At 37.0% G+C, this 442,500-nt stretch overlaps 10 protein-coding genes and 2 long non-coding RNA genes across 28 annotated transcripts in view; 4 read left to right on the top strand and 8 right to left on the bottom strand.

Moving 5' to 3' along the window:
• Window positions 1-93,788, bottom strand: part of LOC140155604 (dynein axonemal heavy chain 2-like) — a 106,859-nt gene extending 13,071 nt beyond the window's left edge. The window contains 72 exon segments of the mRNA XM_072178517.1: window positions 7,246-7,336; window positions 8,762-8,876; window positions 9,354-9,454; window positions 14,124-14,209; window positions 14,636-14,762; window positions 15,328-15,527; window positions 16,989-17,133; window positions 17,809-17,908; window positions 17,911-18,090; window positions 18,721-18,938; window positions 20,108-20,256; window positions 20,432-20,557; window positions 21,807-21,971; window positions 22,693-22,862; window positions 23,803-23,919; window positions 29,465-29,606; window positions 30,024-30,140; window positions 30,584-30,794; window positions 31,297-31,436; window positions 32,075-32,207; window positions 32,772-33,072; window positions 34,254-34,421; window positions 35,204-35,359; window positions 36,079-36,209; window positions 43,563-43,837; window positions 44,646-44,750; window positions 45,114-45,280; window positions 46,231-46,487; window positions 47,696-47,940; window positions 49,444-49,602; window positions 50,224-50,364; window positions 50,932-50,990; window positions 50,993-51,067; window positions 51,731-51,848; window positions 52,257-52,475; window positions 52,745-52,870; window positions 53,480-53,632; window positions 55,142-55,269; window positions 55,614-55,794; window positions 56,439-56,628; window positions 59,193-59,485; window positions 59,793-59,903; window positions 60,534-60,659; window positions 61,153-61,469; window positions 62,010-62,148; window positions 63,654-63,834; window positions 64,178-64,521; window positions 65,405-65,566; window positions 66,846-67,009; window positions 67,736-67,910; window positions 68,566-68,722; window positions 73,697-73,897; window positions 74,286-74,381; window positions 75,025-75,140; window positions 75,782-75,910; window positions 76,835-77,005; window positions 77,540-77,779; window positions 78,833-78,989; window positions 79,568-79,714; window positions 84,136-84,350; window positions 84,982-85,164; window positions 85,576-85,705; window positions 86,227-86,432; window positions 86,865-86,972; window positions 87,626-87,763; window positions 88,101-88,292; window positions 88,946-89,184; window positions 90,102-90,266; window positions 90,718-91,087; window positions 91,789-91,865; window positions 92,650-92,819; window positions 93,717-93,788. Of these exon segments, the coding sequence (XP_072034618.1) occupies window positions 7,246-7,336; window positions 8,762-8,876; window positions 9,354-9,454; window positions 14,124-14,209; window positions 14,636-14,762; window positions 15,328-15,527; window positions 16,989-17,133; window positions 17,809-17,908; window positions 17,911-18,090; window positions 18,721-18,938; window positions 20,108-20,256; window positions 20,432-20,557; window positions 21,807-21,971; window positions 22,693-22,862; window positions 23,803-23,919; window positions 29,465-29,606; window positions 30,024-30,140; window positions 30,584-30,794; window positions 31,297-31,436; window positions 32,075-32,207; window positions 32,772-33,072; window positions 34,254-34,421; window positions 35,204-35,359; window positions 36,079-36,209; window positions 43,563-43,837; window positions 44,646-44,750; window positions 45,114-45,280; window positions 46,231-46,487; window positions 47,696-47,940; window positions 49,444-49,602; window positions 50,224-50,364; window positions 50,932-50,990; window positions 50,993-51,067; window positions 51,731-51,848; window positions 52,257-52,475; window positions 52,745-52,870; window positions 53,480-53,632; window positions 55,142-55,269; window positions 55,614-55,794; window positions 56,439-56,628; window positions 59,193-59,485; window positions 59,793-59,903; window positions 60,534-60,659; window positions 61,153-61,469; window positions 62,010-62,148; window positions 63,654-63,834; window positions 64,178-64,521; window positions 65,405-65,566; window positions 66,846-67,009; window positions 67,736-67,910; window positions 68,566-68,722; window positions 73,697-73,897; window positions 74,286-74,381; window positions 75,025-75,140; window positions 75,782-75,910; window positions 76,835-77,005; window positions 77,540-77,779; window positions 78,833-78,989; window positions 79,568-79,714; window positions 84,136-84,350; window positions 84,982-85,164; window positions 85,576-85,705; window positions 86,227-86,432; window positions 86,865-86,972; window positions 87,626-87,763; window positions 88,101-88,292; window positions 88,946-89,184; window positions 90,102-90,266; window positions 90,718-91,087; window positions 91,789-91,865; window positions 92,650-92,794 (11,781 nt within the window). The 5' untranslated portion in view covers window positions 92,795-92,819; window positions 93,717-93,788.
• A 14,175-nt stretch (window positions 93,789-107,963) lies between these two features.
• LOC140155603 (uncharacterized) lies at window positions 107,964-110,843 on the top strand. Its single transcript, XR_011859406.1, has 2 exons — window positions 107,964-108,218; window positions 109,790-110,843. It is a non-coding gene; the product is annotated as an uncharacterized lncRNA (long non-coding RNA).
• An 8,115-nt stretch (window positions 110,844-118,958) lies between these two features.
• On the top strand, window positions 118,959-176,517 carry LOC140155602 (anosmin-1-like). 2 transcript variants are annotated; one of them, XM_072178515.1, is made up of 15 exons: window positions 118,959-119,195; window positions 140,895-140,954; window positions 157,329-157,391; window positions 158,861-159,077; window positions 160,099-160,286; window positions 161,348-161,474; window positions 162,864-163,069; window positions 163,444-163,588; window positions 166,816-166,962; window positions 167,459-167,553; window positions 168,222-168,275; window positions 171,290-171,461; window positions 172,234-172,463; window positions 173,033-173,177; window positions 173,863-176,517. In XM_072178515.1, exons 1-15 carry the CDS (start codon window positions 119,079-119,081, stop codon window positions 174,075-174,077), a joined length of 2,181 nt encoding a protein of 726 aa, XP_072034616.1. In that variant the 5' UTR covers window positions 118,959-119,078; the 3' UTR covers window positions 174,078-176,517. The 2 variants fall into 2 exon arrangements, with proteins under 2 accessions (XP_072034616.1, XP_072034617.1); XM_072178516.1 differs by lacking the exon at window positions 168,222-168,275.
• Window positions 176,518-201,051: 24,534 nt separating this feature from the next.
• On the bottom strand, window positions 201,052-213,691 carry LOC140155597 (unconventional myosin-VIIa-like). Its single transcript, XM_072178500.1, has 9 exons — window positions 213,545-213,691; window positions 212,304-212,568; window positions 211,643-211,757; window positions 209,927-210,010; window positions 208,157-208,467; window positions 206,634-206,756; window positions 205,566-205,649; window positions 204,532-204,651; window positions 201,052-203,637 (listed from the first exon to the last, which is right to left on the bottom strand). Exons 2-9 carry the CDS (start codon window positions 212,535-212,537, stop codon window positions 203,566-203,568), a joined length of 1,143 nt encoding a protein of 380 aa, XP_072034601.1. The 5' UTR covers window positions 212,538-212,568; window positions 213,545-213,691; the 3' UTR covers window positions 201,052-203,565.
• LOC140155599 (uncharacterized) lies at window positions 205,981-342,007 on the bottom strand. Of its 2 annotated transcripts, XR_011859400.1 has the most exons (7): window positions 341,091-342,007; window positions 340,663-340,759; window positions 339,998-340,026; window positions 339,515-339,578; window positions 337,951-338,194; window positions 336,361-337,248; window positions 205,981-205,991 (listed from the first exon to the last, which is right to left on the bottom strand). XR_011859400.1 is itself a non-coding variant. In XM_072178512.1 (6 exons), the coding sequence occupies exons 1-6, from the start codon at window positions 341,418-341,420 to the stop codon at window positions 337,008-337,010; spliced, it is 1,005 nt and encodes a 334-aa protein (XP_072034613.1). In that variant the 5' UTR covers window positions 341,421-342,007; the 3' UTR covers window positions 335,791-337,007. The 2 variants fall into 2 exon arrangements, 1 of the variants encoding a protein (XP_072034613.1); XM_072178512.1 differs by lacking the exon at window positions 205,981-205,991 and having other exon boundaries at window positions 335,791-337,248.
• Window positions 215,225-225,550, bottom strand: LOC140154601 (unconventional myosin-VIIa-like). Its single transcript, XM_072177169.1, has 3 exons — window positions 225,243-225,550; window positions 224,572-224,613; window positions 215,225-215,405 (listed from the first exon to the last, which is right to left on the bottom strand). Exons 1-3 carry the CDS (start codon window positions 225,368-225,370, stop codon window positions 215,225-215,227), a joined length of 351 nt encoding a protein of 116 aa, XP_072033270.1. The 5' UTR covers window positions 225,371-225,550.
• Window positions 237,111-267,741, bottom strand: LOC140155593 (kelch-like protein 15). Of its 2 annotated transcripts, none has more exons than XM_072178496.1 (3): window positions 267,110-267,741; window positions 239,844-240,101; window positions 237,111-238,696 (listed from the first exon to the last, which is right to left on the bottom strand). In XM_072178496.1, exons 1-3 carry the CDS (start codon window positions 267,710-267,712, stop codon window positions 237,635-237,637), a joined length of 1,923 nt encoding a protein of 640 aa, XP_072034597.1. In that variant the 5' UTR covers window positions 267,713-267,741; the 3' UTR covers window positions 237,111-237,634. The 2 variants fall into 2 exon arrangements, with proteins under 2 accessions (XP_072034597.1, XP_072034598.1); XM_072178497.1 differs by lacking the exon at window positions 267,110-267,741 and adding an exon at window positions 241,406-242,131.
• On the top strand, window positions 272,629-323,863 carry LOC140155591 (gamma-tubulin complex component 3 homolog). Its single transcript, XM_072178494.1, is given in 26 exon segments — window positions 272,629-272,715; window positions 281,051-281,174; window positions 282,112-282,160; window positions 282,720-282,781; window positions 283,192-283,259; window positions 283,703-283,780; window positions 284,652-284,820; window positions 285,432-285,492; window positions 288,071-288,261; window positions 289,204-289,319; window positions 291,167-291,292; window positions 291,879-291,947; window positions 292,481-292,613; window positions 296,498-296,664; window positions 298,266-298,376; window positions 299,413-299,527; window positions 300,375-300,502; window positions 301,301-301,365; window positions 306,894-307,029; window positions 308,721-308,846; window positions 308,848-308,926; window positions 309,469-309,557; window positions 316,624-316,755; window positions 317,684-317,824; window positions 319,613-319,732; window positions 322,304-323,863. Coding segments are annotated over 25 exon segments (2,784 nt in total). The 5' UTR covers window positions 272,629-272,715; window positions 281,051-281,077; the 3' UTR covers window positions 322,460-323,863.
• LOC140155592 (uncharacterized) lies at window positions 323,936-333,055 on the bottom strand. The gene is made up of 5 exons (XM_072178495.1): window positions 332,424-333,055; window positions 329,721-329,808; window positions 328,617-328,688; window positions 327,951-328,191; window positions 323,936-327,542 (listed from the first exon to the last, which is right to left on the bottom strand). Exons 1-5 carry the CDS (start codon window positions 332,766-332,768, stop codon window positions 327,281-327,283), a joined length of 1,008 nt encoding a protein of 335 aa, XP_072034596.1. The 5' UTR covers window positions 332,769-333,055; the 3' UTR covers window positions 323,936-327,280.
• On the top strand, window positions 341,130-412,439 carry LOC140155601 (uncharacterized). Of its 5 annotated transcripts, none has more exons than XR_011859402.1 (6): window positions 341,130-341,233; window positions 400,724-400,797; window positions 406,886-406,952; window positions 408,402-408,555; window positions 409,975-410,010; window positions 411,554-412,439. It is a non-coding gene; the product is annotated as an uncharacterized lncRNA (long non-coding RNA). The 5 variants fall into 5 exon arrangements; XR_011859403.1 differs by lacking the exon at window positions 341,130-341,233 and adding an exon at window positions 348,284-348,708; XR_011859404.1 differs by lacking the exon at window positions 341,130-341,233 and adding an exon at window positions 357,257-357,524.
• LOC140155598 (uncharacterized) lies at window positions 369,524-406,235 on the bottom strand. 10 transcript variants are annotated; one of them, XM_072178508.1, is made up of 14 exons: window positions 405,329-406,235; window positions 403,517-403,633; window positions 401,066-401,110; window positions 400,704-400,787; window positions 397,141-397,382; window positions 396,754-396,799; window positions 393,859-393,882; window positions 391,960-391,986; window positions 390,695-390,748; window positions 386,413-386,522; window positions 384,280-384,343; window positions 383,269-383,312; window positions 377,627-377,755; window positions 370,389-372,019 (listed from the first exon to the last, which is right to left on the bottom strand). In XM_072178508.1, exons 5-14 carry the CDS (start codon window positions 397,378-397,380, stop codon window positions 371,783-371,785), a joined length of 975 nt encoding a protein of 324 aa, XP_072034609.1. In that variant the 5' UTR covers window positions 397,381-397,382; window positions 400,704-400,787; window positions 401,066-401,110; window positions 403,517-403,633; window positions 405,329-406,235; the 3' UTR covers window positions 370,389-371,782. The 10 variants fall into 10 exon arrangements, with proteins under 10 accessions (XP_072034607.1, XP_072034609.1, XP_072034608.1 ...); XM_072178507.1 differs by having other exon boundaries at window positions 401,075-401,110; XM_072178509.1 differs by having other exon boundaries at window positions 403,571-403,633.
• A 4,050-nt stretch (window positions 412,440-416,489) lies between the features above and the next one.
• On the bottom strand, window positions 416,490-430,361 carry LOC140154278 (melatonin receptor type 1B-B-like). Its single transcript, XM_072176864.1, has 3 exons — window positions 430,217-430,361; window positions 426,295-426,508; window positions 416,490-417,421 (listed from the first exon to the last, which is right to left on the bottom strand). The coding sequence occupies exons 1-3, from the start codon at window positions 430,307-430,309 to the stop codon at window positions 416,589-416,591; spliced, it is 1,140 nt and encodes a 379-aa protein (XP_072032965.1). The 5' UTR covers window positions 430,310-430,361; the 3' UTR covers window positions 416,490-416,588.
• Window positions 430,362-442,500: the final 12,139 nt, after the last annotated feature.

Raw genomic sequence — 442,500 nt, 5'->3', positions numbered from 1 at the left:
TCTTTTCTGTTAACATAATTAAATCAGGAAAGATTTTGGTTAAGGTTCTCTGGTGTGGAATGAGGGTTTGCTTGAAACCCCTGTTTTAGGCCTAAATTGGGCAAGATCATGTACTGTCTTGGGGGTACTGCACACAGTGAGTGGGAAACTACTCTAGCAGCAAATGTGTTGACAGTGGACATCCCTATTTGTATTTATAATGATGTCCATGTTCATGTTTGACAGGGACATCCATATTTATATTATTTTATAATGATATCCATCTTCATGTTTGACAGTGGACATCCCTATTTATATTTATAATGATATCATGTCCATGTTTGACAGGGGACATCCCTATTTATATTTATAATGATATCCATGTTCATGTTTGACAGGGGACATCCCTATTTATATTATTTGATAATGATATCCATGTGTTTGACAGTGGACACCCCTTTTTATATTTATAATGATATACATGTTCATGTTTGACAGTGGACATCCCTAATTATATTATTTTATAATGATATTCACCTAACTCCGTGCGTTGGAGGAGATGTGATAAATTGGGGATGAGACTGTCAGTTGGACCTGTCACTTTTCATAATACACATTCATGCTTATTAGGACAATAGCTAATTTTCTTTTTCTTTCCTACAGATAATGTCATGCCGAAACGCAAACAAGGAAGTTCAGCAAAGAAAGACGCAAACAAGGAAGTTCAGCAAAGAAAGTCAGCAGCAAGCGTCCGCTCTAATGGCGATAGCGGCGCAGTTAATAACACGCCACCAAATGCTATAAATCCATCAGAAATCACAGGGCAGGCGTCGTCCTCGCCTGGTGAGCTAGGGGTGGTAGTACTGGGGGAAGTACTTGGACTGAAAGCGGCCCGCGACTGCCCGGGTTTAGGGCTGATCAGGCACTTCTCCCACAGAAGGCTGATCTCCCATAGGGGAGAATGCAGCAAGGCGGATCCTATGCCGTTTTGACACAGCTATCAAACATGCACGAAATCAGGATATACCCCACTCATGATATCGGGAACCATTGTATGCGCCAAGAGTGAGTCAATGCAACAGGGGCTCGTTAATTCATTCTTATGAATCTGCACTGGCTTCCCGTGACGTGAAAGAATTGTATTTAAAACTCTTCTTCTCACATGGAAAGGTTTAAACAGCATTGCTCCTTCTTACATCACGGACCTTCTTGTTCCATACACACCTGCACGCACTCTTAGATCGTCAGACAAATGTCTATTAAAAATTCCACGATCTAATTATTCTCTGGGAGACCGTGCTTTTTCTGCTGTTGCACCAAAACTTTGGAACTCGCTTCCCTATAATCTGAGACAATCAATTTCTGTTGATCAGTTCAAATCTGGACTCAAGACTTTCTTATTCAATACTGCGTATAATGTCCGTGTTTGATTTATCATGCTTTTATACTGCTCTGTATTTTTGCTTCACACGTATTAATGATTCTTTGGTTTCATGTTGATGGTATTTTGTATGAAATTGTATTGAGCCAACAATTTGGATAGCTGATTTGCGCCTTGGATTAGATTTAATTTTCTAGATAAATGGCGCATTATAAATGCTTTATTATTATTATTATTATTATTATTATTATTATTATTATTATTATTATTATTATTATTATTATTATTATTATTATTCACCATAAGGAGAGCGATCGAGTTCTTTTTGCTAGTTCAAAGGTCTTCTTTTATTAGCTCTCATGGTTTCGCCCTTGCAGGGTTGGTGGCATGATTCTAGTTGCACTTAATCCGGATTCGCGCACCTCTCGAATCCACGGTTGGTTCCTTCGGGAACAAATAGGGGTTGGGAAAAACTTTTAAGCTTTTAGGGACTATTGTGATTTGCTACAAATTGTTATATTTAGTCGTCCGTGTAGTATGGCGACAGCATAAACATTGTGTAAGTACATGTTGAAAGTATATGTTTTTCTTCGTTCGCCTGTGTATCACGGTGACAGTTGGTAATTCAGAATTTAAAGGTGCTCTTGTGTTTAACATTGCACAGATAGCCAGTGTATATTCGGCTTTGTGTTTTATGTGTTTTTATTCAGTATTATTGAGCCATAAAATTATTCCGTGGTCATTCCGCACAAAAGTTTGGTTGTTTTGTGTCTTTCTTTGTCGTCGATATCCGGGGCTAAGTACAATTAGCGAAACTTCGTTTTTGTTAATTGCTATTAGTCCCGTATCGCTCGACGATGAGGGCGTGTGCATTGGCGGCCGTTGACGCCACATTTTGACTCGGAATAGTTTTGATGGCCATTCTTTCAAATGAAAACCCACCCTACCCGCCCTTGTTTCGCTTTGGGGATAAAAGGTGGTGGGGCCGTTGAGGGCTTACTTTTTGGAGCCTGAGCGGTTTTTTCTGATTATTTGCGTTGCTGGGGACGCGCCCCTTCGGGAACAAATAGGGGTTGGGAAAAAACTTTTAAGCTTTTAGGGACTATTGTGATTTGCTACAAATTGTTATATTTAGTCGTCCGTGTAGTATGGCGACAGCATAAACATTGTGTAAGTACATGTTGAAAGTATATGTTTTTCTTCGTTCGCCTGTGTATCACGGTGACAGTTGGTAATTCAGAATTTAAAGGTGCTCTTGTGTTTAACATTGCACAGATAGCCAGTGTATATTCGGCTTTGTGTTTTATGTGTTTTTATTCAGTATTATTGAGCCATAAAATTATTCCGTGGTCATTCCGCACAAAAGTTTGGTTGTTTTGTGTCTTTCTTTGTCGTCGATATCCGGGGCTAATAAAAATTACAGTTCAACTATTCACTTGGGGAAATGTCATTTATTTTTTGCTTTCATTTTTTTCATACACAATCTTGCCACCAAGATTTTTCTTAAACAGAATTTTATGTAGAATCAAAATATCATGGGTGTCATTTTTTTAAAACTGTTCTTGGGTGTTTTTTTGGCAGTTTTTGGCAACTATCATATTTTTTAATAATTCATATGTTTTCAGCCCAATTTCCATTTTATTTGCTGTATAATATGAACTAATGTGTGCTGAATATTTTTTTAATAAAAATTAATGGTCAAATATTATCCCAGAAGAAATTTGGACAGACACTTTGATCAAATTGGGTGATTGTAGGTGTTTTTGAGTGTTTTTGGGTGTTTTTTGGGTGCAATTTATAATGTATATATATATAGAGTGTTTTCAAATGTGAAAAGATAACAAGTTTGTCACTATTCGCTGTAGAAGTGACGTCATAATCGGATTAACTACCATAGCAATAGATATATACAATTTTTGACTATATCGCCCTGCACTACAAGCAGGTTGCTCTCATCACCTGTGTATATCTGCATTCATAGATTTAATGTAATACTGCTCTTTTCCAAAAATACAAATCTTACAGGTGCGAGTGATCAGCATGATATGAATATTCTATAGAGTTACGGTCCAGGTCTTTCCCTGTTCTTTGACATCTATGGTTCAATGCATAGGTACCACGTAAACTTTGTACAGTGCAGGGCGATATATTCAACAATTGTATTCATCTGTTGCTATGGTAGTCTTACGTCACTTACAGCGAATGCATGTACTTTTTGATACAAAAACTCGAGCGTAGGGCCTACTAGTGGCCTTTTGATAATGACAATGTGCCACCTATCCTAGCAGGTTGTTTGGGTCACAAGTAACATATTTATACATATTTACAAATATCCAGATGCAGCAGAAGGCGGCCATCTTGTTTTTCAAACTGGCGCCCATTTTGAAAAATATTTTTCAAACTGCCCCTTCCCAATGTGGTTTTATTGGTACAGTAGCATTTGTTTTAGGCTTGTTGTATTAGTTTTATCATGTTGGCATGCAGTAGCACCAATATTGATGATTTTCAAATTCAAAATGGCCACCAAAATCAATTTATTTCCTTCAATCATGCAATGAGCCTACATCAAGCTGGTAAAATAGGAGATTGGACATGTGCCATGAATATTAAAATAATAACACACACAAATCCGATACTAAATGCACCCCCCCCCCATGTTAAAATGACATAGAAATGTTTTCTTGGCCCATATGTGTATCCTTTAAACAAACAAGAACAAAAACAGTTGGTGGTGCTAGTTTGGGCTGCTGGCTGTATCAATACATCCATAAGCCCATGGCAGCAGGGGAGGGGGTTCTTCAAATATTTTGTATGGAGATGAGCCACCCAGATTTTCGGATGCTGACTTTTCTATACCTTCTTTTTGAAAAAGCACCCAAATTTGCCCTAATTGGGTGCACTCAAGGGCACTTTTTGTCCAAATGTGCCCAGTTGGTTGCATTGGTCTCCACTGAAAACCCACCCATCGATATATCAATATTGCTAAAAATATGTATCCCCAAACCATGGCAACTTCCTGTAGGCCTACACCTTCAAACAGGAAAAAAAATTAGGGGTATTGAGAACTGCAGGGTAAAGGGTACCGTGTGGTCCCACAAATGGGTTATGGGTCCTAGGGGATGGACTTATATAGGGTTTCTAGGAATGGAGTTAGGGATACCAGGGATGGGATAAAGAGTACCAGAGACAACATTAGGTATATCAAGGATGGGGTTAGAAATACCAAGGACATGTTTAGGGTGACCATGGAAGAAGGTTAGGTGTACCAATGATAGGGTCCCCCGAGACAACAGTTTATGGGTCCAGGTGAAGGGATTGGGGGTTCCAGGGATCATTAGGGGTATCAACAATGGGGTTTGGGGTATCAAGGAACAGGGTTAGGGTTAGGGGTTCCGGAGACGGGAGTTAGGGGTTCCCGGAATGGGGAGAGCCCCATGGTCAGTGTTAGGGGACCTAGGGATAGGGTTAGGGGACTGGGGATAGAGTTAAGTGCCTCAGGGTTTGGATAATGGGTACCAGGGACAGAGGATGGGACTAGTGGTACTGAGGACTGTGCAGGGTAAAGGGTACAACGGGTTATGGGTCCCGGTGAAGGGGTTAGGATTTCAGGGATGACCAGTGATGGGTTCCAGGAATAGGGTTAGAGGTCACATGGTCATGTTTGAGGTCCCAGGGATAAGATGAGGTACTGGGGATTGAGTTAGGGTTCCCAGGGTTGGGGTACTGGGTACCATGCAGGAACGGGGTAAGGGGTACCGGGCACAGGGTAAGGGGAACCGTATGTGGGGTTACAGGTGCCGAAGATGGGATTAGGGGTCTGTCTAGTCTCGGGGACAGACTTTTTAGGTTTTAGGAATGGAGTTAAAGGTCCCGTAGTAGGTTTAAGGGATCCCGGGATAGGGTTAGGGGTACTGGGGATGGAGTTTGGGGGTTCCAGGTTTGGCGTTAGGAGTCCCAGGGATGGCATTAGGGGTACTGAGGACTGTACAAGGGTACTGGAGTAAGAGACGTAGGGTACTAAGGATGTGGTTAGCAGTGGCGTAGGGTCATAGGGGCAGGGGGGGGACGTGCCCCAAGCGATCTCAAAAGTTAGAAAATCCCATAGGAAAATTGCTGGAAAATGGCTTGTGCCCCTGATCGAAAAATGGCTTGTGCCCCCAAATCAGACCCGGTGCCCCCCAATCATGGTCGGTGCCCCCCCCCCCAATATGATGACTCACGCTACGTCACTGGTGGTTAGGGTGCCAAGGATGGGGTTATGGGCTAGCTGGCCCGAGTACATGCATGGGCCATTGGGTCCATGGATGGGTCTAGGAGTCCCAGGGATGGGTAGGGGCACTGGCCAGGGATGGGGGATAGATGTACCAAAAATACACGGTTATGAGAACCGAAGAGGATATGGGCAGGAGCATTCGGTACTTGTAATGGGACACATGTTATGGGGTACATGATCAGGTATCAGAGTACGATGTACGTTTAGCAGGGTACAGGGTTATGAGGTACCGAGTCAGGGGTATTGGGTAAATGGGTACAGATTAGGATTACGGGTTAGGGTATGGGTATGCGCTGGCCCAGAGTACATCAAACTTAGCGGGAACATAATTATCATTATCATATCCTGAGGAGAGGGATGAAGACATTTAAGGTGGAATAAGGTTACAGATCTTAAATTCGGGACCTATTTTATAACAAAATGTCATCGTAGAAAGTGAATTCCTAATTATTGGTGAGCATTTGAATGTGGGTGTGGGGTAGTGTGGTGTGTATTTGCAGTGTATTATGGAGTTTGTGTATGTGTTGGTATATTAATTAACATGTTACTTGCTTAAACTTATATATTTTACAATGCTCATTATAATGTTTGGAGGAAATAAGTTGAATTTGGCGGTCATTTTGAATTTTTGGAGGCCATTTTGAATATCAAAGTCGTCAATGTTAGTGCATACGACTACGTCATAAATAATATCCTAAGCTTAAAACAAATGCTACTGTACCAATAAATTCACAATAGGAAGGGTCAGTTACATTGGGAATGTATTGCCAAAATGGGCGCCGTTTTGAAAAATAAGATGGCCACCAACTGCTGCATCTGGATTTTTGTAGACATGTATAAATAATGTTACTTGGGACCTAAACAACATTAGGATAGGTGACACATTGTCATCAAAAAAAGGCCACGGGATTTAGTTTGCCAAAGCAACTTTCCGCCCCCAATCACCCATCAAAAATGCAAAAAAATAAAATACGCCCAAAAAACACCCAAAAATTTAAACATTTGAACACATTTATTCAATATTTGAGGTAGTTCATATTAAAATGTATTTAAAGTTTGGAATGATAATATAAAAGCCTTTAAATGCAATATATGACTTAAATAAGTTGATTTTTATGCCATAATATATGCCAGATACTGAAAATCAGAATTAAGCCCAAAATCCGCCTTAAAAACACCCAAGAACAGCTTTAAAAAATGACACCCATGATTTTTGGAATCCTCACAAAATTTTGATTCAGAAAAACCTAATTTGCAAGATTGTGTATGAAAGTTTTGAAAAAACACAATTCCCCATATATATTTCATTTTTATCAATTCTGAACTTGCAAATAGGCAATTCTTACACTGTTATAAATTGAAACAAGATAGTGAAGGCAACAGAGACAAAGTTATGAGTGATTCTCAAACTTTAAAAACAAAGAAACACATAAGAATGTATTAACAACTCAAAATCAATATCAGCATCATATATATTCTTGCTGCACAGCTTCACTATCAGGGTGATGGAAATATGTACTAACATGGCCTATATACCTTATTTTCATGCCTTGCTTTCTTTTCAACTTTCAATTGATTTTTACTTGGAAGGAAAAACCTAAATGATACTTACTACACCAGGAGAAAGTACAAAAATGAGAGGTGTCTTTGTACTAGAATCATCCAACACTTGCTTCATGTCCAACACAGGCGGTTCAACAAATCTAACAGCAAAAATTCAAAACAAAAAAATGTGGTTTGTTTCCAATTTGCTTCCATTATGATCAACATTTAGTGTTCATTTTCCAGATCGCATTGTGTGTATGTGGCTTGATCTGACCCTCTTAATGTTAAAAAAAAAAAAGAATTTAAAATCTGTGTTACTATGTAATTGTCCAGAACAAAAATTTTGGAAATCGATCAATCTTGCTCATCAAGTTAAAATTTTATTTCATTTTGGCGGCCAACTTTCTTTTGTATACCAAGTGTTTTCCCCATCTTATTTTGTGCATGTATTACTGATATTGGACTGGTCCCTAAAGCGACAAAATAATTGTGGTCTGGTCAGTCATACCATTAATATAAAACATACACAAGAGGCCGCCGACTGAGTTGTTCTACACCAAAATCAATGATATTATATGCTCTATGAGACAATAAGATGCATGAAAGAATCAGCTGAAAATAATACCATTATTATTGAATCAGCTGAAAACAATATCGTTATTATTGAAAAATGAAAACAATACCGTTATTACCATTATTATTGTTAAACTGTTATTCAAAATAAGATATTCTAAATATTAATATAAAGATGATTATGAAATTACCTTAAAGGTGGGTAACCTGATTGACAATCTCATCCCCCCACTTTACCTCATCAAAATGCTGATTTTAGTATCAGATGAAAGCTCATATTTTTCTCATAAACATATTGAAATTGGGCGTCCCAAATCGGTATATTTCCGAAGAAATCATTAAAAAACTGTCGAATTAGTCTCAAATATGGTATACCACATTTGAGACTAATTAGGCAGTTTTTTGATGATATCTTCGGAAATACACCGAGTTGGAACTTCTAATTTCAATATGTTTATGAGAAAAATACGGCCTTTCACTTGAAATCAATAGATTACATGATCATGATGATTATTATTAATAAAAACACTGTAGACTACCAATATTACGCTGTATAAATGTCGGTAATTCCATTAGGAATTAGTCACATTTACAAAAAACATTTACATGTCTTATTGCATGAGTGGTTGAAAGGGATGACATTTTATGTTATACGTAAGTTTTAAAGATTTTGATTTTCCAAATTATATCAGGTCACCTTCCTTTAAATCTTAATCGGTCTAGTCCATTTGACTTTGTGCAAATGTGATTGGTTAAAGCAGCACATATGGATCTGCTTGTCATCGCATGCACTGCTATACTATGATATCTCATATAACAGTACAAGGAATCAATGTTTCAGAATCTCTAATACCAGGGGAAGAATTTTCAGAATCAACTTGATTCTAACAAATATGTTAAACAGAATCTTTTCAAATATTGATTTGCAGATTCTCAACAAAATCATAGACATAAATACATAATTAAAAGAGAGGTGAAAAATCTGAGTGAGAGTTTATACAACTACTTACTTAGATCCCAGGTTGTTGACAATAAATGATGTAGCACAGTATGAGACTCTGTCTGGTCTCAGTGATCTCACAATCAACATACGCTGTAACTCATTGCATGCATTATCCCATTCACCTAGGATGAAACAGAGAAAGCGACCGTTTAGAAAATGGTCATTATTTGAACATGCATGTTTCAAAATTAATTTTATTTCCTGTAATTCTTGTGTATCAGGCGTACGGCAAATAAGCTGCACGACTCCCAAATGCTAAGTGCCAACCCTAGATGTGGATACTGATATATTGTCATGATTTTGTCATGGTGACAATTACTAGATTGCTATAAACCACCCTTTCTCCTCTGTTGAATGATGCAGATATATGTCATTTTTTTATAGTGCAAAACAGTTTTGCCATTGTAGCTGCATGTGCTTGGCGCCTCACACAAAAGTAGTTTCTTAGTTATATGGGATGCTTTATAGTAATCTTGAGATTTGTCCCAGGGATTCCTCCCTGTAAAAGTCCTTTTGAAAAAAACAACAAGAAGCAAGCATTAGCTAACAATCAAAACACTAAAAATGTGATGACATGATGCACATGTGAATGGACTTACCAGGTAGTGGAGCGGTCTCTGGTTCTGGGCTAGTGTACCAAATATGCCAATCTCTTGGATACTGCTCAAATGACTGTACTAAACCATGGAAATTAGCAAGCCTGTAAGATAAACAGCAATGTATGCATGACATTGGATTCATACAACTCTTGCTCTGTGTAACTAATCAAGATAATGTATATGAGCAGGGGTGTGTGGGGGTGGGGTGTGTGTATGTTGTGTACAATGGTGGGATGGGTGTTTATGTAGTGTACAGGGTTGGGGTGGGTGTGTATGTTGTGTACAGGAGCAGGATGGTGTGTATGTTGTGTATTCACAGTTGCTAGATGTTTCTAGATGTAAAACGCCATAAGAAAGTGTTATAGCTAATTATTACAGTCCGAACTTGGACAGTAAACCCCATCCATTGTAAGTCAAAATAAACTCAAATATGTGTATCCACTGTAGGATAGTAAAACCTCTTATCATATTTTTAACATCATTGTTTGCCAGTGATTGCACATAGGGTATATGTACAGAGGTTGAAGGTAAGGGTGTGTATGTTGTATGTGTGTGAAGGGTGTTCTGTTACATTAAATATTAACGATATGATAAGTTATTTTACAGTTATATGTTAATACTGTGCTAGTGCATAAATGCTTTGACAAGTGTGTAATGTTAATAAATTGTGAAATATCAGACCGCAACCTATATATCCTCTTGCCATAATCAATACTTTAAAAAACTCAAAAGCAGAAAAAAATCAATCAATTACACACATGCACAAATATGCACCCCAACATACACCCCCACACCCCAGTGTGTATGACTTTTCAACCATGGAGTTTCACCCACATTCTAACGTCTAACCTCGGCATTTTACACAACTATAAATAAGTACATAATCAACTTAATGTGAAGGTCTATATTTCACAAAATGAGGGGTGTTATACCCCCTCCAAGGCTCAAAAAACACTGTTTTAGAAGCTATATCCAGCCAAGGAGCTCCACTGTTGCAGTAAGGCTCCACAGTTGGTATGTGTATAATATGCACAACTCCAGTTTGAAAGCAGATACAAACACACACCACCATATACCCACCCAACACCAACACCCCCGACACACAAACACACCTCAACATACATATGCTCCTATGTACATTTTTCTGGCGCAAATCACAGTGTCACTCCACAGTATATCAACATACTGTGGATATTTTCCACCAATTTTGTGTGGAATTTGTACAAGTCTTTCCCATTTTTCTCCTTATATGTAGTCAAAAAAAGCAAACTTGCCCAATTATAACTAGAACAGCATACCAAACATATTATTGTATAACAGATTATCAAATCAATGCAATTAATATCACAGCAAGTCATGGTTCAGCTTCTACCACCAAATAAAAGAAAAACAAAATTAAGCTACAGCAATTGAATTATCCAAGTCCTTTTTGCATCTAAATCTTTTTAGCACACTAAATACCACTATTATGTATATGTGACCGTACAGCACGAATGAGCCGTAAATGTCCTCAATTGTATTCTGAGTTACAGTGTAAAATGGGCATGAAGGTCATATTCATAGGTATTTCAATTTGGTGCTACGTGTATCTCATTAAATGAGGTACACGTAGCACCCAATTGAGGTACCTATGAATACGACCTTCATGCCCATTTTACACTGTAACTCAGAATACAATTGAGGACATTTACGGCTCATTCGTGCTAATACGGTCACATATAGCATTGGGCTATTCAGGTGAGATTCATACAACCCCTATGGAAGACATGACCTTAATATCCCACAGAAGAGGTGTAGATTTCAAATGGAGGCACACATTTAGGTACCCTAATTTGAAATTCACACTCCCTGTGTGGAAGATTAAGATCATACCTTCCAAAGGGTGTACGGATTTCCATTGGAATAGTCCATTTAGATGGAGAGTATAGTCCATTGGCTGTTATGCTGGTATTGACAAGGCCAATGTCAACATAATGTAATATGTACCCTTTTTTATAACTAAAACATGAAATTTAAATTAAGACTTGAGTGGTTAGCTATTACTTATTCAAAATAAGTCGAAAGATAAAAAAAAACACTCTCTCAAAATATTTAGATGTGCTTGGTTAGGACACAATGGTAACCTGTATTTAAGTGATCTCTACCACTTTTTCCCTCCTTTTTTTTGTTTCAGAAAGTATGTATATGTAAAATGCACTGATTTATTTTAAAGTTTATGTCATTTGAGTCAGTTGCATTACACAATTGTAGCATAATTCTAAAACAAAATTGTATCCTTTATTTTAGTTAAGTGCATGGTGTATTCAATTTTGGTGATCATAGGGCCAAATTCTGGGTCAGATTCCAGAACAGAGTTAGGATGGATAATAGCATCATTGGGTACAAAAGGCATATTATAGAAAATCCCTATCAATATTATGCAAATCAAAATTCTACTCATCACTAAATTACTACAATAACATCAAAATTTCAATTCATACAATTGCCACTTCACTTGAGTTACAAAATTCACAAACTAAACCTATTATGCACAATACCAAATCTCTTTAAAATACTAAACCATAGCTGAATTAATAAACCAGTCATTAGCAACACATCATTGTTTTTTGACCAATAAAATTGCTCGTTCTTTCCAATGTAACAAGATACAATCCTGCTCATTGGTCAAATCTCAATCACTTATTGGTAGTAACCAGAATATTAGATCAGCTTATCAACCTGCCAATCCTACCTACATCAACAACAATACCTTGCTATTGACCATTCATAAAATCATACTTACTTACTGTTAACCATGTCAAAATTGATGATAAAGAGGTAAAAATAAGTGGGAGAAATGATGAAAGTGATGATAATGAATTACAATGGTAGTGATGATGAATTGGAATGGAACACATCTGTGAGTGATATAATGGGTGCAAGCCATGTATATACGTACCGTCTAGAATGTGAAAGATGTTGGGGTGGAAACCATATCATATGAAATGAATGTTAATTAATGAAAAGTATCCTCACAAAATGTCTATTAGGGGAAAATGTTCTGTCAGAATTGCTCAGCTCATACTGGTGTAGCACAAGAATTTTCATATGTGAGGTTCTGAAAATGACAGTGCACATGAAGTGCTAGTTTGTTGACAATTTTCCATAATACATGGATAAGATATAATGCATGATAAGAGGTCCATGTACAACTGTTTAGTCAATGCAGTACTTGCAAAAGTAATGCACAGATGTGATGCAGATTTTAATAATACATCAATCAATACAACAACTACAGTAATTTCAAATAAACTGTGGGTATTGCGGAATGTACCTGTCACACACATGTAGGATACAAATCATACACCATTTAAAATAGCATACTGCACAGTTGTCCATGCATGTATTGTTATTGCAGAGATACAAGCCTAAGGAGTATTCCACAATTGCTACAATTTATTTAAAGGACTGCATAGATAGTCTTTTGAAAGAATGAATATAAAGTAATACCATACTAAAAGAATAGAGTTGAACCATTATAAAATATGTAAGCTCATCAGCAGCAGAAATCATAATGACAAGATCAAGGGTGGATCCAGGGGGCCTGGCTTCCTTCTTCAAAAAAATAGGGGGAAAGTGCTTTTTAAGAAGATACTGACAAAATTTTGGGGAAAATTTCCAACTCCAAGGGGACCCCAGAATGACCGATAGAGTCGTATTTGTCATAAAAATTGGGTGAATTAAGCGAACTGGTACATTTTTCAGGAGTGGCCCTGGACAAGCTTCTCAATCCAATCTTGAACACTATAATTTTCAAGAATTAATCAATCAATTTTGGCTATTGCTTTTGCACTTGTGTATCTTTTATCATATTAAGTACAAAACTAACACATGTAACATTGAAATAGAACATGTGTCATCTTATAATTTCATAAATCTGAAGAAGAAAATAGTCAAACAGATATACAAAACATATTATGATTATGAATGAAGAATATTAATCTAGAACATCTAATGACAATAATGCAGGTGTAAACTTGATTCAAGATCTGAATGAATGATAATGTTGTCAGAAAAGTAGGTGAGGGTGAGCTTTCTTCATGGAACAGTACTGGTATATGATCAAGGATCCGGTGAAATCTTACATTCTATAAAACAATGATAGTAACTTGATAACTAGCAGATCTGTAAAATTTAGCTGTGCAAACCCAAACTAATTACTGCACTGATTTGAAGTAATAACATCCTCAAACGATTCATTATATAGTGCAGACTTGAGACTTAATTTTGGCTATACCAGACAACTTTAATATTTTCTATTCATTTATTAATGATGCTTGTGCAGCCAGACCCACTGCGAGCATTCATCTTTTACTCTCAATGTGTATATTAATGAGAACACAAGATTATTGTAGTGGCCACTAGTCGATGTTAGATGGCAACACTAGTTTTCAACAATTCACAAGCCTGTCATTTTGTCAGGTTCATATATGCACAGTGCATACCAGCTTGTTGTCTACTATACCAAAGAAGATACAATTGATTCAAATTGATTGGTAACTGCTTGTTTTTAGATTAGAAAATGAGTCTTAGGGGTTATCTTAGAAAGAGAGTCTAGGTAGAGTATAACAGTGGGGTACGGATAACAAATATTGAAATTACAACATTTGAAATCAAATTCTGCTTTCAAATCCAATATGTCAGAGCCCAATAATACACAGGATATGCATTACTCTGTCTGCATATTTTGTAGATGACAGGCATAGTACCTGGGCCAGTCTGTATACTTACTTGTCAAGTTCAGTAACATTATCCCAGGATGTGTCAGCCAACCAGTTAGAACATGGGTTGTCCATTTGCTCTTCACGATCCAAAACCTATGACAAATAAATAGCATGTAGATTAGCTGAATTATCCTGCAGAATTATTATGACCTATAATATTATGACCCTACATATGATGTATTACAGTAATACGTAAATGAGCTATACTATAAGCAAGGCTTTGTACATAAAAAACCTAGATATTCTATTTCTAGTTTTCCTTACCATCATGTGGTAAACAAAAACACAATAACCAGTCACACATCTGCAACAGCGCATTTGATGAGCCTGCGGCATGATATGATTGCTCACACTAATCATATACCATGTTGCTCTTACTTAACAAATTGCCAGAAATAGATTGGTTGAATAGGTTTTGATGGTCATGTATGATCTGTAAAAAAAAAAAAAAAATCCTCCTGGAAAAGTCTATTGCCTACAAGCCTGGACTACAAATTTACAAGAGATTCTAACACTTACCACTCCACCTCTGAGGAAGAAGTTGTATTCATCCATGTTGAGTTTCCCTGATGCTTCCAAGATCTTAGCACACATTTGGAAGGAGAATAGCAGCTTGTGCTTCTCAAACAGTCCACGGCAAGTGTACCTGAAAGAAGAAGTAAAGGATATACTCTGATAACTCTTGACAACAGTAAATATGGGGTTCAGCAACCTATTCAAAACAACAACACCAAACCTTTTCACCTTGGCAAGGCAGTGACATCAGTACCATATCATTGGGCGTAGCTTCAAAATGCTGGCATACATACGTACACATTTAAAGACGTTGCATAGATGCGCGCACAAAACAGCCGCCACAGCGTGCTCGCCAAGATGAAAAATAGTAAAGTTTACATTACAATCAACCAAAATAGATCTTGATACATGAATTCAAATTTAGACTTCTTTAGTTAGAACACTTGTTAGATCTGGAGATATAAAGAAACTGTTCTTTTATGATACTTACAAAAAGCATGATAATGTTTTCAATAAAACAGTGAAAACTGTATGAGCTAAGCTAACTCATAATAGATATTATCAACATTCTGTCTATTTCTCTAACATGTATTCTGATTGGCTACTCAATTCCAGGAGTGTATTATATACCTCAAATAAATGTTATGACTAAATGATTAACTCTTAAGTTTGACAATGATACTACCATGACTGACCTGTATACAGCATAGGTGTGGTATTCATTGAGATTAAGAATCCTTGACTCAAGCTGTGGGCTACGTTGACTTTTATCTATAGACATATTGAACAGATCAATGTACGCATCCAATGAAAACTGATACATAGGATCTATACGACCCATGTCATTCAACACAAAGAACAGGATGGCAGCACGTTGAGCACATGGTCGATAACCCTGCAATGAGAAGACATTTTGTGAATGAAAAACAAGTAGTTCACTGTGCAATAGAATATTTGACAATTTGTAAGAATTCAATATGCAATTACTTGTGATTTTTGTGATCATAACAAAAATGAAATTAACACTAGTATATAAAATAACAATATAAAAACTTTTAAAAATAACACACAAGGTGCTATTTTGTATTTTCCATGAAATGAACAATAAGATATCAATATTGAATTTAAAAATAACACAAGGTCAAATTTTGTATTTTTTCCATGAAATGAACAATAAGATATCAATATTGAATTTAAAAATAACACAAGGTGCTATTTGGTATTTTTTCCATGAAATGAACAATAAGATATCAATATTGAATTTAAAAATAACACAAGGTGCTATTTGGTATTTTTTCCATGAAATGAATAATAAGATATCAATATTGAATTTAAAAATAACACAAGGTGCTATTTGGTATTTTTTCCATGAAATGAACAATAAGATATCAATATTGAATTTAAAAATAACACAAGGTGCTATTTGGTATTTTTTCCATGAAATGAACAATAAGATATCAATATTGAATTTAAAAATAACACAAGGTGCTATTTGGTATTTTTTCCATGAAATGAACAATAAGATATCAATATTGAATTTAAAAATAACACAAGGTCAAATTTTGTATTTTTCCATGAAATGAACAATAAGATATCAATATTGAATTTAAAAATAACACAAGGTGCTATTTGGTATTTTTTCCATGAAATGAACAATAAGATATCAATATTGAATTTAAAAATAACACAAGGTCAAATAAATTTTGTATTTTTCCCATGAAATGAACACTAGTATTTAAAATATTAATATTGACTTTTAAAAATAACGAAAGGTGATATTTGTATTTTTGCCATGAAATTGCAGGGGCACTATTATAATTCTACTTTTTAAAATGACAATCACTGGATTGGGAAAATATTAACTGTTTGAGTTTGACCAAAGTAGTGCAGAGTGAAACTTATTAAGCAATTATACAACTTAATTCCTCAATAAAGTCTTGGCACTAATTATATGAAGGATGTGACCCAGTTATGGAAAAGCACTCTTTAAAGGAGAATTTCGTGATCCTAGCAGCCTCTTTTTATGACATTTGTCAGTAGATATCCACAAAAAAAGCTTATTCCTAAAATTTCAGTTGATTCCGATTTTGTGTTTGCGAGTTATGCATGATTATGTGTATTACACTGCTCCATAGACAATGTGTTGTAATTTCGTTCTGGTATACCAGAACGAAATTCAAAGTTCTTAATCTTTGCTAAACTAATTAATCGGCAAGAAATTTTTGGTACGTAAACATTATGATTGTAGCCAGAGGTTTCCAGTGATATAAAAATCTCAACTTTTTCTGAGAAAAGTGGGGGGGGGGGATGATGCTGTGGATCACAAAATGCACTCTTAATTACTGATGAAACTTACTTCACGTGCAGCGTCAATCTTTGCCTCTGTCTGTTCTGATACTATAAGTTGTTCTGTTACTTCTTCTGATGTCTTCTTAGAAGTTTGCAAGGTGTTTACAAGCTGTTCATCATCCAATAAAGATCCTTGTGCTTCATTCAATAGTCTGAACAACAAAACATGGGGGTAATGTAAGTAATTATATCACACTTGAAAATGGTGGATACTGCATCACAAGATATCAAATATTCCTACTACTTCCCATATATTTCACGGCAGGGAACAAGTTTCCAAAACAAATTATTATTACTCTCCGATGTTGGCACAACAAGGAAATAGATAATTTTTATAGCAACTTTTATTTCCTACATTTGAAAGACTTGGGAAGGTTGCATGAAGCATGTCATTAACCCTAACAGTACCAAACATCAAAAAACCTCAATTCACAAAGCATCAGTCATATGGGCACGGAAAGATTGGCCGGCCAAGGTAGACCCCTGTGGCAAGGTATGGCTGTGTAAGCGAATGGCACCTGAGGGGTCCCTGGTTCAAAACTACACCTGAGAAAGTAAGTTTTCTCTTCTTCTTTCTTCCTTCCTTCCCCCCACCAAAATATGCATAAGGCGTTTGGGTTAATAACACTTTAATTTTCCTCCTATATGAGTAAGTCTAGCACTCGAGGCATCCCTGGTTCAAAACCGCACCCGAGAAAATAAGTTTTCTCTTCTTTTTTGTTTCTTCCTTGATTCTTTCCTTCCCCCTCGCCAAAATAGGCTTGGGACATAAGGGTTAAAGAAATCCCACTTGTGGAGCAAACTATCTGCAAACTTTCTAATTTTACCTGAGAATTTCATCTTCAAGCTCTGCTAGTTTGTTCTTTCCTGCAGCAATGTTCATGACAAGGCTATCTTTCTGCTCCTCCAGCTCAGGTCTTTCTTTCGCACCACAATACCCAGCAACTGTGCCTCCAGGCCCACCTCTTTGACAGCAAAGTTGGTAATGGTAGTCTTTGTTGAAATCTCTGGTGTGTAATGCGGGTTACCCAGTTTGGTGGTGATGTAGAACTTGAAGTCTGGGTTGTAGTCTAGCTCTTTGTCACCAAGGCGGATCATGAATCGACCACCTGCAGAATCGAATACCAGAAACAGGTAACTACAGTATACTCATATTTAATATTTTAAAAAGTTCCATAAATTAGGGCCTAAAGAAAATGCTTTTGGAAAGCGATGGGCAATCGCTGAATTTTGCGATGCATCGCCCGTCGCTTTTGCATTTATACTTATCACGGCGATAGCGATTGCAGACGACAATTAAAATATTCTAAATGCCACAAAATACATTTTTAAAACATCAGTTGCTGTCAATAATTATTGCTTTGAATTAATTTATCACCAAAAGTTAATAATCGAGAAAGGTAAATTAATTAGCAAAATAATAGATCCAGTTGGTTGTATATGATTGGTTGACCCATTCACGTGTCAAGCGATATTGCTGGGAAGTTGAGATTTCTTTAACTTGCAAAAGCGACATCGTTTTTGCCTCAGCGATTTGAATCGATTGATCGGCTTGACGCTCTGGAAATGTAAGTAAACATTGAGCATGCGTGAGAATTGCTTTTCTGCAAAAGCGATCAAGTATAAATTCAGCTTAACACAATGAATTTAAAAATATGTTTCATACTAAGTGGTAATTTACATTGCCTAAATCCAACATAAAATTAAAAACAAAATATCTATGAAAGTTGTCAACTTACCCACTTTGATGATTGATTTATTGAGGATTGGTGCAAGTGAAGGATCAAGTTCTTCTTGCACATTTTGTAGCAAGACTGGGAAGCCATATTGGATAGCATTCTCTAGCGTACGCAAGTAGTCATGTTGTTGTAAATCTATCACTTTTAGGCCACGCTTTCCCTCCATGTTACGAATCCATTTGATGGCTTGACATTGTGGATCAATCATCAATGGCCACCTGAAACATACAATCCACAGATTAATAAAAGCACAGTGAGATCAATTATGTGTCCTTTGAGCAACCTCACTCATATAAGCATACACAGAGTGTTCAACTTGTCAATGTTTATGCACTGGCTTGCTTCCCTAGATCGGCGTTCTGAATCGGTAAAGTGTTAGACTCTGGTGCATTGGTGTGTGATGATGCGAGTTTGAATCCCGGCGCAGTCTGTTTGATCTGGAATAATTGAGCTAAATAGAAATTCTCTTAGGCAAGAACTACAGGTTTTGTCGGAGAAGAACGTCAGTTGTTAAAATTTTGAAAGTGTCCAGAGCGTAAACATGGAAGTGGGGTTCTGATTGGCTGAATCAATCGTCTGGCAATCATAACAACAGACCGATAATCTGATTGGGCGATTGTGCGTCAAAATGTTTGTCAGCGCCCTTGAAGGGAACACAGAGCTCCGCATATGTCGCTCATTAACAGGGGTCTCGCATCAATCTGAGCAAGGAACTGCCGCTCTTCTCTGAAACCCAGTGTAACTGCTTAATTGTCCTGGTTACCCATACAAGATCTTGGGGAGCTAATCCAGGCTGCAATGGTTTATTGTGGTATATATAGAGTGTGCCCTTCTCAGCGGTAAGTCCTTTATTGTTGCTAAATGGTTTGTGGTATGTCTTGGGCCACAGTTAGCAAATTCCTGTAAAGTATGTTGAGGCTTGTGCATTTGTGCCTGTGCATAGCGCGCTACAAACACTGCACTTTTTTCCCTAGGTTGCCAACACGTTGGACGTTGCAAACTTATGTAATATTTGAGAATAAAATTTTAAAAACAAGAATACACAAATATAACAAAAAATTATCTGTGATTGAAAAGTTACAGTTGGGTGGAGGAAAGCATTTTTTTCTTCTGAAATTTGGAGAATGATTCGTGGGTCAGAATATTTTAGGGGCAATATTGATTTTGAGATATAGCCAGACAAAGAAAATATTTCCTTTTAGTTTCCTTTTGTTTTGGAAACTCTTTAATTGCTCATATCTTTGGAACTGGTTGTTCAATTTCAATGGGGTTTTCTGCAAAATATAGCTTTGTAAATGCTTTTTACTATCCTATAAGAAACTGAAAATTTAATATTTCTGAGTTCCGACTGATTTTGCTTGATCGCATCACATATGTTATGGCTTACCTGTTTCCTCTGGTCACAATGACACCATTCTCTGTCGAGAATGAGTCACTTGGCAAACCCTGTAAGTTCCAATCACGCACAACGGTAGGTTTGGACATGAAGGTAGAAAAGGCAAAATCTGGACTACATGGTACACCAAGCTTCTTCACCTGCAAGGAAACAACAAAAGAAATATGAACAAATGAATGGATAAATCAATTAATTAATGAATTATCTAATACATCAACAACAACGTAATTAACTGATACAAAAATAACTAAGCTAGTACGTAACTAGGTACTCAGCAAGCTGATTGTTCCGTAGAGGTAATTAAACATTTCTTACATCTTTGAGCCAGACTTCTTTGACAAGATGATCTCTGTATTCAGATAGGAATGGACCCATGTATGACATGAAAGCAGCAGCAACCAAGCAATCACCAACTAAGAATACCATGTTCTCTTCCAAATCCTGAAATCAAACAAATAGTAATGATACTAAAACAAAATTCAAATCTACATCTTCACAATAATAACGGTTTCAATAACATTAATTATAATAAGTACATGTACAAGCAAATAGCCACAACAATACAATCATTTTTCATTTTGGCAAAAATGTAAAATACAAAAAAAAACCCACATAACCCTACTAGCCAGATTAACCCACATTTTGCATTTTGGGGGATTTTTATATATAATTTTAGCTGTATAAAAGTAAAAACAGCAAAATTGTGCCAAGGTGGGTTGAATTTGACTGAAATTGTTTGAAAAAAGTTCAGAAATTGTTCAAAATATGTTTGCAAAAATTGTTCAGGGTTGATTTTTTAGAGTCATTTATTCCCTTCCACACACACAAAAAAAGACAAGATCCCGACTGATCGACCCTACTTAAGTCTGTCCACCCCAAGAACAGGTATTTTTTTAATTGTTTCAGGGATTTATTATCACTAGAAACTGACTAAAGAATTGAGAATACATCCATATCCCCAAAGATAAGTACGTTTCATATAATAACCTGTGTTACATTTAAATATATGGAGGAAATTTACAATTTTTGGTTAGAATATATGTCATGAATAAATAGTGATAGTCTTTAGTTAGGCATAGGATAAAAATTAGGATTTCAGGTGAAGGAAGTTTTAAATGCAAATGACATACTAAAACTATCTTTCACTTGCTCAGAATACCATGAACCCACTGTCTTGATGCAAATTATAGGATCCACAACTTATAAGTTCCCCCTAATACTTTTTAAAATAAGTCAAAAAATGTTTTACGAAATGTAAAGATGTAAAAAGGTATGTATAGCCCTATTTGTTTTACACATGTGAACCAATTTATAGCGTCACACATCATTGCGTTCAGTCACAATGGCTAGTTGTGTAAGAAAAGAGGCCGTTTTAAAACTTGCACCCGAGTCCAGAGCAATCAGTTTTTCTTTAACAAACACATGAATAGACCTGGCCTACTGTATTGTTTGAGAGCTGACTCCTATGGACTCAGATGCAACTTTTAACACTATTTAAAACGGTATCTTTTTTTACATAATGAACCATTGTGACTGAACGCAATGACGTGTGACGCTATAATTTGGTCCATATGTGTCAAACAAATAAGGCTACCCATACCTTTTTACACTTTTACATTTCGTTAAATATTTTCCGATTTATTGAAAAAATATTTTTTTGGGAACCATAAGTTGTGGACCCTATACTTACCTGTACATTGATCTCCCATCTATCCCTCTCCCCTGCCAATCCAGACACAAGTTTTCCCGCTCTTTCCAATTTGATTTCCATCTGCTCTGCCTTGACTCGCAACTCTTCCTTTTCAGCAAGTTTCTCATCGTATTGCTTTTTAAGTAGGTCCATTCTGTCTGTCACCTGTGAAAGGAAATGAGAATAAATATGCTATGATCATGCACTAGAACACAAAACCTGATACACAACGGCTCAAGGGCTACATTTGGGTGAAGATCAAACATTCACTGTTTGTCGATTATCATTTCACAAATTGCAACTCTTACTATCTACGTTAAAATCAAATATGGCCTTTCATCTTCAATCAGGTATATAATCTCCTTGTCTACCATGCTGCTTGTCTCGAGTTTTGAAACATTTGTAACAAAGAAAATTAAGCTCCTTTTACTACATTACTTATTATCTTGTCTTAATAACAACATGTAGCCTATTTCTTTCAATTCATTGAGTGAAAGATAACACGTATTCTCAAACAATTATTATCACCATTTTTAGCAGTTTGGTGTTTCTCACTCCCTTACGTTGCCACAAGTTTTTATTCCATACAGTGGCAGTGTAAGGGAGGTAGCATCACTCTAAACTGTTTCTTTGCACCCCCCCCAGTTTGCACCCCAAGTCAGGACAAAAATCACACACAATCCCTATTATTTTAGGCCATAATTGCCCAAATTTAGGACAATTGTCTAATTTTTGCCCCCACCCCCATTTCACTTTGCACTCCCCCCCCCAATCTGGTGCCATCACTTATTCTATAATTCCTGCAAAAGAAAGTAAATATTCAATTCTATCACAATTTTGATACATGATGCATTGAAATAATCAATATCCTTGATTGATTTCTCACCTCTTTGAGTTTGGCCTTTGCTTCAGCTAGAATGCCTTGTTTTTCTGCCAGTGTTGATAGGGCATTATTCAGCCTTTGTTTCTTGGGTTCTACTACTCTGAAGATACGGCCATACACCTCCATAGCACGCACCCACATACACAGAGACTTGGCAGCACTTGACACACGACCTGCACATCAAAATAACAAGTCATAATGGTTATGATGTAGGAAGACTCAGGATTTATTTTTGTTCCAGTTATGCATGCACTATCACTGCTCAACTATATGCTAATTACAACAGAAAAGAACTGTTCTACCCCACCCAATGTCTTACAAGTAAAACTGAAGACAAAATTAACAAGTGCTAGTGTAAACTACAGATAATTTTTTTGTTGTTAGAATGTGTCAGCACAGAAATCAAGCCAAGGCTAATGTTTGGCCAGGATTAAGGGTAAAATTTGAATTCATACCACATCCAGAGTATTCGTTGGTTGAACTTTGCACTTTCTGACATTGTTTATATGAATATCATGCACAATTTGCATTGTAATTCAAAATCAAATTTGCCTACTTTACTAGAGGTTTTTGGTCACAAAGTGTGCTACAATTAAAGCAAAATTGCCAATCAATAAATCAGTGCCACTGCACCAATAAACAATGTTATGCTGAAAGTATGTATGTCTATTTAATGCAATTTGGAAACTGATTTCAGTGAAATAATATTTCTCAGCCAGGAAAAAAATAGAAAGAGTGGTTTTTGATTTGAAGCAAATATAGAGCTAAATGTTAGAAAATCAGAATCTCTTTAAGCTGCAATTCCGGTCAAAATTGTTCGAACACTTTAACATGAGTGCTGCAAATATGCCTCCCATTCTCCCGATCAATGTTGGTAGTTGTTTATTTGGCCATGCACCCTTAGAGACATCCAACATTGATTGGTGGGGAAGGGGGAGGGTTGTAGTTAGTAGGAACAGGTTCAAACTTTACACCAAAGAAAGCTAAATTTCAGTATTTTAAGTATAACTAAAATACCGGTCAAAACAATCAAACTTTTACACAAGTGTTCGAACGACTTATGGCCGGGATTGTGGGTGTCATTTATATCTGCATGAATTTATTAAAACTTACCAATAATATCAGGCATGAAGTCTGGCTGGGCACAATACTGTCCAATACGCTTCAAAACTCTGTCAGACATATTGTCTTTATCAAACTCAACAAGATCCTTGATGAAATTCTGATTACCTGAAAGCCGCAAATATGCAAATAGAGATGAATATATGAATATTAATAATAGAATCCATAAATCTTTACAGCCATGTATTAGCTACCATATTGTTCCTATTAATAAGCACCCATGAGCCATGACATTTATGGGCATTTATCAGGGACTAATTTATAGTGTATGTTTTTACCTTTATAAAAGCTGTTTCAAGTGACAATGGCACCAACGACAATACCAGCAATAGCTAAATACTATATACCTTAAGGGTAGATGAGGTATTGTTGGACGAAGCAACCAAAAAAAAATTGATTTTCATTATCTAGATCAATATATTATTGAAAATTAACACCTTGATGTTTTGCAAAAGTTCATTCTACAAATCGTATATTTTGCAAACTTGCTTAATTTATTGTTGTTAATGAGTTATGTACGTTTTACAAAAGTGTTGTTGTTTCAGCCCTCTTTACAACGTAACTCAAGAACCGCAGCACCTATAAAAGTATATCTGTGATATTTTAATTCTTCTACACGCTCGCTATGAATTGAGCAATGCAGTTTTTGCCAAAGCGCACTACCATTCGTAAGATGCTGTGAACTACCAAATCACAACAGTTTAAAATAATTAATAACTTTAAGGCCGGTGTCGACAGGTCCTCTGTCGGAATCCTGTCGACAAAGTGAATTATGTCAACATATCGACAGAACTTCGTCCATGGCAACATAGTGCTAAGGCAATGGCCCAGTAAAACTTTGTCAGGCAAGCTCATTTTCACTCAAAATATTGGCCATTTCCAATGTATTTTCAACAAAATGCAATACCAAATTTTATCTTTTACCTACTATTTCGCCAATTTGTCATGTTATTTGCCTTCAGGGGGCATACTTTTGACAGTATTATGCCTTGTTTTCTGGTGTAAATTGTACACTTCATCGCTACATGCTCGCTATGAAGACGGCCATCTTGGAAATTTGCTGAAATTGCCGACGGTGTTTCTAGATATTTTTAGGTTAAATTTTTTTTAATATTCCTAAAATCATGAAAAAAAAGTCCTGGTATTTTTTCGGAACCCAAATTTATGTCGACACTCTGTCGACGTCAAGATACGAAATATGTCGACATCAAAAAACGGTGCCGACACCGGCCCTAATATACCTACAATTGTATTTTTATCCAGCAATAGCTAAATACTTGACAATGGCAGCAATGACAATACCAGCAATAGCTATATACTATATAAAATTGTATTTTTATGCTGGAAATATTTTGAGGTGGGCGTTTAATAGAGACTGGGTGCTTATTAGGAACAATATGGTATGTATGTCCATGAATAGCCATGTATAGCTATGTAAAGTATGTATGGCCAATATCCATGAATAGCTATGTGTGGTCATGTATAACTATGTGTGGTCATGTAAAGCCATGCATGGTCATGTATAGCCATGCATGGTCATGTATAGCAGGGCAATTCCATGTTAAAATGACATTTTTTCAAAAATATGAACTTTGCAATTGGCAATGATTGATGATATATTTTGATTATACACCCTTTAAAGTTAACAAAATAGAAATTTTCAAATGAATATCAGCTGCAGTATTTTTTTTTCATTGATTTGAAGGATTTAATGTATTTTCCTACATTTTGTTAATAGCAGATAGTCAAAAGTAATTAATTTTTTTTCTTTTTTTTATATGGAACAAAAACAATTCTTTTTTGTGATAGTGTTGTTTGATACATAATTTGTCAAAATAAAAATAAAAAATTAGGAAGCTGTGTTGGTAATGGTCAGGATGGAGCGGCAAGTTGTATAATGTTAAGCATGTAACGCGAGTCACAAAAAGAACAACTTTTTAATGCAGTAAAAAATCTAAAGGGTTATAAATGTTCCCTTTCATTTTCCTCCTGGTTTGGGTCATAACTCATAATTATTTCATAAGGTTTTTGGTTTGCTACAATTGTACCACCAGAGACAGACTATTCAAAATGGTAACGCGAGTCACAATGTAACGCGAGTCACGATATTGTAATGCGAGTCACACATATTATACAGCTCTATATACAGTAGGGCTAGAAAATAATCCATAAATAATCACTAAAACTTCTCCCTCCTAATTTTACCCTCCCCAGGACTCGTAATTATTGTACATCACTTAACAAATTGCAGGACTGGAAACCGTTTTTGTCCCCATCTGTGAATTCAAATTCACAATTTGACTTTCCATTATAAACACCCATTATAAACACCCACTACCACCATTCCACCCCAGTTTCTCCACCTAACCCCAGAACAGAAGAACATGTTTAAAGTTGAACCTCACAATATAAATTAAATAGAGCATGTTTAGAGCTTTCAAATTGGGCTGTGTTATCAAATAGTGAGTGTAACAGTCACGTAACGTAACGCGAGTCACACACTAAGTTGGCCATTTTAAAAATACCAAACTCAAATGTACTTAATGTTTGCTTCTGTAGTATAGCTGCAGTAAAAGGTAATTACCTAGTGGTATCAACTTTTGTGTGCAGCTTCTTGTTTGAGGAGAAATATTGAAAAAGTAAAAGCTCAATTTGGAAGGGGTAATTTTTGTAACCAAAATCACAACCACATTTTTGCCAATAAATGTTACATCGTTTCATAGAGTTATTCACAAATTACAAGTTTACGTGATTTGATACATGTAAAGAGAAGACGAATAAATCACGTCTGAGGAATGTGTTCCACATTGATCAGCGGCAGCCTTTTATATTTTGCTACTAGGGGCTCTGGAATAAGCAGACCTCCCCTCTCAGCCTGCCATAAATTGCTTGATCCTCTTCTCGGCCTGCCAAAAATCCTTACCCCTCTTTGCACATCACGGAAAATTTTTAGGAACCCATTTTGCAAACGTTAAATGGTCTATATCAGTTTTGCATATATACACCAGGCACAAAAAGAAACTCGTCAGTTATAGTCACCCTTGCTGTTCAACAACTTGATAATTTTGCATTATTCTGAAATATACATTTTGTTAGTTGGATTTTGCTTTCTCGTTTGACATCCTGTTCATGAAACCTCCAAACCCCCAAAATCGAAAGTTGCAATTTTAACGATTCAATTGTGCCTGTTACACTGTGTGCTTTATTGATTGGCCCGTGGTGCTTGTGTACAACACAATGATGCATCCCATTGAAAATCGTTGAAATTGCAACTTTTAATTTTGGGGTTTGAGAGTTTGGAGGCGCATGTCGTGGTCAATTCTTGTTCAATTTTTACGAACAGGGTGTCAAGTGAGAAAGCAAAGTCCAATTAACAAAATGTATATTTCAGAATAATCCAAAATGATCAGGTTGTTGAACAGCAAGGATGACTATAACTGACAAGTTTCTTTTTGTGCCTGGTGTATATGAATGTTTCCATACAGTTTTTCAATGCATTTTATGTAATAAATGTATATGAAAATTGTATTCTTATTCAAATTGCCAGTTTTTTTAATTTCCATCATTAGCCCCCATTACCACCACCCCACCACACCACCACCCCACCCCAGAGGGGAGGGTCCTTTTTAATGCTGAATTACAGTATTTTTATAGTGCTAAAGTAAAACTGACCACAATGGAAATGAAATTGAGCGTGTTTAAAGCTTTCAAAGTGGGACCATGTAATCAAAATAGTGAGCGTAACGCGAGTCACGTAACGCCAGTCACGCACCAATTTAGCTAAAGTTGGCCATTTTAAAAATACCAATCTCAAATATACTTGGTGTTTGTTTCTGTAATACAGCTGAGATATAAGGTAATTACTTAGTGGTATCAACTTTTGCCTGCAGCTGTTTGTTTGAGGAGAAATATTGAACAAGTAAAAGCCTAATTTTGAAGGTGTAATTTTTCGTAACGCGAGTCACAATCACATTTTTGCTAATAAATGTTTCATCTAGTTATTTACAAAATTAAAGTTTATGTGATTTGATACATTGGTTCAGTAAGTACATGTGGAGAGAAGATGAATAAACCAACTCCTTGTTCAATTGTATTTATATGACATTGAATGTGCTGATTTTATCAAAAATGTAACGCGAGTAACATGGAATTGCCCAGCAATGTATGACCATGCATAGCTATATATAGGCATGTGTGGTCATGTATAGCCATGCATGGTCATGTATAGGCTTGCATAGCTATGTATGGCCATGTATATAGCCACATATAGCTATGTATAGGCATGTATGGTCATTTCTAGCCATGCATAACCATGTATGGTCATGTATAGCCATGCATAGCTATGTATGGCCATGTATAGCTACGTATAGCAATGTATAGACATATATGGTCATGTATAACCATGCATATGCATGTATGGTCAAGCATAGCCATGTATAGCCATGTATTGGTATTTATGGTCATGTATAATCATGTATGGTCATGAATAGCTATGTATGATCATGTGTAGCCATGAATAGCTATGTATGGTCATGCATAGCCACGTAGAGGCATGTATGATCACATATATGCATGCATCGTTGTGTATGGTCATGTATACATGTATAGGCATGTATAGCCATGCATAGCTATGTATGGTTATGTATAGCCATGCATACCTATGCATGGCCATGTATGGCCATGTATGGTCATGTATAGCCATGCATAGCCATGTATAGCTATGTATAGGCATGTATGGTCTTGTATAGCCATGTATAAGCTTGTATGGTCATGTATAGCCATCCATGGTCATGTATAGGCATGTACTATGTATGGCCATATATAGCTATGTATAGACATGTATGGCTATGTATAGGCATATATAGCTATGTATAGGCATGTATAGCTATATTTGCATGTGTATAATGACATTTGCAATTGTATGCATGAATATGTATGAATTCATGAATATGTAATTAGATATATGTGACATGATCAAGGGGAATGAGTCACATGTTGACCCTGGTCGAAAATGAGTTTTACATAATTGCTTCTAAAGAGGACATGTAGAGCTTTCAGAAACTGAAAACCCCATGTTGATACAACTTTTCTTTGCGAAGTTACATCAACTTATTCATCCCTGAAAAACAATATAAAACAAAAGAACTATGACACTTTCTTTGCCAATATCTCTAAATCAATATTAGCGACATCTGACTCATTCCCCTGGATCATGTCACATATACATATTTATAATAAAATGGTGTAACCAAATGGAATTCTTATAAGTCATATAGAACACCTACCCTTTTTTCCATTGGAGTCCATGGTCACCAACCCTGAGATAGATTGGGACAATCAGGGTTTAACACTACTCTTTTTTAAACTAACTACGAAATACATGCATGTACAGGCATGGCTTTCTGTAATGGGACCAACTACTTAACATCCCCTCCATGGGACAAACAGAGTACTCTCATGGTTCATTTACCCAATTTAGACATAGCCCTTTATCTTAGCCTTTTGCCAATCATTCCAAGAACAGAGAACAATAAGTGATCTGTGACCTCAGCACATGCTAAAAAAAGGGTGCTGAAGACACACACACGTGCAGGCTTAAATGTTGGTTACAGTCTGCAATCTGAATGCAAGAAAGTTGACATTGTCATCTTACCCAGTTGTCGTTTAGCTTCTGCCCAGGTAGGTTCACATCCCTTGAGTATCATGACAGCTTCCATGACCTTCTCAACCAATGCTGGTGGTCGACCATAAGACTTGATTTCTCCAATGTCTTTCTTGTTCAAAGATTCCAAAGCCTAAGAGACGAATCAAGACAAATGATGGCTTTAATATTCAATATTCAGAATCTAAACTATGAACTCTTTTGAATTTGAAACATATGTAAATGGGCTTTTCCAGTTTAAATTCATACACCCCCAAATGAAGACATGACCTTTTAGCACACAATCTTATTTGCTATCTTCAGAATGCCTTCTTTCTGTTCTACCCTTGAATTTTTGAAAATTAATCATAGAACAAGTCTAATCTTAAACTTACAGGCAAACTGTTCGATAATTATGTGAAACAAATGATTAAGTTGTTCAACAAAAAATGTCTAGGTATCTTTTGAAACTTTTGAAATCAAGTATAAAAGGACAAGTATATCATAGACCTTTGGACTACTTGCGGGCTCTTGCAGTGACCAAATTTGTGCAGATTTTGGCAAGACTAACCTTAACAGCCTCTGCCAATGCAGGCATAGCCTCAGCCAAGTCTTCCTTTGCAGCATCAGCCATTATCTTACAGCGTGACTCCTCTTCTCCAATCTTCTCGCTACGAGCTTGCACAGACTGAAAATATATGAGCAAAATACATGTTTAGAAATATTGAAGCTGGAAGAAATACTTTACTATAAACTTACTTTATTAGGCGAGATGCATTATAAAATTTAACTGATTGTATGAAAAAACAAGCAAAACAAACAAATCCCCCTGGCAAGTTTTAATCCTGAACATGCTTTTTGAGATTTACACACATTTTACATAAATTTTACACATTCATTTTTATAATATTTTTATGGCAGGTAACATATCAACCTCGTACTTTTATCATGGATAAAAAACCACTTTAAATGATGCATCTTCAGGTTACTGGCAGCCCATTGCAACTACTTTTAAACTGGGGACGGTCCCCAGTTATGTCCAACCCAAGTTGGAATGTGAGGTTTCAAGTGTGTGTCCCCACTTGCCGTAAATGACCACACATGCAAACACACCCATATCCATAGATTTACCTTTTGTTGTTCATCTGCTTCCCGTTTCTGTTGTACAATGACTACAAGATACTCCTCACACTGCTTCTGGAACTGTGCAACTTTAGTTTTAGCTTCCTCTAATTCAACAGACATCACTTCCACTTTGGCACGAGTATCATCAATCTTGTACAGACCATTCTTCAATTTGTTAGCAGCATCACCAAGCTCCTTACGTTTCTCATAGAGTAAACTGTTGATGATAAATTCATTAATTTAAACACCTTAATTCACAAAACTGAAAAATCCATCTACAACATACAATCTGTAAGGGAACAACCCAAAAGATTGATGACATCATATAAATGAAAAGTTTAAGGGGGTAAACATTTTGAGTGTGGTAAGTAGATGTAATTCTCGTGCAGCAAACCGTTGGTAGCTGATTAATGTTTTATTCATTCATTGGAATTTCTTGAGAGAACTGATTATAAGTAGAAATTTACTCTACAAATTTTAATCACTGTATAGGCCTATAATATAAAAGAGCCAGTTTACGTATCATATAAATTTTGAAAATGTAATGGGTGTCATTATCAAGTCAGCTCACATGAAGTAAGCATCTGTCAAATCCAAAATCACACATAAATTAGTATAAAACCACATTAAATTGGACAAATATCTGCTACAGTATGTACAAGATTTGAAATCTGAAAAACCTCTTCTAAAAAAATATATAGGAATAATACGATACTCACGTCTTATATCCTGTAACAAGTTCCAGGTAATTTGTTGGTGTGACATAATTGTGTCGTTTCAGCTCTAGCAGCATCTGTCTGGAGCTGTCTACAACAGAGCGATGCATGGTGCAAAACAACTGTGCAACATTGGGCTTGATCTAGGGAACAACAAGTGGATATGATCAAGAATAATTAGATAATGTAAATTTCATGCAAAACTTACATTGTTTGAAAAGAGATGAAATCACAGAAAAGAACAAAAATACCAAAAGAGAAAAAGACTCAAATGTACATACAGTCCAACCTGTCTTATCCGGATCACTTTATACGGATCTATCAGTTATCTGGCCAAATCTATATTCTGAAGGAAAACATTTTCAATGGCATGACACCTTAGCTTCATGCTCTGTGTTATTATACTCAAATACTATCTTTTCAATGTTATTACCCAATAGATTCTCTTGTTGCCCCAATTATAACACTTTGGATATTCAATGCAGAATCACACGCTATTCACTAATCCTGCCATCATGTCCGGATAGAAGAGGTCGCAATATAGAAAGAAATAGATAAGTAGGGAGAAAGAGAACAAGAGCTGGGAATGAGAAGGATGGAAAGAGACAGAGGGGAGAGAGAGAGAAAGAACAAGGGATGGGTATAGAGAGGAAAATAGTAAGACAGCAGTAGTGAGGGAGAATAAGACAGAGAGCAAGAGGGGAGGGAGAGAGAGAAAAATAGGAAACATACATAAATGCACATGCACATATTTTATTGCCATCTCCTTCGTCATACTAACCTCCTCACTCTCCCCAAGGTTCACACTTTCCAGGTATTTTTCTGCTACTTCAATCAAAGCTTCTTTGGGCCACTCAGTAAACCAATCAATAGTTGTGCAGTTTACAAATGCTGGGTACATACGCAATCGATTCCTGACAAAAGCAAGACAAGGAGGGAAAATATTAATGTCTAACAAGATTACTTTGGATTTGATCATGTTTACAAATTGACTTGTTTTTAATCAAGTCTTGGCAAATTTATGATAGTTATTATCAAATGAACTTGAGACCTCTAGTCTTTGTTTGGTTTATAATTGGCGAAAATGATTGTTTCTTGTTACTTCATGGGTCAATAAAGCTCAACTAATGCTTGCATAAATTCGCATTTAAGTATACGCCAGTCACACATAATGACATTACTAGCACAGGTGTTCACCCAACTGCCGGCACACCATTCTAATGATTCTACATCAATCCACAATGTTTTGAGTCTTTGCCAATTATAAGCTAAACAAAGTATAGTCCAGTATCAACAGAAATAGATTAAGAAAAATCTGGATTCAACAACATATTTGTTCAGTCTCAAGCATGGAGGAAAATTTATTTATTTCTCGGAATGCATTCCGAATCCCCGTTTGTGCATAACTAGGTGCAATTTGAAATGCTTCAGGATGTAAATCCCTGATTGTATCAAAGTCATTTGATCACAACACCTACCTGAATGGATCACCTACAGGACTCATACACAGCACAACATGGAGGTTAGAGCGTACTCTTTCAATGAAATATCCAAACATGCTCTCCGGTGTCTCACTGACGCCATCTTTCTTGGCTTCGTCTGTCAGAGCATTACGTACTTCTTCAAACTCTTCTGGTTTGTAGAGATTAGGAACCTCACCACTACTCAAGATGTTGCTGATATCTTCAAGGAATGACTCATCTACAACTTGAGTGTCATTGAACAAGAAGATTGTGGGTTTGTTCTCTACACCAGCTTGGAAATACAGCCGTTTCAAATCTGAAAACAGGGAAGTAAGTATCCTGTTATCTTTCACATGAACAATAAAATTTGTTTTCAACACAAAATTATTATAGATTTTCTTACTCATAATTCAAGTATTAAATAAAATATTGAGTCTATTTTGTTATATCCTTTCAGAAATTGATATTCATTTTAACTCAAATACTTCTATCAAAACAATTGACACACACATACTCCGTTATGCCTAAAATATTGATAATAAAAAATGATTAATTCAGCGGCTCCTAACTTTGTTTGCAACATAACCACATTTCTATAAAGTCTAGACTTTTTCTCCATGTTTAAATTGTGTTGAATATCCTACATTTATTCTTGGGTAGTCAAGCCCCATAAAATATTTAGAGAATAAAGGTATTGTTTTTAGCTGCTGTCGTGCATCTATCGTCTCATATAACATGCGGCATCATCATCTTCAGCGTAAAACAACTCGGCAGATTCTTAAACACAATTCAAATAAATATATTTATCATAAATATACCAAATTTTAATCAAATTAAATCCTACATTTTACAAGGAATTACCTAGGGCTTAGAATCAATCAGTCCGGTTGTTGCTATGCACCTCCGATTGGTTCAAATAGCGCATATGAGTATCGCGTTGATACACGCGCTAAAGTGTGTGATACCGTGTCATATCACATGGGAAGAGCCAATAAGATTGCAACAACATTCTCAAGTGTTTAAGAATTAAGTTTATGACCCAAGTGGAGTTGCAACAACCACTGGCTGAGAACCCTTGGGAGTAAATAAATGAGAAAATCTAGCATAAAGCCACAATTTCTCCGCGATATGGAAAAACGGAAAAATTCACAGAATTTGGGGTTTGTTCACGGAAATTTGAAAATGCCACAAAATAGTAAAAAACTGTGTAAAATGTCTAACTTTTGTGTTGATTTGCACAATAAAACAAAGAAAAGTGATTATTTAGCAGTAATCAACCATTAAACAATTCATTCTAGCATTAATTCTAGGCCTACGATGCAAGATTCTGCCCATACTACAGTAAAAGGTAAGACAAAAACACTTTTAAAACATGTTTGTTTGAACTTTTCAGTGCTTTATAGTGGAAAACGGAAAATCACAGAAATCGTCCAATTGTAACACAGATTTTAAATTTTGTAGCACAGAGAAATCGTGGCTTTAATCTAGCATGCTTACCATCTCTAAACTCTGTTTTTCTGTAGTGCCTAGTGACTTCAATCTGGAATGTAGAATATTCACATATAGAGACAGCTAGCCTGGCTAAACTCTGTCTTCCACTGCCTCCTATTCCCACCAGTAGCATGTTACCACGAGGTTGACCAATCACACGGATCACCCGAGACACTGCAAAAAAGTATACCAAATCACAAACATATTCACAAAATGTAGCTGCATAATTCCACTTCTACACGCAACAAAAAGTGGCACTCATTTAGATTTGAATATAAATAATTTCAAGGGGAAATATAAACAATGGATGTGTATGTGGTGTATCTTTTGATTTGTTCCCTTAGGCCAATAAAAAATAATTTTTTACAGTCCTCCACAACTTTTCTGGGGTAGGAGTGGTTGATCTCATTGTCAAATCTGCATATTGAACTTACTAATAAGATAACTTATAAGATGTGAACAAGAATATATCACTTTTACATCACTTCATTCAATGTTTTGAACAAATTTAGAAGTATGATCTATTAAATATTTCTTTAATCATATTTGAAAATGAAAACATTTCTGAAAAACAAACAAACAAAAATGACCCTTTTTCAGGAATTCCAAAATTAGGGTAGGTATTCTCTTTTCTAATTAAAAAAAGGGGGGGAAAAGCATTTTTGTATAGATTTCAAAATTTGGTGCAGGCAGTGGAGGAAAACCAAACAATTTTTCTTTTAGCTTAAAGATGAAGCTCCGCTTTTGGTCTACTCTAAGTTCCTTATGAAATTAGCCAAGGTTAAAATAATCCATGATATTTCTGTTCTGTCTGTCATCAAAGTAACGGGTGTAAGTCAGTTCTTCTGTGGTAAACTGGCCAAGCGGGGCTTCCTGTTTAAATGTATATTTTCCATGGGGTATATGGATTTTAACTGGAATAGCTACAGGAACCCAGTTATTTAGTCTGTACTGACCATGTTCAATGGCATCTCTGAAGAGCACCAGATCCATTGAAATGACTCCTGGTGAATTGTTGTAATCTTCTAGTGCATCCTCCATGAACCTCTTCAGGGCTGTAAAATCTTGTAGATCCTCATAGATAGGGACATCACCCTGGGTCATGTAATCACCTGAAACAAATTGTTGATGGTATAATTTGTTAACAAGAGAAAAGAACAGTTTAACCCACCCCAATGTTACAACTAAAACTTGCACATGCCGATGTGTACACCCTGTTTAGCATGTGAAACCCGGGAATCAGAAGCACTTGGTCATGTAATGCAATTTTTCTTTTTCACTGATCGAGGTGCCACTATTACATGGTGTTTCAATCAGCCAATACAATCAGGAAGCGACTCTATGCACTGCAGCAGTATATGCCCTATATCAGCAAAAGTGTGCAAAAAATTCCAATAAATGGGTGTAATTTGTCAATAGCTCATGAGAAAAGAAATTCAAATCAGGTTTTTTTAAATCTATGTTTTTAACCAATAAACTGAGTCACTTGAAACACCTTGTTTTTTACCAATAAACAAAGTCACTTGAAAAACGCTTCTTTTTGCTCGATAAACTTTGTTTTTCACTTGACAAAGGTAGTTTTTTGATTGAAAAACTTATTTTTTGGTGATAAACCGGTTATATCCGGTTGTGGTGCAATTCACTTGCCATACTTGTGTGCCTCATTTATATTTACATGGTACATATGCTCATGGCATATTTGCCATCAAGTGCAATTTGTGAACAAATTTGTGACATCAAGTTTATTTAATTTAAAGTGCAATTTGTGTAGGAGAGGAGATGTTTACATACAATCCGACTAATAATAACTAGTCATGAAAAGTATACCTACCAAATATGGGTGGCTGTTTGTTTGGACAAATGTTGTGGAAGGTCTGCTCAAACAATGTACCCAGCTTATCACTTAACAAGTTCACAAAAGTATCCATGTCAGTGTCATCAATCAGACGATCAGAAAACACCCTAATAATAAAATAACAAGAGAAATTTATATGTCAAGATATTTCACCATTAATTCATCTGCTTAAAATACTGTAGATTAATTTCACTATTGCGTGCTAGCAGGAAAACAATAAAAACAGCAACATGAATAATTCATACTCTTTACAAGAACAAGGTGGTTCTCAAATCCGTAAGTCTTGCCTGTATTTGCAATTATCATCCTGGTCCGACAATGTCAGTTTCTTTACCAGTATGAAGATCACACTGCCATCAAATATCTAACATACTGGATTGAACACTTATGATTCATGATAACCTTGAAATGACCTTGATAAATTTTGATCATTTCTACCAGGTTATTTTAAAAAATCTAACAAAATTTACTTTACTTAGATGACTTTGGGACTTTAAAAATGGATACAAAATGCTGCTTATTTCCACCAAGTTTCCACCAAGTTTCATTAACATTTCCCTTTAAATTTCAGGGCACAAAATGCTGATTGTTTCCAGCATGTTCAAAGCAAATCCAATAATTTTTACTAATATGACCTCAAATGACCCTAATGATCTTGAAATGGCCTTGAAGTGTCTCAAAGTTGCTGCGTGCATAAGTAAAATTGTGCACATAGTCCTCTTTGAAAATCAAGAAATTTGTTTTTCTATGTTTTTTCTTCTTCTTCTTTTTAACAAAAAGGCGAAAATAAAACTCAAATTTCATATTTGATCATAAGTTTCTGATTTTTGCTGCAAATTTTGGACACAAAAATAACAAAAAAGAAAAATAATAGTTTGTAGGAGTGACTTTATTTTGGCTACTATTCGGGAGGACGAGTTAAGCGCAGCGGTGGTTCCCTCGCTTTGCACCACTGAGGTCCCGGGTTCAAGCCCGGCACGTCCAAGGACTCATGTGCACTTGGTTTATCCCGATTCCATGCTCGCTCTAGCAGGTTTTCTCCGGGATCTCCGGTTTCCTCCTGTATCGCAAAAATCGGTGATTAGTTGTTTGGTTATCAGTCAAAACTTTCTTCACCCAATGGAATTTGGGGAGCTGCACAGATAATTGGTGGATGTTACAATCTAAATGCGGATAGGTGTGCGCCGTTCGACAGCAACCTAGTTGATGCGATCTGATTGTGATGATTCACCATTGCAGCAAAATTACAGCGCTTTAAGTCCTCTAAGATCTGGAGAAAGGCGCTTTATAAATCCAAAAAAATTTAATTTATTCCAACATTTGTAACATTGGATACTTTTGCACAAAATGCTTGTCCGAAATCCTGTACTGACATATAAAAAATAATAATAATAAAGATTAAAAAAAATACAATAAAGAAACCTAACATTCCGCATTAGGTTTTCAATTTCTCACAAGCTTTGAGATACAGGATTTAATTAAGATGGCCTAACTAGGAAACAACAAGAAAATGAAATCTAACATCTTGAGATCAAGTGCAGATATATTAAATTGTGAGTTCTACATTATACCAATGCCCTGAATATAAACAAGACAGTGAAATAGAACATAGAACTGGCTATGAGTGGTCGGCTGATACTGATCATAGATAGCACAGTGGACTTTTTGTGCTATTTATGGCTAGATCTTTTTCCACTTTGTAAAGAAAACCTTTTATCTTACTCCTCCTAAATTACTTCACTTCACAATAGCTAATCAAGGACACTTTAAACCATGCTAAATGGGTTTTTTGTGTGTGTGAAAAACAAGCTAAAATGTCAAACTGATTTATAATACAATTAAACAATGCTGCTGTTAGTGCACTCTGGCATTGGGACAGAGGACAACAGTTTTGCTGATTGTTTGCAACTTTGCGATGCATATGCCGGCAGATATCTTCTGACACACAAGTTTCATCATGTCTGAACTAAGGAATCAAATCTAGATACTTTTTTATGCAATGCAGATATACGACAGCTTTTGATGGGAATCAAGCAATCAAATCAAGATATGTGACAGCTTTTGATGGGAATCAAGCTATCAAATCAAGATATACGACAGCTTTTGATGGGAATCAAGCAATCAAATCCAGATATGTGACAGCTTTTGATGGGAATCAAGCAATCAAATCAAGATATGTGACTCTTTTTGATGCGACTCAAGCAATCAAATCAAGATATGTGACTGTTTTTGATGTGGCTCAAGCAATCAAATCAAGAAATGCGACTCCTTTTGATGTGACTCAAGCAATCAAATTAAGATATGTGACTGTTTTTGATGTGACTCAAGCAATCAAATAAAGATATGTGACAGCTTTTGATGGGGATGGGAATCAAGCAATCAAATCAAGATATGTGACAGTTTTTGATGTGAATCAAGCAATGAAATCAAGATATGTACCAGTTTTTGATGTGAATCGAGTAATCAAATCAAGATTTTTTATGTGACGGTTTTTGAAGTGAATCGAGCAATCAAATCAAGATATGTGACAATTTTTGATGTGACTCAAGGAATCAATTTTAGATTTTAGAATGCATGGTTTTAGTGAAGTCTGAATACAGGAAAAAAACTGCATTATATTTACACACAAACATGAGTTCCAGTTTGAATCCCAGTACCATAGTTGCTATATGGTACGGTGTTGTTGGTATCATTGGAATACCAGGGAACATCTTGATACTAATGACTCTTTATACCTCTAGAGCCAGGATGAAATCAACACAGATCATTATATTTTGGCTCGCAATAGCGGATCTCTTTGGTTGCATCCAGTTGCCTCTTCGATATTATCTAATGCAAGAAACAGTTATAAGTGGTAAACTTGTGTCTGTGATGCAGTGTGCATCCTCTTTAGGGGTGACTTTATACCTCACCCACTGGGAATTGTTCCTACTTGCTTTGGCAGCTTTTGAACGATATAAATCAGTAAAAACTTTGGATCGAAATGAGCGTGGCAGTAGACAGCGAGCATTTAAGTTGGTTTTTGTCTGTACACTTACAGCCATTATCCTTACCATTGCAATCACAGTCATGCAAATTATACAAAGTAACAATAAGAAAATATTGTGTGTTTTTGATTCAAAATATATGACGCTGGAGCAGAAAATGGTTTCTTCCATCCCCGCTATAGCGTTTATTGTATTTTTAGTGATTGTCTACGCTAAAATCATAGTTGTGTTACAAAAGAGAATAACACCAGATCCAAATCAATCTGCTGGACACGGCCAGGATCTAAATCAGTCCCAAACGTATAAGACCTTCCATGTGCAGCAGAGCACAGACAATGCCGTCCCAAGAGAACATGTTAACACAATCAGTAGTACTTTGGAAGGAAAGGGAACAAACTGCGAACAGAGAGATACTGGTACTGGTTCATTTCATCTTGATTTCACAGATCTTACTGGAAACTTAGACACTGACAGAAAGCTTCAAATTCAAAGGCTTAATAACATGCAATCATCAACTTATCATTGTGGAAGATACATCAACAACTGGCTTCAAATTCCCGGTGTGGCTTCAGACAACAGATTTGATGATATTGAGATCAATGATTATGAATCCACATCTAATCGGCCATGTAGCACAGTGCCATCTTCATGTTTCCCTACTGATGATAGCATGACACCACAAATTCCTGAACAAGTGTCGTCTTCATATCTCCCTACTGATGATAGAGCGACACCACAAATTCCTGAACTAGTTACAGAGCCACAGAAATGGTCAAAATACTGCCTGTTTGGAAAAGTTACATTAATGTTGTTCATAGCAAGCTTGATGTGTGTTATCACATTTGGAATGATTTTTATATCACCTTTTCTCGGTTCAAAATGTTTTGCAATTTTTCATCAGCTTTTCATCATCAATTACGCTATGAACCCCTTTGTATATAGCATTGTAAATGAAAGATTTAGAAAAAATTGCGTAGCATTTCTGAAAAAGGTAGGATCATGTTGTGGCAACTCTGAAGAATGACTATTGGAGATTTTCAGATGGTGTGGTAAATTATTTACACAAATGACACATAATGTGGACTTTAGGTCCATTCAGGGATTTGCTGAACCATAACACCCTAACATTCATCTAAATTCAGATTTGTGTATTTTTGGAACAAGTATAGATGTGCTACTGAAGCGGGCAAACATGTAAGCAATGTGATCAAGACAAAAGGAAGGTAGAATAAAAGTACGCTTCTACTTTTATTATTGCACTTTTTAGCGGCGAAACCAGCTCAAGCAGTACCTGTGTTTTTTTGGTAGTAACAAACGCTTGGTAAAACACTGCACAAACTTTGAGATGTACACTGTGTGCGATGAATGCAGTAAGGACATTTTACCTCCATAGACGGTCACAGGGGAATTGAAAATTTGTTGCCAAGGAATTTTGCCAGGCTCTGGTTATTATGTGTTTTGTGCATGCTTTACGCAATGGCTATGAAAGTTTGCTTGTGTATTTATTTATGTTATCGTGATGGCTGCAGTCGCATACTGCTCATATCGGTAAGTCTGTATGCACCCTATCATCAAATTGAGTAGAGAAAGCTGGTAGAATGCATTCATGCAGGAATAAATTGCATGGAAGGAAGAAAGAAAAAGAGACAAAAAATTTAGACAGTAGACACAGAGGATAGCAATTTACACTTTCAGAGCGAGTTATTTACATGTTTTATGCAATAGACATGAGACATTGTGGTCAAACTGGCCTATATATAATTGTTGATTGTTTGGTGGTGTATATAGTTAGACAAAATATTTTGCTTAGAAAATCATCCACTTCAGTACACTTGTACAATTTAGTATATACTGGCTTGTATATAGTTTTCTTTACTTTGAACAATGGTTTGGTATTGTGTATCAGAATACTTTATAGGAATATTGATGTGAATTTAAAATGTGAGATAAAAGTAAATAATTGTGGAAAATCTGGGTTTGATAAATAATTGGCTTGTGACAATTTGTATATATAATAATAGTAAAAAAAAAAAAGAATCCACATAGATGCACATGCATGCATGAAAGGCAAGCAAGAAAAATAGAAAAAGAAAAAAAAAGAATTGGCCATTTCAGCTTTGAGACATAGGTTTTTTATGTTTAGACTTATAGCTTAATTAACTTAATAAATGAAGCCTAAAATAGGTGTGAATTGGGATATTGCAGTACTGCATCACTTCATTCATGTTTTAAAGCAGATTAGAAGTGTAAAGAAACTGTTTAAAAATCTCTTCAAGATTTCAAAATGTCAGAAAGAATGAAAAAACATTTCTGGAATCTTCAAAAATAAGGTTGGTATTCTTTTGTACAGTAAAAACTTTTTTTTCAGATTGTCAAGATTAGGGTTAGGACTCAGTCGCCGGATGAACCAAACAATTTTTTTTGGCCTAAGCATGTATGTAAGCACACCACAAACACACCCCACACCACCATAAGCACTGTGTGTCAACCAGAGACAATTATTGACAAAACTGGGGACAAAAACACATTTTACCGCCTATCTGTGGACTTTTTACCAGTTTTTGTTTCACAACCTAATCCGTACCTTACAACCCCAATGGAGGTCCCCAATTGTAAACATATCATTTACAAACAGGCAAAACTATTTCGAATTTTATGCCAAAAATTAAAAAATTCAAATATGACCCCAGGCCTTGCCGTTTAGATTTTAAAGGCAGGAGCATGATTCGCTAGTATGATGCTAGGCAAGTGGTCAAATCTGTCTCCAGTATGAATAATGCTTGGCAAATGTACTGTATCCACTGGCTGCGGAAGCTGTAAGGGGGCGGGGCGAGCATAATTTGTGCCAGTTTGACTGGTAAAATTTTTCCTATTTTGGCCCAACACACTGTGTTTTTCCGACTACAAAGGAAGATGCAGATGCCAATTATTCCTTAGAATAGTTCTTCTTAGAATGTTTTTCGAAGTGTGCAAAAGTTTTCAATTTTTCTATTTTGGCCCAAAGCACTGTTTTTCCGACTACAAAGGAAGATGCAGAAGTCAATTATTGTATTTGTCTTGGAATTTTTTTTCGAAGCACATAAAGTTTGCAATTTGTCCTATTTTGGCTCAAAACAATTTTTCCAGCTAAAAAGGAAGATGCAGGGGACAATTATTGCTTTTTCTTCTTAGAAGTTTCTTGGGAGATGTCGCCTGTGATTGTATCCAATCCAGGTTTCAACCTTCCAGCATTTGAAATGTTTTGATTAGTACTCGCCATATGATAAATATTATTTGGTCAACTTTAAATGTATATTTTTGTTTTATTAAAGCCTTTTGCTTGTGTAAGTTTTTGTAAGCCTGTTGCAAAACTGCAAGAAATATTTGTAATAACTTGAGAAAGGCCTCAATGACTCATAACAGCCCATTGAAAAAACACAACAACAAAACAACAAAGACAACCAACTAACACAATCATACATAATTTGTTTACTAGTGCTTTTAGTTTTCTACATACAATGGTTTTAAATAATTGCTTTGTTCTCGTATTTGATCAGATTAAGTCTAGAAACTGTTCAAACATACAATAAAGTTTTTTTTAAATGGCATTTTAACCTGATTTTAATCAACACACAGTTCATCAACTTAGCCTCTTTCATGAGGAATGTCAGTTAAACATTGCCACTCAGCCTTACAAAAACTTCGATGATTTTTCTGTTAAAATCAGCAATAAAACTGGAATAAAACTACAGAATAAAACTGCAACGTTTAGCCGCTGAAAAATACTGAATTTAATTTGTAAAGCTTGCATACGCACACAGGTTCCAAACATGACGAATTTTACGCGTTCTCGCGTAACGCGTAGTCTTGCCCGCGTTCGCGTATACGCTATAGTAAAAGTGTGTATTAATCACGGATTAACAACGGTTGGCTCCTGTACAAAGGTATAGGAGGAGTTGTTGAAACCAATATGAAACACAATATGCACAGTTGACACCCTCTTTCATTCTCATGGATTGAGGCTAATTTTTTTCATGGAACTGATCGAATATATTGAAAAGTACTATTTAGTGTCTATGGTGAGTGAAAAATCGCTCGGGGTAGAAATCAAGTTTGGGCGAGCGGTGGCGAGCCAGAGCCCGCGACCCTATTTTTTTAGGGTCGGTCGCAAAGGGCAATAAAAAATTTTTTTAGGCCTTGCACAGTGACACAATATCTATTACAATTTAGAAACTTAGAGCAAACATCCAGGCTGTTGAGCAGGATGTCAGGCATCAATGATGACATTTTGAACTCTATGAGATTAACTGTAATATTGCCTTGATCAGCTCATTAGTTCAGGAGTATAAGATTTATCTGAGTGGCGACAACTGTGTACCAGTCCTCGGTTGTCATCAAGTCAGCATTTGGTGTGAAAAACACATAAAAATATCTGAATACATACACACCCCCACACACATGCAAATACAAACATAAGAGAAAAGGGCATAATACCTGAAACACTCATGGATCCATAGCCTGGTCATGCTAGCCTTGGTATCATGGAAATCTTTGTGCGATCGAAGCAGCCCTTGAAAAACCTTAGAGATATCTCTCAAATTGAAGAGATAGTGGATCTTGGCAGGTGTTGGCAGAAAGCGTTGTACAATAGCTGTGTACAGCTCTAGGGTAGCTGTAGTCATGATGTCACCTACGGGTTTCACATCTTCCTCAAAGTCCTGAAGCTTCTGGTTGATCATGGTCCCAAAGATGCGTATAATTTGGGAATCCTGTAAGATAATAACAGCAAGGTTATGCATCACTTGACCTTCAACATGAAAAATTAAAAAGGAATAAATCAATTAATCATTCATTCAGTCAGTCAGTCAGTCAACCACTTAGTCACTCACTCACTCCCTCAGTCAGTCAGTCAGTCAGTTGCTCACTCACTCAGTCCAGCTGGATATCTTGATCCAAGCATGTCACTTGTAACTGTGACCTAGTTAATTGCTATTGTAAATGCTCTAACATGGTCACTTTTCTTTAAAAATGTAGAAAAAAAAAAAGTAGATATTTATATAGCGCTTTATGCCGTAAACAGCCTCAAAGCACTTTACATTTATTCCGCCATCATTTTAGAATATGTCGAACCATGTTTGCTGCCTACAAATGACCTTGAGGGTTCATCAGTACAACGACTGTGACTACCCCTAACAGCTTCCCATTGCACCTGGGTGGGGTGAGGCAAGCGAGGCAAAGCGCCTTGCCCAAGGGCGCAACACAGTGGTGGGACGGGGACTCGAACCCACGCACGTCGAGCAAGCTCTCGGATTATGAGTCCAAGGCCGTAACCACTGAGCCACCGTGTCCTTAACAAGAGAAACAATTGCTCATACTCAATATCACATTTGTGTAACATAATTTGTTTATTGTATGCTACGTGTATGGTCAGAATGCATGGATTGGGTCAGCTTATCTGTTAAATGTCAAGTGTTTTAACACTTATGTTGTGCCCTTGCTGGCGACCCTGCTTGTTGGTCCCCATTTGATGTTATTGTTAACTGCCAAATGTATAATATACAAATAAATATTACTTACACTTGGGAATGTCATGTTGATGAGGTTGAATCTACTCTGTAATCGTTTGGATATGTGTGTCCTACCACCTCCTGGTGGACCCATAGCAGCCATCAATTGCATACCCTGTATATAAACATTGTAAAGGCTGTTAATTTATAATCAATATCCAGACCAATGTAGACTATTTACAACAATTTTTCATGCATTTTTTTCATGCACATCATTTTCATATCATGATATGCACAAGTTAATCAAGTATACATGTTTCTTTATCCCCAAATAATCATGCATGCAAATCTAACTATACATATTTCAATCATAATTATTTAAGATATAATTTATCAGTCAGACTACTGTGATCATTGAAAAAAACTTGTACAGGATACATTTTAACATAAATATAAACCAAAAGCACATACATACACTCCTCCCACCCACCCCAACACACCCCTAGCCCCCCCACACACACACACTAGTTGAACTGACCTTGATGTACTTAGTAGTTTGTTTGAGTCTATCATACCAGAAGCCATAGTCAATCCACAGTTTGATCAACTCAAGCGGTGGTTGTGAACCAAATGTATCTTTGGCTGGCATATTGAAATCATCCATCAATGTTAACAGTTTCTTACCACCAACAGGGACATAGATTCCTAAATTGCAAAAACAGAAAGCAGTTTGGTCAATTTTGTACAGTTTCAACAATTTTGCCATTGTAACATATTTTCAAATTCACATTTTACCCCTTGTTTAGCTACTATGATCAACTTGTAAAAAAGGAGGTAGAGTTGAGTGACCCCCATATTGAATATTCAATCTACCCAATCGTGAAGCCCCTATGGCCAAGTAATTACGGTGCAGGTTTCACAAACCTGCACCGTAATAATAACCTGGGTTTGGTTATCAGGTGGGATATTTCTTGTTTCCTCCTTTGGAAATATGTTACAATGTCAAAACTGTCGTAATCTCTTGACATGTGTCAATTCCTTGTAGAGAGTAAACTTTGGAATCTGGTCTATTTGTCTGTTTGTGTTTATTTGTATAGGCTACATGGTTTAGTGGATTAAACAGGCTTTATGACTGTACATGTTTTTGCCTATCATTTCTACTATTTGATTGTTAACTCAAGTTCAACATATATGAAGCTCATCCTGCATGTGGTATAAGTTATGTTTGAAGAGATTAAGTGTATTACAGTATCACAGTGCATTAGGGTGTATGCAGTGCTATGATTACAAGATGCATTCAGATATAGGCTGCTAAAAGTTTGTGGATTAATGTAACTCTAGTAGATAAATTTGTAAGTGGGAAGAAAAATTGAAACATTTGAAAGACATATTGTTTAAATTTAGTATATGAACTCTGCATATGAAAATTGTAATCAAAGCATATCGTAAAACAATTTGTTTTGATATTGTATATAAAGTGAATAATACATTGGAAACCCTAATAAACCTGTCAACAGCATAATGTATGCAACCAGCCTGGCAGTTCAAGTGAGCAAATTGTAATTCTTTATTCTGATTTACTCATAGAATAGTTGCCTGTGTTGGTAGTTTCCCCCACCACCACCTTTTGGTTATGTCTTTGACTGTAAGCATACCTTTAGTCCTCTTCTCTACTCTGCTTTCAATAATCTCTTGTACATTGTTGGATGTAGTCTGAGCAGACATATTGATAGTCAACACACTGTACTTTGATGAGTCCAGTTTACTGCATACATTCTGAGCTATGGAGGTTTTACCAGTTCCAACTGGGCCTACTAGGAGTACTGGATGTACGTTGCTGATCAACGCATCCACTATGTAATTATAACGTACCGTATCAACGGTAGGCACCACTATTTTGTAGAATGGTGCGCTGAAATGTATCAAGATAAAACGTGTGAATGAGTAACAAATATGCTTCTTGAGAAAATTCTGATTCTTGTTTAAAGGTCCGTGACCCGATCGACAGCATCATCCCCCCGATTTTTCTCATTGTTGATGAGTTTTGGTATCATTTAATAGATTATATTTTTCTCATTACCATCCTGAAATTTGACGATCCAATTTGATGTATTTTTGGAGAAATCAAGAAACAAACAGGCTATACTGGTAGCCACCTTCGACATTCTGGGTAGGAAAAAATGATTCCGTGAATAAGAGCCGTTTTACTACCATGCCAATTCGCATTTGAGCGGAAATAGGTCGGAAATAATGAGGCGCTATAATGATAAGCGCTTAAAACTAAAATAAAAGAAATACATAAGGGATGAAATAAATACAAAACAAGACCATATCTTGTTGAGTATGATCGAGGAATATGAAAAAAAATATGAGAAAAATGTCCCCACTATAAAATTAATTAATTAATTAATTAAAAATATTATAAAAAAACCCATTTTTTCATTAAAACAAATCCTAAAATAAAAGATAAGTGTAAAATGTACGTGATGATAATATACAAAATTGAAAGGAAATGTATCAGGGTCAAATTGAAATAAAAAGAATGAGATATTTTGTCACAAGAATGATGGAGCGTAGTGGTATGGCGAAGCACTCGACGGGAGTGTTGTTTCTGGATGCCGGACCACAATGCAATTCATGCGTACCAACGTATTGGCTTACTAATTGTGCTAATTATTCACTTTTACGCTGAAAATTTTCTCGTTTTCTCACATAGATGCATAAAGGGGACAATATTTGAAAATGTATGTAAGTTTGAAGACAATCCATATCCTAAACTGATAGGGTTACCCCCCTTTAAGTTAGTGATATATCGTTTATACAAACAACTCGGCTTCGCCTAAAACAAAGAGGTGAATTTATTAAAAATAATGATGTCGCTCGTGTTATATGAGACGATAGATGCACTCCAGCGGCTAAAAGCAATACCTTTATTCTCTAATTGTTCAACCCTTAATAGATAAATATGATGTGTTTGCTAATGTACAGGCCTTAAAGTCCTACCTAAAAGGACGTATAACAATATGAGCAGCACACTTGGCATAGATGCTGTATGTGCCTCCTAACTTCATATATTGCCAATCTATTTCAATTCACACCAGGTAACTTTGTCAGACTTACTTTGCAGGATATCTCCATCCACTGCGCAGTTTTCCCTCCCAATGTGCCCAGTTCTTGTTCTTAGCATCCACATAGTACTCATACACTGTGTCTTTGTTTGGGAATGTTCCTTCAATCTCACGGATGTAGTTATCCAGTTTCTTGCGTCCTTCCTCGTCAACAGACCCACAGACGGACCAGATCATACAGAATAGGAACCACAGCTCTATCATACGCTCAAAATTCTCTTGGTCATTAGGGTTGACCTACACAGAAGAATGAAATTGAAATATTTCTTAGATATAAACAAAAATATTAAAGCACTAACTCCTGGAAGAACTATTCAGGCTCCTACAGCTAGATTGTTTCAAAATTCAAGGACAAATATATAGTTCTTATCAAAAATAAGATATTATAGAGTGCCTACAATTTTTAAGGACTATTGAGGATCATTTACAAGCCTAGACTATGCCATAGTCGAATTTTATTAAAATATGTTATTATTAGTCATGATGAACCCATTTCGTTGAACTCAAAATTATACTGATGTTTATTAAAATTAAAGTATTCAATAGTAAAATGGTCATAAAGAGTTAAAAATATCAGATTATTAGTGACAATAAAAGTAATTGAATGCAACACTATCTTGCATAATTATAATGGCTCACTTTAATACTGGAAAATTCTGATTTTGGAATCTACCAGTTTATTGATAGCGAACCCCGAAAATCCGACTATGGACTTTGAATTTTAAGCAGAACTTTACCCCGGACTTTGCTCTCTAAAAGCACACTGTCAAGCATACTTGTTTATCAGTCCATTAACCACAAGTACTAAGCATGGTATAGTACAAGACGCGCTAGATGTTTGATGAGAGATTAACTTTCGCGTCAACACAAAAGCGCCGCAAATACCAAAGATAGTTATGTACGGTGTAGTTAATGGTAATGGCGCGGGCCCGGAAGATTTAAACCATAGCGAGATATGGGCGACCAATCACAAAGGCAGATCCATTTAAAGATGCATTACATCATGGCCAATTTTAGTTAGGCCAGAAATTGGCCTAACTCTCCATAGAGTCCCGTGTTAAAAATCTTAACCGCAAGCTAAAGTCAGTAGTCCACTTGGGAAGCTAACAAACTGAATAGATCAGATACAGATGTGAAAATCTATCAGTTGCACACAAATCAATATAAATCAGAGTTTTATGCTTAAATGTAATAGCCAGAGTATGCAAAATGGGCAAGTGGACTACAGAGAAGTCTATTACAAGCCTTGTTAAGGTGTTTTGAAAGCAACTTCAAGTACTTGTTGTGGGTGTTGTTTGTAACTTGCAAATACTTCTGCTCTACTTTATTTAATCACACCTGAATTGAAGACCAACAATCATTCTGTCCACCATCACTGTCAAAATATTCCTAATGGTCAGCCAATATTGCTCCAAAAAGACCACTGATACCAGTGGCTGGATTTTTTAGTTTTGTGTCTACATCAACAATTTGATGAAAATTTGACTCTCTACCTGGTGGCCCAAAGTGCATATTCGGATGGTGGATCAAACAAATATTGGCAAAGCACTATGCACCTTAAAATGTGTTTAGCTAAAGGAATATAATAAAACACTTCACTACTATAACAATCGTTCTTCAAGTAGATATTTGACACAGATAACACACAGTACACAACTATGAGCTTTCCTGTGTTAACTGGAAGTTACTATAAATGAAATGTATAATATCAAGCCAACCATTACAGCTGGCCTACCTTACCCCATTCTTTTCTGTTGCCACTGCATCAAACAGTTTGCACAGTGACACCACTCCATTGAGTTCTGGTATTGGGACCAGTTCAGTACAATTGTGTTTCTTGAAGTCAACAATCTTCACAAAGTATTTATCATACTGGTGCTGCAGGATATCTCTCATTTCCTATAATGAAAGAAACAAGAAAAATGATCTTTATTTCTACAACAAAATCCTCACTTCAGACATATGTTCCATCCAGCTCTGTAACATGACAATCTCCAGAGTTGTGTGGACTGCCTCAAGATTATCTCAGCACAGACAATGATTTTTACAAAAACAAATTTGAAGAATTTTATATTTTTTTATTAATATGTACATACATATGTGTCCTCTTATTTCATGAAAAATACATTTAGTTTACTTTACTCTATATCCCTCTATTTTTGAATACCCTAGAAGCTACCACCCTGCACAACACTACTTTTATCATACTTATTATGTTGTAGCACCAACAAACATGATTCAAAACATAAACAATGATTGGCTTGCAAGCATGTAGCATCACATCACTAACTTTTAAAACACCCCAACTTGTATTTTTGAAAATTCAGCATTATCATGTTTTCTTCAATACCATGCATCGACATTTTGATTCTCTTTATAAAATACATGTACATATAATATAATACTATATATTTCCTTACCTTTTGATTATTAATAAACTAGGAAAACATTATAATAACTACTTGTAGTGATCATAATTTTTGTAAGCATAAAATTGTTCCTGAGTAAATCATTACCAACCTTGTTGGGTTTTGTATCTAGCCAAGATGATACATATGGTTGCCATCCCAAATCAGCATAGTCAGTATACACCATACCACAACGACTCACAGTAGCTGGAGAGGCTACGGCTAAATCTTCTGTTTCAAATAGAAGGGTCACCTGTCATGGAACAAAATGAAAAAGATGCTAACTATAATATTCATTTACATCTACTTTTGTTTTTGTAAGACCTTAGATTATCATGCAACTTGAAAGTAATATATGTCATAATTTACCATGTGTAGTCATATGAAAAGATTTGTAACTATGTCAATAAGAAACTTGAATTGCAATAGCAAGTTTCCAAAAAACAATTATTGTTCACCAGCTGACAAGTAAAATTTCACATACACCTGACTACTAACAGGCAAGGCAGGAGAACTGCTATCCATATTACCCTTTAATATGTTAAACACACTTTTCAGCCCCAGCTGCATAGTTATGACCCATTTCTGGAAATATGTATTTCTGTTTGGCAGAAAAAAAGTTTCTAGCTTATATCTACAGGTGGATAGGCCAAACAATTTTTTAAACACCCACAAACAGAACCTCTCCCAACACACCCACACACACATATTCTCAAATAAAATTTATTTTCAAAAGATAATTCCTTTTTTTTAATATTTCCAATATGATGTGATCACAAAAACAAATATCTCTCTTCATCAATCAAATGTGTATTATTACCTGGTCTGGCATAGCAATACGTTCACCATTGATAAGAGTCAAGACTTTGTTGTCGTCATGACAGAGTTCATGCTCTCAATCCACAGTGTGTCTACAGGTGCATCAAATAACAACCACTTCTCATCTGGCTTATCATCTGCAATAGAATGCATAACATATACATATATCAAATAACTGCATAGTTATTGAAACAAAATCACAATACTAAACAAACACTGTGGGCTTGGTGCTCTTTTGTTTCCTTAGTAAATTAAGCTATGCGAAATGCTTTTTTATACTGTGTTTTTAGCCTACTAAAAACAAAGAAATAAAAATCTTGTAATAAAAGGCCCAACGTGTAGGTCTATAGTTTGATCAGCTCTTAAAAGGCGGGAAATGTAAGGCTTTTACCACTACGCCGAAAAGTAGACCCAAGTGCTATTAGTTGGCCTGTTTGGCCTATGTTTTGTGTGTTAAAGAAAGTAGACAAAGTATAGGACTTGAATTAATAATTTGTGATGCTTCTGGTGAGATGTCACAAGACAAGAAAATTAAATATTTTGATATTAATCCGTGATGTTATAAGGCCCGCCGATTACGAGCTGATCAAAGTATACACGCTAGAATGGTTATAAACCACTCTTCTCGTAATATGTTAAGGCGTGCCAAGTGATGAGCTTGCTCTTACTCATCATCTAATCACATGATTTGAAACCACCAAATCATGCAACAGTGACATGTTCTCACTGACACACTACAGCATACTATAAATTTCTCTCCTTGCCATACATATTTGTCCATTCATTGGTGTTCAACTAACCTGCACATGTTTGTCTCATGACACTAGACAATACACCATCAGTCCATTCATTGGTGTTCAGATCAAACTCTCCATACAGTTCACCAAGTGATACAGCCTTGGGGTTGATGGGAAACTCCTAATTATATTTTTTAAAAAGAAAGAAAGATTTCAAATCAACAGCCCATAGAACAGTACAGATAGTAAATTTTTCACTCATAATATCTAAACGGAATACAGGCCTAAAATTTCACTGGAATTATGAGAAAAATATGAGCTTTCCTCTTATTCCAAAATTTCCATTTTGATAGGATAATGCATTGTCATACATGGGGATTAAAATAATGTAAATCCAGCAGTTACTGACAAATGCCTTGAAATCAAATGAGGAGTGGCCTTGGACATGTAATCCAAAGCGATTGTTGTTGCCATAACGCATTACACACAGAATGCAAACAACTAACCCAGTATCTGAGCACATGGCAAAATAATCCATATACACTATATATGAATATTTTAATATCATTTCTTTAAAACAGGTTCTTACTTTGACGAGATTGTAGCTGTCATCTCCTTCTTTCTTGAGACGTGATAGAGTTGATTGTAACACCTTCCAGCTCACTGTCTTGCCACTGCCTGTCTTTCCAACTATCATGACAGAATGTCTGGAATTCTTGGTCTCAAATAACTGAATCACTTTGAGGATAGATGATGAGATGGTTTGGTAACCTGCCTTCTTCAGCTCATCCTCTATTACTGCTTTCATCTGGAGAAAATACATAAAGTATATCCATTAAAATTGTGTGATTTTCAGGATTTTAAAAATGTTTTTAATCTTTCTGCTGTATAATGTACAATGCCAATCAAAACATGTATTACATTTTCTGACATGTACATGCATTGTCAAAATATATGATACGAGCCATGCAAGACAAAAACACAGTTACTTTTTAGACAGATTGGATGACTTGACACCTGTAAAAGGTGTACGAAACCAATCAAGATTTTTACTGCCATGTAAAGCCTCTTTCTTACCTTTCCATAATCAATAATAGGCGTGTCAATACCAGGGAAGAGATCAGCCACAATGCCATTGAATAGAGGTAAATCAAAGGTTGTCATCTTTGGCACATTCATGTCCTTCATAGCTAGCAGCAATACCTAAACAAGCAAAACATCATTAACTTGAATTATTATTGAACATATTTATAACCAATTTATAGCTACAAAAGCACACAATCTACTTTTGAGTGTTTAACCTTTCAACAGGTAAACACAATTTTTGAACATATTTTGAAATATATTAATGTTTAAAGATTAAATTCGAATTATTACTTAAACTCATTCACACTTAAGAGAAGAGGTGTTGATCATGACTATTCTGTTATTATATGGTTCTGTTGAGTGAACTCCAAACGTGGGTGTCTTCCTTGTTTGATCCCCATTGCATCATATGTTTAATTATTATGACATCAGCCCACTTGAGCTTCAATTATCATTATCTTGGGTCTGCAACCTTTATTTGTGATTCTTGCATATATTCATTGTGTCTTGCATTGTCTTACACCCTGCCAAGGTTAAGCATTTAGACCATCAATTTATATATTTTATTTGACCGCTACAACACTAAAAAGAGGTATATCAAGACTAGTAAAGATGTGGTTGGGCTGTGTGAGCACTGGAATGGGGGACCTTGAGTCCTGGCTCAATTCCCACTGGTTCTGAATTTTTTGCTTTTTCAAATTATAAAATGTCTGTCTGCATTTTTACCTCTTCATCAGGCATCTGTGGGAAAGCTCTCTTCTTTCTGCCAGCATAACGTAATACAGATGTCAACGCACGCAAACCAAAGTCATAATGATCTTGCTTAGATAACTGTTGTACTGCAAGGGAGTATAGTGTATGCACCTTCTTGGCTAGAACCTGTACAAATACAAAATAGAATAAGAATAATTATTATGATATATTACTAATGATGATAAATAAACAGACTTACGCCAGAGTATTATTGTGGTAGTAAAGATTATTTAGAACCGGCTAGACCACCCTTGTCATACCCCTCTTAATTATTTTGAGAACGGTGTATTATACCAGAGGGCTGACAGTAAATTTCGCTGATCCCTCCTGTTCTTTTCTATGTCAATTTAACACATGATTCCCGCTGTTGTTTTGGTTCCACTTTAGCACCCCCCGGTACACGCATGGAGGTCGCCATTTGAGGTTTTAGCACCCACTTTAGCACCCGGCTACCATGACTACGCGTTCAGCATCGCGTACTGTACGCGTTCCCAACTGTCAATCATTGGGGGTCAATCACCTTGAGCTTGACAACGATATCTGAATAGACTATCGCCAAGTCTTACGTGTACGCGCGAAATTTAGGTTAATTTTCGTGATTGAAACAGTATAATTCTTGTATAAATCTTGGCCCGGATAGCGGGATTGTTGGTTGATTTAATGCATTTGATAAATTAAGTTCATGGATGCGCTAAAAAATATAATTAAAAGTATTAAAAAAGCTGTTCAACATTTGAAAAAAATGCATTGTAGCAGGCTTGAAAAAGTCTAACCGTGGATGCAGCAAGCCGCGATTTTACAGGTAATTTTCATGACTTGAACGCGGAGCACGAACGCGATATAGCCGGTAGAAATCGCGGTGGTGTTCCAGGCCTACGCCATGGCAGGGTAATGGCGGCTTCCATACATTTATTACTTTCATAACGAGCTGTCATATCCCAATTTGCTTTATCTCTGATTATACTCATGTAACAAAGTGCAGCTTGTGTGTGGCATATCTTGATACCTAGCTATAGAGAAAAAAACACTCCATGTATACTTCACAACAAGTCTGCAATATCAATGCCATGACATTAAAGCCAATTTTTTTACCACCTCAAGAATGCAAAATCTTACCATGAAAAGAATGTCTGGTTTCAAGCAACATTTTTATATATTTGATAATTCAGTGTCTTGAGCGTTATTGTAACAAATCCACCATTCAGTAATTTTGAGTATAAATTGGGATTAACACAATAATATGGGCACGTTGTTGGAAGAAAATATCTGATTTTAGATCTGATCTACATTAAATATGGCTGGTTTTAGACATTATAACACAGACGAGAGAGATACAGATGTGCAATCAGTTTAAATCTCAGCATCACCCGATAATGAGGGCCGATTGTTCCATGAAATGGGACAGACGAGATTGCTATGCAATTACCACATATTTTCACGGTCTACCACGTAATCGCAAAAGCATGCAATGCTCTATCGCGTATTCACAAAGACACGCAGCGCTGGCGTGATTGTTAGACATAGCACGATCGAACAATCAGCCCTCATGAATATGTGAGAACTCACATCATACAATACATGGGGACTTCTCGTCTGTGCATTATAACTTGAATACAAGTTTCATCATTAACTTACCCTGGTATTGCTGAATCCTTCACCAAATAGGATAATTTCAGCAATGTATCCTGAGTCTGGAACAACCATTGAGATGGGACGGAACATGGATTTCAAGTTATCAGGAAGCTCAGTACGCCCAGCATAACCTGCATGATACAAAAGAGACAAATATTATGGTCATAAAGAATGTTATGCTTTTATTTAGAAAAATACAAGGCTGTAAGAAATTTCTTCATTTTGCAGTAAAAGGCGATGAAATTGTCTTATTCCCAAAATTGACAAAGTGTATGCTATTTGGATGAAGAAAAATACCAACTTTCACAAAATGTGAATATTGAAAATATTTTCAAAATGAAATACAAAAGTTCATTATTTTGATTTCTTTTGTGTTTGAATATTATACCTGGAAGGGGTAAAATACTGTTTTCTTCCTAAAATTAGAAAAACATCAAGTCAGATACGAATGTTAGTAATCGTTTTTGCACCTTACCTGGATTCATGGTGATGAAGATACCACAAGACCATACCAGGTTGATTTCTCTTCCTTCAAACACAAATCGTGATGAGCCTGCAGCTAGAGCTGATAGGATAGACAGAATCTGTTGGGCTACCACTGACAATACTTCAATGTTGATACGATTGAACTCATCAAAACATCCCCAAGCACCAGTCTGGACAGTGATAGGAAAAAAGTGCATGTAGTTTCCGCAAAATATATTCATATAGGCTGAGTTTGTTTGTTTCATTTCTTCTAAACCTGGGACACTCAATTAATATCATCTATTGTTCCATATTTTAGTGATCTATTTGAGGAGATTCATATGGTTTCTATAAAACTGCACTATACTGGAATTGTTTTGTTTTTTTAACTTTATTAAATTGAAGAGCACAAGTTATGCCATAATCAGTTGAAATTATAATACTGCCAGACTTAATGACCAATCATGATTGAAAAAAGTAATCACACAATGATTTTGAATGCAACAATCATTTTTACATTTACATTACTCTTACATTTCTTCTCTTATAAACAACAACCTGGGTTTTCACTTTTTGACCTCAACCTTACCCAATCAAGCTCTAACAGGAAAAAGCAGGCAATGAGCTTCTGGATTTGTATACAATAATCTTGGAATATTGACCAAATAGACAGTTTAATAATAATTGTGAATTTAAGGTTTTGGGGAAAAAAAAACCAAAAAACACTAGAAAGCCTATGAGCAAAGTAATTACCTCAATTGGATTTTCACAGATTTTCATGCTTAAATTTGTCACTGAAAAAAAAAAAATTCCAAAACTTTCATTTGTTACCTACCTGAGCTAAACCACTGAACATCCTTCCCATGGATTTGTAATCTAAGCCTTCTGAGCAGTTGACAACAATGACATAGTTGCCTAGAGCCTTGCCTAAATCCTTGGTGGTTTCTGTCTTGCCAGTACCTGCTGGTCCTTTGGGTGAACCACCACGATGCAAATGCAAAGCTGTAGTCAGTGTCATGTAACATCTGTGAATATGCAAAGTCACAACAAGTTATGACAAAATGTGGAGAGAAAATGTCATAAAGAGGACAGAGAACAGATTAATGGTCAAGGAGTCAATAGGTATATATTTGAAATATAATCAAGGACAGAAATTGCTGTCAATATTATACTCCTAATTAGATTCTGTATAGCAAATGTCAACCATGCTAGTAGAGTAATGATATTTCCACTATATGTCTTCACTGGAGCTCTTCAGGAGTATATTTGTTTTACATTGGCAAAGTGGAATGTCGTAAACATCAATCTTTTAAACCAGGATTGCATATGAATACCTGAGTGGAAGAAGGGCCCAACTCCAATTTTTTACAACAATGAGTTAGACCCAGCATTTTATTGCCAGCAGATTGTTCTTCCTTGTGTGTGAAAGATGAGCCAAAATCAACTCTTTAATAGTCTTTCAAGTACACTTAATCATGGTTTTCATGGAAGAAAGGCCCAACTCCATGGAGTTGGGCAATTCTTCCACAAATATTGGGTTAAACAGGAATTTTGTACATCCATGAAATCTGCTTTTTACTACAATAAACTTTCTTGACATGCTTCTACTTGTGCAATTAATGGATAATTACCAAATTTCTATTCTATTTATAACACATCTGCTTCTGAAACTGGCACTTGCAGTATATTAGTGTGAAGAAGGGCCCAACTCCAGTTCAGTATTAAGACCTGTATCGTTGCCATGGAAACATCATATTTAATTTTGAATGTATGTAATATTGTATATTCATGTATTAAAGGTCCACTGAAGATGAAAACATTCTGCCTATAAAACTTTTCCAAATATTAAGTTTTTCCTTAATATCTCAAAAACAGTTTTGATGGAGTTGGGCCCTTCTTCCACTCAGGTATTCATATGTATGACATCTTTATTTGAACTATTATGCATTTATGTCTTTTTTATGCATTTTTCCAAACAAGAGGGAAGTAACTGCAAAGTGATTTAAGTATACATTTTTAGAATGGCAATAACTTGATCAACTCATTTGTGAGGTCAAATTTGGGCCAAAATGCTCATTTTTGGAAAAAATCCTTAAAAAAATGGTGTTTTTTTTTTCAAATTAATTTTTAAAAACTAGATAAAAATATCTAGGACCTGTTATTTTAATTTTTTGAATTTTGACCAACTTTGAGAAATTTGCACCAAAATTGGTCAAAAAATGCTAAATTTTCAAAAAAAATCATAAAAAAGCCTGACTTTCGCCCAAATTTCCAATATTATTTTGGGATTTTCTCCAAAAATGAGCATTTTAGCCCAAATTTGACTTCACAGGTGAATTCATCAAGTCATTGCCATTCTAAAATGTATACTTTTATATTCTTTAGAACAATAATTTAGCACTTATGAGGCCCAAAAGTGTCCGTAATTCCAGGGTTAAAACCACCCTTAAAAGGACAAAAATGTAAGTTAGAAGGCCAGGTGTCCTGAACTCGCCACCCGAAAAAGGTGGTGATGTTGCTTTTTTCCAAAGTCAACTCAAATTAAATGATGATATCTCTGCCAAGCAAAAAGTTATTGTCATGCTTGTGGTCTCATTTTATTGCTAAATAAAATGCACTTTCAACCCTGTAAAAAGAAATTCTTTAGCCTTTTTAATACTGACACTGTGCTTCATAGAATTCAGAATGGGCAGGGTGGTGGAGGTGGGGGATGTGGTACACACAAACTCTATGGGATTGATATTTTTAGTGCATAATCTGCTTCTGTAAAGGCTGTAAATTGGATTTTAACTATATTTAGCATCTAAAAGACTCCTGACCTTACAGCTAAACAATTATACTAATTGTTTTTAATCATTTATGATTGGTTTAGTCTAGAAAATACAAGCTTTTCCACACAAAACTACCTGTTTTCATATTAAACACTGTTGTAAGTAATGCGGATGTCTTCAAAATCTAAAAGTTACTGTAAAATTTTAATTACTTATCCTATCATAGTCAAAGTATAGATTTTCTGAAGGGAAAGAAATCTAAATATGGACTTATTTTTTCTGTATGGGTTAGGGGCAAAATGTTTCAGTTCAAAATATGTTGAATTGTAAAAAAAATTAACATACTTTGGGACACCCTGTATTCCGAGATTACCAAACAGCTGTGATTTTGGTTTCTTCCAAAGTTAGTAGGCTCCCCCTGTCCTCTAACCAAATGAATGTTGTTTACTTCCAGTTTATTACTGCAAGTTGGTAATAAGCAATGCATTAAGTATCCCATTTTTTATCCGAATCTTTTTTTCCACACTGTATAACTTGAGGGTCATCCTGTATAATGAGTTGAAAGGTGTATATTTGAATTGCTTATGCCTTCAGCTTTTCGAAAATGTATACTTTTGCTAGTTTAGGGTTAATAATTGTGGAGATAATCTAATTAGAAACTCGATTGGTGTAAAAATTCATAATATTTGTAATGTAACGCTAAGGGTGGCGAGTTCAGGACACACAGCCAGGTTGAGTTTGAAAAGAACAAACAATGATAATTTGCTCTTTTAATCACTGTCTGTTATGCTAAATCAACTGTTTACTATGCTACAAACCTGTCAGTAAGTGGCGTGATGACAAGACGACCAGAGTTTCCCAGATACTCATAACCATACTGAAACTGTGTATTAGTTTGCCTCACTACACAGTCATCTATCTCTTTGTCCCAGTACACACGTAACTGCATGAGCCATTCAAAGGCAGTCACATCATTCACTCCAGATTTGATTAGTTTCTCTATCACATCTCGGGCGTGCACTTCCATGGTAACCAGAGCAACCACTTTGGCACGCAGCATTTTAGAAAGATTCCCACGCACCATCTCAGAGAACTTGTTCAACATGGAAATCTATTGGTGGAGAAAAATAAGAAAGTATTTGCTAGTAAACAAGAAAAGATACAACTATTTTTTAATAGTACATTTTTAATAGTAAATCTTTCAAGTTTCTAAATCTTTTAAGTTTCTAACTTCCACAATTTGGTGGGGGGGATGTATTTTTGATATAACATTGACATTGACATTTTTGATATAACATTGACATTGGCTTGTTAACTACTGACTCGCTGTAAATGAGTAAAATGGTGGAGGCAGATTAAACAGGTTTTTACTTTTATTTATTTATTTACTATCAAGATCAATTAGTGCTATAACTGACCTGTTTCTTCTTCATACTCTTGAGTGCCTTCTTATCTCCTCTCTCCTTTGTTGTTGCCAATGCCTTGGTCACATCAGCTGTCCACTGCATTTGACTTGAGGTAATCAGCATCTAGGGTCAATCAACATTTGGTAGACTTATTAGGCAACAAAAAATAACTAATGTGTTATTTTCTTTTCCCCACATTAAAAAAAAATTGCAGCATACTTTATTGCATTTCATTGTTTCATAATTCATTTGTGAAATATAGAAACTGTAGCATCTAAACCCATATTTTTAAAATATATTTCTCATCGACTTTGTAGATGCAGAAAATAACACTTACATGTAATTAAATTTCATTAATTGATATTTAGTATTTGATGCATATTTCACTCTAAACCCTGACACGCACACCCACATCGCATCTTAGTTCTTTGTAAAAACAAATGGGGATGTGCCAGCAGTTCCACACAGACTTTTAGATGCTGAATTATACCTACTTTTTGCAGTTTTTGCCACATAACAGCATATCAATATTTCACAAAAAGTACCCAAATTTCTCCAAATTGGGTGCTGACACATGACTCATCCTGCCATAAGGTTTCTCCTTCGTACAACTCTATAAGCGTACTACTAACCATCCAACGTGTATCATTTTGAACAAGGTCCGGTACACATGCTTGACATCCCACACAAATACTATGCAATGACAATGCTTATAAATAATTTGACATTTTAGTTTATGGATCCATAACTCACCTGTCCAGGCCATTCTTTGACCCATTTATCTCTCTTGCTGAGACTCTTCTTTAATGCCACCTTACATTGCTTCAGAACATCCTTCAGTGTCCACCTCATGGTACGTTCAATGTCACATAACCAGGCCTGCAAGAATTGAAGAAGAAATAACTTACTGAAATTTGGTTTTTCTTTTCAAACAAAATTACATGTAAGCTGAAACTAAAACATACTTTGACATTCAATATATTACATGTGCAAACACAATGCATTGCCAAGTAGGACTGTTTTATTAAAAGATCTTCTTTATACTATATCCACTTAATTTTCCAATTTTATTCTATTTTTGAAAACCACACTCCCCCTCCATTTCTTTACAATAAAATATGCTTCCATTTCTTTACCCTAAACTATTAAAGTTTTTCTTTCTTTATTTATTTTAAAATTGTGTCCACCTTGAAAATTGTGATTTATAAATCTGGAGGGAACTGACATACTATAAGAAATCAGAAATAATAAGCAACTCTCCAGAACTGGTTGTGATGAACAACCCACTCAATATTTCTGGTCTCGATCTCATCCAACTGTGCTACACAAAACTATAGTGTATATAGTTGGTGAAACTGTATGAATGTTTTACCTCAACAGGCCCTTCCAGTAACACTGGATGTCCAAACTCCACACACTCCCCATCAGCAGAGAACATAGCAGTAGCCTCAAACTTCTGTGTTATCCCCATCTTATGCATCTTCAGAGTCTTGATGTTATCAAAACACTTCTTGAGATGTGGTTGAACAGCTTCGGGATTCTTAGATTGGCCGAGTATCTCCAGCAAGTCGTCGTTGGACAGAAAGTAGAATCTGGGAAAGATCTGACGCTTGGTTTCCAGGTACATGTCAAGGGACTTCTGAATCTCTTCAAGTTTACCATTCATTTCATTGAGTGTTTCCAGCAAACCTGAACATTGAGAATGTAAATATGAAATTATATTATATAAACTAAACATTGCTCAGTCTAAAGATATGGAGAAAAAATTAGATGGTCCTTCCTGTAAAAGAGTATATTGGCTAAGCTTCACTGTTGCAAAGGTTTGCAAATGTATCATGATATATTGCCACAACACATTACACCACGCAGAAGGCAAAAAGAAAGCATGTTAAACCAAAGTTTACTGGGAGCATGGAGGAATAACACTATTTTGTGATCCATGAGCAACATTTAAACATGGCATTGTCTGGACTCTATAATTCATTCATTCATTTTATTTTCATCATCATCAGTATATAATTCAGCATAACAGAGATAAGCAATGTGGAAAATAATGATGTGATGAGGTAGATGCATTACAAAGCCAAAGACCTGAAAGACAATGCATCACCTTTACATTGAATAATATATAAGCTTAGATATTTACACAAGAAAAACCTCTTTGAGCTATCTTCAGAGAAAGAATATCTATTTACAAAAACCACTTGCAAAAGATGCAAGTATTCTGACCTTCATGATGGGTTCCTCTAAGAGCATTGCTGTCTTTGTTGAGTCTCTGCATGATGATTTTCCAGTTTGCATTGACAGCATCAAACTCTGCTGACTCACGAGGCAACTGTTTCCTGATGTCTTCACCAAGGAAGATGTTCTGGCAGAGGGGTAATTGACAAATAACAATGATGAGTGGTTATGTGACATACACAAATTTTATTGCAAATAATTCACAAAATTTTACTGAAAATTGAAATTTGATACTATTAGAAATGCAAGTAAATAAAATAAACCAAACAGAAGAAAAATCTAGAAAGTTGTTACTGTATAGTCAGCATACAATATTGGCCTTTTTTACCAAAATATAGTTATTTCCAGAGATGCCACTGGGTTATGACAAAAAAATCTGAAATTTGCGAGCGTAGGGAGCGGGCGATCAAGTCTCGCCCCCACGGCCGAGGGTCCAGGGGCCAGCTTAAGGGCCCCTGGTGGGGATCCAGGGGCAAAGCCCGATGGGGGTCGAGGGGTGAAGCCCCCAAGCCAGAGGGTTTCTACACATTTTACACTGCAGGAGACACCATTTCTGAGGGTAAAATTACATTCAAATGGATTAAAAAATAAAGTTATTTTGAGAAAACAAGCCTAGATAGCAGTATTGAAGACTATCTATTATACATGTAATATTCTTCAAGGCTTGTTTTCTCAAAATTATACCATAAAATATGCAAATTAGGTACCTAAGCCCAGGCAATTTTAGCAGAATTAGCACCCCAAAAGGCCATTTTTAACATAAAACCAGTTTTAGACTTTTTGAAAAAATGCTTCCTTCATCCCAAAAAGTGGTTTTAAATGTTCAGTTTCCTATACTTTTGTACATGAGAGACATTTTCCAAAGTATTTTTTGGCCTAATAACATGGCCTACATGGCTGAAATGGATATATATAATGCGGAATATAAAAACGATGATTCATCAAATTTTTGACCTCACCCTATTTTTTTGTTAACTTTTCAAAAAATATTTTTGGCCAAAAAAGCAAGTTATATGCCCTAAATTACTTGTTATTTAATGCTGGAAACCATAGAAATACTGCTACTTAAAAATTGCCAATTTATGTTTACAAAGTTGGATAAAGTTGTACATTTTAATTACTTTTACTTCTACTGAACAGCTAGCAATGTATACTAATTCAATGTGTTCCTGACTGTGTCATAGAAGCAAAAGTAATCAAAATGTACAACTTTATCCAACTTTGTAAAAATAAAATTGGCAATTTTTTTTTTGAAGTAGCAGTATTTCTATGGTTTCCAACATTAAATAACAAGTAATTTAGGGCATATTGCTTTTTTGGCCAAAAATATTTTTGAACATTAAAAGAAAATCTGATTTTTTTTGGAAAAATACAAAAAAATCGGAATTCCGATTTAAATCGGAAGAGTGGCATCTCTGTATTTCACAGATAGAGAAAAAAGGATATTACAGTCCAAATTTCTTTTAACATTCTATAATATTGATCACCAGACTGATGGTGTATATTTGTTCAATTACCACCTTATGACAAAATATTCACACAAATGCTAAAGATGTTTCCTGAACAAAGAGACAAATTTTATTTTGCTTCTTATTACACAGACTGCTATTTGCCACTGAAAAGTTCATTTACCTCCAAGTACATCCATTGTCTCTGCACAGTCAATGTCATCTCAGTGACTTCCAAGATATGTGACAGTGTACGCTCCCAGTAATCCACTTCCTTCTCAAATGCTTTGACAAAACGAGATGCTTTCATCGTAGACAGTGTCACCTGGTTGTCTTCCAGACACTGGAAGACTTCATCTGTAGCTCTGGAATACATCACATATTTAAAACATATTTACTGTATTTGTTTCATTAACTACCCATAAGTACACACATATTGAGTTTTCATGGTGCCAAAACAAAAACACAAAACCAAAAAAAAAGGTGTAGATTTGTAACTTGGCTTTAGGTTCAGGGCTCTCCAAATCCGCCTAAAAAGAAATTACCACCCCCCAAAATTAAAGATTTTTCCACAGATGTCAAGAAAAAACACATTTGGAGCCAATACATGTGACTTGCACCGTAAATAATGCAATTGTGTATTTGTAGCAGCCTTATACCTATACCACACATCACTGGTGTTATCAATATCCCCATTCAAGATCTTACCTCAGTCTGAAATGTCCCCTGTCCTTATATGGTGCTATATCTAGCTCTGTCACATCCCATGTTGCCTTGATTCCAGCAATAGCTTGTTCTATAGCCAATTCCTTACTTGCTGCTCCCGATATCTCAGACACCTTCTCTGCATACTGGTCAAAACCTAGATCAATGATCTTTTCCAGGGTGAAGTCTTCCGCTTCATGATCAAAAGTCTTCTGCAGCGCTTCCTGCAGTTGAGACCAATGACGCTCCCTCATGGCATGGTTGTGAAGATCAGTGATCAGTGGCATCGTACGACGGAATTGATCTACACGGGTTTTGGAATGTTCCACTATCTCCCACTGCTTTTCCTGTTGGAAAAATGACAATGAATTTTTCAACGATAAATGCTAATACAAATGTCATATACACCAGCCACTTGAGATGCCAAAATATTGATATGTTTTCATCTGCATCAGATTACTTTTTTACTAATGTGTTGCAAGGTGTTACAACCTGTTGCAGAGATTTCAACATTAACATCCAGAAAATAGGGAGGATTCAAACAAAAAATAGGGAGGTTTTCAAAATTACATGCAACTTCAATGGCATATAACTTGTCAGAAATAGGGATGTTGCCAAATTTGGGTGTCAAAATGGACAAAAATGTTTCCAAAAATAGGGAGCCTCCCTCTAAAATAGGGAGGTTTGGCATCTCTGCTGTTGCCATGTACCAAAATATCATTGGCATTGGCCCTCCCTCTTTGGCTATTCTGCTCATGTTCATAAAAGCAATTGTACAAATATGTTTTGGAAAAAATAAAGTTAAGGTGGAAAGAAAAAGAGTAAGGTACACCAACTTGACGTGAGTGTACAAGTAAAATACAGGCTATACAGTACGTACGCAGGGGGGGGGGGTGTAAAGGTGTACTATGTTATATCTGTTGTTTGGAAAAACAAACCAACATGTGTGTTTGGCAGGAGTGGGGGTCTAACAAAGGGGATTTCTTTTCAGAAAATGTAAGTGGATTTTATGTAACTATAAAACCATAGTCTAACATAGACAGAATGGTTGTGCAAGAGCCATGGCAACCCCCTCTAACACCCCACCCATCTGCAAAACATGTTATACAGAGATGTCTAGTCCAAATGCCAAAGAAAAAAAGATGAGCACACTCGCCTCCAGCACTGCTTCAGCATAACCTTCTTTATTCAATTTCAAGAATTTAAGGTATGAATAAAAATCTCACATACCTTAAGATCTCTGTTGAGTTTGTTGAGTTTCTTGAACAGTGACCCAGCTCCCATCTCCATGTCTGTAGTAACCAATTCAGAAAACTTGCCAACTTTCCATGTATTCCACAATCCTTCCCATTCCTGGGTTAGCTTCCACACTGCTTCTATAGATTCCAAATCCTGTAGTAATGAACACAATCAAGGGTGTTTAATTTCCTTTATGATTGATAGATACGTTTCTTCAGGTGCATTATTGTCTCTATCAGTGATCCCCATGAAACTGTAAATATTTGAAATTTGTATGACAAGCTTCACCAAATGAAAGTTATTATACTTAGTTCTGTGGGTTGATAGGATGAACAAATTTTAATCTTTCCCCAGAGCAGCTAGCGCACATAAACATTGAAAAAAAAACCCAGTACATCTGCGCCCAATTCCAACCGGCGACCCTCGTAATAGTAGCATGATGCTCTAACCAACTGAGCCACAGAGGCACGCCGGAGAAAAGAGCAGAAGATATAAATCTATAAATATTAGGTTATTAGGTTCAAATGACTTAGACTTGTGCCAATTTGGTGAAATACTCCACCAAAGTTAGTATAACTGTAATTCTGATTACATCATTGGCTACAGTGTTGTAGACTTTGCTCAATCTACCAAGATTGCACTCATTTGGATATTGATATGCTACAGAAAAAATGTAAGTGGACCTTTGAAGAATGCCAGTGCACATTTGACATTCATGCTTGACGGTGTCTCTCCAGTAACATTAAAGTGCAGTATCTGCTGCGGTAATTACTAGCATATATAATGTATTTTACTTCGGGAGCAATAAAAATAAAAAGATAGTATATACTGCTTTGAAAGCAAACTTAAGGGAAGGGGTATGAGCGTTTGGACAGTATTTATTGTGGGACATTAGAGCACATCAGACATATCAATTGCATTCTGAATACGAAGAATGTCCTTCTGATATCAAATAATTTTGATTTTTGAAATTATGCAATGTAATACACATTTTATGGCAAATCATTAAAATTGATATTTTTGATATTTAACAGTACTTGAAGTAAACTTTATAAATCTGATGATTTATACTTAAAGTGTATATAGGTGGGATGAAAAGCCAACGATCAATTGAAAATTTTGACCTTTCGTATTGAAGATATGGATTTTTTTTCCCAAAACACCAAAAAAAATAGGTCTTTTTGGGAAAAAATCCATATCTTCAATATAAAAGGTCAAAATTTTCAATTGATCGTCGGCTTTTCCTCCCAGCTACATACACTTAAGACATGCTTCGTATTCAGAATGCAATTTGATACGTCTGAGGTGCTCTCATGTCCCACAAAAAATACTGTCGAAACACCATAAACGCTCATTCTAGATCCCTTAATAAAAAACCTGCATATCACTTGCAAATACTTCATTATTACATGAGAGGGCAGGGGTGTCTTACCTTCTCCATTTGCTGTATCTCTTTAGAAGGTGGCTGATCTATCTTGAAGATATTCAAACCTCGTCTCAATGTGGCTTCCTGTTGTTTCAATGCTATCAGTTGTTCCTGTACACCAGCTATGCCCTCTATAGCTTCCTCACATGTGATGCTGCTGCTAAACGGACCTATAACAAATCAAGAATGATGTATACGAGTGGATATTCATACGTAGTGGTAGATAAAATGAATTAAAGTTTTAACTTCAACACTACACTATTTTGATGATATCACCTGGAGCGTTTTCACTGAGTCCGACAAGCGTCTTCAGCAGATGGTGATGCTGCTGATGATATCTTGTCTACTAGTGGGATATTCCAGGTGAGACAAGATATCAAAACATCTAGTGTAGTGTTGAAGTTAAAACTTTAATTCAAGAATGATGTAGTAATGTAGCAAACTATACAAGTGACATTGTAAGAAATGGCAGCCGATGTTTTAAATGACTAATGTATTTAAATAATCTCACTCCATGATGAAATATACAAATGATAAGCTGACGTCTGTTAGTTATATCTGCTTAATTTGAAGGTGAATGCATAACTATTGTTATCTTTGAATGTTGCTTTGTCCACATATGGCAATTAAATTGAAAAAAGAGACAACCACATAAAGTGGAGAAAGATGTATATTGTAGGAATACATTGTGTCCCAGAATGAGTACCCATCCATCCCTGTCAAAGTTTTCATTGTATTTTTTAAAACCAACATGATTTAGATAATAATAAGAAAAGTAATTTTTATGTGCATGTTCAAACCATTTTGAAGTACTAGAAACTTGACACAACCTATAACGACCTCCGAACCTTTCCAATTGCAAAGCTTTGCCAAATTGATCTGTTAGTAATCCTTACCTTTTGTGGTGAAATCCTCCAGAAGTGTTTGTACAGCTTTCTTGAATTCCTCTGAAGAGTGAATTAAACCTGTCTTGAATTTTTCTTTGTACTTTTTGAGCATGACATCGCTATCGATAAGACACTGCTGGAATGCCAACCACTCGTTGGACAAATCATCGAGCATCGCACGTACCTGCAGGTATGTTAATGATCACAAATATATCAAATGAGGTAGAATCAAAGAGTACCGACTCTGCCATGTTTGGGTATTACTCATGGAGACAACTTAATGTACCTCCGCATTATTTTGCTATGCGCCCCACAAACTTTGTGCTTGTTTGCATTCTGCATGTAACATGTTGTGTCAACTTTTTAGACGCAAATTATCATTCAATTTCAGGCTGTTACCGATAAATACCAAAGTTACATCAACTACCTTCCATGAGGGACAAACCAAGATGGCGGATATACCATAGCATTATGTATGGGACAATTTTGAGTTGATAATCTTTGGGTATAATATCTTTGGAAATTGTACATAAATTGAAGTAGTACCAACAAGGTCAGACTAAATAAAGAGTCCAGACTCAGGAAAGCTAAATGCATAACAAATGATAGGCATCAACTAGAATATGAGACTTCTCATCTTTTGCAACCACTGTATTTAAATAAAATACAGAGATTAATCACTACAGATACATTTATATGGCTCATAGTTGGGTAAACGTGGATTTCTCATACCAAATTCATGCCCTTCCTCAAATCCCCTTTGCCACCCCATGTTCCTTTGGGAAAATAGCCAAGGCCACTGCTGCTAATCTAGCAGCTTAGAAAATTAGCAGACCTACCTCAGGTGGTATAGGCACATCATACTTTTCCAGAATGGCAAACTGGTCATGAAGTGGTTGGAATCTGGCTTCAATCTTGGACAGATCATTCTGTAACTGTTCTAGAAGTGACAAACTGTCTCCTAACTCATCTAATGTCTGAGGTGGATGGCTTAATCTATACAAAGAAGACAAAATACACCCAAAAATAGTTGGTATACACTAATCCTACCAACATCCATATGGTCATGAAGAGACAGTCATAACTGGCTTCCACACCTGTATCATTCCAGAATCCATCTATGATACCAAGAATTACATACAACATACCACAATATATGTGACAAAAGGGGATTGAGTCACATGTCAGCAATTTTCAATTAGAGGTTTTTTACATCATTTTCTGGCAGTTTATAAATGCTACATTTTGATGTAAACCCCATCAAAATCGGACATCTGGTTACCAAGTTATGAGCAATTTATCAATGGCTGTAAACAATATAAAACAAAATAATTTGAACACTGTTTTTGCCAATATCTCAAAAACAATATTAGCGAGATCCGACTGATTCCTCTTGATCATGTCACATATTTACAGGTGTATATGTCCAGACACCTGAACCTGACAGTGATCAAAAGGCTGGGATGGGAAGCCCCAAGCCATGGCTACCAGTAAAGTGTTAAAGCCATATTATAACATTATCATACAAAATAGATTAGCATTTCTTTGCCATAAAATGTTAGCTTTTACTATCAGATATACCCCCTTTTATTTTTGAGCCGAGCAACTACGGCGAAGCAAAGAAAATTGGAATTTACTACCAGCGCACATGTCGCCAATAGGCCCTACGTACCACTCCTTCGGTCATGTTGTGGTGCGACCCTTTGTTGTGTATATCATCGTCCCGCATGCCGTGTACGTACTGCGTGTTATGAACACCGTGTATGTGTTCCGACTAATAATTCCATCGTAATAATAAAGCGCCGGTTCCGGCGTTTTATTCAAAATCTCGGAATTTGACAAAACTGCAGCACCTAGAGTCTTGATTTTTGCAGGGTATATTGGTTTAATAAAGTACAATTTAATCGTGTAAAAAAGGAATTTTAAAAATTCAGTGAGGGCATCTTCCTCAGCAAATGTTATAATATGGCTTTAATGTGCCAAATTGGATTGCTGTATGTAGTTAGAAACTTACTAACAAGTGCACATGAAAAATCTCTCAACATACTACAAACACTGTTGCTGATCACCGAGTCATTTGATAACTAGTAAGTTTTCTTCAAATTGGTTTGGACAAAAGAAAAACTCTCTTAATTACCTTTTCAAATCACCAATGAAGTAAAAATTAGATTTTTTCAATATAAAATCCTTCATCAACATCTTTCTTCAAGACCAAGGTGGTGGACGCGAATGCCAAAGATCTTTTTCGTACCATTAGCAATCTTCTCAATGGATCAACCAAACCCCTCCCTGTTCATGATTCTACCGAAGCATTGTGTAACAAGTTTGCATTTTTCTTCAAGGAAAAAAATTGACAAAATCCAGGATGAGTTGGGGAAGTTGGTGCTCCCACTGAGTTAGATAGTAGCTTTTTAGACACAACAACTCATAGATTGCACGTTTTTGAGCCTATTTCTATGGATGAGATCGAAACGGTGATTAAACGCCTCACAAATAAAACATGTGCTCTTGATCAGCTACCAACATGGCTACTGAAACAAAATCTGCCTGTTGTTATGCCTACAATAACCCGCATTGTAAATATGTCTCTTGAATCTGGTAATTTCCCTGATTTACTTAATTACTCCTATATTAAAGAAGCCTACTCTGGACCAAAACATATTTAAGAACTATAGGCCTGTTTCCAATATACCGTTTATTGCCAAAGTGATCGAGAGTGTTGTGGCATCCAAGTTTAAAGACTATTTGAGTTGCCATAGACTGAATGAATCTATGCAGTCTGCCTATCGCAAAGGGCATAGCACAGAGACAGCACTGCTGAAAGTTCATGGTGATGTCCTGCGTGAGCTTGATGACAACAAAATGGTGCTCTTAGTTATGCTGGATCTCACAGCAGCATTTGATACGATCGATCACAACACTCTTTTTCACAGACTAGAAACAGCTCTTGGAGTTACAGGTCCACCTCTTGCTTGGTTCCGGTCATACATGTTAAATAGATACAGTCGGGTCTCTATTGATGGCCAATGCTCTAGTGACATCCCTTTAGACTGCGGAGTGCCTCAGGGTTCCATAATGGGGCCTCTGATATTTACAACATACATTCTTCCCCTTGGTAATATATTACGCAGTCACAATTTATTGTACCATATCTATGCCGATGACACTCAAATCTATATATCGTATGATCCCAGGAACCAAGCAGAATGTCTTAGTTCACTCACTTGTATTGAGAGGTGTATAACAGATATTCAAAATTGGATGACATCAAACAAATTGAAATTAAACATGGAGAAAACTGAGTTTCTGATCATTGGATCACCTCACAATTTAAGATCTCATCCTGATCTCACCCTTAATGTTGGTACTGCTGAGATTAAACCTACAAATTCCGTCCACAATCTGGGTGTTATCATGGATTCGGATGGGTCAATGACCAGCCAGGTGGGGGGATTGTGCCGCACTCTTAACTACCAGCTAAGAAACATTGGCGAATCAGGAAATATTTAGATGAGGACACTTGCCATCATATTATCAGGGCTCTTGTTCTATCTCGCCTTGACTACGGAAATTCATTGCTTGCAGGCATCACCAATGCGCAATTTGACAAACTTCAGCGTATTCAAAACAAAGCTGTGCGACTGATTTGCGGTGTTAAGAGACGTGAACACATATCTCCCTACCTGGCGTGGCTTCATTGGCTACCTGTCCGCCAATGTGTTAATTTTAAGTTGCTTGTGTATATGTATCAATCTTTGAATGGCTCACTACCAACATACATCTCCTCCGATATTACTTTTAAATACAACAGTCAAAGCATTTCACATCATTACCTCCGTTCATCCGTTGATCATACTAGGCTCCACATTCCCAAAACCCATCGTTCAACAGGTGACAGAGCCTTTTCCGTTATTAGGCCCCGGCTATGGAACATGCTTCCTCTCTCCATCACAGAAGCTGTTTCCTTATTGTTTTCAAAAACTTTTAAAACACATCTTTTATGTAATTGTAATTTGTAATTATTTCCTTATGTATTTTTTTTTTTTTTTCATTCCAGCCTTGGCTGTAGTTTGTAAAGGCGCTTTGACCTTTAATTAGATAATATGCGCGGTATAAATTGTATATGTATGTATGTATCAAAATATTCCAAGTAATAGTTATTTAATGCTAGTTAATCTTAAAGAGAATGAAAAGTGTCATTTATGTCAAATTAAAGAAACAATTGATCACATGTTCTGGGAATGTCATCAAATAAATTCTTTTTGGAAGGAGATAGAGACATAGTTAAATTGAAAGATAGAGATTCGAATACATATATGTTACAAAAATATAATTTTGGTTCAAAGTGCTAAACTATGTTATTTTGAGTAAGGTATTACTTTAGAAACAGGTTTTCATATGGGAAACCATACATCACCACTTATTTAAAGTAAACAAATTGAAGAAGGAAAATCTTGTTTTCAGAGAAAAAATAAAATGAACATCTTACATATGAAATGGGACGGTTTTGTCTACGAAAGTAATGTAAAAACATGGTAAATATATGTAAATATAATATATTATTGTCTTTCTCGTGTACCCACGGACAAACAAAGTATTTAAATGAATTTAAAAATATGCACAATATTGTACTAGGCCTATATTATGTTGTAAGAGATGTTTTTGTATTTGTGTTGTGTGTGTTGCTCTTATTCTTTCTATCTTTTATTTTCTTTCTTCTCAAGTTTTTTGTCTTTTGTCCTGTTTGAACACAAAATAAATAAATTAAAAAAAAAAAAAAAAAAAATGCTGGAACATAGCGGACAAATTTAAATTACTAAACGAATATCAATGACACAAATATGAAATATAATGACATTAAAATGAATTTCAATTACCGATCAAGTTGATTTCCGGTTTCTGCGAGCGCGATTTTTGGGACAAATTTAAAATGTGTTTTCTGCTTATACCAATGACCAAAGTGCAAAAGTAACTGAGAAAATCTCTTTTTTGTTGATGCCATTTTATCACTTCCGAATGTTTGCCTTGCAAATGGATGCTCCTCAGGCTTAATCAGAATGGATGAGGAAACACATGCAGTAAGGGTTTGAGCCTGCTTTTTTACAAACTGGTTTTGTTATTGGGCGAGATGTGGTACGCCACACTCGCCCTATATTCGCTTGGTTTATGATCTACTTTTCACATGCAGTATTGCAGAAAATATTTGTGCTGTTTCAAACACCTGCAAACATTACGATATGTAAAATAATGTTCTAATTCCAAAATGTAATTTCAAAGTTAATGAAGTTTGAGACATGTGATAAGCTGGTGTAGACTTGCTGGTACTTTTAGGCTTACCATTTCTAAAATTAAATTTAAAATTCGCTTGGTTTATGATCTATTTTTCACATGCAGTGTTGCAGAAAATATTTGTACTGGTTATAACACCTGCAAACATTATGATATGTAAAATATGTAAAATAATGTTCTAATTCCAAAATGTAATTTCAAAGTTAACAAATTTTTGGTAAGCTGGTGTAGATTGGTTGGTAGGCCTACTTTAGATCTATGCCTACAATTTTGACTTTGGAGCATCATATCCATCATTTCGCTAACTGACTCATGGAGAAACATCGCTGTAGTAGCTGCAAATAAAATAATTTATTTGGTGATCCTGATTTTGTAACTACATATCAATTTGTAAGCGCTCTTTAGCAAAGTCATAGTTCATTGAATTAACAACCGTATGACAAAACAGGCGAAAATAGTAACTTTTTGCACAAGATTTACAATTTAAAGAGAATTGGCCATTGCTCATCCCACCGAAATCAGAGTCTCCCGTCAAAATTGAGAGAGTTGTCATCTCTGATGTATGTGTCCCCAACATGCATGTCCCAACACACGTACATGTGGAAAAGAAAGGAAACATCATGTGCCTGCTTGTGCTGAATGGAATGCTATTCTTATATTTATTCCATCGTGTCAACTTACTTCTCTTGATTGTCTTTCAGGAATTTGTGTAGATCTCTGAGTTGTTGTCCTGCCATCTCAGCCAAGAGAGTAGTAAACTTATTCTGCCACTCATTGCAATGACTCAGAAGGGCAAATTTGAGTGGAGAACAATCCAAGAGTACAAACTGGATATTGAGTACTGTTTCTTCCTTCTGCACATTATTGGCAACTTCTGTGTACCTGTATGTAAAAGCAATGGGAAAAGGTGGTCATCAATATGGTGACTTGGACCCTGTTTATATTATGAATAAGTTGCAATTCGAAATTGACCCAAAAAAAAATCAATTTCTACAGAAGATTATTATAGATTTCAATCAGTGGAAATTGACAGTCTTCACAGTAGACAAAATGAAAGATGCAAATAATTTGACCAACTGTTTAGACTAGCGAAAAACACAATTCCAAAGTGACTATGTTGAATCATTCTTCTCATCTACATTTCATAGCAAACTTTGAAGTTCCAATTGAGTAGGAAATGTGCATTTATTCATTAATTACACAATACTTGGCACTGCATTGTGCACCCTGTTGAACACACACTAATGTATAGTTCGGTTCATTCACTTACCTTGCAATGTCAGCATCAAAAGACGACACAGGAGGATTTAAACGTTGATAACGACGGATAAATGCATCCTTGTTGATCTCCCAAATCTCACGATAGCTACAGGAAAATATTTAACAAGAATATCTGTTAATATCTGTACAATCTGTTGGTAGGATTTGTGCCCTCTACAACAAATACAACCTGACTCCATGGGACAAACCTAATCTATTTTTCTTATCACCTCTTAAATTATGGATGGTTCAAAAGGAAACAGCTACGGATCCAAGATCAAAACACATATTACCTGTATACAGATACCCACAACCTATCAAGAACTATATAGGTCCATTATGTTGGGAATTCCCATGAAGTATTGCAGGGGGAAATGTAGGGAATTCCAATGTCATCAGGAGGGGTAAATAATTCTGGAATGACCAAAAATGTGATCCAATTTAAGACAATCTAATCTATCAACTACAGTTACCAGCTCATTCCTAGTTATCAACCTAAATTCCTATTATAATCAAATGTAGCAAACCTTTGACGAGCGCGACTACCGTGATGTTGCAAATGCGGAGCTAAACAACGCGTACGGCGCAAAGTTCATTCATAAATTTCCACTTGGCAACAACAGATTGCCTCAGCAGCCAATCAGAGACAAGTGCGTCCAGCGCAGTAAATACGCGATGTATACTTAAAATACGCGCTCGTCAAAGGTTTACTGCATTTGACTATAAACTTCCCATTATGTGCCACATACTTGTCCCATGTGCTGAGATAGTTGACAAGGTGCTGTGCATTATGTTGCATTCCTGCCTCTATACTTTTCTGAATCTTTTTGGTTTCTTCATCTTTGTCGATAACAACATGAATTGGCTGTGAAATATAAAAAAATACAACACAAATGATAATCAATAAGCTTGTAGTCAATTCATAACATATTCTTACAAGAGAACATGATGAAGAGTTCAGGTAAAAAACACGATATAGGCCAAGTGCTGTCTTGTGGTATTTTTCAGGAATATCATATTCCTGCTGAATCCATGTAGAACCAACTAGCCATGGGTGATATCGCACCATACAATGATATCGGGATATAATTTTCAAAATTGCGTTGCAATATTTTTTAAGCTTTCAACGATGTGCCTACGATGTATAGCATTCAATATGGCGACTGAAATTATCTCCCAGTAATGTATTGCGCGACCCCGAAAGTGACAAATTCAACATGGCGACTTACATACATATGGTGGGATTGCATGTTTTGGAGCAAAACTTAACTTATTTGACTGTATATATAAGTAAATTTGTTAGAATCTGAAATAAAATTTGTGTAAAGCATACTTTTATGTCCTACCGTAAGTAATTTCATTTCAATTGAGCGCTTTTAGAAGGTCAAGTATTCTGTGCTCAAGTTGCTATGGAAAAGCGATATGGAAATCACTGGCGATGCCCATGCTTAAAACCAACACCTTTAAAGGAATATGTGCGAGCACAAATTTAAAGAATAAACATACCTCTTTGTTGGATCGTTTTCTTGTGAGCAGATCTGGTAGTCTCTGGAATACTGAGATGGCTGCAGTCAGATGAGTGCTAGTATTCATCACTATTGTTGCAAGCTTCTTCAGAGTTGGTGAAAACTCATGCTATATGGATGAAAATGATCAAGCAAACTTGTATGAAACATGTACTAATACTGAAATACTGTAAACATTGGCAGTGTATCACTTCCATCTTTGCTCGAGATTATTGAATATGTTTTATCTTTAGGATGATGGCAGTGATTAGTTAGCTCAATCAGTAAGATGTTAGAATCTGGTGCATTTGTGTTTGGCGATGCAAGTCCAAGCCTGGTGCCCATGTTTATTCTCGTGAAATAATTGAGAAAATTGAAATTCCCTAGACAAGGAACTACTTGTTTATAGTCTCGATTACCCATACAAGAACTAAGAGAGCCGATTCTGGCTGCAATGGTTTATTGTATATATACCGCAAACATTCGCCTAATGGTGCTATGGGCTCCCTTGACAAAAATGGAATTTAGAAACAAACTTAAAGTGCCCTCCTATAAAAAATTCCCCAGCAAATAAGGGCACATACCCTTTATTCTTCTTGGGATTTTTAGAGGAGGGAGCTCTCTATTTGTACATGAAATTTACCCCAAGGCAAAGGAGCCCAGGTGTGCCATTAGGCGAATGTTCACGGTATAGGGCATGCACTTCTTAGCTGCAAGTCACAGATTGTTGCCAAATGGTTTATATGGTGTGACTTGGGCCACAGTATTCAGCAAATTCTTGTAAAGTGTGCTAAGGCTAGTGGGTTTACTCATGTTTGTAGCACACTCATTACGCTTCTTTTTTAAAAGTAAATAACATTATTAGGGACTATAGATGCACTATACTTTAGAAGGTCCAAGAACCTCAAATGATGTACTTAAAGTTCATGAGAGCTGCTGGTTTAGGATATGAATAAACCATGAAATATACAAAGTAAAGCAGTTTTGTAATTTCATGGGACCTGGAGTACATTTCATTATTTGTTTGTCCTTTTTTATCCACCTCTGTCCCTACCTTGTCTCCTTCTAACATGACTTTCACCCTAAATAGCGGATTGGGCATAGTCTTGCCATCTCCATTGATTGCACGAGACAACTCCTGTAATGACCACTTCACATTGAGTCGGAAAGCTTCTTCTACCATACGATCCATCTTTTCTGTGTACCGATGCCAGTGGTTCTGAACCTGATCAAATATCAAAGCAAACATTTTGTAAACAAGAGGCGCTAACAAGCAAAATTAATCAATTTTATAAGGTTACAATTATTATAGTTTTATCATTGTAACATATTTCCATGGAGGAAATAGAAAAAAGTGAACACACCCTGGAATTGAACCCAGGACATCAGGTTTGTAAGACCTGCATATTAATCACTTGGCTAAGGTAGCTTCATAATTAGGCAGCTGGTGGATTTGACATATAAGCGGTCATTTAACCCCCTAACTCCTGGTAAGTTGCCCATAGTAGAAAATGGCATAAATAAGAGATAAATGTGCCAATCCTCACATCGCTGTACAGGTAAATAACAAGGAAAAGTGGAGGCTTAAACACTAGAATTTTATAATATCTTAACCTTACAAAATGTGTCCATTCCAGTCGAGTTAACAAATTTCAGAAACCTATGATGCAAATTTGAGGGTCTTATTTGTAAAATGGAAAAAGACAGAGTTTGGTAATTATATAATGGTGAATTTTGGTCTTTGACATTATATCCATACCTCTTGGCCATCTGTTCTGAATACTTCATAAGTCCTCTTCATAATGTTGACTATCTCTTCATGGATGATCTGCAGATGTTTTTGAGCATTGTTACGATGCCTCTGCTGATCCTCTTCAAACTCCAGGTCTTCATAGACCTTCTTCCCATCAATCTTCACCAGCAGGGTCTCGCTGATACGCTTGCAGTCACGAGAGATTGTCAGATTGGCTATTTTGTAATCATCTACTATTGATTGCACCTGATAATGAGAAATTACAAAATGCATGATTTGAGAATAACTCCTTTTCAGTTATGGATTAGGGTTAAGGTTAGGTTTTAGGATTAATGTTAGGTTTAAGGGTTAGAGTTAAGGTTAGGATTAAGGCTAGGATTTAGGGAAGGATTGGGGTTAAGGTTTATGTTTAGAGTTATCTTTAGGATAAAGATTATAGACAGATAAGAGATTAGTGTTAGAATTATAGTTGGGGTTGTGACCAATATTCAAAAGATGCTCTAAACGTGTTACAATTTTGGAATGTTTCTACATTTCAGTAATAATATAGTTCATATTTGATCAAATATTCAGCTGGTGTGATTTAAGGTTTGAAAAATAAAAACAAGTGTTTGTTAATAATAGAGAGTGGTTTGTGGTTCATTTTTAGACAAACTAGTGGTAGTCACATACAACAATTCTTATCACATGTTTTACTCTTTTTTCGAATACGTGAATTGATCAAGCTATTGAATCTTCATAACATTGTCATCAATTTGCTTGATTGGAGGTCAAAATTATTTCACATTGCTGAATATGTGATGCGATCAAGCAAAATCAGTTGGAACTCGAAAATATTAAATTTTCAGTTTCTTATAGGATAATGAAAAGCATAAACAAAATTGGATTTTGCTGAAAACCCAGTTGAAATTGAAAAAAAAAACAGTCCCAAAGCAAAGAGCAATTAAAGAGTTTCCAAAACAACAGGAAACAAAGGAAATATTTCCTTTGTTTGGCTGTATCTCAAAATCAAGTTCCATCTAATTCTGCTTGATCGTATCACATATCGTCAGCCTGCTATGCTAATTGCCTAAGTCATTTTTACATGTTTCTCATTTGCAATTTTGATTTTCAGAGTAATTAAATTGCAAATGATAAACATGTAAAAATGACTAAGGCAATTAGCATAGCAGGCTGACGATATGAAACAGACAAAACATTGAATGCTTCTCAGGCCATGATTCAAAATCTATTGCCGCAACAAATTACTCATTTTAGTTGATCGAAAAATGAATGTGTAGACAAAAATGTGCACTGTACCTTGCTTGAATGCAGTCTGCATTCTCCAATGAAGAAGTCTGATATCCCTTTGGAAGCCCAGGTCAGTTTGGTCAGTCCAGGGTGAATCTTCTTGTCCAGTTGTCTTATACGTTCTCTAAACAGACCTCTCTCCTCCAGTGACAAAGCTGCTATTATTCTATGGTGTGTAAGCAAATAGGACATGATTAGTATTTATTTAATTACTTGAACAATTTGGAATAAGCACTGAACTTAATAGTATACCTAATTCTGTTATTCACCCACAACAGCGATACTTAGTGTTTTGTAGAGAGCCATAAAAAATAAATATCACATTCCATTTAAAGTTTTGTTTGGCATAATTCTCTAACTCTTACTCTAACAGTGACACTCTCAAACACCCCAGGTGAGGTCAAACAAAGAGCAAAAGTTATCATGTACCTTACACTCCCTGCATTTAGAGTTTTAAGGTTACAGTTAGATTAGGGTTACAGTAAGATGGCTCAATGAAGCATCCTCTGTAACATGACAAGAGTAGCATTGATTCTCTTTGAGAAAGTGGAAATCACAACATACATTGTGTGTGTGTTTATGACCATTTATTTTCAACCATTAAATATATACAGGTAGCATGGTTGTGCAACAGTATGTGCAGACGGTATAACCATATCAAAATTTCACTTTTTATGATATAGAGTCATAATATATTTTTGATTCTGGCAATGAAATAATGTTTCAGAGGAAGATGATACTTACCTATTGTAGTCTCTGACCACTAACAGGACGTTTTCCCTGAGATTACGTAGTTCTTCTCGCTTCTGATACACTTCTGTTGCATAGTGAGGAATCTCAAACATGAGTTTCTCCCAGTAATGAATCTCATTAAACATCTTGAGCAAAGACCTAAATGAGTAATAATCAATGAACATAAACAGGTATGTTGAAAATCATCAAGTATGTTATTAATAGATACCAACAATTGATACAAAGCTGAGGCACCATCATAATTTATGCACAAAGAAGCAAAGCAGGAATTTACATTTAGTTGATGCCAACTTTTACACTCATTGCATCCATTTGTTTGATATAATATCCCTTTCTTTTAATTTCCAATAGTCACATTTCATGTTCTTCAAAAAGCACACAAAACACTCAAGAACAAAAACATCTTTTTTTACCTTAGTTCCACATTTCAAAATTCCTCCACCTACCCTTACATTAATATTGACAAGTACAAACGTAAAACATCTTTTGAATAATTATTATGTATCACAGAGCAGTCTGAAAGACTGCTTTTGTTTTGGTGTGGGGGAACACTAAGAAGACCAACTCTGTATTCACAGGTGGCATGCATGGTCATTCTAAAATACAAACTACACAAACTCTTGAAACCATCCCAATGATTACATTTCAAAGAGGCTTTCAAATATCTTCCAAGGAACACACTGCCTTAATTTGAGTTGACCCCCTGAGGGAGTGTCATTCTGTCATTCATTAAGAGATGTTTTGATAAGGTGAAGATGCAATGAAGATGTAGTGTTAATATCAATAAAAAATGTTTGCTAATTTTATTGCAGGGGCTCAAATTTGTCCATCTTTTGGCAGGAACTCTTGGACAATCACAGGTACATACAGGATCACATTGGGCAGGAACATACTCGAATGCATTCTAGCCACAATACAACTTACAGGCCAGTTTAAAATCTGAACTGAACAACCTACACACAATAAGCAAATAATATATTTCATATCACTCATACATAAATTCTAGACAGTTCTGTTCATTGTGGTTAATTACCATTTTATCATTTTTACCATCAGCCTCTCCATGTGATAGTTTTTACCATCATAGTGCTGCTTTGTAGTGCGCCTGCCCTGCGCCAAGCCGTGCGCTGACTCTTAGACTCGCTGATTTAGTTATGGGGTGGACCCCAAAATGCAAAATATATCACCGCAAAAAATGGTGTTATGTTGATGAAAAAATGTATTTCCTACCTTAAATAGTATTTCAAGAATAGAATTTATGTACGAGTGATAAAAAACAAATATTAACTGTCTTAAATTGAAAGATGTATTGTTCCATTCCACTCGCCGTTCCGGCTCGTGGAATGGAATAATCCATCTTTCACCTTGTGATTATATTTGGACCATCACACTCATAGACAGTTAATATTTGTATAATGATAAACCAATCAATCAATCAACAATCAATCAAAATAATAATACTTTAAGAATCGCAAATCAAGGTTTTCTGCTGGCTTAGTTTCACAGTTGCATATGGCATGATTACACAAATATAAGGCAAAAAAATTGTATGTCTCAAAGCTGCCATGTACATTTATTTCAGAAAAATTGGTCAATTTTTGTTTTTGACAATTTGTTTGGTTTTTACAAAAATATTGGTAAAAGCAAGAATTGTGTGATTAAGGGCTGGGGTATGAACGTTTGGACAGTATTTATTTTGGGACATCAGAGCACATCAGACATATCGAATTGCATTCTGAATACGAAGAATGTCATTCTGATATCAAATAAGTTTGATTTTTTTGAAATTCGCAATTTAATACACATTTTATGGCAAATCATTAAAAATTGATATTTTTGATATTTAACAGTACTTGAAGTAAACTTTATAATTCTGATGATTTATACTTAAAGTGTATGTAGGTGGGATGAAAAGCCGACGATCAATTGAAAATTTTGACCTTTACATATTGAAGATATGGATTTTTTTTCCCAAAACACCAAAAAAAATTAGGTCTTTTGGGGAAAAAATCCATATCTTCAATATGAAAGGTCAAAATTTTCAATTGACCGTCGGCTTTTCCTCCTGCTACATACACTTTAAGAATATGTCATTAGATTTATATAATTTACATCGAGGACTGTTATATATCAAAAATTTGAAAAATATCAAATTTTTATAATTTGTCATAAAATTTGTATTATATTGTGATTTTCAAAAAATGAAAATTATTTGATATCAGAAAGACATGCTTCGTATTCAGAATGCAATTCGATAGGTCCGAGGTGTTCTCATGTCCCACAAAAAATACTGTCGAAACACAATAAACGCTCATTTTAGATCCCTTAACAATATAAAAATTAGTGAAAATATTTCATTATGTATATAATATAAGATTTTGACTCAGTTTGAGCAGTTTGAGTCGGTGGACGGGGGAAGGGGGAAAAAACTGCATAGGATTTTAAAATCTTCACAAGCTTTGAGACATACAATAAGTACAATTACACAAAATATACATAACAAACAACAAATGTTGAATTTATTCTTTTCATTACTGTAACAGTATCTGGACAGATGGAAATACAAGGAACTGAAAATAAAAAATACTGTTTGGTTAGTTGGTATGGGTGCTGTTATATATATGACAGCTCATGGCTAGGTACAATGGTATTAAATCAAATCCAAATAAAAGACACCTGCTATTATACATATGTACACATGTATGCATGGTGGGGTCACTATTCATGGTATGAACATGTGAGGTGATCAAGCTAAATGAGTCATTTGCTGCTGCAATGTTCAGAAAGGCAGCTGAAAAGTGTAACAGTGTTTTGGGCACTGCCAGCTAAATGATCAGACTCTATGAACTATTTTAATTGATTACAAAGAGGGTTGTATCATATATTGAGCCAATCAGAGATATGATAAGAATAGTCAGCAGGGCTGAAGGAGATTGAGCTTGCTGAGAGCTCTAAAAGCTATATTTTGATTGGTTACTCAGATGATTATATCTTGTAATTAACCAATCTGAGGCACTTTAAGAAAGGTGGTAGTTCTCAGCGGGTTAATTCATTACTGAATGAAACATTAAAACATTTTCAGCCAAACAAACCTACATCCAATTTTGATAGCATTTTCAGCATAACCCACTCCAGGTAAATAAGCACAAGTATATTGAAGGTAGGTTACCTGATAGACAGCCTCACCTCTTCCCCCAACCCTTTTACACCATCCAAATTGATATTTTACCATCAGAAGAAGCCAACAGTACATATTGTCACTTCTAATATCCAAATTGCTGGTGCAATTAAGGGCTGGGGTATGAACGTTTGGACAGTATTTATTTTGGGACATCAGAGCACATCAGACATATCGAATTGCATGCTGAATACGAAGAATGTCATTCTGATATCAAATAATTTTGATTTTTTGAAATTCGCAATTTAATACAGATTTTATGGCAAATCATTAAAAATTGATATTTTTGATATTTAACAGTACTTGAAGTAAACTTTATAAATCTGATGATTTATACTTAAAGTGTATGTAGGTGGGATGAAAAGCCGACGATCAATTGAAAATTGTGACCTTTAGTATTGAAGATATGGATTTTTTTCCCAAAACACCAAAAAAAAATTAGGTCTTTTTGGGAAAAAATCCATATCTTCAATATGAAAGGTCAAAATTTTCAATTGACCGTCACTTCTCCTCCTGCTACATACACTTTAAGAATATATCATTAGATTTATATAATTTACTGAGGACTGTTATATATCAAAAATTTGAAAAATATCAAATTTTATAATTTGTCATAAAATTTGTATTATATTGTGATTTTCAAAAATGAAAATTATTTGATATCAGAAAGACATGCTTCGTATTCAGAATGCAATTCGATAGGTCCGAGGTGCTCTCATGTCCCACAAAAAAACTGTCGAAGCATAATAAACGCTCATTTTCGATCCCTTAACCTCAACAAAATTTTGGAATGAGAATGTTTGGGTGACAGGCTTCCATGCAAGGTATAAAACATCAGGTGGATCACCTGCACACCTTCAAATGGAAGAACTGAAATCAGCATTATGGCACAAATGACTCAATTTGCTTGATCACATCACAAATAAGCAATAATCTATTGGATATAACACTAGCACACATAACTCTCTTGTAGTTCAGATACTTTACCAATTCTTGTTATGCCCATATTCAGGATCACCACTGTTAAATTAATAAGTACACAGCTTATATTTAATACCAATAGAATTACAATGTAAACACTTTGGATAATTATCACTCATGCTTCAGACCAGATATCATTTCAAATAGTCTGCATTGTTAATGTAACCAATGTACATGTATTAACATCAAAGGACCTGTTATTAGTGCTTATAAATAAAACAAGATTTTACTGCAAAAATGCAATTACTAACGTGTTGTTCATTTGTGTGTTTGAAATTGGTAGTAAAAACAAACCTTAGTTTTTAACACTTATGCCTGTTTCTTGTGTGTGTGTGGTTTTTTTCACGATTGTGTGGGGTGTGTTGGTGGGGTGTGTGTACATGCGTACCATGTCACCTACCTGTCAAAATTCATGTCCAGCATGGCTGATTTTTCTTGACTGCGACACAAGAGTGGCGTTTCAAGTAGCTTAACACAATCCTTATCAACTGTTGTTGTCCACTCATTGAAAGTCTTCCTTATGAATTCATCAAGCGCAGTGCTAAGCTGAGTGTATTGGGAACGGGTCTCTGCTCCACTTCCGATATTTGGAAGGAAGTATGCTTCATCCAATATCTATCAGAAATAAGTCAAATTCCAAAATGTTATGATACTATTAAACTGGATGGCCACATTGTGTAATATAGCCTAAAAGATGTACCATATATAAAATAGTATTTAACTAATTTAGCAAGCTTTCAATGAACAACAATTGCTTTTTGTTACTGTACGATTCTGTCGGTCCGAGTGTTGCCATTATTTGGCTATTTTGTGGCTACTCCTCAGCCTCCCTCCGACACTCAAGTGAAAAACTGATTTTGCAGTGAATGGAAAAGTTAACAGAATTTGAAACAGCAGCCTAATCTTTTCATGAACAAGTTCTAACTTGTAACATATAGTCCAAATTGATATTCTCCCAATTTCTGCTCAAGAAAATGTAATTTCCCTATACACTCCAATGCAAAGTTTTAATATGGATCTGGAGAGTAAGATTGATAAATGGAGCAATAGATTGGATGTACGACCGACAGAACAGATCATTATATACAAAATACATGATCAACTAAATGGAATAGCATCAAAATGTTAAGATATAAGAAATGCCCTCTTGATTCCTGCCAGATGAATTTCAATGAAATAATCGATTTTGATTCCGGCAAACCATGACAAAATTGAGCCCTACTAAGCATAACCTTATACACATTACCTCCATAGTCCTATCAATGCGATGTTTGAGTGATCGTGCCCACTGTGACTGACCCGCATATTTAGGTGCCAGCGGCCCGCCACTTGAAGTCTTCCTTGTCAGCTCTTTCTTGACCGAGTTTAGTTCATCGTTGAATAGGGAGTAGACCTCAACAGTCTTCTTGTCAATGGTTCTCCTTATTGCCTGTAATTATATTGATTCGGAAAACAGGTGTTATAAAATATGTGGCAAAACCAGTTTAGATATTGATATAAAGATTGGAAAAGCCTTAAAATGACACCATATGTATACCTTTAAATATATTATGCAACATATCAATGGTTCTTTGGATATTAATGTCATTGCAATTCTGAGAGATAAAGCAATGAATTTTTCCGATTACACAGATTGACTTTACTTAGTGCTCACCGTACATTTGGTCTGACAAATTGGACTATTACATTTAAAATCCATACACTATGACCTTAATCTTCCACACAAGGAGTGTGAATTTTAAATTGGTGGTGACTGTATTCAATGTGGTAATTACATTCCCTAAAGCTAGAAGCTAGTCAAAATCTCAGTTAGTGTATGTGATCCACTATTCAAGCTTACCTCTCTAGATGAGAGATGTTGGAAAGCATCCAGCAATTCTACTCCTTGTTCAACGGTGGTGACTGTCTCAAATGCTGTGGTGATCACATTCTGCATCATCACTTCCAAATCCTTGATGCCAGCACGGAATCTACAACACAAAATCATGCAAACTATTAGTTGAAAAAGTCAGAGAAATTTTAAATTATGGCTGCACCCTCAACCATAATCCTATAAACCCAAACCACAATCCATTAATCCTAACTCTAATCCTAACCTAAAACCTAAGCCTCAACCGTAACCCAGTTACTTATCCTAATCCTACTCTCTGTAGTCTTGCATAGAAGCAAAATCATAGCACAAGGCCCCAAGCCTAAGTTTAATGAAATTCTCAGATCAGTCATTGCTGATCAGTCAGATAAACTGCAAATATGGGATAACCTTATTCTCTGCAAATAGCATGACACTCTATTCGCCGATCACACAGTCATCTCAAAGGTGCAGGATTTATATCATGGTGAACCTTTTCTGGGTAAACTGAGAGTCACATGTTCAAACTCGACAAAAAGTCCTTACAATTGGATATATAATTTTAAATGCACACTGCAACTTTTGTCCACAAAAGGGGACATTTTTGTGGATATAGCAGAGCACATTGCTTGATCTGTATACCTATTGTAATCATCATGCCATGTTGTTGCTTTCACATCCAAGATTGTCTTCTTCACATCTCGTAAGATCTGTATATTCTTGTCAAAAGCGCCCTCTATCTCAAGGAGACTTCTGGTGACTTCAGGTCCACGCTGCCCAGCAAAGCAAGGCAAAGGAGTCTTGTTGCCTTCTTCCATGCGAGCAAAATGCATCTGACACTCGCAAACCTGATCATGAAGAAAAAGCAAATATCATACCATTACCATTTATTATTATTTAGTAATCATCATCAGCAAGTTTGCTATATGCATACCATCATCAACTTATTTGTACCATCATTAACTTTGTCAAATATTTGCAACATTATCATCTTCTTATGCTAAAGTAAAACACATTGATTGTTTCCTGTAGGTGGTCAAAAACCAAGTTGCAAGGTGTCTTTGTTTTAAATTGTTTATTTTTATGTCAGGATTTGTAGTAAAAATATCTTTTTTGTTTAAATTAAAAGTTTTTGTTTTCTCAAATAACAAATTGGGAAATTCAGTACAATTATGCAATTCCAGTTGAAATCCATACATCCCCTATGTAAGCCATGGCCTTAATCATCCACATGAAATGATTTTATCAGCCTTATTAAAATAGAAGCAGATATAACATACCTCTAGTAAATCTCTACATCGCTGAACAAATGCATCCACCTGTGCAAAGATGCTAGTCTGATCTAACACCCAACCAGTCGTTGAAAACCTGTGGTGCATCTGGCGAATCTAGAAACCAAACCAACACCAATTAACTACAATACATTCACTCCATACAGCAACCTATGCCATTCATTCATGTATAATCATTATTTTTGCTCCCTATTTTTACCTGTATTTCAATTTCATACAGCTTCCTTGTTGGCCTGACTGGATCATCTCATATCACATATTGTCATGTGTACCAGCTACATTGGACTTGATTACGCAGGTATATCTATAAATATCTACAGAAATTCTGAACAGGTTTCCCTAGTTTTTAGATGAGACAAAAGGGAGCCAGAAATTTTAATGATTGTGTTGTCACATTTTTGTACCATAACAGATGTGGAAATAGGAGTATAAACTGACCATTAGATACCAGTTGTAGTCCTACTGTATATGGCATATTGGATGGCCTAGGGGAAAGTTAGCCCATATTTGCAAGACTATCCTTGCCTTCAAGGTGAAACAAACCTACTCATGTTACCCTCTGGCCATGGGCTGGCCTGGTGTCAGATCTTACCCAGTGAAAGATGACATTCCAATATGCACCTTTAATGATCAAATTGTCTGATCAAAACAGTTCAATTAGACTTATCTAAGGCCTTTGATACGATACATCATAGTATTTTACACTACAGATTCGGAATTAAGTAATAAGATACAAGAAAAGCACTTACCAGTGTGTAGGTTTCTCTCCATGACTTGCAGCATTCTATACTCTCATTCAAACTCTGTATAGAAGACTTGACACAGCCATCAAACAGTTTATCAAGGGAGATTTCAGCACAACATCTCTTGATGATTTCATTGCTCACCTGATAAAATCATAACAACATTAAAAATGAGAATAAATGCTGTATCATCACAATTTGATAGGTTTTTTTAAATTTCTTCTTTATCCTAGGTCTATATTCAAAGAGAAATTAAGGTCCCTCTGTTCATCTATATGACACAGCAATTAGGTAATGTGACCCATCGATGGGTCAAATCACAACAAAAGTCAGACAACAAATGATAGACTTTAATGTTCCTCTTCTGTTAATTGGAGGGAGTTGTTTAATTTATTATGCGTATTCCCTATGCTGGTAATTAACAAATCAGATACTGTATTAAAGTGAATTTTTATGTGAGAGAGTCAGAGTGTTAACTTACCTTCCTAAACAACCCAGTCAGTCTCTCTCTGCTCTTGTAATGGTCAGAGTTGACCCATATCATACGGATTTTGTTGATGAGTGCAGGTAACATAGCTGGTATATCTGCTGGTTTGGCTTCAGCCAATTGTTGGCATTGTTCTTTTAGTGTATTCAGAAATCTCAGATTACTCTGAGCTTGTGCTGAGCCATCCTTTAAGACAAATTAAATGATAGCAAAATTAAATGCAGTTGGAAATTATCTTTTTCAACCTATGATTTGCCATGTCATGTAGCAACCATCTGCATATTAACTTTGAAAAATGAAATTAATTTATAAAAAAAAGGGTTTTTGGGATGTACAGACAAACTATTTTCTGGGCCTAGTCATATTGCTTTTTCTGTGATGAACTCAGGTTTTTGCTGAAAAACATGTTTTAAATATCAATTTTATTGCTTCATAACAATGAAACATACTTTTTACCACATTAATGAGAATTTTAATGCTCAGAACATCTGGAATATGTAATCAAATAAACCAACCAATTCATACTAACTTATCTAAGTGGGTGACGGATCCATTTCCTGACAATCAACCTGGCCCTGGACAGGTGGCTGAGTACATGTGTGCTGCATGGGACAGGAGCAGGCTATGATGGGGTTACAGGGGTATCACCCCTTTATTTTTATACAGATACCTCACAAGTTTTGATAAGTTCATCATTAAAAAAAACATTTCAAAAATATTTTTTCCATTTCTGGAGTTAATTTTATAGTTCCATTTCATGGCTACATCCATGTAGACTTGGTTTTTGGGAGACCAACTTCACCCATCTCCTCTGAATTTGATGAAGCCTAACATCTTACCTGGATAGATTTAGAGAGTTTCTTGAAAGGCCCCACATAGGAAGATTTGGAGAGTTCTAGTATGGCTTGTACCCTCGTTACACCTGGTTTTTGTAGCTGCTCACTAATTCCAGATAAATCTGTACACCTGTTATGCCAGAACTCAATTTCTTCCAATGGGCCGGCATTTTCTGATGTCTCTATCGCATCTTGCGAGGCTAACACTTCCTTGATTTGTCTTGTCCAATGAACCATTGCAGCTAAAATGAAATCAAACATGTAATCTTTGAGTTATCAGGATATAAAATATTTGTAAATGATACAGGTTGTTGTTCTTGTTGTTTTCTTTATTCATCTAAATAAATGAGAGACTAAGCAATGATTTTATGATCATGGGATATTAGCATTTAGATGTGTTGAATTGCCTAAAATGGAAGTTCAATAGCAAAAAGAAAAAGAAAGTATACCACATTAGATTATCTACAAGAGCTTTGAGACCAAGGATTAATTTGCTTGGGCATTATACTGAAATGCACTACAATGACTACATGCAAAAACTTTTGTAACACTCATAGGCATGAAAATTACAAACTATGGTGCCAATCATTGTTCCATTTGGGCTTTTGTCAAAAAATTGCAGAAGTACACTTTTAAATCCCAAAAGTAACAATCCAATATTGCGGATTTGCCATACTGTGACATATGAGGCTATACAGAGTCAGAGCTCTTCTGGTCAAATTTCTTTGCTTATGACACATTTCTGCACCATACTTTTCCCCCTATATCCCATCATGCAGGGTACCATACACTGTACTCTCATCACCAGGCACGAGATAATATATGCGACACATAAAGTCTGACATTTGAAGAGATTGCGGTCATGAAAATATTGCAAGCGGTACCCTGGAATAGTGAATGATAATAGAGTAAAAGGTCTATGCGGTATGTATATAATATTAATAAAACTATAGGAAAATTACTTAATTTGTGTATATCGTGGAACATACTCTCTGCGTGGCTGTGTGTAGTAAGCTGTTGTACGCAGATAACCTTGCAATATGGACGCGTACAGTACCACTGTACGCTCGTGTATTAGCATGATTAGTCGCGGAGTAACAAGCGTAGTTGAATGTTCCACGATGTACACAAATTTAATAATTTTTCTATAGTAACCTACTTTCAAGTCTTTGCACTAGCTCCTTGTCTTTGGCAGCCTTCTCTGGTGGTATACCCAATCCTTCATTGGGAATGTACAGTACTGTATGACCTTGCATTTTGTAGTGGGTGTCAGTAATACTGGCCATGAAGCGATGAAGTTGTGCTGAAAAGTCATTTTTAATACCTGAGAGTGACATGGTTAAGGAATGCAAAATGGTGTACCATAGACACATTGAATTACATGTACCCATTTTGAGGTTATTGACTACACTACAATTTATTCTGTATTGTGTTGGTGCGCCTTACATGCAAGCCGTGCATGGCTGTTAATTCTTTACTCTACCAAAGACCTACATATTAAATTCTACAGACTAAATATATTTTCCAGTCTTTTAATTTCCCATTTCTGAATTTAAATGCAAAAAACAAGAAAATTGAATCCTCAAAACAATTCCTGCTGTACAGTACCATTTGAATGGATGTAATTTTTGGAAAAACATTGCGAGAAAATACACACAAAAAACAAATTAACCACAGTATAACAAATAAAATAAATAATTAATTAATTTCAAAGATACTGCATGAAATAATCATGTATAACTCATACAACATATAACATGAATATCAAAGGATACTATCAGGCCACGATGTGTTGTCGAAAAACAAAGGGGCATAAATACTCTGCATTAAACGCAACAAGCTCTCAATATGGCCGCTTCTCACCGTGCCATACTGCACCTCCATATCAATGTTCTCAGAAGTGATTATAACACCTTCCCTTTTGATAAAAAAGCATAGTTCTTCTACTGGTTGTGGTGCAATGGAATAATCTACCACCAAACCCATTTGTGGGTCAACAAAGACTATCATAAGGCGTGGACGTACAGCGGCGCCATCTCTTTGATCACCAGAGGTGAAGAAATCCTCAATGGTTTGGTCATGTTCAGGTTTCCACATCTCTGGTTGGAGACCGCTTAGAACGGCACGTTCTTTCACATACTGTTTCTGTAAATATGGTTAAAGGAAATGTATCAATTTGTTTCAACTGTTTGGTACATTAGATTAGTTATGCACTATTAATTACATTTAAACTTTACCATATAGGCAAAATATCTAATACTTGATTCATGAGAGGATGTACCTTCTGCATCAGTGTAATTTTTGGGGAATAACAAGATCGCGCGACCTACATGATGGAACCTTGACCTTATCTAGCAACTACCGTATTTAAAAACCATGATTGGTCAATTCTCAAAAGCTGTGTTTGCGCTGTAAAAGTGTGGTCTTTGCACAGTACACTCGACACAAATATCTCTGCCTATCCAAATTGGCTCTCATGATCGAGAATGAGATATTTTGCCTATAAGATAACTGCAGAATGAACAGTTAGCCAAATAATTTGATCCATTATGTAGGGGAGAAGCATTGCGAAAGTCATCTGATTGAGGGGCACCTGGCCTGATGAAGGGACATCAGCCATATTTTGGCAATGTTTAATGGAATTTTTCAAATATTTACTTTGTTTAGGGGACACATGACAGGTGACCCATGCCCCAATGATTATATATGCTCCGGGTATGGGGGAGCAAAGGAGCCATGAGCACATAGGTATTGATTCAAATAAGTAACTCTGGATTTCACAATTTAACACCAGATTTTGTTCATAAATTTTAAGTGATAAGTGAGATTGGGTTTATTTGACCTACCACATCCAGTGGTGTTTTCTCTCCTCCTTCAGGTACTGATTCGCCATTGAGCTGGTCCTCATGATCTGAAGCTTCTCCTAAAACGTCAGTGTACGATTAAAATAAGATTGAGATTGAATGTATGATGACATAATATGTTATGTTCAAAATCAATATAAATATATGTATACACAGATCAGCTATGAGCTGGTACCCAAGGTTTCACGCCTACGGCAAACAGAAATGTATAGAGCACTCTGAACTGGTACATGTGTATGTAACTTTTACAATTTATGTTCAAAATCAATAGTTTGTAATGGCAAATTTCCAATGGGGTCTTTCCTATCATTTTTTTCTCAACTAAAGATTTCACTATTTTTCCTTTCTATTTTGTTTTTTGCTTTATTAAATTGTCTTTTTACTTCTACTAGTCAGTCACAGCATCACCATCAGGTCAAATAATTACATTTGTACAGACGGAATCATGTGGCGCACCATCATGCGCTAGATTACAAATAAACTGAATTAATAAAATAAAATTCACCTCGGTCTAGAGATATCTTTCCATTCCATTTAATTTAATGATTCCATAATTTTATACTTTATATCTCCTGTTGTATTTTGAAATCATATCTTTATATTATTTTGTATCCATGAGTATATATTCTACATGTAATTTTATATTTGTGTATGAATATTTTGCTGTGAAACCTAGTCAATTCAATCAATCAAAATCTATCAATAGTATCATATCATGTTTCGTTTTCTGTGTGTAAGGATTTATGAACTTTTTTTTTTACAAACAAGTTTCTTCACAATGAGACGTTGGAGAATGTAAGTAAAATTATAGTGGTACATGTTTAAGGCTTTTACAAGACTTACTTGATTTTGAAGGGTCTGGGCTTGCATTATTATTTTCATTCTCATTTGTTTCTCCATTGACTAGTGGTTGTTCTTCCTGCCCTTCATTTGGCATATCTGTTTCAACACTGCTTTCTGCTGCATCCATCTTGTACTGTTGGTGCATTTAATTGAACAAGAAGACCATAAACCTGGAGTAGGTAACACATGAAAGACAACTGTTTATTCTGTAAAATTTTAACCATGTAACACAAATTACACCACCTTATGACATGCCACCACTACAGTGTAGTGTGTCATTATTTTTTGAGAAAAATGCAATTTAGTCACAAATTTATCAAGTGGTGTAGTACCACCTTAAACTGGAGGCTTGCGAGGGTGGACTAGTTTTTGTTTAGAGCAGGGTCTTGCAATAGAGATGACTTGATTCTTGAATTTGAACTTAGAGTTAACAGTTAAGGGGTCTGGTTGCGAAACAGTTGACTGCTGAAAGCTTGTTCCATGTCAAGTTAATGGTGCGCGGAATGTCGGAAAGAATGAGTTCGCATACATGTCTGTAGATCGAGTCGGGATTACAACTGGTAATAAAGCATGAGAGTATAGTAGAGTAGTGCGCTCAGCCTCTGTGAGACTGTGACTGTGACAGTGACAGGCACAACGCCGCAAGCCAACAACAACGCCTCTTAGTCTTACTAGCGATGTTAATCCGACCTAGTACAAGCCTCAGCACACTTTACAACTACCATGACTACTGACTATAATGTAAGATAGTAAATGTAAAACTGTATTTAAAAGCATCTCAAGCTAGAGCTACCTCTCGATAGCCAACACACATGCACAGGCATGACAGGGTTCTATTTCAAGACTGAGGAATTCGTCACCTCCGCCTCATCATTTGAAAAACACTCACTCATGCACTGGCACTGCGACGCGACTGTCTGTGCCTGTGGGGCAAGCGACCCGGTAAGCTTCATGTCTAAACTACGCACAAACTGCCAGTCTCACGCAACCTTCAACGTGCATCGTACAATAAAAATAAATTTTATAATATCCACTAATTTAAAAATTAATTAAATAAAGTTACATACCACGACAGAGTTCACTTTTTTCTCATGTTAGTTCTGTACTTATTTGCCTAATTGATTGAACTTGTTGACGATCACTGACGATTGCCTTGACAACAAAAGAGTTTTCAAATAAATATATCTTACGGTATATGCAAACTTCCTATACCTCCCAAGCAATGTGTGCTGGATTATAAAGTACTTAGGCTATTTATTGGGTGAATAACAGGCGAATAACCAGGGTAGGCATGACACGAGTAAATAACATTATTCAATTTTATGAAAATCACAATTGGTTCTTTGAGAGCTCTTCTTTAGGCCCAAATTGTTTTGTTTGTCCTCGTCCGCCCGACCGTGTACCCTGGTCCCGACCGTTTTTGTTTGTTTGTTTTATTTTTTTATTTTTGAATTTTTTCAAACAAAAAAACAAAAAAAAAATTTAAAGTTTTTTATTTTTTCGGTTTTGTAGTGTCCCTTGACCTAGACCTAAATGCTAGGATCATTCATGTTTTGTATTTTTAAGGTTACACGAAGAAACGTATAAAAAACGTATAAAAGACGTATAAAGTTGTTCTCTAAAACCGCGTTTTCTCAGCAATCCGTCGCAGTGAGTCAAATGTTGGTGCATGGATGTATCTTTACATTATTTTTGTGTGTTTATAAAAAATTTTAGAATCCGTTTGAAAATCCTTCGTTTAAATCATTTTTACGCACCATGTTCACAAGATCAAAAACACGTTCCATGCAGTTTTTTCAAATGTTCGCTCCGTATAAAACCACGCCGAGTGATTGTTTTCTCCTTTTTGTATTGTACTACAAATCGATTAAAGAAATAATGTTGCCATGGGGAAGAACCAAATACAGTACCGATCAAATTTAAAAAGCCCGTTTTTGGGGAACATTTTCGAGAATCTTGTCTGAGAAAAAACTGTTTTGTGAAATTATCGATATCTTGATAACGGGGCGTTAAGGGGGTACTACACCCCTGGCCAATTTTGAGCAGGGGGGGCCGGCCAAGATTGGCTGAATTTTGACCTTGTCATTGGTTTTACACGTAAACACAAAAATGTCTCAAATTATTCCAAAACTGTACGTATGTTATTAAGCACTATTTTATCAGTCTAAATCCGTTGAGGTTCGCCAGTGAACCTCATTGTAAGTACTGTTTTTTGAATGGTTTGTATGAATAACGCACGGTATATTTATGATATATACCTAAAATTTCCCCCATTGTGTATCACGGTTCGCTTGGTCTAATGGTAACGGGTCTCGCCTGCGGTGCATAGGGTCCCGAGATCGAGTCCCGCTCATTCCCTGAGAAATATATTTTGTGCATTTTTTTTCTGTAAACACAACTCAGCACGGGGCGTCCAATGTCCAGGCAGTGTTGCCGTCATATTGTCTGTTTTGTTTACGATATTGGCTGTTGCCACAGTGAATAATGTAGTCCACCATCGTCTGATTTTGAGCCTATTTTTGCATTTTTCTCAAAAATTATAGCAGATTGGTGACAAGTTAGATATGTATATTATAGGGGCAAGGACTACAACTACTGCACTGAAAATTTTATTTCAGCACAGACAACAGTTGTGGAGTTACAGTCAAAAATGAGGGAAAACCAATATTTGATCAATAAATCAATAACTACTCGTCTTGAGTACCTGAAATTCCAGTGTAGTAACTGGATTCCTTGCCCCTATAATATGTATAATTTTTGTTACCAGTGTTTTATTAGTTTTGAGAAAACTGCAAAAGTAGTCATAAATTTATCAAGGGGTGTAGTACCCCCTTAATTTAGACATCTGAATACCTACATTATTTCTCAATATTCTGCCAATTGCTATCCCATTTGTTTTTCACTCCAAATTGAAGCTAGTATTGCAAAAAACAAGGTTTTTCCTCCATCAGTTCGTTCAAAATTTCAGCGCCGACATGCGTGTTTATTCTAAGAGCCTGGAGCCATTGTGCGGACGCGATTGTAATCAAGTAATTACATCAAATTATAGTTACATATCCGCTTCGAGAATAAGAAATTGCGTAAGCTGATGTATGGTCCAGTGGATAGAGCGTTGGACTGGGAATCTGTTATGAACCATTTTTGTGGGTTCGAGTCCCCATGTGGCTGAATTATCTTTCCTTTTTTCTCTCTTTTCTCATTTTTACTTCCTTTCTTTCCTCTTTTCTTTCTCTTTTTCTTTTTTCATTTTTTTTTCATTTCTTTCTTTCTTTCTTTCCTTTCTTTTTCTTTCTTAATTTCTTTTTCGTTTTTTTTCTTTATCTCTCTCTCTTTTTTTCTCTTTTTCACTATTTCTTTATTCTTTCTTGCTCCTTTCTTTTTAGTTTTATTTGATTGATTCGCTGACTGCAGTGAATCGTGATTGATTGTGTTTCACTTTATATAATTCAGAAATTTGTAGGCCTGCTAAGTCTGTCTTTTTGAATATTCTTCCCAAATTCGATTTGCAAATAATTGCTTTTTGATATTGTTGTTGATGTTATTGTTGTTATTGTTATTGTGACACTACCCTATTACATTGTAATCAGGGGAATAGCATCATTGATTTATTTCATCAAAGATATCAAGGCTATAAATTCAAAATCAACACATTTTCCAGGGCGTAGCTTGACGAAGTGCCCCAATCAATTTTAAAATTTATAAAATCCTTATGAAAATTGCCAAAAATGGCTTGTACCCCTCCCCGGCATCCGACCCGGCATGTCGCCCCTCATGTAGGCCCCTAACCCCCCGCCCGCCCCCGACTCACGAGCTCCGGGCACGAGCTAAGCCAAGTTTCATGTCTTGACCGTGGATCAATATTCTATTGTAAGTAGGCCTACGTCCCAGTACGCTTGTTCATTTTCTGCATGGCTGTTTCTGTTATGAACTTACGCCCCTCTGAAATCAGGCGCATGAAAAACTCTCGGCTAACCTTAATATGAAAATTGATAATTTGTATTCATGTCATAGTCTATTAATGATTTCAAAATGCATTGAATTTGAATGCATTTTGAAATCATTAATAGAGTATGACATGAATACAAAGTATCAATTTTCATATTAAAAAATACAAAACATCTTGAAATTTTTTTTTTTTTTTTTTAGATCAACCATGAATGATCCTAGCGTTTAGGTCTAGGTCCAGGGACACTACAAAACCGAAAAAATAAAAAACTTTTTTTTTTTTTTTTGCAATTTCGGGTACCTGGTTACCCGCCCGAAAAATGCGCCGGGTACCCGGGTACAAAATTACCCGAAAATGGCAGGCCTATGCAGAACCATCTCAAGAGTTAAACCAGTGAAGTGCTGTGTGTTTGGACTTATTTACCAGTCTTGTCAGTTGTCAGTTTCAAGTACAATATCTGTAAAAAAAAAAAAAAATCCGACCTACCGACCCAACTATATTTCATAAGCCTTTATGGACAAACAAACAATTTTTTTTTTGGCCTTATAGAACAAAAATGAAAAAAAAGGCCAAAAAAATTCTTCAGCCAATAACATGGTAGGCCTACTTTGTAGAACCTTAAGCTTGAAGACCTTTAAGAAAGAGGGTTCTAAGTAGAACAGAAAATTCTTTAGCCAAGAAAATGATTTTTACTAAAAACTGAGGGTTATCACTAGGCGCGGCCTACTTTCACCGTAATTTAACTTTGTGATGAGTCCCTGAAAGTCCCCATGCTTATTTAAATCTTCAAGGTTTGTTATAGAACTTTTGAGGTTCTTTTATATAACTTTTGCTTAGGGTGCTGTTCTGTATAACTATACGGGATTGTTCCTTACAAATTGAATATTTTCTTTTTTTAATATAATCATAAAAATATTTTGGAAATGACTCAAATTAATGTGAAATGCTATTATTGTTCTTTTTATATAGCAAGACAAATACATCATTCAGCATGATTTTTGACGAATTAATTTTTAACAGTGAAATATGGATGGGCTTTATTTTTGACAAGTCCAGTTTATTATAATATATTGTTCATGAATAATTTATGCAAATTAAAGTTTTCAGGTACGAGGCATGGTAGGGCCTATACATACACACACAAGATGCTATGATCCGCACGGTTGCGTTTGGTAAATTTTAATTTGCATAATTAATTGGACACTGCATATTTATAATTATAATGCCTGCCAAAAATAAAGATTTTTTTGAAAAGTTGTTGCTAACTTCTTGGTTTCTTATCATATTTTGACAGACCATATGCCGATCGAATGTGTTCAATTAAATAAAAGTCTTAAATCAGGAGGGCATGGACTTTCGCATGGACAGATGTACAACTTTTTTAATATAGGGCCTACGCCCCGGGCCTACGCCTAGGTAGGGGTGTGATTTTCGGGTAATTTTGTGCCCGGGTACCCGGCGCATTTTTCGGGCAGGTAACCGGGTACCCGAAATTGCAAAAAAAAAAAAAAATTTAAAAAAAAAAAAAAAAAAATTTAAATTTTTTTTTTCAAAGTTTTTTCGGTTTTGTAGATCTCTGGACCTAGACCTAAATGCTAGGATCATGGTTGACCTAAAAAAAAATAAAAAAATTGAATTTTGCACATTGTTTTGTAATTTTAAAATGCATTCAAATTGAATGCATTTTTCATGATATCATTAATAGAGTATGACATGAAAACTATGTATCAATTTTATATTAAAATTACAAAACAATGTGCAAAATTCAATTTTTTTTTTTTTTTTTATCATGATCCTAGCATTTAGGTCTAGGTCCAGAGACACTTTTTTTTAAAAATAATTTTTTTTTTTTTTTTTTTTTAATTTCAGGTACCCGGGCAGGGAATTTCCTGCCCGGGTAATAGGATTATCGGGCGGGACTCGAATTCCCGGGACTCACTCACACCCTTACGCCTAGGTACCGGTATTAAATGTCACGCCAAAAGCTGGAAAATAGGCCTAAGTAAAATCTCACGCATCGTCAAAATAATTTGTTGTCGGGAAATTTGTTGCCCGGGGGGTTCTTCGAAAAATTTTGTACGGGGTGTGCCACGCAGACTTTCGGATGCTGACTTTCTCTATATACCTACTTTTTGCTGTTTTTGCTACCCATCAGTATACCAATTTTCAAGAAAAAGCACCCAAAAAGCACCCAAATTTGCCATAATTGGGCGCTTTAATGGCATTTTTGCCCAAATGCGCCCAATTGGGCGCATTGGTATCCACTGAAAACCCACCCATCGATATACCAAAATCGCTGAAAAGGTACCCCAAAACCGTGGCACATCCCCGTATACCTTCAACCAGGAAGAACCCCCCCCCCCCCGGGGATTTGTTGTTGGCGGGAAATGTTAGGCTTTTATCACTGCGCCGAAAAGTAGACATGTTAAGAGTGATAGGCCTATTAGTTGACCTGTCTGGTCTATATTTTGTGTGTTAACAGGTTGGTCTGAACCCTGGAATTATGGAAACTTTCGGGCCTCATAAAAAATTCTTGGGCCAAAAATTTTTTTTTATTAATTTTTAAAAACTAGATAAAAATATCTAGGAGCCGTTTTTTCATTATTTGAATTTCGACCAACTTTCGAAATTGTGCACCAAAAATGGTCAAAAAATGCTGAATTTTCAAAAAATCATTTTCGCCCAAATTTCAAATATTTTTGGTGAAGTTGGTCAAAAATAAAAAAAACCGCTCCTAGATATTTGTATCTAGTTTTTAAAAATTAATCAAAAAAAAAAATTTTGGACCAAGAATTGTTTTGGTAGGATGTACGGTACGAAAAAAACAGTTTTTTGGGATTTTGGGCCAAAAATTAGCATTTTGGCCCAAATTTGACCTCACACATGAACTTATCAAGTCTTTGCCATTCTAAATATGTATACTTATATACTTTTTTAGACCAACAATTTAGCAGTTATGAGGCCCGAAAGTTTCCATAATTCCAGGGTTCAGACCAACCTTAAAGAAAGTAGACAAAGTATAGGACTTCAAGTAAAATTTGTGATGCTTCTCATGGAGATGCCATGAAAAACAAGTTAAGTTAAAAATAACATTTTCATATTAATCCGCGATGTTATAAGGCCCGCCGATTACGAGCTGATCAAAGTAGGCCCTATAGTCCCGGCAAATCCCGGTGCACCTCTCTCTCACGCCAAGCAATTCCAAAAAGTTGACAGCCCTGACTAGAGTGTAGGCTATATGAAAAAGTTGAAGCCAAATAGGCCTACACGGTGATTTGAAAGATCCTCCTGATGAGCAATTTGCATTTGACTTTTAATTTCATTATTTTCTAAAAAACAGAATAAGGCCTTTAAGAAATGTAGCCTAGGTGAATTGTTTTTTCCTCTTGCCCGTCTTCTTGTCCGCTTGTCCAAAACGCAGTTGTCCGACCGTTCTCCCAATTCCGATGATTTTTACAGTAAATAGATAAAAACTTGATATGATGTTTAATAGTCATCGAGATCTATATACTTGTGTTTCTTTTAAATTTGTCCGATCACTTCAATGTTTGAACTGTTTTAGAAGAAGATTGTTAAAAGATCGATCGCAGCTTCATTGGAAAATAATTGCGCAATTTGCTGAAAAATCAAAAGTTGTCGAACGAAACAAGTGACTGAAATTTGAATGCTGCTCAAAACTTACAAAAACCAGAAAATGACTTTTAAAAATATAGGCCTACTAGTTTCCACACAGTCAATAAAGAATGTAAGAACTGGGGTTTAAAAAAATTAAATTATAAATAACTTTCAATTATTATTAACACTTCATTGGCATGCCGTCGTGATATCCACAGCGGTTTTCCACTTTTCAAGCCCAGTACTGGGCCAGTGTTGGGCAAGATCTAGCGGCACGGATTGAGCTATAAAAAAAGCCCCAATACTAGGCCGGCAAAAGTGACACTTTTATTGGGCCAATTCTAGCGTACTCGCAATTGCCCAGTTCAAGCCACAAGTACTGGCCCAGTTCTAGTAGTACCACGGGCTGTCCCTAAAGTTGCCTGAAATTAAAATTATTTTCATGGGACGCCGTGAGTTTGGTTATCATGTTTATTGGATTTATTCTCGGAACCAGTACTATTTACCCAAAAAGCTAATATTTAGCAGTATGAAGAAGCAGTATTATAGACGTGTGAACTGGTTTGTGAGTTTGGCACAGCTTTAACTACTGAGTGAAGTTCAACACCGTGGTGTTTTATGCGGTAAGTAAATCATGACATGAAATGAGTATGATAAGCCTCAGTATGCATGTCATTGTATGCATGTATCAATACTATCATTGTATCAATGTATGCATGGCATGCATAGTCACTGTAGTATACCATGGCTAAGCCTAGCGCTTTTTGATTGTTTTATTTTTGTTTCAATTTCTCTGACCAGTGGGTATGTCACCGTATAAATATCATCATGATCATTAAGCTTAATCATTGTCAGGTAGGCCTAACGTATTATTCAGATTTCCTTTTACAAATTAAGCGTACTGCTAGCTGTCCAGCGCATTTGCACATGGTCCAATGCACACGCTTGACGTCGTGCACATATATGCGATGGTTAATTTGTAAAAGGTAATGTGAATATTACTTTAGTGATCATCAGTGACAGTGGCGTGCGCAAAGAAGGGGGTTGGGGCCATGCCCCACACTTTTGTTGGTCATTGGGAGAAAAATGTTTAAAACGTCAAAATTTGCTGCTAAACAGACTCCATTCGGGAACTTAACAACCTGCCCCCCACTTTCAATGTGCTGGCCACGCCACTGGTCATCATAGGAAGATGGGAGAAATTTTGTCCCCGGGAATTGTTTGCACAAACCATGACTGGGCCGCTATTTAAAACGCTATACTGGCAAAAAAGTGCCAAAGAACTACATGTAGTGTAGGCCTACCATTCTACTATCTTTGTTCAACTTATTTGACTCACGAGTAACATTTTGATAGAGACTGGGGAGTGCGCGCATTTGTGAGCACAGTGCATTTTTTTTATGTCGAGCATATCTAGGCATTAAACCATGTTAGGCCCTTTCGCACTTGATTATTAGTTTCCTGTTTACCGCCTGCGTCCAAAATTGAAAATCTCAAAATAATTAATTATTTTATTTTTATTTCTAATTTTCTGCTTTAAAATAACTTTCAACTACTTCTACTTGCCATTTTCTGACTTTAATAATATCAACAATAATGATGAATAAACAAGGAGTACAACTCCACCTTCACTTATTTATAAAATCAAATATTGTTGTGAAATAATTAAATGCCCGCTCTAGTCAAAACAAATCAATAGTTGCTTGTAATAGTTCAAACTAAATAAAGAAAATAAATGATAATTAATAATTAATAATTAAAAGTCACCTCGTCCCTTTTTCAAAATCTTTAACAGGAAACTAATAATCAAGTGCGAAGGGCCTTAACAGCTGAAATCTGGGCGATAACGCTGACGAAACTTCGACCAGGCACAATTAGTGACCTGGTGAACGAAGGGGGCTGCCGTGGATAGCTGGTCTGGGGTTTTTGCAGGACAGTCAAGTGTAGCCAACAATCGGGCTTATTACCCTGATTGGAACCGACTGTAACAATTAAGGTCTTTTGTCATTGGTCATCTGCCCTGCCATTACCAGATGAGCCACGGGAAGAGCAGAATTATTTTTTTTTGTCCTGCGAGGAATTGAACCCGGGACCTCTTGCACAAAGTGTGCTTTATGTATATTGTGTGACTGACACATGCTTTTATGAATTTATACAAGTGTAAATTGTGACTTGTAGCCAACAATCGGGCTTATTACCCTGATTGGAACCGACTGTAACAAGTTCTTTGTCCGGGTCATCTGCCCTGCCATTACCAGGTGAGCCACGGGAAGAGCGGAATTAATTTTTTTTTGTCCTGTGGGGAATTGAACCCGAGACATCTTGCACAAAGTGTGCTTTGCGTATTGCGTGACTGACACATGCTTTTATGAATTTATGCGAGTGTAAATTGGAAAACAAAAAACAATATTAAATTTCCTAAAATTGTAAAATGTTGCTAATTAAAACAGGGTTTAATTAAATCGAATATGAATGAGAATAAACAATATGATATAAACCCAAGGTAGGGGGTCACTGTCATCAAAAGCATTGACTCTGATTGGGATAAAATTGATGTTTTGGTTCTTGCCCTCTCCCTCCTGGCCTCATCAGTTTCTGGGGTTTGTCAGATTTTTTTTTCTTTTCTCAAAACATTAATTTTATACGACCTTTACAAGCCTTGGGCCATTTGATTTGAGCACTTCAGGCTACAAAAAGTTGGGGGTCAACAACAACAAAAAATATTTCCGTCAGTACATTCACAGGTTTGGGGTGCCAATTTGTATCCTTTCCCCTGCGCACCACAAGCCCGGACTATAGCACACAGGCACTTAACAATGAGTGAAGCTTATCACAGGTAGGCAGGCTCACATCACACACTATAGGTGGCACTATTCGTCCATAGGGAAGTGGAATGTGCCTGTACGGTCCAAAAATGGCTTTACTGTGGGGCTCAATGCATGAATGGAAAAAATCACTAAAAATTAATATATTTTGACAACCAAAACCTAAATGACTTTGACTTACTTTGGTACTGGCATAATACTGGATTCATAAACTATCACATAGTGCAATATATGATCCACCAACTCGACACTTTCGTTAAAGCGCCAAAAGCAATTTGTGTGTAAATCAAGACCATCCAAAACAGCTTTCTTACAGTAAAGAATAGGAGATCGTCTGGGGTCACATACAGTAGTGTACATTGTACATGTGCCTACTGTCACAATTTCACACACAAAATTTTGGGCAATTTGGTGATGCTATTTTTGTCTGTAACTTCAAAACAGGGCTGTCAACTCTCACGCATTGGCCGTGAGTCTCACGCATTGGGTCACTTTCTCACGGTCTCACGCCAAGGTAGTATAATCTCACGCCTGAAAGTAAATCTCACGCAAAAAGCTGAAAATTGAGTAAAATCTCACGCATCGCCATGAAAAAATTGTTGTTGCTACCCCCCGCTTTTCACATTTTCGAGTGCCATGGCTTAAATAATCATGGGTCAAAATGAACATTGAAGCAGGGCTGTCAACTTTTTGGAATTGCTTGGCGTGAGACAGAGTCGTGCCGGATTTGACGACCGATGATCATTTTGTACCATGATTATTTGAGCCACGGCGCTTCGAGAATGTGAAAAGCGGGGAGGGTAGGAGCAACAAATTATTCATGACGATGCGTGAGATTTTACTCATTTTCCAGCTTTTTATGCGTGAGATTTACTACCAAGGCGTGAGATTATACTACCTTGGCGTGAGACCGTGAGAAAGTGACCCAATGCGTGAGACTCACGGCCAATGCGTGAGAGTTGACAGCCCTGCATTGAAGTCGGCAAATCCCGGTACGCCTCACAGTGTCATCGACCCTATATCTTCATGGCAGGAATCGCCATGGTAGGTTAAATCCACAGCCACGATTAGCCATTTGGTTCAAACCTTTAAAGCTCTTTTTAAACTAATAATTAGTCGAGGGACATAACTAAGGCTACTCACAATAGCCGGGTAATCGATCTTGGTTGTGCGTGATTAAGCTTGTATACCCCATTGAGGTCAATGGTCATCGACTTTTATACTGCCTACAGTGAGTGCAGCTGTACTACACGCTGCACGCTGTAGTCCATAACAGGACCAACGCAATATAAAATGGTCAAATTTTGAGTTCAAAGCGCACGGCCAATTTTCAAAGCGCATTCTAGCGACTATCATATCTGTTCAACACGTATTTCCAAGTTTATGAGACCAAATCTGGTTTCTTGAGAAAAAAATCATGACGGAGATATTCATCATTTTCTAACCCGGTATCAGAAGATTTTCGTCTGATATCAAAATCGTGCATAGCAATTCACGTGTATCGATCCCGTGTATTCATTTTAGTGTCCTTCTGCACCAAATAATTATTAGCCAGGCGGTGTCGGTGTGCGCCTCTGTCTCACGCAAAGCAATTCCTAATAGTGGTCAGCCCTGCTTCAAAAGTATATGCACTAGAAACATCATTGACCCCTTATTGTTTAGGTAATTTGATTCTCTTTCAAATGAAAGAACTTTCAGCTAAAAATATTAAACTTCCAAAATTTTATGAACATCCCTATCACAGGCATGAGACTGCACTTTCCTAAAAAAAACTAAAAATGCAAGTGAAATTGGGCAAAAAGTACCCAAAAGCTGCGCCACTGCACTATAATCATGTCAAAAAGTAAATTTTAACCTAGGGAGTGTTCAGAAATACTCTGGTGGGGGGCTGGAAAATATGTATACTATGATCAGCTCTTAATAGGCGGGAATTATTCGGTTTTTGTTACTGCGCGAGTCAATAAAGTTCCAACTTACGCACACGTAAATTCACAAAAGCATGCGTCTTAACGCAAAGCGCAGTTCGCGTAACTGCTGCGCCCAGCTGTGTGTACGCCGTTCTATATCAAATTATCAATCCACGATGTTATGAGTATAGGGGGGTCATAAAATTTTAGGAGTTCTGAATAGGGGGGTTAAAAAGTTTTGGGTGTATATGAACAGGTGGGGTTAAAATTTTTTCGGTACGTAGGAGGGGGTAAAAAACTTCGCGCGCTGGGGGTTGCGCGTGCAAATGTTCCAGTATTGAACCACAACAAAAGTGCATTTGATCCAGTGTTAAAAATTGCCTGGCCTCCAGACTTGTACCTGAGTCCAGCTCATCCGAGTCCAAGCTGAGTCAAGTCCACTTGTACCGGGTATCTAAGTCCGAATCCTTTTGTGCCCGAGTCCGGATTGGAGTCCAAGTATAAGTCCGAGTCCAACAAAAATAAGCACCAAGTCCAGCTCAAGTCTGGACTCGGTCAGAGTCCATGCCATTTTTTTTGGGGGGGGAGGGGGTCATTACTGACATTGCTTAGTAGGAGCCTATTTGTATAAAGATGGGTCGTTTGGTGTAAAAAAATTGGGTATAAAATTTTGAAAGAAGGGGGTCAATTTGTATCATATTTTGAAAAAATGGTTCATAATTTCAAAAAATGGAGCAAAATTTAATATTTTGTTTCTAATTTAAAAATTTTGAAGATAAAATTGTACAAAAAGAAGGTCATTGGTCAAAGATCACTACACCACACCACATATTGCTCTCCTATACAAACCCACCCTACCAAACCCCACCCCACCCCATCAACCAACCATACATATTTCTCTTCAAAGACACATACATATGAACAGGTAACTCCTGAAGGTAAAAACTACATGTATCAGACCACCTGTATCAGAAAGCAGTCAGGTGGGGTATTTATGCAGTGTGTGGGTGCGGGTGTGACACACAGCTACACACTGCATGTATTGTCAACTCACAACTTGCAGTGTCCCTATAGGTTGTGTGCAGCATACATGTAAATGAAGGGCAATGTATTCAAATATTATAAAAAAATATCATCATCATCATCATCATCATCATCATCATCATCATCATCATCATCATCATCATCATCATCATCATCATCATCATCATCATCATCATCATCATCATCATCATCATCATCATCATCATCATCATCATCATCATCATCATCATCATCATCATCATCATAACTGAAAGTTACCTTTTCAGAAATATTTGGCTGTGTGATATAAATTATAAACATCTCAAAATTGGACAAATGTCCCAGACAAATGTGCAGTGAGTAGTGAGCACACAGACACCCTAGCCCTCAGGGATGAGTACCAATTTACTGGGTGGGAGCTGAGATGTATCTGGCCCAGTCTCTCTAAAAACAAAACCGGTATGTATTTGCAACTGCAATTTCTTTTTTCGTCTGTGCCACTGTGCTACGCCCCTGTATTTTGGGCTAAATTGGTCTAAGATTTTTGCGTGCTTCGCGCAACAAAAATTCCCAGTAAAACCAGAACAAAATATACTCGTCCCCGACCCCCACCTAAATCATAATGTTTCCGTCGCCACTGATTCCAATCATAAATGTATAGTTTATTAATACTGGGTTCAGTGGGTTGAATAAACATACTTATGCTACTTTAATTTGAAACATTTCCTCAATTCCACATACCAATGAAATGAGTACTATTTCATTGCACATGAATACAAATTTTAGCATCATTAAATCCATTAATATGTTTCCTCTGCCATTTGATGTAGAATGGTACATTATGATGGGGGGGGTTAAAATAGTTTTGAACCTATATGAGGGGGGGGGTCAAAAAGTTTTAGGTCCATTAAGAGGGGGTCAAAAGTTGTGGGTTCGGCAGTGAGGGGGATAAAAAATTTTCGACATGAAAAGAATATTTTCCAGCCCCCCCACCAAAGTATTTCTGAACACTTCCCTATAAAGGATCCACAGGCTGTAAGATTCCACTGCCCCTATTAAATACATGATAAAAGGCTACCGTACCAAAAACTTTCATAATTTTGTAAAAACCTTAACAATTTTATGTTAAAAAGTATTTAGAGAGAACTTACAATGTGTGAAAATTTGAAGACCCAATTTTGAAAAAACCTTATTTCCCAGGGAAAGATCTGAGAGCAGGCCACACCATGACCAGATGATTAAACTAAGCCATGCAGTATGTATTTCTCAAACACTATCCATAGTTTGTTCTTATTCGCCCATTGCACGGTTCTGCCATTCATGCAAGGAGAGCCTCGATCTGGCAGCATGCATGAATGGGAATTGAACCAGTCATATAACATTGCGTAAAGTTACGTAATACTTCCTTTCATGTCTATTGCCAGTTCAAGGTTCTCCTCGCATATGGCGGAACCGTGCAATAGGCGAATTGAACATGTTGAATGGGTTCTATGGATGGAGGAGGCATGGACTCCAACATGTTTCTTTGCATCTGGGCCAGTGATTTATGACAAAAACTGTATCCTCAGGCAATACTGAATTTTGTGCTTGCTATTTTGTTGCAATTTTTGCCCAAGTCACTTGTGTGGGTGTGCATGCATATTTTCCTCATCATGTTCATTTGCTATTTTTAAATGATTAATTTCAGGCGGCTTAAATTTATACATGTACATCTCTTGTCTTTTATTTTCTGGGGTATTAACTAATAAGGGTCTGGTTTTTGTTTTATTATTCAGGTGCAGATCACAGAAGATCACAGAAGATCACCTACAAATACTCTTTCTTTGTGAGGACAATTCCAACTTGAACAGGCTACCTCATGGAAGCAGTTGCAGCACCATCTGTCAACGTTTTCCAGGCCATAGCTCTGCCAGCAGTGAGGGTCTTGCAGCCTACTGCTACTCACCAAGTCATCTAAATCAGCTCTCCAGTTCTTTTTACTTGCACCGCTTTGTTGTTCTGCACTCTGCACATTTACATGTATGAGCATCATCACCTTACTCCTTGGATAAGCTTCGCTTTGTTAGGAGAACAGCACTTGAAGACTTGTATTACATGTTTTCTGCATATTGATCATCATTAAATACATGTAAATTGATGTAATGCTGCAATACATAAAGGCACCCTGGTGGAAGGTGTCAGAAGTCACAACTGACAGAAATTTATGCAATGAAATTGCTATTTTGACCAGACTAATAACAGAACAAAATTAATGTAAGTGTGAATCGCTGAATTACTGTAAGTCGCAATGTATGGTTTTAAATGAATTTCTTTTTCAAACCTGATTTGTTTTGCATATATTTGTTTGCACATGTCCCATCTTAATGAAATCCAGCCAAGTTCATCAATTGTGCCTGAAGGACAACAGAGCAATTTAAAGATATTAAATCTCCTACAAAACACCACAGTTAAGCAGTAAGTGGGTAAGATAGTAAACTTGTGGATTTGCTGACCAAATTCATTTGCCCGGTACCGTAATTTAATTGTTCTGGGACACCCTGTACATCTACATGTATGTATTTTTTCAAAATGCATTGCTAGAATTGGTATGGTACCCTTCTTTGGTAGCAAATTATCCACCCTCTTTTCTGTCATGGACTAGTAAAGGTGGGTGACTAGATTGCCAGCCTCATCCCGGGCCTCATCCCCCCCACTTAATTGGTATCCCATTAATATGCAGATTTTGTTATCAGGTGAAATCTCATATTTTCTCATAACCCCAGTGAAATTTTAGGACTGAGATAGATAGTTGAGGCAGTATGAACAAAAACATGGTAGTTGAGTGGTTATAACCCCAGAAACAGGGCGCAAATTTGCCTGCCCTTTTTAGATCGGCCGAAGGAGAGGACCTTATGGCATCATGAGCACAGCATTTTTATACAGTTAGTTTGAAATTGGGTGGAGTTAAAAATGGGTCCAGAGCATAAAATCTCAAAACAGCGCCCTCTCCCAAGGGACGGATAACCTTGTGGACAGTTCGCTATGGTCACGAAATTTACAGGGTAGAATTATGTTGATCCACCCTTACTGTGTGCTATTAGGCAACAATTCCTATAGAGGCCGCCAGCGTGACGTCATATGCCGCCATCTTGTGGGTACCCACTGCGATGATCGTTCGATCTCCATGCGTGAACAGCAAAATCACCGTGTCGATGCGTGATAACAGCTGCGTGGCAAGCTGCGCCCTGCGAGTAGTGTCCGACGCATGATCACGCGTATCATTTGTACCCACAAGATGGCGAAAGGCTGACGGCCTCTATTGAAACTCCTTCATAGTTAGGGAACCCCTCAAACAAGATGTACTGTTCTATGAACAACTGGAATACAGATAATTCTAGAATCCAAATCACTGGAGCAAATTTGGAATAAGAATGTTTGGGTGACGTGCCTCAATGTGAGGTAGAAAACAAAAAGTGTTACACTTGGACCACAATCTGGTCACACACCCTCAAGATTTTTAATGATGTTGATTTCAAAATATCATTGAACAACAAGGTTTAAAATAGTCAGGGTTGTTGTCTACTGAAGATAACAGTATGCTTGAAATATCATTAGTGAGTAGTGTAATGTAACAAATAAGATGGACTGTAAAAATAATACATAGGATTGAAAGTGCAGCCTGGGAAGTGCAGGGATTTTAAGAACATTTTACACTATAACTTGACAGGCTTCAGCTGTGGATAACAAAATAACTTCACAGGCTTCTGCTGTGGATAATAATAATGAAATTGTCCAACAGCTCTGTTTATAACTTTTGTATCAATATTGTTATTTTGTTGTTTCAGAAAGGACCATCAGAAAGTACCATGACTTGATCAACAGCATTGACAGTGCCATGGTGGCAGTGAAAGTAGTCGATTGGGATCACTGAAAATCAACATCATGGAGACCTCGCGTCTTCCACTGTAACTCTTGTTAAAATGCTCGGACTCTACATATTCTTAGCCTTCACTATGATAGGAAAGCATGCCTTTCAGACCAATTGCAGCTACCAACCAGGCTGGACTGCCTTGGACACTTGAACACAAAGTGGAAATATACTACCTTTATTTCCAAGCAAGTAAATGTGAAGCTGGGAAATGTGGAAAATAGACTTTTAAACTCAAAAAATTTCAGAAAACTGACACAATCAGTATCATGACTTCCAATTGGTGGAGAATCAGGAAAGCAATCACTTTATTGCACAAATATTCTCACAGGATAGATTAGCAGAATATAATAAGATGGTTGAAAATCCTCAGTAATGCTATGAAACATTTTTAATTCTGGATTGTGAGGGTAACAGATTATCTGATTAAGAAATAAAGGGTAAATCCGTCACTGGGGGGGAAAAGTCTCATGTACTTTTGGCCATTGAACATATGAATAAAGCCTTGTAGGTGTAGACTTTATATTGAAGAGTTTGCTTCATCCATGTTCAAGGGCCAAAGTACATGCAGGAAAAAAGTCATATTTACATTTGGCCCTTGAACATGGATAAAGCCTTGTAGGTGTAGACTTTATATTGAAGGGTTTGCTTCATCCATATTCAGGGGCCAAATGTACATATAAAAAAAAATATTACTACCCTAAAATCAGAAAGGTTCTACATGAAATAAACTTGAGACTGAAAAGAAGCATGATCATTTATTATGCACCAAACATGAAGGTACATTTTTTATACATTTATGTCACTCTAGGATTTATGACACCTAATGATGATATTAATGGTTCAATCCTAAATACTGAAGGTCAAATCTATTAAAAAGCAGATTTAAGATAAGATGTGAAAATTGCAATTTTGTTCAAACCTAATACAAGGTTGATTTTTAAATTTCAATTATATTTGAAATAACTGCACTTCATTGAGCGAGTCTCAGTCTCCATTATTTTTTTAGGCCAAGTAAAATAACATGTATATTGACCCCTCCCTCATCCATTTTTGGCAATTTGTTCAAGCTAGTGGTAGTAATACCGTCAAAAATATCAGGGCCTCCACATTGTTATGTGTTGACAAAGCCTTTGCAATTGAAATTTTACACAGAAATGAATAGTAAATTTGTAACAAACTGAATAATAAGTTCTGCTTCCAGACGATATACATGTTATTTATTTTACTTGGCCTTAATATGTAATCTTCCAGCCAGGACTTATCAGGCAAATATAATAACCCTGGAATTACGGGCTATTGGGCTATATGATTGCAAATTGTTTTTAAAAATTAATGCCTTTTTTAAATAAAAATTTGGGCCAAAAAAAACCTGTTTATATTTGGGGGGGGGGGATTTTCTCCAAAAATTAGTATTTTTGCCCAAATTTGATCTCACAGATGAATCCATCAAGTTATGAGGATGCGGCCCAAAAATGTTCATAATTCCTGGGTTAAAACCACCATTAACTCTTTCAATGACATTGTAAAAAACAAAAAGGGGGTTCGAGGCTTATTTGGGGATTTTTGTAATGGGATGTACCACACTTTCAGATGCTGATTCTACCTACTTCTTGCTGTTTTACCACCCCATCAGTATACTAGTAACACTTTTCATAAGAAAAAACACCCAAAAAGTACCCACATTGCCCTAATTGCCTTGGGCGCTTTTAGGGGCACTTGTGGTGGGGTCTCCCCCGTCAGTCCAAAACACCGTCAAACCGAACCCCTGTCAGTCCGAAAGTCATTTCAGAAAGAAACACATTTTGCATAATTTCAGAAAAGGAACTTTTTTTTTTTGTTTTCATTTCAGAAAAAGACTACTTTTTATAAAGACATCATTTCAGAAAAAGGCGACTTTTTAAAAGGATGTCATTTCAGTAAAGGCGATTTTTTAAAAAGATGTCATTTGAGAAAAGGTTTTATTCAGAAAAAAAATATATTTAAAGACATTTCAAAAATTGGTGACTTTTTATATAAAAAGAAGTCATTTCAGAAAAAAGTGACCCTTTTTAAAGACGTCATTCCAGAAAAAAAGGTGGTTTTAAAAGACATTATTTTAGACTAAAGGTTGGTCTGAACCCTGGAATTATGGAAACTTTCGGGCCTCATAACTTCTAAATTGTTGGTCTAAAGTATATAAAAGTATACATATTTAGAATGGCAAAGACTTGATAAGTTCATCTGTGAGGTAAAATTGGTCTGAACCCTGGAATTATGGAAACTTTCAGGCCTCATAACTTCTAAATTGTTGGTCTAAAGTATATAAAAGTATACATATCTAGAATGGCAAAGACTTGATAAGTTCATCTGTGAGGTCAAATTTGGGCCAAAATGGCATTTTTGCCCAAAATCTAAAATAACGGTTTTGGCCCACTTCTTTTTAGGTGCATCGTAACAAAAAATACTTGGGCCAAATTTTTTTTATTAATTTTTAAAACTAGATAAAAATATCTAGGACACGCTTTTTTATTTTTTGAATTTCACCAATTTACGCCAAAAATATTTGAAATTTGGGCCAAAATCTGGCTTTTTTATGATTTTTTTGAAAAATCAGCATTTTTTGACCATTTTTGGTGCAAATTTCTCAAAGTTGGTCGAAATAAAAAAAAAAATAAAAAAATGCGTCCTAGATATTTTTTGTCTAGTCTTTAAAAATTAATAAAAAAAAATTTGGCCCAAGAATTTTTTTGTTACGATGCACGAAAAAGAAGTGGACCAAAAACGTTATTTTTGGGATTTTGGGCCAAAAAATGCCATTTTGGCCCAAATTTGACCTCACAGATGAACTTATCAAGTGCAAAGTTGGTTTGGTTGACAATGATAAATGTGTCTTTTGTAAAACAGAGAAGGAAACCATTGTACATCTTTTTGCTAGTTGTAATATTGTGAACTCTTTCTGGCAAAGTATTCAGACTTATTTTGATTTCATACCTGAGTTCGATGAATTTAGTAAAGTATTTGGTTTACTGGATACAAATGTTAATTACTGGGCAGCAGGCCCGTACGCAGGATTTTTTTTGTGGGGGGGTGCTGATCTTGAAAAAGTGGACTTTTTCCAAGGGGGGCGAATTTTGTGAAAAGTGGACTTTTCCCTCAAATTTGGACCTTTTTTGACCAAAAAAACGTAAAAAACATGATTTTTTTGCTCGCTACGCTCACAAATTCTTAAATTTTGGGACTTTTTGTATACTTTTGCAAATTTGGGGAGGTGCGGTCGCACCCCCCGCACCCCCCCTGCGTACGGGCCTGCTGGGCAGGTATTAATCAAATTATGCTCATTGCTAGAAGATATATTTACAAGTGTAGATGTGAGCAGTCTAAGCTATCTTTTAATGGTTTCAAAAATATTGTTGTTGATACCTTGAAGCTTGAACATTTTTGTGCACAAAGAAAATTTAAGTTGGATTTACATTTTAAAAAGTGGATCCCTTTCTCAGCTTGTTGTAATGCATTATATCTGGGATATCTCAGTTTGCCCTTATTGCATTTTATGTATACGGTTGAGGTGGTGCTGCACCCCTGGCCAATTTGATGCCTATTTTTGCATTTTTCTACAAATTTGTTGAGAGGAATGCAAGGATGGTCACGGTTTTGTCAGAGGGTGTGGTACCGCCTTAAATCCTTTATTCCATAAAAGTGTACTAGAATTTGTTTGTTGAAAATTCATATTAATTTCATGACCCCATTTATATGCTTGTCTGGAACTTGTTGTGATGCATTATATCTTGGATATTTTTATTGTATTGTATATTATGTATACCGTTAAGATGGTACTGCACCCCTGGCTAATTTTGTGCCTATTTTTGCATTTTTTCTCCAAATTTGTTGAGAGGAATGCAAGGATGGTCACGGGTTTGTAAGGGGGTGTGGTGCCGACTTAAATCCTTAACTCCATAAAAGTGTACTGGAATCGAATATTGTATTGTTTTATATTACCCCTGGAACTTATCTGTATTGTATATTCTTTTTGTATATTTTTTTTTGTGCTTGTATTATTATTGTACTGTTTTTATTTGCAACGCATGAAATGATTTAAATAAAAGCCCGATTTCGGGCATGAAATACAAAAAAAAATGAACTTATCAAGTCTTTGCCATTCTAGATATGTATACTTTTATATACTTTAGACCAACAATTTAGAAGTTATGAGGCCTGAAAGTTTCCATATTTCCAGGGTTCAGACCAACCTTAAAAAAAGACATCATTTCAGAAAAAGGCGACTTTTTCAAAAAGAGACGTCATTTGAGAAAAAAGGTTGACTTTTTAAAAGATGTCATTTGAGAAGAAAGGCTACATTTTATAAAAAAAGATGTCATTTCATAAAAAGGCGATTTTTTTTTTTAAATACGCCATTTTAGAAAAGGCAACTTTTTTGGAAAGATGTCATTTTTAAAAAGACGCTCATTTCAGAAAAAGGTGACCTTTTAAAAGATGTGATTTCAGAAAAAGCAACCTTTTTTTAAAGACATTTTAGAAAAAAGGTGACTTTTTAAAAAGATGTCATTTGAGAAAAAGGCTACTTTTTATTTTAAAAGATGTCATTTCAGAAATAGCGACTTTTTTAAAGACATTTTAGAAAAAGGCGGCTATTTTAAAGACATTTCAGAAAAAAGGGACCCTTTTTAAAAAGACATTTCAGAAAAAGGTAACTTTTTAAAAAGATGTCATTTGAGAAAAAGGCTACTTTTTATTTTAAAAGATGTCATTTCAGAAAAAGGCGACTTTTTAAAAGACATTTCAGAAAAAGGCAGCTGTTTTAAAAAGACATTTCAGTAAAAAGCGACTTTTTTTTTCAAAAGACATTTCAGAAAAAAATGTTTTTAGGGAAAAGCGACTTTAAAAAGACGCTATTTCAGGAAAAGGCGACTTTTTTTAAAAAGATGTCATTTCAGAAAAAGCGACCTTTTAAAGACATTTCAGAAAAAGGTGACTTTTAAAAGATGTCATTTGAAAAAAAGGCTACTTTTTATTTTAAAAGATGTCATTTGAAAAAAGGCTACTTTTTATTTTAAAAGATGTCATTTCAGAAAAAGGCATCTTTTTTAAAGACATTTTAGAAAAAGGCGGCTATTTCAAAAGACATTTCAGACCTACGCGACTTTTTAAAAAGACATTTCAGAAAAAAATGACTTTTAAAGACGCTATTTCAGGAAAAAAACAACTTTTTAAAGACGCGTCATTTCAGAAAAAGGTGACTTTTTAAAAGACATTTCAGAAAAAGGCAGCTGTTTTAAAAAGAAATTTCGTAAAAGACATTTCGGAAAAAAATGTGACTTTTTATAAAGACGCCATTTCAGAAAAATGCGACTTTTTAAAGACATCATTTTAGGGAAAAGGCGACTTTTCTAAAAAGACGTCATTTAAAAAGATGTCATTTCAGAAAAAGCGACCTTTTTAAAGACGTCATTTCAGAAAAAGCGACCTTTTTAAAGACATTTCAGAAAAAAGGTGACCTTTTTTAAAAAGATGTCATTTGAAAAAAAGGCTACTTTGTATTTTAAAAGATGTCATTTGAAAAAAAGGCTACTTTTTATTTTAAAAGATGTCATTTCAGAAAAAGGTAACTTTTTAAAAGACATTTCAGAAAAAGGCGGCTGTTTAAAAAAAAAGACATTTCGAAAAAACGCGACTTTTTAAAAAGACATTTCAGAAAAAATGACTTTTTAAAGACGCTATTTCAGGAAAAAACAACTTTTTAAAGACGCTATTTCAGAAAAAGGTGACTTTTTAAAAGACCTCATTTCAGAAAAGAGGCTTTTTAAAGACGCTATTTCCGATTTTTTGACGCATATCAGAAAAAGCGACTTTTTTAAAAAGACGCTCATTTCAGAAAAAATTTGACTTTTTTAAAGACGCTATGTCAGGAAAGAAAGCAGACATTTCAGAAAGGCGACTTTTTATAAAGACGCCATTTCAGAAAAAATGTCACTTTTAAAGATGTCATTTTAGGGAAAAGGCGACTTTTTAAAAAGATGTCATTTCAGAAAAGAAGAAACTTTTAAAAAAGACGCTCATTTCAGAAAAAGGCGACTTTTTTTAAAAAGACGCTATTTCAGAAAAAGGAGACTTTAGTAAAAAGACGTCATATCAGAAAAAAGTGATTTGTTCAAAGATATTCTTATAAAATGCGACTTTTTAAAGACGTTATTTCAGGAAAAGGCATTTTTTTAAAGACATTTCAGAAAAAGGCGACTTTTTTAAAGATGTCGTTTCAGAAAACAAAAAAGCAAGACTTCCTTTTCGGCAGAACCCCAAAAGTCCGAAACCATGTCAGTCCGAAACCCCGCTAAACACAGGGGCTAAACAAAAACGACTTAGATGAAAAAAAAAAAGATGGCATTTTAGAAAAAAGGTTAGGCCTACTTTTACGTATTTTTAGAAAAAAGCAACCTTTTCAATTAAAAAACGACTTTTAGTCAAAATTATTTGTTGTCGGAACCTCATCAGTCTAAAACCCCACATCGTTTTTGTAAAAAAAAAATTATAAAGACTTTAGTTCTAGAAAAAGGCTTAACATTGACAAAAAAGAGATAGTGAAATTTCCGATTCACACCTTTAAAATATGGCCTAGCCTAAAATGGATTTTTAATTTACAAATAGGCCTATGGCCTAGCTCTAAAATTGCCTTGCACTTGCTTTTTCACTGAGAAAGAATACTGATCGAAACCGTTAAACTAATAGGCCTAGGCCTAAGGCTAAGCTGATCCAAATAAATTGCATTTCGGCTACACACAAGGCATGTAGGCCTACCGTATCATTTTTTGAAGGCCGTTACAATTTACAACTCTCATTGTACTGATTCCTAATATTTAGGCCTACTCAAACTTTCAAAAATAGGGTGTTACATAATTTATACAGTACAAGTTGAGACATGTAGTCTTGTAGACGTAGGGCTGGTATTCGTGCATTTGCTATGCCTATGCGTATGCATGAGGCTTGGCAAAGCCAGGCTTGTTTTTAATATAAATTGCTTTAAAAAAAGTTGCCATTTATATTATACGAAGGCTCAGCATCGGGGCCTATAATTCATATCCACAACGAGGAAGTGCCGAAGTTCTAATATTATTTAAAAGCCTAAAAACTGGCTTCAAAACCAGACGCGTGAACATGGTGAAACGGGTGAAAAAACTCAAAACATAATTGATTGGGAACTGTTTCGCTAGTATGAGCGCGTCACCCACAAGTACTTGGCCAGATCTGGTGAAATAATTACTGGGCCAGTCAAAGTCGGCTAGCACTTGGCACTGATCCGGCACAATTGCGAGCCATATACGTAGCGCGCTAGTAGTTGCCCAGTACTAGCCGACTTTGTCTTGCCCAGTGCTAGCGCTGACTTATTCTAGCCCAGTACTGGTGCTAGTACTGGGCGAGCGATAAAGCGGCTTATTACTGGCCCAGTACTGGTAGAAGTTAGCTGTATACCCCTGGTAAAGTGATGGCCTGGCTATGGCAAAAAACAGTGTTTATGGTGTTGCTGAATTGATGCGCCCAACTAGCGCCCAATTGGTGCATAGAAAGTTTCTGCTCTCACAAACCATGCAAACGCTGCACAGGTGAACTGCTGTAACAAATATTGTACCAAAGCTTACCAATAGATAGACTACCAATATTTAGACTTACATTTCTATATTCATGTCATGATTAAGATTTAGAGATGATGAAAGATGCTGTTTTATCTTATATAAAATAACGACTGAAGAAATAAAACAGAACATGAAAATATTGATACAGCACCTTTTCATGCTTTTGGCATTCTTCCTCATAAATTGATGCTCACATCCTTCCTCATATAATTGATTGTAGATATTGGACAGCGGTTCTAGTCATAGATATCCTTTTCCATCTCATTAAAGAAATGAATAAGTAAGTAGGTAGGTAGGTAGGTAGGTAGGTAGGTAGGTAGGTAGGTAGGTAGGTAGGTAGGTAGGTAGGTAGGTAGGTAGTAAGTAAGTAAGTAGTAAGTAAGTAAGTAAGTAAGTAAGTAAGTAAGTAAGTAAGTAAGTAAGTAAGTAAGTAAGTAAGTAAGTAAGTAAATAAATAAATAAATAAATAAATAAATAAATAAATAAATAAATAAATAAATAAATAAATAAATAAATAAATAAATAAATAGGACTGAAATTAAATTGCCCATAAAATACATGATTGTGGTTAGCACCATACCCATGTCTGTTCCAATACTTACATTTAGAATGTAAGGAGAGAATGGTCCAAGACTGTGAAACAAGTTTTGGTCAGCAGCCTATTGTTACACAACCGATAATTATAAAAATAGTGATTTTGCATGGTTTAATTTAAGTAAGAAAGAAAGAAAAATTGGGCAACTCCTTCTTTAAAAAAATAAAATAACAAAACACGTGTCATGATTTCCTACATAGGTGGCCTGAAAAAGTGTGAATTGCGTGTTTATTGTTTTTATTTGCAAGACTTTAATATGTATATGTATAATACAGGTGAAATAATGCCTCAATTTCAAATTACTTTTATCTTTCTCTGAAATAAGTGCAGAGTAGTAGGCCTACTAGATGTGAAAGTTGATAGTTATTTTCACAGGATATTCAGTGATTTCATTACTGCTTGTAAAGAAATTGCAAGCTCAGTTATAGTGGCGGCGCTACGGGGGGAGGGCATTTCTACTTTTTGCGGCAATTTTGTGCAAAATTTGTCGATTCCCCCCCAAATTCACTTTTTCCCCATGCCCCCCCCCTCCAAAAAAAAAATCCTGGTGCCGCCACTGGCTACGAGACCAATGAGAAAAACATACAAATTGTCATAATTTTTTGCTATATTTTTAAAACGGTTTTTTTTTCTGGATTTCTCAAATTAAAAAAATGAAATGCGGTAAAATTGCTCCCCAAAACGAAATTCCCACATTAAACATACTTTTTTTAGCCTGGACTGCAAAAGTATTTAAATGCTAAATATATTTTTCAAATATATTTTTGCTGCAATTCCTGACCGCCCAATTGGGTGACTATAATACACCCAAATACTAGCATTTTTCGCCTTTTGAACTGGCAACCTCACATCAAGCCTCCCAATCCGATATGCTAACTTGTCTATCCCTGGACTCGGTAAATCAATGGATAATGGATGCAAGGTGCAGATCGTTACCAAACTTTTTCAACATGTTCAAGGGGGAATTGGAATAATAATTTGCTAAAATGGCACGTCCCGGACCGGTATTAATATTGTGTATTTTATTAGGAACTTTGTCTTTGTCTTATGGGAGTATAAGTTTGGTTGCGCAGTGCCGAGCGCAGTGTTTCACAGATTTTCACGTGAGTATTTTCTATGTTGCTGATCAGATTTTGTACTGTATTTCAATGGTAGTGTGGTGAGTTGCTGTACACAGTGCAGTGCAGTGCATGAGTGAAGAATATCATCATCATGCATGCATGCATGATACGGTAGCTAATTCACGATTTAAATGGTAATGCTATTACAAATGCATAGAATGTGTACTATTCATTGCACAATCATTTTTGCAACTACAATGTATGAATTTATTTGGTAATGATTAAAATGTGAAATTATTGTCTGTGATTGACAATGTCACAAAATGACATGAAATGTGAACTACATACAAACTATTGTAACACAGCACTGTCCATACAAATGTATATACACTGTACACACAGAGAAATACGGCAGTTAAATGTATTTTGCTCTGAATGATTGACGCGAGCGCCTATTATAAATTAGCGACGTACTTGGAGCTTTGTGTTCCCTTGACTTGACATACGAGGAGCTTCAAGAGTGCCGCTCTGCGCTGTCCGGCCCACTGACGTCCCATGCAACTAATTTGTTGCTTTCAACAAGGATCCTTTTATGTGTTAACTTGCTCAAGAAATCTAGCCACAAATTTGGACGCCGATAGCTTCACATTCGAGGCTAGAGACGCATCCATCAATATAACTTTCATCCAAATTTCAACGTTAAGGGGGTACTACACCCCTGCCCTGGCCAATTTTGTGCATTGGTGACAAGTAAGATATGTGTATTTATAGGGCAAGGACTACAACTAATGCACTGAAAATTCAGCAACTCCATGCAAGTAGTTATTGATTTATTTATCAAATATTGGTTTTCCCTCATTTTTGACTGTAACTCCACAACTGTTGTCTGTGTTGAAATAAAATTTCCAGTGCAGTAGTTGTAGTTCTTGCCCCTATAATGTACATATCTTACTTGTCACCAATGCGCTATAATTTTTTAGAAAAATGCAAAAATAGGCACAAAATTGGGCAGGGGTGTAGCTGTAGTTAGTCCTGCCAGCAAGACTTCAGTCTTTATTTATAAACATAATGACATCTAGGTATGACGAGTTACAGTTACTGGAACTAGGGTGTAGTAGGCCTACCCCCTTAACACAAAAAATAACATTAGTTGCAAAAAATGTCAACGCTGTCCGACCGATAAACAATAGCAACATACTCTAGTCTAGGCTAGCATCGAATGCGTAACTATCTTGTGCAAATTCAAAGCTAGAGTTCTCGAGTAAGCGTTAACCATTGCGTACATGTGCGGTATGCCTTACTCGAGAACTCTAGCTTCGAATTTGCACACGATAGTTACGCATTCGATGCTAGCCTCGAAGCTACAATGTAGAGTGCTTTGCTATGGTTTTTCGGCCGGACTGTGCGGTTATTTTGGTAATGTTGAAACTTGGATGAAAGTTATTTTGATGAGTCAACTGTATCTTTTGAGCAAGATTTGCCTATTTTGGGCAGTCTCAAATTTTGCTGAAGTGTAATTTTAGCAACATTTTTTATGCAATCGTGATCGGCTGTGTTTACTAGCTTCTGAACTTCCATTGCTTTACACGGTGTCATACTTCAGCAAATCCGACTACATTTTGAATGCTACGGTCTCTAGCCTAGAATGTGAAGCTATCGGTGAGCAAATTCTTGGCTAGACTTCTCGAGCAAAGTATTCCATGTCACCATGAATAATCAAAACCCTAACACGATGCCCGATGTGGAAAATAATTAAACAATATATATGAATAATGAATTTAAGTCACCTCATCATAATTTGGAAAAAATATGTGACAGGAAACTCAACATCATCTAATTAGGCACATTCAAAGATTGTGTGTGGTTGGTCGACTGAAATGTTTACAATGAAGACATACTTATATGGACTCGGTTGGATGTGTTGAGAGTATACTCTGTCACTGGAATACCAAAGTGCATTACAATTTAGACTTCAGCTACAATAGACTTACGCTACAAAAACATGCAAATGAATATAAACAACAACAATGTTATGAAACAGGAAATAATGTGATTTGAGGAGTTCTTTGAACCTGTTTAGGGTGGGTGTCTCACGAATATGCTGTGGAAGAGTACATGTACTAGTATTCCATATCCGTGGTCCAGCAACATGGAAAGCCTGATCCCCTTGGCAGAAGTTAGTATACGGAATGTGAAGTTTAGTTGTATCAAGAGAAGAATGTAAACAAATGATGTCTGGTGTTAATTGTCATTTATATGAAGGGGTGTCTTTTGTCAATGTATTAATTGAGGATCTGGTGAATAAAAGATGCGATCAGTAAAGCATTTAAAATAGGCTACATCATAACAGCATACATACATTTAAGTTTTCCAGGCCTCGAAATAAGGAGGGCCCAAGGCCAGGGCTGAAGTTTTCACATTTTGTGCAAGGAATGGGTTTCAAGGTGACAAAAATATTGATGGGTCCAATGCCATCAAAAGAATCAACATATTCTGATTGTTTTTGCTCAAGGCAGGCAGATGCTGAGAATTCTGACAATCGGAATACACCAATTCTTGTGCACAGTGTCCGAAATAAGGAAAATATGGAGGTTATCCTGAGGATAACTAAAGCATAAATTCTGCTTGTCCTCAATACATTTTGATTGTCCCCAAAATGTGTCATACTTTTGGAGGTAAAATAAAGTGATTGTCCAGGGGATAAGTACATAGCTCAATATGGTTGTCCCCAGTGATTTTAGACAAGAGGACAAGAGGATAAGTGCTTATTTCGAACACTGCTTGTGCACAATGTGACAAGTGAAGAAGCCTCATTTTTATGAATATTTTCCTCTTATTAGTACCGATCCTTGATACATTGAAGAAAAAAAACATTGATCGATCGAGGCAGTCAGAAAAATAGTACAATGGAGAAGGTAAACTCTCAGTCCATCATGATTGAATAAGAAGAAATGCAACACAGGATTTGCAAACTGCAATATTGCACTAATCATTTGTAAAAACCTACATGTACAGGTGTGTTGTGAAAGTACCCAGTAAACTTAGATTTGATGTGTGTACTTTTTTGTTTGCAAATTGTACTGCATTGTGCCGATAACTCATGTGCGAAAACCTTTGCGACACTCAAGCTTAAGGAGCAATTATCGTACAGGCTTTTGCCAATAAATGCCAGAGATGTACGGTACACTACATGTATATATTTTGACTCCGTCTCAATTCTGAGTCGGTTGTGGTTCTCTTGGGTCTACATGTAATTACTCTAATCTCTTTAGTTTTGCACCAAATCTATGCCTACACTTTTCAGTGCTGTCCCTTGCTCAGCTTACTGAAAATGTTCATTCTAAGGTCCGACTGGTTTACAAAATTATTTTAGTTTGCCACAGTAAAACAAAAAAAGGTCATCACAACATCAGTAGCATCAAAATCAGGAGCATCGAAAAAGGCATCTGACAGATGTCTAAACAAATAACCACAGTGCGAGAGTTTTGTTTCAACTGGACTAGAATTTATGGATTTTGGTTTTTGAGCTCATTTTATACATTGATTATTGGTAAAACAATTTGTATGTACATGTGTGTATACAAGCTATAACAATTGATGTCTTCTGAAAATGAGTATAGCTGATTTGCTTCAAACAAAAGGTATTTCCGGTCCCAGATATATTGATTGGAGTACTCTTCATGATCAATTGACATACCGTAAAACATGATCAAAACACATTCAGAAAAACACCTGTCAATCCACCAAAATCATGAGCATTTTTTTAATGAAGAGCAGCTCAATTTCAAATAATATTTTGGAATGGAAGAGAATTATTGAGTCTGGTTTGGGTACAAGTAGAATTTTTGGTTGTCCGGTGACTAGATATTTCTTCTGAGCAAACGAACAGCCACTGTAGCTTGGGCTTACTTGTGGCATAGACAAGTTGCGCACCCAGAGCAAGTAAATGAGGAAGTAAAAAATTTAAGAGGAAAAAGGTAAAAACTCTTTTGCGCTTTTCTTGTTCCAAAAATGACAAGGCGTAAATATAATACGTTCCAGCTATGGTGACACCTTGTGAAGTCACGCTGGATAAATTCCAATCACTAGTATTAGAAGTGCTTGTGGGTGTAAATGCAATGGAACAAATAAACATTTAATCAATACAGCATTGATTTGCTAAGAATTGAACAGGGTACCTTCTCATCACTCTAATATACATTATATACCTCTTTGAAAGTGACAGGTGTCATCGAAATTGGAACAGGACATAATTTTGTGTCTGTCATTGTAAGGAAGGTTAAAATGGCAAATTTCAAAATTTAACAGTTGAAATTGGCAAAGTGGAAAAAATTAAAGGTACATACATGTACAGTCATGCCGGAGCAATGCTCATGTGCCAAAGTGGCTTTTAGTGCCCATCTCTCTTCCCTCAAATTGGCTTTTGGTCCGGACATCTGTGAAATAACTTGTGGTAGTGGTGGGGGTTGGCCAGGGGTGGATTTGCCAATCTTCCCACACAATTGGTCTGTTTTATCTTCCCAACACTATATAGCTGGTACTTATTTATACACCTGGTGTCCAATAGGGCACAACACAAAAACATCACCACCGGGCCGGGGTCCGAACCCACAATCTCCCGATTATGAGTCTCAGATGGGTCAGCCCATACCACTAGTCTATCATGCCCTTTACTTGGATAAAACTTAAAAGTGTGCTCTTTTTAGTTTCATAATTGTCATTGCTGAATCTGGCAGGCCTGCTTAAACTTCTACTGGAAATTTTATCACAAGAAGTGTGCATTATGCGGTATGGTAAAAACTTCTGTGTTACATGTATACACAGTGCATTAAATTACACCATGCACAAAAAAGTATGGCTACCGGTAGGTACTGAAAGAAAAATTGTGAGTTGTGTAAGATTGAATCATTGAGGACACAGCTTTAGAACTGGCAAGCTTTGAACAAACTGTATCTTTAGAGATGTACTCTCTCCCCTGCTCTCTCTTGTTGGATCACGTTGGATCTATTGCATGGTTTTTAGCAGAGTCTGTGAATACTGCACACGGCAAGCAACACAATGTATACCCATCTTTTGTGCTGGAAAGAAAAGGCTGACCCCTAGCTTTCACTGCAATTTCACTGCCAGGGCTTTTCCCATTCATTGCTCTAAAAAGTATAAAGGAATGTGCAGAAAGGTTTGCTTTAATAGGTGCACTGGCTGAGCCGCTCAGTATCCAAGCACTTGGTTCATTGACATAGTGTGTATTCAATGTGTGTGTACACCGGTTATTTTAACCAGCAATGCAAACCTGGGCTCACTTTAATTTGAATGTGAAATCATTCAAATCAAGTTTAAAATGGTTATTTTAGAACTCTGTATCTACCACAGAACTAATTTGTTGTCATATAAAATCATATATGATTGAGTAGTCTGTGCTCCAGATCACGTACCTATTATTATCCAAAGGGAGCTACTGGCTACTATAGCTTCGGTTTGAGGTGACAAAGCTGTGGGATGGGGTTTTTTTTTTTGGGGGGGGTTCAGATGTCTTCATATCCCGTCCACCCCATCTCTGCTCATATAAAATTGCTGATCCCAATCAATTTTGATTTGTGTTACTGTCAACAATTGTAAGTTCTCAGTGCAGTGTTAGTTTAAAGTGGTAATCTTGGCGTCCTGATGGCCAAAACTGCCATCGGATGACCAGAAATTCACTGCTGGTTATCCGTCAAATGCCCATACTCTTTTCACCATATTAGTATTATAATTACATGAAACATTGGCCTAGATGCCAGCTCACCCAATCAACTGATACCATTTGGCGCTTCTCAGTTTGCGAATGCTGATAGTGAGTTCATGCTCTAAGTGCAAAAGAAATCTTGCTTCCCAGTTTGTGCTAGATGCTTGCAATAAATATCAAGCCTAGTATAATAGCTTATAATGAGGTTTCCAAATTTGATTTCCAAATTTGGCATACGTGTGCAATGGAAGAGAATGCAGGATTTTTTGGCAGGTCGAGAATTGTAGGAAACAATTTTTGGCCTGCTGAGTTGACTCCTACATTGTACATGTAGATTGTGCTGGCTTTGCTTGCAGTATATTACCAAGACCAAGGTTTGCAAATTGGGTTCCCAAAATTTTAGCATAGATGTGCAAAGGAGGGGGAAACATGAAGAGGGGGCAAGCAATTTTTGGCTGGCTGAGATGAGTTGGGTTGGGTAAGCTTGGCAGGTCATTTTGAAATGTATCTATCCCCCAAACAGATAATTATTGTACACTGCACAGCCCCTTCACCAAACCCTCAAACTATCTCTGGTACTGATGAGCCTAGCCTAAGGTCTGACAGCATTAAGGTGAAGGTCTGACAACAGACCTCGACAGCAGATGTTAATGACCTTGAATAAGATAGATTAAAATTATATCAATTATATCAATTAACTTAAATAATCAATATTAATGGAAATTGGCCAATTTTTGAGCAGCTTGTTTGTTTGGATAATTTGGGGAAGACAATATCAGGACATACGTATATCAACACTAAAACTAACTACATCATAGATTGGGAATTTATATTATCATTTGGCATTATGTAAAATCTATTTATTTGTTTTATTCATTGATTGATTAATTGATTTGAATGATCAATAGTCAATACTATCAATTTATTTATACATTATTTTATCTGAAACTCAAATACATTGTTACATGTATACAAAAATACAGACCCTGAAACAAATGACAGGTAACTTGCGGGGGAAAATGATTTCAGTTTAATAACAGTTAAGAAGGGTTTAAAAAATCAATATATTGGCCACTCAATATCGATAAAACTCGATAAATCGATTTTGCTCAATGAATATCTTCTACATTCATCCATAAATTTCCCATACCTATGCCATTTGGACTCGCAAATGCACCAGCCACCTTCCAGCGACTAATGGAGCGCTATGCCATTTGGACTCACAAATGCACCAGCCACCTTTCAGCAACTTATGGAGCGCTTTGCCATTTGGACTCTCAAATGTGCCAGCCACTTTCCAGTGAATTATGAAGCGCTATGCCATTTGGAGTCACAAATGTACCAGCCACCTTCCAGTGACTTAGCTCAATTTCAGTCTTTTTTCCGATTTTTTGATACTTTCAGAAAATGATATCGGCGATCTCAATATTATTAGATAGTCGATTTATTGATTAAATTATTATCCATATATCGATGGTCCTTAATAACAATAAGAATAACAGACTCCAAGTTTATACCAGGGTTATACTCGTCACTTACTCATACATGCAGTTATTGAATTTGAAATGTAGGCCTTTATTGGATAAAAAAACTGTTCTGGAAAAACTTGTAGTTGGCATCTACATTTGGTTACTTTGCTCCTGGTGGCATGCACCATGCAATGAAGTCAGAATTACATCAAACTTGGTGTTTTAAAGGCATTTGCAGGTGGTTATTGATAAGTATTTTCTAATATCTATACATTTGCCCACTATGAAATACATAGCATCACAATTTAATTTTAGCGCACATTTTCGATATTATTTTAAAGGCTCAATTTCCTACATGCATGCATACATGTAATCACTCAATAGGTTAAGCTCAAAGGAAGTATTTTGACAAATACTGGATGGGCAATTAATAATATCACATTTTGCTTTTTGTAAAGTCGCTGGGTGAGCGCTTATAGGGGCATGGGCAGTTATCGGAACAATTATGGTATAGCAACTAAGAATAGTGATTCCCTCCGGCACATAACAGGTAACCCCTCTCTTTTAAGTGGAGGCTCCGTGCAGATACACACTTGGATCCTGATGGGACCAGGCTTGAACAAAATTCTGTAAAGCCAGTTTAAAAAGCCTATCATGCTGGCCGATATGAAGGAAAAGAAAGAAACAGAATTTAAGATAAAGAACAGGGAAAATAAGGCACTCCAAACAAATGAACAATGTTACTGTCAGCCTTTGGGCCAAGAAAGAGGACATGTTTTAATCCAATCTCAAACGCCTACATTAATGTAGTTTTAAACTGAACCATAATCCTTGTCCTAAAATATTTACTCTAATCCTCATCCTGATATTTTGAAGAGTGGAGACGGGTATCAAGTATTTCCCAGCAAATTCATAAAGCTGGCATACAAGTAGGCTTCAAAAAGTTGCCTATCCCTGGCATAGTCTATGGTTTGATGATCTGTGGCGACCATGTACTGGCTATTTCTGAATCTGATCAGCCATTGGAAGTGTTTCCAATCAGCAAATTTCCTGTATTAGTCTGATATAGTCTCCAATTAAATTTCACATGTTTTTGACAATTTTCCTTAGCTATACTTGATTGAGCTGGAACTTGTACCTTGTCCCACATTGAAGAACATAATTAGTCTAACCATTTCACACACATATAGAACCAGATTTTGTTTTCTTTCCTAGGGAAGAAAGTTTGGCTTAAAATACTGGGACAAATTTGACCAAAATTTGATGTACATAGATCTTCCTCTTCCTTTGTTTCTGTTTCAGTCCAACATTATCCTCATTTTGCCCTATTTTGGCATGAATATTGCATATTTGTGCTTGCTTCATTTGTATTTGTCCGGACCTGTGAAGTCGGAGCTGGTCAGCGGAATTCATTGTAATTTTGTCATTGAGTTACTAATTTTGCCCTGTACACCACTAAATAGGAACAGATTTTTGCCCCTTCCCTCTGACCAAATAGGCTGCTGGCTGGCTATATGCTTTCATTCCTGAACATTAATACCGAAACATGCTGGGTGGTGATGATGATGATGAAGATGATGAAGATGATGATGATCTAGTTGATGGGTAACATAGCGAATTGAAGTGGGTAGATACATGTATGGTGACCTGTGCTGTGGCGTCTGCATGCTTAGAAGAAACATGCTGTGATTCAGATCCACTTTAAATGTCCTAGAGCCTGTCTGTTATACACAGAGACCTGCATTGTATATATTGTGTATGGAGAGACAAGAGGGCCAATATTATGTCAAGTTAAATTAGTGATGCCTTGACGCGCCCAAAAAATTCCGGTGTCATCAAAGCACAGCCAGGCACTGACCAAAGGAGCTCAAAGGCACTTAACAACATGGGACTATCAGTTAGATAAAGTTCACCAAGATTCTCTCACATGCATTTTCAGTATCACATTTTTTGCCCTTAAGAATTCACACATAAATATAGGGCTTTGTAAGTGTACAATGTAGCTGCACTGTTCCATTCAAAATAAGGGATCTCCGTTGTTGAAGCATGAAGGTCAGGTTGAAAGGTCAATTTGCAGGGTGCTTAGTTTGAGGGCATTTTTGCACTTAAGTTACTAACTTGTCATTGTCACACAGCTGTACTTTATATGTAGTACATTAACCTCAGAGCAACAGAACATGCACAATTTTAAACCCGAAATCCAGATACTTTTGTAGAATTTCATATTTTCTGATTTATCCCCGTTTTCAATTGATTTCATGGTGATGAACAAGTACATTGTACATATGTGTCACAGAAAGTTATCTACTGAAGCACACATAATGACAAGGACTTGTAAGTTATATGGTTATAGTGCAAGGTTGAGGCTTTTGCAGTCATGGAGAAGGGAGAACGGCTAGGACAATATAATAATATGGTACAGGTTCTCTTGTTATAATAATTAGATTATGTTTACATGTTGTGCACATTTTAAAACAGGCATGTGGGAAGCTGCTGGGTTTCATCAATGTTTTCAACCCCGGTTTCTACACAAAACATTAGGCCTGGAGATCTTAGGTTCTGAAAACGCAATATGGAAATCCACGTTATTGGATTTCTGATTGCCATTCCTCCAATAACATTTTCCAGTGTTCAAAGTGGAAATCAAAATTATAATTGACATATTTGTAATTTATAGCTCATTGTGAGCCTTTATATTATAGAGTAATTTTAATATGACTTAATGATGCTTTTTTGATAGCAACTTTATGAAGTAGCACTCGAAATGTAACCCTAGACTTGGCGCAGAATTTGATAGCAATTAAATCTAAATCGAATTTCAATTTTTCTGTAGTGTAAAAAAAAAAATGTAACAGAGGGTACTGGCAGTATCAGGAAGACAAAACTGGCTCAGTCCTTTGCACGCACAGTGGCTTTAAAATATGACTGGGTTAAATTGGTTAGTGTCAGATCGGCACGGAACCATTGCTCAACAAGACAACATACAGACTTCTGCAGTCACGCTCACAAATTTACAAGTATGTGAGCTCACACCAACACACACGTGAACTTAGTTGCATCTATAAAATAAACCTGTAAATTGTCTTCCATTATAAAGCTAGAAGAAAGTGGATAATTTAAAGTCTGTCAGAGATTGTAGCTCATCCAATATCAAGGCCAGAATTGGCGATTATCCAGCACATTCACTTTGCGGGGGCTGTCACTTAAATTGCAACGTGGTGTTGAATTAACTTTTTGAAGTAAAAAGGTCTTTCAGAAACCTTTTGTGTGGAGTAAATGAATGGATTCCAGATGCGAATACAGATTGCAACTGTTACCATTATACATTAGGGAAGTTCATTATATGAAGTTACAGGTCTCTTTACCTTTTCCATTTTGTTGTATTCAAACCAATTCAGTAGTTGGGTAAAATGAGAAATGGATTGTGCAAGTGCTGTGGAAGTCTGCTGTTGCTAAATTGAGTTGCATTTCTGCTGGGGATAATTGTTCAAATTGAATTTTGTAGACTTGGCTTAATCAGTTCCAAAAAAGAATAGAATTTTATATTTGTCGCAGAATGCAATGTTAAAAATCATGGGCACGGTAAACATTTTCAGCTTGTTGTAGCTCTCAGCACCACTATGTGACTTTCACAGCTTCAGATCTGTTTTTTTATTATTTTTAAGCACATGGATGACTCAAATCTTCATGAATCTTAACTGATCTGAATTCTGTAACCTTAGGCCCCAAAACAAAATTTTGTATTGTCTTCATCCGACCGCCCTTAATCCGGAAACAAGTTGTTACTGTACAATCCGGCGGAATACCGTCCCTAATTTTGCAAATTCCAGAATAAGATTTTGTTTTCTTGACATCCTGAAAAGTTTTTTTTAGACCTGTTATCGATTGTTGTATGTGTCGTATTATCGTCGATTTTGGCCCTAAATCCGACACTTCAAAAGAAATTGTCCTTTTTCGACACTTTACGACACTCATCAAAAAAGAAAAAAATGAAATTTCCATGCTATTTTGTCCAAATAAGCTTACCGTACGATCATGTTTTCATCAGAAAGTCGAAAATTACCCCCCGAAGTTGACCCGAACCCGGAAGTAGAATGAACCAGGAAGTGTGTTTACACCGGAAGTCTGTGATCGTAATTCATATCGGTGTGATTTTAAGCTTATCTATTGACTTTTTCAGCATTTTTTTTATCTCATTACGAGTTTCGACACGTGTCGATTGTCGTATTTTTTCCCCGACACTGTGTTGAATTAGAAATCATGTGTCGATAACAGGTCTAGTTTTTTTAAAACAAGCTGACATAGAGAAATATCCCAATTTAAGCCCATGGGGATACATGTTTTGGCTATATGCCTTTAAAAATATTATAAATATCCAACTGACTGACAATACCCCTTGGAAGGGAGCTATAGAGGATTTTATATTCTTTTACCTTGCAGCATGTACATGTAGACCTGGTAGTGACATTTGTTAGAAGGTATATTCATGCAATGCCCTTTTAAAATGAGAGCACAGGGATAAGCAATGTCAAAAATGGTTTCCTTGCCCAGGCCAGCCAGGCAATAATGATAATTACTAAATCATGATGACAATGACCTCAAGTGCACTTTTGGAAATTTTCATGAATCATTTACAGTGACTGCATATTGCAGGGTTCAATTATTTTAAAAACAAAAGTTCTTTTTGTACTCTCCTGTCAATGTTATGTATGTTGTAGTCGACCTGATTAAGTAATCTTTTGGAAGGAGGCACTTGTTGCTACCTGTGTGATATTCAGGCTCTTGAGCTATTCGCCAGCGAAGTGGTTACGTAACTCCCTGGTAACTGGATCACACACTTTTTGGAATTGGTAGTACATGCCATAGACTTTGTGTTGCGAGCATTTCGATCGTGGTGCAGAACTCAAAAGCGTGATCCAGTTGGCATGGTGATAATCGGATAACATGTAACACTTCGCTGGAGAATTTTTAAATAATGCTGCAATTAAATAGAGGTTCTGCATACTTTTATCGATTGACTTCAAAGAAAGGATTTGAACTAGCATCCCTGGCCGTATTGCAGTCTATTCAATAAACTGTTGGGATCAACCTATATGTATGGTACTCAGTAGACCCTCTATGTATATTTCCTGTAGAATAAACTGGCATATATGTTTTAAATATTGGTACGCTTCTATTGAGCAGAGTTGTACATTCGGTAAATACAGAGCATTTATGCAAACTGTAGAATGGTCGAAACTAATTTATAGGCATATCCTAATTGTTTGATTCAATTTCATGTGGAAATGAAGTGAAGGTACAAGTGTTATCAGAGAGACGGGAGTCCATGCTGCGCTTGTAGAAACCAAGCTTTTAAAAAAGAATTCAATTTAAAAGCAATTCTACGGTGTACCATGAGGGACATGAAAACTTCAATCAGGTTTATGCAAACTTCAATCAGTTTTTGCAAACTTCAATCAGTTTTTGCAGACTCAGTACACCGGTCGATCTTACCGTTTCCGATGTTGATTAAGATACTTCTTGCATCGATCCCGAGATGCGGAAAAAACCAATAGTCATTTTGTCCCACATAAATGAATAAATAACAAAAACCCCGATCCCCGAGTGGACTCACCCATTCGGTGACGTCACACACGATAATCACCCTTATCCTCCTTGGTTTCTAGATGAGATAGACGTGTGGATTTTTCTTTACCAACGCTAAGTATCATTACTGAACCAAAGGATCTAGATATACAGTTTGTTTGTTACACTGAGGTAAAAACCAACCAGTATAGTCGCTAGGGAGATAGTTTTGACGACATTTTTCGGCGAGAAAAGTGAAAAAAACGATCCAAAACCTTAGCTTGTATGGGTGTTTCCGTTCATATCACGGGACACACGTTTTCAAAATGGCCGCCCTTAGGGCGCCATTTTATTTTTGTTCTCACGTAAAACAACTATAGCAGACTAGTAAGTTACAATAGATGTTTGTACAGTACTGTGTATACATGTATGGTGAGTGATTATCGCTATGTTTATGGTGTGCTCTATCGTTATATCTTTCAGTACGCTGGCGTCTGATGACGAGTTACTGCTAAGAGTTCGGTGGGTTTCGAAGGACCAGCCTGACAAATCTTCCCCAAAAGGTTTTCAGTTTTTCATCCCTTTGTATATATATTTTTATATCATACCACTACATCAGCGTCAGCCACTGTGCGTGTGGGTCTGTTTATTGGGCTTGAGCTTGTGTTCGGGGGGGTAGTGCTGTACGCTCCCCGATTACTACAATGTCTAGGCCTTGTCAATCATGCCCTTCCCTTGTGGCAGAGTGGGACCCGCATCCACTCTGCTACACCCACAGGGACTGCTCTAAATCAAATAAGTGTGCTTCCTTTTGCATAGGCTTATCGGACATCCACTTCGAGGATTTAGAAAGTAGCGCTCGTTTAGGTCTTCGACACAGACAGAAGACGAAGACTAAGAAACAGAAGCCTACAGGTAAGCTGGATATGGTAGGTACTAGCGCGGCCGGCAAGGGCCACGCTAAGGTAACCTCTGGGGCTCCGGTCCCGGGCAAGCAGGCGGACCCTCCGGGGACTGCTAGCGAGCCCGAAGGCCTAGCAGCCAGCGAAAGCACTGACTTAACGTCTAAGCTAGTAGCAGGCAGCAGGGCGGTACTTGCCCTAACAGGCGAGTACCAGTCTACCAGTGAGATCTCTAGCGAGCTTCTTGCAGGTGGACACCCGTCTATTGCTGGCGATAACGGCGGGTCTAGCACCCGCGAAGTAGCCGGCGACGGACAGTATGCCAAGGGTACCCGGGCTTGCCTGGGTTGAATCTAGCATACAGCGTGCAGCGGACTTGCCTCGGCCGGTCTGTAGCACGCAGCGTGCCAGTGGAACCCGGGCTTGCCTGGGTTGATCCACGACACGCAGCACGCTTTCGTTCCCGCAAGGGTCGAATGAAAACGCGTGCATGGGTTTAGCAGAGACGATACCGGGCTAACGCTTCAGGTGTAGTCTTAGCAGAACCAACTGGGGTTGTCACACGGCAGCGTTCCATGGTGGGACCGCCGAGTGATTCCCTGGGCCTTGGAATGGCTGCCGGCTGTCCTCCGGGACTGGCTAGCGGCTATACCGGGGATTGGGCTCGCAGTCTCTCACGGGACAGCGACCCAAGTGCAAACAGTGGCAGCTACCGAGACGAGCTACGGCTTGACTTCAGTGGTAGCCACTATGCACGCGCCCATAGCTGCCGTGGTGGTCCGCCACACACAGCGACCTTGGGCGAGGCTCAAGAGGTTAGGGTAGGTAGTTTGAACAGCCTGGCTGATCAACAACCCACTTATGTCCTCGAGAGCCAGCAGAGCGTGGGTGATCCATTACAGTCAATGGGTCAATTACCCTCTTATGATCGATCACTATCTATTCAGCGGAGCATGGCTCCATTGATTGATACTGCCTATTCAGGTAGCGAGGTGACTGATCGAGGGTATACACGCCAGCTACCCGTGATACTAGGCAAGCTCCTTTTAGCCAAGGGACAGCCAGTATAGCGGGGTAGGCATACACACGGCTTGATCCTCTAGCGGGGAACGCTGTGAGGCATGGGTACAGTGGTACGCAGCCGGGAGCCCTACCGGGCACCTACGCTACAACCACGCAGGTACCGCAGTACTGGTCCTGGTTACCACAGTCTCTGTGGCAACAGGGGGGGGGGAGGCGGTACTGGTACTGCCGTTCCATGGGGTTTCCCTGGTGGCGGATCCTTTCAGGGTCAGCTACCAACAGGGTATGCCCTGTGGTATCCGCCGCAGGGTGGTTTCTTCCACGGTCTAGCACCGTGGCAAGTGCCGCCTAGCGTTGGGCAAGCAGTACCACCAGTTGTGACCCAACCCGGGCGGCGCGTGGCACACCCTGATACAGCTCAGGGTAGGCCGCACACTGCTATGGCTAGGGCGACAGCAGCGAGAGCGTCACGGATCCCGGGTGCTATAGCTAGCATCTCGGGTCTAGCGGGAGTACTCCCTCTTCTGCTGGTGTTCAGTTGGCTAGCCACACGGTGGCGACACCTCCCTGTCCACCTTCAGATGCCCGTCGTCAGATCTCTTCCTCATCAGAGAGTGAGTCAGAGTCTGAAGGCGAGGGAAAGGAGTCGGAAGATGAAACCAGTAGCGACTCACAGTCTGATGAGACTGTGCAGCTAGCTTCAGGTATCCTTCCCCGCTTCCCGTGAGGAACTCGCTAGCAATGGTCTGCCTCACGGACACCGCTGAGGTGATGAGCCGTGTGGCCCAAGGTTTGGGCCTGGCTTTCTCTCAGGAGGAGTCCGTTCAGGAGGACCAGGGCATCTTTTTCAGTAGGATGCCCAGCTAAGCGGCCCACAAGGGTCGCCCCGCACTTGCATTCCCGGCGGACCTCAAGGGTAGGTTTCGTGGGCTGTCAGGCTCGCTGGAGCTTCGACGCCGCGTGCTTGCACGCTTCCACTGCGTGTTTCGCAGGAGGACTACTGAAACCTACCTCAGGGTCCCTGACATGGATCCAGACGTTGCCAGGCGCCTGCCGCTCGCGGGCAAGGCGCACGGGTCGTTCTCCCCCCAGTGGGAGGAGGAGCTAAAGCTCATCGATAAGCGAGCACGCCGCTTATCAGAGTCTCTAGCGTCGCTACCACGCTTGCCGAGCACATCGGTAGGAAGGTAGGGAACGACCACGGGGCAACGTCGGGAACTCTTCCGCGAGGTTAATCTGTTAGCGGTGCTAACAGCTAACCTCAACGAGAGTTCTATGGGCCTAGCCCATAGGATGTCATCTCGCCGCCGGGAGAATGCCTGTCTGTCCCTCCAGTCAACTTACGGCTCCGACTTTGCTGAAGCAATGAAGAAGTCAGACTCGGTGGGACAGGGGCTACTCTTTGGACAGGCCTTTTATGCTACGGTGGAGGACCGGGCGAAAAAGGCCACCAATGAGAGCACTCTGAAGAAGTCAGAGGCTGCCCTGACCAAGGGGAAGGGCAGTAAGGCGAAGAAGAAGCACAAGAAGAAGAAGTCTTCTAAGCGTTCTTCAGCGCCAGCTCCGGCTTCAGCAGGGACGCGCACCACAGACTACACCCGAGCCGAGGCTACTCCAGCACCTCCCAAAAAATCTGGGAAGCGCAAGAGTAGTGCTGGATCAGTATGGCAAGCCCCTAAGAAGAGCCGTTCTTCTAAGGGTGGCAAACCAGATCGGTCCTGAGGGCACGGCGGTCGACAGTCCATGCCGGCAGGCCTTGGACTTCCACAGGGATTCCCCTGTGGGCGGCCGCTGTGCATTACGCCCAGAGATGGCATGCCATCTCACCGGCGCCTGGGTATTGTCAGTGGTCAGTGGGGGTTACAGACTGGAATTTACCAGCCACCCCTCGTGCGCCTGCACGATTCAGAGGTCCACGGTAGTGCCGCCAGACGGCCCCCAGCGTCGGGCACTACTGTCAGAGGTCACTCAGCTTCTCACGAAGCAAGCGATTGTCCCGGTCTACCCCCCTTTCACCAAGGGGTTTTGGAGCACTTTTTTCTGGCTCCAAAGAAGACCGGCGACTGAGGCCCATTCTGAACCTCAAGCCGTTGAACGAGTTCATCAGGCCCAAGAGGTTCAGAATGGAGACTCTCGCTTCGGTGCTAGCCTGCCCCATCAAGGGTATGTGGGCGGCATCGCTAGATCTCTCGGACGCATATCTGCATGTTCGATCGCACCTCAAGATCAGAGGTTTCTACGCTTCAAGGTACAGGGTCAAACTTACCAGTTTCGATGCCTGCCATTCGCTTGTCCACCTCCCCAGAGTGTTTACACTCCTGGTCAGGGCGGTGGCAGCGTACCTGAAGCGCAGGGGAGTCAACATGTGTTGCTACCTGGACGATTGGTTCATTTACGGACGCACCCCACTGGAGACACAGTGTCTCGTGGAGTTAGTAGTCCGTACGGTGCGGGACCTGGGATTTCTGATCAACGCCAAGAAATCCAATCTGGTCCCGACGCAGACACCACTATTCTTAGGGGCCCAGATCAACCTCAAGGAGGGGATCGCGGCGCCCTCACCCGAGAGGGTGACGAACATGGCGAGGTGTGCCCGACTCTTGGCGAGTCAGAGGGAGCACCCGCTGTGGCATGGATGAAGGTTTTGGGCCTTATGGCCAGTATGGTAGACCTCGTGCACTGCTGCCGCTTTCACATGAGGCCTATACAACTACACCTTCTAGCCTTTTACAGGCCCAGTCGTCACCCAATATCCCTCGCGGTTCGATGTCGGGAGATCGCGCGAGAGAACTCTGGTGGTGGACCCATCAGCCCAATTTGACTCAAGGTGTCAGGTTCCCTGCACCAGCGGTGCGCCACGTAGTGACGACCGACGCAGCGTCAAAACTGGGCTGGGGGCCACATCCACGAGGACTCAGTCTCGGGCCTATGGTCGGCCACGGAGACGGAGTTCCATATCAACCTTCTCGAACTTTGGGCAGTGGAGAGATCTCTCCAGCATTTCGAGAAGGTGATCGTGGGATCTCATATCGTTGTCCAAACGGACAACACAACCGTGGTGGCCTACCTCAACAGACAAGGGGGCACAAGGTCACCACAGTTGTGCCTGCACGCACTACGCCTGATAGGGTGGTGCAAGACCAGGCAGATTACGTTGAGAGCGATGCACATAGCGGGAGTCACCAACATCCTCGCGGACGATCTGTCACGAGGAAAGGTGTCGGGACCTACAGAATGGTCCCTTGCTCCGCAGGTCGCCCAGACGATCTTCGAGGTGATGTACCACCCCCCGAGAGATTTGTTCGCATCTCATCGCAATCATCAGCTGCCGGTGTACTGCTCGAGGGTCGCAGACCCACAGGCATTCGCCGTGGACGCTCTGTCCGTAGACTGGGGAGGAATGACTGCTTACGCTTTCCCCCCGATCTCACTACTCGCAAGGGTGGTGACCAAGATCGGGAGGGAGGATTGCAACGTCATTCTGATAGCACCGTTCTGGCCGAAACACCTGTGGTTTCGACCGATGGTGGATCTACTAGCGGCACAGCCGCGAGTACTCCCCGAGTTACCAAATCTACTCCGGATGCCCGGAGGAGAGGTACCAAGTCTACCACTAGAGCACCTGCAGTTAGCTGCATGGCCCTTATCAGGGAACGTCGGCGGAGGGAGGCTTTTCATCAGAAGCTGCTTCTCTCATCGCCGGGGTAGAGCGAGTCTACCCTCCGTGCACGTATAGTCAGCGTTTGGCTCCCTACTACGCATGGTGCGATGAGAGAAATACATCTCCCACTAGAGCCTCTGTGCCTCTAGTGGCAGATTTTCTGACAGAAAAGTTCAGGTCAGGACTTCAGCAGGCAACGATAGCCAACTATAAGTCAGCCATTCTCTCGATTCATCGGGGATTTGAAGACGGGTCGACTATCAATTCAGATGGGTCCCTAAGTCTTCTTCTCGACGGTATGTTCAACGGCGCCCGCCGAAAGGAAGGTGGTCCCTCCATGGGACCTCAACACAGTCTTGGAGTATATTAAGGGTCCCCTTTTGAGCCCCTGTCAAAAGCGACCCTTCGTCGCCACTCTTAAGGCGCCTTTCTTCTGGCGTTGGCTTCGGGACGGCGCTGCTCAGAGTTGCACGCAGTCTCAAGTCAGCCTCCGTGTTACTAACAACGGAGCGACGCTGTTTCTTCGCCTGGATTTCCTTGCAAAAAATGAGCGAAGTACATTCCGACACTCGCCCCTCTTCCTCCCCAGTATCGGGCAGGGTTCGCCAATAGCCGAAGACAGGTTGTGGTGCCCGGTGAGGGCGCTACAGCACTACCTTGGCCGAACACAAACCTTAAGAGGGGCTCATGACCGCTTATTTATCACTCACGCAGAACCGCACGGTCCAGCCGCTAAACAGACTCTGGCACGGTGGCTGGTCCAGGTGTTGGTGGACTCGGGGCGGCAAAAGACGCCGCCCCAAGGCCCACTCAACCAGATCTATCTCATCTTCGTGGGCCTACCATAGGGGGTCCCCATAGAAGAGATTTGTCAGGCTGTGTCTTGGAAGAACCCGTCGTCCTTTTCCACGGTTTACTACAAAAACGTAAACCAACGACCAGGCGATAAGTTCTCCAGGGCTATTCTGCGGAGATAATATGGTGGTGGGGTATCAGGTGTTTTGCGGACAATCAGAATTCCAACATGGTAAGAACCAGTGTTTCTATTCTTAACCACTGAACTTTCAGTTCAGGGGTTTTTTGTCTGTTCACGTAGTCTCTCTGTTTCCCGGCCGTGAGGGGGGGAAATAGTTTGACCTCGCGATTACCATGCTACCCACTCTCCCGATCCTTATCAGATGCTGGCCAATCTTGTACCTCCATCCGTCGGTTACTTGCTAGATCGATCTTTCAGATGTTGATGCAAGAAGTATCTTAATCAACATCGGAAGCGGTAAGATCGACCGGTGTACTGAGTCTAGTCCCAAACAAAAATGTTTGGTAGACTCATAACCGTGCGATCTTACCTTTCCGATGTTGATTATCCCGACCCCGCCGCCCCCTACAAGTTTGGCGGTAGGGGCTGCCCAAGTCGGATAAGGGGTGATTATCGTGTGGTACGTCACCGAATGGGTGAGTCCACTCGGGGATCGGGGTTTTTGTTATTTATTCATTTATGTGGGACAAAATGACTATTGGTTTTTCCGCATCTCGGGATCGATGCAAGAAGTATCTTAATCAACATCGGAAAGGTAAGATCGCACCGGTTATGAGTCTACCAAACATTTTTGTTTGGGACTAAACTACTTCAACCAGTTTTTGCAAACTTCAATCAGTTTCTGCAAACTTAAAAACTGATTGAAGTTTGCAAAAACCTGATTGAAGTTTTCATGTCCCTCATGGTACACCGTACAATTCATTTTCATATTTAAAATAAAATATAAACACACATTTATTCAACTGTAAGAATGATTTTAATATGGGCACTTTTTGACCAGCACATTAAATTTCTCTAAAAATTATAAAATTACAGTACTTAACTTGGTGCTAAAATACTGTAAATTACTAAATTTAGCCTCACCAGCCTTATGCACATTGTAGGCTTATAAATGTGGACACACAAGAAGCCTGCATGGAAAAGGCCTTCATCAAGTTTTTTTTCCTTTCACAATTTTGTGCCTATATTCTCGCCGAGAATTGAAGACAATCCATGGCCAACCAGTCTCAATTTGCCTCCAAAATGTACATGTAATCTTATGACCCTACAACAGCACAATACGAAAGATAAAATATACCAAAGAAGAGCAGATTCCTAGCATTTCAAGAACGGTCTTGTATTAATTAGCTCAAATCCTGGGCATTGTGACAAAAGCAATCCTGACACTAATGCCCAGATGCTAATACCTAAGTATACTGGATTAGGTATACTAATCATCTTTGCTGTATTCAATTTTGGTTGGCCACATGATTCAGCAAATGCTAGCCAGTTTCTTTCTTTCTTTTCACTAATCCATAATCTTTTTCTATCTGCAATCTGCATGGAATTTGTTAAGAGGTGGCCTAGAAATTTTCTAGATGCATGTTCTAATCTAAGTACATGTAGACATGTACATGTATGTATGATGTAATGACGAAATGCATGATAGAGATTCCCTCTTTTCATTTAAAAAGTTGTACATTTATTGGTCAGTGTATGGAAGAATCATGTTTGGCATCTGAACATGTCACAGAGGGTTTGTGAATGTTAGTGCTGAGCGCACATGTTATTAGCAGAACATGCAGATCACAAAAATAAGCATTCACCTGAAATTTCAGTTTGCCGGACACATGACATAACAATCTGTACACTATGTAGAGCAGCATGCAAAAATGCTCAAGTCCCAACTTTTTGAAATGCATAGATTTTTGAAATGTCAAGCAACCAAGTGCGTTATGATATAATGTTGCAAATTTCAGGATGCAGAGCATCATAATTAGCACGATTAGTGCCTCTGTGCTGGACTTTTCTATTAAACTAAATCCAAGGAGGAAATAATTATTAGGTCATGGATGAAAAATTTGATGGTGAGCTCTCCTGATTCATGAGCAAATTCAGCAGTGGGCTCTGTCATTGGATTTTGATTTTGAATTTGAGTGTTAATGGAAGATATTATGAAACAATTCAAATGAGTAAAAACAATGTTATTGCAAACCATAATTATTGTCGCAAGAGCACTAGACTATCCTGCATGTACATGTAAGTGCAAAGAAAATTTACATCACTGTATGATAATCTTGAATTCTGCTGACAATCTGCACATTTAAGTAATTTAATGGTACATGTCGGAACATTTGTTCTTATTTCTTATTTCTATCATGAATTATTCTTCAATTTTTTATTTAATTTTTAATGACAATTTTCAGTTTTCGCTTTCAAAACATAGTATAAGCACCACCTCGAATGTGATGTACATATGATGTTACATAAAAGTAATCTTCATGTAATGAAGTGCATGTACTTATCATCACTGATCGTATATTGCTATTCTTTTTTGAACCAATGAATTGGCTAACTTTCTTTTTATCTGCCTCTTTTTACAGATACCATACGGAAATTTAACTAAGTCATCTTTATGTTTAGAAGCAAATAACTGTTCTTCGGTAAGTAGCCTCAAGTTCCCATTAAGGCGGGTTAAATGGGAGCAGAATCTAGCAATGTTTGCACTCAAATATTAAGATAAATAAAGCTGCCACACAAGAGGAATGGTATTGGTTCTATTTGTCATCATACCGTAGAATTCCGTCTAGAAGCATATATGCCTCTAAACGAGTTTTTTTTTTAACGAAAGATATGAAAGGCCAATACCCTTCTCAAAAACATTGCAATAGATTGGTCTTACAAATATACATGTTTGTACAGCCGCCTTTATCAGTAATATAGTTGTTCAAACTCCAAATAATGTTTTTGTTGAGAGTGTCTGCCTCTTATCTCTTGTGTCAAAAAAACCTCGTTTAGAGGCATATATATGCTTGTAGACGGAATTTTACGGTATTGTGACATCAAAATCGATCATTGCCCGGTCAACTGGTTCATGCTATGTCACTATCTGTGTTCGGAACTACAATCAGAATGATCACAACACAAAGCCAATTGGTTGCGTATGACATTCACTACGACAGCGAATAAAAGAGATCCCAAGGCTTGACATAATTAGGGGTGTCATTTCCACCCATGTGCATGATTTTTCTTGTGTGGTGAAAAATGCCCAAAGTTTTTTGATATTTTTGTGGCAAGACCTATATGAAAATATATATGTGATTAATTGGCTGTCCAGAATCTATAATATCAATGTATTAATAATAAATTTGGAAAGATATGGTTCCTGCTATCTCACTCACCTTACGGAAACTATGAGCATGTCATCACTTACATGTATGCTGGTTTCTTTCTGCCGCTTGTCGCTCAGCAGCGTGACACTTCATCAGGCCGCTTGTACTTTTCTGCAAACGGAGCGGCACACCATTTTGGGCAAAGTGGTGGAGTGATCGATACATCGGCTTGCCACTGGTCACCACAGCGTTTCTGGTGCGAATGCGCAGTGAAGCAAAATCACTGTCAGAGCGGCAAAGCAGCAAGCGGCAGGAAAGTATGAAACTAGCAGCACTCCCATAGTAAGAGAATAATTTATCACTCCAAAAATTATCCGATCAGGATTGCCAAACTCGGCCCAAAATTTATGTTGTAAAGCATTTGGGGTATTTTGTTTATTTTTATACTCATTATACTGCCATTATAAATAGCTGATTGTATGTTTGTTTGTTTGTTTGTTTATTTATTTGTTTGTATGTTTGTTTCTTTATTTGTTTCCTATTATTAATAGGATTTTTTGATACACAACTGGATCACCCCACTTTTCTAAAAAAAAAGGTTGAGATTTTTATACCATCGGAAACCTGGCTACAAATAGTTTCTTGCAGATATACAATGTATTCGCTAATTTTTGCTTGGGAAAAATATTGTCAAATCTGTTCTTGCGATGTTCTGTTTAACAAAATTACAACACAGTAGCCTATGGAGCCTATGTAATACACAAAATCATGCATAATTCACAATCAAAGCAAAATCAGAATAACTGAAAGCTTGTTTCATTGAGATTTATTGAAACATACCATAAAAATAGAATGCTACAAATTGCTAGAATCACAAAATACTAGATTCATTATTAACTTTTAAAAAACTACTTTAAAAATGACTTATTTCAATACTTTGAAGTTGAAACTATTTACTTACTTATTTCACTAAGACACTTTGACTTAGATTTATATTAAGGTTTTAACCTTCAATTGTTAGGTCCCTGCAACAACCAGTAAAACGTTGCTGTAGTGTATTGCTATTTAAGTGGAATTTCTAATACATTTACTCTCTGATAATTCTTGAAACAAAATTAATGGAACCCTGGATGATTGAAGATCTAAATGCCACCGATTGACACATATAATTCAGCATGTTTGCATATAGAAATGAATACAAACGACATAAATATGCTGGTACTAGATGTAAAATGAAATACATTGTAGCCCTAGAAGTGTGTTGCAATATCCATAAGGTTTTAGCGCTGTTTATGTGATTTCATTTTACGTTTAATATAATTTGTTACGTTTACATACGTGTATGTGTTTTCCATCTCATGATGACAAAGTACATTTATTGTAATTACAGCATTCATTATTGCATTCTGCATGTAAGGAATTGTCCTTCTGATATCAAATAATTCGGATTTTTTTTTAAATTTGCGATATAATACAAATTTTATGGCAAAATATTAAAAATTGATTTTTTAAATTTTTTTGATATTTAACAGTCCTCAAAGTGCCAAAATCTGAAAATATGTGACATTTTACCCCTAAAAACGTTTAAGTAATCAAGAATCTTGACTGTTTTCACCCCTAAATATTTTTTTCACACATTTGTCCGGCAAACGTAAGTCAAAGCTTGAACGCTGTCTTAAGGTGTATAGCTGGGAGAAGAGCCGACCATCAATTGAAAATTTTGACCTTTCGTATGGAAGATATACATTTTTTTACCAAAAGCACCTAAAAATTGTAGGTCTTTTGGGGATATGAAATTTGATGAGCACAATGCACATATTTATTAATGAGTTAAAGAGGAACACAATGTTTTTGCATTGTCTTTTTTAAAGACAGTTCTTGTTAAAACTCAGTGCGAGACCAATGTTTTCAGAATAGTCTTCCTGAGTATGCAGAGTGGTGAAAAAGGTAGGCCTATACATGTAGGTAAGCACCGGAGAAAATGGGATTATGGTATTCACAGCCGCAATTGCTGGTGTGTTTTTTTGGTGCAATTGCGTTTGATTTTTTTATTTTTTTTTATTAGTTTTCCTCAGTGAAAAAGAAAAACTGATGTGAAAAAGGAAACTTAAAAATCTGGAAAAATGTATTTGTGCATTTAATTATCCTGCTTCACATTTAATTTTAGAAACCATATTCAAGTAAATTATGTGCTGTATAATCACTCAGAATATTCTAACTTTACATTGGTCACTCATACTTCCATGCATTTTCAACAAGGCAATGATTTAATTAAAAATATCCACTAGGGAATTTTCTAGAGTTTGGAACACCCACAGATCCTGGAAAGATCCAGGATCTGTGACTGGTTCTTTCCAGGATCGGTGGTGTACCAAATTTCCCCCTTCAAAAACTGCCGAAATTTGGCAAATGTACTGTCATGCACCAGTTCTTGTGACTTTTTGTAAGAATGAAAAAAATATCTTATTTTCGCTTTGCCACACTAGACTCAGAGTGAAGTGAACACTGTCCTTATATAATTGGATTAAAATAAACTGGACCATCCCCCTAGATTCAACCAAATAGTTTACATGTAACAAGCAATTATTACACATGATAACCACCATAGAGTAGTTACTATTTTAGTTATGGTTTGTATTCAGTTATTGCATGTGTGCATGCGTGTGTGATCTCGTTTTTTGGCTTTTTTATTCACCAAATGGGAATCCCAAAGTAGCTAATTTTGCAAATGGGTGTAACCACCATAATGGTTGTCCAAAGCCATGGGTCTTTTGTGCGGACAAAAAGGTTTTTGGTTGGCTTTGTGCTATTCAACTCGTGTGTATCCAGTTGAGAAATACGCAACAATCAGGCCAGAGCCGAGGTAGAAATAGGCAAGCATGTTGCGGTTTGAGAGTAAGACCGACGAAGCATGAAGTTCAAAGTTTCATTCACAATATTCAAAGTGTCTGACTTGCTATAAAGTGGTCATTTTCACGAGGTGTTTATTTTCAGGTTTTTTGGAGGTTAGATCAGGAATTTTATAACATGTGAATATGAAATTTTATCATATAATAACATTGTTAAGGCACAAATTTTATGAAAATAAATTTACGCAAAATGGCCCCTTCGTCAGAAATTGCGAAAAAATCTTCATGAAAAAATAACCACTTCGCCTATGCAACAGTTTGCTTGCTTTATTAATTGAGCCACCTCGATACACATCTGCTAGCGAGCCTCAACTTAGAAGGAAACTAATTCAGTAGCCCTATACCATTAGGGTGCTTATTTCTTTTGAGAAAGGACTCTGTCATTTCATTAATTTCAATACATTTTGTAAAAAGAATGTACCTTCATTTTACAATCACGAATAGCCCAGACTATATTAAATGGTCTATGCCCAAATTCAAGGCACAAACTATTTGTGGTTTTGAGTGTGTATAAAAGATGATGATGAATTCGTAATATTTGGAACCATTAGTAGAATACTAAAACTTACAAAATCAGTGAACCTTTAAAGGTCATGATTTGAAAAGAACTTCCATTATTTCTACAACAGATTTCTGTGTAATCTGTCGATAAGTAATGTGGTCTATTTCAATGGAGTGCATTTTTTTCTCTTTTCAAAGTCCCTATTTAATTTTTAAGGTATAATTGGGTTGAAGAGCACATAACCCTAAAACACAACAAATGACCCTGGTGCTGACCAATTACAGCATATAAAAGATGTACTCCATATCAGCTGTAACAAGAAATGTCTTTAAAAAAAGCAAACATCATGGATGAAGTTCATGTTTCATAATATTTACATTGACAAGTACTTGGAATGCTAGTAATTGTTGTGTGTGGCACATGTATAACTAAACAAGTGTAATTTGAAGGCTGTTGTATACCCCATTTTCGCAGCATTGCATGATGCTGCAGTGTTCATTCCCAGTTTCTTTCCATCACACCATCCCACAATGAAACTGAAATATGGGGGGGGGGGGGGCTACTCCATGTGATGATGTATCACTCCCGTTAAGAAGGTGTTCCTGTAGGCCCCAGCATGATAGCTCATGTTCGGGAAGGTCACCGATAACCCAACTTTGATTCCCGATAGCCAATCTGAAGCAAACAGCGCTGCGATATCGCAAAGCAAAGTGAAGAAGTTTAACAAATTTCAACTTCTTTGCTTTGCTATGCAATGAGAACTTCGGTAATTCCTTTTTACACAAAATTAGGGTTAGGGTTAAGATTATTCTTAAGGTTAGGCTTAGGATTAGCAGACATTAAATATTTATATGAAGTATTGACCAGAACTTCACACTCACAGAGGTATCTCAAAATGGCTGCGATGAAACTTGAATGCAGTATGTACATCATGCTTAAGAGTTTAGGAAAAAGTGCTTTAATTTGATTATAAGGGACATGGAACCAAATGCATAAGATGTTACATGTAGATGTGCCACAATTTCGGCCAAAACTTTTTGGTAACCTTGTGGTAAGCTAATCCCCTAAAAGAAGTCACCCGCTTGTAGTTGCTTGGTTGCAGTAACCTGTCCATCCTTCACATCAGGTGATGTACACATGTGGCCCTTTATGTACCTTGTCTGGTCGGATTCTTCTCAAAAGGTTGAGCACACTAACTAATCAGTTGAGCTATTTGCAATTGCCTGTAAGCTTTCAACCAAATGGTTCATGTGCTAAAGTATAGGTAGTTTAAGTGTTGCTTTTAAGATGTTGCCTCATAACTAAGTAAACAGGTGAAATAGACAAGTAGTTTACTCTTGAGCCTGTTGAAACTCCTCAACAAACTTTCTCCAGTGTTTACTCAGCACAATACAAGGTGCAAAATGCATAGATCTACCTTGGATCGGATTATGCACTTGCACATCTAAGCACTTACACATATATTATCCAATAGATTTTAAATAGGACCCTCATTTTGATCCTGCGCTGCTATATAATTACATCACCTATAATTTGACACCTTTTAGGTAGTATAGATGCACACCTGTTTTTACAATGAGTTTTCTCATGCATCTCAGTTTTGTTCTCATTCAAATTTGTATCATTGTAAAATTAATCAAAAGTTGCCAGCTTAATGTACCTTCTGAAAATTAAAAATTATGCAACCGGGAATTTTACCTGTTAACTAGTTTACAAAAAATTGAAAGGAATGGTTGCACTCCTGAAAAAACTGCAACTCGTGATCACAAGATCCCAGGTTCGAACCCTAGTAGTGTAACTGAGTTGAGCACATTTAATATCAGGCTCTGGGATCATATAATCCTCGAAATTTGTGATTATGCTTTGCAGTTATAAAAGGACTGTAACCATGCCTTTTCAATTTTCTTGAAAATAGTTTTAAGGTAATTTGCTCAGGTAATTTTTGAAAACAATTTTTGAATCAGGGTATGTCAGGGGTAATGTAGCCTCTCAGTATTAAATAGAGCGTGTAATAAGCTCAATGTTAACTTCAAATGGGATATGATAATGATTGATTGTATTCATTCCTGTCTGGCCTAGTTATCAGTTGGTACAAATTTTGACCTATATTTTAAACACATTCACTTGAATGATTCAGTGGATTCAGATGAAGTTACCATAGATTCCACCTAATTAACACCGGGGTGCTTCATTTTAAATCAGTCATTTTTGAAGGACTCTTATTAAAATCATTATAAATAGGAATTTACATGCATGCATAAACATTCAAAAATACAGTTGGATTTGTGTATCTGAAGTAAAAATCATCGTAATCGTACTGGAAAGTTGAAATGTGGGAAGTGATTTGAAAGATTCATGTATTTGATGAGTACACGTACATTGAATAGGGCACTTAGACAGTTGCCAGGACTTTTGTCCTGGCTTTTGTCACTTAAAAGGTTATGTAGGGGTACTTCAATTAGGGTATATGATTGCTAATTAGGTTGAATACATTACCTGATTTAAGTATGAACATAACTGCCTGTCTAGCTCGGAATCAGATATTTAAAAAACAAATGCACTGTCAATCTCGGCCATCAAGTTCTGTCCTAAAAGGTATGGACTAGAATCTAAAGATTTTATTTCAGTCTTGGTTCAAATACCAAATTTATACAAACATGACAAGTGTTTGTATTCATGTTCATTCGACCAGAGATTCTACTAATTAAAAAAAAATTACATGTAGAATCTTAATTAATCGCTTGGTTAAGGTCATGTTAGGTCAGTGCTTACAAGTTGGTTATTTAATTCACTCATTTTGCTTGCTCAGACCCTCCAATATAATTTGATTGAGGGTCACATTTTCCTTGCAATAATGTTTGTAAAATGGTTGCAGTATGGCTAGGCTAGGTTAACTAAAATTAAAAGTACATTGTATGCAAGACATGTTTTCAACAAGTGTGGCAAGGATCCAAATAATATGAATAAGCTTAATTATTAAACAGAATTACATAAATTTGCCATTTCTTGAGGGGGTGGGGTTAGCATTTCGTAACTTTTGCTCTATGCAATATAGGGCATAATATTTTACTGATTTAATTTAAAACTTAAATATCTATTGATTTAATTATAAAATAATTGTTCATGATTCATCTTGAGCAATCTGTCAGTTGCTTCAGCATGCAATTTATTTTGTCTCTATTAGCAGTTTGAAGGCTTTTCTTCAATGTAACTAAATTTTCAGGGATTCCTCTCATTATCAATTGATGCGATTAAATATGTACAATCTAAATACCTTGGCAGAATAAAACTGACCTTTCTGTATTGCATTTACATTTAAATCCTTGTAGTTAATGGTTGATCCACAAAGCGTAAGAATGTCCGAACAAAATGGATAACCTTTTATCTGAGAAAAGTGAGAAAACCACTCGTACTAAAAGAAAATGATGCTAATTCCATGAATTTCTTTGCCTCTGTTACATTCTTTTTGTTTCACAAATTTGCAGTGGTTGTGCTTTCATATAGCCCTTATCTGAGTAAGGGGGTTCTAATTTAATTGGCATTTTGTAATTAAATTGGGACCTAAGGTCTAGACAGCCTTTCCATATGTGTCTATGTTAGGTTCCTATAGGATATTGTTACCTTTGCCGAGTACCCAGGTCAGTGGTCAGGTATAGGTAGTATTCGCATGGTGTACACAAATTCAGATTGATCTAAATCTGCAGTAGTCTTGCAGTACCCATACTCTACTTCATCTCAGAGACTGATACTGTTCAATATGTGAAAAGCATACAGTCTTTAGGGGCGCACCATTAGAATTCTAGGGGGAGAGGTTGAAGTTTTTTGAAGCAAAAACTCTTTGCCCACTATTGCTGAACATGATCAAAATACAATTTACCTTACAATAAATGATGTATTTAAAAAAAATGCATATAGTACTAATAGGCCATATGCTTTCATCTTCAGTAGACAGCTAAAAACCTCCATCTTGTCTGTGCAGTCAAAGTATCCCATATAATTTCTCAACTTCAAATGCATCAGTGCTTGCAGGGGGTGCTTTTGTGTGGGCGGGGAGGGAGGGTTATGTGTGTATGAAGGGTGTGTGTACACTGTACAGGTGTAGGAGTCTTGGTTTGGGTGTAGTATGAATTTGTTGGGATGTGCGAACATATTATTATTAAGACAACCAAAAATAAAAAATGAAGGCAGTAAAAAAATCAATTTGCTGCTGAAAAAAATCCACCAGACGCAAACTTCCATGCCTGTCCTTAAAAATGTTACGCCCCATATGCGGAGAACCAATTTATAATTTGGTTCACCTCAAGTTTGGTAGTGATGTCAATGCTTCTTCGCGGTTGCTCATGTATGCGTGCGTGCACACTTAGGGCGTTTAATTTTACGCGCACGATTTGATACTACGGCACAAGATATACGCACATACGTCACTACCAAACTTGAGATGAACCAAATTATATAGCTATAGTATTAGGTGTGTGTGTACATAGGTTTCAACCGGGGGTTCAAAAAAGCTTAAAATTACTGAAAAGTAGAAAATTTTGCTCCTTTTTTTTTGTATTTTTCGCATTTCAAATATTTCATAAGCAGCTACCATGAAATTAGTAAAACTTGAATTTAACCAATCTCAATTTCAGCAGCCTAGATTAATCCAGATTTGAATGAGGCGTGTAGATGGACACATTATCGGGTTGTGTGGACTTGTAGCAGCATTCACTCACTCAGCTAAAGGAATTCATGTTTGTAGTTAGCGGTAGATGCTGTCAGTAGAAAAAGTGCAGGGAGTGTTGAAGGGGGAGAGGCACCAAAGGTCTTAAGGGGTCATTGCTGGGGATTTTGTTCCTTGTCAGGGTAGGGTTCACTATAAATGCTGTAAAAATAATTTGCAAATGGGCACTAGGTCTTTAACAAATTTGTACAATGTAGGCCCTTCACTCATCTTCATAGAAAATGATCATTATTCCAGGCCTGAACTGCATGTACAAAGGTTGTCCTTTTGATACAAAACATCAAAAACTAATTAGTACAAAGCATTAGTAAAATTAGTTATTTTTAAAAATGTATGAATTTTGGAATCTTATGAAAGAAGGGTTTTAATCAAGTAGGCCTACTAGCATAGTAATTGATTTGATTATTGTGTTCAAACTTTTCAAATGTACAGTTAAATACTGAATATGGGTTTGGGACGGACCATTTAACTTGGGTGGCAGTTGAGGTCAGGGAAAAGTGGTGTTTTTCAGCTGCAAATTTGTTTTTATTTACACTAGGTATTGATCAGGTGTTAAATTGTTTTTTAATTTTCCTGCATTATTGTATACACAGTTAGGTGGGTCAAGTTGGTTTTTCAGTGATAGTGGCAATTTTTTTGGTGCTCACAGACTAGAGTGGGTGAAGGTTTCTTTTTCATTTTGAAAAACTCCCCACCCTCGGAGGGCAAATGCTGCATGCATCCCTTTAAGGTTGCTCATACTTCAACTTTGATTTTGTTTTCTAATTATGTAATTCTCTTTTCCCAATGTTTCCAATAAAATAAATACCACATTTTCAAGATAATACTTCCCATTTCATTCTTTCTGCAAAATCTATCCAGAGTTTTCCCCTTTTCTTCTCCATGATAAGCCGGAAACGATTCTATTTTAGTGCGAGCGATATTGACTTTATTACCTTGGTTTCGGCATTGTTGGTGGAATGAAGTTGACTTTTTTTCGTGACTGAGATGATTGGGCAGGCAGTGATGGATATTTGGCCTGTAGGCAAACGGCATTGTTACAGTAGCATGCATTGTTCCCAGTACTTTGCTGACACCATTTGCACTCTCCCTTTTTCAAAGCACAGCAGGATTCAATATCTGCAACTATATATTTGTACATGAAGGTCAATATCAGGGCTAATTAAAAGAGTGGAGAGTTGAAATATCAGATAACTTATTCACTTTCCTGTTTTCATCAGGACAATGGCTTATCTTGCAATGGCATTGTCAAAGGCCATGGTCAGGTCTTTTGTATAGGGCCTAATGATTAAAGGGGCTTGCACAGATTTCAGGGTGCATGATTTTTAGAATGGCCATATTTTGACATGGTGTGATACATTCCTAATTTGACGTGAAATAGCAAATAAAAGTTACAGTGAGCAAGTTTTTTTAACAAAATAGCAGTTATGAAAATGATCAGGAGATCATTTTTCATCAGCTATACGCATACATTTAAGGTATTTTAGTCGGTGATAAGGTTTTGGTCACATCTGTGATAGGGTTTGGGCTGTGATAGAGTTTATGTTGATACTGTTGTTACAAAATCAATATGCTTGAGAATATTCTTGATACTGTGTTGTTACAAAGTCAGTGTGCTCCAGATATGTCCCCACTTTGCTAGATACAAATTCATACTCCCATATTTCCCAAACCAAACCAAGTCCCGTTCTTCTTTGCAAGAGCACTGAGGTGTAAACCCCTGTCTAATAAAGCATTTGGCCCCTTTTATAGAGGTTGTAGAATGTAGATCCATTCTATCATAGTAAAAAATCTGTTTTAAACAGGGAAAGTCCCCGATTACAGATGTAGGCGCTTAGATTAATTAGATTATGCGCGGTATAAATTGTATATATATGTATGTATCCCCTGTAATGTCCCCATATGATACAATTTACAAATGCACCCCCCACACACACACACACATGTAGCACTTCCGGACCAGTTCCTGTTTTAGTTGCCGACACGCACGCAACCTGCCTGCTACCTGTTCATTGCCACCGTTTGACTCATTCATTTTCCGTTAAAATTGAATGGGTTTTCAATTATGGGGCCCTATTGTAACTGAGTAGGTGGAATTAACAATAGACAGGCTGTTCTGTCTCGGGCTGGTTGGCAAGCTAGCTCGGTGAGTGCTTATTGCTATGCCATATCTATCTATCTATGCCAAACCGGTGACAATGGATGACAATAAGGACGTTACAGAAGATAAGATTTACTTTGAATGTTTGGCTTGTTGCTATAGAAAAATACTTCGGAAATCTGCCCAATAAAACAATCTGTCGCAATGGCAGTGAGGTTTACTGTAACAATATTTGGAATGTGTACTGAACAGTACAATAAACCAGCGGAATCATTTATCAGGTTGATGTCAGCTTTGTTCGACTAAATAGTAAATTTTACCTGAAAAGTGGTGAAAAGGATTTTTTTAAATTTAAATTGACAATATACCAGCTTCGAACTACTTTCAAATTCAATGTAGCCTTTAGCTACAAGTGACATGGATTCAGATAAAAAAAGACCAAATTGCTAAAATGTTAGTACAAAATGGGACAGTAAATGTCGAAATATATTAGTGAAAATTAACCCTTAATTGTTAAAAATGTTGACGACACTGTGTTAAAATTTGACCCTTTTTCAGCATTTTTGTTAAATTCAAATGGGTAGCATTTTTGTATTCCAGTGACCCTGGGGGTCGCGCCAATGTTATATGAGATTAATAGATACACTACAGTGAGGCTAAAAACAATACTTTTATTAAATTCAAATAACGGTATGTGTACCTGCTATGTATCGTTATGTTAAAGCTCAACTTTGCTGGAGATGTAGTATGAAACCAGTTTACTATAAATGTGAAAAGATTCTCCTAATGTAATCATGTCATTGAGACCATTATAACGCTAGATGGGCTAAGTGAATACGCTGCAAGAGGTTATTGTTGATGGTACCAGTTTACTGGGCATGTATGAGAATGTATAGAATGAACACCCTAGTGAGTTCTGAAAGAGATAATTGCAAGTAAATTACATCTCCTCCGTTGCCTATCTTCTCTGATTGCTACCACGCCGAGAGCATGAAACATGGTGAGCTAAAGTACAACGACACTGTGCTCGCACAATGTTATCCTCAATAGGATGGTCGTTTGTTGTAACGGCTGTTGTCGTTTATTTACACGAGGAGCCTCATCTGCCCTTAGGAGCTGTTCTTATTAGCGGATCGTTTCAAGAGCCAATTTACACCAATCATGTTCTTTTTTGGTATAAATACTTCAATTTGGTATATTTTAAACAAGTGACGAGAAGCATTGAATTTGATTATTGAATTTTAGACATTTCTCGTTATTGTTAATGATGTTATTTACTAGATTGCTGCTGTTGTTAATGTTTTAAACTCATCTTCGTATATCACTCATTTGTTCATCGCACACAATATTAAAACACATTTTACATTAAGAGAGAGGGGAAATGGAATTGTATTATCTGGAGACAGACTTGGTGATCTCATCCATAACCAATATACGGGCCTAGGCCCCACATCCCCCATAGAGAAAAGTGCTAGATTTTGTTAATTCTTTCTTTAAACACTCTATATTGTTGTGTTTTTAGAAAAAATTCAACTACGTATACATCCCATGTTTGCATTTTGCTTCTTGGTATTGAACAATTCATTTGATTGTCATCAATAGGTACTTTGGAATTGGGAGTTTACAACATTTCTTTTTCTTCAAGTGATGCTTAATTATTTGACATTATTGTGACATTACTTGATGAAATAAGGTAGTGTGATGACTAAAACCAGAAATTACATTTGAGTTGTGTATGAAGTATGCAAAATGTAAAAATCTTATTTTCCCTATGGGGGATGTGACAGTGGGACCATCAGCAAAATGCTTACAGAACTCAGTGGTAACTGATTTGTGCCTTTTAGAATGCTGACACATTTTGGCAACCAAAAAAAATGATCTTAGAAATCACCAAAAAAAAAAAAAAACCCATTCCCCAATGTCTTAAAACCTAGGTTAGTCTTGTAGGTGAGGTTTTTTTTGCGTTACCTTAGATTTGTTTCATTTTGAAGAAACAAGTGAAGATGATCAGGCTTACACATTGTACACTGAAACTTGCAAGGATAGAAACACTCAAACATTACAAACTACATAGAGCTCAAGATCAAATGATGCTTTATTGTTAAAATATAAATATGCAGGGGACAGAAGAACCACAAATCACACACCAGCACAATTTGCATGCAAAAAAAAAAGTGTTTACAACTTTTCTTAAAATTTCAAACATTTTGGCTACAATTGCAAGAAAAATTGTGAAAAAATTACCCATCCATATGATAACACCAAAATTGGCCTAGAGATACCAAATGGTTGAAAATGTTACCCATGTTTGTGGCACATCTGTGCTTGGTCATTTGTACTCTGTAAGCCCCCTCCCCTCCCCTGGATAAATACATACTTTATTAAACCAATGGATCTTTCCTTTTTTTAAAGGATGACTCCGGCAATGATAACATTACGCCTTATAATATGTTAGAAAAACAATTACCAAGCACGAATCACATGGTTTTATTTAAAACAAACTCATATTGACCATAAAAAGAAATAAAAACAGCTGGCTCTCAACACACGCTATTCAAAATGCCTGCGCCGAAGATTGTCTAGTGAAATGACATCATGGTTACTTACAGCTCAATTGTTGTCAGCCTTCATTGTATTACTAGGACGTCATTGCACTGGACAATTTCGGCGCCCGGGAATTTGAATATTGCGTGTTGAGAGACGACTGTATTAATTCCTTTTTATGGTCAATATGAATTTTGTTTCAAATAAAACCATGTGATTTGTGCTTGAAATTAATTTTCTATCATATTAGGCATAAAGTTGTGATTGACGTATCATCCTTTAAATCAACCAGGATGATTCCAGCATTCTAGGTCTTGGTAAAGCCTTTGCTGGAATTCACACAAAAAACCCTTTAAAATCCTTGCACTATAATAACCCCTCGCTTCATTTTTCAATTGATTGTCTGCCTTTGTTTTATATGAGTAAAAGTTAAATATGTGAAGATGAATCAGCACATCATCATAAGAAAGTTTTATAACTTATGTATTGCTGTGGTTTCAAAAGAAATTAAATGGATAAAATCATTCACAGTTTGTACATGTGTATGCTAAAGAAGATACAAGCACATGGAATCCCAAACTTTCAACTGTATAACATTTTCTAGGACATGTATTACTTCCATGGACAATTATGGTAATTTGTAGGTTTCAAAAGGCCAGAAATATTCTGAATGCACCATTAATAATAATGGATGTCTTCAGTGCACTAAATTCTGTAACATATTTCATAAGATAAGCTGATTAAATAGAAATCTGTTAATGCATGGACATAGACGTTTTCGTACTTCAGAAATGTTTATGATAAATCAAAGGTGTACATCCACAGGAATGTTGTTAATTCTTTGAATTAGACTTGCTAGATACAAGACACATTCCCTCAAAACTGTTAAATTAATCTAAATGTAAATCATATGTTGGGATTCTTACCTAAAAGAACAACTGTGAAGTTAGACAACATTGAAAATTAGATTAAGGTGAATTTGTACTGGTGTTAGTCCTATTGGAAATGCATTGTGTTGCATACACTGTGAAGTGGCATTGAGTCCAATATACAGTAGAAAGCATTTGTATTGTTAAGAATTGAAGGATAATAGGACATGAAGTAAGAAAATTCCCTAACCCTTGGCTGCGGTTTGCATGCCAGGTAACCTGAGCGTACAGTGATATTCAATTTATATACCAAATTTCTGTTGGTATGGGAGAGTTATCAGAGTGGTGTAAAACAGGGTTGTTACCCTATAATCATGAAGATACAGGCCACCCTAAGTTCTAACATGAAATATTTCAAATTGTAAATGATAATATTGCATTATTATGTCAGTGCTGGCATGGTTAGGGTTAATCTGGAGAGCTTTTCATTGCATTAATACTTAGCATATGAAAGAGACCCCCAAAAAGAAACAGTTTCTGCCTGGGTGCACTGAGTTAATAATATTAGACCAATATGTACTGTATAGTGCATTGGATTGACAGCATGCACAGTTGCCAACTTGCAATTTGTAAGCCCAATTTGGGAGACATTTGAAGATTTTCGCCACAACTACCATTTCTTGTCCATAAAACAAATGGTTAAGACAAAAGTTTGAGTAACTTTTCAACATTGGTTCCTGAGACTGTCATTCTCAGTCCCATAGAAATCAATGGTTAAGAGAAAAATTGAACAACTTTTCAACATTGACACCCGCAACTTCTGGTAGTTTCCTGTCCCATAGAAACCAATAGTTAAGAGACAAATTGGGCGACTTTTCTATGATTTGGCCCAAAATTTGGGCTGAAATTTTGTGGCAACCCTGACAAGCAAGTAACCAGCCTGCTCCCGCTGGCTGGCCAGTCTGCTACACATGGCACCCAAAATCACACAAAAATTTCACACAAAATCAATTAAAAATTGTAAAATAGAAACTTTTTTTCCAAATTGATAATTGAATTTATGTTTGTGTGTAATCAACACAGTTTTACACATGACTTTCATATTGAAGGGAAATAACATGAATTTTATTAAATCATTAAGCCTATTTATAGAAAAAAATTTTAAACAAATTTAATTGTAAGTTGCAACATATAAAGTAGAGTAATTGTAAGAAATCACTTATACACTTGTAGAAAATCACTTATGATCACATATTTGTCAAATTGATTTTTAATACTTTATTTGGATTCCTCATTCAACAATTACATTCCCAGAATCTAATTCAGTCACAAAATCAATTCCAAGTTACCAATATAAACTAACGTTCCTTGCAAGTGTTATTGGAGTTAAATACCGATGATGTAAAACTTTCAATAAATTGCGGTTATTGCCTGGGTAATAATGATTTTTACTGCAGTTAGTCAATGAATTTGGTCAATATTGAAAGGCTGTTAGCTTATGTAATTACTTATGATTATATTGTCAGTGATCAACTCCATCTTGCACAAGAATTTTAACTCCATCTTGCACAAGAATTATAACTCCATCTTGCACAAGAATTTTAACATTCCTTGAGATTGAGATTTATATTATTTAGGGTATGGTTTGGAAATGCTATGTACATGTAAGTCCAAATATACATGTGTGTGTAGAAAATGGAAATGTCATAGCTTGTTTTAAACAATTCTATGAGAATTGCCAATGCGTCGGGGCATGGGGATATTTAAAGACAAACCTTAAAACATAAAAGGGGCCCCATGATGGATTCTGATCATGTTACATTGACCTAATTAGGGCCCTAGGTGCTTAAAAAAAGTAAAATTTCAACTGGAGGGGATGCTAAATAATTACCAATTGAAAAAGTGAAACTGGGACATTTATCATGATGTAGTTCAGGAAAATACCAATAATAAGTTATAATAACTACTGGAACAAATGTTACATTATATTGCCTATGGATGATGATTGAATATTCACATTATTTACTTAATTCTTGTTCTGTTTTCTTTCTTTCCAGTGTATAATACCATGTTCATCGCCATATTATAAATCAAAAGAACATTGTAGGAGTCAATGCCAGGTAAGATGAAATATTTCAACTTCAACCAAAAAATTAAGAATTTGCCCCACTAATTGCTATCTAACATGCCTAACCTAAGAAATACAGCAAACTTTTATCTTAAAGAGGAAACCCCACCAGAGCAGTTTTTCTGGGGTGAACCAAACCTGCATGGTTATCAAATTAATCAGTGACAAGGTTATCTCTGAATTTGACAGGTGCTAATTAAGCAATAAGATTAAAACATCAATTAGCACCTGTCAAATTCAGAGATAACTTGTCACTGATTAATTTGATAACCAGGCAGGTTTGGTTCACCCCAAAGAACTGCTCTGGCGGGGTTCCTCTTTAATCCCAATTCAACCATAACCTTATCCTATCCTATCCTATCCTATATTATCCTATCCTATTCTATCCTATCCTTATAAACTGTACAACTAAGCTAAGCCTTAACCATAACCCTATTACCATATTTTTTGGCATCTAATCTTAACCCTAACTAACCTTCACCTTAATTAATTTTTATAAACTTGAAGCACCATCTATCCAGAGGTAGTCTGGCCCGATGCTCAGTTATTTGTATTTAAATCCTAATTCTATTACTCTTACGACCCATTATCCAAAATCGCCCACAAAATAGTCAAGCACCGTAACACATTCTACGCACAGCATTACGCTTGGTTACGCGTGCAATATTTCCGCGATACGCGCTGTAACACTACGCGTACGCGCTTCACCTTGAAGTAAACAACTTAAAATATTTGTGCCAAAAATGATATTTTCACTAAAATCGCACTATTTTCTGGTAATAGAATAGAAATAAAGGGTGCAGCATTATCCTTTACACGCGAATAATGTGTCCTCACCCATTATTTACGTTTTTACTCCCTCGGACACATTATTTGGGTGTAAAGGATAATGCATTACCCTTTATTTCTTAAATATAACCCTATTCCTATCTTTAAGCTAAACCCAAACCCACATCTTACCACATAATAAATTAACTTTGAAACGGTATTAACAGCTCCTGATCACAACATCTTATCTGAACCGGAACCTGAATTTATGCACTGAATTTGCCAGTGTCAAGACTTCATTTCAGGGATTACAGAGCTTACAGAATAAAGCTGTTAAAACATCCCTTAATAAAGACATTACTAGGCTAATTATGTGCAGATATTGCATGAAGGAAGAAGCTGACTTTGGTATAATGAAATATTGTAAGGATCGATCTCGCTGTTTCAATTTCGATTTTAAACATTTCTTCCAAATGTCCCCCAAAGAAGGTGTCATATTTGTAGGATTGTTTAAAAAAGTATAAATGTGTAGAGAAATTGCTGCTTGTGACATGGCCATGTTGTGTGTATCATGAAAATGTGACACATGCCCTTTGTACATGTAGTACTGAATTGAAAATAGTTTCACAGATTTGTGTATAGCATTACAAATTTATATTAAAATCGTTTTATTTGGTATCTTTTTATTTTCAGACTGCATTCAATGAAACAATTTGTCATAACACATGTGATTATCTCAAGTTTAATAGCAAATCCAAGAAAGGTGAATGTCCACGACTTGAGGACATCAGCGGCTTTGCAAAGGCATGTGCTTTAACGTGTTCTGATGATAGTCAGTGTGGGCATAAATTAAAATGTTGTTCTAATGGCTGCGGTAGGACCTGCCAAGAGCCTGTTATTAATAAAAAATGTAAGTATTATTTTTGTAACTATCCAGAATAAGTTGTATACTGCAATATTACAGTTTTTGTAGAAGCTCTTGTTACCTGACACCTTGTTGAATGGTTCCATATTTCAAAGTGATGCACTAAAACAGACATGTTTGTTGTGATAGAGTAGATAACACGCAACTTGTTTTTGTCATTCCCTATTGTATTACATGTCTGAAACCGTAATCATCTGAACGTGATGACATTTCACGATAAAGTTATCCGGAGTGTTGTTATTGTTACAAAAGATATGAACATCTTGGCTAGACTAAAAGTAATCAGAAATGATAAGAGTAGGATAATGACATTTCCATATTGCAAAAGTTTTGTTATTCCTGCTGAGTATTTTGTTGTGTGTGTTAACACTGTAAAATGTATGAAAATGAATTATAATTCAATTAAGAATACTGAAGATTATGGGGGTAAAAACATACCTAAACCATACCAAAAACCAAAAGGAAATCGTTGGTGTGATTTCAAGGTTTTGTGGTTGTGCTATTCCAGTTGAAATCCATACACCCCCTGTGGAAGACGTTGCCTTAATCTCCCATGCAGGGGATGTATATTTCAAATGGAGTCACCCATTCCCCATTTGAAATTCACACTCCTGTGGAAGATTCAGGTCATGTCTGGCATATGGGATGTATGTATTTCAACTGGAATAGCCCAAAATCCACCCATGATCAGTTGTGACCACAGTGCCAGATTGTTGTTAAGTCAAAAGAGAAAAGAACATGACTCTCTGTTTATGCCAAATTTGAATGTAGCATAGAGGTGGTTCCCTGGATCATTTTACAATGAAACCTAACTTTATAAACAGATCTAATATAGATATTCATGTGTGGTCTTCACCCTTAGACCCTCAGTAATCAGTTTAATAACTTCAATTTAAAAGGTATTCTCCTTTGGCTTAAATGGGATCAGATAGTGTCATAAATGGTTAAACAGTGTACTGAAATGTTTTACCATCTGTGTGTTGTTTGTGTTTGCTTCTATCGGCAGTATATCCCTCCAAGATCCGTAACCCAGCTTCTGTTACCGAAAATCCAGATGGTAGATCGATTACCATTGAGTGGACGATGAGGAAGATGGTATCCGAAAATGAGACGGTACTCTATGTTATACAGGGCAGGAATAGCACAGGACAGCACCCTAATAGACATATGAGTGATTGGATCGATATGGATATTGTAAGTAAACACTAGTGATTATGATAAATGGCAATTGATATGGATTGGTGCTTGTCCTGACAGAAACTGCAATCTTTCTCAGGGACTAAAAGGCAATCACTCATTTACTTGACAGGGACTTTGACAATCAATTCTACTTAGAAAGATAATGCACCATGTATTAAATTATTAATTAGAGAAAATGAACAAGCAGATTTTTGAATCTGTGAACAATATTCATTGTTATGATTTGGTTGGAGAGGACAAGAAACATATGGATCAACAGGGTTCTCACAGACTCTGGAAAAGTCAAGAAATTGTAAAGATTGACAAAAAATCATGTCATGACATTTTGATTTCGGTCATGCAAATTTCAGAGATGAGTCAAAAGTCATAGATTTTTATTTTAACATGGTCTTAGGATTAAGAAATTAAATGTCAGTAATCATGGCAAAGTGAGAATGCAAATGTGTTAAAATGGTTTTAAAAGAGGAGAGAGAAAAGAAAACAATGTTTGCAGAAAAGTGGAAAGCAAGGTTTGGCTCAACACTATGTCTTTGAAAAGTCATGGAATTTTAACATTGAAAGTCCATAGGAATGTTGAATTTCAATCATGTTAAATATGTGTAAACTTTTCTTAATAATTACTAACAGTAGCATTGTTTAAAAGTAACACCACTATCTTTAAATTGTAAGAGCTGAAATATAAGATGTTTCTTTAAAATATTCAATAAACTCCCAAGTAGAACTCACATTTCAGTAGTATATTTATAGCTGTGAGGTGTGGTTCCAAATGTGAAAACATCAATTTTGTTTTACACCATGCGATATAAGTCGGGATATAATGACAGTTCTAATTAATTTGATCGAAATTAAAAAGTCTTTGGTGCATTGCATATCCATATCCTTCATAATGATAGGAGATGGGAAAATCTGTCAGAAAAGGATTTGCTCCACCAATTATCACCATCAAACCTGTATATCAAATTTTTTCAATATATCATCCTCTAACTTCCTTGTTCTTGTTCATCCTTATCTTATTAACTGATGCAATTATTATGTATTATTCTTATTATTGCAAGGTGGAGGATATGTATTATATGACAGCTTTAGGCCTTGGCAGGTATTACAGTTTCCGCATAGCAGCTGTCAATGAAAATGGCTCACTGGGCTTTGGGCAGCCGACACCACCATTCAGGCTATCTACAGGTATGTGAGATTATATGACAGGAATTATGTGACATGCCATATGGACTGCTTTGGAGCACACAAATGCTAACTGCATTAGCTGCTTGGTGTACAAAAGGGATAACTGCTAAGGTTAAACAGGCGGTTCACTACTTAGTGCTCCAGGCAGCTATTGCATTTAGTCTTTGTGTGCTCCAAGTAGTGGATGGGGTGTGATTTGATCCAACGAGGCTGATGGCAACAATGGAGAAATATAGATACAGGCAAAAATAGGAAGCAAAAAGCAATAAAATACATTAGATAATAGGAATTGTGAAACGTCATACCTTAACAGCTAAGTATGCTAGGGATAATAGATTGTTGCATATTGCACACTTGGCTACTGTTCAAGTTGATGATAACTCAATCTTCACAATTTCGTCCACAGATCTAATTGAATTGGAACATGTCATTTATCAAAATATCAAAAAGTTTTAACAGTGTGAAAGTGTTTTCATGGTTATTACCACGGTGCAACTAGCACCAGGTTCACATCACGGAATGTTACTTTGAAAACATCTCTGTACACAGTTATAGATTCTTTATTTGGATGTTTGGCATAGGGTTCAGATTTGAGTCAGGTGTATGCTTATGACATGGTTTAGCATCAGGGTTAAGGGTAGGGATAAGTAGTAGGTACAACAACTACAGGAAATTGATTCCTTACAAAATTAGTACAACCAGGGTTGTGACTATGCCGGTCGGCGCCGGTCAGAAGTACCCGCCACTAGCAATTGCCAATCGGCACTCAATCAAAATAGCTTCCTTCCGACCGGCAGAAAATTGCAAATATTGTATGATTATGTACAGAATTTAGTAAAAATCACAATTCTAGGCTAAAATCTGGTATTCTTCACATCCACATTCACTTAAAACTACAATTTGCAGCGACATACACCGCCACAGTAATATTCACTCAATGGGTCACAGCAGCCATTGTTGTATTGAGTTTGTTCAATAGGTGGCGCACCAACCCATGTCTCAGACAGGTGTTTCCTTGTAAGTAAATTACCAGGCACTAAATTTAGGCTGCTCACAACCCTGAGTACAACAGTTGCGAATATGACTGATGTGTGTTGTACATGCATTAGACTACCACATTTGTATGTCACTCACTGAGGGCAATATAGTGTACCTCCACATTTAAAACATGTGCTTGTTTGCACTCTAATGCATTGTTCCAAGCTTCAAGATGCACAAGTCGCACATTATCATTCAATTTCGGACTTTGCTGGTAAATGCCAGAGGTACACTATATATGTATCCATGCGTGACAAACCAATATGGTGGATTTACCACAGTTTTACATATGGGATAATTCTGAATGCAGATTCTTTGGCATCTCATATTTTTTGATTGTTTTTCCCTCAGCTCTATCAGCCCCATCGGCTCCTTTGAACCTCAGGGAAGGGAAAGCAGTAGTAGTTGGCGACAATATCAATATTGCCATCGTATGGGATCCTCCTAAAAATGCTGACACAGAGCTGTTAAGATACAGAATATTCTACAGTGAGAGGAGAGCATCTGTGTCACCATTCTTGTATGGTATAGAGGAACATAGGCACAATGTGCCCAAAGTAAGTGTTATTCTCTATAGATTACATCTGAGTACAATGTCAAGACATATTACCTTGAATTTTATGGAATAATGTAAAAAGGTTCACTCTAAAAGAAGTGCTTTCAACTATGCAGGTAAAGGCACTTGTATTCCCTCCAAGGCTTTTATGACCTCTTTGGTGCGGTATGAAGACAAACTGGGAAAATCCGCACATTTTGCTTAGAATTGTAAATCCCCAGTGAAAATCCCCCTGATTTTTGTATTTTGGCTGTGGGTCATTTGCCCCCTCCCCTCCTTGGTACTGTTACTGCAAGTGTAAGACTGTGAATAGATTTTATTTTTGAAAACGACATAGACTCATCCAATCAACACTTTATTTTCATTTTATAACAGAACCAGCATTACTATGACTTGACCAATTTACATCAGGGCATGAGGTATTTTATTCAGGTGCAAGCAATGGTACAATCGGGTGATAAGATTTTACGAAGCGAAAGAGCTTCTCTCTACATTGACACTATGGAAGTCCATCCGAGAGGTAGGTCAAGATTATATCATCAAACAAAATGCGGTAGACCACATTGAGCCTTAATTTACTATCATAAATGCAGCATTTACTGAAAAGATTGAAGAGCCATCCATGTTTTATTTATTTACTATTACTCTATTCTGGATAGCTCTTTCAATCAATGCAACTGATCTGCCTTGCATCACCACCAATGATACATGTTGCTACAAAGCGATACAAGATAAGGAAAAGCAGAAAAACAAAATAAAACAGTGGTTTTTATGATATAACGAGTGTCCCTTAATGTACAATTGCTTGATCATATCACTTAATGCATTTAAGATGCTGCCATTCTCTCATTTATAATGGATCTCTCTTGTATATCCATGTCTGAATAATTGAATATATATATACATTAAGCCTCATCCATTACTTCATTATCTTTTGAATATTGCATGCTAGATTCAATACAAAGATGGATTACAGGTACATAAATCTGTCAAATGTGTGTGCAATAATGGAATACAACACAAAAGGGGAAAAGAAAGTAGTAGTCCTAGTGAAAATGATTGTATTATACATGCACATCAGTTCTTTCAAGTAAAAAAACAGTATCTGTTAAAATTAACATGCGAAAAACTGTGGTTTGTAGTGTCTGTAAAGAAGTAACATAGCACATGCTGTGGGTTGACTTGGGTGTAGTTCTCTTTTAATCAGTTTGGTTACAAAGTAAAAGGGTGTATGTTCAAGTCAATAACACGGCAGATACTGTCGTTTGTAACGAAAGGTAGATATTTGTCATGTTTTTGAATCGGGATGCAATGCATCCAAAGTAAACCAAAGTATCTGTTAGTACTTGACAAAGCAGATAACTGTGTTTTTACTTTGCAGGGCAAACTTAAACATCCGCTTGTAGGCAAGGTTGACCCTTAACTACCTGCCCAAAATGCCAGTGTCAGATAACTTGCTGTGGGTAGAGGAAATTTGTAAACTTATCTGACTAGTGGTAGTAACTTGACAGTCCAAGTCTGCACTCAAAATATTGGTGCCTGGCAATGTTGCTGCTTATAAAATATGCTCATGTTTAACAGTTACCAAGTATGTCATTAAAATCATTGGACATTCAGTGCCATTTTTTTCAGTAAATGACAAGGGTAATTTTGCTGGTCAGTTGAAGTATTTGCCAGGCTGATAACTGTATATTTTATGTTACCTGCCAAACAGATGAGAGGCAATTAAATTATTAAGGGTCAGCTCTGGTTACAATCAAATTGTGGTTTTTTTCTTTATTTCATTCCAAATTGCAGTGAAGTTTATGTGTGACTATCCACCACAACTGAGCCCGGATGTCGCCAGTGCCACTATTGAGATATGCTCCATTGAAATAACAATAAACAATAGGAAACAAAGGATTTATTGACTGTTTTATTGATTTTTCACTATTTAAATGTCAAGTACTATAGACATGATATACATCATTTTAAAGCTAATTTCAAGCAGAATATTTTGGTTGAATATCTCAAAAATGATGATTGGCGACTTCAGGGCTCAGTTGTGCTGGATGGTCACATATATCTTTATCTTATGCACAGCACAATTGATTGCTTGTAATTCCATCTACTGTATTTGATCCATTAATCGCCCAGGGCACCTAACAAAGTTATATTGGGTGGATGCTTATTTTATTTATAATTGCGTACATGAACAAATAGTCATCCATCGCCAACTGATAGTATTTAGTTGGTACACATTCAAAAAAATGGGCCGTTTAATGGACCACAATACACACTAAATATTTCCACACATAAGTATTGAAATTAAAATTTCATTGTGATTGAGTCAAGCATATGCCATTGAAAGTACACAGTAGTAATTATAGTAGAATAATATCAAGAAAACAAAAATGTGTGTGCAACACAATAAAGGTTTGAAAATGCATATTAACTGTGCAACTTACACAATTAAGCCGCAATTCACAAATATTTAATAAGCATTATTAAAGTAAATAAACTACCCACTGCTTGAGCAAATAACATATTACAATTTATGAAATGAAAGGTTGGAACAGTGAGAAATCAAAGAGATACTGTTGAACCGATGAGAAAATGAGAGATTTGAGCTGCATTCAATATGGCCTCATTCCTTTGACAAGATCCAATGGCCCATGTATAACAGTCACAGCTCACAAATCAACCTCATGTTTTGGGTATGAGTTTGTTTACCTATTATATACAAAATGCAAAGGTCACTCTCTAACTGTACAAACATATTGGGGTTAAGGAACTGTGTCCTTCAGATGGGGTTGCTTGAGATACTATAAAGTGGAAAGTATTTTTCATGCTTTGTCAAGTTTCAATTATTTCACTTGTTTTTAAATTTGTGATTGTTAGCTTGCTTACATTGACCTATACTCAAAAGGAATAATTTGGTGTCTTGTTATTTTGACTGTACCTGCTTGGAACACGAAGAGCATGAAAATAAATTTAGAGTGAAAATTTCCATTTTGACTGTACGTGACAGCAGAATGTAATATGTCAACATGGTTAAACATATAGTGAAGCTTGTTTGAACTTGGCAAGGAAAACCTGTTCAATTTGCTTGAGGAAACAGGGTACACACTACAGAACCTGCTGGTCCTTTGATCAAAATGTTTAATTTTTGGCTGCTGATTTGGACCTTTTGTCTAGCATAAATGCTACAATTAACAAGAGTTGGCTGTCATTTTGATTAACACACAACATTTTGTGCAACCAGTGGCACTTATTATTTGATTAAATTTGAAGAATTGCCAACATCATCCAAAATGGCTAATAGAACCTTTAACAATGTCAATTTTGAATTTTACTTGTATATTATAGGATCCCCAGGTGCATATATATTTCATTTTAAGGGAGTGGGGCACTTATTGCGAAGTCCAATAAGATGGTCCAAGTTGACCCTAGTTTACTGTCAAGGCCCCATTTTACACAAGTCCAGGACCAAATGTCTTGCCCTGTCATACACACTTAACATGGATAATATCACTCAGTAATAAGCTAACCTCTACACTAGATGATTACAGGAAGGATTTGCATATCAAAACTGCATACTAAATTACTGTATTTTTTACACAGATGAACTTGCACCATGTAATCAGTGATAAACTCATATCTGTTGTGATGTGTTATACTAAACAAACACCATGATCTAATGTTGAACAATGAACATTCAAGTTGTTACTCAACATAAAACTATTTATTTCCTTTCTGCATTTTCAGATTCTCCTCCAGGTCCCAGTCCTTGGGATGTTCCGTTTGATCCCCAGAATGAACTATTCCCAAGCCCTCCCAGGGATGTGGAACCTGAAGATCCGTATTGGGAAGACAGCGTCTTGAAAGCTAAGATACGATGGAGAAAACCAAAAGGTAGGTATCGGGAGACAATGCTAACTTAAGTTTTGGCACTCATTCCCTAATAATGCATATGTGGTTTGACACTCTTGACAGGCCTGGCTTTCAAGCCCGTCACATATTCATCAGAGTACATAATTTATTTTAAGTAAATGGCTCAGATGTATTTACTATGGCATCAGCAATCTATTGATTATTATGTATTAGTTGCGTTACACATGTATGCCTCTCCAACAGTTGACAACTGGTTGAAGGAGAAAGGTGATGGTTTCAATCAGGAAAGTTAGAATATGCCATCATAACTTCCAATGTGAGAAATGGGTCAGGAATGTGTTAGTGATATACCAGTTGCATATTGCACAGTTATTGGTTGTTAAGTGTGCATTTATGATCCTAAAAATTACTGCTGGTAAATCTTAAATCTCCATGATATTTAAAATATAAAATGATTCATTAGTTTTTGTTCATAATTATCACTACATTACCATAACATTTGATGTTCAATCAACAGGTCAAGAAGATGGCGTAAACAGGTTCACCATTCATTGGCGGCCTGATTCCTGCTTGCAAGACCAGCAGAACTCAATATTAGAAGCATCGACACATGTAAGTAACTTATATGGTGAAAAACATAACTCAAAAAGTGCCTTTGTTTGGTGTATGATGCCTGACCAACACTGTTATGTGGATTGCAAACTCTGGCAGTTCAATTTCTTATATAGGTCATAGAGGGAATCGGTTTTGATTCTCACTAAAAAAATGCTGACCAAAAATGAACAGATTTGCACAAACTTTCTGCTGTAGAATAGTAATGTGTTGAGGAGAATCACTGCTTATTCATGCCAGCAAAGCTGTTTACATAAATAATTGTATTGGTAAATTATTGGTTTATCTTAGATAAAACTAGTATAATGTAATTAGCCATACTGAACATAATTTTATATTATTATGCTACATTTTGATATGAACTCCACCTAAATAGATTTGATGTTCTCTTGATGAGACACTTTTTGCGCTAATAAAATGATAAAATGTCAAATAGGGCACCCCGTTTTTCCCATTTTTAGTCTTTCTAAGATCAATCTTTTAATCTTATCTTACATTATTGATCAATCTTACATTTGTAGAAATCTCAGTTAGAGAAAATGACGTAAGAAATTAACTCACAATAAGCGTACAGGTTATGTTTTTTCTCATGTGTGTATATTACTTTATAAGCAATGTTCTTACATCCTTCCTCACTTCTCATTCACGCATCCCTTGCCCGTCAAAAGGGCTGGGACATTAGTATGTTGCCTCCATACGAAACTAAAGGAGCTACTGCCGACGTAAGTTTTTATGTAACAAGTGTGCATGTTTCTCCTGCTCATAATTGATATGTGCATGTTTTTCATTTTGTTTAATGATTTCCTGTAATGCTATGAGACGTATGTCTCGATGCATGTTTGATCAGCGCAAAAATTGCATGTGATAATAATGTCATCAGAAACCCTTGTGTACCCTACCATGTCCGTGTATTTGGCGTATGTTTTCAAGATTTGCAGTGTTGTTTTTTCAGGAATTGTGCACATGTATTTGCTGTGCTGCACTAATGTGTACATTTGTTTTAGTAGAAGCAACTTTAGAATGAAGCCTCTTTTGTTGAGTTTGAAAATTTGTTATAATTGTCTTTACTTGTGATTTTAATGAGATAAAGCATGCTCAACCCGGTTATTTTCTTCGGTGGTGTTTGCGAGTGAACATGTTTACAAATTACTTATGACAAGAGGGTTAACTTGTGTTTGTTTGTGTGACTAATGTACTGATAGATTATAATTAAGCATGACTATTGAAAGAAATCCTGCAGCCATTAGAGATAATATATTGCATCACTGGGTTACATTTTAAATTTACAATAGTCTGGTCTGTTGGTTGCATATTCTTGTGTCAGAGATGCAACCCATTGTTTGGATACAACAAACCCGTAATTATCCAGGAAACTGCACCAAATGAACTGCTGAAGTGAAGTTATATGGTAGCAGATAACATGGTCACATTAGGATTAGGGTTAGGAGTCAGTTTAGGGTTTGGTTTTTGGCAAAGGATAGGATTATGGTTCGGATTCAAAGATTAAGGGATTGGATTATGGGTAGGGGTGGTGACTACTATTCAGAAGTGGCTCCCAAAGAGAGTACATTTTCACAAGCAGGAGCATGTCATTGAATTGATGGTAGCTCATAAGCTCTGTAAGAGATTGAGTAGGTGATGGTTTTGATGACTCAGTCTGGTTGCTTGATACTTGGTATAGAAATAAAAGGTAATGGTTCATACCTGCAATCACAGGCTCTAGTACTCATCTCTCTTTCCAAGCGTTGAGACCTGACATTTCATTATAATATACTGTAGGGGGGTTTGCCACATCTTCCGCACCGTGGATCTGTTAAGCAGGTACCCATTTATATACTTTAGTGGAGAGAGGCAGTAGAGGAGAGGAGCCTTGCCAAAGTGCACAACAAGATGGTATCACCCGGGCCCAAGCCCACAACCTCTCGATCATGTGTCCAAGTCCTATACAGCTAAACCACAGTGTCCACTCATGCAGGAGGCAAATGAGCTGATAGCATCCTATAGCTCCATATCATTGGGCTATTACTGTTGAAATCTATATGCCCCTTATGGACGATATGACCTTAATCTCCTACACAGGAGTGTACATTTCAAATGGAGTTGCCCATTCTGGTAGCCCCATTTGAAATTTACACTCCCTGTGTGCAAGATTAAGGTCATATCTTCCTTAGGGGGTGTATGAATTTCAACTGGAATAGCCCATTCAAGATAATTAACCTTTCACAACCATAATGGAATAGCTAGCTACTTCCCAGTCATTAAAAGTCAATTGGGCTGAATTTGCTTCAGCATGATGTTAACCTTACTGACTTACATCTAATCCTAGTATCCCAATGACTTGCATGATAAAAAAAAATAATGGCATGTTGCAATGTTTACTATGTTTACTATCATCAGAAGCATGATCAATAATAGTAGTTGGAAAACAAAAAAATCTGGTACTGAAACTGACTTGATTTATATTATACTGTAGTGAACAATACTCAAAGATAATGCTGAGGAACTGAAAAAAGACCTTGAGTTTGTTTGGCTTATAATTGGCAAAAATTGTTTTTTGTTACTGCACTTGTCAACTTACGCACGTGTAATTTCACATTTAGTGCACGACAGAGCATAGGTGCTGTGCCCAATCTATATCAATACTTGATGTCATGAATCTTACTTTGTCCCCAATTATAAGCCACACAAACTTGAGTGCAATATTATTTTTTATTTAATAGTTGGAATGCACAAGGATGACTGAGAGTTGCTGTCCAGGCATGACTAATATTACTGTGTTAAAGTGAAGTTCTAAGATTAGATTTTAAGCAATGAACACACTGTATAATTTACTAAAACATTTGCAAAGTCTTATATGTATAGGGCAAGCAGCAACTATTATACTTACAAAATTCCTTTTAAGCCATGTCCTAACTTGGCATGCATGCGCCATCAAACATGTGACCTTGTTCAAAATTATAGTAGTACTGTTGTATACTAGTTTTGAAAAGGAATTCTGCATTATTATTTTTATTTGAGCTCACTTCACCTCATACTGTATTCTGTAGGCTATGAATAACAATCCCTGACAAATCAATGAAACATACATATAGGTCTCTATGGTTGATCTGTGAGAAGTGGATACAAATTTAGTATGCAATATGAATATGATGAGCTTGTTCACATAAATGATCCAAAGAACCTTATTCAATTTTGGCATCCATGTAGCTGGATGTTGTTTGGGAAGAATGCAGACAATGCATTAGTTTATAAATGTCTTCTGCATGCCTTAAACATCAGCCTACAATTTGCCTTTTATATATGAAGTGTCAGAAATGTTTGAGGTCATAAGTCAGGTAAATATCATATTTAACCTTTTAGAAAGCCATGCTAGATGGTCTTATCATCAACCAAGATGTCTTGGATACCATACACTGAAAAGATTTGATTAAAACTTAACTGGACAGTAAAACTTGTTCTTAAAGACCATCGAGGTTGTGCGTGAAATTATTGATTGGCTCCAAACAAAGGATTTAAACCGATGTCCTTCACCGATTCAATCAAATGTTGTCATCAACCTATTTGATCGTAGTGTATTTGTTATGTTTTTGTTGAATGCATTTGAGTAGTCCGCCATATTTACGGTATGATACGTCATATGCACAACCTCTATTAATAAGCACATGACTCCACTTCAAAATGGCATATATTACTGGGCATAATTTTCTTATACGTCGTTACATTTATATTTTGACAGGACACATTCTTTGATATCTATGATTTACGGTTTGATTGTCAATACATGGTGAGTGTGGTAGCCGTATCGGACAGCACGCACACCAGCCCAGCAGCAACCATTCATTTTTACACACCGCCCTGTACAGAAGTCATCGTATTGGGCAGTGAAAGACCCATTTGTCCCACACCAGGTAAGTTTGTGATGTGGGTTCTCATCACTTTTTATAATTGATTTTTCATATTGTGGAATTTCGAGAGGAGTGCAGGGAGAGGTGTAGACTGAATCCTGTGAATTGTGTATGTTATTTGTGTTATGCTTCTTAGTGATGACTGAAAAACTTAACAGTCAATTTGTTTTGGACTCATGACAATATTTACACAACTTTGTATAGACGCGTGCCCTACCATGCCGTTGTGGCAGAATCGCGCTCTGGGTGTTCTAAGATATGTGATCAAAAACAAATGCAGTTGAATGGTTAATTTGGTCACATCTGTGCAGTCTCAGACCAGCAGATACTGGTAGGAAGTTTGACAATTTTTTCAATTTAATACATAATTTTACAGTTGTCAACCCAGAATATTGATGACTGAGGAAGTCAAGTCTTGGAGAGGTGGTCCACAGTTGTTCGCATAGTTGTACACATTAGAAAATATTCAAATATCAGGAACTACAAAACCTACTGTATGGAGAATTTGTAGCATATTTTGGCCTTCAGTTATGTTATGGAGGGGGGGTTACAAATTTGATTGTATATAGTATTTAAAAGAGTGTACAAAAAATGTAAGTAAAAGAATGTAATATGTTTGTTCCCTTCCAATTTTGTTTCATATGGTGAGGGAGGGTCATGCTTGTAGGTCTTCATCTAACTTCTGGTTGTTTCCTTGCTTGAATTGTATTTCTATTGATTGATTTGTTGATTCATTTATTGATTCATGGATTGATTGATTTTTGTTTTTCTTCAGTTCCTGACCTGCCCAGTTTGCCACAAAATGTTTCATACTACTTCATATTATCAGAGCTAAACATCACAGCCCAGTTCAGATGGAAAGCGCCATCTAGCTCACTCCATCCCATCACAGGGTATAACATCATCTGGGCAGAGCCACGCCCTGAGCCACCTGATGTCCATGTGTTTGGCCAGGGATTTCCTATCATTGATATGGAGACGAGGCACTCAAAAAGACTCAAACATGTAAGTTGTAGTGTATACAGATAAATGGTGCATACCCTGCTCCTATGTAGCTGAATAGTGTCTTGATTGTAAATAATAAACAGTCCGATTTGGTGTTGGTCTGACAAAGGTAAAGGCACTGGCACTTGTAGTATAATATAAATAGCGTTGCTGGTCTGATGTAGTATTCTGACCAGTAGTACCTTTGTTGAAGCATACACCTAAAAAAAAGGCTCCTTTAGATCCCTGAATATGAACCATAGTGCGAGTTACGGGGTCTGTTGGCCTGCCAATATTTTGTGAGTAGGTAGAATTTTTGCTCATGGGTGTCATTATGTTGTGTGTAAAATATGATGCCTTTGTAATATATCATGACAGAATGATGCTTTGAGATCTTTTATATTATCAATTTCAACATATGGAGGAGAAGTTATTTTACATCGTAGTTATTACTCACATTGAAAAGAATTAAACACTGAAAATGCTAGTATGGTTTTAGAAACGGGCTATGGTAAAATTTTCTCAAGTTGTCCGATTGTTTTTATGTGTAATAATTTATCCAAATGGCTTTGATTTGATATCTTTTGCAGAATGAATTGAGTTACAGTTTATCTCCGTTGAAGTCGGGAACGCAATATGTTGTACAGCTGTGGGCTTATTCAAGTATAGGAGGAGGAGCCATGTATACACAAGTTATTACAACACCAAAAATTAAAAGTAATCCAGTTATGCCAGGTAAGTTTCTATAACTTGAAATCTAACACTTGTCTGGTGCAAAGAACATGTACTGGGCTGAGTGTCTTTTTTTAAACTGAAAGATGTTGAGGCAGAGCAGACAGGGAAGCAGGGGGCTCTGAATGGCCTTGGTCTTACCCATGTTGAAATTTAGTTGTGTGCTTATGATTGAATTACCATGCAATTATTGTGAGATTCATTAGTCAGAAATTTGGTTGTATGAATGCAATGTGGCATTTTAGAGGCACACATAATTCTATACATCTGCTACATCCCATAACCCCTGTGTACATGTTGTCATAGTTAAGTGGTTGGAACGAGGGCGTTTGCCACGCTGTGTTCATGCAATTGCCATTTTGAGTAGTGTTAAATTTATGGAATTGTCCAAATCTGTATCTACACATGATAACATTTGAAGCATGTGCTTTTACATGCAAGCAACATTACGATAAATATCCAAATTTTGTTGCGTAAAGTTGGACTTGTTGCTTTTTTTTATCACAAGTAATCACTAATACTAACCCCTCTTTAAAAACATAGTTTCCAATTAGATGAACTTTCTAATTCCCCTGGAGATAAACTGTATCACCCAATGACAAATCATGTTTGGCATTAAGATACTAAAACAATTACATCCATTTGTCTCAACAATAACAAACTTCTTTCCTTTCAATCACTTTTGCAGATTTGAATTCGCAAAGTTGGACACTGCCACCCAGACCAGAGGACAATCGTGTTGTTAGCAAAACAGAGACTTTATCTCCTGCCCCGAACAGGACGGGTAAAAAGGGACAGCATGTAGAAAATGGCGGAAATTGCGCCTGCTCAAATCACTTGCCAATGTTGTCACTTTTATCAGTTTCCCTTGTTGCTATCACAGTCATTTTGTTCTGTAGATAGTAATATACCATGCAGTAGACCTAGTTCACCCTCTCCCTTTTACATAAAAAAACAATGCTGAAATTTTATATTTATTATTATTATTATTGTCACTATTATTATTATACGTGTTGTAAAAAGTAATTTAAAATTCTATGTGAGACAGAGTTTTATTATTACATTGTATGTACGTAGTGTTGATTGAGACACTTGTAAAACAGGCTGATTGGTTATTATAAGTTGCCAGCGTATTATGTTTTATTAATGTTTTGTTAACCCCATGAGAACTACCTGCCAATTGGTCAAAAAGAAGTTTTCATTATCAATTGGACCAATCAGCAACATTGTTAAAATAATTTCACCACACAAAAAAATTGGGGTGAATTATTTGTAAAGCTCCATTCTGATTGGTGATTAAAGTAAAGATATCATGTAATTGACCAATCAGAGAGAATGTTAGATCGGCAGGTAGTGCTCAGGGGGTTAAATCATTGTGGCTTTGTATTTCTGCAGGTGATAAGTATTTATCGTCATGTTTTCAAACTATGTTACATTTCTTATATTATTTTTAAATGTATGTATGTAAACAAAAGAGTAATTATTTTTGTTGTATATTATGTGTTGTTTAGGCTAATGGCTTTTTCATATTAGCCTATTTATATTATGAAGATATATGTTAAACGTTGTCATTCAGGTATGTTTATTGTCTATAAGTATGCAGGTAGATTGTGTCACAGTAAAAGTTACTACATAAGTGGTTGTTTTCGCGTACAGAATTTGCGATTTCTGACAAAGGCAACATTTGTGCATGTTTATATTTTTCTGGAAATTCATGCCTTAACAATGTTATTATATGACAAAACGTCCTATTTTGGTGTTGATAAATTATCGACCTAACCTCTGTCCGCAAAATGTGCAAAAATGAAACTTTCGCGAAAATTACCACTTACGGCAACATGTAACCTTATCCTGAAACACTGCCTTTATGTGAGTGAGGTGGGGGTGTGTTTGTATGAGATGCGCTGGTGTGTTGGGGTGCGTTTGTAAAACATGTGAAACAGGAATACATTTGCATTCCATCCCGATAAACTGGTGATGTGCCTGTGAACAGGGATATCACTGTTTTTTCTATGCTTGAGGGTGGTAAAGGCATTAGACATTATGATGAGTGAGATCCCCTATTGCATAGTACAGAATCAGACAATATACACATATCTGATTCCAAACTATCTAACTGGGGATACACACACATGATTTTTTCCAGCAAAGTGGGGACATATCCGCACATGCATAGCAACATAGCATAGTCGCGTTTGGATAGTCCCAGGTGGATGACTACACACAGATGTCCCCGATTCACAAGTTTTACAAGTAGCGGTATGTATGTGTGTGTGTATGTGCACACTTTTGTAAACATCTGCAAACAAGTAGGGATTCTCATGTGAAATAATTTTGAAATTGGGTCAAGAATGTTGGGACTGTCAAGAAATTGGGCTGTGTTCCATTAAAGGTGTGGAACACATGTTATTAGATAGTGTTGCGTTTTATAATTGGCCTCATTTGTGGACATATTAACTTTTGACTGTACGACATGAACACTGTATTAAATCTTGGAATGGTTAAAAAAAATTGTAAAGGGTAAAATATTCATAATCTTTTATTTCTAAATTTGTAATAATTCTGTTACAGTGCGTGGAGGCTGTTTATGTACATTTGAAAATGGCCCAAATGACATAACAAAACAGTACTGGGATTATTTGTAATAAATTATGGGCTATTCCAATTGAAATCCATACACCCCCTATGGAAGACATGACCTTAATCTTTCACACATTTTGACTCCATTGGAAATCTACCCTCCCTGTGTGGAAGATTAAGGTCATTTCTGGCATAGGGGGTATGGATTTCAACTGGAATAGCCCAGTGTAAAACTGACTCAAAAACATTACTTAACAAAGTTGATAAAATTCTGAAGAGGTCTGACTTTAAGTTTCCAAACTGCCAGCAGTAAATAACAAGGCTGAATTTGTTTATATTTTTGTTTTAGGCTGTTTATTCAAAAGTACTTTCTTACTTCGATAATTTTAAGGGAAACATTATTCTACAAGTTGTTTATTTTTGTAATAGTTAAAATTTGGTTCTTGAGACTACCCTTAACAATTATTGTTTCATTAGGAGTTGGGTGCGGACCAAAGAGATAGAAAAGGAGAATCAGGATTCAATGTCACGTTTATTAAGCGTGGGGGAATAATTGATGGTATTCATGTCTTGCCCTGAGTTGAGTGCATTTGAAACTAATCACTGTTTGTGTGTGACTTGCAGACTGTAGGTACAACTTGATTGACATTTGAAACTAATCACTACTTGTGTGTGACTTGCAGACTGTAGGTACACCCCGATTGGAGTTGGTAAGACCCAGAATACCCCAGTTATTCTCTCTTGTAGCTAACAGCGCTATTATACAGGGAGTTGGATTCTCCTTTTTTGTTTCTTTGTTGCCAACAAATATTATGCATATGTATTTATTTCACTGTTACCTTTCCCATGATAAGCAGGGACATTTTTCCAATTATATTTGGCAGAGCTCTGACGTATATTCTGATCAGCTCATAATCAGCGGGACTTATAACATTGTGGATTGATATAAAGTGGGACACACTGATGGGCGCAGCACCTACGTGAACTGTGCTTTACATATTGCATAATTGACCCGCGTTATTGTTAATTTACGCAGGCATAAGTTGCGACTTTATTCACTCGCACAGTAACAAAACCAAATAATTCTCGCCTACTATGAGCTGATCATAGTATAGTAGTCCAAGGGTCCAGGGTTTGAAAGTATGAATTTGGTACATTTTACTTTCTCTAACTGTCTTGTATGTTGCACTTTGGCATATTGTTGGTCTAACATGTAACATTTTTATGAGTGAAAACCTCTTATTTTACATGAATTTCAATGTCAGTCCAATCGCATGCATTATATTTAATGAAGATTCAAATTTCTGTAAAAGAGGTATTTTTTGAACTATGAATTTGTGCTGGAACAATTTCAAACATTTTAGATTGCTTTTAATTTCATAAGTTTTCTACAAACAGTTTTACGCTATAAAAAGGGTCAACAAAACCTTGTTTTTTTATTAGAATGCTACAATCCCTGATGATGATAATAATTATTGTAATTAATTGTTATCATTTGTAATACTTGTCTGAATGAATATGTATTATTTTTCAAGAATGTTATGAATACAAAGAGTGTGCAGTTTGCCATATTACTATTGTTTTAAGTTGTGTAAATTATGTAAATGAAAGTGTTATTGAAACACTGAAGCTAGCTCAGGGAAACATGTGGACAATTTTGTCCATGTTGGTAGTTTCAGATACAAGGTGGCCTGTTTTTGGAGGGATGTTACCGTCCTTTATGAAGTTCAACAGGGTCTAATGTCACAAAGATAATGGTTAGCTAAATTTGGCCTCTGCCCCAATTCTAACCAAATTCATTGATCCTAGCCATGCCAGATTCAACCATATTGACCAGGTCTGAGAAGGATTTTGGTATTTCAAGTAGAAGTTTTATGATTTATCAAAATCTTTTTTGTTTTCAGCTGGAGTTAAAACAAACTAAAACAGTCAAAAATTTTCAGCTGGATTGAACATAGGTATATGTACAACTTGAATTGAGATCGCAATGTTATCTGTCAGAGAGGGAGGACCTATGATTAGTTACAAGTCTTTGTGAAGTAGGCCATTGTTTGGCACGTAAATTTCAACAACATTGAGGGCGCCCCAAGATTATAGTGCTTTTATTGTAGTGCAGTCAGTGATGTCGGCAGTTTGAGGCAACATCCATGCATATGTGTGTATACTAGCGCTTTGAGAGAATGCTTGCAAAATTGAGCTGTGTACTGACAAAACTAACTACACTCTCGAGAAAAACACTATATATGTTATTTATTGGACATTACAAAGACACCAACCAAATCCAGAAAGTCACAAAATTTTCCAAGTATTAATTGATTAAAAACATATTAGTGTGGGCATTATTTTGAAAGTTATTTTATAAGGCAACAAGAAAGCAAACTGTTCTACGGGGCCAACCAACCCAGATTTCTTTTAGCTGTATTCAGTCAAAATTGGCCAGTTTTTGGTCAAAATGGATTGATTTTGATTTCATTAAATTTTCAAAATGTGTTTGCAAAATATTTTATAGATTTCTCAAGCTTTCTGTGACTTTTTAGGGTAATTTAGGTTCTTCCAAAAAAATAGAAATCTGGACCGACTGACTCTACTTAGCAAGTCTATCCAGCTGTAGAGCATGGTGGGGTCACCCAAGTCCTGATTGTTGGGACTGAAGTTACAACTTGATATTAGGTCCAATAAATAACTTTTTAAAGTGTGAAAAGAGGATTATTTTGTTTTTATATCTCAGTTTATTTTATATGAAAATAAGTAGACCAAAATTAAGACGAATAAAATCATTATATTTTATTCCTGTGCTGTTTTTAATCACAGTCTTAGTAACAAAAGATCATCCATCATTTCAAATCTGTCAATTATACTTCCAGGTCGGACCAAAATAAAGGATAAATATTTTGAAAAATTCTGTGATTTTCTGGATTAAGGAGTAGCAAAGACAAGATTTCATCAACGATTTACTTTTTGTTTTTGCTTATAACTCATAATACAATAACTATAACTAGGATATGTTAAATTGATTGTGTAGTAATATGTTTAAGAAATAATACAAGTTTTCTTGATTTTCTTTTGTGGTGATATATTACAACAACAAAAAAACATTTTATAATTACAGATAATGATTATCACAAATACTATGTAGACATCATGGCATGTTGAAATAATACTCTTGTATGTACATATATAAACAAATGCAGCTGCTGTTTTTTTGCAAGATGATATTATTGCCTTTATATGAATGAGCAGGTCTGGGGTAGAATAAGACTGGCATAAATTTGAACAGATTCAAGATGATGCATAGTTTATGTGAACGTTGACTGGACGACATTACCTAGTGATGAGCCATTCACTCCTGATTACATAACTGACCAAATTAGTATGACGTTTGTGATCTGTACCTGTACCCAAAAACACTCTTGGTAAAAATATGTACCCAGTAGTGTGATATGTGTACCTACCTGTGACAGCTAGTATCTAGTTAACTATGATACCTACTTCTGCTTGATGTAAACAATTTGGAAGCCTTTATTCTTTTGAAATAACATATTCTGGCTGATAAATAGAATAAATTCCTATAAGAATATAGGTTTGTTAATTTTTCCCCCCAAATCTTTAACTGATACGGCCAAAATTAGCTGATTTTGAAGCTGACAATGTGCTTGGCTCATCACGTCGCCTAACTGCCAGAAACTTTGAGTGCCTTGATGGATAAATACTGCCATGGTTGACACTGCTTGAAATACTGCCATATCTATAACAACTTGAACAGACCTGTATAGTGGATGCAAAGTCATTGAGGGGAACAAATAGAGCAACTTATCATGGAATGACTTCATTTGTCTTGATCGTATAACTCATGAACATTATTATTATAAAATATACAGTACAGCATGCCTGTCTTCACAGTAAATTGCTGTCTCAAAATTCTCACCTGTGGACATACACAACTAAGGCATATTTAAGGAAATGAAATGTAATTTGTACATCGATAGTATATTTTGCATGGGTGTATTAAATTATGATGATATGAATATGAGCATGTTTGTAAGCTCACACATTGTGAGGCAAATTGTATGTAAAGAATGCCTCAATTAGGTAATACCAGATTGGGATATTCCAGCTGAAATCCATACACATCTTATCGAAGACTTAACCTTAATCTCCCACACAGGGGGTCTAGATTTCAAATGGAGTAGACATTCAGGTAACCCCATTTGAAATGCACTCCTTGTGTGGCAGATTGCGATCATATCTTCCATAGAGGGTGTATGGATTTTATTTGGAATAACCCATTGACTCTTTTTCTGGTTTTATATCTGTGGTCAAATACATTGCCCTTTGTTGAAAAATGGAATGTTCCATTTCATTCACTTATTGCCTCATGAAATGGAATAGTTTATCTTTCAATTGAGGGGTGGTCTATTTGCACCATTGCATGTATAGGCAGGTAATATTTAATATGTAATATGATGATCATGTATATCATATTGTGATGGTGTCATGGTAAAGTGTGCTGTATTCAATTCACTTTGCAAGTTGTCACATTGTCTTTAAATGCATACATTATCATTTTTGTCAATGTGATTATTTCTTGTAATTTTAATTTTAATAATAATTTGGTATACTCTTTCATGTTAAAAAAATTAAATTGAGGATTGAGCTAAAATCCCATTCAGTGGAAAGATGAATACCCCCCTCCACCCCAATATTGAGGAAAAGTTATGGTTATGTATTTACAGGGTCTTGTTGACAGCCAGCAAAATAACATTTGGAAATATCAGGAAGTAATTTCTTTACCCAGACTTTGTTTACATGAAATGTGGGTTTGTTTGTTTTTATCCAGAGGCAAAAAAAATCATCTCAAGTTAAACTGGTACTTGGAAAAATCTTTTCTTGGGCAAGATACAATCAATGTTTTAATTAAGTTCAAAGCAAGTCAGAAAGACAACAAGGTTATATGTAAGCAAGGCATTTAAATAAAAGTGCCTTATATATTTGATTTAACTTGCATTGCATTTTCCCTTTTTTAAGATGGGGAGGGATAGGATTAGCTTTACTAGTTGAATCTATACGGATTCATTAATCTTATGGTTTGTTTCCGGGATGCAAATCAATGAACAATTCTCAGGTCTGTTTGGCACGCAGTGACAAACTTTGCAAGCCTAATTTGTGTTCTTTGTTTTGAATATTTGCCTGATTTTGGCACAAAATTGTGGCTCTTTATTGCCCCAAAGTCCCTGTAAGTTAGAAAGTTGTGGCGACCAATATCACTGAAGGCATTTCAAGGGCCAACTGGTATGCATCCAAGGTTTTTTCATACGTTTTAATTGTTTTTATACAAATTTTGACAATCTCCTCAAATATCTTGCTAGTAAATCACTGTTCAGTGAGAGAATTTTATCGCTAAAAGTGAGGAGCTTGCCAGATTCAGTCTATTTTAATTTGAAACAGTGAATTTGAAGTTACCAATGGTAATTTTTGCATATTTAAATGTTGTTTAACCCCATAGGCACTTCCAGCCCTATTATCGGCATCTTCTGTATCTAAGAACTATTTTAATTGGTTACAAAGAGGACTCTATCATGTATTGAGCCAATCAGAGACATGGTAATAGAAGTCAGTAAGGCTGAAGGGAATAGGCTACCAGCTCTGCTTTGATTGGTTTACTGAGATGATAATTATCATGTAATTAGCCAATCAGGGGCACTGTAAAATAAGGCAATAGTGCCAATGAGGTTAAAGATATTGTATTGTAAATCCAGTCTGTGTAGCTGTTGTCCAACAACACATGAAACCTTACAGAACTTGAGTATACATGTGCTGTCTACCTTGTATGGAACAAATTAGTGAATATTTTATTCAATTTTTGTTTGTTTGAATTTTATTCTACATTTTAATCTCCTAATTTGTTTCAATTTTGTCCATGTCAGTATAGTTGTGTATGAATAACAGTAAATGGACATTTGATTGAAAATTGTTGGTTGCAAACAGTGTGATAGCTAGTGATTGCTATTGTTGTCATGAGGTTAGATGCCCCTCAATAAATAGGTATTTGGAAGAAAAAAATGATGTGACTACAAGTGTTACAATTCAATGGTTGAATGCATGGTTGTTATAATAGCAAATCAGTTATGACCTTCTTGCATGCAACCAATGAGTTAAAATAGCTGCTTTCTGGTCTGATTTCACATAGATTTTCAATACATTGTAAGTGTTCCTTTCAGGTTTAATTAGCTGCCTTGTATCAAAAAGTATTTCTATTTAATGATCAGGTTCTTATTTACATGTGCTCAGACCTTTGCAATTAAAGCGTAATGTAACCTATATACATTTATTTTTGGTTGAAATGCTAAGCTGGGTTTCTATGTAATTTACAAATTTGCATTCAGGCTTGGTGTGTAATCATAAGGCAGCTATTATTATTAGGATTCAATCTTGAGAATGCCCTGTGTCTAAATCAATGCAAATTGATGAGGGGGTTCACAAGACATAAGGCAGCTATTGTTATTAGGATTCAATCTTGAGAATGCCCTGTGTCTAAATCAATGCAAATTGATGAGGGGGTTCACAAGACATCTTTGCTCACTTACAATGGGTTGTAGGATTTAGGAAATCAGCCCAGGTAATCAGACAGCCAAGTAACATTTTTGCAGTCAATTTGTAAAACCATCATGTTTATGGATATAAATGCTTTAAAAGCATTGTGTGTATTATTCAATCATTGGTTATACATGGAATATCCCATTATTGTACAATATTGTAAATACAGAGAGAAAGTTGTGATTTTATTGTATAACTGGTCAGACTTTCACTGTATACCAGCAAAACTTGAATGGAATTGAGTCAAATATGCATTGGTATATTGCACCAAGTGTTTTTATTATTGTGCTATTCCTGTTACAATCCATACACCCCCTGTGGAAGACATGATCTTAATCTCCCACAGGAACTGTGCAGATTTTAAATTGATCTACCCATTTAGGTAACTCCATTTGAAATGGTCACTCCCTGTGTGGAATATTAAGGTCATGTTTTCCATAGAGGGTGTATGGATTTCAACTTGAATAGCCCACTGTAGGGACCAATATTTGACATCTAAACAAAGCCTGTGGTTCAAGATACAGATGCATAGCTTATAGCATGGTTTGCTATACAATGTCATGTCTGACCAGAAAAAAATAATGTTGAATTCTTTAACTACTCTTTAACTTGCACTCAAGGAAATGTTTCCTTTATTTGTACTACTGTTCAAACAATAAAAAGAAATTGACTTTTTGCACATGAAATTATGCAGTTTGTATTGTTGTTTTATCCTGGAATGTTCATTATGTATAATTTGCTACTACTAATGATGATGCGCCTACGCGAGGCATTCTCAAATAGATTCTGTATCTTGAAACAATTGCCGCCCACAAAATTTGCACAAATAGGGCATACCACCAATTAATTTTGGTTATAATGAAGTTGAATAACGGTCTTAAATTTATCTTTCAAATAATTTTATGTTGAAATGCATGTGAAGCGCGTGAACATTTTGACTTTCATCGCTCTCATCAAAATACAATCAAAATTTGATCAATAAATGCATATCTCATCTGCTCATGCTAATAATACTAAATTCATGGCAATGCAATAATCATGTTCATCTGTCATGCCAAGTGGGTGTGATCATCAGTGACTAGGTGTTTCTGTGCTGAATTGGGCAGTTCTGTTTGAAACCACACTCCCACTGGAAGATTTAGGGATTCTAACCAAACCAAATTCAACATTTTCAGCAAGGGGTGGAGGACTCAACTTAAATTTGGGTAGGGATGAGCTGGCACTGAGTGCCTAACTTAGGAAACTGAGAACTGTTTTTGGGCAAAATAGGGGCTTCTGAACTGAAATTTCAGCATATATGCTTATGAGCTAAATTATAGGCTGTGGAGCTAAGAAATTCCAAATTGTTCCAAATTTACTCTAAAAAGCTACAATTGGTAGGGTTTGAGGCTAAAGATCTGGAACATGATTTCCAAATGTGGGTCTTTGGAAATGCCAGGGAGCCTGAAAAATGACTCTTGATCGCCGCCACATACCTGTACCATTAGCATGTGAATTTCCTCCCCCTTCCAGATTTTCATCCATAAAAAGTGTAAAATTAGGTGTTAAATTTGGTCTTAGTTTTAGGCCAAATTGGGGCAAAATGCAACTGGATTTGATCAAGAACAATTTTTGGCTAAAATTTCACATAAAACTAGCAAAAAATTCCAGCTGGATTGACCATAAAGTGCAACTAGAATTGAGATGGCAGTGAAATCTACCACAGACATGACAGGGTGTGTGGATTTTAACTGGAATAGCCCATTATGGTAGATGCCAAGTGATTTCTACACATCAGTCGTAAACCTTTTGCATCCACTCGGGATATGATTTTATGTTCTAGCTGCATGCGCATTAGCGAACTGTTAGGAAATATCTTCAATATATCTTCTTAAGTTCATAGTCATATAGATTTAAACCAGCATCTTCATGCATTTTGTATTTTATCATTTATATAAACTAGCCGACTTAAATAACTGAAACGGGAAGTGGTATTGTGAAGAACTTTAATTTGCAGAACTGTAGCTGAAAGCCTGAAAACCAAATAAATGAACTTTTTCTGAATTGATTGTTCAACATCGTTTGAATGAGAGAGCAAATTTCACCATGAATTCCTCAACAAATACCAACGTTTGTATTGGAGAAATTATCATCAACCTAACTGATCCAACTTTAGCCATGGAAAGACTTTTTTCTACTACTGATACAGTTTTCTTCACTTATGTATTGCCAATAGTATGTGCTTTTGGTATATTTGCAAATACCATGTTTCTGATGTCTGTCGTGACAGTTCCATCAATGCGAAGTAGCTTAACTGCTTTTATGAGTAATGTGGCCATTGCTGACATTTTCTTTCTAGCAGGTGTACGTGTATGTATGTGGCAATCTTTAGATTATTGGACCTTGGAAGACTTTTATCTAAAGTTTTCAAATATAGCTTGCTATATTGTACTAATAGCTACAAATATCCCCTACTCGGTATCACTGGGTTTTGTCACACTGATTGCTGCAGAAAGATACCTGGCAATTTGCTCACCAATTGAACACCGGATGATGAAAGGCAAAAAACATACTTTTAAGATGATAATTGCAGTATGGTTGGTTGGCATTACACTCAGTATAGTATATACAGTTGGATATAAATTGCATCCCATGTGTGTCATTTGGCCTTCAGATGAATCATTCTCACATCTACCTGTTTATGATGCATTTTGCCGGTCATATTCTATATATTCACAAGTAATTGCAATGTGTTTATTTTTTGTTTGTTTCTTGATCAACTTTATTATTTCAGTTAAAATCATATCAATTTTGAAGAGCCGTAAGCTTGCAAATAATCATGAACAAATGCAACAAGTTCACAATCAAGTCACTCGAACTTTGGTTTTGAACAACATCGTCTTTTTTCTTTGTCATTTGCCAATTCAATTTGAATATTTGGATGAAATACTTGAAGAAGTGACTAACATTGACTTTTTAAATGCAACCCAAAGCCGAGTATTTTACATCGTAGGATATATGTTTCTTCTGCTGAACTCTTGTATCAACTCAATCCTCTATGTTTCTTGCTGTCAGAAATATCGTCATGCAATGCGCGATGTCATCAAAAATATTGGCTGTTATTGCTGCAGGGTTTTCTCCCGGCAGGACCAAGACTGGCGAGGTTAGTAAAATAAGTGGACATTTAATTCCAAGATAATAAATATTCTGCGTAAATTGAAAAAAAATTGAAAAATATATATAATAAGTTACAGTAACAGTTGCTACTGGTAGTTGCCAGAAAATTCAGCTAGTAAATCACTGTTCAATGAGAGAATTTTATCGCTAAAAGTGAGGAGCTTGCCCAGATTCAGTCAATTTTAATTTGAAACAGTGAATTTGAAAATATATGTCAAAAATGATATGTATCAAAAATGTGTCAAATAAAATGTATTTAAATTGGAACCCTCATTTGATAAACTTTTATGTATCAAAATTGAATTAAAACTGTTAGCATTGTGATTCTTATCTTTTCATTTCATACACATTTTATACATATCAAAAGTATATTAAATGCTAAGATAATGTATCAAAAATGTATCAAATAAGTTGGGTGTATCAACTCAAATTTCTCGGCCATACTGCGTCTTGAAGAAGATGAGCCTGTGAAAGAATATGCCCTTTATATTCCACCACATGGGAAGAGGAAACAGGGATGGCCGCACACACTGTACTTACAGTATGTCCAGCACCTCCTGGGAGATACTGAAGGGATGCTGCAGCCAAACAAAATTGTTTTGCTTGCCCAAGATCGCAATAGTTGGAGAAAGCTTGTAGTCGCCTGCTCCGCAGCCGACTGATGATGATGGGTGTATTAAATGTATCAAATGGAACATATCAAAACTGTATCAAATGAAATGTATCAAAACAGCGTTCCAATTGTTATCCTTTCATTTCATACATATTTATTACATAATTATATCAAAAGTGTATCAAATAGGTCACTGTATCAAACCAGTGTTCCAATTCTAATCCTTTTATGTATCAAAATCGTATTGAAACTGTATCATATTTAGCGTTGAAATACTTATCCTTTCATTTCATACACATTTCATATTTCAAAAGTGTATCAAATGCTAAGATAATGTATCAAATTCAAATAGAAGATATCAAAACTGTATAAAATGAAATCTATTAACCCTAACAAGGAACATGCTTTTATGCTATCGGAAGGCAGAGAAGGAACGAAAAAGGAGAGAAGATGAACAAAGATTTCACTTGGCACCCCCGGGAATTGACCCTGGGACCCGTCGGGTGCCATGCACACAATCACTGACCTCATGCCACGGGGGAGTTGCTTGCCCAGCCAGCGATTTGGTTGGCATATATGTGACTTAGGGTGATTGTGCAATGGCATCATCACATGGAATGCATGCATGCGCAGCGGTTTTCCTTGTAAGATAAGATTTATATTTGTTAGGGTTATTTATATATAGGCCTTATAATGGAAAATTCGTCTTAATTAAAACAGCATTCCAATTCTTATCCTTTCATTTCATACATATTTGATACATAATTCAAAAGTGTATCAAATGTGTCACTGTAATCGCAAGATCCCCTGGATGATGCCCCCGGTACTGCTCAATGCTGCCATTAATATTTTCAACATGTTTAGAATGTTGCAAGGATCATTCTAGTTGAATGTGAGCTCGATTGGACCAATTTCAAAATTTGACCTTTGACCCCTTAACTTTGACCTTTAGGGTAATAAATATTTTAAACATGTTAAGAATCTTAAAGATTATTCCTCTTGACTTTCCCCCATCACCCCCGGCCATCACCAAGCAGCTCAATGCACTTCCCCTATCAACGTTCAAAATGCAATAGGACAAATGTGTGAGAAAGTATTGCAAAAAGCATAACCTAACCAAAATGGAACATACGATACACACATACATACATACGGAATGCACTATAGAAAAATTATCCTCCATGGCTAAAGCCAGGGCAGGTGGTGGGCGCCGTGCATTCTCTACATTCAGTAATTTCCATCGTCAACCGTGTAACTGAATGGGATTATTTTGAAATTTTAAAACGCTTGAAATATTACAAACAAATAGGCCTATGTTAATTAATAATATAAATACAAGCTAAACCCATTGGGGTTTGATAATGAACCCCACAAAACTAACAGAGTATATGGAAAATGCCATACGGCCGAGCGGTTTTGCCGGCTCTCTCCGACCATCATGCCACCTGAGCCAGGGGGGATAGAATGAGACACAATATCCACTAGAGCTGCTGTGGTTCAAGAGCCACAAATGTAGGTGGTGGCTTCCGATGTTGATGACCTCTGCATGACATTTGACCCCAACCATTAACAAGGTGATTCTTGAACCACAAGTCTTGCTTGCTTTCGCGACCGCCTGCATTCGCGATTAATTTTGGTAGCAGAAGTGAATGAACCTGCAACAATCTATGATGATTTGACCCCAAATTACCCCAAAAGTTCAATTTGATACATTTTTGATACACAACAAAAAGTCAGTTATGAAAGTCCAATTTGATACACTTTTGATATATATACCTCTAGGGGGAGTGTGGCCTAGCGGTTAAGGCATTGGACTATGAATCCAAGGGTCGAGGGTTCGAATCCCAGGTCGGCCTAAGCTCGGCTGGCTCTTTGTGTCCTTGAGCAAGGCACTTCACTCTACTTGCTTAATGCTTTGGAGGGCACTTTAAGCCATCAGTCCTGTGTACATGTATTTCTGACATTAATGCAGTGTGCACGTTAAAGAACGTCACAGCCTATTCGAAAAGAGCAGGGGATCATCCCGGTACTGTTGACTGTATTTCAAAAATACACTCATCTACTCTAGGTTCCAGAGTAAAAAATAAGTACAGCTTGTCTGTATGCAGTGCGATAATACTCATACATATTGATACACTGTAGGCAATCAGAATTTGACTAAGTCCAATTTGATACACTTTTGATATACACTTTTGATATACATCTAGCCACCAAAAATGAACTAAGTGCAATTTGTTACACTTTACATACACTAAAAAACAGGCAAAGTCCAATTTAATACACTTTTGATACACTGTAGGCAGTTAGAATTTGACTAAGTCCAATTTGATACACTTTTGATATACATTGCTGATATGCATATAGCCATCAAAAATGAAAAAGTTCAATTTGATACACTTTAGCTTTACATACACTAAAAAACAGACAAAGTCCAATTTAATACCCTTTTGATATACTGCATGTAGCCAGTATTTGACTAAGTCCAATTTGATACACCACAAGCAGTGCCAAAATTAACTAATTTCAAATTTGATACACTTTTGATATATTTTTGATACAGTTAGGTGGTATTTGATACAGTTTTGATACCCTCTATTTTCAGTTGATACATTTTCAATACACTCTTTGTATATCAAAACTGTATTAAATTGCTATTTGATATCGTTTCATTTCGTCGACGGGTCCTTAAAGAACTTTAGCAATATTACCCTCGATTAGAGAAAAGCGAGGGTAATTAATTTTGTTTCATTGGTTTCATTTTCTGATATTGGATTTCATAATTTGATCTTATATACCTCAACACCTGCTATTGTTTGACCTTTTGTATGTCAACACATTCCTGGAGGTCAGCTGGGCAGGGGAGTGAGTTTCAGGGCTGGAATTGCCAGAGGGCATATAGTATGGTGACCCAAGTGAAGTCCAGCTGGTTAGGATGACAGATTGACCACTGTGTTCTAAGGACTAACTTTCATGCTCATGGCAATTGCCATGGTGATTGGCTGTCAAAGCTGAAAACATTTGAAGAAAGCATGGATTCAAAAGTTTTAAGGATATGTACATGAAATGTTAAGGCGATATAATACCCTGATTTTCATCAGTAGCCATCTTCTTTTTTTTGTTGCAAATTTATGAAGTATATAAATATGTTCATCATCTCATGTCCTGAACTTATAAAATATCTCTACATACAAAGTGGTTTTAAACCATTTTAGAAAATCATTTTAGCCCTATATATTTTTTTTTTGTTTACTGTATCCTGGTAACTGAGATGTGTGTTTCATAACAAACCATAATTTATTCTATTGAACATGTCCAAGTAGAGTACATGAATAGAATACATTAAATCCTTTGTTATACTATCTATAGAAATGTACTCACTGATTATAACACTGAATAAATTAAATAGGCCTAATCTCTTCCACATAGACAATTTAATACTACGTACACCATGTATGTATCGTCTATAATGTGTTGTTAGGAAAAGAGATTAAAAAAGGCTATAAGGTCATCAAAGGTCAGGTTATAGGTCAATTGGTTCAGGTCAAATTCAGGCATCAATTTTGAATACATGTGATAGTCTGTGATATCATACATGTCATAATGAGGCATCAATTTGGATATTTTGTCTGTTACTGGATATATAATGGAAATGTGTGAGGTGGATATACTAAAATACCTTGGGATGTAAATGGTGAGTACAATTTAGATTGCCTTGTTGAGATGGATTGGGCAAATAAATATAAAATAGTTACCAAAATCACAAAAAATGAAGCTTACGGAAAACTACCTAATATGGTGGTATAGGTGACAAAAATACAATCTTTTTCAACATTGCTGTAGTGTGGTTGTGGTAACCTGTTACCTATGGCTTAATTAAGTTTCAGTGACATAGTGTCGCAAGTTCAAAATACAAAATATAGCTCAACATTGAAAATAGAAGCATTTTAACCGGTTCGTTTTTTGATAGTTGTGGAGCACCAAGTTCATGAAGTCATAAAAGAAATCAGGGCCACTTATTCCCATTTTACATATCAACATTATTTCCCTAATGTGTTAGCAACACATATCCAAAATTTTAACGAAATCCATTGATAGTAAGCTTTCCAAAATGAAGTGAATTTAAAACATCAATGATGTACCACTTTTTGGCTTATACCATTAGAAGCATACTGATGCCACCAATTGAACGAGAAGATTTGCCCCTTCATTTTGAATACCACTTTGTCCAATTTCTTTTTCTCATTTCTTCACAAAATGCAAAAAAAAAAAAAAAAAATGCAATGGGTGTAGTACCCCCTTAATACACTTTGATACACTTTTAATACACTTCTTGCTGTATAGAATTTCTGCTAAGGACCGTAATCATAGCGCAGTGCAGTCCTTTCAATCAAATGTTGCCATCAACCTATTTGATCGTAGTGCATTTGTTGTGTTGCAGTAGATTGCAATCATGATCTTGTTGAATGCATTTGAGTTGTCTGCCATATTTACGGTATGATGCATCACATGCACAACCTCTATTAATGGTTTGGTATACAATGTCATGTCTGACCAGAAAAAAATAATGTTGAATTCTTTAACTACTCTTTAACTTGCACTCAAGGAAATGTTTCCTTTATTTGTACTACTGTTCAAACAATAAAAAGAAATTGACTTTTTGCACATGAAATTATGCAGTTTGTATTGTTGTTTTATCCTGGAATGTTCATTATGTATAATTTTCTACTGCTACTTTCACATTGAGATAGTTGTATAGGCCCCTACATTAATGATCCGCATATGCCAGGCATTCTCAAATAGATTCTGTGAAGTGCCACATTATAAAATGAAATGACATAAAGTGCCATTAACCTAATGGAGCGTAGCGTCTCATGAGTGAGGTCCAGTGTCCCTCCTTAGGCAGTGGCATAGCTAGGGGTTGTGGTGCCCAGGGCTAAGGATACATAATGCCCCCAATTCTTGAAACAATTGTGTGTGGAGCCTGCAAAATTTGCCAAAATAGGGCATACAACTAATTAAGATTGGGTTTAATGAAGTTAATAAATAATTTAATGTTGAAATGTGTTTGAAGTGCGTGAACATTTTGACTTTCATCGCTTGGAGGGGGTGCTGAATTAGTCAATTCAGTGCCCCCCCCCCTAAGGATGGCGCTCAGGGCACTTGCCCCCCCTAGCTACGTCACTGTCCTTAGGGCCCCCTGAGGTTTGGGCTATTGAAAATAGTATAGGAGGGATCTCCTGGTATGTTTTTCTTCATGTTTTCAACTATTTCAAGACAGATAAACATACTTTGAAAAACTTTATATTTCCAAATTTTCATTTAAATCAAAGGGTGCCGCTTGTCAATCAGGAACCCGCAGTGTGCCACTTTGCAGCGCTATTTGTGGATGCCTGGTCTATGCTGTTGCTTAAAACAAAAAATAGCAAGACGTCAAGTGATGACATCACAGGTCTACCTGCAAAGCCTTATGGGATTTCCCGTAAAGGTAAATTGAAGTTGGATGATGTTGGAAGACAGTTCTGAGATGACAAAGGGACAGGCCTTTAGTTCAATTCCACAACCATTCTTTCCTTTCACCTATCTTATTGTATTGTCATGCAAAATGTCTTGTGGAGGACAAGAATGTTATTAAAATAAGGATGACTGTCATGAGTGATATCGGGTTGCATACCCTCTATCATGTCTATTGTACTTTTATGGTCAGGCCATTAATTATTCCCTGGTCTGGCTGATTTCCGAGGATTTTTTTGCCCAATCAATTCTCATTATTTTAGATGATGAGAATGTCAATCACTGTTTAATTGTAATTCCTGTTTAAAACCACACTCCCACTGAAAGATTTTGGGATTCCAACCAAATACAACATTTTCATCGGAGGGGGCACTCCTTAGTGTAGTTAATCATATAAAAATATATGAAACTCCTCCTTAAGTTAATGAATTTAGGGAACTGAGAACTGATTTTCAGGCAAAATATGAACTGATATTCGACGTATTTTGTGGTCTAGTGAACCATGGGCTACATCTAGCTGCATAGCTGGATTTGCGAACTGTGGAGCTACAAAATTCCAAATTGTGCCAAAGAGCTACAATTAGTCAGGTTTGAGGCTAAAGATCTGGATCGTGATTTCCAAATATGGGTCTTTGGAAATGCTGGAGAGCCTGAAAACTGGACCCTTGACCGCTGTCACATACCTATACCACCTTAGCATGTGAGTGCCCCCTATGGATTTTCATCCACAAAAGTGGAAAATTGGATGATAATAGAATTTCAAACAAAATGGCCTTTAATTTCAGGCCAAATTGGGGCAAAATGCAACTGGATTTGATCAAGAACAATTTTTGGTTAAAATTCCACATAAAACTAGCAAAAAATTCCAGCTGGATTGACCATAAAGTGCAACTAGAATTGAAATGGCAGTAAGTTCTACCGCAGGCATGACAGGGTGTGTGAATTTTAAATGGAATGGCCCATTATGGTACATGCCAAGTGATTTCTACACATATCACCATAATGGTCAACTGCAGATCCGTTGGATAATGATTTTTCAATGGGAAATTAAATTTGCTGCTTGGATGATGTCACAATGAGGTTAGCATTTATTCCGTATTGAAAAGCGTATTCTGACGGATCTGCACTCAACCGGCCTCTCACTGTTTTAGCTGCATAGCTTGACTATAGCTAACTATTGGGAAACATCTACATATATATGTATCTTCATATAGCCATAGTCAAAGCAGCATCTTCATTTTATCATTTATATAAACTTTGGTTATCACAGATAGTTGAGTGAAAAACAGAAGTTTCATATTGATGTCTCAAAAAACTTGATTTGTAGAATTGCTGAAAGCCTAAAACACAAATAAATGAACTTTTTCTGAATTTATTGTTCAACAAAAATTTCATCATGAATTCCTCAACAAATACCAACGTTTGTATTGGAGCAGCTTGGATCATCAACCTAACTGATCCAACTTTAGCCATGGAAAAACTTTCCTCTATACTGATACGTGCAGTTTTCTTCACATATGTATTGCCAATAGTGTGTGCTTTTGGTATATTTGCAAATACCATGTTTCTGGTGTCTGTAGTGACAGTTCCATCAATGCGGAGTAGCTTGACTGCTTTTATGAGTAATGTGGCCATTGCTGACATTTTCTTTCTAGCATGTATATGTATGTGGCAATCTTTAGATTATTGGACCTTAGAAGTTTTAAGGGATTATCTAAAGTATTCAGATATAGCTTGCTATGTTGTACTAATAGCTACAAATATCCCCTACTCGGTATCACTGGGTTTTGTCACACTGATTGCTGCAGAAAGATACCTGGCAGTTTGCTCACCAATTAAACAGTGGCTAATGAAAAGAAAAAAAACATACTTTTAAGATGATAATTGCAGTATGGTTGGTTGGCATTACACTCAGTATAGTACATGGAGTTGGATATGAATTGCATCTAATATGTGTCATTTGGCCTTCAGATGAATCATTCTCACATATATCTGTTTATGACGCATATTGCTGGCCATATTCTATATATTCACAAGTATTTGCAATATCTTTATTTTATGTTTGTTTCCTGATCAACTCCATTATCTCAGTTAAAATCATATCAGCTTTGAAGAACCGTAAGCTTGCAAATAAGCATGGACAAATGCAACAAGTTCACAATCAAGTCACTCGAACTTTGGTTTTGAACAACATTGTCTTTTTTCTTTGCAATTTGCCAATTCAATTTCAATATTTGGATGAAATATTAGAAAAAGTGACTGACATTGACTTTTTAAATGCAGCCCAAAGCCGAGTATTTTACATCGTAGGATATATGTGTCTTCTGCTGAACTCTTGTATCAACTCAATCCTCTATGTTTCTTGCTGTCAGAAATATCGCCATGCAATGCGCGATGTCATCAAAAATATTGGCTGTTATTGCTGCAGGCTTTTCTCCCGGCAGGACCAAGACTGGCAAGGTTAGTAAAATAAGTGGACATTACAAGATAATAACTAGAGCGATAACCGCACCATAGCTGAACCATGTGGCTTCGGCAGTATATTGTGGTAGGCCTATACCACTGTCATCATTGCATTTAAATTTCAGCTCAATTGAAGCATTTTGAAAACTTGACATTTGACCCCTTTATTGCCCCTTAATGACCTTAAATGAATTTTAAAATATTTTAAACATGTTTAGAATGTCATAAGGATCATTGCATTTAAATTTCAGCTCAATCGGAGCATTTTGGAAAACTTTACCTTTTACCCCTTTATGACCCCTTAATGACCTTAAATGAATCTTAAAATATTTTAAACATGTTTAGAATGTCATAAGGATCATTGCATATAAATTTCAGCTCAATTGGAGCATTTTGAAAAACTTGATCTTTGACCCCTTTATGACCCCTTAATGACCTTAAATGAATTTTAAAATATTTTTAAATGTTTACAATGTCATAAGGATCATTGCATTTAAATTTCAGCTCAATTGGAGCATTTTGAAAACCTTGACCTTTGACCCCTTTATAATAATAAATAATAATATGGAAATTTATAATGCCCCCTTAATGACCTTAAATACATTTTTAAATGTTTTAAACATGTTTAGAATGTCGTAAGGATCATTGCACTTAAATTTGAGCTCAATCGGAGCATTTTCGGTTAAAATGACCTTTTTTGACCCCTGTGACCCCAGGATGACCTCTGACGTTTGGAAATATTTTTATTATATTCTTTATGTTTTCCTCTTTCATATGACACCACTCATGGGGTCATACCTTCGTGGCATTTAGAGATATGTCCATTTCAGACCAAATGGTTAGTCAGTTAGTAAGCTAGTAAGTAAGCTAGTAAGTAAGCTAGTAAGTAAGCTAGTAACATTCACTCATATAGGCTGATACCATTTCATGGTTCAGCAAAAATATAAAGTTAATATTAGTTACATTTGTAAATCAAGGGGCCTACCGTGTATCAAAATATTTAAAAATGCTATCAACGATTTATGTAGCACTGGGTCAAACTTATAGGGGCATATTGTGTTCCACAGCCTCATCCCCCCACTTTTCTCAAAAATGGTTAATATTTTTATACCAATTTAATTTGTTTAGCAAAAATATCATTGAATTATGTTCTGGTATATACCAGAACAAAATTACAACACATTATCTATTATCTGAATCGCAGCTGGGTGAATTCAAAATACAAACAAATTAAACAAGAAAAAAGCAATATCAAAACGCAAATACTATGAAACAACTAAATCAGGCAAATCAAACAATATGTGCAATGTAAAGCTTAAGGGATCTGGCATGAGCGTTTTAAGCGTTTCGGCAGTATTTTTCGTGGGACATGAGAGCACATCAGACATATCGAATTACATTCTGAATACGAAGAATGTCTTTCTGATATCAAATAATTTTCATATTTTGAAATTCACGATATATTACAAATTTTTGACAAATTATTAAAATTTGATATTTTTCACATTTTTGATATATAACAGTCCTCAAAGTAATTTTTTATAAATCTAATGATATATTCTTGAAGTGTATGTAGCTGGGAGGAAAAGCCGACGATCAATCAAAATTTTTGGCCTTTCATATTGAAGATATGGATTTTTTTCCCCAAAAGACCTAATTTTTTTGTGTTTTGGGAAAAAAATCCATATCTTCAATACAAAAGGTCAAAATGTTCAATTGATCGTCGGCTTTTCATCCCACCTACATACACTTTAAGTAAAAATCATCAGATTTATAAAGTTTACTTTAGTACTGTTAAATATCAAAAATATCAATTTTAATGATTTGCCATAAAATGTGTATTACATTGCTAATTTCAAAAATCAAAATTATTTGATATCAGAAGGACATTCTTCGATTTTAGAATGCAATTCGATATGTCTGATGTGCTCGAATGTCCCACAATAAATACTGTCCAAACGTTCATACCCCATCCCTTAAGCAATATCATTCAGAGATAAAACAAGAAAAAAGTAATATCAAAATGCAGGGAGCCAAATTGCAGAAATAAAGATATAATTAAAATTCGAAAAGCAACGCCAGTTCATAGAGTTAAATAAAGACATCAAGGCTCTTATGAATCAATAAAAGCAATTTTGAACAGATGTGTTTTGAAGTGTGCAAGAGATGCATGAAGATGATTTAGGGTCATTATTCGGTAAGGTGCATATTTGAAGGTTTGGAAAATACACATTTCAAAATAATTTTTTTACAGATTAAGAAAGAGATACGTCTCCAGTGTAGTAAAAAAGTGTTTGGCTCAATCTTTATTAGCAACTTGATGTATTTTTTTGGCTTTTTCTGCAGCTAATGTCATCTCCGTCACCGTCATCATCTCCATTACAAATGCACAGAAGTTCAACTGATACCAATAATGTGTCACACATTGAACATTTGTTTTTTACTACAGAGGAAAGGAGTATAACCAAGATTATGCAACATATTACATTTCCATTTAACCAGTTTTAAGGTCAAAGCAGGGCATTATCTGTAGAGTGCAGGGTGGTTAGGGTTAAGTAAGCCTATATTGAATTTGATAGTGGTTACTTAAACAAGGGTCAAAACTGAATTATGCTTCAGTATATCATATTCACCCAAATAATACTAGCTTTTACTTCATGCATAAAATGTCACAATGCCCACTTAGATGCAGGTGCTGATATACACAATTTCTAAATAAAATTATTATCAAAACCAACACAAATTTTCTTATTATTTTCTTTATATTTGACTGGTTATTTTTGCCTATAACTCAAATTGAGAAAAATGGTTATATATCCACATATAAATTTAAATATAAATATAAATGGATATGCATCTCAACTCTTCATAATATAATAACACAAAATGACAAGTCCAATGACCTGTGTTTATTATCATCTCATCTATCTTTATTATAATGATGTATATTAATATGTAGTGGTAAATATAAATAAAAAGCAAAATTAAACTTCTATGGTACTGGGGTTGACAGGAGCAAAAGACACCAGATTGACTAAGAAATGTAAAGGTGTTAGAGAGGGAATCAAAGAACATCCCCATAGGGTCGAAGGAATCCATATTAGAACTAAAAGACCCAGACTGAACTGTGACAAAGGATTAAACCTTGACCCTGTCTTAGACAACCTCCAACCCCCCCCGAATCAAGGGAGCATCAAAACATCTTCTTGATTGACTTCATCTATTCACCTGTGACGTTATCGGAGGTATCTCAACAAGCAACAACAAATCTTTAGAGCAATAACATCAAATGCTACAGTGAGTGTCCAAATATGAAGCTATTTGAGTAGCACAGCAGTTTAATTCTGCTTTTTATTTATCTTTATTATGTATGTACACTGAATCACATTGTAAAGAGCAGCTCAATTCATTTAAGATATCTACCTACTACATTGTGTAAATGTGAGCTCTCTCAAAGTCAGAGTTCAATGATGCTCTTACCCATGATTGAATACCAAGTCTTAAAAAGTTACATCAATGTAAATTATTTGAAATTAATGTTTTCAAGAGAATTAGACAAATTTACCTTTTTATGACCAGTGTTAGAAATAAGACACATTAAACATGCTTAACATTTTAAAGATTGTAATGATCCACTGCTCCACATTTGTAACACTTTCTATGACCAAAGACTTGTAAACCTGGCTTGCAAATCATCCATAGGTAGTGCCAAATAGCAGGGAAGGGTTGCCATTGAGTCAGCATTGAGTTTAACTTTGGTAATAAACTTTTACAGGTCTGCAGGATAGCATATTAGTAGACCCACCGTGATTTTGTTTTGGACCTGAGTGCCCACATTATTTCTAACACTGTTTCTGACATTTTGTTACTATATACATTTGTACTGGCCTTAACATCCCAGAAGTGTCCCACATGTAAGATATAAATTGCCAAATCTTATGAAATGCCTCATATCCAGCAATAATATCGAGCGCTCAGAACCAGAAACCTGTAATTCACAATGAGCGTGTTTATAGTGGGAGCAGATGTGCGGTACATTCCGGTATAATTTCTATCCGGTCAGAAATTATCCCACTATAAACACTAGCAGTATAATGTATGTACGGTACATCGATATCCTTCTCAACCGAAGGATATTGCCGCGAGATATTTGCACTATAAACACACCAGTATAAATTGTGTGCGGTATTACCGGAAGTAGGAGCTTCTTCATGATGCGTAGGATGCGCACAGGACATTCGGAACGATTCTCACCCGCAAGAGTTATCCATACAGAAGCTACATGTTCACCCCCATGATCATATTGTTGAATGGGCTGTTTATAGCTTGCGCCATAATATTTACACATTCCCCGTGTGACCTTGGGGTCATTGCAAATGTACGATAATGTTAGTTGGTATATAATTTATGCGGTAACTGTGTCTCACTATAAACAGCAAGGGTATCGGTACATATACAAGGATTATCGTATATGGGACTATACGGTATACTCAAAATGCGGTATATTCACTATAAACACGCTCTATGACCAGCTCTCAGAAAATGAGCATAAAGTTGGCTCCTTGCTTTGGTCTTCAAAAATCAATATTTCCTCCAAAATGTTTTTTGTTTGCTATTGAATTTTGTCATGATTTATGGACTGCATCTTCTATAGTGCCCTGGCGACTCATTTTGAGGGAGCCCTGCGAGTTGAGGCTTTCTGGCTCTCAACCACTGACCTCTATACATGGACAGCAGGCGGTGACCGAAAAAGTGAAACCACTTGGCCGCCATATTGGAGAGGAAAAAAAAAAAATTTCACCTCACTGATGAGTAAAAGAAAGTTTTCCTTTTTTTGCCCATGAGGCGAGGTCTGAGAAATAACTAATACTTATAGGCCTATCAGAGGTATATATTAAAATTGAAATTAAAAATTAAAATTGAAAAAAAAAATCGCTACCAAAGGCGGCGTAAAAGAAAACATTAGCTCAAATCATCCTCCTGAAGATATGCAAATACATTCGTGTACAAAGAATCAATACCACTTTAACAGGTGATTGGTACTGTATTCACTGACCTCAGCCATATTGGAGAGGACAAAAACCGATAATCAGTGGTTTCAATCAGCGACTATCCTATTACCATGATTACGTGCGAACCCTCTGTCCATGTATAGAGGTCAGTGCTCTCAACCCTCGATATATTGCAGGAATTAAATTCATGATGACAAGACCATGCAAGTACTGTATTCCACTTAAAGACCCATTCAGTGATCCCATCGCAATTGTAAAAAAATTTAAATTGTTTATAAATTGCTTAAAAGTAAAGGATACATCATTCAAATTGTCATTTGGTATTTTTGAAATGACAAATTTGACAAAAGATGAAGAAAACAGCAGTATTGACAAAGTTGAATCCCCATTCAAATACATGTAGCTTTAAGATACTGTCAGTATCTAAATTACAGATTTGTGTAAAATGTCTTATTTTGTATTTAAAAATACACAGCTTTTGGCTGAACCACTCGCAGGCTATGTTCGCACATCTATGACAATAACAAAGGTACCAAAATCTGAATTTTGATCATTTTTACAATCGTCTGAATGAGCAAATCACTGAATAGGCCTTTAATTAGCACCCATAGCAAGTCGAGTCATTTTCAGAGGGCGCTTATTAAAATTATGACATGAAAGTTACATTAATTATCCTAACCTGGAAGTTTAGGAGGTATAATTTTAGTTGTACAGGTGCATTGAAAAGGTACTTACACAGAAATTAGACAAAAATTCTGAAAGGGTGCTTATTAGGGGAGGGGTGCTAATTAGGTCGAATATAGTACTACATCATATGTGACCTGCTACCACGAAATGAACGTAGAGTCGCAAGTTGGTAGTTTTGAGATGTCCTGGCTGCTGTGTTGGTGTTCATTGTTTCACACACACCTGTTCAAGCCAATAGTATGTCTGTATGTCCATTGGGTCATTCACAAAGTACATACTTGGCTTGTACAGGTGGACGACAACTAAAGAACACCAGCAGCCAGGATGCCTTGAAACTACCAACTTGTGACTTAACACTCATTTTGTGGTAGCTGGTCACATATGCTTTGATTTCTGATTCAATGTTGTTATCATGCAAATATTGTCTGGCAATTACTTATTCAATTACCTGTGTTGGGTCAACCTGACTGATCATAATTAATTCTCAATCAAATTTTTTTTAAGTTTAGCTGGTCAGAAGTTGATTTTATATAATTGACAAATTGAAGATATTAATGTTACACTGGTCCACATTAATGTGACACTTTTAAGGCCTCAGAATTGTAAATCATTAATAGGATAGCATTTTAGTGAGAACCTGCCTGATTTCCAACACTGGGTGTGGGTAAAATCAACCTAGATTAGCAAGTGATGAATTTATTCACTTATGTATTGTGTCCTAATTATGTAAATTTCAATGGTCTATCCCAATGCAGTCCTAGAACAAAGCCAAATATAGAAATAAGACATTTGACCATAGACAGTGCACGATCTGAGGTTACTGTTCCGAACCCAGGCTACTTTTTGTACATTACAATGCATACAGCCCATAATATGGCCCTCTATAACAATGCGCATACAGTACGAAATAAAGCGTAGTATCAATATGTTAATCCAGAGAAGATGTGGTTAATCATAGCCTCAGATTAAGCATGTTATGTTTGACCATAGTTGTAGAGCAGCATGTAGTGATGGGAAACTGTACACACAAGCTGAAATCCTCTTGGATTTGGATATTTTTTGACCATATCTATTTGACAAGTTTTGGAATTTTGACCATGTCCATTTAAAAATTAAACAACCAGAAAGTTCTACTCCATTAAGTCTTAAAAGTCGGATGAAGCACCTAGCTCGGTCCAGCATTGCAGATGACAACAGCTCTAGTTTACTACCGGGGGTCACTTTCGCATACCAAAGTGGTAATGCATGCTCGTCCCCAAAAACGTCGAAAAAGGGTTGATTTTTGGCATTGTGGCGTTGTCGACGTTTTTAGAAAAAAGGGTGCTTTTCAGGTAAAGTTTCGACTTTTAGGGTATATTTTTTCAACTTCAGTGGTTTTTTTTTAGAATTTACGCCATTTAGGGGTCCATTTTAGTTTCTTATGCTGAATTGCACCATATTTTAGGGGTACGATTTACAGAGCCTGACGCCAATAAGGGGTGAAATTTTTCCACACTGATACGCCATTTAGGATCCATTTTTGAGGGGCTGGGACAAGCATGCATACCACTTTGTTATGCGAGTGATCCCCCCGGGGTTTACTATTGATTTACTATTGAAACATAAACAGCCGATGGTCCATATACAAATACAACATGTTTTGAGGGGAAGAAGTCAAAACTACTGGTCCCGAGGTGTTGGATGACTTCCCGACGCATCACCGGAGGGAAGTAGTCAAATCATCCAACACCAAGGGACCAGTAGTTTTGAATACTTCCCCGAAATGGAACATGTTGTATTTGCTGTATATAAAGCAAAATATTAAGCTTATTTACCATGCCGGCCGGCACGTTGACTGGTGTGTGTTTTGACTTTTGTTTACGATTTTACCCTGATAGTGAAAATATTTATGAGGTATAATAAAACAAATACGTCATGTTCCATTTTCGTGGGGAAGTATTCAAAACAGCTGGTCCCTCGGTGTTGGATGATTTGACTATAAGCTTCCCTCCGTTGACGCGTCGGGAAGTCATCCAAGACCTCGGGAGTAGCTGTTGAAAGCAAAACACGCATCCTATAGCATTCCACATGCATACGATGCTATGAATTACGCACAACTCAAAAAATGAAACCAATTACACTGGGTAATGTTGTTGTACTAAGTAGCTGGTCGCTACATGGTCAGAGCTTCTGCAAAGTACACATATACATAGACACAATGCCAAGCATGTAACCAATGTCGAAGAATTGACTATAGCAAGAATAGAATCGATTACTATGTTTAAGTGTTGGCAATTTGCAACTTCCCTTGTGCAATGAATCACAGCTGCTCAATGCTGCGATCTTCTCTTATTTTACACTATTTACAACAAATTCTGGTTTTCACATGTAACAAAGGCAATGTGCTTTTATTAGTAACACTTATCATAATGGTTGCTAAAAATTCTATCATATACAATTACAAGCAATTTACATACTAATATTCTAACCTCTGGTGAAATGTTTAATAGAGGCCGTCAGCCTTTTCCACGGGATCCGCCATCTTGTGGGTACTGCCATGCTGCATGTCATGCGTTAGACATTACGCGGAAGTTGCAGCGCGTGACGCACTTCTTCAGTCAAGTGTCAACTCGGTGATCTTAGTAACAAGGCACTCCGTACCCACAAGATGGCGGCGTTGACGTCATAATGACTACCTCTATTTGGTTTTTCTTTGCTTTCTCTGTTTCTGACTAGAATCAAACTTTCAATACGACGTAAAGTGTTTGACAAAATTTCATTTTGCCAAAACATTAATATAATTATTATCTCATAAACTATCATACAGAAATGCGTTTTTTTTCTTTCAATAGTTCTTCAAATATGCCAGGGAAAAATAAAGTTTGTACTGGAGCAATGGGCTATATTCCAGTTCAAATCCATACACCCCCATGGAAGATGTTATCTAAATATTTCACACAGAGAGTGCAAATTTCAAAATAGCTATAAATAGGCACTTGCATATCGTGGGCTTAAAACCAGCACCATCTTTATCCACAATTACATATTACTCATCAGTTTAGGCAACACATTGATGGTTAATTCTACCCTCCATAATAAATGCAACAGTGACTTTGGGGTATATGCATGGTCACTTAAACAGTTAGTTAGATGCACATGACCATGCATATACCCCAAAGTCAGTTACATTTATTATGGAGGGCAGAATTGTGGATAAAGATGGTTCTCCATATGCAAGTACCCATTTATTATACACCTGGGTGGAGAGAGATACTGTAAACGTTCGCCTAATGGCGATATGGGCTCCCTTGACATAATTGGAATTTTAGACACAAACTAAAAGTGCCATAAAACTCCCACCAGCAAATAAGGGCACATACCCTTAATTCATCTTGGGATTTTAGAGGATGGAGCTCTCTATTTGCACATGAAATTTACCCCAAGGCAAAGGAGCCCAGGTGCGCCATACGGTGAATGTTTACGGCAATAAAGGTAAAGGGCCTTGTCTAGGTACAAAACACAATAGCACCACCAGGTTTTGTATTACTAACCTAAGTAGTACCTTTAACATATTTCTTTAGAAAAGCCTTTTTGAAAAAAGTCAATTGTTGATCTTAAAAGTATACTTTTTATTTACATTTTTGTGCCCCCTCCCCCGATAAACACAGTTTGAGTCAAGTTATTCTTATTTATACATACGTAAGATTCTTTTCACCCACATAAAAATCCTCAACCAATCTTGGTTAATCCATGCCTATGGTAGAGTCGTATACATTATACTGATGTTGATGGTTCATTATAGCTCTGCTGGCTCACGTGGTGTTTCTATCTCCTTGTATGATACTATCAAGTCAGCTACCTTGTAACCCTGCCGACAGAAAACAACACAAAATCTCTCAAATAGAATCAATTGTCAGCACTGCAATTAAAGCTTCCTTGGAAAGTCACCTCAGTCTAGGGTACTCAATAATATTGTATGTATAGGTAACAGTTATAGACCCCAACATTACATGCTATTAAGTATTCAAATTCTTGAACTATTATGTAGTCTGGCTGTATGGGGTGTGTAACAAACAACTCGGTGGTTATCAAGCTTGTAAATTATGGTGCGACATACACGTCAAAAAGTCCATTCTTGGTTTTGTTATCCTGAAATGTGCCCAAAAAGTCACAATTTGTAAGAAAAATTCAAATAGGATACAATTTATGGAGTAAAAATGTTCAAAAAAGACCCAAAAGGCCATGTTTTGAAATTCCTGCCCCAATAAAATAATTCTGTTCAAACAATAACAAAAAAACAACAACACAAAACACTGTTTTACAGGCCCAACCGACCCAGATTTGCATTTTGGGAGAATTTTTTATTAACTTTCTAAAATCTTGTCAAATCAGCCATTTTTGGCCACAATTTATTGATTAGATGGAAAAGTTTGATGATTACAAAAAAATCATGAATTTTTCCCAGATTTTTTAAAGCTTTCAGTGATTAACCTACTTGGAAAGTCTGTTTGCCTATAAAATGGGGTTTTGTTGCCTTATGGGCCTAAACCATTTTTCACCCTGATGTGCCAGTGACCTCAGTGTGCATTTCATTAGGCGCAGTTTCAAGTAGCTAGCGGACGCTCAAAGCGCTAGCGTATGTACACACATGCTTACAGACGCTGCATAGATGTGCGTGTGAAACAGCTGCCTCAATGCATTGACATTACTGCCCCATCAGGGTGAAAAATATTATAGAACTTTGTTTGTGACTATGACTTACCAGTTCTGTTTCAAATCTAAGTGCGCTTTTCTTTGGGTCTCCTTTGACAGCAATCTCAAAGAATCCTTGGTCACCCCTACACTTCAGAATTTGAGAGAATGGGTAGTTCTTGACTATCTCCTAAAAAAGAAATTATGACAATTGGTATCAGGCACATTGTTTATATATCATTGTTACTTAATTTTCTCCAGTGATTTAGATGTTCTACTTGAGAAGCAAAAATGTGCCATCACAGTGGCCCATAGAACAGAATATGACTGTGGGGATGGTCAACACCAATGAAAGTACAAATTCTTTGTTCATATCACCTAAATGAAATATATTCCAGCCCTAAAATGTCACTGGGCTTATGAGAAAAATATGAGCTTTGATGGGGTAATCGCCTAATCAGGTCACACACATGACCTTTTGTTACATGAGAAACCAGTTATCAACTCAATAAATTGATACAAAGGGCATTGGCTCTTATTAGAGTTGCTCCTTTGTTTTGCTTAAACATTTCCCTATAATTTCACATACTCAAGGCCATATATACACAGGAGAATGAGCATGAAAAGAGTCTATCACAGGACTATTTGGTGCAAACTAAATATCACATTAGTGTACTCACGGAATATAATGATATTCATAGCTGAAACTTTCATCTCATGCTGTAGAGTATGATTTTCTATACTCAACATATTCAAAGGTCATACACACATACACACACATATCAAGGTTAAATAAATGTGTCTTGATAAATGTGTATGTTGAGACTGAGGGATATGCACAACACAGATTCTCAATTAGTTCCCCAAAGCAGGGTCTTCACAGCTGCATTCCTAAAAATCCAACAAAATTTGGAAAAAGTGCATCATAGGGGGCATGGGCACTGCAGCAAGCGTAACACTGGGGTCTTATAAGCGGTAGAGGAGCTGGTCACATACTCATACCACCCAACACCCCGGCCCCAACCCCTCCACAGAGTGGGTCATCCTAGTGTTGTTGCCACTATAATTACATAATAAAATATCTGTATATCTGTGAGTTCTTACTCTGGTTTCAGGATCAATAAAGTTCAGCCCATTCTTGTTCAGTGCACCCAGGAGTGTCTGCGGTAATGAAGGGAAGGCTTTTTGCTGTCAAAAGAAACAGTAAAAGAAACACAACAAAATTGAGTGAAGTCTTAATTAAAGGATATTAGAAAACTTTCCTAAGCGTGCATCAAAAAATACAAACCATTCAAATATTTTTGTGGGCTTTTGCTTTTTTTACTTCTTTTATATGGATCTCTCTTTTATCTGGCTATAATTTTACAAAGCAAACACGCTTTTATCTGTTCATTTCTATCCTTTGTTTTCTGCAGCCCTGTTTAGAGCTTAAATGTGATGCGATCAAGAAAGTGAGTCATTTGTCACTCTGTATTCAGTCTATAATACCAAATTTATTAATTTGTTTTAAACAATTCATTGATGTTAGCACTGGGTAGTAGCCATTACTGCCAGTAGACAGGAAGTCTACAAAGTTTACCTCAATGCTGTGGGTGGTCTTCCTGTGCTTTTGACTGGACAGCAGTAACCTTGGCCAATTTTTAGACCAAAATTTTGGATTTTTCAGATTTCAGCATAACAAGACTATCCGTCGATGGATTTTTATTTCCGTTGGTAAATATTTTTAAATCAAGTTTTTCATAACATATTAAAAAGGCAGAGACCCCTGCTGTATAATAAATTAGCTAGCCAGACATCAAAATAGCCTACATCGTAAATCTCAATAAATTTCTTCATCTTGACCACAGTGAAACCTCTTTGAGAGATGAAAAGGTGGTCTATGTTTGTCAAAAAAATCATCCCATAGATTAAAAAAATTAAAGTAAAAAAAAAAATCTAAAAAATACATTCCGCATTTGGTTTTTAACTTGGGAAGGGCTTTGAGCTATGAGATGAATTATTAAAATAAGATGGCCTAATAGCCATGGATCACCATGGATACATGGTTTCATCTAATGCTGTATTATGGAATGGGCAGTTGTTGGTGGTCTAGATAGTAGTTTGTCTGGGGTTGGACTGTATCTGTGAGTTGATCACTGCATGTTATTTCTTGATAAGAGTTTTGCAATTCACCTTGACATCCACAAATGCTGAACCAAATGCCGGCCACTGAAATATGATATTGAGGAACTCTGCCTTGGCTTCGCTGGACGTTTTCTCTCCATCATTGTTGTCCCTGTAGGCTGCAAAAATTTGCTAGAAGACAAAACAAATGAAATCATCTTAGCAAACAGGTCAATCTTGTTGCACTTATTTGACATTACAGGCAAGTTTTATGTTGCCACATTAAATTTCCACATTAAAGGCAACAGGGTTAGGATAAGTTTAGATTAGGATCAAGCAGGCCCATTCGCAGGATTTCATTTGGGGGGTGCTGATTATGAAAAAGTGGAATTTTTTTCCAGGGGGGGGGGCAATTTTGTGAAAAGTGGACTTTCTTCCCAAAATATGGACCTTTTTTGTCCAAAAAAGCATAAATAACCTAATTTTTTGGCTCGCTACGCTCCCAAATTCTGAAATTTTGGGACTTTTTGTATACTTTTCCAATTTGGGGGGGGCGGGGGATCAGTGAATGTAGGGCTATTAGCTGCTATTAAGTATTATAAATACTAAAGATGTTGTGGGCTCATTATTAGCTGAAATTAGAACCTTATTGATGAGGTGAGAGCAATGCTGATAAACAAAGATATTGGTCCATTGATACACACAGTGAACAGCTAGTACACAACTATACTGCTTCAACCTAAAAGTACGAACCAAATCTGTGGCATCGGGATTGATGCTTTGCGTCACACGCACTGAGTGTTAAAAATGTTACACATAATTTGCTTGGTGCAAATACAAATTGCGCCGCAGTTGGCGCACCAAAGAAGCATTCACACACACATTGCACTGAAATAATTATTCTCATACCTCCAGTTTCAGAGGTCTTTCAAAAGTTTCAAAAGCAAATGCCTTTAAGCAAAACATAATGCGAGTGCATACTACCAGGCAAAGAACAATGAAAACTGCCGACCACATATTTGGTATGATGTCATCTCTAGGGCATTGTATGTAGTTACTGATTCCAACTAGAGTCTTCTCCCATTTTTGCTCTTGGGCCAAAAACATAGATTGTTTGCTTGTCCATAGATCCCTTTCAGAAGTTGGGACGGTCGGTCGGGAAAACCTTTTTTCTTCTGTCTGTTTTTTTCAGGTACATGTACCAAAGGTAAAATGTGAACTACTTGTTTGTATGTTAACACTCACTTTAATCATGCTGATCACAGAAATTCACACCAAAGACAAATTCAAACCTACATGTACTTTATTTGAGATGTATATTGTCTTAAATATTGCATTTTTAAGCCCAACAATGTTTTACTTGCTAAGGATGACAATATGAAATATCAGAACCATCGGCCAGGTACGACTGGATACAGTAAACATGCAGTAAGTGGTATTTTACAACATTTTCCAATTATATCATCAGTTTTTCAGACGAAAAAATGTTCATGAAATTGCAAAAAAAAATTTTTTCAAAATTAAAAGTTCTATGGTCGGGCGACTTCCGAGATGGTCGATTGGATGAGAACAAGCAAGGCTTACAAACATACCTTTTTCCATTCTTTCTCCAACATATTCCCATACTTGTCTCTTGGTATCAGCTCATTCAGTGGTGGCATATTGGTCTCTGAAACTTCACCAAACTTCTTGTTATCCGCAACCTTTGCTCGACATATCAATCCCGCCATCCTGGTAGCGTCCTCTTTGGTTGATTTGTGCCAGCCACGGAGGAATTTGGGTACTTCTTGATGGTAGTGGAAGATTGCATCCGCTTTAGGGTCATGACCGGGGACCATTTTAGACCAGGTCTTCCTCATGAAGATCAAGGCTACCATTTGGTAGATTTCATCTGGGTCCGTTTCTGAAATTGAACATCGTAAAGTATTACTATTTATGGTGCATACATGTGATGCAATATCTTGCAATATACATATAAGACGTTCTATGCTCAAATCTAATTTGAAATATAATGATCTGGTCACATTTTGAAAGAATTTGTCAAATTCTGAAAGAATTAGTCAAATTATTTCTGAAAGAATTGGTCAAATTTTGAAAGAATTGGTCAAATTATTTCTGAAAAATTTTGTCAAATTCTTTTTTATTTATCAGCAATTATTTTTAAAGTAATAATGACAGAGGAACCATATTAACATATTTGACAAAATGTCTATTAATTGAGCAAGAACATTAGATGATATTAAATGATAAAATTAACTGATGATTTCATCAAAACTATTATGTTCCAATGTGGCTGATGTGCCTATCTTGGAAAGATGTCTTATATGCAAGAAAATGTCTTTACATATAGTACATGATGTTTGATGCTGCAAGTACCCCCCGGGGGTGCCAGTTGAACCGTCAATGAAGTCATCACCGACCAAAATTTCGCGGTAAAAGGGTATCTTTTAAGCATAGGCCACGTCCGAGCGGGACGCTAAAAGGGTCTCAATTTTGGTGTTTTCTGGAAAAAGGGTACCTTTTTTACAATAGATATGTCGGCGTTTTGGGTTCATGTAAAATCAAAGTCCAGCATTTGACGTCAGCCGCTGTTTTCGCTCCTGATTGTAAACAACTTCTTACTTCCGGGTCTGTAAGTGTAATATATTAGTCTTGTGCCCGGTCTTGTACCATGATTAAAACTTCGGTGATGTTTGTGCATGCTGCCGAGCGGGCTGCGTGAGACGGGCGTAGTAAGACTACGAATTTTGTACAAGGTACAGATACTGTGTAATCGGAATGGATTACGACATACGCTTGACTGCTGAACCAGATATGACAGGAACCATGCCTTTTGGAAATCGTGAAGTGACATTTGCCATCGCTGTTTGTCACCCCCGCAAAACCGAAGTTAAACGGGGGAAAAAAGTGCTTTATATTTCAGATTTCAGAGCAATTTTGTGTTAAGGATGATATTCCAGGCTATTTCATATTATAACAGAAATTGTATGTAAAGGGATTGGAAATACACTAGGTAAATATATTGCTTTCTACCTTCGTCAGTGAAAAGGGTCATTGGGACATGTAAGGTCAGTGATATGGGTACCTTTGTTTGCACCATGGCTGTGGTCAGTGATTTGGGTATCCTTTTTTCATAGCAGGTCAGTGGTAAGGGTTACCTTTCAGCCCTTGGGCATGTCAGTGTTTTGGGTGAAAAATAAAAGTGTCTGGTCAGTGATGACAACATGCAATGGTATATGAGTGGCACCCCCGGGAAGTACCCTCCTCCTTCCCCAACCACCTGAGAAATCTTACCTGTTCTTGGTGGCTTGGATTGCAGTGCCAGGTACCCTCCTCCCTCCCCAGTACCTGAGAAGTCTTACCTGTTCTTGGCGGCTTGGATTGCAGTGCCAGGTGATCATGACGCATGTAATCATAAAAGAACATGTCTGGAGGCAAATTGACCACTGAATTCAAAGACATATAGGAAAAGTGTTAATAACAGAGCAGTAAATAAAGCTAAATAACATGCAATTCCAGATGATATCTATATACACTCCCAATGGAAGACATTACCTCCTTTCTCAAACAGGGGTGTATATTTCAAATGGAGTCACCTATTTAAGCAACTGCATTTGAAATTCACTCTCCCTGTGTGGAAGATTGAGGTCTTGTTTTCCATAGGAGGGTGTATGGATTTCATCTGGAATAGCGCACTTCACTGGTTAGTCCCATGTTAAAACTATGGGTTAGGTAGGGTTAGGTTGAGGTGCCGGCAGGTTGGCCGGGGGCTAATAATTCAACTTGGTGTCCTATGATAGGCTCAAAGATCATCCCACACCACCTGCCTTGTGCTCATTATAGAGGTTCAGTTTTCTGTGTGCAGTGGAAGTAGATGTGGTTAATTTTGTTTCTTGCTCTTTTAATTACTCTAAAATTATCCGCATTCATTTCCACCACCCATGGAAAACTTGACTTTGTAGCTATATGATGATGTGGGGTATACCTACAATCATGGCGGGAATCAGTACCACACCAACAAGTGTTGGTGTTAAAAGCATACAATCGCCAGAGCTGAATATGTGATAGTTCCACATTATCTTTGTATTATAGTTGCAAATGCACATTCAGCTTACACTCTCCCCTTGGCCATCCCCCATTTTTCAATGTTGGGAGACAGTAATGTAGAAATTATGATGATGTTGTCCAAATCAACATTGCAATAGGGGAGCAATTATATTGGTCAATTAATGCTTTGGTGTGCCAACCTTTTTCACCAGGATTGTCTGCTTAATGCAACATATTTCATCTAAATTTCGTTTTTGTCTCATACCTCAGAATGTTGTATGAGCTTCATATTGCACACGATTTTGGGAGTAGATAATATCTGTTTGAATCATAATAAAATTGTAGATAAAGAAATTGGTTTATTTAGGGAGTGGTCATTGAACTGCATGATTTACTGTTATATCAGAAATAGACAATTCTATCAAGTTGCTGCTACACACAGGTTTTATACTGTATGTTTCATCCATTTTCCAATTAAGTCATTTTCACATGGATTGGTGTATGTGTACTATGAATTATTAAGATGCCAAAATAATGCAAAATACAATGTAAAAAGACTTCTCAATAACCATACATCTCTAAAGATAGCACACACAAAATTTAAACATTATTGAATGATGTCAAAATAGGGTGAAGTTTAACTATTTGGCCTACAATAATACAAAGGATCAGGAGAACAAAAATAATAATCATAACAAAGCCAACAAAAGGATTTGAACCTGATCCAATAGCATATTGTTTACGAGTCAGCGCTTTTACCACTGAGCTACGGAGAAGTGTATGAAAAAAATCCATTTGTAATTTATTAATGTTAATTTAAATTATGCAATGCACATACATCTCAAATACACATAATTTGATCGGTTTGCCATAATTATATATGTTGGCAATGTATTCTGGGTTATGAAAATGAACTTGGAAGCGCTTTGAAAGCATACAACCCAATAATCAAATGCAACAATTTTTCAAGTGCCTGCCCTGCAATATTGCATTATGGGATATAGCGTGGTATATTCCCGGGATATATTCACCTGTATCACCTATCTTGGCAAAGAGCTTGAATTCTTCACAAGGCTGCAACTCCAGACGTTCCATTATAGCCAACTCAAAATCTTTCACTTTGGTGCCTGAATCTACCTCAAAAAACTGACACAAATATGAAGATTTGTTAGAATCATGTCTCCCACACATGCAGGGCTTAAACTGGCCCCTTGCAAAAATATAGGGATAACTATAGGGAAATTTTGGGGGAAAAATAGGGCCAATACCCGGGCCAATATAGGGGGAAAGGGGATGTAGGACTTTTAAGCAATTTGCAACAGATGTAACAGTTGTAAAACAAAAAATACTCATTGTTTGTAACAGTTTTGCTCATACTGCATATATCAAGGGCAAGTAAAAATGTATCTCTCAAGATGTTGAGGATGTTGAAGAATTGAAGTTAATGTTACTAACCAATGTGCAAAACACAAGCCAGCAGACCCCTAGTGGGGTCCTGGCGGAAGTCCCAGAAGCTCAGTAAATTTACAGTATTTGTGAGGTAAAAATAACATCAAAATCTGACCTGAACTGTGACATGAATGTATATGTAATAGAATGTACAGTACACGCTCACTAATTATATTGGATTCAAAAAAATATTATCATGCAAAATAACAACCCCCTTAAATTGATGGCAACATTTCTACTCACCCCTTCTGTGTCATTGGGATAGTACACCGTATTGAGGATTTTTGTCATCTTGAACTTAATAGTCTCCACTTCTACTAGATTAGGCGGGTATAAGCGGCATCCTCTACGCATCGTCTTCTGTAACCTTTCAATGCAGTCTTTGGCGAGCCAACGTCGTCTTGCTGTGCGCAAGAATTTGTTTACTTGTTCAAGGATAAAGTCAGACGGAGGAAAGGTGCCCGTAGCTAACCACATCAACTCCCATCCAGGTATGTCATTGTTTTGTCTACATACATACAAAAGAAAAACAATGAAATAGACAAATGTTACTCTGTAACATGTACTTTGCTTTTGACCACCTGTAAAATCAATTGCGATTTTGTCAGGCTTCACAACCCAACTGAAATACTTGCCAAAATTATTGCACACTTGAATGAAGTTACTTAACTGCAACATAAATGCACCTTTCACATAAACAGAGAAAGAGTCATATGTAACCAATCTACGCTGAGCACAATATTATTACTACACACTTTCATACATTCTTAAATAGAGAGAACCAATCATAGCAAAAATGCAAACCATGCATTGATGTGTATAATGCATGGCCGTGCACTCTGTGTACTACGCATAGTCCTTGGATGTGTTCAATTTTTCTTGTGGGTTGATGCATTTTTATTTGCTTGTATTTTCTAACATATTTAGTAACAATTTGGTTACAAAAAGAGTAAAAATCATGTTTTGTCGTGTATGAAATAGGTTGATAAATGTGTATCACTTGTTGCATATCTCAACATCTCAGTATGTGTGCATTATTTTGTGCATTTCCACTCCCAACAAGTGATACACATTTATTAACCTATAACGATGTGTATATCCAATGTCTACCATGTATTATATATTATTTTGTGTTGCTTTAATCTGTCAGAACTATAAGTTTAACAAGTTTGTTTCCTGTAGGTTATGTACATTTCATTTTTGTTATTTGAGAAATCCACTAAAATATGAAATTTGTAAGCAAAATGAGAAAGTCACAAGATTTTTTCTCATAAATTTTGTCATACAAGCAAAATTAAATTAATAAATCCTATGGAAATCAATAAATACAATTTTCCAAAACTTACCTATAATGCGCTGTGCACTAATTTGACATTTTGAGACGTTTCTTTCTTTTATCTTGTTTGTTTGACTCAAAAACGTATCTGACAGTGGAAACTAGATGACAAAAAAATAAAAGTCTATTTTTAATAGTTAGCACGTACCTGTTGCCAGTGAGTTGTTTGATGACTTGACAGTATAACTCATCCCTCAGAATGGGTTCCCTAAGAGGAGGACCAAATATGCTGTCTGTAAATGCACATGCTTGGTTGGTCTTGTTGGTTGAATACTCACCAGAATACTTGAGAATATGTGTGCATTAGTTAAGGGATCTAAAATGAGCGTTTATTAACGTTTCGACAGTATTTTTTGTGGGACATGAGAGCACCTCAGACCTATCGAATTGCATTCTGAATACTGAAGCATGTCTTTCTGATATCAAATAATTTTCATTTTTGAAAATCACAATATAATACAAATTTTATGACAAATTATAAAAATTTGATATTTTTCAAATTTTGATATATAACAGTACTCAAGTAAATTATATAAATCTAATGACATATTTTAAAGTGTATGTAGCAGGAGGGAAAAGTTGACGGTCAATTGAAAATTTTGACCTTTCATATTGAAGATATGGATTTTTCCCAAAAAGACCTATTTTTTTTTTTTTTTTTTGGAAAAAAAATCCATATCTTTAATACGAAATGTCAAAATTTTCAATTTATCGTCTGCTTTTCATCCCACCTACATACACTTTAAGTATAAATATCAAAAATATCAATTTTTAATGATTTGCCATAAAATGTGTATTAAATTGCGAATTTCAAAAATCAAAATTATTTGATATCAGAATGACATTCTTCGATTCAGAATGCAATTCGATATGTCTGATGTGCTCTAATGTCCCACAATAAATACTGTCCAAACGCTCATACCCCAGCCCTTAAGGATATTAACAAGGTTTTATAGTTTTATTGGAAAAATGTTGCATTTTATGAAGTTTGCATTCTTGCAAAATTAAAACAATTTCCACATCAAGAGATATAAGAGCTCTTGAAACAAGTTAGGAAATTGCGTTCATGGTTGTCCATTTCACATTATCTGGATGCAAATTCATAATGAACAAAAACGAACAAAATATGAACACTGCATAGTGGGAGATTTTTGCAAGGTTTTTATTTTTGCACTTTTTGCTGTGAATTTCAGAACCATAAATTTAAAAGCCTGCAAAATATGTTTACCCATATGCTTTAATTATGTGTTAACTGTTTGTAATTGCAAAAACAAGAAACTACAAAATTAATCTGAACAGTTCAAATCGCAAAAAAAAAAGTTATACTATGGCAGAATCAATACCTAGAATGTTGTCAATTTTTATAAACTGTTGTGAATTTGTGTCACTTTTTAATACTAAATAAGCACATTGATGATGTGTTCAAAATAGCTCAATACATGATATAGCCCTCTTTGTAACCAATCAAAATAGTTGTTATTGGGCAAGTTAAAGGGCATTTCGTGATCCACAGCCTCATCCCCTACTTTTCTCAAAAAAGTTGAGATTTTTATATCACTGGAAACCTCTGGCTACATAATGTTTATGTACAAAATATTTCTTGCAGATTAATTTGTTTAGCAAAGATATCGTGAAATTTGAATTTCGTTCTGGTGCACCAGAACGAAATTACAACGCATTGTCTATGGAGCAGTGTAATACACATAATCATGCATAACTTCATGAACGCAAAAATCGAATCAACAGAAATTTTGGGAATAGGTTTTTTTCGTGGATATCTAATGAAAAATGACATTAATAGAGGATGCTAGGATCACAAAATACTCCTTTAAATACACAGAAATAGAACAAAAAGGATATTTTTGAACATGTGACATCCTTCCTTTGCTATTGCTGGTTCATTTTGAAGTGATTTGAGTAATGGCATCTTCATGGGTACTTTGGTGTGACTCCATAGGTCCTTGGTTACGATTCCCTGTCGTCTGCTGATGGAACTTTTAGGTGGAGGTCTGTGGTTCAAGTCAAAACATATCCATATGCATTGATATATTATACATTGTGTAAATTTGATAACAAATACCAGAAGTCCCAAATAACACCACCACCACTGGGTATAAAGGGGCGAGCCCAAAAACCGTCTTTCCCAGGGGCTAAGCCGGGAGGAGGGGGGGGGGCTAAGAGCATACCGGGGGTTGAGTGGCTGACATATTTAATTTTAAATTTTATGATTATAACCAGCATTTGCAAAGCTGCATTTTTCAGAAAACTCCATTGAGTTTGGACAACCAGGTCACAAGACATGAGCTAGGAAACAAAAGGAAATACCTCCTTTGTCAAAATCAGTATTTCCAACTTCAGACTGATTTTGCTTGATCACATCACATATGCTGATATTTTATGTGTATGACAATGCCATCCCTCTGAGTATGTACTTGGTATATAAAGTACCATTCAGTGAACACATCAAAAGATTGACAAAGCCTTTTACATCAACCCCTGTTTTAAACAAAACTATTTTATTTTACAAAACTGACCCCCTCCCTCCACATCCGAAACAAAAGTGACTAGGTCAATATAACATCAATGTTTCTAAGAGCATGAAAGTAGTGTACTTTCATGGGACTTCCCATGTGTAGTGTCGTTTTAACTTTCTTTCAAAATTTGACATACATTATACAGTGACGTAGCGTAATAGGGGCATGGGGGGCATGTGCCCCCCGTACGCAATTGATTGCAAAATCAAAAATCCCATAGGAAAATTGCCAAAAAAGGGCTTGTGCCCACAATCAGACCCCCCCGCATCATGGTCGGTGCCCCTTTATATACAAACCATGTACAGGACCTATTGTACTATAATTGCATTTTTGAATACTAAAATGTGACCGTACACCACGAATGAGCCGTAAATGTCCTCAATTGTATTCTGAGTTACAGTGTAAAATGGGCATGAAGGTCATATTCATAGGTATTTCAATTTGGTGCTACGTGTATCTTATTAAATGAGGTACACATAGCACCAAATTGAGGTACCTATGAATACGACCTTCATGCCCATTTTACACTGTAACTCAGAATACAATTGAGGACATTTACGGCTCATTCGTGGTGTACGGTCACAAATGATTAATGTGTTCTTTTCCAAATGTTTTTGAGGAAAAAATGGTTACTTTAGGTGCACCACCTCAATTGGATATAACTATCAAATGTGACACAATCTGGTCCATAGGGGCCAAAGGTGGCAAACATGAAATTGAGATAAAGGCAAAAATGTGTTGTAAAAAAACCAATAAAATACATATACTTCAGAACTTTAAAACAAAGTATGCTAGACCTTTGGTGTTTTCAGTATATCATAGCCTAATGTTTGTATAAGGCCGTGTGTCCTGAACTCGCCACCCTTAGCGTTACATCACAAATATTATGAATTTTTATACCAATCGAGTTTCTAATTAGATTATCTCCACAATTATCAACCCTAAACTAGCAAAAGTATACATTTTTGGAAAGCTGAAGGCATTAAGGGATCTAAAATGAGCGTTTATTGCGTTTCGATAGTATTTTTTGTGGCACATGAGAGCACCTCAGACCTATCGAATTGTATTCTGAATACTGAAGCATGTCTTTCTGATATCAAATAATTTTCATTTTTGAAAATCACAATATAATACAAATTTTATGACAAATTATAAAAATTTGATATTTTTCAATTTTTTTATATATAACAGTCCTTGAAGTATATGATATAAATCTAATGATATATTCTTAAAGTTTATGTAGCAGGGAAGAAATGCCGACGGTCAATTGAAAATTTTGACCTTTCATATTGAAGATATGGATTTTTTTCCCAAAAGACCTAATTTTTTTGGTGTTTTGGGAAAAAAATCCATATCTTCAATAATGAAAAGGTCAAAATTTTCAATTGATCGTCGGTTTTTCAACCCACCTACATACACTTTAAGTATAAATCATCAGATTTATAAAGTTTACTTCAAGTACTGTTAAATATCAAAAATATCAATTTTAATGATTTGCCATAAAATGTGTATTAAATTGCGAATTTCAAAATTCAAAATTATTTGATATCAGAATGACATTCTTCAGATTCAGAATGCAATTCGATATGTCTGATGTGCTCTAATGTCCCAAAATAAATACTGTCCAAACGTTCATACCCCAGCCCTTAAAGCAATTCACATATATACCTTTCAACTCATAATACAGGGTGACCTTCAAGTTATACAGGGTGGAATAAAAAAGATTCAGATAAAAAATGGGATACTTAATGTATTGCTTATTACCAACTTGCAGTAATAAACTGGAAGTAAACAACATTCATTTGGTTAGTGGATAGGGGGAGCCTACTGACTTTGAAAGAAACCAAAATCACAGGTGTTTAGTAATCTCGGAATACAGGGTGTCCCAAAGTATGTTAGAATTTTTTACAATTCGACATTTTGAACTGAAACATTTTACCCCTAACCCATACAGAAAAATTAAGTCCATATTTAGATTCCTCATTAAATTTCCCTTCAGAAAATCTATACTTCGACTATGATACGATAAGTAATTAAAATTTGACAGTAACTTTTAGATTTTGAAGACATCCGCATTACTTACTACAGTGTTTAATATGAAAACGGGTAGTTTTGTATGGAAAAGTTGGTATTTTCTAGACTAAACCAATCACAAATGATTACAAATATTAGTAGAATTGTTTAGCTGTAAGGTCATGAGTATTTTAGATGCTAAATAGAGTCCAAATCCAATCTACAGCCTTTACAGAAGCAGATTATGCACTAAAAATATCAATCCCATAGAGTTTGTGTGTACCACATCCCCCACCTCTGCCACCCTGCCCATTCTTAATTCTATGAAGCACAGTGTCAGTATTACAAAGGCTGAAGAATTTCTTTTTAGAGGGTTGAAAGTGCTTTTTATTTAGCAATAAAATGAGACCACAAGCATGATAATAACTTATTGCTTGGCAGAGATATCATCATTTAATTGGAGTTGACTTTGGAAAAACGTAACATCGCCACCTTTTTTGGAGGGCGAATTCAAGACGCACGACCATAAGGTAATAGTTATAGTAACTCAAAAATGCCTCCTTTGGCACCCATGGACCAGATCTCGTCACAAATGTTACAGGGATGTAATTTTGTACATCAAGATTTAAAAAACAGCTTCAAATTAGTCATGCTAACTTTCAATTACCATAGTAGTAAAAGCAATTTTATGCACCAGTAAAACTGTTCCAATATATTGTTCAAGGCGAATTAACCTTTTTTTATTTTTACTTTTGGAATGGCATTCAAAATCAAAATTTTATTCACTTTATATAGTTTACTCACTAATAAAAAGACAATTATTCTAAATGACTGACCATGTGAAGAAAGAAAAACATTGTCATGACTGATCTGGATATGAGAAAAAATGCAGACATGTTTGAACTTTCCAACATCATGGGTATTTTCCACTAAACAAAGTTTTTCAGAGGGTAGAGTTTACAAACATTATATTACTGGTTATGTCATTAGGCATTTCCCGTTATACCAAGGAATATAACATGCAAGTACATTTCCGTTTTTATTCCAACATTAAGCCATTTCACTTTTTTCAAAATGAAATTTACATTTAAATTTGACTTTTTTTTCAACCTGGAACAGGGTCTGAGTCAGTGTTGTAGTCCAGGACCTCGTGTTTGAGGCCAAGACCAAGGACTTGGTGTCTGAGACCAAGGACAAGGACAAGGTGTCCGAGCCCAAGGACAGACCATCCTAGGTCTTTTGTCTCCGAGGCCAAGGCCAAGGACCAATGACTTTCATAATAATGAACCACTCATACGCTGGTACTCAATCAGTATAGGCCTACTAACAAACGAGTTGAACTAATGTCCGTCTTTTTTATTGTAATGTATACAAAAAGAAATTCCGCATATAAAATATAAATTTTTTTGGCCAATTAAATTATAATAGGCCTATGGCTTTAACCATATAGTATACATATCATTACCGCCCCTTCATTGCTTTGCCGCAAGTCAAAGTGCTGCTAAACGTGAAACAAGATTAAAGTTGAAATATATTTCTGAGTTGAAATAAATTCAATTCTACAAAAATATTTTTGTAATATGCCTCTCTGATTGGTTGATTGTCGAGGTGTGCGGCACACGCAAAGCATTTTGCTGTAATAATTCCCCGGGAATAATTCCCTTGTCGATATCTATTCTCGCATCGATCTTTTGAAGCTTTTGAATTCCATACACCGTATCAAATTAGTCTCTAACCATTTTTGTGCACGGTACAACATTATTATTTCTCGTCCATACATCCATTTATGTTAATCTAAAGCAGACCCTGATCTTAAGCGTATATTAAAATGCACCATAAATGCCTGTGTATAGGCCTAGTGTAATTTTCCAGCAAGGTTGTTTTTAACTATATGTGTACATCCATATCAAATTCAACAACTCTTCCTACGGAGCCAACCGTTGTTAAACCGTGATGAACCCACACTTTTACTGTAGCGTATACGCGAACGCGAGCGAGACTACGCGTTACGAGAGAGCGCGTAAAATTCGTCATGCCTGGAACCCTTGTGCGTATGCCAGCTTACAAGTTGAATTCAGTATTTTTCAGGTAGCGGCTAAAAATTGCCGTTTTATTCTGTAGTTTTATTGCTGATATCAAAAAAGGTATCATCAAAGTTTTTGTAAGGCTGAGTGGCAATGATTAACTGACATTCCTCGTAAAATATAATCGTGAATTATACGATCTTTAGCTTCTTTTCGTTGTTGAAAGGGATTCAATCATGTTTCACCGTTGCTCATCACCATTTAACAACTCGCGTCCGGCGTGCTCTGCGTGTTTATTTACCGGGCAGCTAAAGCTGCCCTTGCGCAAGTATAAGCTGCCCTCGCTAAGTAAACCACGCAGACGACGAGCGGCCGCATCGTTGTTAAACGGTGATGAACAACGGTGAAACATGATTGAATCTAAATGTTGCACTTGTCGGCTGCTACATGTGTCTTATTTCACATAAAAACTAGGAATATATACCAGCCTCATCTCAAGCGGAGGTCACTTCAAATCATCCCTAAGTCACATGGTTTAGGAATATGTTCTCTGTATTCCTAAATCAAGTGACTTCAGTATGATTTGAGGTGACCTCCACTTGAGATGAGTCTGGTTATGTAAAATGAGACACACATAGCAGCCGACAAGTGCATTGTTTTGATATGGATATACACATATTGGAATTTGAGGAGTCCATGGATTGGTCAGTTTCACAAAATTATCCATATCTTGAAAACTATTGATGCTATTTATATAATTTTGGTATCATTTTAGAGTTTACTGTCTAGTGCTTATACATTTTTATTCAAATCATGAAATGTCAAAAATGCAACTTGTTCCTGGTTTTGTCAGAGCAGGTCACATATATCCAATATACAATGGTTCCAACATGATGCATGCACTGATATTTTCCATAATACTCCCTGGTATGGTTCCAACATAAATAATACATGTACAATATATCCCGTATCCTCTGGTTCCCACATGATATTCGCCAATTGCACGGTCATCTCAAAATGAGGTTCTACCCGCAAAGTGCTTGCTGTGTGGGGGTGTGTGTTTGTGTGTCAAATGCATGATTCTGGCGCATTGCTGGAAAAGTGTGAGAAACAAAAATTTTGCGCATGTGTTTGCAGGGAGAACCTCATTTTGGTAGCAAGATAGCAGATCCATGCAAAGGGTGAATACAATATATCCCATAATACCCAAGGTTACAAATGCTCCATGTGATGTGCATACATGCATTTCCCCCAGGCATTTCCCTTTGAAAAAATATAGTAATTGAGATCCGTCATACCATTACATGGGGGATACACATCCTACTTCCAGGGGGTCTTAGTGGAAAGGTGGGGATGGGGATGTTCGGCTGAGAAAGGTAGCATTTCTGGCTCTCTGGTTGAAAATTGAAAATTGGCCCGGTAAACACAAAGTTTTACTTTTATTATGAGCTAAAATGAAAAGTTTTGTGCACTTTGAATGCGGCAACACAGGACCAAAATGAGGCCCACCGGGAAATTTTGTATATTTGCTCCCTCAGACAACCAACCCTGATATGCTTCATGTAAAATACTTGGAGCATTTTTTATAGATCACAAAATGGCAGATAACTGTTTGTGTGGAGGGATGCTTTTTTTCTTCAAATTTGTCCAAAGTTTACAATCATTTCAAAGACCATTTTGTGTATTTTAAGATCAGGTTTAATCACCGCTGCACATCCTCTGACCCTGTTAATCGAAATGAAGATCCTCATCCAAGCCTACTGTCCAAGAGCCATCATATTACCAAATTCTGCACAAAAGGGGCTAAGGAAGAAAAGTTGGCTCAAAACAAAAAGCCAAATAAAAAAAAATGCATTGTTGAGACAAACACCTTATGGGAGGATAAAGAACATGAAAGAAGCCTACCATTCCATGATATGCATGCATAAACAACAGCAGCTACTCTGCTACAGTCTCGCCTGAATTTAACATTCACAACTGGAAATGTTTTATTTGCACTGAACAAGTCATTAGCTTGAGGTATATACATAAATATACAATAAAGCGCTTCAGACTCCATATTGTACGTACAATATTGTATGTACAATACTTTTCGTGACGTCAAAAAGTATTGCACGTGCAATAAATAGTATGTACCGGAAAATATATATTGTGCTACAATCGTTGGTTGCTTAATTGATACGTAGTTGCCAAAGTGGTAAATTTAGTGAGTGTTCGTGCACGGAATGATGAACATCTTTTTATGTCTTTTTGTATTCAACTGTACTTAATATTAAAAGGCCTATTAATACTAACGATATTAATAATATTAAAATTGTAATAATAATATAAATGGCGCATTCAGTTCTTATTTATTTAGGCCTATTTGTTTATTTATTTATTTGTTTATTTATTTATTGATTGATTGGTTGATTGATTGATATTAATATTAAAAGGCCTATTAATACTAACGATATTAATAATATTAAAATTGTAATAATAATATAAATGGCGCATTCAGTTCTTATTTATTTATTTATAGATTTATTTATTTAGGCCTATTTGTTTATTTATTTATTTGTTTTTTTATTTATTTATTTATTGATTGATTACTGATTGATTAATTGATTTAGCGATTCATTTATACTGACATTTAGTCATATATTGATTTAGTCAGTTTCTTAAGTATTATTTGTAGGCCTATGTATTTATTCTGGTTTTGATTTGATTGATACTGATATTTTTATTGTTTTTTAAAGTTTTGGGATATAACATTATACATTATAACACGTTGTGTTATGAATTTGCAACAGCTTTTTACATGTTGATATCGTTGAGGCATGTTATGATGGTGTATGTTATAGACCTACTTATGATCATCCCAATACATCCATAAACGTGTTAATGTGAAACGAGATTACTTGAAATATATATTTCAGAGTTGAAAGAGTTTCAACTACGAACATAATTCTGAAATATGTCTCTCTGATTGGTTGATTGTCAAGAGGATTACGGCATCCTCAAAGCCTCTTGCTGTAATTCTCTAATCGATATCTATTATAGGACCGATCTTTTGAAATACATACAACCGTGTCAAATGAAATAGTCTCGGATCATAGTTTGTGGACGATACAACATTGATACGTCAGATTTCGGAATTGTATTAAAAATAGGCACAAATCACATTGAAAACAGGTTGAATGCTGGCAAAAGTAGATAAAATAACTATGGGTCGAATTTACATTAATCAGTGTCCTGGGCCAGGATAACATTTAGGACTCCTTCGCATTCTAAAACAATACTTTGAACACCAAATGTCCTTGCTTTCATTTTCTCATTTAATTTGTTTTAATTGTAATTAATTTCTTTGTCCACTGGCTCTGTGGTAAATCCGGTATTGCCAAATATTTATCGCCCATTACCCGTGTTAATCTATTTATTTATTAAAATGCACCATCTATTAAATTCCTGTAATACAATGTATAGGCCTAGTGAATTTGATAACAAATTTGTTTTTATTTTTTATTGGAATTTGGGTGCCATTACACGATTTCATATATATAAAATATGTTTGGGCATGGCGGAATTAGTATATGATTAAAGATAGACATACTCTTAGGTCCCCCTTTTTTAATGTTTGTACATTATTAATATTAATATTTATGTACAAAATGCAAACGAATGTATATATATTTGATTGTTTTGTAAACATTAAATTTGATGTTTACTCATAATTATGTCTGGAAAGTCAGGGAAAAACTAAGCAGCATCGGTATTTAGTTTCCTGGGAAAGTGGATCAGATGAGCAGTGAGTAAAAGCATTCGCCCTATACATCTTTATTTTATTTTTATTTTTTTATGAATTTATTAGGCCTACTGGTAAAGTGCAGAAAAAACCTCAAAACGCACTCTAGGATTTTTCATCAGCAGCAGTAGAAATTTATCTTGCATAGATTTTCTGGTGTCCTCGCTTGGATTTAGCAAACAATGAACCGTCAGGGTTATAGCGCGGGGATTTAATCTGATTCAACTAGTCGTGGCACGTATATTTATTGCACGTGTAATACTTTTTGACGTCACGAAAAGTATTGCACATACAATATTGTACGTACAATGCGGAGTCTGAAGCTAGCCTTAGCCTTTCATAAATGTATGTTGCAAATAATGGGTGTGCACAATATTGGCTGGGAAATCCCCACAATTGCACCTGTCAATCAACAGTTTATTCATATCTGTTTCCTTTACATGAACATGATGTAGCTGGTACTGTTAACATCCAATTGACAACCTCATTAGTGAACAAAAAGCAGCTTTCTCCTATTAACCTTCAACAATATTGGCATGCAAATAGCTGCCTCATGTCATCTATTTTATGAAACTTTAATCAAATTTTCAAGTTCTGAACAAAATTCCGGCAAGACAAAAAGCAGAGCATTTATATTATTGTGATGAGCAATTCCTGTGATTGGGGAAGATTACCAGCAGAATTTTTGTTTAAATAAATGAGAAGCATTTGTTGGAATACATCAATTCAGATAGATGAACAAATGCAATCCCAGGTAGGTACAGGAAAAATGACAAGGAATTGCACAGGGTATATAGAATGATTGGGGATGTAATATCACCTTCCATCAGGCTGTGGTTGTGGTTCACTGTGGCCTGGAATACTAAAAGAAAACAGAGAATAAAAGATACACACATACTACACACAAATCAGGGCTTCCAAGAGCTGGCTGGACTTGGGGTGGATGAGTTGGTCTGGACCCTGGTCGGGTAAAGATCAAAATATATAAAGACGTATCAAAGGTAGCCTGTTATTACAAATAAAATAATTAGCAACTTTTGCCCTTTGTATGCTGTTGGCCTAATAATTATGATTGTAATCACAGCAGGTCATAGGAAAATTATTAATTAGATGATCTATGCAACATGTCAAAACGATATGCAAGTAGTGTCAACATATTAAACAAAATTCATCTGTGAGTATCCCTTTATTTCAATTTAAATAGCAAAAAACATAATATCACAAATTCATGCTTATTAGAAACCTTTCATGTGCCAAATTCCATTACTGGAAGGTTGAGCAAAGGCATAAAAACATTCAAAATATTACATACATTTACAATTCTGAAACCAAATTAAAAGTAAAATCAAAATACATGCACAATCTTAACTGATATGTACTTTAAATCAAATCCATAGCCTGCAATTAACTACACTATACTTCCTATATACTAGTATGCCATTGAATAACTGATCAATCACTGAAGGGTATAAAATGATAAGGTCATCTTACCTGAAGTAGTCCACAGCAAACTCTTCCAATGTATGTTGTTTCTTATGTTTTTCTTCTTCAAAGATATCTTCTTCAGTTATAGGTGTATACTGAATGCCAATAACTCTATCATGCGTTATTGCTGTCATGATGGCAAGTTTTCTAGTTCTAAATGGCAGTTAATTCCTTGATTTGTTATTCACCAAAATTGGTCAAATTTATATCCAGCAACTTTTGATACACCTGCAAAGTGTACGTTGGGAATTTCTATAAATTTGATTCAATCAACCTTATACACATACGTGCATTTGACTTCTCTAGGTCACACCATAGATATCTTCAATGCAATGAGCAGTGAAGCAATTCATTAACAATAGGCATTGGCTGGTTAAGTTCACGGTGATATGCCCATGCCTTTTGCTGATCAACCTGTATACCAAACTTTTGTTTAACTTTCAGTCTTTTTTCACAGCACCCTACGAAGTAGAACAGATAAATACGTCTATCTTCAATAAACATAATTAATTTATTTGTAAACCTGTACTGCAAGCTATCATGCATATAATATTCAACTATTCAGAAATTTCAACCAAGAATGAAAAATAGGGACGGCGGTCCCAGATAGGTCGTCCGAAGATATAGGTATAGTGGATACTACAGGTAGTAAATATTCATGTGAAACATAACTTTTGTGTGAAACTCTTCTTTTTTTTCATTTTCAGCCAATTTGACAAGTTGACCTAAAATGACCCTTGACCTCAGTGTATGACCTTAAACACCAAAATTACAAGGAAGCTCCCATAATGCAGATTAGATAAAGTGACCTGACTATGTTGGGTACAAAAACTCATCTGCAGACAGGAACCGATTTACCTTTTGGGGGGCCCTGGGCCAGGACAAAATTTGAAGGCCCCCAAAAGCACCATGAGGAAGGCATGTGCACTTGCGCGAAGTGCGCAACATTTTGCAATTTAAAAAAACTCATGTTTTTCAGCTAAAATGGAAGATGCACACTACATAGGGCAATTTTGGGGGCCCTGGGCCCGGGCCCATCTGGCCCTATGGTAAATCCAGCCCTGTCTGCAGAACTTGAAGCCAACTTATGTGCCATGGGTGTTGGATGGAGATGACTGAACTATGCCATTGGGAGAGGCTATTTTGGCACCTATCTATAGCCTCTGCCACCTGGGTTGGGTACTGTAAGGCATTGTTGTTGCTACAATAAGTGGGGCAATAACTAAAACAATTGTTATTGTTATAAAAAGTGGGGGTAGGGAGGAAAAGATCAGGGGGAACAAGAAATTTTTATGCAATTGCAAATAAAAAAAGAGCCAACATTTCATATGAGAAAATTAATCCCTTGGGTGTGCATAAAGTCAATCATCAAATTTCAAGAACATATTTTTGCACGGTTTTAGCAGTTTTGTCTTTACAATCATGATAATATTAAAGGACACAACAAAAGTTATCCCACTTTGGAATGGAGCTCGGAACCTAAGGTTTTAATTTTTTAAAGCTTTATCCATCCCCTGTTGTGTGGGAACAGGTTACATTATGGTATTGACAAAGTGCAATGGTTGATGACTGGTGGGAATTCAAAAAATGAAATGTTAGAAATATTGAATTATTTCCAAAATCATGCTTCTGTGCCCTGCTATTCAATTATATGATTAGATTCATAAGCATTACAAAGTGATAGCACAACAATTGTAAATGACTGGGGCATATCAAAGGGCTATAATTAATCTTTGTTGATGTATGACTCAGTCGTCAACAATATAGCAAACTGAAACAAATTGTGCATATCATCAACAGTTTACAGGTAGGGCGGCATAGGTAAGCTATACCAAGATGCAATCAAGCAAAATGAGCCACTTGTCACGTAAAATCAAAATTCCGTTCCAAAATAAAAATTCTGTTCCATTTTGCTGAAAATCCATTACAATTAGACTTATGGTTGCAAAGATATGGTCAATTTATAGTGTCTCTCAAAACAAAAATGCCTAAGTGTGGTCTTCGCCTGCAGAGCACCAAATGGGTGATTATTTTAATTAGGGAGCCAATATGTGACATGCGTATTTCCCACAAAGTTTCAGTCGAATTGGAGTAATTACAATTCAGTGACCTCCGGATGACCTTTGACATTGGATCATGACCTCTGGCTGTTTTTACCATAGACTAATAAACTACAGGTGATCCACCAAGTGGCCTGGCAGAGACCAGCATCATCTGTTAATGTGGGCAATTTGTTCCAAAAAGCGAGTACACAAAATTGGTAGGCCCAACTCTGTTCTTGTTATGGTGTATTTTGAAAGCGCAATCTTGATGTACATCATTATTGTATAATGTAGCTGCATAATGCATTAAACCCTTTATACAGCGCTATGATAGGCATGCAATGCCGTGTGATTTGACGTACATCTTTACACAGAGTCATGAAGACAAGAATGTGTTACTGATTTGCGAATCTGAAGATTTACAAAGTGTCACAAAATGTGGACCAGTTTAACATTATAAGCCATAATGTATAATCTTTTTTTTTATGTCAAGCATATCTAGGCATTAACAGCTGAAATCTAGGAGATAACGCTGACAAAACTTCAGCCAGGCACAAGTGACCTGGTGAAGGGGTTGCCGTAGATAGCTGGTTGGGGTATTTTTACAAGACAGCCGACAATCGGGCGTTACCCTGATCCGATCTGACTACAACAAAGTCTTTTATCATGGATCATCTGCCCGCCATTACCAGATGAACCACTGGGAGAGTGTTTCTTTTTTTTAATATGAAATTGGTTAATTTTTTCAAACCTAATTGTTTGCTATATTTGTTATGTTTACGCAGGTTCCAACTTTAAAATGGAATCAACCAAATTTGTTGTGAACTTGCAGGTCAACAGAGCAATTTTTGAGCTGGGGCAAGTGATCTTCAAGGAGCCAGGGATTGTCAGCAAAAGAGTAACAAAATAAAAATCTCACTAAGGTAACAAAAAACCCAACCTGGTCTACAGGCGGACAGACATTTCAAGTAGGATCGGCCAGTTTGGGTGTTTTATTTTTGTATTTTAGCGAAGTGGCATATAGCCCTGGGCATAGCTATAGGTGTGGTGGTGCCCGGGGACAAGGATACATAGTAGGGCCCCATTCTTGAAGCAATTATGCTCAGATACCACTGAATAATTTTGCTATATTCAAATTTTGGTCGTATAAATCTTTCAAATGACTGTTTGTGCTGAAATGCATACAAAGCGTGCAAAAGTTGTCACTTTCACCACTTGGAAGGACACAGAATATATGCTGAATTGGTCAATTCAGCCCCAAGACGGCACCCAGGGCAGTGGGCATGTACCCCCCGTTGCCCTCCCCTTGCTACATCACTGTTAGCAAATGACTCTAAAATCACCAATATCTGTAAATAAATTACTAATTCATTTATTTTTGCAATTTTTCACTCATTTTGCACACATTTTCTTCAGTCTTTTTTGTCCCAAACAGCTGATTTTACATGCAAACAACAATTTCTGTTAAACTCATATAGCGAACTAAAAGAAAACTCAAAAACAGAAAATTTGGGTTGTCAGCTGTTGTATGAAGGTGCCATCCTTACCATTGAATGACCATCGAAAATAAACATCAATAGCTATCAATGTGCATACCACCTGCAGTGAGTGAAATAGTCCGATATATTTAGGGAGTACCCATTTTCACCAAACCATGACAATGTCAAGGTAACACATTGTATCTCAAGCCTCAGTTGGCAGGTATATAAAGAAATTGAATACACATAAGCTGCCATGGACGTATAGCTGCCATTTATTCACTTGTATTATAATGACAATGACGTAAGACACAATGCAGGTTATTTGTGACATTAGCTAAAGTTTGTTCGGCTTATATAAGGCGGAAAAAATAAGTCTCATAACAACATGCATTGATATAGAATGGCATGCACAAAGTTGGGTGCAATGCTTATGCTAGTTGAGCGTTACGCCCGTTACGTAATGCGTGAATTTATACTTTATTGACATGCGCAGTAACAGAAGCCGGTGTCAGCATTTCTAGTAAAATGATGAAAACTACACACATTTGCAGCTACATTATTGTACATTTATATTAAAATGCCCATTTTCTATATTTATTTTGCCGTATCTGAAACTAAAAATTTCTGACATTATCCCAAGTGGATACGGTCATCATTGTCACATTTTTGTTAAATGCTTCGTTGATTAAAGCAAAAATGTGCAATTTCCATACAAAATAGATTTTTATTTGTTTTGTTTTATCAGGCATTGTCTTTCACAGGGTATTTTAGTACACCATTGGGCATTACAATCATGCAAAAATTAGAAATACTTTTGCTTACATGTTTATTAATTATTAACACATAATTTTACTAATATTCAACATATGTGACACAATCTGGTCCATGGGGGCACATGGGGGCCAAAGTAGGCATTTTTGAAACTTGAGTTACTGTAATTATTAAATTATACATACAATAGGCTATCATTTACTGAAAACACCAAAGGTATACCACACTTGGTTCTAAAGTTATGACGTTTTTTGATGTCTATTTTCTTATGTATTTTATTGTTTTTTACTCCATATCTTTACCTTTACCTCAGTTTCAAATTTGCCACCTTTGGCCCCCATGGACCTGACCGTGTCACATATTCAGATCACTTTGGCAAAATGTTTCATGAACTATTGCTCAAAAAGAGCTTGATAGGCCTATGCATGAATGTTATATGCTGTTGCACTCGCAAGCCATCGCAATCTTGATCTTGTCTTGAGCTCTTTTGTTGTTACACTACAAATCACACTATCCAATAACAGAAATCTAGACTATCTTTGGACTATATTTAAGTCAAATTAGCCAATACTGCCATAAGATAAACACAAAAATGGAAGCAATAATAACCTCGTGTCAATTTTCACTGTGGCTCATTGGACAGAGAAATAACAAAAGCGTGTTTGGATTACAAAGTAATACAAAATGCCATTCTTTGGCAACAAAAAAATTAGGGATAGCTTTCATTACAGAAATGGTCAAACATTTGTACTGCTACGGTAGAAAAACTGTTGCTATACTTTGTTCAACTTACAAGGGCAAACAATATTTGTGTGCATCTAGACCCATTTTACGCTTGCGTCAATTCACATGTGCCAGTCACAGAATACGCAATGCGTACTATAGTGCAGGTTCTGCACCCAATAGCATACAAGCCATTCAATCCATGTAATGAGTCTTACCACAATATAGGTTGAACAAGTATAGATGTGTGCATTTCAAACTAAGTTAACTGCAAGTTCAAAATGCAAAACAGAGTGTGAAGTTCTGACCACACAAAATAATGATTATCTGTTCTGGTATGACCGAGCATAGGCCCATATACAGTTCATGGGTAGCCCTTTTAATTGAGTGTTTTCACTAATGGGTTTGCCCAGGCTTTCGACCCTATTGTTATAAATGAATACAAATGACATGCAAAAACCAATATATCAAGTTTTCTTAATTTGAGAGATTGGCCAATATAACTGAACTGGTCAAAAGACGATAATAAGAAAATAAGGGCTGCTTTTGATCATATTTTCACAAATTTAGCATGGAATTTTGCAAGTCGGGTACCAATTTAAAGCCAGCATCATAGGTAGTGACATCTCAATTTTTTTTAATGGCCTTTATCGGTTTTTGCATGTGAGCTCTTTAAATGTTATCCACTTAGGCAGCTTTAGGCTATGAACAAAATTTCTCGCAGATATCTGAAAGAAACATTATATTCATGCACTGTGTAGCACTCTGCAAATGCCCAATCAGAAATAAAATGGGGGAAAAATTGCCTCCTGCAGGAATATTTATGTGAAATTTGATTCACCATATAGCACTATGCAATTGACTCATTTTGAATATATATACGTTTTTAAGGTGGCACACAGGATCACTCAAAGTGGGAAATTTTAGACATTGTTTTTCCATCTTTAAAAGTAATGATGATAAGTACATAAAAGTATACATTTTCAGAAAGGAAATTATGCAAGGAATCCAACTAGCACGGCAGATTTCTGCAAAAATGTGCACTTTTTGAGAAAAGTGCCATTTTTATTCGGTCCTCCATAACAACTTACCCTAAATATCAAACTTGACAAAAATGGCATATCTGTGTTCTAAAGACACAAATCTAGAAAGCATTTTCTCAAATTTGTGCATTTTTTCTTAGTTTTGAAAATATACCTTAAATTATCTCAAATTTTGGTCAAAATTGAAAAAAAAAGTCAAATCGAGATCTTTTTTGACCCATACCGTATTTAAATCAAATAAACGCCTCGGCGCTACATTTTCCCAAGGGGGGGCGTTTATTCAAGGTCAATTTTAGAACGATAATTCCTGTTAAAATCGTTAGGTAAACTTAAAACTCACGCTAAAATGACGAACTATGAACTAGAAACCCCGGGGGCACTCCAACTTTGATGCGTATGTAGGGCTGTTAAGACCCCTTTTTCAGCATCGCTGTCACCCAAAGACCCCATATTTTTTTACTTAACACATGCTCTGTCACCCAAGACCCCCTATTTTTCCATTTGATCTGTAACCCAAAGACCTTTACAAGTTCAATTTGAACAGCAACTTTCATTTATCACTAATTTTGTTACTTATTTTGAAAAAACAAAGAAATTTGAAGCCATTTAGAACTAAAAATTTGATTTTCGAGGTTTCTGTGGCACTGTTTCGGTTCTCACCCAAGGATTCCATTTAAAAAAGGTCATGTTCTCACCCAATGACCCCATATTTTTTACACTTTGCTCTCACCGAATGCCAAAAATCATGCTCTCACCCAATGACCCCATATTTTTTACATTTTGCTCTCACCGAATGCCCCTTAGTACGAAAGTGGCAGCCCTACACCTATATCCATTTCAAATTGACTTCTGGTTCACTTCTGGGTTTCCAGTGACGCTATTATCGACCATGTGGGCAACTTGGTAAGCTTACTACACAAGATAGCATAGAAATATCAGCATTTTTGAAACATCTTGGTTGAAAAAAGTGGTGGGGGCGTTTATTTGAGGGGGTGGCGACTATTTAACGAAATACGGTATTTTTAAAACAAAGAAAAAATTCAAAAATTTAAGAAAAAACTTTCTAGATGCGTGTCTTTAAAACACAAATATGCAATTTTCATCAATTTTGATATTTTGGGTAAATTGTTATGGCGGACCGAAAAAAATTGGCATGGAAAATCATTTTTGCAGAAATCTGCTTGGATTCCTTATGTTATTTCCTTTCTGAAAATGTATACTTTTATGCACTTATCATCTTTACTTTTAAAGATAGAATACAAAATAATATTTAAAATTTCCGACTTTGAGTGATCCTGCGTGCCCCCCTTAACACATCTTGTACATTCAAATCAGTGAACAAAAAATTAAGTTAACTCAACGGTTCCCAATCTGTGGGTCGTGACCCTTTTGCGACATCTTCACGCATTTAAGTGCAGGATACCATTGTAATGGTCATGTAACCCAATTTTGACCTATTTTAGCATTAAAATAGCAAAATTTCCCACGATTTGCACGAATTTGTCCCACTTAAGTCATTCTAACAGCCAATCAGTGGGACGCCTTGGAAATTGTGTCCCATTTAAACATTTTGCCTGATAAATTTCGGAAAGAAACAGCATTTGTAAAATTATGCTGTGGGTTGCGCCACATTTTCACATGAAATTTGGTCACAGGGAAAAAAGTTTGGGAAGCCCTGAGCTAACTTGTAAAGCAGGCTTTAAAAGGCACCCAAAACCTACTACACACTTTAAATTTTTAAAGTTACAAACTTTTACTAAAGCTACATAAAGTACACAAGAGTTTCTAAGTTATACCACTTAACTATAAGTTTCAAAGTTAACAAATACTTTTTTTAAGTTACAAAATTACAAATGCCAAGTTACACTAAATCTTCAAGTTACTAATATACAGCTAAAGATACAAAGTTACAAAAGAGTCCCAGAGTTACCGATAATAACCCTAAAGTTGCAAATACCCCTGAAAGTTTCAAAGGTACAAATGTCATTGAAAAGATCATTTAGTTTCTGAATACAAGTAACAAAATGATATCTGGCAGCTATTCAGTTCTGAAGCCTTTTTTCTTTTTCATTTTTAGATATCATTCTCTTGTCACTCTCAGGTTGAATGAACACAACTACCGTTCTCAGACAGATTTTTATTCACTCAATATCAGACCCACAATTATTCAAAAATTATGATATGAACTGCTAAAATTAAAATAATTTGCAAGCCACAACCATGAACTTGTGTTTCATTTATGCAAGAATAAACAACAAAACATTTAAGTTAAGTTGAATAAAATGTTCTTAGGGGCTATCATTTTCTTCGGAATGGGGGTCCCAAATTTTCGGTACCAATACAATTGCGACCTTCCTATTTAGGCAACAAAATTTTATGACCCCACCACCCACCTTACCCGCTAAACAGGCTAAAATTGTATTGAAATCATTGAATAAAATAAACACACTATCTGTGGTCATCTTGTGACTCCCTACATTTGGTCATCAAAAATGTTATGACCCCCTATTTTTCATTCCAAAAATTTATGACCCCCATATATTTGGGACCCCCTTCCGAAGAAAATGATAGCTCCCTTATCACTGAAATAAAGTTGCATTATTTGAATAAAGTTTCAATAACAACATTGCAAGTGGTAATTTTTGTGTCTGTAATTTTCGCCGATTTAGAACTTCTTCGCTTATTTTTCAATTCCCAATTTTGAGTTAAGGAATGTAATCTCACAGGGGATTTTTGTGGTAGCTGTGTTAAACACAATAAGTGTGAAGATTAATGTTCCACAAAAATTACAACAGTAGTTGCAAAATGTGTTCTCTCTTCCCACACTATGAAGCCATTGAAGCTGAACAATATTTTGTTGTATACTTACAAATGAAAAATGGGACCCAATCCAACAAAATAAGTCATTAGTCGCTAACATTTATTTTGATATACAGTCAAAAAGTGTTCCATATACTTTGTATTTGTAAGTTAAACAAAAACCCCAAATCTATTATTGGTTGAATTTTTAGCATGCTTTATTGCCTGCAAAATATATAACGATTTAAAAAGAAAACTTTTACATGTATTTCCCTCCACAAATGGTTAATTTTGCTGGATGACTTCATTATTCCAATCAAAATAATGATATCAATTGGGTGTGCCGATGATTGAATTGTATTTACTGACATGACAGTGCATTGTTTGTGCCAAATGTAGTAAACATTGTACATATTTACACTTTCTTAAACAAATTGAAAGGAATGCAAATGTGCTTCAGTCAAACATAATTAACTACCCAAACACAGAATGTTTTACAGAAAAAAAATTAAATGTCGTTAAAACTGTTGAATTAGTCTTGACTGATGTGGTATACCATATTTGAGACTAATTCAACATTTAAAAAAAAAAAACCATTTTGGAACTCCTAATTTCAATATGTTAATGAGAAAAATTGGATCATTTATTTGATATCAATTTATTAAATGATTATCATTAATAAAAATACTGTAGACTACTACCAGTATCATGCATTTATATGTCAGTAATGTAGTCACATTTACCGAACATTTACAAGGAACATTTACATGTTCTTTTTGCAAAGAGTTCCATTTTCCAAATATATTGGGTCACCTTCCTGTAAGTGTTGACAAAAATTATTTTGCAATAACATTTTGCCAACATGTTATTATAGTGTTTTTCATATAAAACATTTAAATTTGATACAAATAGTCTGCATCTTGCACCCTGCAAAATGGACAAAAACATTATATGAACAAATAAACAGGTAATTCTATATACTTGACAAATGAAGTATTATGTTTAGTTGAATCTACAAACATGGTTTTACATTATATCGACCCACAGTAACATCAAGATTCATTCTGTTGCCAACCATTCAGCTTTTCCAATTGTAACCCCCGCCCCCTCTGGAAGATGACACTGCTATCAATTCAAGTCAGTCATTAATAATAATATTAAAATCCAGCTGAAAATTCGAAGGGAACAAACCAAAAGATCGATGACGTGCTATAAACGTAACTGGTTTCGCTTTAGGGGAGGGGTAAAAATACTCGATTACGCTTTGTACAAAAACATTGGTCTGAAAAATGTGTCATTATTATTAACTAGAGAACGGCAGCATTTGTTGTTGCGTCTGCAATTTCAACTTGAAGTTGATTTAAAGTAAGAGCTATGTATAACAGCTTTAACTTTAATGCAGTTTGCACTTTTTGCACAATTCATGAGTACATGGTGCAATAAGATTCAGTTCGACTGAGAAAGTCTGATTATACTACATTTCCCCTAGTTACAGCCCGATCGATCGGAACAACTTTAAATTTGACCTGACCTTTGACCTCAGATGACCTTTGTGGTTTCATACTCCAAAGTGTTAGGAATACATTTTCCCAAGTGACAGCTCAATTGGAGCAACTTTACATTTGACCTCAGATGACCTTTACGGTTTCATACTCCCCACGTGTCAGGGATCATTTTCTGCAAGTTACAACCCGATTAGAGTAACTATAAATTTGACCTGACCTTTGACCTTGGATGACCTTTGCAGTTTTATACTCCCCAAGTGTCGGGGATCATTTTCCCCGAGTTACAGCCCAATCGGAGCAACTTTAAAATTGACCTGACCTTTGACCTCAGATGACCTTTGCGGTTTCATACTTCCCAAGTGTCGGGGATCATTTTTCCTGAGTTACAGCCCAATCGGAGCAACTTTGAATTTGACCTGACCTTTGACCCCAGATGACCTTTGCGGTTTCATACTCCCCAAGTGACCTCGGATGACCTTTGTGGTTTCATACACCCTAAGTGTCAGGGAGAATTTCCCCCAAGTTACAACCCTTCGGAGCAACTTTAAATTTGACCTGACCTTTGACCTCAGATGACCGTTGCAGTTTCATACTCCCCAAGTGATAGGGATTGTTGTACCCGAGTTACAGCCCGATCGCAGCAACTTCCAATTTGACCTGACCTTTGACCTTGGATGACCTAGCAAACACAAACATGCTCTGGATTTGCATGTACATGTGTAGGCCCAATATCATACCATGATGCACCAATTCAGTAAACACTGAAAACTTTAAATGAATTAGTAGATAGATAGATATTCATGTTGGTGCTAGGGGTATACCAATGTTTCTTTCAAATAATTAACTCTAGCCACTTTTTACTTTAGCCACTTGTTGCACTTGATTGTGCAATACTGCCAGCCCAGTATTCAATGTATTCAATGTTATCAGAGCTATTTATAGACGGTCAACTCAGTGGACAGGTCCAAACATGATTATTTCTTGGTCCTGCTTTACTTGGAAGCTCTTGGTCTGCTGCCAATAGCTGGATACACACTGACACACACAGCACACATTACACATTACAGATATGGCATTATTAGTAGTATGATGTCAAAATTTTCAAAATTTTATTATTACGTTTCTGGTAGGGAGGGAGGGGGTCAGCTGAGAAACAAAACCAGTTATGTTTACAGGACGTCATCGATCTTTTGGTTTGTTCCCTAAAACTATTAAAATCCAATTGGCTTTTACATGTGGGTAATTGTTTGGATTTCCAAAATCTTCCACACCTTTTCCACTTATTTTTGATAAAAAGGATTAGAAAGGTTAAAGATGAATTTAAATACTTTCTAAACTCTTCCTCAAGGGGGTGTGGTTTTTAATGGAGTAGAAACGTCCCAGATTGTACATGCTAATAACGGACAAACTTTGAACTGATATTTTAGCTTATGTGACATGATCTGGTCCATGGGGGCCAAAGTCTGCAAATTTGAAACTCAAATAAAGGGAGTAAAAAAAAATATGGGAGTAAAAAAACAATAAAATACATAAGAAAATACAAATTATAAAACCTCGTAACTTTAGAACAAAGTATGCTAGACCTTTGGTGTTTTCAGTATATGATAGCCTAATGTTACTACAAGGTAATAATTATAGTAACACAATTGTCAAAAATGCCTCCTTTGGCCCCCACGGAGCATATAGTGTCACATATTGTAAAATTTCCACAAAAAGTAGATTTTTATTCTTTCCCCACAAAATGTAAGTTTTCCCTGTCAGATATGCCCAATTTTTTAATTTGAGTGACACAAATAACATAAAACAAGGAAAATTGCTCTTTCCAGCTAATATCCATGCGTGTATCAGTCTGCCAATCATTAATGAAGTTGATCAGCTTGATATGTTATGAACCTCTCGTCAATGTATACATCAATAAGATGCATAACATAAAGAATGAATGTCCATTTATATACTAGTATCTTCTTTTGTCTCTCTTTCTTTCTCATTTTTCCCTTCATTAATACCATGGGGTTACAGCAACCTTGGGTACACTTAGTCATAATCATCATCATCATCATAATCATCATCATCATAATCATCATCATCATCAACAATATCATCAGCAGTATCTAATAACTTGTTCTTGTCAAACGTAAACCACACTATGTTGCTTAATATTAAGGCCTGACTAAATAGTATATCAAAAAATGGGTTCTCTACTTCAACATCACCAATCTGATCTGCGTCAAACTTGAGCTGTGTCTTGTAAACAAATCTGTTGGCAACTACAAACACCTCTTCATCGATATGGAAGGGATTATAGTCACGTCTCATTGATGTAAGTTCACACTGTATACGATCTTGACTGATGGCTTCTCCTATGGTTACTGATGTAATGTCATCTTCATTATCCTGAATTTTCAGGGTAGTGACTGAAGTTGCTCTAGGAAATCCACCTCTCTCAGTAAACAAGATTATATAACACTGTTCCTTGTGAATGAAAAGCTGTGATCTCTTCAATCTACATTCAACGGCTTCATGTACTACAATAGATTGCCAGTTATGTGTTTCAGGGTGGAAGATCATGATCACATGTTTATAGGTGTCTGATGTTTCAGGTACTTTACGTATGCCATACACAAAGAGTTTTCCTCTGAATGCAACAGCAGATACATGATGGTACATTTCTGGAAGTGATTGGACAAGTTCCCACTTCTTTGATGCCAAATTGTAGCGCTCTACCAAGCTTATTGTGCCCGATGTGTTGCGTCCCCCTATAGCATAAATGAATCCATCCAAATATACAGACGGAAAGTCACTTCTGGCTGACCTCATTGGCGCCAATGAATGCCACAAATTCTTATCTGTTTCATACCAATAGAAGAGGTTTTCAAACTCATCATTAGAATCAGGATATCCTATATATGCAGATGCATTCTTTTGACCACCTAGTACGCATAACTCACCATCAACTGTTATCAATGAATGGCCAGCGGTTCTCATAGGTACTTCAGTCATCTTCTTCATTTCTATCCACTCATCTTGTATCAATACATAGGGTGCATTCATACAATCTTCAATGGGACCACAAGCATTGAGTGTTGCAACAGGGGCCTGTACAGATGAAAGAAAGCGTTTAACATGTTCAAAACTTTCAAAATTTCATTCCTTGATAAGAATAAACACAAAATCCAGTCTTTTACAGCTTATGAGAACTTTTGACTGATGGCAATATTGTACAATTTTAGAGATCAAACAAATTATACAGTTATTGTCCGTTTTCCCTATTCAGTGACACACAGCGCTCCAACCCTTCACCCAATAGGCATAGAGGCTCACAAGTGAACTATAATAATCGATCATTGCCAGGTCAACTGGTTCACGGCGCGCTATCTGTGTTCAGAACCACGATCAAAATGATCACAACACATAGTTATTGGGTTGCAAACAGGTGTGCAAACTAACTATAAACCAGTAACTACGGAATGACATATTCACTATGATGGTGAATAGGTTTATAAGCAAAATGACTACGTCTCATATTTAACAATTTTTTTTTTTTTTTTTTGGATGAGGATCAAAAAGTCACATTTTCCCTTCAAATTTCATCAAAAAATAAATATTTTCATGTGAAAGAAGAATGTTTTTTCCCCTTCCATTTTTGCAAATAAGTCAATATTGATTTTTCCACCCCTACACATATTAAAGTTAAATCCGCATACAGTGAGAGGCGGTTTGTTGGCACGCTTGCAGCGCAACCTCGAAAATGCATTGACGTCACTACCAAACTTGTGGTGAACCAAATTATATGGAAGACAATCAAGACATGACCTTAATCTTCCATCAAGGGAATGTGAATTTCAAATGGGGTTACCTAAATGGGTAGCTCGACACCCCCTGCGTGGGAAATTAAAGTAATGTCTTCCATAGGAGTGTATGGATTTGAACCGAAATAGCCAGTGGCGGATTTAGAGGGGGGGGGGCGCACGCAGTGCGCGCCCCCTCTATTTTGTGCAGATCGGCGCCTGACTCTGTGTATTTTTGCAAAGTGGCGCCTGACTTTGTGTGGGCGCCGAGTCACAAGCGGCGGTGGCGGTGGCTCGGCGCCTCTATTGAAAATTCCTGGATCCGCCCTGATAGCCCATTAAAAAATAAGCAGTTGGGGTGTGGGGTAAATCCATGCTCACTAGTGAAAACTCTAGGAGCCCCATCCCGTATGGCAAGGTCAAAATATTTTTTTCCATTCAGTATATTATCTTACCGTAATAGTACTCCTTGTTGCAAATATCTCTGGATTCTCAATAGACAGAGTGCGTTTAGATTTGGATGAAGTTTGCTTCTCAAGTACATGATTGATTAAATCTGAACATTCAGGGACTGAAGGTAGTTCAGGACTGACGAGCGTCTTGATGTGCTCTGATGATACAAGTCCAAGACGGACTTTTTGAAGGAGGTTGTATGCATGGATGCGTCTGTTAGCCCAGTCATATTTCAGCCAGTTGACAACCATCTCCAAGATCTAAACAATGCAGTAAATAAGGAAAGGCAAAGAAACAATTAAAGATCGAACCAATTCATTTCACCAGTACATGTGTACTTAGCACTACTTTCAGTTGCTATTTACTCCCGGGGTATTTACTATCCAGAGAGGTACGTGCTCGGTTGAATTCCTTGCGGCTCATAAGTCTGTGAGGGCCACAGGCTGCGGCTAACATGTACTCTCTGAGCAAAAACAGAATAGTTTTGAAAGTAATATGTTATAAAAGTCTTAACAGTGTGTCAGATGTTAGTATCGTAGCACAAAGATAGACATAACGATATATCCCTGATGCTACACATGCTACATGGCACTTATTTTCCTCATAGTGAATTTGAAGCAGCCAAGAAGTTCATTGATCGAGGTTTCTCCACATGAAATAGCAATGAATTGTTTCCGTGTTTGTTACATTAACCACCCAGGGCACTTAAGAAAGTCATTTTGGGTGGGCTCTCATTATTTACATTGTTAAATAGTCATCAATCACCATCTGATAGTATTTAGTTACTCACAGTTAGTGCGCCTGAAAAAATGGTGTCCAGATATTAACGATAGCATTAATTTTAGCGCACATTTTCGATATTTTTAAGGCTCAATTTCCCACATGGATGCATGTATAGCATGTATAGTCATTCGATAGTTAAGGCCTAAAAAAAATTGTTTGATTGGTGTAACCCGACCGACCCTAAAAATAGGCCCGAACCTAGACGTTTTTTTCTTATATTTTGGCAAAAAAATGTAAAAAATTGAAATTAAAAAAATATGTTAAAAAGTTCCAATTTACACAATTTACAGCTTAAAATGTGTGTAAAATTTTTTTTTTTAAATATAAAAAATTGCCAACTTTTTTTAAGGCCCAAGCTTAACCCTAACGCTAAACATGGTTTTTGGCTATCGCAACAGAAAGGAGGAACAAAAATGGAGAGAAGATGAACAAATTTTGACTTGGCACCCCGAATTTGAATCTTAGACCCCTCCGTGCCACGCATGCGAGATCACAAACTTGTAGCTACTGGCCCAGCCAGTGATTCCCTGGGTATATATGACTTAGGCTGATTGCATCATGCCCGACAGATGCAATGCATGCATGCACAGTGGTTTCCTTTGTAAGATTTTGTACGAGTTAGGGTTAAAGGAAGTATTTTGACAGTACTGGATGGGCAGTGGAACGAATATGGTACATCAAATATCAGCAACAGCAATTTCATTTCTGTTTTTTTCAATCCTCAAATTTAAAATGTTCATTAAATTACAACCATAAAATTCTTGATAATTATTATACAAACCTCTGTTTCATCCCCATACTTTTCTGCTTCCTCTTGCTGAAGAAACCAACTAAGAAATGTCACACTAGAGTCCTCCAGAAACACACTTGAATTCTTCAGTTCTTTAAAACGTGTCACAACAAATTTTGCTGACTCCCTGTTCAGATCTTTTACATTTGGATTAGCACTGGTACACAGATAAATCTTGTACGCATCTTCCACCGACATTGTCTCTGGTTGGTTATACCATGCATTAATAATGATCTTAGAATTGGTATCTGCCATTTCAGAGAAAGCCATGAAGTTTGCCATCTCAAAAACCTCATAGGCATGGTCCTTTACATATGACTCATTCACCAAACTCCCACTGTAAATGAAGTCCAGCAGTACCTCAAAAGCTGCAGCACTGCCATCTATTGTTATTTCACTCTCAAGTTGTTCTTTGAATCCAGATGTTAGCATCGCTGAGAAGTAGTCGCATGAAGCTGCAAGGACGGCTCTGTGCGCATTGAATGTTTTGCCCTCAATATTGATATCAATGTCACATAGTTGAGATTGATTTCAGTGGTTGTTTAAGTTCTTTAACAGCTTCTCTTGATACTTGTTATCCTTCCCAGCAGTCCTGGTGGAGTCTAATGGGACGGAAGACCACTGTCCTGCCATTTTATTATGTTAAATTCAAGTTCAATTCACCAAACTTTCCTGCATAAAAATCAAGAAAAGTATCATATTAAATTAAATTCACATACCAAACATTCCAGCAGAAAAGCAACAACAAGTTTATTTCCCGAAGGTCACACACATTTAGTTTTTGGAGCAATATTACTTAGTGTTACCACAATGCAAGCCAAACACCCGGGCCAAACATTTTTGAGCAGTCAGGCAATAGGGTAATGTACGCAGTGGCAGATCAAGGAATTTGGGAAAGGGCCGGAGCGGGGCACACTTGAAAATGGTGCCACCACTTTCACAACCACAGCATTGCACTTATACTGACAAAAGGGGTGCATGAAGGGATGTGCATAACTTTTGTGGCTGTCAGAGGTTGCCATGTTTAAATCACCACACTGTGAATATTAATCCTTAGACACCGACCGTCGCCAAACTCTTGCTGGTTTCCAATGGCGCCGGTCATAGAATATACACAAAATATATGGCGAAATCATACGTAACAAACACAAAAATCAAGTCAGAATTTGTGACTAATTGACGATTTTATGCATTTATACCACAGTTAACATAAATAAAACACATATGAAAAACATGAAATGGTGGTACTACACCCATTGATAAATTTTGTGACTAATTTTGCATTTTTTTTTTTTTTCAACTACACATTGGTAACAAAAGTTGTGTATATTATAGGGGCAAGGAATCTAATTACTTCACTGAAATTTCAGTGATGGTTCATTATGTTAAGAAATGAGGTACATTCTAGCGGTACTTCTTTTCTTATCATAAATAACATACTGCTTGTCTTGAGTCACTGAAATTCTAGTGTAGTAACTCGATTCCTTGCCCCTTGAAATTAGATGTTACTGCCAACTGCCAGGCCTAACCGAACTCGGTCTTAAGGGATCACACCACTAAACCAAGTTCCTATTTTTTTATGTGTTAAGAGGTACCTAAGAAATCGCTCATTTTCTCATGGTTAGAACCCCGCCCCCAACTCAACACAAAAGTTGACAACCATGAGAGTTACCAAATTGCGCGGAAAAGGGGTTATTTTTTTACCAGTAGCAAGAACCTTGGAATTGGCAAAATAGGGGGTATTTAATTGGCACTGTCCGTGAAATTTGACAGTGAAATTAGCAAAATAGGGGTATTTAATTTGCACTGTCCGCGTAATTAGGATAAAAGGGGTAATTGGGAAAATCCAGAAATTTTATGTCAATATTTAGTATCATTGATATTAGGGTGTTTGAAATTTTAATCGTTGAAAGCGGGTGTTTGAAATTCTAGTCATTGAAAACCGCAAAAAAGGGGTTGTTTTTTTTTTTATTTTGTCCTCGAATTTGCATGAAAAAGGGGGTTAAATTTGATGAAAATCATTGCAAAAGGGGGATTGTGAAAGATTTGATAACTCTCATGGTTGTCAACTTTTGTGTTGAGTTGGGGGGCCGGGGTTAGAACATGCTAGAGCATTCAAAACAAACATTTTCTTTGTCAAAAGATTGTGAAACCCACCATTATTTTGGTAGTTGAGTGGCTCAATTTTTCGCAGTGGGGCATTGAACATGATGTAAACCATACCAAAGCCTGATGCAGGGGTTGTGAGGGGATGTGCCCTCATATTAATTGGAAACATCAAAATAAATCTAATTGAAGCAGCATTTTGACACCAATTGTTACTATCATTACTTAAACTAGAGCTATTATACCCGTGCAAAATTATTATTATATTACCCAGTTTAAGTCCACTGGACCAGCAATGATAGCGATACTGTTTGACCCTGTTGACCCCATATAACCTTTGACCTCGGTTTGACCACGGCCCTTTAACACAATCTTATTGACTTGTCCCCCTAATTATCAATTTCAACTAAATGTATATAGTTTATAACACTCCCCTGTTCCTCCCATACGATGTGAATTTTATGAGATTTGGATCAAACCTGAATATTTGGCATTTATTTTAATTAAATTTGTCATTATTATTTTACAAACTTTCAGTTCAATTGAGCACCAGCATGATAGCGATACTGTTTTACCCTGTTGACCGCATATGACCTTTGACCCTGGTGACCTGTTGGATGACCTTTGACCTTGGATGACATTAATTAATTAATTAAATTAATTTATGTATGAATGATTCGGCAGCATGAATTTATTTAACTGACTACTCCCTTTCTTCCTTGGGTTAATATAAACACACACCACATCCCTGTAGGCTATAATATAGCAAGTACATTATGTATAAAGAACATAGACAGAAAGTGAAATACCATGGTCACTTGGGCACTGTGGATTTTTGAAAATTCACATTTTCGCCGATTTTGAGCCCAATTCTTTATCTATCTCAACCAAATGTAACCTCCGCATTCCCCTCGCATCAAGGATTCCACCCAACGAGACACAGCCCAATCGGACCAAGTTTAAAATTTGACCAAAGGTAGCTTACGACACTCTGTGTATTTTTCTTCATCCAATGTGGGAATTTGGAATGCAAGTTGACTATACGCATTTATTAGGTTTTCAAACAAATTATCATGTACAACCCAATTTTAGGCTTAATCAGCTAAAAGCGATATCATGCTAATGTATACAGATGCTTTCGAGTCATTTTAAACTTTAATTTCACCTCTTTTACTAAATTATTCACTTTTACAGCATTTTTAAAGCTTTGTCGGATATAAAATGTTTCTATTTATGACCAAATTGGTGGCATTATTTAGTTACTGGAAATTACTTTATTTTTTGATGAAATATATTTATAAAATTTCTTTGTTGCTTCTTTCATCTATTCCATCTGTTTCAATGGCAGAAATGATCAGCCACCCCCGGGCAGCCACCCTTGCAAATTAAGAAATATGATTTAGGATAAATAGCGCCACCTATAGTTTTCATTTACTTAATAATGAAGCCAATTCTATATACATCAAACAACCGTGGATGACATTAGTTGGTTCTCATGCTATACGTGCGCAAAAATAATTCAATTTGAAATTCAACTAATTTGGCTTATTTGGGCTCCCAAATTTACTGATGCTTTTAACATGGCAATGCTATGTGAAGAAGACAGGGGCATATTCAGTGGCGTAGCTGCCAGGGGGGGGGGGGGGGGTTGGCGGGGGGGGGGGCAGGGGGGCCATGCCCGGCAATGCCAATTTGGGCCCCCGCCCCATTTGGGCCCTGCCCCCCCCCCCCAGCGCAGGGCAAAATAATAAAGGAGTGAGAGAGATGGAAAAAAGGGGGAAAGAAAGAGAAAGAGAGAATCCATAGGCCAACAATATAAGGTGCGGATAGAATTTGAACAATTTTAAAATGTTGTTAAAAAATGGAACTATATTATAACAAAATGAAGTCGCTATCCCACCGAAAAAAAAAATTGGGTCAACCTTTTTGAGGAAGGGGCGGCAAAATTTTTGTTTGGTGGATTTGGGCCCCCGCCCCATACAGGCTTGCCTCCCCCCCTGGAAAAAAAATCCCAGCTACGCCACTGGGCATATTACAACATATTTTGCAACAAAAAAAGGAAAGTCCATACATTAAGTGCTGATTTGCACTAAGTATTTTCACTGGACATCTATCTATCTATACTAATAAAATACAGGGTGAGTCAAAAAAAGTGCAATATAGAAAAGAATCCATTTTTATTTAAGAACCGATTTGAACCTTTTAGGTTTTAAAACATTTTATGAATGATATATCCATTAGTGACCTTGTGTGAAAAAACCAAGGAATTAACATTTACCGTTTTGTTTTTATGACACATTTTATAGCTATACCCAATTTTAATGTTTGTCCAAGAAGCATCTAAAATTTGAATATCAGCCCACTCTGTGTATGGTAGATTTGGAACAACTGCTATTTTCTTAACTTCATTGGCATTGAAATAAAATGGAGCACCCAAATTATTATTGTCCTTGGTCTTGTTTAAGGAAAAGAAACATTATTTGTTGTTATTTTCATTTTACCTTTACTTTACAGATGTTTATTCTCTATCAAACACATATACATTTGTACGCGGATTTTTTCAAATGTCGAAATGAAATGCGCATAAATTGAAGTGGAGTGAATTATAAAATATCCAGTAAGTTTGACATATTGGGACTAAAAAACTGGAGTTGGAGTCGAGTGAGGTATGAAGGACTTAAAGTAATGTTAGAAAGTTTGTTTGAACAGAAAAAAAAATAACGCAAAAAATCAACCTTATTTAAGTTAAAGTCAGTTTCAGAGCTGGTGCCTTTATCGTGCATTGTGTGCTCTCATTCAAAATACATGGTACCTCGTGGACAAATAATGAAATTGGGTATCGTAGCAAAAGGACTCATAAAAATTAAACGGTAGATATGATTGACTTCATTTTTTCACAACAGGTGACTATTGGAAAGTTCAACGTGGTTCTTACATAAATATCGATTCTTTGCTCTATTGCACTTTTTTTGACTCACCCTGTAATAAGCGGTCTCTATCTGTCTATCTGTGTATCTGTGTATCTATCTGTCTGTCTGTCTGTCCGGCTATGCGTTTACAAGACTTCGACGATCGTGCTGAAATTGGGAAAAGCATGTTGGCCATGTGGTTTTGAGGGTCATCGGAGGTCAAGGTCAAAGGTCAAAATTTCAAACTTTGTCCAATCAGGCCCAAATTTGGTGGGTGGAATCCTTGATAGGAGGGAATATAATGCTGTAAATAAAATCAAGGTCAACCGAGGTCAAAGGTCATTACGGAGGGGTCAAATTTCAAACTTTGTCCAATCGGGCTCAAACTTGGTGGGTCGAAACCTTCGTTTGAGGGGAGCATGAAAAACATTATATGGAGGTCATCCGAGGTCAAAGGTCAAAGGTCATGGATTTCAAACTTTGTCCTATCGGGCTCAAAATTGGTGGGTGGAATCCTTGATGCGAGGGAATATATGCTAAAATAAAATTGAGGTCAACCAAGGTCAAAGGTCATGTAGGGGATAAATTTAAACTTTACCCTATTGGGCTTAAACTTGATAGGTGGAATCCTTTGTATGAGGGGGGCATGAAAAAAATTACACCAAGGTCATCTGGGGTCAAACAGAAATGCTATCATGCCGGTGCTCTCACAGCATCAGGGCTCTCACAGCTGCAGGTGCACTAGTACTAATAAAATAATAAGCGGTCTCTATCTGTCTATCTGTGTATCTATCTATCTGTCTGTCTGTCCGGCTATGCGTTTATACGCACTTGACGCATCGCGCTGAAATTTGGGATATAGATAGGTATTGGGAAAAGCATGTTGGCCATGTGGTTTTGAAGGTCATCGGAGGTCAAGGTCAAAGGTCAAAATTTCAAACTTTGTCCGATCGGGCCCAAACTTGGTGGGTGGAATCCTTGATAGGAGGGGAATGTAATGCGCGAAATAAAATCGAGGTCAACCGAGGTCAAAGGTCATTACGGAGGGGTCAAATTTCAAACTTTGCCCGATCGGGCTCAAATTTGGTGGGTCGAAACCTTCGTATGAGGGGAGCATGAAAAACATTATATGGAGGTCATCCGAGGTCCAAGGTCAAAGGTCATGGATTTCAGACTTTGTCCTATCGGGTTCGAACTTGGTGGGTGCAATCCTTATACGAGGGGAATATTATATGCGCAAAACAAAATTGAGGTCAACCGAGGTCAAAGGTCATGTAGGGGCTAAATTTTAACTTTGCCCTATTCGGCTTAAACTTGATAGGTGGAATCCTTTGTATGAGGGAGCATGAAAATAGGTCATCCAAGTTCAAAGGTCATCTGGGGTCAAACAGTATCGCTATCATGCCAGTGCTCTCACAGCATCTGGGCTCTCATAGCCGCAGGTGCACTAGTACTAATAAAATAATGAGCTCTGTCTGTCTGTCTATCCGGCTATGCGTTTCGCCGCGCTTCGACGCATCGTTCCGATATTTGGGATATAGATAGGTATCGGGCAATCCACGTTTATGGGGTGGTTTGAAAGGTCATCGGAGGTCAAGGTCAAAGGTCAAATTTTAAACTTTGTCCGATCGGGCCCAAATTTGGTGGGTGGAATCCTTGATACAAGGGGAATATAATGCGCGAAATAAAATCGAGGTCAACCGAGGTCAAAGGTCATTATGGAGGGGTCAAACTTCAAACTTTGTCTGATGGGGCTCAAATTTGGTGGGTGGAATCCTTGATACGAGGGGAATATATGCCCAAATAAAATTGAGGTCAAGCGAGGTCAAAGGTCATTATGGAGGGGTCAAATTTCAAACTTTGTCCGATCGGGCTCAAATTTGGTGGGTGGAATCCTTGATACGAGGGGAATATATGGCCGAAATAAAATTGAGGTCAAGCGAGGTCAAAGGTCATTACGGAGGGGTCCAATTTCAAACTTTGTCCGATCGGGCTCAAACTTGGTAGGTGGAATCCTTGATACGAGGGGATTACATGCCCGAGATACAATTGAGGTCAACCAAGGTCAAATGTCATTATGGAGGGGTCAAATTTCAAGCTTTGTCCGATCAGGCCCAAACTTGGTAGGTGGAATCCTTGGTACGATTGCGAGGGGAATACATGCCCGAAATAAAATTGAGGTCAACCGAGGTCAAAGGTCATCACAGAGGGTTTCAAATTTCAAAGGTCATCCAGGAGCTACATTTTAAACTTTATCTGATTTGGCTTAAACTTGGTGAAAGTAATTCTCGGCTTAAACTTGGTGAAAGTAATTCTCCATATCATGGGAGCACTATCACGGCTACAGGTGCACTAGTAGACATAACAATTGCATGACATCGTCCCTCAGATTAGAGAGAAATTATTGTTTTGATCAGCAGTGAGGATTTAAACATACTACTTCAGACTACACCAAGTATTCCAGTACGAACTGTAGAGCAGCACTCAATCATTTTCATGAACATTGTTACCTGTTTACATGTTTTTCAATAAATGAAAACTATTATTAAGCAGTGGTGTAACCAGTGGAGGGGGTCTTAGGGCTGTAACCCCCCTCCTCACACAGACATACATCACAGTCCATCAATAGGCCTATATCACAGATATCATGCTTCATCAGGCATGACTTATAACAAGGCTGTCAACACACCACTCTTCGCCATACATACATTCTCCCAGCCACATTTCCCTAACATAATATGAAATTTAAAAAATAAATGAAATTTATTTTGTCAGAGGCGCTGGCGGGGTTCGAACCCACGCTGCACTCAGCCGCTATAATGTACTCCTATACGATATTGACATAACACCAGCGCCTTTAGACCGCTTCGGCTATCAGGCTTGATGGTGTCATGATGAAAATTTAAAAATATAATCGCAACTTCATTACTTCAACATACCAAGTGACAAGCAAAGACAGAAAACGTAACATATTTTGGAATTTCATTTGTTTAAAAACATTAATGTGTATTAATAGCGCTGAATTGTTGATAACTATGTGTTTTATAAATGAGGCTATACACGCACAATAGTCGGGACAATAGTATATCGATTTTGATTCACATCGCATGCTACTTAACTCGCCAGTATACTAAAAGCATAGATTATCAATGTGGCGTGGCCTACCATTTTCTTGTAGCTTCTTTTATACACGCCGATGTTTTCATCAATTATACAATTAACCCACATTAGACCCATAATTTTATTTCAGGAAATAAAAGATTAGATTACCATAAAAACGAAACAGTAATCATTTGTTGGGTCTAATGTCATTTATACATGGAATTTTCAACGCTTTTTCTATCGCCATTCTCGCCAATTAAAAAAATATTTTAAGGGTATATAATTGAAATAAAATTCTCTGCCTCATGAACGACATCAAATGTGCCACAATTGGGTATCACGAATCGTTATATATGATGTGCAGTTAATATTCATATTTTCTTTTATACAGAGGATGCTTCAGTTTTGACAGGAAAAATATTTTCTTGAAAACCCTCCACTCGGTTATTTTAAAAAGGTAACCACGCTCCCTAGAATGTGCAATAAATTAGCATTAAAATTTTTCTTATTCTAACAGCAAGCGTTTCTAGAATGCATTATGGCGAAATGTGGTGTGGGCTGTCAATAGGTAAATTGTCTCAACTTTGGTTTGGGTGGGGATGTGCGGCTGGGACTCTGAACTAAATTTGACGAAAAATAGACCCGAAATAATATACCAATGAAAAATTGGCACTTTTTGGAATTAATGTGTGAAAAACACCCTTTCTTTAACCAAATGTTCATGAAATTGAGGGTCATTCATAACCTCATGAATAAACGTGATACATGCGAATGCGATCGAATCATTTTTATTTATTTGCCAAAACGCAAACGCTGAGTGTGGTTACTAATATTCGACAGTGGATCTCCGCACCGTCAGCGTAAATATTAGTAAACTCCGCACGCGCTGTGTTGTGCATCGAACAAACTTGCTCAAAAGGTTCCACAGGCAAAATGTTTAGATTTTTCACAATGCCCTCCAAATAACCAATGCAGTTATTAACCTCTAATCAATCAACCAAATGGCTGCAAATGAACCCAGGGTCTAAACTAAATGACTGAAAATTCACCCCAAATGCAGCATATCCCCGTATCCTCATTTCCAAGACCTCACCCTATTATTCTGCAAGATGCTCACACTCATAGCCATTCAGAAACAGCATTGTACATTACATTTGGTACTGGGTATGACACCTTAGGCTTACCATGCTTGCCTCCAGTCTAAACTCCTCAATATTTAGGGAGGTACGTCAAGATCACAGTATCACATGAAATTTCCCATATTTGACTTAATTTCTATGGAATAAAAACTTGTACTTGTAATTGCAGAGATCTTTTTGAGGCTTGAGGCTGTTGGCAATTGTTGAATAACACCTGGCATCTATTACTAAACTTTTATTATTTTCTCACATGGAAAACTGATCTATTTTTGGTTTTGATTGTTATCAAAGTTCCTTTTTGAGTTGCAATTTGACCATGTACATGTATACATGTACAAGAAAATTGTACAAAAAGAGCTTGTACTTACCCCTGTATGGGCTCTGTATAATAATTGCTGCCAGACCGTTCTTCTTCTCTTCTCATGTATAAGACTGTACTATGCATGCAATGTGAGGTACACTCCTCCTTCATATAGCTCACATAGAGGAAGAAAGCTAGTGGCCTACTGGGCCAACAACAGTGTAACACTGATCAGTACCACATAGTATTAATATATAGTCAGCTTGCCAATTTCTCAAACATGTGCAATAGCAACATTTGTAAACACTGAATGACATCATACCTATTTATAGAAGTGACACTATCTATACATTGCATTGTATAATAAAAAAATTCCTTTAAAAAAGGAATGGGCGCCCAAATGGGAGCTTGGATGTGATGTGCTAAAGATGTACTCGATTGGATACATTTTTTTTCTAAAAACAATAATGTAACATTAGCATAGTAAGCAAAGAAAGATTAAGAAATGTAAAGCATATTTATTGCAGTGAGAGAGGTGTAAAATCGTACTGCATTGGGAAGAAAGCGGTTGGTTTCAAATAAAAAGGAATAAAGATCCGGTTACCATTTTGGTTACTATTGTTAGGAAATCATGTTGTGGGGGGATGCTGGAGCAGAATTATTTTATTTAGAATATAGGTTTGCATATTTAATTCTTAAAGGGTTGTTTTCCAAGTAGTGTACATATGATAACTGTCGGTTGTAATACCTGACAATATTGCATGCCTGGTTATTGATGTAACAGAAAGGCGCTGCGGATTGAACTTGTTTAACATGTTTAAGTCATACGTCACAGCGTATTGGGTGTTTTTATTAACCCAATAATTTTGTATTTTAAGATGACAAGCCTATACGCACAGGATTTTTTTAAAGGTTAATGTTTTAAATAACACAACAAATGTCCATTTCCAGGGATAAGAGACCATCCATCCTTTTTTTTTTTAAATAAGAAACCATGTTTATTGATGGAATTCCTGGCTCCTTGATCGACAAAGTAGCTTTTTTGGATCAATGCCACATCAAATCGTGCCACTCCTCACCTGGATCATACTCTACAATCGTAATAGCGCCATCTCTGAAAGCGTTTTTAGAAGACCAAAAGGCATTTTTATTAATTTTGTATTTCAAGTGTTAATTCCCGCAGTATATAGAACTACTTTACTTGCATTCAATGCATATTAGTAAACAGTAATAAAATCAAAACCAAAACCAAGCAGTCTGTTTTTATTTCTAAGCTGGGCATACTTTTAAGCAAAACTGCGAAGTAAATCTCAGACAGCAAGTGGCATGATGGTCGGAGAGAGCTGGCAAAACCGCTCAGCCATATGGCATTTTCCATACACTCGGTTAGTTTTGTGGGGTTCATTATCGAACCCCAACGGTTTTAGCTTGTATCAATATTATTTATTAACACAGGCCTGCTTATTTGTGATATTTTAAGCATTTTAAAATTTCAAAATAATCCCATTCAATTACACGGTTGACAACGGAAATGTACTGAATTTAGAGAATGCACAGCGTTCACCACCTGGTAAATCTAGCAAGACTGAAATTAGAAGCTTTTTGCAAAGTCAAGCCAAATAAGGGGCCCGTCGTAGCAGGCGCCCCAAAAACTCAGAAAGTAGATGTGATCAGCTTGCCAATTTCTCAAACATGTGCAATAGCAACATTTGTAAACAATGAATGACATCATACCTATTTATAGAAGTGACACTATACATTGCATTGTACCTATTTATAGAAGTGACCCCGGAAGTGACACTATACATTGCATTGTAAACTGAAAAAGTAGATGTGATCAGCAATTTATCAGCCCATGTACCGTATTTCTCAGAAGGCATCGCCATTTAGGAGTTCTTTTTCAGTCAAATCCTTAGATGTTTAGGGTTAGTAATATTATTGTTTGACTGAGTGAGTTTGCACTAATTTGATAAAAATCACCACTTTTTAATTCATTCTTGTTATTTTTGTGCATGTTTTCATTAGTATCTATAGGTCTGCAACATCAAAAACACCTTGAGTATCAAATTAGCTAATTTTCCTGTTTATGCCACTTAGGGTATAAATTAGATATTTCTCAGTTAACGACATTTGGGGTATGGTTTTTGCATGTGCTATCATACTGCTATGCCATTTAGGGTAGGATTTTGTGTGTGGTTCGCCATTAAGGGGTGCAATTTGGTTATGTGAAAAAATGATGCAAAAAGGGGGGCCCTTAAAGATTTTGATCCTCCTAAGGCTGCGTTCACATAGAAGTATACTATTCGGGTATACGGTGCACGCTTTTACAGGTGCACGCAGATATAGTTCAATCGAGCAAGGCAATTTCATAGTACCGGGTCACATAAGGCTACGATCGCATAGAAGTATACTATTCGGGTATATACGATGCACGCTTTGCAGGTGCACGCGTCTAGATTAAATCGAGCAAGGTAATTTCATAGTACCGGGTCACATAAGAGCTTATTCGAAAAGGCCGTATACCTGCGTGATAGTATAGTATAGTGGGAATCGCGTGTTCGATTTTAGTGCAGCGTATACCGTCCAAATTTAAAAACCTAAACCATATGTGGGCAAATTCATTTTTTTAATAGATGCACTATCTAATTCTGCACATTATGACACCTCATTGAATGCAATGTGACCTCAAGAAGTAAAGTTACAAGCATTTGATAAGACGAAGAAAATGGGTAAACTGACATACTAGCTATTAGCTATATGAAATACGCTCATTCGATCAGGCTGAGTTCACATAGTATACTCCTATATGAACTCAGCCTGATCGAATGAGCGATTTCGATAGCTTAATACCGTATACCGTGATACTTCTTCTATGTGAACTCAGCCTAAGGGAAGCCCTGAAAAAAATTACCACAAATTTTCCTGGGAAAATTGAGTTTATATGCTTTTCTATGGGGTTGACCCCTAATTTTCATGTCAAATAGGGGGGGGCTAAAATATTTACATCAGGCCCCCCTAATAAGTGTTTGTGAACAGTCCCTAAAAGACATAGGCCCTCTCTGACATTACAAAATCCCCCAGTTCTTCTGCTCAAAGGCCGCTTTGCAGCTGTGCACCGAACTGGAACCAGTTCTGAACCTATATGGCCATTACTGCTGGTGAGTGTTTCTACATTATGTGACCGCACACCACAAATGAGCCGTAAAGTCGGCAAATTGTATTCCGAGTTACAGTGCAAAATGTGCATCATATTCGTAGGCATTAGGTACCTCAAGTTGGTGCTATATATGTAGATTATCTCATTTTGGTAGTGCCAGTCAAACACCTTTTAAAATAATCAATAATCCTGTTGTTGAAGAGGATAATAAGTCTATAGAATTCTTAAATAGCTCTAGTCTTTGTTTGCTTCTGCTAAATCCTGTTTTAAGTGGTAGGTTACAAAACATTGTATTTTGTCCAGGTATGTATAACCAACAATTAACAATGAGCAGACATTCCTGAACCTCTTTGACTTTGGGATGATTTGAAACGACCACCAATTATGACTATTTGATATTTATTACCAGCAATGTGGAAAAAGAGACACATGTAGAACCGAAATAAGGTACCATTTTTTGAAGCAGCAAAGTTCAACAAACCATAACCCCGCTTCTGGATATCGTTTGAAGTCAAATAATATACCATTTAAAAGCTTATGATATATTTTTTCTAAACACGAAATAAAACAAAATTGACTGGGGCCGACTTTACGGCTCATTCGTGGTGTATGGTCACATATTATATTTCTATACATTTTTTAGAATGAACACCAAATTTAATATTATTTAAGACTGAACTTTGATCTTGACCTTAAAAGTTACCCAAAGTTAAAGCCATAATGTGTGATTTGCTCCACAGCGACACCCTCAATTTTTCTCGAATTACTTTTTGCATAATGCCCACTGGTGTACTAAAATACCATGTGTAAAGCATGGAAGTGCTTTAATTACAGTAAAAGTTTTTGTATTAAAACCGGAGATCTCCGGTTTTATTCAAAGTTCACTGATCGAGTGCTTGCTAACACGTCCCGTGAATGTCAGCTCATGTGTACACACGTGACACGTGGTATGCACATCGCTGTTTGTCGTACGTCTTCATATTTACTGAGCGCACCGCTATTCGTCTTGTTTGTTCATCCCAGCTGCACGATGTTCCGTGAAGTATACACGTAATATGATTGTAGAGCTAATACACGCATTGTAGGTGCTGGAATGAAATCGCAATTTTCTTTGTTTCACCTCATTTGTTTGGCTTAAAATTCAAAGATGGCAATCATGGCAATGTGATCAGTGAAAAGCAACATTTAAATAGGAATCTATTCTTTGTGCAAATCACACATTATGGCTTTAATGTCCTTTTAGTGCTTAAACATTGTATCCCACATCAATGTACATCAGAGCACACCCAATTTGAACCACATACAATACAGTTAGCACAAAAGCCTAGTACCAAATTCATAAAAAAATAATGAGGCTTACCCTGCTAAGGGACCATTCACAAACACTTGTTAGGGGGGCCTGATGCAAAAAGGGGGCCCTAAAAAATGTTGACCCTCCTAAGGGGGGGGGGGGCCTGAAAAAAATGAAATTTTTCTGGAAAAATCAAGTTTATATGCTTTTCTATGGGATTGACCCACAGTTGTCATGTCAAAAAGAGAGGGACCTGAAATTTTCGAGGTCTGTAAAGGGGGGGGGCCGAAAATTTTTTGTGATCAAATTTTTTTGCATCAGGCCCCCCTTACAAGTGTTTGTGAACGGTCCCTAAGTATGGGCATCAATCCTGGGTGGTGGGCTTCAATCCTGGGGGAAGCTGAGCCCACACTTTTTTTGGGAAATTAACTGGGTTTTTTCAGAGCCACTTTTGATAAACACACCACTGCTGCTTTGATATGCATGTCAAGTACAAATCTATGAAGCAACACTAAACTGCAAAAGCCAAAACCAAAAGTCTACATTACTCCCCATTCCAGAAAAATACAGAACTAATTTTTTGGTAAAATATTATCACGTTCTGCCAAATGAAACATAGCTCAATCCTAATCATTCATTTAGTCCTACCTGGAGATAAAAGAAAAAGTTCACTATTTTACCAATTTCTTGAAAAAAGAGCCAAAAACATGCACTTTGGTATATTTTCTGACAATTGAGTCACAAAAATCAAAGACTTGGAACAAGTCTAAGCACTCAAAATCTTGCATGCCAAAATTTTGTTATAATTTTCACTTTTTTGTGTTACTTTAATTAAATGATTGGTTATAAGAATGAAACATGTCTTTTTCAATAGAATGCAGAAACTGAAATTAGACTTAGCACAAGTCTTTGGGTTTGATTATCACAACATACGAAAAACACCCTAAAATCGCATGTCTAAGCAAGCACTCAAAATCTTGCGTATATGCCGAAATTTTGCTCTAATTTTCACTTTTTTGTGTTACTTCAATTAAATGATTGGTTATAAGAATGAAACATGTCTTTTTCAAAAATTAGAATGCATAAATTGAATAAGTTTAAGTACAAGTCTTTGGGCTTGATTGTCAAAGCATACGAAAAACATCCTAAAATCACATGTTTTTTGGCCCTTATTTCCCAAAATTGGCCAAATATCAAAACTTTTATTACTAGTTAGGACTAACTAAAGGATTAAGATGTAGCTATGTTTCAAAACAGGATAATATTTTTTTAATCCCGAAAAATTAGTTCTGTATTTTTCTGGAACAGGGAGTAGTACCCATAGCTATGTTGACATTAAGTCAACCTATAATGTCAAGAGTGCTTTCAAGAGGATTCTGTTCACAAATGACAACTCTACAAACTACACGGATGCTACAGGCTCAATAATATCGAGATTCATCATCTAATAACTTGTTTTTGTCAAAGGTAAACCATACCGCGTTGCTTGATATGTCACCACCATACCAATGACCATTAAATGTGCTCTCTACTCTTACATCGCCATCTGGGTCAATCGTGTAATGTGTCTTGTACACAAACCCGTTCACAACTTCAAACACCTCATCATATATACGGAATATAAGTCCGGAAGGATTATGTATACCATCCGGGATACCATCTTGACTGATGCCTTCTCCAATGGTTACTGTAATGTCATCTTCATTGTCCTGAATATTCAGGGTAGTGACTGAAGTCCCATCCCGTAGGAATCCCCTAGGAAATAGTATCGCTCTCTCAGTAAACAGGATGATATAGCACTGCTCATTGTAACTAAAAAGCTGTGATTTCTTCAATCTACTTTCAAGGGCTGCTTCATGTACTACAATAGATTGCCAGTTCTGTGTTTCAGGGTGGAAGATCATGATCACATGTTTATAGGTGTTTGGGGTTTCAGATACCTTTCGTATGCCATACACTAAGAGCTTTCCTCTGAAAGCCACAGCAGATACATGATGGTACATTTCTGGAAGTGATTTCACAAGTTCCCAATTCTTTGAAGCCAAATTGTAGCGCTCTACATCACGGATCATTGGGTAAAATGTGTTGTAGCCACCTATAGCATAGATGAACCCATCCAAATATACACACAGAAAGTCACTCCTAGCCGTCTTCATTGGTGCCAACGAATGCCAAACATTTTGATCTGCATCGTACTGAAAGAAGAGGTTTTTGAATTCCCGATCAAGGTCATAAGGTCGCTGAAAATCTTCATCAAATCTGTCATATGGTTCTGTATCAAGATCAGGATCAAGCTCAGGACCAAAATCCCTTGTTTTCTCCACACCTCCTAGTGCATACAAATCACCATCAACTGTGATCAAGGAATGGCCAGAGGTTTTCATAGGTAGTGCAGTCATATCCGCCATTTCTATCCATCTGTTTCTGTTTAGGAAATGTGATACATTGATCATTTCCGTTCTTTTATGTATCACGCTCTCGTCTATTTGAAGTAATGTTGCAACAGGAGCCTGTACAAAGAAAATAATCCATTTAATATGTTCTTAAACTTCATGATTTGAATCCTTCAAGTGAACACAGTACCCAGTGTTTTATAGCTTATCCGAAATTTTGACCGATGGCATTATACCATTTTATAGTCAAACACCTTAGTTCACACTTATTATACCATGACTAAAATATGTTCCTTCATAGGGCAAGTTTGTTCTTTCCGGACCACCGTAATCTTGTGAATCTGGAAAAAAATTCCACTGTACAAAAGTATACCAACCTTAATTTTGGAAATTCCAGAAAAAGGTTACTTTTTGACATTCTGAAAAGTTTTTAAACACTTTCTACACACTTCTAAACTGTTTTAAAACATGAATAAAGTGATTCAGTAGGTAACTATTAAGCTAATTAAAAAACATAACATTTGGACTTGTACTACTATATGTCTTTACAGATCCGTTTCGTAAAGGCCATTAGGCCCTCACTCTTATGAAGACTCAATGCATAATGATTACAAAATATATATACACATACCAGTGGCAATGTTACATGTACACTCTGTTAATTTCACTAAAGAGATTACAATAATCCTCTTGAGGATCATGCATACTGAATATTTTTGACAAATTAAGGGCTCTGGAATGAGCGTTTCGACAGTATTTTTGTGGGACATAAGAGTACATCAGACATATCGAATAATTGCATTCTGAATATATGAAGAATGTCCATCTGATATCAAATAATTTTGATTTTTTGAAATTTGTGATAAACTACAAATTTTATGACAAATTATTAACATTCGATATTTTTAAAATTTTTGATATATAACAGTCCTCGAAGTAAACTTTATAAATCTAAAGATATATAATTATAAATCCGACGATCAATTGAAAATTTTAACCTTTTATATTGAAGATATGCATTTTTTTCCCCAAAAGACCTATTTTTTATTTGGTGGTTTTTGGGAAAAAATCCATATCTTCAATATAAAAGGTCAACATTTTCAATTGATCGTCGGCCTTTCACCCCAGCTTCATACACTTTAAGTATATCATCAGATTAATAAAGTTTACTTCGAGGACTGTTAAATATCAATTTTTAACCATTTGATATAAAATGTGTATTATATTGTGAATTTCAAACAATCAAAATTAGTCCCAAACAAAAATGTTTGGTAGACTCATAACCGGTGCGATCTTACCTTTCCGATGTTGATTAAGATACTTCTTGCATCGATCCCGAAATGCGGAAAAAACCAATAGTCATTTTGTCCCACATAAATGAATAAATAACAAAAACCCCCCGATCCCCCGAGTGGACTCACCCATTCGGTGACGCCACACGATAATCATCCCTTATCCGACTTGGGCAGCCCCTACTCGCCAAACTTGTAGGGGCGGCCAAGGTCGGGATAATCAACATCGGAAAGGTAAGATCGCACCGGTTATGAGTCTACCAAACATTTTGTTTGGGACTAGACTCAGTACACCGGTCGATCTTACCGTTTCCGATGTTGATTAAGATACTTCTTGCATCAACATCTGAAGATCGATCTAGCAAGTAACCGACGGATGGAGGTACAAGATTGGCCAGCATCTGATAAGGATCGGGAGAGTGGGTAGCATGGTAATCGCGAGGTCAAACTATTTCCCCCCCTCACGGCCGGGAAACAGAAAGACTACGTGAACAGACCAAGTCCCCTGCACTGAAAGTTCAGTGGTTAAGAATAGAACCACTGGTTCTTACCATGTTGGAATTCTGATTGTCCGCGAAACACCTGATACCCAACCACCATATTATCTCCGCAGAATGGCCCTGGAGAACTTATCGCCTGGTCGTTGGTTTACGCTTTTTTGTAGTAAACCGTGGAAAAGGACGACGGGTTCTTCCAAGACACAGCCTGACAAATCTCTTCTATGGGGACCCCCTATGGTAGGCCCACGAAGATGAGATAGATCTGGTTGAGTGGGCCTTGGGGCGGCGCCTTTGCCGCCCCGAGTCCACTCAACACCTGGACCAGCCACCGTGCCAGAGTCTGTTTAGCGGCTGGACCGTGCGGTTCTGCGTGAGTGATAAATAAGCGGTCATGAGCCCCTCTTAAGGTTTGTGTTCGCCAAGGTAGTGCTGTAGCGCCTCACCGGGCACCACAACCTGTCTTCGACTATTGATGCCCAACCCTGCCCAATACTGGGGAGGAAGAGGGCGAGTGTCGGAATGTACTTCGCCATTTTTGCAAGGAAATCCGGCGAAGAAACAGCGTCGCTCCGTTGTTAGTAATCACGAGGCTGACTTCGAGACTGCGTGCAACTCTGAGCAGCGCCGTCCCCGAAGCCAACGCCAGAAGAAAGGCCGCTTAAGAGTGACGTGATTTAAGGGTCGCTTTTGATAGGGGCTCAAAAGGGGGACCCTTAATATACTCCAAGACTGTGTTGAGGTCCCATGGAGGGACCACCTTCCTTTCCGGCGGGTGCTCGTTGAACATACCGTCGAGAAGAAGACTTAGGGACCCATCTGAATTGATAGTCGACCCGTCTTCAAATCCCCGATGAATCGAGAGAATGGCTGACTTATAGTTGGCTATCGTTGCCTGCTGAAGTCCTGACCTGAACTTTTCTGTCAGAAAATCTGCCACTAGAGGCACAGGGGCTCTAGTGGGAGATGTATTTCTCTCATCGCACCATGCGTAGTAGGGAGCCAAACGCTGACTATACGTGACGGAGGGTAGACTCTCGTCTACCCCGGCGATGAGAGAAGCAGCGTCTGATGGAAAGCCTCCCTCCGCCGCACGGTCCATGACGAGGGCCGTCGCGCTAACTGCAGGTGCTCTAGTGGTAGACTTGGTACCTCTCCTCCGGCATCCGGAGTAGATTTGGTAACTCGGGGAGTACTCGCGGCTGAGCCGCGAGTAGATCCACCATCGGTCGAAACCACAGGTGTTTCGGCCAGAACGGTGCTATCAGAATGACGTTGCAATCCTCCCTCCCGATCTTGGTCACCACCCTTGCGAGCAGTGAGATCGGGGAAAGCGTAAGCAGTCATTCCTCCCCAGTCTCACGGACAGAGCGCCCACGGCGACGCCTGTGGGTCTGCGACCCTTGAGCAATACACCGGCAGCTGATGATTTCGATGAGATGCGAACAAATCTATCGAGGGGTGGTACATCACCTCGAAGATCGCCTGGGCGACCTGCGGAGCAAGGGACCATTCTGTAGGTCCCGACACCTGTCCTCGTGACAGATCGTCCGCGAGGATGTTCGTGACTCCCGCTATGGGCATCTCTATCAACGTACTCTGCCTGGCCTTGCACCACCCTATCAGGCGTGAGTGCGTGCAGGCATAACTGTGGTGACCTGGTGCCCCTTGTCTGTTGAGGTAGGCCACCACGGTTGTGTTGTCTGTTTGGACAACGATATGAGATCCCACGATCACCTTCTCGAAATGCTGGAGAGTTCTCTCCACTGCCCAAAGTTCGAGAAGGTTGATATGGAACTCCGTCTCCGTGGCCGACCATAGGCCCGAGACTGAGTCCCGTGGATGTGGCCCCCCAGCCCAGCTTTGACGCGTGGCGGTCGTCACTACGTGACGCACGCGCTGGTGCAGGAAACCTGACACCTTGAGTCAAATTGGGCTGATGGGTCCACCACCAGAGTTCCTCTCGCGATCTCCGACATCGAACCGCGAGGGATATTGGGTGACGACTGGGCCTGTAAAAGGCTAGAAGGTGTAGTTGTATAGGCCTCATGTGAAAGCGGCAGTGCGGTACGAGGTCTACCATACTGGCCATAAGGCCCAAAACCTTCATCCATGCCACAGCGGTGCCCCTCTGACTCGCCAAGAGTCGGGCACACCTCGCCATGTTCGCACCCTCTCGGTGAGGGCACCGCGATCCCCTCCTTGAGGTTGATCTGGGCCCCTAAGAATAGTGGTGTCATGCGTCGGGACCAAATTGGATTTCTTGACGTTGATCAGAAATCCCAGGTCCCGCACCGCACGGACTACTAACTCCACGAGACACTGTGTCTCCAGCGGGTGCGTCCGTAAATGAACCAATCGTCCCAGGTAGCAACACATGTTGACTCCCCTGCGCTTCAGGTACGCTGCCACCGCCCTGACCAGGAGTGTAAACACTCTGGGGAGGTGGACAAGCGAATGGCAGGCATCGAAACTGGTAAGTTTGACCCTGTACCTTGAAGCGTAGAAACCTCTGATCTTGAGGTGCGATCGGAACATGCAGATATGCGTCCGAGAGATCTAGCGATGCCGCCCACATACCCTTGATGGGGCAGGCTAGCACCGGCGAGAGTCTCCATTCTGAACCTCTTGGGCCTGATGAACTCGCTCAACGGCTTGAGGTTCAGAATGGCCTCCAGTCGCCGGGTCTTCTTTGGAGCCAGAAAAAGCGTGCTCCAAAACCCCTTGGTGAAAGGGGGTAGACCGGGACAATCGCTTGCTTCGTGAGAAGCTGAGTGACCTCTGATAGTAGTGCCCGACGCTGGGGGCCGTCTGGCGGCACTACTGTGGACCTCTGAATCGTGCAGGCGCAAGAGGGGTGGCTGGTAAATTCCAGCCTGTAACCCCCACTGACCACTGACAATACCCAGGGCGCCCGGTGAGATGGCATGCCATCTCTGGGCGTAATGCACAGCGGCCGCCCACAGGGGAATCCCCTGTGGAAGTCCAAGGCCTGCCGGCATGGACTGTCGACCGCCCGTGCCCTCAGGACCGATCTGGTTTGCCACCCTTAGAAGAACGGCTCTTCTTAGGGGCTTGCCATACGGTCCAGCACTACTCTTGCGCTTCCCAGTTTTCTTGGGAGGTGCTGGAGTAGCCTCGGCTCGGGTGTAGTCTGTGGTGCGCGTCCTGCTGAAGCCGAGCTGGCGCTGAAGAACGCTTAGAAGACTTCTTCTTCTTGTGCTTCTTCTTAAGCTTTACTGCCCTTCCCTTGGTCAGGGCAGCCTCCGACTTCTTCAGAGTGCTCTCATTGGTGGCCTTCTTTGCCCGGTCCTCAACCGTAGCGCAAAAGGCCTGTCCAAAGAGTAGCCCCTGTCCCACCGAGTCTGACTTCTTCATTGCATCAGCAAAGTCGGAGCCGTAAGTTGACTGGAGGGACAGACAGGCATTCTCCCGGCGGCGAGATGACATCCTATGGGCTAGGCCCATAGAACTCTCGTTGAGGTTAGCTGTTAGCACCGCTAACAGATTAACCTCGCGGAAGAGTTCCGACGTTGCCCCGAGGTCGTTCGCTACCTTCCTACCGAGGTGCTCGGCAAGCGTGGTAGCGACGCTTAGAGACTCTGATAAGCGGCGTGCTCGCTTATCGATGAGCTTTAGCTCCTCCTCCCACTGGGGGAGAACGACCCGTCGCCTTGGCCGCTAGCGGCAGGCGCTACAACGCTCTGGATCCATGTCAGGGACCCTGAGGTAGGTTTCAGTAGTCCTCCTGCGAAACACGCAGTGGAAGCGTGCAAGCACGCGGCGTCGAAGCTCCAGCGAGCCTGACAGCCCTCGAAACCTACCCTTGAGGTCCGCCGGGAATGCAAGTGCGAGGCGACCCTTGTGTGGACGCCAGCTAGCTGGGCATCCTACTGAAAAGATGCCCTGGTCCTCCTGAACGGACTCCTCCTGAGAGAAAGCCAGGCCCAAACCTTGGGCCACACGGCTCATCACCTCAGCGGTGTCCGCAGGCAGACCATTGCTAGCGAGTTCCTCACGGGAAGCGGGGAAGGATACCTGAAGCTAGCTGCACAGTCTCATCAGACTGTGAGTCGCTACTGGTTTCATCTTCCGACTCCTTTCCCTCGCCTTCAGACTCTGACTCACTCTCTGATGAGGAAGAGATCTGACGACGGGCATCTGAAGGTGGACAGGGAGGTGTCGCCACCGTGTGGCTAGCCAACTGAACACCAGCAGAAGAGGGAGTACTCCCGCTAGACCCCGAGATGCTAGCGATGGCACCCCGGGAGCCGCACGCTCTCGCTGCTGTCGCCCTAGCCATAGCAGTGTGCGGCCTACCCTGAGCTGTATCAGGGCTAGCCACTCGCCGCCCGGGTGGGGTAACAACTGGTGGTACTGCTTGCCCAACGCTAGGCGGCACTTGCCACGGTGGTAGACCGTGGAAGAAACCACCCTGCGGCGGATACCACGGGCATACCCTGTTGGTAGCTGACCTGAAAGGATCCGCCACCAGGGAAACCCCATGGAACGGTAGTACCAGTACCGCCTCCCCTGTTGCCACAGAGACTGTGGTAACCAGGACGCAGTACTGCGGTACCTGCGTGGTTGTAGCGTAGGTGCCCGGTAGGGCTCCTGCGTACCACTGTACCCATGCCTCACAGCGTTCCCCGCTAGAGGATCAAGCCGTGTGTATGGGTACCCCGCTATACTGGCTGTCCCTTGGCTAAAAGGAGCTTGCCTAGTATCACGGGTAGCTGAGCGTGTATACCCTCGATCAGTCACCTCGCTACCTGAATAGGCAGTATCAATCAATGGAGCCATGCTCCGCTGAATAGATAGTGATCGATCATAAGAGGGTAATTGACCCATTGACTGTAATGGATCACCCACGCTCTGCTGGCTCTCGAGGACATAAGTGGGTTGTTGATCAGCCAGGCTGTTCAAACTACCTACCCTAACCTCTTGAGCCTCGCCCAAGGTCGCTGTGTGTGGCGGACCACTCACGGCAGCTATGGCGCGCGTATAGTGGCTACCACTGAAGTCAAGCCGTGGCTCGTCTCGGTAGCTGCCACTGTTTGCACTTGGGTCGCTGTCCCGTGAGAGACTGCGAGCCCACCCCCGGTATAGCCGCTAGCCAGTCCCGGAGGACAGCCGGCAGCCATTCCAAGGCCCAGGAATCACTCGGCGGTCCCACCATGGAACGCTGCCGTGTGACAACCCCAGTTGGTTCTGCTAAGACTACACCTGAAGCGTTAGCCCGGTATTGTCTCTGCTAAACCCATGCACGCGTTTTCATTCGACCCTTGCGGGGAACGAAGAGCGTGCTGCGTGCGTGGATCAACCCAGGCAAGCCCGGGTTCCACTGGCACGCTGCGTGCTACAGACCGGCCGAGGCAAGTCCGCTGCACGCTGTATGCTAGGATTCAACCCAGGCAAGCCCGGGTACCCTTGGCATACTGTCCGTCGCCGGCTACTTCATGGTGCTAGACCCGCTGTTCGCCAGCAATAGACGGGTGTCCACCGGCAAGACGCTCGCTAGAGATCCCGCGGGTAGACTGGTACTCGCCTGTTAGGGCAAGTACCGCCCTGCTGCCTGCTACTAGCTTAGACGTTAAGTCAGTGCTTTACGCTGGCTGCTAGGCCTTCGGCTCGCTTAGCAGTCCCCGGAGGGTCCGCCTGCTTGCCCGGGACCGGAGCCCCAGAGGTTACCTTAGCGTGGCCCTTGCCGGCCGCGCTAGTACCTACCATATCAATCTTACCTGTAGGCTTCTGTTTCTTAGTCTTCGTCATCTGTCTGTGTCGAAGACCTAAACGAGCGCTACTTTCTAAATCCTCGAAGTGGATGTCCGATAAGCCTATGCAAAAGGAAGCACACTTATTTGATTTAGAGCAATCCCTGTGGGTGTAGCAGAGTGGATGCGGGTCCCACTCTGCCACAAGGGAAGGGCATGATTGACAAGGCCTAGACATTGTAGTAATCGGGAGCGTACAGCACTACCCCCGAACACAAGCTCAAGCCCAATAAACAGACCCACACGCACAGTGGCTGACGCTGATGTAGTGGTATGATATAAAAATATATATACAAAGGGATGAAAAACTGAAAACCTTTTGGGGAAGATTTGTCAGGCTGGTCCTTCGAAACCCACGAACTCTTAGCAGTAACTCGTCATCAGACGCGCACTGAAAGATATAACGATAGAGCACACCATAAACATAGCGATAATCACTCACCATACATGTATACACAGTACTGTACAAACATCTATTGTAACTTACTAGTCTGCTATAGTTGTTTTACGTGAGAACAAAAATAAAATGGCGTCCTAAGGGCGGCCATTTTGAAAACGTGTGTCCCGTATATGAACGGAAACACACATACAAGCTAAGTTTTTGGATCGTTTTTGTCACTTTTCTAGTCGAAAAATGTCGTCAAAACTATCTCCCTAGCGACTATACTGGTTGGTTTTTACCTCAGTGTAACAAACAAACTGTATATCTCGGCCCTTTGGTTCGTAATGATACTTAGCGTTGGTAAAGAAAAATCCACACGTCTATCTCATCTAGAAACCAAGGAGGATAAGGGGTGATTATCGTGTGTGACGTCACCGAATGGGTGAGTCCACTCGGGATCGGGGTTTTTGTTATTTATTCATTTATGTGGGACAAAATGACTATTGGTTTTTCCGCATCTCGGGATCGATGCAAGAAGTATCTTAATCAACATCGAAACGGTAAGATCGACCGGTGTACTGAGTCTCTTTGATATCAGAAGGACATTATTTGTATCCAGAATCTTTGGGTGGCACTCAATGGATGGACAATATCATAATAGCCCCCCATTTCACCCCTGGGTAGAGAGAAGCAAGTGAGGTAAAGCACCTTGCCCAAGTGCACAACACAATGTCACCGCCGGGCTCGAAATTGCATTCCTACATTTCGAGGCAGAACCTGTACCACTGCGTTACCATGCCCCCCTCATTGCAACTTTATGTTGATATGATAAATGCTTTGATAGCAGTTTGACCCCTTTTCATGCTGAACGTGAAGAGGGGACAGGGTCATCACTAGACTTGTTGGTATAACTCAGACTGACCAACTGGCACCAAAATTGAGAAATTTTACTTTTTGCCCTTTAAAATGATCCATGAAAGTATTTTGTAAAGGGAACCCCTTCTGAAGAAGGGAGGGGCACTACTTAGGTTGAAATTATATGGTACATTTTGTAAATTGATTTGAATCGAAAAATTGAATTGAATTTGTCTTGTCCTGCCAATCCTCTACCCAGTCAGCACTTTGGTGTTAACTGGTGCCTCAACATGTTATGACACTTCATTTGAATTGGAACTGGGTAAAGCAGCCAAGAAAATTTAAAATTCTCCTTGGTCATGGGACCCCAATTTTTTTTTCTTTTTACAAATATTAGCAACAGCAATTTCATTCTTAAAACTTATTTCTAAAACTCTCAAATTGAAGATGATAATTGAGTTGATGACACTGAAGTTCTTGACAATTGTCATACAAACCTCTCTTTCATCCTCCTTACTGCCTAGATCCTTTCGTTGAAGAAAATCACTGAGAAATGTCACACCACCAGAGTCCTGCAGAAACACATTTAAATTCTTCAGTTCTTTGAAGCTCTTTGCAAAATAATCTTCGCAATCCCAATTAAGCTCTGAGTGTAAATCTGGATTATCTCTGGTTAACAACAAAATCTTGTAAGCAGCCTCTGGGGACATCTTCTCTGGTTGTCTATACCATGCGCTTGTAATGATATTAGAGCATATATTTGCAAACTCTGTAAAGTCCATGTAGTTTGCCATCTCAATAACCTCATATGCATGAGCCATTGCACGTACATGATTCACTTTTCCACTGTAAATAAAGTCCAGCAGTACCTCAAAAGCTGCAGCACTGCCATCTATTGTTATTTCACTCTCGCATTGTTCTTTGAATCCAGACGTCAACATGGCAGAGAAATAGTTGCATGAAGCTGCAAGGATGGCTCTGTGAGCATTGAATGTTTTGCCCTCAACATTAATAGCAATATCACACAGTTGAGTCTGATTTCGTAGATTGTTTAAGTTCTGTAACAATTTCTTCGGATACTTGACTTCTTCATCTGCCATTTTGTGAAGTTCAAGTTCACTTCAAAGACCAAACTCTGCATAAATGTCAAGAAATGCATAATAGAATACTGAATTAAGATTTGTCAAGATGGCCAACAGACCATTATGTTACACAACACCAGAATCCATTCACTTTCTAAGTGCAGCTTTGATGACACATGTGAAACCCTTTGCATGTCGCATTATTCTATTTTGTTTTATAAAGATAATAACTCTTCATTTTTTTTAAAATTAAAATATATGAAAGAGAACAATAAGTAAATGAAACAAAATGAATCGGAAGTCTCACAGTTGAAATATAAATGATAACTAGACTTAGCTGTGGTCTAAGACCACGAACACAGCCGTGTTGAGACCCCTTAATGACCTTTGACCCCAAAATATATGAAAACGCCCATAGACATTGTCTAATGTCAACGCATGTGTGCACGTGGCATCACTTTGCCATGTTACTTGTGGTAGAAGGGGCATTTTGAAGGTTTTTCGTCTCAGACCGGAAGTGACCCCTTAATGACATTTGACCCCAAATAAAAATACCACATATGAATTGGGTAACCACAATTCATGTGTGAACATACCGTTACTGTCCTATGTTTTTCTTAGCAAATAAAAAATTTTGAAGGTTTTTCGTTTTATACCGGAAGTGACACCTTCATGACCTTTGACCCCAAATCTGTGTACACCCCATAGACACTGGGTAATAGCAATGCATGTGTGCAAGTGGCGTCACTGTCCTACAGAATCTGTGGAAGAAGATGCATTTTAAAGGTATTTCGTTTTATACCGAAGTGACCCCTTAATGAGATTTGACCCCAAATAAAAAAATACCACATATATACATTGGGTGACTGCAGATCATGTGTGAACATACCATTACTGTCCCATGTTTTACTTAGCTAATAAAAAATTTTCAAAGTATTTCGTTTTATACCGGAAGTGACCCCTTAATGACCTTTGACCCTGAATCTGTGTACACCCCATAGACACTGGGTAATAACAATGCATGTGTGCAAGTGGCGTCTCTGTCCCACATAATTTATGGAAGAAGATGCATTTTAAAGGTATTTCTTTTTATACGAAGTGACCCCTTAATGAGCTTTGACCTCAAATAAAAAAAAATACCACATATACATTGGGTGACTGCGGATCATATGTGTACATACCGTTACTGTGCTATGTTTTACTTAGCTAATAAAAATTTTTGAACTTTTTTCGTTTTATACCGGAAGTGACCTCTTAATGACCTTTGACCCCAAATCTGTGTACACCACATAGACACTGGGTAATAACAATGCATGTGTGCAAGTGGGGTCGCTGTCCTACGTAAGGTGTGGGAGAAGATGCATTTTAGTTGAAATCACGTGTTTGACCCCTATGACCCCTGCGTGACCTTTGACCCCACGAGTTTCATGTGACATGTAGGGCACGGTCAATGATCATTGTGACCAAGTTAGGTCAAAATCGATGTAAGCATGTGAGTGCTAGAGCAAATGTAAAGGTTGACAGAAGAAAGAAAGAAGAACCTGTAAGAAAAAAGACACAGCCGTGACTAACGTCACGGCTGTGTAAAGAATGCAAAAGCAAGATAAAAAAACAAACAAAGACGGCAGTACAGCCACAGACCCACTGTACAGCATACATCAATCAATTAATTATAAATCCAACTCATTCCATTCATGAGCGTATACAAGCAGTAAACAAGCATGGTACGCGTATAGCGCATATTTTGTAGATATACGCTCGCATCCCCAGAGTGTTCGAACTCATAACAGGGTTCGGTCAATGACCTTTTGGCAGCGTAGTCACCTTGAAGTTGGCCGACTGGGCACCGATCAGGCGACGCATGGGGGCACTGGCTGCGGAAGTCACTTTGCTGTGACTACAAGATGTGGACCACTGTCGGAATCTAGTCCGTGGGGTACATCGTGAGTCGCCGATACGGCACCGAGCAGGTGAGGTAACACATCGGAGGCTAGCAGTTGTAGTCACTGCGTGATGACACTGCTGCATATTACCCCACTGCCTTGTTTCCGATGTAGTCACTCTCCTGTAGTGACTCTGTCGGCCACCATAAGGTAAGTTATTATGGCGGTGGTGACTGCAGAGTTCCAGTGCCATGTATTCACTCCGCCGCCAGGAATTTTGCAGTGTATTTATGAACTGAATGAATGAAATGTCTAAAAGCATTTACGTTGCATCCAAAGATTAAAAAATCAATCAATCAATCTGGCCCATAAGAAACCGAAAATTAAATATTTCGCAGCCCGAGGGATATTCCGAGGTCCAAAGCAAAATGTTTAGATTTTTCACAATGCCCGACATATAACCGATGCAAAGTTATTAACCTCATTCATAACCGTCACTTTGATCTTTTAATTTTACAAAATAACACAAATTTTTCCTCAAAAGTTTGTAAAATAAACAATTTTACATCTTCCCTTTCCCCAAATCGATCAGGCTAAAACAAAACGACCAATAACAAAATAGCGTATCAGAATCTATGCAAATATGGTAGCGTGCAATCCAAATCTGACGGCAGCCAGCGCCAGCAAGAGTTCGTTGGACGCTGTCGGCGCACACAGAAGTCAATTGTGTGCGACATTGGAACAATTACGCATTTTGCGGTCAATTGTGAGATATTAATGACCTCGATTTGCGTTCGCGTTTTCACAAATAATAAAATATGATTGGATCGCACGCATCGCGTTTATTAATGAGGTTATGAATTATTTTTAATAAGCTTTAATATGCCTTATATTGAAATTATAAGCTTAAATATCTAGATCATTTTAATTTTATACCTGTTACACCTACTGAATTTACATGTATTCTTCGCTATTCTTGACGTCCGTCCTGTATATGTTTCAAGTTTCTTGCAATATAAAGTTAAGCATCGTGTAGTTAAGCATGTAGGCCTACATTTATAAATGATGATGTTGATCAATTTGACAGGCTGTCTTCACGCGTCACGATGATGGTCACGACGGGTGTGTGGTGAGTATGGCAGGCAGCTTACGCCATAAACCATATCGCTGCTCTTTTGAGCTCATCACCATCAGCCGGGCTAGTACCGGTATCAGCCGGTCACTATTTAGGCCTACGCTTGGGTGAACGGAGGATTTTCATATATTTTCGCACAAAAATTTCGCCCCCCCCCCTATCGAAGGATAAATGTCGCGTCCCCTTAAATTATCCATTCCTTGTATATAATTTCATGTCCCCCCCCTCCAATATGAAGGTCAAAATTTCAGGTCCCTTCAAGTCAATCAAAAAATTTTGCATCCCCCTAAAATCCCTCGTTACCCCTTGGCGTTATTAGTGATCGCTCCCTTAAAGGTTTATTATGAGAAGCCTGGGATCGATCATGAAGGCTCCTTAAGACCGAAACTGCCAAACAAAGCACATGATCCTTTGAAGCTATTTGATAGGCCTACATATGTAGGCCCTAATAACCCCTGCTCTTGGGTGTTTGTGGCGGTTTATATTGAGGAAGTTTCTTCAAGTTGAAAAAAAAATGTTAGAGCTTGTTTACATTTGTTTTGGACACTTTTGATTGTTTATTTATTTATTTATTCATTTATTCGATAGCTATATCATTTACTAAAATTTTAATTTTATATTGTTTATTTTTATATAATTATTTAATTAATTAGGCCTAATTTATTTATTTAGGGACCGTTCACAAACACTTGTAAGGGGGGCCTGATGCAAAAGGGGGGCCCTGAAATTTTTTGATTTTGACCCTCCTATGATGCTGACCAATCTTGAGTGGACCAGTTTAGAGACCTGCCGACTGATAACCAGACTCTCCATGATGTACCGTATCACCCACAACTTAGTTGACATCGACTGGCAAGACCATCTGACCAAACCAACCAGACCAACTAGACGTCATCACCCTTCAACCTACATGCAAATTCAAGTTAAAGCAACCAGCTACGAAAACAGTTTCTTCCCTTGGACAATACCTCACTGGAACAGCCTCCCTCACAGCATACTGGACATTACTGACTTCAAGGCCTTCAAGACTGCCATCCGGACCCATTTTACTTAGTTCTCCATGATTATTTTTTGCACCGCACACCAAGCTTAGGATTCAAAGGTCAAAACCTCTGTTGAGATGCAGGTACCTGCTTATACCACCGGCGTGTCCAGGATCTTTTCCTGCGGGGGGCTAAGCCCCTTTTTCAGATTTATGCGGGGGGCGTTATGGCTAAAATCGCCAAAAAACGGCTGATTTTACATGATTTTTAACAAAGTGCGGGGGGCTTCAGCACCCAAAGCTCCCCCCCTGGACACGCTACTGTATACGGAGTAACCAATCCAGATCCAGATCCAGATCCAGATCCTAAGGTAGACTAAATCCCCCATTCCTTCAACATCTATGCACGGTCATCGGGTTGTACGTAAAGGATTGTGGGTAATATAAAGACGCCGCAATTCTGGGCGTGGAAGGATTCAGGCTACTCTGCCCTGAAAAAAATGACCACAAATCTTCCTGGAAAAATTTAGTTTGACCCATAATTTTCATGTCAAAAAGGGGGGCCCTGAAATTGTTGAGGTCTGTAAAGGGGGGGGGGCCAAACAATTTTCGCGATGAATTTTTTGCATCAGCTCCCCCAATTACAAGTGTTTGTGAACGGTCCCTTATAGTTATAGGCCTACCTATTTATTTATTTATTTATTTTTTTAATTTAATTTGTTTTGTTTTGTTTTGTTTTTCATTCAAAAATACAGAAAAATATTTATAGTGGAGAGTGCCGTCTGATTTACCACCAGAGCTGCATGTATTATCATAGGCCTAGGCCTATATTAAATAATTGCTATATCATGGCAGGCAGAGAGAGAGTGACAATATTTCATGTATTTGGTCATTTCTGCCTGCCTCGGCCTACCATAACTTCCGGTTACCAGTACGTAAATAAAAGATGGACGGACTTCTGAATCTGAGATGTTGAACTTGGAAATTAGAAGTTACAAATTACGCAGTACAGCATTATATGGTATGAATACATGGTTGTATGATGAAAGATGAAAGTAAAACAATTATCTTTCTGTTAACTTTGCAGAATAATGTTAAGTCAATGTCCCGATGGTCGCGTCGTTTCAAACTTCGCGGGTAAGCTTATATTAAAGCCTGTCGAATTCGGAAGCCATACACAATCCGTGTCTGGATCTGGATAGCTCGAGATACTCTAGCTAAAACACAGGTTTACATTTACTATCTTACAGTATCTTGCTGTATGTCAGCTAGAGCGCCAGACGACAAGCTTCCGGGTTTTTTTGGAGAACAATACTGTAAGTGTTACGTAAGATGAAGAAGAAACCCGCCTCGGAGCCCGCCCTACTCATTATTTCATTGTACTTATTGCAATTTGCCTCCACACATTACGTAATCAACACAAAGCTTTTGTGAGGATTAGTGAGTGGATAAGAAATTGACAGCGGAGGATACGAAGGACACACCGATTGCTAGTTGTCAATCATGAATTGCCGCAACGTCTTAATATTTTACTGCATGGCATTCCGCAAGCACCAAGACAAATTATGCCATATTTATCCAAAGATCATCTCATATGAAGTAAGCTGAATGCGATCTGTACTTTTGTAACATTCCGATCGCTTTTGATCAGCTAATATCGGCGAATTTGCTTGAAAACATGTGAGTTCATGTTGTGTAAACATAATTAGCATAGACACAAATGAAATTACGATGCAATACAATGCAATTTGAATGCGCAACAGAGATCTATAGAAATAAGGCTGCCCGGTTTTATGCAGAATTAGACCACGTCTGGATCTGGATATGGTTTATTGAGTCCGAATGAGTCGGCAGCTTCAACTGGTTACAGTCGTACTACATGTATCGCCAACTTTCATGACTTTGATGGAATAAGGCCTAGGTCGAAATGTGCACACAAATAATGTCTTGGTTTCGTCATTTTGTTACAGTCTTCACCTTATCTTCATCTTCACCCTTGTTTCTGCACCCTTGCCAGTGCCTGTGACTTCACTTCTGCACCAAGTCCCAGTTTAGCTGTTGCTGCATAGGGATAGCACCTTTGAAGATTGAAGATTGAGTGCCGTAGAATGGGGTGAATAGGGACAGTTTGGGCACTCTCTAGATTGTAGTTTTTTTCCTGTATCCCCATAAGCCAAACTTTTGAGGGCATATTATGTCCACCCATGATGCCTTTAATCCACCATAATAAAAAATTGAATATATGTGGGGGGTATATATTTTTTAAATAAAAGTTTGGTGTCCCTATTGACCCCGACTTTGGGGTCAATAGGGAAAGCACTGGTCTTGATAAGGAAAGTACAACTTTGAAGGAGTTTACATGCATTTTTACCCCACATAGATGGAAAAGGGACACCAAGTGTGTTTTAAAAAACAATAGAAACATGTCAGGTAATTCATACCATCATAACTGATTAAAATCTGATTTCTTGACAACGTTAATCAGGCTCGTCAGTACAAGAAGAGGTGGGGTAGGATGTGGTGGGGTAAGGGTGGCTGGGGTAGGGATCTGGGTGGTAGGGAAGTAGGTAGGTATGGTAGGGTGTTGGGGTAGTGGGATCAGGGTGGTGGAGTATGAGAAAAGGTATCAGGGTGGTAGAGGTAGTAGATTAAAGTGGTGGTGGTGGAGCAGTGGATAGGGTGGTGGGGTAGGGGATAGGGTGGTGGGGTAGATGGGTGGGGTAGGATGGTGGAGTGCTGGGGTAGGGTGTGGGGTAGTGAGTTCTGGCAGTGGCATGATAGTATTAGGGGTGGATGAGGGTGGTAGCCTGGGTAGGGTGGTGTGGTAGTGGGGTAGGTTAGTGAGGATGGTAGGCTTAATGAGGCTAGTGGGGTCAAGGTGTGGTATAGTGATTTAAGGGTGGTGGTGGTAGGGTTTAGGTGGTGGGGTAGGTTCATGAGGGTAGTGGGGTAAGGGTGGAGCAGGGTAGGGTGATAGGATAGGGTGTGGTGGGGTAAGGGTGGTTGTGGCAAGGGTGTCCCTATTCACCCCGTGTTAGGTGACATTTATCTGAAAAATATTTTAAAAATTGTTATAAAAATTCCTGTCAGAATTATTAAATAATCTTTTAGAGAAAGTTGTAGGACCTGGCAGGCTAGGTCCTGGTGAATTTCCAGCTCATTTTCTAAAATAGTGGCCGTGGGAGCAGGAAAGTTTTGACCACCCTGTTTTTTAGAACCTTTTTTAGATAATTTTATTTTGGACACCCTGTATCCTAAATTTATTCTTTCACATCTGCTGAACCATTTTCTAAATACTGTTTGATTGCTCTTTCAATCTGTGGAAATAAAAAAAAATAAGTGTTAACTAAGGCTGGCATTTTCGGTCGGGTAAACGGGTACCCGCCGAGATTACATTACCGGGTAGGAAATACCCTCCCGGGTACCAAATTCAAAAAAAAAAAAAAAAAAAAAAATTTTTTTTAAGTTTTTATTTTTCGGTTTTGTAGTGTCCTGGACCTAGACCTAAATGCTAGGATCATTCATGGTTGACCTAAAAAAAAAAAAAAAAAAAAAAAAATTCAAGATATTTTGTTATTTTAATATGAAAATTGATAATTTGTATTCATGTCATAGTCTATTAATGATTTCAAAATGCATTCAAATTCAATACATTTTGAAATCATTAATAGACTATGACATGAATACAAATTATCAATTTTCATATAAAAATAACAAAATATCTTGAATTTTTTTTTTTTTTTTTTTTTTTTAGGTCAACCATGAATGATCCTGGCATTTAGGTCTAGGTCCAGAGACACTACAAAACCGAAAAAAAAAACTTTAAAAAAAAAAAAAAAAAAAAAATTTTTTTTTTTTTTTTTCAGTACCCGGTTACCCGCCCGAAAATTGCGGCGGGTACCCGGGTACAAAATTACCCGAAAATGCCAGGCCTAGTGTTAACCATACGTGAAAAAATGAGATTTCAAAAACTTTTCTCTTTCCTGTCCCTATTCACCCCTGCGTCCCTATTCACCCCATTCTACGGTGCTCGAAAAAAACAAATGAGCCACTTCAATCAAGTATAGTGCTGCACACCGACATCGCCCGCTTAATAATTACCATTATACTACCAGAGACACTGAAATGAATACACGGGATCGATACACGTAATGTGCTATGCACGATTGATATTCAGACGATAAATCTTTGGATACCGGGGTGGAAAATGATGAATATCTCCCGTAAATGATTTCGTATAAAGAAACCAGATGTGGTTCCTTGCACTTGAATATATTTTGAACATATGATAGTCGTTAGTTTGCGCTTTGAGAGAGTAGCTTGCGTCTTGAGCTGAAAAAGTGACCAAAATTCAAGATTTTAAATAGCGCAGCGTAGAACCTTGTGGAGGTAGTCTCGGGCCAGACTGTATGTGGCTATCACGAACATACAGGATCGACGAGTGTCAGACCGACTGACACAAACTGGCTGTGTAGGAGACTATCATAGAGACAGTCTATAAGCAGATGACAATGGCGAATGTAGGCTCGCTGACCGTACAGAGGTCAGTCACAGGCTAATTCATTAGCCTTAGTCGGATGTCCTTCAGCCCACTAAGCATTTAAAAACTATTAAACAGGTGGGAACACAATGGCCATCCGTGGCTGTGGATTCATCCTACCATGGCATTTACTGCCATGAAGATATCGGGGCGATGACACTGTGTGCCGTACTATTACGCTGCCTTTCGTATTCGCCGAGGAGGACAATTTCGACCTCCTCGTTTGTTTACAAACAGAGAGGTAGACAAAGACATGTAACTGTTCCGCTTGTCCAAATACACAAGTATCAAAAGGATGGTAGACCTACACAATAGAGTGATTCATGCAACATGAATAGGGGATTAAAAAACTTTGAAGTAGGACCATGTGCTTCTTTTGTCCAATTTGGCATCAAGATTTCGAATGGAAACAGTTCAGACCCAGAACACGATCATGTCAGAAATTAATATTTTGTTCTGGGTCTGATTATTCGGACTGAACAAACCTTAGTTAAAGTCATAATGTACGATCTTATAATATGAATTTGGTTAATTTTTTTCAAACCTGATTTTTTGGCATATTTGTAATGTCACAACTTTCACCTAAATGGAATCAGCCAAATTTGTTGTGTTTGTAGGTAAACAGAGCAAAGTTCGACATAAAGTCATAATTCAAGAAATTATGACTAAATGTCCGCCCATAGAACTGCGTGTTAAACGGCCAAAATAACAAGCAGTGTTTCTTTCACGTTACCTCATTATTTCAGCTCAAAATGGACAGAAACCATTCCCCATCATTATTACTAGTATTATTTCAGCATTTTGAGTATATAATGACATTATGACAAATTTAAAATTTGAAGGAAATCGTACATTAAGGTGGTACTACACCCCTTGATAAAATTTGTGACTATTTTTGCATTTTTCTCAAAACTAATAACACACTGATAACAAAAGTTCTGTATATTATAGGGGCAAGGATTCCAGTTACTACACTGGAATTTCAGTGACTCAAGACAACTAGTTATTGATTTATTGATCAAATATTGGTTTTCCCTCATTTTTGACTGTAACTCCACAACTGTTGTCTGTGCTGAAATAAAATTTTCAGTGCAGTAGTTGTAGTCCTTGACTCCTTGCCCCTATAATATACATATCTTACTTGTCATCAATGAGCTATAATTTTTTGAGAAAAATGCAAAAATAGGCACAAAATTGGCCAGGGTGTAGTACCACCTTAAGCCTTTAACACATTTGCTGGTTAGCCAAATTCGCCCAGACCGGGGCCCAAACACAATACATATTTACATAGAAATTGAAAAGAACAGATTGGACAGGCTGGTCAAGGAAACCTACATAAATATGTTTCTATACTTCACTTGACCCATATGATTTTTTATGGTGATATGTCAATCGCACATGGAATTTTAGAGGGATTTTGATAGCAGTTCCATTAAAAAGCTGCTATCATCATGAGACTAAGATCTAGAAACACCACCGAAATGCTGTTTTGGGGAATTTTGCTAGCTTTTGCTTGCAGAATCTTTTTGATGAAAGTCAATCTTTGACAAGATGTAACTTTGCTACGGAAAGTGCCAGGACAAAAAGGTTTTCAGTTTTGGCTAAACTTTTCTCAAGGGCTTTAATTTGATATAAAATGATGCAGTTTGATGGCAAATTTGAATTCACCTAGCATGTACCTAAATCAAGCATGTCAAGTCATTGAATTGAAGCTCATTCAAGGCTCAAGCTGAGCAGGTGCCAGTGTTAGTCCTGCCAGCAAGACTTTATCATAAACATAATGACATCTACGGACCTTGGTATGCCAAGTTTACAGTTACTGGAACTAGTGCCAGTGTGTGAGTGTTGGGGCTGATGTGATGTCTTCTGTCAGAGTTGAAGGGCTAGATTTGGACTTGAGTTCTTTTTTGAAGGAATCGAATCCTCCTTGAGTACGGCAAAATAAAAAATAGAGTCTTTTTAGGTCTTTTGTTTTCTAGTTCGCAACGCAAACTTAAAAAACCGGGCAAAACAGACACATCATTTATCGTATTGGTGCTGCCCTATTATGTCTGGTTCCATACAGCAATACCTTGAAACAAACATCTAAGTTTCCAAAAACAACTTTGTCATTCCTCAAAACTACAACTTACAAGTAACTTCATTAATAAAAAATTGAAATCCTACTATTACCCATTATTGACAATTTTGTTCGATTTATGTCAACCAAAAGAACGCACGAGTCGAGTTCAGTTGACCAAAATGTTAGCTCCTGCCTCCTGGTCACCTCAGATATGACGTCAGTATCAAGCTGCTTACTAAATATTCATCACCGGGACTGAGAAATGCGACATTTTTGGTGTTTGTACCGGGGAATTTCAGACACGGAAACTTCTACAAATTCGTCCAAAGGTAACCAAAGGGTTGTGGATCGCATTTTTAATTATGACTAAACTGTTTCGGAGTTGAGGTATGCTACATGTAAAAGTAGACCATTTCGGGGACTCTAATTGGTGTAGATGTTCATTTTAAGGTACGCCTACGGTACAGGAGCCTTGTATTTTTAGTGCAAACTCTAATTGAAATCATGCACTAGCTTTTTGTATACACTTTATCCCATACCGTTGTGCAGAGCTACTACGGTATCCCTGTACTATTTGTTTTCATTCATTTTAAACTACTTCTTATGCTTGATCAAAGATCACATCACATGATTAATTTTATTAATTTTGCATGCAAATAAATTTTAGTTTGTAAATAAAAAAGTATAAGATTGCTTTCAGTTATATCTTTAATGGATTTTAATCATAATCGTTTGTTTTGATATGACTGGGTTTGTTAGACGCAAGTCTGGCATGTCCATGATTAATAATACCATAGACTATCGCATAGGCGTAGATCCCGGTGGGATGGGAGGATAAATCTCCCTGATATTTTGATAGGGGGATGGTCCATACAATCACCCCCCCCCCATGTTGTTGCCTGTATGTGGGTTTTTGACCACTCATATTTGGTTAGTTTAGCCTAAAAAGTGCCAATTTTTGCGTGCATTTATTAAACTTTTTGCACCATGTTTCACTTCAGTGTGGCATATCTTTTTCGCTCGCTTTGCGCGCATTGGTACTTGCTTGAGAAGTCTAGCCAAGAATTTGCTCACCGATAGCTTCACATTATACATGTATAGGCTAGAGACCATTGCATTCAAAATGTCAGATTCGCTGAAGCATAACACAGTGTAAAACAATGGAAGTTCAGAAGTAAACACAGCCGATCACGACAGGCGATTGCATCAAAACTGTTGCTAAAATTACAAACTGACCAAAATAGGCAAATCTTGCTCAAAAGATACAGTTGACTCATCGAAATAACTTTTATCCAAATTTAAACATTACCAGAATAAATAACTGCACCGAAAACAATAGCAAAGCACTCTAGCATAGATCGTAACTATTGTGTGCAAATTAAAGCGAGAGTTCTCGAGTAAATTGGTACCAAAACCTTTTTCTGGCATCAAAAGGTGCTGGCTTTACTATACTTTTTTACAACCCCATCCCCTCCATCATGCCCCATGTCTAAAAGAAAACTACGCCACTGAATAATAAATACTGCATCTACATGTATCTAGGCATGTACAGCCAGAACCAACACCCCTTCTTTTGGCACCTGAAGTTTGATATTTTGATTGTCATATTGCATCTTTTGCCGCTTTAAAACACAAGCCTAATAAGTTACAGTACTGTGATTATAATCTGTTTCCAATGTATACTACTAAGGGGCTGTGTAATAATTATAAGCATTGGGGGAGTGTAAAATTGGGAGTAAGAATTTTTTGGCTAGCGGAAAGGGAGGACGCAAGCAATTTTTGGCAAGCCAAGAGGAGGCAAGCAATTTTTGGCACACATTCATGTGGCACCTTTTTTTTTTTTATAATAAAATGCTCTAAAAAGGCTTAGGAAAACCGTACAGAAATGTTTATATAATATGCAAATTTCCCTACTCGCTGTGCTCGCAACATATATCTAATCCATAAGGTTTGAAAATTGGGATCCTCCAAAAAAGTCATGTGCAAAGCTGTGGGTGCAAAGTTTTTTTGACAGGCTGAGAGGGAGAGGGAGGCAAGCAATTTTGGCAGACCAAGAGGAGATAAGCATTTTTTGGCATGTCATATTTAAATTTCACCCCTCCCCAGGCTCCACATAATTATTGCACAGCCCCAAAACAATACTAGGTGGGACTAGCAAATTATATATTTACAAGAAAATAATATAAAACTAAAATTCTGGTTAAGTATCGGTCTACGTTGGTAAAATATTGGTGAAAACCCCTGGGCTTTTTATATGTAAGGACTCGGACTCGAATATTGAGGACTTGGACATCAGAAATTTGCAGGGACTGATACCCGGACTCGGATACCAAGTACTCGGAGTCTGATGATGAGGACTCAACTACAACACTGAATTCTGTCAGGCGTGGAAAGTAAGAATACTTGAAAACATTCTTGGTTGCGTTGCCCCTTTGGATTTTGTGTGTGTCCTTGTCCTGGTGTCGTTGCAGTCTGTAAGGTATGTGTCACGGTCGATGAATGTAAAGAAACCTGACCAATGGTCAATTCTCAACCTTTTGCCACAGCACACTTTCTGTGGAAATCGTTGTGGAGGATCCAGGATCCTGATATCATCAGTGTTTATGATGCATACATTACACATCACAAGTTTTCAACATTTTGCCATGTTGTCTTATTACTTTGAAAGTGAAATTACATTTGATAAAAGGTCATTACTTCAATCCATCAAATCTTTCATGTATTTTGTTATATTTCCATGTGTTTGTTTTTAAGTGAGAAGTGGTTTGGACCTCTATCACCATGGCAACGGGTGGAGGTGCTGAGACTGTGAGTGACAAGGACAATCCACAGAAATTGCTGCTGCAATTAGTCAGACATCTACTACATAAAGCTCCTGGTTAGTAATACCTGCTAGCTTACATATCACTAAATATTCAACTCTTCCTTAATAAGTGCTTCTACATAATTTTATCAAATGACCTGCCAAAGTGCCCCATTTTCAGTGCACTTGTACCACTAAATTCATCAAACTCCTGAATGAAATTACCAGTTTAGGATGAATTTTGACTTCAGGTGCTCTGTATTTTTAACATGTATGCATGGAAAATCTCATTTGTAACTTCTATAATTTCAATAATCGCCCCAGCATAAACATCTCCACCATCATGCATAAAGCATTTAAATTTACCTGGGCACCTTGGGAGAACAATGCCAGTGCATCGAAAGGTTAACCCAGGTTAAATAAGAATGAAATAAATAAATAAATTTGTTTGGTGTATTATTTAGAATCCGAATGACCCAAAAGGCATGCTGACCCCATAGCCTGAGAAATGTGAATTTCTTGAGAATATAAACTCAAAAATGTCATAAGAAGGCAGGATTGTTATGTATTTCTTTTCTTCCCAACCTTATATATCCCACCAAAATTGCTGGAAATCAGGTCCCTGATTTTATTTTCCTCAGTCCAAGTTTTGAAAAAGAGGGAGGAGAAGGTGGAATACATTTTATTTCTTTATTTTATTACATTCTATTCTATTCTATTCTATTCTATTCTATTCTATTCTATTCTATTCTATTCTATTCTATTCTATTCTATTCTATTCTAGTCTATTCTATTCTAGTCTATTCTAGTCTATTTGTTTTGTTTTGTTTGACAAATATATTAAATTTTACTTTTAGATTTTCTCTTTCTCATTTGTGTCATTTCAGCTATTTTCTTAAAGTACTGTAAACACCCCTCCTACCCCCCCCCCCCCCACCCAGGACAGACTTGTATCGTAAAATACCAATACACCTAATTTTTTTGTGTTGATTTGATCTTCATTTGTTTTCAGATGAGGATGTAACTGTCCAATATCAGTATGCTTTGAGACTGATCAGTAGGTAAGTGTCAGCTATGTACATGTATGTTGGATTGGAATGAATTGTGAATGAGTCCTCAGTCATCAAATACCGCAATTGCACATTAACAACCAGAGGTGGAAAAAATGCAAAATTTCCCGGGAATATAAAAAGTGTTGTTCAATATTTCCCACCAGAGATGGCTGCATAGCAGCAACATGCGCCGCATTAGCATCGCAGAGGGGTGTCTGAGGGGAGATGTGCCCCCTCATAAGTTGAAGAATTTTCAAAAATGGACCTTAATTTGATGCCATGGTATCCCTCATGATCTGATTGCGTTATTGTGTGAACATGTATATGGGCACAGAAAGCTTGACCTAGCACCCGAGGGGTGCTGGTTTTAAACTACTCCGGAGAAAAAAATTTCTCTTCATTTCTTTCTTCCTTCCTTCCTTTTTTCCTTCCCTTCCACCAAAAAAAACTCCGGTAAGTTAGGGTTAATATACATCACAAGTTTTAATGATACATTTTTCAATCTTTGATATTGTTAATATTGATTCTAATGATGTTGCATTTTTGTTTTTACATTTTTGCAAAACAGTAACTTTACTCCAACTGTTGAGGGAGATGATTTTCAAGTTGCTCAGAGAATTCGCAAAAAGCGTAAGTCCATGGTGGTATTTCTTTTATTGTTTGTCAATATTTGGGTATTAGACTAAAATAAATAATAAGTCAGTTTTCCGTATGCAGGATGCATTTTGTGTTTGGAAGGGAGGCTTAGATACCACATTTCAAAATCCAGAACAAATGTTAAGTTCATGCTTAAAATGCCTGAATAAATATTTAAAAAAAAAAACATTTTCTTCATAGATATTGTTTGGAGTCAACAACAGGAGCAGGTTTTTCAGTCAAACGTACTTCAATTCTTTTAAATGACGATAAGTTGGTCTTACAAATTGTCATTTTGCACATATCCTCTATTAAAATCTACAATTTCTCTTATTTTCTGATGTCATGAAAAACATTTTGCCGCAAATGCAAACTTTGTTATCAGCATTGTTACTTTATTTCAGTTGCAAATCAAAGCCGAGTAGAAGATGCAGCAAAGTTTTCTGAACTTTACACAAAGCTGAAGTCTAAGGTAAGGAAGGTCAAAAAATATTATTTGATTGGCATAATAGGCCAAAAACAAAGGTGGTAGGTCATTTTGGTGGGTTTTTTTTCACGAAAAACTTATGCTTGCACAACATAATATTTTCTGGTTAAAGTTTTCTTTCAATCTTTCATGTTGAATGCAGAGACATGGCTCTAGAGATAGTAAAATTAATACCAGGAATTCATCACCTTGTAACATAACCTGTATGATTGATTTGATTAGCAAGAAAGTATTAATTAAATCCAACTCACAACTTCAGTTTTCACTCTATGGGATGATAGCTTTCTCAAAAGTCTGCTTACATCTCACAAACCGTAGGAATTAGGCTGCAGCCAGTTTCAGGAGAACCAGTGAACGAAATCATATTTTGGTATTTGATTTCTTAAAATAATATTTCTTGTTGTAACTATAGTTTTGTTTATTTTCAGGCTGAGCTGAAGAACAAATGGGCTATTTTATATGTGTTGATGACATTAGCAGAGGATAAGAGACCAGGAAGAGACAAGGTAAGCAGGATGACTTACAAACTTAAATTGAGTTTGACATGAATAGAAAAGCTATTTCCATTTGCCAATATATTGATTGGAAGCTGCAAGTATTCCCTGGCATCAAATCTCAACCAGTTGAGCTTTCTAGCAAAATGGTGGTAGCACAATTCTATTGCTTTTGCTGTTTAATAACCTGCGACTGTTATTGACCAGTTGTAGTACCGTACCTGGGGGGGTAGGGGTGATTGACCCCCTCCTCTGACAATTCAAAGAGTAAAAGAAATATTTCTTGTTCTTAGTACTGTTTTAATAAGCACACACATTTACCTTGGTAAATGTTCTTGCAAAATGAACCCAATCTGTATCAAGTTTCACTTCAAATAGTATGAAACTGAATATGCCCTGACAAAAAGTCCAGGCATGCCAGTGCATGAAAGAATGTTTTAAAACCAATTTCTGACCACTTACTATTTAACTAAAGTGGCCTGCAGCTGACATCCATTAACATCCTGTACCAACTTAGGTTACTGTGATGTTGGCGGAGTCATGTGACCTGGCTGGGTAGGGCTAGAATCACAGAACAAGATGAACCAGTTGACATGATAACACAGTGTGAGACAAATACACACCACAGAGGGGTGAGAAGCTCACTATTCAGGGATACAAGATTTCTGTGTTTCTTTCCTGATTCCGGATTTGTGATTAATAAAGTATACTGTACCATACTTGTGGATGAAACTATATTTTCATAAAGTATAGAAGCACTGATTCATATGCTGTTATACCATTTGGCTCCAAGGTTTACAGAAATATTTAATGAGAGAGATTTTTTTAATAATCTGGTATTGTTGTGATCACTTTGACCTGAAAATATTACTAATGTTTTCAGTCTATGGAGAAGATGCGGGTATTTTGGCAGGGTCTGCCTCGTATGGCTACATCTACACCTTATCCATCCAGACCAACCAGTCATGAGAATACCACAGCATCCTCAGATGAGTCTAGGACTGTACATCAGACAATGCAACAAACATATCATACACAAAGTAGTGGTATAGGTTAGTGCTAAATATGTAGGCTACATTTTGATATAGTGGCTAATATGGATCAACCCCAATGTAAGGGTTTAAAAAGCTCAGTTGGTTAGAGCATTGCGCATGAGATGCAGGATTGTTGAGTCACACTCCGCTTCAGCCCATTTGTTGCTCCTCTTTCTAACTTGTTATAGTTTACATCAGCGTGTATCAAGATTGATCCAGTGTTTGTTATACAGCAGTTGTCCCATCACCTGTTCTTGTAATTGTATATCAATAGGTAACTACAAGATGTCCCGGAGTTTCAGAGTAGCCGGCAAATAAAAAGGAGTAGCTGGTGGGCAGATCCAATGAGGCTGAGGGCAGAAGTGTGTCCCAAATCAGAGGGGGTTGTGCGGGAAGGGAGTTTCTTGTTTTCCTTTTTTATTTGAGAAATCCAGAAAAAAAAAATTTTCAAGCAAAAAATGAATGACAGCATGTTTCAAGAGATTTTTTTTCTTATATTTTGTTTGTTAAAAGCAATCTAAATCAATAAATCCTTTGAAAATTAGAGTGCTTGTTCAGCAGTTTATAAATTTTACTTGTGAAAAATGTATTTAATTGGCTGTTTCTTTTCTTTGGCTTGTATTTGACAGGAAGTGGTCTGAGCAGCATTAGTGGTTATAGCCAAAGTGAACATCATCCTTCTGCAACAGGGTGAGTTGCAAATGACAATATCATATGTCACTTACCATATAATTGTGTGTAATGAATGCTCAGGTGGTCTGCAATTTTTCCAAAGGGCCCCATAGATCTTAGTATTGGTAACCAGTATGGGGATGGCTTTTTGGTTGATAACATCTGGACGGAACACATATTTCAGGGCAACAATTTTACTGGGATTCTGATGCCTGAATTTTGATGGGATAAAATGTGGAATGAGGCTGTCAATTTGGTCACGCCCATTTATTTTATTTATTTATTTTTTTCTTCTTTAACGTGGGACATGCAATCAGTGACCAGCACTGTTCTCCCTTGCTGCCCAGGATACAACACAGATAAACAACAAACATGTATTTAAAAGTATTTAAAAATATACATAAAAGTCATAAAATTAATACCATATAAATTATACACATACTAGGTACAAGAAATTTAAATAACATATGATTATTACATTTACAGTGTGCTGCATAAAAGAGGTATTATTGCAAGTTAGTATATATGTTCTTGAAGACATTTGCATTGACAGGAAGGGGATTTTTAATGTTTCGGGGAAGATCATTCCAGGCCTTAGCCCCCCTGAACAGGAAAGTTCTCTTGTCAGTCTCAGTGCGCATCTTATTTATAACCAGATTCCCAGAGGTTGATGATCTGAGAGTATAATTGCTATAAGCATCGATACACTTGGTGAAAATATTGCACAGGTTGGGGGGTACCAGCCCCCCAAGTCATTTAAAAACATTGAGACAGATATGATATTTACGACGATCAGAATAAGTTTCCCAGTTTAGGGAATCAAAGACAAAATGAGTTGGAGTGCGCATTGAAACGCCAATGATTGCTCTACTGAGACGTTTTTGATGGTGATCCAGCCTGTTCAGGAGAGTTAAGCCTGCATTTGACCAAATTATGTCACAATAATCAACTTTAGGTAAAACAACGGATGTATACAACAACTTCAGAGTGTCAACAGCTAAAAACTTTCTGATACGGTAAAAAAGACCAATATATTTATGTGACATGCAGATTTTATCAATTTGGTGTTCCCAAGTTAACCGCTGGGAACACCAAGGGGCTGATCTTTGATATGAACAGTAAGAGGACCAGAGGATGCAAGTTTACGAGCAGATCCAAACAGCATAGTTTTGGTTTTATTAACATTCAATGTGAGCCAATGTTGGTGAAGCCATTTAGCAACACTTTGCATACCAGAATTCAATACATTATTTACTTCATCAATGTTTCTACTGGCAAAGAAAATAGCAGTATCATCAGCATAAAGGTTTATTTTGCAATTCTTGACAACTGTAGGGAGATTGTTGATATATATTGTAAATAAAAGAGGCCCAAGGATTGACCCCTGGGGTTCAGAAAGTGAATTACCCACTTTGGTAGCCTGTTTTCTTTCACCCAAGTATGAGGAGAACCAGCGTAGTTCCAGTCCACAAACACCAACACTCTGAAGTCTCGAGAGCAAGATAGGGTGATTGACCGTGTCGAAGGCCTTTTTCAGGTCTAAAAAGATGGCCCCCACTTAACTACCACAATCAATGTGATTTTAAAATGTAATCTGTTACATCAACAAGAGTGGTGATTGTTGAGTGTTTGGGTCTGAAACCACCCTGTTCAGGACATAAAATGTTATTTTGTGCCAAAAAGCATAAAATTGATCATAGACAAGTCTTTCAAAGATCTTTATGATCACCATAATCACATAGATTGGCCTAGCCTATAGTTGCTGGAGACATTACGGGGCCCATCTTTATAGATAGGACTTACTCTACTTTGTTTCCAAACTGCAGGAACAACACCTGTCTGAAGGCTGAGATTAAAAATATGAGCAAGAGGTGTAACAAGAGCACTAGCACCAGCTTTCAGAAATTTAGTATTGACACCATCAAGGCCAGTGGCCTTTTCAGTGGGAAATGATCTAAGAATCTTTGAAATACTTTCTTCTGTAATAATATTAAAATTAAAACTAGCTACACAACTATATGTCCTGGTTGGTAAAGGTAAAACATTTGTGTTGGTACCATAATTATCATCCAATTTCTGCCCAATGGTAGAAAAGAACTTATTCATGACACTGGCAATTTTCCATTTTATCACATTTCAAATATGTGAAGTAATACTATATGTGAAGTAAGACTATACTATTCATTCCATTTTATGGTATAAAATATCTGACATGATCAAGGGGAATGAGTCCGATGTCGTTAATATTGTTTTTGAGATATTGGCAAAAATAGTGTTCAGATTCTTTTGTTTTACATTGTTTTCAGCCTTTGATAAATTGCTCATAACTTGGTAACCGGATGTCCGATTTTGATGGGGTTTGCATCAAAATGTAGCATTTATAAACTGCCAGAAAATGATGTAAAAAAGTTTTAATTGAAAATTACCTACATGTGACTCATTCCGCTTGATCATGTCAGATACACATTTGCTCACCATATGAATTTTGACCATGATGATTGAGGTTGAAACCTTGAAGATGTCCAAGTGTATGTTTATAATCACAACCAGGTGAGTGAATTAAGTTATTATTGAATTTGATATTGTTGTGTTTCAGATATTTAACCTTCCCAGGGAGGACTCCAGGTGCAGCAACACACTATGGCGTGACATTCGCTGATGACAATCAAACCACAGGCACTAGATTAGCACGTATGCTGACTACAGCAGATAGTCAGCAAAGTCAAGCTAGAAGTCGATATATAACCCCTGCAGCAAACAGTCGAGCATTTCAAGACAGTGAAGAAGGTAAACAGGTGTAGTGTATTTGTCTTAATTAGTGCCCTTTTCTAGCACCCCTTAAAAGTTATATTGCAGTAAGTATGAGCAATGTACAAAAGCACAATGCACTTGAAGCATAGGAAAGGGTCTGGATGCTAGTTAAAATAGATAATAGGCATAGAGTTGCAATATCGATAATATTGTTTCTGTGAGTATTATTTTATTGTCTTGAACTACAAAATTGTTTTACATGAAAAAATGTCAAATTTGTTGAAAAGAACAAAATAAAACAATAAGGGCCATATTTTGTAAATGAACAAATACATCCTAATACAAAACAAATTTGGTTAATGAAATTGGTTACATTTTTTATCTTTCTCTTCATTTTGTGTAGTTCTCAGGTAGTTCTCATGGGGTTGTGCAGCCCATGCAATTAGCCTTTTTGTGCTCCAAGCAGTCATATGGGCATGATTTGCCCAAATTTGCAAAGCATATGGAGTGCACGGTTAAATTGTTTTCTATCATTTCAATAAGCCCTTTCAAAATTTCGTAAATCAAGCACTGTGCATCAACATTCAGGTCTTTTTGAGAGATGACAACCAAACCTCCACTGACGATGTGTGTGATGAACCGCGCAGGAAAGGGATTTCCCCATGATTTTACATTCCTGTTTTTACGCTAGCAGTTTCTTGTTAGCTCATCAATACTTTCCTTGTCTTATGCAAGTGTTCAGAAGACTTCAAAAAATATCAAAACCGCATGTAAGAAGTGATTTGTAGAGAGTGCAAAGTTCACCCACATTGAAATACTGTGGTGAGTCCTCAATGTTTATCTCCCAAGCAAGGAATGTAGCGCATACTCAGTTCGACATTTCCAAAATTGTGAAAGGGCTTATTCCAGAAAACATGTTTCATTCAATCAATCTTGTCACAGTTATTAAGTTTTGTATGCATCTTTTTCTCCGAATAGGTTCTGAAGTATCGGAATCGCAGCTGGTGCGGGATCTTGTGTATGTCTTCCAAGGTATCGATGGTCATATCGTCAAATTCAATCACACAGAAGATGCATTCCGCATTGACCCACAGGTATAGTAGTCTAACTTGATCACTTCCATCTAGATCACTTCTTGGGAGATAAGATCTTATTAACCATTTCAGGATATACTGAAATGGTGGTCTATAAGATCTTATATCCTCTGTTAATGACGCTGAAATTAATGACAGCCAATGCACAAATATTAACTTTCTACAAGTGTGATGATCGAAATATAATCATGAGGTGAAAGATTGATTGTGTCACCGAGTAATTTTTTTTTTACCATTACATGAATTTAAGATAATTAATATTTGTTTTATATCACTCATTCAAAAAGTATAGTACTTAAAAATACTATTTAAGGTAGGAAATACATTTTTCATCAACATAACATAATGTTTTGCTGTGACACACTTCACATTTTTGGGTCCATCCTGTAACTAAATTTTCAAGTCTTAGGGTTGGCGTATGGCATGCTGCATGTGTACTACGGCACAGCACTGTGATGGTAAAACTTATCACACAGAGAGGCTGTTGGTACAAATGATAAATGGCAATCCTCCAATAAATAATCAAACAATATGTATGAGTGATATAATATATTCAAAATAGACTTTGTGGTTTATTAAAGCATTATTTACAACATTGTTTCATGAAGGCCAGCCAAGGCCGACCTACACTCATCAGAACATGCTATTACATGTGATGTAATATGCATTCTCGGTGCTACTTTGCATGTTCCAAAGTATGCAAAGTAGTGTTGCGCTCATGTCACATGGTGCAGTGTCAAGAATATGCAGTGGTTTAATGTAGAGGATTTGGGGAATTCTATACCATAACCATTGCCTTTATTACACGGATCATGTAAATTGTTTTTAGAAAAGTGAGATTGTTGAGAAAAAATTGTAATAATTTGTAATGAAAAGGTAACCGTTAAATGTATATATATGTTACCCTATAGATGAAGCCTGATGTTAATAATATTAATATACTAAGGAGCTAGCAACATAATGCAGAATGTATCAATAGTAATTAATTGCACTCCAGGTGCAACACTGTGCTTGCTAATGCGTGCTGGTCAAATAGGATTGATTTGTTTTCTTTGGAGAAGGTTCACTTATATTGTGCATGTTTAGATTGTTTACAGACAATTTTAGTGAAAATTTCACTGCAAAAATGTGTTTACCTTCACAGTGTAAAAGCCTACGTAGTGTTAGAACCTGGGTATGGCCTGTTGCTAGAGAAATGAGAAAAATCAATGCATAATGGAATGGCTTATGTGAGACAAGATTATTGCACTTGATTAACTCTTGTATTCATCTCAAGTTAGCAATATATTCTTGTAAGTTGTATCACCCTAACATATTCAATTGTGTTGTGTGTAATATAATAGATGGTTTACCAGATGCACTATGCATTGAACCATGCAAATGTTATGTTTCCTTCCTTTCTTGCTTGAATGAGCCAAAAACTAATGCATGATCAATAAGCATTTAACTAAAATAGTGGGCTAAACCCAATTAAAGGAGTATTTTGGGATCCTTGCATCCTCTTTTTATGTCATTTTTTAGTCGATATCTACAAAAAAATCTTATTCCCAAAATTTCAGTTGGTTCTGATTTTGCGTTTGCGAGTTATTCATGATTATGTGTATTACACTACACTGCTCCATAGACAATGTGTTGTAATTTCGTTCTGGTGTACCAGAACGTAATTCAAATTTCATGATATTTTCTCGAAATTAATTAACCTGCAATAAATATTTTGTATGTAAACATTATGTAGGCAGAGATTTTCAGTGGTATAAAAATCTCAACTCTTTAAGTGGGGGATGATGCTCTGGATCACAAAATTCGCTTTTAACATGTTTGTAATTTTTATGATTTGTGATGTCCAGGTTGTGGTATCGAAACCTATGCGAGATTTGACGCATAAACTTGGTGAACTGGGTTGGCTCTTCAAAAAAGTCAGGAGGTATATCGATAATCGGAGTCAAGATAAAGCCTTTGGGGTCATAGGTCAGGTAAGCAATGGTCTAAGAGCCACAGGGAACTTCTGCAAGTTCTATAAGTTAACAACAGAAATGGTCAGGATTTGCTACTAAATTATTCTCCATAAGATTGTAAAGGAGTGGTATGTAAAATACACAATTTTAGTTCAATTCATTTAGCATGCAAAAATTAATTTCCATATGCAGAGACAGTATGCATAATTGGATATTAATGCAACATTAGGCAAAAAAATGTTTTCTAAACTTCCGGCACTCATAGGTTTTAAAATTTGCATTTTAGCCCACTTCTTTTTCATGTATGTGAGTGTTTTTTAAAAAAAAAAAAAAAAAAAAGCAGTGCGCCAAAAAGTGCAATAAGAAATCCATCTTAGGCATGTTCTTTTTCGTCTAAAAAAAGAAAACCACATAGCTCTGTATGGCCAAAAGAAACTGGGACAAATCTTTTTGCTACTTTTGTTAACTATACAATCCAAGAAAGAAGTATGTCAGAAAATACTACTAAAGTGTTACTCTTTAATTAATCAGCTGGCAATAATTAACACATGAAAATTTCACTTCAATGTAAGCTGATTTAAATATCTATTAATTTATTTTTCAGAGCTTTTGTGCAGCTTTACAGCAAGAATTAACTGAGTACTACAGATTATTGGCAGTACTGCAAGCTCAAGTAAGGGTGGTTTGTTTTATTTTGTTGTTTTTTACTTTATTAAAGTACATATCATATTTACACAGTCAATCCAAATATTTCTAACCATATGTCCTTACCATCTCCAACTTAACTATACTTGTCTAGCAATACGGAGGTTCTTGGCTCAACCATCTTTAAATTCTACTTACTTTTTGAAACTCTCACTGCCATCACATTTATACCTAACTTATGAAGACAAATCAGTCCACATGTATTGGCCGATTCTTATTAGAGCAACAATTACATTATGTGGTATAATAGACTTTCTTGAACCTATCGGCAAATTGAAATGTTAAAAAAAGGAGATACGACAAGGTAATTATTTAATTAATGATAAATTAATTACTTTCTGAATGTGTACTATATTGAAACTATGTATGTTTTCATAATCAACTCAAACTCAATTTCCCAAAAAAATTTGCATACTAGTTTACACTCACCCACCAAAATTTACAGTAGCCAATTTTGAAAAAAAAAAGAGGAATAAATGTGATTTGTTTATGTTTATGCAGCAAGAACATGAAACCGACCAAGCTGTTATTGTAGAACCCAGTGAGACATTAAGTCTGATTAGACTCAAAGTATGGATGTATGAACCAACACAGAGGATGAAATACTTGGCAATATTAGTAGATGGCTGTAAAGGTAAGCATAGCTTAGACTCAAAGTATGGATGTATGAACCAACACAGAGGATGAAATACTTGGCAATATTAGTAGATGGCTGTAAAGGTAAGAATAGCTTAGACTCAAAGTATGAATGTATGAACCAACACAGAGGATGAAATACTTAGCAATATTAGTAGATGGCTGTAAAGGTAAGCATAGCTAGGGTTTCCTGCCTTGATTCTGCTTAGACTTAAAGTATGGATGTATGAACCAACACAGAGGATGAAATACTTGGCAATATTAGTAGATGGCTGTAAAGGTAAGAATAGCTTAGACTCAAAGTATGGATGTATGAACCAACACAGAGGATGAAATACTTGGCAATATTAGTAGATGGCTGTAAAGGTAAGAATAGCTTAGACTCAAAGTATGGATGTATGAACCAACACAGAGGATGAAATACTTGGCAATATTAGTAGATGGCTGTAAAGGTAAGAATAGCTTAGACTCAAAGTATGGATGTATGAACCAACACAGAGGATGAAATACTTGGCAATATTAGTAGATGGCTGTAAAGGTAAGAATAGCTTAGACTCAAAGTATGGATGTATGAACCAACACAGAGGATGAAATACTTGGCAATATTAGCAGATGGCTGTAAAGGTAAGAATAGCTAGGGTTTCCTGCTTTGATTCTGCTTAGACTTAAAGTATGGATGTATGAACCAACACAGAGGATGAAATACTTAGCAATATTAGTAGATGGCTGTAAAGGTAAGAATAGCTTAGACTCAAAGTATGGATGTATGAACCAACACAGAGGATGAAATACTTGGCAATATTAGTAGATGGCTGTAAAGGTAAGAATAGCTAGGGTTTCCTGCTTTGATTCTGCTTAGACTTAAAGTATGGATGTATGAACCAACACAGAGGATGAAATACTTGGCAATATTAGTAGATGGCTGTAAAGGTAAGCATAGCTTAGACTCAAAGTATGGATGTATGAACCAACACAGAGGATGAAATACTTGGCAATATTAGTAGATGGCTGTAAAGGTAAGAATAGCTTAGACTCAAAGTATGGATGTATGAACCAACACAGAGGATGAAATACTTGGCAATATTAGTAGATGGCTGTAAAGGTAAGCATAGCTTAGACTCAAAGTATGGATGTATGAACCAACACAGAGGATGAAATACTTGGCAATATTAGTAGATGGCTGTAAAGGTAAGAATAGCTTAGACTCAAAGTATGGATGTATGAACCAACACAGAGGATGAAATACTTAGCAATATTAGTAGATGGCTGTAAAGGTAAGAATAGCTTAGACTCAAAGTATGGATGTATGAACCAACACAGAGGATGAAATACTTGGCAATATTAGTAGATGGCTGTAAAGGTAAGAATAGCTTAGACTCAAAGTATGGATGTATGAACCAACACAGAGGATGAAATACTTGGCAATATTAGTAGATGGCTGTAAAGGTAAGAATAGCTTAGACTCAAAGTATGGATGTATGAACCAACACAGAGGATGAAATACTTAGCAATATTAGTAGATGGCTGTAAAGGTAAGAATAGCTAGGGTTTCCTGCTTTGATTCTGCTTAGACTTAAAGTATGGATGTATGAACCAACACAGAGGATGAAATACTTAGCAATATTAGTAGATGGCTGTAAAGGTAAGCATAGCTTAGACTCAAAGTATGGATGTATGAACCAACACAGAGGATGAAATACTTAGCAATATTAGTAGATGGCTGTAAAGGTAAGAATAGCTAGGGTTTCCTGCTTTGATTCTGATCAGACTCAAAGTATGGATGTATGAACCAACACAGAGGATGAAATACTTGGCAATATTAGTAGATGGCTGTAAAGGTAAGAATAGCTTAGACTCAAAGTATGGATGTATGAACCAACACAGAGGATGAAATACTTGGCAATATTAGTAGATGGCTGTAAAGGTAAGCATAGCTAGGGTTTCCTGCCTTGATTCTGCTTAGACTTAAAGTATGGATGTATGAACCAACACAGAGGATGAAATACTTAGCAATATTAGTAGATGGCTGTAAAGGTAAGCATAGCTTAGACTCAAAGTATGGATGTATGAACCAACACAGAGGATGAAATACTTAGCAATATTAGTAGATGGCTGTAAAGGTAAGCATAGCTTAGACTCAAAGTATGGATGTATGAACCAACACAGAGGATGAAATACTTAGCAATATTAGTAGATGGCTGTAAAGGTAAGCATAGCTAGGGTTTCCTGCCTTGGGTACTCAAGGAAATATATTGAAAGGGATAGTATAGGAATTTGAGGGGAAAGAGAGTGGAACAATATAGAGCAGAGGTTCTCAAGTCAAGTATCTGAAGCTCCACTTTTGGAAAATAGAATTGCACAAGCTCCATTATCCTAGCGAGCGAGTGAAGCATCACAGGGTGGGGTCCAGGGGCCCACTTAAGTGCCCCTGTTGGGATACAGGGGCAAATTGCATACATTCAAGCGCCACTTGGTTTGCGCTGATGTGCCACAAGTATTGCGCGTAATGTTTCGAGCGTACACAGCATAAACACAGAAGTGGAGCTCTGATTGGCTGATCCAGTTATAGCAACAAACTGGTAATCTGATTACCTGATTATGTGTCAAAAAGTGTTTCAGTGCAGAGTGGCGCTCATGAAGGGAATGCAAAAGTTTGGCATTCATCACTTATCAACAGGGTGTGCGCATCGATCAGAGCAAGTAAACTAGTGTAGGAGCAACCCAGGGACCTCGCTCTGCTTATTTACTGGCATGTTAATTCAGTGGCATGTAGACCATACAGTAAATGAGGCACTAGTTCAGCAATAAGGTACTCTCCAGCAATCATAACATGCCTTATATCAGGCCCCTGACAGTAAATTTCGCTAATCCCCCATGTTCTTTTCCATCCCAGCTCTTTTTAACCAGCGATTCCCGCTGTTGTTTTGGTTCCATGCCAGCACCCTCGGTACACGCATGGAGGCCGCCATCTTGGAAAAAGGGGGTGCTGGCGACACCCCGAACGCGCCCAGCACCATGGCTACGCGTAACAGTACGCGTTCCCGACTGTCAATCATCGGGGTCAATCACCTCGAGCTTGACAACGATATCTGAATAGACTGTTGCCAAGTCTTACGTGTAGGGCGTGTAAATTTAGGTTAATTCTCATGATTGAAAGAGTATTTTGTTGTATTCTTGGCCGTTATCGGGAGATTGTTTATCGATTTGATGTATTTAATAAATTATGGGCTAAAAATATCATTAAAATAGCTGTTCAACATTTGTAAAAATACTTTATAGCCGGGCTTGAAAAAGTCTAAGCGTGGATGCAGCAAGAGACGATTTTACGAGAAATTTTCTTGCTTGAACGCGGAGCACGGACACAATACAGCGGGTAGAAATCGCGGTAGTGTTCCAGGATACGCAATGGCAGGGTAATGGCAGCTTACATACCTATTATAATTATTTGACTAGCAGTCATATCCAAATATACCTTATCCATGCTTATAATGTTAGAAAAACAATTATCAAGTACAAATCACATGGATTTATTTAAAACAAACTCATATTGACCATAAAATAAATAAAAACAGCCGGCTCTCAACACACGATTTTCAAAATATTCATTGCCTGTGACAATGATGTCATGGTTATTTGTGCTGAATTGTCGTCAGCCTTCATTTTGTTACTGGGACATCATTGCCACAAGCAGTTTGGTGCCCGATAATTTGAATATCGTGTGGTGAGAGACGGCTTTTTTATTTGCAAGAAACTGATGTACCATCTTAAGACTGAAGCAGGACACTGTAGTTCCAAAAATGTCTCAAGATTGAATTTAAGCTAAATCAAAAATAATTAATTATAATCATTTCACTGTAACTGTATTTGTTGATTTTGTTGTAGATAAGAAAGGTGGTGCTTTGTGTTCATCAGTTGAATCTTATACCATGCATGGAGATCCTGCAGTGAAATCACTTATGAAACACATACTCAAAGTTGTCGCCTTACCTGTACGCTCAATGCTGGATAAATGGATCTATGAGGGACAATTAGAAGACAAATATCATGAGGTAAGCTTAGCAATTGGTTGCTAGTAGCCTTATCATTGTGTAAGCTATTATATCTGAGAGGCACTCAAATATAATTGGGTGGATTGAGCACACTCGCATACAAAAAAATGTCCAAGCCATGAGTGGCAAGACTACATCAAGCACCATATTATTCATTATTATGTTTTGATGAATCCAAGTGTATGACAATATTGGATCCAAAACATAATAATGATAAAATTGGATGCTTTACGCCCAATATGGGCTCAATTGATCCAATTTTATATTAAACTCATAGCGAGACCAATAAATGTCTGTATTGCATGAAAAACCCATCAAATATTATAATTATTATGAATGTTTCAGAATCTGACTTGAATTTGTGTCCAAGTTATTAATTGTGTTTCGACAGTATTTTTTGTGGGACATGAGAGCACCTCAGACCTATCGAATTGCATTCTGAATACGAAGCATGTCTTTCTGATATCAAATAATTTTCATTTTTTGAAAATTACAATATAATACAAATTTTATGACAAATTATAAAAATTTGATATTTTTCAAATGTTTGATATATAACAGTCCTCGAAGTAAATTATATAAATCTAATGATATATTCTTAAAGTGTATGTAGCAGGAAGGAAAAGCCGACGGTCAATTGAAAATTTTGACCTTTCATATTGAAGATATGGATTTTTTCCCAAAAAGACCTAATTTTTTTTTTGTGTTTTGGGGAAAAAATCCATATCTTCAATACAAAAGGTCAAAATTTTCAATTGATCGTCGGCTTTTCATCCCACCTACATACACTTTAAGTATAAATCATCAGATTTATAAAGTTTACTTCAAGTACTGTTAAATATCAAAAATATCAATTTTTAATGATTTGCCATAAAATGTGTATTAAATTGCGAATTTCAAAAATCCAAATTATTTGATATCAGAATGACATTCTTCGTATTCAGAATGCAATTCGATATGTCTGATGTGCTCTAATGTCCCAACATAAATAGTGTCCAAACGTTCATACCCCAGCCCTTAAGTGTAACATAAAAATGGCAGTCAGTTTTGCACAGAACAGTGTTTCAACAGATTATTAGGATTGTCATTTTACAGATTGGGCTTTAAACAGGTTTGCCAAATGCAAATCGGTTGAAACCTTCAATCTGAATTTTAAAATATCAGGAACTATTTCCGGTTTCATGTATCAGCAAAACATTTTCATATTGAATCAATTTTGAAGGACAAAGAAAAAATTTACATGTTTGGAGATTAAAATATAGGTCTTCCTTTTAAACTTTGAAATTTGATTCAGTTTCACTAGATCGATGACGGCATATTTGAAACATACCTCAACATTTCAAATCTATTGTGTGAAAATGAGGTCAATAGGATCAGGTGTAAAACATGAATATATTGGATTATTAATGTACTTATACATGATATGAATGTCTGAAATTATATTTTATTTGCAAATAGAATGTATTTAAATGTGTGATAAATTTGTTTTCAACCACGCTTACAATGACACTTAGTATGGTATTTCCCATACCATATCATCACTTCACCTGATAACTAATACTAGTGCTACATTGTTGATCCATATTATCAATCTGTTTCAGTTTTTTGTGGCATCGGATCCTACAGTTAAAGAAGAGAAACTTTGGCATGAGAAATATTCACTCAGGAAATCTATGATTCCATCATTTATCAAAATGGATCAGGCAAATAAGGTATGGAGTTAGTGCTACTTAACCCTATCAACAGTACTGTCTTTCTTACAGTCTCTGTTACAGCCTCTGATTGGTTAATTACATGATATAATCATCTGAGTAACCAATCAAGACAGAGCTTTTAGATCTCTGAGCAAGTTTAAGCTTAATCCCCTTCAGCCCTACTGACTTTTCCTACCATGTCTACCATGATTGGCTCAATACATGATGTAGTCCTCTTTGTAACCAATTTTGTACTTCAAGGCTGATAATTTGGTTTGTAGTACCCATGGGTTACAGGGAAAGCAGCACATCTGGATTTATTCTAGATTATATCTGGATTGAAGTGTTAAACGAAGCTAATGATTTATGGATGTTTCATGACATAACATAATTAAGGTATACTGACCAAGGCATCTCAGTGTAAACGTCAAGGTCTAGAACTGTATAAATGGGAGTGAGGTCAAGGGCTGATCTAGGGTGCCTGGGGCCTCCCCCCCCCAAAAAAAAACAAAGGCGCTTAAAAAAAAATGGCAACATTTTCTACTAACCCCTCGGGCCCCTCAGCATGGCCAAAAGAGTGCCATTTGGCCTCATTTTTCAGAAGCCCCTCCCCCCTATTTTCTTTCTTTCAAAAACCTGGATTTACCCTTGTGTGAGGTAACCTTGACTTGTCAACTGGCACAAATCCCAGTCCAATGTATAAAATGCTATATGCAAAAACAGATGTTATTAAGAGTTGACCAGGACAAAAATTTTCCCTTTTAAAATCCATAGTTGTAAATTTGTATGACCATACATGTACTCACTCCCAGAATGTCCACAGTGTACCGGTAAAATGCTCTTAATGGATTATGGTTAAGTGCCAGTGTATTGGTAGTAATCGTAGCATTATGGCAAAACAGGTGCTTTGCTGCGTTGTCGGTAGAAGCATGCCACAAGACACTCATTTGGGTTGGAATTATTGTTTTTAATTTGAAATGTGATGTTTATATTCATTTAGACAAGATTCTTGTTAACTGTGGTTTTGTTTGTTTGTATCGTTTAATTTATGTAGATCCTCTCCATAGGGAAGTCTATCAACTTCTTACATCATGTATGCAAGAACAATGAGCCAATTAAAGGCAGGAGTGAAGACAAAGAAGAGGAGGTTACTGACAGATATAGAGATAGTAAGTTATTGTGTAACTTCTTACATCATGTAAGAACAATGGGCTAATTAAAAGCAGGAATGAAGACAGAAAAGGAGAGAGTCATTTCTTGTGTAACTTCTTCATGTTAATATATTTGAATAATTCTTTATGGATTAAAGGGGCATTTCGTGATCCACAGCCTCATCCCCCACTTTTCCCAAAAAAGTTGAGATTTTTACACCACTGGATACCTCTGGCTACATAATGTTTATGTACCAAATATTTCTTGCAGATTAATTCGTTTAGCAAAAATATCGCTAAATTTGAATTTCGTTCTGGTGCACCAGAACGAAATTACAACATATGGAGCAGTGTAATACACATAATCATGCATAACTCGCAAAGCAAAAATCGAATCAACTGAAATTTTGGAAATAAGCTTTTTTTCGTGGATATCTACTGAAAAATGTCATAAAAAGAGGATGCTAGGATCACGAAATCCTCCTTTAACATAGCCAATTATTTTTTTTAAAGGAGAAGCTGTTCTGTTAACCATTTTAAGCTGTTTACTAAAATGGACAACAGCAATGACCCAGTCTCACCCTAACCCCATAAAATGTAGGCCAGCAATATGGTATGAACATAAATATGGGTAGCTGTTCTGCAGACTACTGCAATACACAATTGTGTCTCTAAATCCAAGCAGTTGGAATGCTTTAGTGATGGACCTTCACATGGATGATTCAATTGAACCACCCTCCTTTAAAGGGTGCAACATAAAAACAAATCTAGAAAACTAACTGGGGCTTCTTTTCCAAGTTTGCTTAATTAACTATTGGAAGAGAAAGAATAATCAACTTGCCAATCAATTTTGTTCATTTTACAGCTGAGATGTTACTGGATCAAGATTTAGATGGTTCCTTCCAGCAAGTGATTGATGCTGTGTATCAGGATACCAGTAAGCGCCTTCTGCATGTACTGCACCAGAATTTCAGCTTCTTAGAACACCTCAAGGTAAACATGGCTTGTATACATGTAATACTGCATAGCAACAGTCAGAGTTCTCTGAATTTGTCTAGTGGTAAGCTGAATTTACTCTTAGTTGCTGACCAGCAAGGTAGAGCAGTTTCTGTTTTGTTTGGAAAAATGATCAACTTCATTGGTCAAATGTCAGTCGCTCTTCAGTCAGCCATAGGTATAATTTTTATAAACCGTTGTCGAGTGCATAACACATGAATCATATTGGGTGTCCCATAAAAAGTTGGGTAGTAATGTAGGTGCATATTTTGTTGCTTGCAGTATGTAATCGTGTGTTAACCTAACCTCACACAAGCACATATACTCATGTGCAAGGGCTGATGTCACTACCAAGCTTGAGGTGAAACAATGGTTACGTTATCTGAACCAAGACAGTATGTTATAGTCAGGGAATGACTTGCTTCTGTGTAGACTGTCCTTGTAAAATTGTTTGAGTACCCTCTCCTAGATAATGGTAGATTGGGATGGTGCACTTGGATGAGGTCGGATACTATTCACTTGTTGCATGGTCATTAAGTTTGAAGGTAGAGCCTTGATCTGGCAGCATGCATGAATGGGAATTGAACGAGTCATATAACATTGTGTAAAGTGACGTAATTCTTTGTTTCATGTCCGTTTTAGTTCTACCGGCTCTACCCAATATGGCGGAACCATGCAAGGGGTGAATAACCATCAAAAATAAACTTCCAGAAGACTAGATATTCATTTAATGATTATTTTGTGGCACCTGGATAATTAACAACATTTGCTATTTCTATTTGTTCTTGAATTAAGGCTATGAGAAGATATCTGCTGCTAGGTCAAGGAGACTTCATTCAACATCTGTTAGATCTCTTGGAGTAAGTAACATTTTTTTTAAAAGAGAAATAGTTGAGAGTATTCAGTTTGACTGTTATTTTCACACTTTCAAAGTAGCATTGTAGCATCAGTCACAAGTTTCAGTTTTAAGGCGAAGTGAACTGCGGATGACTAGTCCGATTCAATATGTGTGTGACTGTCCACTGGAGCAATAGTGTGACGTCATCTGCAGCCTCATCACCTCTTAATTGAATTGTGTGTAGGGGTGTGTTTGTAAACACTGGAAAACAAGAGTACACTCATGAGAAAGTCTACAGTAAATATTTTATTACTTCCGTGGTCCGGGTGACAAGGTCGCCTTCCACGTGCCAAGCCTACAACCAATAGGTCAACCGTCTTGTTGTCAAGAGCATTGATCAGCCAATCAATGTGATTGTTAATCTTTTCTGTGTTTATACGTGTGTACGCTCGGCGCAAAGCTCAGACCATGGAAGTAATAACAAATTAACTGCAACAGTGGATACACAGGTACCATGGATGTCCATGTTAACATTGTTTCCTAGACAGTGTTTCTAGCTTATAACGGTTGCATTAAAATGCATTAAGAACCATTGTCCGCAGGTAATGGTGTAGGTAGTCCACACTTGTATAGCGAAAACTTGACCATGTCCATGGTAAGGCAAATGTGTGTTGGCAGTTGCTGGTGCTCACACATAGGTGCATTTGAAATAGCTGCCATACAGGTTAAATACCACTAATTATGTATTACACGTGTTTCAATGGGGAAATGCCTAATTTCGGGTGGAATTTTCTCATATTCAGAACTCTCACAGTTCAATGTCACCAATATCAGGTGAAACTATATGATTTAGATGCCAAATGATCAAAAATTCAACATAGGTTGACCTGAGACTTTTCTTGTTTTAACGCACTGAACCGTAAACACCTTAAAATGACAGTGCGCTCTCGAAGCTGAAAGTTACAATATGATAGGGCGACTATTTACTAAAAACCATAGCCGTGCGTATGAATTTTGGTACTATTGCATCAAAAATGTCATATAATGAGAGAAAATGTACCATTTTGAAGCATCAAACTCTAAAAAGTACTTTTTTGGCTATATAACTTGATCGATTTCAGCGATTTTAATGCAGTCTTTTTGAATGCCATGAAAACAAATAGTTCCTCGTCGTATTTCAATGTATCGCCCAGGCCTATTGGTGGTCTTTAACCTATATAAGCACAAAGGTGCTCCAATCTCGGATAAAATGCCATGAATGTAAACATTGACATTTGCAATACATGTTTTAACAAGAAAATTTCTGGAAAACAGCATGACGAGTAAAATATCAATGATTTTCGGACACCCTCTATGATGACTGTTTCGCTGTTTTTGCTTCAACCTAGGACTATATCGGGAGATTCGTATCTGTAGCCTGTCCTAGCACGATCAGATCAGATTAAGATTGATTTAGGGTTAGTGTTCGATTTAGGCTTGCTGTTTAGTGTTAGAATTGTTGATTAGGGTCAGGTTCGCATTAGGAATAGGGTTTTTATTGGGCTAGGCTCTTGGATAGGGATAGAGATACGGCTAGGTCCGAGGATTAGATATGGGTTTAAAATAGAGTTATAGATCAAGTTAGGGTTCGGCTTGAGTTAGGATAGAGTGAGGCCACACAGGATGCTGTAGAGGCCCATAGACAACGTGTACACAAAGACTAGGTTTTATTTTACACGTGACTATAGGCCTTACATGCGCCTTAAAGCTTAAGTAAAATGCCTAGCCTAGGCCTATACTGTATTTACACGATAGGCCTATGTATGCTATTTAGGGCAAGGAAATCACCAACAAAATGTGCATGTGGGTCTAATTAACAAAGTGGCATGTCTATATGATCATCAACATTGATTTTTCATCATCATTAAGCTTTCTATATGTATACGTAGGCAAGCGAAGGTTGTTGAATTTAGAAGCCCTGAAATCACAGAAACCAGCCGTAAACCCAATACTAATGCCACAAGTCCCCCCCACTCAACTCGCTAGGGGCCTACAACCTCAACGGGTTCTAAAAACATACCTTAGTAGTCGAAGATGATGCACGTTTTCTTGCCAGGGCAAATACAGTTAAATATTGAGAAATGTAAGCAAAATATAGCTAGAAAAGTCTCCATGACGAATATCAGATCCATAGAATTCAGTGTTTCTATAGGTTAAATACCACTAATTATGTATTACACGTGTTTCAATGGGGAAATGCCTAATTTCGGTGGAATTTTCTCATATTCAGAACTCTCACAGTTCAATGTCACCAATATCAGGTGAAACTATATGATTTAGATGCCAAATGATCAAAAATTCAACATAGGTTGACCTGAGACTTTTCTTGTTTTAACGCACTGAACCGTAAACACCTTAAAATGACAGTGCGCTCTCGAAGCTGAAAGTTACAATATGATAGGGCGACTATTTACTAAAAACCGAAGCCATGCGTATGAATTTTGGTACTATTGCATCAAAAATGTCATATAATGAGAGAAAATGTACCATTTTGAAGCATCAAACTCTAAAAAGTACTTTTTTGGCTATATAACTTGATCGATTTCAGCGATTTTAATGCAGTCTTTTCGAATGCCATGAAAACAAATAGTTCCTCGTCGTATTTCAATGTATCGCCCAGGCCTATTGGTGGCCTTTAACCTACAGGGACGTAAATATGATTAAGCATCCATGATTAGGAAATGCGGGCAGTAGAAAATGGGAGGTAGGCAAACAAGCCACAAAAGGCTGTAGAATTGAAATAGCCAAACAATAAAAAGATGAAAAAAGAGGGCAATGCACAAATGAGGACCTCATTGGAAACTGTCTAGCTTGGAAATGATTGGAAATGATTCTAGCTTTTATTGCACCCTGATAAACTTATTTTGATCTTCTCAGGAAGTGAGTTCTACTACTGAATTCCACTAATTTAGTAAACTGTTATACCAGAGATGCTTTTGATTTTTGGAAACACAACATTGAAAACCCTGTCCTGTGTGCTGTACCCAAAAGGTGGCCGAAAGTACAAAAAGTGGTTAATTTCCCCAAAAAGGGGAAGTACCTCCAGGATCGATGCCAATGTGTAATAACACAATACTTCCTGTGTTGAGGAAACCTTGGTGACATTCTGGGTATTAGTGTATATGAAACAAACAACATACCATCAGTCAACTAGCTCTCAATGATAGGAACTGTCACACAATCCTGTGCCTGTGTTTTTAGGTTATTATAATAACACAATACTTCCTATTATATGTTGTGGAAACTTTGATGACATTCTGGGCTCATTCTGGGTATTAGTGTATTATGAAACAAACAACATACCATCAGTCAACTGGCTCCTCTATGTCTTGGTACCTGTGTTTTGAAGTAAAAGTAAGGACAATATTAGTCTTAATGTTGTTAATTTCAACCACAAGTATGAAGTCAATATTATTTCACTCTCTGGATCATTAAAGTCCCAAACCTGTGAGTGAGTGAATGTTCCTGTTCCAATATTCTAAAATTGAAGTAAATAACCACTTGTTATGCTTTCTAACAATAGTGTGCAATCTTCCACATATCTGAATTAAGATATTAATTAATTGCTCTTAGAACAACACAGTTAAAGTAACCAAGATTAAAGTGGTTCATTTTATCTCATTATTTTTGCTTAAGATAACCAGGAAATCTTTGAGATTCTAATATCATATCATAATTCTTGACAAAGAATAACAAACAAAAAAAATTTGACCGAAATCATATATTTTCTGGCTTTAACATGGTGAGGGAATTTCCAAACTGCTGACATACATGATTTCCCACACATTGTATTTTACCATGCCAGGAAAAAAAGAAAAACAGTAATCTTATTTTGTTTCCTCAGGTTCATTAGATAACAACATGAAAATATATGGCATAGTCCCATACAGGGTTTACTTTAACGCACAAAATACGCGTATTTACGCGTTCAGAGGCAGTTTGTGGACCCCTTCAAATCCAAAGTACCAAAGTCCAACGCGTACAAAATCTTGAAAACGTATGCGTTCAAATATTGCAAGATTTGAATAGAGAAACACCCGATATTGTGCATTTATTCTAGGCTTTTGGCATTTAGGACCTACTCCCGATATGCAGGGTCCATCACATTTTGGCAGCATCGATCCATGCATGTTTTAGTGATTGAAAACTTGTAGTGTCGGTTTGAAATTGTGCAAATTGAGTTCGGGTCCTTTGTTCTGTTGAAATGATGCACCAAATGGCTTCAATTGGACTTTAATTTTGCAAAATTTTCCCTCTCTGGGGAACAACCCCCTCAGACACCCCCATCCAGAGTGGATAAACAAGTGGCCATTTTCGTTTCTGCTTTCGACACTAATTTAGGCCCTATGTATAACACAATTTATAGGCCTACAATAATAGGGAAAACGTGACAACAAAAGGCTTCATGGACCGTCATTTCACAAATTTTCGACTTTTTCAACAGTTCAAACTTTAAATGTACACAGTAATTGTGCCAAAATGGTCCACCAAATCGCTTCAGTTAGGTCTTCATTTTGCAAAATTTTCCAAGTTCTGAGGGGGGAGCATCCCCTGCGTAGTTGATAAACAAATGGCCACTTTCACTTCTGCTTTTGACATTTGCCAATTTATGTTTAACGCAATTCATAGGCCTACCATATTAGGTAAAAATTTCACAAATTTTCGAATTTTTTAAACTAAAATTTTACACATAAATAGTGCCAAAATGGTACACCAAATCGCTTCAATTAGGTCTTCATTTTGCAAAGTTTCTTACTTCTCAGGAGGCCTTTTTTACATTTTAGTATTTTCTTCTTAAATTTCCCCCCTCCCCTTCTGACTGCTCTAGATCCGCCACTGCTTGAAAAACACACACATTGTTTAAAATGTCATCAAAACTAATATTATAAAAATACCCTGTGGGCAATGTTTTGGACCCCTTCAGAAAAAATTCACAATTGAAAGGGTCCAAAAAATTTGAAAATACCCCTTCAGCAAAATGCTGAAGAAAACCCTGGTCCCATATGAAATCTTACCAATTATGATTACACAATAGAAAGTCACATTTTCTGTGCAGTTGTGCACATTATGTAAATTTTATTACTTTCCCCTTTTCTACACAAACAAAAAGGATGACTACCTACTGAAGTCTAGAACATCACCCAGTGACATGAGATAGGTGTATAAATATTTAAATTTAAATTTCAAAAATCTTTTTAAAAAATGCAAATATGTCAAAATTGAAAATTCTTCCAAATTCCCAAAATATCTGACCCATCTTCATCTCCAAAACTTTCGAAAGAAAGTTTCCCAAATTTGATCCGGAAAGTTTCTACAACTTTGCAACCCTATATGGGAGGTTGCTGCTCCTAGCCTATGTTTGTGTAAGTGAGTGAGCAGAAGCCTTTATATCAAGCTTTTAGATTGTATCCATTTACCTAGATCACATGAAAACTTACAAGGCTACCCTGTGTATTTTTGTATATTTATTTTACTCATTTGACTGGATTTCTGTGTTTTTACTAATTCCAGGAGTGAGTTGGCCAAGCCAGCCAATAGTCTGTACTTGCATAATCTAACAGGTGTGCTGGAGACTGCAATAAGGGCAACCAATGCACAGTTTGATGATGTAGACATACTGCATAGATTAGATGTCAGGCTATTACAGGTAAGTTATATGTCTGTACTTGCATAATCTAACAGGTGTATTGGAGACTGCAATAAGGGCAACCAATGCACAATTTGATGATGCAGACATACTGCATAGATTAGATGTCAGGCTATTACAGGTAAGTTATATGTCTGTACTTGCATAATCTAACAGGTGTATTGGAGACTGCAATAAGGGCAACCAATGCACAATTTGATGATGCAGACATACTGCATAGATTAGATGTCAGGCTATTACAGGTAAGTTATATGTCTGTACTTGCATAATCTAACAGGTGTATTGGAGACTGCAATAAAAGGGCAACCAATGCACAGTTTGATGATGCAGACATACTGCATAGATTAGATGTCAGGCTATTACAGGTAAGTTATATGTCTGTACTTGCATAATCTAACAGGTGTATTGGAGACTGCAATAAGGGCAACCAATGCACAATTTGATGATGCAGACATACTGCATAGATTAGATGTCAGGCTATTACAGGTAAGTTATATGTCTGTACTTGCATAATCTAACAGGTGTATTGGAGACTGCAATAAGGGCAACCAATGCACAATTTGATGATGCAGACATACTGCATAGATTAGATGTCAGGCTATTACAGGTAAGTTATATGTCTGTACTTGCATAATCTAACAGGTGTATTGGAGACTGCAATAAAAGGGCAACCAATGCACAGTTTGATGATGCAGACATACTGCATAGATTAGATGCCAGGCTATTACAGGTAAGTTATATGGGAAAATCACATTTGATTTGCATCCATGAGATTCTTACCAGCAACTGTGCTCCTGGCCCATAACTAGATACATATCTCCATCTCCAGCTAATCACAATGGCAATCAAAATTGATACTTCAATTTCCTTTCCTCCCTCTCTCTCCTAACTTGGTCATAGTGTTAGGAGGAAGAACATAAATATCATAAGATTCCACTGAGGCTCGAAACCAGCAAACTGTAAATTAGTAGGCTGATATGTATACCACTTCTCTACACAATCCATGCTGGCAGACAGTCATTTTTCTAATAATGGAATGAATGTTTTACACTCTATAAAGATTCAATTTAGTGATGAAACAAAGCCCTACATGTAATAGCGCAGGGCCATAGTAATAAGTGAAAATCCCACAGAATCATTTTATTAGCATCATTTAAGGAAGCTGCAGATTGGTTTCCACTTGAAAAGGGACTGATATTCAAAAATAAGTCGTGCAAAATAAAATTAAAGTTCTTTGCTTATTAGGAAGTTCCTTCCTCACCGCTGTATAGTCACCGGGAAGCAGTGTCTTAGCTAGCCACCCATCTGGCCGTCATTTTAGACGGGGAGTTTGCTCCTGGGACGGGCAAAATTAATAATGACAGATGCCACATTATAATTGTAGGTGTTATAGAAAGTCTGTCGACCTTTTTAGTAATCCAGGTTTGCAAAACAAGGCTATTTCAGCACATATTTGAACTCTTTGAACCCCCAATGGGCTGTAGAAGTCTGGTAAATGTTTTAAAGGTCAAATTGGGACAGGCACATTTATTCAAATGACGGGCAAACCTGAATTTCTAGCTAAGACCCTGCCGGGAAGGAACGAGCTATTACACACCGAGTCATTGAGCCAGGTTTCAGCGTACAATAGTTTTCTTATCATTACAGCACTTGGGTCATTATCACTTAAAAATTTTCTTTGTTTATTGCAGATATCGCCTGGTGATACCGGCTGGGATGTGTTTAGCCTTGATTACCATGTAGATGGACCTATCAGTACTGTGTTCACTCCACAATGCAAGTTACTCTATCTTAGAGTGTTTAACTTCTTATGGCGGGACCAAGCGTATGGATTATGTATTGAACCAAGTATGGAGGGGTCAGATGGCTAATGCCAAGGCATTGAAACCCATTCCAGGTAAGGAGAAGGTTGAGTAGAGAATTGGGAATAGCAATTGCTTAGGCAGTCAATGAAGGAGTCCACAGATGCTCTATTACATGGGAAGTTCATTTACAGGGGTCAAGTTTATGGGTAGGTCCTATACACTCAAATACAAGTTATCACCAACCTCTACCTTCTATGGACAGCTAGGTATATATGGGTATTTTTCAAGTGTGGCTGGGTGAGATGGCGAATGCCAGAGCATTGAAAACCATTCCAAGTAATGGTAAAGCTTAGTTGGTGAAGTCAAAGTTAATCCCTCGCAATTGCCCAGTAATTGTAGCCTTTTTCTAAATCTGGATTTGCATAAGGTATGTACTGTTGAAATATCTTCAACCACAAACCTCTATAATGTAGATGTTATGTGGTTAGTACAAGAGGTATATCCTTCCATTGTGATCCAATGGCACATCACAAGATATGCAAGATTAAAAAAATAACTGCAAAGAATTAAAAATTGTTAAAGGAAATATGAATACGGAAAAATAAGCACATATTTACATCTTTTTTTCCTTCAGAATTGTCTCCTGTGTTACATCAATGTCATATTTTAGCAGCACAAATGATCCATTTTGTACAACAAATGCAGTACTACATCAACTTTGAGGTAAGGCAACATGCGATCAGGTGGTGGTCGCCCTGCATTCTCTAAATTCAGTACATTTTCATCGTCAACCGTGTAATTGAATGGGATTATTATGAAATTTTAAAACGCTTGAAATATCACAAACAAATAGGCCTATGTTAATGTATAATATAAATACAAGCTAAAACCGTTGGGGTTCGATAATGAACCCCACAAAACTAACCGAGTATATGGAAAATGCCATACGGCCGGGCGGTTTCACAAGTTGCCGGCTCTATCATGCCACTCGCCGCCTTGGTATGATAACAGATGTTGTAGACTTTACTGCTTCTCTGGAAAAAATATCAATTAAGCACCTAATACACAGTGATGTGTGTAAACTTGCAATTTCTAAGAATTATCCTGTGGCTTTTTAAAACACGAACACATCACATTAATGTGTAAGCATATGCATTCTTACTTCATAGTGGGTGTATTTACAAAAGTAGCTTTGCTTGATAAACATGAAAAACTGACATAATATGCCTCACATTTCACTAGTCAAACCAATACTCTTTCACCATCACCAAACACAACTAACCATTGCTCTAATATTATAAGATCTAGTCCATAAAAGCTGATAAATCTTCAATTTTGGTGAAAAGTTAATTTTATCCATCTGGGAATATTATTATATACAAAACACTCATCACTACAACCATTCAGACTAAACCCATCCGAGTCACAATTAAAAACAAATTTACCTTCAGGAGATTTGAATCTGCATTTACCATTGCCCTCATCCTTCTTTGACTTGAATTTGTTTGCTTGCACTAAAGCATCCCCTTGGCCAGTGGCCCTGCTTTCCACAGGCGAAGCACAGGTCTGTAGGCTTTGGACAGGCTCCATAGCCGCCACCATAACTGAAGGGCCTAGATTGGTAATTTTAGTACTGGTTGAAGTGACGAAAAGAACCATTGCTATTATTACCAGTGCTACCCACAAAATATGCATGGTTCGATGAACCTTGTAGTTTGCTATACAGCTTGGCCCCAGCTCTAGGTTTTGCATTTGTCTTCTTTCTTGCTGTAGCTGGAGCCTGGGCTTTTCTGATTTTTCTATCATCCTCACTCTCACTGGCCAGGTTATGACATGTGTACTCTTCCACAGCTAACCACTCAGCCTCAGATTTATCGGCTAGCTTTATTAATTTATTGCGCTGTGTTAACTCACTTGAAGCTTTCTCAATGAGGGGTGTAGCAGTTACAAAACTACCTTGAGCAATTATTGAATCCTTAAATTCAACCTGCCTTTTGTTACCTTTAAATCGATATTCCTCTTTCTTGGCAGACTTGAGTCTCATCAATGCCTGTGTACAATGTAGTAGAATCTGGCAGATTTCTGTTTTGCTAACTGCACATCAACATACTGCCGTACACCTCCAATAGCTTGGGTAACTGCCCCAGAAACAGACTTGAGTCTCATCAATGCCTGTGTACAATGTAGTAGAATCTGGCAGATTTCTGGTTTGTTATCTGCACATCAACATACTGCCGTACACCTCCAATAGCTTGGGTAACTGCCCCAGAAACAGACTTGAGTCTCATCAATGCCTGTGTACAATGTAGTAGAATCTGGCAGATTTCTGGTTTGTTATCTGCACATCAACATACTGCCGTACACCTCCAATAGCTTGGGTAACTGCCCTGAAACAGACTTGAGTCTCATCAATGCCTGTGTACAATGTAGTAGAATCTGGCAGATTTCTGGTTTGTTATCTGCACATCAACATACTGCCGTACACCTCCAATAGCTTGGGTAACTGCCCCAGAAACAGACTTGAGTCTCATCAATGCCTGTGTACAATGTAGTAGAATCTGGCAGATTTCTGGTTTGTTATCTGCACATCAACATACTGCCGTACACCTCCAATAGCTTGGGTAACTGCCCCAGAAACAGACTTGAGTCTCATCAATGCCTGTGTACAATGTAGTAGAATCTGGCAGATTTCTGGTTTGTTATCTGCACATCAACATACTGCTGTACACCTCCAATAGCTTGGGTGCCCCTGAAACAGCCTGATTTATAATTGCTGCCAAATTTGATGATTGTATGGACCCCCCCTGCCCGGATCTACGTGTATGTAGGATATGCAACTTATAGAACACAGATAACCTCTATTAGGTGAAGTATATGAAGACCAAAGTGATATGCTTGCGACAGAAACTACAAAATGTCGCCCAAAATCACCATTATGGAGGTGAATATCTAAAATAGGAACATTCTTTATGCTTACCCCCACCGGCTAATAAACCAACACCTATATAAAACACTACATGTGTTAACCATTTTGACATCGAATGTGGATGAAAAATGGATGAATGGAGAATTGTTGACATTATCAATGAAATTGTATCTACACAATCTTCACTAGTCACATAAGTTCTACAAATAATGTGTGCACAGTAGCATTCATAATAATATCAATGCTTGGTACTATATCATGCATGCTTATACATACTCCTTTTACATCAATGTGAAAATAGTGCTGAGCTGGAAGGTGCATGTCTCTTGTGCAGAACATTTGCCACAAATAAGTACCTTTGTAGGCTCCATTCATCAGCTCATTTTGTTTGTCTTGAGAAATATTGGCGCCAAGACCACGGCGGGTGTTGACCGTTCTGTCCCATTTCAGGCTGTGTTGAATTCTCTCACTGGCGGCACCATCAACTTGAAGTAGCACGATTGCTGCCAATAGAAGATATTTGGGATGCTTTTTTGTATGGAATTGCAATAGATCCTCTTTCCAGTGCCGCATGATCCGTTCACTGTCATTCTCATGTATGGCATCTCTCCGGCAAATGGCGCTCAAGCCAGCTTGGATGGCTGTGTGGGTATATTGTAGTTTGCCATCAATTGTCAGGTATGATTTCTTCTTCGGTAACTTCTTCTTTTGTGCACCAGAGTCTATTTCACATGCAGCAGAACAAAACCACAGTCCCCGTGGAACTGAGGTTGGATCCATGTTGATACATTCGTAGTGAAACCAGCTCCCCAACGAGCAGTATCTGTTATTGCAATTCGCTGTCGAAGTGACGTAGTTAATCGGATTAACTACCATAATAATAAATTAAAATACAATTTGTGATTATATCGCCCTGCACTACAACGTTCACGCGGTACCTATGCATTGAACCACATCATTCTGATTACTTGCACCTGTAAGATAAGTATCTTTGAAAAGAGCGGTATTGTATTCAATCTATGATTGCAGACATACACATGTGTTGAGTGCAACCTGCTTGTAGTGTAGGGCGATATAGTCAAAATTGTATTCATCTATTGCTATGGTAGTTAATCCGATTTATTACGTCACTTCGACAGCGAATATATCATAGGTCCTTCATCGCCAATGCAATCTTTCATTGTAGTCTGGGTCGTCGTCATACAAGATACAAGATAATTTATTTCCCATAATTCACAACAAATCATATAAATATAAATAAGTATAAATTTTAAAAACAAATAAACAAATTATGAAGGGGATGACCAGAAGACCAGTAATGCCAGAGGGAGTCACCCCCTTTAACAAAGAAATGTTACCATCAAAAGAAATAAAAAACAAAACAAAAAACGAGAAACACAATGCTCAAGAATTAATCATATTTTGAGATCAGGTCATCCGTCACATCATCAAGTTCATCAACGCCTTCTTCTAGAAGGTCTGGTTCCTCCACAAATTGGTCACTGAACTTCAAGTAGCAACTGCTTTTTGTATCCACCCTATCAAAAGCCATCATTTTGTCAGCAAGTTCACGTAAGCCTGTGCTTGATCTTCTCTGGGGTTTTCAGGAAATATGTAGGCAAGTCTTGAGGGTGTTCTATCTTCAAAAAATGATGCACCAGAGCGATAACGTAGGCTTCGGTTACGAATTCCAACAGCTCATAGCACCCCTGATATTCAGTGTAGACATCTTGAGTCACACAGGTGTGCCCATATCGATTGCGTAAATATAGCATGGTGCCGATGTCACATGAGCACCAGTTTGAGTAGTACAACTCGTCCCAGTCATCCTGTGAAACATGTCAAATAATGGATGGAGGATAGAGGCGATGATTGTTAGTCCACGTATCCATATATCAAATATTAAAGCTTTTAGAAAAAACAAATTAACTTAAACAACTCCTAATTAAACATGATTTCAACAACTCTTCCTATACCTTTGTACAGGAGCCAACCGTTGTTAATCCGTGATGAACCCACACTTTAGTACTGTAAGCGTATCTGTGAACGCGAGTGAGACTACGCGTTCTGCGAGAGCGTAAAATTCGTCATGCCTGGAACCTTTGTGCGTATGCCAGCTTACAAGTTGAATTCAGTATTTTTCAGGTAGCGGCTAAACATTGCCGTTTTATTCTGTAGTTTTATTGCTGATATCAAAAGAGAAATTATCGAAGTTTTTGTAAGGCTGAGTGGTAATGATTGACTGACATTCCTCGTAAAATAATCGTGAATTATACGATCTTTAGCTTCTTTTCTCTTCTTTTCTTTAGCTTCTTTCCGGCGCGTCTGCGTGGTTTACTTCGCGAAGTAAACCACTCAGACGACGCGGACGCATCATTGTTAATCGGTGATGAACAACGGTGAAACATGATTGAATCCCTAAATAAGCACTGTAAAATTGGGTACATAATGGTAATACTATAGCAGGAAAAACATTTGGTCATTTTGTTTTGGGAGTGTTTTATATAGAGACTATATTCAACTGTGCCATGCTATGTCCTCTCTCTCTCTTCAACTGAAAGTGGCATAGATTTCTTTTTAACATTGGGGGGGGGGGGGGTGGAAAAAAATTCTTGAAGTATAGTAAATACAGCACCTTTCGGCGACAAAATAAGATTATGGTACAAATGTGCGAGAAGCACGCAAAAAAATTTTGTAGCTAAACTGATGAAATATTGTGCGATTATGCTGCATAATGTTGCTTGGCCTAGTTCTTTTTACATGATAATCGGACAGAGCAGTCAGACACTGCTGACGGACCTTAAGGGATGGGTTTATATGTGTGTAAATGGAGGAGAAATGGGAGGATTTTGGCATGTTTGCTGTGATTGTTTGCCTAGCAATATTGATCACAAGTACACAATTGATGGTGCATATCAAGGACCAAACTCTATAGTTTTATATTTGAGCACGATCACTTCTGTAAGGTCATGGGAAATTATGTAAATCGGCTTTTATATTTGATGTTGCATATCGGCTCACGCACTTTTTTTGGTACCCAGTATTTCACAAAGTCCCTGTACTCTGATGACCCTATGACTTTTTGCTGGTATGTTGAGCACTTTAAACAATTAATTATAGTACTTACCTCCTACTTTAGGAACATGCGTATGCCTTAATGTATGTCGACCATGTCAACAACCCAGTGTAGTTTTACATGGTTGGAAAAGTCTATTTCCTTTAAGCTATTTTGCCAATCATAATTCATAAATTGTCCAACTTTTTTGACAAAAAGAGTTTTGCAACTATTCCGCCAGCAAGGAAACACAAATTTATGTGTATCCAGTGCGTCCTTTACGTTTAAATAGTTCAGTTTATTGTCAAGTTGTGCCTCTATACGCCATATTTTACGGAATTGATGATACGAGCTGATACGGAATTTTTGAACCCAAATTTCTTGAAAATATACATTACCTTTTTAACTTCTCGCCACGAAATTGGATTCATAAGAAGGTCAAATACAAGCCTTCCATTATGGCTGGTATCATCATCTCGATTGGTGTCTTGTGTTAGTATTATTCCATATTTTGCTGGTAGAAGTTCAATGAAACCCTCCATAATTCACGACTACTGTCACTTGTGTTATAAACTCGATGTGTTTACTATATTGTCGCTTCGGGTCCGCGACTAATCGCAGGGACCGGTCTATCATTAGCTATTCTATACACTTTTCAATAGCCTTATTGTGATGTGTGGGAGTTTTAAAAGCCGAGCCATGAACAAAATATAATGCGAGCACCGGGGCATCAACTTTAGAGGTGACGGTATGTGCCTGTCAATATATGCCCTCTTTTGAAGCCGACTATACCCGATGACCAGGCACCTTCAGTTTTCAAAATATTATACCCAATGACCCTTTTTCATTTTGATTGTACATAATGACCCTTTTTTTAATAAAAAAAACCCCAACGTTTTGTACTGATATGCGCCTACTTGCGACGCTTGTAGGCACATATACCCATCAATTCTAAAGTTGAGTGCCCGGGCGATGTGATACTGCGGGCCAATGAACAATGAGATAGTGGCTTTTCTGATATCGCTTTGAGGAACTGTTGAAGTATAAATCAGCCAGCGAGTAGGTGTGTCCAAATTGCACATCTTGAATTGAGACCAAGACATGCTGTTATTTCAATTGTTATACCGTTCCGGCTGGTTTATTACCTACCATTGCCTACGAGATGCAGTTCTAAGGTGACAGAGGGACAGGTCTGCAATTCGATTCCACAACCATTCATACCTTTCATCTGTTTTATTGTATTATCGTGCGAATTGCTCCGTGGTACCTTACGGGTACCTGAATTTTATTTGAATGAAGATGACTCTGTCATGCTCGACGTCATATTGCATAATTTCTATACAGTATATGCAATAAACCAACCAGAACAGTATAACAATTGAAATAATAGGCAGTTCTAAGATAGGTTAAGAAGAATATAACGTCACAATTCTGTATTATTATTCAAGGTTGTAACGTGTGTCTATGCTGTCATGTAGGCCTACCTGGCAACAGACACGCCCCCGGTACAAACAGATGAAATTTGTAGAAAAGCGTGATTATGACAAAAAACATTGTTTTTGACCCCAGACTCACCTGTCATTCCAAACAACCCCTTAACGAATACTATAGATCATTCAATATGATTTTCGTGTGATTTAAGTTGAACTTTCACCAGCCAATTTCAGTGCTGAAAGTGCACAAGTTTTCAAAAAATGTACAAGTTCATAGATAATTAGGTTAAATATGTTACATCAAATTTTAAGTCATGCATACGTCATGCATACTATACATGCACAGTAACATATTCATCCTTCATCATGGTACAGGTTATGGAATGTTCCTGGGATGAGCTATGTAAGAAAGTGACTGCAGCTGAAGATTTGGATCACATCATTGCCGCACATGAAGTATTTCTAGATACTATCATCAGAAGGGCACTTCTTGACCAACAGTCCAGGGTAAGAAAGATTTAACTACACTTGGATTCACCTTCAGTTTGGTAGTGACATCAGTGCTTTTATCTGGTTGCGCCACAAACGTATCAACAAACAGCCTTAGTTCTTTCTACAGGATAAGGTTTGCGGGCATGATTCAATAATGTGGCCAGCTTAATAAGCACCTATATCACTACAGAACTGGAGATGAAACATAGTATAATCAATGGGAGGGTATAATATACTTTAATGGATGAAGTATATATAGTTACTTTTTCAATGGGAAAAAAGGGAAATATTTACTGGAGCATATTGGTAATCTTAATACTCTCCTCCTCTATATAATTCCCTTGAGTACTTTAATATGAACAGTGTATTTAATTTTTCCGGTTATATACGGCGGAAAAAATAAGACTCATAACACCGTGTATTGGTATAGAATAGCAGGCACGCAGTTTGGCGCAATGCTTACGCTAGTTGTGCATTGCATTATGCGTGACTGCCACACACTTATGTGAATTTACGCGAGCGTGAGTTGGGATTTTATTGTCTCGCGAAGTATTTGGGATAGTACATTCTACACTTACAACTATCCCAATGCAATGCAAACATGCAAACAATACAACTGTTTGGTTGTATCATTTTAAAGCCCAAACTTTAATTCCATTGTGTTGTTAATCTGTCTATGGACAAACAATGTGTCTTCAAAATTTTTAACATTCATATTGTCATGCTAAATACCATAAAGTATAGCATGTCTTTAGTACCAACACTAAAGTTCACTTACATAACAATAAATCATGGAGGTTGTTTTTGTTGATCAATGAGGGAGTGGTGGCAATTAATAGCCATACATTCTGATAGTAACTACTAAAATGTGCTGGCAGTGATGGGTGAATCACATTATTTCAATTCTTAATCACATAATATGTTCTTTGATTTCAATTGCTAGCCTTTGCTGACCCAGCTGCGTGCCATCTTTGACCTGATCATCCAGTTTCAAGGAACACAGGAGACATTCTTCAAGTCAAGTCTTGAAGAATTAACCCTGAGAGCATCATATGAAAAGCAAATTGCTGCCAAATCTGAAAAGGTCAGTAGGAATGAAATGTGTAACATAATACTACAGTGGGAATTCCAATTGAATGAACACAGCTTTCAATAAGGTGATGATTTTTTGCGCACACTGCGTGATGTATGACAGCGTGTGCGACTGTGCGTGAGTAACGTGGAAGTGAATCCAACCATGCCAATGCACCCGTGATTGGTTTGCATTGTATCCAAGGTTGTGTGTAGTTTGAAATACCCGATATACGATCGCGGTTGGATCGAGTACAACTGTTGAAAGCTGCATTCGTTCAATTTAAATTCCCACTGTAGTCTTTACCATGTTCTGTAAGGGGTATGTCCTAACATCAACTTCTATTCTGCGTTTAAGACTTTGAAAAGAACAACCTGCATGAGAAATGTGTAAAGCCCGGTGTATACTTTTTATTTATTTGGTTTCATATGCTTTCAAGAAGGATTCATTATTCAATCTTGTTTCAAGTAATTTTAACCATATACTAATGTTTCTTGATGAAAAAAGTATATGACACTGAAATAAAGAATGCTTGTTGATAGTATACGATAACAATTTTTTTAACGGTCTAAAACCGGTCCTCTAAGTGTTTCAAAATACTTCACATCAGCAATTTGGAGGTGATTCTTTAATTGCTTTAAATGAAGACTGCCACAAGAACAATGCCCTGTTAGATTCACATATGAATGAACTGGGTAATTTCCTTTAAGGGCTGGGGTATGAACGTTTGGACAGTATTTTTTTTGGGACATTAGAGCACATCAGACATATCGAATTGCATTCTGAATCTGAAGAATGTCATTCTGATATCAAATAATTTTGATTTTTGAAATTAGCAATGTAATACACATTTTATGGCAAATCATTAAAATTGATATTTTGATATTTAACAGTACTTGAAGTAAACTTTATAAATCTGATGATTTATACTTAAAGTGTATGTAGGTGGGATGAAAAGCCGACGATCAATTGAAAATTTTGACCTTTTCGTATTGAAGATATGGATTTTTTTCCCAAAACACCAAAAAAATTAGGTCTTTTTGGGAAAAAAATTCATATCTTCAATATGAAAGGTCAAAATTTTCAATTGACCGTCGGCTTTTCCTCCTGCTACATACACTTTAAAATATATCATTAGATTTATATAATTTACTTCGAGGACTGTTATATATCAAAAATTTGAAAAATATCAAATTTTTATAATTTGTCATAAAATTTGTATTATATTGTGATTTTCAAAAATGAAAATTATTTGATATCAGAAAGACATGCTTCAGATTCAGAATGCAATTCGATAGGTCTGAGGTGCTCTCATGTCCCACAAAAATACTGTCGAACGCAATAAACGCTCATTTTAGATCCCTTAAGTGAATGAAAGAGAAGACTAGAGGTTTTGTGAAGCAATGTGATCTTGTTGTATCCAGAAAGAAATATAACAATGCTGCAGAAATTTACACCTTCAACATGATTATTTTTTAAGTATACAAATTATGTCATTGGTAGTTACAGTGCTGGTAATTTGTTTGTGTAACTAATGCAGATTACTATGTAAATTGTTAGACTTGCCCGAGTTAGAGTCTCATGGCCCATTTAGAATCCACTCTCTATTTGAACTGAAGGGTCTATGAAATCCTACCTGTTGTACCTTCCAAGGGAATCAATTCTGATTCTCGCAAACTAAGTTTCGGGGAATCATTGCGAGAATTGATTATCTGCTTATCATAGTTAGTTTTTTTCTCTGTGGTATGCCCCAGGATGTTGCAATTGTTTAATCTGTTTCCATTGTATTTGCTGCTGCAGGGTGAATGGGGACTGTCACAACAAAAGGAGGAAGATGAGAGAAGAAGGAAAGTGAAATTTATGAGAGAGGTGATCCCAACAAATAGAGCACAGCTTAAAGTCCTTGCCAAGTCTTATCAGGTAAGAAATGGGTTCAAATCAGGATTCTAAGCACTTAAACCTGTGGGCATTACTGACATTCTTCAGGGAGTGTTCATAAATACTTTGGTGGGTGGGTTGGAAAATATGGGGGGATCAAACAATTATTGGGTCCTAAAAAGGGGGGATCAAAAAATTCAGTCCTTAATATTGGGGGATCAAAAAAATTTGAGGGTAAAATTCCGGGGTAAAATATACGAGAAGGCATGTATATTCCAAAATTTTGCATGAATGTTAAGTATTCAATTTTGTTATCTCAAGCTACAAATCAACAAAAAGGTACACACTTTACAATTTGGGTGTATAACACTATGACTCCAATGAGTAAAAACTCCAAACAGTAATTTTTAGCTAATGAGTTAATGACCATAGGGATAGATCCCGGGGGGATAAATCCCCTCCCCAATATTTTGATAGGGGGGATAGTCCATACAATCATCCCTAAATGTTGACGCCTGTATATGGGTTTCTAACCAAAATTAACCCCATATTTGGTAATTTTAAACTAAAAAGTGCCAATTTTTTTGCGCTTTGCGCAAATTAATTCCAGTTTTTACTATATTCCACCAGTATAGCTTCAATATGGCATTTGTACCATAAACTTAATTTGTCGGCAAAAGATGCTGGATTCACTGGACTTCAAGAAATTTCCTCCAACCCCAATGTCAAAAACAAATCTATGCCACTGTTAATGATGTATATTTTTGGTTTCTTTTTTAGGACATGAAGTGAGGGGGGATCAAAAAAAATTTAGACCATAAAAAGGGGGGATAAAAAAATGCACCCATTTTTAGAGGGGGCTCAAAAAATGTTGATGTCCGAGGTTCCAACTTTTCCAACCCCCCACCAAAGTATTTATGAACACTCCCTTACAGTGCTTCTGATTTGTTAATTACATGATCATGATCATCATAATCATCTCAGTAACCAATCATAATAGAGGTTTTGGCCATTCTTTCCATATCTCTGATTGGCTCAATATATGATACAGGCATTTTTGTAACCAATCAAAATGATACAGTTAAAGGAATTATCAGTAATTTGCCAGACCATGCGGAACATCCTTATATTCATCACAGTTCCAATAAATGTAAGCTAGGATAAAAGTGTGGCTATACTTTTATTCATGTGTTAGTGAGGCTGTTGAATTAGGAAACCATTATTAACCTATGTATGCTAGCAGTTTAGTAATTTACATTTACAGAGGGAGTCATTTGCAATATTTTATGATAGAGACATGAGATACTATTGTGAAATCATCTTCGATTACTGCAGCACCTGATTTTGTTAACCATTTAAAGCAATAGCCAAGGGCGGAGCTACATCATGCCGGTGAAAATAATCAAATCCTGGTGAAAACAATATGCGCAAATCAATTGTAGAGGCCACTGCACATTGCGCCTACTGCGCATCGCGTGTGTGACGCCTACGTTTTTATTTTGACTCACTTGTTGCTTGGGAATTTGGCTCAATTTGTTGCTAAGCACCCGGGTGTCCGCGCCCGCCTATATTGTAAGAGTTGTTCACAACAACACCCTTAATTTTTATTCTAAAATTTCTAATACTCACACAAATGTGATATCCTAAAATACCCTGTGAAAAACACAACCTGAATTTCTCTAGTTGCAATAAAGTCTCAGATTATGTATTTTACTTGGAGATGCCGAAAGTGTATTTTCCAATTTCATGGTCAGGCATGCATGATGAAATCTGTTTGTACAGCTCTTTTCTGTAGATACTACCTCATTAATTTGGATGAAAATACATAGACAATCTTCTTGGCAGTAAACATAATGATTATATCATTTGTTATAAACAATACAGAATTTAGTTCCTGTCCCAAATTATTTTGATTAAATATAAGGTACAACATGGTACACCAGGCTAAACACCTATTCTTGCTTAACTTAACTTAACTTACTTTATTTATAATGTGTCTTTTCCAAAGGCTATACAAAGCACAACATCAAAAAGAAGAGCAAAAATGATCAAATACAGAAAACAAAGGCAACAATATTATGGAAAAAGATATGTCTTGAGCATAGTTTTGAATAATTCTAGAGAAGGAGCATTTCTGATATGAACCGATAAGGTGTTCCACAAACGTGGAGCTGAAAATGCTCTATTCCCAGCACCCTTCATGGAAAGAGGCACCAAGAAGGAAATACTATCTACTGAGCGGGTCTTCATTAACTTAAATAGGGAGGCCATGTCCTTTTTTCTTCAATAGGGAGGCCATGTCCTTTTTTTGTTTGTTTTTGTTGTTGTTGCTTTTGAACACATGTGTACCTGTGCATGTGTGACAAAAATGTAGTTGAGAGAAAGTCTGTTTTAGTTTGATATTAGTGCAAAATATGCTATATAGGCACCTAATTTGGATATTTCGCTGAGTTTTTAATAAAAATACAAAGCTTACTCTCGCTAATGAATCACTTTTAGACATGTAGTATGAGATTTTCTTTATCAAATATCTTGCAAATGCATTTCTTTGTAAAATAAAAAATGTAAATCTAGAAAATGTTTTTATTATTATTATTATGTGACTTGTTTCAGGATATGGTTCAGAAGTTCCTGGTATCATTAACAGAGCACGCTGACGACAATCTACGTCTCTTAGCTGTACGGCTAGATTTCAACGAGGTCTACAAAGCAAAGGAACCAAAGTTACGCAGCCCAATGGCTTTCAAGAAAACCAAGAAGGTGTTTTGAGGTCAGAAAATAAGGACAGTAAAGGCCAGAATATCAAGGGGGTAGTGCAAGTAGACCCTTTCTGCAATTATAGCTGCCTTATAGACATTCAACAATTTCTGCATTGTTTATTGTACACATCTTTAAGTATAATACACCTGGCAGCTATGGCAGATGAGGCATTCTTTTACTAACTCCTTGATGTTGATTTGTCAACACAAATTCTACTCATTGTTCCCCTTGACAGCCTTCACCATGTCCGGGCCTCGGAAACTCTCTATCTGCAGACCTGGTGTAACATAAAAAGGGCAAAGCACACTATTGTAATCAGAATAATCGGCTTAGCCGACAAACACGATCACATGAATATGGTGTTTAACTTCGCCCACTCCATACATGTCAACAACTTTATCATTAACTAATTTTAGATTGTACTGCATTGAGGACCACTACAGCGTGAAAATGTTTTACTTCTCTCAACAATGGAAGGATTTAGCTGTACTATTTTTATGCATTACCACTTTGTAGTAAATCAGACAGTAAAACCAAATCTATTTTCAAAACAAAAGTTACATGGTTTTATTATTTACATTTTCTACATCAGCAGACGACTCAGTCTCTGTACATATAAACTACTTACATGGTCAGGCAAGTGTATCAGATTTATATCTCACATACCTGTATATTTTTATTTACATCAATGTACATCAAAATTGGGAGCAAACCAAAAAGGTCAGTGAAGCAGTTGAAAGGACTAGTTTTGTTGGAGAGGGAGAAAGGGAGGGTTGAAAATGTCCATTATCATTCTAGACTATAAAAACCCATCAATGTTATTTTGTCCCACTACTGGAGTTTGTTTTACAAAGTCATACAATGAATCTTAAGACTGATTCAATAATGTTTTACATGTGAGCTGAAATATAAGATTGATTGTAAGTGTTTGTGGAACAGCCCCTGGTTTTGTTATATACAGGTGGGAGTGGGTTAGATTTATAACAAAACTATAGTTACAAGGGCTTCATCAATCATTTGGTTTGCTCCCTCACCGTTCTTAATGCTACACTACTGTACTTCACAAAGACATTATTTAAATGTTGCTATCCTTTCTGATTAGAAAGTATTTTACATTGCATGTATTTGTAATACTGACTTGAATTACAAATACATTGCATGCATATGGAATTAAGACAGTATTGCAATTTAATGGGAGAAAAGGTCAAAACTCACTATTCACAAAGATGGACTAACTTCAGTCGGCATTTTACAGTAATATATTATCCTTTGGTTAAATTGTATATCATCAGAGCATCAACTAGGTGAATTGTTCCATGTTATTAGTTAACTTAGTCATGTTACTAAACAGCCTATTCTTTATGCTCAATGTTAACATTATGTTAAGTATTCTTAAACACTTGAGAATGTTCCTGCAATCTTATTGGTTCTTACCCGTTGTGATATGACACGATATCACACGGGTCAGCGTGTGTGCATCGACGCAATACGGGTGTACTCGCTTTTTGAACCAATGGGAGGCGATTTTAAGCCTTAGGTAATTCCTTGTAAAATGTAGAATTTAATTTGATTCAAATTTGTAATACTTCAATGATATTTTTATTATATTGAATTGAAGTGTTTAAGAATGAGAATAAAGGTATTGTTTTAAGCCGCTGTCGTGCATCTATTGGCTCATATAACACGGGCGACATTATTATTTTTAGCGTAAAACAACTCGGCTCCATCTCGTTGTTTTACTTAAAATAATGATGTCGCCCGTGTTATATGAGACGATAGATGCACTCCAGTGGCTAAAAACAATACCTTTATTCTCTAAACATAACTTGCACAACATGATCAAGCATAATGAGCTAGTTGTAACTCAAATTTGTTCAGAGATATAGACAAATGTTTATTCCCTTTTAAGTGTATGTTTTCTGATATATTGAAATAATATGTCATGAATTGTAAGACCCATATTATCTAGTTCAGGTTTTCACCATGCTGTAGCCTGAAACACAGAAATGTGACAAACTACTCATGTTTTGTTGCGCCACATTACTTAGTTTATAGAATAGGACTAAAATTGAGTCCATGTTTGTGAATATGTGCCAAAGAAATGATATACATAATCTTATTTTGCTTCTTTTCCTCTTCAATTTGACCTTTTACCCCAAACTGTTTTTTTTACTTAACATATAAGTTGACCTGTTATAGTTACTTACTACTACAGCAGAAAATGTTTATACAAAGCTAGCACACAGCTCTTCACCCATAATTTTTTTTAATGACCACCATTCCTCAGAAATTTTACCCTCTCAAGTGTTAACATGTAAACCATGAGCATAAAATTGTACTTTTTGTTTGTACTTTTTGTGTCAAATCGTTAGTACTGCATTTTTTTGGAATTGGGAGTAAAACCTTTAGAGTGTATGCAATAAACCAACCAAAATGGTATAACAATTGAGAGTCAGTTGGGGGACAGTTCTAAGGTGACAGAGGGACAGGTCTCTAGTTCAATTCCACAAACCATCCATACCTATCATCTGTTTTATTGTATTATCATGCATATTGCCCTGTGGTACCTTACAGAGGTCAGAATTCTATTTAAATGAGGATGACTCTGTTATGAGTGACGTCGTATTGCATACACTCTATACAAATACTTTGTAACATTTTGTATAATACAATATGAAGTGGAGTGATGCAGTCCACATTGTAAATTTCTTGTGTACATATAGCTAACTGAATTATTTGCTACAAACAGATGTAAAATGTATTAAAATATTAATTCTGCAAGTGCGACGTATGAACCACGATCACAAGGTGTAAGATGAATTTCCATTTCATGAGCGTGAAATAACATGGGACAAATATACATCTTTCATCAAGTGATTATATTTCAACCAATCCACAAATCTTTGACAGTTGAGATTGGTTTCATTCACATATATATAAATTTTATTTCTTTTTCAAAGTATGCAGAAACATTCATTTTTCCCAATAGTTTAAACCAGAACAAGGCAATAACATGGAACCTGTCCTATTCCCCTAAAAGTTGCCTTTTATTGTCCATATTCGGTCATGTGATAAAGATTTAGGTGACCAGGACAAGATTGAGGTTGTTGCATGTGTGAGTCATGCAAAGAAGCAGTCTCTTATATCCCTGCATGCTCTGCACACATACTACATCTGGCTAAGGCATGAAGGGTGCATAACATTATTGAATTCCATCAGAATCCTTGTGATGTTAAAAACGCGATCAAAGATGTGATAGTATTTTTGCAACAGTTGTTTGCAAATGTTTGATGACATCCCACAAACAAAAATCCTTTCAAGGGACCCAGGGCGGACAAAAAGTCTGACTACATTTGTAAAAAAAAAAACTAGTCAAATGACTGGGTAAAATTGACATTTTGGGTTTGAATTTTCAACATTTCACAGGTCAGTCGCCTAACAAACAGACTTTCGTTTATAGGACATCATTAAACTTTTGGTTTGTTCCCTTAAGATCCATTCATACTACCACCGCATTTGCGATGCGTTGCTTTGCGATGCCGATATATTGATTGATTTTCCCGCAACTCAACGCAACTCGTCGCATTTCCAAGTTAAAATGTATTTAACTTTATTGCGATATCGCAATGCAGTAGTTTGCAGTACGATGCAGTGCGACAACGCACCGCATCGCAAGGCAACGCGCATCGCAAATGCGGTGGTAGTATGAACAGACCTTTAGCTGATGGGAAGCAACTGAATTGAAATCATCCAAACCATCTGGAATTTATGAATGAGTATTATGATAGTTGATTTGTATGTTTCAGCAATAAGGCTATATAGTCCATTTGGCTTCTTTATGGCAGTGACTTCAGTACTTTATCACAGTTACTTTGCACATGTATAGACACATCACTTTTGATTGTGTTATTTGATGCAATGTACACAATTTAGTACTGCACCCATTGGAACATGCCCAACTGCCTTGAAGAAGCCAAATGACTCTATCATAAAATGATGTCGTCTATCCCAGGGAATGTTAAATCCCTCTGCCAATATGAGTTCAGCTCTTTAAATACTGCATAAATTTGCTATTAAATGATATGAGAATAAAGTATGTACATACTTTTAATAGAACTTTAGCTTGATTGTATAATTCTTTCCATACTATAGTCTGTTCAGTACGAGGAGGAATATGACCTACCAAAATGGAGCAAGGGTCATGTTGCCTACTTATGGTGGAACATGCTTTAGTTGTTAGAGATCATTTAGAGAAAGATGTAACATGACTTTGGACAGAGTGAATGAGATAACAAAGGTTAATGGATGGGGTCATGTTCAACCTTTTAGTGGACAGACTTTAGGTTGCTTTCATGTTTGGTTTGAAAGAGCCATATGTTCCTCAACCAATGGATCATTTTATCTCTAACTTAAAAGTGAGCAACTTGTTGTGAGGAAACACTCAATGGTATGCATAGGGGACAGCAAACAACAAATGTAGGCACAGAAGTGGGTTAAGTTTGATGGCCAAAAATAACGAATTCCAGAGCCCACAGAGGTATAAACCAAACAAACAAAAACGTTTTTTGTCTGTTTGGTTTTATACCTGTGTGGGCTCTGGAATTGATCAATTTTGGCCATCTAACTTTACGGTTTACCTACTGTTGTGCCTACATTTATTGTATTGTCCCTCGGTATACCATTGTGTCCTTTACTTGTTTCCCTACATCAAGTTCATGTACCTTGCTCTCTTTTCAGTTGTTGGCATATTCAAGGTACTATCTTGTATCATGACGGTACCTACTTCTATCTCCATCAGTTAAGTTAACCAATCATTGATCCAACCAAGAGTTACGAGCAGAGAGAGTGTGCTCTTGCACTGTAAGTCTGTGAACAACCTGATACTCTGGATTCTGCTGATGAAAGTTTAAAGGCTCCGAAAAAGTTAAGGGTGTCAATTTCATCGCTTAAACTTTCATACAAGTTGAAATTGCTGCCTGGGTGGTTTCCTCGTTTCTTCCGTATCGCTATAAGATCTGTGGATTCCAGTTGAAATGCTCCTCCAACATATGATGAGTCGGTGGTTGAATGTTGAGTATTATATGTATTTTCCCTGCAGATGAAATAAGATGTGAGCAAATTAGTTATAGCAATGGTTAAGGTCATCATGAAGAATTCCATATTACATAAACTTGCTTGCAACAAATTCCAAATGCTAAGATAGTGCAGAGTGTGATTCACAAAGTCCTTTACAACAGTATTAATGTGAAGACTGACTATTTTCTCAAAGCAAAATTACCCTGGCAAAATTGCGTATGTTAAGGTGGAGGCATTGTGGTTGATGCTTTTCGTTGTGAACTACGAAATTTGTAATTGAAAATATTTTAGTTTTTCAAAAATATTGGGGGAAATAATTGAATTTGCCAATTTCTCCAAGAAAATGTGCACTGCAAAACAAACGTGTGTGGCAGCTTAAGAGACAAGCCTTTTTGTTTGTTTAGCCTAACCCATTGTAACTTACGCTTGTGTTGTCCGTGTTTGCAAGAGTATGGATTGATGTTCATGACATGTGATGCGCACTATTTCAAACCCATACGGCCGCCCAATGTTAGTGTTATGGTAAGTAAGCTGACCATAAATATAATAGTATCCAGACTGATGGATTGGTAGGAATGTGTTCAACTCAAGCCCATAACCATCACGAGCCACGGTGTCGTAATTATTATTCGTACTTGGTGTGTGCCATGAGATCCATCGATGACCTGTTTCAGTAAATACAAAACATCAGAGTATGAAAAAAGTAAGAGATGGATTTTGATAACAATTAATTCATTTTGTAATTCAGTGGTATAGATTTCTTTTTGACATGGGGGTTGGTGTAAAATAAACTAAGATGTAAATTAAAATTAAGGGTTGGTGTAAAATAAACAAAATGCTTAAGCCAAGCATTAAAAGCTTATATAAGCATGCTGAAGAGAAAAGAAAGAAACAGGGTTCAGGAAAGAGAGCAAGGAAAATAAGGCCTCTCCCCAACGAAATCAATTGAACAATTTTACTCTTAGCCCTTGTGTAAATTGGGAAGTCTTATTCCAAGCCCGATGCGTAATATGAATTTAACAAAAAGACCAATTTGGATTCTGTCGTATGCCAAACTCATAGCGATACGATTCATTTGTTTTTCACTTACCTGAACAATTGTTATTTACAGCCCTACCACTGATATGGCTGACTGTGTGACAATGACCTTGGCACTGGGTATCTTATCATAGAATAGAAACAGAGAGAGAAAAATAAGCGTTATTTTCACATCTTCTCTACATCAAATATAAATTATACGGTACAAAACATGCCTAAACCAGTATTAATCTGAAGTCTTTGTGGACAGGTATTTGTCCGTTTGGTTTACAAGTTATCGCACTTTGGATTTGTTTCTAAACGCATCCTAAACACTTATACCCCATCCTAACCACCATGTTTAGCTTTTTGTTTATTATCTAAACATGTCGTTTAGCTAAACAGTTTAGGGCTGTAACACTTTTTAAACAATTTGTTAGTATCATCTACATGTACCTTTTCAGAAAAAAAAGGTTTCATATTTTGAAATCTATTCTCCTACACATCACAAATTCAAAATAAAATCAACACCGTCCCTTTGGCTTACAAGTAAATGATCACACTTTGAACACTATCTGCCCTGGTCCTAAACACTCTAAATGAGGGATTTACAGCGCAGGCTTTGAATTTAATCTCTACACATAGGCCTATATTAGGCAATGAACAGTTGGTTTTGAGGCGTTTCAAACCAACTGAAATGACTTTTCATTATACCAGAATTATCATGAAATTTGGTGAATATGAACAGTAATGAAAGTCACATTTTGCCGAGGTCATCTGAGGTCAAATTAATTAAGTAAAAAGTTATGGATTTACATGTCACCTGATGGTGAAAATGGTCAGCAATGGAAGGCATTTTTTCAAGGTAGACTTAATCAGGTTGTATGAGGTCAATAAAGATTGATGTCTGAGGTCAAATAAAAATTGTTTGATTTTCATGAAACTGGCCAGCAATGAAGTCAATATTTTGAGATAATCAGTGGTATGAAGACAAAGATTTGTGGGTTTTCATGAAATTGAAAGCCAGTATTTTCCAAGGTAATTTCGAATTCATCTGTGGTCTAATTTCATTTAATCTTGAATTTTCTTTAAACCTGGGGAAATTGTTAACCTTTTGGAATTGGTACACCGCGAATGACAAGGGGAACCGATGTATTTGTCTATATAATAGACCTACCTGTAGTAGCAGTTTGTCTTGGTGTACGTAGGCTGGTTTTCACTTTGTGATTGTTGATTACTTTTTCTTCTACGGACACGTTCTTGATCTGTAGTTCGTAAAAATAAAATGTGAAAATGCAGGTGAACGCATATAGAAATTGTTTTTTGTTTGTTTTTTTGTTTGTTTGTTTCACTTGGGGTTTTGAGGTAACTTGTTGGAACTCCAATACTTAATTGGATGGGTTGTTGTTGTCAAAGTTTTACCATTTAAAATGGTAAAATTATTTTCCTGGTAAAAATTCAGCAGAGCAGTTCTTCTAGGGTGAACCAAACCTGCCTGGTTATGAAATTAATTAGTGACAAGGTTATCTCTGAATTTGACAGGTGCTAATTGATGCAATAAAATAAAAACATTAATTAACACTTGTCAAATTCAAAGATAACCTTGTTACTGATTAATATGATAACCAGGCAGATTTGGTTCGCCCTAGAACTAAATCTAGTTCCTCGAGGGGGGTGCGCGCCAGCGCATAGGACTGGTGGATTTTGTAATGTCAGAGAGGGGTTGTCATGGTCCCATATACTAGGCACTGAACAAGTGCTAGTTCACCCCGGAAGAACTGCTCTGGCGGGGCTTCCTCTTTAACAAATTCGAAAGATGTTACGTTGAGTTAACTTATTTTGTACAGGGTGTCCCAAAAAAGAGGCACCTCATTGCGCCCTCTTTTTCTCCTATTTCAGAAAAGTTGATAAAGTACATTTTGGTATGTAAAGAAGCCTTTACCCGTTAGCTTTAATAAACCGAAACAATTATTTCAATCGGCTCATAACTTTTGAAGATATGCCCTTTTAAAGAGCATATGGACCCGTTTTTCACTAAAAGGTAATTTAATAAAGAATTTACCCCCTAATGAGTTTTTGGCTCGCAAAAATGCAACTAATGTACCCTTTTTGGACTCGTAATTTACCCTAAATGCGTCACGCACGCAATTTGCCTTGCCTAAAAACACCCCTTTTTACTTGTTTTGTTGGTCACGCATGCGTACAGACCATTTATGTGAGTGCCCCCCCCCCGGATAATATGCTGGCTTCCCAGCAAACACAAAACGTTTTCGAAAAAAAAAGCAAAAGGTTATAAAAGGTTGTCAGAAAACGTTTAAATGTCGGGTTATATAAAGGGTACATTAATGGTATAAAACGTTTTCATAACATTTAATAACATTTGTTGGTAATTTACTGCACAGCAAACAAATGTTTTACAGAAAACATTTAAATGTCGAGTTATATAAAGGGTATAAAAACGTTTTAATAACATTCCAAAAACATTTTTGAAAACTTGGTACATATCATTCTAAACAGAATGTTATTTTGGGGTTGAAAAATATTTTGCAAAAAGTGTTTGCCCAAAATAACGTTTTTAAAATGTGTCCACGACCTTTATATAACCCGACATTTAAATGTTATTAAAACGTTTTGTAAAAAACATTTTAAGAACATTTCTGTGTTTGCTGGGTGCAAATATTTTAACATAATGTTATTTAAGTGTTGACAAAATATTTGGCCAAAAATGTTTGCAAAAATAGTTTACAATGACATTTCGAAAACATTTTAAAAATATTGTTGTAGTGTGTTTTCATACAAGACGTTTTAAACGATTTCATGACCTTTATATAACCCGACATTTTAATGTTATTAAAACGTTTTTACCTAAACCAAAACCCAAAATATTACTTATTTAAAACGTTTTAAAAACGTTTTTGTGTTTGCTGAGTTGGATCAAGGCCAATCATGCCAATATCATCGGCAATTTATTTCGACGTTTTTGCCATCGTTTTTCCGTGGCGTCACACGTCACGTTTACGTTTCCCCGCCGCGATTTTCGGTTGTCCGCTGCAACCTACTGTTCTGTTTGGGGCTTTGATGCTGGTTTCATACTTTCTGGCGCTGAGCGGCGTGACGCTGCACCATGCCGCTTGTATTTTTCTGCAAGCGAAGCGGCACACCGCCGAGCGGCAGCGGCTTGACTTTGAAAGTCAATGTTGCCGCTCTGCACCGCTCCAAAATCGTATTTTGTTCTCATACGTCAGAGCGTTACCGCTCCGAGATGACTTGAATTCAACAAAGCCAAGGGATGCATGTTGCCGCTTGAGCAAAGCGTAGAGTGATCGATATATTGCCGCTGGACACCGCAAGCGTTTCTGGTGCGACCGGGCAGTGAAGCAGAATCATCGTCTGAGCGGCAATTAAGCGACAGGAAATGAAACCAGCATAAGACGCAGTGAAATAGCCGCTGCGGATGACGATTAGTCGCTGCGTCTGTCTCAACGGGAAAACGTCTACAGCAAGGTCCGACGTTTTTCCGTTGAGACAAATGCATCTTCCCGCAGCCTTTCTCTTTTTTTCGCTGTCGCAAAAAATGTTTTACAACAACAAAACGGCGAGAAGTTAGATCATTAAAAGCGGAAGATCACAGTGGAGATCGGCAGGAAAAAAACGTCAAACTTATGGCTCTATAATTATGTAAGATCACTTACTCGATTCCCGGTTGCGATTAATTGCGGCACATGCTCCCGCAAGAAAATCATTCACAGGAACGTGCCATTTAAAAGACTCGCTCCTAATAAAGTTCTACCAAGTTGCCTCAAATTAGTTAAGTTGACCCTTTTTATCAAATCTTTTTTCCCAAGATCAAGTGTATAAACGAAATCTGAACCGGACCTACCTGATCATTTTTGGTTTCCCGATACGTTGAAGCCATCGGATGAGTTGATTTGCTGTCAAAATTAGTAGCAGACTGCCCCTTTTGTTGGCAAAGTTCGTCAACTCGTGCCTCTAGCGTTTGAACTTTGTTTGACAGAACAAACACTGCAGATAGTGACAAGAAGCAAATAGAAATACACAACACCAATAACAACACCAAAACGATGATTAGACCCAATGTGGACCGAGAAGATGTCAATGTTGCGTTGCTATGTCTTGGCGGTATCATCACGTCTTGACTTTGTTGCGTCAAACAGCGATAGTCTTGGTTAGATGTCATTGCTGGTTTTCCTTCCATAATGTCCATGATCTCAATTAAAACAATGCCGATTAATTAAAAGCATGCAAGATTAGCACAATCATGAGAACGTTAATCTATTCTCTGATACGCTCAACGCGATAAGCTACACCAGTGCTTTACATCTGAAGCTACTTGAGGAAAGATAGTACCTGTCCGTCACTTTAATGTGTAAATACAGATGAGTCCTTATCCGAGACCTTTTCAGATAATAGCCTGCAAAATTGTGTGAGTTTGTTTTGCTTCTGTAACTTCACCTCACGGTGCAACTAACCATGCATTTATACCTTTCTGTGATATTTTGTGCATGTACCTGGGTGGGTGGTACTCTATAGTAAATGGGAGGGCTTATCTATTTAGCAATCGAGGGTCCAATTTATTGGAATCTAAAGTGGCCCATGAACTAGCCTAGTCTAGGTGCCTTGTATCACATCTCACTGTATCGATAGGAAACAGAGATGGTTTTCTTTGAAATAAAGCCTCAGATATCCGATGTTATTCATAGGAAGCGTATACCAGAAACTCACACGTTGATATCTGATGCTGTTCTAATTATCCTTCTCATAACCTAAAGCAATAATTACAGTATCTAAGCCTAATCACCCATTCAAGAAAATAATTCATCTTTGGAAACAATCATTTGCTACTACTTCTTCATAGCATACTGCCCTCTCTAATCATGCTACGCTGCATAATGATCTCGTTTACAAGATAAACTTACGCGCCAAAATGGTTGGTTCAAATGGAGCTTATTTTGTGCAATTTTTTCACAAATTCAAAGTCAGTTACGAAAGAGAACTGTATGATTTTATAAAGGCCTAGGTTCCCACCAAATGCTTTTCACGTGAGATCCAGTGAGGTTCACGTGAGGGCCAGTGCGCGCAAGCGCACAAAATTGTGCACTTTTACCCTATTTGAACGTGGGTGTTTTTCGTGCTAAAAAGGAAGATGCACAGTGTAATTATTGCTTATTTTTTCTTCTATTATGATTTTAGGGGTGGTGGCCCATGCAAAATGTTAGGGCCCCGGTCCTCCCCCTCTTCGGGCACATGTTCCCATCACATACAAGTGACTAAACCATTATAACCACGTCCTCAAAATGAACAAGATGAATGCAGAGACATATCGGTCGCTATGTACACCGCACAGACATAAGGGGGGGGGGCACTCGAATATGAAAGCGATACCTGCACTGTCCTACCTGAGTACGGGGGTCATTCAATGTGGGCTCCAAGAAAATGGGTGTCATTCAGTCAGTGTGGGATCGCTAAAATTGGGCGTTTTATTGATAGTGAAAAATATTTAAAAAATTGCAAAAATTTGCGAAAATTAGCAATTTTTAAACTCAAATTGCCGCACAAAAAAACTTGTTCAATATAGGCCTACGCGCAAAATTAAATTTTAACTATTTGGTGTAAACTTCTAAAAAAAAGGTGGCCATGGGTGAAAACTGAGAAAAAAGGAGTCTATTAACAGGTACATGATGCGTATCAATATATGGGAGTGCCCCCCCAGGGCCGTTCCTAGGGATTTTGCCGCCCTAGGCAAAGCCTCTCCCTGCCGCCCCACCAGAGCATACCAAAAAAGTGTTAAGGGGGGTTACCCCCTTGACAACTCATCAGTTTTTTTTCCAGTGGCGGAGCTAGGGTTTGTGGCGCCCAGGGCTAAGGATACATAATGACACCCCCCCCCCATTCAAACAATTGCGCGCGGAGCGAGCAAAAATGTTCACAAATAGGGCTTACCACTAATTAATTTTGGTTATAGTGATATTGAATATCCGTCTTAAATTAATGTTGCAAATGATTTTGTGCGAAATGCGCGGGAAGCGCGTGAAAATTTTGACTTTCATCACTTGGAGGGGGCAGAATCGATCCTGACATATAGATATTTTCGGAGGCGAAGGAGCGTTACGATTTCAATGGATCCTGAATTGGTCAATTCGGCGCCCCCTAAGGGAGGCGCTGTAATTTTTTCTTACCTTTTCTTTCTCCATTCCCGGGTTTTTTCGCCCCTTTTTTGCGCCCCTCTACGTTTGCCGCCCTAGGCGACCGCCTTACCTGGCCTAATGGTCGGAACGGCCCTGCCCTCCCCCCCCCCCCCGACATTAATTTGATAAAATGAATATTTTCCGTAAATTGGTCCAACTCCTCTCAATTTGGTAGTATAGGCCTAATGCTCATAACAAATTCGTCGGTTCCATTTAAAATACATCTAAATCCGTTTCATTTGTCCGGATGGACAATTGGGTCTCCTAACTTATGTTACTGTTTTTGTTTTGTTTTAATCCAGGGGCGACGGTTTGAATGCTAATTAAATTACAGTGCGCATGCCGAAAATCATTTCAGGGCCTGAGGACGAAGTTGATAAAATAAACAGTTAGTGATTGCTTACGCCTTATGCTATACCCGTCTTGGTGCTTAATCTGCATTAACCATGTTAACAGTATTCAAAACACTCTCGATCAAGGGTGAAAATAAGAGAGCTTGAACCAGGGCAGGGACCACTTTGGCAAAAAAAAGTGGTCCCTGGTTCACCCAAGATTTAGAGTGAACCAGGGGCTACTTTGGATGAACCCGGGGCTACTTACTAGGGGTGAAAATAAGGAGTGATGGACCAGGGGCTACTTTTACATCAAAATAGCACTGTCGCCTGGTACAACACATTTAACTACATGTAAGAACCAGGGGCCATTTCCAATCAGTAAAGGGGCCCAATAAAAATAAAGATGTGCTGTATAGTGTACTATGTATGCGTTAACATTGGTTAATAAGCACTAGTTGCTTTGAATTTGATATTTTTGGTTCACTATCTAGGGGCCTGTTTTGTGAGAAAAGTGTCCTTTGGTCAACTAAAATTGAGATGGAACCAGGGGCCATTTAAGAGTTTCTGGAGCCAAACGGCTCCCGTCTCCCACTTATTTTCAACCTTGCAGTCTCGATCTCCTGTCCTGTGACGCGATTTTGAATCGTAAGACGGGCGTACCGAGATGTATTAGAAAACGCAACCTTTCAAATGGGTCTCGAAAAACGTTCTCACAATGTTTATTATCAAAATGGAAAGCAAGTGTTCAAACCATCTCACTTTATTACCATGTAGGCTATACAAATATTATACAAAATATACAATACTGTCCAAAGTTATTTTGCAATATGAAAATAGAAGAGATATAATATACTCTTAAGGGGGTACTACACCCCTGCCCAATTTTGCATTTTTCTCAAAAATTATAGAGCATTGGTGACAGGTAACATATGTATATTATAGGGGCAAGGACTACAACTACTGCACTGGAAATTTTATTTTAGCACAGACATCAGTTGTGGTGTTACAGTCAAAAATGAGGGAAACCCAATATTTGATCAATAAATCAATAACTACTTGCCTTGAGTTGCTGAATTTTCAGTTAGTTGTAGTCCTTGTCCCTATAATATACATATCTTACTTGTCACCAACGCGCTATAATTTTTTGAGAAAAATGCAAAAATAAGCACAAAATTGGGCAGGGGTGTAGTACCCCCTTAAAGTACTTGGTGCTTTTGAATGAGCATGATTACATGTTTTAATATTTGAAAAATACTGTTGATGTTAACAGGAGTACATGTTTTTATTTGATTTGATTTGCTCGGATTTGACAACCTTGGACACTTCTTATGCCGTAAACCAATGCTATGTATATACAAAATGTACATGAATATTAACACTTTCTTTGAATAAATATGAAAACAATTTGCTGGTACATATAAAATAAATTTTCCTGCTTCAATTTACATTATTTACAATGATATCTACAATCCGTCGCCACTTTATTTTTTTAAGGACTAAACATTAGTTATTTATGTTTCTATCTGCCTTCCTCTCAGTCTGTTTGTTCCGCAGTGTCTCTCTATGTTTCCGTGTCTTTGTGTCATCTATCTCATTCTTGTTCTCATACATACAATTATGCTGCTAATGTGCGTTTTCCAAATCTAGCGTGCACAGTGAATAATAATATTATTGTCTCGTCGTGTATAACATATACAATCTGTCCCCTCTCAATGATCTCATTCCCCTCTCTGTCTTTCTATCACCCTCTTCCTCTCACTGTATGTCTATTTCTCTCTAACTAAAACACCCCCACCCCCCTCTCCACATCCACACACACCCCACACACCCAATCTGCTGCAAATATGCGACTTTTTTTTTCAGATCCAGCATCTCTTAGCAGAAATGTTTTTGTCTGGTGCACCCACACTCACCCCATACAGTTTAAATACTTCCCCCACCATGGCCACATGCCCCTTGCATTATAGGCGAATCAGAGTCCGATAACAAGAGAAACATTCCAAAGTAGCACCCAGTGCCCTGATTGGCCACAAATTGGCGCGCTCGCTGTCCACCTGTCATAAGAGGACGTACTCCAACATAGTCATTAGCTGAGAGATGGAACACAGCACCGACGTAGCCTGAGTCTTCTGGATATTGTGGTACACCTGAAGGCGAATTGGGGCTGAAAGAAAATCAAAACACAGAAACGGAGATAACTACTACAACTTTATAAACGAGTTAAATTATTAATGCTTCAATGGAAAAAGTTCAAGTTTTGAAATATTTTCTCAAAATATCCAAAATTTATTTATTATATCAAGAGCTAGGGCATATCTTAAGAACTACTGGATCAATACTAGGCGTGTTTGTACTCATTTTAATGCATTTTTTTATGATGATTCCAAATATGGTCATAAAAATTTACATTTCTGAAATTTTTGAATTAAAAAAAAAAATTTGAAACTTGTCCTCAGTCGACACCCGCGTGAAGAGAGTTAAAAGAGGTCGGTTTAAAGGTAACGCATACGTTTCGGGAAATGCATGATCTCTTTCGGACATGTCGGATGGGAGACAGAGATATAGACACTGTGTGAGGCATCACAGTCAGTTTTGAAAAGATTACTCCCAATTATCAGTTGTGAATGAGATGATCAGCACTGTATGATATACACAAAAGTTGTTTTTTCTCATATATACTGACGAATCGCACATAATTATAAACCGTCCCTTTGTTTATCGACTGCAGAGGGCGACGTTATTGAGTTGTTACAGTGCAAGAACGTTTTTGCCATTGTCGCACTTCACAATGAGCTTCATGGGTTATGTAGGACTGGCGTATTGTAATTCATCACTATGCTGAAATCAAGACTATATCTATACTTACTCCATCTGTAAGCGTATGCTGTTAAGAAGGCGTTGATCATCTCCATTGCCACAGTTCGGTCTTCGGATAACCTCGTGACCAATTTGAAAACTATTGCTATCCTTGTATGTGATCTGACTATAGATGAAGTAGAACCCTGCTTGACGTATCTCAACAAATTTATTGAGAACAAAAGGGAGGAGAGAAGTGGTTGCAAGATTTTCGTAGGCGGGTTCCTCGTCTGTATGCCACATAAACCAGTCACCTATTATAGTGCATGAGAAATTGCAGGAAATAATTAGCATTTTCTCCACATTTTGTAGACATTGTGAGTGGTAGAATTGAAACTAGAGATAATTTGCGCTCACAGAGCGCAGACAATCGCAAGGCATGTAACCCTTTAATGACCTTTTGACCTGACCTTTGACCTTAATGTTTCCCGAGGTTTGTTGTCACCGAAATTGAGCCCCATACCCCTTACATAGGTGAAATTACGGTATAAGATTTGACCCCAGATAACCTTTGACCTGACCCCTGCAAAGTATTCCAACATATTCCCCCTGATCATTAAGTTTGTTGTCACCGAGTTTGGGCCTCATACCCCTTACAGATGTCCAAAAAATGCATTTCTAAAATTTGACCTCTGCATGACCTTTGACCTGAACCCTGCAAAATGTTCCCCTGGTCATGAGATTTGTTGTCACTGAGTTTGAGCCCCATACCCCTTACAGATGTCCAGAAAAGGAAATTATAAGATTTGACCCCAGATAACCTTTGACCTGACCCCTGCAAAGTGTTCCAAAATATTCCCCTGGTCATTAAGTTTGTTGTCACAGAGTTTGAGTCCCGTACCCCTTACAGATGTACAGAAAATGCATTTCTAAAATTTGACCTTTGACCTGACCCCTGTAAAATGTTCCCCTGGTCATGAGATTTGTTGTCACTGAGTTTGAGCCACATACCCCTTGAGATATTGCAATTGTAAGATTTTATTGCAATTGTAAGATTTTACCCCCTTAATGACCTTTAACCCCAATTCTTTGTACAACTTTTAGACACTGGTTAAAGGCGATACAGATATGCAAGTGACAACATTGTGTTATGTAATTTGTGGAAGAAGAAGCATTTTTAGTGAAAATCTCATTTTGGCCATAATGACCTTTGGATGACCTTTGACCCCGAGTTCATCATGTAACATTTGTGCCCCACCCAATGGTCCTTGTGACCAAATATGGTCACATTGGCCTAAAGCATATGGCTACGATGGCTCGTTAAAAGTTTGACAGAAGAAAGAAAGAAGAACTGACCAAAAACAGAACACTCGCAAATTGGAAATTTGCGATTGTAAAGATTCACTGCTTTAAAAAGCCGAGGCTTTTGCTACGCCCAATGGCAAAAAAGAAAAAGAAAAAAAGAACAACATACATCCAATTGATAATTTCGTTGCTATTAAATTAATTTTCTCAATAGTTGTCGTTTCTGCTTTTTTTTCCCTCTCCCACATCCACACCCCCACGATTGCAGTACCTTCAGCAGTGGAAGGTCACACCGACAACAAAATGCATTCAAACTGTAATTTGCTTACCCAAGGTCACAACATTGGAGGTGATGCCAGTCACGTGAATAAACACATGTTCAGGACTATCCGCCTATGTTGAAAGAAGAAAAAAACACGAAATTTTGTAAGAATTTCTAACATTTTCATTTTGAAATAATTGTAAATGTTCAAATAAGCAAAACCATTGAGTGCTTTTCTAACTTACTTCGTGATGCAGAGAATGTTTAGATACGACAGAAGTAAAAAATCAGATGTATAACCTTTTACACAAAAATCCTGTTTATTTTTCGAAGTATACGTAGCCGTCTTCAGTGCCTGAAAATGTACTACTTCATTATTATTACTAAAATAAAAGGAAAAGGATTTTTTCTCAAAACAAAATATTCTGTGACGCCAAATATTTGAACCAATTTGTTGATTCACAAATTGTAACGCCAGGGAACTTTTACTCTACCCGGGACATACTCTACCGCAAGAGAAATAAGCTTTTTAGATAGAACTATGACTTACATTTGGATAAAGTGCGGCCGAATTCCAGGCTGTGTATAAAAGGGTGAAAAAACATAATCAAAGTTAATAATAGGAAATGATAGAGGTACTACAGAAGTTAGTGATCAGTAGCGTATCAGGAATACCCCAGACAGTTTTTACCTTACCGGGGTATAACCAGATCTACATACCGGATAAGTGGACAGCTATAAATTGTTAATTGGTCCGGTAAACACAAAATTTTACCTTGAATTTGAGCTAAAATAGTGTAAACTTGAGATTTTTGCGTACTTCTCGAGCAATTGTCCATGCCAAACTAGGTCAAAATGATGCGCACCGGGAAAATGTTCATCCGGAACAATCGACAGTGTAAGTGATGGACATATTTTTATATGATTTATTACATATTTTTATACCTTTCGACTGCTAGCTAGTACTGTACTTAGAGCTACTTAGGCCTATATTAATAAATAATCTTCCTGTTTCTTTAAATTATTACTATTAGGCATATTCTTTCCTTCATTCTTTCTGGGGTTTGCTGTTCTTAATTCCTTTTCCTTTTTTTCTCTCTCTGTCGTACGTTCTCGCTCCCCCTTTCCATCTACTTCTCTTATAGTTTTCCCCAACATTTTACGTCTCTCAGATCCCGTATATATTATTACTAGGCTACTAGCCTATGTACTAACCTGCATCTCCGTGATGAGCATTCTTTTTCGAACGGTTCAATGTCTTAATCAATGATCGTGAATCCTTCCTGCCACTCTTGAGTTCCTTCTCCGTCTCCTGTTTTGTATAACATGAAATATGAATAATACTTGTATGAATATTCAAATTGTCTATTTGAAAGTCATCTTTGCACGAAATGAGTTCCGCAGGCAACTGATCACTATATGCATTTATAGCTATAGAGGTGAAAATACTTGTATGCCAACCGCAAAAACCGGTAGTGACTAAGATCTAGCAAGCGATACAGAACAATTAAATGGGTATTTCCCAATAACTAATATTATTATTATTATATGGGATTCCCCAAAACGTCACATAGAGGGGCTAATAGTATTTTCACGTGCAACTTGGGAAGTCCGGTCCTTAAAATAGATTTACAGTTGCTCACCTTATGCAAGGCATGAATGGGGATTTCTTCTTTGCTACCAGCGGAAGCGTCCATAACAACAGAGTTGGCTGCCACAGACTGCTCCGGAAACTGCTGCTGTTGCTGGTTCATCGTTTGTTCGATGCTGCAGATTTTTGCGTAAAGTAAGTAAAATGTCATTCCACAACTCAAAAATGCAATAAGTATCACAAAGTCTCTAGCACTTGGCGAGCGAAACTGGCGAGTTTTGATATGCTTTCCGGAAGCAACACAGTCCAGTCCAACCTCAGCAAATTGCTGGTTTGACTGCTGACTCTCAGGTACCATGTCAATTTTAACTGGTGATGCCATACTGATTATAGCCTATACTGCAGACGTCAAGCTTAATACACGTATACGAACTGCTGCTGGTGCTTGCAAAAAAGAATTTACCAAAGTTCCTGAAGTTGAGCTCATTTATACCCACTCTACGATCGATTCCCAGATTTCCTTCCTTCTTCCACATTTCTTGCAACATCATTTGTTGAGCTAAGCTACAAAGTTTTTCTACTAAAACCCCAGTTCAGTATTATTAGTATACAGAGTACGGTGCTAATTCGTGCGGGAGGCGTGTCAATTTCAGGAAAATGTCGTTTTCTCTGTATGCAAATGCACCAATAATAGTCCATTACCAGCTAGCGGGTGAGTGGTGTTTCCTAGGCCCCTGAATCGGCTCAATTACAAACACACAAGTTCCGTGATAAATCCCCGGACAAATCCAATCTAATACGTATCTACATGTCATTTCAAAAGTAATTAATTTGGCATTTTATCTTCTTTTTGCAACAACCATCGGCAATTGTCAATACAATAGGAAATACAAATATTCTCTAATTTGCAAAATGTTCAACAGGCATTAAAGGTATGCATTAGGCATACTTAGCACAAACTCGTATTGTTTGTATATAGTATTGTCTTCCTCATGAACAAAGTAACAAGCGCACCCCTCACCCCCACAAAGTGACATATGTACCTATATGCTCACTGGAACTTGTATATATTTTTGCAACGATTGAAGTGCTGTAGATAATTTGCATGCATGTAGTTGATTTTTCTGCTACCTTTAATGCCGCGGGAAGAAATCACGCAATCGTTCGGCAAATACTATGAACTACATGTTCACCTTGATACATGCTAACAGACCGTAGTAAAAATCAAAACAAGTACAACACAAAAGAATACTGAACTTTACTCATAGGTCGTGTGTTTCTTATCTATATATATCTAGATAGATATATATATCTATATAATATATACTTCCAGGGTTGTGCACCTTAATTTATTAATAAACAATCTCACAAGACCCTGGAAGCTAGGTACCAGGTCTTAAATCGACATTATATCCTTTGTAGTATTTTTTGTAATCTACACTTTCCTTAAAATGCAACAGATTTCTTATTATTAAGGTCTGCATACTCACAGTAGAATATATATAGTATAACAATAGTATATAAATAGAAGTAAGCAATACTTTTACGTGCACTTTCGTAAAGACTGCCCTTTTTTACGATAAGACGCTTAATTAATTTGGAAAACGTACTTCAGCGGCGTTTGTGGTTGAATATGGAGTGGACAATGGTATACGTGTCTGTGCAAGGGTCATGGGCAGGGGTGTACTTACGGGGGTGTCTTGATGTGTGTCAGAGAGATTTCAAAGTCAAAGATGAAATAATACCTATATTAGCCATTTCTCCAGAACTGGCACATAGATTAAAATAGATGTGACCTTGAGGATACAGAATGCGTAATAAAAAAAAGACGCATTTTGTATTAACCGAATAGACGGCAAGTCATCTGTACATGATCACTTTGAGATGATACATGAGAGACAATTATTGAAAGCGGAGAGAGTGTGTGGGGTGGCTGTGTGTTGCACAAGGTGTCTGGGGTGTGCATGAGAGGGAGAGGTACCTCTGATGACCTTGATGTGTTCAATGAAGGATACAGTATTTAACCATTTTCAACCAACTGGAGACGATGTGCATCTGATGACTTTGAGATGGTCAATGAAGGAGCCAATAGTTTTAAACCATTTTAAACCACTTGGATACAGTGTGGCTCTGATGACCTTGAGGTGTGCAATGTTTCTGTGCTTCCTGGCCTTTCTAAGATTATTGAGCGAGCTGTTCGACGTTCACGATCAACTTTACAATTTCTTCACTAGCACTTTAAACCCTTGTCAGCCTGGCTTCAGACGTAATCACTCTACTGCTACTGCTCTTATTGATGTTTCCGACTACATTTTAAATAACATGAATCATGGTGTTGTCACAGGAGCATTGTTCCTGGACCTCAAAAAAGCTTTTGATACTGTAAATCACGAAATTCTTCTTCAAAAGCTTCATAACTATGGTGTCACTGCACAGGTAATACTTTAAATTGGTTTAACTCGTTTAAGTGGTAGAATACAATCAGCCAATGTTAACTCTACACTCTCCGATTTTAAGAATGTTAACATTGGCATTCCGAAGGGTTCGATCTTAGGTCCACTGTTGTTTATAATTTATGTTAATTCTCTTCCTGAATGTATTGATTGTAAATGTGTTATGTATGCTGATGATACAACTTGCTTTTGAATCATCAGACCCAAATGCTCTTCAGTCTGAAATGAATGATAGCTTGTTAAAAATTGCTCGGTGGTTTGAAATCAACAAGCTTACTCTTAACATCAAGAAAACTAAGTACATGGATTTTGGAACAAATCATAGAATGGAAAAATTTTGATGACATTTCCCTTATCTATGATAATGAGACTATTGAAAGGGTTGATAAATTTAAATATTTGGGGGTCATATTTGATCCAATCTTAACTTGGAATGAACATATTGATTACATTTCTTCTGTTATTTCTAAACGTATTGGTGTCATTCGCAGAGTTAAGTTTTATCTTCCTCCAGCCACATTAAATTTGCCAATGCATTGGTTTTCCCACATTTTGATTATTGCAGTCCTGTTTGGTCAAACTGCATTTCTGAGCATTGTAATTCTACCCAAATTCTTCGAAACAAACTTGCTCGTGTTCTTTTGTTTGCGGACATTAGAACACCCATTTCTGATATGATGAACACTCTTTCTTTGGACAGGTTAAACAAAAGATGGGAGAAACAGCTTCTTGTAACTGTTGTTATATGTCTTCATCATGATGCCCCATCTTACCTCTCATGGCAATTTATTTTTACTTCTTCAATTCATTCGAAATGTATATACCAGAAGTCAGTCTTGTAATACACCGGGTAATACACTTGTCTTGGCATCTTGGAATAATAATTCAGGCAAACGAACTTTTTCTTACAGAGGTGCCTCAGTGTGGAACGTTCGCAGTAATCTTACATCAATGAATATGAATTGTTAAAATCAATCATAAGCATTTAATTCACACCTTTCCACCTCTGTAGTAGTTACATGTACGGTACTAAATTGCACTACCTGTATGTTAAGATACATGTTTTATGTTTTACATTTTATCATCTTGCTTTGTAAATATTACCTGGATTTTAATTTTGATTTTCTTTTGTATTATGTAATTAATCTCTTGATATGTAAACATGTTAAAATCTTATATTATTACAATGTATTAATAATTATATCAGGGTCTCATGGGAGACCAAGCTGAATGAAATACCCTGAATAAAGATTGTTATCTATCTGTCTATCTAATAGTTAACCATTTTAAACCAACTGTATACAATGTACATCTGATGACCTTGAGAGGTTCACTGAAGAAGGATCCAATAGTTAACCATTTTAAACCACTTGGATACAGTGGCTCTGATGACCTTGAGGTCTGCAATGAAGAAGGAGTCAATAGTTAACCATTTTAAACCAACTGGATACAGTGTGGCTCTGATGACCTTGAGGTGTTCAATGAAGAAGGAGCTAATATTTAACCATTTTAAACCAACTGGATACAGTGTACATCTGATGACCTTGAGATGTTCAATGAAGAAGGAGCCAATAGTTAACTGTTTTTAAACCAACTGGATACATTGTGCCTCTGACGACCTCCTTGGGGTGTTCAATGAAGTAATCAATAGTTAACCATTTTAAACCAACTGGATACATTGTGCCTCTGATGACCTTGAGGTGTTCAAAGAAGGAGTCAATAGTTAACCGTTTTTAAACCAACTGGATACATTGTGCCTCTGATGACCTTGAGGTGTTCAAAGAAGGAGCCAATAGTTAACCATTTTAAACCAACTGGATACAATGTGCCTCGGATGACCTTGAGAGGTTCAATGAAGAAGGAGCCAATAGTTAACAATTTTAAACCAACCGTATACAATGTACATCTGATGACCTTGAGATGTTCAATGAAGAAGGAGCCAATAGTTAACCATTTTAAACCAACTGTATACAATGTACATCTGATGACCTTGAGATGTTCAATGAAGAAGGAGCCAATAGTTAACCATTTTAAACCAACTGTATACAATGTACATCTGATGACCTTGAGATGTTCAATGAAGAAGGAGCCAATAGTTAACCATTTTAAACCAACTGTATACAATGTACATCTGATGACCTTGAGATGTTCAATGAAGAAGGAGCCAATAGTTAACAATTTTAAACCAACTGTATACAATGTACATCTGATGACCTTGAGATGTTCAATGAAGAAGGAGCTAATAGTTAACCATTTTAAACCAACTGGATACAATGTGCCTCGGATGACCTTGAGGTGTTCAAAGAAGGAGTCAATAGTTAACCGTTTTTAAATCAATACAATGTGCCTCGGATGACCTTGAGGTGTTCAAAGAAGGAGCCAATAGTTAACCGTTTTTAAACCAACTGGATACATTGTGCCTCTGATGACCTTGAGATGTTCAATGAAGAAGGAGCCAATAATCATTTTAAACCAACTGGATACATTGTGCCTCTGACGACCTCCTTGGGGTGTTCAAAGAAGGAGCCAATAGTTAACCATTTTAAACCAACTGGATACATTGTGCCTCTGATGACCTTGAGGTGTTCAAAGAAGGAGTCAATAGTTAACCGTTCATACTGCAGTTACTGTCCATTTTCCTATACACAATACACAGTGCTCTTACCATTGACGCGTAACGTCTACAAATAGCGTATGTTAGAAGTATGGGTAATTGCATAGTTAACGTCGCTGTGTGAAAAATAACCGGCCAATATTAAAAGTACTCTTCTAAAATTCTAGAAAATATAGTTTTGTAACATGTCCTAATTTTTTAGCTAATTTAGGTGTTTGGAAATATTCGCACTTTGGTGTTTTAGGAAGGATATGTAAACGACAGATAACACCAAAAATATGAAGAAATTATTTCCAAACCGTGTTACGGCCCACAGCCATTATGTTTCTCATTTTCAAGAATGTGGTTAACAATATGCACAGTATTGTCTCATTTCGTGAACAAATTGTTACCTTGAGTTTGCTTTATAATCGTTCACCCAACTGAAACTATAATACCAGCTCATTGCTCAAAACAGACACATGTGTGTGTGGATTTAACCAGAGAAGATCTGATGTAACATAGTTGAGCTGTTTTCAATGAGTGTTATCTTGGTTTAATAGCTTTTAATGGAGTTTAAGTCCTGCAAAGGTCGTGGTGAATTCTACTGTAGACATGACTGCATCATGTTTTAAACCAACTGGATACAATGTGCCTCGGATGACCTTGAGATGTTCAATGAAGAAGGAGTCAATAGTTAACTATTTTAAACCAACTGGATACATTGTGCCTCTGATGACCTTGGGTGTTCAAAGAAGGAGCCAATAGTTAACCGTTTTTAAACCAACTGGATACATTGTGCCTCTGATGACCTTGAGATGTTCAATGAAGGAGTCAATAGTTAACCGTTTTAAACCAACTGGATACATTGTGCCTCTGATGACCTTGAGGTGTTCAAAGAAGGAGCCAATAGTTAACCGTCTTTAAACCAACTGGATACATTGTGCCTCTGACGACCTTGGGGTGTTCAAAGAAGGAGCCAATAGTTAACCGTCTTTAAACCAACTGGATACATTGTGCCTCTGATGACCTTGAGATGTTCAATGAAGGAGTCAATAGTTAACCGTTTTAAACCAACTGGATACATTGTGCCTCGGATGACCTTGAGGTGTTCAAAAAGGAGCCAATAGTTAACCGTCTTTAAACCAACTGGATACATTGTGCCTCGGATGATCTTGAGGTGTTCAAAGAAGGAGCCAATAGTTAACCGTCTTTAAACCAACTGGATACATTGTGCCTCTGATGACCTTGAGATGTTCAATGAAGGAGTCAATAGTTAACCGTTTTAAACCAACTGGATACATTGTGCCTCGGATGACCTTGAGGTGTTCAAAAAAGGAGCCAATAGTTAACCGTCTTTAAACCAACTGGATACATTGTGCCTCGGATGATCTTGAGGTGTTCAAAGAAGGAGCCAATAGTTAACCGTCTTTAAACCAACTGGATACATTGTGCCTCTGATGACCTTGAGATGTTCAATGAAGGAGTCAATAGTTAACCGTTTTAAACCAACTGGATACATTGTGCCTCGGATGACCTTGAGGTGTTCAAAAAAGGAGCCAATAGTTAACCGTCTTTAAACCAACTGGATACATTGTGCCTCTGATGACCTTGAGATGTTCAATGAAGGAGTCAATAGTTAACCGTCTTTAAACCAACTGGATACATTGTGCCTCTGATGACCTTGAGATGTTCAATGAAGGAGTCAATAGTTAACCGTCTTTAAACCAACTGGATACATTGTGCCTCGGATGACCTTGAGGTGTTCAAAAAAGGAGCCAATAGTTAACCGTCTTTAAACCAACTGGATACATTGTGCCTCGGATGACCTTGAGGTGTTCAAAAAAGGAGCCAATAGTTAACCGTCTTTAAACCAACTGGATACAGTGTGCTCCCGATGATCTTGAGGTATTCAATGAAGGAGCCAGTATGTAAGGTGCACGTGTTGCAACTTCAAGTGAGTCCACAGTTTCCAAAAAAAAATGCCATAATCGTTTGGCCACTATTAATGCTCTCTTTCATTGATTCTTTATTTAGTTGAGAAAAGTGAGGGATGAGGCTATGGATAACGAAAAGGTCTAGAATCAGCTTTAATATCCTAAACAATCATCAAACAATAGGAAAACATTGGTAGCAAACATTTAATGCACTTTGCTCAGAAAAGAGTTAAAGGGTGCAGGGTCACCTTTAATTGCTCAGATCTTGTTAAACGCTGATGTATGATTCTCGAGTTATAATCAGAAAAGTCAATTATGTCGATTTTCATAAAAAGGTTATCTACTTAAAGGCATATGGTTTGTGATACCAAGTCGAATGAAGAATCGCAAAAAATTTTTGGTGACGTGACAGTGTCACGGTCTCTCTATAGTCTCACACCTTCATTCACCATATAAAAATGTGCTCTTAAATTGAACACTTATACGATTAGAATCAGTTCTGCAGGAGTATCATGTTTATTGAACCGTGTCATTCATTGTCTTAAGGAATATCAGAATATTTGATGTCACAAGCGGTGTAATGTGATGTATTATATTGGACTTCAGCGTTGATACGAACACGGCGTGGTGTGCCACTGGTCAGCAATCACACAGTGCATGAAGAGTCAAAGTATAGCCAGTATGACTGTGAGTACAATTCAGCCAAAGTTTTAACAAGTTTCAAGAATATATTAACAAATTATAAATTTAGACAGATATGTTTTTAAAAGATTTTAAGTGTCAATAGTTGTTTCTGAAATGACCGTTTCTCCCTCTCTGGAGGCCTTGCCTTTTTGATCATCTCATCCCGATTTCTGCCCAGAATTTGTATGCAATGAACATAATAACGTTTTCAAAAGGTTGATCATTATTTTTAAAGGTTCTTTAAATGGAGCGAAACTACCAAAATACAAGATTTAAAGAAATTTGTTTGGATACGGATTTTTTAGCCTGACAATTTTAAGTTTCGATCCCACAGATGTTCATTCTCCTTAAGTAGTGTAAACAAACCCAAAAGACGCAGAGCGCAAAATATAGTCACGTAAAGATCTTTCAAAATTCCTAAATAACAACAGAATTATATCAATCAATACAAGTACAAGTATATAAATACTACAATCAAACCAACAAAACAAATCCATTGTGTAAAGAATAAAAGATAAAAATTGTTACTGATTGTGGGGAAATGGCGGGATTTCCCCGAGTCACAACTCATTGCACACGATAATAATAATTATCACCTTCCCATGCATTACAGCTATACTTGAATCAAAGTATTCTTTGCTTGAATAGGGCAAGGTTCACTGTATATTGGATTATGATATTATAGTGTAATATCAAATCTTTTTTTTTCTTCTCAATTTCAACTAAAGTATCGAATATTTTTACAAAGACACGAAAAATAAATCTATTCCAATCAATCCATGTTTACAATAATTTGAACTTAAGATATGAGCAATTGTAGATGACAAAAAATAAAATATATTCAGGCCAATGGCTAAATTGCTAAAACGCTAACACCCATATTATGGAAATACCACAAAATACTATACGAAGCAAACTATACTGCGCATGCGTGAATCCCAGGGTCTGCGATGACGCAAAGGTTCGTTCATACTACCACCGCATTTGCGATGCGTTGCTTTGCGATGCCGATATATCGATTACTTTTGCCGCAACTCGTCGCATTTCCAAGTTAAAATGTATTTAACTTTATTGCGATATCGCAATGCAGTATTTTCAGTACAATGCGATGCGGTATCGCACCGCATCGCAATGCATCGCAACGCAATTGCGGCGTAGTATGAACGAACCTTGTGGCATTAAAATGCCACAAAATACATTTTTAAAACATGAGTTGTTGTCAATAATTATTGCTTTGAATTAATTTATCACCAAAAGTTAAAAATCGAGAAAGGTAAATTAATTAGCAAAATAATAGATCCAGTTGGTTGTATATGATTGGTTGACGCATTCACGTGTCAAGCGATATCGCTGGGAAGTTGAGATTTCTTCAACTTGCAAAAGCGACGTCGTTTTTGCCTCCGCGATTTGAATCGATTGATCGGCTTGACGCTCTGGAAATGTAAGTAAACATTGAAGATGCGTGAAAATCGCTTTTCTGCGATCGAGTATAAATTCAGCTTAAGTGTTATATGCTCACGGAATCGCTGCCCGGGGCAGCGTAACCCGTGTAGCTACCGGTCCGTGATCGTGTGCTTGGCATGCGGGGTCTAAGGTTCGAATCCCAGGGGTGCCAAGTGACTTTTCTTTGTTCATCTACTCTCCTTTTTCGTTTCGATAGCAAAAAGCAGGGTTGGCTTCCGATAGCAAAAGGCAGGGTTGGGTGTTATGGTTAAAGGTCAATTATGAAGACCAAAGTCTATACTCGGGATCGAGGGGCGAAGCCATCCTTGTTTTTAGAGTTAGAGAAAAATACACAATTCTTAAAAACTACACACATATCAAAAGATGGATTTATTGCATAGATATCATATATTGCCATCACTCAAAATGTTAATTTTGCACACACACAAACTCTCATTGTCCCATCCCAAAAAACTGGCCGAGACCATACCAAACAAAACCTTACAACTTACCCCACCCCTTATTAGCTGGACCGTAGCATAGCCATGGAACAACTGTCACCCTCCAAACACTGGAAAATTATGCACACTAACCCACACACAGACTAACATAATATTGCACAGGAATTGGTATACATGCATAAATTAAACAAAAAATAAAGCTACTTCGAGAATCTGTCAGAAGTGCACGATTTGGTTGCAAAGTACTTTGCATCATTTATCATGCCTAAAAATGCGATTGGGCCCCATGAAAGTGCCATGTGGTACGCCACCGAATATAACACTATCCAGTCTCAATAAACATATATGCTTTGGAGAAATCAGTAGCCTACTGATGCTGTGTTTTTATGCGATTGTAAATATCAATAAACATGCACGACATTCCCTTTTAGTTACCATGATTATTGCAATTAGTCAGAAATTCATTTGCAAACCCTCACTTCTGCAACTTTTGCAGGGCACGATGTCAATGACAAAGTGCGAAGTTTATCAATAGCGGGGGCGCTAATTAGCTCGAATGCGGAATGAACGTCACATTTCTTCTTTATATAAAAAATTCTTCATCTCAGTTTTGCGCATATGGACACACGATGGTGAAGTTGTTGATCATGTTCAGGTCAGACCTATATATGTGACGTGTCATGTCAAAAGGAGACACTTTTGGGCAGGTTATGAATTTTGAGGTTTTTACATATCTTAAATATAGAGATATTTTGCTCCACAACGCCGTTTTCCCAAATGAATTTGGACATTCCTAAGCAAAGATATTGAGTTCGGAAGTTATGGTATTATAAAATTGGAAATTGAGATATCGGCCTTTAAAAATATTATTGACAATGTTGAGAGTGGGAATTAACTTGAAAAATGTCTCAAAAAATACAAGATGCCAGTTACATTCCGGTCTGGAACTATGAGACAATATTTTTAACATTAATAACATCACAAATTAGCAACAAACCCAAATTGTGAAAAAATCACCCACCAGCAGATTTTGGCTATTTCTCCATTTACGATCCTGCCCAAAAGTGTCTCCTTTTGACATGACACGTCACATATGTTATTTGGGTAATAGCCTATTTGACATGTTTGATATTAATAAATTCAACGTCAATTTTCTGGTTCACGACTTGCGACCTTCGCGCATCTTAGAGTATACAAACTTTGAATTTCATTCAGATTGCCTGACTACTCTCAGTGATCACTGTAAAGGGGAAATTGGGAAAGAGTACATACAAGAGAGAGAAATTTCACCTCACTCCTTTTGAGTAAGATTCACTTATTTCAATCTGTTAGGATTGAATTTTACCCTAGAAAGAATGAAAATTACTTATTCAATTTCACTAGGCCTGAACATTACAGTGATCATTGTCACTCTTTAAGGAGTCTACTCGGAGTTTACAAAAGGGCAATCTACTAATAATCCGCGACGTTTTTGCGCACGGTGCGTTTTTGCGTTAAGACAGACGGTTGCGACATACGTGCCAGTGGCGTAGCCCCCTCCCCACCCAACATCGATTTGAAACTATATAAAATCCCATAAGAAAACTGCCAAAAATCGCTTGTGCCCCGCCCCAATCAGGACCGGTGCTCCCAATCATGGTACCCTCCCCCAGGATGACGCACGCTATAGCTACGCCACTGGTTCGGTGCAACAGACGGGTTTTGGTTCTCCGCAGCTCTTATGTTCTCATCTGTGATTTTCCCGTGATTACGTACCTTTCTTGGTGGATTCGTTCTTCTTCTAAATGTGTGTCGCTGCGGAAAACGCTACGACAAATTTTTGCCGCAGCGGAAACCGCCAGTCGCTTGCGATTTTTCGTTGCGACAGATGTAGTGGTTATTATAATTTGCGTCTTCTGCAGCGGTTAAAAAAAATTACACTGCAGAAAACGGAAACCGCCCGCAAATATAAAGGTAACCATCCGATATCTTGCGGGCGTTTGACGGTGTTTCTCACATGCTATATTCTCGCACTGAGCATCTGCCGCTGCAGAAAATGTCTAGAAGTACAGAGCCATCCCGAGAAAGACATGAACCAAGCAATCACCATGGTCACTGAGCAGAAAATAAAGGCCGAGAACCGAAAGGCACCGCGGAGAAAGCTTTCAAAGACGTCGGACTATACGATGACCTTATGCTTTAAATGAGCAAAAAGTATTCCAGAAAACGTCCTTAGCTTGCATTTTGGAAAAAATAGGCCTACGTATTCCTTTGTCTTCACGTTAAATTAAAGTCAGAAACCGAACTCGAATACATAAAATTCTGTTTTTCTTGTTGTTGTTACTCCTAGAAAGTCCGACACCAAGTTTTGAAATTGTAACTTTCACGTTTGAACTTTTTTTTATAACTTATGAGTTTGTGAGTCCATTAGGATTGGCAACCAAGCATCAACAATATGTTAAAAAACATTTATCAGAAGAATTGCGTGATGAACACTTTAAATAATCATCTCAAAAAAAGTAACTACCCCCCTTAAATAATGGCCATTATTCAAAAAGAAGCTACCGTATTGTATTACAAATCTGTAAAATGCGTTGGACGCATAATTTAGTTCTGCGCATTTGACACCTCATTTGACACGATAGCCCAGAAAACAATAAAACACCGTTCAATTTAATATAGTGAGGTCCAGATTTGAAAGTTGCACTTACATACAACGTTTTACAATACAAAAACACTCAGATATCATTACACAGATTTCCTTCCATTACACTGAATGCAAAATCAATAGAATTTGCTGCAACTTTCAAATCTTGGGCTAAATTGATTTAAATGTACGCTGTGACGTCAATATTTAGTCAATTGCTACAAAAGAGGTGTCAAAATGTGCAGAAATAAATTCTGCTTCCAACGCATACAGATTTGTCAATCACCTGTTTTTGAATAATGTTCATTATTTAAGGGGGTTAATTACTTTTTTTGAGATGTTTATAATAGATATTACTCCGGGGGGGGGGGGCACTCACGTAATATGGCTGACGATGTGCGGCCACATTTACACCAATTTTTAACTCGCTCTTACGCAATGACCTTTTTTGTTTCGCTGTCTCCAAAACACCCCCTGTTTTTAGAAGTTAGAACAAATGCCTGCTAATAGTTTACCGAATGACATCGGGGGTTTTTTTCTCAAATTTTCTGAAAATTTGTATCAACAACTTGTTCCCAGTCTCACGGAAAGACCCCTTTTTTTATGGGCCTGCTCAAATCTCTCTATTTCATTTTCGCTCGGGGCCCCTGAACCCTCAGGGCCCATGGACTTCGTCCACACTGTCCGCCCGCTTCTTTCGCCCCTGAGCAAAGAGTTCAAATGTCAGTTGGGTTCAATGGCCTGTGTATTTTCATTTATCTTCTGAACTTCACATCACACCATGCATGGTGCAAACTTCTTTTTCGAATCCCTTGAACTTGGTACACAATTTGCCTCCATTTTTACGAAAATCTTTCATTTTGACCCCCTATTCAACATACAAACTTTGACATTGGAGGTGTTGAGCTTCATAACTTGATGACTGCATGTCCTAGGCGTACAAATGTTACATTTTTGTTATCCATCAGTAAATAATGTTTTGAAATTAATTTGGAGCAAGTTAAATTTTTACCCTCTGTACTACCGGGTGTCCCAAAAAAGGGTTACAAGGGGATTTAAAGAAATGTAAATGTCATTTACATGACATAATCGATGGCCTCTACTTGTACCCCTGTGAATGTCAAGGTCAACTTGCGTACTTAGCCTGCACATTCCATGCATTCCTGAGCAAGCTGTTTATGTGACTTAGAGCAACACGAGGCTCATTACCGCCGTCACAGCTACCGTGCATTTGGCGGGGCATTTGATTAGGCCCAGCCATGGCATGACAGATCCAGTATTTTATTCTGATGAACAGGAAAGAAAACGGGTTAAGCTTTATTTCAAAAGTTCAGTCAGAAATGTACAATATTTTATAGTATATAACACAGCAGCGAGTTCAACTCAACAAAACCCAAAAAGGCATTAATGCAAACGATTGTTATTTATTTCACTATGTTGATGACAGCAGATACAGTGGCAGAAACGCCTTCACCAAAAACGTGTTCTTCTCTAATGGCCACCTTTCTTTATTTATTACCACGAGTCAAGAAGCTCTAAAATAATGTTTTGAACCCCTCGGTTAAAAACTAATTTTGACCCCTGTGGAAATAATGGTTGGTCAGTTCAATTTGGTTGCTATGCATGCTTTGTTCTGATTGTTACCAGGACACCTTTTGATGGGCCAATAGGTGATCATGATTTGATCAGGCTCAGTCTTGTATGTCTGTGGACCACCATTATTCTGTCAGAATTCATCCAGACAAGTCATGTTGAAAATATTTTCTCCCACCCACCACTCCCAATTTTAATGCTATTGAATGTTTGTTTGAAGCCATTGGAAAAGGTGTGGGAAATTGCTTTTATATTAAAAGTTACTATGTTATAGTTAATTAAAATTTTGTTTCCATGTATAAGAGTGATTGGGCATAAATTGTGAAAATTGTTAGCATATGTGATATCTGCATAAGTTTATTACTTGTAGTATTTAGGGCAAAGTTATTAATTACAACATAGCTAGGGGTGTGAAATTGAACATATCCATCAGTTTATAGGCTTTTTTATATATACAACGAGGATATCAGTAAAGTTTGTTGTGATAAAAGTAAAAAGACTCACCCTATGCTTGGCTATATATTGAAGAAAATTTTATACAGGTATTTCATCTTCTAGAAAATATAGTTTGGGGAAAACTCTTCTTTGAACTAGTTAAATGAAAGTATCTTTATGTGCGATTTAAGAGTTGCTATACAAAGGATTACTCGTACAATGGTAAAACAGACAAGTTGGGCAATATTTTCTAACATGTATTAAAATATGTACACTATGCCGGGACACTATGTATACTCTATATATTTTCATATCGGATTTTATATCTAATTTAACCTTTAGGGAATTTCTCCCGTAGGATTTCAAGAAGCAAACTCCTTGGAAAAACAGTATATATCCATGCACAGTTATGGTAAAGGTTTCAGCCCACTGATACATGTATATTCATTTGTTTTGCTCCCATAGGTAGGTTCACTGGGGAGGTAACTTAGGTAGGTTCATCTAGGTGCTGATTTGGGATCATTAGGGACGCACCATTAGACTTCAAGGTGGAGGTAAGGAAGTTTTGAAGAAAGAAAAAAAACTTCCCTTACCAACACTAAAAAAAAACCTTTCCCCACCTAACTGTGTATAAATGCATGATATTAAAAAAAAACTTGCGGCGAAAAAAAAGACTTCGGCGAAATTTTTTCCCCGACCCCAACTTCCTAAAGCCCCCTTGAAATCTAATGGTGCGTCCCCTATGTAAGCTCCCTTAGGCAGTTTCACTGGGGAGATAACTTAGGTAGGTTCATCTGGGTCCTAATTCATTCTAGTAAGCTCCCTTGGGTTGTTTCACTGGGGAGATGACTTAGGTAGGTTAATCTGTGTCCTAATGCATTCTAGTAAGCTCCCTTTGACAGGTTCACTGGGAAGATGACTTAGGAGGTTCATCTGGGTCCTAATGCATTCTAGTAAGCTCCCTTGGGTTGTTTCACTGGGGAGATGACTTAGGTAGGTTAATCTGGGTCCTAATGCATTCTAGTAAGCTCCCTTTGACAGGTTCACTGGGAAGATGACTTAGGAGGTTCATCTGGGTCCTAATGCATTCTAGTAAGCTCCCTTTGGCAGGTTTACTGGGAAGATGACTTAGGAGGTTCATCTGGGTCCTAATGCATTCTAGTAAGCTCCCTTTGGCAGGTTTACTGGGAAGATGACTTAGGAGGTTCATCTGGGTCCTAATTCATTCCAGTAAGCTCCCTTTGGCAGGTTTACTGGGAAGATGACTTAGGAGGTTCATCTGGGTCCTAATTCAATCTAGTAAGCTCCCGTCAGGCAGTTTCACTGGGGAGACGACTTAGGTAGGTTCATCTGGGTCCTAATGCATTCTATAGTAAACTCCCTTAGGCAGTTTCACTCACTGGGGAGATGACTTAGGTAGGTTCGTCTGGGTCTTGGTTTAATACAAATTATATTTCCAAAGTATTGTGGAAGCTGTTTTCCTTATGTGCATGCTATTTGGTTTATTTACAAATAAATGAATGTATGTTTTAATGCATGACAGAGGCACAATTGTTGCTAAATGTTTGATTTATTTCCTTCTGGGGTTAATTGATTTTTATTTCAGTGTACAACATTTAATTTTTCAATGTTTCTTTTGTGCAATAGGTTCAACCATTAAAAAAAGAGAAAATTGAAAAATAAAGAAAACATATGAAAACAAAGGCATGCTTATGTTCAACTTGTATGATCCTATGTACATTTTTGGGTCCTTTTCTTTGGTGTACCGGGGTTCAAAAAATAGGCCTACAGATTTGCAGACAAAATCGAATTCACTCAATTCAGCATACCCGAATTAACAAAAATAATGTTAGTTGTCAGCTTTTACTCAAACTTGTCGAACGACGCTTAAATAAACACATTTCCAAATAGAACCAATCTATAACTTCATGCCAACTTGTAGCCTACTTGGCAAACGAAATTTCAAAGTTGATGTCAAAATTGGGCGTGAAAACTTGTTCAATGTCTTTAATGAAATTGAATTTTAACGTCTGTCAATTTATTAATCTTTTAATTATTTCATACAAAGATCTAATTACCGAATACTGGCACATATCAGTATTGACGTCAATGCACCTTTTTTACGATACACTCTTTTGTTACACGGTCAGAAACAGTACGGCATGCGGCAGTAGAACGCCGGCCGCGTAGGTTCCCGAAACCGGCGTATAACAGGATCTTGCCAGAGCCACTCCGTGCTAATTCTTCGTCAAACGATGAATGTAAGTTCTGTATCAAAGGATATATAATTAAGGAGCACTTTAACAATATCTGGATTTATTCTATTTGCGTGTCTTAAAGGGGGATCAATTATCAAAAAAAGTAAGTCCATTCCACATTGTCTTTCCAGTATCAAATGCAGCCGCGTATGAGTTATGCTGAGGTTTTATTTAGGCCCAAGTCATAATTGAATCTAGATGTTCAGTAACGTATCCGGGAAGCTTTATTTTCCACACAACATTCGACAATTTTAGTGCAAACGCTTAGGGGTTAGATGTAAGGGTAAGGGTTAGATTAGGTTTAAGGTTATACTGCTAGAGTAAAGGTAATACATGTGTGTTGACAGAAAAATATGTGCCTTATAACCAGGAGGGCATAGGATTTGGGCCCGGACTTGGGAGCCATCGCATGCCAGCCCTGGGAATAGTGAATTATTTAATATATAAATGAAATAAATGAAAACCGATTCTGGGAAATAAATCATATAATTATATAATGTTATTTAAACCTGAATTAATCGTATTGATAGAGTTTAAACCGATGAATTAATCGGTCTTGTCAACGCAACTTGAGTGGAATTTATAGTAACTGACACTGTACTTAAAAGATTTTTGCGTTGCTCTCTATACCACTTTGTAACATAGGCTTATTTCCAAAATAAACACCGGATATTTACCAGGTAGGCCTACGATACAATATTTCAACCATCAGAATACCTTAGTTAAATATCTTTGCACCAAAACCAACTTGAAAACATAGGTCTAAGGATTGATATTTTAAGTTATAAAGTTTACATAAAAATATTGTCACGCCATGTCATTCGGCAAAGATATACCAAGTTCTTTACCGTGTCGAATAAACATGGGCACGCAGGAGAGAGATAGAAGACAGAGAGAGAGCCTCGTAGGCATAAAAATACATGATCCTTTCTTCACGGACGCATTGGATCTGGAAAACGTACACTAACGGCATACTTGTGTCCGGGACTTGTGATGTGTGAAGAAAACTCAGGAGTGGTGGGATAACGTAACATTAAAAAGGGTTATACATTCAGTGGCTTTAGCCTCCAGCATGGATCCTCTCTGGAGTTTTGCCGACGAAGCCACCAGCAAGGAGCCCTATACGGTGCCAAAAATGCTTTAAACGCCATAACCGACCCATGTTTTGAACATAATATCGCGGGTTTCTTTGTGCTTTGTAGCTGTTTCAAACTAGCGAAAATAATCAAAATGTCACTCGTTTCCGCCGACTTGGAAGAAAACAAGCAACATTGATCAGATTCCAAGCGGCAAACTCGTGTAAACCTTGGCCCATACCAACATTCAGTATAATATTATCGGCTATAGCTGTCGCACGCGATTTGCAATTTGCATATGTGAAGCAATTTTTCCTGGGAAGCATCGACATTTGACAAAAACTGATAATATAAATACCCAGACTCACATCAGAAGCCGGACTTCTAGATCAAAAATAACTTTGTTCGCCTGAACTTTAACTTTAACAAAATAGTTTCTGCATTGTACGTTCTATTTTCATGATTTTTGACGAACTATAGGCCTACCTCTTAGCCCCGTTAAACATGACCCTGTTAAATCCTGGATCCGCAATACAGTTACTGTACTTCCAAATTTTGCAACTTGCAAGCTAAGGCTTTCGTTATTACAGAACTATACACAAACAAATCTCAATCCGGCCTGGATAATCATGTGATGTGTGTCTTTGTCTCACTGATTATCATGTCAAAAGTTACACTATTTTAAATCTGTGTACAGGTATAGACAATCACAATAATGAAAGAACCCCCACCAAAGTAGTAGGTTCATGCCAATGGTGTAGCCACACTGTACAAACAAGTGTTAATATATTGACAATATTTGAACAACACCTTTTTAAACACATAACACAAATTTATTAACACATAATTCCATGAAAGTGTTAACATTCAATTCTTTTATTAATAGTTTAACACTAAAATTTAACATACAATTTTCAAAACACTTTAACGGAAGTGTTCAACTTATAACAGATGAACACGTTCACCAGTGTTAAAAATGTAACATTTTTATATTTAAGTTAGTGTTAATAAATGTTGAAATTTCAACAGAATTATGTGTTGGTGTTAGAATTGGTGTTAGGCCTTTGTGTTAAGTGTTGCTGAAATATTAACACTTGTTTTAGGCTGTTAAGGATAGGGTAAGTATGGAGGAATCGTCCCATGAAATAGCATGTGCCTGTCAGATTATGTAGTGGCTTTTTTAAATTTTGTTTTTGTCATTGCAATTTCATTAGAAAGATCAGAAAACAAACAAATGATTAGAAAATATTGGAACAAAAACACATAAATCATCCAGAATAATTAAACAACACACACATTTACATTCCACACAAACAAATGATCATGCAACCAAGCATTATCTGATTAAATGAGTATTTTGTGATTCTAGCATCCTCTTTTTATGTTATGTTTAAGTATATATCAACAAAAAAAAGTTTATTCCCAAAATTTCAGTTCTTAGCATTTGCAAAATATACATGAAAATGTATATTACTTGCTCCACAGGCTACTATGTGCTGTAATTTCGTTCTGTTAACAGAACAAATACAAATTTGACGATATTTTTGCTAAACGAATCAATCTGCTATGTTTTGCACACGATGACAAATATTATAGCCAATGCTTTCCGGTGGTATACAAATCTCAACTTTTTTGAGAAAAGTGGGGGATGAGGCTATGGATCACAAAATGCCCCTTTAAATTTACATGCACAAGAACAAGAATTAAAGAGACAAAGTTGATCAATCTATACATATTGTGTCAGAAAAATATATCATATTTATTCAACACATACAAAAATCAACAACATAACAAATAATTATATATACAGAAATTATATACAGTATCTGAGATACAAACAAGAACTTTACCAACCGTATAGAAAGAATTTTCATAGTATGCTAATAATAGCATCAAAAACAGCTTGAAAATATAGCATTTATACATAATAGGCCTCTTGGAAACCTCTGTAAAAGTGAGTTACATGATAGAAAAAGTAATTTCATGACATTTGAAAGTGCAATATCCATACATGATTTTAGAAAATTCATTAGACAAAGTACTATATAACCTCTTAATTTCACTAGGTATTTAATTTCCCTAGAAGCCTTAATTCGCTAAATTAAATACCTGTGAATTTGACAGTTTTACATTGAACTGTAAACATGAATTGCTGGATTAACAAAATTTAATACCCACAAAACTGGATGTAATTGACAATTAGCAAAATTAAGTACTAGCGAAATTAAATAGCTTTACAGTACTTGATGCTCAAACCTGTTTTTTGCCAAATTGGTCACAAATTTTACCTTTTTACCAATAAACATTGCATTGCCAAATATCTCGCCCAAGTAAAGTTTCAATACAAATTAGAAGGATATCCTTCTTATTTGAACTATCTCAAAAGTTACCATTACTTATTGTTACATTATGCAATAATTAAGTTGTTTTAATATGTTTTCTTGCAACTTGTGTTTACAAGCCCAATAGCTCAACAAAATACCAGTTTGCAATGGGATGAAAATGCTTTATGATTACCAAAACAATTGTGCACAATTACTTATTTTATTTGCAACTTGTGTGTTTACCAAAATACCAATTTTCAATGGGATGAAAATGATTACCAAAACAATTGTGCAGAATTACTTCTTTTATTTCTTGATATTTAGACACATTTTGGCTAGCAAAGTTACTGGTACTTTATTTAAATTGCCCACTCTATAAAATAAGGTACAAAATAAGGTACAAAAATAATTGTAATAATTGTACATGCTGCAAGTTTGTGTGCGCTAAAGCCAGGATTTGATCTTGTGTATTGGCCTTCACATGAAATCACTTTCATGTTTGTTGTTACATGTACATGTACACTCTCTGATAGAATAAAGGTTAAAGGTCACAGCAATGTTTATGGCATTGATTAGTCATAGCATTGGATCTTATGACATTAACAAAAGAAAAAGATATCAGCTCAGGTCGAATATATTTATTGTTATTTACGAAACACGCTATATGTATACCCAGCATTAATGTATTACGGCGAAAAATAAACATGCCGGTATTAGATGTTCCAAAATGGTGCATTTTTATTTTATTTTATTTAAATTTTTATTTGTTGGTGTCATGATTTATGGTTAACATATATGTTTCAAATCCAACAACTCAGTAACAAAGTAGGCTGGGTGTGAAAATAATAACTTTGTGGAAAATTATCATTAAGTGTATTGATATGTGATGTCATCTTGCTTGTACATAAATTATATGAATACTAACAAAGGCATATTATTTGGGAGGGATTTCTGAAATGAAAAAGAAAATTAAATGCAGTAAATTGCTCCCTATAATGAAATGTGTGCACCCTATACACCTAGGTTTCATTATCATTGAGGTATAGGACTTTTTATTTTTAAGGAGAAGAGCAGGTAAGGCAACTACTTGATTATATTTCTACATGTTTATACTACATACTCTGAAAATTTTAGAAAATTCATACGAGTCCGTTTTTTAAAATCACATTTTGTTCCTAAAATGGGGGTTATAAGCGCCCTCAACGGCACTCTCTCCATAGAGCTACATGTAAAGACCAGTTATAGACAAATGGCCCTAAAATAAAACGGACTCGCATTTAATTTCTTCAAATTTTGCATATGATGTAGATTTAACATCTGGAATGTAATGCAAGTGATGTCGTTGCTGCTCTTCTAAATTCATTTTTAAAATGTCCGCCCCAGACCAAGGTGTATACAGAAAACAAAACTATAAGGTCCGTATGCACAAAACAAGTTAGACCAAGTCTACACCCACATACCACATGGAGGGTTGTTGACCAGGTATGATCCCTTGTCTAACATCTAAAAATGTATAACAAAAATAACATTATTCCAACTGAGTAATTCATTTTTGTAACAAAGAAATCAAATACAATAAGCATATAAAGCCCAAATAACAAACTGTCACCTTGTACTGATACCCAACTTAGTATTTTCAAGCTTCAACATTTTAACCATATCAGATTCATTAAATTGCTTTACTTTTTTTAGATTTCTTTTTCATAAATCAGGTTTGTTTCATAATAAATAATCCAAATCACACATTCCTTTTGGAGTAAAAATCAAAAGCCACCTCAGGCCGGTCTTCCTCTCCCCTCTGCAAAATGTATGTAACATTTACCCATTTCATATAGTACAAAATATTTACATCGAATGTACAAAGCTTTTTACATAATATATATACATGTATATACATAAATTAATTCTTCATAAAAAAATAAGTGAAGAAAATATTAACAACAGGTGTTTTGAAAACATTTTGCTGGCAATCATTACTCTCTTAATATCATGAATTGAATTTCTGAAAATCTATTTGTTTGTATTTGCTATGAAATTCTAACATAGACGTTAGAGTTTCAATCGATCAGACATGAGAATGATCATCCATGAAAAACCTGGAGCATTTGAAAAAAGCCTGAAAAGGTGTGTGAAATTGGGCTAAAAAAAACCAAAATGGGCTGAAAAAAGAAAGTAAGGAAATTTGTACAACAAAAAAGTCTGAATTCAGGTTTAAACCTGGAAATTCTCATGCCTGATGCCCTGATCTATTAGATGTGAGAAAATAAGCAATAGTAACATTTTGAATAACAGTGCAGCTCCTGGTTGGTGCATGGGGTTGGTGGTTCAGAGAAGTTTGGAGACAGGAATCTGGCAATTTTTGAAACAAAATTTAATGGTGGCCTCAAATAATGTAATTTTCTAAGGCTTTTTAATTTGACTTCGGGTACTAATGAGGGTGAGATTGGGGGTACTGAGGAGGGCGAGATCAAGTCTTGGGGCTCCGACACTGAAAATGTTCAAGCACAGACAGTTAAAACTCGTCAATACCATCCCCAAAGGTTTAGAGTTATGACACCTCACATAAACACCTACAAATATAGTTTCTTCCCCCGGACAATCATAGAATGGAACGCCCTACCTCCTTCCGTGTATATTGCCAAATCAGTTGACTGCTTCAAGAGTTGTATTAATAATATGTAATTTAATGTATTTTTCTTCAGTTTTGTATAGCCATGTTGTATTCAACTGGCGCCTTTGATCACCTCAACTAGATATTGCTTTCATGCAACTTTGTTGAGTATTTATGTAGATGTAGAGATGTGGAATCCAAGATATTGGAAATGGAAAGAGAAAGTCCAATACATGTAATTACAACCTGTGTTGGAAATAAATTTTGAAACAAGGTTGCATAAAGTTTAAAACAAGGTTGCATAAACTTTGACGCAACTTAATTACTTCCCTAATTGAATATGCATGCTTTCTTTTGAGTTTGTCCATACAGCAAAACTGATAAACACTATTTTTAAATAAAAGCACTTCAATATGTTTATACTTTATATATAAAAATATAGGTGTTGCATACCGTCAGTGGCACAGCCAGGACTTGGGTGTGGAGTTGGGTGTGGCCAGGCCCGTAGCAAGTATCTTTTGTAGGGGGGTGCTGATTTTTAAAAGGCAGACTTTTCGAGCATGAAATACAAGCATCAATGGGTGGGGTGTTTGACAGGTATTTTAAGCTAGGACTGAGACATACTTTTTGGGGAATCATTTGATTATAGGGTGTCAAAAAGGCCAAAAAATTAAACTATCATGGCAGCCAGTATCCCACAGATGAGGGCAAGAGGGGGAGAAGAGGTCCCACAGGGGGAGCTGTCCCTTGACCCCACCCTTGATAATTGCATGCAATTAAACACATGTATGTTCTATTACATGTTGATATTGGTGATATTAACATGTTAGAGTGTTTATAATGTGCTTATTGACTTTGTATTAATATATATCCAAATTTATCTTTTTATTTGTTATTTATACTTACAAGTAATATATAGAAATAAATGTGTTGAAGTGTTTAAAAAGTGTTTTCGTCCTTTTTTGTGGTATATATTAAAAACAATCAAATAGATTTACAAACTCAATTCGTGACATTTTGAGAGATACATAGTAGTTACAGAAAAATCACAAATTATACTTATCATAAAACTGCAGATACAAAGTAATCCATGCAAAGACAAACCTTTCATATAGACTGGTAAATATACCCTGTGAAATGTATGCAGCAATATCATTAACAACATTTATATTTTTAAAAAGTTGTAAAAATCAAAATATGATCAGAAATAAAATCATCCCATTGATATAGCACAAATGTAAAATCTTCAGTTTAACCAAGGGTAAGTGTGGTGGAGTACTAAAATAAATTTCCCTCTTTCTTTTAAGAAGCTACAAATTGAGAACCTTGATGTAAAAAAAAGGGTGAAAATAGTTTGAAAAAAAAACATGTATTTATACAGATAATTATACCAATTTGATGGAATTCGGGAATGGTATAAATTTGGTATCATTATTGGGCAGGTAAAATTTCTAAAAGTACCCGTGCACCTTTTTGGTAGGAAACAATTGGATCATTGTGAATAGTCCAATTGTAAGGGACCATTTTAGTCCAGCTGGTATATATGTTTTAGAATTATTAGGCCAACTGGTAAGAGTATGAAAAAATAAAGTATAGACCTGACTAAATAGGCCTATATTTAAAAATATAATATGCATCTTTATCACCCATTTTCTCTGAAATCATGCAATCAGTCAGCTTCTCCTAAAATAGATACTGGCTAACACCCCCTGGGTAAATTTCATGAGCGGTACTAGTTATAATAACATTTGAAGAGTACAGAATCAAAACATGATACATGCCATAGCTGCTGTGTGTGTGTGGGGTGCGTTGGGGGTGTGTCACAGAGGAGAAAGAAACAGAGCGCGTACAACCAGTCAAAGTCTCAGCATCACCCGATAATGAGGGCTGATTGTTCCATGAAATGCGACAGGTGAGATTGCTATGCAATTACTGCATATTTTCACGGTCTATCACGTAATCGCGAAAGCACGCAACGCTAGGCACGCAGCGCTGGCTCGGCCCTCATGAATATGCGAGAACTTACATCATACAATACAAGGGGACTTTGACTTGTTGTATGCACTGTTTTCTTTCTCCTCTGTGGTGTGTGTATTTCTACAAAAATATACCCCTAAAGTGACTAATGGTGAAAGTCCTCCCTATAAGACCAATTGCACAAATATTTGGATCAAGCATGCCCCCTCCCCATTGTGTTAACTTGCTATTTTAGTGTTCTTGCCTTTTGAATGATCACAAGCTTTCAATGCCATACTCACAGTAATTGCTGCCTTCTAGTTCTAATTAGCAATTACTAAGTATCTCTTTAAATAAAATAACACTGTTATACAACAAATACACACGGCAGCTTTTTGGTTGTATCAGATTGTGCATCTGAACTTTTCATTTACAAGGAAATGAGTTTATATAAAGTACAAAGTAATTTCAGGTTTCAAGGATTGGTCAAAACTTTCCCTATAACTGAAATATGGCCTACATAAATATAGATAGTAGGTATTTACATGTTCCTCAGTGAAAGTGAAAGATAAAACAAACATGTCTCTATAGAAACAACACAAAACAACTTTTAACTTAGTACACAATATATTACAATAAATATTGTAAACATGGGTGTCAGTTGCAGTCGATTACAAAATCTGTTTTATACTTATCTTATTACATGATGGGTGATTGACAACATTCTGCAAATTTATCCCAAATGTATTTTATAAATATTATGATTTCATAGTGAAAGCATGACTTTCCTGCCATGAGTCATAGTGGAATGAGAGAATGGAGTACTGAGCTTGTGTAAGTAATGGGGGAGCACTCACTGAAAATGGGTGATGGAGATATGTGACCCCCCCCCTCCTTCTGCATGGGTCCCCTAGTCTGTCTGTGACTCTGGGTGACGATCCCCTTTGTTGACCAGGGGTCCATTTCACTCAACTTTAGGAAGCTTCATAAAGTTTGGATCTTACTCCACATCGCAGTGCGATGCGATGCTGCGATGCTATAAAAACTGAAATCTGAGCCATGGTTTTACGAGCTCGGCGGTAAAAATTCTCATCGCGCGGTGGAAATTTTGGTCTGCGATGGAGTTGGATTTTGTTACACTTTATAGCATCGCGCTGCGATATCGCAGCGGTGCACGCTTGTGATTGGCTGCTGGAAAATCAAGGTTGGCAGAATGACCATAAAAGGAGATGCAGACCCCACATGCTTTTAAAACATCGCAGCATCACACGATGAAATTAAAATGTACATTTGGATTTCATCGTGCGATGCTGCGAGGTTTTAAAAGCATCGCATCGTGCTGCGATGTGGAGTAAGAATCAGACTTAAGTCTCAACTTATAACTTATGACACAATGTTAAATCCATTTCACTAAAATGATTTACGATCAGTACCCTTCATAAAGTTATGTCTAATAAAAGGGTACTTGTAGGGTTAAAAGTTTAGTGAAATGGACCCCAGCTACAATGGGCACACAACCAACAATTTTAGGACAATGTGCCTGGATATCTGACCACACAATTCCCCTTTTTGTTTTCATGTTGCCCTACATGTTTGACCCTATAGGGCCTAATACAAATAGATTTCAATTTATTTTTCCCAAAAAGTGTATTTAAACAATGTATTGTTCCAAAAATCCAAATCTCACTTGATGACCCCTTTTTAGGGGCTTATGACCCAAGTCAAATCTCTCACAAAAAGATTTTTAGTTTCCAATTGCTGGTGGCCCATATCACTTCAAATTTCAAAAGTTGTGTACCCTGACCAAATGCAATGAAATGAAATGATTGTGTCATTGTACATGAACTGTGTATTTGACCTTTCGCACCATGTAAGGAGGTTATGTTAAGGATAAGACGATAGTATGACTAGAATTAGGATAGGGATTTGGAATACAATTATGGATTAAATATAGTATATAGGATATGCATAAGGTAAGGTTGGGATTAAATTTAGGATTATGACTAAGATTTAGAATACTACTATCAAGGTGGGTGCAAAATGTATAATACAATCAGTCCACGCCAGTTTCACAATAAAACTTTGATGAGTCCAAAAAATGTGCTGGCAGCATTCAATCGAACAGTAGCTTGATTGACAAGAAATTTAATGGAAATGATTGCATTTGGAGGAATATAAATAAGTCCTGCGACTGAACGTGTCTTAAATGTTGGCTGTGGTCGTATCATATGCTCCATACAAGTCAGTACCTTGACCCCATTAACATGTACACTATGACCCATGAGAGGCTGTTCCTGAAACATATCCTGATACACCATCTGTGAGTTAATTAAACACATAATTTAATTAATTAATCAGGCGCAAATTACACTACACTGTTAAAATGATGGGTATATTTTTACCCGGTGTTTGAACCAAATATGAACATGTGTTGAGTAAAAAACATTCAATAAAAATTACACTAAAGGTTTAGTTTAGGTGTTCATATGCAGTTCAAATTTGGGTAAAAATGCAGTCAATATTTTAACAGTGTATGCAAAATATGCTATGCTGTTCAATGAGCCCATTAAAACATAGTTAGTTTTAAGGTGATTCAATTTTCCAGAACAACCTTTTTAATCAACATTTATATCTTTTGTTCTGTGCACCCATTAAACAGAGCTGATTCAACTTTTAATTTCATTTGTGTGTAAGATGCAAACAGAGTCAGTTAAGTATTTTATTATGCCTACAGATGGTGTACCAGCACAATGGGCCATTCCAGTTAAAATCCTTACACCCTGTGGAAGATTTGACCTTAATCATCCACACAAGGAGTGTGAATTTCAAATTGGGGTTACCTGAATGGGTGACTCCATTTGAAATCTGCACCCCCTGTATGGGAGAATAAGGTTATGTCTTCCATAGGTGTGTATGGATTTCAAGTGGAAAAGGTCATTAGGAGAAGTGATTTTGCTCAACAATAGAAAGTTCATATAATAAGGAAACTTATTACAAGTTTAATTGTTATTGATAAAAGAAAACAGGTAAAAACTTCCTGGATGGGTGCAATGAAGGAGCAAAGCTATTTGAAACTTCCTTGATGTGTGAAATAACAATTGCTTTTTGTATTGGACAAAATCAAAACAAACAGTTTTAGTTTTGCAATAATTTTGATTCGATAATTTGATTGTCTTAAGATTTAGCAGATTAAATTAACAAGTGCAAGCCTTATTTAAAATTAAGCCATTAAACACAACTTTATAAAGAAAATGCCTTCTCATCAAATAACCTTTCTTTTCCCATTTGGATTTTACAAGATAAACAATATTAAAATTGCAAAAACGAAAGGAACACTTTAAAAAAGAAATTGAACATACAAGCTTTAAAAGACTCTTCTAGTATGCTTAAAGGGAGAAATGATGATGAGGCAAGATATTGAATCATTTTGGAAAATAGATGTATGAGTGATGACTCACTCTTACCTTAAGACTGTGCTTATTACAAATTAATCCTTATACAGTTGGACCAAACCAAAATAAGTACTTCGAGGATTTAATCGGATATCAGCACAACTTGATGTTTTTATCATCACTTTGGCCCTGGCTGGTACATGTACCAGTCCTGCCACCATGCCAGTCCTAAACATCACTGAAGTACCTGTTGCAGGGGTCTCTTGGTATGTAAGGACTTGATCTTCATTTACATAGATGCTATGACCTACAAGTGGTCTTCTTGCATCTTCATCCTGATACACCATCTGTAGTGATAGATGAATAGCAAATGATTGGTGATTGACTGCTAGTCCTAAGGTACACTACTCATAAGTTTCACAAGTCTGAAAGTAAGATTCGCTAGTCTAAAAGTTAGGGTTAGGATTAAGGTTAGGCTTCCGTCTTAGCTTAGGGTTAGGGTTTAGGGTTAGGGTTTATTAGGGTACTAGAGAACTTTTCAGACTAGCGAACCTAGGACTAGTGGACCTTAGGACTAGCTGACCTTAGAACTAGCAAATTATCACAAATCCAAAGTTTGCATGTTTACCTTTCACAAAAGGTGATTCACAAATCACAGAAGCCTGGTCAAAAAGCAATACTATTCATCATATACAACTACGGATGGTGTATATTAGATAATCTCATCATATCATCAAAAGTGATTTCATTCATTTGTGCTACTCTTTTATACACATTAATGTAGCCCTTTCATAAATGTCATAAGACTTAATTAAGGGTTGAGTAAGCTTATATCATTGCTATCATTAAACAAATAAAATCACCTAATCAATCAAAACTCATTTTAAGTCATGTAACTTATAAAGTCCCCAAAAAGACTTATCATGTGCGAAACTTATGATGGTATTGTTGTATGTGATTTTTATTCCCAAATGATGGCCTGGAGGGATCTCTACAAGGCCTCCAATGTAGCATGTCTTGACGATTGTATCGCAGATTATTGGGGGGTTATGCCGGGGTTATGCTCTGCTTACACGTTAACTTCTCACTATTGTTGAGGTATACACTATGGCCCATAGAATGAACCAGATCGCCGATATCATAACCTTGGTAAAACATCTGTAGTTGTATTACAAAATGAATAACAAAATACACTGTTTAATCTTCACCTTCCAAACTCAGCACAAGAACAAAAGTAAAAAATTATTCAATTTTGTACACAAATGTTGTTTAAATTTTAAACATTTAAGGTTGCATAAACTTTGAAACAACTTGTTTACTTCCATAAACAAAAACAGTGGCAGGGTTTTTTTTTTAAATAGTAAACAGCATTGATTAATTCCCTGGGAATTAATAATTTCTTACAGTGTTTCTGATTGGTTCATTCATGATATATTCATCTGAGTGACCAAACAAAATACAGCTTATAGATATTTAAGCTGAATCTTCTTCAGCCCTACCACCTGAATCTTCTTCAGCCCTACCACCATTCTTACCATGCTGCTGATTGGCTCAATAAATCATACTGGTCTTCTTGTAACCAATCAGCAGGTAGTATTCATCTGATACGAATATATTCGTCTCAGGTATTCATTGAGGTTCAAACTTAGCACAACCAATTAACAGTGTACAAATGTTTGGAAACTTGGTATTGAAATTTCAGGCAGTTGAATACATCATAGGAAGTTGTATGAACTATGATCTGAAATTCTGAAAATAGAACCAAAACTGTCAAAGATAAGAGGTTCCTAGAAATTGATTCTGACAAAAAATAGATTTCCTAGAACTTTAATAAGTTATTTTGATCAAAAATGGACTATATTTCCTGGAAAGTTCACTCTGTATAATCAAACTATAATCTTTTCAGGAAAGGGATCTATATTTTGTTTCTATTAATGTTTGAGACAGGTTTCAGTTCATATATTTGATCATATGGGCAATGACAGTTCCCTTATGTTTTATCACTTCCAATTTTATCATTGCGATTATGAAACAAGTTGTCATAGAAAATACATGCATGCCCAGGCCCATATGCAGGATTTTTTATGGTGGGGTGCTGATTTTGAAAAGGTGGACCTTTTTCTGGGGGAGGGGCAATTTTGTAAAAAGTGGATCTTCTTCCCAAAATTTTGACCTTTTTTGACTAAAAAAACATAAAAAACACAATTTTTTTGCTCGCTACGCTTGCAAATTGGTATTTCTTTAGACTTTTGCAAATTTGTGGAGGTGCGGTCGCACCCCCAGGTACGGGCGGACCTGTGCATGCGTCAACATATTTCTCTGAGGAATTCAACTACTGTACCCTTATACATACAACCAATGAGGTAGAACCAAAGAGTACATACTCCGACATGTTTTGTGTGTGTCTCATGGAGAGCATACCTCCCAATTACTTCACTTTGCACATAGCAAACTCTGATTCAACGTGCATGTAACATATCATGTCAAAAAATCCAAGCTGTTAACACTGCATGCGCATACCTTTGCAATGGTCAAGCTTTACGATGCCAATTATCATGCTATCTTGGGCTTTAGCCAATAAATGCCATGAGTGACAAGCCAATATAGCATATTTACCATAGACCTACACATGGAGCAATTTTGAGTCAGTACTCTTTGGTTTGTATCTCTTTGCATACAACTTCAGATGGTGTACCAATAATTCCTATCCTAGTAGTGTTATTAGAGGGGAGGAGGTGGGGGGCTTGACCCACCTCACCTCAGTCAGGAACTCCACCACCCCTCCCTCATGTATTGGCCATTAAACTAGGTGTTTATGGGGAAGTTACAGAATGTCCCCCTACATTTGCCCCTCCCTCTTCTGCCTCCTTATTTAGGAATGGCTACTGCAGATTCCACAGAGCTATGCTAATTTGATCAAACCAAAAAAAGAACTATCATAGTGAAGACTAACAGTGGAGTTCTCATAGTCCACTTTGATTCCAACTTTTCCACCAGCCGGGATTTGAAACAAACCGGCAATGTAACATGTGTTGAACTTGCGATATTTATCCACAGTACACTCGGTGCATGTTAGCTTCTTTTCCCCGGCTATGTACACGCTATGACCCATGAAAGGTCTGGGATCATAGTACAACATCTGTATAGTAGTAGATATAGTAAACAATAGGTGTGCCTTAATTCCACGTAATATCGCTCCATCTTTATTTGCAGTTTGATTAAAATAGGTTGATTATCTCTTAACGGGCCAAAAATCAGTGGGACTTTGATTTAATAATCTGGGGCCATGGGGTTCACAAAGGTACTTGACTTATTGAACATGATAAAAATTGAAACAGGTCCAGAAAATTGACGACAAGGGTACAAATTAAGTTAGAAGACCTATGCTATAATCTTGCCTTACATCAACATGGCCATAATATACTACAGGGTGCTTGGATATGATCAGTACCCATCTATGTGACAATCCCAGGGTGACAATTCATGGTATTTTATAGCTTTACTTCACCTACCATCAACACATTATTGAAATAACAAGACTTTTTCCTTAAGGTTATTAATTATTTTAAACTGTTGTGATTTGGTAGTTCACAGCATCTTCTGACTTAATGGTAGTGAGCTTTGGCAAAAACTGCATTGCTCAATTCATAGCGGCGTGTAGAAGAATTAAAATATCACAGATATACTTTTATAGGTGCTGCGGTTCTTGAGTTACGTTGTAAAGAGGGCTGAAACAACAACACTTTTGTAAAAGCGTACATAACTCATTAACAACAATAAATTAAGCAAGTTTGCAAAGTATACGATTTGTAGAATGAACTTTTGCAAAACACCAAGGTGTTAATTTTCAATAATATATTGATCTAGATAATAAAAATCTATTTTTAGGTTGCTTCGACCAACAATACCTCGTCTACCCTTAAAGGAGTATTTTGTGACATTAGAATCCTCTTTTTAGGGTGTGGTTCAACAGATATCCATGAAAAAAGTTTATTTTCAAAATTACATTTGATTCGGACATTGACTTTCCAAGTTAAGCATTAATTTCACTATACAGTGCCACATAGGCCACTCCCGGGTAATGTTGGGCCAAAATGTTATCTTTGTCAAACGACTGAATCGGCAAGAAATTGTATGCACACAAACATTACAGTCATAGGTTTCTGATGGTGTATAAAGAATCTCAACCTCTTTTTGAGTATGGCAAGTTGGGGGGGGGTTGATGCTGTGGATCACAATGTGCTATGGATCACCTTTGAGTATGGCAAGTTGGGGGAGGGTCGATGCTGTGGATCACAATGTGCTATGGATCACCTTTGAGTATGCAAGTTGGGGGGTTGATGCTGTGGATCACAATGTGCTATGGATCACCTTTGAGTATGGCAAGTTGGGGGGTTGATGCTGTGGATCACAATGTGCTATGGATCACCTTTGAGTATGGCAAGTTGGGGGGGGGGTTTGATGCTGTGGATCACAATGTGCTATGGATCACCTTTGAGTATGGCAAGTTGGGGGGGTTGATGCTGTGGATCACAATGTGCTATGGATCACCTTTGAGTAAGGCAAGTTGGGGGGGGTTGATGCTGTGGATCACAATGTCCTATGGATCACCTTTGAGTATGGCAAGTTGGGGGGGTTGATGCTGTGGATCACAATGTGCTATGGATCACCTTTGAGTATGGCAAGTTGGGGGGGGAGGGTCGATGCTGTGGATCACAATGTGCTATGGATCACCTTTGAGTATGGCAAGTTGGGGGGGTTGATGCTGTGGATCACAATGTCCTATGGATCACCTTTGAGTATGGCAAGTTGGGGGGGGGGGTTGATGCTGTGGATCACAATGTGCTATGGATCACCTTTGAGTATGGCAAGTTGGGGGGGTTGATGCTGTGGATCACAATGTCCTATGGATCACCTTTGAGTATGGCAAGTTGGGGGGGTTGATGCTGTGGATCACAATGTGCTATGGATCACCTTTGAGTATGGCAAGTTGGGGGGGGAGGGTCGATGCTGTGGATCACAATGTGCTATGGATCACCTTTGAGTATGGCAAGTTGGGGGGGGGTTTGATGCTGTGGATCACAATGTGCTATGGATCACCTTTGAGTATGGCAAGTTGGGGGGGTTTGATGCTGTGGATCACAATGTGCTATGGATCACCTTTGAGTATGGCAAGTTGGGGGGGGGGTTGATGCTGTGGATCACAATGTGCTATGGATCACCTTTGAGTATGGCAAGTTGGGGGGTTTGATGCTGTGGATCACAATGTGCTATGGATCACCTTTGAGTATGGCAAGTTGGGGGGGTTGATGCTGTGGATCACAATGTGCTATGGATCACCTTTGAGTATGGCAAGTTGGGGGGGTTTGATGCTGTGGATCACAATGTCCTATGGATCACCTTTGAGTATGGCAAGTTGGGGGGGGGGTTTGATGCTGTGGATCACAATGTGCTATGGATCACCTTTGAGTATGGCAAGTTGGGGGGGTTGATGCTGTGGATCACAATGTGCTATGGATCACCTTTGAGTATGGCAAGTTGGGGGGTTGATGCTGTGGATCACAATGTGCTATGGATCACCTTTGAGTATGGCAAGTTGGGGGGGGTTTGATGCTGTGGATCACAATGTGCTATGGATCACCTTTGAGTAAGGCAAGTTGGGGGAGGGTCGATGCTGTGGATCACAATGTGCTATGGATCACCTTTGAGTATGGCAAGTTGGGGGGGGGTTTGATGCTGTGGATCACAATGTGCTATGGATCACCTTTGAGTATGGCAAGTTGGGGGGGTTTGATGCTGTGGATCACAATGTGCTATGGATCACCTTTGAGTATGGCAAGTTGGGGGGGTTTGATGCTGTGGATCACAATGTGCTATGGATCACCTTTGAGTATGGCAAGTTGGGGGGGGGGGGTTGATGCTGTGGATCACAATGTGCTATGGATCACCTTTGAGTATGGCAAGTTGGGGGGGTTTGATGCTGTGGATCACAATGTGCTATGGATCACCTTTGAGTAAGGCAAGTTGGGGGGTTTGATGCTGTGGATCACAATGTCCTATGGATCACCTTTGAGTATGGCAAGTTGGGGGGGTTTGATGCTGTGGATCACAATGTGCTATGGATCACCTTTGAGTATGGCAAGTTGGGGGGAGGGTCGATGCTGTGGATCACAATGTGCTATGGATCACCTTTGAGTATGGCAAGTTGGGGGGGGTTTGATGCTGTGGATCACAATGTGCTATGGATCACCTTTGAGTAAGGCAAGTTGGGGGGAGGGTCGATGCTGTGGATCACAATGTGCTATGGATCACCTTTGAGTATGGCAAGTTGGGGGGTTGATGCTGTGGATCACAATGTGCTATGGATCACCTTTGAGTATGGCAAGTTGGGGGGGGGTTGATGCTGTGGATCACAATGTGCTATGGATCACCTTTGAGTAAGGCAAGTTGGGGGGAGGGTCGATGCTGTGGATCACAATGTGCTATGGATCACCTTTGAGTATGGCAAGTTGGGGGGGTTTGATGCTGTGGATCACAATGTGCTATGGATCACCTTTGAGTATGGCAAGTTGGGGGGGTTTGATGCTGTGGATCACAATGTGCTATGGATCACCTTTGAGTAAGGCAAGTTGGGGGGGGGGTTGATGCTGTGGATCACAATGTGCTATGGATCACCTTTGAGTATGGCAAGTTGGGGGGGTTTGATGCTGTGGATCACAATGTGCTATGGATCACCTTTGAGTATGGCAAGTTGGGGGGTTGATGCTGTGGATCACAATGTGCTATGGATCACCTTTGAGTATGGCAAGTTGGGGGGGTTTGATGCTGTGGATCACAATGTGCTATGGATCACCTTTGAGTAAGGCAAGTTGGGGGAGGGTCGATGCTGTGGATCACAATGTGCTATGGATCACCTTTGAGTATGGCAAGTTGGGGGGGTTTGATGCTGTGGATCACAATGTGCTATGGATCACCTTTGAGTATGGCAAGTTGGGGGGGTTTGATGCTGTGGATCACAATGTGCTATGGATCACCTTTGAGTAAGGCAAGTTGGGGGGGTTGATGCTGTGGATCACAATGTGCTATGGATCACCTTTGAGTATGGCAAGTTGGGGGGGGGTTTGATGCTGTGGATCACAATGTGCTATGGATCACCTTTGAGTATGGCAAGTTGGGGGGGTTTGATGCTGTGGATCACAATGTGCTATGGATCACCTTTGAGTATGGCAAGTTGGGGGGGTTTGATGCTGTGGATCACAATGTGCTATGGATCACCTTTGAGTATGGCAAGTTGGGGGGTTTGATGCTGTGGATCACAATGTGCTATGGATCACCTTTGAGTATGGCAAGTTGGGGGGGGAGGGTCGATGCTGTGGATCACAATGTGCTATGGATCACCTTTGAGTATGGCAAGTTGGGGGGTTTGATGCTGTGGATCACAATGTCCTATGGATCACCTTTGAGTAAGGAAAGTTGGGGGGGGAGTTTGATGCTGTGGATCACAATGTGCTATGGATCACCTTTGAGTATGGCAAGTTGGGGGAGGGTCGATGCTGTGGATCACAATGTGCTATGGATCACCTTTGAGTATGGCAAGTTGGGGGGGGTTTGATGCTGTGGATCACAATGTGCTATGGATCACCTTTGAGTAAGGCAAGTTGGGGGGGGGTCGATGCTGTGGATCACAATGTGCTATGGATCACCTTTGAGTATGGCAAGTTGGGGGGGGGTTGATGCTGTGGATCACAATGTGCTATGGATCACCTTTGAGTATGGCAAGTTGGGGGAGGGTCGATGCTGTGGATCACAATGTGCTATGGATCACCTTTGAGTAAGGCAAGTTGGGGGGTTTGATGCTGTGGATCACAATGTGCTATGGATCACCTTTGAGTAAGGCAAGTTGGGGGGGGGTCGATGCTGTGGATCACAATGTGCTATGGATCACCTTTGAGTAAGGCAAGTTGGGGGGGGGTTTGATGCTGTGGATCACAATGTGCTATGGATCACCTTTGAGTATGGCAAGTTGGGGGGTTTGATGCTGTGGATCACAATGTGCTATGGATCACCTTTGAGTAAGGCAAGTTGGGGGGGTTGATGCTGTGGATCACAATGTCCTATGGATCACAAAGTGACCCTTCCACTTTGATACACTAACAACATTTATTTTTGCTATACATTAAGAGTGCAAAATTTATGCACACATTGAACTGTTTTAAATCATTGAATCATGTTTTGCTGATGCAATGTTTTACTGATGCAATGCAAAGTCTTTGATAAGCTTGTGTCACATGCAGGTCATGCTAGTGATCAATTTAAAACACACTGTAGTTTGTTATTTTGCCAAATACATTCAAAATTTGATCTTAGAATGTAATTCAGGGAGTTCACTTTTTTCATTCATTTGTTTCATTATTTTTAATGTTGCAGATTATTTTATGCAACTATAAAATTGGTAAATTGGGAATATGCCTCAAGCAAAAATAAAGTTGACAGAATTTTTTAACAAATCAACCATATCATACTTTGTTTGATAGATCATAGTTGCATTCTAAAAAACACCCCTTTAAAATAAAAAAAAAATTAAGGATAATCATAGTGCAAAAAGACCCTTTTCACTATTTTGTTTTTCCCAGATCTTCTATATGTGGGGTACTTAGCTAGCAATTTGGAGAGTGACCATCTCCCATGAAGTTTAACCACACTGTAGGAAATGTGCACACCCTAAAAATTGTTTTCTTCTTCTTACCTGACTATAGACGTAGTAGACACCGCCCTCCATGACTGTGACATTGCCAGTACTACGGTTTAAATCAAACTTTCTAGTCAGATCGCTGGTCATCCAATTAGCTTCTCTCCAATGCGGCACCCAACCACCTACAATAGGCATACAATAGATATCATCACATTAATACTGGTAATTGTAATAACTGGTATCAAATCATAATAATGAAGGAGACTTTACAATAACTGATGCTACCTCCAGAGATTAGGGTATATGGTTAGGGTTTAGGGTTAGGAAGGTTATAATGTTAAGGCAGTTTGAGGTAGTTTTTGGGATCAGGATTTCTGTTGATGACCACTGCTCCTAAGTTGCTCCATGAAGGCTGCATGTAGCTTGAAGCAACCCTAGCAAACACAGAATATCTAGCAAAATGCTAGCGCACATGTAACAGTGAGAGCACCAGCAGCATGATAGCGATGATTTTTGACTTCTGATAACCCTTTTTGATTTTTTGACATGTTCCCCTTATATTGATGTTTTTTCCATGTTGAATCCCAGTCAGGCAAATTTTGAAATGTAACCCCATGATGACTTAAAACCACACCACAACCCTCACTGTACAAAATTTAAGCTCACATGAGCACTACTTCCAATTTACAGCTAACATATTCAGTACATCATCAGCAATGCATTACAGGATGATGATTCTCTCCACTAAATAGAGTTCAAACTTAAAATATTTGCAATGTATTATTAATAGCATGTGCTTGTAATTAGATAAATTCGTTTATGCATGTTGATCAATAATAAATATTGGTGGAGCATTTTGGCAACATTATTTTGTACAGAAAAGTTGTGGTTTGTTGAATGTATGCTGCATGATCCACCAAATATTTTCACTAAAGTTGGTAATTTGATCAGAATGCTAACTCCACAAAAGAAGTGGTCCACTAATGACCCTCCTAACTTCAATATGTCATGTCATGAAACAAATTCAACTTTCATCTTTAGAATTATTTCAGTTAATGAAGTGAGACAAGTTTTGAGGTAATCAAGTATTCATTTAGTTGAACTTTGACCATTATACAGCAAGTACATTCAACCTTCTGTGGTGAAACAGGGTCATAAGACAAATTATCATCAATTTATGGTGAAAATCTTTGAGTAAAAGTGCAGTTTTATCACTGTTAAATGGGAAAATTGATAGAATTCGGGAGGGGGGGCAATGGGGGATGAGGGGAAAATGCCTCCATGTCAGAACTCTTGCCCCCCCCCCCCGTTATAACCCAAAATTACGAAACATTACGCCTTTTTACGGTAATTTTGCACAAAATTTTGTTGATTTTGCCCCTGCCCCCCCTGAAATTCACTTTGCCCCTCAATGTCCCCCAGAAAAAAATCCTTGCGCCGCCACTGGGAACATCTTGTGAAGTAAGAATGTATACTGAAGCACACCAATGCAGATATAATTATAGCTTACCAAAAGTAAGATGAGAAATATTACAAATTATTTTCTCATGCACAAAAACAACTTTCTAGCTTATGTTTTTGCATGATAAATTGAAGATAAATACCATAGAAAGTTAGTTTATGTAGATCAAAGTTTTTTCCCAGGGACCGCTAAGAAAGGGACTTTCCTAAACTTAATGTTGTATTGTGCTCAACTACTCATCAACCCACGCTCAATGCAATCAATCAAAAGAAAGCTCAATCAACTTGAAGAACCAAAAACTTGAAAAAGACATATAATTACACTCTTTTAGCACCGTTTGTTCAACCTGTGACTCTTAACGGGTCTTTAACTTTTACTCTCTGGTAGGTGGTTTATAGGGTGACATGTTCTGACACGTTCTATCCTATAATATACATAAAGTTCTTTATGCCAAATTTCACAAAGTAGGCCTATACTAAATTATTATTATAGGATTGAGTTGTCAATATTCATTTATTATTGGTGATTTGATTTATGTAGTACGAAATTTTAAGTTGACATTTAAACTTCAAAGTTAGCGTTTATATGTCGGTGATTTGTTAATATATGATATGATCAAAATGATTAATTAATATCATTAGGTTTGCAAGAGAAAATGCAACAGTTTAGAGAATTATTACTTTTCTAATAAGAATATAATTATGGCACAAGCTGATCCAACCAGGTTAAAGGAAGCAATTTTGACAATTGAATTATCATTATCATCATCATCATCTTGCACGCTATTACAAAATTCCTTATTTTCTAACATAAGCAGTTGCAAGTTTTGTTCTGCCAATTTTTATTCTGTATTTCACAATGTTCATCATTATATCGATATTACAATAACACACATGTGACCAGTTGGATAAGATTGCAATTTGCATCACATATGCCATACATCCCTATGCAGTTTAAAATATTACTGTATGATAAAATCACTGCAAATATGGAAACTTAGATTAAAGGGATATATGATCATTTTGCCAGCAATTTAGATTTCAATTTTGACATCCTCAAATAAAAACCCCAAAACTTCTACACATTTCATTCAAGGAGAAGTGCCCCATATGGATCCAGGGTGCTTTTATATTTTACTTTCAAAATAAACAAAGCTGTTTTGAGTCAAATCAGTAGCAGGGTCAGGTTTTTAAAAAAAAATTACATTTCGATAATTTGGTCTTATTATGTGGATGTTAAAAAATTAAATGCCTGTTTATCCCTTTAATGAGAATGCTCTATATGCCTTCAGTTTACAGCAATAATATGTTAAAGCTGTGTGTTAAAAGAAAAAAGTTTTTCATAGTATATGTGCATAGCTTTTAAAATTCACATTTACATGTGCTGCATTTTATTTCTTTTTGCATCTTTTCTAGGCTTTTTTGCTGTTGTTTTCAATGTCATGAAAAAATATGAAAATTGGTCACAAAGCAGCCAATGAAAATGTTATAAAAGAAACCCCACAACTCAAATGTTACCTTTTCACATTTTGCTTTTTTTTTGTCTTTGCTGAATTAAGTTTTCAAAATATATATTTCATCCATGCAAATGAAGAATGACCCTCAAGAATCAAATTTGTAGTACATTGTACTCTACCAACATTTTATCTTAACAGGGATTCCTTCCTCTTAAAATTATGCCCTTTTATAACTGCAGGATTTATAACATTCATAATACAACTATATATAACTTTTTTAATGCAAACAGAATTTCTTATTCCTTATTATAACATCACTAACATTTTAAATGTTGGAAGAAATTATCATCTATATGAAGATATTTGGGATGACATATAACAGGCATGTCAGTGATACATGTGCTATTTAGGTATCAGCGTTTGTAGAAATACTTGGACAAGGAGTGATTTGGCAGAGTCAATAAAAATCCACCAAAACTACTGCAGGTTTGGGCCAGTTTGGTGCACAATTTGGGGCCAGGTTAGAACACAGATAGCATTCATCAAAATTATGTTAATTTATAACACATACACATTACATTCACTATATAGGGCAGAATGTGAAGGATTAAAACAGGGTTTAACATGTCAAAAATCTGTTTCACAGAGTCCTGGACTCTGAAACACTGAAACCAAACGACTCACTTTTGCTCTGAAACTAATAAACGTTAACATAACCATGGATTTTAATTACTGTTATTAATGAGAAAGAAATCAGTTGGTACAAAGTTTCACAGTAAAAAATACTAATTGCTTTGAAAAAAAAAAGACATTTAGTATGTCACACTATATGCAAGCTCTGCGTAACTAAATCAAAACATGTTTTGGCAGTAAGCTTTAATTAACACTGATCATACTCCAACAAAGTTAGCAGGATTAGTTACACTGAAGCTTTCAGAAGAAATCTTCCCCTTTAAAATGCATTCATAGCCACCACCCAAATCAAAATGATTAAAATTCCATGAAATATTGCTGAAAATGGCTGATTTCCCTCAGTGACTTTCACTGCTGCCCTCCATTGAATGACATACACACTTAAAAGTACGGGGTCAAAAAATGACCCAAACGGGGTCATTTTTGACCCCAGCATAGTTATCAACTAAACACCATACCACTAACGGGGTCATTTTGACCCCATTGGTCGGGTCATTGCAATGACTACGTATTTGGGTCAAATAGTAACCCCATTGGGGTCAAAATATTACCACATTTCGGGGTCAAATGAAATGACCCCTTCAAAAGGGTTGCCTTATTGGGTTACTTAATGACCTCATTTCGGGGTCAAATGAAATGACCCATTTGAAAGGGTTGTTTTATAGGGTTACTCAATAACCACATTTAGGGGTTGTTTGGATTTTTTTAGTAGGCCTATGGTCATGCTGGTCCCACCAGGACATAAGTGTGTTTCTGCACAGAGAAAGCATTACATAAACAGCAAACTGCAAAATGCATCTGTGTATCACACTCACACACAGTCAGTCATCGCCTATGACAGTTATAAGCTTACATGATATAAGCTTATAACAACTGCAGCCAAGACACCAGCCACGACAGCATGAAATTGAATGAATCTGCATGCATAGACAAGGGTCTATGCATCCTTGCAGTCTCACTTTTCAACTAACTTTTCATATTCCATCATGCAGACAAGCACACGACAATCCGCTGAGCTGCACAATCAGAACAAACATGGCGCTGATGTGACCACGTGGGAAGCCGATGCACACCGTGTGTGCAAATAGTTCCGAAATGCAAGTCATTATAAAGTTGACAAATTGGGTAACTTCGGTCAAAAAATTAGTTTTATTTATTAATCAACAAACATTAATTGCAGCTCATGTTTAAACTCATTTATGAATTGAGATTTTCAAAGCGGAAGAGTGAAACTGATATCAATGCGCGAAAATGACCACTAAGTTTTTGACCACGTTCGTTGTGGCTAAAATGACCTCGTGAATGTGGTCAAATTAAAACAGTACAACCCCCTTGAAGGGTCAAAACAACCCCAAACGTGGTCAATTCAAAATGACCACGGAAAATATAACCCCGTAGTTTTTAGTGTGTATACCTTACAATGTATTCCAGTGGCCAGTTTTGAACCCTATGAACCATGATTCAGTCAACTTGCCCATTTTTATGTTACTGTTTCTAGTATTCTTTCACCTAGCTATTATAGCCTAGCTAATATACAATGATCTGAGATAAACTTGTAAATGAGTCAAAAGTTGAGTTAGTCTTTGATGAGTTATCACTGCATAATTGAGTCATCAGGGTCTATCAGGTTGTTTGTTTATAATCATATTATATTACCAAGAATCATTTGTATAGTCTCATATTCGATTGTTGTCACTGCAAGGCAGGCAAGTCACCTATTTTAAGTCACCAGAAACCTCAAGTTGCAGGCACCAAAAACGACTCGCATCACTGACCACAGTCCCAAATGTTATTTCACAGATGTGTTAATGAAATTAAGTCATAATAAAGATTTTTTTGTCAAAAAGTTGCATCTAAGGCCAAGTCACAAGTCATCAAATATGAAGCCCAAGTCAGTACCAGTCAAGTCATTAATAAAAGTCACAACAAGTGTCAGTCTGATTTATGAGGTTGATGATGATGATGAATCCAATTACAATGAAATGCAACAATGTTTTGATATTTTTAAGCAAAATAATGAAAGCAAGCCTATAACCATTCAATCAAGCAATTGTAAAGCAATGGAATTAAGGCTAGCTTACATACCCGTAGAGTCACAAATTCTTGGTTATGCGGGTCAATAGTTAAATCTATAAAAATAACAAGAAAACGCTAAGTGTCAGACTAAGTTTGGCTCATTGCACTATGTATTTAAATTTAAAATTTTTGTATGTAAACCTTAATGATAGAACAACAATATTTTTATATTTTATTTTGATTCTTTGCTATTCCCCAAACTTCTTTAATTAATTTTAAAACATAAAATTCAGTTTAGCAAATGGTATAAAACCTGCAGGAATAACAGAGCATTGGTTCAATAAAAAGGAAGAGTAAGATTTGTTTCAGCACTTCTATACATACCAGTAGTGTATAGCAAAGTGAAGAATTTCAACATTTCTATTAAAAAGTGCCAAATAACAGCAGGTTCCCAATATCAGGCGTTGTGCCCCCTCATCAAATTTAGTGTTTCAAAATGCAATGCATTGTGTGCGGAGGGTGTATATGTGCGGTGCATACAAGCATGTGTTTAAAGTGGGCTGATCTGCCACCATTAATGAGATGGACTATCCTGCATACGAAAGTCGTAAAAAAATTTTGAATTATCTGTTTTAAAAGAAGAATTACTTTCTCCAAAAAATGCAAGTCTTGCAATCATTTGCTTTTTGAAAATCAAGTCTCTTTGGCTGACATGTATTAAAAACTGCAGGCTTAATTCTGTCAATTGTCTTTATTTGAACTAATGCGTCTTATGCCAGATTAAAGACATGTATAAAATGTTCAGGGGCGTAACCAGAGGGGGAGGGCAGTGCTTTCTGGTAACATCCGGACAGAAAAAAAAAAAGAGAAATTCTTTTAAATAAGCCCTTTCCTCTCTAACCGGGACAACATTTTCAATGACTGGGATTTAGCCTCCTCTGAGCGCAGAGGCTGGTTACGCCCATGAAAGTATTCACTGGAAGGTTTTCTCCTTCCAAGGTGGATGTTGTTAGTAAAATTTACCATGCATATCATGCATAACACTGCTATTGTAAATGAACTGCTATTTATTTAACTTACTTGCTGAAACTGCTGAAGTTATGTCCCCCTCAAAATGGGCCACTGGGATGGACATAAGGCTTGGCTGTAGGTAGTAAAATGGTTAAATTAATACATTTTAATGTAATGATGAAAGAAATCTTAAGATGCAAACACTTACTTGGACCTGTATCTATTGTTGCGTCCCTGCTGCCCTCAAAGTGTGCTACCAAAGCAGAGTGTTGCCGACTTAACACACCCTGTATGATGTAATAGAGGTTGTATGGCAGGGTGTAAGCAAAGGCCTAACCAATATGATTTACCAGGGGCTGAAACAATGGGATGCATGTTTAGCAATTCTCTCACCCCTTGTTGTTGTAAAATTGGTGACTGTAAATTAGTTATGTATTGATAAGTGACCCACATTTTTGAAAAGTGAGCTGGGCCTGAAAAACTTATCTGAATGCATGGTTGTTTTACTAGGTTTCCACTCTCACCAACCCTCACCCTCCCCCCCCCCCACCCCACCCCATGACACCATAATATGCAACATCATTTGATATAGTGTGCCACATTTCATGACCTTTCCAAATTAATTCAATGTTAACATAATATATATAAAGGATGTTTTCATTTTTAAAGGATTTCTTGTTTAAATGTTTCCCCAGAACTTTGCGTGATCCAAAATCTTTTAATATACTGTCCATAAAACTTTGAATAAAACTTTCAAATATTTTTATCATGAAACTAACATGTTTGTTTACTTGTGTTAAAGAAACAACTAGAAATCAGCTAATTTTTGGTTGTCTATCATTGCCAATCCAATTCTTCAGCCCATATCTTAGGCTAAAAAAGTTATGTCTCAAAGCCCATGGCAGTTTCACAAACGAATGCAGATTACATTTTTGTTTGTTTTTAAAACTTGATTTTTAGGTTATTTTAGAAAACTTGCAAGTATCGAATCAAGTACATTTTTCAAAATATTTCTCAGAATTTCATGATTTTACATTAAAAAACTATAAAAAAGGGAAATAAAAAATAAATTTGAGACATAACATACTTAAAGCCCTGCATTGGTGCATAGAAGTGCTAATATAGCTTGTTTAGTTAGCTACTACTTTGTGTTTCCTTATTGGTATGTCACAATTGATGGGTGCTTTTCCAAAACAGTCCACCATGCCAATGTTATTCATTACAATGGAATTGTGCAAGTATTACATCAGGAATGAAGGGAAATGAGTGAATGTTCTTAGTCATCCAGTACTCGTAAACAGAATCTGGAAATATATCTAATATTGGAACTTACTTTTTGCAACTTTGCTACATTGCATCTGGATCCACCAGACTTCATCAGGCAACTGACCCGCTGGACTGGTCATGTGATAGATGGCTAATATCGTCTTTATAGTCCATACACGAGATAAACTAAATAAGACAGAGGGACTCCCTTTTAATTTATATCATGCATGGGACCCGGTTGTCAAGACAATACCTACCCAGGCCCGTAGCCAGGATTTTTTGTGGGGGTGCTGATTTTGAAAAAGTGGACTTTTTTCCAGGGGGAGGGGCAATTTTGTGACAAGTGGACTTTCTTCCCCAAATGTTGACCTTTTTGACCAAAAAGCTTAAAAAAACAATTTTGTAATTTTTTTTTTTGGGGAGGGTGCAACGCACCCCCACACCCCCTGGCTACAGGCCTGTACCTGCCTGTTTGTCACATGACCAGTCCAGCGGGTCAATTGCCTGATGGAGTCTGGTGGTTCCAGACATAACATGGCAGAGTTGCAAAAAGTAAGTTCCAATATTACATTTATATCCATACTCCAATGAAGGAGGGAAATGTTGGATGTGTTATGATGACAACATCAGGGTTGTAGCTACAGTGGGTGGTGGTGGGCGGCAGAGCCCACCACTCAGTTTTAGAGCCCACCACTCAGCTGCAATTTTGGCATTTGAGCCCACCACTCGAGAGTCCAAAATTGCACAATTTTTTTTAATTAGTCAAGAATTTGATAAATTTTGACAACAAATGGCCAAATATGCACGATTTTCTTCAAATGCCAACCAGGACTAAAAATGTCCTAGCTCCAACCCTGGACAACATAAATAAGGAACATAGTGGTGTTTTACTAGTTTTTGAGGTCTCTCCAATTTAAGTATTAACTGAAAACTCACCACTGGGGCTGCAGATGTTGTTTCAGGAGTTGTAGGCACAGGGCTGACATCACTGTTAGAGTGATCCCGGTGATGTCCATGATGATGGCAGGTACAGTTACCAGGTTCTCCTGTAACAATAGGAGTGTCAACCATAAGATAAACATACAAAAACATACTAATGATTTGATTTTTACGGGGTCCTTCAGGACTTTTAAAACTTTCAAAATGTGAACCCTTATGTACAAAATCATTTGCATGTAAAAAGTGGACCTTACCCCCACTCCACCCCATAGTGGACTTTTGGGGATCTTGTTGGAACAATTTTATCAAGGCCTGGGTTCATGGTTAATCCAGAAGTACATATGGAAGTCACTGTGGCAATATAAATTTCCCACCTATTTAAACATATAAATTCTGCACATTCTTTTTTTAATTAATAAAAGTCATAAAGCATGGAAGCATTACCAATCTACACTACACATAGCACACACATGGTTATACATGAACTGTTCAACATTTACATTGATAATTCATGTGTGAAATGACAAACTTCCGAACAATCAACAACATTAGTACCAATAAAACCTATGAACATTAGGCTCTTCACATTCAATTTTTAGTTTACTGTTTAAGATTTTTTTTAAAGGCACAAGGTAACTTTTAATTATTAATTACTTTTTTTCTTTCTTTATTTTGAAACGAGTGATCACAGGCCAATATCAACAGTACATTTTGGCACTGCGGACTTAATTATATTGCAGTTATGGTTGATTTTATATGCATTGATATTAATGCAGGGATGTTCTTTGTTTGATCTGCATCATAGTTAGGATGATCAAACTAAGAAAGTAGCAAGTTAATGTAAAATTAAAATGTCATTTAAAAGGGCATTTCGTGATCCACAGCCTCATCCCCCCACTTTTCTCAAAAAAAGTTGAGATTTGTATATCACTGGAAACCTCTGGCTACATAATGTTTATGTACAAGATATTTCTTGCAGATTAATTCGCTTAGCAAAGATATCGTGAAATAAAAGTAAAGGACATGAATTTTAAAATTACACAATACGCAGACGACACAACCTTGATATTAGATGGCACAGAAAAGTCGCTAAAAAGCGAATTTGATACTTTGAATATTTTTCGTGAAATTTCTGGTTTGAAAATTAATACTGATAAAACAGTGGCAGTATGGATAGGATCATATAAAAATAGAATCACAAAAATTTGTGAAAATAAAAAACTAACTTGGAATTTTGAGGGCAATTTTGATTTTTTAGGAATTTCTTTCAATACTGATTTGGTGCAAATGGTTAAACAGAACTATGAAAAATCACTTGTACTGATGAAAAAGATGATTTCCAATTGGAAAAAAGGAATCTTACTGTATTGGGTCGAGTTGTAGTGGTAAAATCGTTGGTTCTTCCTAAGATCAGTTATATTATGCAGATGCTTCCAAATCCGAGCAAAGATTTTATCAAAACAGTTAATGACATCATTTTTAAATATGTTTGGAATGGGAAGCCGGACAAAATAAAAAGATCTCAGTTTGTACAAGATTATGAGAATGGAGGAGTTAAAATGCCAGATGTCGAATCTCATATAAATGCACTAAAAATAAATTGGATTAGAGGGTTATTCAAGGTGACAAAAAATGGATAAAATTGTCAAAGTTATGTTTGAATGTGAAGACTAACGATATTTGCTGTACAGGTCTACTCCGATTTAATGCAACGAAAAATAAGGTAGACAATAAGTTCTGGTATGACGATTTTTTTCTTGGTCCTCTTTGATAAATATTGTTAATTATGGTGAATTAGATTTCAATCAGATTGCAAAGCAGTACCTGTGGTGGAATGATAAAATCAAAATTGGTGGTAATTCAATTCATTATGTTCATTGGAAGGAAAAGGGGGTTCTTTTTATAAATGATTTACTGTCAGAAAATGGGACTTTTATGTCAAAAGATGACTTTGAAGAAATGTATAATGTGAAAACAAACTTCCTTGAATACAATGGTATTATAAGAGCAATTCAGTCAAATTTCAATATTAACAAGTTAAAAGGGACAAAATTAGTTTCACCTTTTAGATCGAGTAATATGGACTTATTGTTTAAATATCGTAAAGGTTGTAAGTTATTCTACGATGTCTTTGTAGGGCTAAGAGAATGAAACAATCGGGTAATAAGTGGAAAATAGATGTTGATATAGAAAATGAGGAGTGGAAACAATTATGTCTTTTAAATTTCAAGTTTTCTGTTGATTCAAGTATAGATGGTTCCAATATAGAATTAACCAAAGGATTTTAGGAACAAATAGTCTGTTGCTAAAATTTAATGTAAGGAGGATGATTTATGTACATTTTGTAAGGGGAACCCGGAAACAATTAAACATCTTTTTGTAAATTGTCAGGTCTCCCAAATATTTTGGAATACCATTAAATTATGGATAAAAGAACAAACTAATGTGGAATTGGAAATGTCTACTTTGACAATTCTATTTGGTTCTAAATTTGATTTGACTTTAACCCTTATAATGACAATGGCAAAATTCCACATCTATAGAGCAAAGATGATGGAACAATACCCAGATTTAAAAGCTTTTAAACAAGAAATTAAACATTATTATAATATCCTGAAATATCAAGCAACATGTAATTTAGAGCGTAACAAGTTTTCGAAAAAATGGCAACTATGGCGAAGTCTCTGCACTGGTTAATTGGTTTAAAAAAAATCCTTTGTTAATCTTTTTTGTTAATCATTTAAGTAAAATATGTGTAATAATTATAGTATAGGCCCTATTTAAAGGTTTTATATGTATAACTATATAATAATATATAACAATTATAGTCTCTGCTGTCAGGAAAGTTTTGTGAAGGGTCCGGTGGTTATTTTGTATGTTTTCTTCCCCCACCGGACTCAAGTACAGGGAATAAACCATAGACAGTAACACCATGGCTGTCAAAAAAAAAAAAAAAAAAAAAAAAAAAAAGATATCATGAAATTTGAATTTCGTTCTGGTGCACCAGAACGAAATTACAACGCATTGTCTATGGAGCAGTGTAATACACATAATCATGCATAACTTCATGAACGCATAAAATCGGAATCAACTGAAATTTTGGGAATAGGTTTTTTCATGGATATCTAATGAAAAATGACATAAATAGAGGATGCTAGGATCACGAAATACTCCTTTAATAAAGAAAATGTCAAATAAAAATCAAATTATTAAATATTTTGCAATTCTCAATTTTGGATACAGGAGGAAAACAATAAACTTAAAATCAGTTGTGAAAAGCCTTACAACATAAGCAGTTATGACTTGTGACCCAATAGGAGTAAGTGAGGCTGATGAATGGGAAAAATTGCTAAATTAACCCCCTGAGTACTACCTGCTGATCTAATATTGCCTCTGATTGGTCAATAACATGATATCTTCATTTTAATCACCAATCAGAATGGAGCTTTGTAAATAATTCACCCCAACTTTTTTGCATGGTGAAATTATTTTAATAATGTTGCTGATTGGTTCAATTAATAATGAAAATTCTTTTTGACCAATCAGCAGGTAGTTCTCATGGGCGGCTTAAGATGTTCTTATTCTTATTGCAACCTATATATCACATGATGAATGATCAAAAATCACATTATCTCATCAAATCAGATTACAAAGTTCAAACATATACACTTCTTTGTTTTAACAATTAAAATTGTTTGGCTTGATTCCAGGAAATCTGCCTTTATTATTAATTTGTTTCATATGTCTTTTCTCTCTCATGTGGCTGGCTTAGACATTTAATTACATTAAAGCATGTTCCTATGAAGAGCCTAAAAGTGTATTAACATGAAAAGATAGGCAAAACAACTTTTTCTTAAAACTGTTTCTACCCAAATGAAACACAGCAACATGTAGTTTCTGTACATGTTTAATGTATTTTATATAATATTTTACTTAAAATTTCATTGTTTTTTTAAACATTCATCCTCATTTAATCTTATTTGGTCGCAACCTGGGGAGACACTCAAATTAGTAAAGTGACATGCATGTGTGTCCGCAACTTTCAATATGGGGCTTGGGGAAGCTCAAAATTGTAGGTTTTTCATAATTGAAAAAAGGGTCTTTTAGTTCAAAAAGGGTCTTTTGGTGAGGATTTTGTGTTTTTAAAGCAGACATGAATTTAGGACTTGGGAGCAGTGGAAAAAATAGTGGGTCTTATGGGCTGCACATAATGCAAACCTCCATATTGAGTGCCCCCAGACAGGGGGGGTGAGAAGCAGTAATTAGTTTGTTAGCCTACCTCGTTCTCCCTGTTTACCTTTCGGCCCTCGCTCACCACGGTCACCCTTGTGACCTGTAAAAAATACATGTGCATAATTAAAGTTTCAGTTAAAGTATAGACTGGATGCACTATGCTGCATGTCACATGTAGATGACAGGTGTCATGCACAGGCAAGGGCGGCGGAACCGGGGGGGCCAGGGGGGCCAGTGGCCCCTCCACTTTTTTGACTGGGGGACCTGGCCCCCCCACTTTTAACCCATAATGTGCTGTGTGTAACATGTCTGGGTGAACATAAATAATCAAATCTCTATTCTAGACCTTAACATGCTTAAAGAAAGTGTAAAAATTATGCACAAAATGGCTTCAATTGGACCTTCATTTTGCAAAATTTTCCAACTCCCCTGTATTAGGACACCCAACACTAAAAGCAATAATTTATACAATTATAGTGAAAACTTATCCACGAATGGCTTCAATTTGGGCCTTCATTTAACCCATTTTCGGATTTTTCAAACTAAAATTGTACACAATAATAGTGCCAGAATGGTCCACCAAATGGCTTAAATTGGGCCTTCATTTTGCAAAAATTTCTCACTTCTGAGGGCGGCACATCTGCCCTCAGATACCTCCCTGCGTCGCGGCCATTATTTCAATTTTTTACCTCCCCCTGACTGGCCCCCACTTTCAAAATCGTTCCGCGCGCCCTGTGCACAGGCACATTTGTTATAAATGTTAACCATGTATGACAACTGTTCTTTGCACATGACATGCAGATAGTGTGTATGCATTCTGCAGGGTAACTGAAACACATAATTAATTCTTAAGCAAGAAGCAGAAAACTGTGATCATGGCGATAGCATAATTCTAAAATACTCTTTCTATCTAATGTTTCATTATGGGTTAAGGTTTGGGTTAGAGTTAGTTTGGATTAGGAATGGGGGTACATTTAAAGATTAAGGTATGATCAGAGGTTTACAGTAGTAAATTAGGGTTAAGGTCGGTGTAGGGGTTAAGGTCAATTGCAGTTAAGGGTTAGGTTTCAAATGTGAAAAATCAGAATTATTCTCAACTAATTTTAATTCATTTTAACTTAAAAATTCATACAATTAAAAACTTAGCAGGTTACAAAAACTGCTTTATTTGAAATAAATTAATATTTTTTCTCATGTTTGTTTTTCAATTATATTATGCAAGCATGAATTTCACTAAATAATTAAAACTTTTCCAATCATTGTTTTTCTTTTGCCTATTATCTCTTTTGAAGTAAAAATACTTATCTGTACCTTTTCTGCCTCTTTCCCCTTGTCTACCTTTATAAGAGAAAACAGTAATGAAAAGCCATGGTCAATTTGATGCCATAAGCCTACAATGTTCGATCAGGCCCTTCTCATTTGATTATGAGTTTCCTGTCACCCACCATCATTTGAAATTTATGCACATTTTTGTAATCATTATTGCAATTTTTCACAAATTAAAAACCTGAATTCCAAAAACTTTTCTTTCAGAACATAATCTGAAATTAATGTACTTTATGTACTTGACCCAATGGAGTGTGATTAAGTAAATCCTTAAATTGATCAATACGTAAGCTTATGCCTGAATGTTGCATCAATTCTGAATTTTTATTGATATGGAAACTTAGAAAAATAATGAATAATGAGGAAGTTTATCACGTTTGTTTTCTGAAAATATGACAGAAACTCAGAATCAAGTGTAAAAGGCCTAAAACTGAATGATTGTGGAAAATATCATCCAGAAAATCAATTTATTATTTTCCATAAATTATTTATTAATTGGCATATGTGACCATCCACGAGGAACCCAGTGTGAAGTCACGATTTTGAGTATCTTAGATTATTGAACAGTTGAAATCTCCAGAAAACAAGCTATAAAATGGTATATCACTTGTCATAACTGCTTGGAAAATAATTCCTCAAAAATCAAGTTTGCTCTTGAAATTTGTTTGTTTTCTGTTGATTTCTATAGGACTACTGCTTATTGGTCCATATCTCTGAATAAATACTGGTGACTTTACACTGGGTTCAATCCTGACTCTAAAAATGAAAAATAAAATTGAAAAAAAAAAAATTCCATTTTGATTTTCAGATCACCTACAGAAATCAAACATGTTTGTTTTGGAGGGGAGCTAATAATTTTTTTGCACAAACTTACCATAAAGTACCATTTGTACCAAAATAAATAAATATTGTGTTTGTATGATGTACAACATATTTGTGACAGATCTGCAATATCATAACAAACACATAAAATGTTTCACAACATTTTACAAAAGTAAAATGTTTTGTGTTTAGTGGGACATAGTTAAGAAAAAGTCAAAAATAAAAGATTTAAAATTCCATTTGGAGCATTAACTACAGTATTTAAACTTTTCAAGAAAAATATAAACCTTTACACACAATAGTGAATCGCATTATCTTCAAAATATCTCATATGTTAGTTAAAACTTGAAACATTAAGTTATGTTAAGGTCACATAAAATTTTATTTTTTGTTCTCATCCGGAAGATTTTCATTAATTTTTTTTGTTGACAATCCCAAATTGATATTGCCAGTAGTTGCAATCCATTTTTGACTCTTGGAAAAAAGATGAGGTACATTTTATTTGAAGGTTCTGAGGGACTAAAATGTAGAATACTGAAAAAACCTTTTTTTCATGTTGTTTACTTAACTTTTTACCATCACAATAAATTGCTATAGAGAGCTATAGTTGAAAATTTGAAAAATATGGACCAAATCCAGAAAACACAAGAAAGATGTGGGTGGAGATGAGAACCACAAAATAAATTTATATGGCCTTAGAATTAGTATCAGTGGCAACACCCAGCAATGTTTTTCTAGTGGAAGCACAAAGGGATATAAACAAAGAAAATTTCAGAGGGAACAACCTGAAAATTTGCCTACAATTTGGCAATATTTGCCTGATTAGTAGAAGTTTGTTTTATTCTGACTAGGGTGGCAACTTGGGGGAAGCCCAATTTTTTGAAGGATTAGCAGTTACCTTGATGTGATATTGAAGTTTCGCCCACCGTCAAACTAATTTCTATGATTACGTATGAGCCTCTTTTATGTTTGTTAGCTTTAATATGCAACCAAAGCAGTGTTAAAATTAAAATGTCTTGAGAACATTTACGTAAAGTAATTGCTCCGATTTTTAAAACATACCTCTGCACCCCCTGCAGTTGTTGTCTGGCAAAAGAAACACAAAAATAAAATGAAATGAAAATTAATATAAAATCAACTATAAACCTATGCCATTGATGTTAGAGCTATGGGAGCTATTCAATCTTTATAAATACTTTCTTTCAAACCTGATTTTTAGCATATAATGTTTACACATGTCCCAACTTACACAGAGTCAACAAATTGGTTGTGTTTGTAAGACAACAGAGCAATTACGAACTACATTAAATTTAATTAAATCCCAAATAGAAACACCAAGATGACAAGATAGTTAGTGGGTGTTCTTTCATTTTACCATAAATGTCAGAAAACCTTTCTGATAGTCGTTGCTAATATTAATATTTCATATTTGGCAAAGAGTGTCAAAATTTCACTTTCACTGATATCATGGCTTTAAGACAAAACAAAACAGAAAAAAGGACATAAAAAGAACATCTTTATTACAATTAATATCATGTCATGTCAACAAAGACACATGTCAGGTACATATTTTTATCTTATTGTTGACAATGATAAAGCAGATTTGTTAATGTTAATATCATACCCAGATCTTGCTGTGATCTCAAACCATTAGGCCTACACGCTTATTTTTAACAAAAAAATAAACAAAGCCTGAACTTTGATCGTAGTGGCAACCAAGAAATGGTAATTGTCAAATTGACAATAAGGTTATCATGGATGCTACCCAATCATCCAAACTAGTCAAAAAGCCAACCTATACTTTTTTAATTATACACAGATAATATAAACACCAGCCTCCCAAATCAAAACACAGTATCTGCTATGTTATTTACTTATAGATACAGCATTTTACTTTTGAAAGCAAACTGACTGAAAACTTCTGCCGTTAAGTAAAAGGCAGCATATGCAGTTTAGAGGGCAGCATTGCTAAATTTAACTACATGTAGTATCATCAAATAAACTAGTTTCATAACACTTTTCATAAGAACATTTATTTTTGGAATATGCCCACTGTAAGATTTATGATTGAAGCAAATCACAAAATTTTAATTTTGTGATTTGCTTAAAAGACCTATTGTTTAGAGATGAAATTTGGAACCTTCAAAACCTCCCTTAAAAACATGGATGATTTTTTTTAGGGGGATGGGTGTATAAATCCCCCAATATTTTGATATGGGGATCAGTCTTTGAATAAATTTTTGGCCCCCATGCATGTGTGGAGCTTATGTTATTGCCCAAATGGTTCTTTGTTTGCTTGTTTGTTTGCTTGTATGTTTGGCTGTCCGGTTGTTTGTCCATGGGTCAGCAAAACCATTAATCCACTGTGCAGCTCATATACAATAACCGATCAACTTCTTTATTATGTTTTCAGGGTTATTAGGAGTTAAGAAAACCTAATAATGATAATATTGGATGGCTTATTTGCATGATACCATAACATATCGGATTAAATCATACAAATATCGAACTCGCCGTTGGCTCATCCGATATTTTTATGACTCATCCGATATGTTATGGTATCATGCTCAGCCATCCAATATTATATCGAACTTGGTATGGTGATATGATATGGTATAGCCTGATGTGCTGTATAGTTTTGTGTCATGTTATTTGCATATTTATGAATATTAGTGAGCTTATTTGCATATTTTGCCCACATATTCATTAACCCACTTTGCCGTTTAAACACAATAACCCATGAACTTCAAACTTGGTATGGTGATAGTATATGGTGACCTGGTGTGCTGTTTAGTTTTGGGTCATGTCATTTGCATATTTATGAATATTTGTTATTACACACCTTTGTGTGGGAGCCACCTTAATTACAAACCGCATAATTCTAGTTTTACCTTTGGGTGCATGTTTACACCCCATTTAAAAAGTTGTGGTGCAATTTCCTCTGATGCAGATCAACTTGAAGTACAGTCTCAGACAAGCAACACAGAAGTGCACAAAACACAGAAAAATTGACACTTTTTGGCTAAAATGACCATTTATGATGTTAATTTGGTCAGAAACACACATACAGGCATCAACATATTGGGAGATTACCCCCGGTGTATGCCAATGAATTTTATAAAGTTACATTTGTATTCTACAGTGCCCTCTTCCCACAATATATCGCAAAAATCACATGCATAATTAACCATCTTTGTGCACGATTAGACTGGAGTACAACAGTTTACTGCTGTGTCATGTTATTTTAGGCCTCAGAATAAGTGGCAAATTTTTCATTTATTCGCTTTTTCCAGTCTAACATTTCTGACACATTTGTGTCTTGGAGAAAACATAATCTTTGATCTATTTTGACAAAATTTGGGCTACTTTCCAAACTAGTTATCACATCATAAAAAAAACACCAGTGGCAACATTACTATAAGTAAATAAAGGGTTAATGTACCCAAAATATATCTATGGCAACCTTTGTACATAACATGGACACAATAGTTTTTTTATTTACTTATTTTTTTATAAATATTATGGCGTACTTATTTTTACATGTTGTCATAAAAGTAGGCCTAGATACCTTCATACATTATAAGATAGTTGACAAAACTGATAGCATTTTGTCCTGGCATGGCATTAAGTTTTCATACAGTTGTTGTTTTTTGTTATTGTTTTGAAATTCCAAGTGTACTTTTTGTATTTCAAATACATGTCATATAATTGCATAAATATTTGACATTTCAGTCAATACTTTTAAAAAGTTTTTCTGAACCATTTTTCATTTCTTTGTTTCAGTGTGCTAGGAACACAACATTTGTTGTGGCATGGACATACTATCATTCATACTGTTCACAAAATTACACACTTTATTCATTTTTCATTTTTTGTGTATAATATTTGCAAGTTTGTTTTAGAGACAGACTTTCTGAGCTTTTTTACCATCATTAACATCATCAACATTATACTCACTTGCTTGTCTTTTGTTGATATTAGACACATGTTTGGTATCTTCTTCCTGTGAGAAACAGACAAGCAAACCATTTACTATTTAAAAGAAAGTCAGCCCTGAAAGTCAGTAAACTTGGTCTTGCGTTAGTAAAACCATAGACTGATGCCAGAGTCCATGGATTTATTTATAATTATTCATTTCACATATTAAAATTGCTTAAATCACATGTGCGTGAAATTATCTTTAGGTATTTCTTTATACATGTTATATATATTTACATATTTTATATGCTTTCATTATTCTGATGTATAGGTGTAATGATTTTTACAACAAAACTTTACAATGTAATGTCCTTCAGACCAAAATCACAAAGTGGCAATATGACAATATATGCACGGGTGACTCACCGTATGCTGTTGTTCTGTATCGGTGTCGTTCTCGGCTATGTCATAGCCAGAATCTCCATTCCTTTCACTACTGCTATGACTACTGCCGGGAATTCCCCCTGACATCGCGTCATTACTGGTATCCCCGTTGCCTGGAGTCTTACTACCGGGGAATCCCGATTCTATTTGTTGACATCTGGACTCCAGGTCTGTCACACGGAATTGTAGTTGGTCGATTTCTTCAGTCATTTGTACACGCATCTCTATCATGGAATACACACAAAAAACCGCGGTGGTAATACTGAGAGTGCATATTATGCAAAAGAGCGCAAGGACTAGGGCCATTCCAACCCTACTTCGCTTGCTTTTCTCCTTGCAGATTGTCATATCAATCGGTACAATGCCATCCATACTTATATTTTGATCCTAGAAGCTCATTTAAACCGAATGAATTTTTGCATAACTTGCTATCGTCGCACGACAGATCACCCGTCTGACACCGTGCCTACTTCAATTTTGGTGATATTGCATGTGGCATTTTATTATAGCGCGGTCCTACCACCGGCCCATCATGGTTCCCAGCTGACGTGACAAAATACCAAAATACGGGCAAGAAGTTTCTCGTAATAATCCATACAACGGGGCCACTAGACAATTAATAATCAACGCAAGAGAATTTGATTGATAAGTAGGCGGGGACTAATAGTAAACATGGTAAACGTAGTGTTGAAGTAGACACTTTTTAACTTTTGCAAGTTTTCACACAAAATCATGCAAATTTCTGATAATAAAATATAAACACCCACAGGTTAAATATTATGGCAAAACAGCCATTTATTGTTTGGCAACAATGGTCATGAAGATTTAACAATATCTAGTAATTGTTTTTTAATGCAAGTCACTAAACTTAAGTAGGCCTAACTTCTTTATAGAATCCCGGGATACAATAATCTGCTTCTTTTAAACCCTAGATATCTGGGGACAAAATAAAGTTGTAAATTTTTCTCAATTGATGGGCTCTCTGTATTTCTTAAAGCAAGTTGTCTCACATGATTATAATTTCTATACCCGGGACTACCCCGCATTTTTGGTTTCAAACCTTGTGTGGGCGCATTTTTATTATCCACCATTTCATTATTTGTGAAACCATGTACTTTGTCAAAAATATAAGATCCCTGATAAGATCTAATGAAAGTTAGCTACCCTTTCCCCGTCAGTCCTTTCTAAATATGTATACTTTTATACACTTTAGATCAACAATTTAGAAGTTACAAGACCAAAACGTTTTTCATAATTCCATGGTCAGACCAACCTTAACTGATTTGTCTTCATGGGATTAAGTAAAGACGTGATGGAAGTAAAAGAGTTTGAAAGAGACGTAGGTAAAATATAGATGTTCAGTGAACGGCTCTTTTCAGAGCCACCAACCCCTTTACATTTAGCAGATAGGCAAGATATGCTTGTTCTCGGTTGACAAGGGACAGTCTTCAGTGAACGGCTCTTTTCAGAGGCATCAGTAGGCAAGGGGCGGTCAGTGTTTATGTGGTGTCAGTTTTGAAAAACACGTTTGTCTCTTCCAGTATAGCGTAGCCAGGATTTTAGTGTGAGGGGCAGAGGTAAATTTTCGTCCCCATTTATCACTTTATGTCCCATTTTTAGTCATTTTAAGGGCACTTTATACTCTTTGCCGTCCTTATTTTATCCCTAATTTAATGTACATGGTGCTAATGTGTATATTATTATTAGGCTTATTATAATTTGGTCGATAGTTTTTGGTGGCTTTTTTTTTTTTTTTGACCATGAAATGGACTGAGCCTATAATATATAGTCCGTCTACCTTCCTCGAGTCAGCAAAGTAAAATCAAATTTCGATATTTTCTCAAAAACTGTTAATTTTTGCAGGAATCTGTTATGCTAGTTGGATTCCTTGCATCATTCACTTTCTGAAAATGTTTACTTTTATAATTCTCATCATTACATTTAGAGATATAAACTAGAGCGGTTACCGCACCAAAGCTGAACCATGGCTTTGGCAGTATATTGTGGTATACCATTGTAACCCGGGGATATGTGAAAGGACCCAAAATAGGAATAATGACCTAAGTCATATAAGGAGTGTCACCCCACTGAGGAAATTATTTTAACTAAATAATCTGTACTTTTTTCTCTTTGATTTGACACCACTCACTGCACTCAGGGGGTCATACTTTCTTGGTAGTTCAAGATATGAAAAGGACCAACAATATTATGAAATTGTTCTGACTACTCAACCCTCGTATCGCTACTTCACTGAGGATCCTTTAGCATGCCAGGTTTTGAAAAAAAAAGCACTACAACCCACTCGGACAAGATCGCCGCTTTTCGGCATTTGTTCAATGTTTCTTTTTAAAAAATCGAACCAACCAAAAGTTTATATTAAATGGAAGTATACCAAACATTCCATGGCGATTGCACATTGTCCGGCCAGGAAACTAACTTGAAAGTAGCATAGTTCTAAAAAGTGGTTGAATGTTATACAATTTTATTCAGAAAGCGTTGATTTCTATGAAAGGACATCAGCCATGACAGGAAAATGGAAATCCGTACACCCCTATGAAAGATACGCTCTTAATCTCCCATTTGGGGTGTAGATTCCAAAATAGAATCACACATTCAGGTATATAACTTCGTTTGAAATTAACAATCCCGCTTGAAAGATTGACACCATGTCTTCCATAGGGTGTGTTTGGAAATGAGAGGAGTACTCTGTCATTCCTAGAATCATTTATGTTTGATTTCAAATGAGAGGAGTGCTGCATCATTCCTAGAATCACTTCTGTTTGTTTGTATGTATGTTTTGTGATCGTTTCAGTTATTATTTTTTTATCACCGTCAAGACATTTGTTTCTTCTGTGTTGCTGTCTTCGTCACTTTTTTGGGGAAAAAAGTATAATCTAACCTCTAAATTGTTTGGTACTTGAAATATAATTATCTTCTTGTGGAGAAAAAATATATTTTATTTTATTTTATTTCTCTTCCCTTACTGTAATTTCTTGTCTAATCAATTCATTTATAATGTCACTTCCTTCCTAAAGATATTTCCTGTAACCATGATAAAGGTCTTTGTTATTTTAAAAATATTATGAAAGGAAGATATAGTGGGGGAGAGAGAGCGGGAGAGGGAGAGAGATGAAGAATGAACACTCTCAGGCAAACAATCTTCTCGATATGACTTGATGTCTTATGAAATAAGATATCACTAGATTTTTTGAGTCAAATTTGAACCAAAAATTGTATCAAGAATCTCTACTTTCACTCGGAAAATCTTCAGATTTCGTCAAATTATTAACTAGATCATTTAAATTAAAGAGTGAAGGAGAGGGAGTGAGAGAATGCTGTTAAAACGTAAGTAGTCCTCCTGCATCCTCCGCGCGTTGAAATTGGTGAGTTAGTTTTGCGAGGTCATCCAGAAACAGGAAAGTTAACATTATAAATCCTCTTATTCCGTCAAAGACGTGTTAGTACGTATAACTGCGTGTGTTTTTACCAATAATTTTGCCTTTACATGCATTTTTTACCATAAAACACCACCTTCTAACACAGACCTATTTCTCAATCCACACAGGTTTCTCAATATCATGACGACACTGCCTGCATACGACCTGTCTTCACATCTACAGCTTTGGTTCCTATAAGATGGTAAGAAAATACACAGCAAGAAGTGAGTTCAAAGTGATCGAATGGCAAAGTCAAATTTCGTCAAAGACTTTTAAGCGTAACTGTATCCACTGGATAAATATTCACTTTTGGCTTGAGCATGTAATTACTAATACTGTATTAGTACTATATACTATACTAATACTGATTTTTCAATAAACTGCTATTTAGCTGATATACATTACAGAATTGGTTTGGGAACAATTGAGCAAAGGGTGATTATAATTACAATTTTGTCCTTTATACTTACCATGCTTACCTTGTCTAATTGGGAATCATGGAGCGTCAACAGTTTCTACAATGCATTTATGAGATAGCCAAAAAAAAAAGGAATCAGGTAAATAAATTACACCTTAGAGATACAAAGGTTTGATTTTCTACTGGTAAAAAAACTGGATAAAAGTGAACCTTTTGAAGTTTTTGGTGTTGGTGATATATGAAGTATAGCAACATCATCTAGCTTTGAATGTATTACAGTTAGTCTATATACTTCCACATTTCAATAAATTATTATCATGTCTACTGTATAAGATTAACCTTTTATTTGGGCAATGCGTTTTGTAAAAGCATCCTTTGTCTCACATCTATAAATTGCGATCCTATTCCAAATGATGCAGGTGTCAATACACTTGTATAAGTATAAGGGCTATCTTTTCCAGTTCAAAAAGTATAGAAGTAATGGTAGCTAAAAGCGTTCTTTCTTTATTTTCAAAGGCTGGAAAACACCAGAAGGGGCACTTTCTACGCTATACCTGTGTAAGACGGGGTGTAAGAAAGTATCTGTTTCTGCTAGATTTGGTCTTTCCCGAACCATTGTATTGTAATACTAGCACATTATATATTTTTGATATTGACTAAAAAAATAGATGGATTGACAATAGGCATCCCTTTTAAAAATCTTCTTTTGTGTTGTTGTTTTATGTTATTTTCAAAAGAGATGCTAAAGGTCTATAGCAATCAATATTCTTTGAGGTTTATGAACCTTTTCTGAGGATTGAAGTTAGTCTTCCAAAGTAAAAGCGAAGTATAAATTATACAGGTTATATCAAAATGATTGGTAATTATCAACTTTCAGTGGACAAGACTACCTGATGCAAAATGCAACACAAAATCTACCAATTTATGTTAGATCATGTGATTAGGTTAAAAACTATAAATACTGGCCATTCCAAAAGGATCCTATGCTGCATTTGGAAGAAGCGGACTTTTCAATAAACACCGAAACCAATGGGTACCAAACCTGTAGTGTTCAAAATGTGTTTTGCAGCTAGCACCTTGGTCTGAGGCGGACATTTTATAAATGAATTTAGAAGAGCAGCAACGACACCACTTGCATTACATTCCAGATGTTAAATCTACATCATATGCAAAATTTGAGGAAAAATGAACGAGTCCGTTTTATTTTAGGGCCATTTGTCTATAACTGATCTTTACATGTAGCCCTATGGAGAGAGTGCCCGTTGAGGGCGCTATAACCCCTATTTTAGGAACAAAAATGTGATTTAAAAAAAACGGACACGTGCGAATTTTCTAAAATTTTCAGAGTATGTACATCATTTGTACATCATGCAGTTATTGTTAACTGCATGTATGCACACAACACATGGGCACTCACAATAGGCAATTGAACCCTACTGGTAGCGCTGTGTTGTAGCTATATGGGATGAACTAGTTAGCATCATATATCAAAAAGTATAAAAGCTATGATTTTAGTACTTGCTCTATGTTTCAATTACTTATTCTTTTCCAAATATCTGAATCTTCAACCCGGTACAAGCTTTAATAACGGAGGAACATACATTTTTATTAAAAAGAAATCCTACCATCTATCCAAACTCGCCGTGTTATTCCAATGCACATTTTGCTTCACCGGGCAGCCATTTTTTTGGTCGTATTTGGAAGATTGGTGTCATAAAACCGTCATAGGTACACATTTAGTACTTTCTGTCAATCAATTATGGCTTATTCTCTACATGTCAATCTTTAAATAATTGGCATAGTCCTTATAATAACGGTGGTCCGCCTTGATGAGTAAATGACAGCAAACAGCTACAAACCAGTGAAAAATACCCCAAAACTCGGTCAGTGGAGCTCCGCTCGTACATGTCAATAGCGTCATTATCGATTGGATTAGTCGTCGGTAGCGGACAATTCGATCGCTCATTGGATCAATATTATCAGGTGGTAATACATTTGCATTGGACAATAGATTACTATATAATGGTTAGTACTGCATATATCGGTTTAATCTTCAATAAGCGGATTTATGGCTGGGAAGGCCACGGTGAATTTGCCGTGGACGACACTGCACTATGAGTATGAACATGTATAAATATAATCAAGTAGTTGCCCTACCTGCTCTTCTCCGAAAAAATAAAAAGTCCTATACCTCAATGATAATGAAACCTAGGTGGGAATTAACCTCTTGTTGAGCCGTTCTGGAATGCCTTTTATACAACACCTTTTCACAGAGCGCGCCAGACGTTCAACAGGTGTTGAAAAGGGAAAATGGAGAAATTGGTGATTTTTCTCATAAGTTTAAAAAACTTGTCACATTTGCTTTGTTTTTTATTTGAGCGAAACGTTAATAATAAACTAAGCAGCGCTGCAGAAAGTGGATACATTTTTGCAGATAAAGAGAAATACATAAATTTAAACGCATGTGTCCAGGGCAAGATAGGTGCTAGAATTGTTATTATACCTTTCAGTGTCGGCCTACTTGTCTTCACCACATCCACATTAAGTACGTACGAACCTGCATGGTGGTTGTCAATTTCCTGCCATGTCTGAACTTCTGAAGCATTTTCCTGGAAAATAACTATACATATATTACATAAATTATCATATCATAGTATTGAATATATAGGGCCTACTTCTGATCAACTCACTGCAGAGCAACTCGACAACATGATTGACATGTAGTTCTCTTCGTTCATTTTCCTCCATAAGATGATGGACAATGTCAATTATATGACATCAACATTTTCATGGTATAATCTACCTAAAACACGTCCACAACGTATATGCTAGATTAGTATGTTTTTAGCGGGTTCGCCGTCGGACAAGTTAAGAACTGTCAAGCTTTCGTCAGGAGTATCTCTGCCCTCTTCAGGATAAAGTACCTAAGAATGAGACATGTATAAAAGGCCGCCCCTTGCCTACTGATGGCTCAGAAAAGAGCCGTTCACTAAAGACTACCCCTTGCCAACAGAGAACAAGCAGATCTCGCCTATATGTAAAAGGTTTGCTTGTTCTCTGTTGACAAGGGGCAGTCTTCAGTGAACGGCTCTTTTCAAACCACCAGTATAAACAAGGGCAGCCTATGCCTACAATTTCATATATCTAGAGATGAATTGCCAAAGCTATGAATTGTGCGTTATACGAGATCTATGCTTGATCTATCAATGATCTTACTTAAGATATAATCATATTTTATTATTTCTGGTGAATTTCACGGCCCCAAGTTTTGAGACCGCACCACAATTGAGGTTGCGACCCACTGTATTCGTATAATATAAAGTCTTTGTAGATGGTTTCGGATAACAACACTTCAGGTAAGGTTGTAATGGTGCTATATCGAGGCGCTGCTGTCTTTGGTGAGGGACTGTCAGGACTGCGTACAATGATGACAGTAATACCTCGACAAGTTTTATTACACCTCCGGACTTACTGATGACATGATGACATTGTCGAGGCTTACATTATAGGGTTTTATATATGGCTTCTGCATGACTGTCACTGTCACGTATAGTATTTGTCACAAAGGAGGTCTTTTTCGTAGCAGCTGTATTTTGGTCTAAGTCATCAAGTTGCATTCTGAAAAAAATCTGTAATTTTGACCTTGTCAGCAGCTCTTGTCAATAGTTGTCTTTCTAAACTTAGGAATAACTGACTGACTACTGAGGTTTCTGATATTTGCAGGGCAGAGGTCTTTTTAACCCCTTAATCCCATACTCGGGACTGACTGCAGCGAGATCTTTGTCACTATATATTTCTTGCAATGAGAGTAACAGCTGCCACAATACGCAATCTCAAGAATTCTAGTTGACTTAGCTACAACTGGATCTTCAAACCCCACAGCAAATACGTATTACTTAATTGAGTCCTTCACCTATTCGATCTATGCCATAGATACAAGAGTTATTTATATCTGCCACCAATTGCTACCATTGGTGATTATTATGGAGTGCAGGAGGTGATAATTTAGCAGCCGTCTGCAATTGTCTGAAGTTGCTTACAAAACACATCTGCACCTTTTGATCAGGAGCCTGGGAAAAATTTGAAACTTCATGCACGTTGCACGTGAAAAGGCATTTAATATTTGCCATCTTTTCAAGCGAGATTGCATGATAATTGGTATAGGTAAACAAGAATCGCTATCTTTAGATTTTTTGGCACAAGAACAAAATTTTCGAAGTCAACTAGAGGGTAAACCATTGAGGCCAGCATTTACTAGTTGCCCAGGTGAATAGGACTATATACTTAATTAAAGTCTGTGTGATATAGAAAATACCTTTTTATAGGCCTTTTCAAGTTGTCTGCCGCTGAAGTGCATGCAGACCTGGTCCAGGGTATTCAACAAATTATAGTCTGATTTGGTGGGAAAATGACAATGCAAATATGGTGACCTTCGGCTCCAATATCTCTCCTTTGTGGCAAGGTAGCTTGCTAGGTCGTAACAGGCACGGGGTGACACCTTGTCTGCCTGTCTGTCTGTCTGTCTGTCTGGGTGTCTGCCTGTCTGTCCTCTTCATATCTGTAATATGGTGTTGTTGTTTACTGTACAGAAGATCGAGTATTTGAAAACGGACAAATTTGATTATTTGATCATTTTTGTTTTATTTTGTCTAAATTTCACACGAGCGTTTTGAAGAGAAGAGATTGAGTAACATTATTTTGTAACATGCCTCAAAAACTCGTGAGTGTTTTTTCATCAAAGTTTGTGAGCACATACAGTACACATCGGTCAAACTATTTCTCTCTTAACAGTGTTATGTTTGAAACATGATCAAGCCCATGTTTGTAACAATAAATTGCTTATACTGCAACAACTAGCGATGAGTAGTGGATTGTCAACCAATGAGATGGTCTTTTGATTCGTGTACGGAAAATTACGGTCCTCTTGATTGGCTAAAGATATATCACACGTCGCTAGCATATTCCCATATCGCTAGCATATTGAACTATAAATACAGGTTGGTAGGTTAACACACTATTTCTTACCTTTGTTATTTTTCACAATGTGATTCGCCAGCTTAAGGTACACAAATTGCCAGTTTCATGCAAAATGCAGATTTCAAAAGAGGGCGTGAAGCTAGTCGATCATCAGTTGAAGTTGGCAATAAATTGGAAAATATCTGACATGCAACAAAATATGAAGAAATGACGTATTCGATTTAGAACAATGTAGGTGAATGGTGAAATAAGATGTATTTTGGCCTAGTGCGTTACCTATTAATAAATAATAATAATAAATAAATAAATTTTGGATTTGTAAAGCGCCTTTCTCCAGATCTTAGAGGACTCAAAGCGCTGTAATTTCGCTGCAATGGTGAATCATCACAATCAGATCGCATCAACTAGGTTGCTGCCGAACGGCGCACACCTATCCGCATTTAGATTGTAACATCCACCAATTATCTGTGCAGCTCCCCAAATTCCATTGGGTGAAGGAAGTTTTTGATAACCAAACAACTAATCACCGATCACCGATTTTTGCGATACAGGAGGAAACCGGAGATCCCGGAGAAAACCTGCGAGAGCCAGCATGGAATCGGGATAAACCAAGTGCACACGAGTCCTTGGGCCGCGCCGGGGCTTGAACCCGGGACCCGGTGCAAAGCGAGGGAATTACCGCTGCGCTAACTCGCCCTCCATTACCCTATTACCTATTACCTCATCATGATCATCATGAAGAAATATATGGCCGACATCGTTCAAGTGTCAGTAGGGCCTATGCCACGGTGTTTTGGTCTCTCGATATTCCTATACGAATAAACATAAAATTACATCAAATAAAGTTAAAATAACATTTTGACATCTTCCAATCTATCTATTCTTTATATTGCAGAACAAAAACTCGCACCTGCGTTGGGGGAAAATATCATAAAATGACAAGCCATCTATTATAGCTTGCCGTGAGTATAACTATAACAAAATGTTACTGTAAACTCTGTTAATCGTTCTGATTTATCTGTCTTTTTTCCTTTCTATTTTTGTTGTCCTTCCTACTTTTTCAAAGTTTCTTCCCTCTTTCTTTCTTTCTTTCTTTCTTTCTTTCTTTCTTTCTTTCTTTCTTTCTTTCTTTCTTTCTTTCTTTCTTTCTTTCTCTCTTTCTTTCTTTCGTTCTATATTTGTTTTATATACCAAATCTGTTTGATTTTGGGAAGAAAAAATTATGTTATGTTATGATAGCACAATATGCATTGTACATTATGTACCCCTGATAGCACAATATGCATTGTACAGTGTGTGTTGCTATCTACTCAAGATAGCACAATATAATCTGGTACAGTGTGCGTTACTATCTACCCCTGATAACACAATATGCATTGTACAGTGTGTGTTGCTATCTACTCAAGATAGCACAATATAATCTGGTACAGTGTGCGTTATCTACCCCTGATAGCACGATATGCATTGTACAGTGTGTGTTGCTATCTACTCAAGATAGCACAATATAATCTGGTACAGTGTGCGTTACTATCTACCCCTGATAGCACAATATGCATTTTACAGTGTGTTACCATCTATAGTCCTGATTTTAGAAAAATACAAGACAATTATATTTTTGATTAAAAACGTATTATCCTGTTTTGCCCAATGAAACATAGGTAAATCCTAATTCTTTAGTTTGGTCCTAACGGCAATAAAAATTTTGATATTTGGCCAATTTTTTTTAGATTTGCTAAATTTTCCGACCCTCGTGCTCCCACAGAAGGTATAGTCTCAGCTCATAAGGGGCCCATTTTATATCCTGATCATGCATGGCACAAGAAACCATGCTCTGGGAGCCTGTTTAAGACAAAAAAATCAACAACATTATTGTACATTTTCTCTGAAAAAAAAGAGGTCATTGTAGGAGTAAGATATCGAACAACTTTCCACTGGACAAACAAATTCTCGAACTACATTTTGACGAAGCGTGAGTTTTCACTATAGTTTGATCAGCTCGTAATAGGCGGGAAATGTTAGGTTTTTACCACTACGCCGAAAAGTAGACCCACGTTAAGAGTGCTATTAGTTGACTTGTCTGGTTTATATTTTGTATGCTGAAGAAAGTAGACAAAGTGAATTAATAATTCATGATGCTTCTGGCGAGATGTCACAAGACAAATTTCTAAATAAAATATTTTGATATCAATCCGCGATGTTAAAGGCCCGCCGATTACGAGCTGATCAAAGTATGTACCTGTGAGAGCATGAGAAATTGGCCAAATGGATGAAAATGTGTGAGAGTTGACAGCCCTGTAAAAACTTACCCCGCCTCGAGTTATTGCACGATATAGCAGAGCCTTATTCATCTCGAAATGCTGGACACCTTACAACAAGTAATCCTTGTTCTTCGTTTTCTTTTATATTTCCAGGTCAATGCACGAGGTGTAGACCTACTTGCTGTTAAACTGATAAGACGAACAGGAGGGTCTATATCGATATCAGAAGAGGAAAAAAGGCAACGTCAACAAAATATTTGCAGTATGTTCATCTATGCTACAATGGTTTGGATGTTATTTTCAATTGGTACGATATGAATTAACACCCGGATGAATTCACCCCAAGGTCCGGACCTCCCACCCATCCACCCAATGTTGAATCTTGCAATTATGGGAACCATTGTTAAGGGATCTGGAATGAGCGTTTTGAGCGTTTCGACAGTATTTTTTGTGGGACATGAGAGCACATCAAACATATCGAATTGCATTCTGAATACGAAGAATGTCTTTCTGATATCAAATAATTTTCAATTTTTGAAATTCACGATATAATACAAATTTTATGACAAATTATTAAAATTTGATATTTTTCACATTTTTGATATATAACAGTCCTCAAAGTAAATTTTATAAATCTAATGACATATTCTTAAAGTGTATGTAGCTGGGAGGAAAAGCCGACGATCAATTAAAAATTTGACCTTTCATATTGAAGATATGGATTTTTCCCCAAAAAATCCATATCTTCAATACGAAAGGTCAAAATGTTCAATCGGCTTTTCCTCCCACCTATATACACTTTAAGTATAAATCATCAGATTTATAAAGTTTACTTTGAGTACTGTTAAATATCAAAAATATCAATTTTTAATGATTTGCCATAAAATGTGTATTACATTGCGAATTTCAAAAAATCAAAATTATTTGATATCAGAAGGAAATTCTTCGTATTCATAATAATAATAATAATAATAATAAAAGAGATTTATATAGCGCATCATACAGAAGTCTCGATGCGCTTTACAGAGCACACATACATAAAAGTAAAAACTAAATAAATGTACAAAAATCCTTAAATAATACACCTTAAAATACAAACTACAATAACAAGATTAATTAGGCTACACCAAGCATCCCTCACAAGGAAAGGAGAAAATAAGAACGAGCAAAGGGTCCCAACCAAGTGAAAGACGCATGGTAGCACAGCATATACATACAGTAAGCAATAAAACAATGACCATATTATATTTACAGGCCATTATACTCATTATAGCAAAAACCAAGTTCAACATGATCAATATAAAAACATAATAATTATTAAATGGCGAATAAGATCAAATCAGACAGAAGCGAGAAATATTTCAGCTTGGAAAAACAGCAATATGATGGTGGCACAGCACCCTGCTGAGGGGAGAGGTTGCCAGCACGTCACCCTCAGCTAGAAACATAATAATGCAATTCGATATGTCTGATGTGCTCTAATGTCCCACAATAAATACTGTCCAAACGTTCATACCCCATCCCTTAATGGGGAAAAGCCAGAGATGTGAGGTTTGGAATGAATATTATGCTTGACACCAAAGAGAGCTATAATTTCGATTGTTACACATAACGGGAAAAAATAGAATTAGCAAGTATTCATGTCCCAGCTACTTTTGTCCAATATAGTCCGGCTGCAAACTAGTATTTTATCAGGTTAATAGATGTTTTTGTTTTTTCTTTGCAGATTATTTTTCTATGGGTGGTACAAAATTTGATTATGGTGAGTATAGAATTGTTACCATTGGGCAATTCTGGAATTTTGATTGTCAATTGAACACAGGATCAACATTCGTTTGTTTAAACCCATACCAAAATGGTCATCTGATCATAAGAATTAAGCAAATAATAGTTTGACATACCCACGGCTTATCGTTCCGGAGTTATAAGCCAAAAGGTCAAAGGCTAAAACACACAAAAATGCTCCGATTTTTACGAAAATAGTCTCAAATTGTTCGCAGGCCCCTATTATCTCATTTCTAGTAAAGACTATAGTTACAACTACATGTGACGACTCGTTACCTAAGTAACTGTTCAGGGAAATAGGCCTATATGTAGCTCAATTGGCAATGACTTAATTTTTGTGTGTTAAGTATCGAGTCATTCTAGGTGATCCAAACTAAATGTAAACCGAGTAGAAAGAGTGGAAAAAAAAGAGTGAAAGATTGAAATGGGGGACAACCCCTTTTTGAGCATGTTGAGTGGAAAATTTTCACTCTAACAGGATTGAAAAAAAGTAGTCTGTATACTCTCAAAAGAGTGAATATTGCCTAAAGAAAATGAACATTCACTCATTTTAGAGTGTTTTCATCTCAACAACGGGTTGTCCTTCGTTCAACTCCTTGAAAGAGTTAGAGAGTACCGTATTCTTAATTAGAGTTATTATCACAGAAAGACCATTCTCATCAAAATTTGATATAGTTTCTGTTTAAAACCACTAAATATGCTAAACGTTAAACTATTTTGCTCATAACTTCACAACGACAGTTCGTAGATAAGTTTATTTTCTGGATCCTTGGCAAGAGGAAAGTGAGAAATTATGATGATCTGCAGACTGCATTAACTGATTTGACAGAGATTTTTAGCATATTAAACACGTATGCTTTAATATATAATACCGCCTTACAGCAGATTCGACACACCTTTCATTGTCTACGGGTCTATATATAACCTTTATTAAAAACCTTGATTAATGACAAAGCAATTTAAGAGCAGATTGGTCATTTTTCCCGGGACACGCAGTATTAAACACGATGAAAGTTTAGTATACGGTCGAGTGCAGCCATAATCTGGTTTCGACACAACTTGGTTCGCTATTTTGGTGCTGGGATTTTCCAAAGATGACATTGCGAAATATGTTGTGGACCAAAAAATATCAAATATGATAAATAAACAATATAAAAACCTATATAATATAAATATTTTTTTAAATAGTACTCTGTCCTGTACACTCGGTATAAATGAAAACAACATATCCAACTTTCGGGCCATCTTTGAGCTTTAATTTGGGAGTTTTGGCACACCAAACTTGCCATTAAGCTCCATTAATATATCCACACCAAAATGTTTTATGGTGGGTATTCGTAATCGCGATTAGAGTATGCAGTGCATGTTCATCAAAATAAAGGACCAACTTACAAATTTACTTACCTCACATTATAAACGATATAATAAAATATCGTTGACATTGACATTGACACTTATGAATTATGATGTTCTCACATAACTTCATAACACTCTGTCTGCTACTCATTATTTCCATATAGGGCCTATGCAGAATTCGTCAGGTCAGGATGGTCTTCGACAACACAGGTGTTACAATGAGCTGCTAGGATTTCTCCATCGCAGTACACCGTCAGCAATGAGCCGAATACATCTTGGCATGAAACAGTGCAATAATCGTGAATCGTAAATGAATTTTGACGACATTTTGAACCAGATTTCGGCAAAAGAACTGGACAAAACATGACTTACTAATGTGAAGCCACAAAGCAACGCAGCAACTAACTATATACACCCAAAATCGCCTGCAAACGAAAGCTAATTATAGCCGGGATTTTCCAAAATATTGATATATGGGTATACCAGTTTAGAACCCGTCATTGTAGTATATATACGACGTCGCACAAAACTTATGAACTATGGAATCCTACCTGTAGTAAGGTCAAATTTGAAGTCTGATAAGTTTTTGGGTAAATGCGATCAATTCTAACTAAAATACATACGATTATTACATTTTGTGAGCTGTCGGGGAGAGAGTCAAAACCAAGTCGTAGGGACATTGTAGTTTGTATTGAAGCTTATTGAAAGTGTCCAAACGTATACATTTTGTCTCGATTTTGGTCTTACTAGTCATGCTAGTGTGGTAGGAAATCTGTTTTATCATAACATGATATATAACGTTAATGGTATACTATAGACGTCAAAAATGACAGTGAACCTAAAATAGTAGGCCTATAGCCTGTGCAGGTTTTATCAGAAATAAAGTGCTGGAGCATGAAGAAAAGAGAGTGCCAAACATTGCAAACAACCATAAGGCCAGCATGCTATATGGTGCTATAACCCAAACGTATCAACACATTTAAACAAGACAGTAGAAACCAAGAGTATACTCGTATTAGAGAGAGAGAGAGAGAGAGAGAGAGAGAGAGAGAGAGAGAGAGAGAGAGAGAGAGAGAGAGAGAGAGAGAGAGAGAGAGAGAGAGAGAGAGAGAGAGAGAGAGAGAGAGAGAGAGAGAGAGAGAGAGAGAGAGAGAGAGAGAGAGAGAGAGAGAGAGAGAGAGAGAGAGAGAGAGAGAGAGAGAGAGAGAGAGAGAGAGAGAGAGAGAGAGAGAGAGAGAGAGAGAGAGAGAGAGAGAGAGAGAGAGAGAGAGAGAGAGAGAGAGAGAGAGAGAGAGAGAGAGAGAGAGAGAGAGAGAGAGAGAGAGAGAGAGAGAGAGAGAGAGAGAGAGAGAGAGAGAGAGAGAGAGAGAGAGAGAGAGAGAGAGAGAGAGAGAGAGAGAGAGAGAGAGAGAGAGAGAGAGAGAGAGAGAGAGAGAGAGAGAGAGAGAGAGAGAGAGAGAGAGAGAGAGAGAGAGAGAGAGAGAGAGAGAGAGAGAGAGAGAGAGAGAGAGAGAGAGAGAGAGAGAGAGATATTATAAACGGTGAAGTGAGAGACAAAACTAAAGGAGAGAGACAAACAGAAACAAAGGATTACTATCATAGAGAGAGGGGAGAGAGCGAAAGAATGGGAGAGAGATCCAAACATAAGGAAGTGAGGAAAGTAAGAAGGATCATGAGGATAAGGAAACGATAAGGAAGAGGAAAAGCAAAACAAAAAAAAAAAAAAAAAAAAAACAATAAATATAGAAAGGGGTGCAGAGGTTAAGACAGCAAAACATAAAATGGACGTAAAAATATCATAACAAGCAACTAATTTCCCCCTGCGCTGCATATAACCATAGACCATTTGATATAACCTACAGGTTTGGAAAGAGAGGGGTAAGAGAGAGGGCGGGTGAGGAAGGGAGAGAGAGAGTAATGCAAAGAAGAGATAGATTGTGTGCGTCTTTCTGCACGAAGAACCTGCATCTGGAAAACGCACATTTAGTTATTTTGTTTATTATCAACCATAACCTATAATAATATTACTAAGCGAATTGTTAACAGGGTCATAAAGCATGCATGATACAGCAATTACCCATACACATCAACGTTAAAATCCAGATAAAAATTGTGAATACCGGTATTGATATGTACACTGTAAACCTAACACTTTTTAAACACGTTAGGCGTTTAGCCAAATTGTTATTATTATACATGTACCTTTTAAGAAAAAAGATTCATATTTGACCTTTATATAACCCGGCATTTAATGTTATTAAAATGTGTTTACTAACCAAAACCCAGTGCCGTAGCGTCATGGGGCCCGGGTGGGAGGGGTTGCACGTGCCCCCAAATCGATTGCAAAATTTAGAAATTCCCATAGGAAAATGGCCTAAAACGGCGTGTGCCTCCCCCATTGGACAGTTCGCCCTCCTCCAATCATGGTCGCCCCCCCCCCCCAAATGATCCAGCTTTGTAAATGCTTTTTACTATCCTAAAAGAAACTGAAATGTTCATATTTCCGAGTTCCGACTGATTTTGCTTGATCGCATCACATATTTAGAAATAAAATCAGCAGAGGGAGGAACCGTGGCAATGCGAGTAAGGGACAGAGCGAGTCATGAATATGGGTCACAGTAAATGAAATCAAAGAATCGATACCCATGCCATATATTTTGTGCTACCGAAGTTTATCGGAAAGCGTCAATTTTATTAAGTTTGTGTCAATTTATATAGTGCAGGACTTACAGCTAATTATATTACTATTCATTAAGTTACATTTCAAATGACCGCCTGTCCATTAGAAGGACAATGTATACGCATGATAAATTTGATTTACAAACCATATCATTAACGTATAGCACGCGGAGACGCTCGCTCGGTATCACAAAATTTTGCAAAACGAGTTACAGAATAATCAGTTGTGTTTCACGTCATGAAATATAAACATCTCAAAAAAAGTAACTAACCCCCCTTAAATAATGACCATTATTCAAAAACGGGTGATTGTATTACAAATCTGTAAAATGCGTTGGAAGCAGAATTTATTTCTGCGCATTTTGACACCTCATTTGATACGATAGCCCAGAAAACAATAAAACACCGGTCAATTTAATGTAGTGAGGTCCAGATTTGAAAGTTGCACTTACATACAAATTTTACAATACAAAAACACCCATATATCATTACACAGATTTCCTTCCATTACACTGAATGCAAAATCAATAGATTTACTGCAACTTTCAAATCTTGGGCTACATTGATTTAAGTGTACGCTGTGACGTCAATATTTAGTCAATTGCTACAAATGAGGTGTCAAAATGTGCAGAAAGAAATTCTGCTTTCAACGCATTTTACAGATTTGTAATATAATCACCCGTTTTTGAATAATTGTCAATATTTAAGGGATCTGGAATGAGCGTTTTGAGCGTTTCGACAGTATTTTTTGTGGGACATGAGAGCACATCATACATATTGAATGCATTCTGAATACGAAGAATGTCTTTCTGATATCAAATAATTTTCATTTTTTGAAATTCACTATATAATACAAATTTTATGACAAATTATTAAAATTTGATATTTTTCAAATTTTTGATATATAACAGTCCTCGAAATAAATTGTATACATCTAATGACATATTCTTAAAGTGTATGGAGCTGGGAGGAAAAGCCGACGACCAATTGAAAATTTTGACCTTTCATATTGAAGATATGGATTTTTTTCGCAAAAAGACCTAATTTTTTTTGGTGTTTTGGGAAAAAAATCCATATCTTTAATACGAAAGGCCAAAATTTTCAATTGATCGTCGGCTTTTCATCCCACCTACATACACTTTAAGTATAAATTATCAGATTTATAAAGTTTACTTCGAGTACTGTTAAATATCAAAAATATCAATTTTAATCATTTGTGTATTACATTGCGAATTTCAAAAAATTAAAAATATTTGATATCAGAAGGACATTCTTCGTATTCAGAATGCAATTCGATATGTCTGACGTGCTCTAATGTCCCACAATAAATACTGTCCAAACGTTCATACCCCACCCCTTAAGGGGGGTCAGTTACTTTTTTTGAGATGTTTATTATGTTTACACTGTAAATCGACGTGTTTATATTTTATTATTGTCAAAATTAAACACATATATATGTTTAGAATCTAAATACTTGAGTTGTATGTGTTTATTCAATTTAGTGTTTAGTTGTTCAAGCTGCTTATACCTTCACTGTCATAAACACTTTTAAGTGTTTAAAAGTGTTATAATTAAATATCTGTAGGTGTTTATATATGGACCCTGTCTCCAAAATATGTGCGTTATTTTATGTAAATTGTGGTAGGTGCCATGAATAAGGCAGTGTGTTTTTCATAAAGTACTTTATACATTTTGTGTTAACGTCAATTATAATGCATGCACGAACACTGATCAGATTTATTTGAGTGGGTGATATAGTTATTTTATATATAGATGCCCAAGGAATATAGTCGGCTGTCCATTAACCTATATATCTCAACTTGTTTTTAAACGGTGTTTATAAATCCTTCGTTTGTGTTCAATGAAGTTTTTAAAATGGGACCAAATGTGTTGAGGTAAGTTTAAACTGGTCACACAACTTAAGAAAAAATTTGACTTACTCAAATTTTCGTCCGTCATCCGACGAGACTTTTTCAAGAGTGGTTGACTGGAGCGGGATTTTGGTCATGTGACTTAGATATGACTTAGATGGGACCAAATGTGAAACCAGATTAAACCACTCTCGGCGCGCTATATTCTTGCCGGTTTCATCAGCATGTTCGTTTCGTTTGTAAACCAAATTTGGTTGACTCCATTTCGAGACTTTTGCGGAACACGGCCTCGCGTTTACATTTTGTAGGTGTGAATATGTATATATGGTGTTTTACACTGTTAAAAGACGGCAGTGGCGTAGCCAGGACTTTTTTCAGAGGGGGTGGGGGGAAGGCAAATTTCCAGGGGGCAAACTTTGACGAAAATGGTCAAAATTAGGCTAAAAGTACAAAAAAGGCCTCTCACGGGGGAGGGGGGAGCAAGACTTCTCACGGGGGGCAGCTCCACCCCTGGTTACGCCACGCCGCGGCGTGGCGCTGCCACTGCAAGACGGACATGTATCGTGCAAATTGTGAATCATAAATATGCGAATCCTTTGATCGTTTCAAAAATAATCATTAATGTCATCTTTTTAATAATCGTATATTTCTAAACATTTGTGGCAGGTTCTTGCCCATTTATCATGCGTCTTTCTTTATCCTGAAGTGTACTATCAACGGATGCAATCATCAATCCTTTTACTATTTTCTCATCTCTATTCCCACATATCTTGAAATAACAAACACACACTTTGATGAGATGAATATATCCTTCACGAAAATTCTTGTTTGTTGCTGCGTATATGATGCTATTGACACTGGAGCTGACATGGGCCATACAGACAGCCAGTATCAGAACAGATCTCGGCCAAGTTAACGCTGTGTCAAAGAGTAGAATTAACGCATAAGGAGCCCACAATAACACAAACATTACTACGATGATCAAAATAGAACGAAGTAGTCTCATATCAGTCGTTTTGATACCAGTCTTGCAGGGGCCATCTTCTTGATATTTCTTTAAATTCTTCTGCGTGGCTCTAGCATACAAGAAGATTTTGGTGTAACAAAGCAACAATCCATTTAATGGAAGTCCAAAGCCTACGAAGAGCAGAAACAGTCTGTAGTCGTATCCAGCCTTGTAATCCAGAGCGCAGTGTAAGGATCGTGGGTTGTATCCGTGTTTACCCCAACCAGCAACTACTGGGAGATCTAGTAAGAAACTAATGACCCAAACAGCGAGTACATAAAATGGCATATATGACTTCTTGAACAGGTCCAGGTAGAGATTATGATGACAGATACAGATGTATCTATTAATACTGATAGCTAACATTGTCCAGATGGAACATGCGCAGGTTACGATACAGAGAGCAGCGGTGAAACGACACAAACCAGTGTCAATACCAGAAGGCCAAACAAACCAGTCTCCATCTGTCACGATACCTGTAAAGTATAACCAGGTCGGGAAACTATTATGATCAAAACTGTAGGACTGTCCTAAAAAAAGTAGGCATGTATATAATAGTCATATCAGTACAAGTTTAATTGACTTGAAGGTTCATATAGAATAGAGAACCCCTGAACCCCTGATAGCACAGTATGTGTGATACGTTATGTGTTTCTATCTACCCCTGATAGCACAGTATTTATGATATACCTTATGTGTTGCTATCTACCCCTGATAGCACAGTACGTATGATATACATTATGTGTTGCTATCTACCCCTGATAGCACAGTATTTATGATACGTTATGTGTTGCTATCTAACCCCGATAGCACAGTACGTATGATACATTATGTGATGCTATCTACCCCTGATAGCACAGTATGGTACATTATGTGTTGCTATCTACCCCTGATAGCACAGGGTGTATGATGCATTATGTGTTGCTATCTACCCCTGATAGCACAGTACGTATGATACATTATGTGTTGCTATCTACCCCTGATAGCACAGTATGGTACATTATGTGTTGCTATCTACCCCTGATAGCACAGTACGTATGATACATTATGTGTTGCTATCTACCCCTGATAGCACAGTATGGTACATTATGTGTTGCTATCTACCCCTGATAGCACAGTACGTATGATACATATCTACCCCTGATAACACAGTATGGTACATTGTGTGTTTCTATCTACCCCTGATAGCACAGTGTGTATGATACATTATGTGTTGCTATCTACCCTGATAGCACAGTATGTATGATACATTATGTGTTGCTATCTACCCCTGATAGCTCAGGGTTATGGTGTATGTGTTGCTATCTACCCCTGATAGCACAGAATATATAGCTGTGTGTTGCTATCTACCCTGATAGCACACAATGTATGATTCATTATGTGTTGCTATCTACCCTGATAGCACAGTATGGTACATTATGTGTTTCTATCTACCCCTGATAGCACAGTATGGTACATTATGTGTTGCTATCTACCCCTGATAACACAGTATGGTACATTATGTGTTGCTATCTACCCCTGATAGCACAGTGTGTATGATGCATTATGTGTTGCTATCTACCCCTGATAGCACAGTACGTATGATACATTATGTGTTTCTATCTACCCCTGATAACACAGTATGGTACATTATGTGTTGCTATCTACCCCTGATAGCACAGTGTGTATGATGCATTATGTGTTGCTATCTACCCCTGATAGCACAGTATAGTACATTATGTGTTGCTATCTACCCCTGATAGCACAGTACGTATGATACATTATGTGTTTCTATCTACCCCTGATAGCACAGTATGGTACATTATGTGTTGCTATCTACCCCTGATAGCACAGTATGGTACATTATGTGTTGCTATCTACCCCTGATAGCACAGTGTGTATGATGCATGTGTTGCTATTTACCCCTGATAGCACAGTGTGTATGATGCATGTGTTGCTATCTACCCCTGATAGCACAGTATATATATGATATGATATGATAGCACAGTATGTATACATTATGTGTTGCTATCTACCCATGATAGCACAGTGTGTATGATGCATGTGTTGCTATCTACCCCTGATAGCACGGAATATATAGTTGTGTGTTGCTATCTACTCCTGATAGCACAGTATGTATGATTCATTATGTATTGCTATCTACCTCCGATAGCACAGTATGTATGATAAATTATGTGTTGCTATCTACCCCTGATAGCACCCCAGCAAACACAAAAACGTTTTTAAAACGTTTTAAATACGTTATATTTTGGGGTTTGGTTTAGGTAAAAACGTTTTAATAACTTTAAAATGTCGGGTTATATAAATATCCTGAAATCGTTTTAAAACGTTTTGTATGAAAACACACTACAACAATATTTTTAAAACGTTTTCGAAATGTTATTTTAAACTATTTTTGCAAACATTTTTAGCCAAATATTTTGTCAACACTTAAATAACATTATGTTAAAATATTTGCACCCAGCAAACACAGAAATGTTCTTAAAATGTTTTTTACAAAACGTTTTAATAACATTTAAAGGTTGTGAAAACATTTTAAAAACGTTATTGTAAATATTTTGGGCAAACATTTTTTGCAAAATATTTTTTCAACCCCAAAATAACATTCTGTTTAGAATGATTTGTACCAAGTTTTCAAAAATGTTTTTGGAATGTTATTAAAACGTTTTTATACCCTTTATATAACCCGACATTTAAATGTTTTCTGTCAAACATTTGTGTTTGCTGAGCAGTAGATTATCAAAAAATGTTTTTTAAGATTATGGAAACGTTTTATACTCTTAATATACCCTTTATATAACCCGACATTTAAACGTTTTCTGACAACCTTTTATAACCTTTTGCGAATGATGTCGAAAACGTTTTGTGTTTGCTGGGTATAAATACAGGTTGGTAGGTTAACACACTATTTCTTACCTTTGTTATTTTTCACAATGTGATTCGCCAGCTTAAGGTACACAAATTGCCAGTTTCATGCAAAATGATGTCGAAAACGTTTTGTGTTTGCTGGGACAGTATATATATGATACATTATGTGTTGCTATCTACCCATGATATCACTGTCTCAGAATGTAAAGTTGTGTGTTGCTATCCACCCCTGATAGCACATAATATATAGCTGTGCGTTGCCATCTTCTCCTAATAGCACAGAATGTATGATACATTACATGTTGCTATCTACCCCTGATAGCACAGAATATATTGCTGTGTGTTGCTATCTACTCCTGATAGCACAGTATGTATGGTACATTATGTGTTGCTATCTACCCCTGATAGCACAGGGTGTATGATGCATTATGTGTTGCTATCTACCCCTGATAGCACAGTACGTATGATACATTATGTGTTGCTATCTACCCTGATAGCACAGTATGGTACATTATGTGTTGCTATCTACCCCTGATAGCACAGTACGTATGATACATTATGTGTTGCTATCTCCCCCTGATAACACAGTATGGTACATTATGTGTTGCTATCTACCCCTGATAGCACAGTACGTATGATACATTATGTGTTGCTATCTACCCCTGATAGCACAGTATGATACATCATGTGTTTCTATCTACCCCTGATAGCACAGTGTGTATGATACATTATGTGTTGCTATCTACCCCTGATAGCACAGTATGTATGATACATTATGTGTTGCTATCTACCCCTGATAGCTCAGGGTTATGGTGCATGTGTTGCTATCTACCCCTGATAGCACAGAATATATAGCTGTGTGTTGCTATCTACCCCTGATAGCACACAATGTATGATTCATTATGTGTTGCTATCTACCCCTGATAGCACAGTATGGTACATTATGTGTTTCTATCTACCCCTGATAGCACAGTATGGTACATTATGTGTTGCTATCTACCCCTGATAACACAGTATGGTACATTATGTGTTGCTATCTACCCCTGATAGCACAGTGTGTATGATGCATTATGTGTTGCTATCTACCCCTGATAGCACAGTACGTATGATACATTATGTGTTTCTATCTACCCCTGATAACACAGTATGGTACATTATGTGTTGCTATCTACCCCTGATAGCACAGTGTGTATGATGCATTATGTGTTGCTATCTACCCCTGATAGCACAGTATAGTACATTATGTGTTGCTATCTACCCCTGATAGCACAGTACGTATGATACATTATGTGTTTCTATCTACCCCTGATAGCACAGTATGGTACATTATGTGTTGCTATCTACCCCTGATAGCACAGTATGGTACATTATGTGTTGCTATCTACCCCTGATAGCACAGTGTGTATGATGCATGTGTTGCTATTTACCCCTGATAGCACAGTGTGTATGATGCATGTGTTGCTATCTACCCCTGATAGCACAGTATATATATGATATGATATGATAGCACAGTATGTATACATTATGTGTTGCTATCTACCCATGATAGCACAGTGTGTATGATGCATGTGTTGCTATCTACCCCTGATAGCACGGAATATATAGTTGTGTGTTGCTATCTACTCCTGATAGCACAGTATGTATGATTCATTATGTATTGCTATCTACCTCCGATAGCACAGTATGTATGATAAATTATGTGTTGCTATCTACCCCTGATAGCACCCCAGCAAACACAAAAACGTTTTTAAAACGTTTTAAATACGTTATATTTTGGGGTTTGGTTTAGGTAAAACGTTTTAATAACTTTAAAATGTCGGGTTATATAAATATCCTGAAATCGTTTTAAAACGTTTTGTATGAAAACACACTACAACAATATTTTTAAAACGTTTTCGAAATGTTATTTTAAACTATTTTTGCAAACATTTTTAGCCAAATATTTTGTCAACACTTAAATAACATTATGTTAAAATATTTGCACCCAGCAAACACAGAAATGTTCTTAAAATGTTTTTACAAAACGTTTTAATAACATTTAAAGGTTAATGAAAACATTTTAAAAACGTTATTGTAAATATTTTGGGCAAACATTTTTTTGCAAAATATTTTTCAACCCCAAAATAACATTCTGTTTAGAATGATTTGTACCAAGTTTTCAAAATGTTTTTGGAATGTTATTAAAACGTTTTTATACCTTTTATATAACCCGACATTTAAATGTTTTCTGTCAAACATTTGTGTTTGCTGAGCAGTAGATTATCAAAAATGTTTTTAAGATTATGGAAACGTTTTATACTCTTAATATACCCTTTATATAACCCGACATTTAAACGTTTTCTGACAACCTTTTATAACCTTTTGCGAATGATGTCGAAAACGTTTTGTGTTTGCTGGGTATAAATACAGGTTGGTAGGTTAACACACTATTTCTTACCTTTGTTATTTTTCACAATGTGATTCGCCAGCTTAAGGTACACAAATTGCCAGTTTCATGCAAAATGATGTCGAAAACGTTTTGTGTTTGCTGGGACAGTATATATATGATACATTATGTGTTGCTATCTACCCATGATATCACTGTCTCAGAATGTAAAGTTGTGTGTTGCTATCCACCCCTGATAGCACATAATATATAGCTGTGCGTTGCCATCTTCTCCTAATAGCACAGAATGTATGATACATTACATGTTGCTATCTACCCCTGATAGCACAGAATATATTGCTGTGTGTTGCTATCTACTCCTGATAGCACAGTATGTATGATACATTATGTGTTGCTATCTACCCCTGATAGCACAGTATATATACATTATGTGTTGCTATCTACCCCTGATAGCACAGTGTGTATGATATATTATGTGTTGCTATCTACCCCTGATAGCACAGAATATATTGCTGTGTGTTGCTATCTACTCCTGATAGCACAGTATGTATGATATATTATGTGTTGCTATCTACCCCTGATAGCACAGTATGTATGATACATTATGTGTTGCTATCTACCCCTGATAGCACAGTATGTATGATATATTATGTGTTGCTATCTACCCCGATAGCACAGAATATATTGCTGTGTGTTGCTATCTACTCCTGATAGCACAGTATGTATGATATATTATGTGTTGCTATCTACCCCTGATAGCACAGTATGTATGATATATTATGTGTTGCTATCTACCCCTGATAGCACAGAATATATCGCTGTGTGTTGCTAGCTACTCCTGATAGCACAGTATGTATGATATATTATGTGTTGCTATTTACCCCTGATAGCACAGTATGTATGATACATTATGTGTTGCTATCTACCCCTGATAGCACAGTATATATACATTATGTGTTGCTATCTACCACTGATAGCACAGTGTGTATGATATATTATGTGTTGCTATCTACCCCTGATAGCACAGAATATATACATTATGTGTTGCTATCTACCCCTGATAGCACAGTGTGTATGATATATTATGTGTTGCTATCTACCCCTGATAGCACAGAATATATAGCCGTGTGTTGCAATCTACCCCTGATAGCACACAATGTATGACAGTATGTATAGTATGTGTTGCTATCTACCCCTGATAACACATAATGTATAGCTGTGTGTTGCTATCTACTCCTGATAGCACCGAATGTATAATTTATTATGTGTTCATATCTACCCCTGATAACACAGTATGGTACATTATGTGTTGCTATCTACCCCTGATAGCACAGTGTGTATGATGCATTATGTGTTGCTATCTACCCCTGATAGCACAGTACGTATGATACATTATGTGTTTCTATCTACCCCTGATAGCACAGTATAGTACATTATGTGTTGCTATCTACCCCTGATAGCACAGTGTGTATGATGCATGTGTTGCTATCTACCCCTGATAGCACAGTGTGTATGATGCATGTGTTGCTATCTACCCCTGACAGCACAGTATATATACATTATGTGTTGCTATCTACCCCTGATAGCACAGTATGTATACATTATGTGTTGCTATCTACCCATGATAGCACAGTGTGTATGATGCATGTGTTGCTATCTACCCCTGATAGCACGGAATATATAGTTGTGTGTTGCTATCTACTCCTGATAGCACAGTATATATGATTCATTATGTATTGCTATCTACCTCCGATAGCACAGTATGTATGATACATTATGTGTTGCTATCTACCCCTGATAGCACAGAATATATACATTATGTGTTGCTATCTACCCCTGATAGCACAGTGTGTATGATATATTATGTGTTGCTATCTACCCCTGATAGCACAGAATATATAGCCGTGTGTTGCAATCTACCCCTGATAGCACACAATGTATGACAGTATGTATAGTATGTGTTGCTATCTCACCCTGATAACACATAATGTATAGCTGTGTGTTGCTATCTACTCCTGATAGCACCGAATGTATAATTCATTATGTGTTCATATCTACCCCTGATAACACAGTATGGTACATTATGTGTTGCTATCTACCCCTGATAGCACAGTGTGTATGATGCATTATGTGTTGCTATCTACCCCTGATAGCACAGTACGTATGATACATTATGTGTTTCTATCTACCCCTGATAGATGTGATAGATGAGTAGTGTGTATGATACATTACATGTTGCTATCTACCCCTGATAGCACAGAATATATTGCTGTGTGTTGCTATCTACTCCTGATAGCACAGTATGTATGATACATTATGTGTTGCTATCTACCCCTGATAGCACAGAATATATAGCCGTGTGTTGCAATCTACCCCTGATAGCACACAATGTATGACAGTATGTATAGTATGTGTTGCTATCTACCCCTGATAACACATAATGTATAGCTGTGTGTTGCTATCTACCCCTGATAGCACATAATGTATTGCTATGTGTTGCTATCTACTCCTGATAGCACAGAATGTATAATTCATTATGTGTTGATATCTACCCCTGATAGCACAGAATGTATGAAACATTACATGTTGCTATCCGCCCCTGATAGCACATAATATATAGACGTGTGTTGCTATCTACTCCTGATAGCACAGAATGTATGATACATTATGTGTTGCAATCTACCCCTGATAGCACACAATGTATATACCGTATAGTATGTGTTGCTATCTACCCCTGATAGCACACAATGTATAATTCATTATGTGTTGCTATCTACCCCTGATAGCACAGTGTGTATAGCTGTGTTTGTTCGTTTGTTTAAACGGTCGCTCCGTGTGGAGACAAGCGTTGCTATCTACCCCCGATAGCACAGTATGGTACATTATTTGTTGCTATCTACCCCTGATAGCACATAATGTATAGCTGTGTGTTGCTATCTACTCCTGATTGCACATAATGTATGATACATTATGTGTTGCAATCTAGTATGTATGATACACTGTGTGTTGCTATATACCCTGATAGCACAAATTATATACTATATAGTGTGTTTTGCTATCTACCCCTGATAACATAGAATGTATGGTATAGTGTGTTGCTATTTGCCTCTGATAGCACACAATGTATAATTGTGTGTTGCTATCTACCCCTGATAGCAAAGAATGTATGATACATTATGTGTTGCAATCTACCCCTGATAGCACGGAATATCTACCCCTGATAGCACAGAATGTATGAAACATTACATGTTGCTATCCGCCCCTGATAGCACATAATATATAGATGTGTGTTGCTATCTACTCCTGATAGCACAGAATGTATGATATATGTGTTGCAATCTACCCCTGATAGCACACAATGTATATACTGTATAGTATGTGTTGCTATCTACCCCTGATAGCACACAATGTATAATTCATTATGTGTTGCTATCTACCCCTGATAGCACAGTGTGTATAGCTGTGTTTGTTCGTTTGTTTAAACGGTCGCTCCGTGTGGAGACACGCGTTGCTATCTACCCCCGATAGCACAGTACGGTACATTATTTGTTGCTATCTACCCCTGATAGCACATAATGTATAGCTGTGTGTTGCTATCTACTCCTGATTGCACATAATGTATGATACATTATGTGTTGCAATCTAGTATGTATGATACACTGTGTGTTGCTATATACCCTGATAGCACAAATTATATACTATATAGTGTGTTTTGCTATCTACCCCTGATAACATAGAATGTATGGTATAGTGTGTTGCTATTTGCCTCTGATAGCACACAATGTATAATTGTGTGTTGCTATCTACCCCTGCTAGCAAAGAATGTATGATACATTATGTGTTGCAATCTACCCCTGATAGCACGGAATATCTACCCCTGATAGCACAGAATGTATGATTCATTATGTGTTGCTATCTACCCCTGATAGCACAGAATGTATTCCAATCTACCTCTGATAGCACAGAATATATATGTGTTGCTATCTACTCCTGATAGCACATAACAGCATAATGTATGATACATTATGTGTTGCTATCCACCCTTGATAGCACAGGGACATATTGCTTACTGTAAATAAATATGAAATACTATACCTATGATGTAAAAAGAGTTGATTCCAGTTGATACAATAAGATCAGTCACCGCCAGGTTGACAATAAACACATTGCTGAGGACGTGAAGTTTACGGTGAATCAACACAGCGCCAATCACCAATGCATTGCCAATGGTTCCCGTAACGGTCAGTAAAATACATACAATGAGGTATATAATGTTGATAGTTTTGTCACGATCTGTCCAAACTACTTCCTGAAAACAATATAATAGCAAAGAATAATTTATTGCCTCAAATAGTAATTTATTCTAATGTACTGTAGGGAATAGACTTAAGTTAGTACAGTCACGAGTTAAGCCCACAGGGTCGGATCCAGGAATTTTTGATAAAGGGGGCGCCTTTTGGTCGACGACGAAAAAAATGTGTTAAAGGGGGTTACCCCCTCGAAAACTCAGCGGTTTTGGCCCATTGTTTGCTGTTCATGGCCGAATTTGTTCCTTTTTTTTTTATTTCTTACAATTTTTGTATTTTTAAGTTACCTGCGCCCTTTGCTAGTCAAAAAATAGAGGGGGCACGCGCCGGCTGCGCCCCCCTAAATCCGCCCCTGGCCCACCCAAAATGTACCATTTGGGGTGTCCTCATTATAGTTGCTTTGGTACTTTCGCGTGTGAGTCCTCGTTTACAAATTGTTACTAGCACATCCCATAGACCCCTATACACACAAACGAGAGCACCCCGCACATATCTACACTAAAGATATCATTTTATTAACTGACATTTCACAGCAGCAGGATGAAACAACAAGTATTCCACATTCAACATTAAATCCGCTTTAAATGACTACTATCTATTGTTAAATGACTTTTTATAACAAAATCTAGGTATCAAATAAGGTGGTGTTATACTGTATTTTGATGTGGCATTCTTGGAAGAAAATCGTTTTTGGTTACACCATTTTTTGAACATGCTGTATAAGCACTTACAGTTTACGGTATAATAATTTTATAGGTTGGCGGTAAATCATTAAATGTGTGAAAGTATTCAAAGAAACCAATTAAACTACACTTTAATCAATTTTTACATATAATGTCACCGCTGCTCTTATTAATTGAATAGGCTAGGAAAGGCGTCACTACTTTCCAGTGATTAACTTATGATGTATACATGCATGAAACGAACTGTTACGGTGTATTGTTTTAATGACAAAATGGGTTTTTAGAATGAAATAAATTGTTGTGGAATCTCATGTTAATACTCCTAACTGAACCATCCTTCATAAATCATTAAAGTTAATAAAACCTAACGAGTAAGTATCATTGGATTGGTGAACAAACAAGTAAATCACTCTCGAGGTAGTTTCTGTCAAAAAGAGTGCAATAATGCTTAAACACGGTAGAATCAAAATATCTTCAATGTCACTTTTTGCTTCATCATTTTATATAAATAGTCAACGTGTTTACATCAAACTTTAGGATAAGGAAAATCGAAAATCCCGTGTAAGCCTTTGTTGAGTTCTCATCATTATTTAAGGCTTAAAAAAGGTTTGTCTCTCAAAAAGGTGTTTTCTTTCTTTTTTTATATAGATTTTTTGCTTGTTTTAATTTAGCCCAATTTTTCTTGTAAAGCCTGTCAAAAAGACCAGCGCATAATATTAAGTGCTATAGTGGCTTTCACACACTTTCTTTTATATATGTTTGTTTGTTTGTTTTGTTTTAGCCCAATTTTTCGTGTAAAAGCCTGTAAAAAGAGGCCCAGCGCATATTATTTTAAAAGCGCTTTAAAAAGCTCTACAGAAGCTTCACACACTTATGCGCGCATGTTTAAAAGACAGACCTTCCTTCTTTATCCTTATGTTCTAAACGAAACTCTCCATGGGACCAAAAAATTAACACTTTCCCTTACATACTCTCCTTTCTAGAACTTTACTGGAAGATCTCTGTTCACTTTGTGGAACTCTTGCGGGAAATTTTGATTAGCGCATGATGATTTTCGACATTTTCTTGAGCCTATACAGCAAAGGTTTTGACCGCGGGGTTTTGACACCCTTCTTTTTAGCGACACAATTCTAATCCAATTACTTACTTGTAGTCCAAATTCACTGCTATATTATGTATAAAGAACATGATCTAACATGCAATCCGTTAAATTTCAAGACATGATGCAGTCATGTCTACAGTAGAATTCATCTCGACCTTTGCAGGACTTAACCCCATTAAAAGCTATTAAACCAAGATAACACTCATTGAAACAGCTCAACTGATTAAATCGGATCTTCTCTGGTTGTGCACAAGTGACTGTTTTCATGTAGATATACCTATAGCTATAGTATTCATAGCTTCAGTTGGGTAACCGATTATAAAGGAAACGAAAGGAAACAATGTTATGTGTGGCTTTGTTCACGAAATCAGACAATGTCGTGCTTTTTGTAAACCAGCATTCTTGAAAATGAGCAACATAATGATTTTTGACTTAACACGGTTTAGAAATAATTTCTTCATATTTTTTGGTGTTATCTGTCGTTTACATGTCCTTCCTAAAACACAAAAGTACGACCCTCTCCAAACACCTAAATTAGCTAAAAATTTAGGACATGTTACAAAACTTTATTTTCTAGAACCTATTTAGAATAATTTAAATGTAGCTTTTACCGGTTTTTTTGTGGCATCCTTCAGAAGTGAGCGGTCCGATACCAATATTTTCGGTCAAATCTCCATTCAAATAACACGGGGAGTTGGCTAGCTATGCCTTGCCCTCACTCATATTTTACAAAAGTACGACCATTTCTGAACATCTAACCTAGCTGTAATTTTAGGTCATGTTAGAGAAATATATTTGCTAGAAGTTTTGGAGAATAAATAAAATATTGGCTGGTTATTTTTCACACAGTGATGTTAACTAGGCAAGTGTCCATTCTCCCAACATACATCATTTGTAGGGGTCACGCGTCAATGGTGAGAGCACTGTGTATTGTGTATAGGAAAACGGACAGTAACTGCAGTATGTGATTGATATATCCCTCCGTATACTGACCGTGTGAACTTGTAAGAACACCCACAGTAATTGCTGTGAGCCATATTCCAACCAAAGTACCAAGGTGACTATTTTTTACGAATGTACTCTGCATTTTATAGTGTTTCGAAATGATTTGGGCCAACGGCTATAATTATAGAATACGCTCAAGAGATACCCACAGCCATAATGCGGATGAAAATGTGCAATGCGTGGAAATGTTAAAGGTACCTTGCTATAAAATAAAAGATGAACTTACGAATACTTTATATATATGCGCTCAGTTGTGACACCGGGAATACGAAATATAAGATGTGCAAAGGCAGAATGGCACATCTTGTTAAAGCTACGATTTGTATAAAAATTTCAACTTTGTTACTTTCACAAAAATGAGAAAACAGTATTAGTAACTGTCTGGAATGTTTTCCACCGTCCATTTGAGGCCGAAATAAAAAGGTAAAATGTGAGCACTCTATTTTGACCATTTATCCGTAGAGCTACAGCTCTGGTCCTGAGCTAGCTTCTGAGGGTTGAGTTTCACCTGTTTTGCCCAAAATGTAAATCCAGTTTGTGGTTTTCTCTTGAAGATTTGTTTGTTAGGAGTGGCCACTTGGCAAGGCCAACTCTATTGGCGAGAATGTGATCCTTATAACTGACATGACCGTCTTGGATGGAATGAGTACCTTTACACAAACCAGTGGTGTAGCCAGAATTTTATTCATGGGGTAAGGGGGCCAAAGTGAAGAAGGGCAAGTGAGTTTCAAGGGGATTTAATAAAAATTGCCAACAAAGACTTAAAATCTAAATATCATTGCGTCCATGACGGGGAAGGGGAAAGATATTACACAAGGGGCAGTTGCTACTTACCACGAGCTTGATGGCACCACTGAAACAACTGTATGCATCAAATCTTTAAAATCGTATGATTAATTTAATAACAAGAAAAGACTTACGAAGTCTGGTTCATCCTCAGAAGTACTTGAATCGACCTCTAGTCCTGAGTCATTGAACATGTTGAATGATTCTTCAGTCAAATTCATGGTCATAAATGAACCACTCTCGGTAGAAAGAATTACTAAACTCCCTGACTTGGCACGGCGTAATATCGCATGACGCTCCAACGGTGGTTGCTATATAATATATATACAAAATGCTACATATATTGACGCCATAGAACACTTCCAGGGAAACGATAATGAAATTATCCCATTTATTTCACTACTTCGGTGTGGTGCACTTTGCATATTTATAAAAGCCCTTCAAGTGCGTAATTAAAATCACCTTCAAACAGAAAATCAAAGTGTATAGATAAATATTTTACCAGTGGGTATGATTACATTTGTTCGAATCAATAAAATAGCTTTAAACCTTAAAACAAAAATAGAGGTTTTTTGTATTTTTTGCTTCAAAAATCGAGAGTGTCAGTCTGTCAGCTATACTTTAATTTAATTTAATTCAATTTAATATACTTTAATTTGATTTCAAAATTTATTGAACATTGTTAACTTTCATTGATTAAATTATATTCCAGTTAATTGTAATTGATTTGGTTAACTTTTACTATGATTTTTCAGTTAAATGTTGGTCTTAACCATTGAATTATGGAAACGTTCGGGCCTCATAACTGCTAAATTGTTGGTTTAAAGTATATAAAAGTATAGACTTGACGAATCCATCTGTGAGGTCAAATCTGGGCAAAAATGCTCAGTTTTGGCAAAAATCACCCAAACGGGTTTTTTGACCCAAATTTTTTCGGGAAAGGTAACGTGTTGCTATTTTCTATAAACATGCAATAGTGTGTGTCGGGTCGTGTTCATTGTGATGTCTACTGACGATAACTCATAGCAGGTCCAGTTAATATTGCTATCTACTGAAGATAGCTTATGTTAATATTGCTATCTTCTGAAGATATAGCTCATTATCAGGTCCTGTTAATTTCTGCTATCTACTGTTAAGATATATCAGGTCGACTTAATGTTGTTATATCTACTAAAGATAACTTGTATCATGTCGTTTTAATGTTGCCATATCTACTGACGATAGCTCATATAGAGAAAAAGTGTCCACCAAAATATCACGAAACATTGTAAGTATTAAGAATTTCTTGTTTCTAACACTTTAAATTCTAGTTTTGTTATTGTTACTTTAAAGCGTCGACCTTCTGATGATTATTGACATAAAACCAACGTTCCTATATCGCCGATCGATGACAAACATCTCAAGATTGCCTAAAAAGCCTATAGCTTGATGTCCCATAGGATAGAATTTCTTCCAGTATACATGTAGCTTATTTTACACTCGTGTTCTGCTGAGTAAAACTACCCCAGAGGTTTATACATATTGTCAGGGAGGATATAGTATACATATTGGCATGATCATGAAATGATGTAAACACATATTGCCTCATGGAAAATCACAGTATATGGAGGCTAATTGTATTTATACAGAGCCCCTGGGTAGCTGTCTAGCCGACCTCGTTTAATAATCCTACAATATCTTCGGATATGTTTGGACATAAAATAGCACACTTTCCGGTTTTTTTATATTTTTTTTATTGCATTATTGCTCTTTTTCAATACATGTTTCTAGTTATATCTGTACTTTAAAAAATTATTCTAGAAACTATTAACATTGGGACATTGGGATAGCGTCATAAGGACACGTGACGTGCCTGTAATCGAAGCGAAGATATACACATTTCATTCAAAAATGGTCGAAAAATGGCCGATGGTTTCTCAACTCAGTACCCACAGGCCCGATGTCCCCTTGTGGAATACTCACGCTTGCATCTGTATGCCTACAGTTAGGGACGCACCATTATACATCAAGGGGGGGGGGGTTAGGAAGTTGGGGTCGGGGAATTTGTTTTTTAGTGTTGGCGGGGAAAGTTTGTTTTTTGCTCATGTAGTGGGGAAAGTTTTTTTTTCAAAACTTCCTAGCCCCCCCCCCCTTGAAGTCTAATGGTGCGTCCCTTAGCATCGGATCATCGAACTGAAGTGTTATTGATTGTCCTCGCACTTTTGAACAATAGAATGAAAATGCTAAAATTATATCATATTTTTCTTTGAATTTCGACCAAAAATAAAAACATTACAGAGTGATTAGTTCTCTCCCTGAGAGTGTAATATAATTATAAACAATTGATGACACAAGCCTATAGTAAAATAAAACTTCATAGGTCTCTATTTAGAATTGAATTAAAAACATATTGTTTTGTTGTGTATTGTTATCGGGAGAAGGTAAATTACTACTTGGCTTTATCAAAATTATATAAAATTATAGATTGTCAAGAAAACTGCAATTTCATTTAGTAAACACACAATGAATGTTAATATATTTTACAAATATTATCTGATTATAGGGTGTTTATTAACTCAGGATAAAGGAAGCTGCCAACAGGACCATTGTGTCGAAGATGATAAAACACTTTAAGGCCAATCGTTTGTCGTTTTGCTTATGTTTTGCCGTTATGATAAACGTCCTTGACTGTTACAATGTTATAAATTGTGAATGTACGTATGTTATACTTCATACAAGATAAATTATACTGTTAACTTTCCTGTCTCTGGCTGACCTCATAGATGTAACTTACTTATTTCAATACACGTGGGGGATGCAGGATGTCTTACATTTGACGATATATAATTCTCCCCTCTCTCATAATTTGTCTCTTCTCTTCTCTTCTCTTCTCTCTTCTCTCTCTTCTCTTCTCTTCTCTTCTCTTCTCTTCTCTCTCTCTCTTCTCTTCTCTTCTCTTCTCTTCTCGTCTCGTCTCGTCTCGTCTCTTCTCTTCTCTTCTCTTCTCTTCTCTTCTCTTCTCTTCTCTTCTCTTCTCTTCTCTTCTCTTCTCTTCTCTTCTCTTCTCTTCTCTTCTCTTCTCTTCTCTTCTCTCTCTATCTCTCTCTCTCTCATCCATTCTTTCATCTCTCTAGCTCTCCCTCTCACTCCCCTAAGGTCATTCACAGTCATACAGGCGCAGGCACTAACCTTCTCCGTTTATGTATGAATACGTCACAGCTATGACCACAGGGTATCAGCTGAGAACGCTGACAACATTATGTTACAAAATAATTCCTCGAAACCTATATAATTCATCATTCTGGTGATATCCAGTTAGGTCTAACAATACTATAGCTTTTTGAAATTGATAAATTACAGGGACCAATTGTTGGCTGGTATGAATTCAGCTGTCATGGCCAGGCATATACAACTTTTAAGTCTGATTTCTTTCCATTAATTCAAATTTTTCTTGAAAAACATCTCACGAAGCAATTTAATTTAATTGCATACATAATTATGCTAAATGTCCCAAAGCAATTCTCTTAAAAACATTTCATTAAGAAGTACACGTCATATTCTTAATATATTTCACACATTCGCTATGTTATACAGCCCTAAGTATTAAATCAATTCACTTAATGTGATCTCGTATCTTTTTCTCAACAGTAGGCCTATAACACGTTTAGGGGACATTTTACTTCCATTGTTATGTATACAATTTTGTAGTTAATGCAAAGTCCCATTGTTTGTTTGTTTTCTGGTATAACCTTGGGAAAATCATTGAACATGGTTCATCAGAGGTTAAAGTAATATTGTATAAGATTCCTGACAAACTTAGACTTTCTTTTTTCCTTTTTCCACAAAATGATCAAATGATATTAGCTTTTGCTCTGAGATACAAGCTGTATCAAAATGATTAGTACCCATCAGTTTTAATTGATAATGAACAAATCGAACACACCAAAATTCCAAAATAATTGGTAGATTAATTGTACTATAAGACATAAGCAATACATTCTAGACATTTCAAGAGTATCCAATATTAAGGAGGCAGACCTTCAATAAACATCAAAATTGATGGGTACGAATTATTTGATACAGCCTGTATTTCTCAATTTTCATCTAATGTCACTCACTTCTGGTCGTCGTCTTAATGTTTCTGTCTATGTTCAAGTTAATTATATCATATCATGTACACGGACATCGTCTTAATGTAAGATCACAATGCTAATAAAGGTGGGTGGCCGGTTGAAACTTGAATGGCATATAAATATTTTAAGCACGGATTGCTATTTCTCACTGCACGGATTTTTAATTCCACTGCACGAACGTGCCAGGAGGTACGTTAAAATAGCCTCTGATTAAAACAAATGTCCAATTTTTGAGTTTATAAATATTGCTCTGGCAGTGGGCGATCCTGCTATGAGAAGCAAAAACGTGTAAACATGTATAACGATATCTCATAGGATAATACATAATTATATTGGCCTACTTCTGGTGGTGGTCACACGTTTTTTTGTCCACATCGTCAACATCTTAGGCGTTCATTTTTACTTGGGTAATGAGAAAAATGTCAGCTTTCCTCCTGATTCCAAAACCAAGATTCCAAACTGATTCCAAAACCATAATTTTGTGTGAGGAAAAATGGAGGGTGATGTTGTCGATAGGATCACGTACCATTAACGAAGATAACCCGTTTCCATTTGTGTTATTGTTGCTATCTCTAAGAGTATATGGATCATCTTCGTCGTTGAAACTGGTATTGATGTTGCTATCTATACTCAATACTGAAGAAAAACAACGCGTTCTATCATGGGCACAATGACTCAACTGCAAAAGGCCATAGAATAAGGTTTTGTTCCGTTACCTTTGCTAAAATAAAATGGCGGAAATGTTTTTTCCTATAGGCCGCACGAATTTTATTTTGAGAGCCATTTTATTGTATTTCGGCGTGTTTGTTTTCATTTGAGAAATCCTGAAAAATAAAAAACAAAACAAAAAACATTTCAGCAGATTTTGCGCCCAGCCAAATGAAATTAATAAATCTTATGAAAATCTATAATTTTCTCCCCATATGTAGAAATTAAAATTTTCATGTCTAATCTACTCTACACTGATTTGACAATGAATATATTGTGATTTGAGATATATTTTATTTTACCATACATGACCTTAATTTTGTTTTGTTTGAATTATGAAGGTAAGACAGCATTTTGCATTTTGGTTTCAGGGCCCCTTCAGGAACAAACCTGGTTTTTTTAAAGCCTTATACTGAAAATAGCTCACAACCGTTTTTATTTATAATGGCCCCAAGTGATGGAAGCAATTCACAGAAAAACATTTCATTAAGTAAAATTCTTAATTAATTACATACATTACAGTCATTACTATACATAGGAATTCACTTAACTTGACGTGTCTCTTAACATTCTCTCTCAAGATTAATGACCTTGTACCTCCCTTAGGTATATCAATTATGCCCTTAGTTTATACGAAGTTGTTTTTTTCCTTGAGGAAAACCTTTGAATATACGCAATTCATCAGAGGTTAGCATTTAAAGTACAAATGCGCGAATCATTTAAGTCAAATAATTTTGTGACCCAACACGAGTAAATGAGACAGAGTGTCGGAAATGAGATAATTGGGGTGTTGGTATCTCAGCAATATCCATACTCGAGGAGTAAAATAACACCTCAATCACATTTGTGGGGCAGGGCCAGATTTACCACAGGGCCACATAGGCAATGATCCAGAGCCCAAGATTCAGGTCCCCCTTTTTGGTAAGATAACACAAATGAAAAACAAAGTGCCAAATTTAGTGAAGCACTGGTTTGGAATCAGAAATAGGTTTTACAGGGATGGGTGGGATCCAGATGGCACTAAAGGTTAGCTTAGCCCATGTCCCTGAAAAAGACCGGTAAATCAGGCCCTGTTTATGGTTACAGGATTATGGCAGGTCAAAGGGCGCGCTATTCTAACACTGTGAAATACACAATACCGTATGTGTATTATACCTGTCAGATCACATCTACCAATAAATATGCCATAAATACACCAATGACATCTTCCATACATTTAGCGGAAAGATAAAATGCCATCTACTAATAATAGCTATTATCTCTTGTTTACGTTGATACTGACGACAGCTTATATCAGCTCTTCTTTATGTTGCATCCACTGAGGATAGCTCATAATCAGATCTTGTTTATGTTAATATCTACTGAAGATAGCGTATAATCAGCTCTTATGTTGCTATCTGCTGAAGTTAGCTTACCGCGGTATATCAGCTTGTGTATTATGTTGCTGTTTACTGAAGATAACTCATATCAGCACGTGCATATGTTGTCATTTACGCTATTTACCAAAGATAGCTTATATCAGCTCTTAGTATCCTACTCTGTACTAAAGTAAGCTGATGTTGCTATCTACTGAAGATAGCTTATATCAGCACGTGTATAATTATGCTGCTATCTACTGAAGATTTCTCATATCAGCTCTTATTTATGTTGCTATCTAATAAAGATGGTTCATATGAGCTCTTATTTATGTTGCTATCTACTGAAGATAGCTTATATCAGCTCTTATTTATGTTGCTATCTACTGAAGATATCTCATATCATCACATGTATATGTTGCTATCTACTGAAGATAGCGCATATCAGCATGTGTATAATTTATGTTGCTATCTATCAGCTTTTATATGTGCATATGTTGATATCTACTGAAGATAGCTCACATCGACGCTTACTATGTTGCTATCTACTTATTAGCTCTTATTTATGTTACCATTTACCAAAGATTTCTCATATCAGCTCTTATTTGTGTTGCTATCTAATAAAGATGGTTCATATGAGCGCTATCTAAGATAGCTCATATCAGATGTTCTGATTCTGTAATTATAAATGGTCCGTAACCCTAATACAACAATGTTGTTGAGTCTCAGATCAGCTCCTATTTATGTTGCTATCTACTGAAGATAGCTTATATCAGCTCTTATTTATGTTGCTATCTACTGAAGATGGTCTTGTTAATATAGTCAGCTCTAATTTACTGATACAAAAGCAATTGTCCACCCCAATTTCATTAGAAATACAAGTGCAAGCCTGTTACAGTCTTTTTTAATAATATACGTCTAAAAGGTCTAGAAATTGACGTCTAAAATGTCTACCTCGTACAGCACGGGATGTGTTAATGTATCAATTATCATACGTGACTTTTGCAGTACACGCGAATGTGGCAAGAACTTCTCAGATCAGATAACGCGGCACTGGTTCAATCAAGCATATTCGGTTGATATTCATTTGCATGTGTGTCACTTTTGATTGTATAATTTACGGTAAATAATATTAAAATGGTTGGCAGAGTGGGATCAGGTACTCAGTACAAACGACCACATAGGTACGTGAGTAGTGTAAGGACTATCCTGGACAGGCGGCGGATGACATGATCGAGCCGGCAACTCGTGAAACCGCCCGGCCGTATGGCATTTTCCATATACTCGGTTAGTTTTGTGGGGTTCATTATCGAACCCCAACGGTTTTAGCTTGTATTTATATTATTTATCAACATAGGCCTATTTGTTTGTGATATTTCAAGCGTTTTAAAATTTCAAAATAATCCCATTCAATTACACGGTTGACGATGAAAATGTACTGAATTTAGGGACTGCACGTCATACACCACCTGATCCTGGAGACGGAAGTGAGAGCGTCCCCAACGTCGGACCGGAAGGGAAGGGCAAAATCTAATAATTATAGTGACTGGATGTCCCCCCTAGAATCCATACCCTGGAGAAATTCATAATTGGGGTGACTGTCTGTCTTGGGATCCATTAATTAAGGTGTACTTAGGGGGGACCTTTTAGTAATTAGTCACATAATAAAGCGCAATATCCCAGCAAACACAAAACGTTTTCGACATCATTCGCAAAAGGTTATAAAATGTTGTCAGAAAACGTTTAAATGTCGGTTTATATAAAGGGTATATTAAGAGTATAAAACGTTTTCATAACCTTAAAAACATTTTTGATAATCTACTGCTCAGCAAACAAAAATGTTTTACAGAAAACGTTTAAATGTCGGGTTATATAAAGGGTATAAAATGTTTTAAAAACATTCCAAAAACATTTTTAAAAACTTGATACAAAACATTCTAAACAGAATGTTATTTGGGGGTTGAAAGAAAAAATATTTTGCGAAAAATGTTTGCCCAAAACATTTTCAATAACGTTTTAAAAACGTTTTCATGACCTTTATATAACCCGACATTTAAATGTTATTAAAAGGTTTTGACAAAAACATTTTAAGAACATTTCTGTGTTTGCTGGGTTCAAACATTTTAACATAATGTTATTTAAGCATTGACACAATATTTGGCAAAAATGTTTGTAAAAATAGTTTACAATAACATTTTTTGAAAACATTTAAAAATATTCTTGTAGTGTGTTTTCATACAAAACGTTTTAAAACGTTATCATGACCTTTATATAACCCGACATTTTAATGTTATTAAAACGTTTTTACCTAAACCAAAAGCCAAAATATAACTTATTTAAAACGTTTTTAAAACGTTTTTGTGTTTGCTGGGATATGGTCTGGTATAATAATTGCTTAATTGGATGTTCCCAACATCATGGATCAAACTACTGCAGGCTGTCAAAAGTGAAATCATGAATTAATTAGCAACTGTCAAAATACAAAATCATTAATCAATTAGTGATAACCTGTCTCAACTGGTAAAATAGAAAAAATGAAATAAATATACTAAATGAAATCATGGAAATAATTGATTGAAGTAACCGGCGCACAGTGTCATCGCCCCGATATCTTCATGGCAGAAATCGCCATGGTAGGTTAAATCCACCGCCACGCATAGCCATTTTATATCGACCTGTTTAATAGTTTTGTGTCGCATAAGAGCCAAAGGACATCTGACTAAGGCTACTGACAATAGCTCCGATTAGCCCGGTTACTGTCCTCGCTGTGTGTTAGTCAAGCATGGTACACCATAGGTCATATGTGACGTGTCATGTCAAAAGTAGACACTTTTGGGCAGGTTATTAATTTTGAAGTTTTGACATATCTTAAATAAAGAGTTATTTTGCTCCACAAAGCCTTTCCCCCCAATGAAATCGGACATTCCTAAGGGAAGATATTGAGTTTGTAAGTTATGGTATTATAAAATTGGAAATTGAGATATCGGCCTTTAAAATATCATTGACAATGTTGAGAATAGGAATTACCTTGAAAAATATCTCAAAAATACATGATGCCAATTATATTCCGGTCTGAAACTATCAGACAATATTTTTAACATTAATAACATCACAAATTCGCAACAAACCCAAATTGTGAAAAAAAAAATCACCCCGGGCATATTTTTGTCTTTTTCTCCATTTACGATCCTGCCCAAAAGTGTCTCCTTTTGACATGACACGTCACATATGGTTTTAGACTACCTTCACGATTGGCCTATACACTGCGCTATATAATTCGGCACATATAAATCAAAATTATTGTCAGTTTTTGACTCAAGACGCAAGCTAGTATCTCAAAGCGCAAGCCAGCGACTATCATATCTGTTAAAAATATATATTCAAGTGCAAGGAACCACATCTGGTTTCTTTATACGAAATCATTTACGGGAGATATTCATCATTTTCAAACCCGGTATCCAAAGATTTATCGTCTGAATATCAATCGTGCATAGCACATCCACGTGTATCGATCCCGTGTATTCATTTCAGTGTATCTTGCTGTATAGTGTAATTATTAACCGGGCGATGTCGGTGTGCGGCGGGTGTGGCTTTAAAATTGTATCAAAAAAGAGAGAGATCAGATTTTTGTTAAAGTCACAATAATTCTTTATACGTAATAGTACCAACAGTCATGGCTAATGTACAAGATGTTCCATCACATCAGATTGCATTTTGGGATATCAAGCCTGAAAATATCTCATGGGCTACGTAGAGAGAGCCAATCCGAATTTTATGATTTTGAAACGGCAGCAATGGTTTACACACTGCCACTGCATAAAGTTCTGGCGTTTAGCATGTTTAGGGCCCACACCACAAATCACCATAATGAGAACAAAACTTATTGGTTTGAGTTGGATAGTTAAGAGAAAATCCCAACAAACACTAATATGTTTTTAAAACGTTATAAACATGTTATAAACGTGATTTTAGTTTCGGGCAAAATGTTTTAATAAATGTAGGGTTATGTAAAGGTTATGAAAATGTTTTTAAAACGTTTTAAATTTTGTAGATGGTACCGGTGTCAAAAGAAACTATTTTTGATAACATTATTTTAGATTGTTTTCAAAAATAGTATTAAACCGTTTTATACCCTTTATCTACACTTTGCATTACTTGATAGGTCTGTCACACTACGACGGACTGGATCAACGTACATCACCGAATACAAAAATATTTTATTCGGTGGAAAAATCACCAGTCCGGCAGAAGATTCGGTGGGATTTTGGGTCCGATTCCCGTTCGTCGCTCTATGCGTTGTGGCCGCTAATAATCCTGCAGGCGTCTTATATGCGATCGTTCAACGTCCGACAAATGACCGGATTTGGGGGTCCGATTCCCGTTCGTTTCTCTATGCGTTGTGGCCGCTAATAATCCTGCAGGCGTCTTATTTTCGATCGTTCAACGTCCGACAAATGACCGGATTTGGGGTCAACGTCCGACAAATGTCCGGATTTGGGGTCCGATTCCCGTTCGTCTCTCTATGCGTCCGACAAATGACCGGCGAATCCGTCGCATGTGGCACCAACAGGGACGTCCACCCTATCAGAAAAGTGGGGGAGGAGAGGGTGTTTGAGAGGGTTTTTGACCCCTTAGAGCCAGTGACGTAGCAAGCACTTTTTCAGAGGGTGAACAAAGTGGGGAAAGACAACTTTTAAGGGGGTAAATTTTGACGAAAATTGTCAAATATTGGCTAATAAGTACAAAAGGGCTACAAATCTGATATATCAGGGCAACCAGCGTCCTGGGGCAATAGAGGTGAGAAACCTTTGGACAATGAAGGCCCAATTGAAGCCATTTGTCATTTTTTGGATCAATTTTAGCACTATTATTGGGTACTATTTTAGTTTGAAACAGCCGCAAATTGGTGAAACGAAAGCCTAATTGAAGCCATTAAAAAGTTTTCACCATTATTGTATAATATAAACAATTGTTTTAAAAATAACACGTGGATGTCCATAGCAGAAGCAAAAAGGAAGACTTGTCCATTTTTGAAAATGAAGGTCCAATTGAAGCCATTTGCATGGGGACTGTAGGGCCTATTGACATTATTAGGCCTAGGCCTATTGTGTATAAATTTAGTTTTAAAAATGGAAAATTTGGAAAATTGTTTTTAGTGCATCAGGAAACGTTTTAAATAAGTTGTATTTTGGCTTTTGGTTTAGGTAAAAACGTTTTAATAACATTAAAATGTCGGGTTATATAAAAGTCATGATAACGTTCTAAAACGTTTTGTATGAAAACACACTACAACAATATTTTTAAATGTTTTCAAAAAATGTTATTGTAAACTATTTTTGCAAATATTTTTGCCAAATATTGTGTCAATACTTAAATAACATTATGTTAAAATATTTGAACCCAGCAAACACAGAAATGTTCTTAAAATGTTTTTTCAAAACCTTTTAATAACATTTAAATGTCGGGTTATATAAAGGTCATGAAAACGTTTTTAAAACGTTATTGAAAATATTTTGGGCAAACATTTTCACAAAATATTTTTTCAACTCCCAAAATAACATTCTGTTTAGAATGTTTTGTGTCAAGTTTTCAAGAATGTTTTTGGAATATTATTAAAACGTTTTTATACCCTTTATATAGCCCGACATTTAAACGTTTTCTGTAAAACATTTTTGTTTGCTGAGCAGTAGATTATCAAAAAATGTTTTTGAAGGTTATGAAAACGTTTTATACTCTTAACATACCCTTTATATAACCCGACATTTAAACGTTTTCTGACAACCTTTTATAACCTTTTGCGAATGATGTCGAAAACGTTTTGTTTTGTGTTTGCTGGGTAGCTACGGATGTGACAAGCAAACAAATTATGTTAGACAGAAAATCCCGGGAGAAAATCCCACGCCAAAATTGAACTATAGTCCTGATATAACTAGTTTTGTGTCACACATAACAATTAAATACAAAAGAAGAAGGCTCTTTTGACCTTATCTCCCAAATAACAGGACGATTATATTTGATCCTCCCTCCTTGAGGAGATGACACTGCCATACGTGTAATTCTTTGCCAGTTTTATATTAATCTGAAGCTAAAAACTGTAGAAACAGTTTACTGTTGACGTCCATGCAGTTAAATGTTCAACAATAATTGTGGTACTGTTTGGTAAATTCTTTTTGGAAACCAATCGAATTCTTCCATATGACTTTTCAATTTGGATGAAAATTGTTGGATATTAAATGATTAAAA

This window comes from Amphiura filiformis, chromosome 6, assembly GCF_039555335.1.
Source record: "Amphiura filiformis chromosome 6, Afil_fr2py, whole genome shotgun sequence".
Classification (NCBI taxonomy): Eukaryota; Metazoa; Echinodermata; class Ophiuroidea; order Amphilepidida; family Amphiuridae; genus Amphiura; species Amphiura filiformis.
The sequence above is the reverse complement of the archived record's forward strand: the minus strand, read 5'-3'. Positions and strand labels throughout refer to the sequence as shown.

Coding starts and splice junctions, on each gene's coding strand:
- LOC140155593 (XM_072178496.1), bottom strand. CDS start 267,712: ATGGCAGATGAAGAAGTCAAGTATCCGAAGAAATTGTTACAGAACTTA. Junction 240,102..267,109: donor GTAAGGAGGATGAAAGAGAG/GTTTGTATGACA, acceptor TGCATTGTTTAG/ATCTTGGAGATGGTTGTCAA. Junction 238,697..239,843: donor CAACAAGGAGTACTATTACG/GTAAGATAATAT, acceptor TCATCTGTACAG/GCCCCTGTTGCAACACTCAA.
- LOC140154278 (XM_072176864.1), bottom strand. CDS start 430,309: ATGACCATGAATTTGACTGAAGAATCATTCAACATGTTCAATGACTCA. Junction 426,509..430,216: donor CTGAGGATGAACCAGACTTC/GTAAGTCTTTTC, acceptor TATTGTTTTCAG/GAAGTAGTTTGGACAGATCG. Junction 417,422..426,294: donor CAACTCTTTTTACATCATAG/GTATAGTATTTC, acceptor TATACTTTACAG/GTATCGTGACAGATGGAGAC.
- LOC140155592 (XM_072178495.1), bottom strand. CDS start 332,768: ATGGACATTATGGAAGGAAAACCAGCAATGACATCTAACCAAGACTAT. Junction 328,192..328,616: donor TGTAAATAACAATTGTTCAG/GTAAGTGAAAAA, acceptor TTACTGAAACAG/GTCATCGATGGATCTCATGG. Junction 327,543..327,950: donor CAAACACGGACAACACAAGC/GTAAGTTACAAT, acceptor TTTCATCTGCAG/GGAAAATACATATAATACTC.
- LOC140154601 (XM_072177169.1), bottom strand. CDS start 225,370: ATGACAGCAATAACGCATGATAGAGTTATTGGCATTCAGTATACACCT. Junction 224,614..225,242: donor TTTGCTGTGGACTACTTCAG/GTAAGATGACCT, acceptor GTTTTCTTTTAG/TATTCCAGGCCACAGTGAAC. Junction 215,406..224,571: donor CAACCACAGCCTGATGGAAG/GTGATATTACAT, acceptor CTTGAACCACAG/ACCTCCACCTAAAAGTTCCA.
- LOC140155599 (XM_072178512.1), bottom strand. CDS start 341,420: ATGGCATCACCAGTTAAAATTGACATGGTACCTGAGAGTCAGCAGTCA. Junction 338,195..339,514: donor CTCCAATGTTGTGACCTTGG/GTAAGCAAATTA, acceptor GCACTATAATAG/GTGACTGGTTTATGTGGCAT. Junction 337,249..337,950: donor AGCATACGCTTACAGATGGA/GTAAGTATAGAT, acceptor ATTTTCTTTCAG/CCCCAATTCGCCTTCAGGTG.
- LOC140155602 (XM_072178515.1), top strand. CDS start 119,079: ATGGCACGTCCCGGACCGGTATTAATATTGTGTATTTTATTAGGAACT. Junction 168,276..171,289: donor CTAAAGGAGCTACTGCCGAC/GTAAGTTTTTAT, acceptor ATATTTTGACAG/GACACATTCTTTGATATCTA. Junction 172,464..173,032: donor ACTCAAAAAGACTCAAACAT/GTAAGTTGTAGT, acceptor TATCTTTTGCAG/AATGAATTGAGTTACAGTTT.
- LOC140155598 (XM_072178501.1), bottom strand. CDS start 397,530: ATGGATGGCATTGTACCGATTGATATGACAATCTGCAAGGAGAAAAGC. Junction 396,800..397,140: donor ATACAGAACAACAGCATACG/GTGAGTCACCCG, acceptor TGTTTCTCACAG/GAAGAAGATACCAAACATGT. Junction 393,883..396,753: donor TATCAACAAAAGACAAGCAA/GTGAGTATAATG, acceptor TTCTTTTGCCAG/ACAACAACTGCAGGGGGTGC.
- LOC140155597 (XM_072178500.1), bottom strand. CDS start 212,537: ATGTGGTTAGCTACGGGCACCTTTCCTCCGTCTGACTTTATCCTTGAA. Junction 210,011..211,642: donor TGCCAAGATAGGTGATACAG/GTGAATATATCC, acceptor CTTTGAATTCAG/TGGTCAATTTGCCTCCAGAC. Junction 208,468..209,926: donor ATCCAAGCCGCCAAGAACAG/GTAAGACTTCTC, acceptor GTTCAATTTCAG/AAACGGACCCAGATGAAATC.